The following is a 576,716-nucleotide window of genomic DNA, read 5'->3' on the forward strand; positions in this document are numbered from 1 at the left end:
AGAGCCAATATAGCCCCTTGGAAAAATAGACCTGGTACCTTGCTTACCAGGTTTCAGCTATGCAGTCTTAAAGTTTATATGGTTAATCACTATTTTGCAGCACTTATGTAAATAATCAGGCCAAGTGTAACAAAAACAAATTACTTTTACTGTGATTATCCTTGAGAAACAGAAATGGGGATAATAGTAGAAAGAAAAATTAGGTTTGCACCTTTGTAGATATTAAATTCTAATCCTGTTTTGAAGTTTTCCTGTATACCTGTAAATTGGACTGGATCCCACATTCTAGTTTCCTCAAATATGAGTCTCCAAACTAACAATTTTCTCCCCCTTTTTTCCTTGGGATCACTGAGAACAAAGTCTGCCCTTGAATCTCCTTGCAGGGGACTATAATAAGTCTCCCCACTACCCAAATGACAGCCAGACTTCAGGGACTTGAACCTTAGAAGAAGGCTCCACCTGCAATCTGGCCCTAAGCAAATGTTGAAGACCTCTAAATCAAATAAACTAGAAAAAGAAGTAGCCAACATTGAGGTAGACTGGTTCCTCCCAAGATACCAGATCAAGACTTCATACTGTGGGACTTCCCTGGTGGTCCAGTGGCTAAAACCCCATGCTCCCAATCCTGGTGGCCCACGTTTGATCCTTGGTCAAGGAACTAGATCCAACATGCTACAACTAAGAGTTTGAATGCTACAACTAAATATCCCATGTGCCACACCTAAAGGTCCCAACTAAGACCCAGTGCAGCCAAATTATAAATACTTGAAAAGAAAAAAAGAGATTTTATACTGTAACTAAACATGAAACCCTGTCATCTTCTCTTTCTTTCCTTTACTCTGGCATTGTCCTGGAAAGGTAAGGCCACCACCCATATCTCCCAGGCCATTGCTAAGGGGAGTAAATTTTCAGATTGCTAGATTTGTCATCAAAAAGTCTGATCTGTCCAAGATGGTAGAGAATCCCTGGTCTATTTCCTTGTCTCTGATTAACAATCGCAAACTTGGTGAACTTTACATCTGGCCTCTATGCAAAGTAAGGAACACAAGGCAAAAGTAACCAGAATCAAACTGCCTGTGTGGTCTACAAATCCTTAAACTTTTACTGGCCTCCACGACTATCAGTCCTGAGCCACAGATTCAACAGGCATTATCTGTTGGTTTCTGATTCGCTTCTTTTGGCAGGAGCCCTACTTCCCTGATAGGAATAAATGTAAATGAGGTCATCATCAGAAGCCTCTTGCTAACTCTTGAAAGTATTCATGGAATTTTCTGTCGAAGCAATAGCTGCTCAACAAAAATCCTTAGTTTCTCTGCCCAAAGTTGTTCTTGATAACAGGACAGCCTGTGATTATCTTTTAGCAAGGTGTCTGTGCTATGGCCAACATCCTGTTGCACCTAATTAACTCCTCTGGAGAAGCTGAAACTTAGTTATATATAATCACTCAGCAAGCTGCTTGACTTACAAAGACCGCTTCAGCAGGGTCTTTCTTTGATTTACTTGACTCTGATTAGTTTGGGTCTTGGGGACCACGGTTTCTAGATGCAATCCAAGCACTGGGAATTATCCCACTTACAATAACCATAATGGTCTCCCTGATGCACTGGTTCTCTGAAAGGCTTTAAATGCATACTTGCAACCATAAACCACCAAGCAAATGATCTCCCAAAGACTGGAATGTCAGAAAAGGAACAGAGAATGACTGACTTAAAAAACAAAACAAAACAAAAAACTCTGTGAATCTGAAGTTGTGGCCTGTGAATATCACAGATGTTAAGCAAAAAAGCATCATGACCTGTGAATACCACAAGAAGGATCAACAAAACCTACAAGAACGTCAGAGCAGTGCACCTTAAATTTTTGTCACATTTCTCAGTTAAGCTGAGAGTCTGATCAAAAGAGGAGAATTATTAAAAAAGAGACAATAGACTCAAGATGGAGTCACTTGTGCTAAGCCCATGCCACCAAACCAAGACTTAATACCTAACCTATTACAGTTTCAACCTCCATCAAGAATGTAATCTTAACCAGTCAGTCAGGAATTTCCTAGTGAGGTAGTAGCACTAGTGAGGTAATCCATTTGATAGTTCCTTTCATCCCCCAAAGGAAGATGACCTTGTTTTGAAACAATCCATTCTTTTTCCCTTCTATCTGTAAGAGCCTATTGTACAGTTCCTTGGGGTTCTTTTCTGCTTGTCCAATTTATGAATCATTCAGTTCAGTTCAATTGCTCAGTCATGTCCGACTCTTTGCAACCCCATGGACTGCAGCACGCCAGGATTCCGTGTGCATCACCAACTACCTGAGCTCACTCAAACTCATGTCCATCAAGTTGGTGATGCCATCCAAACATCTCTCCTCTGTCATACCCTTCTCCTCCCACCTTCAATCTTTCCCAGCATCAAGGTCTTTTCCAATGAGTCGGTTCTTCACATCAGGTGGCCTAAGTATTGGAGTTTCAACTTCAGCATCAGTCCTTCCAATTAATATCAGGACTGATTTCCTTTAGGATGGACTGGTAGGATCTCCTTGCAGTCCAAGGGACTCTCAAGAGTCTTCTCCAACATCACAGTTCAAAACCATCAATTCTTTGGCACTCAGCTTTCTTTATAGTCCAACTCTCACATCCATACATGACCACTGGAAAAACCATACCTTTGACTACATGGACCTTTGTTGGCAAAGTAATGTCTCTGCTTTTTAATATGCTATCTAGGTTGGTCATAGCTTTTCTTCCAAGGAGCAAGCGTCTTTGTATTTCATGGCTGCAGTCACCATCTGCAGTGATTTTGGAGCCCCCCCAAAACAAAGTATCTCACCATTTCCATTGTTTCCCCATCTATTTGTCATGAAGTGATGGGACCAGATGCCATGATCTTAGTTTTCTGAATGTTGAGCTTTAAGGCAACTTTCTCACTCTCCTCTTTCACTTTCATCAAGAGGCTCTTTAGTTCTTCTCTTTCTGCCATAAGTGTGGTGTCTTCTGCATATCTGAGGTTATTGACATTTATTCTTGCCATCTTGATTCCAGCTTGTGCTTCATCCAGCCTGGCATTTCTCATGATGTACTCTGCATAGAAGTTAAAGAAGCAGGGTGACAATATACAGCCTTGACGTATTCCTTTCCCGATTTGGAACCAGTCTGTTGTTCCATGTCCAGTTCTGACTGTTGCTTCTTGACCTACATACAGATTTCTCAGGAGGCAGATCAAATGGTCTGGTATTCACATCTTTTGAAGAATTTTCCAGAGTTTGTTGTGACACAGTCAAAGGCTTTGGCATCGTCAATAAAGCAGAAATAGATGTTTCTCTGGAACTCTCTTGCTTTTTCGATGATCCAGCGGATGTTGGCAATTTGGTCTCTGGTTCCTCTGCCTTTTCTAAATCCAGTTTGAACATCTGGAAGTTCACGGTTCATGTACTGTTGAAGCCTGGCTTGGAGAATTTTGAGTATTACTTTGCCAGCGTGTGAGATGAGTGCACTTGTGTGGTAGTTTGAACATTCTTTGGCATTGCTTTTCTTTGGGATTGGAATGAAAACTGACCTTTTCCAGTCCTGTGGCCACTGCTGAGTTTTCCAAATTTGTTGGCATATTGAGTGCAGCACTTTCACTGCATCATCGTTTAGGATTTGAAATAGCTCCACTGGAATTCCATCACCTCCACTAGCTTTGTTCGTAGTGATGCTTTCTAAGGCCCACTTGACTTCGCATTCCAGGATGTCTGGCTCTAGGTGAGTGATCACACCATTGTGGTTATCTGGGTCGTGAAGATCTTTTTTGTGTAGTTCTTCTGTGTATTCTTGCCACCTCTTCTTAATATCTTCTGCTTCTGTTAGATCCATACCATTTCTGTCCTTTATTGTGCCCATCTTTGCATGAAATATTCCCTTGGTATCTCTAATTTTCTGGAAGAGATCGCTAGTCTTTTCCATTCTATTGTTTTCCTCTATGTCTTTGCATTGATCACTGAGGAAGCCTTTCTTATCTCTCCTTGCTATTCTTTGGAACTCTGCATTCAAATGGTTATATCTTTCCTTTTGTCCCTTGCCTTTAGCTTCTCTTCTTTTCTCAGCTATCTGTAAGGCCTTGTCAGACAACCATTTTGCCTTTTTGCATTTCTTATCTTGGGGATGGTCTTGATCACTGCCTCCTGTACCATGTCATGAACCTCCATCCATAGTTCTTCACATACTCTATCAAATCTAATCTCTTGAATCTATTTGTCACTTCCACTGTATAATTGTAAGTGATTTGATTTACGTCATACATAAATGGTCTAGTGGTTTTCCCTACTTTCTTCAATTTCAGTCTGAATTTGGCAATAAGGAGTTCTTGATCTGAGCCACAGTCAGCTCCTGGTCTTGTTTTTGCTGACTATAGAATCACTGTATTAAACCTTGGATAAAGTCAATTCAATCTTCAAATTTACTTGGTGAATTTTGTTTTTCAAACCTTAGACTAGTGTTACTATTCTGTTTTATTATTGTATAGACTACTGCCTTGAATATATTTATGATATTTTACTGGCTACCCTTTTTTTAAATCATTTAAAACAGTAACTATTATTTACTTCCAATTTCCTTGAACTTAACTCTGCCCACAGTCTATTTTAGATTAAAGCTATCTATTGAAACACACTGAATGGTGAAGAAATTTAGGTGCTGTGATTTTTTATTTCAACATGTTATCGTTTATCTCAAATGAGATCTTGTGTTTAATTTATAGATTCTAGGTACCAGCTTAGTCTAAAGATGGGAATACATTTCCAGATGTTAGCACATAGAAAAAAAGAAAATCTTGTTCTTTTAAATCAGAATTGCTTCTCTCTTTCTTCCCACACTCTCATCCCTATAACTTTCTTGATTGTTAATACTTTGCTTCCTGGAGAACAGGATTTGCTTCCTGGAATACTGGACTAAAGCTTTAGGGACAGACTTGAGTAACAACTGATAATCTCTGAACCTGAATTGATTTCTTAGGGGCAAAAAGCTGACTGGCCAGCAAGCTTTGATATGTTTTGTGAAGTGAAGTGTGGACAGAGCTGAAGGGCTCCAGAAAACAGTTAAGGTTTTGGAGGCTCTGGAATAGATTAGGACATGAACATAAGTCAGTCAGAAAGAACATTTGGGAATCGATCTAAGATGTATTATAGAGATATTACTAAGTATTACTGTGGTATAGGCAATCTAAACTGTCTTCTCTATTACCCATTAAATCTTCAGTTAAAAAAAATCTACATTATTTTGAGGAGGAAGCCTATTTTTTATGATGTGACATCTTGCTGAAAAGAATAACTAAATGTGTGTGGGCAGTAGCTGTCCACAAGCCTTACCAAGGTTGTGTACTGGTGATGTTATATTGAGAGGAGGGAGGCAGAAGGAGTAATGCTCTGCAGACCTTTCTGAAATACTGGTAAGGTTGACAGTGTGCACTGATCAGCACTTGATGTCTTTGGGGGGCTTTTGATCAGGTCTTTTGTCATATCCATTTTGCCTAGTTAAAGAGATTTACAAGAGATAGATTAATCTCATTCTCCAATAACTCTATGCTCTACTGAATAATCACAGTGCTTCTTCCTTTCAAAAAGCACTTTATAAATATTAATCCCCATATCATTCCCATAAATTCCACTTTTTAAAAAAAAGGGAAAAGACAGCTGCTTCCCATTAGTTATCATATCAGAAAATTGATTGGACATTTTCTGAAGAGCTTGATTGTGTATGAGGGAAAAATAATTTTTCCTCTATCCTTCTGAGTTCTTAGCTGAGGACACTGTAGTAAAAGATTAGCCAGAGAAAAACTCATAGAAGTTTATTAATGTGTATATGCATGTATCCATAGGAAATATCCAGGAAAAATGAGTCACTCCCCTAGGTGCCTTTAGAATTCAGGATTAAATACCATCTTAACAGGAAAAGCAGAAGAGGGATGTAGAAGCTCTTAGGGCACAGTAAATGGTTTTTTATAAAAGATGGAAAGACAAGTGGGCCCTTGGGAGAATACATAGGAGGTTTGACAGTTTGTGACAAAGTCTGTCTGGCTGTGGTGTCAGTTTTTAGTCTCCTCTCCTGTGATATAGTAATCTTCCCTGGTTGATGAAACTTCTTCCTGGGGAGGGGATTTGTGACAATTGAGTTCCTTTTGGAGGATTTGTCTTTAGACAGATAAGGGGTGTTAGAAAAATCCTCTCCCTGCATTTGTGGTTTTTCAACTACCTACAGCTCAAAATAATCAAAATACCAAAGTGGCATATTTTAGTGTGGAATGCCGTGAACTCCTACAGTGGTATTTTGGGGTGACACATTCTGCTACCCTTTAACTATAAATATAACTTCTATCTCTTGGGGTAGAGAGCCCCAAAGTTGAAAATGCTGAAAGCTCCAAGCCTTCAGTCTCTATAATGGGCTCCATTTGGCATATGGAATTGGATGAGTCACTATTTCTAGTCTTGCATGAGGCACTTGCCCAGTTATGTGATCCTAGAGATATCACCTTACTTCTCTCATCTTAGGGGAGAAAAAAATCTCTTCCTCTACCAATCTTACCAACTGAAGCCCTGTAAATTAGATTAACTAGAGAAAAACAGTAGAATTTCATGAACATGAACATGCACACATGGAAGCTCCCAGCAATGAGTCACCCAAATTAGGTGCTAGATACCCTGTTGGCTTTAAATACCAACAAAAGAAAAGAGTTTGGGGCTTTCTGGGTGGTAGTGGCAAGTTTGGGGAAAGTGACAGGAAAATTATGTTTAGTAAAAACCTGTTGTGCAGGGTTTTTTAACATTTTTTTTCTTGCTTTCCTTCTTTTGTTGCAAAGCACAGGCTCTAGGTGCATGAGATTCAGTAGTTGCAGCACATGGGCTTGGTAGTTGCAGCTCAAGGGCTCAGTATTTGTTGAGCATGGGCTTCGCTCCTCTGCAGCATACGGAATCTTCCCGGACCAGGGATCAAACCTGTGTCCCCTGCAATTGGCAAGGCAGATTCTTATCCATTGCACCACCAGGAAAATCCGGTTGTTCCAGTTTAAGTATGACCTGGGCTTCCCTTATGGCTTAGCTGGTAAAGAATGTGCCTGCAATGTGGGAGACCTGGGTTCAATCCCTGGGTTGGGAAGATCCCCTGGAGAGGGAAAGGTTACCCACTCCAGTATTCTGGCCTGGACAATTCCACAGACTGTATAGTCCATGTACTCGCAAAGAGTTGGACATGACTGAGCGACTTTCACTTTCACTTTTCTCCATTCATAAGAGTTGGTAAAAATCCTCTTCGTGTATGGGAGAGACATTTCTACAAATGGAAATCTTATTTACTAATCCTATGTATATTTCCTTTACAAAAGAAACTCTGTGCCCTAGTTTTAGAGCCTCTGCTGTGTCTGCTGGTTCTCTATGGCCTTTAGTTCAAAATAACCCATACTCCAAAGAGGCATATTTTGGGCGGCATATTCTGGTATCTCTCACTGCCCTTTTTCTGCAACAGAAACCTTCCTTTGTGTTCATTTTACTTAGGGAACTGGATGTAGAACTGTTAACTCAGAGACATATTATAATGAGACATTAAGGTGCATGCATGGGGAATTAGGAGCTTTCTCTAAATAACAGAGAGAGAGAAAGGGAAGTTCCCTGGAGAAAATTCAGGGAATTCCCTGGAGGAAGACAGAAACCAGAGAGTTTGCATTTTATTGGTAGAATGAAAAGCAGAAAAAAGAAGACTATGATGGTGAACCTCTAACAGTCTGGTTTTAAAGCTCAATTTTGCCCCCAATTAGCTGTGTGACCTTGGGCAAACTATTGCTCTTTCTGGACTTCAATTTCCTTATCTGTAAAATAGTAATAGTATTCATCTAATAGAGTCAAACATACAAAGTCCTTAATAAGTACTATATGAACCTCCCTTTACTATAAACTTTCCTCTTCTTGAGGCATGAACTAGATGAGGCCTGAGAGAACAAAATTTTGAAGGCAAATTTTAAACTTAGCTGAGAGGATAGCAAATAAGCCTTATATGTCTCTATTGTGTAGTTTTCAGTGGAGTATACATAATTCACTGATGTTTTTATGCATGCTTACTTTATTATGTTTGTTTTTAAAAAAAGAACATTTATAGTACTGGTGCTGAATATAGGTCCTATATTTCTACTGAAAATACCCACTTGTGGAAGATAACTGCTTTATTATAGATAAATATGTAACAAAGTCCAAGAGATAACTACTGGGACTGCATTTCATGGACTGTCTTTCATTTCTTTAAAATTAAAAAAATAAATAAAATATAATATAAATATTATAGCAAACACCCTATTCCAACAACACAAGAGAAGATTCTACACATGGACATCACCAGATGGTCAACACCGCAATCAGATCAGATCAGATCAGTCGCTCAGTCATGTCCAACTCTTTGCGACCCCATGAATCGCAGCACGCCAGGCCTCCCTGTCCATCACCAACTCCCGGAGTTCACTCAGACTCACGTCCATCAAGTCAGTGATGCCATCCAGCCATCTCATTCTCTGTCGTCCCCTTCTCCTCTTGCCCCCAATCCCTCCCAGCATCAGAGTCTTTTCCAATGAGTCAACTCTTCGCATGAGGTGGCCAAACTACTGGAGTTTCAGCTTTAGAATCATTCCTTCCAAAGAAATCCCAGGGCTGATCTCCTTCAGAATGGACTGGTTGGATCTCCTTGCAGTCCAAGGGACTCTCAAGAGTCTTCTCCAACACCACAGTTCAAAAGCATCAATTCTTCGGCACTCAGCCTTCTTCACAGTCCAACTCTCACATCCATACATGACCACAGGAAAAAGCATAGCCTTGACTAGACAGACCTTTGTTGGCAAAGTAATGTCTCTGCTTTTGAACATGCTATCTAGGTTGGTCATAACTTTCCTTCCAAGGAGTAAGTGTCTTTTAATTTCATGGCTGCAGTCACCATCTGTAGTGATTTTGGAGCCCAGAAAAATAAAGTCTGACACTGTTTCCACTGTTTCCCCATCTATTTGCCATGAAGTGGTGGGACCGGATGCCATGATCTTCATTTTCTGAATGTTGAGCTTTATTGATTATACTCTTTGCAGCCAAAGATGGAGAAGCTCTATACAGTCAGCAAAAACAAGACCAGGAGCTGACTGTGGCTCAGATCATGAACTCCTTATTGCCAAATTTACACTGAAATTGAAGAAAGTAGGGAAAACCACTAGACCATTCAGGTATGACCTAAATCAAATCCCTTATGAACAGTGGAAGTGAGAAATAGATTTAAGGGACTAGATCTGAAAGAGTGCCTGATGAACTATGGATGGAGGTTTGTGAAATTGTACATGAGACAGAGATCAAGACCATCACCATGGAAAAGAAATGCAAAAAAGCAAAATGGCTGTGTGGGGAGGCCTTACAAATAGCTGTGAAAAGAAGAGAAGTGAAAAGCAAAGGAGAAAATGAAAGATATAAGCATCTGAATGCAGAGTTCCAAAGAATAGCAAGGAGAAATAAGAAAGCTTTCCTCAGCAATCAATGCAAAGAAATAGAGGAAAACAACAGAATGGGAAAGACTAGAGATCTCTTCAAGAAAATCAGAGATACCAAGGGAACATTTCATGCAAAGATGGGCTTGATAAAGGACAGAAATGGTATGGACCTGACAGAAGGAGAAGATATTAAGAAGAGGTGGCAAGAATACACAGAAGAACTGTACAAAAAAGATCTTCACGACCCAGATAATCATGATGGTGTGATCACTCACCTAGAGCCAGACATCCTGGAATGCAAAGTCAAGTGGGCCTTAGAAAGCATCACTACGAACAAAGCTAGTGGAGGTGGTGGAATTCCAGTGGAGCTATTTCAAATCCTGAAAGATGATGCTGGGAAAGTGCTGCACTCAATATGCCAGCAAATCTGGAAAACTCAGAAGTGGCTACAGGACTGGAAAAGGTCAGTTTTCATTCCAATCCCAAAGAAAGGCAATGCCAAAGAATGTTCAAACTACCACACAAGTGCACTCATCTCACATGCTAGTAAAGTAACGCCCCAAATTCTCCAAGCCAGGCTTCAGCAATACGTGAACCATGAACTTCCAGATGTCCAAGCTGGTTTTAGAAAAGGCAGAGGAACCAGAAATCAAATTGCCAATATCCGCTGGATCATCAAAAAAGCAAGAGAGTTCCAGACAAACATCTATTTCTGCTTCATTAACTATGCCAAAGCCATTGACTGTGTGGATCACAATAAAATGTGGAAAATTCTGAAAGAGATGGGAATACCAGACCACCTGACCTGCCTCTTGAGAAACCTAATGCAGGTCAGGAAGCAAGTTACAACTGGACATGGAACAACAGACTGTTTCCAAATAGGAAAAGGAGTACGTCAAGGCTGTATATTGTCACCCTGCTTATATAACTTATATGCAGAGTACATCATGAGAAATGCTGGGCTGGAAGAAGCACAGCTGGAATCAAGATTGCCAGGAGAAATATCAATAACCTCAGATATGCTGATGACACCACCCTTATGGCAGAAAGTGAAGAGGAACTGAAGAGCCTCTTGATGAAAGTGAAAGAGGAGAGTGAAAAAGTTGGCCTAAAGCTCAACATCCAGAAAACTAAGATCATGGCATCTGGTCCCATCACTTCATGGGAAATAAATGGGGAAACAGTGGAAACAGTGTCAGACTTTATTTTTTTGAGCTCCAAAATCACTGCAGATGGTGATTGCAGACATGAAATTAAAAAATGCTTACTCTTTGGAAGGGAAGTTATGACCAATCTAGATAGCATATTGAAAAGTAGAGACATTACTTACCCAACAAACGTCTATCTAGTCAAGAGTATGGTTTTTCCAGTGGTCATGTATGGATGTGAGAGTTGGACTGTGAAGAAAGCTGAGTGCCGAAGAATTGATGCTTTTGAACTGTGGTGTTGGAGAAGACTCTTGAGAGTCCCTTGGACTGCAAGGAGATCCAACCAGTCCATTCTAAAGGAGATCTAAAGGAGTCCTAGGTGTTCATTGGAAGGATTGATGCTGAAGCTGAAACTCCAATACTTTGGCCACCTCATGAGAAGAGCTAACTCATTGGAAAAGACCCTGATGCTGGGAGGGATTGGAGGCAGGAGGACAAGGGAATGACAGAGGATAAGATGGCTGGATGGCATCACCGACTCAATGGACATAAGTTTGGGTAAACTCCAGGAGTTGGTGATGGACAGGGAGGCCTGGCATGCTGCGATTCATGGAGTCGCAAAGAGTCAGACATGACTGAGCAACTGAACTGAACTGACTAAACTGAATATAAATATATTTAATTTTAAAAGTCATAATTGGGTCTGAGACAATCATTCATATTAACCAAATTCATAGGAGATCAATTTAAGGGTTCGTAAAGGAAAGTACATCTGTCTGAAAAGTCTGTTGTGAGGCCCAAGATCACTTAGCAAATCACATTATAGATTGGAAACTAATGAATTGATTCAGAGTCCAGTATCAAAGATAAGGGAACTGAATGAGCAAAAGCAGTATTTTCAGGAAAATACAGCAATTTGCTTAATGAATTGCTTTGTAGGCTCAAGGAATACTTCTTTATTCAGAAATAGGACTTGTCATCAGAAGATCACCCTTCTCCCAGAACCACAGCAGAGACACAGAATGGATACATCTTTGATTCTTAAGACTCCAGGTTAGAGGAGAATAGGGTATGTTACCCAACGAATTGGTTCCCACTGCTTGCCGCTTACAAAATCAGTTACATACTCACAAATGGTAGGAGGGAAAGGTGCCTTTGATCAGAATGCTGGCAATCTGAGGACATGGTGGAATCCACATTCCCCCCAAAACCACCTCCAGAGATTCCATATGGTCATGAAAGCTTTTTAAGAGAAACAGAGAAGTAATCTCAGTTAATCATTGAAATAGCGGTCAGAGTCATCACCATCCCCTTCTCTGTGCAGACTTGTGTACAGGCTTGTTGACTCCTTGTGATCTTCCTTTAGATGTTATCTTGTTCATACAGTTTGGTCGCAGAGTTGGTTCTGGCAATTACTTGAAGGGAAGCTAGGGAAGAGATCTGAACATTTGTTCCTCATTCTTCATTTCTGCTGATTTAATCTACAAAAAGAACCAACAAGTTAGGCAAGATATTGTGTGATTAAAAGATCTGAAAGGTGTGCTTGGGCCAGAGATGAATAGAAGAGCATGAGGGTGCCTGGTTTAAAAATGCGTTACTATATAGCTACAGCTCTGCTGAAATGACAAGGAGAGGGGCCTTTTGGCTGAGGGCAGTTTCCGGTAAAGAGCTGCCTAAAGGGCATGGAAGAGAATTTACTACAGGCAGGTAAAACCTGTGTTTGAATCCTGATTCAGCTACTCACTAGTTTTGTGAATGGGCAATTGAAAAAGCCCCTTGGGTTTTTAATGTATCAAATGGGGCAGGTATAGAAGGCACTTTATAGAGAGTGAATGAGACGATAAGTGTAGCACTTAGCACAGGGCAAGCTATGTATGTTCAAAAATGTTAGTTGCAACCGATCATACTCCTATTATGACGTATCCTTGTCCATACTAACATTAATTGTATCATGGCCTTCATTGTATCATTTACACTTTACTTCTCCATGTAGAATTTTGAAGACTCCCTGGTTCTTTAATTGGGCAGCATAAGTGGTATATTTACAGTTCATCTCAGCCAGATAACTTCAAAGAGAGGAACTATCTCATCCATTTTCCTTTTCTTGTTCTTATGAGCTTTATACTATTTAAAATTTTAATCACACTCATTATCATGTCACTTTTTCAGAATGGCCTTCCCTTTTGTCATTCTTGAGTCTTTTGGCTCCAGGAAGACAAAATCATGATTTCCTTATGGCCATTTATATCCAGCACTTAGCACTGTGCCAGGCATATAGTATATATGTTTCCAAATGAAAAATATAGATGTATCATTCTTTCCTGATTATATAAATAGCCATCTTCTCCTACAAGTCCCATATTGAATTTTTTTATTTGGAAATCATTGAGGTTTGGAGGGGGCGCTTTTTTCTAGGAAGTCTAATTTGTGCTTTACTTGAAAACTTGAGTTCTAATCATTGCTTTGTTCAAGTTGTTCTCTATCTCATCCAGCATCTCTATTTCTTTGGAGGCCTATTCATATTGTTCCCTTTGTTTACCTCTTTCTAGTGTTAAGCCTGCTTAGATGTGATGCAACTTTTCTTCATTGGCCCCTTGAGACTATGGGGACTTTAGTGTGGCTGACACCTTAAGTGAGGAGGGTCATGAGAGGTGGAGGGGCCTGGAGGCTGGCACTGTAGCCACCAGAAGGTTGTCAGTCCTCTTTCAAGGCATCAGAATGAAACTTCTCTGCTAGTCTCTCTCCTACCTCAAGGTAGAGAGGATGATCCCATTATTCAGTTCCTCCTCCATTTCCTGGACCATAACTGGCTGATCCTCCCCTGGAAGGTCAAAGATCCTTAAAGCCCACACTTTCTAGGATCCCAAGATGGAGCACGCTGTGTTGATCTCAAGGCTCTCATTGGACCCATAGGGGAGAAGGCCTTGTAACAACCTCTAATTGGCACCTCTGGACCCCAGTAGCTGCTAGGCTCAGGGTAATTGGGCAAGAAAGAGTCAGAGTGCAACTCCAATTTCACAGAGTGACATTTTTTGATCTCTTAACCAAATTCTAAATATTAACCATATTTTGCAACTTATGAATGCAAACCTCTCCAAAATTAATTATTCTTATTTATGTGGCTATCTTGAGAACCATGGAAAAGAAAACTATATAAGCTGGAAAAAGAGCATAAGAGAGAAACTTATTTGAAAATTGCCCTTTTATTTTCTCTGACTGGACACAAATGATTGCATCCTGGAGAGCTGGCTCTCAGTGCTCTTGAGAACAGCGGCTTCTCTTCAGTGTCTAAGTTAGTATTTAGCACATGTATGATGCAACTGAGAACTATAGAGACTTTGGTCATATTTACACAATTGACCAGTAGTTTTTAAAACCCGTTTTTAGCCTAAAAGGCTTTTGTTCAAACAACACTTAGTGGGAAATCTCAGTTAATGAAACAGAAGAACTATTCTGGCTGAAATGAGCATAAAGTACTCAGACCATTCCTGTTTAGGTATCTCTCTGGCCAGTGAGAGGGCTCCCCAGAAACCTTTTTATTCTGAGGGGGTCACAACATTGCAATAGACAAACAAGGCTCTTAAATGATTGTTACACTTATTTCAGCTACATTTACTTTCAATATCAATCTCACCAGCTGAACCACTGGATTCAATGAACTGCATCAGTTATTGAGATGGATAAGTAAACGAATGGGTCATTACTTTTATGAGCAGTCTAAGCTAGTCATTAAGTCAAAATGTTAAAAAGTCAGAAGATTGAATGTAAAGCTGGGCAATAACCTCAAAAGAAATTTAATCAATTATTATATATCTAATGTAGAAATTTTTGGAGAAATTTGATCAATTTTTAGAACTTAACTAACCAGATCCTTAATAAACTACAATTTTCCCACATGTATTCATTAATAAAGATGTAGATGGTGAGGAGATACTAAAATCAGTCATTAGTATTTATATGTTATGCTGTCTATCCAGCACAGCTCTTAGCATTATGAAGGATACAAAGATGTATAAAACATGGCTCTTAGAGAGTTAAGCTTTATACATATATAAGCTTTTACAATGTACCTGGGAAGATAAAACCCACATATGTGAAATTATCTGGAAAGAATTAAGTGTTAAATTCTATGTAATTAATTTTTAAGTAGGTAATTTAATTATTTTAGGGCTATTCTTTGTAATTCAAGCACTATTAAGTAGATTTTCAATGTACATTCTTAGAATATACTCTGGAGTCAGTTAAGATTGAGTTCAATACATTATGATTTTATAGTAATATAGCTGTCTACCATGAAGTGTAAGATTTAGAGTAATAGCTTTGGGTTATTATTTAATCCACAGACGTCAACGTTCACATCAATCAAGAATTTTAGGCAAAAGTGATAGAGCAAAGCCAAATCATAGGCACCATAACTGGAAGGTTTTATAGTCAACTCTTACCAAACCTTCAAAGAAAGAATAATTCCTACTGTAAGCAAATTCATAGAATAAAAAAACGGAGGTGTTGCTGAATTAATTTTATGAGACAAGAATGACACATACCAAAACCACTCCTGGTTAATAAAGCTTTTGGTGAACCTCACTTATGAAATGAGATGCTAATATACCAAGGTAAATAGTATTTAAGTAATTCTGCAAAATCACAACCAAGTAGAGATTACCCCCAGGAACCTGAGCTCATCCTTAGAAATTCTATTAATATAATGGGTTCTAGGTAAAGGTGATGGATTAAACAAATGAATTTACTTTTGTTATCTCCCCAAATCCCATTAAGATGACAGTGAAGAGGTATTTGAGCTTCCCAGGTGGCACTAGTGGTAAAGAACCCATCTGCCAATACAGGAGACATAAGAGATGAGGGTTGGATGCCTGGGTTGGGAAGATCCCCAGGAGGAGGTCACAGCAACCCACACCAGTATTCTTGCCTGGAGAATCTCATGGCTAGAGGAGCCGCCAGGCTGCAGACTATGGGGTCACACAGAGTCAGACACGACTGAAATGACTTAACATGATGCACCCAAAGAGGTGTTTTGATTTGCTTGCTTTATTGGGTTTTTCTTTCTTTCTTTAATATATATTTATTTCTTTAATGTATTTACTCAGATAAGAACTGAAGGGAAGATACAACAATAAAATTATGGAAATTGGGAAACAGGAAGACAGGCAGTAACTAACTGGAGAAAGATGAGCTTTAAGCAAACAGGAGAAAGCTGAGAGACAACCAGAGGTGTGTGTGTGTGTGTGTGTGTGTGTATAATAGAACGTCAAAAGCCTTGGCATTTGGGACACCAGGAACTTCTGAAGGTAGGGTGAAAATGAAACTAAGAACCAAAAGATTATTTACAACTCCACTTACGAAGAACCCTCCCCAGTCACGAAATCAGATTACTCCCTGACTTCCCAGCAAACTGGGCAGGAGACTGAAAGCTTACTCAGTGAAAGGAAAGAAGGTTTCTCACTGCAGTTGCCTCTCCTCTGGCGAAGCACAGGCTCAGGCAACAGACCCCGGTAGTTGTGGCTTGTGGGGTCTAGAGTGCTGGCTCTGTAATTATTGCCACGGACTTTGTTATTCCACAACACGTGGGATCTTCCCAGACCACGGATTGAACCTGTGTCCCTTGCATTGCAAAGCAGATTCTTAACCATGGGACTATCAGGGAAACCCTGAGAAGAAAATCTTTTATGCTTCTGGAATGGAGAGTGGGACCCAGGTAGAATACAAAGTCTCAGGACTCAGAGCAGCTTGGAGTTTTCCATGTCAACACTAGAATCCAGAAAATAATGGAACAAAACCTTCACAGTTCTGAGATAAAAGGTTTTCAGTCTTCAGTCAGGTTATCAATTGGTGCGAGAGTAGGATGTAGACATTTTTAGACATGTGTGTTTTAAAATATAAATTACCTCCCAAGCACCCTTTCTTAAGAAGTTATTGGAAAATGTGCTCTACCAAAGTGAGGGGACACAACAAGAAAAGGGAAGATGGAAAAGGAAATAGGATATCCAACCAAATAGACAAGCAAAGGGAATCCCCAGAGTGATGATGAAGAGAGATTCCAAGATGACAACTGAATCCCAGGCAAATAGAACACCCAGCAGAGACTGGGGTAAATCCAAGAGCTCCAGGAGACATCTCTTCAAGAAGACAGACTACCCGCTGTATCCAAATACATAGTGAGAGGAAACTAAACTTAAATCAGTGATAAGTACATAGAAACTAAGCAAATAAAATAGGTAATTATGAGCTCTGGGGAATAAATACCTGATTCTCTGGTGGAACTCTGATACAGATTTTGGTAATTATCATTCTTAAAGAGGAACAGAATCTTAAGAATACATTTCTTAAATTGGTTCAGAGTTTTCTTGCATTGGGCCTCTAATTTGATTAGATTTAAAATACTAAAGGGTATCTATTAGTAAAGAGGGCATTTGTCCTCCACAGTGTGAAGTGGCAATAAAGATATGCAAAATATCACCATTGACTGCTGCTGCTGCTGCTAAGTCGCGTCAGTCTTGTCCGACTCTCTGCAACCCCATAGACAGCAGCCCACCAGGCTCCTCCGTCCCTGGGATTCTCCAGGCAAGAATACTAGAGTGGGTTGAGGTTCTAAGTGACTATGTAGTTGATACCTTAGAACATTTTAGTCAAACTAAGGAGTATAATAAGATTCAGTGATTGCTCCTAAATGCACTAGAGAAAATGGTCAAAGAAAATGATGAGCTCAGGGCTTCAAATTCCCAGCTCAAGCTCAGCTTAAATGACCTAAAAATCTCTATGTCTGATCTGAAAAAAAAAAAAAAAAAAATAAGTCTTATCTCCTATAGTTGCAAAGCTGAGATTTCTGAAAATAACCAGAGTTTCATCCTGAAAGTAGCTGAATTACAATGCAAACCAAATTCTCAACCTCACCCAGTGTTTTCCATTAAAGTAGAGCATTGATTGCTAAGGAATGGGATCCTGATTATTAGAATGAGGATATCTGGGAAGATCCCAATGAAGCTGGGGCCACAGAGCTTTTATGTTCTGCCAGTAGAAGCAGCCCTTCCACCCTTGCCTGTGGAGGTCAACCCTGCTTTGTCTGAAGAGCCCATACAGACCTCTCCTGAAGTAGTTGCCTTGCAAGCCAGTACTGATTCTGTACCAGACTTACCACTGCCACTCCCTCTGCCTCTAGACCTAAAAGCAGTCTCAAGTCCTGACAAGCCCTAAAGGATGAGATGTAAGTTTATCATGAGTTGTTTCTGCAAACAACAAAAGAAGTACATGAATTTTCCAATTTATAAGGACAGAAATCTGGGGAGTAGGTATTAAGGGTGTGGGTGAATGGGGTAGGACATATAAAGTTAGGTTAGGCCACATTTATTGATATGGGCTCCCTAAGCAAGAGATTCTGAAGTTTATAATTTAACTTGAGGGGTGAAAAAGGCTCTGGCAGATTGTTTGGTTGACTAATACTGACCAAAAGGTATGCTACACTAAATTAAGTTAGAATGCCACACCTGCCTTGGTATGCTGTTGAGGAAGGAATTAAAAGGCTTAAGGATATAGAGATGTTAGAGTGGATTTGTCATGTAAGACCTCTCAGCCATATTTGAAGAGTCCAGAAGAACATTTTAATAATTCAGTAGATAGGATGGCCCATCTCTGCCTACCAGTCATCCCCTTTCCCCAGTCAATACTGTCATTACCCAACAAGGTCATGAATGCAGTAGGCGAGGGGTGGTATGGATGGAGATTTTAGATGGGCCCAGTAGCGTGGCCTTCAGTCTCCAAGGCTGACCTGATTACAGCCACTGCTGAGTACCCAAACTGCCCGCAGCAGAAACCAACACAGACTTCTCATTATAGCACCATTCTTCAGGAGATCAACCAGTTAACTGGTGGCACATTGATTACCTTGAACCACTTCCTTCATTGCAGAGGCAGCATTTTGGTCTTACTGCAGTAGAAACTTAGAGTGGATACAAATTTGCCTCCCTGCAGACAATGCTTTTTTCAAAACTATTATCCATGGACTTATATAATACCTTATCCACCATCATGGTATTCTACACAGTGTAGTTAGAAGTGATAACTAACTTCACAGTAAATAAAGTGTGATAATACAATCATATTATGGAATTCACTGAGCTTACTGTGTTCCCCATCATCATGAAGCAGCTGGCTTGATAGAATGATGGAATGAACTTTAGAAGACTCAGTTACAGGATCAGTTAGGTGGCAGTACCTTGCAGGACAGGAGCAAAAGCTCTTCAGAGAATTATACATGCTCTAAATAAACATCCAGTATAAGGTGCTATTTCTCTCATAGTCAAGATGCACCGGTTAAAGAATCAAATAGAGATAGGAGTGGCACCATTTACTACCAATCCCACTGATTCACTGGCAAAATTTTTGCTTCCTGTTCCTAAAACCATATGCTCTGCTGGTCACAAAATCTTAGTCTCAATGAGAGGAATGCTTCTACCAGGAAACTCAACAGTGATTTCATTGAACTAAAAGTTAAGACTGCCACTCAGTCACCTTAGGCTTCACATGCTTCTGAATCAACAGGAAAAGAAGGTTGTTACTATACTGACTGGGGCAATGGGGCAATTGATCCTGATTACCAAAGGGAAATTGGGCTGCTACCACAAAATAGAGGTAAGGAAGAATATGGCTAGAATACAGAAAATCCCTCAGGGGATCACTTGGTACTATCATGTCCTGTGATTAATGCCAATGGAAAATTACAACAACCCACTTCAGGAAGGACTTCTAATGGCCCAGAGCCTTCAGAAATAAACATTTAGGTTACCCAACCAGCCAAACACAACTACTTGAAATGCTTACTGAGGACAAAGGGGGATATGGAATGGGTAATAGAAAAAGATAGTTAAAAATATCAGCTAAAACCCTGTTACCACTATTGAAACAATTCCTGTAATAGTTGAGTATTTTTATAGGTAAATAGTTTTATTCCCTCTCTTATTCCCTATTATCTCATATAAAATATGCTAATACTAGTTAACTTTATATCATAATATTTAAGTTATAGAATATCAAGTAGAAAAGTGAAGTTTACTCAAGGATTTTGCATTCTCTTTTAAAAAAAAAAACCATTTATTTGGCTTCATCGGGTCTTAACTGCGGTACACAGAATCTTCTTTGCCTCGTGTGGGCTCAGTAGTTGTGGCATATAGGCTTTCTTGTTGCAGCGTGCAGGCTTGGTTGCCTCAGGCATGTGGGATCTTAGTTTTCCTACCAGGGATCAAACTCGAGTTCCCTGCAAGATGGGTTCTTAACCAACCACCAGGAAGTCCCAGAGTTAGCATTTTTATCTAGGGAAATGATTGGTGAATTTTAACGTGTATTCAGGTTAGGTGAATCATATTAAGCAGAGCTATGACCTTGTTATTGTTTCGGAGATTAAGTGTCATTTAAGGAGATGTGTGGAGAAGGCAATGGCAACCCACTCCAGTGTTCTTGCCTGGAGAATCCCAGGGACGGGGAAGCTGGGTGGGCTGCCGTCTATGGGGCTGCACAGAGTCGGACACGACTGAAGCGACTTAGCAGCAGCAGCAACAGCAAGGAGAAGTGTACGGGTGCCAAGTTGACAAAGGGTGGATCATATCAGTTTGTGTCAGCTTGCTTAGGCTATGTGTGCGTGCTAAGTTGCTTCAGTTGTGTACAACTCTTTGTGACCCTATGGACTGTAACCAGCCAGGCTTCTCTGTGCATGAGATTTCCCAAGCAAGAATACTGGAGTGGGTTGCTATGCCCTCCTCCAGGGGATCTTCCCAACCCAGAGATCAAACTCAAGTCTCCGGTGCAGGCAGATTCTTTACTGCTTGAGCCATCAGGGAAAGCCTGCCTAGCTTATAGTACCCAGTTATTCAATCAAATACCAATCAAGGTATTCCTGTAAAGGTATTTGGTAGATGTCATTAATATCAACAATCAGTTGACTTTAGGGAGATTATCTCCAATAATTTGGGTGGACCTAATCCCCACTGGCAGCTTCCCTGTGTGCATATGTGCTAAGTGCTTCAGTCCTGCCTGACTCTTTGCAACCCTATGGACTGTAGCCCACCAGGCTCCTTTCCTGAAGAAGAAGAAATTCTGTTTATGGACTGCAGTCTCAGCTTCCATCTAAGAGTTTTCAGCCTGCCTTTCCTAATAGCCTGCCTATACATCTGAACTTGCCTAGTAAGCTTCCCCAGTAGCTGACTAGCCAATATCATTTATATTATATGATAATATGCTATATTTTGTATATAATACATATAATAATAGAGAGAGAGGTTTATTGTAAAGCATAGGCTTATAAATAAGTATATAGGTATCTTTACACCTATCCATGTATCTATCTGCTACTGATGTTACTTCTCTGTTGGAATCCTGTTACAGTATCTTTTAAAGAGACTTTCTTTTTGAGATTAATCTAAAGCAAATGATCTGAGAGAATTTTTTGTTTGTTTTTTCTGTGAGTTTGCTTCATAATGTTGTAAAGAGGTAACAGTTTATTAAAATGCCGGGCCACTGTTTCAAAACAAAGCAGGGCTACCAGGAAAAGATAAGGGCTATTAAATCCCATTTTTTTCAGCTTCTTTTATTCCTGGGAAGCCAGGAAAACATCTTTGATTTATAGGCAAATTTCTTTTAAAACATCTCAAAATTATTTCTCTAATTCCTTGAAGAAACAGGTTTCTTTTATAGATGTCTTTTTATTTATGGCTATGCTGGGTCTTCATTGCTGTGCCCAGGCCTTCTCTAGTTTCGGAGAGTAGGGGCTACTCTTTGTTGTGGTACACGGGCTTCTCACTGCAGTGGCTTCTCACGCTGTAGGGCACAGGCTCTAGGTGTGCGGGCCCAGAGGTTTCACTTCACAGGCTTAGTTGTCCTGTGGCAAGTGGAATCTTCCCAGACCAGGGATCAAACCTGTGTCCCCTGCATTGGCAGGCAGATTTGTAACCATTGAACCACCAAGGAAGCCCTATAGATATTTTTTAAATATCAGGAATAACATAAAACCCCATGCCTATAGTCACTTGAAATCCTACTCTTCTTAAATTGTAAAAAAAAAAAAAAGGCATGAAAGATTCTTTCAGGTTTCTCCAGTATACTCTCCACTGATAATCACTGCTTTTGTATGAATTCTTTAAAAATTTAATATGCTTATATATACACATACCATTTGTTAAATAAAATAAATTTAAAAACTATAAACATCTAACAGCCTTATCATGAATAATTTCCCCAGGTATATAAATATATACCTAACTCATTACTCTTTAGAAGTTAGTCATATCTATTGTAAGGATATACCATAAATTGGTTAACCATTTCCATATTGATAGATTCAACCTCTTTTATTCATCTTTGTATCACTGATCCCAAGCACAATATCCACTGCATAATGGGCTCAGAGAAAATGGAGGAAGAGCAATGAATATGTGTCTGTTTTCTGACAGCAGTGATCTTGTGCTGGAGAGTATAAAACTGAACAAACAAGTCCCGTCCCAAACTGTGCAGTGTTGCTGCAAAATTACTCTAACTCAGCTCTTCCACCATGACTATGACCTCCAACTTCACAAAAGCCTTGGAGAAATTAACTCTGTCTCAAAACGATCACACATTTTTTCCCCTTTACTATTGAAACATAACTCCCTCTCAAACACAACACAGCAGGAAATATTAAATTAATGTAATACAAAAACAAGGATCGAGTTATGACGATTTCACATGGCAGACTCTGAAACGACCAACAGTGGAAGAGGGTCTGTATGAACTTTACTTTCATACATTGCCCTTTTTGAATAAAATTAAAAGACGCTTACTCCTTGGAAGGAAAGTTATGACCAACTTAGACAGCAAATTCAAAAGCAGAGATATTACTTTGCCAACAAAGGTCCGTCTAGTCAAGGCTATGGTTTTTCCTATGGTCATGTATGGATGTGAAAGTTGGACTGTGAAGAAGGCTGAGCACCAAAGAATTGATGCTTTTGAACTGTGGTGTTGGATAAGACTCTTGAGAGTCCCTTGGACTGCAAGGAGATCCAACCAGTCCATTCTAAAGAAGATCAGCCCTGGTGTTCTTTGGAAGGAATGGTGCTAAAGCTGAAACTCCAGTAGTTTGGCCACCTCATGCGAAGAGTTGACTCATTGGAAAAGACTCTGATGCTGGGAGGGATTGGGGGCAGGAGGAGAAGGGGATGACAGAGGATGAGATGGCTGGATGGCATCACTGACTCGATGGATCTGAGTCTGAGTGAACTCTGGGAGTTGGTGATGGACAGGGAGGCCTGGCGTGCTGCGATTCATGGGGTCGCAAAGAGTCGGACACGACTGAGCGACTGATCTGAACTGAACTGAATGTCCCTTATTTCTCATTCAAAAAGCAAGTAAGAAAGACAGCCATGCTTTCTTTTAAAACCTTTTTGAAAAAGGAAATACTGCTACCATGGTACTTTTATTAATTTAGCCAGTGCTGTGTGTTTCCCCTGGGCTAGGATCCTCTGTGCAGAACTTCTAACCTTCCCTGACTGTTGGATCAAACTGAAGAGCCTGAAAACACACTTATGCCTGGTTCCACTCCTCGGAGATTCTGTCAATTTACTTGTCATGGGGCATGTCCTGAGCCCTGGACATTTTTAAAAGTCCCCAGAAGTACATTCAAAGTCGAGAGGCAATCTTCTACAAAAGGAGAAGCCACAGTGGTGCCACAGGATTCTCTATCCCATCACTAGTACAAGAAAAGGAAGGGAGAAGGTAGATGGAGTTTCAGACTAAGAGGACTGTAGAGGCATGAGGGAGAAGAAAAATAAATGTGCATCGCATGGGGGAGCAGGGTGAAACAACACAGGCACACTCACAGCACAGCTTCCCAGCAATCCTGGCCTGCGGCTCTCAGATGGAGAGACTGACTGAACTTGAGGACAATCTTTTCTCCTTCTCCCTCTCTCTGGAGAATGAAAATGAGATATCTTTATTATCTGAGTTCAGTTCAGTTCAGTCGCTCAGTCGTGTCCGACTCTTTGCGACCCCATGAATCGCAGCACGCCAGGCCTCCCTGTCCATCACCAACTTCCAGAGTTCACTCCGACTCACATCCATCGAGTCAGTGATGCCATCCAGCCATCTCATCCTCTGTCATCCCCTTCTCCTCCTGCCCCCAATCCCTCCCAGCATCAGAGTCTTTTCCAATGAGTCGACTCTTCGCATGAGGTGGCCAAAGTACTGGAGTTTCAGCCTTAGCATCATTCCTTCCAAAGAAATCCCAGGGCTGATCTTCTTTAGAATGGACTGGTTGGATCTTCTTGCAGTCCAAGGGACTCTCAAGAGTCTTCTCCAACACCACAGTTCAAAAGCATCAATTCTTCGGTGCTCAGCCTTTTTCACAGTCCAACTCTCACATCCATACATGACCACTGGAAAAACCATAGCCTTGACTAGACAGACCTTTGTTGGCAAGGCTCCTATAATAAGATTCCATTGACCAGAAGGCTTCAACGATGGAAATGTAAGTTTTATAGTTCTGGAGACACGTCCAAGAGCAGGGCATACTGGCAAATTCAGTGTCTAGGGAGAGTTTCTTGTGTTCTCACATGACTGTGAGTGAGTTCCGGTCTCTTTTTCTTCTTAAAAAGGCACTCTAAGCCAACCATGGAGGCCACACCCTTAGGAAAGTGAAAAATGGAAGTGTTAGTCATCAGTCATGTCTGACTCTTTGAGGATCAATGGACTGTAGCCCACCAGGCTCCTCTGTCCATGGGATTCTCCAGGAAAGAAGACTGGAGTGAGTTGCCATGCTCTCCTCAAGGGGATCTTCCTGACCCAGGGATCTAACCTGAGTCTCCCACAGTGCAGGCTGATTCTTTACCCTCTCAGCCACCAGGGAAGCCCTGGGTACTGGCAAGTTCAGTGTCTATGGAGAGCTGTCTTCCTTATTTCAGACAGCCATCTTCTTGTATTCTCACAGAGTGAGAGTAAGCTCTAGTCTCTTTCTCTTCTTAAAAAGGCACTCTAAGCCAGTCATAAACTTCATCTAAACCTACACCTCCTGATATCATTGCATTGGTGGTTAGGGTATCACTGTATGAATGGGGGAGACAGACAAACCTGCAGTCCATACTGATTATAAACATTGTGACCATCCTAGAGGTCTGCCATTCAGATCTTCCTTCAAGATAGAAACTGCTTGTAAGAGTTGGAGTTTGATGATTCCCACTAGTTAATGTTGGGGTCCCTAGCAGTGGGGATCCCCCACTCTGAGACTATGGTCCTCCTAGGCTGCTTGTAGCTAATGACACAGCAGAGGTACCAAAACCAGCCCATAACAGGACTATGCTAATGGGCAATATTTGTTCTGGGACTCCCAGAGACCTTCTGAGAGCTATGGTAAAGTCTGAGCTTTTTAATGCCTAATCCTCCTTCCTTTCCCTTCTTCTCTCACAGGACTCAGATGGTTATCACTGTCTTTGCTTCCTCCTGCTCCTTCACCCCTTCAGCTTTTATAAGCATTTCCTCCAGCAAATGTCTTGCACCCTTAATACTTTGTTGGCATCTGCTTCTCAGAGGACCCACCCAAACTGACACAAGATGAGACCTCAAAGAGGATCTGTGTGCTGTGTGCTAAGTTGCTGACTGTTTGCGCCCCCATTGACTGTAACCTGCCAGGCTCCTCTGTCCATAGGATTCTCCAGGCAAGAATATGAGAGTGGGTTGCCATGCCCTCTAGGCTCATTAAATACTTCTTAACTTGAAAATCTGAGATTTCAGATGATTTTCTGAATGTCACAAGGCTCCTACTCGGTAGACAAGGATTAGGATAGGTTTTACAACCCACAATCAAATGCTTTTGCTACTAAAATAGGAGATTCAAAGTAAAGGTGCTGAAAGTAATAAAAATAAAATTGCAACAATTAATACTAAGAACATTGAAAGATTCACAGGATAGTCTAACAAGGAATGCTCACAAAATAGAAAAGGCAAAGCAAACACAGAGGCAGGAGCTGGAAAGCAAAGAAAAACATTAGGAACACCCACAACATCCAAGCACAGTTTCAGGTTCTCTCTCAGTCGCACAGATATTCCTCATTTCCAAAACGCAAGCCACCGGAGTATGTGAGGTGTCTTATCTCAGAGAATACAGTGGGTTAAACAGTACCTCCTCATCCCTCCTCCACTCAACAATTCATGCCCACCTGGAATCTCTGAATGTCACCTTATTTGGAAGTAGGGTCTTTGCAGATGCAATTAAAGGTAAAGATTGAGATATGATCATACTGGGTTAGCGTGTATGCTAAGTTGCTTTAGTTGTGTTCGACTCTTTACAACCCTATGGACTGTAGCCTGCTAGGTTCCTCTGTCCATGGGATTCTCCAGGCAAGAACACTGGAGTGGATTGCCATGCCCACGTCCACGGGGATCCTTCCGACCCAGGGATCAAACCTGCGTCTCTTATGTCTACTGCATTGGTGCTACCACTAGCGCCACCTGGGAAGCCCATACTGGGTTAGAGTGGGCCCTAAATCCAATTAAAATGTCTTTATAGGAGACAGGAAAAGACAGAGGAAAATAGGCTGGAGTGATGATGCATATACGAGTCAAGGAATGCCAGGAACCACCAGAAGCTGGAAGAGGAAAGGAAGAAGTCTCCCCATGAGCTTTTTGGAAAGGGTGTGGCCCTGCCAGGACCTTGATTTTGAACTTCAGAATTGTGAGTGAAGAAATTTCTGTTGCTCTAAGCCAGCAAGTTTGTGATAATTTGTTGTAGAAGCCCTGCTGCTGCTGCTGCTAAGTCGCTTCAGTCATGTCCGATTCTATGCGACCCCATAGATGGCAGCCCACCAGGCTTCCCCGTCCCTGGGATTCTCCAGGCAAGAACACTGGAGTGGGTTGCCATTTCCTTCTCCAATGAATGAAAGTGAAAAGTGAAAGTGAAGTCGTTCAATCATGTCCGACTCTAAGGACCCCATGGACTGCAGCCTACCAGGCTCCTCCGTCCATGAGATTTTCCAGGCAAAAGTACTGGAGTAGGGTGCTATTGCCTTCTCCAATAGAAGCCCTAGGAAATTAATATGCTAAGGCACAAGTTTACTAAGGGGTCACTGAGCCAAAAGCAGACTGTGTGACCAAATATAAAAAGGAAAGACTCTCAGAGTATATCTTGTCAGCAAACAAGATAGAGAAACTGGTACAGGATACCCCAGGAGAGTTTTGGACTTTAAGACATTCCATTACACACCATTAGGTAGCATATTCCGCTCCCATGCTGATCAAGAGTGAGTACCATGGTTCCATGTGGCCTGAGAGAGAAGCACAGAGCTCCCACAGAACAGCTGCATGCTAAACTGTCCTTACTCAATTACAAAGCCAGAGAATTAGTCTAGGCTCCTGTGGTGAGAATGTAAAGAAAGAATCAACCAGCCTCAACCTGTCAGCCATCCAGATGCTTTGAGGTCACTGAGTATAATTTCTTCTCATCCTTAATTTCCTCAGTTATAGAATGAGGTCAGATTAAATCAACTTCCAGTGCTGGCATCCTCTAATTAAGGACCTGTGTGTATGGGTGTATGGGTCAAGCAGACCTCCTTATTTGGGGGAGGATGGTTTAACACTTACGTTGGTCTTAGGATGAGGAGAGTAGCTATCTTTCGACACATTTTTAGTTAATTCTTGTATCAGGGTTCACAAGACCATCCTTAGGCTTGGTGATTTACTAGAAGGATTTGCAGAACTCAAAGGATGTTACACTCATGGTTATAATGTATTACAATGTGTTACAATCTGCAAAAGGATGCAGATTGAAATCAGTAAAGGGAAAAGGTGTATGGAGTGAAGTCCAAGAGAAATCGGGCATTGCTTCCAGGTGTCCCTTTTCAGTGGAGTCATATAGTGAAGTGAAAGTTGCTTAGTCATGTCTGAATCTTTGCGACCCCATGGACTATATGGTCTATGGAATTCTCTAGGCCGGAATATCGGAATGGGTTAGCTGTTCCCTTCCCCAGGGGATCTTCCCAACCCAGGGATTGAACCCAGGTCTCCTGCACTGTAGGTGGATTTTTTTACCAGCTGAGCCACAAGGGAAACCCAGAATCATTTAGGGACACACTAAATTCTCCCAACAACACAGGTGAAGTGCTATCAACCAGGGAAGCTCACTTGAGCCTTGGTGTGCTAGACTTTTATTGGGATTCAGTCATGTATGCATATAGTGCTTGTGTGACCTACCTCAGCTACTCACATTTCAACCTCTTCCATCCCAGAACAAAAACAGGCATTCACCATAAATCATCACATTGTTCAGATAAATTTCACTCATCAAACTGGTACAGCAGGCCAAAGACCTTGGCCATATGAAAACACTCTTATCAGGGAGAATGTGCCAAGACGTTTATACTTCAGCCTGTGTCTGAGATTCCGTAGCATCCATATAATAAATTAGCACAAGTACATTTCTTTTACCTGCACCCAAAGTCTTGTCAGATACCTTAATCTTAGTCATTTGCTGATGTCTTGCAACACTAAAATATCCAGATTATGCTGATTTTAAAGTTGAAATCTTAATTTAATAGTTGGACACATAAGCTAGAGGCATTTTTCTGATTTGTAGATCAGGTACACAGCTATATCATATGTTTAGTCTCTTTTTTTGTTTTTTGTTTTTGTTTGTTTGTTTTGTTGTTGTTGTTTAGTCTCTTAAGAATATTATATCACACCTATAAAATGTAAGATTTTTTCCCTGGTTTCATTTTGTCTTTGATGAAGCCAGGATTATACTGTAATTCTGTTCTACAACTTAGCTTTCATTTAAAACTATATCATGGACATTTTGGTTTTTAAGGCTTCCATTATCTACCTCATTATTTTTATAGGATAAATATAATTAACCAAACCAAACAAAATATACTTAATCCTCCATTGTAATCATTTAAGTTGTTTTCTGCTTTTAACTATTAAAACAATTCTCAAATTAATATCTCTGAAAATGTGTGGAGTGACAGAATTTGATTCTATGCAACACGCAGGATTTTTTGTTACTATTTTTTGACAATAATGGAAGCAACTCTGATTGCTAGGTGGTGAAGCCACCCCTTCTCTTAGTTGTGCTTTAAAGGAAATATTCAGTATTATATATGCTAGAGAATTTCACATCCAGGGTCTTATGTAATCCTCACAAGAACTATATGTAGTTAATGGTTATTCCTAGTTTTAAAATTCTAATATTTTTCTAATTAGAAAATGATACATACTTATAAGGAATTTGGAACATGTTGGAGGGGCTTTCCTAGTAGTTCAGTGGTTAAGAATCCACCTTGCAATGCAGGGGACACCAGTTTGATCCCTGGTCCAGAAGATTTCACAGGCCACAGGTCAACAAAGCCTGTGCACCTCAACTATTGAGGTCCATCCATGAGTACCCAAAGCCTGTGCTCTGCAACAAGAGAAGCCACCACAATGAGAAGCCCACATACTGTGACTAGAGAAAGCCTCCGTGCAGCAACACTCAGCATAGCCAAAAATTACATAATTTTTTTTAAAAGAACACATAGAAATCCTTAAAAAAAATTACCACCACCTATAATTTAGCTATTCTAAGAAAATCTCTGTCAATATTCCAGTGAATCTCCATGTCTTCTTTCTGTGCAGTATTTCATATAGTTGAAATTCAGCTTTATACACTTCTGTATCCTGCTCATTTTTAGGGATTGAACTCGTGCCCCCTGAATTGGAAGTGCAGAGTTTTAACCACTGGAGTCCCTTGTATCCTGCTTTTTAATTTAAGATTATAATATTTCTTATGTTACTCCTCTTGATAACCATTTTTAAATGCTACATAATATTCCATTATGTTTCTGTACCATATGTTACCGGTCTTTTAGTTTGCTTCCATTATTTCCCACTATAACATGTTATTTGCTTTGAAGGATATTTTTCATGTATAGAGATTTTTCTGTGTTTTATATTATTTAGGAGAGAGACCTAGAAGTGAAATTAGGAAATAAAAGCTCTTATTGCATACTGCTGAACTGAAGGTTTCATTAGTCACTCATTAAATTGTTCCTACCAAGCCTTTAAGATAATCAGTCAGGCTTTTCCCGGCCGTGAGCCCTCGGAGGAGGCCTTTCGGCCACAGCCATGGCGCCCAGCCGGAATGGCATGATCCTGAAGCCCCACTTCCACAAGGACTGGCAGCGGCGCGTGGCCACGTGGTTCAACCAGCCGGCTCGCAAGATCCGTAGACTCAAGGCCCGGCAGGCCAAGGCGCGCCGCATTGCCCCGCGCCCCGCGTCCGGTCCTCTCCGGCCGGTGATGAGATGCCCGACGGTCAGGTACCATACGAAGGTTTGTGCCGGCAGGGGCTTCAGCCTGGAGGAGCTTAGGGTGGCCGGCATCCACAAGAAGGTGGCCCGGACCATCGGGATCTCGGTGGACCCGAGGCGGCAGAACAAGTGCACGGAGTCCCTGCAGGCCAACGTGCAGCGGCTCAAGGAGTACTGCTCCGAGCTTATCCTGTTCCCCAGGAAGCCCTCAGCCCCCAAGAAGGGAGACAGCTCTGCTGAAGAGCTCAAACTGGCCACTCAGCTGACCGGACCTGTTATGCCCATACGGAAAGTCTATAAGAAGGAGAAAGCCAGAGTCATCACAGAGAACTTTAAGGCATTTGCCAGTCTCCGCATGGCCCACGCCAACACCCGGCTCTTTGGCATCCGGGCAAAAAGGGCCAAGGAAGCTGCAGAACAGGATGTTGAAAAGAAAAAATAAAGTGCTGTTGGCAACTTGTGATAAACCTGCAGTGTCCATGTGACCTTCGTTGTGTAAGGAGCCAGGGCCTGGGTGGGGGGCCTCCTCGAGGGGGACCTGGGGTGTGTCTGATCTTTGTTGCAACAGAGTTATGGGGGAAGCAGCTTTGGTATGGGGGAGGCTTGTGCTTATTAAGTGTTCTTGTCTGGACCCTCCAGCCCAGGGGGTGCTGTGTGTTCCTGTTACTGACTATTAAAATACTATTTTCACATCTTAAAAAAAAAAGAAAAAAAAAAGATAATCAGTCAGGAAGGAGGATGCCTTTAGCACTCCTATACCCCTCTAGCTTTATGGTATCAACATCAGCCATTTACTACACATTTTTCTTCTTGTATTATCAGAAAAAAAAAAAATCCTTTATATAAGACTATATGAATAATCAGAACAATTTTAATAAGAAATTTGCTGTCATATAATACTTTAAAATTTTCTTTGGTTTTTCTATTCATATTTCATGGGAGTTCATATTCTATGTTACCTATATCCTTAAGATTTATTTTTTTAAATACCAAGACATTTCCAATTGTTTAAGATTTTTATTGTTGGGTTGGGAGTATTTGCCTGTTGTGGGTAACAGTAAGTTACTAAAATTTTAAAAATATATATCCAAGATTTTTTCTATGAAAAATTGCTTAATTTTCCTTTTATGTATTTATTACTAAAATAAGCTTTTTAAAAAAATCACTGATTATGTTTCTGAAAAATTTCTACAAAGTAAAAATTTAATTCTAACTGGGAAACAGAGAAATAGGAATCATTAATGATTTTGATTTACAAAATACACTTCTGATTCATTTTAATTGTAAATTTCTACAGGCTATTAGATTAGTATGAAAATGTGTTTATCAAGACACGTTTTTAAGAAACATTTTCTGATATTCATTCTTGTATTTCCTTTAAAACAATTTATCTATCAATTTTACAGGATATTTCTTATTGGATGTTTATGATATTTAAAAGTATAATCCTTATTTTGTTTGTCCAAACTTGAATACAAATGGAAATTTGTACAACCTGAAAGTACAGTTTTATGTAAAAACTGATACAGAATAAATGTCAAGCAATCTATATTTTATATTAATAGGAACTTGTAACATCCAATAGTGTAAGCACCAGTTGTATTTAAGGCAAAATGGAAAATTATACTCTCATTATACTTTTAGATCCAGCATGCTGACTTTCACCTTGGGCAGGTTTGAACAGCACTAAGAATTATAAATGATTATAACTTACCTAGAAGTTGGAGTAATTACTTTCTCAGTATCTAGCTAAAATACAGACATAAGAAGTCCTATCTTTTGACACACAAATTATGCTGACAGATTTTTAAATGGTACTTTAAAAAAAAAAAAAAGGCTGAACTTTCAGCAGCAGAGCCATCTACAGAAGTTTGGAGGGAGTCAGGATATTAACTTTGAATTGCTTTTAGGAATTCCTATCTTTCCTGACATATCACACTAAACTGCATATCCAGGTCCATTCTGGAGCTGATTCAGAGCCACCAACTGGCTGGTCTTGCAGTCTTCTCTAAAGAGAAGGAAAATATGAGTTTCATTGAGTCCAGGATGGACCCATCTCAGCATTTAGTTTCATGTAAGCAGCTGTAACAGTGCTGATTTCTGGGAATAGCGGGAGAAACCAGGAGTATGTTGCTCAAAGAGGCAGCAAGGAGACTGTGCTTTATTGAGTTTTGTTGGAAAGAAAAAGCTGTTAAGGTAAAGCAGTGATTTTCATTCAGTTTAATGCTCTCTCACAGAGGTAACACAAAACAGCTCTTACTTTCCAGAACCTTTATTTTCCCACAAGATTAATTATATCTCTGAAACATTCCCCCTTTAAAGATTGCACCTTTCTTCTTTCATGGTTTTATAAGCCTTTATCAAAGCTGTATGCTCAGTGGCTCTGTTGTGTGCAACTCAAACTCCGTGGACTGTAACCCAAACAGGCTCTGTCCGTGGAATTTTCCAGGCAAGAATACTGGCTGCTGCTGCTGCTAAGTCGCTTCAGTCCTGTCCGACTCTGAGCAACCCCATAGATGGCAGCCCACCAGGCTCCCCCGTCCCTGGGATTCTCCAGGCAAGAACACTGGGGTGGGTTGCCATTTTCTTCTCCAATGCATGAAAGAGAAAAGTGAAAGTGAAGTCACTCAGTCGTGTCCGACTCTTAGCAACCCCATGGACTGCAGCCTACCAGGCTCCTCCATCCATGGGATTTTCCAGGCAAGAGTACTGGAGTAGGGTGCCATTGCCTTCTCCAAGAATACTGGAGTGGGTTGCCATTTCCTACCCCAGGGGATCTTCCCAACCCAGGGATCGAATCCATGCCTATCTCCTATACTGGCAGGTGGATTCTTTATCACTGTGCCACCTGGGAAGCCCTTATCAAAGCTATCTATATTTTTAGGCCATACTATATCTATAGGTAAAAACTATCATAACTTCGCAACGCTCTGAACATTTTTCTTCTGACATTACCACTTACAAGCCCTAAAATATTCTTTATTATTTTAATATCTATTTATTGGTTATTTGCCCATGCTCATGTTACTTGTATTCATTTCCTTTATGATTTAATAAGCCATTAATAACTACTCCCCTCAAGTCCCCCCTCACCCCTGCCACACGTTTAAGCTACTCTTAAACTTAAGATTTTGGTCCATCTTTTCAGCACGGATTTGCAATACTTTTTTCTTGAGCAGCAGAGGCTCCTATAGTCCAAAGCAAGTATTTCAGTTTGTTTCTAACACCTTTCCAGGTGGTCCTTTATAAAAACATTTGGATTTTCTTCCCATGCTACCAGGGTGTCCACCATTAAACATGTGTCATTTTTCTGCCCACTTGTACATCTTTCTGGGATATTCTTGTAGTTTTTCCAAATTCCAGTTTTGAGGGGAGTTTAGTGTGATTGTACATCTGGATGTTTTGTTGTACACAACTTTTTCAGATTATAAGTAAAAATACTATCATTCTAAGCACTGATGTTTGACTAACCATCTTATGTTGCTGGAAACTCTTTACTCCAAGAAGTGACTTGTAGTTCTGTACAATGACTACAAGTGACTTGTAGTTCTGTAGTTCTGTACTCTGTGGAGTTTGATTCTGATACACGAACTTATGAAATTACAAATAAATTGCATTCTGACTGCCCTTTAATTATACCACTTGTCTGTTCAGTCCAATGTCAATTGTAAATGGTTAGACCTAAAGGAAATCCAAAGATATGTTTTATTTCAAATATCACACTTATACATTCCTATTAACTTTCTTTGCATTTTTGAAAAAAAAATTCAGCATTGTATAAAAAGATATTTGTACTAGTATAAGGAACACTTAATTATGTGCTTGTAATAAGTTTTCTTATTGTCAATTTATGTATAAGATCTGAAGTAATTTCTTCCAAAATTAAAAAACAAATTTCCTTTACCACTTTGTAATTCTATGCATAGATAAGTGTTTAAAACATGTCATATACAATTACTGAGCACCTGATGTGTGTAAGCTTCAGCCTAAGTACTGTATGCATTTTAAAAGAATCTAAAAGTTTCTTTAGGAAGACAAGTGATTATAAAATAATAAGGCTGGAAAAGCATACAATAATTTTTTAAATTAGTAAAATAAATAAGTCTACGTGGCTGAAATCGTAGTGGAACAAAGTTTTTTCAAGGAGCTTTGTGGACAAGTAGTGGTGGAAATTGATATATGAATCCTTAGTACTTGATTTTAAACATCAGAATCTAATTTTTGCTGGCTAGGAACAAAATAATTTTATTATAAGGTTAAGCAGTAGCTCACAAAACTGAAGAAAGGTCAGACAACCAGGATCATAAAATGCCAGACACCAAGGAAAGCTTGGTAGCAAAGACAGCAAAAGTTATGCATCAAAACAGCCTGATCAGGATTCTATTACTGGCCTGATCAGAGCAAAATGCAGCTAGAAACCACTGCCAATGCCACAGACTGGCACAACTGCGCATGAATTCTAAGTCTTCTGTTAGTTATCATGCCATCCTTTCACAACTCAAAGCTCAGGCAGGAGCAGTAAAATTGGTGGCACCAAGGTTACATATTAGCAATCAATTTGTGAGAAAGAAAATATCTATTCTCTTAGCCTTCTCTAATGCAGTGTGGAGGTTTGCCTTCTAACAGACATTCACATAACAAGGAATTCTCCCTAAATAAAAACAGATTTTGGGACTTTGCAGTCAATAAATGACAAAATACCCACTAAAGTCTACTCCTTCTCCTGCCCAATATACACATACTCTATTTCCCATGATTACACTTCAAAAAATTATCTCATCTAACATAATGTTCAACCATTGCTCTTTCAATTGAAAATGCACTGACCCTTCCTCATAGGAGGACAATTAAAGTTCTCATAGGTTACTACATTTAGCTCCATGGTCAGGATTGCAGGGAATTCCATTCCTTCCCAATTCCACAATTAATCCCATCACAATATATTCTGCAAACAATGCACTACATTGTAGTTAGAGCCACTGTCAAAATCCTCCAAACAACAGTGTGAGAAATTAAAAAAATAAAAAGGACGTTAGACTACATGCATGCCATTCCAAAAGAAATATGGATAGAGGCTCTAGCTATTTGTTTTTGAAACTAGTTGTGAGGACCAAAACAATACCTAGCTGGTTATTACCTTGTCTAATATCTATTTAATGTTCCCTTGACTTTCATCCAGAACTCTTACCAGGTGTAGGATTTCAATCCAGTGGGGTGATGAAAACCTCATGTCTGAGGGACTTGAGACTCTGCCTGTGTAAGGCTGTTGTAATATTCTACTAGCAATATGAGTCTAACAAGGAAGCAACTCTATTTGGGTTTTGGGGCCTTTGGGTTTTTGTCCATACTCCTTCTGGCTCCTATTGTGTAGCAGCCAACTCAGTTACCTCTTGGCGTATTAGCAATCACTCCAGTCAGTGCCCTAATATCCATTTTGCTTGTGTACCCAGTGCTTAAGGAATTTGGAATGGGCAAATGCAGTCTCAGCTTCCAATTCAAAAATAATAGCATGGTTGTATGAAAACTTTGTGGAAGCATTCTCCCTTGAGCACAAAAACAGATAGCATATGGAGATGGGAAGAAAATGTTTTGTGGGTGGATTTTATTTTTTATGAATTCTTTGACCAGAAGTAGCATCAGGTGGGAAATCTCAATAATAGACAAAGTCAGAGTAGTTAATGATTAGTGTCTATGACAGACCTGGCCAAGCAAAGGTCCACAGGATAGTCAGCAATAAGTACTCTTAGGATAATGATTTCCTTTTGAGATATAGGCTCTTTCTACAAGAGAGTTCCAGAAAAACATCTATTTCTGCTTTATTGACTATGCCAAAGTCTGACTGTGTGGATCACAATAAACTGTGGAAAATTATGAAAGAAATGGGAATACCAGACCACCTGACCTGCCTCTTGAGAAACTATATGCAGGTCAGGAAGCAACAGTTAGACCTGGACATGGAACAACAGACTGGTTCCAAATAGGAAAAGGAGTACGTCAAGGCTGTATACTGTCACCCTGCTTATTTAACTTATATGCAGGGCACATCATGAAAAATGCTGGGCTGGAAGAAACACAAGCTGGAATCAAGATTGCCAGGAGAAATATCAATAACCTCAGATATGCAGATGACACCACCCTTATGGCAGAAAGAGAAGAGGAACTAAAAAGCCTCTTGATGAAAGTGAAAGAGGAGAGTGAAAAAGTTGGCTTAAAGCTCAACATTCAGAAAACGAAGGTCATGGCATCCGGTCCCATCACTTCATGGCAAATAGATGGGGCAACAGTGGAAACAGTGTCAGACTTTATTTTGGGGGGCTCCAAAATCACTGCAGATGGTGATTGCAGCCATGACATTAAAAGACCCTTACTCCTTGGGAAAAAAGTTATGACCAACCTAGGTAGCATATTCAAAAGCAGAGACATTACTTTGCCAACAAAGGTCCGTCTAGTCAAGCCTATGGTTTTTCCAGTAGTCATGTATGGATGTGAGAGTTGGACTGTGAAGAAAGCTGAGCGCCAAAAAATTGATGCTTTTAAACTGTGGTGTTGGAGAAGACTCTTGAAGAGTCCCTTGGACTGCAAGGAGATCCAACCAGTCTATTCTAAAGGAGGTCAGTCCTGGGTATTCTTTGGAAGGAATGATGCTAAAGCTGAAACTCCAGTACTTTGGCCACCTCATGAGAATTGACTCATTGGAAAAGACTCTGATGCTGGGAGGGTTTGGGGGCAGGAGGAGAAGGGGATGACAGAGGATGAGATGGCTGGATGGCCTCACCCACTCGATGGATGTGGGTTTGGGTGAACTCCGGGAGATGGTGATGGACAGGGAGGCCTGGCGTGCAGCAATTCATGGGGTTGCAAAGAGTCAGACACAACTGAGTGATTGAATTGAACTGAACTGAACTTGGCCTTTTGAAGAATGAACACCTGATCTTGGGACTCCAGATAACCATTACCCCAGCTGTTCATTCTGAACAGGATATCATCTAATTCACTTAGTCATGTATATATATATATATATCAGGGTTTCTCAACCTTGGCACTACTCATATTTGAGGTGATTATTCTTTCTAGTGGGGAATTGTCCTGAACATCTGGAGGACCCTGGCCTCTATCAACTGATTGCCAGTGACATCCCCTACTCACAACCATAAAAAATGTTTCTAAACACTGCTAAATATTTAAGCTAAATTGCTCAAGAGTGCCACTGTGAGGCAAAATTAATCCTCACAGAGACATGGTAGGAAAGAAGGATTATACATAGTCATGGAGAGGGAACTAGCAGTGTGGCTGGATTGTCAAGGGGTTGGAAAAGAATTGGTGCCAACTTAAGAAAAGGCTGGGAAGCAGATCCAGAATATGAGTGTGTGTCTGAGATATGTTATTGCACGTACCAAAGCCCTGTGAAAGAGGCTCTAAATAATCAAGTAGACAAGATAACATATTCTGTGTTAGTGTCCTCCTGTCAAGCCATGTTTGATGGGAGAATAAAGGAAGTGTGGGATGGCAAGAATGGAATCCACAGACACAAGTGTGACTTCAGAGGCGATCCTGGCTACTGTCGTGTTCCCACCCCATCTTCACCCCATTGCCCTTTCATGGTATCACATATTGGGGGAGGGGAAGGAGGGCAGGGCAGTCAGCCCTGTTACCTGGTAGCTAACTAACTGCATTAGGAGTAACATCTCAGTGGTTTTGTCCTCACTGGTAAACATACTATGGTTTTAGATTTGCTTTTCTCACCTGTGATACATCTGGCAGCACCATTATTTATGGGTTTACTGAATAGTTTATATATTATCATGGATTCTCATACAACACTGCTCTAGCCAAAAAAACAACAGTCCACAGGAGGTCAGATGATGTACTTAATTCTTATTTTGTTAATCTCTTTATCAGCTGCTAGGTTTTGTTTCTGCTTGCGGGATCTTAGTTCCCTGATCAGGGATCAAACCTGGGCCCCAGAAGTGAAGGGTCCAAGTCCTAACCACTGGACTGCCAGGGAATTCCCATTAGCTAGTATTGGAATAATCTAGTGAAGATTTAGTTATGGAGCCAGTTGAGACACAAGATTTAAAGTTGGTGTCTCTCCAGATGTAGTACGTATTTTTATCCAACAATTGACTTTCGATGCTGTTTCTCCCATTCCTATATTACAAAGGTCCAGGAACCAAGAGGCCTCTCACTATTACACCCAGTGATATCCTCACAAAGTTTTTGCCCTTTGTTCCCAACCCTAACCCGGCTGTTCTTAAAGATTTAAGTACATAACGAAAGAGTTCAAAAGAAATTAGTTCAGAAGAGTTCAAACAGCCACATTATAGATTCTTCATGCCATCAGGTAATCATGCAAAACAAAAAGAGACTGCTAAGTTAGTTGGGGTGTTTTACCCTTGTGATACAGTTGCTACCACACAATGTGAGCAGAGAAGAGTATAGAGGGAAAACTAAAGATACTCTGGGGTGTGTTGTACTACCATACATGGTAGCGAAGAATCAACAAGACGTTAGACAAGACGTTAGACACGTCAGAAGTAAATTTGTTCACTCTGTTAGGGAAGAAACCTAACTTGCCAAGATAGTGGCCAAAGATAAAAGGACAGCTACAAAGGAAGGTCTTGTGACCAGGATCTTAAGACAGTAACTTCTACCTATCTTCTTGATGTCATATACAATATGTATTTTAAGAAATTTCTCTTTCCTGTCATTTGGATTAAAAAGAGCATATTTTGTAGAATGTCCAAAACTAGAAGAATGAATATACTCTGAAGTTCTGACCTCAGATGTAGTAAACGATAGCTGCACTGTTAGGCACGCTTTACTTTTAGACATTCAAGTATGAAAGGAATAGTATGTGTGGAGAAACTGAACAGTCAAGAATGAGCTGTAGTGAATATTTATCTTTGGGGGCTGCTCATCCCAAATTACAGAAGCTAAATAGAGGAGGCACATGACCAAATCTTGGTCAGTTGGCAATCTCTCCAAAGACTCTGAACCTTGAGCTGATCTTGCAAGGAACAAGAACAAATGACAACAAGGATTCATTTTATTATCCTGATCATACTGTTCCAACCAACAAACAGTTCCTTTGCTTCCTCCTCCTTCACCTTTCAGTACTTTTTTGATTCCTGCCTACCAGTTCTGAGAGTCAATGGATAACCTTCCACTAAATTCCTTTTCCTTAAGTTAGTCAGATGGTATCTGTTGCTTGCAACAAGTTCCTGATATAATCAAGTAAACAGGCAGAAATGGAAAAATAGACAAACATGGAAAATCTCTTTTAAGATCTGTTTTATTACTAGAAGTCTGTCTTATCTTTTTGAAGAACCTACTTTTGCTACTGGATATTTTATGGCCTGCACCTTGGTGCCCCCTGAATACCACCAAATTCACTGGTTGAAACTAACATTCAACAGGATGGTATTAGGAGGTGGGGCCTTTGGGAGGTAATTAGGTAGTGAGAGTGGAGCCCTCATTATGGGGTTAGAATCTTTCTAAAGGAAGACAGCTAGCCTCTCTCCCACCAGTGAGGCCACAATAAGACAGCTATCTTCACTAGAACCCAATAATGCTGGCACCCTATTCTTGGACTCCTAGCTCCCAAAACTGTGAATAAACCAAATTTCAAGAATGGCAGGGTCACCACTGAGAGTCAGGGACTACAGGAAATGTTATTAGCAATATCCATGTCCGCCTTATTCTGTCCCACTGAATTTGGCTAAACCCTGGTTTCCAGCATCTCCTGGGTTTGTATCTTTCCAGCTTAATTTACCTTAATTTCAACTTGAGAAATTCTGGGAAGAGACTAGCCTAATTTAAGTCATGTCTTTATTCCTGTTTCAATTACTGTGGTCAGGGAAGATGAGAAACTAGGAGCGGCCTAGCTTTGGTTAGGTACCTATCCTCAGTCAATCACTCTGCTAAGGAAGTAGGATAGTTTATATTTGCATCCTATGTTAGACTGCAGAGAGGAGTTTCCCAAGAAAGAGGAGTCCCAGTCTGCCGGGAGCCAGCACAGTAGATCCCACCCATGACAAGGTCATGTGGAGGAGGCCTGACGAGCAAGGCGGATCAGGAGTCGAGGGACCCCCTGGATCTGCTCGAGCATCTACTCCAAAACCAGAATCTGTCTGTCTTACTATTTTGTGCCTTTCACCAACTCTTCCGACGTTAACAGGGGGCTATCCCTGACCACCTTTCTCTGGAAAAAGTCAACTTAGGGCTTTAGTTAATAAGTCTCCTGGGCATGATAGGAGTGTTTCAATTCAAACCCCTCTGATGGCTTTCTAGCTTGCCTGACAGGTTTATCCATACTCTGGCAATTAACACACATGATTGTTCACAGCCTCCCAACCGTGAGAGACACTGGAAGCCTAAAACATTCTAAAAATATAGAGCCTTTCGAAGAATTAAAAACTATTAGGGTAGTGCTGGTGTAAGATTTCATCGTTGAGGCAATGCTTGCTGCCAAGTGCCCATATCCCTTATCCATTGTGCACCTGGGAGTGCATTGGTTAACATAGTTGGAATATAAGAAAACAAGTAGTAGCCTTGGAATTAACCACATCAGACCTTTGAGCTAATTGGTTCTTTCTTAGTTGTAACTCACTGCACCTTTGCTCCGTGAGAATGTAACTCTGTTTAGCATTTTCTGAGGCTGACATAGATTAGAAATATAAAGAAAAAACACTTCAAGGGAAAATAAGTTTTCTGGCTGAACAGCCTTTATCAAAAAAGGGTCATAAAATGTCCACAGGCCTCCAAGGCCGGAAGATAATGTACACAACATTGTTTATGGGAAAGGTATGCAGAAAAAGCCCTGGTTTCGATAAAGACAAAATAGATGTAATGTTTGGGCTGACTCTGCATGACTTTACATCTTTCATTTCCCTCTATGTACAAGTCAAGGTATAAAAGTTCCTTTTGAAAATAAAGTTATGGGCCTCGCTCACCGAAGCTTGGTCTCCCCGTGTCATTCTTTCCTTTTCTTTCTCTCTCTGTTCTTCTTTCAGGATGACTCCCTGGAACCACAGGAGCTTTATTGGCTTTCTGTGTAAATCAAGGAAGATCAAGCCTCTTTCTCTTCCCTTTTACTTTCCTTATTGCTGATGCCATCATCCTGAGGGATTCCCTGGATCCTGCTGGGGCTGGACCCTGGCACCAGTCCAGAAGAAACAGAGCTCCAGAAGAAGTAGCTTAAGAGATACATACTGAATATTTATATGTATCCATATTATATAGATACAGTATCTTATAGATATTTACATATAAATGGTCTACTAGATTTTTCTTAGTCATAAGACATAAAAATCAGGAAGAAGTTATCCAAATTTGAGGGTGTTGGGGAGTTTTTGGGGGTAGAGAGAAGAAAAACTGACTTTGTTACTTGTACATTCCTTTGCAATAGAAGAGTCCTTTAGAGCCAAGGTTGCTGGGGAAGGGAGAAGAAGAAGGGTTCGTGGGGTGGGGAAGAAGACAGGAAGCACTACTCTGCAAGGAATAATTAAGCCATGGGATATGTGTGTATGTGAGTGTGTGTGTGGAATAATTAAGCCATGGGATGTGTGTGTAACATGTGTGCCTTACAAAAACACCCCCTTCCCCTATTAATCTAAACACTTAAGATAATTTAAATTAGAGAGAGCAGCATTTGGCATTTCCAATGAAAGGTTTTTGAATGGTAAAAAGAAAAAAAAGGTTAAGACTTTTAGAAACATTATTAAATCATTTACTCAGTAACAACAATTAGCAGGTAACATGAACAAATGTATATATTCATTTCCCATTTGGCCTGAATAAGCAGTTTTGCTACACAGTGCTATCCTAAGGCAGGTTTTCCTATGGCCAGGGAAAACAGTATTTTAAATAGTCCATCTTTCTAAAATTCAAGAGACTATTCCTAAGCAGGTATTTAGAAAGGAATTGGAACAATTAAGGCTTAATTAGAATGAGAACAAAAACAAAACAACACAATTACAAAAGAACATTTAAATAGGAAAATAAGGAAACTATACATAAAAAATTATACATGTACACACATTGTATCAAAATACTTTTTCTATTTTGGTAACCAAATTTTGGAGACTAAAAACAAACTAATTCAAGCATTCCTAAATATAAAAATGTCAAGTCTATATTTATTAAAAACAAGATAGTATCGGTTCTGTTGAAGTAACCATATATGCACCAAGATAAATATTTGGCATTGTGAAAATGGAAAGAGGGGACAGCTTTAAATTTCCTCAGTATTATCATTCCTTAAATAATTAAACTACTTTTCTGTTAAAAATAAGTTTACTTATTTTTAAATGTGAGGCCAATGTGCTTTTCTTAAAAGACAAAATACTTATTAAAAATGGAAGGTATTAGGTTTGCACCAGATAAAAAAATAACATTTACATTTGCCTAGATGCAACAATTTAAAAAGATACAAATTCAATATATAGTAGGAAAATATGTAAAAAAAAAAAAAAAAAAAAAACCCCAAAGAACCATACCCCGTTAAAAAATAAGTGCACCTTCTATTGATTATATATTGAAAACTAAATATTCTGATTTAAAAGTAGCTTCTATAAAATGTCAAAGTAGTAGGCATTGTTTGCTTTTCTAATACAATGAATAAATAAGAAATATTTCTATCTCAAAAGTACTATCAGTATTTCTTAGCAAAAATGTAGTATATACATGGAAAAGCAGGCTTTAATACAGGATGTTCTGCATCTAGGTTTCTGAGTTTGATTTCCATTAAAATGTTTTCTACAACTTATAAGGACGACACACACAAAAGTAAAAAGATGAGGTAAACATCTTATACTTTTAAGAACTACTTGAAACTGAATACTTATATTTTCCCAATGCCTAGGATCTAGAAAAAGTCCTCCATAATGATGATGATATGACTTGTATCTGAACCACATAATGAGCAGCAACTTTCTTGGTCTTCTGAATAGGCAGTGATGTTCTGTTATTACAAAGTAATCATGACTAAGTTTTGTCCAGTACTTTGCTTCAGTGCAGGTTTACATGAGGCACCAAGCTACAGTAAGAGCAGCTACAATGCCATTCAAAATTGCCATACTGTAGCCCATGTGGAAGGAATGTCCGGTCATTTTCCTAGGGGGAGAAAGAAACAGATGAAAAAAGGAAAATGTAATTCGGAATAACAAAGACACCATCAGTTTTTACTGACAATGCTTACAACCTGGAAACACGTTTCCCAAACACTGTTTATACATTAACACACAAGTTAAAAAAGAATATTAGACAGCTGCAGGATTAGTAAAACTGTCTTGTTATCAAATATAATTTTTTAATCTCATTAACTGGAGTAAAATGCTGTTTGATCCTCGTAATTTCTTTACTGTGCTTCATAGTCACATGTACCATCACCTAATTCTAAAATATAAATCTTGTTACTAATATATTACAAGCATATTTTTTTATTTAAATTAACATTGGTTTCCCCACTCTCTTCTTACTGGTAATTTAAAATACATATTTTTTCCAGTATTTGTCCTACTTGTACCATGTTTTCTTCAGATTACATGAAACTCTACTTTTTCTCTGAGCACTAAAAACAGCACTCATCCATATGTAAATCATTAACAGATTATGTCTATTATAAACATTACAGTTTTCAACTTAGTAGGTTACTTAATTTAGGTGGCTTTCAGTGGGTTCCCAAGTGTCAGTAAAGATTTGGTTTTATGATTACTATGAGGGCCAGCTAGCTCATGTGCACAGATTTCCCCTGACATTTGTTCCCTTAATCATGGAGCAATTTTACTTATTTTACTACATTTTCTTAACACTCTTTACACTAACTCTATTGCAGTAATACTCTTTGCTTATCCTAATAAGGATGAGACATGCTAAAAAGAATAGAAGGTAGTGTCAGGTTGGTGTCAAGAGGCAGAAAAGAATCTTCTCAGTGGATCAATCCAAATCAAGGACATAGAAGGAGGTATACTAGTAGTAGTAAGAATGTCAAGTTGTTAAGTATTAAATAATAAGGGTCCTGGACTGAGAGGTTTACCATGCCCCTTGTCCTCTTTAATAAGCACAAATCAAAGACAGGGAAGTATTTAGATAAAAATTAATATCTGAAGAGCACCTTATTATAATGATTCCAGTCCAGTAAAATCAGAAGCAAAGACTAAAGAATTTACACTTTTCGAAGAACAGCCCCTTTGCATTCACCTGGGACTACAGACGACTTGTAATCGACTTGTATTCTGAGAGCCTCCTGTTCTGGTCCATGGGAGTTATTACTCTCTCCACTCAATCCTTCTCATCTGGGACTAGTTTAAGATGCTTCTCATTTGCTCATAAGGGCTATTCTACCTAGCTGTATAACCTACTATTTGGTAAAATAAAAGAGATAACACTAAATGCTTTGCCCCCTTAAGAAAAAGAAATTCCTCTAACAAAAACTGGTGAACAGAAATCTAATTGTAACTGTCAACATTATCATTCATTGTAAAAACAAAAAACCTATCACTGACCTGAGAATATTTAAATTCACTCTAACAAAGTTAATCATGGAACAGAATTTCAGGACTTTATTGTTCTCTTTTACTAGTTTGAGACCCCACATTCCAATAAAAATAGAAAAATCTCTAAAGTACAGCTTATTAGACATTAGGAAATTATAGTAACTACAATGCTGACATAATTGAATTTTACTGAGATGCACAAGCTCAAATGCTCAGTGGATCTCACAAACCAGTAAAACAATGAATTTTAATAACATTGAAGAAATACTCCAGAGCAGTGGTTCTTATTCTTTCTACCACCTCAGACATACCATGCTCCCACTGCGAACACTGTAGCGGTTGTCATGCATGTACTGCCAGGCAAGGGACTAAAAATATTTGAGGAATTTCTAGTTTAAAATTGCTTTTTAAATTCACATGATTTTCCTCCCTGAAAAAGATATACAGAACCTTGGCAGGTTTTCTATGACCTACTTGTGACCTTTGAAGTTCTGTAAAAAAACTGAAGGTACTTTGATTCCCCTTTGTCAAATACTCCATAAGACGTTATGGAAAAACCTGAACAAACTTTTGGCCAACCCAATATAATTAAAATTAACATGTGACTTCATTTAACATACTAATTCAAAAATTTAACACCTGACTCTTCATTTGACCATTTAAAAATAAATACAGAAACAAACAGAGACCTCAATGACAAAACCAGGATGTTTCCTAAAGTAAATGTTAGAATTCCTAACTGTGGATTTTATTATGCTGAGTTATAGTTCTATTCCACCACAATACATTTCTGAAATCAAAACGGAAATAAATGGGAAACATTTAATAAGAAAAAATACTAGAAAAAAAATATGGTTACAAAGCAAAGCTCATAATACAACTCTTTCTATATCCTAAAAGATTAGTTATAAGAAGGTACTATCTTGTTTTGATTCTAAAGAATTCCTTTCTAATAATAAACAATCCTACAAAAACGAACTCATGTGAATCCTGTTAGTGGTTAAGAGTCTGAGAGACAGTTTTTGAGGGCCAGCTTTCCCACTTTCAAGGGGTATGAAGCCAGAATTTGACCACTGAGCCTCAATTTCCCAAAATGGAAATACAAAGAAAGTCTACTCTTATAATAAAGTTATGAGAATCAGGTATCTGGCACATAACCAAATAATCAATAAATGTTAGCCGCTATCTACTATGGAAAAGAAAGCTTAGCTATAGATGAGATTTTGAAAAATTCTTTTGATCTTCTACTTCAATTCTTGCTTCTAAGTAAAACACCTAAATCTAGACCCAACCCAAATCAAAACAGAGGAACAGGAACACACAAGCAGACTCAAGAGGTGGAGGGAAGAAAGAGACTGAAGAACTACAGGTTTGTGTTTGTGTGTGCATTTCTGCTTGGAATTACCCTCTTCCAAAAAGTTCATAATCACTTCTCCCTTTATAATTCACAAGGGAACTCAAGACTTCCACTATTTAGATCTAGATTTTGTAGTCTGGAAATGTGCTTTCTAGCAATATAGTTATATTGATATCTAACAAACTTGTAAAGTGACTAAATCATGCAAGAACTATACCTTAATTATTTTCATTTATTCAGGAATGGAATACATTTCAAATTTAAGATTCAAGTTAATTCAATGATTCTGGCAATTTAACCAAGTATAGTCTTACTTTTGAACTACAAATTAAAGCACTGAATAAGCCACTACCAAGTCTCAAATAAATTACCCTTATTTCAGAGAGAGACCAAACAGATTGGCAGCTCTTTTTTCATGTTTCATATTTATTGCTTTTCCTCTAATCATGGTCTGGTTGACTTCTAACTGAATGTCTGTGCTACACAGGGCTGTGCTTAGTCGCTCAGTCGTGTCCAACTCTTTGTGGTCCCATGGACTGGGGCCTGCCAGGCTCCTCTGTCCATGGGGATTCTCTAGCTAAGTATACTGGAGCAGGTTGCCATGCCCTCCTCTAGGGGACCTTTCCAACCCAGGGATCGAACCCAGGTCTCCCTCATGGCAGGCAGATTCTTTACCGTCTGAGCCAATACTACACAGTAGTCTTCACTTTCTTGAAGTCTTCATTCATATACTATATTCATTCCTTTATTTCCTTTCCCTCACATATATTCCACATTTCAGACATGTTTCTTATGACCGAACTCTTTCAATTTAATACAATAACATTACTGCCAACCGATTTTTCTCTGAGCAGAAAGCTCTCTGCTTGCCAGTAAGAAATTATATTAAAGTCTTACATTGACAACCAACTGGCTATTTGTCTGTGTCTGACTGGCTCAATAGGAGACAGGATGACTAGTTGATACTAATCTATTCCTTCTTCACACATCTGAGCTGCCTTTTACTGCTCATTCTCTCCCTAGCCAAGACATCTCTAATGCCAAAAAAATTTTAAGCTGTGTGAGCTCTGACTGGAGTAACTATCAGTTCTTTACCTGGAATCAGAAATTCTTAACCCAAGCCCAAAATCTGAAAGAAAATACTAAACCTCACCATATTTCAATCACTTGCAAAGCATTTCTCTTACATTTCTTTCAGAAACACAAAATGATACAACAAATTACTTGCACAAATTGCTGAGGAAGATGAAACTGTCAGTATTCCAATTAACTTTACCAGTGTTATTTAAGAAATAAGGGTTAGAATTTCAAAGAGAAAGCTTTCCTCCCTGAGGAAATGCTGTCTCTCATTAAGGAAAAAACAATATATATTACATTCACCCTTTATACTCTACAGTTCCATTTTCTGTTGTTGGAGAAAGTCTTTCTTTTTCACTTAAAAAATTTTTTTTTATTGGAGTTGATTTACAATGTTGTGTTAGTTTCTGCAGTACAGCAAAGGGAGTCAGTTATATATTTATACACATATATCCACTCTTTTAGATTCTATTCCTGCTGCTGCTGCTGCTAAGTCGCTTCAGTCGTGTCCGACTCTATGCAACCCCATAGATGTCAGCCCACCAGGCTCCCCCGTCCCTGGGATTCTCCAGGCAAGAACACTGGAGTGGGTTGCCATTTCCTTCTCCAATGCATGAAAGTGAAAAGTGAAAGTGAAGTCGCTCAGTCGTGTCTGACTCCTAGCGACCCCATGGGCTACAGCCCACCAGGCTCCTCTGTCCATGGGATTTTCCAGGCAAGAGTACTGGAGTGGGGTGCCATTGCCTTCTCCAGATTCTATTCCTGTAGGTCATTAAACAGTATTGAAGAGTCTCCTGTGCTATACAGTAGGTTCTTATAGTAGTAGTGTGTATATGTCCCAGGTGGCGCTAGTGGTAAAGAACCTGCCTGCTAATGCAGGAGAGATAAGGGAGCAGTTCAATCCCTGGGTTGGGAAAATTCCCTGGAAGAGGGCATGGCAAACCACTCCAGTATTCTTGCCTGGAGAATCCCATGGATAGAGGAGCCTGGAGGGCTACAGTCCATGGGGTTGCAAAAAGTCAGACACAACTGAATCTACTTATCATAGCAAGCACATGCATGTCAGTCCCAATCTCCCAATTTATCCCCCCCCCCCCATAACTGTATTTGTTTCCTACATCCGTGACTCAATTTCTGTTTTGTAAATAGGTTCATTTGTACCATGTGCTTATATTTCCCATATAAGCTATATCATATGATATTTGTCTTTTTCCATCTGACTTACTTCACTAGGTATGATGATGTCTAGGTCTATCCATGTCACTGCAAATGGCACTATTTCATTCTTTTTAATGGCTGAGTAATATATACTTACCACATTTTCTTTATCCATTCCTCTGTCAATGGACATTTAGTTTGCTTCCATGTCCTGATTATTTAAATAGTGCTACAATGAACATGGTGATGCTCGGATCTTTTTGAATCATGGTTTTCTCTAGATTTATGTCCAGGAATGGGACTGCTGGATCAGACGGTAGCTCTATTTTTAGTTTTAAAGAAACCTCCATAGTGTTTTCCATAGTAGCTGCACCAATTTATATTCCTACCAATGGTATAGAAGGGTTCCCTTTTCTCCACACCATTCACAACATCTAATGTTTGTTGATTTTTTGATTATGGCCATTCTAACTAGTATAAGGTGATATACCTCACTGTAGTTTTGATTTGCATTTCTCTAGTAATTAGTGACGTTGAGCATCTTTTCATATGCCTTTTGACCAGCTGTATGTGTTCTTTAGAAAAATGTCTATCTGGATTTTCTGTCCATTTTTTTATTTATTTTTTTTTGGATACTGAGATATATGGACTGTTTATATATTTTGAGATTAATCCCTTTTTGGTTGCTTTGTTTACAAATATTTTCTTCTATTCTGTGGGTTTTCATTTCCTTTATGGTTTCCTTTGCTGTGCAAAAGCTTTTAATTAGGTCCCATTTGTTCATTACTCTTGGAAGTGGATCAAAAAAGATCTTACTGCGATTTACGTCATAGAGTGTTCTGCCTATGTTTTCCTCTAAGAGTTTTATAGTATCCAGTCTTGTATTTAGGTCTTTAATCCATTGAGTTTATTTTTGTATATGGTGGTAGAGAATGGTCTAATTTCATTCTTTTATATGTATCTGTCCAGTTATCCCAGCACTGTTTATTGAGCGCACTGCTTTCGTCCACTGTATATTCTTGCCGCCTGTCATGGACTCGGGGACCGAGTGCATGGCTTTCCCTCTGCGCGTCTATCCTGCTCCATTGATCTGTATTTCTGTGTTCTGTGGCACTATCATTTTGTTTTGATTAAAGTTCTTTAAAATTTTCTTCTCTTTCCATTAAACTTCACCAAAATTTATAGCATGAGTTCTTTTTACCAGGCAATATACATGGTAGACAAAGATGTGTCTAGTGACATAGCATCCTAAGTGTTAAAGTTCTGCAGACAGCATTACTTAGAAGACGAAGGAGCTGTTTGGTTTGTAGAAGGGGAGAGATTTTAAGTTTAAAAAAACAGTCAGTACCTGAGCTAAAATTGAGTATGATGAAATCAGCATTCTAAACAAATAACAATATGTGCAGGGGCAACATGTAGAGAATGCAGGAAATGGTTAATAGTTTAGCATGGTGAGAGAAAGACTTGGAAAACTAACTCTCCTTCCATGGGGTGGAGGTGGGGGGGTTTAAACCTGGCTCTAATATTTATAGGACTACTTTAACCTCCTTGAAAATCTAATTCCCATCTTTAAAGTAAGGTTAATAATTCCTCTCTTTTGTGCTCCTGTGAAGACTGAAAGAGATAATATTAACAAGTACTTGTTGCAGTGTATTGAATGTACTGAGCACAAAATCATTAACACAATAAATGTCAACCATTATTTTTCATGCTGGACTAGCTGGAGTTAATGAGAGAGAATGAAGAACTGAAGGTGAGGCCAGGTTTCCCACCTTACTGGCTAGATGAAACATCACTCACCATGATAGGGAACCCAAAATACAGGTTGATACAAAGTGGGAAATTTTAGATGTGTTAAACTCCAAATACCTATGGGACACTGAAGTAAAAACTCCTAGTAAGCAACAGGAAATACAAATGAAAATTAAAAAGGAGGTTCTCAGGAGAGAGACTCAAGATAGGCTAGATAGACTCAGAAGTCTATTTCTCAGAATAGTAGCTTATGAAAAGGGATTCCACAAGTGCCAAGTAGGGATCAGAAAGCTGGAAAGAAGAAAACAAAACAAAATAGAAGGGAGCAGTGTCAGAGAAATTAAGAAAGAAAATCATTTTGAAAAAGAATATTAAACTTTCAAATAATGGGTTGAAAATGAATTTTAAATTTTGTAATTAAGAGTTCTGTGGTCAATTTAAGGAGAAAAAATTTTAGTCTAGGAGTGACTGCACAACATATGTGGTAGCAACTAAAGTTCACTGTGAAGTGGGGACCATCTCTTTTCTAGTCTTAAAAGATACTTAACTATGAAGAGATTTAGGCATGAAGATATTTTCTCTAACACAGGAGAAACTTGAATGTTTGTAGAATTAAGTTTGGGCAGGGAGAAGAACCCTTTATCCTCTGAGATACAAGGAAAAATGGTATGATGGAAGTGGATGTAAACTAAGTTTGTAATTAATTTCATGAAAGAGGGAGGAAGAAGCAAGAAGTTCCCTCATAATGACCTTTCATGAAACTGGAAGTGAGGTCCACTGAAAACTAAAATGCAAAGTGAGTATGTAGAATAGACACAGCAAAAAAAAAATGGGACAGGGGTATAGGATGGATGGATGTGCTGCTAATCACTTCAGTTGTGTCTGACTCTGTGCAACCCTATGGACTGTAGCCCGCCAGGCTCCTCTGTCCATGGGATTCTCCATGGATGGATAGTGCTAGCTAGTAAGATTCTAGTTCAGAATATGAAGGTTGTGAACTCTAGTTATTCAGATCTTAGTTTGGATGATTCATCTCTTAGTCTCTTCATCCTTTCTATATGGACCACAGCACTTGACCCATTTCAGAATGGATTTGAGGTCTTCTGCTGTTTCAACGTTTTGCTAGCTTTGTTGCAGGCTCTCTCCTACCTGACCTTCCTTTTACCTCTATAACTTTACCATTTTTCAGGGCAGGCACTTCATCCTTCCTTCTCTGCACAGGCCTGGTAAAAGGAAGCTAGTTTTACTTATAGTTCCTAACAACTGTAACCAAGTTTTGATGTATTTACTTTGGCTTCCCATTTTAAAGTTTCTATTATAATTATTTTTCTTGCCAACAACTTATTTCTCCTAGTTGATTTCTTAATCCTGAAAAACACTTACTGTACCTGGGAAAAAAGTAACTTGTAGACTCACAATCTAAAAGAAGTGAGTAAAGTTAATACAACGGGTTTTTATAACTGTCTTGTGTTGTTGTGTGTGTGTTTGCTCAGTCATGTCCGAATCTTTGCGACCCCATGGACTGTATCTTGTCAGGCTCCTCTGTCCATAGGATTTTCCAGGCAAGAATACTGGAGTGAGATGTCATTTCCTTCTCCAATAACTGTCTTACTTTGTTATAATTTTAAACATCCTCAAGCTGTAAGCTTTCTTGTTTGTTCAAATGGCCTTTAGAGGACCCTTTATCGCTACTTTATCATCATTTATTCACTAAAACTTAGATGTTCAGTAAAAGTTAACGCATTTACCATTTAAGTGTGAAGGAATTATTATGGGCTTCCCTTGCGGCTCAGTTGGGAAAGAATCTACCTGCAATAAGAGAGACCTCGGAACGATCCCTGGGTTGGGAAGACCTCCTGGAGAAGGGAAAGGCTACTCACTTCAGTATTCTATCCATGGGGAAGTAATTATTATAAATTAATATAAAATGGGGTTTTAAAAAAAGTGTGTCATATCCTGACAACTATAAAACTAAACTGAACAGACAAGCCCACTTGATCTTATAAACATATATGTGTGTGTATATACATGTATTTCTTAGATCTTTAGAAACTTTATAAGCAATGTCTAATTTCAGAGTGGTCCTCTAAGGAAGGCTTAGCAAACTAGGACACACCTGTCCTGCCACCTGTTTCTTTTTATTGGAAAATAGTCTCACTCATTCCTTTATGTACTGTCTTTGGCTGCTTTGGTGCTCGGGGGCAGAGTTGAAGAGTTGTGACAGGGACCACATGACCCACAAAGCCAAAATACCACTTGGTCCTTTACAGAAAAAGTCTGCCAACTTTTGTCATAAAGGCTTCCTATTCAAAGTATAATCCATAGATTAGCAATATATTAGCCTTGCCTGGGAATTCCTTAGAAATACAGAATTTCAGAATGTACCCCGACATACTGAATCAGAATCTCTTCAGCCAGAACCTCTAGTGACTCTAAAAACCTCAAAGTAAATACTATTAGGAAATATATAAATTAGCAAAGAGATTTCCTAAGAGATTATCACTTCAGAAATCTATCCCACTTCAAAAGTCTATCCCAATTGCTTTATACTTGAAAGCTTCAAAGTTACTACAGTTTTAAACAAAAAAAATACATAAGTTGAACAATGATAAAATGTATTTGTTTCACTTTATCATTATGTTCCTAAAACAGATTTTGACTTCTTTAGAATGTTATAGGACAGATAACTCAAATAAGAAATCAGGTAAGAAACTATGCAGAAGTTAAAAAAAAATTCTCCCATTTGTCCCTCTCTTGTTTTTGTGTATATTTACATTGCTAAGACAGTGGCTACACATTGGATGCATTGTACAACTGTGTATGCATATATACATTTGTATTTCTTTTGCCTTAAAAAAAATACATTCTGAAGTAATCTGTCAGGAGAAAATACAGCAAAATATTTTTAGAATGAAGTGCCAGAGAATAAGACTAAAACTATCATATTAGCTAGTTTACCAGATTATAAGTCTAACCCCTCAACAAAATCAGATACCAAGGGAACATTTCATGCAAAGATGGGCACAATAAAGGCCAGAAATGGTATGGACCTAACAGAAGCAGAAGATATTAAGAAGAGGTGGCAAGAATACACAGAACTGTACAAAAAAGATCTTCACGACCCAGATAATCACGATGGTGTGATCACTCACCTAGAGCCAGACATCGTGAAATGGGAAGTCAAGTGGGCCTTAGGAAGTATCACTACGAACAAAGCTAGTGGAGGTGATGGAATTCCAGTTAAGCTATTTCAAATCCTAAAAGACGATGCTGTCAAAGTGCTGTACTCAATATGGCAGCAAATTTGGAAAACTCAGCAGTGGCCACAGGACTGGAAAAAGTCAGTTTTCATTCCAATCCCAAGGAAAGGCAATGCCAAAGAATGTTCAAACTACCGCACAATTGCACTCATCTCACACGCTAGTAAAGTAATTCTCAAAATTCTCCAAGCCAGGCTTCAAAAGTACATGAACTGTGAACTTCCAGATGTTCAAGCTAGATTTAGAAAAGGCAGAGGAACAAGAGATCAAATTGCCAACATTCGATGGATCACCGAAAAAGCAAGAGAGTTTCAGAAAAACATCTATTTCTGCTTTATTGCCTATGCCAAAGCCTTTGACTGTGTAGATCACCACAAACTGTGGAAAATTCTGAAAGAGACGGGAAAACCAGACCACCTGACCTGCCTTTTGAGAAATCTGTATGCAGGTCAGGAAACAACAGTTAGAACTAGACATGGAACAACAGACTAGTTCCAAATAGGAAAAGGAGTACGTCAAAGCTGTATATTGTCACCTTGCTTATTTAACTTATATGCAGAGTACATCATGAGAAATGCTGGGCTGGATGAAGCACAAGCTGGAATCAAGATTGCCGGGAGAAATATCAAAAACCTCAGATATACAGATGACACCACCCTTATGGCAGAAAGTGAAGAACTAAAGAGCCTCTTGATGAAAGTGAAAGTGGAGAGTGAAAAAGTTGGCTTAAAGCTCAACCTTCAGGAAACAAAGATCATGGCATCCGGTCCCATCACTTCATGGCAAATAGATGGAGAAACAGTGGAACAGTGGCTGACTTTATTTTTTTGAGCTCCAAAATCACTGCAGATGGTGACTGCAGCCATGAAACTAAAAGACACGTACTCCTTGGAAGTACAGTTATGACCAACCTAGACAGCATATTAAAAAGCAGAGGCATTACTTTGCCAACAAAGGTCCGTCTAGCCAAGGCTATGGTTTTTCCAGTGGTCATATATGGATGTGAGAATTGGACTATAGAGAAAGCTGAGCGCCAAAGAATTGATGCTTTTGAACTGTGGTCCTGGAGAAGACTCCTGAGAGTCCCTTTGACTGCAAGGAGATCCAACCAGTCCATCCTAAAGGAGATCAGTCCTGAATGTTCATTGGAAAGACTGATGTTGAAGCTGAAACTCCAGTACTTTGGCCACCTGAGGCAAAGAGCTGACTCATTTGAAAAGACCCTGATGCTGGGAAAGACTGAAGGCAAGAGGAGAAGGGGATGATAGAGGATGAGATGGCTGGATGCCATCACTGACTCAATGGACAGAAGTTTGAGTAAACTGTGGGAGGTGGTGATGACAGGGAGGCCTGACGTGCTGCAGTCCATGGGGTCGCAGAGTCGGACATGACTGAGCAACTAAACTGAAGTGAACTGAAGGTGTAGTTATATTTGGGGGGAAGATGTATTTCAAGTGCATACACTACACCATATACACACATATGTATGTCTAGAGTCATATGGTTTTAGTAATCAAGATTACAAATACAGAAATAATTATTAAAAAATATGTTCTATATGACTATACTTGTATAAAAACAGAAATATTTACATATGTATAGTTTTTTTTTAAATCTGAAGTAGAATCTGCAGTCTGTTCACACTAGTTAATTCAGCATTATTCAAAATAAGATTCTGCAGCCGTTAACTAAGTTATACTATTCTGTGCTACATGTATTAATTCTATAATCATAAAAATATCAATAAAGAGAAATTTTAAATCAGTCACTCTCCTAGCAAATAAATTTCTCAATTACTATTTGAAATAGAAATGCTATTAAAATATAAAAGCATTAGAAATATGACTGTGCACTGACTTCAAGGTTTCACAATAATCCTGAGCTAAGGATCATCTCGAAAAACATTTACTTAAAAGATGTTTAAGGTAAGGAAAAAATATAAATGTATATATATATATACACACACACATAATGTTGAGCTATAATGCATCATTCTTAAAAATACATGGGCTTCTGAGGTGGTGCTAGTGGTAAAGAACCTGTCTGCCAGTGCAGGGAATATAAGAGGCATGTTCTATCCCTGGGTTGGAAAGATCCCCTGAAAAGAGGGCATGGCAACCCACTCCAGTATTCTAGCCTGGAGAATCCCATGGACAGAGAAGCCATTTTGAGCATTTACTCCATTGCCTCTTTGGCCTGGTAATTAGGCTAAAGATGCGCATTATGAGTAAGTATCAGTTATAAAGTAGCCACCATTTTAATGAAGCAAGTTGGTTTATCAATCTACACAATGGTAGACTATGTTATAGAATTCAAAATTTCAACTTTAAGCAGCTCATTTTTTAAAAAGGATTTTCTTTTTCCTTAGTTTCCCAGCTATACTGCCAACTTCTCTAGTCCTTATGATCTCTTTAATCACTTCTGGATCTCCATTCTATAATAATCTATGCCTCATCTAGAATTTTACCAACTAGAAATTTTAATTGAGTCACAACCTATGTTTTGCTGGTGTGATATTAACTAACGTAATAACATACAGGCACTGAAAGATCCTAACAATGAGCGGAGTTCTTTAACATGCAATTAAAATGTGCGCATTTAAGTTATTTCTCATTGTATTAGTTTCCTGAAAATTAAAGAGAAATAAATGTATATCTGGTTGGATGAAATTGCATACTAACTTACAGTCTAGTTTACTTATATATAGCAATCTGTTGTTACTGTTTAACTGCTAAGTCCTGTCCCACACTTTTGTGACCCTAAGAATTGTAGCCCACGTGGTTCCTCTGTTCATGGAATTTCCCAGGCAAGAATACTGGAGTGAGGTGCCAGGTTGCCATTTCCTTCTCCAGGGATCTTCTCGACCTAGGGATCGAACCTGCGTCTCCTACATTAGTAGCAGATTCTTTATCACTGAGCCAGCAGGAAAGCCATATAGCAGTTTACTTGATTGCAAATGGAACTAAACATGCTAACTATATTCATCAGTGTATAGAGGTAGAAAAATGCCTAAGGACATCTATCTGTCCTAGATACTGTCCTTAGTTGGACAAAGTCCTTATTTGTTAGAAAGTTAGGCCAAACAGTATTAAAAACAATGGGATTCCCAAGACTTTGGATTTCATAAGTCAGTTTAAAAATAACACCATGTTTTGTTGACAAACTTGTTTTGCCAAGAACAAGGTTTAAAAACCACTACCATGTACTATTTGCATTATTTAATACAAGAAAGAGCATATTATTATCAAAAGAACAGAAAGGGGAAAAAATTTAAAGAATAAAAATCTAAAGATAAATAACAATTACTCAAGAAAAGATAATCTGCAACCAGTGGTAGGCCACAGTCAGACATCCAGCTTGAATTAAGGAAAGGAAAGCAAAGCTCTGGGACTATATCAGATTTATCATCTGATGTACCTGTTGCTTTACCTAGTAAACATATTTATTGCCTACGAGCGTAGGTATCACTGCTTTCAATCCCATTTTGGAGAGGAGGAAATTAAGGTTCAGAGATACCAAATGACTTGCTCAAAAGTTCTTCTGAGTAGTATATGGTATAGCCTGCATTTGGAAGTTGCTTCCTGACTTATAAGCTCTTTATAACATACCAGGCTGACTCATAATTTATGAAGATTGTTGAACACATATAAAGGGTTCCAAGTACAACATTACCAAGTGCTATCTTTAAGTATTTCTTATCCATGCTATTCTGTGCATATGGACACCCATGTCTATTCAGCAACCCATACATAACACATTGTAAATCTGTGTAAGCAAAAGCCATAGCAAATAGGTGCAAAGCAAATAGCAGCTATATTACTTTATGAAAGTAACAAAGAAACCAAGAATATTTAATATGATTTCTTACAGGATTTTGTTACATCTATTTAAGTCTCCATTTAGAATTTTAATGGAATACATAAGACATGTATATATTCTAACCCTTCAAGAAGCCTCTGTGCAATGCCATCAATATATTCATTAATAGTGACAGCTTTACAACTGATGGCTCCAAACAGTCCCTAGAATGAAGATAATGAATAATGAAATGATAGATAATGAAACTTCATGATACTCAAATAACAAGGCCAAGTTCTTGATCTATCTCTTTTGTCAGTAGCTTCTCTCCAACTGCAATTAGCCATCTGACATCTGTTTCATTAGTCCATGGCAATAAAGAATATCTGATCTCACAAAGCGGCAACTCTCCAAAGTCTGTATAAAAGAGTCACACCATCAATTTGTTGTGTTCAATGTTAAATCTTGTGTGCTTGGAAAAGAAACTTCTAATTTAAATACTAAATCACCTACTTGTCTTCATCTTCAAGACTTTTATTACTGATCAAGAACTCCTAACCTCATTTCTATTATGATTTTACTATTTTGTTTGTACTATATCTTAACCTGTAAGAAAAATAACGGCCCCAGTATTAAGAACAAGAACTTAGAGGAAACCCTTTCACATACAAATGTAATGGAGATTTAAATATTTCAGCATCTGACTACATCCAGAACATTACACACGAAATAACATGTGAGATGCGTTTTCATTCTGTAAAAGTTACCAAAAACAGTATCAAAAAGCAATTCAAATGAAAATCAACTGTTCACTTTTCTTTCTTACTTCTAATTTACTCTGCAAATACCAAATACCATTGCAACACAATTAAAAAAAAAAAACAAGACTGTACAGAAATGTTTAAATTGAATTAAAAGCATGTGTTTGTTGAAACTGAGTGTCCTAATACTCACAAATATCATTTGTGGTTGGAAGAAGCAGAAAGGTGGATAACTCAGAGTGATCCAGACAAAAAATCCAACAGTACCAGGAAGACAGTAGTTTGTAAATTCAGTACAGATTGCCAATCAAATTCTATATATTTTAACATTTTAGGAAATGCAGATGTGACCATTTGAGAGGCATCTAAAGTACAAATTAAACAAAATGGAGGGGGAAGGGAACAACCTTTAAAACAATGATATGGCCATGCTGCTGCTGCCAAGTCACTTCCGTCGTGTCCGACTCTGTGTGACCCCATAGACGAAAGCCCACCAGGCTCCCCCGTCCCTGGGATTCTCCAGGCAAGAACACTGGAGTGGTTTGCCATTTCCTTCTCCAATGCATGAAAGTGCAAAGTGAAAGTGAAGCCGCTCAGTCGTGTCCGACCCTCAGAGACCCCATGGACTGCAGCATTCCAGGCTCCTCCGTCCATGGGATTTTCCAGGCAGGAGTACTGGAGTGGGGTGCCATTGGCCATAGGACATGACAAAAACTGGTTAGAACCAACTAGGTCCAAGATGGCAGAAAATTGAACCTCATCATATGCTCCCTGTAATACCTTAGTATCTAAATGATGCACCCACCAGCCCCATGACAGTTCTAGGCTAACCATAAAAGTTCAAGAAGTAGGTGGTGGCTTATTCCTGAAGCTGCTGCCCCTTCCCGAAATTAATTGGGATAATCCTCCCACTCATTAGCCTATGAAATTACCCAGCCCATAAAAAATAACCACACCATATTTTGAGGCTCTCTCACCTTCTGAGACGGCCCATACTCTGTGGAGTGGTGCTGTTGTTCAGTAACTAAGTCATGTCTGACTCCTTGCAACTTTATGGACTGTAGCAGGCCAGGCTCCCCTGTTCTTCACTATCTCCCGGAGTTTGCTCAGATTTACGTCCATTGAGTCAGTGATGCTCTTTAAGCATCTCATCTTCTGCTGCCCCCTTCTTTTGCTTCCCTCATAGCTTAGTTGGTAAAGAATCCACCTGCAATTAGGAGACCCCAGTTCAATTCCTGGGTGGGGAAGATCTGCTGGAGAAGGGATAAGCTACCCACTCCAGTATTCCTGGGCTTCCCTTGTGGCTCAGCTGGTAAAGAATCTGCCTGCAATGCAGGAGACATGGGTTCCATCCCTGAGTTGGGAAGATCCCCTGGAGAAGGGAAAGGCTACCTACTCCAGTATTCTGGCCTGGAGAATCCATGGACAGTCACAAAGATTCAGACATGACTGAGCAACTTTCACCTACTTACTCTTTTGCTTTCAGTCTTTTCTAGCATCAGGGTCTTTTCTAATGAATTGGCTGTTCACATCAGGTGGCCAAAGTATTGGAGCTTCAGCATCAGTCCTTCCAATGAATATTCAGGGTTGATTTCCTTTAGGATAGACTGGGTTGAACTCCTTGCAGACCAAGGGACTCTCAAGAGTCTTCTCCAGCACCACAATTCAGAAGCATCAATTCTTTGGTGCTGAGCCTTCTTTACGGTCCAATTCTCACATCCATACATGACTACTGAGAAAACCATAGCTTTGAGAGTACGTACCTTTGTCAACAAAGTAATGTCTCTGCTTTTTAATATATTGTCTAGGTTCATCATAGCTTTCCTGCTAAGGGGTAAGCATCTTCTAATTTCATGGCTGTACTCGCTGTCTACAAGTCTGTTAAGTGTGTTTTTCTCTAAGTAAGTCCAGTTTTTAACCCATTACTTTGTCTCCAAATTCTTTCATGATGAAGCAAGAACCTTAAATTCACTGGCAACACAAACACTGCCTTTGAGTTGAGTTATAACAAAAATATAATATTTTGCTTATTTCTGATAATTAAAAATGGCTACTTGAGTAATAATTTTCACTCAAATTTTGGGCTTAGGTCTCCTTTAAAAGATATCTAAGAAAACTTACAGTGATGTCTATTTTTTGTTTTAACAAATATTCCCATATCCTTAGAAACTTTAAATATAAGCATTAGTTTTTCCTCCTCGGAAATAAGTCTCTGGGTATTTCCAGAACAAAATAATAGTGCTATCCCTATAATGCTAACACCTTGGCTCGAATGTTAAAGGAGTGATGCTGTTAAATTGGAACTCTAACCTTAATAAGATCAAACAAGAGCACGCTAGCAGTTAAGACTTCTGTCTATCAACTGAAATTAAACAACACCTTTACTTCTTAAAGAATACTGGACCTTAAAAAAAAAATACTGGCCCTTGACCTCTGACTCTATGTAAAAGTCCTATAAGCCAGACAAACTTAATGACCTATTTAAATATATTTTTCATCACTTTTATTGAAAATTTTGACTCAATTAAAAAACTAATGAGCTATCTACATTGTGTTTTTTGCTAGACCCATCACATACATTATCATTTCCCAACTAAATTTATTTCTAGATTATAAACTAACATTTTAACCCTAGACAGGACCTATGATAATCACTGAGTTATCTAACAAGCTGATAACTATAAATCTGCAGCCACATCAACAGTGGAAACAGTGGGAGACTTTATTTTCTCAGGGTCCAAAATCATCACAGATGGTGACTGCAGCCTTGAGTTAAAAAACACTTGCTCCTTGGAAGAAAAGCTATGACAAACCTAGACAGCACATTAAAAAGCAGAGATATTACTTTGCCAACAAAGGTCCATCTAGTTAAAGCTATGATTTTCTAGTAGTCATGTATGGATGTTGAGAGTTGGACCATAAAGAAAGCTGAGCAATGAAGAATTGATGCTTTTGAACTGTGGTGTTTGAAGGCAGGAGGAGAAGGGGATGACAGAGGATGAGTTGGTTGGATGGCATCACTGACTCAATGGACATGGGTTTGAGCAAAATCCAGTAGTTGTTGATGGACAGGGAAGCCTGGTGTGCTGCAGTCCATGGGGTCGCAAAGAGTTGGACACTACTGAGGAACTGAACTGAGATGGCATTTGTGCACAGGTAATGTGAAATGAGAAAAGGAGAAAAGGAAAGATATAAGCATCTGAATGCAGAATTCCAAAGAATAGCAAAAAGAGATAAGAAAGCCTTCCTCAGCGATCAATGCAAAGAAATAGAGGAAAACAACAGAATGGGAAAGACTAGAGATCTCTTCAAGAAAATTAGAGATACCAAGGGGACATTTCATGCAAAGATGGGCTCAATAAAGGACAGAAGTGGTATGGACCTAACAGAAGGAGAAGATATTAAGAAGAGGTGGCAAGAATACACAGAAGAACTGTACAAAAAAGATCTTCACGACCCAGATAATCACGATGGTGTGATCACTGACCTAGAGCCAGACATCCTGGAATGTGAAGTCAAGTGGGCCTTAGGAAGTATCACTACAAACAAAGCTAATGGAGGTGATGGAATTCCAGTTGAGCTATTTCAAATCCTGAAAGATGATGCTGGGAAAGTGCTGCACTCAATATGCCAGCACATTTGGAAAACTCAGCAGTGGCCACAGGACTGGAAAAGGTCAGTTTTCATTCCAATCCCAAAGAAAGGCAATGCCAAAGAATGCTCAAACTAACGCACAATTGCACTCATCTCACACACTAGTAAAGTAATGCCCAAAATTCTCCAAGCCAGGCTTCAGCAATACATGAACCGTGAACTTCCTGATGTTCAAGCTGGTTTTAGAAAAGGCAGAGGAACCAGAGATCAAATTGCCAACATCTGCTGGATCATCGAAAAAGCAAGAGAGTTCCATAAAAACATCTATTTCTGCTTTACTGATTATGCCAAAGCCTTTGACTATGTGGATCACAATAAACTGTGGAAAATTCGGAAAGAGATGGGAATACCAGACCACCTGACCTGCCTCTTGAGAAATCCGTATGCAGGTCAGGAAGCAACACTTAGAACTGGACATGGAACAACCAACTGGTTCCAAATAGGAAAAGGAGTACATCAAGGCTGTATATTATCACCCTGCTTATTTAACTTATATGCAGAATACATCAGGAGAAACACTGGACTAGAAGAAACACAAGCTGGAATCAAGATTGCTGGGAGAAATATCAATAACCTCAGATGTGCAGATGACACCACCCTTATGGCAGAAAGTGAAGAGGAACTCAAAAGCCTCTTGATGAAAGTGAAAGTGGAGAGTGAAAAAGTTGGCTTAAAGCTCAACATTCAGAAAACGAAGATCATGGCATCTGGTCCCATCACTTCATGGCAAATAGATGGAGAAACAGTGGAAACAGTGTCAGACTTTATTTTTTTGGGCTCCAAAATCACTGTAGATGGTGACTGCAGCCATGAAATTAAAAAATGCTTACTCCTTGGAAGGAAAGTTATGACCAACCTAGATAGCACATTCAAAAGCAGAGACATTACTTTGCCAACAAAGGTCCGTCTAGTCAAGGCTATGGTTTTTCCTGTGGTCATGTATGGATGTGAGAGTTGGGACTGTGAAGAAGGCTGAGTGCTGAAGAATTGATGCTTTTGAACTGTGGTGTTGGAGACTCTTGAGAGTCCCTTGGACTGCAAGGAGATCCAACCAGTCCATTCTGAAGATCAGCCCTGGGATTTCTTTGGAGGGAATGATGCCAAAGCTGAAAGTCCAGTACTTTGGCCACCTCATGCGAAGAGTTGACTCATTGGAAAAGACTCTGATGCTGGGAGGGATTGGGGGCAAGAGAAGGGGACGACAGAGGATGAGATGGCTGGATGGCATCACTGACTCAATGGACGTGAGTCTGGTCGAACTCCGGGAGATGGTGATGGACAGGGAGGCCTGGCGTGCTGCGATTCATGGGGTAGCGAAGAGTCGGACACAACTGAGCGACTGAACTGAACTGAACTGAATGTGAAATGTGGGGGAAATCGTTTTGAAGTGGAGCACTCTGGTCACTGAGAGAAAACAGTGAAAGAGAGAACAGTGAGATTTTATTAAAAAGAACAGACTTTAACTGGATTTGGCAATATTGCATGGGCAAAAGTGCCACAGAGCAAAGACTCACAGCAAGTGCCTTTAATTGTCAATAAAATGACACTGCTTCAATCAGTGAAATTCTCCGTTGATTCAAGATGGGTAAACAAACACAATAAACATAATTAGGGGCCAGCTATGCCACATGCAAATTATTTGGCTTTGTGCAAGGCACTAATATTCCTTGGGACTCAGTGTCTTTATCTGTTAAAAAAAAAATGGAGGACCGAGGCTAATGATAACCCCTATGAGTGACTTAGAAGAGACTAAGTTCTCCAAAAACCTTTAATATGAAGGTCTAAGACATCCACAGAAATCCTAGAATATTTGTTAAAAAGTTGTACTTTTTAACAGCTCAAGTACACATCTCCTATCCATACCTATCTTTCTCCCCATTCAGGAGGACTTAAATAAGTTCTCGTGCTGCCACCAGCTCAGCCTGGAAAGAACCCCAGGATTCTTTTAGGCTTTGGATTCTCTCTCTGACTATACTATCTTTACATGGGTGGTCATATACTTAAATGCATTAACTCCTAAAAACTATAATTAAAGCAGATTACCATTATGTGAAATATTAACTACAGAGTTGGGCAAGACTGAAGTGACTTAGAATGCATGTATGCATTGGAGGAGAAAATGGCAGCCCACTCCAGTGTTCTTGCCTGGAGAATCCCAGGGATAGAGCCTGGTAGGCTGCCGTCTATGGGGTCGCACAGAGTCAGACACGACTGAAGTGACTTACTGTTAAATTTGCCTGCCTGGAAATCACTAACAAAACCCAATGAGTGAATAGGAAAAACCCAATGAATAGTGAACTAAAGATGTTGATTAAATAGGATAGAAGAATAGGATAATGAATTATAAAGTAGGGAGAAGTGAGCAATGCCTAAATAGACACCCCAAGGAATCTAAAGTTACTGCCTCTGTCTCTAGCTCTTTAATAGATTTTTCAGAAACTAAGAAAATAATTTAAAAGTACAATTGACCAAAATTTCTTTTTCTGCAAAGAAAGTAACTGCTTCCTAATCAAGAAGTTTATATATTTGACAATGCAGTATACCTTCTAACCCAGTAAGTTTGCAAAGTCAGCCTGACAACCATCTTTCTTAAAAATATGCCTCTGGGGGTTTTCCCTGACAGTCCAGTGGTTAAGACTCTGTACTTTCATTGCAGGGAGCATGGGTCTGAGCCCTGGTTGGGAAACTAAGATCTTGCATGCCTCAGTGAGTGGCTAAAAGAAAAAGCCTTTGAAGCCCATTAAGTAGCTGACTAAAAATACACCATGCAAAGTTCTTTAAACATCTTATTTCCTAAAGGTCTTCCCGAGACCTGGGTTCAATCCCGGGGTTGGGAAGATCCCCTGAAGAAGTAACAGCTACTCACTCTAGTATTCTGGCCTGGAGAATTCCAAGAAGGGCCTTTGGAGGTAATTAGGATTGGATAGGAGTCATGAGAGTTAAGCCCTCATGAATGGGATGTGGGATAAGTGCTCTTATAAGAGTCACAAGAAAGCTTACAACCTCTCTCTGTTCTCTGCCCTGTGAGGATACAATGAGAAGGATGTCCTCTGCAACCCAGAAGATGGACCTCACCAGAAACTGACCATGCTGGCACCCTGATCTTAGAATTACAGTCTCCAGAACTGTGGGAAATAAATTTTTGTTGTTCATGAGGTTTCCTAGGTGGCTTAGATGATAAAGAATCTGCCTGCAACGCAGGAGACCCAGGTTTGATCCCTGAGTCAGGAAGATCCCCTGGAGAAGGGCATGACATTCCACTCCAGTATTCTTGCCTGATGAATTCCATGGACAGAGGAACCTGATGGGCTACAGTCCATTGGGTTGCACAGAGTCGGACATGACTGAATGACTAAAACATGCACGTGCATAAGCCCAGTTTATGGTACTTTCTTATAGCAGCCTGAACTAAGATAATATCTAACAAACATGAAAGTGTAAATATAAAAAAATTTTTATGAGTACAAAGGTTTTATTTCTTATCTCAACTCCTTTAATTAATTATTGATCCAATCTGTGATTTCACTAAATGTCTCATCTAAAATTTACTATTATAACAATAAAGATTATTATTTTCTCCCCTCAAGGAGTTTATGTTTCTAAGGAAGTACAACTAATTGATAGCCATAGTAAATATGGGCTTCTAAAATTTTTTTCCCACTCTACTAATTAGTTTAAAAAAATGCCCTTGGGTTTAAATCTGCAAAGGAGAACAAATAACTGCTTTTTGTAAAAAACAAACCAATCAGACATGATTATTTTATTCTCTTGATCCTTGATACTCATGATGGACTTAGAAATACGGAATATTTTTAATAATAATCTTAAAAAAAAAAGAGAAAATTCTCTCTATGTCTCAATTATCGTGCCTTTCTTTACTTTTTAATTAGTTAAGGAGACCTCTGTTTAATAAATTCTTAGAATCTAGCTATCATTTATATTAGATTTTCCTTAAAACATAGATATATAGGATGATTGGTCTTTAAAATATATTTAAAACATTGAAATCTCAAAGAAATATTGAATAGAAAATGTTGTAACAAAATTTAAATTAAAAATGATTACAAATATTTATACTATGATCCCAATTTTAACTTTTAAAAAATGCTAAGAATGGAAAGATACACATTAAAATGTTGTCAGTCATTTTCTCTAATTAAGAGTTTTTCCATTATTTTTCTTTTTGTCTTTTGAATTTTTAACAAAGAACCTGTACTTTATGTAATCAGAGGAAACATTTATATTAACTTCAGTTTATTTTAAATAAAATATACATAACCTGTTATAAACTTATTTCTATAAAAGTGTGATGTTGAAAAATAATAAAATGCATCAATCTGATTTCTCAGAAAATTAAAGTCTGAAGATTTTAACTTTCTCAAAAGGCAGAGTTGTTTCCCTGTACAAGCACTCACTCTGCTGGTGACAAAGAGAATGTACTTACATTCTGCCAGTTCGGAAGTAATTGCATTATTTGCTTCAAACACCAGAGGGCAGGGTTTTCACTATGAAATGTATACCTGTGGCGGATTCATTTTGATATTTGGCAAAACTAATACAATTATGTAAAGTTTAAAAATAAAATAAAATTAAAAAAAAAAATTATCACTATGTTATATACCTTTTTTGGGTCTGTGGTTTCCGTTAATCTGTGATCAAATGCCACTGTATTTATTATGTTTTTTTGGACTGTACTTCTATTTAGTATATATGGATCAATTAAAATTACAGTTTGACTCAAGATAAAGCTGAAGATAAAGTTGGAAAAGTAGAGCAGGGTCACTTGGGGAAGGCCTGTTAGGCTATTCTTGGGAGTCAGACTTGCTTTTGAGCTAATAGCTGATTTATCATATATAAAATTGGACTTCCCAATTTTGGGTGACTCAGGCTTCCCTAGTGGCTTCAGAGGGCTTCCCTAGTGGCTCAGACGGTAAAGCCTCTGTCTGTAATGCAGGAGACCCAGGTTCGATCCCTGGGTTGGGAAGATCCCCTGGAAAAGGAAATGGCAGCTCACTCCCGTATTCTTGCCTGGAGAATCCCATGGACTGCGGAGCCTGGTAGGTTACTGTCCATGGGGTCGAAAAGAGTCAGACATGACTGAGCGACTTCACTTTCACTTTCAGACAATAAAGAATTTGCCTGCAATGCAGGAGACCAGGGTTCAATCCCTGGTTTGGGAAGATCTTCTGAAGAAGGGAATGGCAATCCACTCCAGTATCCTTGCCCGGAAAAATTCCATGGACAGAGGAACCTGGGGGACTACAGTCCATGGGATCACAAAAAGTCAGACACGAATGAGCAACTAAGACATACACCTATGTAAAATGAACTTCTACTTATCAATATGTAAGTCTCTGATCTGACACTATCTCATATTTGAATAACTAATAAAGACATTGAAAACTGAGGTCCATCACTACTGGTTCTAGTCTAATAAAAAATGCAAAGATAAATTTTAGGAAATTAGTTAAATGCTCTTAGAATTCCAGATCCTTAAAGGAACACTGAAATGCTTTTTTCTAACTCTAAAAGCTTCTAACATATGAGTCTTAGGAATTCTGGTGATAGTGGAAGTGAAGCTGAAAGGGAAAATATTCCAGGAAGAAAGAACAGCAAGAGCAAAGCCAAAAGTTCACAGTTTGTTTAGAGAATGTCAGGGTAATTTGGTAATGGCTATGAGAAAGGGAGCACTGGAGAAAAAGCTGAAGATAAAGTTGGAAAAGAAGAGCAGGGCACTTGAGGAAGGCCTGTTAGGCTATACTTGGGAGTCAGACTTGCTTTTGAAAGAACTGAGAAAGCCACTTAACTTTTAAACAAGGGAACTGTGACTAAGATCTGTTTTTTATAAAGGCTGTAACACACAGGACAAATCAGAGTGAGAGCCTGGGAGCAGGGGACTCCAAGGAGTCAAGTACCCCAGCCAAGACTTTAAATGGGGCAAAAACACCGTGGGTGCTAGGACAAAGTTTTCCAATAACACCTCAAAAGGCAAGAATGAGTAGGCTTGCTGAAGAGCTAAATAGAGTGAAAAAGGGTTTCAGGCCCTTGATAAGTAGGTGGATACTTATGTCTTAGACTGAAAGTTTTAACAATTCTAAGTGCCAGGTGCTTTCTGACTCCAGGTGGCAAAATCTACTAAATACCTGGAAATATAGGACTAGAATTCAGGGGAGAAGTGAGACATAAATAAGTAAAAGAAAAAAAAAATAAAATTAAGGTCTTTTTTGTGTGACTTATTGTAGCATCTATATTAGACTCACACCCTCATTAAAGTTAACTGGTTGATGTCAATGAGCAGCAATAGAAAGTAACTCTGAATTGAATACTTAGCAAAATCAACTTTTGAACTGAATGTCACCCATGTAAATTATGTGAGGGCACTGCACCTTTACATATAACTTAGTTTATATTATTAATTAATCATTATCCACTCAAAACACATACAGAAAATTTATTGGCAAGTATGTGATTTATGTTACATATATAGATAGGGATTTATTAAGATGTCTTAAATAAACTTACACATTTCATTTAAAGTGAAGTCAACATTTTTAAAGATATATTTATAAGACAGAAAAATGAATTTAAAAATAACAAAGATCATTAGTAACTATCATTAGTATTAAACTTCTTATTTACAGAGTGCCTCAAACAGATTTCATGAGTTGTCCCTGGGGTGGGCAGGACCTGGTAGTAACAACAGTACCAAGTATAATACTCTTGATAACATGTATCATTAATAGAATTTATTTTCTACTCTTCTCCCACTTCTTCCAACCTTAGTTTGTAGGATAAACTAGAGATCTTCGATGCTCTCATTTGGAAAATTGTATTTAAAACCCAAGTATTCCTAACATAAACTAGATTAGAATACTGATTACCAAATTTTCTGAAACTCTTTGAAACAGAAAATACAGACCAAAGAAATTTAATGTTCCACTACAAAACAAATCTAATATTGTCTAGATATATAAATTGGGGGGGTATGCCATAAATGCTTGCTAATTATTACAGAGTTTAAATCTGAGGAAAATTTCAATCCAATTATTTTAAGTCTAACCTATCCAAGCATGAATTTTTAATTCAGCCTTCAGAAACTGTTTCAAATGAAATTTCATCCCAAAAGGATTAATAGCTGTCAAAGTTTCATACATCTTAGATTATTTTTTGAATTTAATTTTTAAAAACACCTCTGCATTATCTACATATAGAGTTTAAAATCGGAGAAGGCGATGGCACCCCACTCCAGTACTCTTGCCTGGAAAATCCCATGGATGGAGGACCTGGTGGGCTGCAGTCCATGGGATCGCAGAGTCGGGCACGACTGAGCGACTTCACTTTCACTTTCCACTTTCATGCATTGGAGAAGGAAATGGCAACCCACTCCAGTGTTCTTGCCTGGAGAATCCCAAGGACAGGGGAGCCTGGTGGGCTGCTGTCTATGGGGTCGCACAGTACAGAGTCGGACACAATTGAAGCAACTTAGCAGCAGCAGCAGAGTTTAAAATATTCTTCTCCACTTATCTAAAGACGGAGCCAAGCTGTACTTTATAAAGATTGGGACCTCAACATATTATTTCAAAAATAAGCAGCCTCTTCTTCTATTTTAGTATGTTCAACAGAGCTGGAATGGGTTGGAAAAAAAAAACCAAAAAAACAAAAAAAGAAACAGAATACTTACTTGAACCTGGCAGGTGAAAGAGGAGTAGGAGGAAACATTCCTGGTTCAAAAGAATCAAAGTAAGTCACTGTCCAAGAAAAGCTGCAGCAGGAGAATCCAGCAGTTAGGGATATTATAAGTAGACTCCAGAATCCTTAATAGGGAAAGAGGAGAAAACTTGAATTATTAACACCAAAGCAATTAAATTAACTCAGATCATGTTCAGAAGATCATACATATTTCTAATCTTTTAAATTATATCTAAGTGATAAAAGAGATATGAGCCTTGAAGAAAATCTTTTGTGGAAGTGTAAAATATTAAAGCACAACTAGAAGTCATATCAATGAATATTTTAATTCAATTATAATTTACTATGTGGAAAAGAATACAAATTCAACTTAAAGCTTTTATCTTCAGTTTTATATAACTGAAACTGTGGGGAAAATGTCAAAACACTTCACTGTTAAAATGTCCTGACATTTTTAATTTAACTCTGTGATCACAGCTTGCTACTTTTTATTACTTAGTACTAAGTGATCCTTGAGAAACCTGTATGCAGGTCAGGAAGCAACAGTTAGAACTGGACATGGAACAACAGACTGGTTCCAAATAGGAAAAGGAGTACGTCAAGGCTGTATATTGTCACCCTGCTTATTTAACGTATATGCAGAGTACATCATGAGAAACACTGGGCTGGAAGAAGCACAAGCTGGAATCAAGGTTGCAGGGAGAAATCTCAGTAACTTCAGATATGCAGATGACACCACCCTTATGGCAGAAAGTGAAGGAGGAGAGTGAAAAAGTTGGCTTAAAGCTGAACATTCAGAAAACTAAGATCATGGCATCCGGTCCCATCACTTCATGGGAAATAGATGGGGAAACAGTGGAAACAGTGTCAGACTTTATTTTTGGGGGCTCCAAAATCACTGCAGATGGTGACTGCAGCCATGAAATTAAAAGACGCTTACTCCTTGGAAGGAAAGTTATGACCAACCTAGATAGCATATTCAAAAGCAGAGACATTACTTTGCCAACAAGTAATGTAATCTAGTCAAGGCTATGGTTTTTCCAGTGGTCATGTATGGATGGGAGATTTGGACTGTGAAGAAAGCTGAGTGCCAAAGAATTGATGCTTTTTAACTGTGGTGTTGGGAGAAGACACTTGAGAGTCCCTTGGGCTGCAAGGAAATCCAACCAGTCCATCCTAAAGGAGATCAGTCCTGGGTGTTCATTGGAAGGACTGATGCTGAAGCTGAAACTCCAATACTTTGGGCACCTCATGCAAAGAGTTGACTCACTGGAAAAGACTCTGATGCTGGGAGGGATTGGGGGCAGGAGAAGGGGACAACAGAGGATGAGATGGCTGGATGGCATCACTGACTCGACGGACATGAGTTTGAGTGAACTCCGGGAGTTGGTGATGGACAGGGAGGCCTGGCATGCTGCGATTCATGAGGTCGCAGAGTCGGGAGACGACTGAGCGACTGAATTGAACTGATCCCTTTCTTTCCATACCATGAACTTTTGACATATGAATTAATTTTATTAGTGTCTACTCTTTATAACTTTCCTACCAACATTACAAACCTAATCTGATTCCTTAACTTTGCTCGGTACATGAAGAAATGTTACTTTCCAATTTATAAATGGGCTGGGATCCTAGATTTTCATTTACACTGTAACTGTAATTTACAAGAGATACCAAATCAAAAAGAACAGTACTACAACGAGCTGGAAGAGGAAAGATTTAAGATATGGAACAATGTGGGGAATAAATAGAGTGACTGAGAGAGAGAAGAAATTAATTTGAAGGATTGAAAATACACATTCAAATTGCCTCCTTCGTACAGTTTACGAAGCCACCACTACCGATGAGTGTATCCCAGGTCTCAAGAAAGGCTGAGAAGACTACAACAGAGGCTGACTTATGAAATTACCAAATTCCCTGGCTGCACAAAATGCACAACCAAATATAGCTTTATTTTAACAAGAAGTAGCAAAGAAATATGTGTACTAGACTGTCTGTAAACTAACTAAAACTCAGTACCAGACTGTTACTGAAACTCAGAGCAATGAAGTAATAAACAAATCTGTGGCAAAGTATTTTTGAAAGATGAACCTCATTTTTTTATCCTGATAGTCCCCCTTCCCTTACCCTGTTTTCAAAAGATAACTTTGTGTTAACTGCCCCAGAAGGATGTGGCAAAGAAAGGAGAAACAGCCCTATGCCTCTTTGGTTTTTATGTTGCAAAATTAAGAGAACTAGTAGGACAGATATAAGGAGGAGGAGGGTAAAGACAAAATATCCTGGATAGCAAGGGCACAGAAAAAAATGTGTAGAACAGGGAGACAGTGAGGGCGTTATCTACAGATGAGAAAGAGTCCTGGTTTTGAGAAGTGGTGTGTGTGTGGCTGCATTTGTATGTGTGTATGGAGAGGTGGTGGTGTTGCTGAGGCTTCCTGGTGGAGCCATCAAGAAGCCACACACACCAAAGAGGAATTGGAGCTGTATACAGAATCTTGGCAGACAGGGCTAGAGCCAAGTTTGCAGATGCCTCTGCCTTAAGTGGGGCATAGAAATAGCACACGGTCATGTGGCTTGGAAGGTGTTACATCTGAAAGGCCATCCTGAACAGAATGCAAAATGTTTCAGCAGTAACTCATTTGACCAAATGTCTTGAGGACTAGATCGTATTCCCAACCCAATATCCTGGCACAGTCAAACCCTAGAACCGTACCCCATGGGACTGAGCAGAGAGAACCTGAGTAAAGACTGAGGGCAACCTTCCTGCCAACTCAGAGACTGTATGGGGACTGTGGTGGAATGATGGGAAATTCTAAATATCTAAAAAAGTGAGAAAAACACAAAATAACTAACAATAACAAAATGTGAGGCTCCCTAAAGCCCATCAGGCTTTTTTACTCAGGTTTAACAGAACACTTACAGGATTTAATACAAAAATATTTTTGAGTCTTCAGAAATAACTACTATTCTATGATCTAAGTGCCTGCCTCATTTTGGGCATTTTAGTTATTTTACATTCACTTTGAACTGATCAACAGATACATCCCTGATAAAAGTCACATCACAACGATAGGGCTAAAAGAATACATTGCAATACTGTGGTCTAGAAGTGTGTGTATGCTTCTGAAATTACTCAATTCATGTATGAACAAGCAGAAAAGCCACAAAAGTTGGCAGTTCATAACTATATTTTTTAACAAAAATCTTGAAGCTAAAAATTTGATAACTTATGTTTTATAAACCCATTTTACCAAGTTAACATAATTTTTAAAAGGTACATGAAAATTAAGTTAGTCTTCCTTCTACAATTTACCAACTGTTTCTAAAAGCAATAAGTTTACTGTTCATCTTTTGTTAAAAATTATAGGTAATGTAGATAGCTATGTACAAGAATGAGACAGTTATATACAAATGTATGCCATGTATGTATTTTCTCAGTTTATTTTCCACAAATGGGATTCTCACTAGAAAAACTGTCCTGAACTTTTTCACACAACATTTTTGGAGACCTTCCATATCCAGTACACATAGCCACAATTCCACTGCATATTTTTATTATTGCACTTTTCACTATTAAAAACAAAGCCGCAAGTAATATTCTTATACAGTTATACAAAGATATCTGTAACAAATTTCTGAACAACTGCTGTGTCAAAGGATACAGGTCTTTAAATACATACATCCTTGTTTCTTCTCTATAGTTAATTTTCATCAGTTGATATGATGGAAAATCTCTTTCATCCACTGTAACCCCCTGGACTCAATGGTTTCACCTAAAGCAAATATGAGACTAGGTGGGAAATTCCTATTCTAACCCCTTTACTGGAGTTTTATATTCATTTATCTAATTGAGGAGATCATTTTTCAAATATATGATTTTTATTTCAATGTGTAGTTATTTTCCTAGAAATATGATGGCAGCTCTATGTTTTTCTAAAAAAGCTTCCAGCAAAGAAAGATTATTATATGTTGTAAACATTTTAATATTATTTAGCAATTTCAGGTTTATAGAGATGAGATGACTTTCAGAAGTTTTATGAAGTCAGAGATGTAAGCAGAAACAAACAGAAAAACAAAACAAAAATCTTCCATGTTCCCATACTGGGAAAGGTATCTTATTAAAAAATGTTAAGCTATCAGTTACATTCTTCTAAGATGTATTCCTGTCATAAACAAACAATAGGATGAGATGTAACCACATATTGATAAATTCCAAGTCCTGTTTTAGAGCTTCTGAAGTTTGAAATGTTTAAGTAAACTAAAATACTATGAAATATAATGCAGTAATAAAAAAAAGAATGAGGTAGACCTATGTTTACTGATACAGAATGAACTCCAAGATATTTTAACGAAGCTGCAGCATATGCATGATTACAATTATTTTTTCTACAGCTGTGATAAAACCACATATCTTGTTACTATACTTATTATACACATATAAACAAATAGAAAAAGACCTGAAAATACATAAGTAGATTAATGGTAACCTTTGTTTTAATGAAATTTTTTTCATGAGACTGTAACTCATATAACTAAGTTATGAAATTAAAAATCAAACTTAACAGGTAGTTTTATAAGCTGTAAACACTATAACCAGCTGGCTACTAAAAAAGCTTTGATGGACTCATGCATAAAACTAATCAACAATTTTAATGATAAGCAAACGTGTGCAGGGCTTCCTTCGTGGCTCAGACGGTAAAGTGTCTGCCTGCAATGTGGGAGACCCGGGTTCAATTCCTGCGTCGGGAAGATCCCCTGGAGAAGGCAATGGCAATCCACTCCAGCACTCTTGCCTGGAAAATCCCATGGATGGAGGAGCCTGATAGGCTACAGTCCATGGGGTCGCAGAGTCGGACACAACTGAGCGACTTCACTTTCACTTTTCAAATGTGTGCAACTTTATCAAAAAGCTGAACAGCCGTGGGTCTTCAAACTTATTTCCAAGTACAGGAGCAGAGGAAAGGGGTCTTTCCTCCCCTACCAGTACCATCTGACCTGAACACACAGTTGGAATACAGCAGCTGCACTGACAGGTCTCCACTCAACTATTCTGTCAATCTGCCCCTCAGCTTGTAGGAATTCCACTCCCTTTCCTGTTAAAAGGTTAAGGAGTGGAAGGGAATATTCTGACTGAAACTGATGAAACTTGAGTTAAGTACCATTTGTAGTTTTCCAATCATGTTAAATCATCATATTCACAAGGGAAAATTTAAAAAAACTTTTTTATTATGAACAATCTCAAACATACATAAAAGCAGAAGAATATAGTGAGTGCTCACTTTGGCAGCACATATACTAAAACTGGAACAATCCAGAGATTAGCATGGCCCCTGTGCAAGGATGACATGCAAATTTATTAAGTGTTCCACGTTTTTTGGAAGCAACCTACATGTCCATTGACAGATGAATGCATAAAGAAGCTATGGTACATGTATACAATGGAATATTACTTAGCCAACTTAGTTCCATAATCTGTAAAACATCTTCATTTTTAGATTTTTAAACAATTTGAATGCTCAATCCAATGATTTCCCCCCATTCCTTTCCAATCACCTGCCATTAGCATTTGTCCATTTACAAACAGTATCAAATAAATTAGTAGGCACAAACTCATAAAAGATGAAAAAGAATGTTATATATTTTAGCAAAAGGGGATGGTTTGTGTTTTTGCCTTCGTCCTCTCTGTTAAATGACACCTGGTTGAGAATACAATAGCTTTCTCGCAAACAACCAGATGGTAAATATCCTCAGCTTCACTTGCCATCAGGTCTCTTTTCCAACTACTCAACTCTGACGTTTTAGCATGAAAGCAGCCATAATCAATATATTAAACAACGGGGCACAGGTATGCTATAATGAAATTCAATTTACAAAAACAGGTAGCAGATCAAGTTTGGCCTGAGGGCCACAGTTCGCTGACCTCTGCTCTGGAATATTTAATCAAAATTATTTTATTCTTTTTAGCATAGTTGAGAATAACTGATGAGTAATATTAAATGATTCCTAATATAATACAATAACAAAGTGTTTCCAGATACAGGAAAATAAGATCATTAAAATCTTATAATGTATCTTAGGTATATAAAAAGGGCCAATCCACCAATAAGGTAATTTCAAGATCAAATAAGCTTTATTCTATCAAAAAAAAATATATCTCAATTTTCTCTTTATTCTGTGGAAGGTCCTGTAAGTAAGAATAAATGACATGAAATAATTCTTACAAAAAGAACTGCTCAAGAAAATTTAAAAATGAAGACTGGGTCCAACAGACCCTGAGACGATACTGAGAGTGCAGCCTATTAGGCGACTTTAACTTTGATCCAGGAGACTAAGGATAGGGTCTGAAATTTCATAAATTCAGAGTAAGAAAATCTTCAGGGTTTTTTTTGTTTGTTTGCTGTTGCTATAACTGAGGAATAAGAACTACTAGACTAGTGATTCTTGTAAACTAGCAGCATGAGCATCACTTAGCAACCTATGAGGAATGCAAATTTCTGGGCTCTACCTTATACTTACTGAACAGAAACTCTAGACTAGGTGAAGCCCAGCAAAATGCTTCAACAAGTTTTCCTGACTTCATTAGCCTAAGAAACATCCTTTCCATCAGCTGGGCCAGGCAGTACCACACTAACAATAATAAACCAATTTCTTGAGAAACAGAGCTCCTAACGTCTGGTTCTCATTACTACTTTTACGTGTTAAGAGGAGACTTGTAATGATTTAATGACTAATAATTCAGCTGCACACTGATAATTCCGGATAATGACCTGTATTGTTTTTGCCTTGCTACCATGCCTAAGCTATCTGATGGCATAAAAATTCTAATATACACTGTCTTGAGTTTTGATTTAGAAGGAGTATTTTATATTTATGGATACAGGATAGTTGGGAATATCAGGTGAAATAACACGTTTTTGGCGTACTGTAAAAGTTCAGTACTGTTGTTAATTGTTGAACATGGTTTTCACACTTTCTTAAACTTATACTTGTGCTTTTTTAAACAAAGTTTTTCTCATTAGGAGTTACAGTCATTCATTACAAACAACAGAGATTAAAAAAAAAAAACTATAATTTCAAAATTCAGATAAACTAACAGTTTGGTTGTATCCTTCCAGTGTTTTAGGGCTTTTTGTTTTTCTCTTTTTTGCCTTGGTTCTTTTACTGTTATCAGCAATATACAAAATTTTACAGACTCTGCTGCAGAAAAGGATAACATATTTGTGAATTTTTAAATGAAATATTAGAGTTATCCTACCCAGCTACAGAAAGTACTGTATTATTTCCTTAATAGACTGTGGGCTCAAATTATAAGGTTCGTATTATACACCCACTAAAAAGCTCAAGTTTATGGTTTCAATCAGCTTTCACTGTGAGGAAGAAACTGAGTCCGTTGCTACCAACTTGCACCTTTCTAAGAGAATGGGTCATTTCCCAACACATCCTTTCCCTTGGAAATTTTTACCATATTTCTAATGTTCTGTCATTCAATTATGATCGTACAAAGTCTAACTTATCACTCTGCAGAAGAAAAGAAATCAATTATCAATTCTTTAAATGAGCAGGCTTCATCTTTGTCAGTCATCTCTTCTCTGGAAAATGTGTAGAAGCCTGGAAACATCTCAAGCATAAAACGAGCAGTAAATGGGCAGCTAAAAAATAAACAGCCCTTGACACTGCAAGATGCTAGGAAAATCCGCTCCTAGCCATGAAAGGGACTTAAAGGTAACTACTAATAGATGTCATAGGAACCAAAGACCAAATTTAAAACCTTTTTAGACACTGAAGGAACTCCACAAAAATCTGACTACAATTTCTGTATAGTACTATTTATAGTGTTTGTAAAAGTACTGGCACTACATTTGATAACAACAGTCTCAGATTAAGGAGTGTCTGCTAAGGGCAATTCCTTCTATTAATGCACTTTTTTCAGGTTTGCCTCAAATAGAAGATCATTTATCATTCTTTCTGATATTTTCCTAGTTATAAAACTAGGGAAAAAAATGCAAAAATTGGAAATAGGACTAACTGCGAAACGTGATAAAATTTGGGAAAATGCTGACAGAAAAGCAAATGTGGAAAATGAAACAGTTCAATGTTATATATGATTAGTGCAATCAATTTGGCCAAAAAATAACTTCAAGGAGGAATGGCTGGAATGTGATTTTCAACTAAATGACCTTAAGTTTTATTTTATTAATTTATCTGAAAAATAGGCTTACAGGACAATTATAAAAGGAAAGCCCTACGAACTCTGCAGTGTGATTCCAATACCACCCAGGGAAGATTTGGGGAGACGAGTTCCAAAGCCAGCCGAAAGTATTAATCACATCTCCTTGGTGGGACTACCTCACTAGTTAAGATGAACACTGTAATAGCCTAATCCTGTTAGCCATTAGGATCAACCAACTCCCAAAGGCACTGATACAATGCTCATCATGAACCTTTTTAAAAAAACTATAAATGGGGCTCCCCATGAACATTTCTTTCACAGACACAAGCATGAGCATAGCAGTGTCTCAGCTCCTTTGGAAACTAAGTTTCTTAACAGGCATTTAGGCTTATATATTGTTCCTTTCAGTCAAGAGTTGACAGATCAATAAATGCTATGAAAAGCCTTATGATCACTGTTGATTTTAGAGATCAACAGTTTAACACACAGAGGCACACTAACAAAATGAGTAACTGAAAAGGACTTGTTTTCTCATGCCAGAAGTTAAGACAAGCACAGACAAGTTTTCCTGGGACAGCCAGCAAACTAATCTGTTCATAATTTGAAGATAAAAGCTTCCCTTTCTGCAAAATCAGGTGGACTCTGTTGTCCTAATCATGAGGACATTAGCCTTGAAGAGGTCATTTAAATAGGTTAGCTAAGATTGGGGGAGGGAATAACAAGTGGGATAGGCTCTCAATCATTTCCCATACCCTCATCCTCAATTCAGAGTGATCAGCCAAATAAATTATAGCAAATAGGAGTAAAATATGCCAGACAGGTAAAATTCTGAACTCTTCACAATTATTTTGGCAGAGAAAAATAAAGATCAAATAACAACTGAATTTTTTTCTACAAATCTGTAAACTAGCATTCTACTGACATTCTATAGAACTCAGGTCTTTTTCCTGGTCATAACTAGCTTGTGTTAAGTATACCCAATGCTTTTCATATTTTTTAAAAAACCAAGTTGCTTATAAGGAGATTTGAACTTAAACTTCTGAGGCCTGCTTAAGATGTTATCTTTGTTAAGTCTGTGGGGAAATGTTTGTTTGTTTACTTCCTGGGAAGAAGTGTAGAGAAGCTTTTCCAAAAGGTAACTAAAAAATGTTAAGTATTCTCTGGGTCTGTTACATACAGTTGTGTTCAAAACATATTCCTAGTGTGTCTGGCATACAAACAAACATATATATAAAAAGATAATATACCACATACATATACAAATGAAGAAGAGTTAAACACCACCACACAGGGGATATATTAAGTATTTTATCCAAACCTGTATATCATTAAAACATAAAAAACAAAAGTGAGCTCAAAAATCAAGTGACAGTAAGGTTCATACCTAACAGTCCAGTGTTTACATCATCTTCATTCTTCAAATTTTCAGCATGTAACTCTGTAAATACAAAAAGAGATGATTTTATAACTTGAACAGAAGCGCAAAGGCTAGAAAGACCTGGAGTTCTGGAAACTGCTCTGGAGCCGGAAACAACTGGGTTCAAACCTGGATTCCATTTACTAGCTAAGTGACCTTCAGGAAGCAAATAAGATGTCTTTATGATCAACTGCTATGTATGTAAAATGGGAATTTTTATTCCCAAGACATTTTATACAAGGCAAATTACTAGTTTTTGAGTTCAACTCTGTATTCTCCAAAATAAGCACAGTTTAAGGTCTTCTGCAATGCACTTCCACTTACCAAGTTTTATGACTTTATGAACAAAGGCAACCTCTCTGAGTAAAACAGAAATAACTATCTACAAGACAAAACTGAAATCCTTGAAAAAATGGGGGAGGGGAGTGGTAGAGGAATGAAACACTGGCACCCAAATATTTAACATTGACAATTTACACCCTGTACCATTGTATGAAGAGGTCAAACTCTCACATTAACATGCCAATCTGTCTTCTGTATGAAAATCAAGCATGGAGAGGTGTTAAGATGCCATGAACAGCTCATGAGGGGCCTGAAGCAAAGAGGGAAAATAAAAACTATAATTAAATAGATTTAATTCTACTTAGTGAAGTAAAACTAATACTCGAGTTACGTGTTGGGTGCTTTTCATACAACTAAGGTAGTTTTTTTTCCCAATAACTTAGCCAAAATCACAGTTAGAACTGAGGTTTCAACTCAGGTCTGATTCTTCACACGGTAAAATATCCAAACACATAATACATTTGTATGAGTTCTAGAAAACCGATCAAGGCATATTTCTATTTCAACCTGGCCAGTATTTCAACTTCAGACACGAAAATGTAAAACCATTAATCAGACAAAGAACAGACTATCTTGCTTTGCAACAGAATTTCACCAATACACTGGGTTGCAAACCTAGTAAAAAATCCAAGAGGGACTATTTTACATAAATAGACATTTTGGGCTGTGCAATGGAAATCCTTGTTCTTCAGGAATTCAATGCGTACAGAACAGGTGGATTGTACACCTCTAACCATTTGCAGATTTAAGTCTTTGAACTTGTATAGCTTTTTAAAATTACCCTTTTCACCGCCTTCCTTTAAGGATAGTTGTTTTGCATTTTGCTTGATTTTACCAATATTTTATCCCCAAGTGTTCACTGATTTCATTATTTCTTCAAGACTACCAACCTATCAAGACCCCTTCTAAAAATGGGCCTCCTGATCACCGACCAAAGTCTACTTTTAAGACAAGACAAAGGGGAAGACCAGAGAAAGGTGCGGATGAGGCGTATGGATGAAACCAGCTACCGAGCTTGCAGCTTCGATGGGGGAGAGGGCGATGAAGGCAAGGACCACGTCCAGGCTCAACTGAAGTAAACTCTGAATAGACTTTCAAGGCCCGGGCTTCCTTCTGTACCTTTTACGATCAGGTAGGTGATGGCGAGCAGGCAGGCAAGAAGGATGGCGAACAGCAGCGAACAGAGAATTGAGAGGACCTGGACCGGCCAGCGCCGAGCCAGGGCTTTACCACCCGCATCCGCCGAGAAAATGCCATTGCGTTTATCGGGCAGAACCGGAGATCCGTCCCCATCTGGCCGGAGTACCGGGTCCTTTCTGAGTTTCGATGACGACCCGGCCGAGAACTCCGCCCGCAAATCACGGGCCACTTGGTCGCATCCCTCCTCCTCTTCGACTTCGCCCTCACCCCAGCTATCTCCCTGACTGAAAACGGAATACGCAGGTCGAGCGAACGGGACAGGGGTGCCGGGCCGGCGGCGCAGAGGGGCCGAACGCCTCCCGCTCTCCACAAACGACATGGCGGGAAAGACACTCAGGCCCTCGGGGGTCCAACGTCGCCCACCTACCCCGCCCCGCGGTCGCAGTAGCCAATGAGCAGCCAGGCCCCCTGCGGCCTCCACCACTAGGCCCAGGCGCGCAGGGGTGCGTAAGGGTGCGTGCTGGAGCAAGAAAGGTGCCTTGGGGCCGATGAGAGGCTGAGCGCCCCTGGACCAGAGCACTACCCGCAAGCAGTACGAGGGAAGGCGAGCCGAGGCCCAAGGGAGCCGAGTTTCCTCCCCGTGCAGCGGTTAGTCTCTCCGCCAGAAACCTCCGCCACCTTCGCGTCACCTCTAAACTAGCGCGTGCCTTCGCAGTCCCAAAGCCGCACCTCCTCTACGCCCGGTCCTAGCGCCCGCCAACACCCATTCCCGAACCTGTTTGCTTTCTCCTATCTTCTCCTCTACACCTGCACTCTCCCCCGGCTTCCCTCGGTAACGGAAGCTTAGCGCCTGGCGCCCTCATCTCCCTTATGCCCTATACCGCCTTCCCTTTCACATTGTTCTTCCCGCCCCTACCACAACTTCCCTCCACGCCGCGGAGCAGGTCTCCACCCCCGCCCCACCCTGGCGCGCGCCGGCCAGCTGGTGCGTAAGGAGCTCGAACCCGCTCCTGGTGACCCCTCCTCTAGCTTGCCCCGCCCCCTTCCTCCGCCTGTAGTCCCGCGCGCAAGCTACTGGCTCTGGTCACCGCTAACGCTAGAGGCTGCTTACCCCACCCCCATCCCATCCCACCTCTGGCGGCCTCAGGTTTGTGGGGCATAGGTGATTCGGAAGGGGGGGAGAGGTTGAAGGTGGCAGGCCTCCACTGGCCCACCCCCTACGGGGTGTGGCAGTCTAAGTTCGGGAAGCTGGGACACCGTTGTCCTCCCTTCCCCGGGGAAAGTTGGAGTTTTCCCTGCAGGGGAATCCGCGCAGAAACTTCTTCCGTCCCCCTCCCCCAACTCCATACTGTCGACGCTGTGTTAGGCTGAGGCTGGGGGCGAATCGCCGAAGAGCTTAGAGTCGGCAACGCAGTCTGATTGGACAGCAGGGAAGCTTGTCAGCCTACTGGCCCCGCTGATCCCGCCCCATAGCGCAGGGCAGCCTTTAACCTTTGGCCCCAGTGGGCGCCAGCCACTCAGATCGCTTCTTGTTGGTATGTGTAGCGGCAGTGGCCGCCGGCGGAGCAGTCTGAGCCCGACGATGAGGCCGGGGACGGGAGCCGAGCGTGGAGGCCTCATGGTGAGTGAAATGGAGAACCATCCTCCCTCGCGGGGTCTCGGGGACGGGGAGCGGAGATTGTCCGGCTCAAGCCTCTGCTCCAGCTCTTGGGTCTCTGCTGACGGCTTCCTGAGGAGACGGCCCTCGGTAAGGGAGCGGTGGGGCAGGGGGAAAGCGGCACAATGAAAAACGGAATCAGAGAGACAGGAAGCATTCTCCAAAAGGAGAAGAAGATGAGAGTGGACGAAGGAAGAGCTCGAGATGGTGGGATTTGTTCCGAGGGAGAGAAATGGAGAGCGGGGATGCACAAAGGAAAGGAAGTGGGACCCTGGAAGTTTTCAGTAGGTTCGGCCTAGGCAGATGCGCGGTGGAGGTGCTGGGCCCTGGGCGGGGTGAGCGTTTTGGAGAGGTAGGCTGGGTTAAGCAGGGAGGGGGAGGCGGAGACGGAGACTTTTTCCGTGGACTTTGTTAACAGAGTCTGCCAGAATCTTAACTAATAGTAGTGGTGTTCGCAGCGGGGGGATAGCTGGGAGAATTGGCAGCAGATAACTACCTGGTTTTACGACCTGGAACAATGGACACACGTAAAGAAAGGAGTTGTCTTATAAAAAGCGCATTAAGGTGCCTAAATTAGTTGTTTACGTTTAGTGTTCGTAAATAACAGAGCTTAGTCTTTTGGGGGGGTGGGGAATATTTTTTTGCATAAGTAATTTTAGCTGTGTTAGAGATTCTATTAGGAAATAATATGTTTGTTAGGAGTGAAGTGTCCCCGGGTACCGACGCTGTCTTTTATAAGACCAGCCCTCATCTCAGTTAATTGGGTAAATTTTCAGCGTTCTAAAGCTTAAAATCAGCTTAGAAATGAACTTGATAATGTGACGTTATAAAATAAACATAGTTGGCTATCTTATATCCGTGAAGTAGGACAAAGTTGTGGTTTTCACCATAACAGTTAAGCTGGCCTTCAAATGCATTTCCTCCCAGTTTAGCAAGCCAATTGGCAATTGATTAAATCAGCATGCTCTTAAAAAAAAACTATGAATTAGGTGTCCGGTACTGATTTTAATTTTTCCATTTTCTGAAATTTAGTCAAGTTCAAGCTTATAAACACTGGTGTAATTCTTTTATTTAAGAGAAGAAAGTATAAGTAATTGAGTCGAACATTAGCCAAATATTATGTCATGCACAAAACTGATTTGTAGGAATCAAATTTTTGAGAAGCATTTATTGAAGCTTGGCAAATTTTTAAATTGTCCCTCTTTTTCAGATGGGGCATCCTGGCATGCATTATGCCCCAATGGGAATGCATCCTATGGGTCAGAGAGCAAATATGCCTCCTGTACCTCATGGAATGATGCCACAAATGATGCCCCCAATGGGAGGACCACCAATGGGACAAGTAAGAATGTTTTGTTTTGTATTTATTTGTTTACTTTTGCCTGTGGTATTCTTATGTCAAAGAATTTCAAAATCTGGGTCAATACTTGCAGCTGTTTGTTTCATTTTATGTCAAAATAATGTTTTAAGTAAGTGAAATGTTGAATAATCACGACACTAATCAAATTTTGATTGTATTGAAAAGTCTTCTGTATAAGAGGTTTGTTTTCTGCAGTAACAAAGCTGAGTTGTTTTTCTTTTATATTTTTAATTTAAAAGTAGCAATGTATAGCTAAGCTTTTGAGTTTAATGGCTTTACTCCCCCCAAGAATGTCAACTGAAGTAATTTGCTATGTCAATATAATTTATGTCGGTGGACGTTGTACATGCATAGACTCTGAAAACAGCAATTGTTTAGGCCTTTGACTTAGAATGAATTTTATTTCTGAAATAGCTTCCTGTCGTGTGTGGATGTGTGTGGTGGGGGTGGATGTGGGAAGATTCTACTCTGATTTGGTTCTTCATAGGATGGTGCCAAATAGGTAGATTATTTTCCACTTACACTAGTTTGTTTTTTTGTTTTCTTAAATGCTTATGGCTTCTGCACTCCTGCTTTTGAGCTAGCTATCCCTTCCATCTCCAACATAAATTGTAAACAGACATTTTGTGGGAGTGATTTGGACCAAAAGGTTTTAATGCTGACTCAATGAATTCAGTAAACTGAATTCCTAGAAAAACAGTGAAGAAAGGTAACAGGTTTGGTTACCGTAAATAATTTTATGCCCCCTGTTAGGTTCTGTAATACACATATCCTTTGGCGGCTGGGTTCTTTCCATTTAGTATCTGGATAAATCATCAACTGTTTAGGCTAACAATATTTGGAAAGCCAGTCAATTAGGTATGAGCTTTCTGCCAGTTGGGGGCATCATTTGCTTTGGTAATTATTTAAACCTTGATGGTTTGACTTAAATTGGTGAAATTGCAGTGGAGAAAGGAGCTCATTCTGTGTCTTTTATTTTTTTAAACTCAAGAGTAGAAGGGCTTAATGTCAAGTGGTTTTATCCTCTTTTTTATTTGGAATATAGCCCTTAATTTTGTTGTAAAAGGCACCAGGCCCAAAAGGATTCTACTTATAGGAGTTCTTTAAATAAAAGAACTATTTGTTACTTTTAAAACACAAGTTTTAAAACTCCCTAGGTGATGGAGAAACAACTCTGATTCCTCTTCTGTTTCATTCCATCTCTAAACAGCAAGGAGCTCTTCTTGTTTTCTTAGTAGAGCTGCTCTAACTAGATAATGAGCTTTAAAAAAATATTTACTCTTTAAATGCTCTGGTTCTTATTTAAAATTAGTTTCTTTCCACAGAAAGATAAAATAAAACAATTTGCTACTGCCAGATGCTTCTCTCTTTTCTGGGGCCTTCTGTTTCCATTGGGCCAATCAAGGTAAGTTTTGCAAGGGATTGACCTGCTTACCCTTGCTGTATTGGTGCTATTGCACTACCAAAACCAAGATACCAGCTAGTCATTTCAAGTAACATGCAGATATTATTTTATTTTTTAAGTATTCATGTATCTCATTGACATAAGCTGGTCACAGTTTGCTTTATGGCCCTTTCTCTTTACTTTATAGTGACCATCTTCCTAGTAAGGTTATTTGCTACTTGGTACACGTTCATTCAGATACTTTTACCTTGTGGTTTTTTCTACATTTTTCCTAGCCCAGGATATGCCCTTTAAGCTTTTGTGCCTTTATGCTTACTGACTATGTAGCTGTGTAAAAGTCTCTGTCCCTGTTGGCTCCTTTTAAGATAATAATTGAATGACTTAAGAGTCCAGCTTTGAGGAAATCAAGAGAATCTCTCCCCCCCCCCCCCTTAAATTAGATTATTCCCTTTTTTCCCTCTTAGTATCTAACAAATATGGAGCCCAAATCTTGGTAAAACAAATGCTTTTTTTAGGTGTTGTAGCAGACTGAGAGGGTATGAATAATATAATCATGTATCCAGGAATCTAATTTAAAGCCCTATAAAAAGCTACATTAAAATAAATTGATAATTCTCAAACTTGATCTTTCTTTCAGCATCATGTCTTCTTTCTACCCAACCTCAGAAGTGTTAGTGAGCAGTAAGTGGTCAGAAGATAATGAGAAGCAGGGTGCCTATATAGTTGGCTGCAGTGACACAAAGTTGGTAGGGTTCTGCCATCTAATTTTAAAAAGTTAATTCACAGATTCTTTAGACTTTGCAACTGAAGGTTATGGAACCTTCATGTATATTGTCTAGTTCACATTAAGATCTCATTCTGGGGCCAGCTGAGGACTATAATTGGTGGCAGTCTTACTTGCTAAATGATTGTGGTATTTGGAATGCTATTGAACGTGACATGAAATTTTAAAAACTTGTTTGTAAAATAATATGCAGACTGAACTTAACAGTCTGCATTAGCCAGAGTTTGTATTTTTTGAAATTAGAGCAAATGATTTTGATTAAAGGAGTAGTTATGTTTTTATTTAATTCAGAAGATAACCTAGAATGCCTTTTTTAGAATTCAGACTCAATCTGTTAGTAGTAATAAGCATTTGGAAATTATCAAATAGGGCTTAATAATACTCTTTGAAGTTTATCCTGTAAGTTAAACTTACCTTTCTCATTGTACAGTAGCTTCAGATGGGAAAGTTTTGCTTCTACTTTAATAGAATTATAGGATCTTACAGTTGGAAGGGACCTTACAAGTTGTATAAATGTTATTTCCAGTAAGAGATTGTATTAAGATATGTATGAAGCTGTCTTCTTTCTCCATGTGTATTGTAAATAATGTTTTGCTTTAAAATATTTTCACATCTTAGTCTTCTGTTGTCTTTTCTACAACATAAACTGTCCTTATACAGGTGATTTTGTCTTCACTTAAGCCCAAGAGAGTCTTCTTCCCTATCTTTTTTCCCCTTTCTTTAATTCTTAATTTTTCTCTTCTTTTAATGAGAAAATTAGAGTAAAAGAATTAAGGTCCCTTTCAGCTCTAACAGCCTATGATTCAATTTAGATCATTTGATAAGGATAGATGATATGTATAAGATTTTATGGGTTGATATATAAGAAATTCTTTTAGTAATGCCTCCCTAATTCTAGTTATTCTGTATTTTTTCTTTTTGCTTTTGTTCGTTAAATTGATAAATGAATAATTCCTCTTTAAGTTGGTTTTCTTGTTCTCGTATTGAATAAGGCAGGTTTTTATAGACCTTATTTCTATTCCTGTTGCTATCTGAGCTGCATCATGCCTTGGATATCATTATAACTTTTTAGCTAGTTTTCCTGCTTCAAGCTTGTCCCCTCAAAAACTTTTTAGATTTCAGTGAGTTATTTTCTTGCCCTAGAACTTTCAGTGTTTTCCTGTGCCTATAGCTTAACATCTACTTTCCACAACTTAACTTTCAGTGATCTCCTGTTGTATAATTCAAAGCATGATTCTGAGCTGCATGCCTTTGCATTCCCTAATATGAATTTGGACTGGTCTTCTCGTGGTATTTTGAGTGATTATATTATTTCACAACCAAGCTTGTGTTTTTCTTGCTCTCCTGCCCCCAGCTCATTACCACTGTAAACTTTACTTTATTTACCTAAATTCTCCCATTTCAAGTCCTGCCTTCTCCAAGAGGTCCTCCGCAATAAATTTGCCCAGCATACATCTCCCCTTCAGATTATCAAAATAAAATCCTATGTAATCTTCCCATAACTCTTACTTATTCTAACCTTGTTTTATTATGGTTTTACTTGCTTTGTCTTTTCAATGAGTAATAGATTGTAAGCTCTTAGAGGGCAGAGGCTGTGATCTGAACTTTTAAGAAGTCGATAGTGCTGAGCACAGTTCTTGGCACATCATGGGTGCTCAGTAAATTACTTGTTGAATGAATGAAACAAACACAGATACTCTTTCCTACAATGTAAGCCGGTAGATTAGTCAGTTACATGTAACTGTTTTCAGTAGTTACTTATGACTTTACATTGTTACCACTTATTTTTAGAGTCTGCCTTTACTATTGATTTTTCATTTGACAAAAATGGAAGATAAATAAGATGCAATACATAAGTAATTTTTGTTTGGTGAATAAAATTAAAGAAGTTACTTCCATTTACTTTAAATTACAGGCAAGTGTATTTCTCTCTGTATGACTTCGTTGGTGATCATCTCTAAGTTTTACCACATATTTTTACATACCGTAGGGAGAAATGATTTGAAATATAGGCCTTCCAGAAAAATCCAATATATTGGTATCTTAGAGTGATCTGACTATGATTAACGTTATAAGTTGATTTGTTGTTGCTTTTAAGTTATTGTCATTTTGGGGTGTTCACAAAGTCCTTCCTGTGTAATTGGACATTAGCCAGTGACAAAGAGATTTTTTTTTTAGGTTGTCTACTTACAGACTGTTGAATCTGGGTAACTTTCTTTATGCATTTATATTACCCAGGTGAGTACATTTTAAAAAATAGATTGACCCATACCTAACATGTTGGTATAACTTTAGGCCTATGAATACAGTGAGATTTTGATAGGTTTTAGCTCCATTATTTTTACATAGCAACTTATTTAAGTCTGAATTTATTCAAAAACTTCAGCTAGAGTAGTATTTCTAAGGATTACTTGGAGAGATGTTAAGGAGACTATGTCATTTTGGAAGAATGAACTGTACCCCTTTGCCCCTCTGAGATTCACAGGGTGCAGTATTTTCTAAAGATGTCAAGTTTTGCTGAAGCCTTTTAAAACTTGTTACCTAGTGTTTTCAGTTTTATTTGGCCATCTTTCCCTCCCCCACTTCTGCAGTTTCCATTACTGCCCCCTTTTTGTCTGTTTATTTTGCTTTGTCTATCACATTGCATAGAATTAACATTGCCTGAAATTTAACATTTTTTGAGAAATGGTAGGTTGGGAACACTTACCCATTTAGTTTGCTTTTTAGGAGAAAAGGGCATATTAACACACATAAACGTATGTGTGTGTGTTAGTCGCTCAGTCGTTCCTGAATCTCTGCGACCCCATGGACTGACTGCAGCCTGCCAGGCTGCTCTGTCCTTGGAGTTCTCCAGGCAAGAATACTGGAGTGGGTTACCATTCCCTTCTCCAGGATACCTTTCCAACCCAGGGATTGAACCCAGGTCTCCTGCATTGCAGGTGAAATCTTTACCCTCTGAGCTCCCAAGGAAGCCCAGGGCAACATTGAAATTAGTAAGTATTAACACACAGAAATGTAACAGCTTGTAAAGTGCAACAAATGTATTCATTAATGGTGGGATCAAAAAGGAAAGTGAATAAAAGGGCTTCAGTGGTGGTCCAGTATAGTTAGTGCGTGCTTTCACTGCAGGGGTAGGAGTACAGGTTCCACCCCTGGTGGAGGAACTGAGATCCTGCATACCATTACAAGGCACAATCCAAAATAAAGGAAAAAGGAAAGAACAGATTGCAGCAGGCTAACTTGTTGGGTTTTAATTGGATTTATTAGAAATTTTGATGGCATTACTTCTGGTCATTATGAAGTAGTATATCAGTAGATAATACAGATTGGGCACCTATATATGTACACACAGCTATGTTCTAGTATACTAGAGTTTTTGTAGAAATAATTGGCCTAAGTTGTAAAGGTTTATAAGTAGGAATCTGTGGATATACAGTGTCTCATAAAGTTGTCGTTGGTCTTGCATTCTTATTTCCTATTTCCATACCTTCATATTTCCATTGTCAGTTTAGCCAGTAGACACTAAGCCTCTTCTTGACTATGGATCAGTACAAAGACGAATGCTATATGTGTACCCTGCACTCAGGGAACTTAAGGAATTACTCAGATCCCTGGCCAAACTGGGTTTTCTCATCTTTCAACTGCTGATTGGATTGTCATGATAGTTGTAGATATCTGGATATTTAGTGAAGATGACTTTTTTATTTGCTTTTTTCTCCCTAGTCAAGTAATCATGTTTCTTCTACTTATTAAAAAAGGGTTCATTGTAGTTAGTGGTCACTAAATACGTGATATTTTTGCATGTCGGGCTTGAAAGAAAATCTGCTTCTTTCTTAATAATCCACTGCACAAGGACTAAACATGCCAGCAAGTGAGAACTGAGTTGAAATGTATGTAGTTTGCTTTGTCTTAGGCTTTTTTTTTTTTTAAAACAAAATTTTCATCTCAGTTATCTTAGATTTATTTTTAAAACAATTTTCATAATTAGCTCCTAATCTGTTTGGGCTAAGACTTTCTAAATTTTAATTAATGAATGAGCATTAAGTTTATGTTTGAAAACATGGGCTTGGTATACTTTATTTGGTCCTCAGGTATCAAGAAAGTTGTTAATTCTCAGAAAGATGATTTTTTAGTAGTTTTAAGATTATTGCATATTTTTTATCATATTTTTGTTAAATAAAATGGACAGTTATTGTTTCTTTTGCAGATGTAAGGACTAATCATAAAGTTGTCTACTACAAGTGTTTTGAGTCTCTGCTATATCTGTGTAATTAAGTTTCATGTAGACAAATATCTAAAGATTTAGCTAGATGCAATATTAAATCTAGTTTACAAGCATTGGGAGTAGTAATAGTCTTATGTCCCTCTTTGCTTGTGTCCTAGAGGACTTGAATCCAGAAAGAGGCTTAGTTGACTTTCTAGAGTAAGTTTTATAAAATCTTTTAATTGTGTGTGACATGAAACACCACAATTTGTGTGTGTGTCCCCAGTATGTTTAGAGCTTTTTAAAAATTAAAAGTTCATTTTTATTCAGGTCCTTTCTAAGTTTTTGTGTCATGTATATTTTCCGTACCTTCATTTAAGAAGTTTGGGGTTTAACCAGAGACAGTGGACTAAATATTTTAAAATCCTTACTTGCCCTTTTTTTGTATAGTTTTGTAAGGTTTCAGTGAGTAGAACTGATACCTAATCTGTGTTAAAATCATAATTTTTATCACCATGTTTGTATATAACTGATTCATATGCCCTATTGAATTTGATCCATCCAGACTAAAAAGTGGATTGGCTAGAGAGGAATAATAATTTTAGAGAGGAATAATAAGGATTAGAGAGTTGAGTGACTTGTAAAGTGACACTGAGGAGCCAGCACTAAATGTGATCCTTAATCTAGGATTGACTTCTTGTTACTTGTTTTGATTTGTACTGAAAGTGATGGTTTTACAGTATTACTAGATGTCTTTAAAGAACTGAAGTTCCTATCTAACAGATAGCTAAGGAATAAAGAAGGGGCAACATGAGGGATACTTTATATGAGTTGGAGAGCAGTTGTAATAAAACAGCTTTCATTTATTGAGTGCTACTTTAAGTGCCTGTGTGTATTCATGTATTATTCCCTTTAATTCCTACAACAATCCTATCAGACGAGTACTATTTTTCCTCATATGGTGGGTGAGGAAATCGAGGGTTAAGGAAAGTTGCCCAGGGCTACACAACTGGGGTAGGAATTCTGGCAGTCTGATTCCAGAGTATACTTAATAGCTGTACTAGGCTGCTTCCTTGTATTGCTGTTTGAGATTATGCCATTACATTACACCTTAGAATTCGAAGGAATAGTGTTTTACTTCAGTGATTCTAAAGTCTCCAGGTTAAAAGAATTTAGCAAACTAATAATGACTACTGGAAGTTGACTTATTAAATGAAAGATTTTACTCCATGTGGAAGCGGTTTTGGAGGAAGTAAATGATTGTCCCAGAATGCAGCCACTTATTTTGGGTTGTTAAGAATATGCTTTAAACAGGTATTTCTATTTATTTCCAATTGAATGAACATTTAGTTACATTCGAAGATGTAGTTTTCACATTTATTCAAAACTTAATATTTTGTATTCATATATTTGTATATAAGGTAAGTTAGTGGTCAAGAGATCAGCCCTGGGTGTTCTTTGGAGGGAATGATGCTAAAGCTGAAGCTCCAGTACTTTGGCCACCTCATGCGAAGAGTTGACTCATTGGAAAAGACTCTGCTGCTGGGAGGAACTGGGGGCAGGAGGAGAAGGGGACGACAGAGCATGAGATGGCTGGATGGCATCACTGACTCGATGGACGTGAGTTTGAGTGAACTCTGGGAGTTGGTGATGGACAGGGAGGCCTGGCATGCTGCGATTGATGGGGTCGCAAAGAGTCGGACACGACTGAGCGACTGAACTTAGTGGTGTAGGAAATAGTTGTCTTTAAATACTATACTTACTAGGCTCTGTAGTGTGTGTTGTAGAATTAACTTTAGCACATTTAAAAGGAAGCAAGTATAAAGGCGAGACTCAAACTAAGTAATCAGTTTCCTGCTACAAGGGGATCAAGAGTGGTTTTTTAAAAGTCAACCAAATTCAAGAGTTAATATTTAGACAAAAAATAAGTTAGGTTGTATGATTTCTTTCCAACAGGAGAAACTTCAGGAAATAATTATGAAGAAAAGAAAATCCGAGGTGCCAACATGAAGATGTGCACTTTTGTTTTCATATCATAATAAAATTGGGCTAATTTACATTTTGTGTAACTAATTTGCTATAGCATTAACAGGATTGCTTTTATTACTGAAATTTTTTAAAAATTAAAATATCTAGAGTGATCAATGAATCATGCTTGTTTTTGTCTAACATGAGAAATTTTCTAAACTAGGATACTAAGAATGACTGAGTGGATTGTGTGGTGCTTCATAGTTTTTACTCATTTTTTAATTTTCTGCAAATGGATGATTCTTCTGAGAATTTTCAAGAGATTTTCTTGATTTAACTTTTATCATTAAAACAATAGAAACAAACATGACACAAATCATTGCCTACTTTGAAAAAGCATAGCAAGTTGTGTATGAGTTATTTTTTTAAAGGTGCCAAAGTGTCCATTATATTTAGATGCTTAATATTTTAGGCAATTTAGTTTATATCTCACGTATGCCTTTCACCCTTCTCATTCTGTCTTTGTCTCCTAACAACTAAAACTTCTTAATTATAGCACTTAGTATATTTGCTAAAGTAGCTTAAGTAGAAATTTGTGAAGCTCTAACAGGGTCATTTGTAATTTTATAGTGTGCTTCTCAGGAAGCTTAGTGTAAGCTACCACTTTGAAGCTTTAAGAGGATCTGGCTTATGGAATTTGTTGTGGCATTATTGTAGCAACTGTGCAAGAATTGTTCCCCTTAACCATTTTGAATGAACATCCTGTCTTCGTTGAACTTAAGATCTCATTATTGATGAGAAATTCCATTATATTGTGTTGGCCAGAGTTTGTTTGGATTTTTGGAAAAATCCAAACTCTTTGGCCAACAGGCTATTACATGCCTTGAGTGAGAAAAAACAAACTTAAATGAGAAGTCTATGGATAAAGTTAGGATGCCAAAGGGCTGTTCCCTGCCTGTGAAGCAAGAGGTAATCTGCCATGTAAAAAGGGACAGGAAAGCAACTCAAATGTCTCGACTTTGCTAATTGGGCAAAGGGGAAGGCAAAAAAGTCACTTCTGAGGATTTAAACCACAAGCCAGTTCTGTCATAAGCTTGCAGCCTAGATTCCCATCACCATTGTGGTGTTAAAACAAATAAGTAACTTAGAAAAATTTAGTGATCTCAGATTGATGATGCTGCCAAGTGACTGGCGTCAGTCAACACAAATCCTTCAAAAGAATTCAGCTTCAGTCAGGTTGACACATGCATCTCCATATTAGGTGTATCCTAGAATTAATGCAAAGTATAAATCATAGCAGTTCCACAAAACAGATTTTTCAGACTTCGAGAAACAAGCTTTTCTATGATGTGCAAGTCTCTAGAGGAGCTCTTAATTTTATCAGATTCTTGTAATAGTTTTTCATGTGAAACAGTACTTTGCTTATTTATGTTTTTGTCCCTTGGTTTCAAGTTAATAACATCACAGTTTAGCTTTAGAATTAAATTAATGATCTGTTTACTTTTAGAGGGCTTCCCAGGTGGTTCTAGTGGTAAAGAACCCACCTGCCAATGCAAGAGAGATGCAAGTTGGATGCCAGAGTTGGGGAAGATTCCCTAGAGAAGGAAATGGCAACCCAGTCCAGTGTTCTTGCCTGATACTCAGTTGTATATAATTTAAGAATCTTACCAGTGTTTGTTAATGTACAGAGATTCAGAGGGAGAATTTAACTTTTTATTTGACATTAAATTTCATCATGTGACCAGTAGCACAACTACTAATCTATAAAGGCAAATTTTTGAGATGTTTTAAAATCTGAAGTGTGGGAAGAAGAACAATTGAGAGAACTCGGTCAAATTTCTCTTCAGATATTGTTCGCTATCTCATTGACCTGGTCTCTAGTAAAACTTTTGTTGTATGTAAGCCCTTTTGTGCTTTAAGATGGGCTTTGATCATGGTGTCATAATGAAGTAGAGTATTTCAGTTTGCAATTAAATTTATTTGTACAGTTGTTTGTACTGCTGTCATGTGGAAAAACTCTATTGCATGATGGAGATTTTATCCCACTTTTAAAATGTCTTCAATCCTTTTTTTAAGAAGTAAAATTAGGACAGAATTCTTTCAGTTTGGTGGTGTAATTTTAAAGACATTCCAGAAGGTTTGAAAAGTAGAATGAGAAATAAATAACCCGTATTATCATTTCTGATAAGTTTTATTCCAGATTTTATGGTATGTATATCTGTGTTTGAAAATTTTAATCATAGTTTATGCACTGTTTTGATTATGACTTTTCCCTCTTAACATGGAGTCGTAAGCATTTTACATGTTGCCACAAAAGCCTTGTAGCTACAATTTTGATATTTGCTTAATGTGGAATTTATTTTTCTTTTAATTGAAGTCTAGTTGATTTATGATACTGTATTAGTTTCAGGTGTGCAGTGCAGTGATTTGCTTATATGTATATATGTATATTCTTTTTTTAATTCTTTTTCATTATAGTTTATTACAAGATGTTGAATATAGTTCTCTGGACAGTACAGTAAGTCCTTGCTGTTCATTTTATATATGGTAGTGTGCATCTGTTAATCTCATATTCCCAATTTATCTTTTCCCTTCTGTGTCTTTAATTCGTATGAGAAAAGACTTTGGTTCATTTTTCTCTTAAGTTTTTAAACTTCAGTTTCTCTGTTTGGCTTAGAATCCTACTTTGGGAATGTGTTACTAGCTTTTGATTTTATATACAGACCATTTTAATAGCAGGCCACTTCTCTCTGTTGTCCACTATGCTTCCCCTCATAATTTGTTACTTAGTTCTTTAAGAATTCAAACATACTTTGCTGTTAGCCTAAAGCAGAATTAATTGTGAGGGTGTATCTATTGAAGGAAGAAGGAGAAAAAACCTAGTTCTGTTAGTCATGGGGTTGTAGAGGCTCGTCAATAATTTGTTTTGAAATTCTGTACTTTAAAAAAAGAAAATATTAGTTTAGGCACATGTTTTCTGTCAAGTTCTTGTTTAGTGATGTTTAAACAATTTATTGACTGTTTTGAGGACTAAAAAGGCTTTTTCTGTTAATTTTTTTCATCCATAAATACCATGCAACTTCATTTTAATGATACTTAGCCTGGTTTTGCATCATTAGTTGACTGACTTTCACGAGTAATAAACATCAATGTTTGAGTGTTCTGCTCTACTTTCAGTAGGCTTTATATGTTCCTGTTGACCAATATTCTTCTTTTTTGTTGTTCCTGTTTTTTAGATTGTTAATTTAATTTGAAACTGCTGAATAACTGGTTACCTTGTTCCAGTACCTGTGATTGTTTATATAATTTTATCTCTCTTCATGTTTTCCTTACATTTGTTCATATTAAAATTATGATGTGAGATTGTACTAAATATGTGACAAATCCTTTGGAAATTTTTGTCAATTTTTGTGATTTTTATTCATAGTAGTGAAGATTCATTCATAGGTTTGGATGACAGTCATTGGTAGATGAGATTAAGCCACCAAGCTAATACTTTCTTTCTTCAGATATGCATGTGTATATGTGCTTTAAGTTTTTCTTTATAGATTTGAGTTTGAAAAGTCTATTACTTATGTACTTGTTTAAAGTCAGTGAGTTATAAGCACCTTTCACTTAGAGATTTTTAAAAGACCAGATGGATATGAAAATTATTTAATACAGATATTAAAAAACAAAGGTGCAAAACACTGAAAAAAAATTTTGCCTTGCTCCAAAGAAGGGTGAAAAACGTTGATTTTGAGTTAAAAGGAAATTAATATTCTTAAATTTTAGGTTACAAATAACACATAATCTAAACTTTTAAATGTACTTGTTAATTATGATGACACACACATAAATAGATTGTTAATAAAATAACTTCATTCATTCAACAAGCACTTACTAAGCATGCTATTCATATAGTATTCATTGGGTTTTAATCTTAAATTGTACACAGTTGCTTTAATAACCAGATAGATTCTTAAAATCTTACTAGGTGCTTGGGTCTTACATAGTAATCGTTTTTTACTTTTGTTCTAGATGCCTGGAATGATGTCTTCAGTAATGCCTGGAATGATGATGTCTCATATGTCTCAGGCTTCCATGCAGCCTGCCTTACCGGTAATCTTGTGAAAATAACTTTATGTGTGATGTTTTGATTTCTTTTTGAAACAGCATATATATTTTGTAGGCATTCATGTTAGTCATTTAAACGCCTCCCGAGTACAATAAGATGGGAATTAAAAGGACTCTTAAGTTTTTAGATTCCAGGCATTTACATTTTTCCTATATTTATAATAGATATACATCCTTAGTTATTCTACATTAAGCAAGTCTAGAATTCTGAAAAGCATGATTTGTTAGCTAGAAGCAATTAATTGCTCTGCTGCTGCTGCTAAGTTGCTTCAGTCGTGTCCAACTCTGTGTGACCCCATAAGACAGCAGCCCATCAGGCTCCTCCGTCCATGGGATTTTCCAGGCAAGAGTACTGGAGTAGGGTGCCATCACCTTCTCCGATTTAATTGCTCTAGTAGCAGTCTAATCTTAAACAGTAGACATATGCTTTACTGAGTGCTGATTAAAAGTTGATGTGATGTGATTTAATACTGGATCCTAAATTTAGAAATCAGATTTAATTTGAAATCCACAATTCATGAGACTTCAGCTATGGCACATTACTTAGAAAATTCTTGAATAATTTTATCACCCTATTAGACAGTATTGGATAGTATAGCAATATAGAAATCATTATGATACTAAAATTAGTGTGACTTATTTATTGGTTAGTTTTAATGAACAGATGTGGCATACTCCGCTGGGATAGTAAGTTTGCAGTGACTTCTCCAAAACCCCTAGGGGCAGATACATTTCAAAGTTTGTTTTTAATATTGTAATAATTAGGTATAAATTGCCCACAGGGTCTTGGCCAGTGCTCTTTAATTTCTAACACATATTTCTAAATCAGAACATAGCAATGTTTATTCTGATGTGGAATAAATAAGACTAAAGAATTCCTATTACTCAGGATAGCTTTGGCCACTGTAATGAGTTTTGATGCCAAACTTAAAAGGTTTTCAGCTTTTTGGATCTTAGAATTGTGGATCTTTTATATAATTGATGATCATATAAATAAAACATTTAAAGTGCTTCAGTAGCTGCAGGTTACTGTTTTGTTTTTAACAATTTATAGCAAACTTAGGGAACCAAGATCACTAAAACTTAACCAAAATTTTTGAGTCAGTAACTAGAGAATTAATACAGAGAAGGGGTTAATTGAGTATGCTTTATGAGGATTGTGTTTAAAATATAATTTGTGCAAAGTAAATGTTACTAACTTCATTTTTTCTTCTTATAGCCAGGAGTAAATAATATGGATGTAGCAGCAGGTATGTATACCATTTATGGTGATATACTAGACTTAATATAGACAGTCACAACTGTCCTTGAATGAGGACTAAAACAGTGTCTCTTGGGCATTATAATCAGCTCCCAATTTTTTTTTTTTTGTATAGCGTTCATAATTAAATCCATAAGAAATTGTCGTAATTTTAGGTATAGAGTTCTGGGACCAGATTTGGTCTACAGTTATACTTTGGCCCATACAATGTTTTTAATTTTTTAATTAGTTGCTAACATTAAAATCTGCAGACTTATATAAAGTTGAATTTATCATTTTACACAAAGATTGAATTTATTTTGAAGTTGGATGATCTGTACTTTTAATATTTACAGTGGTCCTCAGTACAATAGATATCAAATTTGAATAAAAAATTCTGCTGCTACTGCTAAGTTGCTTCAGTCGTGTCCGACTCTGTGCGACCCCATAGACGGAAGCCCACCAGGCTCCCCCGTCCCTGGGATTCTCCAGGCAAGAACACTGGAGTGGGGTGCCATTTCCTTCTCCAATGCATGAAAGTGAAAAGTGAAAATGAAGTCACTCAGCCATGTCCGACTCTTAGCGACCCCATGGACTGCAGCCTACCAGGCTCCTCCGTCCATGTGATTCTCCAGGCAAGAGTACTGGAGTGGAGTGCCATTGCCTTCTCCAAAAAAATTCTGGTTGAGTCCATATTTGTATTCAGCAAACCTTGTGGAATGGGATAGGGACTACATACTTCAGGTATCAAGCATGCACTCTCAGCCTTCTGGACTACTTCAGTCATTTTTTTGGTACCTGCTTGGTCTGTGAAGTTTGTAAGTCCTCTGAGAACGCATATTTTTTTCCAGCAGGTTACCTATGAATGTTATAAATAGTATGACTTTAATGTATAATAATAATGCTTCAGTTATACACAAATAATGTTCCATGTATTCTAGATGGTGTACTTTGTCCCATGATTCTGCCAAAACATTTTTTCTTTTGAACATTATCAGTTGAAACATGTTAAAATGCAGTATGTGGGTTTATATGGGCCATAGTTGATGTTTTTAAGATGTTTCATGGATTTCATCATTTAAGCTATAACTATATTCTGATATACTTTAGAATAGTATTCTAGGTCTATTTAGGTATCTCGAGCTGATTACTATTACCCTAAATAATCCTGAAAAATTACCTTAACATTTTCTTTTTAGTTTTTAAATGCTCTGGCTCTCTTACTGATATTTTCATACTAGCTCCTTTTGATTGCTGTTAGTATCTATGTACTTAGTTTTGTTTTCTTTTTACAGTCATTGTTTGTTTTTTATATACAATTTTAAGCTACTTGTTTGTAAAGTTAAAGATTATTTGTATGAACTTTGTAACTAATGTGGATTTCCTTTTATATCTTAAGAGGGCTTTGGTAGTAGTTTAAGATAGTACCATCTAATAGAACTTTCTGAAAGGAAGGAATTGTTCTGTAATCTGTAGTGTCACATATAGCCACATGTAATTATTGAGTATTGAAATGTGGCTAGTGCACAGGAGGAACTGAACATTAAAATTTTACTTAATCTAATTTAAACAGGGATATGTGATAGCCAAAGGATATTATATTATACAGCATGTGTTTTGGAACCTAGATAATTGAAATTGTCATAAACCTAAAGCATAGAGGGCTCCCCTGGTGGCTCAGGCAGTAAAGAATCTGCCTGCAATGCAGGAGACCTGGGTTAGATACCTGGGTTGGGAAGATACTCTAGAGAAGGAAACAGCTACCCACTCCAGTATTCTGGCCTGGAGAATCCATGGACAGAGGAGTCTGGCAGGCTACAGTCCATGGAGTTGCAAAGAATCAGATACGACTCAGTGGCTTTCACTTTAAAGAATAGAATCAGAGGTCTGAAATATTCATTACTATACACATTCATTACTATCAGCAGTATAGCAGAGAAACAGAAATTAGTCAAGATGGGACAGCTATAATAAAAGGAAGAGGAGAAACAAAAGGCAAGCTGTTAGCTTCTCTAACAGCTGTCAAGTGAATTTGTAGATTGAAAGTTCAAAGTGCCAACTTAATTCTGAAAGTGCTTTGCACTATAGATGTTTTATTTTTGTGGGAGAGAGAGCAAGCACATAAGTCATATGGAACAGTCTTAGGATACTTAGTGTGATGGTATGAGGAGAAAAAGTAGTATGAATAAATATTCTAAAACTGTTAACTCAAGGACAGCATGATTTATCACATTGTAATACTCTTCCCCCAATTTTTTTTTTAGGTACAACTTCTGGCGCAGTAAGTACCTTTGGAATATATTTATTTCATAATTGTTTACCTGTTACATTGATTCTTATCGCTTTGTATTTTAAATGTTATTTATTATTTACTCTTGGCTGTGCTGAGTCGTCTTTGTTGTGCAAGTACTTTTTCTGCTTGCAGCGTGTGAGGACTACTCTCTAGTTGTGGTCCATGGGCTTCTTGTTGTGGTAGCTTCTCTTGTTACAAGGCATGGGTGGAATAGTACTGACTCAGTAGTTGAGATGCACCAGCTTAGTTGCCCCAACGTGTGTGGAATTTTCCCTGACCAGGGATCATAGCTATGTCCCCTGCACTGGCAGGCAGATTCTTAACCACTGGACCACCAGGAAAGACTGATCCTTTTTCTGTGAGATCTGTGAGATCATCTACTCAGTTGAACCCTTTTCCTTTCTTTTCTGTGGCAAAGGTTGAAAAATTGTTTGACTGATTTTAAAAAATAATTTTCCTGGGACTTAATGAGAGATTGTTGTTGTTGAGTCACTAAATTGTGTTCAGCTCTTTGCAACCCCATGGACTGCAGCTCGTCAGGGTTCGCTGTCCTCCACTATCTCTCAGTTTACTCAAATTCATGTCCACTGAATCAGTGACACTATCTGACCATCTCATCCTTTGCTGTTCCCTTCTCCTTTTGTCCTCAATCTTTCCTAACATCAGGGTCCTTTCCAGTCAGTTGGCTGTTCGCATCAGGTAGACAAAAGTATTGGAGCTTAAGCTTCAGCATCACTCCTTCCCATGAATATTAAGGATTGATTTCCTTTAGAAGTGACTAGCGAGAACTCCTTGCAGTCTGAGGGATTCTCAAGACTCTTCTTCAGCACCACAATTTGAAAGCATCAATTGTTCAGGCTCAGCCTTCTTAATGATCCAAGTCTAACATCTGTACATGACTACTAGAAACACCATAGCTTTGACTCTTACCGACCTTTGTTGGCAAAGTGATGTTTGCTTTTTAATACACTGTCTAGGTTTGTCATAGCTTTCTTCCAAGGAACCAAGCGTCTTAATTTCATGGCTGCAGTCACCATCTGCAGTGATTTTGAAGCCCAAGAAAGTAAAATCTGTCACTGTTTCCACTTTTTCCCTTTCTGTTGGCCATGTAGTGATGGAACCAGATGCCATGATCTTAGTTTTTTGAATGTTGAGTTTTAAGCCAGCTTTTTCGCTTTCCTCTTTCACTTTCATCAAGAGGCTCTTTAGTTCCTCTTCACATTCTGCCATTACGAGTACAATCATCTGCGTATCTGAGGTTGTTGGTATTACTCCCAGCAATCTTGATTCTAGCTTGAGATTCATACAGTCATGATGTACTCTGCATATAAGGTAAATAAGCAGGGTGACAGTATACAGCCTTGTTGTACTCCTTCCCAATTTGGAACCAGTCCATTGTTCCATGTCTAACTTGCTTCTTGACCTACATACAGGTTCTCAGGAGACAGGTAAGATGGTCTCTATTCTCATCTCCTTTAAGAATTTTCCACAGTTTGTTGTGGTCCCCACAGTCTAAATCAGTGAAGCAGAAGTTGGGGAAGGAAATGGCAACCCACTCCAGTATGCTTGCCAGGAGAATCTCATGGACAGAGGAGCATGACGGTCCATGGGATTGCAAAGAGTCAGATACAACTGAAGCAGCTTAGCACGAGCAGCACATGAAGCAGAAGTAGATATTTTTCTAAAATTTCTTTGCTTTCTCCATGACCGGCGAACCTTGGCAATTTGATCTCTGGTTCCTCTGCCTTTTTTAAACCCAGCTTGTACATCTGTAGATTCTCGGTTCATGTACTGCTGATGCTTAGCTTGAAGGGGTTTAAGCATTACCTTGCAGGCGTGTGAAATGAGTGCAGTTGTTCATTGGTCTGAATATTCTTTGGTATTGCCTTTCTTTGGGATTGGAATGAAAATTGATCTTTTCCAGAACTGTAGTCACTGCTGAAGTGAAGAAGTGAAGTGAAGTCGCTCAGTCGTGTCCGACTCTTGGCGACCCCATGGACTGTAGCCTACCAGGCTCCTCCATCCATGGGATTTTCCAGGCAGTAGTACTGGAGTGGGGTGCCATTGCCTTCTCCAGGGGATCTTCCTGACCCAGGGATCGAACCCGGGTCTCCCACATTGTAGACAGATGCTTTACTGTCTGAGCCACGGTAAATGTTTGGATTTTAAGTAACTCAGTTGGAATTCTATCACCTCCACTAGCTTTGTTGTAGTGATGCGTCTTAAAGCCTACTTGATTTCACACTCCAGGATATCTGGCTCTAGGTGAGTAACCACCTAGATCATCTAGATTTTTTAAATCATCATAGTTATCTGTCTGGGTCAATAAGACCTTTATATGTATGTATAGTTGTTTTGTGTGCTGTTGCCTCCTTTTAATCTCTTCTGCTTCTGTTAGGTCCTTAACTAGGTCCTTAACCATTTCTGTCCTTCATCATGCCCATCTAAGAAGGCCTTCTTATCCCTCTCTGCTGTTCTCTGGAACTCTGTGCTCAGTTTGGTATACCTTTACCTTTCTCCCTTGCCTTTTACTTCTCTTCTTTCCTCAGCTATTTGTAAAGCCTCCTCATATAACCACTTTGCTTTCTTGCGTTTCCTTTTCATGGGTATGGTTTTGATCACTGCCTCCTAAACAGTGTTACACCTCTGTCCATAGTCCTTTACGCTGTCTTTGAGATCTGACTGGTTAACTATTTGTCACTTCCCTGTAAAATCATAAGGAATTTTATTTAGGTCATATCTGAATGGCCTAGTGGTTTTCCCTACTTTCTTCCATTTAAGCCTGAATTTTACAATAAGGAGCTCGTGATTGGAGCCATAGTCAGCTCCAGGTCTTGTTTTTGCTGACTGTGTAGAGCTTCTCCATCTTGGACTGCAAAGAATATAATCACTCTGGTTTTGGTATTAACCATCTGGTGATGTTCGTGTATAGAGTTATTTCCTGGGTTGTTGAAATATTTGCTATGACTAGTGTGTTCTCTTGACAAAACTCGTTAGCCTTTGCCCTGCTTCATTTTGTACTTCAAGTCCACACTTGCCTGTTATTCTGAGTATCTCTTGACTTTTTATTTTTGCATTCCAACCCCCTATGATGAAAAGGACATTTTTTTTTTTTACAGTATTTCTAGAAGCTGTTCTTTAACCAGTCATCTTCACCTTCTTCGGTATTAGTGGTTGGCACATAGACATGCTGTGATGTTGAATGATTTGCCTTGGAGATGAATGGAGTTGATTCTGTTGTTATTAAGATTATACCCAAATACTGCATTTTGATTCTTTTGTTGACTGTGAGGGCTACTTCATTTCTTCTATGGGATTCTTGCCCACAGTACTACTACAGTGGTCATCTGAATTAAATTCAGCCATTGACATCAGTTTTAGTTCACTGATTCGTAAGATGTCAGTGTTCACTCTTGGCCATCTCCTATTTGACCACTTCCAATTTACCTTGATTCATGGACCTAACATTCCTGTTTCCTATGCTGTGTTATTTTTTTTACAGCATCAGACTTTACTTTCACCACCAGACACATCCACAACTGAGAGTTGTTTTTCACTTTGGCACAGCTGCTTCATTCTTTCTAGAGCTATTTATTTCTCTTCTCCAGTAGCATATTGGACACCTTCTGACATAAGGGGCTCATCTTCCAGTATCATATCATTTTACCTTTTCATACTATTCGTGGGATTCTCCTGGCAAGAATACTGGAGTGATTTGCTGTTCCTCGTTTTGTTAGAACTCTTCACTATGACTTATCAGTGTTGGGTAACCCTGCAGGGTATGGCTCATAGCTTTATTGAGTTACCCAATCCCCGTCGCCATGGCTAGGCTGTAATCCATGAAGGGGTAATGAGAGATACAGGAATCAAATATAAATCAGTTTTTACAGGATTTGAATTCTCCCCATCACAATTAGAATGGAAACAGGTATACAGTAATTGATAATTTTCAATTAAGCATTACATTAGAACATACTCCTTTGTAAACAAAAACTTGTCTACTTTTGTCGATTACTGTAAATTTGATGTAGATTTTTCCTAATATTTAGTTGTTTAAAATACTACTTTGCTTGTATCTTCCTTAACACAGAATCAGAAAGACAAAAGTTACTTGATTTTCCTTAGGAAAAGAGAGAATGACATTGCTGTACAGCATTTTTTTTCCCCTCAGTACTTAATTTTAGATAGTAATATTCTAGTTCTTTTTGCTAATGTTCTGAATGCTCTTTTCTCATACATTTTCATGGTGTTTAGAAAAATAATGTAAGCCTGAGGCCTCACTTAAAGATGGCTATTTTATGGTTATTGATAATAGCTGTATTCTTTAGCCTCCAAGCATTTTCTGGTGTTTTTTTTCCCCTTAAAACTGTATGAAGTTTATGTGTGTAATCTCATTTAATCAAAACAGTAGTCCTGAGAGGTAGTTGTCATTCTCATATAGTTGAGAAAATTCAGAAAGCTGTAAATTAATTGCAGGTATGGTAAATCTGGGGGGAAAGATGTTTAATTGTGAACTGTATTTAAATATACTAATCTTATATCTTTTTTAAAAGCTTTAAAAGTTGAATGGTTATAAAATATCCACTTGGTATTTTTTCATTTTATGTCTTTTTGGTTTTGACTGATGATAGCGTCTTGTTTTTCCTGCTGATTTAAATAATACGGGCTCACTGGGAGGAAAATGAAGCAGACATAAGTTAAAAAGAAGAAAGTCAATTACCTTAAGTTTCTTTTTCCATGAGGAAACCACCATGACTAATATTTTGGTTGTTTGAATTGTGTGTCAAACCTTTATTTTTCTCACTTGATTGAAATAGCTTTCTTTGTCATATATTAAACTCTCACATATTCTGACATCTATTTCTGGGTTTTCTTTTTCATTCTGTTTCTAATTCAGTATTATACCTTTTCCTGATTATTGTTGTTTAGTCACCCAAATCATGTCTGACTGATGACCCCTGGACTATAGTCTGTTAGGCTCCTCTATGGGTTTTCCGAGGCAAGAATACTGGAGTGTTGACAGGCACCAACACAATCCTGTAAAGCAGTCATCCTTCAATTACAAGTAAGTTAAAAAAAAAATACTGAATTGGGTTGCCCTTTCCATCTCCAGGGACTCTTAGGATTGAACCTGAGTCTCCTATGTTGGCAGATGGATTGTGTACCACTGAGCCACCAGGGAAACTTAGAGTAGATTTCATATTTAATAAGACAGGTTGTTCATGGTTTCTCTTTTCATTATTTCCTTTGCTGTTTTCAGATATTAGCATGTACATTTCCCTGTTCCCTCCAAAAATAATCTGTAAATATGTAAACAGAGAGATGCTTAAAAGGCAAAATTGTGTTTTCATCTGGAATTAAATTTAATTCTTCCATTTTAAGAGAACTAACATTTAATGTTTTTCATTTTAAGTTTTCCTATCCAAAAATACAATGTATTTATTTTAAAACTTGTTGTTTTTTTTATTCTCCTTAAATTTCTGGTACACAAATTTGAGTTACTTGTAGTTTTTTCAGACTGTGGTCATTATTGTTGATCTATGCAGGCTCCCTCATATTTTTTCCCTTTGTTCTTCATCTTTGGGCTTCCCTGATGGCTCAGCTGGTAAAGAATTTGCCTGCAGTGTGAGACCTGGGTTCGATCCCTGGTTTGGGACGATCCCCTGGAGAAGGGAATGGCTACCCATTCCAGTATTCTGACCTGGAGAATTCCATTGACTGCACAGTCCATGGGGTTGCAAAGAATCGGACATGAATGAGTGACTTTCACTTTCACTTCATCTTTACTCCAGTTTACCCTCCCTAGTAGGTGCTCACTAGGATATATGTCCTAAGATATGTAAATATTGGGGAAAGCTTATGAAATTTTTTTGTCTTCATTAAGTATAATTGACATGAAGCATTAGTTTCGATGTAAATGCAGTGGTTCAGTATGGTACTTGTATACATTTTAAAATGATTACTATAAATAAATCTAGTTAACATATGAGCATTGTTTTTTTTCTTGTGAGGTAGAATTTTAAGACTTACTCTAAGCAACTTTCAAAGACATGATACAGTATTACTAACTATACTCACCATGCTGTACGTTTTGTCCCCCATGATTTCCTTGTTTTACAGCTAAAAGTTTGTGCATTTTGACCCTCTTCTCCCATTTCTCTCACCTGCCAAGCCACCCTCCTCTACGGCAGCCATCAATCTGTTCTCTGTTTCTGTAAGCTTGGGTTTTTTGTTTTCTTACAATCTACTTGTAAGTGAGATTATATTAATCTTGTCTTTCTCTCTCTGGCTTATTCCACACAGCCTTCAAGGTCTGTCCATTTTGTTGCAGATGTCAAGATTTCATTTCATTTTTATGGCTAAATTGTTTTGTGTGTATGTGTATTTTATATATATCTTCTTTATCCATTAATTCATCCATGGACAATTAGATTATTTCCATTTCTTAGCTACTATATATGCTTAAGTGCAATTTTATAAGAAACTTCCATACTGTTTTCCATTGTGGCTATACAGCTTACTTTCCACCAGCAGTATACTGAGGTTCCAATTCCTGCACACCCTTGCCAGCATTTGTTATTTCTTGGTTTTTGATAACAGCTATCCTGACAGGTGTGAGGTGATATCTCATTATGGTTTTGACTTGTGTTTCTCTGATTAGCGATGTTGAGTATCTAATGTACCTTATGGCCATTTGTATGCCTTTTTCACCCATTCTTTAATTGGATTATTTGTAATTTCTTGCTATTTATTTGTAGGAGTTTCTTATGTATTGTGGCTATCAACCCTGTATCAATTATATGGTTTACATATATTTTCTTCCACTCCAAAGATTATTTTTTTGCTATTTTCTTTACTGTGCAGAAGCTTTTTTTAGTTTGATGTAATCACACTTTCTATTCCAAAACATGAAGAACTAGTTCAAAATTACTTTCAGTTCAGTTCACTCACTCAGTCGTGTCTGACTCTTTGCGACCCCATGGACTGCAGCACACCAGACTTCCCTGTCCTGGAAGTCTCCAACTTCCAGAGCTTGCTCAAACTCATGTCCACTGAGTCGGTGATGCCATCCAGCCATCTCATCCTCTGTTGTCCCCTTCGTCTCCCGCTTTCAATCTTTCCCAGCATCAGGGTCTTTTCAAATGAGTCACCTCTTCACATCAGGTGGCCAAAGTATTGGAGTTTCAGCTTCAGCTTAAGTCCTTCCAATGAATATTCAGGACTGATTCCCTTTAGGATGGACTGGTTGGATCTCCTTGCAGTCCAAGGGACTCTCAAGAGTCTTCTCCAACACCACAGTTCAAAAGCATCAATTCTTCAGCGCTCAGCTTTCTTTATAGTCCAACTCTCACATCCATACATGACTACTGGAAAAACCGTACATAGCTTTGACTAGACGGACCTGTGTTGGCAAAGTAATGTCTCTGCTTTTTAATATGCTGTCTAGGTTTGTCATAGCTTTTCTTCCAAGGAGCAGGTGTCTTTTAATTTCATGGCTGCAGTCACCGTCTATAGTAATTTTAGAGCCCCAAAAGATAAGTCTTCTATTGTTTCCAGTGTTTCTCCGTCTATTTGCCATTGAAATGATGGGACTGGATGCCATGATCTTAAGTTTTTTGAATGTTGAGTTTTAAGCCAGCTTTTTCACTCTTTTCTTTGACCTTCATCAAGAGGCTCTTCAGTTCTTCGCATTCTGCCATAAGAGTGGTATCATCTGCATTTCTGAGGTATTGATATTTCTCCTGGCAATCTTGATTCCAGGTTGTGCTTCATCCAGCCCAGCATTTCGCATGATGTACCCTGCATATAAGCTAAGTAAGCAAGTGACAGTATACAGCCTTGACATGCTCCTTTCCCAATTTGGAACCAGTCTGTTGTTCCATGTCTTGTTCTAAATGTTGCTTCTTGACCTGCATACAGGTTTCTCAGGAGGCAGGTAAGGTGCTCTGGTATTCCCATTTCTTGAAGAATTTTCCGGAGTCAAAGGCTTTAGTGTAATCAATAAAGCAGTAGATGTTTTTCTCAGAGAAGGCAGTGACACCCTACTCCAGTACTCTTGCCTGGAAAATCCCATGGACGGAGAAGCCTGGTGGGCTACAGTCCATGGGGTCACTAAGAGTCGGACATGACTGAGCGACTTCACTTTCACTTTTCACTTTCATGCATTGGAGAAGGAAATGGCAACCCACTCCAGTGTTCTTGCCTGGAGAATCCCAGGGACGGGGGAGCCTGATGGCCTGCCGTCTATGGAATCACAGAGTCAGACACGACTGAAGCGACTTAGCAGCAGCAGCAGCAGATGTTTTTTCTGGAGTTCTCTTGCTTTTTCGATGATCCAGCAGATGTTGGCAATTTGATCTGTGGTTCCTCTGCCTTTTCTAAATCCAGCTTGAACATCTGGAAGTTAACGGTTCACGTACTGTTGAAGCCTGGCTTGGAGAATTTTGAGCATTACTTGGCTAGCATGTGAGATAAGTGCAATTGTGCAGTAGTTTGGCATTGCCTTACTTTGGGATTGAAAAGAACACTGACCTTTTCCAGTCCTGTGGCCACTACTGAGTTTTCCAAATTTGTTGGCATATTGAGTGCAGCACTTTTCACAGCATCATCTTTTAGGATTTGAAATAGCTCAACTGGAATTCCATCACCTCCACTAGCTTTGTTTATAGTGATGCTTCTTAAGGCCCACTTGACTTCACATTCCAGGATGTCTGGCTCTAGGTGAGTGATCACACCATCGTGACTATCTGGGTCGTGAAGATCTTTTTTGTATAGTTCTGTGTATTCTTGCCACCTTTTTTAATATCTTCTGCTTCTGTTAGCTCCATACCGTTTCTGTCCTTTATTGTATCCATCCTTGCATGAAATGTTCCCTTGGTATATCTAATTTTGTTGAAGAGCTCTCTAGTCTCTCCCATTCTATTGTTTTCCTCTGTTTCTTTGCAGTGATCACTGAGGAAGGCTTTCTTATCTCTCCGTGCTATTCTTTGGAACTCTGCATTCAGATGGGTATATCTTTCTTTTTTTCCTTTTCCTTTACCTTCTCTTCTTTTCTCAGCTGTTGGTAAGGCTGCCTCAGACAACCATTTTGCCTTTTTGCATTTCTTTTTCTTAGCGATGGTCTTGATCCCTGTCTCTTTTGTACAGTGTCACGAACCTCAGTCCATAGTTCTTCAGGCACTCCATCAGATCTAATCCCTTGAATCTATTTGTCACTTCCACTGTATAATCATAAGGGATTTGATTTAGGTCCTACCTAAATGGTCTAGTGGTTTTCTGAATAGTATTCCATTGTTTGTGCACGCACAGGTCTGTGTGTGTGCGTGCGCGCACTGTGTGTTTACCACCTTTTCTTTATCCATTCATCTGTTGATAGACCCTGGGGGATGTGTTTGTGTATGTGTGTGTACCACCTTTTCTTTATCCATTTATCTGTTGATAGACCCCTTAGTTTCCTTCCTTGCCCTGACAACTGTAAATAATTCTACTGTGAACATTTGAGTGCGTTTATTTTTTCAAATTTAATGTTTTTATTTTCCCAGGAGTGGACTTGCTGGATCATATGGTAATTCTGTTTGTAGTTTTTTGAGAAATCTCCATACTGGTTTCCACAGTGGTTGTACCAGTTTACATTCCCTCCAGCATTTATGAGGGTTCTGTTTTCTGTACATCCTTGCCAACATTTGTTATTTGCATTCTTTTCAATGATAGCCATTCTGACAGGTGTGAGGTGGTATCTCACTGTAATTTTAATTTGCACTTCCTTAATGGTCACTTGATGTCAAGCATCTCTCTTCATGTATCTTGGCCTACTGCTTTTCCTCCTTGGGAAAATGGCTGTTTAGGTCTTGTGCCCATTTTTTATTGGGTTGTTTGGGGGGTTTTTTGGTGTTGAGTTGTATTAGCTATTTATATTTTGGATATTAACCTCTTATCAGTTATATCATTTGCAAATATTTTCTATTTGGTAGGTTGTTTTTTCAAGTTGTGGATGGTTTCCTTTGCTGTACAAAAGCTTTTAAGGTTGATTTTGGATCTAGTACTTTTTAAAGGTAATGGTTTGGTGTTACCATTCCAATTTTCTTAGCAGTTATTGTGTTCTTCCAGATGTTAATGTTACAGAGGTTTAATAATTATTTAGCATGCAATTAGAGATCATAATAGCCATCATTGTCCTTTTTTTTTTGAGTAGGGGCAACAAGTAAGTATTCGATTTCTGTTAAGTTTTGATGTAAAAGGGTTTTGTTGTTATTCAGCTCTCAATATCTTGTTTTCTGTTTTCTTCATTTGATTTCTCTATTTACTAGGTAGTAAGTGTTTTTTTTTCAGCTTCTAGATGTAGGATTTGTTGTTGTTCAAATTGCCTGTTGTTTTTTTGGAGAAATCTTAAATTGAGTGCAAAGTAGAGAATCTCACATACATACAACCTTCTCTACCATCAGCATCTCTTACCAGAGTGGTACGTTACTGCAGTTGGTGAACATACAGTGACGCATCGTTTATCACTCAAAGTCCGGTTTGTATTAGGGTCACTCTTGGTGTTATGCATTCTGTGAGTTTTGACAAATGTTTAGTGACATGTATTCCACACAGCAGTGTCATACAGAATAGTTTCACTGTCGTAAAAATCCTCTGTGCTATTCTTCTTCATCTCTCTTCCCTCCTCCACAACCATTGTATGCCACAGTTTGTTTGTCCATTCATCTATTAAAAGACATCTTGGTTGCTTCCAGGTTTTAGCAATTATGAATAAAGCTGCTACATATATTATGTACAGATAATTATATGGAAAAGTTTTCAACTCATTCGGGTAAATATCACAGAGCATGATTGCTTCATCGTATGTTGTTCAGTCTCTGTCATGTCCCAACTGTTTGTGATCCTGTGGACTGCAGCATGCCAGGCTTCCCTGTCCTTCACTATCTCCTGGAGTTTGCTCAGTCTCATGTCCATTCAGTCAGTAATGCCATCCAACCATCTCATCTTCTGTTGGCCTTTTCTCATATAGTAAGAGTATATTTACTGTTTGAAAAAAGAAAAGATTTATTCAACTGCATCAGGTCTTAGTTGTGGCATGCAGGATCTTTTGTTGCTGCACATGAACTCTAGTTGTGGTGCGTGGGCTTAGTACTTGTGGTATGTGAGCTCCAGAGTGCATGGGTTTCAGTAGCTGCAGCACTCAGGCTCAGTAGCTGTGTCATGAATGTTCTAGAATGCATGGACTTCAGTAGTTGCAGTTTGAGGCCTTAGTTCCTCCACATCATGTGGGATCTTAGTTTCCAGACCAGGAATCAAGCCCACCATCCCTGCATCACTGCAAGGTGGATTCTTAACCACTGGACCACCAGGAAAGTCCCAGGACTGTATTTACTTTTATAAGCTGCTGCTGAACTGTCTTCCAATGTGACTGTACCATTTTGATGTCTCATTAACAGTGAATGAATGTTCCTGATGCCCCACAACATTTTATATTGTGTTTTTAGGGGTTTTTTTGTTGTTATTTTTTACTTTTTTTAAAAATTTTAATATGTGTGTGATGCATTTTAATTTCCAGGTCTATAATAATGTATGATGTTGAGCATGTTTTCATATGCTTACTTGCATCTATATTTCTTTTTTTGTTGAGATGTCCAGATATTTTTACTTGTTTATTGTTAAGTTTAGAGTTTTTTGTTTTTGTTTTTGTTTTTGTTTTTTTAATATAATTTGGTAAATTATACTGGTTAACAGTACTTAAATGGATGTGTCTTTTGCAAATAATTTGCGGCTTTTCTCGTTCTTTGAACTGTCTTTGGGAAAGCAGAAATTTTTAATTTTAGTTAAATCCATCTATTATTTATTTTTTATAATGCATACCTTTTTGCCTTAAGCACAGTGTATAAGATGTTGATTCTTTGCAGTTCATTAAAGCCTCACTTATGTTCTGTGTCAAGACCAATTTTAGGAGTATTTTTTTGTGTTGACAGTTCAAAGTTATTTTGTTATTCTGTATCTTGGCATAGCTAATCTGCTTAATCTCCCTAAGGAGATAGGTATATTAAAATCTTTTTTCATCTTGTTCTCCCATATTTTTCTTTTGTTGCTCTGTATTTTAAGGCTCAGGTGCAAAATAAAAGCATGTATGATGTATCTCATAGCCAGCTATATTATCACAGTCACTGGATAATTAAATATTTTTCTTTTTATTATTGTATTATTTGAGAATTTTTTGTTTCTGTTTATTCTTGAAAGACTTGTAAATCACCATGATTTTCAGGATGTAGTTTGGTTGTGAAAAGTGAAAGTCAAAGTAGCTCAGTTGTCCAAGTCTTCGACCCCATGAACTGTAGCACACCAGACTCCTCTGTCCATGGAATTCTCCAGGCAAGATTACTGGAGTGGGTTGCCATTTCCCTTCTCCAAGGGATCTTCCCAACCCAGAGGTGGAACCTGGGTCTCCTGCATTGCAGATTCTTTATTGGCTGAGCCACCAGGTTGTACCAAGTCTATTGGTGTGATCCTCTGATGGTGGATTTTTTTTTTTTTTCCAATTTGTTAATAGACATACTTTTACACATTGCCTAATACTGAATTACCCTGGCACTTTTATATAATAAATTCTACTTTTTCAAAGTGTATACATTGTAGAATCCTCTTGGCTAATATTTTAATTCTTAACATTTATAAGCATCATTGCCTGCTTTTTCTTTTTTGATACTTTTCTGTTGTGCTTTGTTACTCTTATAGAGAGCTTTCCTTTTTTTTTAGATTTTCAATTTTCGAGCTTTATTTTTTTATTATTAGTATTATTTTTTTTACTTTACAATATTGTATTGGTTTTGCCATACATCAACATGGATCCGCCACGAGTGTACACATGTTCCCCATCCTGAACCCCACCTCCCACCTCCCTCCCTATACCATCCCTCTGGGTCATCCCAGTGCACCAGCCCCAAGCTTCCTGTATCCTGCATCAAACCTGGACTGGCGATTCGTTTCTTATATGATATTAGAGAGCTTTTCATCTCTTTCTGTGATCTGAAATAATATTGTAATACTCTATTCTTGAAAGGTTCCATAGAGTTCTGCTGTAAAGTCAGCTGGTTTAAGTTTCTTTCAGTTGCATCTATGGTAACTGAAATATTCAAGTGTGATGTTTTTCTTTTGGGTGAATTTTGGTAAAGAGTTTGGGAGGAAATCTTTTCCTCTAGATTTTGAAATTGGTTGTGAATCTGTTCTCTGTGGTTTGTTTTCCTTATTTAGAGTAGTGAGCAGCTTTTCTACATTTCTTGGTGTTTTATTTAGTCATTTTTAAAAACTGATTTAGCTTTTTTTTTTCATTCAGCTGAGCTTATACATTATATAAATGTTCACATTTTGAGTTTGAATGTGCTGAGTTTATTCACAACCCAGTTGTTGACTAGCTTTTTTGACTCTGAAAAGTATGTAAGGTCTGTTGATAATTATGTATGTGCATTTTCCCCCCTTATACCCAGGATTTTGTTTTTGTTTTTTTTCCTCTCAGGTATTTTCGGTATATATTGTGCCACTACATCATTTGTTACAATGTCTTACTGTTTTTAGCTAGCACTGCATATTTTTCATTATATTAAAAGTAGATCTGAGTTTATAGTATGAATGGGGGACTGTAATTGAACTGTCCTTGGGTGGTTATTATCTTAAGTCTTTGATAGGTAACTTTTACTTATTGCTTTGGGGAACTCATGTTTTTTAAAAAACAGTAATTTTGTAGGCAAATGTTTTATAAATAGCCTATATTAACATGACTGTCAATACTTAGTAACTACTTGCCTAGGTCATATTTTAGCCTATGAAAATAACTTTGTAGTTGTTAGTTGTTGATAATGTTTTTTATGCCACTCAACATTCAGATATATTTGTTTTTAAGCTTTTAAAATATTACGAGTTTTGACCAGAAACGTAATTTTATTGTAAGTTGCAGATTAGATATTTTTAAGGTAAAAGAGTGAAAAATTTATCAGATAAATGACTTTTCTCACTCCAAAATTGACTTTTATAAGTGAATTTGGTGTATTGCTTAAGACATTTATACAGAATTTATATTCCTATCTGGAATGATTCAATTTCTATTGATGCAAAGAGCTGGACCCTTGATCCTTAGTTTTGGGCTGGGACAGTGTTAGGAACTCAAGCTAGCTATATTACCTTGGGCGTGTTACTTTACTTTCTTGTGCTGCCTTTTCTCTTCCATAAAGTGAGGCTGGTAAATGGTACCTACCTCATAGGGTTTTTAAAAGGGTTATTAAAAAGGATTATTAAAAGAGTTAACTGATAACTGATGCAAAGCAGTTAGTACAGGGCTTAATATTAAATTGTTGGTCATGAATTTGTCTATTAGACTGTCCCTGAATGCAGGCTTGAAACAGTGTTATTTCCTGAATCACTGTGAGCAAGTTGTCAACCCTTGTAAGCTTTGCTCTTTTAATTAGTAAAATGAAGATAATGGTCTTACCTGCTTTTAAAATTCAAAGAAAGTAATAGGTAGTGAATGCTAAATTGCTTACTGTTTTGTATCTTCTCTTCCCATTTTTGATGAAGAGCACATAGTCCTTTCCTTTTTCATTCTGTTATTTCATATGTTTATCTATGTTAACACCATTTAATTTATGAAGTAAGCATTACCCATACAGTTGAAGAAGCTTCCATATATATCTCTTACTGTATCACTTTTTCATTTCATTTTCAGCAGTTATTTAATGTTGTTGGCTCCAGAGAAATTGTGGTTGTCATATTCTGCAAAGGTGCTGAAACAAGTTAAGGAATTTAAATACACTTGCAGTTATCTAGGGGCTTCCCTGGTGGCTTAGATGGTAATGAATCTGCCAACAGTGTGGGAGACCTGAGTTCAATCCCTGGGTTGGAAAGATCCTCTGGAGAAGGGAATGGTAACCCACTCCAGTATTTTTGCCTGAAGAATCCCATGGACAGAGGAACTTGGTATGGGGTCTAAAAGTCTCAGACACGACTGAGCAGCTAATGCTTTCACACTTTCACTTTTGCAGTAACCTAACTATCCTGCTACATCATTCAGAAATCCATTCTGTAAGGTTCTGACTGTTTATGGAATGGAATTATTAACAAGTCTCAGAAGGGCTAGTTATTTTGTTATTAAACAGCCCAAATTTGGTCAAGTAATTTCTTTGAATTCTAATGGCTATCTGTAATTCCTTCACATAACTCTAGTTCCCTTTTCAGGAATTACAGAAAATAATCATCTTACCTCACCTAGTTTTGTTAAAATTACATTGATTTATATACTCAAGTTGTCTTTTTTCAGTGTGTGTGTGTGTATTTATGTATTTATAATCATTTGGTTCTTAGTTGCTCTGGCTTTCTCTAGTTGGGGCGAGCTCTTCATTGTGGTGCATGGACTGCTCGTTGTGCTGGCTGCTGCTTTTGTTGTGGAGCATAGGCTCTAGGTGCACAGGCTTCAGTAGTGACACGCAGGCTCAGTAGTTGAGGCTTAGGCTCCCTAGAGAGGTTGGGCTTCAGTAATTGCAGTACGTGGGCTTGGTAGTTGGGCTCTCGGGCTCAGTAGTTTAGTTGCTCCATGGCATTGGAATCTTCCCAGACTAGAGATGAAACCCATGTCCCCCGCGCTGGCAGGCAGATTCTTATCCATTGCACCACCAGAGAAGTCCCCTTAGGTTGTCTTTTCTTATTTTCCATTCCCACATTTTGCAAATGTTTCTTAACTATTTATTTATATATTTTTGATATGTTGGGTCTTTGTTGTTTCACAGACTTTCCTGTAGTTTCAGCAAGCATGGGCTACTACTGTCTTGTTGGGGCGTGCAAGCTTTTCATTGTGATGGCCTCTCTTGTTGTAGAGCATGGGCTCTAAGGTACACCAGCTTCAGTAGTTGTGGTTCCTGGGCTCTAGAGCACAGGCTCAGTAGTTGTGGTGCATGGGCTTAGTTGCTCTGTGGCATTTGGGATCTTTCCGGATCAGGGGTGGAACCCTTGTCTCTTGCATTGGCAGGCTGAGCCACCAGGGAAGCCCTGATTTAGTTTTTAGTTAGTGTATTGTAATATTTAACACATTTGAAACTGGAATGCATTCTACCATTCATGTTGTCCTATGCTCTCTGTTCTCCAGCCTACTTGTGCATGATTGAACAGCAAAAATACCAACATCAGAAGATTGTCAGTGGTTTGTAAGAAAATCATGACATGAAAATAATGACACAACACTCTTTTATCAGCTAGGAATAAAGTGGTTATGGTGAGAGAATAGGAAAAGCAATGAAATCATGTGTTTAGCCACGTTACCAAAGCAGAAATCAAAGGCAGATCTGCTCCATTACTCAATAAAGTTGATAAGGAAGGGAAGATAGGGGGCAGTTTTAATCGTTAAGAAGAAAGTTAAGAACCAGTACCAATGGTTTTCAGATATTTTATGGCTTATTTTGTTTTGTTTTTTAAGAAATGCTGCGTTGCTAGGAAGATTCTTAGTATTCAGCAGGGAATTATATTATGAAGAAATATAATAGACATTAGCAACTTAGTTACAGTAAGCATCCTCAGTGTAAATTTTGAGAAATAGACTATTTTATTTGCCTGTTTTCCTTTTTATGTATTCACAAAAGTGATAGGGGATGAAACCAAGTCTTAAGGTCGCTTCAGTTGTGTCTGATTCTGTGCAGCCCTGTGGACTGTAGCCTGCCGGCTCCTTTGTCCATGAGATTCTCCTGGCAAAAAGACTGGAGTGGGTTGCCATGCCCTCCTCCAAGGGATCTTCCCGACCCAGCGGAACCTGCGTCTCTTACATCTAACAACCTGCATTGGCAGGCAGGTTCTTTACCACTTGCACCACGTGGAAAGCCCATGAATAAGAATAAATCCTTTCAAAAAGTTTAACATAAATCTGAGTGGTAAAAACTGTGATAGTTTGACAGTGATTTTACCTTTTCTTTCTTAGAGGATTGAAGACATTTAGTATAGATCATTTTTATAACCCTTTTTAAAGCACACTTTAGTCTGTTACCATCTGAAAAATCTGATGCCCAGAATTGGGCTTAGTACCTTTGATCTCATCCAGTAATTCATTCATGCATTCATGATTCTTTGTAAAATTACTTTTTAAAAAACACTATTATTATTGACATATAAAAAACTGTACATACTAAATGTGTATAACTGGATGATTTGGGGAATAAATACACATCCATGGAATTATCACCAAGAATATAGACATCTATCATCTCAAAAGTTCTTTGCAACCCCTTTTATTATTATTTTATGTTAGCGTGCATGTGTTTATATGGTGACCTTATAGAGCTTGTAACCGTGAAGTATCACATCTATTGATACTTGAAGTCTTACTAACACCTTTTAGTAGGTTCTTACCACTAGTGAATATGTAGTCTGTATCAAAGTAGTTTCTATAAAACGTTCTCATCTTGTTTTGAGGCATTTGAATTCACATTTAATCCCTGTTAAATTTCACCTTGTCGATTATTAAATTCTGATTGTCATCCAGAGGCATCCTTTCCAGATTGGACTCCTGCATCTTTATTGCATGTCAGTTTAGAACTTTGTTCAACTTGATGTAAATATTCTTTATGTTAGAGTTGTTGAGCTCATGGTCAATCCTCTTGTACTGCATTAGCATCTCATTCACATATTCTCTTTTATCCACAAGGTGTAGAATTGTGTTGCTGAAAGATTGTCTTACGTGTAGTAGTTATATAAGCAGTTGTAGCCTTATAATTTTGAGACTGTAGAATAGAGATCCTAAAACCTGAACTGATCCATGCTGTTTTTGAAGTACTTATAAAATATTCTATTTTCAGTTACCTCCGTACTTACGTTGATCAGTTATTCAAAAGTATGCCCATTTTATACTTTTAATTTCTTCATATATTACTTTGAAACTAATAACATTCATGTTTACTGTCATTGTCACTGTTACATAATTTGAATCTTTGTATTAATATTTTTCGTTAGAAATCAATGTGGACTGAACATAAATCACCTGATGGAAGGACCTACTACTACAATACTGAAACAAAACAGTCTACTTGGGAGAAACCAGATGATCTTAAAACTCCTGCTGAGGTAAAAGTTTGTTAGAGAGATTAAACAGTTTTCTTGCCTTTTCTTTTTTTATTTTAAGGGTTTTGGTATGTATTTGGCTTTCCAAAGAATCAGTTCAGTTCACTTCAGTCGCTCAGTCATGTCCAACTCTTTGTGACCCCATGAATCGCAGCACGCAGCACGCCAGGCCTCCCTATTCAACTCCCGGAGTTCACTGAGACTCACGTCCATCGGGTCAGTGATGCCATCCAGCCATCTCATCCTCTGTCGTCCCCTTCTCCTCCTGCCCCCAATCTCTCCCAGCATCAGAGTCTTTTCCAATGAGTCAACTCTTCACATGAGGTGGCCAAAGTATTGGAGTTTCAGCTTCAGCATCAGTCCTTCCAGTGAACACCCAGGACTGATCTCCTTTTGGATGAACTGGTTGGATCTCCTTGCAGTCCTAGGGACTCTCAAGAGTCTTTTCCAATACCACAGTTCAAAAGCATCAATTCTTTGGCGCTCAGCTTTCTTCACAGTCCAACTCTCACATCCATACATGAGGAATAGTACCACTTATATCAGAAAAGGATACTACAAAGGCATTCAGAGGAGAAAAGGGTTTGTACAGTCACACCAGTAAGAAAAAAGACAAAATTCATTCCTTTCTGTGAGCAAACCAGTTTTTTTTTTTTGTTTTTTTTTTTTAACTGATTTTTACCCCTGCCCAGGAACCTTTGTCAGGTGGTTATCAATTAAAAGAAAAGTGACTTAAAGACTAAATTGGAAGGAAGAAATTACTCTCTCTCCACTTGGTCTTTATTTTCCTCTTTATATCAAACCTGAGTGATTTCAGATGTCTTCTTCTGGGTGCTTATGTTTTTCCAATGAAGCTAGTGTCATGGAGATGAAGTTAAATTAGCATACTTCCATCTTTTAGAATGGGAAATTATGTCTGTGAAAAATACAACCCCCACCTGAGTATGTATTATTTCATTTTATGTTGTAAACTATACAAATATGAAAGTAAGATTGAAGGAATAAACTGGGTAAGCAGTGTTCCATTTGGTTTAATTAGGAACTCTGGTGTTCTAAGTGAGAGTTGATCTGGCATTTCAGAGCTGTATTTGAAAGTTTTTCCTAGTTGGCATCTCCCCCCCCCCCCCCCCCCCCCCCCCCGTTCTTAATTAAGAATTTGAAGAGGTAAAAAGTGTTTTTCAGGCCACCACAGTAATGATAGTATAGCAATATTTGGGAAGGGAATTTGGCAGATAATAAAATTTTTATTTATCCCATAGATATTTGCCCCAGACACTGATTAGATTTGTTTTCAATAGAATTCTCATCCCACCACCATAACAGGTTCTGTGTGTTGGATTTTAAGTATTATTTAAACTGCTTCCTTACATGATGTAGTCACATAGGTTTGTGATAAATTGTTTGTGAAACTGAAATCTAAACATGACTAAATCAGATTTTGCTTTCTCTTAAATTTTGTTTTTCCTATTTGTATTAGTATTTGTGGAAAATGGATGGTAATTATTACCTGTGGTGAGTTGTAAATGGCAAGAGCATTCAAATCTGGATTTGAAAATCAGATAGACCTGGTTTTGAATCTTGTTTTTGCCCCTTAATAGGTACATTATCTTAGACAAACATAGTACATCCAAATAACTTAACATCTCTTATTTAGTAAGTATCCTGCAGTGGTTGTTTATATTGTCACCATCTTGCAAGGTTTAGAATTGTATGGGTTGATAATACCTAGTAAAATCAGTGATGTAAATGATGAAAACAGACTAAATCTATTACTGCTATCTGAAGTTTTTTTTATTTTTTATTTTTTTCACTTTAGCAACTTTTATCTAAATGCCCTTGGAAGGAGTACAAGTCTGACTCTGGAAAGCCTTATTATTACAATTCTCAAACAAAAGAATCTCGCTGGGCCAAACCTAAAGAACTTGAAGACCTTGAAGGTAAAACAGGGAAAAATAATTTTTAATGTTCCTTTTTATATGTGTGTGTTATTCACAGTCCTTCATAAATAGGATTGTTCAATCAAAGGCCTTATTTTTTTAAATTAAGTGATTAGAACGTTTTAAATGATGTAACAGTTTTATGGGCTCTTATTTTCTTGTTGCTCTAGATCTCAGTTCTATAGATTTTAAATAGATTTTTATTTGATTTGATTCCACTGAAACTAGGATACCAGAATACCATTGTTGCTGGAAGTCTTATTACAAAATCAAACCTGCATGGTGAGCTGCTTTGATAATTCATTTTCTGTCATTATTTAACATTTTTAGAGTATGTCACTAATGTTCACTAACCATAATTGGATAAATCTGCAGTGAGAAATTTCTAATTCAAAAAATTCCTTTCATTTAAGGGTTATATTATAAATGAGCTTGTAGTTTTTAACGTACTTGGACAAAAAAAAGCGTCATTCGATAATTGAACAAAGACATCATATACAATATTTCTAAAGACAGCTGAGAGTGTTGGTGCATACATGGAATATGTGACTTAACTCATTTAGCAGATAGAGAACCTTGAACTCTTTTATCAGTTTAAATTTTGTTAACATATTGTCAGACTCTGCATTTAATGCTGATTTTATTTTAGCACAGCATTGCAAAATAGCCTTTATGTTTATTATGGAAGAATTAAATTAAAATGCCATGCCTCACAGAAGGAGAATATTCTAGCATCCTCAACTATTCAGAACATTCCTGCAAATCTATGAATATTACCTAATATTAAAACCTAGGACTTAAAATAGATTATGGGTAGGAATTGAGAATTTATTTTTTACTCTGACTTCTAATACAATCTGGTGTCATAATCTATATCCGGTTAGAAAAAACAAATTGTAGGAGAATGGGACTGTTTGAAACATAAGATGACATCTGACAGGAAAGAGAATAAGCATTTCTTAAAGGCACTGTGATCTTTGTCTGTTTAACTTTTCCCTGTGTCACCTCATTCGCTTGGATGATCATTTTATCTGAAGAATTTAATTAGTAGTGATAACACCTTTAGTGTGTTTTGTCAGCCATTCTAAACACATTTCCTTTAAAAGGGGACAAGTTTCAAAAACTTTCATGGAGTTAAGCTTATATTCTCATTTACATGGAGCACCTCATTCCCTAATACTGTGAATAAATGAGATATCTGTGTTACCTGTAAAGAAAAATTTACTTTTAACTAGATTGAAATCTGAAATACTGAGTGAAGATCTTTAAAGCTCAATTTATACTTCTGTACTAGCATTGGCTAATAATACTATTGTAGATAGGTAGATTCCCACTTCATTCATGTAAGGAACATCAAGCTCATTTCTGATATAACCCTACTACAAATAGTTGGTGTGCATAACTATCTATCTACCTGTCAATGCTAGTATATATGTGCTGGAATTTCATAACATACATTCAATCCCATTTTGAATTTAGTATCTTAAAGAAAAGCAAATGGTTTTATCCCTGAGGAAAATGTTATTTTATTCCAGAAGTACGCAGATACTTTGAGGGTGTTTCTGCAGTAGCCAGCAGCCTTTGAGAAGGTAGCATTGTGGGAGGAAGATCTCCTAAACCTGCTGTTATTTAAAATTTGTTTTTATTCTTTAATTTCTGTCCTGGAATTTATAGAGCACTCGCACTGTAAATGTAGTGTTGTGTTGTTTTTTTTTAAGGCTGGTAAATTAAATCTTACTGTATGGAACTTTTAATCTCCTTTTAAAGTTGTTTTCAGTGATTGTATTTAAAAACTATGTAGTGTTTATAACTTTTCTTTTTTTCTCTTTAAAAGCAATGATCAAAGCTGAAGAAAGCAGGTAAGCAATTTTGGACATCAGTACATATTTATAAATTTATAGCATCCTCCTGTAACATCCTTGTTATAATTGTCTGTATAAATAGTATTTAACATGGTAGGCCTGATAGTTTGATATCTTTGGAGGATTTCGGATAGGGGAAGAGATTTACTCAAGGTACACACATGATGCTCCTAGATAGTTATTTGAATTTGGACTACATCCTTACCAAATTAAGACCATTACAGAAATGTCCAAAATTTGATTTTGGTTAATTTGAGAACAGATGAAATATTTTATCTATCTCTTGCTTTACCCAGATTTTCCTTTCAGTGGGTGAAATAAAATTTAAAGAAATTTACAATATAAATTGAGTTTTAAGGCATAATACAATCTGATAGGACATTTGTAAATGAAAATGATTATTGGTTTTGGAAATGCAGATTGTTGCATCAGTGCATTATATGTTATCACAAATGTTTGCCAAATAAAAGTAATTCTGTTTCATACTGTGGTTTTAATCTTTTTAGATGGCTTAATAGTTTGGCAATACTGCCCTTTTCCCCTTTAGTTTCTCTTATTCATTTGATTTTATAATAATTTTAAACAGACTTTATTTGTGTTTGCAATTGTTTGTATTGAACTGACCAGTTTTCTCTTTTTTAAATATATAGTAAACAAGAAGAGTGCACCACAACATCAGCAGCCCCAGTTCCTACAACAGAAATTCCAACCACAATGAGCACCATGGCTGCTGCAGAAGCAGCAGCTGCTGTTGTTGCAGCAGCAGCCGCAGCAGCAGCAGCTGCTGCTGCAGCCAATGCCAGTGCTTCCACTTCTGCCTCTAGTACTGTCAGTGGAACTGTTCCAGTTGTTCCTGAGCCTGAGGTTACTTCGATTGTTGCTACTGTTGTAGATAATGAAAATACAGTAACAATTTCTACTGAAGAACAAGCACAACTTACTAGTACCCCTTCTGTTCAGGATCAAAGTGAAGTGTCTAGTAATACTGGAGAAGAAACATCTAAGCAGGAAACTGTAGCTGAGTAAGTCTAGTAACTTGTTTTCTGCAAATCAGTCACAGACATCATTGATACAAGAAATTGCTGATTTAGTCAATGGCCAATAAGTGTTTAAAAATTGAGAATCAAAACATACACCTTTAGATAACAGTTTTTGAGAATTACTTTTGTGGGATCATGCTCTCAAAGTGTTGCAAGACTATTCCACTTAAGCTTAGAAAGCAGTGCTGGTGATGGGGTGAGTCTGTTTAAGTCTGAGTTATGGCTTAGCACAGCACTGCAGGGAAGTTGCTATAAGTTGATACTGAACAAATATGGAAAAATCAAGATAACATTTAACAATGTATAGGAAAACTGTTAATAGGATTAAATTGGTACAGCTTTTTAATAAAGCCAGAGAGCTGCATCTCTAAGTTTACAGTTTCTCATTTCATATGGCTGTGCTTTCTATAGCTATAAAAAGTAACCTTGAGCTATGCTTCTTGACTTGAAAGTTACCCACATGTAAAGTATTAGCCATGATATCAAGATCCAAACATGATCACCCATCTTAATATTTAAGTATATTGCTTTCATCTCCCTTCCTCTTTTTATAAACTTTAATTTTTAATGTGCATTTTCCAAAGTGAAAATAGCTTTGTAAATTTTTTTCTTATGTTTAGAAGCTTCAAAAAGATATCTGTATAGTATATTTGAAGGCATAAAAAAGTTAAGATTTTTATTCTTTCTGCCTTTTTTCTATGCATTTAAAATATATGCATATTTTTAATTTTTAAAATATATCAGAGGCATCCACATCATTAGAGATCCATATCCCATCATGTTGAATGATGACAGACATTTATATGAACATTAAGTAATCTCCTACTAGTAGACATAGACATTTAGGCCTTTTAGAGTAATATTCTTTTACATCTTTTTGTACTTATCCTATTTTTTCACAGTAATTTTTCACATTTTTAACAATCAGTTGTTTTCTGCTTCCTTTTTTCTGTTTCCTTACAGTGCTTGAGTCATTAAACTTGATTTCAATTACTCATAGATCATTTTACAGCTGGTAATTTTTGGCCATGTTGTTTCCAATATTTTTGATAATTTTAAGTATTCCAAACTAATATTGGGATGAGTTAATTGTATTTCGGGTGTGATTCAGAGGGTGTGAGTTACCTATATTTTTTGTTAGTGTATACTCCATAATCTTCCCCTATACGTTCAGCTTAACTATGGGGGATTGAGGTGTTTTTTTTTTGTTTTTGTTTTTGTTTTTCTGGTGTGTTTTTTCCCCAGCATTATCTTCTGTAAAGGAAGAAATGTTTGTACAACTTCTCGTAAAGATGGCTCAACCAAGTAGAGTTCATAATTCTTGGGTAATTCTTTTCTGTTTGAGATCACTGTTTGGCAGACTTTTTCATAAACCTTCAAAGAGTAATACTTGGTTTTGTGGGTCATATAGTGTGTCAAAATGACTCAGTTCTGCTGAGGCAGTACCCAATCAGCCATAATCAATATGCAAACTCTTGAGCAGGGTCATGTTCTGATAAAGCTGTATTTACAGAAATTGGCAGCAGGCTGGATTTGGCCTCAGGGGTCATAGTTTGCCAACCTCTATTTAGATTGATCTCTCCATCTTATTTTATGCACGCTTGCCCAAAGCCTATTACTAAGACACAAAAATGAGAGCATTAAGTTTTATAAGCCATTAGAAAGTATAAACTTGTGGAGTAGTGAAAATAGTGTTATAATATAAATGTTTATTTTGGCCTTTGTGCAAGGTCTTAATAACAATGTTAGAGAAAATATATACTAGTATTTGTGTTCCATTAAATATATACTAGTATTTGTGTCTCTTACAGATGAGTTTATTCTAAAATTGTCAAATTTTACCTAAACATCAAAGAGTAATTAAAACATTATTTTCCGAAGTAAAGCAAATGTTTATTTAAATTATAAATACCATGTATAAATCTTTCTTTAGTTTTACTCCCAAAAAAGAAGAGGAAGAAAGCCAACCAGCAAAAAAAACATATACTTGGAATACGAAAGAGGAGGCAAAGCAAGCATTTAAAGAATTATTAAAAGAAAAGGTATTTATATTGTAGATTTTTATATGATATATAGTATCTAGTAAATGAAATTATCCTTTAATGCAGTTAGTACCTTGATGCTTTTATTAAAAATACTAATCTTGTAAATAGCTTTGACTGAGAATGGACTAAATTTTTTAACTTTTTTTTTAAAACTTCCAACCAAAAAAATATATAAGGTACTATATAGCACATTCCACTTCAGTCTTTAAAGCTTTTATTCATAAAAGTTTTCTGTCTTCTAATAGTAGTCTTAAGAAAGTATTAATATCCTGTTTAAATTAATGGTCTGTTTAAATTTCAGTTTTAAGTTTTCTTTTTAATCTATAGACAGTTACACACATTTGCCTTGTGTCAAATTATTTTTTAGACCTTTTTTAAAACTCCTGTAAAGGGAAGTGCTTGATGTTTGCAGTGAGTATTGTTTTGTGTGAAATTTTAACTTTTCATTAAATGATTTTCAGCGTGTACCATCTAATGCTTCATGGGAGCAAGCTATGAAAATGATCATTAATGATCCACGATATAGGTAATACTTTGGTTTTTTGTTTACTTGGAGCAAAGCAAGCCTAGAGAATTTAAATTGTGTCAAATAATGTAAATTTTTATTCCCATTGATCTTCTTGTTATTTTGGATACCAATAATAGAGTTGCCTTATGTCTGATAAGAACCAAAAGTTAAAAAGGTTTGTCACACAATGTGGGCACCCTTTTATAGATAGTAAAATTAATTTTTAAAGGAGAAATTATTTTCTGTTCAGTAACTTACTGAAATTTTCTTAATTTGTGAATGAAATTATTTTTTCAAGACACTAACATTTGATCATATTCATTTACTCTTACATGATTTTTTTTTGTTTAGTGCTTTAGCAAAGTTGAGTGAAAAAAAGCAGGCCTTTAATGCTTATAAAGTCCAAACAGAGAAAGAAGAAAAAGAAGAAGCAAGATCCAAATACAAAGAGGCTAAGGAATCCTTTCAGCGTTTTCTTGAGAATCATGAGAAAATGACTTCCACAACTAGATACAAGTAAGATTTTTGCTGATTATGTTGTATGTTTACTGTACTGTTTCCATGTTAGACTTTTTGCTAGGTACAGTAACTAATCACAGTAGATGCTCATTAAATAAAGCTTAAGTGATTGTGAGTGTGGTAGTTTCATAAAATAAAAAATCAATAGCTAAATGTTGAATTTATAGGACTTCGTTATTAATTAGGGACTACAACAGAAAAGGAGACTTCTATTTAATAATGAAATGTTGACTCCTTTCTCCTTGATATAAGAGTTCAATTATTTTTGTATTTGTGGAATAGAAATGGGCCATTTTTATTACGTGTAGCATTTTTGAAAATTTACATTTATGTAGCATTCTTCATTTTTGAGTGCTTTATTATTTAAGATTGTGAGTAATTCAGTATTAACATCTTTGCAATGAGGTACTGAGTTCATTTTCTGTATATTTTTCTTATTTTACTCACTCTTCTGGAAAAGCCTTATTGAAGAACTCTTCATTTCTTTAAGTAGTCTTATTTTATCTGTTAACTAAATTTCTTAGAGTTTGTCGAAGTCTGTAATTTAGTTCCATGGGTGGTTTGTTAGTCTCTGTAGCTGCCTTAAGAAATAGAGGTAGTCCTAACTGCAGAACATTGCTCAATTATCCCCTCTGTCTCTAAGGAGAAATCAAGACTTAACCTGTCTTGTTTTTCTTAATTACCAAAAAGTTTTCCTTTATAATACCATTATGAACTTAAGAGTGGAAGAGTGTTCATCTGGTGGTTTTAAATTTAGAATAAAATTTAAATGGTTTAAAATTACTTTTTATAGTATAATGCAGAAACATTTCGTCTTTTTAACAAACAGAAAAGCAGAGCAAATGTTTGGAGAGATGGAAGTCTGGAATGCAATATCAGAACGTGATCGTCTTGAAATCTATGAAGATGTTTTATTCTTTCTTTCAAAAAAAGAAAAGGTATTATTCACTGTTAACAGTATTTATAGATTAAACAACATGTTTCTTGTTTAGGAGTTACTTTATAACATGTCCATTCTTGTTGGTTTATCTACTATATATGGTGCTGTAGATCTGTTTATTAAAAGTTAAGTTAAAAAATAGATAGCTCTTGGATTTTCCTGGTGGTCCAGTGGTTAAGAATCCACCAGCCAATGCAGGGGACATGCATTCAGTGCCTGTCAGGGAACATTGCACATGCCACAGGGCAACTAAGTCTTTGCCACAACTACTGAAGTAGCTAATACCTAGATTGTTATTAATTGCCTGTCTTATGCCCACTTAGAAAATGCTTTTTTTTTTTTTTTTAGCTTGTTTGAGTTTAGAAAATACTTAGTATTTTTCCTTACAAGGCATTAATTTATGATTATTTTAAAAGAACAGCAGTAATGTGTAATTGTTAAAATTGTATTTGTATTAAAATGTATTTGTAGAGTAGTGTTTTTGAAATACTGTCCTGCAAATACATTTAGTTTTGCTCGTGTCTATTTTATTATTTACTAAGTTATATGTTATCCAGTCTTCCAGGAGACTTATAGAAATGTAAGTATTAACAAAAATTTGAACATCACTGAAAGTGGTTGAACACATTATCGTTTACCTGTTGTGTGATTTGTCTGCAGTAACTTTTGTTTGGACAGTATCTACAATACATAGTTGTGGGAAGAGAGATTTTGTGAGGCGGAGAGGGAGTTCCAGGTTAGTCTTAGAAGAGAAGTTAAACAAATTGAAGGTAAGAGGGAAGCAGTTAGGCAAGAGTACTGAAAAGGTAAAGAGTGTTGATATTTAAAGCAAATGGATAGCATTTGAAATTTGGACATCAGAATGTGAAGAAACCTTCATTGATTGCATTTCATACATTATGCTTTATTTGAACGTTAAAACGTACATTCATATTTTTTAGGAGCAAGCAAAGCAGTTGCGAAAGAGGAATTGGGAAGCCTTAAAAAACATACTTGACAACATGGCTAATGTGACATATTCTACTACTTGGTCTGAAGCCCAGCAGTATCTGATGGATAATCCAACTTTTGCAGAAGATGAGGAATTACAGAGTAAGAGTTACAACTAAGTGGAAGGAATAGTTTTAAAACAGTTGTTTAGCAGGGATGGAGCTTGGTGGGCTGCGGTCCATGGGGTCGCTAAGAATCGGACATGACTGAGCAACTTCACTTTCACTTTTCACTTTAATGCATTGGAGAAGGAAATGGCAACTGCCTCCAGTGTTCTTGCCTGGAGAATCCCAGGGACGGGGGAGCCTGGTGGGCTGCTGTCTATGGGGTCACACAGAGTCGGACACGACTAAAGTGACAGCAGCAGCAGCAGCTAGCAGGGGAAATTGGTCACTTTTTTTTTTTTTTAATGAGATCACTAACTGAATTTTGCATAATTGTTTGTCCATTCCTGAAAAGTTGTTTTGTTTCCAGATAGGATATTTCTTTCTGAGTTTTGTGATTCAATACAAAATATTTTCCCCAAAATCTAAAGTTAGCTTTATCAAGTATAACTGAAATATATTTATTAGGTCAAACCTGAAATTTTGCCTTGCTATTTATTTGTGGTTTAATGGGAACTAAATTAGTGATCAGATTTATCATGCTGTGCTCTTGAGGTAATGGCTTTATAGAGATTCGCAAAAGGCAAAAAAAAAATGTATTAGCATTATCTTATAGTAAGCTTCCCTAAGTTCTGTCTTATTTTTGACCTACCTAGTTGCTTATTAAATTACAGCTTTCTTGATTACCCTTTTGAATACCATACTTTAGTAGGTTTGAGGGAAGGCATAGAATTTTATACTTGAAAAGCTCTTTGGGTAATTCTGATATTGCTAACCAATTTATCACAATTCTATTTTCATTATTTGTGTTGTATGTATTGTCTTGGTTTCATCCTTGAATTCAGAGTATGTTTTAATGAAGTCTTTTGGAAATTTTCCATGTGGAAATTCCCTGACAGTTAAGTGGTTAGGACTCGGCTCTTACACTGCAGAGGGCGTGGGCATGATCCCTGAATCAGGGAGCTGTAGACTTAAAAAATAGTGACCACCTAGAAGTTGAGAGTTATGTTTATTTGGTGGAAATTTTTAGGATTTCAAGCCCAGTTGACTTGGGCATCTCAAATAACCATGAGAAGACTGCTCTGAGGAGGCGAGAGGAGGAGCCAGGATATAGAGAAGTTTTATAACAAGAGCAGGTAGTCTGAAAGTCAGAAAATGATTGTTAATTAAAGGAAGACAGATACTGCAAGGATTTAGGAGTTTAGCACTCTTCTATGCTTGGGAAGGTACAAGAGTCTGGGCTCACTGAAATCTTCCTTTAATGTGCATCTCAGCTTTCTGGGGCCAGTATCCTGTGTTTTTATCCCACATCCTGAGCTTCCATGGGACTCAGTTTAGGGAGTGGTTGCAGCCTCATGGCTGCCAGATTGCAGATACTCTTCTCTTTCCTGAGTGCCCTTAGGGCCCATTTGGAGGGTGCAATTGCTGATGACTGTTAAATCCTTGTTTACTAATATGGCCAGAAATACTTCATTTCTCAGAACTAAGATCCTGAAAGCTGTGCACATGGCCATAAAGAAATAAATAAAAGATCAAGAAATAATTATATAAATAAAAAGTTTTCCATAAACATTTCCTATTTAGATAATTAAAAGTTATATTTGAGTATACAATAAGTGAATTTGAACTTTGTAGGGAGTTAATGCAAATAATGCAAAGTTAATGCAAATAAACCTCTTTCTTTACTGATATTTGTTTTAATTTTTTATAACTGATAAAAATTCTAGATATGGATAAAGAAGATGCATTAATTTGCTTTGAGGAACACATTCGAGCTTTAGAAAAGGAAGAGGAAGAAGAAAAACAAAAGAGTTTGCTTCGTGAAAGGAGACGACAGCGTAAAAATAGAGAATCTTTTCAGGTAATTTTAAAAGTTCTGTTTTTCAGCTTAATTTTGTAATATGGTTAATGACCTTTAACAGTGATATAAGCAATTTTGAGAATCCTGGTCTCAGATCATTAACTTGGGCTTTGCAGAGGATCCATAGACATTTAATTCTTAAATTATACAGTTAGTTGTGAATCCACTTAAGGAGAGTAGCCATACCAGGCAAGAGGAACACAGAAGGCTATAGCAGATTTGGTATTTAAAGTGAACACTGATAGGTATGGTTTCACTCAAGAAAGAGGAATCAGTAGCATAAGGGAGGACTGAAAATAAAATGTGTGATGAGTCATTAGTACTTATTCATTTTTAGTTCTTTAAAGAACTGTAGGAAATGCTGTGGTATGCTTTTGAGGATGGAGAATCCCAGGGACGGGGGAACCTGGTGGGCTGTTGTCTGTGGGGTCACACAGAGTCAGACACGACTGAAGTGACTTAGCAGTAGCAGCATAATTCTTAAACACTATACAGAGGAGCTAAAATTACAGGTTCTCTGTATAGCCTTATTTTGAATCTATGTCATGTTTTAATTACTGGTTCTCTTTCATTAAATCCTGTATTAGGATAAGTGCAACTCCTCATGGTGCCAAAGATCACCAGTCACCTTAAATGCCACAGCCAATAGCATTATTGCAGTCTTCATTCCATAAGAATGTAACGTTTACTTCTCTTGATGGTTTTCTTTTAGTAGTTTCCCAAAGGATCATTTGGAATATTGTTAAAACCAGGGGTTGTTGAGCCTCACCCTCAGAAATTGATTCAGTAGGTCTCTTTCAAGTTGTACATAGACCTTTTAAAGGAGGTAGAGCAGCAGAGGAAGATTACTGAGCTGAATGTCTGTCACAGAACCAATAGAACATGCTTTTGCCTGCATGTGTGCTTGTTGTGTTCAGTCACCAAGTCATGTCCCCCCAAGGACTGTAGCCTGCCAGGCTCCTCTGTCCAATTATATCAATAGTAATCAGAAACCATGCCAGACACATACTAATGTGATACAAAGCTATATTTTAAGCTTACGAATCAGATTAAATATTTTAGGCTTAAGCCCAGATTAAAGGTAGAGGCAAAATTAGACTGATGTTTTGATTAGATAGTTCAGGGTTTAAGACTAGCTTTTCTTTGGTAAGAGAGACCAGTCAAGATGGAAGGAATGAAGAAAGAATTAAAAGATGGACGTATTCTGTTACTAAGTAAAATCTTTGAAGGTTTATTCAAGTATATATGAGTAGTTATATCATGGACAATATATAAGGAGACCAAAAAGAAGGAAGGAGATGAGGGAAAAGAGATTATTGAGTTGGACTGAGGTAGTGAGTGGTGTTGAACTAGTCGTTTTGTTGATGGTCATGATCTGGGGAGAAGTTACTACTAGCATCTAATTGGATAGAGGCCAGAGGTATTGATAAACATCTCCCAATGTACAGGATTCCCATCCTGCATTGTGCCCCCGAAAAGTTTATGAGCTCCAAGAAGTCATTAGTGCCAGCGTTGGGAGCCGCCTTCTCTAAACATAAGGCCTAATGTGTTCTGGAGGATTTATTTTTTTATTTAATTTTCTAAGAGGAAGATACATAATTTTACTAAAGCAATACATTCAGAGTTTGGAGAACTAGGACTTAACCCCCATGTCTGATTTTAAAACCTGTTCTTTTTTTCCATATTACTATTATAACTTAAACATAAATTTTTAAAGGCACACTTTATTATTATTTTTACTATTTGCCTACTTTCAGGGAAACATACTGACTTCAATACTCTGCAATTTTCAGATTTCCTTCTTCCTGAAAACCAGCCTCAGCCATCTTTGAAGCAGCTTGCTTTTCATCTTGTCCCCATCCTTCCCAAGATGGGTTAGTAAATACGGGGTTAGCCACAAAGTTTGTTTGGGTTTTTCATAGTATCTTAGGAGAGACCTGAAGAAACTTTTTGGCCAACCCAATAAAAGAGAGTAAAAGCCGTACAATTTTAGCGTAATGGTTTTCAAACCTGAATTCACATCAAAGTTATCTGGTGATCTTTAAAAAGTAAATTATAAGTATCTTTATTTTAATTCATATTTTAAAAGGAACCTCAAGTGATTTCTAATTATCACTCAAGTTAGATTGGCTCTTGAAACAGTGGTGGTGGTAGTAGTTTAGTTTCTGAGTCATGTCTGACTTTCAACCCTGTGGACTGTAGCCCACCAGGCTTCTCTCTCCATCATATTTCCCAGGCAAGAACACTGGGATGAGTTGCCATTACTGAAGTAGATTCAGTGTCAAAATGCTATTACTTATCTGATCTTCACAGCCAAGAAGTAAAACAGAAATACTAGCAAAGCAGATATGATAGAGTAGATTCTTTAGATCCTAGAGAGCATCTTTGAAGATGGTTTCCAAGCTATTTTAAGGATTCCACAGAGGGAGAAGTGTGATCACTAAGTGATCATATAGCAGCGGTGTTGTTAAGCTCCCATTTATGTTGAAGGGTAAGGATGAAAGGATAGAAATTTTAAGTTTGAGAAAGAATTTTGGATATAGAGACTGAATCGACATTCTTATTCCCATTTGGAGAGAAGTGGGGCTATATGTCTGGTATCATTCAGGGCAGTGCTATTCAATAAAAATTTGTATGCCACATATATGATTGTAATTTCTTATTAATTTAACTAATACTAATTTTAGTAACCTCTTATTTCACCCAGTATACCTAAAATATTTTCATTTTAACATGCAACCAATATTTATTTTGGTAATAAACCTTCAGAATCATTGTGTGTTGTATACTGCTGGCACATCTCAGTTCAGAGTCATATTTCATGATACTTAGCACCTGCGTTTGACCAGCGACTGTGGTATTGGAACAGTGCAGGTATAGGAATTTTAGGAACAGAATTTGTACCATAGTTTAGGGACATTTATAGCATTAAATAAACTCTATAAGGATTTCAGGAAGCAGAAAATGTGAAAATTGCAGACTATTGAAGTCAATATGTTGCCCTGAAAGTAAGCAAATAGTAAAAATAATAATAATAAAGTGAGGCTATAAAAATTTATGTTTGTTATAACAGTAATATGGAAAAAAAGAAATAGGTTTTAAAATCAGACATGGAGGTTAAGTTCTAGTTCCCTAAACTCTATGTATTGCTTTAGTAAAATTATATATCTTCCTCTTAGAAAAGAAAATTAAATAAAAAATAAATCTTCCAGAACACATTAGGTGTTATGTTTAAAAACAAAAAGTACGTTTACAGTAAAAGTGCATGTACCTTCTTTAGCCTCATTATTTGTAATAATAAACAGTGCTTTGAATTTATTTGTATACATATTTATAAACTGGAAATGATGGTCTGTCTTAAAGGGGCACATAAACTGAAGTCTGTAAAAGTAATGCACACCTTTTGTCTGAAGTCCAAAATAGTTTCTTTATGTAAAAGCAGATTTTACTTTCATCACAGAGCAAGTATCAGTTGCACTTAAACACATTTGTGATAACACTGGTGGAAGAGTTTTTATGTATTGCTGTTTTTAACATATATTTTTATTCATGTTATACCAATATTTCCAAAGTCCTTAAATATGGCTTTTGAATATGTAATGAGTTTGTTGTTGTTGTCCCTTTCCCCAGATATTTTTAGATGAACTGCATGAACATGGACAACTGCATTCTATGTCATCTTGGATGGAATTGTATCCAACAATTAGTTCTGACATTAGATTCACTAATATGCTTGGTCAGCCGGGTGAGATTCTTCTTCTTCCTAAATTGTAGTTATGATAGTTGAAACGGGCCACAGGGAAGGGTGGTTGTGTTTGGGGCATGGGGTGTGCTTTCTTTTGTTTTATAAACAAAAAAGTAATTGCAGCTCTTTGATTAGAGCTAGCTTTTGACTTCTTTAGTTTTTTCATTAGGATCAACTGCACTTGACCTTTTCAAGTTTTATGTTGAGGATCTTAAAGCACGTTATCATGATGAAAAAAAGATAATAAAAGACATTCTGAAGGTAAATATATACTATTAACTTTTAGTCTGGGGCATATTTTTTAAAATAATGCTATGCTCTTTTTGTTACTAATATTAACAAGATTTCTGTTTTTTAGGATAAAGGATTTGTAGTTGAAGTAAATACTACTTTTGAAGACTTTGTGGCAATAATCAGTTCAACTAAAAGATCAACCACATTAGATGCAGGAAATATTAAGCTGGCTTTCAATAGTGTAAGTTATCATTCTTACTGTTATAAACAACTAGATTAATAAAACAGTTCTTAATACATTTGGCTGAAGATACTTAAGTTGTATGTAAACTCCTGAAATAAGGGAATAGGAATAGTATTTTACAGAGTAGTGGACACTGTTTCAAATAAGGTAACAGATAATATACTTAGATGGTGAGTGATAGTAAATTCCTTTGCTAAAATTAATTGGCCCTTACCTTATAGATGATGGGAGAATAATGAATTTAACACAAGTTAAATTGTACTATATATATATATAAATATGTTTTCTAAAAGTTACTAGAAAAGGCAGAAGCCCGTGAACGTGAAAGAGAAAAAGAGGAGGCTCGGAAGATGAAACGAAAAGAATCTGCATTTAAGAGTATGTTGAAACAAGCTACTCCTCCAATAGAATTGGATGCTGTCTGGGAAGATGTATGTATACTTACAAATTTTTTCCTTTACAGTTGAAAATAAAAATCTTTTTCTTTCTCATAGCTACAGAGATAAACTGAAGTTGTTTGAAGATTGTGAACTCAGCTGTGATGGCATTTAGGAATACTGGAGGAATGGAAATAAAGACTGAGAGGGCTGGGCTGCCAATTTTCACTTGCTGTTTTTTTAGTCATATTGGTATATTTTTCTCAGTTTTCATATTTTTATTGCATATCTGAATTTTTCAGATCCGGGAGAGATTTGTAAAAGAGCCAGCATTTGAGGATATAACTCTAGAATCTGAAAGAAAACGAATATTTAAAGATTTTATGCATGTGCTTGAGGTAATTTTAGTTATATTGTAATTGGCTGATATATTTAAAAATATGTAAAACATTTTTTTTAATCGAAGAATTTAGAATGATCAAAGTGTTCTTCCTAAATTATACTACTTTGATACAAATGTACTTAACTATCTGGGATGATTAGGGAGTGGTTTATTCTATAGGAACTGCTTTTAAATGAAACACACTAGGCTTGCATGAGAAGGTAAAGATCTATTTAGTGAAGACAGTTCATATGTTTCATATTTATATAGTGTTACAGAAATTCATCAATTTAGGAGTCACATGGAATGATTAATAAACCTGTAAAGAACTTAGAATCTGTAAAGCAGATGTAAAACAGTTTTAAGCATATTTCAAATATTATACTACATTAGAGGTGTTGGAAGCTCAGGGATGTTCTGAAAGATAGTAAGTTTTTGCTAAAACAAGTAATGATAAAATTGCAAATTATTCCACTAGCTGAATTAAGGGTATTTTGATGAAGATTTCAGGTAATCACTCATAGATAGTAAACATGCTAAATTGACCAATAATAATTATTATTTGGTGCCCATGTTATGCTTTACAAATATTACATATACGAATGTAATCCTCACAGCAACCCTGTGAAGTTACAGATGAGCAAACTGAGGCCAAAAGGAAAAGTAATTTGCTGTGAAGGGATTCCAACATAGGCTTTTGACTCTAGGGCCAGTGCTTTTACCAAATATGCTTTGCCATCAGTTTTGGACAAACTTATACTTCACAGCAAAGTGAAGTTAGCATATACTTAAATTTGTAATGTTCATGGTCTTTGGGAATAGCAGGTAACTTAATTGTTGACGATTTCTTTGGATTTATTGTCCTTGCTAAGTATCAGTGTTGACAACAGTTTGCTCTGTTAACAGGCCCCATGTACCATATGTTGTCTCTCAGCTGCCTTTAGATCTAGTGCTATTGGCCTGTAGATCTTTTCTACTCAGATCAGCAGCATCTGCATTACCTGTAAACTTGTTAAAAATACAGAAACTCAGGCCCCATTGGTAGAAATGTATCAGAATTATCATTGTCACAAGAGTCTTAAGCCCTGGAATGTACATTTAATTTTGAGAACCTTTGCTGTAGTGTAGTGTGTTAATATTTTCCCCCAATTCAGGAATGTCCACAACAAGATTCTTTCATGATCTGTGCTGGTAAAGTGATGAGGTCATAAATGGAGCTGATGACCACATAGGGAAGAGCTGAACATACCAGAAAAGGATTTGGACCTCAAAAACGGGCCTTGAGGTAGAAAAGGAAGAAGAGTTAACAATTAGTGACGTAAAAAGTGAGAGTCCCTGAACCAGATTTTCCCTTTCCACTTACTTGTAAACTGATTTATTTCCAAATCCATAGATATGTTTGGGAGTTGGGAACTTTTACTGCAGCATTTCCCCTCTCCTTCTAGCCTGATGATTGTTCTAGTAAGAGTTAAAATCCATAGAACATTTCCTTTTTTGATTTCACGTGTAGTTAGATTGCCTTTGGATATCTTAAGTTTGATGAGGAAGGGAATGCTCCTTGAAAAGAAAGTAGATTTTGTATTCAATTTCTGAGACTAACCTCCTTTACAGATGACTCTGGGGTAATTCTTTATTTCAGTGCTGAACTTAGCTCACTGACAAAAGCCACGTTCATCAAATAAATGTAATTATATTTCATTGTTTTTGAAAGTAGTGTGACTATTCTGCACGTGTGTTTAGATGTGAAATGAGTGCATATAGGATAGTTAAAATGTTCTCTTCACTTTAAGTGATAGTAACTCTTTGCACAGTTTCAAGTTGGGGAGTACATCCTAAAAATGCAAAATGAATGTCGTTTTTACTCTAAAAAGAACTTACTTGCAAAACTATTAAGAATTCTCTATGATCTGTTATCTAAAGTGTGAGCTTTGTAATTTTTTTCTTTTGCCTCTGTAGCATGAATGTCAACATCATCATTCAAAAAACAAGAAGCATTCTAAGAAATCTAAAAAACATCACAGGAAGCGCTCCCGCTCCCGATCAGTAAGAAAGTTTATTTAAAATGGTACCATAAGTATATTGAAGTATTTGTTAGCATCATTATGAATAAAATTATTTATGTTGTGTAGGGGTCAGATTCAGATGATGATGACAGCCATTCAAAGAAAAAAAGACAGCGATCAGAGTCTCGTTCTGCTTCAGAACATTCGTCTAGTGCTGAATCTGGTAAACCTATCTTTTAACTTGATTAAAGTCATTGGCATTTGGATGTCCTCAAATTCTGACACTTTTCTTTTCATGCTGCTTAGAGAGAAGTTACAAGAAATCAAAAAAACATAAGAAGAAAAGCAAGAAGAGAAGACATAAATCAGTAAGCAAACTCTTGATTTTTATACTGCACCTAAGCTTTTGCCCTTAGCTTTCTCAGTGGCAGTAGACATTTCTGCTTGGTCCTATGCAGAGTTTAGGTGAGCACCTAAACTCAAGAGTTTCAGAGTTGTGGTTCACCTTAGTCTTGCAATAAAATCCTTTGGTGAACTTGAAACAAATAATAATAAACAGCATTAGGATTCCCACTCTGGTTTTTTATAGTAATCTTAGAGAAAGAGCCGTGTGTGTGTGTGTGTGTGTGTGTGTGTGTGTCGTAGCTATTGTTGAGAACCACAAGTTTAAACAACTTCTCTTCTATTCTCGGTTCTTGGTCTTAGGTACACATCAAGATATACCTAATCTTAGGGATGAAGGTACACCTAATTTAGTGACCCACTTTTAGTGATAGTTTACCCTGTCAGACTGTCATCTTTCCCATAGGAAAGACCAACTTGCTGCCATGAATCTTTGGAATGTTTTAGATTCCTTAAGGTTATCCATTCAGATTTCACCACTCTAGGAATACATAAATACTGTGTTAAATGTGGGTGTTCTTAAATATTACCAATATAAGGGTTTTTTTCCTAATAGCATTTTGATAAAGTAACCATTTTAACATTGTCTTTTATTTAAAAAGGACTCTCCAGAGTCAGATGCTGAAAGAGAAAAGGATAAAAAAGAAAAAGACCGGGAAGGCGAAAAAGACAGAACTAGACAAAGATCAGAATCAAAACACAAATCACCTAAGAAAAAGACTGGAAAGGATTCTGTAAGTATTTATAATTCTTCCTCTTTGTATCTACCAGTTAGCTGCTTCTCACACAAAGCAGTTTTCTAATGTATGTCATCATGTGTGACCCAACTTAAGCATCCTAAATTTCATATTCATTAAAAAAAATAATGTGGCATTCTGTCACTGTTGTTTAACCCACTAAGAATGTTGTTCTAGCTTTGTACATCCTCATTAAGAAATGCCAATGGATGTTTTCTGCCTAATTTAAGAATATAAAATTTAACAGATGATACTCAAATTGGGTTTTCCCTCGATATGGCATCATTGTAAATCCTGTTTCAATAGGTAGCTTTCCAACAGCTTTTAGAAATAATCATTGAGAGGGAAGAGGTGAGGGCAAATAGGGGTATATTATAAGCCAAATCTAGTGTTTTAATATCGAATTACATAGTCAGTCCTTAGTTTCCCCCATATGTATGTGTGTGGCAGAGCATATAACACATGCCTTCTTCACCTTGCTGTTCATGCCACAAATGCTGTGGGCTTAGCAAGCATAATGCCTCTGAGCTACCAACTGAGAGTTTAAGCTGTGTAGGGAAGTCCTCATCCTCCCTTAGGATTTTCTCCGTGGGTGGGAATAGGGTGGAGGGGTGTTTGTTTTCAAACAGCACTGAAGAGTCTGATGCACATCTTTGGTGAGGAATGATTATTTCCTCTGTATTTACTTAGTGACTTAAGTGTCCTTGCTGCTGCTAAGTCACTTCAGTCATGTCTGACTCTGCGACCCCATAGACGGCAGCCCACGAGGCTCCCCCGTCCCTGGGAGTCTCCAGGCAAGAACACTGGAGTGGGTTGCCATTTCCTCAATGCATGAAAGTGAAAAGTGAAAGTGAAGTAGTGTCCGATTCTTAGCGACCCCATGGACTACATACAGCCCACCAGGCCCTCCGTCCATGGGGAGTGTCCTTACATTAGATTAAATGGGATCCCTGAAGGGTGATAGAAAATATAGGTGAACAATCAACTTTTGAAGAGTTGAGTTCCTTCTCAAAGTGTTTTGTGTGGTTTTTGTTGTTTTTAAATTTTTTCCAGCCTAACTTGTCCTCATAACTCTGGGTACAATATAATAATGCTCAAAAGATAATACTTTAGTATAAATACAGGATAACCTAGATTCTGAAAAATTAATGAAGAATACTTAGGAAATGAACACCCAGCTTCCATTAAATGGAAATAAGATGTTTCATATTCAATTATGTAGAAGGGAGGAAAAGAAATGGATACGTACTATTCTCCCTGATGTACATATTAAACCAAAAGTAAACACCTTAGGAGAGTTCCATTCTGAGAGAACTGTCTCCCCTGGTTACTTACTCCCCAAATAACCAGGGAGTATTTGGTTAATTTGGTTAAGGCTTTTGGGAAAGAAATCAGTCTTTAATCAGTCTGTGATGCCTTAGTTTTTGTGGAAGAGATTTTGTGTTCTTTTTTCAAAGGTTCACTACTACTTACCTTTTGAGTACTGACACAATTGTATTCACTGTTGTTTTTCAGGGTAATTGGGATACTTCTGGCAGTGAACTGAGTGAAGGGGAATTGGAAAAGCGCAGAAGGACCCTTTTGGAGCAACTGGATGATGATCAATAAATTATACCAAATATGTTTACAGTATGATTTTAAAGTCTAATTCAGACCAGGGACTCTATTTTAAGTTCAATTGAAATAACACTGGGTTTTAATTATATCACAGGAAAAAAAAAAGTGCATTTAAGTATTGTTATTGTGGACTTTATAAAAGCAAAGGAAATTGAAAATAACTTTTGATTCTGTATCAAGAATCATATTTTCATACAGTCATAACTGTCTGTCTGTGACCCTTTCATAGGGCACTGCAGGATGGATTAAAGGTGGCAATTTACTGATAACTGCAGGTGTCTCTACTTTATTCTAAAGTGTAAGTCATGAGGTGATTTGATTTACTTTATAGAAGCTGGATTTTGAAGATATAATGGAAAAATTTTGATATCTAGTAGTACAAAAAAAAGCACCAGCAACTGATATACTGCTTTTTTGTGCACTACCCAACTGGTTAAAGACAATATGATCTTTTATGGTAAACTCAGAAATAGTGTTCATAATGGAAACCTGGTAGACCCTTAACTATAGTGGTGCTGCTCAGCACTGCTATAATAAAGCCACCATTATTTTTTATGGAACATCTGAATACATTTTGAAAAGGCTACTGTGAGGGCATTATTTTGAGGTGATGTTTAAAAAGTTAACATCAAATCAAATTGTAAATTAGCTTAAATATATTGCCTTAAGGACCTACTAAAGAATGTGCCACCAAACTTTAAGTGATGGCTGCAATATCCTTGTCTAAAACAAATCAATGTTGACTTCAGCAATTTCTTTAACAGTTTTTTTTTTTTTTTAATCCGAACTTTCTCTTGCTTTTTTTCATTGAGGAAGTCTTTTACCTTCCCTACTCACTGAGAAGTATTGACTTCGTGGTACACATTCTAAAGCATTTCTGATTTGAATATTTTTGTACATTTTTATCAATTATTAAATCTTCTCTTCTAGTGTGTACTAGTATTTATTTCTACTGCTCAGCTCTAAAAAAAAAAAAAAAGAAAAAAATTGTATGATTCTTTAAAGGTTAAGATACTAAACCCCTAAAATTTTGCTTTATCTAATCCATATAGCCAAGTTACTTTCCTTTTTTAATATTTAAGAATATTATAAATCATACAGGCCCCTGTATTTGTTTTTGATCTATGAATTTCCTACAGAATACTTTTAAGAAAGGGCAATGGTTTGAAGCTAGAATACTTTTTACATGCTAACTTTTGAAGGTTGGTAATGTGATTTATACTATTTTCCTTCAGTGCAGGAGATTTTTTTTAAGTAAATAAGTAAATTTTAGCACATAGTCTTTGGTATTACCTTAGGTATTTTTTTATTTGGGGCATTTGGGGCAATCCTGTTTCACGTTGCAATTTAGAACAAAAAGTTCATTTTCCCTTCATTTTCCCTTCACCATCCTAATCAATTTGAAAGTGGGACAGACTGGGATGACTTTTCTCATCTCTGCCCCCTATGTTTCAATTAAATCTAGTATCCACTCTTGAAAGCCACAGGGGAAGGCTCGGGGGGGAGTCCTGGACTTTTCTCAATGCCAAGTCATATTTCTGCTGTGAAATATGACATGACTTCGTAGAAAGTAAAAACCACTATCTTCAACAAATGCGAAGCCAGTTTCTTGCTTGACATTAGTCTCCTATTGTATATTAGAACCACAACATATAACAACTTTATCAACAGGCAAGTTGCCTAGACTTAATGTTCAGAGGGCCCCTTCATAATAATAGTTAATATTGCTTATCATGTCAAAACACTTGACCTGGACATCAGAGTAAAATATGCATATGATATTGGCAGAAATACTGGTGGTTGTTCACAGAATTTAGAATCTGTAAAACTTCCATGAATCATGATTTTTTAAAGTACAACTTTAAAGTTTTTAGTTTTCCTATTAAATTATTGATGTCCTCAAATTAACTTTCTGTATTATAGAGATACTGTCTTATCACAACTTCAGATTCCCATAAGACAGTACAAACTCAAGTTTCCTTATTGTTCCAACCATGAAAATTATTTGACCCAAAAACAAAGCTAATGAGTTGTAAAGCAAAAATACAACGTACTTTTTATAAAGTATGTAATTGAAGTGACTATAATCCTGTAGTGATCCCATCAAATGGCATTAAGTTGCCAGAAAGATACTATGGCCTGGGATATAGGTGATGGGTAGATTTTATTAAAATAAGAGTTATGTGTGAATATCTTTAATCCATTTGATTAGGTTTCTAAATCTTCAGTCTAATAAAGTTGAAATATCATAGAATATTGGTTTTAATAGAGCTGAACAGTTACGTTCAAAATGTGTTCAAACAGAAAGTATGTTTATATTCAGATAAAGGGAATTTATACTTTACAGTTAAGCCTCAGACTTAGGTAAATGTTAAGGGCTTATCTTCCCTCATTATCATTAATATTAATGAACTCTTGGATTAAATTCAGTAATATATTTAATATGCTTAATAATCAAAAATAGGACTTCAAATATTCCTTCCAGTATAAAATTCCAGTATTTAATTCCTATGTGGAAAAATTGAATTGGTATAAAAAGTTAATGATTTATGAAGAATTCTTTGCACCTCTCCCAAGTGTATTTAAGCAACATAAAACTTAAGCAGTGGTCCCAACATTTTTAATACAGTGATGCCATTTCATTATCATTACCCAAAGGAGCGTCAACCTATAGATCATTCATGTGTTTCAACAATGAAAATAATTTTTATGCCTCCCAGTAAAGCTGAACATGCTCGAAGTATCACAGCCATTTCATCTTGATTTTTGCTAATTGCACCCCGTTTACAACAATAGTATGAAAGGGGTCGGCCTAGAGTAAAGCAGTCTTTTAATTCACAGTGGTAAGACTGTGAAACTTCAAAATCTGTATACATTTTTCTGAAAAGAAGATCCATAGTTTTCATTCAGTTACCAGGGGGCCTGCACCTTGTGTTAAGAATCATTTGCCTATGTGATCCTGGTTTTCTTCCAGTGTTAATGGTCAACTGAGTGCTGACTAGGCAGCCACTTTTTATTTTTGCATCCAGATAGGGGTAACTCCTTTATTTAAGGATTATTTAAAACTTGGATACTATTTGAGAGAGCAGTTTCTAATCAAATAGTACCCAGCAAAGAGTAATTAATGCATTTTAAAAAATGAGTTTATAGGGTGTTCATTATGTAACTTAAATGTAAACTGCAAAGCTAAAGAACTAAATAAACACTTCTAAAAGCAAAATTGAGGCAAAGCACATTAATTCCTTACAACTTAAATCAGACTTTTTCTTTTCCCTTGGGGAAGTCTGTCTCCCAATAGCAGGTCAAATTTTCTTTTACATTTTCTAGGACTCATTTTACATAAAGGAAAAGCAAAATAACATCCCAAGTAATTTTCATGGAAATGCATTCTAAGTTCATAGTTTCATTCTATGGTTCTAGTAATGGTGTATAGCAGTCTAATAATTCTTACCTTCCTTATTCTTACCTTGCTGTTAAGTTTTTCCACCATTTTGATGTAGATGGTGGTCAGATTCCTTGGGGGCAAGGATTTGTGTATCACTCACTGTCATGCGAATTAGAACAGTGCCTGGCACATAGTAGGCATTTATTGAGTGAATGTAAAATAAAATATCAGTTGACAGATGTACTCATCCAGCATCCATGGTACTTGTCATCTGTATTAAAGGGCTTGAAAAAGCATCATGGCAATAAACCATACTGAACCCCAAACTAATTGAAGTAACACTGAAGATACGTTCTGGTGACTGTGCCTCAGTCTTAACTGTTCCTTCAGAAATGTCCAAACACTTATTATATATGAGAACATACAACTTTTCATGTGGTTTTTGAGTAGGAAAGGCAATCTCTTGTGATGATTTGAAACATACCTTCATGTCATACACATAATTCTGTTACAAGGGTAGTGGTTTAAAAGTAGTAACTTTTGAGGAGCTAACATTTAGATCAGAGTTGATCTAAAGGCCCTAATGAGACAAAACAAAGTTCCTATTTTAAGTTCTGAGAACTAATCATTTCAGGCCATTTTTGACAAACAGGTGAATAATGGTGACAGGGCATGTATGCACTTAACAGTGCTACTGGAGCTAACTGAAAGATGAGTTAGGAAGGGGAAGATTTTGCTCCCGTTATCCACATACTCTCCCTAGCCCTCCAAACCATACTGGGTTTCTCCTTCTGGCTTAAATTTCTTAATTGCAGTGAATTTTTTATGCTTTTTTAAAAATCACTATATAAAAACTGAGGCAGTATGATCGAGTTCAAGGCTATCTCTTCATTATTAGTGATAGATACTTGACTGTTAATTTGATGGTAATTTGTCCTAGGTTTAAGGTTGATGTTTGCATTTGAGGGGAACTAGCTCACTTCCAGTTTTCATTCAGACTGAAACAAAGTGGCTGTCTAATCTCACATCATATTCAAACTAAGCCATTTCTTGATGCCCCTCTTTTATGCTGTCTTGGGGGTATCTAAATGTGGTAATTATAATCTTTTTTTTTTTTTTTTGGTCCTGCCTGCAAACTTTTTTGGTAGGTGTTGCTCTCTTGCCTACCTCTACAACTAAACTGAAGACTTGTTCTGAAAGGTGAGTAATAACAAGGAACAAGGTTTCTACTTTGTGTTTGTACTTAACAGATTTTCTCTTCTGTTCATATATTGTTCTGATGTAAAGAACTTCAATTATATAAAAGGTAGACCTTTGTAAATAAATATAATTTATTAGAAAAATGACATCTACTAAATTGGATCTGTGTCAGCCTTTTCCTTTAAGCACTGTTGTATGCAGCAGTTCTGTGCTGTGCGCTGATAGATGCCCACATTCTGTTTTCTCAATGTTAATACTTGCTTTTCTTTATAAAAAGTTAGACCAAAAAAGTATATCAACATTTGTCCATGCATTTGTTTCTTGCTTCAGATTTTTTTCTTAGCAATAGTTGGAGTATTAGTTTAGAAAAAGTAGAAGATTAATCCTTTGGCACAAAGTGGGCTGATAGTATATTTGTCTGTGCACACATTTCTGATAAGAACAAGTGTATTAGGGCTAAGAATTTCATTTTATCAATTTTAAAATTAATAGATGTGAATTATAAATCTAGTATTGTGAAAGTATATTTCACAGTGTAAAATTAGGTGATTCTACAAAATCCAGTATGTTGACCCAGCAGAGTCAGTGGTGGATGTCAAGTTCCATTAACCACTGAGCACTGTTGAGTGAGCAAGGTTGCTGGACATTCATTGCAGTGTCATTGGCAGTGACTTTTATTGGATTAAGATACAGAGTTTTAGTCGCAAAGATCGGGAGTGAAAAACAAATAGACTTACCTCTGAGTTATTAGAAAAATCTTTAAAAATTGGTGCTAACTGATAAATTTCCAAAACCTAACCATATCTACCTCATTTTAACTTATTGCTCTAGTTTATTCTTGAAAATATCCTGACAGAATATTAATGACCTGATTTCCTTTACCATGAGGCACTTCTCCTGGTACAAAACAAACAAGAGTCTTAATAATTTCAAAATTTTAACTTTTTTCTGTTTTAAAAGTTTCAGCTACAAGTCTACCTTGGGAATATTCCAAGTTTGGTTCCAGATTATCACAATAAAGACTGATTTATGCCCCTTTAAGTTGTTTTTTAAACCACTTGGACAGTTTCTTAAATTATAAATTTCTTTACTTCACTAAAAAAATATACTAAATGAATATACTAAGAATATACTCTGACTTGGAATTATAAATATCTGTGCGTGCACAAGTGTTTCAGGTGCTTGGTGCCTATCTGTGATCCACTAGTAGACTGAGTATATGCAACATCCTCATTACAACAAATGTTGAGAGAGGCAGTATCTCACCAAAAAAAGAGTGCTTTTTCTCTGGAAGGGATAAATTCATAACCAGGATTCTGGAGATACTAATCTCAATGCTAAAATACTCAATACTAAAATCTGCTTGGTTTCTACATTACATACAGCAAGTGACCAGGAGTTTTGTAGAGGAAGGAGTTTTCCTTACATTTTACTAAGTCTGTTTAGGTTATGAATTCAAGCAGCAAAACATACCTGTTTCTAGAAGCTAAAAGAGTATACATGAAACCGGCACATAAAACCCCCTAAAGTATACACTAAAAGACTACAGCACAGTACAGGATAGTAGTGTAAATAGTTTATTTGCTCATATGCCATGAAAAGACCAGAAATGTAACATGAACTGTTTTTATAAAACATTTCTAATATTGCTAAGAAGCAGGTCCATTAAGAGACAAACAGAAAAGAACATGCCAATATTATTGTCTATTTGTAGATTAATAGCCCATTTTAACCTATGTTCATCAGGATTGAGCTTTGGAAAACAGCTGCTTTGTGGTAAAGGACCAACTATTTGTGTTAAATCTCATGGTCAAATGCCTCTTTTCATCAAAATGAAATGTTGAATGAGTCAGACACAATCTTGGCATGTTCTTTTTTAAAGTACACATGAAAATGTGCTAGCAGGTGGCAGTTTAATCTTTTTGTAAATAGATACGCTAAAGTGAAATGTGGTAACTGATCCCTAAACTGTCCTTGAAGTTAAATATATATATTAAAAAAAGAAACCTATAAGTTAAAATAACATTCAGATTGTATAGCATAGGCTGATGCATTTTTAAACAATATTTACAATATTACCCAGAGGCTTAGGTGGGAATTAAAGAGAAGTGTAAAAACCATAAAAAACTGCACCAATTTTATAGCAAAATATCTGTACATTTAAAAAGAGATATATAACTACACATTATCCAAGGGAAATGGGACCTTCACCAAGGAGTTCACATGAGCACAACATAAAATAAATTCAGTGGTTAAATACTATACAATAAACTTTACAATTAATATACTGGTGTAATGTACCAATAAGGTAAGCCAGAAGCAGAATGTGTGTGATGGAAATTACAAATTAGCTTCAGTCCAGTTTTTGACTTTGGATCAAGTGCCCTGCCAGAGCTGAAGGAACAACAGTGGCTTTGTTGGCCATTTAGTCCCATTACATATCATTTAAGCTTAATACCAATGTAATTCAGCAATTTAATTGCAATTCCCCACAAGGTAGTCTGGGAAGTACAAGAATTTCTTAGCTCTTAATGTGTGATGCCAAATATATCTAATCCAATCGACAAAAAGGAGGAAGGGGGAACCCTGCGATTGTCAGAGTGATAAGGCCAGGTTACTAACACTACTCTGCTAGCGGAAGTAAATCTTGAATGCTTGTTCATAGAGCTAGTGAACTTCTCCCTGGCTAGCAAGGCACTGATTCTATTCTCAGGATTGACCCATAGTGGTCCTCAGAAATCCTAATACTGATTACTGAGATGTTAATTTTAGTGGTAACTAATAAACATTTGTATTTTTAAAAAGCTGCCTCTAGCTGAAGAACAGTACTGCAAATACGTCTTGTACAACATCTGTATGCCATCACGTGGTCTCATTCATACCAGTGAATCTCCTGAGGCATCGTGCCCCAGCACAGAAGCAGAATGTGAAACACGTTGACTGCCTGCTGTGCCACTGCAGTCGTATCCTATTTGTACTTGGCTGGGGCTTGGCTATAGACAAAAGGAGTTTATCACATGACTTTTTCCTTCTTCCGTGCTGCAAGCCCTTAAAAATACAAAGTTGACAGGTATGGCTAAAACAAAATTAACTTCTTAAAAGACAGCAAAGGAAGCCCACAGCAGATGCATTCCATGTTATTTACAACTTATCAGGAAACCAGGGTGGGCCATCATGGGACAATCACAATGGCAGGTAATGAATGTAATATGAAATTTATATTTTGGTTAAAAAATAACATACTGGTGTAAAAAGATACTAATCAAATCAAATCCTATTGCTTTGATTAATCTGAGCAGGTACTTCCACTTTTAGGCACTTGTTAACAAAGGTTGAAAGCAGAGCCCATCATTTAAAAATTCCTATGTGTTTGCTAAATCTGAGCCCTTAGAATATTTGATCTATGTTCAAGGCTGCAGTTAAATGGTAGCACAGAAAGTTCACATGGACATCTTCATTCACGCACACCCTCTATTCACACAAGCAGGTCTCTGGTTCACATGGTCATTTCGGCACCATTAACAGAACGCAAATTCTGGTCATCAAAGCGCCGCCTAACACTTCTCCTCACCGCATCGGCTCGTCTGTATGGTTGGTTTCTAAGATCTGTAAAGAGGAGAGCACCAATGAGAGAATTGCAATCTGTAATATCATGTATCTAAACAAGACAGAGGCCAGCTGGCAGCCAATCAAAGCAGCTTGTGTAGAAGAGTCAGCTTATGGGCCCTTCAAACTGAGAATTTGAGCCAAAAAACATGTACTTTGCCCTCGATATTTACAGTCAAGCAAAACAGCATGTAATACTGGTGTGATTCTGGCTCTTACAAAATACAAGTAGAGTGCTTCTGTCACTGGCCAGAGAGTCTAGCCGATGTCATTTTGAAATGTTTCTTCCATTGGGAAGTAGCTATTACTTAGTAGTCATTTTTCTTTCTGAAAACGTGAATACCAACCATTGCAATGAACTTGAAACTGCAAGACAAAACACCGCCTTGTCCTTTCTGAGATTTTAATTAAGGAAGGAGCTTACACCTAGTCTGCAGCCACGGCTTCCATTATTATTCCATTAAAATGAACTTAGGTCAGTTTATTTTGTAAATCAGATATATCACAGTCAACCACCAAACAAAAGCAATCACTAAATCAAAATAACACTCCATTCCTGAACGTTCTTTCCTGCCACCCAAGATGATGTTTTTCATCAGAGGGGGGGAAGATTGTATGGGCCCTCTTGGATTCCCCAATTTGTACTGCCAGTGAATGGCAGGATGTCTAACAATAACAAAATGCTTGAATGAATCAACCACTGTACTTCAGTTCAAGCAGGAAGGAATGAATGAGATGCACAAGAGGGATTTTAGTAAGTGCTCTTCGTATGAAGGCATGCTTTCTTGAATAAGGCAGGGTAGCCTCCATTTAATGGAGTCAGAACACACTGAAAGGAAAAAGCAGGCTTCATACCTTTTCCCCTTGTTCTGTTTAGTATGTATTTCCCTACATCAACTTAGTATTGTTGATTTCTGTTCAGAAAAAAAAGCGTATCTTTAGAAAGGGAAACAATAGAATTAAAACAGATTTCATCTTTTTTATCCCTTCACTGCTCAGATTGAAAATGGATGGGCCATAGCTGGTCCACAGGATGTTTGGCAGATGCCTTAAATTTTAAAATATAGTTTCCTAGACATTTAAACTGGGAATTAACCTAAAAACCAAGGTTTCTTGACTTTTGGAAAACTGGTTTTGGGCCCATTTAATTCTCACATGGCAAAATAAGCCAGAGCTAAGTGAGTGCTCAGCTCAATTCAGCACTGTCCCCAACCCCATAAGCTCCTGACTCACTGGAATTTGTGACCTTGCCCTACTAAATTCAGGCCAAGAATGGTTTTGCATGCCTAATAATGTTCTCAAGCCTTTGCTTCCTCACCCAGAGTGGTAATGGAGGTCACAATTCCATTTCTGGCTCAGGATATGCAGTGACCTGCAATTTCATGGTTCCTAAGTCCTCAAAGGAATTAGTTCTAAAAACCCTAATCCTCCTTAAAAGACTATAGATCATGTTCCCTGGCCAGGATTTGGTCTCAATTTCTTTGGATCAAAATGGGGTTCACCGAGTAACTTAAAGGCCAAGAAGGGGTTAAGGGAAGGACAGCCTCACACCCAAAGTAAGTATAACCATCAAATACCCTTACCCAAGCCATCACATGTGAGAACACAGCAGGAGACCAAACAGTCCAACAGAGAGGCTTAGCCTCACATCATTGGCATGTGAGGTGCAAAGACTTCTCCCTGCTCAGACTCTCACCAGTATTACCCTCAGCCAGAGATTGAAATCATTAATCTGCATACAGAGAGAGGAGGAAGCTAAGTAAAAAGTGATGCTTGCCAGCTCTGTGTATCCTCCACCACCGGTGTGCTAGAAGAAATCCTTACCCTCGAGTGAACATTTGGAAATTTAGTGATATTATTCTTCTTTAAAGCTAAACAGAAAAAAAAAACAAAAACACAAAATGATGGTTAAGTAAAAATGGGATGAATATGGAAAGCAATTCAACTTTGTGAATAACATTCCCGGGCATGTTAGCCAACAGAAGAAGAAAGGAAGCCACACTACAAGAGGTGTTAGAGAAAGCCAGGGAAGGGCGAGCATGCCTTCCCACCCCGCTCTGACCACCCAGATCCAAGCTGCTTTGAAGTTTGGCTCCAGAAACACAGTCCGGCAGCAAAGCTGACAATAGCCTTGTTAATAAGTACTGGTGGGTAAGCACACTGCAGCACAGGCAACAACATACCACATCCTTATCTTCAGACACAGAAGAGCATACATAACAAGTGCAATTCAGAGAAGAAAATGCCACAAACTAAACATGTAACTGGTTCCGTGTCAATCTCAGCATGGCAGTCAAACAGTGGCTATTTCATATACTCAAAGTATGTGTTTCCTTTGTCACTCTTCTAATCAACAGAGAAGTTTATTCCTTATTCAGCCATCAGAAACGAAGCCCAGGCTTATTTCTTGGGAAAGTTTGATCGTGTTTTTCTTTTATTTTCAAGAACAGTAGCATTTGCCAATAAAAGATATTTGCTATTAATATTTAGCCACCATCTTGACCAAAGAAGCAGATCCAGATATGAGCTCATCACAGTAGTAATGCCCTGGGTTTGACATGGAACAGAGCCACCAGTGAATAAGCATGAATGAGAAGACAGTGGGGTCTCCCAAGCCTTTATATTCATTGCTTAGTTCACAGCCTTGCTCCAACAGGGAACTGCTGACAGCTGAAACTTGATCATGACACTCAGAAGGAAAACAAGTGAATATAAAGCTACGGATTACCTATATCAGCTTATACAGGCCTCTAGATCTAAAGAGCTCCCTGAGTTTAGCTTGTACCATGAGCTCCATCATACTGTGGATTATGGCTATGAACTACATAAGGCACTTAAGATCCAACTTACAGGTGTGTGTACTTCACAGATGCTTCTGCAAATCATTTTCAATCTGTAAAGCACTTTGTACTCCTGAGAGCTTGTATAGCAGCTCATTTTACTATCAAAGCAAGCTGAGCACAAAAAGGTTGGTTTAATATCTATATAAATCTATTCCAACACAGAAAGGGCTCAGTAAATGGTAGGAACAGTAATTATTGTTATTGGTGACTGTCATTTTGTGTTGAAAGATATTAGCCTCAAAATCTTAAAAGCAACGTAGTTCGTCCCCACCCTGATTCTCAAAGAAGTGTTCCATTTTCTGAAAATTTCTATATGTAATTGTATTAATTCAACTGGCACACACCATCCCAGCCATGTGGGTTCAGGATGTATTAAAAATGCTAGTGAGTCAGCAATTGTGACTGAAATGAGAAACCATGCAGCATAAAGACAACATAAAATACACCACAGTGGAGACGGCAGTTCCATGCTAGACTGCTGGGTAGGCCTGACACACAGACAGAGGGTCGTTAGAGGTCAAAAAATCCATAGCAACCTTTTAAGAGCATCAGGTGAGAAAGAGTAATAGTTTAGTAATGGTATTCCTCAGTGAGAACAGGTTCGCAGAAAAATCGAGAGCCACGCTTGGCGGTGCGAGCAGTAAAGGGCACAGTCTTCAACACTGCATTGAAATAACAGTCAAACAAGACAAACAGAAGAGAGTAAGAAGCCACAATCTACTGCATTAGTACATGGTTAGTGCTTTGTTAATCATACCTGGGAGAAGGGTGAGGGAGGGGAGCAGGAAACGGGGAAGGCAATATATAATATATACCCAGGTGAGTTCAAAAAGCATAGAAGAGTTACTCAATCTGGGGCAGGGTTGACTAGATCATGGAAAATAGCCCAAGGAGAAGGAAAAAAAAAAACCCAAAATGCTCCATAAACATATTTATTTACCTCCTATGGTAGATCAGGTCAGGCAAATAGAAACTGTACATTTTATGAGCCAGTGTCACTAAGCTGGAGAACAGGTTGATGAAAACGGAGCTCTGAGTTCTTAATGTGCCATGGCTGGATGCTCCTCTACCTACAAGTCAACCTCATTGTGGCCTTGAGGCTACAACAGTGCTTACCCAAGGAGATCTATCTGTTCTGGTCTTGCTCAGAGCAGAGCTTCCCGCTCCATGCAGAGGAGGCAAGGAGATGCTAAACAAGGAAGCTTTATCTGGGAGCCACCTGCCAGCCACTGTGGGGCGAACAGACACAGGCAGGCACAGAGGTACAGGGCACATGTGTACCCTGCAGACACTGGCACTTTCATCAGCCACTTACCTATTCCACTTCTCACACTGGTTTACTTTGGACAAGTAATTATTTATTGACTTTCTTTTTTAGTGATTCATTCTCCTAGTTTATTTCTTTGGGTCTGAGCTGATAAAAAATCCTGACTTGGCCATTTTGTAATCCCTATTTTCAATGCTGACTAAGCTATTAACAAGAAATGAGACATCAAAAATCTGGAGAGTTATATTTAAAAAAAAAATAGGACAATTAAGGAAATATGAATAATGACTGGCTTTTTTTTATTTAAAAAAAAAATAGGACAATTAAGGAAATATGAATAATGACTGGCTTTTTTTTTTTTAAGGAACTCTGTGTTTCAGAGGTATGTGATAATGGCCCTGTGGGTATGCTTGTTTTTTTTTTACTAAACAGACCTTATCTTTCAAAGATTATATGGAAATACTTCTAAAGGAAATTGCATGTCTTGGATTTGCTTCAAAATAACCCCAAGGGAACAGGTAGAAGCAGATATGTAACAAAATTGGCCATGAGCTGGAAACTCCTGACTGGTGATGGGTACTATTCTCTATATTACAGAGTTTCCTCTACACTTTTGTGTAACATTTCCTACCAAAAAGTGTTAAGTATCTTGGAAGCTGAGAAACTTTAGGCAACAAACATGAAAAGGCAGTCACTTGTAGCCACTGCCCCAAATTACTGTCCCCATCTTTAACAGGGAATGCAGAAACTCTGAAGAGTTGATTTGAGCAGAAAGCATTAGGCTACAACTTAGACAAGAACAAAGCTGGGTTAGGCACGATTTCTAGCAGAGAGAATGACCATTCCTCAACCCTCTGGGCTTTTGACCTGTTGGTCCATCCTCATGAAAGCACTGATTTCCTAGCATCTTCACTTACTTTAAATGAGTGAAAAGGCTTTTAAAGAGCATGTTGAAAAAACATGCATTGACTGTGGTTAGTACAGTATGGGTCCTGTCCGTAAGTAGGCAGATGGGTAGAAGTGGCCATGAGCGAGAAAATGGAGCATGGGGACAAATCTAAGACAACAGGACATCATTAGAAGGAGGAGCCGCGTTGAATGATATTCAGGGTTCCAATGATATTGAGATACTGAAACATGATATTGAGAAATAGATTTTTGTTTGTTTCAGAGAGAATGTTGGAGTTCTTTGACAGGCAGTATACAGATTACTATACACATACTTCAAACACTAGCATGGCATTTCTCTGTAATTCTGCATCTGGATAAAATCAACTGAAGAACTTGTAAACCCTGGACAAAAGCAGTAGCAAAATCTGTAAATGGTGCAGAAACAGTGAGGCCAGAGGGATCTCCCAGAGCCACAATGAGGAAGTAGCTTTTACCTGTGATAATATCTTCAATGGCACCATCTTTTCCTTCATATACATGTCTATTATCTTTAACTTGCCGCCTTCTCAATTCGGCAATTAATTCTTGCTGCTGCCTTTTTGATTTGTGGGAAGGAGACTGAGAAGAAAAAAGAATGGCAGAGATTAATGAGACCAACACCCACTGGAGGTCTGAGAAAATCCAAAACGGGTCTGAGCATTTTGTGACTAACAAGCAGCCTCAGTCTGAAACACAGACAGCACCATCCCAACACACTGCTCAGCAGAAGAAAACTTAGGAAGTTTCTGGGAACAAAAACCTTTTCACAAAGAACACACAAAACTGGCAGCCATAGGAAGGCTGGATCCCATGGCAAAAGGCAGCTAGTAATAGCCACTGACTTGTTACACTTCAGTGCAGAGGATCGTGATGAAAAATACTATGACCTGCCAGCCTTCGTCATGGTCTTCACCTGTGTTGTTTCCCTCCCTAGAACGCTCTCTCCCATTCCTCCTTACGAAGCCTTCCCCCCATCAGGGCCAGCACCAATGGCGACCCTGTGAAGCCTTCCCCTTCCGGGACACTTCACTGTTCAGTCAGCAGGTTACCTGGGATGGTCTCTCTGTACATCCAACCAAGATTTAAGTTCCCTATCTCTATAAACTTGGATAATGCTTTACAAACATGCTCTCAGCCTCATTCCAGTGATGGCTGAACAAGTAATGAGTGAACAAGCATCCATCTGCCAAGTTTCCAAGCCCAGGAAGGAACTGAAGCATCCCGTCCCAGCCTGGCTCTCTGCCCCTCTTGCCCGCATGCCTCCATGGAGCCATCAGGACCCCACTCACATGAGGACCACGGATGGAGCCTGGCACATCTCACCTTTGGGTCCTGCTGCTCCAGCAGAGCTTCCTGCTCCAGGAGTTTCTCCATGAGCGCTTGTTCCTGCTTTTTCCTCAGCTCATTTTCCTCTTCTGCTTGCTGGGTGAAATCAAAATAAGCAGAAGATTACGTTGCTGGAAACGCTAACAGTCAAGATTTTTAAAAAGCCCTTGTGAGAGGCTCCTTAGTTAGCCAGGAATTAGAGTGAAGGGAAGGTTTAGAAGCTCTACACTTTATTCCTACATATGACTCTGGGGTTTTGCTGTCAGTCTATATCACAGCTCTTCAAAATTCATAGTTGAGATTCACCTTTTTCAGAAAATTCCTTTCCTGATAGTTCTCTCCCTACTCAGGCCGCTTCCTAGTCTTTCTCACAATGTGTGGGGACTTCCCCTCCCTACAGATTCTCTGAAAGGAAGGTCTCAGATTCCTCTCCTTCTGCCCATTCTTAGGGGAAAACCTCCACCCCTGGCCTCCTGTTTCCTGAGGGGCCTCACCCAGTGACACTCTTGGACTCCCTCCTCACTCCTTTTCAAGGGAGGCAGCAGCAAGGCTGACAGATTAGGGACAAGAAATCTAACAGGTCGACCTCAGTTCAACCCTCTGAGCATCCTCTCTTTGGAATCCAGCCTCCCTCAGCTACTTCTAATAGTCTAGCTGTGCAGTGATAAATCTAATTCAGGGTTGAAGTATAAGCTCACAAAGGCACACCCTATCCTGCAAACCCGCTTTTATCAGTAATAAACTTTACATTTTCATCTTTGTTGCTTTTGTCTCAAGTTTCACTTCGGTTCACACTTAGGAAGAGAAACATCCTAAAATCCTAAAAAAGCCCACCAAGTCCCTCGGTCAGTGTCAGGCCAGGCAGTTATTATCTATGTAGTGTGTTAGGGCAAGTAGAACATCTGATTGCATCCCTGCCTGACAAGTGCCTCACGGAGCCAGTGAACAGGACCCCGGGGAGAAATGATAACATGGAAGGAACGTGCTAAGAAGCTCTGACCTGTGACACCCCACAGACCACCAAGAGTGGCACCTCTTCTTTTCCTCCAGACTTGGAGACCAACCAGGGCTTCTTCCCAGCTTGTATTATACATTTGTAAACAGCATTTAGTCTCTCTTTAGACCTTAGACTTACAATTTTTCATGTGAAGAAACATGGTCCCAGCTCATAACCAGAGCTGGCTCAAGCCATCTCTGCACCTGAGCCTGGGAGCTGCAGAGCACCTCGGTCAGCAGGCCCAGTGCCCAGCACTTCTCACTGCCCACAGCCCCTGGGATCACGCACATGGACCTGGTGCTGTGCCTGTGCTCACCCTCACATACACAAGGGGGTGCCTTCCTTCTGCTGGTCGTATCACCACTACACTAAGCCATGCTGAGAGAAGAGGGCTGAATAGCGGGAACCTCGTGGGTTTCAGTGAAAAGGCCCAGGGATGGTTCTCCAAAGCCATCAGGACGGTGAAGTGACTCACTGTTTCTAATCACATTTTTTGGAAATGTCCACACCCGTCACATCCCTCCCCACTCCACCATCACGCTCCTCCTTCCTCTACCAACATCTCCCAGGTGAACATGAGGCAAGCCTGGACAGTAGAGACTGCACTGCCTTCTTGAGCACTCACGTGTGTGCTCAGTCATGTCTGACCCTTTGCGACTCCATGGGCTGTAGCCCACTAGGTTCCTCTGTCCACGAGATTCTCCAGGCAAGAATACTGGAGTGGGTTGCCATTTCGTCCTCCAGGGGATCTTCTCTGCCCAGGGATCGAACCTGCGTCTCCTGTACCTCCTGCATTGGCAGGTCGATTCTTTACCATTGCTCCATCTGGAAAGCTGAGCACTGAAATCTCATAATGCTCTCCTTGGCTTCCTTTCTCATTGGACATGTTTTTCTGACACAGATCTGAATCGTGCGCTTTTTCAAAACCATGGTCTCAGGGTATATGGGTCCCAGGGTATGTCACAGAGGGCCTCCCATTTAAAGGAAGGGCCATTATGAGTCTAAATAAGGAAACAGGGAGCAACTATCCTTCCAAGAGCCACTTTCAGCCCACACTTAGGGAAGTGCTGGTCCAGAGGCCCTTGGTCGTGGGCGGGCCCAGCACGAGCATGCTGTCCCTGACCTCGGCTATGATGCCGAGGCTCACTCCTCCTACCCCGACTTGCTCCACAACTCCACAGCAGGCCTGGGTTTCTCAGTCCTTTGACCTGCCTGCACAGGTGGCAGCTTCCAAAGATGGCTTTGGATGGTCCTGGGTCTCCCTCGCCCCATGGGATAGCCAAAGGCTTTTGTCTGGGGGCTGAGCCCCTGGCTGGGTAGGTAGAAACAGAGAGCATGACAGTCTGAGGGCCTAAGCAGCAGGGCCAGAAACCGCGTCTCATCCTCCCGACCCAGATCTGCCGCCTGAAGGCCCGGGGGAGGCCCCTGCAGAGCTCTCGAGACTGCAGTGCAGCTCCAGGAAGGCACCTGCTCAAGAAATAACGCCAGGGGAGGCTTGACAGACACCTGCTTACCTTATAGGCTTTCACAAACCGGACAAAGACGGGGAAGAAGACCGATGGGGGTGTCGTCTTGGGGTTTTCTCCAAAATACTTCACCACATCATCAAAGGCATCCTGTGAAAAAGTGAATTTCTCTTAAATGTCATTTTTTCCAGCATGTGAACTTGGGAAAGAGCTGCAGGGGCCCCTGCAACTCTCTGCCCTCTGCTCTCCCTCACCTCCCATGATTCTCCACAGCCTGTGTTTCCTCCCAACACCTGGTCAAAGGCAACCCAAAGAGGCAAGAGTGAGGCAAGAGTGCTGCACAGCAACCTGTCCCTGGGACCTCCTGCCACTTCTACACACACACACACACACACACACACACACGCAAATGAGGAGCTTCTCCTTACAAGAGTGTCCTCAGGCCATGGGAGGACTCCTAAAAGTCGACCAAGTCAGAAAGGACCTTAGAAATTGGTCAGACTCCAGCTCACTGCTTCCACAGCCAGGATACTCATGTCTTTGCCCGAATCCTCCTGGGACACAAGGCTGGCTGCCTTGTGTGACTCACATGGGAGCCAGCCCAATACGTCTGCTTCCCGTGTTCCCTTGACACAGCCTTCCCTTTCTGTGATGGTGTACAGTCCATTCTGGCTGCTTCTCAAGTATGTAACTTGACCCCCAGTGTGGGGGTCAAAGATTTCAAGGTCAAGTCCCACAAAAACCCAACACACTGCGAACACTGCATGGAAGGGAAGTGGGGGTGGGCCTCAAGAAAAAAGGGTGAAGACCTCAAATTAGAAGAGGACAATGAGCAGGACAGGGACATCTCCAGGTACAAATGCAGAAAGACCCTATCCCTGCTTAGCATAGTTACATAGGTTATCTATCCTCAGCAGACAGAGGGGAATTTAGCCCCCCCTAGTCAGGACAGGACCCCAGGTGGCTTTACGGAATCCAATTCCTTCTTCTTCATGGAGGTCAGGGACACAGGCACTGACCTGGGCAATCTTGGCATCGTCCTGCAGCTTCTTCAGCTTCCCCTCATTGTTGAAGATGAACTCCTTCAACAGCATGTTGTGGTCATGCATGGTGTACTCCCTCTTGGTCAAGTCCATGCCCCTCTGCAGTTCCTTGACGTCCAGTAAAACATTCTCGAGGGACACTGAAGTAGAGAAAGCAAGGTCCCCATGACTTCAATGGGAAAGGTCAAAGCCACGGTGAGTTCTCACTGGGAAGCCAACTTCTCAGTGGGCTACCAGGGTTATGCAAGAGCCTGGGATCTGGTTTCCAGTTGTCAGTGAAGAGATGCTTCAATAGGAGTAATTTACTAAGCACTCACCATCAAGCACTGCAGTAAATCCCTTATATGCACTAATTCATTTGTACCATTAGCCCACGTTGCTGACAAGGAAAAGCAGCACAAAGAAGTTACATGGGCTTCCTTAGGTCACAAGCTAGGAGGTGGCAGAAATGAAGCTTGGATAACAAATATGGACCCCAAATCCTGTGTTTGTTTCCAACTATTCCACTCTTCTTACTGGACATGATAACCTATTGCTTAGCCTATAGGCTCAGAGGTTCCTTAACTGACTGGCCCAAGAGCTTATCCTCTAAGTGTTGAACTCTTCTGCATTTCTACGACTCTCCAGCAGGGGGCAGCATTTCACCTACTGAATTTCAGTTGTCCTGACCACCAGGACCCAAAGCAACCTGGAACAGCTTCTTTTCCCTAAACAACCCTTCCGCGTTTCAGAAGGGATTATGAGCAGTGCTTCAGAAGGGATTATGAGCAGGAATCTGTCCATCTGCAGTGTAGCCATCCTCCCAGGGTGGGTTCACCCCTGTAGCCTCCTGCAGGAGGTCTGAGCCCCACCTCCGGCTCCCCATTCCCTGACTCAGCTCTGCACAGGGAGGAATTATAGAACAAAGTAGCATATTTTTCCCTAGCTAGACCCACACTGTGTTATTCATCTCTGACTCCCCAGTGCTTAGGCCAGTGCCAAGTACAAAGCAGGAACTCAAAAAAGCTTACTGGAGAAAGGAAGGAGTGAATGAATAAACGAGGGGCGGGATAAAGAATCTGTTACATATGAAACTTAAAAAGGCATTCCAATGTACATTAGGTGCAGACAAGTACTGTTTAATTCCATTTTATATGAGATATCTAGAATAGTCAAATTCATAGGGTCAGAAAGTACATTAGTAGAGGCCAGGGTTTGGGGGTGGGGTGGGGAGGGGACAAAGGATGGGCAGTTAGTGTTTAATGGGGACAGAGATTCAGTTTAGGAAAGTGAAAAATTTAGGAGATGGATCATGGTGAGAGCTTCACAGCAAAGTGAATGTACTTACACATTCACACTGAACAGTGCCCCTGGATTGCATGAGTGAATATAGTTAAATGGTATTTTATATATGACTTCTACCACAGTAAAAAAATAAATAAAATAAAGGAATCCACGTGGGCCCCAGAATGAGAACACAGAAAACAAGTCTTTCAGAGAGCACCTCAATCTCCCCAATCTCCCCCACTGGGTTTTTTGAAATGACACTTTAGGGGAATCTCATTTGGGCCAAAATAAGCTACAGGAAATTTTTAAACTTGTTTTTTCTTAATTAGAATTGTGATGATAAAACTCCTTAATTTAGACAAAGGGAAACTTGAAAAGGAAGAAAATCACTCCATCAGAAGAGAAATGCATATGAGAAGACAACCCGAATTCAAATTCCTTTTGTTTTTAAATTATTATTATTTATTTATTGCTGCACTGACTTCCCCTGTTTCGCAGCACAGGCTCAGTAGCTGTGGCACATGGGCTTCATTGTGCCGTGGCTTGAGGGATCTTCCTGGACCAGGGATCAAACCCATGTCTTATGCATGGGCAGGCAGCTTCTTAAACCACTAGACCACCAGGGGAGCTCCTCGAGTTGTGTTTCTATCACTTTCTAGCCATGTATCCTTGGGCAAGACACTTAATCTATAAAAAATGTCAAGTTTTCTCATTTGAAACATAAAAATACTATTATCTAGTACAGAGCCACAATCTCAGGGTCCTTGGTGATTTATACAAAAAAATTCCCAATTGTCACAGCAAAGCAACAACGAGTACTACTGATAATTCAGGCTAAACACAAACATTTAGAACTGCCACACCTGAGCAAGTAGGACGGCACAAAATCTAATTAAAGAATCTGTTGGGGGGTGGGGGTGAATCTTAGATTCTCATTCTCTTATTTCAAATAACAGCAACAGGGACTTCCCTGGTGGTCCAGTGGTTAAGACTCCATGCTTCCAGTGCAGAGGGGCACAGGTTTGATCCCTAGTCGGGGAACCAAGATCCCACATGCTGAGAGGCATGGCCAAAAAGTGAAAAAAAGAAAATGACAGCAACAGAATAAAAAGAGCAACAGATGGAAGAGGGAAGTCACATGAGCTCAAAAGACCTGGATCTTTATCAGGAGGACACTAAGGTCACCTTCATGTCCATGTTTGTTATTGATCCCAGGAATGGGCAGCACCACAGCCAATGTGTTTCAGCTCAGAGCCTCTGATATTTTAGCCTCACTTTCATAGAAGGGTTCTGAGGAGTGCTCTTTACACAGGGAATGGTTCCCCCATGACTCAAGGCATTTATACCCAACAGTAATGTTAAAAGCTGAAATTGAGTACCTGCGGCAGCTTTCTCCACATAATGAAGCTCATTATAAAAGAGGGACACTTGTTGATATTTTTCTTTTACGACATTGGATATATAGTGCAGAAGTGTTTGTTTTCGGTCCGTTGACTTTGTATCTAAGAGCTGAAAACCAGAGGGGACAAGGGTTAAAGATGACGTTCTCCCCCTCAGAATAAACGCGTGCGCACAGGAGCCCCAGAGGAGACGGAAAACACCCCCACAGGAGAGTCAGCTTGGTTCTCACGTGAACCAGCCCCTGGATTATTAAGTGACAAGAGGACTTCCTGACCAGGGGATACACCAAACTTCAGAGACGAATCTAAGCATGAGAGCCGTTCACGTTTCTCTCCTCACCGGAACTCCTCGTCCCCATCCGCCCCACCGCCTCCCCGCCGCTTACAAGCAGCAAGACTCCAGGCTCTGCTCCCCAGGTGAAGGCCAGAGTGGGATTGAGGCTGGAACTGGCAGGTGAGCACAGGTGCACCCTGGCAGGCAGAGGCCCTTTCCCCACAGTCCTCACATCCCACTTGGCTGCTTTTATTTCCCAATCCAAAGAAGATGTGCTTAATGGACCATGGCCTCCTAGGGGCCAGAACTGAGATTTAATACACACTCCCTATCAAATAACCGTGTAGCCTCGGGCCGGGGACTCCACCCACTGCCCCGTAGGCTCCTGTGAAATCACGGTACCCCATACAGCCTGGATGTGAGAGTTGGAGTGTGAAGAAGGCTGAGCGCCGAAGAATTGATGCTTTTGAACTGTGGTGTTGGAGAAGACTCTTGAGAGTCCCTTGGACTGCAAGGAGATTCAACCAGTCCATTCTGAAGGAGATCAGCCCTGCGATTTCTTTGGAGGGAATGATGCTAAAGCTGAAACTCCAGTACTTTGGCCACCTCATACGAAGAGTTGACTCATTGGAAAAGACTCTGATGCTGGGAGGGATTGGGGGCAGGAGGAGAAGGGGATGACAGAGGATGAGATGGCTGGATGGCATCACTGACTCGATGGACATGAGTCTGAGTGAACTCCAGGAGCTGGTGATGCACAGGGAGGCCTGGCGTGCTGCGATTCATGGGCTCTCAAAGAGTCAGACACGACTGAGCGACTGAACTGAACTGAACTGATACAGCCTGAGCGACAGGGCTCCACAGAGCATTTTCTCTAGTGCTATTCACACAAGTCAGGTGACTGAAAAGCAGAGCACCCTTCTCCATCCAAGAAGGGAAAAAAAAAAATTTTTTTTTTTTTAAGACAACATAGAAAAATAAAAATAAGAAGCTCTAAAGAATTTCCTAATTCCATTCAACCTCTCTGTTAATACCTGACCTACTTCCATTCGGTTTTTTCTTCCGTATTTTACTTAGTTAAAAATCAAACTGTATAGACAACTTATACTCTTTCTTTCCCAAACACCAAATTATCTATTTCTTTGAAAACTCTTCACAAATATTCTTACACTTGAAGGAGAGCTCATTGGATCAACTATTATTACAGCATATTTAATCATTTCCAATCTTTACATTGTTGCTGCTGCTGCTGCTGCTAAGTCGCTTCAGTCGTGTCCCACTCTGTGTGACCCCATAGAGGGCAGCCCACCAGGCTCCTCCGTCCCTGGGATTCTCCAGGCAAGAACACTGGAGTGGGTTGCCATTTCTTTCTCCAATGTATGAAAGTGAAAAGTGAAGTGAAGTCGTTCAGCCGTGTCCGACTCTTAGTGACTCCATGGACTGTAGCCCACCAGGCTCCTCCGTCCATGGGATTTTCCAGGCACAAGTACTGGAGTGGGGTGCCATTACCTTCTCCATTACATTGTTGCTAATTGTTTGCAATTATAAATAACATAACAGAATCCATACTTCTGACTCCTGAGGAAGGAGTCCTAAAAATGGAAATACTGGGTCACAAGGTATTATTCGTTTGAAGTGCCTGCTGCCAAATGGTGTTTCAGAAAATTTGTACCAACTGATCCTCCCACTAGCAGAGAATCTTCATCAAAATATCCCACCCCACTTCCCAGAGCAGAACCTCTCTGCTCCAGGGTTTAATCTGTGCCAGCTGTTTCATCTCTCATATAACTCTTGTATTTCTTTTAACCCACTCACCAAATCTAAACTCTGAAGTTTAAATCCATAAACTGCTCCTCGTTTACTGCTATTCATATAGTTTCCAAGGGCCAAGATGATCTGTAAAGAACAAGAGAAAAGATTAGCCCATCAGGACAGCATCTCAGGCATTCCCCAGCCGAGGAATGCAACTGACAAGTCAGCTCTTCCATACGTGCATAATGCATGAAAGGAAAACTTTACTTGCCTCCAGGATTTTCTTGAGTTTTTGGGACGACTTTATTGAGACAGATGCTGCTATAATTGAGTGCAGTTGCTAGATTCCAAGTCAAAGGAAAGAAGAAGGGTGGGGGGGAAAGACATGTTAAAAATGGGGAACTCTAACTGAAAACTAAAAACTAACACAGAAGAAAATAGGCCTTCATTTAGAACTTAGAGCCTTAATGCTGAGATTCTATTTTTTCCTAAACATAACAAATTTAAGTTGTCCTGCTAGGTCTTAAATAACTATCGCATCACATGTAAGCTCTTCTCTAAATAGGAAGCATTATGATTATCATAAAATCTGTACGCAATGAGACTTAAGAGTTAGGAGTCAACAGTGTCTTTCAATAGAATTCAATTCCTTGCCCACCATCTGTAATCATGTAATACAATTCATATTTTTAAATCAATGGAGCTAGCCAAGAACAAGAACACAACAAAATAGCAGAGAAATACCAACACTGTGCAGAAATTCTCAGAATACATGCTACTATAATCAGCAATTAACAAACATTTATTTAGAAACAGAACTGGGAAAGAACTATTTATGATATTCATAAGCCTCTACCAGCTTAACACAAAGAAATAAGAGATGGCTGGCTATTATTTCTACATCACCACAGTGTATTGTAACAAACTTCCAAGGAAGAAGACTCCCATGGCAAATTTAATGCTTCCAATGAAAGCCAATAAGCCTGTTCACTAAAGATATGAGATCATTTTTAGAAATGAAGTTACATTTTCAGTCTTGCTAACCCCAGCCAGAGGACTGGTACTTTGAGGAGGGAACCAAATTCGAGAAAATGATTTTCCTTGTTCTCTGTATTGAAGTGTCATTTAAAATCCAAAGGACATTTGCAGACACAGGAAATGGCATTCTCTGGGGGGAACAGCCACATGGAATAGGGAAATTCACTGTTTTCAAATTTACTTGGCATACACAGTGAGAAAAAAATGGCGAAAATAAGAATGCCATCTCGAAAGTTCTGGGAAAGCATCTTAGAGTCCATGACATGAAGTGCAATTCTGCGAGAACCATAAAAGAAAACAACAAAAAATTCTCTCTCTTTGCACCCCTCCATGCCCTCGCCAGAGCCGGGCCACTCACAGGAGTCAGCATCTGAATGCTCTCAGCGAAGTTCCCGATGAAGGCCATGATGGTCATCTTCTGCATGAGCCTCTCAATTTTACTGAACTGCATCATGAACCGGTCTTCATCCGACAGGTTTTCCAGGGGCTTCCGTTCCCGCTCATAGAGCCGAAGTACTTTCACCTCATTCTCAGTTGGCAAGAACCTCATCAAACATTCTACAAAGTCTACAGGCAAGGTCTTCAAGTCAAATCTGAAGACAGAAGTGGACATGCCAGTGTTAGAGAGAGAACCTCCTTCCCATCTGGCCCAGCTCATGGATGAGCTGATGTTTACAGCAGGCTGATGTCTACAGACGTGCACATGCCCCCGGGAGCTGGCTCCTGACTGTGCATCAGGGACCTTCACTGGTCCTTCCTGGAAACCTGGACCACGACTGCCACACTCAGTTTTCAGGCTATCAGTAGCCCCAAGCCTCTGGAAACCACCAATAAATGGCAGTAGGAAAAAGCAGAAGGAAGGCTGAACGTCTGATGGTTAAGTGGTTCAAGGACATTTTTTAGGCATGTGAAATCCTACTAATTAAAGAGATACAAATTATATGCACGATTACAGAATATCTGATGAACTCTGTAAACGATTTCAATTAGACCAGCAAGTCTGGGATATTTTTCCTTGTGTTTAGGAAAAATGCATCCAAATGCCTATAATAAATGGATGTTTTGCTTAAATGCATACATCCGTTTAAAGAATACCAGCTCTTTGTGGACATATGCTCAATGTGAACTAAAGAAGTATGTGCTACAACCTCTGTTTTATTCTCTGGACAAACTCTGTTCAGCAAAACAACAGAATTACATTTAATCATGACAAGCAAAATAAATATAGATTAAAAACCATAATGCATATTAGCTTTCAGCACCAGAAATCAAAACAGAATCTCTGATCAAAATTTACAGAACATCAATGACAAATTAGTTCCTAAAACATCTAATAACATCCTTATTATATTTGAAAGTTACAAGTGAAAGAGTAGAAAGATTCTTCTCACAGAAGAGTAAATAAAACCAATGCCATCTCTGCAGTTCACGGATTAAAAAAAAAAAAAAAAAGAACTAAACTTGGTTTAAAATGTTCGGAAAGTGCTAAGCAGCAACAGGAATCACATTCCTATTGTTATGAATTAAAATATGCATCTGTATCCTATTTGCATCTGGCATTGAGTTGAATCATTCCACAAATGCCATCAAATTTGTACTCAGCAAATCTGGATAAAATTCAGATACTCCACAGAAAGTGACATTTTCTCCCTTTTCTTATCATCTGCAATACTTCCCTCAGCAGACCAAGATAATAAATGATGCCACGATCCAATTGTTGTTCTTATAAGACAACTACTCATTCTAATACGGCACCCCCATGGGCCATTTCTGGTCCATCATTTTATCCTAAATTTACTAGGATATAATCTTCCTGAATGCCCTGAACTTACACATGAATAGCTTTACATATCTCTTCAGCGGTCTTTCCAGCTTTCCTTAAAGTGATGGCAAGATTTTTAGCCCTATTTGCTTCTAGTAATGTCACTTTGTTCGATCCTTTCTGCGTTATCTTCTGTTTGCTTGAAGAAAGATCAATGGCAGGACCTTGGGCTTTTGTCTTAAATATTTCCTCAAATTCATCCACATTTAAATCCTGGGGTGGAGAGGGATGAAATAAGCAAATTAGATTGTACTTAAAAACGAAGTCAGGAAGCCACAATTTGGATAGTCTCTTAAGCATCGAAAAGGTTACTTTTTCTACCAAGTATAATACTTGTTTTTGGCCACAGCTTAACTCTATTTCACTATTTGGACAACTGATTCCAACCAGTTAATTCAATTGCCTTTCAATTACTGGCTTGTAGGGATGGCCAGCACAGACCAAAGCTATCCACCAAACCAACTAGTGGGTGTGATTATTGAGTCCTTTTTTATTTACAGTTCAGTAAAAGGTTTTTATGCCCTTTTATAAATTAAGGGCAGAGACTGTGTCACTTTTGTCACATACAGTGAATATGTTCAAAACTATTCCATTTTAATGTCACTTGTTAAACACAGTTTTAGAACCACCTTATAAAAGAGCAATCAATTTTATTCTCCTTTTCTTCTCTTATATCGAGACACTTAAAACACTAGCTTTTTGAAATGTTCCGGTTAACACAGCACCCATCCTGGCTTTGCTGCACAGAGAAGGTCCCTTGTTTCTAACCAATGAGAAAGATACCTCCAGAATTCGTTCGTCATCAATTTCGTTGAAGACTGTGCCATTGATCTGGTTTGGCTTCAGGGCAACCCAGTTAAAAACTGGCATTCTGAATTTCGTCTTGATTGGCTTCTTAATTTTCACAGCTACAGAGGTCAGAGAGAATGCAATGAAGATTCCACCAAGACCCTTGAGAACAATCAGACAACAGCCCTTGCAGATGACACTCTAACCCTGGAGGAAGACTGGCAAGAGGTGGCCAGATGTTTTTAAAATGGAAAATGTCATACAACGCTTTGGCCAGAGCAACCTGAGGTCTTCATTTGGCTGACTGATATAATAGCGTGCTAAAGAGGCCTAAGCCCTGGGCTTTTTACTTGTATTTATTGTTTTAATGTAGGCAACTGGATGGCTGAAATACAGTCACAGTGTCAAGACAATGCTTAGCACGAAGTGTCGGGGAGTAAAAATGATTCTTCATGTTATTTGATAGCAGAGAGGGCAAATACCCTGTGTCACTTGGTTTGACATGCATGAACGTGAGTGTAATTTTGACATCCTAAATTTATGGCTCTTGAACATTTATTTAAAAAAAAAAAAACTTCGGCGATGATCAGAGGCTGCAGATAGTATCTGCCTAAACAACCAGGAATGAAAGGTCCAGAAGGCTGCCTTTCAGCCACAGCAACACAACCCTACGGATGATTTCAGTCAAAGGGATTATACTGGCTGCTGAGTTATTCCAAACAGACTAAGGGCTGTGCAAGTCCACAAACAGAAAATGTGTAAGAAGACAAAAAGGGTACTTAGAAATGGGGGTTTGCGTTGCTTTTGTGAAAAGGGCTGCAGTCTCTGCCCTCTCTTGCAAGGAGCAACGTCTCCCCAGGAGTCAGCTACCTGCAACTAGAAGGTAAGAATGCATTCATCAAAAACACTGGAAACCTCTTAATGGGAAGGGTTCTATCTCTGAGGGGATGGGGGCGGAGGGGTGCTAACTCCTCTTACTTTGGGGAAATAAGCTCAAAAAGATAATCCACTAAAAAGTCCATAAATTAACTGCAGAACATAAAGAAGTCTTCCTAAACCAACTAGCTATAAATATTCACCTTCCAAGTCTGTCTCAGGATGCACACCACACTATGTGGGGAGGGAGGGAGAAGAAGAAGTTCAATCAGTGCAGAATAAAAGAAACATAACACACAAGTGGGCTTTTACCTGGCTGCCCGCCTGACTGCAATAAGGGGGACAGACAGTGCCTCTCGTTCCTCCAGAGTTACGAAGGCCACGGAAACAGCAGGAATGTCATCTGACAGATCCACACAGAAGCATGCAGGGACACAGAAACACAGCTTTCGCCAACCAGGCCGTCCACCCCCAGATGCGACACCTTAGTCCCCACTGCCTGCTGGTGACCGTGTTTGTCAGTGCTGCCCAGGAAGAACCATGTCTGCCAGGGGACGAAGGACCAGCACTTCCTCTAGTCTGGCGCCTCAACAAAGTTCAGGGAGAAGAGGTAGGGGTTGGGGGGCAGGTTGCACCTTCCTGTCATAACCTGAGGCGGCCAGGTCAGCATCACCTGTTCCCATCATCCCTCCAGGCCGCAGGACACTCCCTACAAGTCACTCCATGGGCAGCCATCCCACTTCTAACTCTTTCAGCAAGATTAGGAATAAGCCTGAGATCAGAGCACAGGCAAAAAAAATGTTCTCTTCAGAAAGGTTGTCCTGACCCTGAGGAGTTGGGGAAGGGGGATGCGGTTAGCAGAGGAGGGGTCATTAGGTGACCATATGCATCGTGCTCCCAGTGTTCTGGCTCTAGAAGGTGGCTGTGTGTGTGTTGGGGATGGGGTGGGGAGTGGTGGTGTTCTGTGGAGACAGCCGGGCCCCAGGTGGAGGGGATGCCCAGCACCCAGCTTGCCCTTCTTCTGGGGAGGAGTTTGTTTCTCTCCCTCAGGATAAATCTAAAACCCTTCCAGAGTTGAGGCCCTGAGATCCAACTATGAAAATGAAACTAGAAAACAGTCCTCTGTCCAAGGAGAAAGGAACATGGTGCCTGAAGTCCAGGATGTCTGCCTAATGGGCCATAACCTCTTTTACAGATTCAACTAAAACACGGGTAGCCCTGGAACCGCAACTGCCAGCCAGCACCGCGCCTCCCCACGGACACAGAGCAAATGCAATGGCTCGATGGGAGACGGGGGATGTCACGGCACAATGTGACCCACGGGGACACATGGCAGACACTCAACACACTCAGGGAGGAGCAACCTACAGAAAAGCTTGATGGGCCCGTCTTTTGTGGAAGCAGGGAGAACAAAGAAAATACAGAAAAAAAAAATTAGATATGGTTAGCATCCAGCGGCTCAGCAGTTCACATACTCTTAGCAGAGAATTCCACACTTCTGGGACACATTTCACAAGGCAGTGCAGAGCCAAAAATTCATTTCCATTCAGGCCTGCCTTAAAGACACCCTTACTATTTTTTTTTTTTTTTTAACAATTCTTTTTTAGAAGAGAGGAAAAGATGATTTCATTACAGTGGTCCCAAACATCCATATTGACCTGTACCAGGTATTCCATAAGATCTTAACAATTTTTTTTAACAAAAAAAAATAATCAGCTGAACTCCCAATTCTCATTGTGAAGTTCGAAAACACATTCTTCCAAAGAGGCAGCAAAGGTTACAGACTACCCAAGGGCCTGTCATCAATGATCTGACCGAGAAACAGGAACCAGATTGATCCAACAGATTTCAGGAGCCATGCCTTACACTTTGAATGCATGTTTCACACTAATAATACTTTCTCTATAAAATGCAAAGAAAAGTCAACAAGATAAACTTAGGGACCTCCTCCTGGTCCCCTGACTTGGTCGCCAAGAACATATTTGCTGATTGCCTACTGAAGAACTAAGACATCCAGTTGCCTGTAGATCCAGGAGCCTAGTGATGTTACAGGTCTCTGGCTTCCCAGGAGTCCCTGGCAAATCATCTCAGCTGTCTCTTGGCTCTACGAGGACATCCTGATTCTGTCTGACCTCCTGGTTTCAGAAAGAGCGTGTTACTGAACACAATGGCAAAGCGGCCAGTAGCCCAAAGCAGCCCACAAAATGGGCTACAACCACTAAGTATTAATGGTCAAGTTAAGGCCGAGTAATGAAAAGAGATTAAAGGCCTTGTAGAAACTGCCTGATCCCAAGCTATCAAAGACTCATAAGGATCTCATAGTCCTTACGTCTTGATAAACAGAACATCTTATAGCTGTTTAGTGGATGCTCATGGCACTAAAGAGGAGTCTCTTCAGTCCCACATCCAGTCCTTCAAACTGCACAAGAAGGGGACAACCTCCAAATGCAGCAACCCTGGCAGGAGCCGTGACGATCAGCTGAACACAGAGCCTCACTGTGAAACTGAGGCAAATCAACAGAGCCAACAAATTGCAAAGACGTGGTAGGAGGAAGAACCCAGGCAAAACATTTAACCTGAGAGGCCGAGACTCATTCAGCAGGGAGCCCTGGACCTGCGCACCTCAGCCTCTTGGCTCTTCTCTCGGCCACGGCAGTTCGGAGGTACAAGTCGGAGCCCAGGTGAATGGAAGTGGAGGGTGTACGCACATTAGGTTCTACCAGAGAGAAAGAAGCACAACCAAAGGAGCGACACCAGCGTGACACACCTCGCCGTGAGCGCTCCTGGTGCACTCATCCCCGGGCCTGGGTGCACACGACAACGACAAGCTTCCACAATAGCACTGAAAACAGCCTGTTGATGGAACAGACTCCTGCGGTTCCTTAAGAGGTTTTCTGTTTGCTTGTGTTTCAAAATCCAACAGTCTCATTGTGACACTCCTTTAACTTTTGTCCTTCAGAAGCAATAAAAGTTCTACAAGAAAGCAGTAGACGAGGAAGATCTTCAAAGGTTGAAATAAGTCACTGGTTTACTGTCAACACGACTTTAAACAGGCATCTTGCTTGACAGTTTTATATAAACAGGGGTGGAAGTAAAGGCCACAGATTTGATGTAGAACAAGTTTGTTATGGGTGGTTTGCTGGTGTTGAAAAGGGCTTTAGTCACTGGGATGAATTAGTCTTAATGACCGGCCAGTCCAGCTGCCAACGGCACAGGCAGGCTAAGAGAGGGAGGCTAGGAGATCGCCTATAATTAAGACTATCGTTTAGACTTGGGGCGAAAGGCTCTGAAAACCACTGCAGCCTTGGAAATGAGACCACTAGAGTGCTAGTTCATTGGAAATAAGAGACCTCACGAAAGGACTGAAACGGATGAGGAAGCAGAACTATCCAGTGGTAAAGGGATGGCTCCACAATGCTCAGAGCAATTCCAAATGGCAGGGAAACGCTCTGACTGGGAAAACAGCTTGCAGTATTTTAGAAAAGAGTAAAAATTCCTTTTCATGAGTCAAAAATAAGAACTTAAGATTTCAAGACATTAGAGCAATTTTCTTGCTCTCAAGCCACACCGGCCCGGCCTTACTTCTGATGGGGGAAGAAATCCACACCCTGTCCTGGCAGCAGCAGCACCCCATGCATCAACAGGAAGCATCTCAAAGCAAGAAGATACTGCTGGTGGGACATTTCCCTTCAAAGCTTAATTTCACTATAGTGAATTGTGATGTCCTCAAATGCTCCGAAGAAATGCCTGGAAGCCCACATCAGACAGTTACACAGAAAGGCATCTTCCTCTTTCGCAGATGCCACTGAAAATACCTTCAAAGAAAAGAGCCGTAAGCACTGGAAGCACACCTGCTGTGTCAGAGCTTGGATGGTCCTGTTTCCTGAGCCCCTAAAGATCCCTAAGAAGGTAACCTGTCTCTTTTCCCTTCTCTAGGTGGAGAGAGAGAAGGTGGGAAGACAGCGGGAGATTGGAACTTCCACAACAAAGGCTATTGAGAGAAAAATGCCACCCCTGAGTGACAATTTCCCCTCTAGTGGCTATATTAGCGGAAATGGTCTTACATTAAGAGGAAATACGTGATTTTAGAAGAGACCTGGAATTGAAAAGAATGCCTCTAACTCTCTGGAGGTAAGACAATTGACTCTCTGTGTTAAGTATCTGGTTCTTAAATCTGTGCTCTTACCTGCTAATCCTGAGTTGAAAACCACTGTGGGTGAAGACGTCCCGGGCAGCGGGGGTGCAGAAGGAGGAGGTGGGGGTGGTAAGGGAGGAGCAGGCAGGGTCTCAGCTGCAGGACCTGGGAGAGGGGGCGGGGGAGGAGGTGGAGGCGGGGGCGGGGGAGGAGGTGGAGGCGGGGGCGGGGCTGGTACAGGTGGTGTTGCTGGGCCATTTTGCACTGGCAAAAGAAAAGAAACAAATGGGCTTTTAAAACAGAGGAATGGATTCTCCTGCAACATGCCATGTGTACATAAAGTAACTGAAAACAAAACACTGAAAAGGATAAATGCTTTTTTTTTTTCCAGATTACACAATGTCCTCAGTGACAAATGGGGAGTATTCCACAACATACGATATGAAAGACTTACAACTTTAATCTCAAAATGTAAACAGTTTTTAAAAATAAATACAAGAGCATGCAAACAAAAGCAGACAGAGGACATAAATTAACAGTAGGTAAAAGAAGAAATACAAATATCCCAATACGACCTCAGTTCTCCTGCCAAGGCTTCTTACCAGCTTCAGGTGCATCTGACGACAGAGGTAGTGGTGGGGGGGGAGGAGGCAAGGGTCCCGAGGAGGGGGCCCCCATTATTGGTCCCACGAAGTTACCCACTGCCACTTCGGACCCTGTGGGCAATGTGCCAGAAGCCATGACAGGGAGTATGGCGATGTCCCCATCCCCTTTCTTCTGAATTTTAATGGTCCCTTGTTTCTCCAGCTCATGAATCTTTTTTTCTAGGGTAGACTGTCTTTGAATGGCTTCTTCTTTCTCTTTGACCATTTTCCTTAATGTGTGAACCTGGGTATTTGCATCTTTGTAGATTTCCTGCAAAAGAGGCCATGGTCAAGAGTTTGTCTTCACGTGACATCCATATGTATTACCATTAGATTGGCAAATTGAAGGTAAAGAAAATGGAGAGAAAAAAAAAGAAGCAGAAGAAGAAAGAAAAAGGATACTTATATATATAGAAAATCTATGGAATTTGGCCAGAACCTATCAAGTCTCATTGTTATCAACTGTTCACTGGTAATGCATGCAATACACGCATTCTAGCAATTGTTACTGTTAACGTAGTTCTTTCCTTTAGTAAATATAGCTAAGTCAGTTTTCCCCACAGGTGAAGAGGAAAAGGGCAGAGGTAATCCAAAAATAATTTTATAGTTGACTTGGGAATATCCTGAGGGTATTCTGATAGTACAGCATGTTTTCCTTTTAGTTCTGTTAAAATTTAACTGTAACTCCTAGATACATATCAGCTAACAGCAGACAAAAGGTCCCTATATCAGACTTTGGATAGAAGTCAGACTGGGATTAAAAATCTGCAAATCATGGAATAATCCACTCATGAGTAACCAGGGGCTGACTGTTTTGAATGGATATCTCTGGCCTTCACAATGCCCCCTTGACCAAGCTCAGTCCAGGACAGCAATTGTTGTAACATTTTCCCTTTGGTAATGCAGTTAACAAAACAGTCCAGTGCTGCCCTCCACTAATTACTTATTTCTGTCTAGGTTCTTAGCAGAAAACAAAGTCGTCACGACTTTTAATTCAAAGGCTGTCCTGGTTCCTTTTCTAAGGGGCCCACAGAGGCTCCAGTGAAAGGATTTTATGGAACTCACTCTCTGGGCCTGACACACGTGATCTCTCACCACAAACCTCTAGCAGGCAGGGAAACATTCTTCACACCCTGTCTATTATTAATAATCTGAGAGTCTGAACTTGAATTGAGTCCATATGCTACAACTTTATCTCCATGGTGTGCCAGAAAACAAATTTCCTAGAGTTAACTGTAGGACCTGTCAGAATATCAAGCAACGCACGTAGACATGATAACCATCGCATAAAATGTGCCATGTCATTAACGGGGGCATAAAAGCCAGCCATTTGCCTAAAAGCCTTCCAGCCATTTTGGTGTTTTTATGTTCAAACACATGGATGGTACCCTATAAATACCTGACCTGTAAATAAAAGCAATGCTAAAGCCAAGCAAAATAGCTGGGATTATCTGATAATAAAATGGATTGATTTTACTTTTGCCTTTTTTCTTTCTCTCTTTTTCTTTTTTGGTAAATGCCAGGAGGTCTTGCCTGTGTTGTGATTTCACTGTTTCCAAGGCAACCACCAAATCTGGTTTCAAGCAGAAGCAAAGAAATACAAAGAAGTTCAAGGTCTAATAAAAATAAATAAGTGGCATGAATTAAATCCATGCTGTTTTTCTTTTCAACCAAATGGGTGATCCACAGAATCCACTCAGACTTGTCCAGATGGGAAAATATTGTTGCTCCCAAAACCTGTGATAAGGAACTAGTGAACCCCTAGTATCTGACTGCACACACATATGAAGACATACTCTCACTATGAGTTACTTTCAAGTTTCACCTCTGAAATGCTTCCAGTAAATATGCTACATCCAGGCATCCCTCTGCCATGACCATGTACGTGTGCGTGCTAAGTCGCTTCAGTCATATGCGACTCTTTGCAACCCTGTGGACTGTAGCCCACCAGGCTCCCTTGTCCATGGGATTCTCCAGGCAAGAATAATGGAGTGGGTTGCCATTTCCTTCTCCTGGGGATCTTTCCAACCCAGGAACTGTACCCATGTCTCCTGCATTGGCAGGCAGGTTCTTTACCACTAGTGCCACCTGGGAAGCCCATGACCATATCTGGGTTCTGTCTACTGGGCTAAAGCCAGAGCTGGCTCCCCACAATGCCCATCTGGGGCAGCTGCCACCATCACACTTACTCGAACAACATCCAGCTCCTTGTTCCTCTGCATGAGCTGCTTTTCCAGTTCCACAATCTTAGACATGGCTTCATTCTCTGTATCCTGCAGTTTTTCCGACAACTGTCAAGTTTCGAAAGGAAAGATGTGTCATGACACAGGATCATTCTGACCAGGTCATCGGTTTTCAGAAAGCGGAGCTCAGAGACATGAGGTGCCCTTCAGAGTCCTGCACGTGTACCCCAAGTCGTTTTCTGAAATTGTTAATATTTATAACATGGGCCTGAATACAAACTTGTTTCTAACAGGAATTCATTTACAAAGGACCCTTAACAAAACTCATGTGTCAGCTCCTTAGTGCTTCCACATACATAATGTGTCAATATCTCCATTTCTGCAGGGGCCAGCAAGGGCAGAGAATAGTGGGTGAGGGAGGTGGACTGGTCACCTTTCCCTCCCTAAGAAAGGGCTATTAGGCAAAAGGTTCTGAAAACTGTTGACTGGGAAAAGTTGGTTCTGTTGAGTTATCGGTTGAAAAAATACCACTGCTTGTTTTGACCTAAATTATCCCCAAAATAAAAGACATTTTTGACATGCTTAGTTGCTCAGTTGTGTCTGACTCTTTGTGACCCGATGGACTGTAGCCCACCAGGCTCTTCTGTCCATGGGATTCTCCAGGCAAGAATACTGGAGTGGGTTGCCATTTCCTTCTCCAGAGGATCTTCCAAACCCAGGGACTGAATACATGTCTCCTGTGTCTCCTGCATGGCAGGCAGATTCTTTACCCACTGAGTCACTGGGGAATTTCAATAATAAAAGTCATTTTGGAGGGGTAGTTCAAATAAACAGGTGGTTACTACAATAGCAGGTTATTTAAGTAGGGTCATGCAGTGCTGGCCGAGGCTTCAGAGAAAGATGGGATGAGCCATCAATGAAACAGTTACTACATAAGGCTCTAAAACTGGGTGACTTCTGATTCCTTACATCTCACTGAGAATAATAACAAGTAAAGAAAATCAGAGAGGAATGATGATGAGGGAGAGTGGAGATTTACTGCTGACCAGGTTAAGAATACAAGATTGGGGTGGTCAAAAAGTTCGTTTGGGTTTTCCTGGAACATCTTACGGAAAAACCCAAACAAACTTTTTGACCAAACCAATACATATTTTAAGAGAAGAGACAAAAAGAAAAAAAGAAAAAGGAAGAGCCTGTAAATTCTCTTCCTGAGCAGGTGCCAACTGAGTCAGCACAGCACTTAATAAAGGGAGGGGTTTTGGCAACTTGGCCATGAAAATTCCCCTTTTCAGACAGATGGGGAAGAGGGAATGACATGGAGCACACACATATGAAGACACACTAGGAAATGCAGGGGAAAATAAATGGACTGTTCAGAGAGGAAAAACCACATCTCTCCAAAGAGACACAATTCATTTCACAATCAAGGGCACTTTCGATCAGAATTCAGCAAAAGAATCTGGTCTTCACAGTGTTTGGGTTTTCAAGAAGTACCATATTCCTGTTCATTATACTGAGGGGACACTCCTTGAAAGAAATAGGTATGTGGGAAAATTTGCTGATTTCCTTGAAAATGCTACTGTTGTGATGAACCTATTTAGAACCTAAGGACCCATGAGGCAGGAAAGTGAAGACCCACATCATAAGGTCACTGGATCAGCCTGTCCATGGCTTGCATGGACACGTTTGGTACAAGGTACTCATGTTCAGAAGAAAATACTTCACCAAACCAAAACGTTTGAGTTGCATTTCCTCCCAGGTAATGCCAATCTTCTTTTTTTTTTTTTTTAACACTATCCTGTAATGCTTCTGTGCTCATAACTAAAAGGGAAATCTGGATGCAGCAGAAAACTGAGCAGTGAATGAAGGCAAGGCAGTGAGTTTCACTTAGTTGTAAGTAACACACCTGCCTTCTTTGAAAGAGCCCAGAATGGCTTCAGGTTGCTTTCTAGCTCAAGTTACAGCTCATTCCTAGACTCCACATCCTTCTGTTTGCTGTCATAAAAGCCATAAAAGCTAACATCTATTCTGTTTTGCACCTAGCCAAAACATTAGCCATTTTTCCTTTTCTGAGAGGTAGTTACATGAGAGATGTTTTCTTCCAGTTCCTCCACCCTCTCCAAGGCTGCATTCTTGGTTTCAGCATCTTCCAGAAGAGCTCCCACATCAAACACGTTGTCCAGGTAAGCCTGAATCTGTACCTGCAATTTGTCACTCTCCGTGTGCTTCAGCTTCTACAAAGCAAAATGCAAGAGAACATGGTGTTAGCATAATTGTCAAATAGAACATAGTTACCCAACAGCCTACATATTTTTGTTTGTTCCTTCCAAGAGAGGGTTTTCTATCTCATCCTCCTTAAGAGAACTCTGGAGTAATCATCTAAGAGGGTATCATCAGATTACTTTCTGGAGCTTACCCTCTCCCAAATATACACACATTTCCCTCTAATCCTTCCTTAGATAGATTTCCCATGCAGATATATTTCAACCTAAAACATTTTTGATGCAGGTGAAATCAAGATAATAGAAAAATCATAAGGGAACATCAGTCACAAGTAACATAAACCCCAAGGGATGTCTGTGTGGTAGAAGAGATTAGACTGGGTGGTATCTTGCCTGGGTAGTGATGATAGTTCTGGTTGGGGGTGAGATTGGGAGGCAGGAAAGACACTGATAGAGTATCTTAGCCTTGGGGACTATTTTGGCACCAATTGCTTGAACATATCCTCCATAATTAGATGACTAAGACACTTGCCCAACATGAGAAGCTCATGGCTCCCAAAGCACAGATTAGGAAGCGTTCTGCCATTCTCAGCATTCTAGGGTCAGGCATCCCAAAAGAAGTCAACCAGCTCTAAGGTAAAATTAGAGGTCGAGTAATAAATCAGTCCATCTTTTTTACAAGTACTATAATTCATGTCTCTCCCTAGGGAGCAAGTGAGTGGTTACAATAATATCTGGCACATGGATGATGCCAGTAGACAGTTACTGAACAGATAATGGTGAATTTCAAGGCTGGGTTTTTGTAAACTAATGAAGCATTTATTATATGCTTATGTTACTCTTATAACCACTTCTTTCTATCAAGGTTCAGTACCAACAAGCCAGGAAGTTAGAGAAACAGTTTTGGAAATAATCTTACACTTTTAGGAGGAATTCTGCTCTACAAATAAAGTCTCAGGAAAATGGATTTTTATCCTGGGTCTAATCTAGAATTCTACATCTTAGCTGTCTCAAAGAGAATATGTTCTATCTTAGTTTACAAAAAGAAAAAAATTTCTGAATAAGGGCAAAGTCTAGAAAAGAAATGAAGCAGCAGCTTAGTGGGATTCTTCACAAGATTCACAGTGAGTAACAGGTGCTGATGTCACTACCTGTCATATTCTGTAGCCTGAAATGAGCTCTGTGCAGCCATCACAAAACTGAACCCAAAACACCATTAGGAATACACCCAACTTTCACAATATTGCTACTCTCAGAGAATGCAGAGAAAGAGAATAGACGAACCATAGTTCAAAGCAGGAAAAAACTATTGAATACAATGTGCTGTCAAATATATTAGTGGGTCTTTAACAGGAAAGAAATGTAAACAAACTTTTCAATGGAAATCTTTCATAGCTCCACCTGAGTAGTCATGTACGGATGTGAGAGTTGGACCATAAAGAAAGCTGAGTGATGCAGAATTGATGCTTTCGAACTGTGGTGCTGAAGAAGACATTTGAAAGACCCTTGGACAGCAAGGAGACCAAACCAGTCAATCCTAAAGGAAATTAATCCTAAATATTCATTGGAAGGACTGATGCTGAAGGTGAAGCTCCAATACTTTGGCCACCTGATGCTTAGAGCTGACTAACTGGAAAAGACCCGATGAGAAAATTGAAGGCAGGAGGAGGAGGGGTGACAGAGTATAATATATTTGGATGGCATCATCAACTCAATGCATATGAGTTTGAGCAAACCCCAGGAGATGGTCAAGGACAGGGGAGCCTGGTGTGCTGCAGTCCATGGGGTCACAAAGAGTTGGACATGACTGAGCAACGCAACAACAACAAACCTGAATGGAGTCTTTAGACAACATTAGGCCAGTCTACTCAAGGGCAGCCTAGCTGGTCTGAGAAATAAGGCCATGAGCTCAAGAGAAACCAACTCAGCGATTCCACCTTTCAATAAACTGAGGGTACCATCAGTGTAGTTCTCTGGCTTCACCCTTAACAACAATGAACTCTCCATCTGGAGATGTCCAAGGGAATTACTTCTATTTTCTTCATTTCTAGAAACAGCCTTGAAACGGAGGTCAAAAATTCTTGCCCTATCGCCAGCAGTCTTTCAAATTCAGGTGAATCATTCCTTAAGCAGAAGGGAAAACAAAACTGCCTAAGTGTCAAAGGACATCTGTGTACACACAGTTACTTAAGTCTATTTATGATTTTCACATCAACTTTGTTCCTAAGGGGAAGAATTTCAGGGAACCAGCTAAGCACTTCTGCAAGGGAGCAAGAAAAAGAGAAACTTTAGCTCTCTCTTCTCCTAAGAACTAAAAGCAGAATTTCTAAAGCCACAAACACATAAAGCAGAATTTAACAGCTACACAAGGAAGTCTCTAGTGTCCATTTCCTCATTATTTTTTGATGCTCTAAGCATTTATTCATCACTTTATGGTAGCCTTCATTTGACTCCCCCTGCCCAGATGGAGTCCCTAGAGTAACTAAGAGCACACAGTGCCCAACAGACCTGATGAAGGGTGCAGCAAGACTTGACCCAGGCAGAGCTCAAAAGCAGAGGACAGCTGCACCAAGGTTCCAGGAGATACTAAATGCTATTGGCAGAAGACAGTGTCAGGTCCCAGGAGACCTGCATGGATCCAGCTTCCCTGACAGATCACATTGCTCAGACGGGTTCCTTTAACTCACACTACAACACCTGACTGCATAGAGCCTTAGGTGATCTTTGGTCATAATGGAAGTGCATCTTTGAGGGTCCATCATAAATCAAGTCTCATCTTAGAACCAAAGCTTAACAGCTATACTTACATCCAAGTATTCGTCCAGGCCTAATTTGGTAAATTCATATTGGAGGTGAACTCTGAAATTCATGTCTTCTACTGAGTGGACTACAATATTAATAAACTGCATAGAGGCCACCTGAAATAAAATTGCCAACAAGTTAGAAGAGGTCCAAACTCATTTTCTCAGCATAATCATAGGCATATATTTTCAATTTCACAAATCTAAGCTCATTTACCAATTTGCTTTTCCTTTGTTTCACTGGATCTTTAGAAATATTTTACAATAAAAAAAAATTTACAATTTTTAAAAATACAAAAGTCCCTGTATAGCATGGGGAGCTCACTTTGATGCTACATGATGACCTAGAAGGGTGGAATGGAGGCTCAAGAAGAAGAGGGTATATGTATACATATAGCTGATCCACACTGTATAGCAGAAAGTAACACATTATAAAGCAACTACACTCTAATTAAAAATAAACTAATTAATTTAAAAAGAAGTTTTTTCAATGAAAAAAATTTTTAATGTGCAAAAATGAATAGTAGTACCACAATAAGATATCCCTTCATATCCCCTAAGATGGCTGTAATCAATAAGAGAATAACAAGTGTTGACAAAACATGAAAAAACTGGAACCCTCATCCATTGCTGATGGGGATATAAAGTACTGTCAAGCAGCCACTTTGAAAAGGTTGACAGTTGTTCTACATGTTATTCAGAGTTACTGTGTTACCCAGCAATCCCACTTCAAGATACATAATCAAGAGAAATGAAAAAATATATCCAGATAAAAATGGGTACACAAATGGCCACAGTAGCATTATTCATAATAACTAAAAAGCAGGGGAAACAAAAAAATCCCAATGTCCATGGATGGATGGATTTTTAAAATGTGATATATGCATAGAGTAGAATATTATACAACAATGAAAAAATAAAGTCCTACACGTGCTACAACATGAGTGAACTTGAAAACACTGTGCTAAGGGAAAAAAAAAAAAGCCAGATACAAAAGACTATGTACATTATGATTCCATTCATGTGAAATATTCAGAATGGGAACATGTGTAGATAGACAGTAGGTTAATAGTTGCCTAGGACTTGGGGTGGGAAAAATAACCACTAGTTGTAACAGAAATTCTTTGCAGGGCAACAAAATGTCCTACTTTAGATTGCAGTCATGATGGTACAACCCTAGGAATATACTAAAAATACACTGAACTGCACACTTCAGATGTGTAACTTGGATGGTATGTTAGTTATATCTCAGTTGTGTCCAACCCTTTGCAACCTCATGGACTGTAGCCCGCCAGGCTCCTCTGTCCATGGATTACCCAAGCAAGAATACTGGGGTGGGTTACCATTCCCTTCTCCAGGGAATCTTCCTGACTCAGGGATCAAACCCAGGTCTTCTGCACTGCAGCAGATTTTTTACCTTCCAAGCCACCAAGTAAGGCCCAGTTACATCTCAGTAAAGGTATTTTTAAAAAGTCTTATAGGCATATAGAACAACCTAAGTTATTACAGGTACACTGTAAAAAAGGGACAATTATTACAATGAAGAACATTTAAATCATATGCAATCACAAGGTAATCTCTTCTAAAACTGTACTGGGGAACCCACCACACCAACAAAAGAGCAACAGAACTTCTGATTCATTTTTCCATTTAAAACAACTAACCAGTTTCTATTCCATAAAAGTCTTGGATTTGCTACTTTCTTCCCACAACTGCATCAGTGGCTCTGAACTGCCACAGAGAAAACCTGTCCCCAGTTTAGTAAACAACAGAAACAGAGTTTAACGTAGCTATTTTATTTTTAGGTAGGGACAGTCAGTTTATTTACGGGGAAAATCTCTCTCTGATGCTCTCCCTCTATAACCACCCAGAGACTAGAAAGGAGGTGTGACAGTGGGATCCAGATTCACATTTACTCTGCAAACTGCTTCACCCTTCCTCTCTTCCCCAAGCCCTTCTTCCTTTACCTTGTTTCAAGTATTGTTTATCAAGTTAGATTCTTCTTTGAGTATATGTTATCCACTGGGTATCTGTGGAAGAAGTGTCGGCTCTCTAGGTTACACAGGACTCTGTTGTGATTTACTACAAAAAATTACTTCAAGTGCTAATTTTGTCACTTTTGTTTTCTTTTGCCCACCAAAAAATACTTAGAAAGGTCTTGTGCAACATCTGAAGCATTTATATTATGTTTTAAGGGAATATGTTGTTTGGGAGGTTTGGCAACTTAATTGCATTCCCAAGACAGTTTATGAAAAGCCTATTATCTGGAAAAAAAATATGGCCGGATTTTGGCATTTTTCTGTTACTCTTCTGAAAGCAGGTCTAAATGATCTGTTGAGTGTTATGATATGCCTAAGAGGCAACTCTTTGCTAGATGGCACATGAATTGAGCACACAGTACTGATATACTAGCAGCATCTAAATAAGACTCCTAATGCATATATATACATGCATAAATGAACCGACAGGAAATACGCTCTCATTTGTCAACAGTGCAGGTGTTCTAAAGGGCTTAACACCATTTATAATTTCAGTAGAAACTCAAATGGCAGAGGGACCTGGTATGTATGATAAATGAGTGAAGTGGGTCATGTGTAATACAGTAAGGAATGGTGTGGACCATGACAAACTGGCACGGTTGCCTTCAGACTTAAGGAATAGGGACTACTTGGCACCAGCAGCTTATACTCTGTAAGAACAGGGACCACACATTACCAGAACTTATTAAGTCTCAAGAAAATCTACAAATCTGTATTTTTAGGCCCAATTTCCAATACTTTTAATGGAAGGACATCACTGTCAGACTAAACTCACAAGTCTGTATGTATGCTGACTTCAGCCTGGAGCTTCCAGTTGGCAACCTCAACTCTAAAGGAATGAACAAATTCCTCCTACGAAGGCAGAGGAAAGAACCTGGTCATGTGAGCAAGGGCACGGCTTCTTTACATTTTTGTCACCAGGGCCTTAAACACTCCAACAAAAATCCAAACAAGAACTTAAAAAGTCAATGTAAAAGTATTCCTTGTTTCAAATTTATTTTTTTACCTTTTTTAAAAGTATATATACATATGCTTTATGGAGCAGAAAACCTCTATAAAAGACTTCAACCAATACTGTTTTGGGAAAGGGCCAAGGATTAGGATGCATATGAAATTTGAGGACCCAGAAAACATCTTTCAGATAAAAAGGGTTAGAAATCTACAAAACTACAGTCCATGTTTTATAACCACTGAAGCAATTCAAATGAAAACCGCCTAGCATCGTAAGCACAGGTTTTGGAAAACTTGACAACAGAAGAAGTGAACAGGCTATCTGCTCCAGGCTAGACGGGATCTAGGAAATTAAGCCCCAGTAAAGGAACTCCTGGGGTCCAGAAGATCCTGAGGTCAAATAGACTGGGTCAAAGAAAGCAGACCTGGGTATACTCGGGGGTAACCTGGCTCTGGAAATCCTCTACAGTGGAGTCTACTTTCAGTCCAGGATTAAGACTTAGGTACACAGATTCAGAGGTGCTCAGAATCTTTTGCTTTTTGTCCCTGAGGAAGACAGTTATGATGCTGAATCACATGTTCTTACAAGCGATTTACCCCGCTAAGGAGAGGTGCAATACCATTGCACCCTCGAAGAATTACTAGAGCTGGTAATCAAGGGAGGAAAACACAAAATCACTGCTATGTGTTCATTTGGGGATATATACTACCAGGCCTACAAATCAAAGCACTTCAGTCTTGGAGAGCAGTCTGGAGAAGGCCACTGGATGGGGTCTGCAAAAGGCACAATGGTCCAACACTCCCAGTTTCTACTTTAAGGATTCTTATGCAGCACTATTGACTTCTCAGGGCTTCCCTGGTAGCTCAGTCGGTAAAGACTCTCCCTGCAGGGCAGGAGACCTGGGTTCAATCCCTGGGTGGGGAAAATCCCGTGGAGAAGGAAATGGCAATCCACTGCGGTATTCTTGCCTGGAAAATCCCATGGACAGAGGAGCCTGGTGGGCTACAGTCCATGGGGTCACAAGAGTCGGACATAACTTAGTGACTAAACCATCACCACCATTGACTGCTCAAGCTGGCTCCTGCAGGCATTTGCGCCAACTGTTAACTTTCTTTTCACAAATGCATGGCTTCCCCCTTTATGCTATAAACACAGTTGATTCTTGAACAAGATGCGTTTGAACTGTGCAGGTCAAATTTTTTTCAATAACGAAGACTAGGTACTGCGTGACCCACAGTTGGTTGAACCTGCAGATGTGAAACCACGTAACCAGAGTAACCACATAACCACTGTAAGTTAACAAGAGGTTTTCCCACTGTGGGGAGAGTTGGAGCCCCCAAGCCCCTGCATTGTTCAAGGGTCAACAAAAGCACTGTAACCAATAAATACTTTTGGCCTTTATGATAGAAAAAAAAAAAAAAAAACCTGGAGAGAAATGCCATAAAGGTCAAATACAGATGAAGACAGCAAGTCAAATTTGAATCTATAGCGTATAAAACTGTTTCCTATCCTTTGTAACATTATAATACATACATATATATAATATATAAATGTAAGTGGATTTAAGAAATAACTGCTAAATCTGAGTTGGCTTTATTGAATGTAGTACTGAAATAACTCACCATAAAATCTATGTTATTGTCCTCATTCCTGAAATGTTCCATCAGCTTCTCAAAGCGTTGTTTTTCTCCACAAACCTGAAACACACATTATCATTGTGCATGTGAAATTCCAAACGTGAGCACTCCGAAATCAGATGCAGAAATTTTAGCACTAATAATTATTTCCAGAACATCTATTTTATCCCCCCCCTCTCACACGCTATTTACTTCTCTCCTGTTTTAATGCACAAGCAGCAACATGAGCCAGCACCAAAGCTCATCCTCCGTTTCTCTTACATGTTCTCTTCATGGCTTAAAATCCAAACCAAATGTGCTCTTCTTTCACTGGTCACTTTTTTTGTTGCACCCATCTTTTTAGCTGGCATTCACAATCCCAGAATGTTGGTTATGGTTTTTAAAAAAATGACCACACTTTTCCTTTTTACAAAAGTGCTTTTGAAACAGACATGCTAACATATTTTTCATAATTTTGTATTTAAATTCATTGAGAAGCAGATTCAAAATGTGTATATCATGTCTAACATGCCTAATAATTATTTTTATTTATTTTTAATTGATTGATGATTTCTTTACAATATTGGTTTTATTTCTGTCATAATAATTTTAAGCATAAACTATAACATAAAATTTTGGGAAGCTATCTAATTCCTTCAAGATGAGGACAGAATTTTGCAGTCATTTGTGAAGCAGCACTCCAGAGGCCTGAAATACATGCATTCAGCTCAAATGAATGCTTCTGCTGAACAGGTGAAATAAGCAGATAAAATACTGTGAACTCCAAAGTCCCAAGGTATTCTACATATACAGGGAATTAAAAACATGGAGCTAAAAACACAGTCAAAGAAAGATTTGTACCAAATGACAACAACCCAGAGACTTGTGCCCAAAATCAAAAGATGAGCTTTAACTCTTTCAGTGTCTTTGTCTGCCTTTTTGTTTTTGGAGCAAAGTACTAAATCCACTAGTTTATTTCCTTACACTTTCAGAAAATCACAACCTGAACACCCATGGGTTCCTTGTTGACAGTAAGACAGTCTTTGGTATTAATATTTTGTGAATTTAATTCAGGTTTCACATGCTTAGTTTTCTGATTCCCTTTGTGATCTTAGAAATAATCAGGCCAATCCTAAAGATTTCTCCTAAAATGACATTTCATAATGCTATAATGCACCCATTTAATTCTGTCATGTTAAATTTGACACATGTACACACACACACCCACACCCACACACACACACTTTGGTGAAGAGTGTGTCCAGTGAAGGCAGGAATTTTATGTTGTGCTCCCTACTCTATCCTCAGCATCTAGAACAGTGCTAAGAATGTTGTAAATTCTCAATATTTGCTGAATTGCACTGAAAAGAGGATAAACAAGATATTATGTTAAAATATTCTTAATGAAACAGTGAATGATCTACTATTGCTCTCCATGATGTTTTACAATAAAACAAGAACCTTTCAGACCTCTGTAAACAGGGACAAGGGTTAATCTTTACTAGTGGTTCCTGTGCCTTAACTGTGTGCTAGGAACACTCAGTAGACTCCCTCCCCTCTGAAAAACTTCTATTCTCATAGTGAGTTAATTTTCTCAATAGACTAGACCACAGTTTACTATATTCCAATGATAACTCCCCATTTATCTACACCCACTTTAACAAAAAATAATTACAGAAGACAGAGGAACAGTGCATGGGCTGGGTCAGAATGAAGAGAAGCAGGCTCCAGAAGGGAGAGTTTAAAGTGAAACCTTTAAAAGACATACATGTGTGTCCATTCCCACCCTAGAAAGCCCGAATCAGGAGGCCCAGGCAAGGCTGGCGTGACTTGGGTGGGTACATTTGAAAAGTACTACAGACCATTCTGATGCTCTCCAAAGGCTGAGAACCAGAGATTTAAAAGAAGTCACATTCTGCCCTGGGGCCCACCAGACTCTCTAGAGCATATGCCACAAGTTCTGGGAAACTAAGGCTTATTGAAGGGGATATGGAAGTGCAGGATCAGCTCCCTAGACCAGGACATCAGTCACATCCTGTGCTCAAAGACACAAGTGTAACTAGCCTGCAAAGAAAGCCCAGTTGGTAAAAACTTGCAAGACTTGGTATAGAAAAAGTCAGCCTTACAACTTGAATTTTCATTAAGAGAAACCTCAACATAAGAACCTGCTTCCCAGCAGGACAGTTTACTTTCATCTGTTTTGGGAGGTGGATATGTTGCAGGGAGAAGTCCACTCTGACTCCACGCTGGAACTATTTCTTTGACTTGGTCTCCATTGCTTTTGTTATAACCATACACAATGGCCTGCCTTAGAGAATCCTGCCTTTCTGCCTGACTGTTAAAGTGCCTTTGTTCAGAACCCTGTCCACCTGTAGATGGGAGGAAGGAAGGAACTAACACATCCCCCTGCCTGAGGCTGCCATTCTAGGAGATACCCTCAAGATTAATGGCTGTTTACTTTGTTTGCTCACCTCCCTCCCCATCTCTGATCCATAAAAGAACCTGGCATCCAGACCCCAACAAGTTGGTTATGCTGAGACATTAGTCTGCCATCTTCTTGGTCAGCCGGCTTTCTGAATAAAGTCGTATTCCTTGCTGCAACACCTCATCTCTCGGATTCATTAGCCTATCGTGTGGTGAGCAGAGCAAACTTGGACTCAGTAACATGCAGTGACAGAAGAAAGGAAGAAAGGTGGTTCAGGATGTGGGGACACCTGCCAGCTTTCCTGAGAAGCAGGTGTGATCAATGCTCTGTTGAGCAGCTCAGCACTCACTGAACCAGGAGAGGCAGCAACTTCAGTGAAGAGTGATGATGAAGACAATTCCTAGGAGGGCAAAATCTTCCAAATCAAAGAATGTCAGAAATCTGGAAAGTACCTTGGGGAACCTGCTGCCCTCAATTTGTGAATGAGACTGACACCTAAACAGACCAAATATCTCCAGCTTGATAAAACATCCACACCGAGGCAAGAACCAGGTTTCCAACTGCCAGCCTGATGTTCCTGCTCTCACACAGCCCAGAATGTTCAGATAAATATATTCCATTTAAGATGATAGAAAAAGCATTTCAGAATCATCTGAGGCCACCAACAGAGGTGGAAAATGTTATCATTAAGAAGCACAATCATTACATCGGGCATGCACTCAATTATCCATGCACCACAATCTCCCATGGAATTTCTGAAAATGGATGATTCCTAGGGTCTACACCAGGACACACTGAATGAGAATCTCCATGGACTGAACTAGGAATCTGTGTCTTTAAAAAGGACTCATAACTGTTGGACCAGCAATTGGGAACCACTGGCTTATCCAGTATTAGACCAGGTGATTAAAGCCTCATCCTTTTTTGGTGGCTCAGACGGTTAAGCATCTGTCTACAATGTGGGAGACCCGGGTTTGATCCCTGGGTCAGGAAGATCCCCTAGAGAAGGAAATGGCAATCCACTCCAGTACTATTACCTGGAAAATCCCATGGACAGAGGAGCCTGGTAGGCTACAGTCCTTGGGGTCGCAAAGAGTCGGACACGACTGAGCGACTTCACTTTCACTCTTTTTTACTCCCAATTGTAAACTGGACAGCTACATCATTAACTCCACAACTCATTCAACTTCCAATTTAACTACACATAAAAGAAACACAATTACTATAACTGGGTATCACAGGAATGAAGCAGGGATTGGCCCACTGTCCCTGCATGGATACAATGAATAATAGGCCAACTCCCAAATAATCAGATTGTGTCCAGGGCATTTAGAAAGTGGATTTTACACAGCTGAGGAAAGCACATGTGGGCAGCAAAGCTACTCAGATTGTTAATAAAAAGATATGGGATCAACTTCAGAACAAGAAATATTATATTAACTTTCAGCTGAATAAAGATCTGAAAAGTCATTGTACTAGACTGGTAGACTGGACTGAAATAGATATTAAGAGAAGCCTTGATTATATGCCTTTCTTTAGAAATTCCTCATTCTGTCAACAGACAAATCCATGCTGAGAACATGTGTTATGAAACAAAAGTATTAAATACCTTTAATCTTTAAAAATAATAGACTTAAATGTCTTCCAACTTACAGCTCCTTGGAACTGGGTGCAAAGGATCCAACTGCACCAAACGACACATTGTCAACATAGATGCCAGCTTGGAGAAACCATGAAAGATTGACCACTCTCCTCACCCACTGTAAGAACTAGAAGGGCTCCTCTTATCAGCCCCACCAAGTCACTCTCTGTAAAGGTTTAGCTACACTGCTCTGCTGTCAATCTCAGCTAATGAATTCAGGGTGGTACTTTCTGACATGTTCCACAGGAACAGAAAGGATTCTAGAGGACCCCTTCGTTCCTGCTGGAAATAAAAGGAAGCGTGCAAACCAGATTCACATTTGTTTCTATGTTACTTTAGCAATCATTAAATCAGAGTATACTACAATCCCACAGGAAATGGGAAGACATGTTTGGGGAAGGTTGGTAAAAGTCGTGTTCCACATCAAAGGAAAGTTGTCGTAGCTCCTACAGCTCACATCTGGACCACCCCCGCAAACTTGGTTCAAATAAGATCATCGTGGCTAAACATGCCTCTTCTCTCCTTTGAAACTGGCCTCACTTAGAAAACTGGTGAGGATGAAAGGAACGAAACACTGATCCCCAGTTATTTTCCAAATCTACAACAGCCTTCATGAGGATGCTCTCAAGGGCTTCATCAAAATGTACAGGACAGCCAGGCGCATGTTTGCATGTATATATTATTGCACATTATAAACTGCTGCATATAACTTCCATCTGCCAACAAAGACCAGACAATCTGAAAACTTCCAAGTAAAACAGTTGTACTATTACAACTGAAACTTGTCATTTCTTGACTTTTCTATTCACTGGTATTTCTCATTTCCCCACTAACTTTGACACCTTCCACCGATAACACACAGCCACCAGAGTAGGGAGGGTAGGAAGTGAATTTAAGAGACACAGGCATAGAAAGCAGAGATGGAAAGAAGCCTATTCCATCAGGAATTAGACTTCTACAGCCAGGGCTGCCAGATAAGAAGTCAACAAGGCAGAAAAACAGTATACACTCTGGAAAAGCACATACTCTGCTGTATACTTAAGAGGCATCTTCATGTATAAGTTATTTATAAATCAGTCCCATGTGAATAAATTCACTGACCCTGATTAACACTGTGTAAGGAGAAAGCACTCAGGCTGGGATCAACCCCAGCCTTGACTGTGAACACAGGCACCACCTACCCATCCCTGTGGGGTCCTGCCTAACACAGCAGCCCTCTTTGCACCTTTCAGCTCTAGCACTGGTGAGGGTGATAGGACACGAGAAATAGGTCTGTGGAGTATTAAACAGGGCTTTCCTGGTGGCTCAGATGGTAAATCATCTGCCTGCAATGCGGGAGACCCGGGTTTGATCCCTGGAGTCTGGTCGGGACATCCGCTGGAGAAAGACATGGCAACCCACTTCAGTACTCTTGCCTAGAAAATTCCATGGACAGAGGAGCCTGGTAGGCTACAGTCCATGGGGTCGCAAAGAGTCAGACCATAAAACCTAGGTTATAAGTCAGTACCATTTCTAAGCTACCATGAGCCTGGACAATTCCATGATCCTCCCTGGAATTTGGTTTATCACATCCATTGTTTTAAGAGCGTTAGATTATATTGTTGGTTGTCAAATCCTTTTTTTAGGAAGCATGAAAGGTTACAGTGATGCCCACCCAGGGATGCATCTCCCACTTTGGGCTTCCCGGATGGCTCAGTGGTAAAGAATCCACCTGCCAATGCAGGAGACACAGGTTCAATCCCTGGGTCAGGAAGATCCCCTGGAGGAGGAAATGGCGGACTCTAGTATGCCTGCCTGGAAAATCCCATGAACAGAGGAGCCTGGTGGGCTACCTCCATGGGCTCTCAAAAGAGCTGGACACCATCGAGCACACAGACAACCGGCAGCGCGAGGGGAACGCACCCAGGGATGGGCCCGTCAGGGACAGGAAGAGAGCACAAGTGAAGTTCCCGGGACTTCCATCCTCGTTTATTAATTCTGTATTATACTGTGTTGCCTGGTAAGATTTATTCCAGGGGGAAAATGTTTCATTGAAAGTTTTCATTGCTAATAAAAGTTGGAAAAAAAATTCTCCCACTCGGTATCTTGAAGCTCTAAAACTAATCTAGCCATGGCCATAGAACATGATATTCCCAAGCTGACTGGCCTGGAAACTCTACACAAACCAACTTTAGAGAGACGCTCTCAGCTCTGCAGGCCCCCAAGTACCAAGCTTGAAGGCCAAAGCACCATCTCATGGCATCTGGCTCACTCTGCTTATGAAGTGGATAAATCCTGCCCTGACCAGACACAAATGGCCACACCCGAGACAAGCCAGATCCATTTCACCTTTGAAGCAAAAGCATAGCCCCTGCCAAAAAACAACTTAACCCTGTCCTCCAACATCTGTGCAGGACATTTCTGAAGCATGTCCCAGATCATTTAGATAAACCAGAGGCCCTGGATGCAAAAGAGGCAGAGGCTTAAAGCATCTCTAAGGGTGGGCAGAGTTTAGGGGGTGATTTCCCTAAAAGCTAATCGTGGAGAAAAGATAGTTTTACAAAAGCTTTGGAATGAAGAATATTATCTCACTAGCCAGATGTTGCAATGAACAACAGACTGCCAGCCTTCAGCCATCTCTGCGTCCCCCTCAAGGTCAGAGACTATCTTTGGTTTCCCCCAGCAAGAGCTCCCAGGGAACCACGCCAAGTCTACAGCCAGACTGCGGCCTGACTTAGGAGGTGGGTATAAAACATGCTTCTAGGTTACTTGGATAAAAATTAAAGGCCTCTCGCTTAAGTGTTTCCACCTTGCTCTGTTGCCTGGTGCCTGCCTCAATGCTTTCTTTTTCTCTTCTCACAATAGGCCCCTGTGATCTGCAGGGCTCCCCACAGAAAGGCACTGTTTTAAAAGCACAGGCTACTATGACAGTTAGACTACCCCTCTCAGAGAGGGCCTGCCCAGGAACAAAGTTTCGTTTTCTTCTCGGGGTCACATGAAGTAAACAGTTAATGCCTGGTTAGACCTAGGAGAAAGCATCTCTTACTCTCTGTTGAGAGCATGATTACTGACACCATGGTGACCCAACAAAACCACTTTTCTGGGGTGTTCTGTGGTTGTGAGCGTCTAGTATCTCTTCCCTGAGGTGACCAGACATTTCAAACACAGACACCTAACGGCTGCCGTGACAGCAGCCGACCACTCTGACCTGCTGCTGGCTCTCCCCTCTCCTTGGGATTTAAAAGCGGAAATGTTCATCAGACTGAAACGTTCTGAAATGAAACAACCCAATATCACCCCACTGCAGGAAAAACGAATGAAAGCCAAACAACAGTGTATTCTACAATTGACCCAAACTTCCTTCCTCATAAATTAATGAAACATTTATAATCAACCTTGGGCTGGCAGATGTCTGATTATGAACCAGAGGTTTCATCCATATAATGCTGAACACCCTCGTGAAAACTTCAGTCACTTTTCCAGATGTTTCCAAATACCCAGATGTTTGGCACCAGGCAGACAAAGCATCCAGATGACTGTTCCACTTCCCATGCACATATGTTGCAGTACTGAACAAAGAATCCTAACATAGAAGCAAAGGGCTAGTAAAATCCCCAGAGGACGACTTGTTGACACACCACACCTTAAATGAGAAATGCATTTTTATCGTTCCTCTTAAAAAAAAGATGGCCTTCATTAAATTCTAGAGAGTGAGGCTCCACCATACAATTCCTCATCAATGACATCTTTCAGGAATATTTCTAATGTCGGACTTGAAATTCTCTGGTTTCACTTGCAAGACTCACATCTCTTGGTCATCAGTAATGATACGGATTCTTTCAAGGCTTCTATTCCCACAGGAAAACCAAAATACCTTCCAGTTGTTTAAAATGATGGGTTTTTTAAAAATGGCAAACGGCAAAGGCCTCTAGTCATTTGTGAGACAACTTGCCAGTTAGGTCCCTCAATAGTAGAGAAAAGTCTAACTCTATGCTTTATCCCACTCATTTTCCCTCTCAACTTTGCTCTTTGAACATATACACAGTTTGGTCAAGTGAGGTGGGCGGGGGGAACGAGAGGGGCACAATGACACACGTCCAGAGGTCACCACATGTTCACTGAACCACAGCAACAGCACGTGGCAGGAGCTGTGTCAATCCTGCGACATGCCCACCACAGACCTTGGGACCTGCTTAGGAGGCAGACGCCAACCCATGCTATCCTCTTGCATGAGTCACAACAAATCAAATTAAATCAAACAAAGATGTGCTAAGAACTCAGAGGCCTCGAAGACGACGACTCTTTGCTTGCTAGATCAAAGACCTCAGTCCACAAATAGGCAAATGCCGGAAGTTTATCCGCTGCTCCTACCTACCTCACTCTCATTTCACGGTCTCTTCTACTTTCTTCTGTGCTCTGCCCCAATTCTGGGTCTTCATCAGGAAGACCCTGCTTTAGCCTCTGGTCACCACATCCACCAAGTCAAAGATGACAGGAGATTACAGATGTGGGCAGCAGTTCTTAAAGTGGGGTCTTTGAACACTGAGGGCTCCTGAGGCCCTATTCCAGGGTTTGTGAGATCAAAACTATTTGTATAATAATACTAAGATGCTACTTACCTTTTCACAGAATTAACATTTGCACCGGTGGTACAAAAGCAATGAGAGATGAATGAAACTACTGGTGACTTATACAAATCAAGGCAGTGGCAACAAATTATATGAGCAATCATTGTATTCACCACAGCCATGCACTCTCAGTTTTGTTTTGTTTTTAATACAGTTTCACTTAAGAATATCCTTGATAATGCAATAAAGTTTTAAAGTGAAGTCGTTCAGTCGTGTCTGACTCTCTGTGACCCTATGGACTATATAGTCTGCCAGGCTCCTCTGTCCATTGGATTTCCCAGACAAGAATACTGGAGTGGGACGCCATTTCCTTCTCCAGGGGATCTTCCAGATCCAGGGATCGAACCCTCGTCTCCTGCATTGCAGGCAGGAGCCACCAGGGAAGCGACTTAGATGGCTCAGCCATCTGAGCCACCAGGGAAGCTGATAATGCAATAAAAAGTACTAATTTTATTAAGTCTCAACCCCTGAATAGACACTTTTTTAATATTCTATATGAGGAAATAAGAACCCTACAGAAAGCACTTTTGCTGCATATTAACATATGGGAATCAACCACACCATATAAAGAACAACCTATATGCCATCTCTCCATGAAGATAAGTGAAACCATTCAGAGACAGGATAGGGTCTTCTATGCAGAAAAGAGCCCTCCATTAGTTTACGAGGTAGAAAAAGAAAAGACTTCCCTTCAGTTTTTATGGTTAACGAGGCAAGGTACAATCCCTGGCATTTAGCAGGTTACACTGAAGCAATCCCTTACTGTTCTCTGGATGTCTCTGGGGTGTCATATGGAGGCTCATTAGAAGACTAGGTTTTTCTTCTCAAAGCAAGTCAATGTTAGATTCCAAGCAAGAATATGAGAGAAATACAGAAACAGTTTTCTCCTGCATAGTCTATGAGGACATATGTTCCCCAAGTTCAGGGAGAATCAGACTCAGTCAGTCTGCCTAATTAGACAAATTTGTCCTGGAATGCCTGACATGCTGTAATATCAAACCATCAAGAACAAACAGGCAAGGAACCAAAAGATTACTTTCTACCAAAGCACTAAACATGTCCTTGCTACCTACTACACAGAATATACTCTTCCCTAGTTTTACACCTATTCCTGGAAGCCACTTCCACATGGAAAATTCAGTGTGGTCCTTAGCAGCATACCAGCTAATCTGGGCTACCACATGGATTGCTGGTACATGTACTAGTATGGAAGGAACCCTCATTTTTCCATGGCCAAAACCAAACTGCTGAAACAAAACAGAGCTACAGCTCATGTTACTGTGATTGGCCACTTCCACTTTGCAGTGACGCACAGCTGATGGGGAGACTCTGTCTGAGAGCTCAACTTTATGAGGAAAGGAGAGTGGCAGTGGTTGCTGGATCACCATCAGGAACCACTGAGCCACCTTCCTCTTCTGAGCATGTTTCAGTCCAATGTCTGAATGAAAACCCAGTGTGACTATATAATCCTGGCAGATCGATACATAGTATAAAGAGCTGGGCAGGAGCCACATGCATCATTGTGGTGAAAGGAGTAAAAAGTGGCTATGGATCTACATGAGCCAGAGCTACAGAGCCTAAACCGTGACTCCGAAGCCCAGGCTTTCAAACACTGCCCAAGCCAGGATGCTTTCAGCTTTCACAGACGGGATGTTCCTAGGGGCAGGCACCCACAGCATGTCCACAAACTCAGCTCACCTGCTGCTTAGAGAAGCAGTAAGCTCCTTTAGATTTTTAAGTGAGATCTGGGTTTACAGGGGCTTCCCTGGTGGTTCAGATGGTAAAGAATCTGCCTGCAATACAGGAGACACAGGTTCAACCCCTGGGTTGGAAAGATTCCCTGGAGAAGGGAATGGCAACCCACTACAGTATTCTTGCCTGGAAAAATCCCCTGGACAGAGGAGCATGGCGGGCAATAGTCCATGGAGTCACAAAGAGTCAGACATGACTAAGCGACTAACACTTTCACTTTCTGGGTTTAGAGACTGATGCAGCCATTTCCAGGCAGTCATAAAGGGAACTAGAGACTAAAACCACAATGTAGGCTAAAATCACCATAACTTATAAATATTTCTATCCTAAGACTGTCACTATCTTATCAACTAGCCTAGGACACGTTACTTGTTGCTTGTGTTCATAAATTCTTGTAGCTATCATTATCTAGGTGTCTTCTTTTAATATCTGTAGTCAAAGAAGCACTTTATATTTTTATATAGAATATATATTCTATATAAAATTCTAGAATTTTATGATTCTAGAATTGTATATAGAATCATAAAACGGTAGAACTGGAAGGGATATAGAGACAATGTGACTAACTTGTCACCTAAAGCAAGACTTGCACACAATATACCAGACTCACCAGGGATCCTCTTCCTTCTTGCCTACCCTTGTGTCAAGTGTTGGCTTCTTCTGAGAATCCCTGTAGCTCATTCTAGCTTGGTGCCTTTGCGGAGTTCAACTTCTTTAGTATAATCCTATTCTCTACTTGGAAAACACACACACACAATTCCCAGTCACCTCTGTTAAAGCGTGTTCTCTCATTCATTATCTTCAGTGCAGAACTAAGAATCTGATCTTGGACATTTTACCATCACTAAAAAAATTAACTTAAAAAGACAATTTTCTTCACCTAAAAAAAAAAAAAAATCCCAGCTCTTATTTGTTCGCTGTGGCTGTGCTTCCTTCTTAATTAAATTTATGCTGTTAGAATAGATTCTTATTTTCCAACTTATGTCCATCCCCAATTCAGAGGATCACGCTGTCTCTTGTCAACTTTTCCTCGATTTTATGGCTTCATACCCACTGTCATGACTACAAATTTGGTTCAGGGCCCAGTCATTTAATGTCTGACCTGCCTGTCTTCCAAACTCTAGCGTCTCTGCCCTCTGTTTTTTATGCAGAGATTGATAATTTTTAAGATATATCAGGATTACATAAAATGCCTTCTTAGGTTTCCACAAAATCAAATAGAGTTGATATAAAAGCACTTTAAAACTATAAAGTACTGTTGCTTCCCTTTCCATTTTCTTTTTCCCTCCTACTTACATCTGTCTTCCAGTTGAGATTTCTTTTTTCATCATAGTGAAGATTTTCTGAACCTCCAGTATTCATCAGAACCTTAATTGTGATTGCCTCCTGTCATGCTTTATACTCTGTAACATGGGCCCCAGTCAGATATTTTTTTCTTGTCAACTAGCACATTTATTCTGACACATATTACCTCCAGGACAGACTTTATGCTGCTCATCTCTCTCTCTGCTCCCAGAGTTGCCTCCACTGACTAAATCAAGTCTCTTCCTTTGTAATTGCGCACAAGACTTCACGCCTCTCTTTGGGCTCCATACAAACAGCTCAGATTATCCTGGTTTTTTTTTTTTTTTTTAATATTTATGTATTTATTTGTCTGCATAGAGTCTTAGTTGTGGCATCTTAGTTGCCTGACCAGGGGTCGAAACTGCATCCCCTGCAATGCAAGGCAGATTCTTAGCCACAGGACCACCAGGGAATCTCTATCTTGGGTTTTACGAAAAACTTCAAACATTCCAATAATCTACCCAATCAATACTGTTTGATTAAGTTTGCCTTTTGGTAGAAGATTGAAGGTATGTATCAATTTGTGTATAAGGTGTTTGATATGTGACAATATGTTATATAACACTATGAGCCTTGACAATATGTTATGTAACACTACAAGTTCAATGGATCTGTATAAAAATGCCAAGCTTGCCAGTTACTAAAGTATGTCAGTTGGCCTATTTACTCTGAACCCCTCTTTGCTTATTCCTAATTCACTGGGTAGAGATTATAATTAGAGTAATATATGCTAGCCTGTCAGCACTCAGCAAATAAATGTAGCTTTACTATTTCTGTACATGCATATGCCTTTATAAAACACTTAACTAATATACTGCTGCTGCTGCTGCTAAGTCGCTTCAGTCGTGTCCAACTCTGTGCAACCCCATAGACAGCAGCCAACCAGGCTCCCGAGTCCCTGGGATTCTCCAGGCAAGAACAGTGGAGTGGGTTGCCATTTCCTTCTCCAATGCATGAAAGTGAAAAGTGAAAGTGAAGTCGCTCAGTTGTGTCCAACTCTAGTGACCCCATGGACTGCAGCCTACCAGGCTCCTCCGCCCATGGGATTTTCCAGGCAAGATACTGGAGTGGGGTGCCATTGCCTTCTCCAAACTAATATACTAGGTAAGATTTAAAACATGGAATAAAATGCAACACTTTCATGAACACAACTCATGTTTTCTTTCTGAAGATGATTGTTTGTTAATTTAAAACAAACCAAAACAAAACCCTTCTGTACTGACTTTGGAGCCCAGATAAAAAAACAAGCTCATGTTTTAGAATTATTTAAATTTCAAATGAAATTTGAACTTCACTCAGAAAGGGAGTCAAGGTCAATCAGCATATTCATTGGCAAAAAGAACTAAAACTTTAGCTTAAATTATAAAAGGGAATAAAAATTTAAATATAAACACAACTCAAAAAGTTTTGAGTTATAGCTAATTTTAGCCCACATTTGGTCCTTAACTAAGTATCTATTAAAGTCAGTCCTGTCTTTTTCAAAGCAATGGAAATTTTGTGGTACAAAAATCATGCTTTTATTTTCTGTCACACTCTCCTGATCTTACAACAGTGTTTTTTCTCTGATAAGAATTTTGCTCAACAATTCCCTAGAACTTCCAAAGAATTCTGCCTTACCAGTCCTGGAAAAAAAAGTGGCAATGATCCATGCCTTTATTTTTGGAGAGATGTTACACAAAAGACAACTGAGCATCTTTAGAAAGGACAGTTCAGTTCAGTTCAGTTCAGTCACTCAGTCGTGTCCGACTCTTTGCGACCCCATGAATTGCAGCACGCCAGGCCTCCCTGTCCATCACCAACTCCCGGAGTTCACTCATGAGACTCATGTCCATCGAGTCAGTGATGCCATCCAGCCATCTCATCCTCTGTTGTCCCCTTTTCCTCCTGCCCCCAATCCCTCCCAGCATCACAGTCTTTTCCAATGAGTCAACTCTTTGCATGAGGTGGCCAAAGTACTGGAGTTTCAGCTTTAGCATCATTCCTTCCAAAGAACACCCAGGGCTGATCTTTTTTAGAATGGACTGGTTAGATCTCCTTGCAGTCCAAGGAACTCTCAAGAGTCTTCTCCATCACCACAGTTCAAAAGCATCAATTCTTCGGCACCCAGCCTTCTTCACAGTCCAACTCTCACATCCATACATGACCACAGGAAAAACCATAGCCTTGACTAGATGGACCTTTGTTGGCAAAGTAATGCTTCTGCTTTTGAATATGCTATCTAGGTTGGTCATAACTTTCCTTCCAAGGAGTAAGTATCTTTTAATTTCATGGCTGCAGTTACCATCTGCAGTGATTTGGAGCCCAAAAAAATAAAGTCTGACACTGTTTCCACTGTTTCCCCATCTATTTCCCATGAAGTGATGGGACCGGATGCCATGATCTTCGTTTTCTGACGAGGAAGCCAAATGGAAAGGGAAAATCCCACTCTGCACAACAGGGACATTTAGCTACATGAGTCAAAATGTTACCTCTCAAACATTACAAGCAGTAGAAATAAACATACAGGCAAATTGAAAGCAACACTGCTACTCCAAACTCTTTCACTGGCTTCTCTTTAGGGCTTACTACTATGCATAAATGGGCTTCCCAGGTGGCAGTGCAGTGGTAAAGAATCTGCCTGCCAATGCAAAAGGCAAAAGAAGCACGAGTTTGATCCCTGGGTCAGGAAGATCCCCTGGAGGAGGACATGGCAACCCAGTCCAGTATTCTTGCCTGGAGAATCCCCATGGTCAGAGGAGCCTGGCAGGCTACAGTCCACAGGGTCACAAAGAGTTGGACATGACTAAGCACACATACATCACTAATTACTATGCTAAATAATCTTTCTACTGTTACTCATAATACATGTACATACATACAACATATATACACACAGATACATAAATATGATTTGTCTTTTCCTAGTTAACAAATCTTTTTTTTACAAACACTTTTATAATTATTTTAACAGCTCTATTTGGATCTACAAGCTTATTTAGTAAGATGGTTCATGTGGTCCTATGTCTTGGTGTAGCCACTGTTTAGCCTAGATTTAACAACAACTAAAAAAACCTATAATTCAAAATTGTTTGACATTGAAAAGCAATTCTTTCTAGTTCCACTTATTTAAAACAGCTTAAAAAACAGCCAGACCAAAGGTAGAATACTAAAGTATACTTAAGTCCTAAGATACAGACTGAAAAAATATATATCCTTACTATGCAAGTCAGGATGGAGCGAGGGAGAGAGTATAGGGAGGCAGTGCTTTCACACAGCAGAGAAGGCGATGGCACCCCACTCCAGTACTCTTGCCTGGAAAACCCCATGGATGGAGGAGCCTGGTAGGCTGCAGTCCATGGGGTCACGAAGAGTTGGACACGACTGAGCGACTTCACTTTCACTTTTCACTTTCATGCACTGGAGAAGGAAATGGCAACCCACTCCACTGTTCTTGCCTGGAGAATCCCAGGGACGGGGGAGCCTGGTGGGCTGCCATCTATGGGGTCTCACAGAGTAGGACATGACTGAAGCGACTTAGTAGCAGCAGCTTTCACATAGAAAAAGAAACCAAAGAGATCCTACAGTTAAAGATCCTTTAGCGTTACTCTGCAGAAAATGCCAAAATGACAACCAAATCCTGACCAGGAACTGAAAATCCACATTCTAATGGTACTTGGTGATGATATTGCTAAAGTTAGAGGGTTGTGACTTCAATTCTATTATCAACACACAGCAGAGTGTTTCATACCATCCTTATGTACCCACACCCAAAGCACCATCTCAATGTCAAAGAAACACCTCCCAAGTGAAACATCCATGTGGAGGGCCCTGAGCCAGCCTCTGCTTCAGATTCTCTGGGGCCTTAAAGCAATAATATACAACTCTCGCTGCTTTCTCTCAAGATCTTTCATTACCTTCCTAGAATATAATATCAGGGCATGCAGGCCAACTGCTTTACAGTTGGCAAAGGGCACAGGTTTAAGAAACGGCACTTTACATGCATAAAAACAAGGAGGCAACAGCCTATCTTTTTTTTAAGTGGTTGCTACAAGTGAAATAGAAGATGAAGATCCCTGTTGTGCAAAATTGCGTTCAGTCTTGTGGAGAGAGACAAGGGTCTAATTAAAGTCGGGTTGAGAGGCAAAGCATCTCTACAAATGCTCACCAGAAATCATGATAATCTGCCTTGTGCATGTGGGCTCAGTCATGTCCAGCTCTCTGCAACCCCATGGACTGTAGCCCACCAGGCTCCTCTGTCCATGGGATTCTCCAGGCAAGAATACTGAAGCAGTTTGCCATTTCCTCCTCCAGGGAATCTTCCCGACCCAGGGATCAAACTCATATCTCCTAAGTCTCTTACATTGGTAGGCAGATTCTTTACCACTGTGTGCCCCAGGTATCATCATCTCCTGTACTTTTTTTAATTCAAAAAAAAAAAAAAAGCTTTCCCAGGCCCACATCCCAGGAAAGTCCTGAAGATGTTAGAAATGAATGAATACAACCACTGGGGGAGCAGACAACTGTCAATGGAGGAAGAGGCCCAAGGAGTTGGACATATGAATGTCAAAGTGTCTGAAAGAAAATTCAGACCCCATCCACAGCCTACTCTGTCAACCTGACCTCACCCTGGGCCCACCCACCTGACTTCTGCAGCTAAATGTTACAGCCAGTTCTTTACTGAGAGAGTCAACTGAAACATCCACTGCTTGAAGAAGAGTGAGGAATATATCACCTGCTTTGTGTGACCTTAGGCCACTGGGCAATAGGAAGTCTCTGGAGTAAGTCATGAGGGATTGCTTTCATGATCTGCTCATAACTTTCTATCCCACCTGTTCTTTTCCCACACCCTACCTTCTCTAAGACTGGACTTAAGGTGGACTGGAGATAGAAGGTGAACTAAAGGCCTAGAGGGCTCCCTAGGGCTCAGATGGTAAAGAATCAGCCTGCAATGCAGGAGACCTGGGTTTGATCCCTGGGTTGGGAAAAATCCCCTGGAGGAGGGCATGGCAACCCACTCCAGTATTCTTGCCTGGATAATGCACATGGACAGAGGAGCCTGGTGGGCTACAGTCCATGGGGTCACAAAGAGTTGGACAGGGCTGAGTGACTAAGCACACAGCACACAAAGTCCTTAAAGTTTTATGAAGATGCCATGTTCTTCACATCAAATGACATTTTTACCTGGTGTGGTAGGCCACAAAGATATCTAAGTCCTAATCCTATTACTGTGATTATTTACCTTATGTGTAAGGAAATATGCACTTTGAAGATATGATTAAGCCAAGGATATGGACATGGGTAGATTATCCTGGATTATCTGGGTGAGCCAAATATAATCACAATGGTCATTAAAGGAAGGAGGCCAGAAGAGAAGGGGCCATGAGCCAAGGAATGGAAGCAACTTCTGGAAACCGAAAGGACAAGGAAATAGATTCCCCAGGAGAACACCACCCTATAGACTATATTTTATATAGATATGAGCAACAGAACTGCAAAAATAATAAATATTTGTGTTGTTTTAAGCCACTAAAGCTTGTGGCAATTTGTTACAACAGTGACAAGAAATTAATATACCTGGTTAATTCTTATTCATCCTAAACTCAGCTCAGGCACCCTTTCCTATAGGAAGCATCCCCTGAAAGCTCAGAGCCCGTATCTGCCCTCCGTCCTTCTCCTCCTCCTCGTTAGTTGTTCTCTTTGCAAAGCACCTGGCATTCACCTTCATACAGCCTAGAGCGATGACCACAGAAATACTGGTTTCCTTAATTGGATTGGGATGCTCCCTCTTAAGGGTAGAACTCTTAATGGTCATACTTATTTTACTTATTTTCTTATTTCCAATGTTTATCATTGTTTCTGACAGATAGGGGCACGCAAATGCTCATAATTTTTTTCCTACAAGTTAACAGGACTCATCCCTTGATTCTCAGCAGGATACCAGCTTTCACTTCCTTACTCCACAATAAAGACCGAGATGATAGACAAACAACTAGTTCATTACCATGGGCTCAGAAACCCTATATAAAGGGCTCCTTTCTCCTCCAAAAAAAGTAATAACCATTCTTTTTCTCTCTAATGAAAAAGTTTACACAGTTTTTGGTTCTGAGGAGAAACCAAGTATTACACTGGGTGAAAAAGAAAAAATAGAAGAGGAACAGCTAAATGGATAAATTATCAAAAAGTTATTAAGGTGAACTGTATTTTCCAAAGATGACCCCAGGAGACTCTTCCACCCACATGTTCTTCTGCATTATGACCCTTACACTCCACCATCAAGAAGTCAAGTCATTGCCTTCCCCTTAGCATCTGGGTTGGCCTTAGTGACTTGCTTGTAACCCACAGAACACAGCAAAAGCCACACTGATGACTTCAGAGGAAAGTTAAAAAGACACATTGTGACTTCTGGCTCTCTGAATGCCTGCTCTGCAGCTGCTCCCTCCTGGACACTCCCTGTTAGAGGCCAGCTGTCAGGCCACAAGAAGCTCCAGCCACAGGGAGTTCCACATGCAGGCAACTCTGGTTGACTCACAAACTCAGCCTTTGAGTCATCACAGCCCAGAAACTAGACATAAGGGCGAGAAACCCTCCAAGTGAAACCCCGCCTCATCAATCGGATCTTCCCTGATGAGACCCTAGATGCAAAGGACCAAAGACAATTAACCGTGACATGCCCAGCCTGACCTCCTGGCACATAGAATCCATGAGCCTAAGAAGACTAAGTTCGGAGTAATTTATTACAAACAAGTAACAACTGCCACAGTGAACACACAGTCCAAAAGACAATCATGGTGACTTTACTTCCTGATCCTTGGAAGACGGACAGGCTGGAGAAGAGTCCGGGTAAATTAGACTGACCTAATTCTGGCCTGCTAGGGTGAAATACACACATGCTCTAGAACTATCACTCCCAGAGTTTGAGATTTGAATGACTACTTTGCTTATAACTCAAGAAGAGACTGAAAAAACTAAGTACCCCGCCCTCTATGCTGAGAATTTTACCAGTGAATGAGTTATCCGGATGGCTTGTGCTGGGTTTATAATCCTACCCCCTTCAAATATTTGAGAGGTTAGATTAGATGGGATTAAATTCAGAAGGATGCTGGAAGCACACCAAAATGTCTGTTCTCCTTCCTGCCCAATTGGGTCCACTGTAAATAAAACTTGACAGGCTTTCTTAAATCAACATAATCATGTGTAGCACAAGTGCTTTCAGATGCCCAGTAGCTAAACCACATCAGCTTACTTAGCAAGCCTTCTAGCAATAGGTGAAAAAAATAATGGCTCCTGCCAAGAGTGCTATGTCCAAGAGAATTGGTAGCCTCAAGTGACTCATTTCACAAGGCTCCATTTATCTGTGCTGGAAGATCCAAAGTGGGAAGGCGTTGGGCCTTTAATAACCAAACTCAGGCCTCAGGTTTATTTGTTAAAGCCAGATGCTGTCATTTTGGAAGCAGATGAGAACACAGTTATAATCAATCTGGAATCCTGATGAATTCCAGGTGCACCTTCCAGCAGTCTGGGGAAGTGAGTAGCTCAAAGACCTCAGATAATTTTTATTATTAGTGTCATAGTGAGCTATTCTGCTGCAGAGTCTGCACGGCCTTAGTACTTTTTCCTTGTGATTCCAAACAGGCACACTTTTTTTGACCAACTTTTGGGGACACTTTCTTAAAGGCAATTTCTCAGCTATATCAAAGAATATAGCAAAAAGAAATAGGCTGACTAAGAAAAGTTGAGGAGAGCAAGGTCTAGGTAGGCGACCTCCAGGTTCCTAAGGGAATCTGGATTAAATATAGTGTTCTGACTCCAAAGTGGAGGCCAGTTGATGTCCTTAACCAGTAAGTGTAGCTTTATGACCCAGTGGGTTGCTAGCTGTGGCCCATGTCCTTTGAGAGAAAAGAAAAAGTATGAGCAGAACCCCAAACAGTGTTCATGGTGTCCAGGCTTCAAGGTCGCAGCCTGAGTCCAGCTACCTTTTAGGAATGCCTGCCTATTTTCCAGGTCTGTTTCTCCAGGCTCCTTATGACCTCTGTGCATTTCCTGACATCCTTCCAATCAACCCATCCGTCCAATCTTAGCCTAGACACTGCTAGGCTCAGTTTTTGCTTCTTGTAAACAAGACCCTGAACTAATGTAAATACCAACACAGCAACCTTTACTGTCAAATGTATTCTTTCTTCTGTCTGGTAGACCAAATGCTAATGAACATATATTGCTAGGTAACTAAGAAAGCATCAATTAGGGAAGATGGCACTCTGTCCTTCTATGTGGCTAAATTAGAAAAAACAGATGACTCCTTGTTCTCACCCTGATCCTCAGTTCAGGACCATAAACTTTCACGAGATGTTTCAACATCACAACCAGATGTGTTAACTCCTTTTACTTAAAAAAAAAAACAACACAACTTTTTAAGGGAAAAGAATTCAAGGAGCATAAGGGATGACTAAAGGTTCAGTCATGTCACAAATACTTGGCACAAGTTTACAATCTGTAAACTTATGTTTACAGATTTATGTAATTTATGTAATTACAAAGTTATGTAATTACAAAAAAATTATGTAATTAAAACTTATTTATTATGATAAACATTACGGTGATATATGTGCTTGCTCAGTGATGTCAGGCTTAGTCCCAAACCTCCAAAACCACTAAAAGCAAGGTCTTGGGTTAATATCCTTCCCACCATCTTGCATGCCTGCTTAGTCAAGTCAGACTTTGGGATCCCATCGACTGTAGCCCACCAGGCTCCTCTGTCCATGGGATTTCCCAGGCAAGAATACTGGAGCGAATTGCCATTTCCTCCTCCAGGGGATCTTCCCAACCCAGGGATCAAACCCACTTCTCCTGCATCTCTTGCATTAGCAGATGGATTCTTTACCACTGAACCACCAGGGAAACCCTTCTCACTGTCAGATACCATTAAACTGGAAGTGCTATTTTCCTAAAATACGTACTTCAGATATTGTAAGACAAGCCATAAGATTTCACTGCAAAAACACAGAAAATCACACTTGCTGGGATTTTGAATATTAACTGAAATATGAGAAATTAATGTAATCACATGTTAAAATCTGTCAAAAGCTAAAAGATACTTTCTTTTCATTTATGTTTGAATTAATTAGTGGTAGTGAAATAGGAGAGAATGGATTTGTTGGCTCAAGAAGCAGAGAGGAAAAAAATTGTGCTACATACTTAAAATGTGTAGTCCTTAAATATCCTCTCAGCATCTGGTGCCACATTGCAGCAGTACGCTCAGCTACGTTCTAACAGTGATCCAAGCCCAGAGGGTTTGGCACTCTAATGCACGTTACTTTATCTTCAAAAATAGATATCAATATCTGATGTTGAAGCCCACCAGTCTTCAACTGGTGGGTTAATCCCTTCATTTTTCTTTAAGGAGGTGAATGGAATCCCACTTACTAAATGAGATAAAAGCATGAAAAAACAATCTTCTTGAGGGCAAAGACCCTGCCATGGTCCTCCTCCCGAGGATTCTGGTGGCTGGCTGTGTGTTCTCTCTGCTATAGCTCAATAGGCATTTCTCATTGACCAAGATTCTACCTGCACTGGGCATCTGAGACCATAAGGACAACTTTTCCTAATCAGGAACAACTGCCTCCCAAACCTCCCTAAACCCAAGATTTCACTGACATTTTGCTAAAATGATTCAAGAATGTACTGTTCACTGTGACATATATGGGGGAAAAAAATCCCCTCACATAAAGATGGGAGCAAAAGAGAAAAGAAATTCAGAAGACACTGACCTGTGGCTGGCATTATATTTTTTTAAAACAAAGATCAACATAAACTAACACAAATATTCAAACCTGAGATTGAACAGATAAATAAGTAGATGCTCTTCTCACCTACCCCTAAGAATGCAGTTTCTGGTTATTAGGATAATCCTTCTCCTGGCCTGTCTACATGAACACCACAGCTTGAGGTCAGTGCAGGCCAAGAGCACACACAGAACCAGCCCTGTCCTTGTCCCCTCTCCCATGTGACATGGTTTGTTTTCTCTGAGAAGCAACTGCTGGCCCAAGGAGACATCAGAATTTAAACACCCACCATCGTTCATAAGAAATTACAGAAATGAGGGAGATCTGAGTTAAAGCTCTACAAATTCAAAGTCAAAACTTAGTTCTCTGTACTACTAACCACCTATAAGATTTAGGATTACTTTTTGTTTTTCTCAACTGAGTACACATAATGCCCTAAATGGCTAAACCATATACAATTCTGATACCAGATAGTTAAAACTCAATTCTGTAAGTCTTTTGTATTATGTGTAAGAAAGGCATTCTACCTTATCTAAGAAAAAACAAATTTAACATTCATCTCATGATTTACTGGTTTCAATAAATACTGACTCTATACAATTATAATTTCAAGGCATAATTTGATCTGCAGTATAATCAGTTGCTTGTTAATATTAGAACAGTTATATCTACATTGCAGGCAGATTCTTTACCAGCTGAGTCACAAGGGAAGCCCAAGAATACTGGGGTGGGTAGTCTATCCCTTCTCCAGGGGATCTTCCCAACCCAGGAATCGAACCAGGGTCTCCTGCATTGCAGGCAGATTCTTTACCAACTGAGCTATTCAGGGAAGCCCAAGGAAGCCCACTGACAAGGGTCACTGATAACTATGAGTGCTTCCAGCGTGGAAAAGACTTTTCAGCATGTGATATGATCTAATGATAAAGATTTTCAAGTTCTATTAGTTTCACATGCTGTTTTACTTTCATTTTAGACCCATCCACCCACATAGCTCCTTATTTATAAATACAAGTTTTACATCCTGTTTATGACATAATAAAAACATTCACAGACAAGCACTCACATATTCTTATCTCTCAAGACTCTGTGTGTTTTATGGGGCAGGGTGCTCGGGGCTGGTGCACTGGGATGACCCAGAGGGATGGAATGGGGAGGGAGGTGGGACAGGGGGTTCAGGATGGGAAACGCATGTACACCCGTGGCCGATTCATGTCAATGTATGGCAGAGCCACTACAGTGTTGCAGAGTAATTAGCCTCCAATTAAAATGAATAAATTTATTTTTTTAAAAAAGAGACTCTATATGTTTTGGAAGCCAGAATATGAATTTAAAGATTCACTACTATTCTTCATCATTTTCTTAGACCCCAGATATTTTTTTTTACTACTAAGGCTGAATACAGAAAAAGACAGTATTAGGTTCTGTCCATGACTGGAATTAGCAAAATGGATAATATAAAAATCTAAAGGCAGTGACAGCGGGGGAGGAAGGCCATGTAAATAAAGAGGCAGGAGGACTGTTCTCCCTGTTGACAGAAGCATCTTTGAAGCTCGCCAGCCCATGAAGAGGATTATGTGTCAGTCATTAGTATACCTGTCAGCTGCGGTAGAGAATCCAATTAAGGCAGCAGAGCGGGAGCACGGGCTCCTAGGTCCTGTCTCAGGATACTGATACACAACCAGGTCCAAACATCACCCAAAACAGAAGTTCAAAATCAGGAGCACCAAATCTTAACCCCAGCTCTTCTGCTTGTCTGACCATGGGGCCATGGGCAAATGATATATTTGAAATTTTATTCTACTATGACATGGAGATATTAACACTAGTCTGTAAGAACCAAACAATTTCATGTTGTATCTGACAAGCCGCCAGCACACAGTAGGTCCTCAATAAATACTCCAAATAGTTGTGTTCTACTCTAGAGGGTCCCAGGAAAGACGAGAGAGAGTTTGGAAGTCCCTCTGAGATCTGGATTTTTCATCCAGCTTGGGTCTTAAAGCAGAAGCATCTGAAATCAGATGGGATTACCAGGATAAAAGGCACACCTTGGCTGATGCTCCTATTTTTATAACCTGGGGCTCCAAGTGTCCATTACTTTTGTCATGTCCCATCTCAAAGTAGCCTCAGATGTTAGACACATACATGGGAGTTGGCAGGCACCCTTCTTGGCTATAGAATGCTGCATGCCACCACCAAAGGACACTGGCTATAAGTTCAGTTGTGATGTCTTGATATTTTGGTTCAGAATCCCCGGTGTCACATTATCTGTGTGTAATTGTTTCTTCATTTGTAGTCATTTAGTTTAGTTTCCATTTCAAACATGCATGTCCATTGGTTTACTGTTTTCATGTGACAGGACTGCTTGATTAAGATTACAAACTGCTAAAAATCAGTGTCTGTATTTATTTGATCAGTTCCTCATAGCATCTAGCAAAGCAGGGATCACACATATGATTTGAGGAAAGTAACTATGATGAAAGAGCTCATAAAATGTACAAGGTGGATGCTCAAGTAACAACCATAATGAAAACCACATACGTTTAACAAAACCAGTTTTCAGACTTGGCTATTTCATATTCTCCATAGGAAAAGGAGTGCTACAAAGAGTTTTTAACTCTTCTTGGAAATGGGACAGCCAAGAAAGCTTAATGCATCCATTTAAGATATTTAGACTAAGTTCGTTACTTCTCCCTGAGTGACATTTGAGAAAATTAACAATTATATCTTTGGGTCTTAGAATAAATAAAGAGTAAACCATGGTGGTGGACGTTAACTAGACTTATTGCTGTGATCATTTTGCAATATATACAAATATCAAATTACTATTACTATGTTGTACACATGAAACTATTATGTTATATGTCAATTCTATTTCAATAACACACATACAAAAGGTATATCATTCTGTTCAAAGATGTCCAAATATAAGGTGCTTGTGTGAACATACTTTTTAAGATGAGAATATCCTACCTCCTTAAAGTTGTCAAATGCTGATAAAATGATTTCATGCCCGCCTCTGACAAGACAAACGGCCGCCAACAGCTCTAAGACAAGGGCTTTTGTTCTGTCAAAACAAGAAGGAAAAAACTCACAAATCAGTGAAAGTGAATGAACGATGAGTCAGCTGTTCCTTCCAAGATGAATATGATAATAACTATGTGCCAGTGTATATTTTTAAACGTTTACTAATTAAGGCACAGTTATATTAAAAACACATACATTTTAAAACCTTTACGATCTTCTACACATGTGTTTTCTCTGGGGTAGCAAGTTTGCAAGGCATATTTCCCACTCCCAGGATTACAAGTTGCTTATAAATGAAAATTAATTCTGAGAAGATTAAGTCTTTCTGTTCTATCATCAACTGACTCTGTGTAATATGGCCGAAAAAGTATTTTTTAATGAGTTAAAGAAGATAGGAAACACAGAATTTTCAGTAAAATCACCCACTGGATAAATATTTTCTCTGGTTCTGGAGTCAAAGATATAATAACATTTGCTGAAAAAGTTCAAAATCAACTGAAATCAATGTCCTATTAATACACTGCAAATCTGCTAATTTGCAGTGGCTCCATACAAGTCTCCCAGGATAATGCAAGCTTCCAAAACTACTTCTTCCCATACAGGATCTGAAAGGAGCTGGCTTACAGCTGTGCTAATACAGGAATATCTTCTCTGACTCAAGAAAATAAAACTTCGTCTAAAATATTTTTAGAAGGAGAACCTTAGAGATACAATCTAAGTTTTCAAACACAATGTCAAGGACAGCATCATTGCTTCAGAGTATGATTACTTCAGTATTTCATCTTTTTTCTGGAATAAAAGCTATTGCCAACCTCTAAACAAAGACCATTCTGAAAATCCACAGTATCAATTGTCTTAAGAAAAATGAATAATGACTTCCCTCAGTGTCAGACAGAGAGACAAAGAAGCATGACTATTCGGGATTCTAGTAAACTTAAGGAAGCAAGCACAAAGTTGCAAAGGCGTTCATAAGGGGAAGTATGAAATAATAATATTCAACATTTAAATAGGATTTACAGTTTGCACTGCATTTTCAATCACAAAGGCTGTAACTTCTAATCACATTTTTTAGCTGAATTAACAGTTTTCAGATGTGCAATCTTGTCAGAGATCTGATAAAAGGGAGTAACAGTGTGAAACTAGACATGCATTAGAACAGAAAAGGCATAATACTAACTAAAATAAACTGATGAAGACAGGCTTTTGGAGGTAATCTGTGAAATGAATAGTATATGGCACTTGCCTTTATAGGAAAGTGAACATGAAAAGAAACCTGCATGCAGTTATTTTTGTTTTGTGGTGTTTTCTGTTTGGTTTGGTAATAAAAGTTACATGTGAAAAGGTTGCAAATGAAGTGTGGACAAGCGGTAGTAGTTTTAGTGGGCTTTCAGCACCAAGTGGTGTGGCTAGGGCTGAATCAAGACTCTCCTGGATCCAGTCCTGACAACCTGGCAGCTTCATGCTCTTCACCAAGTTTTGCTAAATTTGCAAGGATGCTGAGAACCAGGCCTCAAGAGGAATGAAAGCTTGAAGAGAAGGGCCCGAGTTGTCACCAGTTTCTCAACTCCACCACATGTAAAACTGTAATGTTGATGAAAAGAAAATTCTACTTAGCCGAGGAGTCTACTGGCAATCCAAATTCAAAAAGTCACTCTTGAAAGTTTCCAAACTCTAATTTGATTCTTGACGAGCTGTCTGCTGTCCCTAGTTTGATTAAGATTTGAATATTATGAATCCAGCTTACCTTGGATTCTTGTTGTTCAAGCTTAGTGCAATCTCGTTGACAGCATGTGGGTGAGACATGACCATGTTGAAACCATACTGAAACGGGTATGGAAAAAACAAAGCATTAGGAGTTATTTGAGAGAACTGTCAATGTTGATTAAAAAGCAAAAACCTGAAGTTTCTACCTAATGTAATTTTATATCATCATAAGTACACTTATGTCTCTAGCACAGTGTCTGCACATATTTCTCTATTTTAGGAATGATGCTATTATCGAGGTACTATATTCCCATTCTCTATGAATAAACTATATGTGTCTCTATCAAAATGATGAAAAGGCTCCAGGCCAGTGATCTCAATCCTGCTGTTTGGCAAAATCACCTGGAAAAGTCAACAAAACAAAACACCAGCTCTCTGGGACTCACTCCAGGTCAATTTATTCTGAATCTCAAGGATAGGGCCCTGGCATGTAAATTTCTTTGAGCTGACTTCACTACACAGCAGGGTTGACAACCACCACCTCTAATCCCTTCTCTATCAGCAATGGCTCTTAGGACCCAAAGCCTAGGGAAAACCTGCTTTGCTCTGAGGCATGTTACCTCGTCCTTCTATAAAATGAACAAAGCTCAGTAAAAGGATCAAGAATCATTCTCTATTCTGCCAAGCTGAGGAATTATTCCTTTTCCTGCAAACTCTCAGCTCATGACCTTATTTCCAATTACACCCAGAAAACATAAGCAATTAGGAAAAAAACTTCCAAAAGCTCCCACCACCGCATCAATACACCCACACAAATCTGTGGCTTCCCTCCTTACTTCTTCCTAAAGATGAAGTCTCCACGTGCCCGTCTAAGGCCCTTCCCCCACTCGAGCTCTTGATTCCAATCCCTCTTACTACTCAAGAACATTATCAGTCATGTCTGACTCTTTGTGACCCCAAGGACTGTAGCCCACCAGGCTCCTCTGTCCATGAAATTCTCCAGGCAAGAGTACTGGAGTGGGTTGCCATGCCCTGCTCCAGGGGATTACCCCGACCCAGGGATCAAACCCAGGTCTCCTGCACTGCAAGTGGATTCTTTACCATCTGAGCCACCAGGGAAGACCGAAGAACATCATATGCTCCAGCAATTCTCCCATTCCCCCATCATTATTTTTCTCTCTGACTCATTACCATTAGCATAAAAAACATGATGCAAATTCTTTTATCTTAAACAACAAAAACAGAATCTCTCTGGACCCTACAACCTATGTACAGCCACTGTCTCATTTTTCTGCTGTTCTTTTACAGCAAAATTCTAAATCACTCATGGTCTCCAATTCCTCTCCTCCTATTCTGTCTCAACACCATGTCCATCAGGCATTGCATCCCCACCATTCCAACGAAACTGTATCAAGATGATCCAAGACCTGCACTTTGCTAGAGCCCATGCCATAACTTCATCTTACAAGACTCAGCAGCAGCACTGGGCACAGCCAACCACTCTCTCTCCTGGACCCGGCTCCTACTTCTCAGCTGCTTCCCTGTCAGTCTAGCTAGTATTCCCTCATCTCTCTGACTTTAAACAGGGTCCCCCAAGTTATTTGAGACTCAGCTCATTCTTTGCTTCTCTGTCTATCCCTGCTGATCTCTTTCACTTCCCTGTCTTCATAGGCCATCTGCTGACTCTCAAACTTGTAGCTCCAGCCCAGACCTCCAGACCCTGAACTCCCGACTGGCATTTCTGACCACCTATTTAAGATCTCTATTTAGATGTACTTTGGCCACCTCATGCAAAGAATTGAGTCATTGGAAAAGACTCTGATGCTGGGAGGGATTGGGGGCAAGAGGAGAAGGGGACGACAGAGGATGAGATGGCTGGATGGCATCACTGACTCGATGGACATGAGTCTCAGTGAACTCCAGGAGTTGGTGATGGACAGGGAGGCCTGGCGTGCTGCAATTCATGGGTTCGCAAAGAGTCAAACACGACTGAGTGACTGATCTGATCTGATCTGATTTAGATGTCTATAGACATCTCACAGTTAACATCTCTCCAACTGGAATACCAATAAGGTCTCCCAAATCTGCTCATCTTGCAGCCTTCCACATCTTAGTAGACGGCAACTCCATCTCAGAGGTGCCCAGGACAAACCGCTGCGAGCTGTCCTTGACGCCTCACCACATCCTCACTGCTACTGTCCTTACCACCGAAACAAAACCAGAGCCTGGCCACCTCTCATCACCTCTGCTGCTATTACCTTGGTTCATGCCACCATCAACACTCACCTAAACTAATGCAACAGCCTTCTAAAAGGTCTACCTCCTTTTGTCTTTGCCCCTTGGAGTCAATCCTAACAAAGAAGCCAGATGGATCATGCTAAATTCCAGTGACAGATCAAGTCACATTTTTCCTCAGAATGCTTCAGCAGCATTCCAGTCAGCGTGAAGCCAGTGTCCTTTCAGTGACTTAAAGCCCTACATAATCAGGACCCCTCTGTAACTTCAGATTTCGCCTTCTGCTCCTCTCCACTTACTCATTCTGATCCAGCCAAACTGACCGGAGCACACCAGACCTATTTCTGCCTCAGCAACTTTTGCACTTGCCCTTCTCTCTGACTATAATTTTCTTTCTTAAATATTCCTTACCTTGTTCCCTTATTCTAGTTGTTACATAAATGTTACCTTCTCCGTGACACTTTTCTGGCTAGCCTATTTAAAAATGAACTTACATTTTTGGCACTTATTCTTATTTCTTGATTATTTTTTCTATAGGACTTAGTGCTCTGGAGCCAGTCTTCCTCAGTTCAAAGCCGAGTTCACCACTTCCAGCCATACTTAACTTCTCTGTGTTTACAGTTTCCTCATGAGTAAAACGGGAGAGTAATATTACCACTCTCACAGGACTCTTTTGAGGCTTAAATTAAGTAACAGGTTTTAAAGTCCTAGACTGTAGGAAGCACTGTGTAAGTGTCAGCTTTTATTTCATCACTAATATTATCTGGAGTGCTATATATAGTTCACCAATTGTCTATCACCGTCTCCCCTCAATAGAAAGTAAGTTCCCTGAGGTGTCTATTTTTTTGCTGCTGTGTTCTCTATGCCTAGAATAGGGTCTATTGGGCAATGCTCAAAAAATTTAATTGACTGAGAGAATAAATGCATGTTTCCCTTCTTAAATTTAATCTGGCAAGTTTATGTTGTGTTTGAACTCTAATACTGATCTGTGTATTTACCATCGGTTTCTATTTGGATCCATCTATAGAATCTGTGTCAATGGAGATAAAATCCTATTTTCTTATTTGAACCATGTCTAAATTCTCAGCCATGGTTTGATTTTATAACTATACTTTTTTTTTAATTTTATTTTATTTTAAAATTTTACATCATTGTATTAGTTTTGCCAAATATCAAAATGAATCCGCCACAGGTATACATGTGTTCCCCATCCTGAACCCTCCTCCCTCCTCCCTCCCCATACCATCCCTCTGGGTCATCCCAGTGCACCAGCCCCAAGCATCCAGTATCGTGCATCGAACCTGGACTTACTTTTGACCCTTAAGCTCATCGTAGATACTCCAGGCTCTAATTCCCATTCTGTCATTAGGATTAATCCCACATACTGTAATTAGTAACTCCCAGTGATTCTCAGAGTGAAGACAATCTGTATCAGTCATCTAAGGAGGACTCTGCTCTTCTACCAAGCATCCACTAAGGGCTTCTCATGAAGATGAGGAACCACAGGGTCCAACACACAGTAATTATAATTCCTTGCCTGACATCACATAACTCTTTGAGGAACAATGACCTACCCAGTGTGTGAGATTACTCATTCCCAGGTTCCTAAAGTTGTTCCATTATTGCCCCAAACCAGTGGCTTACTCTGTCTCTAATAGTCAAAAACACTTACCAAGTAATCTAGACAAGCTTACCACTGGAGGAGGAAAATGTCTTCCCTTTAAATGCATTATACATCAGAAATGCTAACTAAAAGGACAATGAATTATGAGCAGTAGAAGGAACCAGACCTTTCTTCTCTAAAAAATTTCATTAAATCCTGATATTTACTTTAAATAGAAATACAAAGATACCAAAGAGAACAAGATTGAGTCTGATGATATCAGATTTTTTTTTAAGGATTATAATCAGAAACATACCTGATAATTCATGATGGCACGTAAACACATGATACAGACATGCACGTCATCTTTCTTACTCACTAATCTTGAATTTTTCAGGGTTCTTCTGCTTGGCAAAGTATTGTATCTACAAATAAAAAGGGAAACTTCTATAAAAACTAAGGATTACTTTCTTAGCATGGGCAGATGCACTTTAAAAATGGACACTGTTCTCTATCTGTACCTACACCTAAATGAAGATTGTAGGTCAAACCACCACCAACGAACCCATCACCACAAGTACCCCATCACCACAAAACTGTTTCCACAGGCTGTGAGGCCTAGACAATTCTGTGCAGCTGTTATCATCTTGTCAGGCCATATACCCGTGGACAGTGATGCTCAACTCACAGCATATAACAAATCAGACTGTACGTGAGACTCATCGACAAGCCAGGCTCTAATGTGCAGACCAAGCTAGATTTGCAGACATGACATGCATGCAGATTACATATGTGAACAAGCGAAGGGGTAAAACCCAGCTTATACAGAGATCTCCTATCATCTGACCCAATTTTAACTGTACCCTCCCTTCACTGCTTTCAAGAGGCCCTGTTTCAGAGTTTAAGCCTAGGCAAGGTCATACAGCTGTCATATCAGCCTGTGATACTGAATTTTAATGTGCAAAACCTAAACAGTATGCACATGCCTCCACACCTGCACCCAAACTCTGGTCTAGCAGCTAAAACTGAGACAGAAATGTGGTGACAGTTCAAACGGTTAGGATGTTACAACGTCAGGGTTCATTCTGGAGACCCTATATTACTGGGCCTTAGTTCTCCCTTCTGCAGATTTATCAGAGTATACAAGGCATAAAGAGTGACAGTGTAAGATGGGGAAAGTAGACAGATGACAGTTCTAAGGGTTTCATTATGAGCCTTAAATGACAGCTTCAGAGGAAAAACAGGTAAGTTTTCTCTGCAACTCCAAGCCTGAAACGAAAGCAAGTTTCAAAAGCCGTCAACTACTTTCCGAGAGTCAATGACAGAAATGCTCCACAAAAGCAGCTATAGACCTTCCCTCTCCTTGAATTAAGCTAGTTAAAAAATTTTAAGGAAGCCATGATTAATATTAACTGCTTTCAGAAGTCTCACAGGTGCAGACTAAGAGTTGAAAACTGAATTGACAGGTTTGTCTCCAACAGCTCAGCTGAGCAGAACTTTGACATTTTCTATTCAAAAACTATCAAACAGAAAAAAAGATGATTCGTTTACGTAAGCCTACTAATGAGCCAAAGAAATTTTTGAAAAGCACCCCAGTAAGTCACTTGCGTCAACATACCTGACTGTGCAAAATCTGGTTTGCTCATGCTACTTTTAAAGAATGTTTTTTTCTAAGGACTGTCTGCTTTCCTCACCCTGGAAAACATTTCAGCAATGGAAGATAGCCTAATTCAGTTTTGAATGCAAAAACAATGTTCAGGAAACACATTCAGATTTCGCTGTTAGTAAACCTAATTTCAGCTTCTAAAATACACTTTTAAAAGGTGCTGCACTCTGTCATAACTCCAGCCCAAGGTCTCACAGAATCTGGGGCTGCTTCAAACAACCACATGACTAGTCTGACCCAAGAATCTGTAGTCTTCTTAGTCTATACCCAAAGTTCTCTCCCTTCCTCTGCCCTTCTGAATTTATTTTAACCTCAGGTTTGTATTTCTTTAGTGGAATCACTTGTCTGTTTTATATTAGAGAGATAGTTATTTCTAATAAAGCAGTAGCTATTAGCGTAAAACAAAGAAATCTAAGTTTTAAAAAAGAAAAGGTATTATGAAGGGAATGAATCATCCTTTGCTAAATTATATTTAAATGCAGCAGTGACTGCAGAAGATAGATTGACCAAAGCCAACTATTCTTTAAGGCACACGGGACAGGTCATTCACACAGGCACATACTTCCGCATCACTTCCAAATAAAATTTAATGATTCCAGCAAGCAGACCAAACTTACACATTTAATGGTACTTCCTAGGCATAAAGTAACATAGCAGGTTCCTCCCTTTTATTTATTAATCCATAACATCAGCTATACTGTAATAAGACTTTCTAAGAAGGAGTCATTGTCCTTACTAACATTATTTGCAGAAACCAGTAAACATTGATTATAATATCCTACTTACTAAATATTAACACAAAAGAGTTGTATTTGTTGTAGTACGTGGTTAATCTCAAATACATTTTCTGAATCAACATTTGAAATGTATTTAATATGAAAAAGCACATGGATACTTATCAATATTCAAAGAGTTTAGAAAGCATACAAAGATGTCAATAAGTAAAATCGATATAGTTAAAATAAGTAAAAATTTATTAATGTTATTCTGTGCTTAAAAAATGTTGAACTTTTTTTCTAAGGTGAATGATAGCTAATATAAAATTAATTTTTCTCTGGCTTTTATTTATATAAAAACAAAATTAAAGGCAACATTTGAACTTGTGTTAAAACACCACCATAATCAGTAACAACAATCAACCATAGTATTGACAGTTTAAGGAGATCTGTGATATTATTTACATCAACCTTTCCTGATACAGATGAGAAAAATGATGACCCAAGATGTTACATCTACAGAGCAAGTAGACGTTAAGAGATGAGACCAGATCCCCAGGTCTCCTCCCTGGAATTCAGGGCAGTCACTCTCTATAGGTTGCTTCTCAACCTGACTCATCCATCAAGTGATCACATGAAAAAGCTACTGCCTGCAGCCATATGTGCTAATGAATTCCCTGTCGGAGGTTCCTATTCTGTCATCCCAACAGAGTTTTCTGTCCTGGGCCTTAAAAGATATCTTTCTCCCATCCCTCCAATAATTATCCCACCATACAGAATTAAGGCTTAGGTGGCTAAGAAGAGCAGTATCTGAGCATTTCCAGAATACAGTGGCTGATACACTCCGTAAGCTAAGTTTTCTTTTAAAATCTTTATCCTCAATCACTTACCAGGCAAGGAAGGATTTTTTTTTAACTTAGTAATAAATTTTTCTCTGTATTTTGGAATTCTCATTCAAAAAAATTCTCCCCGAATAAGTAAATGCACACCTGATAAACGTCACAACTCTACCTCAGCAGAAATGAAGTATTTGCAAACAACCGAGAATCACTTTAAGTCCCCAAAGCTAGATTCTAGGGACTGTGTCGTGGGTCAGCATGTACATTAACCTACTCTTCAGCATGCACATTTTGTAGAATTTGACCATTTATGTCATGAGATATTTATTTGCTTTAATTATCACCAGAGTAACTTTCCACCTTTTACCTTTTTGAACATGTTTTAAATCCAGCTCCAATGAACAATATCAATACTCTCCAAAGAACACATCCGCGTGGAGCTGGTTTTAATAGATCCCCAAGTTGACTCTAAAACACCAAAAGAATTAGCACTAACAATTTACTACATTTGAACTTTTCACAAGCACTCCCAGATTGAATAAGCAATCTTAAAGAACTGGCCTCTAGTGCTCTATCAACCACAGGAAATCAAATCAAGCCTTGTGTTTAAGGCCCAAAATTGGTTTTCCCAAGCAGCTATTGTTTATGCTAAACTCTATTAAATGCTAAGGGAAAATGAAAGATCAAGATGTTGCTTCAGCCACCATCTAGTTTAGGAAGCAAGAGATTTTACGGATAGCCTCTATGTTAAGATGTTCTCTGTTCACACCTCAGCCCACCCCTTCTGCTGCATACATGTTTTAATGTGTAAAATGAACTCAATAAGCGTACACACACCTGCAGAGCACCGTATGCTAAGGTGGTAATAGGCACACCTCAAACGAGAGCACTTTCTCGCAATTCATGGTCCTGAAAACCCTCATACAACCTTTTCTCAATCAAGCCATATTTGACCAAGTTAATACAGACTGAATCACGGTAACTATCTTTAGGCATATGAACATTGTTTCAATGAGGCTCTAATTCAAGAAGTATAAAAGGAAAGGACAAATTGTGGGGTAAGTATCAGAAGGTGACAGTCAATTAACATAATTGAACATGAAATGGTACTAATGCAGATCTGTTTTTTAAATTTATTTCTAATTGGTGAATAATTGCCCTACAGTGTTATGCTGGTTTCTGCCACACAACAGTGTGAATCAGCTATATATATACATACATCCCCTCCCTCCTCCCATCCCACCCCTCTAGGTCATCACAGAGCATTGAACTGAACTCCCTGTGTTCTACAGCAGCCTCCCACTAGTTATCTATTTTACACAAGGGAGTGTGTCTATCTCAATGCTACTCTCTCAATTGTCCTCTCCTCTCCTTCCCCCCTTATGTACACAAGTCCACTCCCTACGTCTGTGTCTCTATTCCTGCCCTGCAAACAGGTTCATCAGAAACAGTTTTCTAGATTCCATATGTATGTGTCTAATACAGATTTCAGAGAAGGCGATGGCACCGCACTCCAGTACTCTTGCCTAGAAAATCCCATGGATGGAGGAGCCTGGTAGGCTGCAGTCCATGGGGTTGCGAAGAGTCGGACACGACTGAGCGACTTCACTTTCACGCATTGGAGAAGGAAATGGCAACTCACTCCAGTGTTCTTGCCTGGAGAATCCCAGGGACGGGGGAGTCTGGTGGGCTACCGTCTATGGGGTCGCACAGAGTTGGACACGACTGAAGCGACTTAGCAGCAACACAGATTTAAAACACACCATCTCACAAATCTGAGTAACAGAATCACAAGACACTTCCATTCATCTTTATCTATATTTAAAATTTTCTACAATGGATATACAGTATTCTCCAAATAAAGAAAAAGTTGCACCAAAAAAAAACCTCTCACAGATGGTCTAGGTTTACATTCATCTGAAGACAGAAGGCTAACTAGATCATAAGATGATAACACTTTCCCTACTTTAATCATCCCACGGAAGAATGTTTCCCAAAGGCCTCTTGAATGGAGAGCTGGTCCGTAAACAGACAGCCAAGCTGAGGGTTTCTGTGAAGAGGCTAAATTCTACCACAACACATGCGGCAAAAGACCCAAGTATCATCAGAACAGCTAAGCTTTGCAAATCCTATTCCCTGGTCCCACACACACCCACCTGGATGCCAATAAAAATAGAATGCCATGATCAAGTTTCCAGAGAAAACTGATGAGGGTGATTGATTAGAGCCACACACCTCTACCAAGCATGAGTCACACGGATTCACTTAGGTAGGGCTGGAACATCAGAGCAAGAATCTATCACCAACTAAAAATGCAAGCAACTCACATGAAATTAGTCATCACAGTGAAACACTGCATGCACGAGGTGCTCCTGCGCAGTCAGGTTAACACAAGGAAATATGATGCAATGTATTATCTTTAAAAGGGTAGATAAGGGCACATCCGGTTCTAGGCCACAGCCCTTGAGGCTAACCTATCTGCATCTTTCACAAACACTGATCATCCCACTTTGGCTATCTGAATAAACTTTCCACAAAGACCTAAGTTTTATAAGGATGACATCACTGCCTCAGTAGAAGATATGGGTGCTTCTGTGGAAAACTTATGTCCTTGGCATGTGCTCTGTTACAGAATTACACATAGCAAAACAAGTACTATAATATTTTCTTCCTAGAGTTATTATAAAACATATAAAACAGGGCCACGTTGGAGACTGCCCCAATGCATTGTGATATATGAAAAAGGCCCCAGTGGGAGGCAGTTCTAGCTTCCCTATGGTCTCCTATGGATAACTGAGGCAGATAAGCTCAAGTCTTGCCCCCATGTAGTATCTTGAATGACTCTAGATTTTTTCAGCAGTAAATGGTACATGTTCCCTTAACTGAGATTTGAAATTGGCTTCTTCACTGCTGCTGCTGCAGCTAAGTCGCTTCAGTCGTGTCCGACTCTGTGCGACCCCATAGACAGCAGGCCACCAGGTGCCCCCGTCCCTGGGACTCACTAGTAGCTCCCAAACCTCAAGTTACATCCAGCTTAATGTAGGAGGAGGAAGTGAAAGCAGGAAGAAGAAAGCTGGCAGCTCCATTCTGCCCCTCCTCTACTGCCTACCAGGCTGGTGGTTTATACTCTGATTATGGGAACTAATGGTTTTTGAGCCTACTGTGGATCAAGAGAAGGAGGAAGGGGAAACAGCACAAGTTAAAATGTCACAAAGCTAGCTATTCTTACTGAGATTCAGTTGTTTTTCCTAAATCGATGTTTCCCAGATTGCTACAAGACTTTACTCTCTATAGAGTTCTGAAAAAGTTGACTCTGGCTTATTTTGCTGGTTTTCTCATTGCTTTCATGGGTCCTGTACTTCACCATTTTCACTGACATCTCATAACATTTAGAGAATCCTGAGAGCCTATTCATTCTAAATACATGTAACAAGTCCTTCAAGTTCAAAGGAACAGTCAAATAAGATTCTGCAAGAATTACATTTCTCTGGTGACTTGGAGCTGGTTCTCTAAGACGTCAGGATCAGAGAACTATCGAATGGAAAAACAGGGGCATTCTGTATGTATAGAGGGGCTGTGACCCAATGCCTGGACCACGAGGTTAGGGGACTAAATGCCTTCCTGACTACCCTTCCTCCTCCAGACAGGCAAGCAAGAGTTTTGAGATTCTAGGTCTGTGGACACAAAAGAGGGGTTTTCCAGAGGCAGAAAACAACCCCAAGTCCAACATTTGGAGCTCCTGTCCTTTGTAGAAAAGATAATGGAGAAGGGATATATAGGGCTGTTTTTTGAGGTCTCAAGAGTTTTAAGGAAATCCTGCTTTTTGAGAGGTCATTCTGACAAGAACACCACCAAATTTCTCCAGCACTCTTCTCCATCGACTGTGAGAATCGCCTGCTCTCTTGTCAAGCACTGAATGAAAACTAAACATTACCCTCACATTAAAAGATAGTAAGACTATCTTGGAAGAACGGCCAGTAATATTCACCAAGTTCTATGTGTGTGGCGAGAAACATGTGCCCAAAATGACTTAAGATCAAAACGAAAGAAAAATGACTAACCGACTGTATTAATTTATGCACCAGTGGTTTATAAGTTACATGAAATAATAATAAATGTGGAAGTTACAGTCAATGCTAGTAGGAGTAAAACACATAAAAAATTTACGCAACTGTCACAAATAAATAAATACTTTTAAGAAACCTATACAATGTGCCCTGTTTAGGACTAAAACTACAGCTGTGCCGCCTCCTTCACACGCGGCAATCCATCTGCGCAGCGGCCGGTAGTGAGCACGTCGACTCACACAGCACTGGCAGCAGGCGCTATGCAGAAAAAGCTATCTCTGCTTTGAAAGACTGTTAGAATGACTGATTAGAGAGAGCCAACCAGTTGATTTCTAATAAATGACAAGGCAACTCAAACCTAGACATCTGAGTCCAGAAAGCAAAAAGAATGTCAGGGTCAGCAGGCAAAACCTGGGGAAGTAGCTCTCTTGAATCTACTTGACCACAGAGAAGATACACAGGAATCTCTATTACCAAGTATGTATTCAAGCCTGAACTATATACAGCGTTCACTAGAGTTCTGGTTATAACCATGTCTTGCTGGGCTTAAACCACAACTCACTGTTGAGTTCAGTTGCTCAGTCGTGTCTGACTCTTTGCGACACCATGAATCGCAGCATGCTAGGCCTCCCTGTCCATCATTAACTCCCGGAATTCACTCAAACTCATGTCCATCGAGTCGGTGATGCCATCCAGCCATCTCATCCTCTGTCATCCCCTTCTCCTCCTGCCCCCAATCCCTCCCAGCATCAGGGTCTTTTCCAATGAGTCAGCTGTTTGCATGAGGTGGCCAAAGTACTGGAGTTTCAGCTTGAGCATCAGTCCTTCCAAAAAATACCCAGGACTGAACTCCTTTAGGATGGACTGGTTGGATCTCCTTGCAGTCCAAGGGACTCTCAAGAGTCTTCTCCACACCACAGTTCAAAAGCATCAAATCTTCGGCGCACAGCTTTCTTCACAGTCCAACTCTCACATCCATACATGACCACTGGAAAAACCATACCCTTGACTAGATGGATCTTTGTTGGCAAACTAACGTCTCTGCTTTTGAATATGCTATCTAGGTTGGTCATAACTTTCCTTCCAAGGAGTAAGCGTCTTTTAATTTCATGGCTGAAATCACCAGTGATTTTGGAGCGCCAAAAAATAAAGTCAGCCACTGTTTCCCCATCTATTTCCCATGAAGCAATGGGACCAGATGCCATGATCTTTGTTTTCTGAATGTTGAGCTTTAAGCCAACTTTTCACTATCCTCTTTCACTTTCATCAAGAGGCTTTTTAGTTCCTCTTCACTTTCTGCCATAAGGGTGGTGTCATCTGCATATCTGAGGTTATTGAGATTTCTCCATGCAATCTTGATTCCAGCTTGTGCTTCCTCCAGCCCAGCGTTTCTCATGATGTCCTCTGCATAGAAGTTAAATAAGCAGGGGGACAATATACAGCCTTGATGTACTCCTTTTCCTATTTGGAAACAGTCTGTTGTTCCATGTCCAGTTCTAACTGTTGCTTCCTGACCTGTATACAGGTTTCTCAAGAGGCAGATCAGGTGGTCTGGTATTCCCATCTCTTTCAGAATTTTCCACAGTTTATTGTGATCCACATAGTCAAAGGCTTTGGCATAGTCAATAAAGCAGAAATAGATGTTTTTCTGGAACTCTCTTGCTTTTTCCATGATCCAGCGGATGTTGGCAATTTGGTCTCTGGTTCCTCTGGCTTTTCTAAATCCAGCTTGAACATCTGGAAGTTCACAGTTCATGAATTGCTGAAGCCTGGCTTGGAGAATTTTAAGCATTACTTTAATAGCATGTGAGATGAGTCCAATTGTGCATTAGTTTGAGCATTCTTTGGCATTGCCTTTCTTTGGGATTGGAATGAAAACTGACCTTTTCCAGTCCTGTGGCCACTGCTGAGTTTTCCAAATGTGCTGGCATATTGAGTGCAGCACTTTCACAGCATCATCTTTCAGGATTTGAAATAGCTCCACTGGAATTCCACCACCTCCACTACCTTTGTTCCTAGTGATGCTTTCTAAGGCCCACTTGATTTCACCTTCCAGGATGTCTGGTTCTAGGTCAGTGATCACACCATCATGATGATCTTGGTCATGAAGATCTTTTTTGTACAGTTCTGTGTATTCTTGCCACCTTTTCTTAATATCTTCTGCTTCTGTTAGGTCCATACCACTTCTGTCCTTTATCGAGCCCATCTTTGCATGAAATGTTCCCTTGGTATCTTTGATTTTCTTGAAGAGATCTCTAGTCTTTCCCATTCTGTTGTCTTCCTCTATTTCTTTGCATTGATCACTGAGGTAGGCTTTCTTATCTCTTCTTGCTATTCTTTGGAACTCTGCATTCAGATGCTTATATCCTTCCTTTTCTCCTTTGCTTTTCACTTCTCTTCTTTTCACAGCTATTTGGCCTCCTCAGACAGCCATTTTGCTTTTTTGCATTTCTTTCCCATGGGGATGGTCTTGATCCCTGTCTCCTGTACAATGTCATGAACCTCCATCCATAGTTCATCAGGCACTCTGTCTATCAGATCTAGTCCCTTAAATCTATTTCTCACTTGCACTGTATAATCATAAGGGATTTTATTTAGGTCATACCTGAATGGTCTAGTGGTTTTCCCTACTTTCTTCAATTTAAGTCTGAATTTAGCAATAAGGAGTTCATGATCTGAGCCACAGTCAGCTCTCAGTCTTGTTTCTGCTGACTGTATAGAGCTTCTCCATCTTTGGCTGCAAAGAATATAATCAATCTGATTTCAATGTTGACCATCTGGTGATGTCCATGTGTAGAGTCTTCTCTTGTGTTGTTGGAAGAGGGTGTTTGCTGTGACCTGTGCGTTCTCTTGGCAAAATGAGAGGGCATCAGAAGACATGCTGAAACCATAATCTGATCACACGGACCACAACTCACTGTAAGAGAGTCTAAAAAAAAAGCTACAGTAATTCTGAACGAGTTGCTCAGGTTAAAGAATGTAACAGACAAGTGAGACTACATAATCTAAAAAGCACAGTAAAAAAGTGAAAAGGTAACCTATGGAACGGGAGAAAATAATTACAAATTTGTAATGAGGGGTTAATATCCAGAATATACAAGAAACCCCCACAAATCAATTGTAAAAACAAACAAAAATTATCCAATTAAAGATTGGGCAAAAGGAACTTGAAAAGACATTTCTCCAAAGAATACACACAAATGGCTAACAGGTACATTTAAAATGCTCAGTAATTAACAGGAAAATGCAAATCAAAACCACAGTGAGAAAGCACCTCATACTGACTTTCAGGATGGGCATTATCAAAAAAGACAAGAAAAACAAGTGTTAACATGAATAAATTAGAGCCCATGTACACTGTGGGTGGGAACGCAAGTTGCACAAGCATTATGGAAAACAGTATGGAGGTTTCTCAAACAAAAATAGAACTTCTCCATGTAATGCTCCAGCAATCCCACTTCTGGATGTTTATCTAAAAGAACTGAAACCAAGATCTTAAAGAGGTATCTGCACTCACATTCCTAGCAGCACTATTCAGAGAAGCCAAGATCTAGAAACAACCTAAAGGCCCATCAACAGATAAGTGGATAAATATGGTTTTAAAAAACAATAACGAGGTGGTGTGACAGAAGTGTTACCTGATGTTATGGTAGTAATCACTGCAATGTATAAACATACAAAATCAACACACTGTATAAGTTATGCAATGTTACAAAACAATTATATCTCAACCAAAAATTAACTTACATATTCACATAGACTCACAGTATCAAAGTCCTGAAAAACAAAGCAAGGGTTGTGAATTCCCTGGCAGTCCAGTGGTTAGGACTCGGTGCGTTCACTGCCGTGGCGAGAGTTCAGTCCCTGGTTGGGAAACTAAGAGAGGGTAAGGTGGGTGGGATGAATTGGAAGACTGGGACTGGCATATATACACTAATATGTATAAAATAGATAACTCATGAAAACCTACCGTAGAGCACAGGGAACTTTACTCAGTGCTCTGTAGGGACATAAACAGGAAAGAAATTTAAAAAAAGAGAATATATGTAAACATAGAGCTGATTGACTTTGCTCCCCAGCAGAAACTAACACACCATTGCAAAGCAACTAAAGTTCAATTAAAAAAAAAAAAAAAAGAAAGAAAGGGTAAGGAATGATTCCAAGTAGAAGGATGTTACACAGACACAACTAAGCACAATAAATGATCCCTGTGTTGGATTCTGGACAGAGTTTGAAAAAATGTTATGAAATAGACTGGAATAACTAAACAGACTGAACTAAAAATGTGCCAGTATGTAAAAGTTCTGATTTTAAGAATTACACCATGGTTATACAAGAGCATGTCTTTGTTCTTAGGGTATCTACCCAAAAATAATTAGGTATAAAAGGGCATGATTCTGTAACTTGTTCTCAAATGGTTAAAACGTGTGTACGTTTACCTAGCAAATGTGCAAATGGCAGAGTGGACAAAATGTTAAAACAATTGCTGAATCTGTGTAAAGAGCATAAGGAGGAATCATTGTACCATTGTTGCCTTTTTTTCAGTTTTCAATGATATCAAATTAAAAGTCACAGAAATAAAAAGAAGAAAATTATGGTAGATACATAACACTGCAATATTATTTAGCTTTCAATTAAAGGAAATCTTGCAATATGTCATAACATGGATGAACCTTGAGGACATTACACTATGTGAAAAGAGCCAGTCGCAGAAGGACAAATGCTGTATCATTCTATTTATACGAGATACCTGAAATAGTCAAACTCACTCAAGTGGGGAGTAGAATGGTGGCTGCCAGGGCCTTAAGAGAGGGCAGAATGGAGAACTGCTAATAACAAGTATAAAGTTTCAGTTATGCAAGGTAAGTGAGTTCTCAAGATCTGCTGAATGATATCTTGCCTACAGTCAATGACACTGTACCATACACTTAAACATTGTTGAGAAGGTAGATCTCATGGTAAGGGTTCTTAGCATCATAAATAAATAAATAAAAGCAGTATTCTTTAAAAAATAACAAGGGTGATAACATAAGAATTAATTATAAGTAATGTGTCAATGATAATTCTAGGTGTACAGGAGAAGACCCACTCCTGATCAAAAGCTACATGTGATCAAATCCTGGATTTCTTTCAAGATCTACATCTGCAAAGCACCAAAATTAAATGGAAACTGCTATTTAACCAGTGGTGCCTTGAAGAAAAAAATGTCTGATCACACATCTATTGTCTTGAAATATATTTATTTCTAGACATATTCTTACATGTGAGTTTGTACATGTCTGTCTCTCCCTTTGAGCTCCTATTATCCAAGAACAGTACGTTACTGCAGAACCTTAAATGGAATGTTCCCTGAACTGACCTAACCAGGCCTTCCCAGAGTCCATCAAGAAGGTTTTTGAAAATGTTCTGTGAAGTCTCCATGCCAACTTTTGTGAAGTTTGTAATATTTAGGTCCTATTGGCAACAGAAAAAGACAAGGTATATTTTATTCTTCTTACAAAAGTATCTTCAAGTAACCGAACTACTCAGATATTAAACTAAATAAACTAAATAAACCTATAAATAAAGCCTAGCAATCAGAACTCCCTTGGAAGCTAATGTTAGTATTCAGCCCAATCGGAATGCAATGCCATCTGAGTATATCACATCATTTGGCATAACTGTACTAGTCTTTTATGGTTCCAAGGTCTGGACTAATAGAACTTTACTAAGATTTGAGGTTTTAGGTTTCTTCTCCCTGACTATTCAGACATGACATCACCTGGGCATATTTTTTCTATCAATTAAACTCATAAAATATTAATACTTGATGCTAAAAAAAAAAAATGAACCAAGCACTTTTCTGTCTCTAAAGCCAAAAGAAACAGAGCTGAAAGAGTAGAACCCAGATAGTTTGAAGTGGGAGTGAAGCAGGTGGGGGAAACAGACAAAGACAAAAACAGAGATATGTGTGGGGGGGTGTTGGTTACACAAAATCCTAATGAACACTGTTTTCTATTCAGTTGTTGACATGTTCTGTTCATCTGATTCTGCTTTCAGAGGACCAGGCGATAGCTAGAACAGAACCTGTAAGGTCTCATTTATATGCATTTTGAATGGAATACATGAATCAACAGGCTCCACCAAATGAATGAAGGGCCATTAGTTTGAATTTTCTGTTTTTCAATTATATTCCTTTTGTAAAAGGCATTTGCTATGGAGTGGCTAATTAGGATATGACCCTATGGGAAAAGTGTCCAAGGAAACTAATGCTTGTGACTTTTCAATGGAAATATTTCTATGTTCATCAATATTTGGCCCCTCTTTTCATAAACCTTCAATAAATCATTGTCAATGTGTCAAAATGACAATTCCACAGCCTGGCCTTCAACACAGTACATCAGTTCAGTTCAATCGCTCAGTCGTGTCTGACTCTTTGTGACCCCATAGACCTCAGCATGCCAGGCCTCCCTGTCCATCACCAACTCCTGGAATTTACTCAAACTCATGTCCATTGAGTTGGTGATGCCATCCAACCATCTCATCCTCTGTTGTCCCCTTCTCCTCCTGCCCTCAATCTTTCCCAGCATCAGGGTCTTTTCCAATGAGTCAGCTCTTTGCATCAGGTGGCCAAAGTATGGGAGTTTCAGCTTCAACATCAGTCCTTCCAATGAACACCCAGGACTGATCTCCTTTAGGATGGACTGGTTGGATCTCCTTGCAGTCCAAGGGACTCTCAAAAGTCTTCTGCAACACCACAGTTCAAAAGCATCAATTCTTCAGTGCTCAGTTTTCTTTATAGTCCAATTCTCACATCCATATATGTACATAACACAGTACATAACCTGGCTCTCCATGACTTCTAGCCAGACTTATCTGTTCACTGTTTCCTGAACAAACCATGCAGTCTCACAGCTGACCACTGCTCCTACAGCTCTCCCTTCCTCCCCTGGCTGCTACCTTCTCCTCCCAACCTTCTTCACGTGCCACATGCAGACCAAGTTATGACTCTTCTCTAGATATGGTTGTTTACTCTAGTCTCTAAGGTTCCATATAATTAGTTCTGGTTATACACAAGTGATACTAACATGTGTTAGTAGGAGCATGAACACACACACGCTCTTTTCAATCAAATCATATATAAAGACACTGACACAGTGGAAAGAAGTTAGAAGACTTGGATTATAAATTCTGGCTGTATCACTTACTACCTACAGGTAACTTCTCTGAGCCTTCTTGTCTGTAAAATGGGGCTAATAATTCTTGAACACTTCCCTACAATTTTATGAAGATATAATGATGCAAGTATGAAAAATTCATTTATCAAGAATGAATATATTATGTACAAATATATTATTCCATGTGTCATTCTGTATCCTCAATATTTAGCAATGCACCCTTCACATATTATGGATGCAATCAATCTTACAGATGAAGGTAACAGAATGCAGCTGGAGCAATTTGCTAAGTCATCGTCAGCATTTTTTTCAATCTTATACAGTTAACATTTATTGACTACGCACTACTGTGCCAGGTTCTTTACAGGAACTGTTAATCTCACAACCTATGAGGCGGGTCCTGAATCTGATCTGAGAATCTGTGAGGCAGATCCCCAATAATGCACTGGTCAGGTAGGCTTGTTTTTCCATTTCCACATAGCCTCTTTCAGTTGATTTTCTTTTTCTTTTTAAAATAAGAGGATTTTATTGATGGCATTTTTATTGTCTTCATAATAAAACAAAATATGAAGCTCAAAACTGGATCACCTGGCCCTTTCTCTTCTTATCACCTCCCAGCTCAAAATGCTTGCATCTCTTAATAGCCAGGATTCTCTTCTATCTACATTTGGGCTCAACACATTCAAGCCTCAGTACAATCTTCTTTGTAGTTTTAGCCTTTTTCTGGAAAACCGGCTTAGTCTGCCCACCATAGCCACTCTGTTTCCCGTCATAACGCCGCTTTCCCTGGGCATACAGAGAATCCTTGCCCTTCTTGTACTGTGTCACTTTGTGGGGCTGGTGCTTCCCACACTTCTTACAGAAAATCCGGTGGGTTTTTGGAACGTTCACCATGTTTGTGATATCAGCACAGAAATAAAGCTCAGTCGATTTTCTATTGGATAAAAGACCCAATAAAAAAGTGGAACAAGGGAAGAAAGTCTCGCAGTGGAAAATGCCTGACATCCGCCAGTATGGCGCACCCACAAGCTATAATACAGCTGTCAGCATTCTACTAGCGAGGTCATTAAAATCACTTTCGAGCTCAAAATCTGGAATGTACACTCTTAACCCAAGTCCATTTTTCTCTTTTTACAACACCCAATAAAAAAGAAATGCAAAAATCTGAAACACAACAGCCTAACACTTCGAACTTGTTTCTGCCTACAAATGTGCTGAAAAGGAAAAGTGACAAGTTGCAGTTACAGATTATTTTTGGAAAGTCTAGGAATTTACAAAGTCTTTCTTCTATACATGGGTACTGCATTTTCTGCAACTTTAGATCTTCAGGTCAACTGTCTAGCAGGTTAAGGGGCATCTTCAACATTTCCCCTTCCTCAGAAATAAAACTCAGGTATTGGCTATAATGATCATCCATTATTCTTTTTGCTTCTACTCCTTTTCAGCATTTTTTCTCCTAAAGTAAGCGTTACTGAAAATTTTAACCAACATCTGCCATCTCATCTGGTGAAAAGACAAACTTCAAACCTTGAGAATAACTGTTTAAATATACTTTTCTTTCTAACTTTTCCCCTTCAAGTTGGCAGATAAGGTAAATTCTTCAAGATCCTTCCACAGGGAAAACTTAGAATAAATAAAGTTAAGGGAAAGGAATACATGTAGAATAAAATATAGATTACAAGTCTCAGTCATGAACTACAGAAGATCTGAGTTGATTTTATATAATTTGGGGGGAGAAGAAGGAAGAGAATAATGATCATTTCAGAAATTACATTCTTAATTTACAGAAGTTGGAAAATGAACAAAACTGAGTTCAATCTCCTTGTTGAGAATCAAGATAAAAGTGTTTTAGCTTCTAACTATAAAACTCAAGTATATTTTTTATGTGCTTCTATAATGGTTTAAGTTAAAAGGTTAGGTGATGTTCTTCGCCCAACAATAAAAATTCAAGGTAAAATGCTACTGCTGAAATAAAAACTCGTAAGAGCTTAAAAGAGCTCATCTCTTTTAAAATATCACTTACTTTATAAGCAAACTGGTACTGAGTTTGTATTTTCATAGCTATAGATAGGATCACTGTTATGAAGAGATCAGGAAAACTGCTATGAACAGAAGTAACTATTGCAAATGAAAGCCAATGAGCCATGTGGACCCTTAGCCCATACACATGGAAATCAGTCTGTAGGAATGAGTTAGCTGCTTAGGAAATAAGGTCTTTGAGCTGGGCTTCAAGTGCCTCATCAACAAAGAGTTGGACTAAATGACATAAGATCCTTTCCAGATTCCAGCTTTTCCCCTTTTTACTAATGGTTCAATTCCTCTTCTAATCAGACACAAAGCTTCTGTTTTTTATCACTCTGATGGTCTCTGCTCTATATTCTAAGCTTTGGGTATCTCGCATGTAGGTCTAAGCACCAGCTGCCTCAGCAATCTTTCGCTCCAATCAATATCCAGGGCATTTACCAGACCCTACACACCTTGTGTGTTTCCCATTCCACTGCCTTCCAGATAAAAGCCAAATTTCAAAATTCCAAGAAAGAAAAGTTCTTTTTTTTTTTTAATTTTATTTTATTTACCTTTGCAATATTGTATTGGTTTTGCCATATATCAAAATGAATCTGCCACAGGTATACATAAGTGGCTTCTCCCTATCTGATCCATGAGTATATAGTATATGCATTTTATGTCAGTTCTAAAATCATAAAAACAGAAACTTGAAGAATTCATTCATAATCTCCTTTTCAGTAAAAATAGTCACTATCTCAATTCAATAAACCTTCTTTTCAATGTCTTCCCATTTTCAAATGTGTGTGTGTGTGCTCAGTCATGTCTGACTGTTTGTGACCCCATGGACTGTAGCCCTCCAGGCTCCCTCTGTCCATGGAATTCTCCAGGCAAGAACACTGGAGTGGGTTGCCATTTCCTACTGCAGGGGATCTTCCCAATCCAGGGATCAAACCTGTGTTTCCTGCATCTCCTGCATTGGCAGGCGGATTTTTTATGACTGTGCCCGCTGGGAAGCCCTCATTTCCAAATAGGTGAAAATAAAACTGTATTCATAGAGAACTTTCTTATTCCTGTCTTTCATTTAGGAAACCTTGTTCACATTTCTACATGATGGTTATCTTCTAATAGTCGTAAAAGTACGTAAAATCCAGCACATGAATCAGGTCTCCAGTAGGGCATTTAGCACCTTTGGGTGAAGAAGAAAAAGACACAGTTTCTGGGAAGGCTTAACAAGTCCTCTCCTGCACGGTACAATTTACATAATTCCATTTGGACACCCTGATATTAAAACAGTATATTTACTGAGGGAAAAAATCATTTTGTGAATATATAGGCAGGATCATGTGACATGACAGTTGGGGTCTGGCCACCTCACTTCAGATCCCAGGCAAGTTGCTTAACCGCTAGAGGCCTTGGTTTCCTCAGAGTGACAGTATTAACTAGTAGCAGCAGGTATGTATCTCATAGAGGCCTTGTACACAGTGAACAATCACAGAAGGCTCTTAGGACAGTGCCCGGCACACAGTGGACACTCAACAAATTCTATTTTTCTCCCCAATAAAAATCAATGCTACCAATATCTTTGTGCTCGATTTTTAGCAATTTTTAAAAATTACTCCGATGAAACACATTGCCAGGAAAGGATTAAAGACGTGTAAACAAGGATGTAAATTTGAACTCTTCATGTAAATCCACTAAGTATATGCAAGTGCTAAAAATAGTGATGATGACTTCACAAAATGCCAGTCCATTAAGATAGTAATCTCAGGAAAAACAGTAAAATTTGTTCTAGGAAATCTTAGAAAGAAATGTAAGTAGGAGTTAATATATATTAAAGAAAATATGGGGTCATGATTTCCTTTAAGTGGGAAGGTCAGTAAGGGTGACCTGCAAGGCTTTCCCAGTTTGGTATGTCTATGACCCAGTCGCCATTAGATAGTCCTGCTGCTGCTACTGCTGCTAAGTCGCTTCAGTTGTGTCCGACTCTGTGCGACCCCAGAGACGGCAGCCCACCAGGCTCCCCCGTCCCTGGGATTCTCCAGGCAAGAACACGGGAGTGGGTTGCCATTTCCTCCTCCAATGCATGAAAGTGAAAAGTGAAAGTGAAGTCGCCCAGTCGTGTCCGACTCTTAGCGACCCCATGGACTGCAGCCTACCGGGCTCCTCCATCCATGGGATTTTCCAGGCAAGAGTACTGGAGTGGGATGCCATTGCCTTCTTCGATTAGACAGTCCTATCCCACTGCAAAGATCACAGAACCTCTGTCCCAGAGAGGCAGGACCTTCCCTGTATCCCAAACAGATCTGATCTCCGATGTAAGATTTTGCTCAGCCCATGTTCGTTCATATTACCTCTACCTGCGACAGCCTTTCCTCACCCTGACAAGCAAGTCTGGCCATCACTCAAAGTCCCAGTTTAAATCTGGTCTTCCCTCCAGATTCCTAACGCTCCACCACTTTCTTTTAAACCTCGTAATACTGATTTATTAACTACAGAAAGAAAGTGATTTTGCTCAGTCATGTCTGACTCTTTGCAACCCCCCAGACTGTAGCCTACTAGGCTCCTCCATCCGTCCATGGAATTTTCCAGGCAAGAGTACTAGAGTGGGTTGCCATTTCCTTCTCCAGGGGATCTTCCTGACCCAGGGATCGAACCTGGGTCTCCTGCATTGTAGGCAGCTGTTCTTACCATCCAAGCCACCAGGGAAGTCAGCTTATTTAAGTTTAGTGGCATTAAACATGACATTCTTAAAAATTACTTTCTCTTACATCTGAATTAATGCAATCTTTGCCTTAAAAAATCTAGAGTGTCCATATATGCATACAAGGCATCATTTAATTTAGCTAGACCTGTAACAGAAATCTATCTTAACCAGACTCTAAGCTTATGAGACAGCACACTCGAGGTTTCCATTGCATCAATAACCATTTCTACAACTGGCTACTCTGACAAATTTATGATAGTACAGAATCTACAAGTTGATACAACTCCAGGTGAATGTCATGTCACAAAATGCTTAACCATCTATTTTAAGTATTTCTAAAAGGCTAAATATGAAAAGGAGAGTGCACCATTATAATTTTGTTTTGAAAGTAGAGCGTTTTTCCTTGTCTTCATTCAAGCCACATTTATTGTCTCTTTTTTTTATATATGACGTGTTTTAAATTTCTTGAAATCTCATTTCTTCCTCCAAGTTTTTAACCAACCCTTTGTCAATGATATAGGATAAGATTACTGAATCTACATTATTATCTGGGGATGGGGATGCGGGAACTAAAATCTACATTTGGATACAGAAGACATTCTAATCAAACAAAGCTACCAGAATAAATCGTCTCTACAGAATGTGACTGTCTTTTTATCAGTCCAAAACAAACAAACAAACAAACATTTGTTAAACATTTGTTTAACAAACCTTTCAATATTAGTTAAAATGCAGTATTGCTTGAAGGCTCAAACTCTTAAAATGAAGAATCATAATATGATAACAGAAAGAATCAAACTTTAAAAGGTACTAGGCTTTATCCCAGTACAAGGTGATGGAATGAAGCCATGCAGTTATCATACTGTCACACAGAGAGCAGGTACCACGCTCTGCTGTCACGCACTACAAGGTCTCTTGGGTGTCACTCTCATTGTCATCCATGACTTACAAGATGTTCTGGTTAGAAGCCTTGTCATCAATGTGTAAACTGAAGTTGCTCCAGAAGCAACAAGGGGAGAAGCGGCTCTGGTGGCATTTGAACTGAAGATACTCAGGCAGAGAAACTAATCTGGTGGTGACATGAGAGATGAATGGAACTGGAGGAAGAGGAGACAGGAGGACGGGAAAGGGCAAGAGAGAGGAGGAGATGATGATCAAAAATGACGTGGAAGAATGAAAAAGAAGACCAACAAAAATAAAGTCAAAAAGTGGAGGCAGCAGAAAAAATAAAGGGGAGAGAGGAAGGAGAAGGAAGAGAGAGAGAGAAAAAAAAAAAATATATATATATATATATATGTAAACAATCTTTGAAAATCACTCAGTTGTGTCCAACTCTTTGTGATCTCATGGACTATACACAGTCCATGGAATTCTCCAAGCCAGAATACTGGGGTGGGTAGCCTTTCCCTTCTCCTGGGGATCTTCTCAACCCAGGGATCAAAGCCAGGTCTCCTGCACTGCATGTGGATTCTTTACCAGCTGAGCCACAAGGGAAGCCCAAGAATGCTGGAGTGGGTAGCCTATCCCTTTTTCCAGTGGATCTTCCTGACCCAGGAATCCAACTGGGGTCTCCTGCATTGCAGGCGATTCTTTACCAACTGAGCTATCAGGGAAGCCCAACAATCTTTGGGTATGTGAAAAGCAATATATATGTTCCATATGCCTGTACCTCTGGTTGCTGTTTTTACAAGTTAGAGATGCTATCAAATGACCAAATACAGAATTAGAATCCATTAGACGTGGAATACACTGATACATGTTGTATAAAAACAAAAATCGAAGCTTCAAGTCAACAAGTGTCATGAAATTTATTGCTATATTGTTTTGTTTTGTTTTGTTTTTTTGAGAGCCCATGAAGGACTCAAAATTCTCCAAGCCAGGCTTCAGCAATACATGAACCATGAACTTCCAGATGTTCAAGCTGGTTTTAGCAAAGGCAAAGGAACCAGAGATCAAATTGCCAACATCCACTGGATCATCAAAAAAACAAGAGCTCCAGAAACACATCTATTTCTGCTTTCTTGACTATGCCAAAGCCTTGGACTGTGTGGATCACAATAAACTGTGGAAAATTCTGAAAGATGGGAATACCAGACCACCTGACCTGCCTCTTGAGAAACCTGTATGCAGGTCAGGAAGCAACAGAACTGGACATGGAACAACAGACTGGTTCCAAAAAGGGAAAGGAGTACATCAGGGCTGTATATTGTAACCCTGCTTATTTAACTTATATGCAGAGGACATCATGAGAAATGCTGGGCTGGAGGAAGCACAAGCTGGAATCAAGATTGCTGGGAGAAATATCAATAACCTCAGATATGCAGATGACACCGCCCTTATGGCAGAAAGTGAAGAGGAACTAAAAAGCCTCTTGATGAAAGTGAAAGTGGAGAGTGAAAAAGTTGGCTTAAAGCTCAACATTCAGAACACTAAGATCATGGCATTTGGTCCCATCACTTCATGGGAAATAGATGGGGAAACAGTGGAAACAGTGTCAGACTTTATTTTTTGGGGCTCCAAAATCACTGCAGATGGTGATTTCAGCCATGAAATTAAAAGATGCTTACTCCTTGGAAGGAAAGTTATGACCAACCTAGATAGCATATTCAAAAGCAGAGACATTACTTTGCCAACAAAGGTCCTTCTAGTCAAGGCTATGGTTTTTCCAGTGGTCATGTATGAGAGTTGAACTGTGAAGAAAGCTGAGTGCTGAAGAATTGATACTTTTGAACTGTGGTTTTGGAGAAGACTCTTGAGAGTCCCTTGGGCTGCAAGGAGATCCAACCAGTCCATCCTAAAGGAGATCAGTCCTGGGTGTTCATTGGAAGGACTGATGCTAAAGCTGAAACTCCAATACTTTGGCCACCTGATGTGAAGAGGTGACTCATTGGAAAAGACCCTGATGCTGGGAAAGATTGAAAGTGGGAGAAGAAGGGGACAACAGAGGATGAGATGGCTGGATGGCATCACCAACTCAATGGACATGAGTTTGAGTGGACTCTGGGAGTTGGTAATAGAGAGGGAGGCCTGGCGTGCTGCGATTCATGGGGTCTCAAAGAGTCAGACACAACTGAGGGACTCAACTGAACTGAACGAAGGAGTCAAAGGAATTTCAAATGTTCCGTTCCTGAGCCTGAAACTGTTTAAACACACAAAAAACAACACAATGTTGGTTTCTTATTTGGTCAACACACCTGCCAACCAGAAATGTCATAATGGTTCCCAAGTTTCTCAGAACAGTATTTCCATCATGTCTCTCTATATACTTTGGGTCTTTTTTTTTCCAATTTAAAATGAATTATATGGGAGGGAAGATTTACAGGGAGAGGACATATGTATATCAATGGCTGATTCATGTTAATGTATGTCAGAAACCAACATAATATTGTAAAGAAATTATCCTGCAGTGAAAAATAAATAACTTCTTGTTAAGATGGTAGCTGGCCAGTATATGATACTTTCCAGGTAAGAAATGATGAAAAAGCAAATTAAAAATGTACTTTTGTCAATTAAATTCCTTACACATCACTATAGCTGTATCAATGGTAAGACTTTCCATTTGGGTTACAGAGTGATTAGGGAGTTCTTCAGGCACAACTGGCCCTCCTTCAACTTCCCAATCAGCCCACATAATCCTCTGTCCACACATTAAGCTGATGCAGACTAGAAGGTTATATAGCCCTTGTGTGTGTGTGTGTGTGTGCCTGTGTGTGCACGCGCACGTGCATGCAGTCAGTTGTATCTGACTCTTCGCAACCCCATGGACTATATATAGTCCACCAGGCTTGACTATCCATGGGATTTCCCAGGCAAGAATACTGGAGTCGGTTGCCATTTTCTACTCCAGGGGATCTTCCCAACCCAGGGATTGAAACTGCATCTCCTGCATCGGCAAGCAGATTCTTTACCACCTGGGAAACTTGTACGTGTGCTATGCCTAGGCGCTCGGTCATGTCTGACTCTTTGCGACTCCATAGACAGCAGCCCACCAGACTCCTATAGCCCTTGACCTATTGCAAAAGTCATGAGATGAATTGACATACAATTCTTCATTATTATTATTGAATCATTCTAAAGCTGCTAATAATTTTGGCATTTCCAAACAAGGAAAATCTGCATGGCTGATAAAAAGCATAATATTTAAACATCAAATCCTGAGCAGAACTGAATTTATAAAGACTTTAACTTTCCATGACAAAAACCCACCAAACTCTACAGTAGGTATGAGTGAATGTACAATTTCAGTGATATTACACTCAGCAGTAATATAGTTGTTCACCCCCCATCCTCCCTTAGTAAGGTGGTATTTCAACCAAAGAAGGAGGAATCTGTAGGAGGAAACAGAAGGCTGACAATGGAGAGCACACCCAACGAAAGGAACAGTGCTTAAAGGCATCTCTTTAATTAAAATAATCACTGCACCTATGACTAAGAACACAACCCACAGAAGACACACCTGAGTTACCACAGGAAGAAGAGAGGAAGGAGTAGGGTTTAAATAACAACAAGGAGTTCCTGAGATTCTCAGATCTCAATGTGCTGACTCTACCTAGGAAACAGAGCCCAGGATGGCAGCATCTCCTGGGTTTCAGGAACTTATCTGTCTATGGAGACTGCTCTGCTGTGTCATTTGGAAGCAGAATTTTCTTCTGTGCTGAATGAAGGAGTAGTATTTGCAGCAAGCTACTTAAAGGCATTGAGTATTGCCCAACAGATGATCCCATGAACTCCCGTAGGAATCTGCATTTGGAATCGTTGACAACACAAGTGTCGTGGGACAAGAACAAGTGATACACACAAAGCCCAGGATCCTCAACAGAAGTTGTCCCAACATATCTTACAAACCCGCCTGTTCCTGAATCCAGGCACTCACCGCAGGGCAGAATGTCTTCCCGAGCGGGATACACTGTTGCCCACGGGGGAAGGCAGGTTGCTTCCTCTGTGCAGGTCCTCAATGGACCGACTCCAGGGCTTTGATTTGTCCACCGAGCTCTCCACAGTGCTCTCCACACTTTCAAAGTCAAAACTAAAACAAAAGAGAAATGCCACTCAAGACTTAATTCAGATTCACACAAACACATGGATGTGTAAAACTTGCTCCTTTCAATTACACATCTGCACCTTAATATGGGTAGTTTTTGCAAACAAAGAAAACTGATAATGGAATACAAATGAATTTCCATGGACTATGTGTTAGCTTCAAAAATACAGAATGACAACTAGGAATGTGTTATTTGCATCTTATTATAAGGCTTGCTGACTTACTGATTAGTAATGAGCTCTGGTGGGATAGGGAAAAAAGATCTTAGAGCTGTCTACATTTTGCTTTAACGAGTCAATATGTTAGGCGTATACTAATTTATTCCTACCCATCAATTTTCACCGAGCATTTTCTCCTAGTGTGTTGGCAAATGTGCTTTTCCAACCATATGTGATACATTACTTGCAAAGTTATGAATTTGCTTTGATTTTGGAATCTCTCCCCAGTGTGGTGCTCTTTAAAGTAGGGCTGTTGTTTCTCTGGCATATTTTTGAGGTTATTACTCATGTTAACCATGTTAGAATAAATGGCTAAATTGCTCATCCTTATATAATTTTAGGAACAAATTTTTAACATACAGCCCTCTGTGTTCTATGCATGTTTCCCCTGCCAAAGTTAGTAGCTCTACTTTCTCAAAATATATTTTGTCAATGGTTTCTAGCTATAGTTCCAACAAGAACACCTGATCAGGTAGAAAATAAACAGAATGCAGCTATAATTAGTATCATCTGTAAGATTTTGAAGGCTATCATGGAAGAAATATCAATAACACATATTGGAAATAGCAAGTATGACTGTTTATACAAGTGTGACTGCCAAAAGAAAATAGCTGCTTAGAACAACCATATGTAAACTAAGTGATACTCTCCATCTATTAAATTCTAAGCCAGATAACAGAGACGGATGCGCAAAGTCATTGAATGGGTCTAACAATTCTGTTATTCCTTAGGATCCAGAAACCAGTGAACAGAAAAGAGGTGGAATTGAGTAATCAAACAGATCCTTAAATATTAAAAATAGAAGCCTATAATTGACATCAGAGAAGGTAAGCCTAGGGGCATCCTAAGATCACCCATGTCATTAAGTCTCCTGCTAAGTCACTCTGCAGCCCCCATATGTTCAGCCGTTCAGCATCCTTATGCTCCTCTCAGCTCATCCCCCAACCCCCTCACCGAGCAGAAAAAGGAAACGTGCAACTTGGTGAATGCTCCTGTTTTAGGGAGGCTGCATGAGTCTGCTGTTTCACATTACATGGGAAAGAAAATTGCCACATGCTAAGGAACAGCAAGACATTTTTTCGGCCCATTTAGTTTCAAGAAAGGATAAAACATAAATTACTTATCTACATATAATTTTCTAATTAAAGCAAAAATAAGACTAATAAGCAAAGACTGTAAAGTTAATTCTAAAATTTAAAAAAGTAGAAGATTAGGAACCAAAAGCTCTGAGTTCTTATTTTTTTTTGTTGCTGTTGTCTTTGTTCTTGGGCTTCAGATTAGAAAAATTCCCTTGGAGAAGCATGACCTTTTCCCATTGGCCTTATGTGTAGATGCATTTGGGAAAGCTACTTTATAAGCTCTGATGTGATGGGGTAAAAGGTTGATTACAGCAAACATATTACAAATAGTACACAATTCTTTTCCATTATTCCTGAAGTTTCTTAGTCCTTCCTTAGTTCCTTATTAAATACTCTTCCAGATTTTAAAATATGCAACAGGATAATATTTCTATTCCATTTTGCCATATAATATGAAGTGTAGGGGAGATTAGCAGTTTTCGATGTAATAGGGGTAGATAAGAAACAACCTTTGGAAGAGTATGCTATAAACAATAGCATTTTATTTCAGAGGACAATTTCTCATGAAGATAAGAACTTATCTGTTGAATTTTCTTAATACAGTCCATATCATATACAAAGCTATCAAAACTGAAACTCATCAAGCCAGTTTCAGTTAACACTTTAGTTTCTGCAACAACAAGGCGGGAATAATTACAGCTTTCTCTTCACCAATTCTCAAGGAAGTGATGAGGATTATAAGATAACACGTGGTTACATCTTAAAGTGGAGCAATAGAAAAAACAAGTTCTTGCTTTAAAAAGAAGAGTTGAGAAGAAAAAAAGCACCATCTAGGCCAAAATGCCTTCCAATAAAATTAAAAATAATACAGTATTATTTCCTTAATGTGTATGTGTGAGCATGTCCATCTCTGGATATTGGAATAGTTTTCAATTAAAGAGGGAAAGTGGAGGAAAGAATGCATCATTCAAACATACACTTCATTCCTACCATAAATCTTTCCAGAAGCCTAGCAAATGAGAAAACTGTGAATCAACAAAAGCAAGGTGAAATAGTACAATTTTTCCTGCTCTTCCCCATTTTTTCTTTTTACCCCCTATAAAGGAAAAGTCAAAACAATACAAATATATATAAATTTAAAAAGGAAAACCTCTTGCTTACCCCATTTCCTCCACTCCCACTATGTTTAGTATCTATTTCTGCATTAATTTTCTCTGTATTCAGTAGCACATACAAATATACACATATAAGTTTTTTTTTTTAATAAAAAAGGAGTCACTCTTCTGTACCTTGCTTTATTCACTCAATAATATATCATAATACCTCTTCCAATAATTGCTCGAGTATTCTGCCATATGAACATATGAAACCTGAGCATCAAAGAAGGAACTTCTTTTGAAATAAGGACTCCTCTAAGGGTGATCTTACTCCCATTTTATTTTTGCCGTAAAAGCATTTCTACCAACAATTATGTGATTTGCTTTTAGTTACTTGAACAGAAACAAACCTCCTTAAGCCTTACCACATCTGCTTCTGGGTTTTTCCCCTCAGTGTGGTATCTAATTTTACCACTGAGCTGCATCTTCTGTGACCACATAAAATTTAAAAGGAAACAAGCCAGGTTTTACTTACGTTACTGCATACTGCGCAAATGATAGATATTCTACCAGAACATCGAGACCTTTGTTTTCTTCATTCAGAAACTCTCTGACCCATCTGTTTGGGGAAAAAAAAAAATTCATTGGCAAAAATTATTATATGCTGTACCATAAAAGGGCTTTCCCAGGTGGTTCAGTGGTAAAGAATCTGCCTGCCAATGCAGGAGATGAGGGTTTGATCCCTAGGTTGGGAAGACTCCCTAGAGGAGGAAATGGCAACGCACTCCAGTATTCTTGCTTGGAAAAATCCCATGGACAGAGGAGCCTGGTGGACTACAGTTCATAGGGTTGCAAAGAGTTGAACACGACTGAGTGACTTAGCACGCACTACCATGAAAAGGACGCAGTGAAAACTTGTTTTTCCATCAGAAACATCTGCTGCCTGAAAGGAACTACAGCATTAAGCCTAGACTATCTCACATAAGGAAGGAGCTTTCAAATATGGCCACTAAGAAAACCACAACGTTTCCGTGTGAGTGTGGGGGCAAAAAGTGTATGAGTGCCTTCTGTGTATTTCACTGCTTAGTAGAATGAGGATAACAGGTAAGAAACTTTCTAAATGAGGAACTTGCTGCTGTCCTTGTTCCACCACAACTGATCGACAGACTGCTTGTTTAGGGAGCCAAGACTGCATGGGGAATCAGGCAGACTGGGGACATGACGACATAACCACTGAAATCCAGGCCCGATTCCAAATCCACATTCAACTCCTTCTTGGCACATGATGCTGTAGTAAACACTCAACTAGCCAATGAGAGACCAGTGTTTATGGGCTTCTGGAAGTTCCATAGGGATAATGATTGCTTAGTTTTTTCCATGAATGTTAAAACCTTTTTAAAAAGCCGCAGGCAACACACACCAACCGACCTGAGATGTGACAAACATATTGTTTAAAATCATTTAAAAATAATATCAGTTTGCATTTGAGTGGTGGATTTGAATGCAGTTTTCTGAGAATGTGTATACATTTTTATTTTCACAAAAGATGAAGCAGAGTGGTCAGATACTGAGGATAAACACCTGTTACCCTATGTCCCAGATCTCCTCCAGGATATCCACCTTCAAAGAACACGCGGTATCCCATCAAGCCTGTACAGCATTGGAAATTCCAACAAATAGTAAGTAAATGCATCTGCTATACCACCACAGAAACGAATCTTGGGGTATATGTGTCAAAAGCATTCCAAAGTGGCTGCTTTCCTCCATGAACACTGAGCCAATAAGGTCCACCAGTTATGGACACTGTGGCTCCTATGGAAACCAGTCCTGAAGCTATGAGAACAACTGTCAGACAATTCTACTGTGTGTCTGAAAGGATGAGCAGTCCTTTTAAGGTTTTTGGCTTAAAGGGAAAAAAACAATTTGTTGGGCTCAGAATGCCTTTCTTTAAAATTTTGTTTCTAGGGGGATTTTGTTGTTTTATCCTCAAGCACATCCTTTCTTCAGGTCCCTTCACACCACCACCTCATACATGATCTCAGTGTCTGCTTCCAGATCCTTATTTTCATTTATTTTAAATTACTCCCTATGTGGCTAGGTCTCAGAAGACACGAGGCATTTTTAAGTGCCCATCCTTAAAGCTTAGAAATAGAAAAAAAGTATTTTTTTCCTTTTAAAACTGGTAGGAGACTAAAGAAAGGTTGGAGCTCACTATTGAATTGGATGACTAGCTCTGCTCTTGAAATTCAAGCCCTTTAGCCTCTCTGTGGCCTTCCCATCGGTTGGGTCTATGGGCTCTGAGGGCATGATTTAAACCAGCCCTCCACAGTGGGGGCACAGCAGAAAGCCCCAGAGCTGGGCAGGTGGGGGGGTGGTCATCTTTTTATTGGAAAGAAAACTAGATTTTTCACAGTGACCTTGATTTCACGTGGTCTACGTGGCCCATATTTCACTCTCAGTGGCTCATATTTGTTGTTATTCAATCTCTAAGTTGTGTCCGACTCTTTGTGACCCCCCAGACTGGCCCCATAAGAACACTCTAATTTAGGAGTTGAGAAGAATAGTCATTATAGGTTCTTCTTGTTGATTTTCCAGACATTGCCTCTAAAACACATAAATGGTCCAGGACACCCTAAGGACCTGCCATTGTCTCATCTCAACCCCTAGCACCTTTGCCTCACTTAGTTCAGCCACAAACTGGAGAAGAGGCAAAATGACTCACAGATCTTTTTTTTTTTTTTTAAGGAAGGAAGGAAGAAATGGTAGGAAATAGCCAACTACAGCCAGAGTGCAATCCTCTTAACTCAAAGTACTAATATGCATATATTTTGATGCAACTATAAAGCCTATTAACTGGCTTTTATTTCAAAGCCTTTATCAATACCCCTGCTTGTTCTTGCTGACTTTGAGTGAAAGGACCTTAAAAATAAATTTCAAAGTGAAAGGCAGGAGCTTCTGCTCAGTTCCTAAAAATAGGCGAGAGTATAACCCATCTTGCCTCTGAAAGGTTTAATTTCATTTTTAACCTGTTTTTCGAAGCTGTGAGATCTTCCTTGGGTCTACTATTTGGCTCGGACCCCCCAGGTGATTTAGGAAAGAATAAGATAGAACTCCATCACAGATCCCTACCTTACCACCCCTTTTGTCAAGTGGTATTAGGTTTGTATACTCATCTCAACAAAAAGGCTCTGGGGTTTAAGAAAACAACAATCATATTCTGCATTGGAGAGAACAGAGGTGAGAGTGAACTTCTGTGGAAATTAAAGACTATGGAAATCAAATAGAGATGGTAGGTAGAGATGAAAAAAGGGCAACTTTCAAAAACATTATCTTTAAAGGCATTATCAGGTACATGATTATGACATATCATAAATTGAGGATTCCTGTAGGAAATTTCCATTTTCACCTCTGTGTACGCTACACACTCTTCAACATATTGCCAGTACAGAGAATTTCAAATTGGGTGATTACAGGTCCTGGAAAGTAGAATTGTTTCCGATTCTGACAGCATGCCACATTACTGAGTACCTCACAGATTCGATGTAAATACCATATGTTGTAAATTTGAATTTAGGCAAATTCCAAACTGGCTGCTGGGGAGCTGGAAGGCACAGTGATAATGAGAAATAGCTCTGGAAAAAAACTTATTCAAGGAAGGGCTCTAAATGCGGGTGCCAAGAGTTACCGTTTTACTCTAGTCGGGTCAAAGCTTTGTTTCCAGATTGATGTTGTCTTCCCTCTGATTCTCCCCCAAATCTTAGACCCTCATTGTTCTCATCTAGAAAATAAAGTCTCAAAGGACATTACTGGCCTTAAATGTGTAAGAGCAAATGAAACAGATGCAACACACAAAATGAAGGAACAAATGGTAAATTTGTTCTGCCACTCTCCTTTAGAGAGATGCAACAGGCATCTGAAAGGAACTGCAGTTGCTGAAAAATCATGAAAAAAAAAAAAAATCACAAGGGAGAGAAAGAAGGTTAAGTATCACCCAGATTGATCAGCAGCAGCCATGTCGTTTCTGCGAGACAGCATCTGAAACGGTTTCTCTGTTTCTCGAACGTAGCCCATGGACCACCAAGGGTCCCTGAAACCCTCTCAGGGGTCTGTGAAGTTAAACCTATTTTCATACAAACGTTGAGTAATTGCTTCTGTCACTCTTCTGACACGTGCACTGATGGTACAAAAGAAATGAGAACGAAATCTACCAGCAGTGACTACACCTATTGATTGTATTCTTCACCCCAAGCACTTGAAAGGGGGTAAAAGTGAACTTCACTTAAAACTGTTCTTAGTGAAGCGCTAAAATTCCTGATTTTATTGAAGCTTGCTCCTTGAGGATACATCTTTTTAATTCTGTGCGACAAAATGGGAAGCCCACAGAGCATTTCTGCTGCGTGCCCAAAAACTACGCGATCTTGAGGAAAAGCATGGATACAGCTGCAAGCTGACCCAGGCACTGTTCACATGGAATGTGAAATGACAGACACATTATGGTTATTCTATCTTGGGTATCCATCTGCTGCTGCTAAGTCACTTCAGTCGTGTCCGACTCTGTGTGACCCCAGAGACGGCAGCCCACCAGGGTCCCCCATCCCTGGGATTCTCCAGGCAAGATCACTGGAGTGGGTTGCCATTTCCTTCTCCAATGCATGAAAGTGAAAAATGAAAGCGAAGTCGCTCAGTCGTGTCCGACCCTCAGCGACCCCATGGACTGCAGCCTTCCAGGCTCCTCCGTCCATGGGATTTTCCAGGCAAGGGTACTGTCTTGGGTATCTGATGGGTATCCATCAGATAGTCTCAAAAGTGAAGGAAGTTGAGCCTGCCATTTTGAGGAAAAGAACTGAGAAAATTTTTTGTCAATCAAATTTGAGCTTACAAACAAACATTGGACTTTTGGACCACCATGAGTTTGAGAGCTTCCAATGCTTATATTCTGATGAGACTGGTGATTATTAACAAACACGCTTATTTTTACATTGTAGAATAAAGTGTGTTTATGTTTGAAAGATCAGGATAACTCAGTGAAACATTTTTTAAATGATTTTTTCATGTTTCAAAATGGTGCATGGGTAAAAATCCCCAGAGTGCAAGACAGCACAATAGATTTTAGTATAAAAGAGTACGAAAATTCACTGATACACTTTCAGATTCCATGTTGCAACTAACTTTAAGAAATCACCACTCTTGAATTTTGGTGATTTCTGGCCACAATTACTTGAAAGTGAAATGAAGTGAAGTGAAAGTCGTTTAGTCGTGTCCGACTCTTTGCGACCCCATGGACAGAATACTGGAGTGGGTAGCTTTCCTTCTCCAGGGAAGCTTCCCAACCCAGGTCTCTGGTATTGTAGGCAGATTCTTTACCATCTGAGCCACAGGGAAACCCAATTATCTGAAAAGGTTAATTTAAAAACCTTTTCAAGTACATATCTGTTTATGTATATGAAGGTTTTCTTCATATACATAAATCAAAACAAATCACAACAACTTGAATGCAGACAAAGGTATGAGAATCCAGCTGTCTTCTATTAGTGAAACATTAAAGAGACTTGTAAACATGCACAACAAAGCCACTCTTTTCACTAATTCTTTTTTTACTTTGGAAAATAATTATTTTCATGCTATTAATGCTGTATGATGTTTATTATTTTATATTTATATATCTACAACTAATATTTATCATGAGGTAATAAATTATTTATCATGAGGTAATAAATTATTTAAAATAAGCATATCTAAAACTTACCAGTTCAAATTTCCAATATAGTAACATTAATAGATCATGTGTTCTGTTTATAATAGCCAGGACATGGAAGCAACCTAGATGCCCATCAGCAGATGAATGGATAAGAAAGCTGTGGTACATATACACAATGGAGTATTACTCAGCCATTAAAAAGAATACATTTGAATCAGTTCTAATGAGGTGGATGAAACTGGAGCCTATTATACAGAGTGAAGTAAGCCAGAAAGAAAAACACCAATACAGTATACTAACACATATATATGGAATTTAGAAAGATGGTAACAATAACCCTGTGTACGAGACAGCAAAAGAGACACTGATGTATAGATCAGTCTTATGGACTCTGTGGGAGAGGGAGAGGGTGGTGAGATTTGGGAGAATGGCATTGCAACATGTATAATATCATGTATGAAATGAGTTGCCAATCCAGGTTCGATGCACCATACTGGATGCTTGGGGCTGGTGCACTGGGACGACCCAGAGGGAGGGTATGGGGAGGGAGGAGGGAGGAGGGTTCAGGATGGGGAACACAGGTATACCTGTGGCAGATTCATTTCAATATTTGGCAAAACTAATACAATATTGTAAAGTTTAAAAATAAAATAAAATTTAAAAAAAAACAGAAAAAAAAAAAATTAGATCGTGTGTTAGTCACTCAGTCCTGTCTGACTATTTTGCAACCCTATGGACTGTAGCCCTCCAGGCTCCTCTAACCCTATGGAATTCTTCAAGCAAGAATACTGGAATGAGTTGTCATTTCCTACTCCAGAGAATCTACCCGACCCAGGCATCAAACCTGGGTCTCCTGCATTGTAGGCAGATTCTTTACTGTCTGAGCAACTAGGGAAGCCCTAATAGATAAAACCCACAGAAATAAAGACTTACTGGATTTCAAAATAATTTAAGGAAGTAAAGGAGTCTTGAAATAAAAGAAATTTTAAACTCCTGGTTTGGTTAACAGCTTTAGATTTGGACAGCTTCAGGTTCAAACCTTCGGAGAAAGTAATGGCACACAACTCCAGTACTCTTGTCTGGAAAATCCTATGGATGGAGGAGCCTGGTAGGCTGCAGTCCATGGGGTCACGAGGATTCGGACACGACTGAAGCAACTTAGCAGCAGCAGGTTCAAACCTTAATGCTTCTCAATTGTGTGGACTTTAGCAAGATATTTAATTGCTTGGCTTCACTTTCACTTTTCACTTTCATGCATTGGAGAAGGAAAGGCAACCCACTCCAGTGTTCTTGCCTGGAGAATCCCAGGGACGAGGGAGCCTGGTGGGCTGCCATCTATGGGGTCCCACAGAGTCGGACACGACTGAAGCAACTTAGCAGCAGCAGGTTCAAACCTTAATGCTTCTCAATTGTGTGGACTTTAGCAAGATATTTAATTGCTTGACTCTCAGTTCCCTCATCTAGAAAATGGGAGGTTCAATGGTCAAGAGCAATAAAAAAAAAAAAATCTGTTAAGAAGTAACACTTTTAACTTGCTGAATACATTGCTTAACACATAACAAAATTATAATGATCTCGTGAATTTCCAAAAAGCACCATCTAATAAGGAATTAATGGATTCATTGGTGGCTCAATGGTAAAGAATCTGCTTGTCAATGCAGGAGACACTGGTTCGATCCCTGGGTCAAAAAGATCCCCTGGAGAAGGAAACGGCAACCCTCTTGCCATTCTTGTATTCTTGCCTGGAAAATCCCATGGACAGAGGAGCCTGGCAGGTTACAGTCCATGGGGGTTGCAAAAGATTTGGACAAGACTTAGCAACTAAACAACAATAACAACAATGAATTAATCATAGGATACCTTGTTACACATACACCATAGGTGTTGTACACCCTTAAGACCCAGCCTGAGCCGTTCTGTTTCCTCTGCCAGCCTGGCCCAGACAGCACTGTTTCATAAAGAAGTCTAGGCAAGAATATGCTCACCTCACATCCTTCAGCTCCTTCCTCTTTCTACAGATATCCTCCTCTCCTCCTTGCTGAGGTGTACCTCCCACCTGTAATCTCATGCCTATTCTCATCTCCCCATTGAGATACAGTGAACCAAGGAAGCATCTTTCAGAACTCTATGACCTCGCACTCAGGATGAAAAGTAATTTTCTATCCTAATAGGCAGTTTCACTAAAATAAATTACCTGCAAAGAGAGTGAGCCTACAATACAGCTTCATGGATTAACACCCATCAATCTATCCCGCTCACAACCATCAGTGCCTCTGGAATCTTATCACCCAACCTTCAAAATGTCACAGCAGCTGCCTGTCCATAATGCACAGCCAATGTGTTCTAACAGTATTTGGCTCCTTTCAAGGGTATTTCAAGTCATTTCAAGGGCCTTGGGTAAGTCATAACCCAATTCTTCTCTATTTCTAGTCCATTTCTTATTTCAATTTGACTCCAAAAAAATTAATTTTCTTTCTCAAAAGACCATTCACTTAAAAAGTTTTAGGCTTATATCAAAACTCAGAACACACCCTTTGCTCGACAAAGCTGTAGCTTGGAATGCTATTGCAGCAGAGCCCCAGATTTTAACCATGAAAGGCAAGCCTGTGCCAAAGATAATTTTTTTTTCAGGACAAGTAGTTTTTAAAGGTAATGTTCCCTTTTAATTTCTGGGAATTATAAACTCCTAAGTATCAGGATACTTTTAGATAGAGAAGGTAACATTCTCTGCAAGGATTTCCTTAGGGATATATGTGGCTCAGAGGTTAAAGCTTCTGCCTGCAATGTGGGAGACTTGGGTTTGATCCCTGGGTCGGGAAGATCCCCTGGAGAAGGAAATGGCAACCCACACTCTGGTATTCTTGCCTGGAGAATCCTATGGACGGAGGAGCCTGGTGGGCTACAGTCCACGGGGTCGCAAAGAGTCGGACACAACTGAGCGACTTCACTTTCACTTTCATATCATTATTAACAACATTGTCCAATTATTATTATATAATATTATTTTCAACAAGCATAAAAAATAACTGTTATCATATATTGAGAGTAATTGTTGTTGTTTAGTCACTAAGTCATGTCCAACTCTTTGATACCCCATGAACTGTAACCTGCCAGGCCCCTCTGTCCATGGAATTTTTCCATGCAAGAATCCTTGAGTGCGTCTTTCTCCAGGAGATCTTCCCAACCCAGGGGACAAACTCATGTCTCCTGCATTACGGGCGGATTCTTTACCACTGAGCCACCAGAGAAGCCTTGAGAGTAATTACTTTGTATTAAACCCTATATCAGGTCTTTCATAAGTTATCTTTAGTCCTTGCATGTGTGGTAGGTCGCTCCATTAGTGTCCAACTCTTTGCGACTGTATGGACCATAGGCCACCAGGCTCCTCTGTCCATGGCCTTCTCCAGGCAAGAATACTGGAGTGGGTTGCCATGCCCTCCTCCAGGGGATCTTCCTGACCCAGGGATGGAACCTGTGTCTCTTACATCTCCTGCATTGGCAGGCAAGTTCTTTACCACTAGCGCCACCTGGGAAGCCCCATTTAATCCTTACAACATTCCTATAAGTATTATTATTCTTATTTTATAGATGAGAAGTTAACTTAGGTCACATGATAAATACAGAGAGTTTATGTATAATAATTTATTTAAGTCAAAGAACTGATAAGGGGGCATGGCAAAAATAGGTCAAGATCTCCCTTTCCCTAAAGCAAATAAGCACCCAATTATCTTTCTAATATGGTATCTCAAAGAGTACAATAAAAAATCTAAGGATTCCCTCTACAGCACCTTGCATTTCCAGAATTTCTCATTGTACTCATTGATTATATTCACACTCCTAATTCTTCCAAACTTTTTCCCCATCAAAAGTGGTCAACCCAGTTAGCTTCATAAAGAAGAGTCCATTTCAGGTTTGGGTTTTCAGGACAAGCAAATCAGGTCAAAATCCTAGTGTGTGGTTTCATTCCATATAAGGGTATGTCAGACAATGCACTTTAATGAATTTTTGTGCTGCTAATGCCAAAATTTTCCAAGCGCGTCACATAGGTAGTAGACAAGGGAAAACTTCAGCTGATGAAGATGAAAGAAAAATGTAAAACTCTTTCAATGTGCCTATAGTATGCTAAACAACAAACCACGCCAATTGCTTGCAGATTTGTACTGGCTTCTACCCAACCAGAGTGCTTCTACTCTGCCAACTTTATATTGGAAATGATCACCTTGCCTTGGTATTTGATGGTCAATTTCACATTATTTCATCAATGCTTGAACAAATGCTTTTCGACAATTTGTAGAAATCCTGGCTGCAGATCAACCCACCATTTTCAGTCAAGAAGAAGTGCCAACAGTAAAGGGTTGGCCTTACCAAGTGGAATCTAGTTCCGGATCCCTGAATATTGCAAAGTATTTGAATTTCCTAAGCTCTGGATGCCCAACTATATTATATTAAGTCACCACCACTTTCACTCCCAACAGACAAGCTCCATCGCTTTGATCCCAGAGCCCTGATTATCTTATTTCCTTTCAGGGAAAGAACTGCCAGATGAGGCCAGATAAACAAAAGGACAGCATTCTGAACAAAGCATCTGGCTTTGCAGCCATCGACTTTGGGGAAGTCTCTTACCTTCTCTGGCCCTTAATTCTTTTAATCTGTGAAACGAGCAATCAGTTTAAGCAATCCTAAATTTCTCTTCCAGTTCTGTTTTCACGCCACTCTGATCCACTGTTCTATAGCACACTTTCTGAGACAAAGGTGATTGTCAACCTTAGGTTAGAATCAGTTCATTTTCCACATATTTCACTCTCTAGGTGCCAAGCATGTGAAATTACCCTTAAGGAAATGAATATTCTCACCCAGGTTCTAAAGCTAAAAATTAACCTTACATTTCTTTGACTTAAAAAAAAAAAACTTATGCTGAAATAACTGTGGAAAATAACCATTTGGATGGGTTATACCAAACATAGTCAGAAGACGAAGTAAACTGTTATTTGGGTAATTATTTTACAGAAGAGTCTGAAAAACAAAAATGTAACATACATGTAAAACTTCATTTCCAGTAGACCTATCACAGGGGAAAATTCTAAAAGATCTGAAGTCTATAGTTTTTTCCTTATAAGTCTCAAAGACTCAAAATCCAGAGGGGTTAAATAATTACCAGGTGTTAAACAGATACTTTGGAAAGAACAGAAGCTATAAAAGAAAATACTGATATCATCTGCCTTAGAGACAAAACACGTTATCTGAAAGTACTGTATAACTCTGCCATACAATTCTGGAGAAAGGGAGTGTGTAATGAAGCTGTACTTGCTGGAGGCAAAGCAACCATGCTGTTGCATGAAAAACTCTTTGAAATGGTTAGTGCAGATTCCCCAAACTTTGCTTTCATGGTATGGATTTACACTTCATGGTCCTGAAATTTGGGGATGAAGGAAGAAGAGACTCAGAACAAAGTAAGTAGTACCACAAGGAGGTATGTCAAGTGACTCTGCCCTGTTTTGGCCAGAGAACTGAGAAAAGTACGAGGCAGCTTCAAGTAACCAACTCAAAGAACTCCAGGGAAGGCTTCAAGATCTCCCAGGCTCTCAGTCTACATTACTTGTTGGGGGTTCCTATCTTTCCAGGGAATCACTCTACATACACCATCACTGAATGCAAGCAAAGAATTTTACCATTCTCATAAACATCCCAAATCAAGGACTGTCTGTCCTGCCTCTACTAATTCTTTTACAGTGAGCAATTTAAGAACTAAAAGGTTCCACCCGTCTAAACCTCAGTCAAAACTTATAATGAACAGTAAGGAAGCTTAGTTCTTTGGATATGATTCAGTCATTCTCTTAAGTGTCCAAAAGCTTTAGAGCTAAAATGTTCAGTGGGAACACTTACCCAATATGGTTGGTTCTTAAAGAAATTTCCAGTTCTCTTAGCACTTGTGTGGATTCTTGAACACGCCGTCTGAATTTCTATAATTCAAGAACACATATTCTCACAAAAGATACTTTAGCAAGTGTTATAACTGTAGCTTACTTGTAATAAGTTTAACAGAATACAGAAACATCTCTGCTCCTAAAGTGGGCTTCTCTCATATTTCTTTTTTGCAAAGCACACAAATTTTTCTCATTGTTAACAGCGTATGCACAAGGACTAGGGAAAACGACTTATTTCATGTAATAACTGTCTCTAAGTAGCTTATTTTTTTCCCTACCCCACAATACAATACAATACCTATGTGTTGGGGACCCTAAAATCATTCGTTTCAATGATTCAGTAGGGCTCACAGGTCCCAACATATAGTTATCCTTACAGCTAGGATTTATTACAGCAAAAAGTTACAAAGTATAATCCACTAAAGGAAAAGGTGCATAGGGTGAAGTCCAGAGGAAACCAGATACATGCTTCCAAGTCTCTCCCGAGACGAGTGACAAATGACAATATTTGTGAAATGCTTTCAACCAGGGAAGCTCATTGGAAACTTAGCGTTGTTATTTAGTCACACAGTTATGTTGACTCTTTGCAACCCTGTGGACTGTAGCCTGTCAGGCTGCTCTGTCCAAGGGATTTCCCAGACAAGAATATTGGAGTGGGTTGCCATTTCCTTCTCCAGGGGATCTTCCCAACCCAGGGACTGAACTCACATCTCCAGCATTGGCAGGCAGATTCTTTACCACTGAGCCTCCAGTGAAGCCCAGACACTTAGTACCTGGGATTTCTATTGGGGGTTCATCACTTAAACACTCTCTGCCGAGCACATACCAAAAGTGCAGACTTCCAGAAGGAAAACAGGCACTCTACATAAACCATGTGGTTGGCATCAAGAGTTCAGGCACAGTGAGTCATTATCAACAGAGAATGCTTGGAACTCTCCCAAAATTCAAGTGTCCGGTTGCCAAACGAGAGCCAACCTTGCAAGCATGCCTTTCCGAGGTGGCGATCTCAGACCTGCTATGTTTATTCCTTTCTGCATTACTTCATGTGGAAGGTCCCTCCAGACACTTCCCTTCTACCTGATGAATGTCAAAATTCCATGTGTCCTCAGGGGCTCCTTCTCTGCTGCCGTGACTGCAGAAGGAACAGGGTCATCCAGCTCCAAAGACAAAGGTATCCCAAGGACAAAGGACAGGAGGAAGGTTAGAACGGAGGAATCCAGGATGTGGGGAGGGGAGTACCCCGCCACAGGACAGCCTTGGTGCCCCAGGGCAGACTGGACTCCTGCTCAACACAGATGGGCTCCGGCCACCCTTGCCTCCTCTTCTGAAGGTCCTTGTGCTTCTCCCCAGCTGCCTCTCCAAAGACTTTCAAAAGTTTTCCCCCGACTGCCATTCCTGAAGCACCCTGAAGACCTTCTCAGGTGTGCAGCATCCAGGAGATGTGAAATAAAAGCATCCCTGATGCCATGAAAAACCAGAGCCACCCCCAATTTGTCAAGAATGGCTTAAGACAAAACAGAGTCATCTGTAGTTTGGAGGGACATCTAAGCCCAGTGCTTCTTGGAGAGCTTTCCAGCAAACGAGGACCGGCCTGTGGTCACACAGCTGAGGAAACCACTTCCAGGTGTGCTGGCTGCTCCAGAGGGGCCAGTCCCATGGCTGAGCCACAAGCCTTGGGCTGTCTGCACATGTGCCTCTCGGAAACAACTCATAGTTCATCCCCCGCAACCTGTGCCGGTTCCCTAACTCAGCCTTATGCTTCCTCAGGGAAGGTCATCCCTCATACAGGGTGACAAGGACAACCGGGATACCACCAAGGATCTAACTGAGTACAAAGGAGGATCCACTGAAGGACTAAGAGACACATATCAAAACAACGTAGCTCAAAATACTGAGATATACAGGTATGACAACAATAGCAGGTAATATTTATCAGGCATTTACTATGGACGGCGCTACACTTTTGCAACTGCAGGATTAACTGAGACACAACTAAACTGACTTCACCGCGTGTTCTGTTCTCTGGGGGAACTGTTTGAATTTCAGCTGGACTCTGCACCAAAGAGAAACCTTGGCATATACTTCCCTAACACATAATGACTGCCAACACTCTGCATCTGTACAATGTACCCAGGATGCTTTAAAAAACTTCAAAGGGAAACTGTTTGCCTGTGGGAATCAACAACAACAAAAAAAGAGTTGGGTACCATTTATTAGCAGAGTTCAGCCTCCCCCAGCCCTCTCTGTAAAAGGCAGGCCCAGGGAGGAGCCCACGGAGACAGCTAAACCCTGGAGACCCGTATAATAGGTTTCCTTTTCCATCTGCGGCACCCACAGAGAACCAGACTTCTCTCTTCATGGCCCATTGCCTTTCTCCACGCCAGACATGAGCACACCCCTGTAAAGTGCAGACTGAGCACCGCCTGGTATATTAAATAAGGAGGCTGGTTTGGAGAGATATCTAATTTAGGCTCTTCTTTCCCTGCCCTACAGGGTTTCATTTAAAACTACTTAGAAGAAATAGAATATGCTTAAGAATTTTTTTTTTTAAGAAGACAGCAAATTAAGAATCTTCAATTCAATGAGAACAAAAGATTAATGAATGAAGTACTTGAGGACTCCAGATGCAGTTAAGGGGAGACTGCTCGGTTTAGACTGTCTGGCTAAAATGGGAAGCCTGATTGCAAATCTTTTACCCCATAATGCAACTGAGAATTGTAAACTCATTTCAACTGCAAGCCATGCCTTACTCCAGGCAAAATCTCCTTTTCTCCAGGCTTTAAGCATGACAATTATGTTGAGTGGAACAGATCATTTCCTACTGCCAGCATCTGACAGAACTCTTACTAAAGCGAGGATGGTTGAGCCAATGTCCATTTTAAGTTTTTGTTTTTTTGTTTTTTTCCTGAGAGCTGAATGACTGATCTTGAAAGATGAGGCTCAGGCCAAATACAACCATTCAGATGAACACATAAGGCCAGGGCAGAGATGTCAGGAATGAAGGTCAGTCCAAAGAAACATCCTTTGTCTGGGGTCTCTTTATGAAGTTATTTGCAAGGAAGCAAAACACTTTCCATGCAGCTGATTTGTTGTTGCTTTTCATTTTGCATTCTTGCCTTATTCTTTCTCCTTTTCCAAGGGAGAACTGGAACTGGGCCAGAAGATCCTGCCTCCTCCCTCCAACCATCTTCCTCCCCAGGGGGCTCGGGGCTGGAGTCTTAAGTGCGTTCTAGGAGTTTTCATATCTTGCTTTTTAAAGAATTTGACAAATATTGAGATGACTGTCCGGGGATGGGAGATACTCTGGGTGAGGGGACCTCTCAATACAGTACCAGATTCTGCCACATCTAGCTTGGGGCTTCCCTGGTGGCTCAGATGGTAAAGAATCTGCCTGCAATGTGGGAGACCTGAGTTCCAACCATGGGTCGGGAAGATCCCCTGGAAAAGAGAACGGCTACCCACTCTGGTACTCTTCCTGGAGAATCCCATGGACAGAGGGACCTGGCGGACTACAGTCCATGGAGTCACAAAGAGTCAGACATGACTGAATGACTAAACACACACACACAGAGCTCAGGGTGAGAGTGCTCAATGCTGGGATCTAAGCCACCTAGCCAGAAGGTTTACAAGCTAGAGGATTTCTGAAAATATTTCTTATATAGAATATTGCTGCCCTTGTGCAAAAGAAATAATTTTTTTTCTGGGTTCTGTTTTATGCATATGGGTACACCTTCCTTTAATTTCCTCTAATCTGATGAAATCGAAGGCTGCTATATCCTTGGGGAGGGGGACAAGAAAAAAATTGAGAATTATGCAGCTGTCGCACAGTGGGTAAGGAGAAGGTGGGACGAATTGAGCGAGTAGCATGGAAACATACACATTACCATATGTAAAATAGGCAGCCAGTTAAAATAGGCAGCCAGTGGGAATTTGATGTATGATACAGGGAGCTCAAACCTGGTGCTCTGTGATAAGCTGGAGGGATGGGGTGGGAGGTGGGAGGAAAGTTCAAGAGGGAGGGGACATATGTATACCTATGGCTGAGTCATGGTGATGTACAGCAGAAACCAACACAATATTGTAAGGCAATTATCCTCCAATTAACAATAAATAAGTTATAATAAAATAAAAAAGAATTAAGCAGCTGTCTCATTAAGGGGACCTGACAGAAGTTCTGTGTTAAAAAGAAACATGTGTACCATATTTAGGAGGAGGGTATTAGGATCCTTTGACAGGTACATTCTTAGAAGAGGAGGCTACGTCATACATGGCTTCTAGGTGACAGCAGAAGTCCACAGGCCATTTGCCTCATCACTCTTGGACTTTACTTCTGCTTGACTATATAGCAACCACAGGACAAAGGGCCAGGAAACATCCCAAAGGAAATAGTAGTTGTTCTCCTTTGCTTGATTTCTTTTGGCAGAGTGAGGGCAGTGCTTAGAATGGAAGCAGGAAACAAAATTAAAAAATGTATCTCCAAGCCAAGAGACCAGGAAACAGCAGCTAACTAGGAAAAGTGTGCCTTTCTGCTCCTGAGTCACGTGCTGAAACAACAGAGGGAATTCAGCTCAAGATATTGTCAGGGCAGCCCTGAAAGCAGGAGTTGTGGCAGGTCAACCGAAAAACAAGTGCTGTCTGGTGACGAGCCCTTCACCCATCGTGAGCAAGGGCAGCTCTGCCCTGAGACATCCCAGGGCTGATCCAGGCCCACCGGGCTGTGCCAGGCTACATGCTTTACCACGAGGCATCAGTTTAAACCAATTGTGTGGCTGCACAAAGCAGAGCTTGTTTGTAAGAGGAGAGAGTCTGCTGAGAACGGAATCAGCTATTCTCTCCTTACCTTCTCGGGGCCTGGGGTACGGCTCGGGGAGAAGCTGCGAAGAGCATCAACACAGGATGTGAGCACACAGCTGGGATGACAAAACCCCAGTGATTTTTCAAGGTCTCTGGAAATGCACCAAGGCATGGAAGACAAGTATTCTCTTTGTGAGGCCTTGTTTTTCTGGGGGCCTGAACACCTCTGAGCTGAACTAACCACCCAGTATAATTATAAATGGCAGCTAGTCAATAACCATCAGAGGTACATGACTCCCATCTCAGGAAAGAACTTTTAAACACATTCTCAAGAGAGGATGACTTTTTTCTTTGTCTTTTCATGTTGTCAGGCTCCAACAACTCCAGGATTGTTTCCCCGGAGGCACCAGCAGAGTTTATAACAGAGAGGAAGGAAGGTCTCCTCCAGGGCACGAGGATTGTCCCTGCCAGTGACAATCCAGGAAGCGACAACACGCAGTGGAAACAAATCCATCTTACCTTCCTGGTTACTGCTGGATCCAGATAGCCTTTTAGCTTTTGAATATAAGTATGGGGAGGGTTCTTCACCTGGAATCGTTCCTGCAGGAAGCATGAAAGTAAAGTGAAAAGCATGAAAGCTCTGAAGGCATGAAAGTCATATTCACACAGATTGATGCCGCTGATCCAAAGCCAAACGCACCCGCAGCGTGACTGTGTTGCTGCAGAGAGTCACTGGTTTTGAATCTTCAGAGTGGATGTTCTTATCCCCTCTTTGCCAAGGAAGAAACTGAAACTTAAAGGAACTCAGTCCTTCCCTAAGATGAAGCAGCGAGTCAGGGACACCAGTGGATTCAAACCCATGTCTGCTCAACTTGAGAGTCTGACCTGCTTTCCCCATGGGGCAGCTCCCTTTCTGGAAATCATCTGCCTACTCTGTGTGCAGGGTCCTCTTTCAGCAGGTCTTCCATCTGTTGCATATTCTTTGAAGCTCTTGTTAGCAGATTTTTTTCTTTTGAATTTTTATTTTATCTTTGGAAACACCCAAAATTTGACTCAAACTAGATTACATTGTTTCAAAAATGAGCAATGAGGCTACTGCTCAGAGATTGCAGGGAGTATGTGCATATTTGTGTGCATGTGTGTGACCATTAAAGGATTCCTAAGGCAGTTTCCAAACCAGAAAACCCCAAAATATTGTGACTAAAGACACAATCACTGAAACAGCATATAATATATATATATATAACACACATGTATCTCAAGGTGATATTTGAATGCAGATCTGGGCTGAGGCCTGAGACTCTGCATTTCTAACATGTTTCATGCCGATGCTGAGGATGGAAAGACCACACTTTGAGAAACTCATGTCCATGTGTATTAGATTTTATAGGCCATAATGTCCAAAGCAAAAGTAGTAGTAGTAAACTAGACAAATCCAAAGGCCCACACTATAAAATGGTTAAGTACTATATCACAGGCATATCATGATATACTACATTCTGATGAAAAAGAACACACTGTATTGCATGGTGCTATTTGGATGGGTCTTAGAAACCTGTGGGGGCTTCCCAAGTGGCGCCAGTGGTAAAGAACTGGCCTGCCAATGCAGGAGACTTAAGAGTTGCAGGTTCAGTCCCTGAGTTGGGAAAATCCCCTGGAGGAGGGCATGGCAACTCACTCCATTATTCTTGCCTGGTGAATCCCATGGACAGAGGAGCCTGGTGGGCTGTGGTCCATAGGATTGCAAAGAATCAGACATGACTGAAGCAACTTAGCACAGCAAAGCACTATAAACCTGATGTTGAGATGAAAGAGAATACATGATTTCTTTAACAAGAGGCAAAATTCAATACTAACGGTTAGGGACACACACATGGGTGGTTTACTCTCACGTACATACACACACACAGCTGAGTGATTTGCATAAAAATAATAATAGTCAAGGACCAAGATGGGGAAGGGGAATACAGACTGATTCTGAGAGGCTGGCAATGTTCTTTTTGGCCTACCAGTAGTTACACTGTGATAATTTTATCTTACTTATTACGCTATTCTTAAATTTCACAACTTTTCCTGTGTACATGCTGTATTTGACACGCAGAAAAAAGGTTATACAAATCAGCTCCAAAAGGGAAAAAACAAAGATTCATCATGAAATCAGGACAATTCTTATCAAGTTGTTTTCTACACACAACTCAAAAGATGTTTTCCTAGGAATTATTTTTAGCTTGATTATTGTTTACACCAAAATGGAATTCAGTGTTTCACAATGCTGACAATTGGCCAGCATGATAAGTGTTTGTTTATCCCATATAAATTTGTATTTCTTCAACACAGGGAACCCAACATTCTTCCTGGTCCACTCAAGGCTTCTTTGCTTACAGGTTTAGAAATGCTCAATTTAAATGGCTAAATCTTATTATTATCAAAAGATCATTTTACTTGTGAAAAAATATATTTTATTACTTTTTAATATTACTTTAAAATAAAAGAAAGTGGCTTATAGTGAGACACCTATTAATCCTTCCCCTTTACTTAAAAATGATCATGGCAAATTTCGTAGTATACAAACTCGCTCTCCACAGAACTGTTTTTTTAAAAAAAGGTCAGCTTATCATTTCTAATTATCCCCCCAAATTTTCAATCCCACAAGCAACTTCTAAATAATGATTCACACATATGTGACATCTTGGGTGCCACTGTGTCTATGTATCAAATCCTAATTTTTTTTTTTTTTAAACACTACCCACTAAGGAATCAGTTAGGATCCACCTGTCACAGGATTTTAGCAATAGCCCAGCTGAGGGCTAAAATAATCAAAAAAGCACCCCATTTCCAAAATGAACCGATAAGTGATCTAGAAACCAGTTATTATTTCCAACCTTGTGTATGACAGCAGCTGATGCCAGGGATACACCTGGATATAAATGAAACAATACTTTTTAATAATACAATCCAATTACCCAAATTTTTAGACATCCTGTGACCAGCAACAACTCATATTGTATTCTATTCTACTATAGCCAATACTACCTACCTCTCTCTATAAAGTTCCTAACACATGAAACTCGGTGAATTTTAACTCTGGCTAATGTAGCATTTGCTTGAGGACCTAAAATTTTAAATCTGTGGACAGTTACTGAGAGATTTCTAATATTTCTTCTTGTAGACAATGTCTTCACACCACAAGAGCCATATTTATTCTTTTAAAATAATTTGGCTGACTAGCATATATAATATATTGCCATTCACTCAGTTAGTAAAATCCCACTTTCTTTCTTAGGGTAGTTTTCTGTTTCTTACTTAAGACTGTAGTCTTGTCACCCAGAGGGGCTTTTGCAAATAGACACATTTGCTGGTCCTGTTGACTTGATTGGTTTCCTTATAATTAATCCTTTGAAATTATGAACAGGGTCTAAATTTAACAAACATACTTTTTCAAATGTGCTTAGGATCTGTTACTTTGTTTTAGGCATTTTTCCTTCACTTGTCCGAGTAACTTACTAATATTATTTCTAAGAAACATAAAATGAAGAAAATTGATGCTTTAAAATACAGTCAGGGGACTTCCCTGGTGGCCCAGTGGTTGAGAGTCTGCTTTCAATGCAGTGGGCGAACTAAGATCCCACCTGCTTACGCAACCAAGAAATAAATAAACAAAAAGATGATGACTGTAGATAAGTTTCAAAATGTCATTAAAATTTTTAAAAATTAAAAATAAAACACAGAGGGTCTACATCATGGTGACTTCTCAAAAAACTATGCGATTCTGCCTACCTCCAGGGATTCAAGTGAAATTTTTATAGAGGAAAAATACAAAGCCCAACTATTTTCCTACAAGTTGGAGTTGTTTGTCTAACCTCAAAAGGAGCTACTGTTTGAGTTATAAATCCAGCACCTGGTGCACCAGGCCTTTTCTGTCTATCTGTCTTCAACATGGCCATTTGGACAACAGAAACATTTGGGGGAATATATTGGAGAATTTCAGTACCAAGCCAAAACATATTTATTTTGAAGAACTTTGGGTGGATTATTGGCACCATGCTTATTTAAATGAATTTTTTTTTCTGCAAGTACTAGAATTTTAGATTTTGCATTGAAACTCAAAATTGGTATGACTGCAGTTTTCTATCATCCACACTTCTGAGACTCCTTCATATTCCATATATTATTTTCAATAACTAGTTACCTGCTTGTTCAACATCATTGATAAATGCAGCTTAATTAGATTAAGCCCCTAACTTATAGAAATATTATACATTACATTATATAGAAATATTGTTCTTAGGGATAAAAATTTGGTGATTCGTCAATAGGAATGAATACGCCATCTGAAAGAGCTTTAAAAATACAAATTCCTTTCAAAATCTCTAATCAAGCAGCATCACTACCACTCTGACCTCCTGCCATTTATTTCCTTGCATGACTGAACTTTATTCTTGAGATATTTCTAGATGGGAAATAACAATGACTCTGAGGATTTTAATTATTCTCCATAAACACTCAAAGAACCGAGCCCAGATCCACTTCTTACTATTCAGGACATTATTGCTGACAAACTGCATTGAAAGAACCATGGGAGGAAAGAGAGGGGAGAACAGCCCTTAGAATCTTCACGAAGCGGCTGAACCTTTCACAAATATTTTAATAAATTAGAGTGTTAGGAATTCAATTTCTCTGGTAACAACCAGAAAATGTCTTCCCATTGCTAAAAGCAACTTCATTTATACAAGTCCAGGAGCACAATTACTCTTTCCTCTGGAGCAGCACTTTCTGTTTCTCAAAGATAATCAACTTATCTTTTAACAACACGTCACAGTTTACCATATTCTTTAGACCTCTTAACTTCTCAAGCCTCCCTACCTGCCAAGTAGATATTAAGTCCATTTTACAGATGAGGAAACCAAAGCTCAGAAAGTAAATTATTTGCCTTAAATCACACACACCCACACACCCAGGTCAAGGATTCAAACTCAGGTTTTCTGACTCTGGTCCTTGTTCTTTTCACTACACTGTAATAAGTATGCCCATCTTGCTTTTGATAGAATAAGTTTTTAAAAAACAAAAAACATGCTCTACTTTGAGTTCTGCTGCTGCTGCTGCTACTAAGTCACTTCAGTCATGTCCGACTCTGTGTGACCCCGTAGACGGCAGCCCACCAGGCTCCCCCGTCCCTGGGATTCTCCAGGCAAGAACACTGGAGTGGGTTGCCATTTCCTTCTCCAATGCATGAAAGTGAAAAGTGAAAGTGAAGGCGCTCAGTCGTGTCCGACTCTTCGTGACCCCATGGACTGCAGCCTACCAGGCTCCTCCATCCTCCATGGGATTTTCCAGGCAAGAGTACTGGAGTGGGGTGCCATCGCCTTCTCCTATATAGATAAATACTTGGCACTCAGTCCTTAATAATGTTCAAAGAATTAAACTTCTTTTAGATGCCATATATAAGTCACTTCTTGCATAAATTACAGTTTTTGAAGTTTAAAAGTACACAAAGAGACTGAACACACTCTGTATGGGGCACACACCCCGTAGGTTCCATGTTAGATATGTCAGCCACACTCAGGTCATAGCTAAAGGACTTCTGCAGATAAGCTTGTGCTGTATCTCTCATGGCTCTGAAACTGCCTAGTGACTTCCATAATTACACATTTCTCATTAACTCAGTCCACTAAGGCTTACACCAGTGTCCCCTCTCCCCACTGGCCCCCAGCAAAATCACTAACTACACACAGGCCAGCCCTGCAGATAAGGAAAAAAACAAAGCATTGACTGGATTCCATTAATGACCATGGTTCAAGTCTCCGGCAAACCAAATTAGAAAACCAGGTCGTTCATGTAATGACCTCTAAGGGAAAAGGATCCAAAAAGGAGTGGATATGTGTATGTGTATATAACTGATTCACTTTGCTCTACAGCAGAAACTAACACAACATTGTAAACCAACTATACTCCAATCAGGGCTTCTCTGGTGGCTCAGTAGTAAAGAATCCGTCTGCCAACACAGGAGACACAGGTTTGATCCCTGGGTGAGGAAGATCCCCTGGAGGAGGAAATGGCAACCCACTCCAATATCCTTGCTGGGATAATCCCGTGGACAGAGGAGCCTAGTGGACTACACGGGGCCGCAAAGATTCAGACATAACTGAGTAACTGAGCATGTATATTCCAATTAGAAAAAAAAAAGAAAAATAAAATCAGGTCATTCTTTAAAGAACTTAAATGAAGGGGCTGTGAGAGAGATGTGCTAGATTCATTAGCTAAGTCACGGTGCATGGAACTCATCTGCTATACTACAACATGGCCTTCTCTATTAGACACAGACGGGCAGCCTTGGATTCTTTCTAACCAGCTAAACTGTTTCTCCGGGGCCTCCCTCCATGCTGCCCTCTCCCCACCTAAATCTAATAAAGTTTGTCATTGAAAACCTTTCTGCATTAAGGTTTGGAATTGGACATTCCACTCACCTAGTATATTTCTGATCCCTTGCATCCTCTCCATCCATGTGTATAATTATATGAGAAATTACTTAATTGAGGTTAATTGGCTGGACTTACAACAAGCATGTTACAAGCATTTCCGCTCCATAAATTCTATTTGGATAAGCAACTCCAAAATCAAACAGAATTTCATTCAAGTTTATCTTATACCTTCATATTCTCAGGTTTACGGAAAGAAACTATAGTGAGTCTCTAGGAAATGAATGGCTCGTGGGGAACACACTTCGTGTTGAGTTTTCTCCCTGTTTGGGACAGTCACAGGTCACTGGCTCTATTTCAGTAGTGGATTAAGCAAAGCTATACAAACTGCTTAAACACCCTTAGAGACAAATTAGACATCACCATCATTATGCCATTATTAATGTTTCATTATTCTGCTCCTATAATAAATGTAGATGGTGAAAATTCAAAGCGCTTTTTTTTTTTTTTTTTTTTTTTTTTGCTTTTGGGCACATCATAAGCTCTCCAAGTGTGAATGATTTTTCTTTCTAGCTGAAAGTATCTGGGCTTCCTTTCCCAAGGCTGAGTAAGCCAACTGTTGTCTCTAAATGAGCTCTAATTACAGACAGCATCACTGCTGTCAGTGAGTAGTCATTTGTAGGACTTCACTTGGTGCTCAACGCTCTTCAGAGCTACGCTGACAGGAATAACCTATGGCCTCAAAGGGTTTCCCTCTAAAATGGAGAGCACTGACATAAGTAGGTGAGGAGAAAACTCAGAAATAACATATTGCATGAATATTGTACATAGACAGAAGTGATTTACACGATATAGCAGAGACCAAGAACTAGTGCGTGGGTGCGGGGAGCAGGTGCCAAGACCAGAAACCAGGTGTCTAAGCAGAGGGACTAAGGTAAGCCATGACATCTCAGCCCTCACAGGGGTAACAACTTACACACACAGGGAAGAAGCTCACACGAACAGACCCAGATTCCCCTAAGAAGCTGAGAGTATCAAAGTCCCCGAGGGAAAGTACATTCCTTATTTCCCCAAAAAGGAAAAAAAAAATTCTGAAACTTCAGAAAGGCTGCCAGATGACTACCCCACCTACAGAAAGTGTGTGCATGAAAAAGGAGGACGGTTAAGAGAAAACAAAAAGTTTTAAGACTCTACCTACTTAACAATATACAGCCAAGAAAGCACTTTCACATGGAATTCTAATTTTGTCTAACGACTACCAGAGGCAGCTAGTGCCAGCTGGGCTACTATTTAGAAGGATCCCTGTGGTTATTACTGGATGAAAACATTTTACTAGAGGAGTCCCGGCCTCTGAACATCTTAAATCTTGCCATCACATTTAGGTCTCCTTTTTCCAGGCACTAACATTAAAGATGCAAAAGCGAAAAAATAAAAAAATTTAAAAAAATTTTTGTGGTCATTTCATTCTTCCATTCATCCAGAACATATTATGCAAGACACCGTTCAAAAAGCACAAAACGAAACAAATTGGATTCTAAAGTGTTAAATCTCATCTGAAATACAACAGACACTTCTGTAATACAAAGTAGAATATGATCAGAGCCATATGTGATCCTCTGGAAGTTCAAAGAAAGGTAAGGCTCTTTCCAACTGAGACGATCAAAGGAACTTCCCTGAAGAAACTGGCTTTTGAATTGCGTTTTGAAGGACACACAGCATATAGATATCCTGGGACAGTGTGAGAGGCAGGAGACAGAAATTTCCAGATGGGGAAACGTGAAAATAAAGGCAGAGAAGCACAGGGTGTGTGCTAGCAACTTCAAGGGCTTTAGTTCGGTTCCAGTAATGCAATTTATGAAAGGCAGTGGCACAAAGGAGCTAAACAGTGCGCTGGAAAGGACAAAGGCAGGTGTCAAATAATAAGCAAATGTGTGCATAGAGAATGGACAACAGGGAGCCTACAAGGAGTTCTAAATAGCAGAAGAACATACAGTTAATACCGTATAACTCCCTTTTCTCTATTCCTGACTTTAAAAGTTGGCCATTTCTGCCCTTAGACTAGACTTGACTAATCAGCATGTCAGATTCATTCCACAGCCATAGTTTCTTGGAGAGCTGTGAAGCATTCTTCAGCTCTGCATATGAAATCATTTTCCTAGTCTGAGAGGAGAGGACAACCTTCCAAGTGTTCCATTACAGCTCTCAGACTGAAAATAACTTTTGATGAGACTTTTCCAAATGATTTCCTTTATTTAGACTAGGAAAAGTCTCTTCTAGTTCAACAGGTCTTTCCTAATCAAAATATCCTATAATTCATTCCCTAATATGTAATATTAATTTGGTTTCTTTAAGTCTATTCATAGTTCATCATTTCCTCCTATTTAAAGTGTTTGAATTGAATTTGTAAGAAAGGAGGCCATACTAATAAAGCTTATCATCTTCTGCTGTCCTAAGCAAAGACTGAACCATGACTGTGCTTGTCACATAGCAGTATTCAGTAAGGGCAAATGTCACTGTTATTGTTATTGAAGATCTAAGAATGGGCAGAGCGATGGAAGTCTGCATTTATACTGGAAAACCTTCAAGATAATCTTCAAATCCTTTGCTCTGTCCCTTCAAGAGCCACAGCTTTCCTTTCTTCTAGACTGGAATTTCTTAAAATATACACAACCAAACACCTGCATCTGAAGAGGCTGAGGATGCTTGTTAAATCGTAAAAATTCTCCTGGCCCAATCACAGTACTAAGGAACCTGTAGTTTCTTAAATTCTCCAAGTAGGCCTTCTGCCACTAAAGTTCATTAATCATAGCTTTAGATTATACTTCCAACTTGGATAGCTGAATCTTTCTCTTTACTCACTCTATAAAGGGAATGTGCATATCCTTGGTAACCAAAGACTTAGGAATATTTTCAGTTAGGTTTAAAGACACAGACTTACATTATAAAACTACAGGTACAGTCCATGCTTTCATGAAAAATTTGCAGTATCCCTGGAGATACTCTTCCTATAAAAACACAAGTGGTATAAACACACCTTATTGTTTCTTCATCTGAAAAATGGGAATATGAAACCCTTTTCCTCCATTATCACATATTCCTAAAACCTTTTTTTTAAGTCTTTATTGAATTTGTTACAATATGGCTTCTGCTTTATGTTTTTTGGCTGCGAGGCATGTGAGGTCTTAGCTCTCTGACCAGGGATCAAACCCTCACCACCTGCATTGGAAGGCAAAGTCTTAACCACTGGGCCGTCAGTGAAGTCCCCCAAAACCTTACTTAATAATGCCTTCCAAACAAGAATAACACACTGAAGATATTTTAGAGTCTCCTAAGCTAACCATGTATCATACAAATATAAAAGATATAGGAGGGAAAAAATAAATAATAGTTCTGATCCTGACCACGGCAGGGGGAAAAAAAGAGAGTAAGTCTCAGATTTCTTATAGAAAAAAATGTGTATCTCAAGATTCAGATAGAGCAATAATATTTTTCAATCATTCAAGAATGTGAAAGCATTGGAAGCTCTTGTTTTAAGAGTTGCTTTTCTGCTTCTCTGGTGACTCAGACAGTTAAGAGTCCATTTGCAATGCAGGAGACCCAGGTTCAATCCCTGGGTCGGAAAGACCCCTGGAGAAGATGATGGTTACCCACTCCAGTATTCTTGCCTGGAGAATTCCATGGAGCAGAGGAGCCTGGCAGGCTGCAGTCCACAGGGTCGCAAAGAGTTGGACATGACTGAGCAACTGATAATTTCATTTTGGGCTTCCCTGGTGGCTCATATGGTAAAGAATCTGTTTGCAATGCAGGAGACATGGGTTTGATCCCTGAGTGGGGAAGATCCCCTGGAGAAAGGAATGACAACCCAATCCAGTATTCTTGCCTGAAGAATTCCATGGACAGAGGAACTCGGTGGGCTAGTCCATGGGGTTGCAAAGGGTCGGACACAACTGAGCAACTAACACTTTCACACTTTCTGGACTGTAAGTTATACCATCTGGATTCTGTGAAACTTCATTTGCCCCAATTCATACAGTGTGCAAATACATGGGTAAAATTCATAGACTTTCAGTAGGTACTTGGTGAACCAAAGGGTGTAATTCATATAAGTAAACCTTCAAATTAGACAGCATGGGAAGAAATGGAGATGGAAGCTGCCAATAATGTCAACAAGTGACTGGTACCACAAAGAAAACATCCTTATGAACAGAACATAAGGATGAAAATACAGGAAAAGTTATCAGATCTTAATCATTCCCATACCAATTTCTTTCATTTACTCAGCATAGACGTAAACATAAGAATCAAGCAGATGTCACTGAGATAGTGGTCTACTATAAAACTTGGTTTTGATAAGTGTATTGCTATAGATAGCATTAACCACCTTTCTGCAAAAGGGGACCAATGAAGTGGTGAAAGGCTGTTCAGAAACAATATTTCTCTGAAAATAAACCACTGGAAATGTTCATTTTTAAAATGTATCACTTGGACTTTCCTGATGGTCTAGTGGTTAGGAATCTGCCTGCCAATGCAGGGGACATAGGTTCAATCCCTGTTCCAGGAAGATTCACATGCCATGGGACAACTAAGCATGTGCACCCCAACTACGGAGCTGCCGTGTTGCAACTCCTGAAGTCCACACCTACAGCCTGTGCTCTGCAACAAGAGAAGCCACCTCAGTGAGGAGCCCACACACCAAAACAGAGAGTAGCCCCCGGCTAACCACAACTAGAGAAAGCCCACACGCAGCAACAAAGACCCAGCACAGCCAAAAATAAAGAAATAAATCTTTAAAAATTAAAATGTATCACTTAAAATAGCACTAAGAATCATGAAATACCTAGGGATAAATTTAACAAAATATGTGCAAGACCTGTACACTAGAAACTTCAAAACATTCCAAGATATTAAAGACCTAAATAAACAGAGATGCCACATACATAGATGGGAAGAACCAATACAGTATTGTTAAGATTATCAGTTCTGAAACTGATCTCTGGAGTCATTGCAACCTCAATCAAAAGACTTCAGGGTTTTTCTTAGAAACTGGCAAGGTGATTCTAAAATTTATATAAAAATGCAAAAAAAAAAAATAGAATAGCCAAATAATTTTTACAAAAGAACAAAGTTGAAGAATTCATACTACCTGATTTCAGGACAGCAATCAAGAGTGTTGAATGGAAAAAGGATAGAAATAAAGATCAGGGAAACAAAATAAAGAAAACAAAAATAGGCCCACACATATATAGCCAATTCGTTTTTCAAAGATACCAAGGTGATTCACAGAAAAACTACAGTCTATTTAACAAATGGCTGAAATAACTGTATATACATATGGGGAAAAAGCAGTGAATCTCCAGCCTTACTTCATTCCATGCATAAAAATTAACTCAAAATAGATCATAGACTAAACATAAAGATTAAAACCATATATTTTCTAGAAGAAAACATAGGAGATAATCTTTGTCTGACTTAAGTGTGCAGATTTCTTAGGCTATAAAAATGAACCACTTAAAAAATAAAAGATAAACTAAATTCTGATTACCAGAAAAACTTTAATTCTCTGAAAGATACTTATGAATATGAAAATGCAAAGCACAAACTAGGAGAAAATATTTGTAAAATATATGTGACAGACTTGTATCCAGAATATATTTTTTAAAAACTTCTACATAAAGTTGGAAGCAGGACCTGATACTTCTGGATTATTTGACATCAGCTCCTACTTAATGCTACCAATTTGTTTACTCTGTCATTTGAAGTTGGATGTTTTGATTGATTTTCTAATAAAATACAAATGTATCAACAACAAAAACTTCAACAGTTCAATAATAAGACAACCTGATTTTTAAAAAATAGGCAAGAGATTTGAACAGATCCTTCAACAAAGGTAGTACACAAACGGTAAATAAGCACATAAAAAGATATTCATCATTAGGGAAAGGAAAAGTAAAACCACAGTTCCAGATACCACTGTGCTGTGCTGTGCTTATTCCCTCAGTCATGTTCAACTCTTTGCAACACCATGGACTGTAGCTCGCCAGGCTCCTCTGTCCATGGGGATTCTCCAGGCAAGAATACTGGAGTGGGTTGCCATGCCCTCCTCCAGGGGATCTTCCCAACCCAGGGATCAAACCCAGGTCTCCTGCATTACAGGTGGATTCTTTACCAGCTAAGCCACCAGAGAGATACCACTATATATCCATAAAAATGGCTAGAATTAAAAAAACAGTACCCAAGAGGTTGTGAGGATCTGGAGTAACTGGGACTCTATGACACGGCTGGTGGGAATGCAAAATGGTCCAGCCACTTTGAAAAGCACAACTGGTAAACTTTGTTGTATATAAATTATACCTCAGTGAAGATGATTAAAAAAAAGTAGCTCAAAGTAATTTATTTAATAATTTATTTACTTTGTTGCTGAGCATGCTGCTGCTGCTAAGTCGCTTTGGTAGTATCCAACTCTGTGTGACCCCATAGACGGCAGCCCACCAGGCTCCCCCATCCCAGGCAAGAACACTGGAGTGGGTTGCCATTTCCTTCTTCAGTTACTGAGCATAGCTCTTTCTAAAAGCTGTTCTTGGTATTTTGTTGGTCTCACTTGCCATAATTAAAAAGAAATCTACAAGCTAAATAGTCAACTTTGCCAATTAATACTTTTGTAATAAATAATGCACTCCAAGGGGGTCATACAGATCTCTTAGATTTACAATTTCCAAAATATTTACATAAATCATTCATAATTCTACTTAAAGAAATAAAAATTCTGGGAATTGTGTCACAGCTGTTTCCATCAAGGTCCGAATGTACCTGCATTCCTCAAATTATTACTTTATCTTCACTGACATTTCATGAGATTTTCTTTATCCACCATCCTTATTCAATCTGCCGTAGTTTGCAGCAACCCAACACACATCCCTATTTCCTAGACATATATTCACCTTTTAAAACATAAAAACAAAAGTAACATGTGCTACCAACCTGAAAACCTAAATCTTAAAACTAAGCTCCAGTTGGGACTTTTATGATTTCTTTTTAGATATTCCACAATTTCCTATTTAACATAATAAACACACACATACCCACTTCTTTCTAATAAGCCCTTCTTTTAATCTTCAGATCACAAAGTTCAGATAGTTTCAATCTGTGATCCACATGGTCAAAATTAGTCATTAAATCAGGCTCTCAGGCAGTGCCTGACAAGGACGGGCTAAAAAGGGACGTGGAAGCGGCTCCTTTGAAATTGGTCATCGTTGAAAACATTTGCTAGCTGTGACAGAGATATATTAATACAATAACACATCTATTACGGGTGTTTATTTCACAGGATATTAGATGGACTTGGAACATTGTATGTGAAACTATGAGCCCATACATCAATAGCCTAGTCGAGCCGCTGGATCAAAGTTTTTGTGAAGAGGTAACAAATCTCAGCACAATGATGGTATTTCTAGCACCTGAAGATGCTGCAAAACCATGGTCTGGTCCATAGCTAACATCCATCATGTTGATACAGAATATACACAATCTCTTCCCCTACATACAGCTGTATGTATAAACCCAAACCACATTTCTAATTCACTTTCCTTCTATCTCTTTGCACCCACAACATCTACAGTCTAACTGGAAATCAAAACCAATTCCTTAAACCTATGGCTGATTCATGTTGAGGTTTGACAGAAAACAAAATTCTGTAAAGCAATTATCCTTCAATTAAAAAATAGATAAACTTACTTAAAAAAAAAACAATTCCTATTTTTGCTATTTAAGTGAAATTAAAATGCTGTTTTACTACTATGGCAGGGATAAAGACAACAGATACCTTAATTTCCTCAGTGACTTCAGAAAATAACTTCTTTTAAAACATGTAATTTAAAGTTCATCAAGATCTACAGTGAATGCTACAGATAAGTAGGAGAGAATATGGGACTGAAAGCTCTGTTTTATATTTAGTCTTCGGACTTCCCTAGTGGTCCAATGGTTAAGAATCTACCTTACAACGCAGTGGACGTGGGTTTGATCATTGGTCTGTGAACTAAGATCCCACATGCTGCAGAGCAACTGAGCCCATGTGCTGCAACTAAGACCCAATGCAGCCTAAATAAATAAATGTAAAAGAAATAAATTAAACCTTTTTCATTGTGCTTGTATGTACTTATTCCCGTCCAATTCTTGCAACCCCATGGACTGTAGCCCGCCAGGCTCCTCTGTCCACAGAATTTTCTGGGCAAGAATACTGGAGTGGGTTGCCATTTCCTCCTCCAGGGGATCTTTCCAACCCAGGGATTGAACTAGAGTCTCTTGCATTGCAGGCGGATTCTTTAACTGCTAAGCCATTGGAGAAACAATCTTTTCATTATTTATGTTTAAGATGTCGTCTTCTTCTTTCCTCAAGCTCTTCTTTTGAAAGATTCAGCACTGTGTTTTCTGAACCACGAATGTCACAGCACCCAGCTCATCACTCTTCACAGTGTGTACTCAATAAATCACTTAACGATGAATGGATTGATGAAAAGAGCCACAATCACATGGTGATCCAGGTCATCCACTGGCAGTTTTAACAAAAAATTTTTCCAAACCATTATGGTGCTTCTCAGAACACAAAAATTTTCAGTATTTTTTTAGTATCAGCTCAACCACTTGCTGGATAACTTCCCAAAAGTCATTTACTTATCTTTTTCATGAAAATTAAACAAAAACAACCTTCCACAGCAAAGGTGATGAGCTAGATATCCAAGGCTTAAAATAATGTAAAGTAGTATTTGTACTACCTGGTTGAAATTCTTGGCTAATACACCTTAATAAATAAATTACCTCCTAAAAGATAGTATCAGAGGTCAAGCTCAGTGTAGCTCATATACATTAAATTGGCTCTCTGAGTCTTCCTTTCCTGTAATAGTATCCCCAAGTTTACAAAAGGTGCTTATACAATAAAGCTTTCTTCAAACAGCATAACCAAGTTGTCTGAGTCAGCTCAGGCAATTTAGTTGTTTTAAGGTGCGGGAAGGTGGGGGGTGGTTAGGGGGGCTTGTAATTCCATTTGTATTCACAGGCAGGAAGGCAGGCAATGTGATGTTCACGTTCATTTTGGCAAAAGATAAACTCTTCACATTAAACTGAGCCCCAGGCCTCTTGCTCTGGCTGCTCATGCCGAATAGCACTTCTGAGAAAGCATTCACATCAAGCTGCCAAAAAGGATTCCTTTAAAAAAAAATAATCTCCCCTTCTTGTTTAGCTGACCTTCTCCCCGTTTTCTGTTCCTCTCTCGATCCCTGTGGGATAAGCCAGCGTCTTTTCTCACTATAAAAATTGTATAACAAAGGGCACCTCTGGATGAGGGAAGATGTAAACTGGCTTCTAGGTTCAGGCTTCATTTTCCATGACTCCAGAGATATTAAACATTAGAAAGCTCACCATACAGAGAGCTGGCATCTACTTTCTGACAGTTCTCCAGTGTTTCAGAATCAAGAAATCGGAGGCCTGGAGTAAGTCATAATGGAAGAGAAACGTTGCTTTCTGGAGGGAAACTGAAAGAAAGGTGTCTTCTTTTTAAGAGCAACTAACTCAATAACATTTCCTCTAGTTTGGAGACTTCAAGAAAAGGACAGTCCCTTTAAAATCTCAACCCAGAGACAATTCTTTTTTTAATTTGGCAAAAATGCATGTCCCAAAGCCAATCATGCCTGGCCTGGTCCCCTACTGGACCTCATAATACACTGGTATTATAGTATTCAGTTGGCCAAAGAGTTCACTTGGGTCTTTCCATAACATCTTACAGAAAAACCCAAATGAACTTTTTGGCCAACTGAATATTAACCATTTAGAGTTCTTTCCAACTCCAAATATGAGGTCATCTGTTTTGAGAAAACTCAGACTCATATCCTCTCTTACTCTACTCTTACCCCTCACCTGTACAACTAAATGTGTCCTCAATGGATAAACTAATGAATACATAAAAAAAAAATTAAGTTGATCACAATCTAAAATGAATTAAACTATCAGACTATCAAAATTGGTAATCATAGCAGAGACTAGCTGTTTACTAGGGTCACAAAGAGTAAGACATGACTGAACAACAACACTTGCCACTGCCTGGTCCAAAAAACTCCCCAGGTGTGCACCTCGTTTTCATCTTTTGATTGCAAAGCTGAAACTTTATGTTGAAAACAGCCTTACCTGGGTCCCTGATTTATAATGTAGAATTTAACACCCCGTGATCAACAGTACTAAATTGGATTGTTATGTGAAAGACAAGCTTGTTATGTAAATCATTAAGTGTCTTGGGTATCTACATAGTGGGTCCAATGGTGTCCCCCAACCCCTATGTCATGCCCATATCCTAACTGAAAAAACCAGTGAATGTGACTATATTTAGGAAAAGGGTCTTTGTGGATACAATGAAGTTAAGGATTTTGAGTTGAGATCACCCTGGAGGATGCAGGTAGGCTCAAATCCAGTGCTAAGTGTCCTTATAAGAGACAGAAGAGAGGAAACAGACACAAGGAAAAGAGTTTGAAAAGGCCATGCAAAGAGACTGGAGTTACACAGCCACAAGCCAAGGAATGCCTACAGCCACTGGAAGCTGGAAGAGAGAGGAAGGGTTCTCTGCTAGAGCCTTGGAGGGAGCATGGCCCAGCAAACAGCTTGGTTCCAGACTTCTTGGGTCTCCAGATCTGTGATAAAACACTCTGTAGTTTTAAGCCATGGAGTTTATAGTCATTTGTGATGGAAGTCCTAGGAATCTAACACAGCATCTGTGTGTTAACTAGCATTACTCTAACTTATACTGGAAGTTAATAACAGAAAAGGTATCAACATCAAGTGCTGATACTTTTAAATCATAGTACATTGGACATTGTTAATAGGATGCATTCTGAGGATACAAAAGTACAAAAAAAAATAGCCTTCACTTAGTAATTTTAGTAATATTTTAGTTAGTAATGATATTGATTGTTATTTTGAAATTTTTAATATTATAGGAAAACAAATTATTGATGTTAGGAATCAAATACTTCAATGAGAAAATGATAATTATAAAATAAAAAATAAGTAAATTAACTTATAAAAATTAATTTGGAAAATACCAGTATGAACTTACAATGTTTAGACATACATTTTCAAGGTCTAGATACTTAAACTGAGAAGCAAATTCACCCAGCAGCTGTGACAACTTAATAATATGACAACTTCTAATACCATGCTCCCAGGCAAAATAATAGGGCTCCTTGGAGAAATGTCTTATTCTAGGTCTAGTGCAAGGAAAGTACAAGTTATTCCTAAAAAATTACTTTTGCACCATAAAGCCATCTTAAAGAATTAATAGGGTCATGTCAAAAGGACAGAGGAGCCAGCATGAAGTTCTCAAATGTTAAAGTGCTGTTAACATGAGCCTCAAAAAAAAAAAAAAAAACCTTGTCAGAAAGCATTTAACAGAAGGCTTCCTGTGTGCTGTTTTGGATCTGTCAGGAATTCTCAGCTCCTTATTAATTCCTGAATATTCAGGAATTAAGAGGAGAGGCAAGCCTCTCCCAGGACTGAGGAATCCAGGTATTTCCTTCATTAGTTTTTCTATACGGTGATAAGTACCCACTTCCTTTTTATGTACCATACAGTAAAAGTGATTGTTTACAAATCTCTCTCCTCAATATGGATTGCCTATGTTTTGTAAGTCTGGAATTTTAATCTTTATCTTTGCTGAGAATAACTACTTTGTAAGACAGTATATATGCCCACACCATGTTGATTAAAACACCTTTGCTCCATCAGAGCTCTGGTCCCCGTGTCTTTCTTTCTCTTTCTTTCTCTCACTCTCTCTCCCTCTCTTTTTCAGGTTGATCCCCTGGAGCGCAGAAGCTCTCTGAGTTCACTTTCCTGCCCAGGCTTCTAAGACCCTCTTGAGAAGGTGCTCTGCGCCTTCACCCCATTGACAGGGCGTCTGAGGCCTTCGTGAACAGAGCAAGCCCCGTGCAGGGGCTTTATTGGCTTTCTGCGTAAATCAAGGAATATCAGCCTCTTTGTCTCTCCTTTACTTTCTTATCAGTCGACTCCAGACCACCAGGTTCCAGTCTATTAAAGGACCTCAACAAGCCCTAATGACTGAAATACACTGAATATGAAAATCCATGGCTTCACAATGCTATTCAGAAAAGGAAGCCAAAGAGAACTCATTTGTCACCTGTTGAGGTATCAAACTAATGATTTACTGTGAAAAATGACAATTGAGGGAAAGAATTACAGGGATCATTATATTCCAGGGTAAATGAATACCAGATGAAACACTATGTGCTAGCTTAATGTTGAAGGGAAAAAAAAATTTTAAAACTCAGAGCTTTTTTCTTGCAAGTCTTTTTTTAAAAAATTTTTTTCTTAAATTTATTTATAATTGAAGGATAATTGCTTTACATACTGTATTGGTTTCTGCCATACATCAACATGAATTAGCCATAGTTATACATATGTCTTCTCCCTTTTGAACCTTCCCTCCCACCCCTCCAGGTTGTTACAGAGCCTTCTTACAACTCTTAATGCAACTGATTCAGCCAAAAATAGGAAATTGATTTTAAAACTCATGAGGTACAAGGCTGACAGGTAACAAGATGGACATGTGATGCCAAAATAACAGCCCACAGATTCCTTTCTGCATGAGGAGAAAACATACAACAGAGAAATCAGGTTTTCATCTGCTTCTTTGACCTTTATTATCTAATGGTGAGATAGACATTATTTGTCTCATATTCCAGTCAAAAGATGCAGCACCAATCTACCATATCTTTACAAATAACTTCTATTTAACAGGAAATTCAGGAGCTCAGACACCTCATCAACCAGGTAAATGCAGGAAACAAAACCTTCTACAAAATGGCTTACCTGGTCACTTTACTATATGAGCATCATGAATAAAACTCTGTTCTAGACTGAAAGAAACAAAGAATATAACCACTAGATTCAATGTGTGCCTGATTCTGGACTAGATTTTCATTTGAACAAAACCAGGTGGGAAGAATATTAAGAAAACTGTGAAATATGAAGTGGGCAGTAGATGCTATTAAGAAATTACTTACTCATTTTAATTGTGATGACTTTATTGGTATACAAGAGAAAATTCTCATTTTTATAAGATGTACAGTGAATTTTTAAGGTAAACTAGAAAAGAAAATATCAAACAAAAAATCCAACTAATGCATAGTCAAAACAAGGATTACATAGAAGGGCAAGACCAAACAACCAAACGGTAAAAGAAAAATATTACGGGTTTGAAAGACAGACTTTAAAATGAATGAAACAGACCCCAAAACCTAGAATGATTTTGAAATAAACAGCATTTCAACACATCACAGGATTCGGGAAATATAGTAGAAATTCAAACAATTTAACACCAAATAACATTAAAAACAGTAATAATGTCAGCGAGCCAAAGGAATCAAGGGGGAGAGGCAGAGGAGATGGCTGGCTGCTGAGGAGACAGCTGAAAGCCTCAATGAAGTGAGTGGTACTAAATACAGAATCAAAGCCTGGAACTTGGGGATGGAGGTTTAAGGCAGATTAAACCTAGAGTCTTGGAGCAAGAAGAGAGGGAACAGAGCAAGGGGAAGACTGTGGCTGCATCACTATCTTTTCCCTCAGCTTCTATTCCACTGAGTATGCTATCTACTGTTGTTCAGTCACTATGTCCAGCTCTTTGTGACCCCATGGACTGCAGCACACCAGACTTCCTTGTCTTTCATTGTCTCCAAGAGTTTACTCAAACTCATGTCTCTTGATTCAGTGATGCCATCCAACCATCTCATCCTCTGTCATCCATATGCTGTTCCAATGACTAACCTGGCAGCTGCCACTGAAGCAGGCTACAACCCATCCTTCCCACCCTTTCTCATCACTTCTCATTTAATTCCCCTGGGGCTCCAAGAACAAACCCTCATGATCTGGAATCTGATGATCCATAAAAAATCATTTACTGGTATCCAGTAATATTTGCTTACCTAGCTCAGAAGAGCTCTAACTGGCTCACAGAAACACGAATAGTTAAAAAAAAAAAAAAAAAGATATATGTATGCTCTTCAATATTTTAGGAAATTTGACTCTAGTGGCAAAGTGGCTTACTAAGTTACCCAGTAAGTAACTTCCTTGTCTTTCAAAATAAATAGTATTAGAAATCAAGTGAAGGGTTTAAAAATAATTATATTCTTAATGATTAAATACATTCAAATGGTAAGGATCAGTTGTGTTAAAAAAGACAAGAGAGCATGGTAAAGCTGCAGGATATAAAATTAATACATAGAAATCCCTTGTATTCCTATACACTAACAATGAGAAAACAGAAACAGAAATTAAGGAAACAATCCCATTGCAATGAAGAGAATAAAATACTTAGAAATCAATTTACCTAAAGAAACAAAAGACCTATATATAGAAAGTTATAAAACACTAATGAAAGAAATCAAAGATGACACAAATAGATGGAGAAATATACCATGTTTATGGATCGGAAGAATCAATATAGTGAAAATGAGTACACTACTGCTGCTGCTGCTGCTGCTAAGTCGCTTCAGTCATGTCCGACTCTGTGCGACCCCAGAGACCACAGCCCACCAGGCTCCCCCATCCCTGGGATTCTCCAGGAAAGAACACCAGAGTGGGTTGCCATTTCCTTCTCCAATGTATGAAAGTGAAAAGTGAAAGTGAAGTCGCTCAGTCGTGTCTGAACCCAAAGCAATCTATAAATTCAATGCAATCCCTATCAAGCTACCAACGGTATTTTTCACAGAACTAGAACAAATAATTTCACAACTTGTATGGAAACACAAAAAAACCTCAAATAGCCAAAACAATATTGAGAAAGAAGAATGAAACTAGAGGAATCGACCTGCCTGACTTCATACTATACTACAAAGCTACAGTCATCAGTATGGTACTGGCACAAAGACAGAAATATAGATCAATGGAACAAAATAGAAAGCCCAGAGATGAATCCATCCACCTATGGACACCTTATCTTTGACAAAGGAGGCAAAAATATACAATGGAGAAAAGACAATCTCTTTAACAAGTAGTGCTGGGAAAACTGGTCAATCAGCTGTAAAAGAATAAAACTAGAACACTTTTCTAACACCATACACAAAAATAAACTCAAAATGGATTAAAGATCTAAATGCAAGACCAGATACTGTAAAACTCCTAGAGAAAAACATAGGCAGAACACTCTCTGACGTAAATCACAGCTAGATCCTCTATGACCCACCTCCCAGAGTAATGGAAATAAAAGCAAAAATAAATGGGACTTAGTTAAATTTAAAAGCTTTTGCACAATGAAGGAAACTATAAGCAAGGCAAGAAAAGACAGCCTTTTGAATGGGAGAAAATAATAGCAAATGAAACAACTGCCAAAGAATTAATCTCCAAAATATATAAGCAGCTCATGCAGCTCAATACCAGAAAAATAAATGACCCAATCAAAAAATGGGCCAAAGAACTAAACAGACATTTCTCCAAAGAAGACATAGAGATGGCTAACACACACATGAAAAGATGCTCAACATCACTCATTATCAGAGAAATGCAAATCAAAACCACAATTAGGTACCATCTCACATTGGTCAGAATGGCTGTAATCAAAAAGTCTACAAACAGTAAATGCTGGAGAGGGTGCGGAGAAAAGGAAACCCTTTTACACTCTTGGTGGGAATGCAAACTAGTACAGCCACTATGGAGAACAATGTGGAGATTCCTTAAAAAACTGGAAACAAAACTGCCATATGACCCAGCAATCCAGTTGCTGGGCATACACATCAAGGAAACCAGAACTGAAAGAGGCAAGTGTACCCCAATGTTCACTGTTTATAATAGCTAGGACATGGAAGCAACCTACACGTCCACCAGCAGACGAATGGATAAGAAAGTTGTGGTACATGTACACAGCAGAATTCAGCTATTAAAAAGAACACATTTGAGTCAGTTCTAATGAGGTGGCTGAAACTGGAGCCTATTATACAGAGTGAAGTAAGTCAGAAAGAAAAACACCAACACAGTACATTAACGCATATATATGGAATTTAGAAAGATGGTAACGACGATCCTATGTGCAAGACAGCAAAAGAGACACAGATGTAAAGAACAAACTTTTGGACTCCATGGGAGAAAGCAAGGGTGGGATGATTTGAGAGAATAGCATGGAAACATGTACATTACCATAGGTGAAACAGATGACCAGTCCAAGTTCCATGCATGAAACAGGGCACTCAAAACCAGTGCACTGGGATGACCCAGAGGGATGGGATGGGGAGGGAGATGGGAGGAAGGTTCGGGATGGGGGAACACATGTACACCCATGACTGATTCATGTCAATGTATGGCAAAAACCACCACAATATTGTAATTAGCCTCCAGTTAAAATAAATTTTTTTTAAAAAGCTACCTAACACATATATATGGAATCTAGAGAGAGGGCACTGATGAACCTAGATGCAATGCAGCAATGGAGATGCAGATGTGGTAAACGGATTGTGGACACAGTGGGGGAGAGAGAGGATGTGATGAATTGGGAGAGTAGCACTGAAACATGTACATTACCCTATTTAAAATAGATAGCCAATGGGAATTTGCTGTATGATGCAGGGAGCTCAAATCTGGTGCTCTGTGACGACCTGGGGGTGGGGTGGGATGTGAGGTTGGAGGGAGGTAGGTTCAAGAAGGAGGGGGCCTATGTATACTTATGGCTGATTCACGCTGATGTATGGCAGGGACCAACACAATGTTATAAAGCAATTATCCTCCAATTAAAAATGAATACATTTATTTTTTAAAAAGGAAAATTACTCTCACCGTACTGGCATATCTGAGTACACTCGAGTACCTTTGTGCAGTAGAGTATCTTAGCACACTGGAGTACCTTAGAGCCATTGGCCTGGCTCAGCACCCGCTGAGTGGGAGGAAGGACCTTCCCCATTCCTGACCAGTACACATGCCAAGCCTGGATAGCTGCAATCTGATCTCCCTGAAGTGCTAAACACAGGAAGCTGAGTCTAAGTGGGTATGATTTCCTGCCACTTCTTCACTCTCCCCTTTTTTTTTGTTTTTAATCTCCTTCTCCCATATCATTCTATACAAGCAAAGTAAGGAAAGACCCCTGTCTCTTGCTAGGTTATAATGCCAAGCAAGAGCCAGCCATTAGGGGGCAAGGTAGAGCTGTGCCAAATCAACTCTCCCTTCCTCGCCCCCCACAAAAAACAAAATTGTGTGGTCTCCAGCAAAGTCACAAGAAAGCTTTCTAACCCAGCTCAGGTGTGGTACTGCTAACATTAGGGGACAGGATTATATACATTCACGGAATCTATACCCATCAGTATTAGTCATCTGCAAGGTCCTGAATTTTTGACTGACCACTTCCACTTACCCAGCAGAGGAAATTTATGAACCAAGTCCACCACCACCACTAAGTTCTATAGATCATGCCCCTTCTACACTAATATCGCCTGAGAAGCCACAGAATGAAGCCTTGGTGATAGCCTCTTACCTACCACAATGTTTGGGTTTTTTTTTTTGTTTGTTTGTTTTTTAATTTTATTTTATTTTTAAACTTTACATAATTGTATTAGTTTTGCCAAATATCAAAATGAATCCGCCACAGGTATACATGTGTTCCCCATCCTGAACCCTCCTCCCTCCTCCCTCCCCATTCCATCCCTCTGGGTCGTCCCAGTGCACCAGCCCCAAGCATCCAGTATCGTGCATCGAACCTGGACTGGCAACTCGTTTCATACATGATATTTTACATGATTCAATGCCATTCTCCCAAATCTTCCCACCCTCTCCCTCTCTCACAGAGTCCATAAGACTGTTTGTTTTAATGTATTGTTTCCAGGTCCCTAATAACTAAAAAGGCTCATGACTGGAGCTTGGAATTGGTGTTCTTGTCTAAGTAGCCAGAGTGGCCTTGGCACTGGCCATGTCATTTATATTTTTGAGCCTCCATTTCATCAACTATAAAATAAGTCAGGTGAACAGAAAGGAAAGGCAAATGGACTTCTGCTTTACTTCATATGACCCAGTACAGTTAAATTTTCTTTTCTTTGACAAGCATTTGTTAACTTTTCTAGTAGAAAAATTTAGAGTGGCTTGAAATAAATGACTTCTAACAACCCTTCCACATATAATAATCTTAAAGTCTTAAGTTCATCCAGATCTCTAAGGTCTGTATGTGCAGCCTCCACCCTTCATGCATGGGAAATAGTCAAGACTGCAAAGCCAACCAGTACAGCATAGGATCTGAGTTTAGGGAGCACAAGGTCTGTGTTTAGGGAGCACAGGGTCTGTGTTTAGGGAGCAGAGGGTCTATGTAGGGATCACAGGATCATGAGCAAGGGCTTTCCCTCTCTGCCCAGGTAAAAAGACCAGTGAGAAAGATTTCTTACTGCTACACAGCTTGCAGTTTTGTGTGCAGTTGCCACAAGAACTCAGCTTTTTACTCTCATATTGTCACCTCAGGCTATAATAAAACTAGCTCATTGCCCCCACTGAGTCCTCGTACTGATGGCCTCATGGAACTCTACCTGCTGACTACAGCACAGAAATAACTTCTCTGGCATTCCCCTACCACCATCCAAAATCCAAAAGAAAAGCCTCTCTTTTCTCAGCTTCTATCTTCCCACTCAGACCAGAGTTATATGGTTTTCCCATTTCTAACCTCTGAGACCTAGGTGATGTTGGTTAAGTTCAGGTCATCTTCACATTTATGCAGTAATTCTAGGAAAGGACTAACGGATACTGCTGAAATACTGTTATTGTTGAAAACTCTTTGAGATTTACTCCCTTTGTTCCTGAAATCAGCCAGAGAACTGGATTTTCAGTTGACCATGGGAGGCGGAGATAGAGCTTCATCACAGATATGCCCATATAAACTCCTCCTTATATACATCAGGCACCTTGCCCTCTTTACTAAAGTTTCCAGAATTGAGCAATGAAGTTTAGTTTCACTTAACACAAGCAAATTACATCAACAGGTAGAGGAAGGCGAAAAGGATAAAGAAACAGCAAAGCTATACTTCCAGGCTGCCGTTTCTACCTTCTTCCTCCTGCCTTCTCTTCTTTCTTGTCCACTGTCCCCCAAACATTATTTAGCTATTCTCTCTTTCATTCAACACACTTTTAGTAAGCACTAAGCCAGGTGGTGGAGATGTACCAATAAACATGGCCCATTCTCTTGAATAAGTGGAAGCTGTGTTTAGCTGCTCAGTCATGTCTGACTCTTTGTGACCCCATGGACCGTATGTAGCCTGACAGGTTCCTCTGTCCATTGGGATTCTCCAGGCAGGAATACTGGAGTTGGTTGCCATGCCCTCCTCCAGAGGGTCTTCCCAACCTAGGGACTGAACTCGGGTCTCCAGCATTGCAGGAGGATTCTTTACCATCTGAGCCACCAGGGAAGCCCAAGAATACTGGAGTGGGTAGCCTATCCCTTCTCAGGGGATCTTCCTGACCCAGGAATCAAACTGGGGTCTTCTACCTTGCAAGCTGATTCTTTACCAGCTGAGCTACCAGGGAAGCCTCTTGGTGGAAGAGAACTATCCAAAGACTTACAAAATAAGTGACAGCCTGTTGCAACCACCTGAAAGTATGAAAAAATTGATGATTCCAACAAAATGGTGAATTGTATTCAACGGAATTCAAAGCTGAATCACAGTAAGACATTCTGACCCTCTGTATATACTTCCTAAAGGAAAACAGTAGATCTGCACAATGCCCACAGCAGATAGCAAATTTTAAAGTTATTATCCGTGAAAACATAATTTTTATTCACCAATAATTGGATATGTTTTATGTTCATCTTGCTCAAAAAGAAGGTTTATCAAACTTTACAGCTTCATACAATATTTTTTGTAAGTGAGGAAATCAGTGTGGAGGAAAAACGGGGGAAGGAAAAATTTGATGAAGCCATGAGATAAGACTGGCAAATAGAACACAGCCCACCAAGATACTGTATGCTGGGTGACAGCTGACCACAAACCTAGCTCTGAGCATTCTGGCAGCCAAGGGTAAAAAAGGAGAAACATGACCAGTTCCATGACTCACAGTGTCCACGTAATAATTTTTCATAGGACTAAAACCTGAAGTAACCTCTCCCTAGGTCCTCCAACACTCATGTTCACATACTTCCTTTCAGAATTAAATTTATTTAATATCCAATTTCACTTTTCACACCTTGCCTATAACATGTATTTTAAAATAACAGATAATATATCTTCATTATTTGCTTTAAAAGAAATAAAACTATCATTTGTATTTAGTATGCTATTCTGCACAAAGCCTCAGGGTCCAGAGAATGGCCTGTGCATCAGGCAGCAATGATAAAACACCATGATCATTGTTTTAAGACTTCACAGAAAAGAAGTTCACCTTGATATTTTCTTGGACTGAAAATCTATAGCTGTGGCTTTTCCTGACTGCATCATCTGCCATGTGTTTAAATCGTATATTTGTAGAACATAATGACTGATTCAAAACAGTAAATTTTCCTGAATTTTTTGAAGACAAATTGACACTAAAAATAATCATGGGTCCAATACTTAATACCTGGGCTGCTCAGCAGCAGCAAAAGCAGCCATACCATTTATGAAGCACCTACTATATGTCCAGGGTTAGTCTATGTACTTTATATACATACCTCCAATCTTCAAAATAGTTTAAGAATGTTAGTATTAACTACATTTTACAGATGAGGGAAAAAAATGAAGATCATTAAAATAGCAAATATCTTTGTTTTTAAATGTTGTATTATACATGTTCAAAAATTCACAGAAGTTGAGATTATACTATAATCTAACATATTCCACCAAGATTCAACTAAAGATTTTCCCAAATTTCCTTTACGTACCATTTTTTGATGAAGTTTTTTATAGAAAAGTCTTAGTCATATAATTTCACCCCTATACTAGTACACCATTTTTTAAAAATAAAGACGGATCCTTATTTAATCCAATGCCAAAACCAAGCTCAACAAAGTCAATGATAATTTCTTGGAATCATCTCATAATTACTTTGGAGTCACAAGTCAAATATCCCAAATTTTCTCTAAGTCTTTTTACAGTTGGTTTGTTCAGATTAGGATCCAAAGAAAATCCACCCATTTAGTTATTTCTCTTGAGTTTTCCACACCTCTTTTTTCCCTATCTCTGGTTGCTATAAAAGCACATGTCTCTTTTGAGGCGTGATTCGCATATCATAAAATTCACACTTTTAAAGTGTATAATCTTAATATATTCACAAGACCATGCAATCATCACACTATGTAATTCCCAACACTATGTAATTTGCTGTGAGTTTTGTCACACTAAAAAGGAACCAGCACACATTAGCAGTTACTGCCCATCCCCCAGTCCCAGGCTATGGCAACCATTAATCTACTTTCTGTCTCAGTGAGTTTTTCTATTCTGGAGATTTCATATAAATGAAATCACAAAAGCAAATGTATTTTGAGTGTCTATCATATTAGGTACCATTGACAGATATAGATAGGTACCATAAATACATATGACATAATTCCTGTCAATAACAGATAGTCAACAAATACCAACGCATTATATTTGCCATATAAATACATTATGAATGCTCTAAACTTATGGTTTTTATCCTTCACCTCACAAACATACAGAGAAGAAACAGAATTCATGCATGTGACATACTAATGGGTTACCTATATGTGACAGAAAGTCCAGTTTTCTGCTGGCCACAATTTCCACAATAACCAACAGTTAACCAAAAATGGCAGCTCACCATAATGGCGGCTCAGTGCCTGTCTTACAACTCCCAGCTTCCTCTTGCTCTCAGAAAAGCATAGCAGAATGCAAGTTGGAGAAATAGAGATAACATGTATTTTTACATTTATTTTTAGTACTTTAGCACATTATAAGGAAGGAAGTAAAGAGCTAGTGGTTAAGGGAACAGCCCCCAGAATGCGCATATTCTCCAGGGTCAGACTTTTACACCCCTTTACCACATAACAGCCATGTGACCTTTGGCAATGATTTAATCTCTAAGTTTCAGTTTCCCTGTATGTCAAATGGAGATACTAATGAGTATGACTGCTTTCAAGAGTTAACACAAAACTCTTATGAAGAAAATCTGCTTACTAAATGTTGGTTAGTGGCAATAATACTTATGATCATTTCACTATTTTTAACAAATCACATATGCTACTTCACAACTGACAGAGCCACCTCCGTTTGCAGCTGTCAGTATGTGTGAGACTGACCACCGAGAGGAACGGATAAAGTAGCTCAATCATCCACACCCTGGTTTATTAACATTGAAGGGAAAGAATAACCTGAACTTGGAGAATTTGAAACTCAGAAACATTAAGATAACTGACTTGTTACTCCCCTGTCTCAAGATCCCCACCAGACCTCACCACCAACTCTATGAAGCTACTTACGGGCTGAGAAGAGCACAGGTATTAGAAACGTCCGTCACCAACAGGCTTTCCTTTCCGGTACGCCGGAGACAGAAACCACCTCCCCAGACAACCTTCCTTTGCCTGTGCTCTAGGCTCCCTGTCATACCCAGGATTTCTAACCCCCTGCCTTGGATCTCTCTCATTTGTGTGGTTACCTTTCCTTTATACTAATTATCACTATACTATTTGTTCACTATCATATTTCCTGGCAATCATTTTTCCTGGAAATAATAGACTTAGGTAATGTTTATTGAAAATTAACTCTTAAGGAAGAAGATTGTATCTGTAAAATTTTATTCTTTTGCCTCATGATCCTAGGCAATAAGCTTTCTCTTCAGCCTCTATCTACTCGTAAGGCTCAATATAGCATGGAGAAAAGAGGATGGTGTCCTCATCCTCCTTTAGTTCAGGAGCTAAAGTGAAACAACACACAATGGGCGCTTCGGGACGCTCCATGAGAACTGCAGACATCTATTCCTTAGGGAACATGGACTCTCTACCTTTGAGGAACAGAAAATGCCTCTGCTCCCCACAATCTGTCCCACAGCCGAGACCCAAGGGAGCTGAGTTAGGAATTACAACACTCCCAGGAATTTCCAGGGTAGCAGGGGTTGCAGAGAGGGGCACAATCCCCCTGAAGACATTCATGGCACAAAGTCAAAGAGCTAATACATAATATACACAGTCTAACTTTAGAGGGTAAGCCTTCTAGACTTGAAATAACTAGCTGGTACCTAGCCCAGGAGTGAAGTACCCCCCAAATTACTACCAATTACAGCAGAATATTATGTAACATTTAAAAAGAATGCGGTAAGGACATGTATACTGATGAAAATATCAAGATACAGAAGAGTATTTGTGGGTATTCACATATTGTGTCTAAAAAACAAAAACAAACTAGACGGAGATACCTCAGTCTTACCAGTGGACCTCTAAAATGTAGAATTTGGAGGGTAGAGAGAAAGAAAATGGAGAATTTCCCTTTTTATTTTATATCCTTCTGAAGAGTATAAATTTGTTATGAATTAATGATAAAAACACCTGCTGGAGATTTGCCAAAATATGAAATAATTTTTTTATCAGCCTAAGTAACATCTCTTTATAAACAATTCACCTTCTGGCATCAATATGTATCAACACACATGAAAAGAAAAGCCATCTAAATTAGAGAACCTGAATTATTCAAGAAGCATAAACTGCTATGTAAGATAAATAGAAAAACAGATCAGCTAAATTTGATTTGACCACTTGACCAGATTTATCGGAAATTTTACATGCAAAACATCTAAAAATCGAGAATTAAGATAATACAAGAATAAAATGTCTTTTTCTAACTTTTTCTTTGGTCATGAGAAACAGGAAGGCAAATCACAAAACAGAAATCCATGTATCTCTTGGAAAAAGTCTGATATATTTAGGGTATAAATCTGGTTCTCTTCTCTCACTATGTGTTCAAAAAGCATCAGTGTTTCTTACCTGATCACAGATCAGTTCCCACTTTTTCTCATTGTCATACTGCCGCAGCAACCTGGCTTTGTCAGGGGGTAGGTTCATAGCATTCTGTGAGAAAAAAAAAGAAATATGTCACATCTCACAACAAGAATAACAGGCCACTCATGGGCAGGCCAAAGAATACTACTATGGTTCTTTAATGACTTCAACTCCTAGCATCTGATGAAATAGAAACACCCTATACAAGTCATTTAAATATCAAATTGCTTGAATGGGAGGAGACAGGCTCTGAAGTCCTATGTTGGGACACTGGGGTGGTCTGCTCTGAACTACAGACTTGCATTTCAGCAAAAGTAATTACTTCTTCACTTAAGAGCCGGCTCCCAGTCTTCTCAACAAAGCACCAGAGGTTATTGAGAAGTAAGAGTCTTCCATTTTGAACAGTGGGAACTTGATTTTGTTATATCCTTATCAAAATTTGCTCCCAATTCCTTTTGAAGTACTACAGCCCCACCAGACACAGAACAGAAAACACTAGAAGAAAACTCAATGAACAGAACCATTGATAGATAACATCAACTTTGACTCGCTTTGATAGACTATGAGTAAAGGAACAGATGAAAGAAGAGAAAAAAACAATGCAACCAGTTTTCGTCCCCTCTGTGAGATGACAGCGCTCCTTCATGACATAGGTTAATATCAGTAACCTCTACTTTCAATTTAGCTGAGAAATGGGGTTTGCAGTGAGAAATGGATCATGAGCTAAAAGATGTCCAGACATCAGACTTCATGAAACCCTCCTCCATTAATAGAGCACACTTTCTATAGTGTTGACGGTAATTTTCCTAGGGCTTCCCTGGTGGCTCAGTCAGTAAATAATCTGCCTGCAATGCAGGAGACCTGGGTTTGATCCCTGGGTTGGGAAGATCCACTAAAGGAGGGCATAGCTACTCACTCTAGTATTCTTGCCTGGAGAATCCCCATGGACAGAGGAACCCAGCAGGCTGCAGTCCATGGGGTCCGCAAAGAGATGGACACGACTGAGCAACTAAGCACACATTCAGGTACATACACATTAGTCAATGTCCCAAATAACCATTCATATACATTTTCAAGATACTTGTCTTGGGTCTGATGTGACTTCAAGATACTTGGGCATGGAGCATGACAGAAAGAGAGAGCCCCAGAAGAAATTCCTACCTATTCCCCTGGTCTCCCTAAAGCTCCCATGCTTTAAACAACTGAACCAAATATTCGACTAATTTCATGTATTAACTGTCCCATCTAAACCCTTGTATCAACACTCTAAATCATATCTGGCTCATAATAAATAATATAGCCCCTAGCCTGGGTCAATATTTGAGTAGACAAATGTAGAGGTCTTGAACTTATAATGCTCAAACCCCTAGCTCTCTGGAGGACTTGGACTTACAGAGAAATGGTTCCCCTTGCCACCATTATTGTCTCATGTCATCCAGGAAAACAAATTTAATAGAGCCGAGGGTGGGTGAGTTATTCTGACTTAATAGCAGACAATTAACCTTTGATGATTTTGACTGATATAACTGAAGCATTTTCCCCAAAGCTCAATCTAGTATCCAGACTAATGTGCATAAGGAGGTAGTAGATAAGTACCACGTATCAATTTGAATCTAATAACCTTATTCAGAATATTAATTTTTTAATAACCCCAAAGCTTACAACATTATTAGAAAATCTTTAGACTCCAGAGTTTTCAATGATACTGCCAAGGTTTCTCCATAAAAATATCTAAAATGGGAAAAATATTTTCATATGGCCTATCTCTATGGAATATCTACTTGAAGTAAAACAGAAAATAACTACTTGTATTTATTTGCAATTACACTTTTATATTGTTCAACAACTACCCCTGAGATAAAGCAAAGGAGAATTCCATACGTGTCTTTCTGAGGGAGCCCAACATTATTGATCATCAAATAACCAGCCCATCATTGCTTATTTGCACCCAAGAGATAGATTATTTCCTCTTAAACTGATTTTGACCCACATGTTAGTACCCCTGGGTGTGCATTAAATAAGAATAATAAGATTAGAAGGTAGATTAAATGAGTTTTTTTCCCCAAGTCCTTATTAACCTCTCGTGATACAAATGGGCAACACAATGAATGCCTAATCTCCTACAAGGTGCCAAGCACTATATGGGCACTCTATACATAATTTCATCTTCATAACAAGCCCATGAGATAGATATAACTTCCCCAATTTTACAAATGAGAAAACAGGCCTAGGAGTGCTTACTCAAGGTAAGACTTCTTTACAGAAGAAAACAGGACCTAAACTTAGTCTGTTGGACTCCAAGGACAAACAGTAAAAATGCCAGGCTTTTTTTTTTTTTTTTTTTTTTGGCATCAAAGTAGAATGGCAAATAACTGACTTTCTGTTAGTACTCCACAAGACAATCACGCAGACCAGTATGCAAATAGTGCTACGGAAATTAGATGCAGGCCCTGTTGTTACTGCAAAGAGAAAGCCAAGATAATCCTTTCTGGATCAACTTTTCTTTTAATAAAACAGTCTTTCATTCAAATGTTTATGAAGCACCACCCTAGTACAAGCACTGTGCTCCACAGCACAGTGGGGAACCTAACAGATACAGTCCCCATGGAGCATCATATTCCAATGAGAAGAAGATGAAACAAACTAATCTTCTCAAACTCTGATAAGTCTTGTTAGAGATTATCAGAAGGCAACTTATAGACTGAACTATCTGCAAAGAGGGCTTCCCTGTTGGCTCAGATGGTAAAGAATCTGCCTGCAATGCAGGAGACCTGGGTTTGATCCCTGGGTTGGGAAGATCCCGTGCAGAAGGCAATTCTTACCTGAAGAATTCCATGGACAGAGAGCATGGAAAAGCTATGGTTTTTCTAGTCATCATGTACGGATGTGAGACCTGGACCATAAAAAAGGCTGAGCGCCAAAGAATTGATGCCTTCAAACTGTGGTGCTGGAAAAGACTCCTAAGAGTACCATGGACAGAAAGGAGATCAAACCAGTCCATCCTAAAGGAAATCAACCCTGAATTTTCATTGGAAGGACTGATGCTGAAGCTGAATTCTTTGGCCACCTGATGCAAAGAGCTGTTTCATAGGAAAGACCCTGAGGCTGGGAAAGATTGAAGACAGGATGAGAAGGGGATGCCAGAGGATGAGATGGTTGGATGGCATTGACTCAATGGGCATGAGTTTGAGCAAACTCCTGAAGATACTGAAGGACAGGGAAGCCTGGCATGCTGAAGTCCACGGGGTCACAAAGAGACAGACATGACTGAGTGACTGAACAACAACATCTGGAAAGACTTCTTAAGGAAAAGATAACAATTAAGGTTAAGTTCCAGAAATGAGAAAAGGTAAGTCAGGTAAAGAGTGGATGGAAGTGTTCTAAGCAGAAAAAAACAGGGGAAAGATGCTAAGGTAAGGAACAGTTGGATATATCAAAGCTGAAAGTGAGTCAACATGGCTGGAGAGAAAACAAGAGAGGAAATGAGGGAAAGATAAAGTGGGAGAGGTGAGTCAAGGCTGGGCCATGTCCAGCCATGTAGGACTGGAGTCAATACTTTTCCTTTGCTCTACAGTGCAATGAGAAACCAGTGAAGGCTTGTAAGCATGAGATGACATAATCAGGTTATGTTTTACAAAGATTATCATGGGTGCTTTACGGACAACTGATTAGAAACAGCACAAATGGAATCAGGGGAACCAGTTGAGAGGAGTTCAAATGAACGGCAGCAGCCAGGGCAGTAGTTCGAATGAATGCCGGTAGGCTGGGACAAGGCAGGTGAGATCTCGACTGAAGCAGGTGGATAGGTGTCAGAAATAGTATGTGAAACTGAATGGATAGACTTAAGGGCTGGGGGAGAATGTTGAGTGTTAACACCTGGTTTCTACCTTGAGTCACAGGTGAACGGCAGTCTGTTTAAGAGGGGCACACTGCAAAGGTGGCACGGATCTGGAGGAGGCGGTGAAGAATAAGATCTCTAAATGGCCCTAACTGGTTAGGCATATGATAGCTATGAAACATCCAAGAAAACACTCAAGCAGTCAGGTAGATGTACAGTTCTGAAGGTCAGAAGAAAGGTCTGCATCTTTCTGAATGAGAAGAGTCCTAAGTCTTTTTGAACCTGAGAACTAGTTATCATCAGCACCCACACATAAAAACATGCACTCGGTAATCATTCACCAAGCATTTAAAATCAACCCTTAAACAGGTCAAGCCTCTGAGCAGTTCAGGTATACATTACCCAGCTTAATAAATCTACAAGGACTGTGAGGAAGCAGCTCCATTTAAAATCAGACCCTCCACAGAGGCCTGGTTAAAGTTCAGGGATGTTGTGATTAGCTGGCAAGAACTGCCCTTAGACTTTCTGAGAATGCATTCATTCCTTTTGAGCTGTATAGGGCAGGCCTTGGGAATCCAAGCTAAACATTTGTGCAGGTAACTCCCGAGAGCCCAAGCTATTTTCTGAGGAACCTGATGTGAAGAGTCCACTCATTAGAAAAGACCCTGATGCTGAGAAAAATCAAGGGCAGGAAGAGAAGGGGACAACAGAGGATGAGATGGTTGGATGACTTCATCGACTCAATGGATGTGAGTTTGGCAAACTCTGGGAGATAGAGAAGGACAAGGAAGCCTGGTGTGCTGCAGTCCATGGGGTTGCAGAGAGTCTTAACACAACTTAGCCACTGAACAACACTGGCTGTCTCTCCAGGCTCCACTACTGCCTGTATAAAAATGGACTGCCCTTCTATTTGGCAGAAAATGTACAACTTCCAAGTGGTCCTAACCCCTGTGACAACTCAACCTCATACGTACTTAGTGGTATCTCAACACAGAGCACTCCTTCCCTTCTTTTTTTTTTTTTTCCTGTAAGGAATGCCCCTTTCTATTCCACCTGGCAAATTTTAAGAATCAGCTCAAATATCATTTACCATTAGAACCTTCAGCCAACTACTCCAAGAAGACATACCCTCTGGTTGGGCTCTGACAACACTGTATGCTGCTGCTGCCGAGTCGCTTCAGTCACGCCTGACTCTGTGCGACCCCATAGACGGCAGCCCACCAGGCTCCCCCATCCCTGGGATTCTCCAGGCAAGAACACTGGAGTGGGTTGCCATTTCCTTCTCCAATGCATAAAAGTGAAAAGTGAAAATTAAGTCGTTCAGTCGTGTCCGACTCAGCGACCCCATGGACTGCAGCCTACCAGGCTCCTCCCTCCATGTGATTCTCCAGGCAAGAGTACTGGAGTTCCTTTACAGCACCACACACACTGTGCCTTAATCATCTGTTAGCCTATCTAAATCATTCCCCAACTAAGTACTTCAAGGATAATTTCTTTTGTTAATCCCCAAATCAGATACAGTACAAGGCAAACAGGAGGCACTCAACAAGCTGCTGAATCAATGAAAAGCAAACTAACTCAATCATATTATTCAGTCTGACAATATCTTCACTGATTCAGCATTTATGCTTCAGCTACTGACAAAGTCTACAAACTAAAGGGCCTTTTTTCTTATAAAAGCTCAATGATAATGTCTATTACTTATTAGTAATAACCTTCCAAACAGGAATTCACGGGGTAACAAATCAAGTTCAATTCTAGCAACATTTCCTTAAAAGGAAAAATATTTTACACATCCTTCTGCCACATATAATAAACCATGGAACCTGAACTTTGTTTGGTTTTGTTGCCAGTAAATTCAAATCAGTATCAACTGTAATAATTAGTCTAATCCAAAAGTTACTTAGGGGCTTCCAAGGTGGCACAGTGGTAAAGAATCTGCCTATGTAGGAGATGCAGGTTCGATCCCTGGGTCTTGAAGATCGCCTGGAGAAGGAAATGGCAACCACTCCGGTATTCTTGCCTGGACAATCCCATGGACAGAGGGGCCTGGCGGGCTACAGTCCATAGGACTTGCAAAGAGTTGGACACGACTTAGCAACTAAATGACAAACAAAAGGGGTAGCTACCTTTATGGTAGATATTGTTTTTAAATTCACTTTCCATCTCAGAATATTTTAAAAACGGAAGATTTAATAACTAGATAACAACACAATATGCAAGTTTCTGGGTATTTCATGGAGAAATTATTGTTAAGAGAGTCTATAAGAGTCTATACATTAGAAGTGATACTTACAGATTATCATATACAACACAGAGAAGAATGAAAGTACCCAAACCGTTCAGAACCAGATAAACCCAAGCCTTAGGAATAGAGTTTTTTGGTCTCAGCTCTTGCCCTGGATTCATGGGAACAATGAAACCTTGCAAAAGATCTTCTTTTCCCCTGATATCTTCAAGGCTCCTGTTGAGAAATCCACAGTAATATGCAGACACAGAAGTGAAAGTGAATTATATCCAATATACCTTATGTAATATACTTCTGTTCTTATAATCTCTAAATTAAAGCTTTCAAGTATTAAGTCACTAGATTCTAAACAGAAACTCTGCTCTTACACAACGACCTGCATACACTTCATAAGCAGCAGTGCTTATGGAAGGAGGCAAAAGATGTTACTAGAGAAAAGGCTAAGACAATCACTGACAGTTCTTGAATGATAAAGGTACAAACATTTTACAGCAACTTAAAAGAAGGAACCATTACATTTCTTTGAACATGAGCTAAAAAAACAAAAAATACATAATAGAAAATTTGCTTTTTTTTAACCCTGTGTAAGTGTACAGTTCAGTGGTGTTAACTATAGTCACAGTTGGAACTGGACTAGCTAGACCTCAACCCAGACTTGTATCACTTATTATTGGTGATGTGGAGCCACACGACTCAAATCAAAAAGCAAAGCTGAAAAAGCCAGTAAATGAAATTCAAAAACTGAAGGTCAGAATCCAGTCAGAATCAAAGCTAAGGGTTAAAACCAACAAGATGGACCATTTATTAATGGTCTGATACATCTCAAACCCTTAGGCTCTTTGCCTTCATTATCCAATTTAATCCACTTTAAAATCCTGACAAGCAGGTATTATCTTCTCCATTTAACAGAGAAGGAAACTAAAGGGCAAGGCGGTTAAGTAGCTCTTCCATGCAGGAGATAGGTGACAGATTCCAAGGCTCAAAAAAGAGGTCTGTATGATCACCCTCTTTCCATGACACTTAAGCTATAATGTTTCTAAAATCTGACCTCAGTGAACCAACTCAACAATCCTACCTGAACACCAGAGACATAGTCATTATGTGCAAGAGTAAGGTGAAAATGCTCATATTTATCACTATTTTTAATAAGCTATTACCATTTTCAGACAAAATACTGGCACTTTAATAGAATTCTTCAATTTATTTAAAAATATTATATAAACTAGAACCCCTTCCCCCCAAAAAAGTTACTGGGTCAAATCTTTAGCTGGCCAGGCACTGTGTCAATTCAACAATCACCTCCTAAACCCTGTTAAATATCAAATGAAGGCAGAGATACCAATATAAGGTAAACTTGCACTTCAATGACCCAGAAGAAGAAAAGATAAATCCACAACACACAACTGCACATGTTACGTAATATAACCAAACTGTAGACAAAAAGCCATTACTTTTTGTTAAGGAAAGCAAGAAATGCTATGGACTGATCTTGGGAGTGTGGGGAAAGCATAAAGAATGCCATTTAATGGCATAATCTGGTTTTTAATATTTGGCCTCTGAGGATGGGTCACATGGGTTGCAGTCCTAACTCCACTACTCATGAATAGGCAATCTCAGGTACATTATTTAAACTAAACCTCAGCTTCCTCACTTAAAAAAAAAAGGGAGATGGTGGTGGTGATGGGAAGGATGATGGTGGTAGTAATACTACCCACCTCGTGAAGTGTGAGGAAAATCAAATTGGATAACGCTTATACTTAACAGAGAGTAAGTACATGGAAAGCACTCCCTAGATTTTATCATTCTCATTATTTTAGGTGAATAGAAGCATGAATACAAAAGGCAGAGGAGACTGTGAACTACACGGAACAGATCAGAGGATAAGGAGAGTGGGTCATGTTAGACCAAGTTAGAAAGGCAGGGCCCTGAACACAGCACAGAATTTCAAACTTACTAGACAGGCAATAGTAAGTCATCAGCCAAGAAAATGTCTTTAAAAAAGAAAAAAAAAGCCAGGCGTGGGGTCCTCAACTCACACTAGGTAAAGGGTTGTTCCTCCTCTGTTAATTCTTCCCAGATCACCATTATTCCTTGTATTATTATTGGGACATCAAGTTGAGTCACTTGATGCTGAACAATGCATCAATTCTCCTATGAGTTCACTTAGAATTGCAACATCTGGGTGGTTGCAAATTCAATAAGTGACCCGCCCCTCTGTTTAGCTAACCTCAAAGCCATTTCCTTCCATGCCCTCTATTCTTGTTCCAAACAACTACCTGACATCCTAAATTTTAATATCCTCCTAGCCTAGAGGACGCTGCTGAAATATAGTCCACTTCTTTCCTGGCACAGGTCTCCGGCAGTTAGCCAAATAGTTCCCCAAAGCAAATCATCAGTCAGTCATCTTTCACTGTCACTGTTATTCTTATTTAATCATTGAGGTATTAACATCATTCCTTTGCCAGTGAAGCCCACAGTAGGAGAAATTGGTCTGCTCCTGGTCTAGTTACATCTTCAGAATGAAATCTGACTGGAGAGCTGTCCTTTCCAGGGAAGCTGTGAGAATGAGACAGCTCCCCAGTCTCCCATTCACAATTTTAGTTACGGCCCATTTTCTTGGAAGGTTTTCTTTAAGAACTGAGCTAAATAAAAAGGACTCCTCCATAACTTTTTTATAGTCTAAAAAGTACAGAACTAGAACACAAGCTTGTGATATTTTAGTCCTCTTCTGTTTTTTTCAGAGGTGACCAAACTGACTCCAAAAAATGAAGGCTGTGTTCAAGTTCATTTAACTGGTTATTACCAGAGAGAAAAAAATCTGGGCCAACATGTCTTCTACTCGTTTTCCACTATCAAGAATGAAAGCCCACTTATATCTGTTGTGTGTGTACATGAGTGTAAGCGCATATATTTTAGCAAATCCAATAAAATAATGCATGTAGAGTAGTTAGCACAAAGTCCTCCATTCAGTACATGTTTGATATTGTTGTGTGGGTGCTCAGTGGCTATGTCATGTCCGACTCTTTGTGACTCCATGTGCTGTAGCCCGCTGGGCTCCTCTGTCCATGAGATTTCCCAGGCAAGAACACTGGAGTGGGCTGCCATTTCCTGCTCCATGGGATCTTCCCTACTGCTGCTGCTAAGTTGCTTCAGTCGTGTCCAACTCTGTGAGACCCCATAGATGGCAGCCCACCAGGCTCCCCCATCCCTGGGATTCTCCAGGCAAGAACACTGGAGTGGGTTGCCATTTCCTTCTCCAATGCATGAGAGTGAAAAGTGAAAGTGAAGTCGCTCAGTCATGTCCGACTCTTAGTGACCCCATGGACTGCAGCCCACCAGGCTCCTCCATTCATGGGATTTTCCAGGCAAGAGTACTGGAGTGGGGTGCCATTGCCTTCTCCAGGGATCTTCCCTACCCACGGATCAAACTTGAGCACCCTGTCCTGTGTCTCCTGCATCGGAGATTCTTTACCCCTGAGCCACCTGGGGAGCCTGTGACATTGTTCCTCTTGCTATTATCATTTTAAAGAATACATGGAATTACTATAATGCTCCCCTCCTACTTAGTAAGCCTCCATCCTTCCTGACTACATGAGTTTCCTTATACCACAATAATAAGTACCAGCACTGTCTCCACCATTCTTCCTTGACTTGGGGCTTTATACTCAGAAAACAATTCATGTTATCTGTAAAATTATAAACCTGTAGAAACTTCCATATTTGTTTTTACCAATAAACACAAACTAAAACCAAAAACTTCACAAAGTTGCTTGCAAATAACTGGTTTGTTTTGTTTGGGCGGCCATGCCGTGTGGCTTGCTGTTGCTGTTTAGTCACTGTCAGGTCTGCCTCTTTTACGACCTCAAGCACTGTAGCCCATCAGGCTCCTCTGTCCATGGGATTCTCCAGGCAAGAATACTGGAGTGGGTTGCCATGCCCTCCTCCAGGGGATCTTCCATATCCAGAGATCAGTACTTGAGTCTCCTGCACTGGCAGGTGGATTCTTTACCACCAAGCCACCAGGGAAGCCTGACGGGTAATTTAAAAGATATTAATTCCCTGACCAGGGATGGAACCCATGCCCCTTGCAATGAAGTGTGGAGTGCTAACCATTGCACAACCAAAGAATTCCCATATTTTAATCACACTTTCACTACTCTTTGCAAATGGGAATGAACAGGGTTGATTGTGTATATATATGTTTATATTATCTTATTTAATTGCACAGCCAGAGCATCATGAATATGGGTAAAGTGGATGGAAGAGTCCATGCTACCTGCAGAATAGGAGGGCATAGCTATAGGAGTCAATGCCAAGTTTTCCCATGGCTCATTTTTGTGCTACTCCCTATACCACTAGCTTAAGTGATTCAACATCCAAAGATGCCAAAACCACATATCCCTCCTCTGGCCATCATGCCAGCTCCTGAAATACAGATTCTTGAGAGCTGGAACCATAAAGAAGGCTGAGTGCCAAAAAATTGATGCTTTCAAACTGTGGTGCTAGAGAAAATTCTTGAGAGTCCCTTGGACAGCAAGGAGATCAAACCAGTCAATCCTAAAGGAAATCAACCCTGAATATTCATTGGAAGGACTGATGCTGAAGTGCCAATAATTGGCCACCTGATGCAAAAAGCCAACTCATTAGAAAAGACTCTGATGCTGAGAAAGATTGAGGATAGGAGGAAAAGTAGAGGACAGAAAATGAGATGGTTGGCATCACCAAATCAATGAACATGAGTTTAAGCAAACTATGGGAGATAGTGAAGGGCAGGGAAGTCCAGCATGCTGGAGTTCATGGGGTTGCAAAGATTTGGACACGACTGAGTGACTGAACAACCACCATATTCAAACAGAAAGGGAATAAATGAAAGAAACATTCAATCTCTTTCAAACCTCATATCTGATTTCCTTTGGAGACCTGATGTCTGATTCCTTGACATGCTCTGGAACTCAAACAGTTGTTTACCATCTGTCTGCCAATTGCTATTCCAAGAGCAGTGTCCACCTGCACACACTTGTGTAATCAGATGGGAAGTCACACAAGAGGCCACATTTAATGCTTAACGGTCAATCATTTGACAATAGGAGAGCAAATACATTCAAATGCTGTGTTTGCTGCCACAGAGTCAAAATCCAGGGAACGGGTTCTAGACTTTGGATAAACATTAACATCCTCTGACATAAAATTCTCTATGTAAAAACATTTTGAGAATTGAAGACACCAAGTTCAAATTAACTACAACATATTAGATAGCTGAATTCCACCACAATTAAGGCAGACACATGAAACAGTTGGTAAAACATTTATGAGTTAAGTAAACACTCCCAATGTACCAGCCAAAACAATATCTCCTGATGTTTGGTACATGGCATTTTAGATTTTACACATGTACTGCAAAACAATTATGACATTAAATAATGGAATTTTTATTAAATAGCTGAACTAAATCATATATTACAAACATGAACTCTTAGATACCTGAGTAAGCGGTATCTCTTGTTGGGGGTGTAGGTTTTCAATCTTCGCTGTTTCTAACTAGGAGAATATAAAATAAAATCCAAGCCACTGGAATTATCCCTGGTTTTATATTCTCACCATACAGTGATATGTTCAAGGCATAAAGTGCTACCTAAATGCATGATCTGGTCTCAGACTAAAATGAGGAAAAACGGTCACATTTGGATTGCATGTACCAGGCAGAGCAAAACAAGAATCAAACACCTTTCAGGGAAAGCAAACACCTACAGTTACAGAGAATGAGTTTGGGGAAGCAGGCCCCAGGGTGTGCACTTCTTGGTTCTAAGTGCTAGACATGGTGTGTGCAAGAAAAAAGGAGGAAAAAGCACACAAGCAAGAGAGAGATGACAAAGTGGAGGGGCAGGGCTGGGGAGGATCCAACTGCACTGAAGCCCTGTGCTTCTCAGCTGAGTAAACCACAACAGTAGGCCTGGGAGACGTGACCCTGGCTGCTGAACTCAGCACACCCCCTCAACAATGCTCTGGATGTAAACACTTTTCTGTTTCCTACATGGCAGTGTTCTGCTTCTCCAAGAAAGCTACAAGTATTTGGGAAAATGCCAGAATAGGACAATGGCCATTTAATCTTTGCATTCTTACGTTCTGTAACAACTCTACTCTCCTGACAGCAGATCCACCATACCGAGGTCACCATGAACCAATTTATCCTACTGCAAAGTAAATCTCAACTTCAAGTCCTAAGGATCCCAGGGGTAAAGCAATACAGTTCATCCAGGAACCTCCACCCAAAGAAGTGGCCAGCTTGGAGTGCAACTCTGATCTGGATTTGTCTTCTTCCAGAGAGAAATTCAACTCCACATGAACTCCAGTGTGCATGAACCACTGCTGGATATTAAGCTTTAAGAAGAAGTGACAGGATCAAGAGAACATTCAATTTGTGACTTAAAAACTACCTAGTACTTTACTTCCTAAATGAAATTTTTTTTTGCAGTGAAGTCTTATTTTTAGAATACAATTTAATTCATTCATATGTTTAGAAACTTCATATGTTTAGAAAATAAGAAAATACAGACAAGTATAAAAAAAATAATAATATCCTTTCCCACTGTCCAAATGTTATCACCATTAACCCTGTAGAATGTAGACCTAAATGAACTGTTATAACCCGATTCTGAAACCTAGCCCTCCACACACATCCCTAGCTTGGGGGTCTGCGGGCCTTTGTTCCTGCAGGGCTCCGTCCTAGCTCGCAGGCCCACTGACAAATAGGTCCATTCATCCACCCCTTCTCCTCTGTACATATATTTATAAATAGTAAGCACAATATATTCTCTGTCATTCCACACGGTTGGCCAATAAAGACATTGTTTAATAGAGAGGTGCCGCACATACCATGCATGATTTTAAAATGAATAGGATTTATCAAAATATATTAACACAAAAGCCATATTATCATAACTTAATCTTTCTTTAATGACTCTGAGAAAGACTCTTTAAGATTTTCACAATGTTTTCTGGTCATCCCTACGGATTACAACGATAAGCTTTGTGGCTGGAATGACTAAGGCCTAGGTTCAAATTCCAGTTACTAGCAGTTCATCTTGGCACGTAACAAAACTCTCTAAGTATCAGCATCCTCTTCTGAAAATGAGGACAAAAGAACCTCCCTGCTAGGATCACCATGAAATACATGTACCCCTCACAGCAGGAGATCCAGGGACAGCAGTGTGGTATCTACAGGAGAAGCTGTGACTGGGGACAAATATTCTGGCCTTCAGAGTTTAAAAAAAAAAAAAAAAAAGAACTTGAGTTTACATCCTAGATGTGAACCACCTTGCTGTATGTTCACTAGCAAGACACTTAACTTTTTTTAAATTATACTTGTATTTATGTATTTATTTTTGGCTGTGCTGGGTCTCTGTGTGGGCTTTTCTCTAGCTGTGGTGAGCAGGGCTTACTCTCTAGTTGCAATGGGCAGGCCTCTTTAGTTACGGAGCACGGGCTCTGGAGTGCACGAGCTTCAGTAGTCACTGCTCCCGGGCTTTAAAGCACAAGCTCAGTAGGGATGGGGCACGGGATTAGTCGTTCTGTGGCACGTGGGATCTTCCCCAGATCAGGAACTGAACCCATATCTCCTTCACTGGCAGGCAAATTCTTTACCACTGAGCCACCAGGAAAGCCCTTAATTGTTTTTATCTTTAATTTCCTCGCTTGTAAAATAAGGATGCTATCTACTCCTGGGGTATTTCCGGAGGAGCCTGACAGGAGAGGCTTTATACAGTAGGGTGGCTATGAAAAGTAAACATCAGATGAGTGAACACATGTAAAATGTGGCAATAAGTTCAGGGAATGACAGAACAAGGGCTCAAGAGACTTGCTGCTATGTTATCAGAATCCAACACAACTAAATTCAAGGAACAGGGTAGGGGAGATGAGAGCATTTTACCCTCTTAAACATAATGTCTTTGAGAGCTTCGCAACACACCTGTAAGAATTTCTGGCACTCTAGATACAATGCATTTTAGCTAATAGTCCAAACAATGAACCTAAGAGAAATGGCTGTATTTGTGGTTCCCAAACTGGGTACCAAGGCATCCCAACTACGAAAATCCCAGAGGGAAACTGCAGGATTATTTACAATTTTTGAAAAAAGGAACAAAACTCAAAATCCACTGTCACCACTACAACCCTTAAGTAGTTTCCAGCTTTTAATTGCACTATATTCCTTTCCTAATGTGTACTTCTGCCAAGTTGATTTTCTTTTAGCAGGTGGTGTGACAAAGCTAATCATGAGGAAAAAATTCAGCAAGAAATGAGTGATAATATCAAATCTGAATTCAAAGTTAGATAAATCATGCAGTGTCCTACAGGTACTACATCAAATTTATATGCAACTGTGATTTTTTTAAATACAAAGTATTTTTCTTTCAAATTACATGTAATTAGTTTTTCAAACAGCCACTGAGTTGCTAGTGTAGTGCTAAGTTGCTTTCACTCGTGTCTGACTCTTTACAACTCCGTGAATTGCAGCCTGCCAGGCTCCTCTGTCCATGGGATTCTCCAGGCAAGAAACTGGAGTGGGTTGCCATTTCCTTCTCCAGTGGATCTTCAAAACCCAGGGATCGAATTGTGATTTTTTTTTTAAAGAATACAATGAAAGCATTTTTCTTTCAAAGTACATGTAATTATTTTTTCAAACAGCCACTGAGTTATTCAGACATAAATACTTGTTAAGTCGCTTGGACATGCATACTTCATATCAAATATACACACTTCATATTAGGTATTCCGTTTGGCCTCAGGCACCATGAAGAATTGCTAAGACACCAAGGGTGCTGTACACGGAGCAAGTGTGGAGACTTCTGGTCTAGGTTACATCCATGCTTTCTTCCCTCACATCTGATTACAGACTTCTGGAAATATTCTAAAATAAAAGAACCTCTATAAAGAATTTTAAACTTTCATCTTAAGCCATACAAGAAATTATTAAAAGAAGTGGGTGAGGATGACTCGAGAAAAATATACATACATCTTTTTTAACTAGATAAATAAAACTTTATCATAAAAAGAAATTTCTGGGACTTTCCTAGCAGTTCAGTGGTTTAAGACTCCTGTGCTTCTAATGCAGGGAGTACAGGTTCCAACCCTGGTTGGGGAACTAAGATCCCACATGCCTCCTGGCCAAAAGATGAAATTATATTTAAAAAAAAAAAAAAAAAAGACTTCTCTGAGTGTTCCATGCAAACAAAGTGTCAGATTACATGCATCACCCTAACCACCCTCATAAAGAAACTTCACTTTAGGTGATTTCTTTTCACAATTAATTTCTAAAAATATCTTTCAGACTAAACACTGAACTTTGTTCAGTGCACACAGAACTTAGTTTTGCAATAGAGTATTATTCGGAAAGGCCAGTGGTCCTGGTATAACTGTTAACCGCGCCTTTCACTCTTAAAAGTCTTTCATTTGGAAGACTGACTTTATGGTCGCCCTAACTTAAAGAACAAATACATGCTGAAGAAATTAAGATATGATTGTTTATTTGAAACTAAGCATGAAGGAAAACTATAAAACTGGATTTCAGTTTTTAAAAATCTCGATAGCAGACATTTAAAGACCAGGCTGTGACCATCTGACCCTAGAAACCTCCTTCCAATCCCGCAGTCCTGTGACTCTTAAGTCACCGGGGTAGACGGTGAACCAGCATTTCCAGAGACCAGAGCTACTGGTGACTTAGGCTCTGCACTTTATACATTCCATGCATGTTTTAATAAGTTGTTAGTAATAATTAATAACTTGTAATGAGCCAAGTAACAACTTGGCTTTACTTATTTAAAGAAAATACCCAAAAAAGGCAACTCAATTACTCTAAATTCTTACTTATCCAAAAGTTTTTCATGACTGCTAAGTCACATCAGTTGTATCTGACTCTGCCAACCCCGGGATCGCAGCCCACCAGGCAAGAATACTGGAATGGGCTGCCACGTCCTCCTCCAGGGGATCTTCCTGACCCAGGGTTTGAACCTATGTCTCCTACTGTCTCCTGGACTGGCATAGGTACACTAGTGCCACCTGGGAAGTGCTATTTATCCAAAGGTTTTTCATGTCATTTAAAAATATCTACAATTGGATCTTTTCACTAATTCTACCACTTTTTTCCTTCTAACTCTCAAAGTTGCCCTTAAGCAAATTCTAATTACTTTTTGTCATTCAAAAACACACTGCTTATTCACCAACACTCAATTTTCTTCTCAAGAAACTCACTAAGTAGAGAGTTTTCATGTTGTCTCCTGTTCTCTAAAAATGAAAGACAAAAATATATTTTTCCTCCTCACAAAACCTCTTATGCCTCAGGGTAAAAAAAAAAAAATCTTTGACTTAATAAAATAAGTCTTAATAAAAATAAGCAGAAGCATGTATGAATGTCCATAACATCCAGGCCAAAAATACTACAGATAATTTCTTCATTCCCTTTCTGCAGAATTGTGCTTCAAATATGACAGTATTTCAAGACAGTTAATTCATTGGTTTCATCCTTGCTTTTCTCCACAACTTAGCACCTTCTACATTTAAGGCCTAAGATGAAAGTAAATGACAGGGGTATTTCTTTGAATGTTCTCATCATATGAACGTACAGATATGCACCTTCCTAAGCCCCAGCCTGGAAGTACCAACTCAGGAGCCTTAAGATTCAAACCCAGGAACCCACATCTTTTACAAATCTCTTGGGGAAGCCTCACATACACCATTGATGATTAAAAAAAAAAAGTGCCTCCATGTGTGTGCACACGCATGTGCCTCCATGCATAAAAGAAAGGCATAGATTCAGTAAACGCCCACTCTTTTCTCACAATTTTGAGCACGAATGTATATATATTTTTAAAAAGCATAAAATAAGAAACAACTGTGGGGGAGACAGACTGCACAGGTTTTTTAAGAAGTCTCATATTACTCAGCCATAAAAAGGAATGAAATTGTGCCATTTGCAGAGGTGTAGATGGACCTAGAGACTGTCGTACAGGGTGAAGTAAGTCAGACAGAGAAAAACAAATATCATGTATTAACGCATATATGAGGGGCTTCCTTATAGCTCATTCGGTAAAGAATCTGCCTGCAATGCAGGAGATCCAGGTTTGATTCCTGAGTTGGGAAGATCCCCTGGAGAAGGAAATGGCAACCCACTCCAGTATTCTTTCCTGGAGAATCCCATGGACAGAGAAGCCTGGCAGGCTACAATCCATCGGGTCAAAAGAGTCGGACACGACTTAGTGACTAAACCACCACCAATGCATATATGTGAATCTAGAAGAATGGGACAGATGAACCTATTTGCAAAGCAGAAAGAGAGACAAAGATGTAGAGAACAAACACATGGACACTAAGTGGGGAAAAGGGGGCTGGGATGAACTAGGAGATTGGGATTGACATATATACAGTACTATGTATAAAACAGACATACATACAATACTAAACACAAAACTCTAATGAGAACCTACTGCACAACACACGGAACTCTACTCAATGTCCTGCAGTGACCTAAATGGGAAGGAAATCCAAGAAAGAGGGAATATATATATACACATGGCTGATTTGACTTTACTGTACAGCAGAAAACAACACAGCATTGTAAAACAACTATACTCCAATAAACATTAAAAAAAAAAAAAAGAAGCTTCCCTGTACGTGGATGGGAAAGGAAGTACAAGTCAGAAACGGACCAATTGCTCCTCACTGTTTAGACAGAACAAAGAAATCACCTATCAGAAACTCAGTTGCAAGGGAGCACCTTGGCTGTTATTTCAAGGAATTTTGTTTTTCCTTGTACGCTGTAAATACTTTCCCCAAACTTGCGGATTCTTACTTAGTAAAGAATTTGTGTCATCAGTTCATTCCTATCTGCAGTTCCCTTCTTATTAGAATTTGTGGTCTAATAAGCATAACATGCTTGACAACACAGGAAAGTATTTTGCTCCATTAGCTATCTTTCTAGCACAGCCACCTAACAAACCCCGAAATCTAGATAAACTTGGTTACCCATTGGCCCATCCAGGTAGGTGAGCAGCATTGCTACCCGGTACCGACAGGTTACTCAATCTACTCACGAGTGATAACCACCATTCTCGTATGACCCTCAACACTGCCCATCCAGCTGTTTTCATTCCTCTGGCCAATTCACCCTGCATCAACCCTTTCTAGTCTCTTCAAGCCTCCGTCCCCTCTCCATACTCCCTCTACAATCTAGCCTCCACCCCCTTTGCCTCATAAAGGAAATGAATGCCCTTCCACCAGAACTCTGTCCACTTCCTGCTATGAAATGTGCAAACCCACCACACAGCTGTACCCTCCTCTTCCCTCTCCTGACCATAAAATAAAGGAAGCACCTCTTCCTATCTCTGGAGACCATGCCCTCCTGTCGTCTTTACTCACAGGGCCACAGTGAAAAATAAAGGCTAGATCTGCACACAATGAGTAGCATATCAAAACTTATTCAATAAATTGTACCTGTTTTCACTAACAAGGTTTCCAAGAGAACGCTGTACTCTTGGAAGTGGGAGCTCCAAGGATAAAATAATCCTGTATTCACACAGGAAGAAAGGATCAGATAAGCATGTACTTCAAACAAAATTCTCACAGCTACCTTCTTCCCCCAAACCTGCGAAATAACCCAAATATTTACCACAAGAAAACCCTACCTCAGAGCTTAGTATGAGAAAGGTAAAAAGTGAAGGCACTGATATTTTGTTGCCTTTGCTGATTTTAGAATCACTCGGGACTACTTTTAAATGCTGGGGTACAAGAGTGAAAACTAATCCTGTACTTTCCTCTCTGTACTTGCTATGCTATACTTGGTTGCCAGTTTCTCTTCCAGAAAACTGTAATTTATGAAATTTAAATGACCTAGAGCATTTGGATCACATTCAAAGTATATAATGTACCTTGCAGTCAGTATCTAAATCACAGGGTGCACTGAACACCAACAGAGAACAGTCCAGCACATGCATCCGTAAGACCCACACATAATCTTCCTTTTAGGTGGAATCTTGACAATTTCTCAAAAAAGAAATAGAAAAGGCAAAAGAAAACAAAGCTAAATAAATGTATACAGAATGACATACAATATTCAACTTGTTAAAACCAGAAACACAAATCAGGCTCTTTGCTCACTGCTACGAAAATATTCCCAAAGCCCTCTCACTCAAAACTCTGGACAGCCTGAGGATTTCACCTGCACGTCAGAGTAAGCTGGCTGGTTTGGGTTGGGCCTCTGTACTGGCTACTCATTCAAGGTAATTCCTCTGCACTGGCTGCTCATTCAAGATAATTTTAAAAAATGAACAGAGCCTTGGTTACTGTTTCCATCAACCCACCTGGAACTCTCAATATCAGCTCATAGATACTTAAGCTTTTAAGTTACAAACCATGTCTTTAGAAAAATCAGAGGCACATTTTCCAAGCTACTAGGAAAGCTAGGAAGGTCATCCTTCAAGTTTCATTGGATACAGGGAAAACTACCTTCTTCTCTGCACCCCACCCAGTCATTGTATGAAAGCAATTACATTCTTATACCCACCATATAGTAAGGACAAAAATCTCAGAATATAAAAATAATTCCTGGATTAAATAAATTTAGCTTTAAGAAAGCACATTACACCATAAACTTCTATTTAGGAACTATCTAGAATGGTTTGCAGGGACACCGCAGACCTCAGAAGGTGTTTTTAAATGCCAGTAGATCTCTTAAAACCGTGAGATGTGAAAGATTTCATGTAAGAATCCAAATTTCTGCCTTCTCATAAATAGTAGAAAGTCCTGCAACTCTGGTCTGCCTTGCCAGTGCAGGCTAACACCGAGTGGTACTGACCCCATGGTCAGGGACTCTCTGGCTTGCCAAGGATCCAGCATTCCCTTCTGTCTCAAATCCAGGCAGTTTTACCAGTTTAAAGGCCTACCTTATCCTTGTAGGCACCAGGGTTTTGATTCCTTTTTAAGGCACTGTTGGGGGCCTGGGGTATCAAAGAGGGTAGGGAATCTATCTGAAGCACTCAGCTGCTATTGATTCTTTTTAAAATTCTTATTGGAATACAGTTGCTTTACAATGTTCTGTTAGTTTCTACTGTACAGCAAAGTGAATCAGCTATACGTATACACACATCCCATCTTTTTTGGATTTCCTTCCCATTTGGGTCACCAGAGAGCACTGAGGAGAGTTCCCCACGCTATGCAGTAGCTTCTCATTAGTCATCTCCTTTATACATGGTATTAATAATGTATATATGTCAATCCCAATCTCCCAATCCATCCTATTATCCTTCTTCCCCCCTCGGTATCCATACATCTGTTCTCTATGTCTGTGTCTCTATCTCTGCTTTGTAAATAAAATCGTCTATACCAATTTTGTCAGTAGTTGTTGATTCTTCAGTAGAACAAACCTCAGATGGTTTCCGAGGAAAGGTTTTGAGGGCATGGATGGGAAGGTTTAATCAACCATGTACTCAGGACCTAAGCAGAAACCACGAGGGGAAACAACAATCAAGTTTATTCCCCAAGTCAATTTTGCCCAGGAAAACAACAGTCTTGTTTTCCTCTTTGATAAAAGTGATGTTGTAGAAAGGGAATCAGGCAGTTTATTTATTTGAGAAGACAATTTAGTTCTCACTCTCTGGCTGTCTTGGTGGGCCAGAAATAATCCAACGATTGTTATCACAGTTTGTCAATTTTCCTCTGGGTGTTGCCTGTAACAACATGTTATCTTCAGAGATTCCCCCACCCAAGCGGTCCTGCTCTGAGGTCAGCACTGTCTGATTTAATGTTCTGCTTTTCTTAACATTGCGCGAGCTCTAACAACATGAGACATTACTTCAGAGGTCACCGTTCTAGCCCCTGACTGTGCAAAAGAGAAAGCAGACAGACTTCCTCCCACAATAAAACTCAGATGAATTCTTCAACCAGTCTGGAGCTGGGTTTGGGATAACACAGTTCAACTTAATTCTCCAGAAACCAGTATCAAGAAAAGCAAAGCACCAGATTAGCAAAATAACAAAAACAAGAACTTACAACTCAATATGCTGCTAGCTAATATATGCTCACACCAATGTCTTTTTGTAAATCATACATTTTCTAGGCTAATGCCACAGAAGAGAATCTTATTAGAATCACAATCCTGGGAGGCTGATGGCCAAATATGCCCATCATTCACTGGTAGAAACTCTCGCACCCAAGCTTTCTCAAATAGGATAGAACCCACTCAGGTTTCAAAGACATACACCTTGAAAGAGCCTGGGGCTTCCCTCATGGCTCAGTGGTAAAGAATCCACCTGCCAATGCAGAAAACAGGGGTTTGATCCCTAGCCTGGGAGCAACTAAGGCCATGTGCCACAACTACTGAGCCTGTGCTCTGGAGCCCATGGTCTGCAATAAGAGAAGCCGCTGCCCTGGGAAGCCCAGGCACTGCAACTAGAGAGTAGACGCCACTCACCTCAACTAGAGAAAAGCCCGCATAGCAATGAAGACACAGCACAGCCAAAAATAAAATTAATGAACTAAAAAAAAAAAAAAGAAAAAGAGCCTGTATTAGGTCTGGAGTGATCTATAACTAAGTCAGGAAATCCTTCCACAAATTAGGTACTTTCTCACTTCTCACCAGTCTTATGATTTCATTGATGTAAATTTTAGATGGCCTTGGTTATTAACTAAGTCAGAGTCATGAAAAATTCTAGAGCTATATTATATAAGGTCCTGGACATCAGGAACCCCAACAGTGCAAACACTCAGATATCCTCCAAAACAGGAAGTCGAAGCCCTGCAGACATGGAGGCCAGGCTTCAAAGCCGTCATCTTCAGGATTCTGGACCACTATTTAGAAAATCCTATCAGTGCAAATTCTGACCATTCACTTCTTCAATTTCCCAGAGCTTCAACAGCTTTTCAGCTTTGAATTCCAGTGAGCTCGAAGGGACATCCTGAATACTGATCCTCTACGATCTACACCATCATCACACACATTGTCCAATGGGTAGACTTTCACTCCCCAGTCAGGCTTAATGGGAAACATAGCTTACCCAGCTCCCAGAGAAGAAGCCTATCTATTAACTCTGTTTTTCTATTTAAAGAATGCTATTGGTTCTTCCCATCCTGCTTAGGTTACATAGAGTCAAAGACCTCTCTTCATGCTTACTGCCTTACAGAAGGTCATATATTCATCATCAGGCCCTTTATGTTTACAAAGATGCCAAATTTCTGCACTAATTAAGTTGATTAAGGAACTATTCCTTCTCTTTATAAAGTAGAGAGCCTGTGCTGTTTTCAATAATGCACATAAATGGTAAGGTCTTAGAACATTCGGGTAAGTTTCCTTGTTCGTGTTCAGTATTTTTTTATTTAATGATCTCTGCAACTTATTCTCTGAACTCTAAAGAAAAAGAAGAGGAAAAACACTCCTATAAGGATAACCATATGTGCTCCCAAAATTACACAAAAGGAAAAACTAAGTCACACAATAGCCATGCCAGCAGCAAAATTTGAAAAGAATGAAAATGCAGATCTGGAAGACAAATGCAATAATGCTGTATGTTGTGTCAACACAGAAATAATACAAGTTAACAAACTGGAAGAAGGGAGAATGAAAGAGGAAAATAAACTAAGCTCGCTGATTGCCATACAGGAAATAGGTAAGATTTAAAGACTATCATTAAAAACTGACAAACCAGATAATATAAGGTTAACTAAGAAACCAGTGACTGGGGGCTTTTTTGTTTTTTGTTTTATTTTTTAAATAAAACAAAGGCACCCACTAGAAGCAAAGTCAGATCTTCCTAAGTACCAAAAATAATCTTTTAGTACATTAAAGAACAAAGGCAACACATGCCATAGATAAGTGTAACAAATACAACATTCTTTTTTTTATAACACTGCATTAGAGTATTTAAAGTACCAAAGAGGACCTACTGCATGATACCTGGTAAGGCAGAATTCTAAGACAGCCCCCAGGATATCTGCTTGTACACATGAACATACAGAACTGACCGTCCTGTATCACGTCCCCCCTGGAGTGTGAGAACAAATTATGAATGTGATAGAAAAAGTCATTAGGTTACATTATATGGCAAAGGTAGAGAGAGGTTAGCCTAGGTGGGTCTGATCTCAACAGACAACCCGAGACTCTACAGTGAGAGAACAAACTAGTCAGAAAAATTCAAAGCAGCAGAGACACTCTCCTGTTGGACTTGAAGAGGCCAGCAGTACGTACAGAGAAGGCCGTGTGCCAAGGTGTGGTGGGCAGCTTCTAGGAGATGACGCCCACAGCCACCAGGAGGTGAACCCTCTGAACAACCAGGGAGCTCAGAAGAGGACCTGAGCCTCAGCTGAGATCACAGCCTGGCCCACCCCCCGATTTCAGCTTACTGAGACTCTGAGCAGAGGACTCGTCTAAGACAGGCCCAACTGCCTGGTCCAGGGAATAATAAATGAGAGGTAGCAAATCTGTGTTGTTACTTAGTCTGTGGTAATTTTTGTGCAGCAAGAAAATAAGGAAGTATACCACTTTCATATAAGAAAGATGAAAATACTTATGTGTCCAGATTTGTACATTTTATATATATAAAACAAATACATACATATAGAAAGGATAAGCCAAGATGTAATGAAATTATTTACCTTCAGAGAGAGGGTGAGAATGGGGTGAAAAGAATGAGGGAATGGGAAAGAGGTAGAAGGGACAAAGAGGAAATGACACTTTCTGAATACACTTTTAGAACAAGGCAATATTTCATATACATTAACAATAAATAAATAACTAAAATCAACTAGGATGGGGCTTCCCAGGTGGCATTACTGGTAAAGAATACGCCTAACAATGCACCAGATACAAGAGATCAGGGTTTGATCCCTGGGTGGGGAAGATCTCCTGGAGAAGGAGGCAACCCACTCCATTATTCTTGCCTGGAGAATTTCATGGACAGAGGAACCTGGCAGACTAAGGGGCCACAAAGAGTCGGACATGACTGAGCACTTGTCAGCAGTCAGCAGGGTATGGCAGGAATCGAAACAGAACAGTAATGAGTGAATGTAGCTAAATTAAAATGAATAACAAAAGCCTACCAAAGTCGGTAGAGAAGAAAAGAACTAACCCAAATAACTTTGGTCAACACTGTTGATGCTGCTGCTAAGTTGCTTCAGTCATGTCCAACTCCGTGCGACCCCACAGACAGCAGCCCACCAGGCTCCCCCATCCCTGGGATTCTCCAGGCAAGAACACTGGAGTGGGTTGCCATCTCCTTCTCCAATGCATGAAAGCGAAGTCGCTCAGTCGTGTCCGACTCTTAGCGACCCCATGGACTGCAGCCCACCAGGCTCCTCCGTCCATGGGATTTTCCAGGCAAGAGTACTGGAGTGGGGTGCCATTGCCTAGTTTGACTAAATATTCTGATTTTGGGAAAAAAAAATTATCCACAAACAGTGTTAACTTAGCTAGTAAATTTGTTTCTCACAGGGGTATGTGCTAGCATTCTGAAACTACTTTATATGTAGCTTGCTGCTGCTAAGTTGCTTCAGTTGTGTCTGACTCTGTGCGACCCCACCAGGTTCCACTGTCCCTGGGATTCTCCAGGCAAGAACACTGGAGTGGGTTGCCATTTCCTTCTCCAATGCATGAAAGTGAAAAGTGAAAGTGAAGTTACTCAGTCGTGTCTGACTCTTTGCAACCCCATGGACTGCAGCCCAGCAGGCTCCTCCATCCGTGCGATTTTTCCAGGCAAGAGTACGGGAGTGGGGTCCCACTGCCTTCTCCTATATGTAGCTTAGGAGTGCACAAATAAGTAAATATTAATATGTTGTGGCTACAAAAGCCAAGTTTCTCACTTTGGGAGAAAGGAGTTATAATTAAGGGCAAAAGCTAGAATGAGCCCTGCAGTTTATAACTCTTCACTTCATCTGCTGAGGACCTAAAATTAATGATGTCCAGTGCCAATGCCTTTCTCCAAGTAAAGGAACTAGAGCTTTTTGAAGAAATGGCTGAGTCTATGGCTGGAGCAAGAAAAATTCAGGATGAGCCTGGAATATCTTATGCTGTCAGAAAGTTAAAATGACTCCTAAAAAATGATGGGAATACGTCAAAAGGACACATAGGACCTAAATTTAAGGGACTCCCAGTGGCCACATCTAGAACAATCTGAGCAACACCAACAAATGACAGTAGATTATAACGCATAGGAAAATACCACAAATCTGTACTGATACAAATAACTGAATAAATAATGAGGGGACAAGGAACAGCTCTTCCTCACTAAAGCAGAATTCCAACTAATAAATGAAGGACGGATGACTGAAATTAAAAAACCACTATTTGGCAAGCAACATAGCAATAATTATTTCAGACAGGGAATCAATGGATGCTAAAATTAATGAGCAAGAGTAACACAGCTTCAGCATAGCTACCCCTGTCAATCTCCAGTTTTAAACACTAAACAAATCATTCTGGTCAATCAGCATTTAGTATATGCTGTCTACAGTTATGTCTGTGTATGCACCCATGTGCGTTGGGGTGGATGTGCCAATGCTGTCAACTACTAGATTTTTAGGGCATGAACATCTTATCCGTCTTCACAGTCCCTTTGTCTGGTCATGTGACCTTCACAGAACAGGAACATGATAAAACTTACAGATGACATGTGCCTGTTACATCAAAGGCATTACCTGGAATTTCAGTGGAACTCAATGATATTTTAATCCTGAACGGCTCTCCTGTTGCCTCTTAATATTTTTAAGAAAAGCTTTTCCTAAAAGAACTCTGAACTCCCCTTTACATTAAAAGACTCTGTACAGTATACAATAATAGAAGTATTAATAGTAGGCAGACAGCACAGCCAAATAAAGTGTTTCCGTGAAGAATCCCCAAGTGTTCCAGATATTCTTCAAATTTTTTCTTTCTGTTAATCGACTTGAGCTAAAACAAAAGAGATGACTTTGTAAAAGTGACTCACATGTTCCACACATACTACCTACAACTCAATAGGCGTACAGTAAATACCTGTCATGTAAATAAAACCTGCATGGCCCTGATCATGTGTTTTCAGAACCAAGAGTCCCAAAGCGGACCACGTCACTGGTCTAACAGGCTTATAACATAGGACTTTCTTCGACAAGAGCCAAGGGACATGACAAAGTGCACTTCATAAAACCTTTCATTCTGAATCAAATTTAAAATCATCATGAATTCATTGTGCAATTGTTTGGTGGGTAAAAACTCATTCACCACAATGAGATTAACATTTTTAAAACTGTTAATTAAATCCAAATGACAATTCTGAAATCAATTTCATACCCTTGCTCTCTGAAAGGAAAGAAACTAGCAGCAAATTAAGAAGTTTTTATTGAATAGCATGTGTTTCTGAAGCCAAATTGAAACACTACTGAAACTGAAAACACTGGAATACTATCATCTCAGTGGTAGTTTCTCTATCAATTTGGCTCCCATCTCACATAGTGCCGTTTATAATCCTTACTTTACAACAGATTTGTTCTATACTTGGTTGCTTTTTATCAGTTCTGTCCTTCGTGTCTAAAACGATGCTTGTTATTTGGGGTCAGAACTTGAGTGTGAACTAGGAAGTACAGCAACACTGCAGTCAATGGCCCTTTAAAATTTTGATCCTACAAAAGGAAAAGCTCACAGCTTCCTGAAGATGGCCCCCTTCCTCCGGCCTCACACTGACTGGCCCTTGTTTAGGTATCAGGCCATTTTCCAGAGGCCTCAGTCTGACTTACCAGTGCTGCATCCTTCCTGGGGAAGACGGTTAAAAGGGTTCACCAGGATCTGCAGCTGGCTTTATTTGTAAATCAACAATGCGCATTTTCTTTTGTTTTTAACCAGGCCTGTGTCCTCACGAAGCCAGTAGCCTATATGAGCCAAATGACTTGGTAATACTTGAAATGGGTATTCATGCTTTTCTAAGAAAAATTGCAAGATTTTAATTGCCAGCTATTCTACATGCCCAAATGAAGACTGACTGAGACATTCATTTTATCAGCACTTTAGTCTCTTTTTACCTAGTACACATTCTTCTAGAAAGGACAGCTGAGTTTTAAAAGATTCTTCTATTTTTCCTTATAAAGAACATTTTCAGAACTCTCAGGCATTATTTAAAAGGGAAAAAAGACATGAAATTGGAAGCTTATCAAATGCTCAATTTAAAATAAGGACAAGTTCAGTGAGAAAATAGTTCCACCTCTCAACTTCCTCTTCCTTAAGAACACTTTCCATAATTGCACAACAATCTCAGCCTTCTTTAAGTTTCTGTAGCTCTTACAGACTGCATCATACCATATGTAACTTACTCTTACAATACCTATTTAAATCATTATTATCTGCTTCTAATCATTGCTTTAAAATGAATCTCTTGCTAATCTAACATTATACATTCTTTAAAGCTAGGAAACAAACATCTACTCTCCTACTCAACGTTATGGCTGGTATCCTATTGGGCAGTAATAGGGACAGAATTCCTGTTGACTCTGTTTTAATGAATATTGTTAGAGAGGCAATGAAATAATCTTGCAAAACAATGTGACAAGGGGAACAAAAAACAGAACAATCACTAATATCTCAGTTATTTTCTTTTTTCCACCAACCCATGAATATTGCTTCTTCTTTAAAACAATTCTCAATTCAGTTCAGTTGCTCAGTTTAGTTCAGTCACTCAGTCGTGTCCGACTCTTTGCGACCCCATGAACCGCAGCACGCCAGGCCTCCCTGTCCATCACCAACTCCCGGAGTTCACTCAGACTCATGTCCATTGAGTCAGTGATGCCATCCAGCCATCTCGTCCTCTGTCATCCCATTCTCCTCCTGCCCTCAATCCCTTCCAGCATCAGAGTCTTTTCCAATGAGTCAACTCTTCGCATGAGGTGGCCAAAGTACTTGAGTTTCAGCTTTAGCATCATTCCTTCCAAAGAAATCCCAGGGCTGATCTCCTTCAGAATGGACTGGTTGGATCTCCTTGCAGTCCAAGGGACTCTCAAGAGTCTTCTCCAACACCACAGTTCAAAAGCATCAATTCTTTGGCGCTCAGCTTTCTTCACAATCCAACTCTCACATGACCACAGGAAAAACCATAGCCTTGACTAGACAGACCTTTGTTGGCAAAGTAATGTTTCTGCTTTTGAATGTGCTATCTAGGTTGGTCATAACTTTCCTTTCAAGGAGTAAGTGTCTTTTAATTTCATGGCTGCAATCACCATCTGCAGTGATTTTGGAGCCCCAAAAAATAAAGTCTGACACTGTTTCCCCATCTATTTCCCATGAAGTGATGGGACCAGATGCCATGATCTTCGTTTTCTGAGTGTTGAGCTTTAAGCCAACTTTTTCACTCTCCTCTTTCACTTTCATCAAGAGGCTTTTTAGTTCCTCTTCACTTTCTGCCATAAGGGTGGCGTCATCTGCATATCTGAGGTTATTGATATTTCTTCCGGCAATCTTGATTCCAGCTTGTGCTTCTTCCAGCCCAGTGTTTCTCATGATGTACTCTGCATATAAGTTAAATAAACAGGGTGACCATATACAGCCCTGACGTACTCCTTTTCCTATTTGGAACCAGTCTGTTGTTCCATGTCCAGTTCTAACTGTTGCTTCCTGACCTGCATATAGGTTTCTCAAGAGGCAGATCAGGTGGTCTGGTATTCCCAACTCTTTCAGAATTTTCCACGGTTTATTGTGATCCACAGAGTCAAAGGCTTTGGCATAGTCAATAAAGCAGAAATAGATGTTTTTCTGGAACTCTCTTGCTTGTTCCATGATCCAGCAGATGTTGGCAATTTGATCTCTGGTTTTTCTGCCTTTTCTAAAACCAGCTTGAACATCAGGAATTTCAGGGTTCACGTATTGATTAGGAAGTTCAATAATGGAACAAGATCTGCTTAGGCGCTGAGAAAAATTTAGTGTCAGTAGGAACAAGGGATGAATAAACCCCCAAAAATGCTATGATTTCAGATCTTTTAAAGTACTAGTTTCTTATCTGATTCATAGTTAATTAATTCAACACAAATATGAAAAAGAGTGAAAGATAAGGGAAAGAGGATTTTCCTAATTCCACTCTATAATTGAGCATCCCACTTAAAAAAGGATTACATTAAAATGGATGGAAAAAATTGGTAATTTCAAAGCACTTAAACTAAGATCATTCTCCAGCTGATAAAAGTCAAGACTATAATAACAAAAGAGCACATCTATTAACGAGATGACAAAGCCAAAAATATTGAACTAATTTCCTTGCTAAAAAGCATTACTGAAATATTTCTGATACTCTTTTTTATAGCAAGCAATCTTAGAAAAATCTTCCCTGACATGAAGTTCCTCTTTTTATAGACTGACCATGAGCTTCAATTTAATCTATCCCAGTTGCTTTTGGTAGTAGAAATTATTCTAGCAAGAAATTACATAAAGTAAAGAAAGTGTTCTGAAGGCAGAATGAAGAGATGTGTTATACAATGATCATCTATCTAGACAGCGTATTAAAAAGCAGAGACGTTACTTTGCCAACAAAGGTCTGTCTACTCAAAGTTATGGTTTTTCCAGTAGTCATGTATGAATGTGAGAGTCAGACCATAAAGAAAGTTGAGTGCTGAAGAATTGATGCTTTTGAACTGTGGTGCTGGAGAAGGCTCTTGAGAGTCCCTTGGACAGCAAGGAGATTCAGCCAGTCAATCCTAAAGGAAATCAGTCCTGAATATTCATTGGAAGGACTGATAATGAAACTGAAGCTTCAATACTTTGGCCACTTGATGTGAAGAACTGATTCATTGGAAAAGACCTTGATGCTGGGAAGATTGAAGGCAGGAGGAGAAGGGGACAACAGAGGATGAGATGGTTGGATGGCATCACCAATTCGATGAACATGAGTTTGAGCAAGCTCCAGGACTTGGTGATGGACAGGGAAGCCTGGCATGCTGCAGTGCATGGGGTCACAAAGAGTCAGACACGACTGAGTGACTGAACTGAGTTAAAAAGTTTGTCAAGAAAATACACTGGTCATAGCAAACACCCTTTTCCAACAACATAAGAGATGACTCTACACGTGGACATCACCAGATGGTCAATACCGAAATCAGATTGATTATATTCTTTGCAGCAGAAGATGGAAAAGCTCTATAAAGTCAGCAAAAAACAAGACCTGCAGCTGACTGTGGCTTAGATCATCAGCTCCTTATTGCAGAATTTGGACTTAAATTGAAGACAGCAGGGAAAACCACTAGGCCATTCAGGTATGATCTAAATCAAATCCCTTATGATTATACACTGGAGGTGATGAGTAGATTCAAGGGATTAGATTTGGTAGACAGAGTATCTGAAGAACTATGGCCAGAGGTTCACAACATTGTGTAGAAGGCAGTGACCAAAGCCATCCAAAGAAAAAGAACTGCAAGAAGACAAAGTGGTTGTCTGAGGAGGCTTTACAAATAGCTGAGGAGAGAAGAGAAGTGAAAAGCAAAGGAGAAAAGGAAAGATATACCCAACTGAATGCAGAGTTCCAGAGACTAGCAAGGATAAGAAAGCTTCTTAAGTGAACTTTGGAAAAGACCCTTACACTGGGAAAGATTGAGGGCAGGAGAAGAAGGGGGTGACAGAGGATGAGATGGTTGGATGGAATCATTGACTCAATGGACATGAGTTTGAGCAAACTCTGGGAGATGGTGAAGGACAGGGAAGGCTGGCATGCTGGAGCCCATGGGGTCAGAGAGTCTGACATGACTTAGCGACTAAACAAACAAAACAAATTCCTGAACCAGAATTTATTAAATGGCGGACCCTTAAAATCCCTTCAACAGGAATAATGTTAAGTTCCTTTTCCATGTTATTATTAAAAAAAAAAAAAAAATGGCTTTTCACAGTACATAGCGATCAAGTAGAAATACATACTTTAGATCAGTATCATTCTATTGTGTTATAGCATTCATTTTTAAAACCACCCTTGGGACTTCCCTGGTGGTCCAGTGGCTAAGACTCCATGCTTCCAGTGCAAAGGGCTCAAGTTCAATCCCTGGTCAGGGAACAAGATTCCCTATGCATGAACTAAAGAGCTCCCATGCTGCAACTAAAGATCCTCCATACTGCAAGGAAGATCAAAGATCCCGCCTGCTGCAACTAAGACCTGGTGTGGCCAAATAAAAATTTTTTTAATAAAACTACCCTTAAGCTTCCCTCGTAGGTCCGTCAGTAAAATAATCTGCCTGCAATGCAGGAAACCCAGGTTCGATTCCTGGGTTGGGAAGATCCCCTGGAGAAGGAAATGGCAACCCACTCCAGTATTCTTTCCTGGAGAATCTCATGGACAGAGGAGCCTTGCAGGCTACTGTCCATGGGGTCTCAAAGAGTTGGACATGACTGAGGGATTAAACCACCACCACCCTTAATGGGCTTTCCTGGTGGCTCAGATGGTAAAGAATCTGTCTGCAATGTGGGAGACCTGGGTTCGATCCCTGGGATGGGAAGATCCCCTGGAGAAAGGCATGGCCACCCACTCCAGTATTCTTGCCTGGAGAATTTCCATGGACAGAGGACCCTGGCAGGCTTCAGTCCATGGGGTTGCAAAGATTCAGATACAACTGGGTGACTAAGCACAGCACAGCAACCACCCTTAATAGTCACTATGAAGATAAAATACTTTCGGGTAAGAAGGTAAACAAAGCAAACTTTGGGAGATAAGCAGGTGAGATTTACAAGACTGAAATTTCCTGTGGCCCATGTGGCTTGGCTCTGGTGAATGATGAAGAGGACAAGAGCTTTCAATTCACACCTACTGTCGTTTCACAAAACTGAAACGGGATCGAAAACAGCAGCATCCTGGCAGGCCAGCAGCCACTCAGCTGATGCAAAATGTTTTTCCGGCCTAAGCAGCAACCCCAGTGCCCCTACTCACCCCACCCTGGCCCCCTGACCCTTGAATAACTGTGTAGCAAACTCTCTTTCCAGTTTACACTTGAGCAGAAAGAGGAGCTCATAAATCCAGGGAACTTCCTTCTTAAATCAGAGTGGCTTCTTTGCCAGATGCTCATTTTTACTGGCTTTCTTTTTCTCCACAAAACAATGAGGGGTGGGGGTGGGGAGGAGATGAAAACACACTCACTGTACCAATGATTTCCAACAGGCAACAGCAAGAGCGAGCAGGAAGCAAGCACAAATGTACCACCAAACCTCCCTGGGCACCCCCACGAGCAGTACAATAGAGCAACACAGAGGGCTCTAGAAACAGCAGCATTATTTGAAGCAATTGGCAAGCAAGATGGAAGGCAAAAAAGTAATGTAACGCATTGAAGACAGTTTTTTCCCCACTTTTGGACACAGTCAGATATTACTTGGCCAGCTACATAACACATTTGTCTTTGCATCCCCACCCATCAGTAAATTTTTTTAATCTCATGTTCTGTTCACACACTGGTCCATCAACAACTTGCTTGGAGCCTGATGATTTTCCTTTTGGTTATTTTCAAGCCTAGAAACCGTCTCCTGAAGATAGTTTTCTCCAATGGGGAGGGCAAGGCTGAATGGGATTCCCAAGTGTAGGCTGTGGCTCATCACCAAAGCATGGAATCAACAGGTTTTCTAAGTTTTACACACACACAATCTGGTCCGCAGAAGCTGAAGAGATGCATCTGTGGCCTGTGCATGTAACAGAGCCCTTATATTCTTGGCTCAAAAACAAGTTGGCCCAGAGGCCAAAGACTTCCAGGAAAGTTTATGTTCGAGTACATCATAAACTGTGGCAGTAAAGTCCTTACAGAATCGGCCTGAGCAGGGTGGTAATAAGTTTTTAATTTTCAAAGAAAAGGAGTGAACATAAACACCATGGACCTGCATTTTATCTTCCCTCATCCTTCCAACCTCAAGCCCCCTCCTTCCCCTGATCCCTCATTTAACTCATTCCCTACTGATGCTTTAATTTCATCACACCCATTCCTCACCCATTCCTCTTTTGGTAAGTTTCCTCATCAACTCTACTGTGGCAAAATTAACACTAAAACATTTTTAGTACAAGTTTTATATCGCTCCCACTAACAGGCAAAACTAGAGATGGCATCTGGTTTTCTAAATTAGGGAGATTTAAAAGGGTCTACTGCACACTTTCCTCACTCATCCATAAGTAGAAACAAGATGCTGATTCAAAAATCTATTCTATTCATTGTGGTTTATCACTAAAATATAGTGATGCTTCCTAAGGCCCACTTGACTTCGCATTCCAGGATGTCTGACTCTAGGTGAGTGATCACACCATTGTGGTTATCTGGATCATGAAGATCTTTTTTGCACAGGTCTTCTGTGTAATCTTGCCACCTTTTCCTAGTATCTTCTGCTTCTGTTAGGTCCATACCATTTCTGTCCTTTATTGAGCCCATCTTTGCATGAAAGTGTCCCTTGGTATCTCTAATTTTCTTGAAGAGATCGCTAGTCTTTCCCATTTTATTATTTTCCTCTATTTCTTTGCACTGATCACTGAGGAAGGCTCTCTTATCTCTCTGTGCTATTCTTTGGAACTCTGCATTCAAATGGATGCAGAGTTCCATTTTCTCCTTTGAGAAGGAGGAGAAAATCTTTCCTCTTCTCCTTTGCCTTTCACTTCTCTTCTTTTCTCAGCTATTTGTAAGGCCTCCTCAGACAACCATTTTGCCTTTCTGCATTTCTTTTTCTTGGGGATGGTCTTGATCACTGCCCCCTACACAAAGTCACGAACCTCCATCCATAGTTCTTCAGGCACTCTATCAGATCTAATCCCTTGAATCTATTTGTCACTACCATTGTATAATCATAAGGGATTTGATTTAGGTCATACCTGAATGGTCTAGTGGTTTTCCCTACTTTCATCAATTTAAGTCTGAAATTGCCAATAAGGAGTTCATGATCTAAGCCACAGTCAGCTCCTGGTCTTGTTTTTGCTGACTGTATAGAGCTTCTCCATCTTTGGCTGCAAAGAATATAATCAATCTGATTTCAGTATTGACTATCTGGTGATGTCATGTGTACAGTCTTCTCTTGTATTGTCAGAAGAGGGTGTTTGCTATGACCAGTGCATTCTCTTGGCAAAACTTGTTAGCCTTTGCCCTGCTTCATTTTGTACTCCAAGGCCAAATTTGCCTGTCTCTTGACTTCCTACTTTTGCATTCCAGTCGCCTATAATGAAAAAGACATCTCTTTTGGGTGTTAGTTCTAGAAGGTCTTGTAGGTCTTCATAGAACCGTTCAACTTCAGCTTCTTCAGCATTACTGGTTGGGGCATAGACTTGGATTACTGTGATACTGAATGGTTTGCCTTGGAAACGAACAGAGATCATTCTGTCGTTTTTGAGATCGCATCCAAGTACTGCATTTCAGACTCTTTTGTTGACTATGAGGGCTACTCCATTTCTTCTAAGGGATTCTTGCCCACAGTAGTAGATATAATGGTCATCTGAGTTAAAGTCACCCATTCCAGTCCATTTTAGTTCACTGATTCCTAAAATGTTGATGTTTACTCTTGCCGTCTCCTGTTTGACCACTTCCAGTTTACCTTGATTCATGGACTTAACATTCCAGGTTCCTATGCAATATTGTTCTTTACAGCATCGGACTTTACTTCCATCACCAGTCACATCCACAACTGGGTGTTGGTTTTGCTTTGGCTCTGTAAATACATCTACCCTCCACAGAGTTCCTAATATCCACAATTCTTCACCTCACTTTCCAACTGACACCAAAACCATGTGTGAAGTTCCTGCAGATTGTTTCAAGTCAATCTAATTTAACTTACGGGCATTAATCTAGCTACTAGGTTTAGAGACAAACTGAACAGAGTATAAGAAAGTACTGTGATTAAAAATACATATGTACATATGTATATCTATATATCTGTGTACATAAGCATACACACACACACACACACACATATATAAATGCATTTTGGATCCAAGTAGATATACAATGAGCAAATTCTTTGAGTGTTATCTCAGCATTCCTCATTTTTCTTGGATGACCACCATATGTCTTGGAAAAACAGCACTTTTGATTCAGCAAGTGTTGCTGGTGTGACCACGGCTTCAGTGGCAATAATACAACTAGATTTAAGCAGCTATAAAGCTGACTTGCTAGCTCTATGGGATCCACCAATAGCCTGACCTTTCTCTTGCCCTCAAATGTCTAATAATAAGATGATACTTGCTACTACCAGTCACAGGCAAGCTCTTTTATAAAGACCTCATAGACGTAGACTGCTCCGTCTTAGAAGTGTGAAATTTACTTTAACATCTATAAATCACATACCCCAGCAAGGTCCAGTAAAGGGGCAAATCATTCCACAGTACTAACGTGAAACACTTTTGCACACATGTAAAAAATAAATTTCTAAAAGAAGTGATTCACCTAAAAGTGTTTTTATTGTGTTTCAAAAACACATAAAGAATTTAATGCATTCCTCATGAACCCAGACCTGAACTTGCGTGCGTGATCAGTCGCTTCAGTCGTGTCCAACTCTTTGCGACCCCATGCACCATAGCCTACCAGGCTCCTCTGTCCATGAAATTTTCCAGGCAAGAATACTGGATGGGTTGCTGTGCCCTCCTCCAGGGGATCTTCCTTACTCTGGGATCCAACCCAGGTCTCCTGCATTGCAGGTAGATTCTTTACCTCTAAGCCACCAGGGAAGCCTGAACCCAGACCCATCTCTTTTCAAATCTTAACCTACACTACATTTTCTTCAGATTTTTCTCAGGTATGTTTTAAAGTTGTTTTTTTTTTAAATACTCATAGCATGACTAGATCAAGAATTAGGGGGAGAAATCATTAGAAAATGGTTCCATTTTTATATAAGCCAGAATCTGAAATATAAACTATTATTCTTAGCTTACTTCCTAATATTCTTAGCTCTCACCATCATCATCAATAGATAAGGTAAACTACCTTTATTTGAAGACATTCAACTCAATGACATACTTAAAAATCAGTGTTAGATTTAGATGAAATTAAAGCTACCTTTTCATCTAACTTCCCTACCTATGTTCATGAAAAAAGTTTATGTTCTTTAATATCTATAATTAATGATTAATGAAAATGGCAGTACATTAACTTTTGGAATGAAGTTTCTCTTTAAGTGTAAAAGAAAACAAACAGCAAGCTTAACGATATTTTGAACAAGGAAATCAGAACTTTTATGACCACAAAGTCCCTCAGGGACTTTCAGGGACTTTGCTTTTAGAAAATTAGATTTATGCAAAGGTTATCAGAGGCTGATACATTTATGGTCTGACATCATCACTGACATTAAAACTACCTAACATGGTATACAAAGAGCACAGAGCCAGGACCCAATAAATACTTGGGTTTATTTGCTGTCCGGATTATACAGAAGAACCACTCAACAGCCTATTAAAGCAAATAAAACTTGACTTTAATTACCTCACACTGAAGAAAAATCAATACCTTAAGCAGTTTATTGATAACTCATTCCTGTTATTATATTCTGGTAGAATATCTGTAAACCCTCAAACAACAGGATTATATCAATAACTAAGCCTACCAATACAGGAAATAATAAGATAGCTTTTTCATTCACAATGTGAGAAAGACAAAAGAAAACAAAACAATCCCAAAAAAGACTTATTCCCTCCCCCCTCAAAAAAATTACAGAATTCAGTAGCCACCCCCAGCACCTCTTCAACCCTTCAGAAAACAAAACCTGAACATCAAGGCTTGTAACTCATAAGGATGTTCCAAAGACTAAGGCAAAGAAACATTAACTTATTTTCAAACTCTGGACGTCTTAATTACAAAAGCCAAAGACAGCAAGTTAATAGTAAGGGCAGAGAAAAGATAAAAGTGTTTAACCTTCAAAAGAAAAATCCTATTAATTAGAAACTGCCCTTTCTCCAAAGTAGTCTCAGCTAATTGAGGTCTTATTGTATTTGTTGTTCAGTCGCAAAGTCATGTCCAACTCTTTGTGACCCCATGAACAGCAGCATGTCAGGCTCCCCTGTCCTTCTCTATCTCCCAAAGTCTGCTCAAATTCATGCCCACTGAGTCAGTGATGCCATCCAACCATCTCACCCTCTGCTGCCCCTTCTGCTTCTGCCTTCGGTCTTTCCCAGCATCAGGGTCTTTTCCCATGAGTTGGCTCTTCACATCAGGTGGCCAAAGTACTGAAGCTTCAGCATCAGTCCTTCCAGTGAATATTCAGGGACTCTAGCATTATTCTAGGATTACTGTATAGGGCTGTTCATAATAATCCAAAATGTTGACTTGTGTTAGGACAATAAGACCCCAGTGCCCACATCTCTACTACTCAGCCTCAACTATATAAAGAAAGCATCAAATATTAAGAACATAAAAAATTCTCCTAAAATAAAGAATGGTGGGAAACTTGAGACTTGTGACACACACGAGTATGCAGGGTGGCAGGAAAAATCCTTTAAATTAATTGTATAGCAATTAGCTGATTCCAGAAGGGGAGTAAATACCAAACAGCTGGAAGGTGATCACACAGACCTTCCACAGGCCAAGCAGAACAGCAACACACTTGAGCTGGGCTCCTGGTAACCACTGGACCAGCATGATCCATTGCTACCCACTGACGTCTCAAGATACCCATGCCTCTTCCATGAAATCAAGCAATTATTCCTAAATACATTCCCACCTTTAAGTGCTCTTCAAAAACTGCATGTTCCTCCCATGTCCCTGCACAGCCTGGGATGTAGTTTAACAAACAGGTACGTTTTTAAAGCTTGCTCTTGGCAATGAATTCATTAAGCTTCCTCTCAAACTGTTCTTTCCCTGTAAAATGGAGGGGAGGGGTACTCTTGCTTAAGAGGCAAATGCAAAAAAAAAAAAAAGAGGCAAATACAGCTCCCCGCCCTCTCCGCCCCCACCCCCGCCCCACTGGAGAACAATATCCTTATTCAAAGAGTCTCTGGATTTCCCCTTCATGGAATACTCTTACCACACTTAGGTTAAATATGCCTTTTTTTTTTTTTTTTTTACATTTATAATGTTATTGTATGGAGGAAGTATTTTCAGTTTTAAAAAAAACCATCAGATAAATTTTCAATACACACAAATTGCTTTTAAGTTGAAAACAGCCCATTTCAGAGTATTTTAAACTCTAGAATAATTTTACTTTAAAAATAACCAACAGCAAACATCAAATACCTATTCTTCTACTTCTGCTGAGTGTCCTTGAACATGATCATCTCTCAAAGCCAGGAGCTACCGGAAAAACCCCAGGACAGTCTGCCACATTCAGCATTCTTTTTTCCAAGACACAAAACATTGATGCACCACAGACTCCCAATTCCCCAAGAATGTCTTGTTTTCCTTCAGTAAAGCAAATCTCTTCTGCATCACTGCTTACAGTCTGAACCCTGAAGCCACTGATCTCTCCTTTTAATTAGGCTTGTTCATTGAGAAAATGGCAACACGGACTTTCAACATTACATAAGCAAGAAAACAGGTACTGGGTGCCAAGACCTGGGACTGAGGCAAATATTTAAAGTCATTTTGTAAATGTTAGGTGTCTGATGGAAAAACTGAGAAACCCTGGACCTGCACACCAATGGCACTGTTAAAATTCAGCATGTGAGGAGGAAAGGAGGCCAAAATAAACCACATGCGAAGGAGCCATTACATTAGAAATTGCTTACTTGGGCAGCTTCTGATTCAAAACAAATGCCCAGTGGAGGGGATCCATTATCTGGCTCCAACTCTACACATAAAGCTCTAGTGACGAACACCTGCACCCTTTATAAATCTATCATAAGAGTCTTGATCACAAAACTGCATCTTCCTTACCCCAAAACAGGAGCCTGGATCATGGGTAGTTTTCGCCCCTCCCCAGCCTGGCCCCCCACATGGAAACTGTGTCTGTGTACGGATTTCTCAAGAGACATCAAATTTTTGTAGCTATTAGCTACAAATAAATAGCTTCAAGAGAGGACCAATCCCTATAGTAAGTAGTCTAGAAACATGCACAGCTACAGTGCTGGAGCCTTGGCAAGCTCTCTGCTGGTGAAGCAGAGCATGGACAAGTAATGAGCTATTAAATGCAAATAATGTCCATGTGGAATCCTTCCCTGGGGCTCAGTGTAGGAGGGCGGGCGCAAGTGAGAGAGCAGAGGATGGTGGTCAGCCTGGCCGTCTGCTGTTCAGCTCCTGATGACAACTCCTAAGGGCTCGTCCCTGGGAAGAGTTCTGAGCTTCCATGACTAGGTTTAGGAAGTCTGCCATACATGTCATGTGCCAAGTTCATGGACAGAATCCAAATGCAGTTAGCTGAACTGGGTTGAAAACCTCTTGAACCCACAGGCAAAAGCCAGCAGATTTGTCACTTTCTTTTTTGCCTTTTTTTTCTTTTTTAAAACATGTCTGTCGTTCTGGTTATGGAAATAGTTGATTCTAATTTTAACCAATACCTACTACTGTTTCAGCACATTCCTCTGGTTAAAGGAAACTATGACTTTCCAGTCAGTGACTATAATGACACAGACATGAACTTGGAGAATTAAGCTTCCAGTTTTCAGCCACCCCAAGATGCTATTCTAAGTATTTCTTTTTAAAGTTAATGTGTCATGATCTTTATGGAACTCCTATTACTATAGGATTATACCACAAGATTTATTTTAATAGCCTCATATACTCAAATACAGCTGATACACAAAAATTTTGCATCCCCTGACAGAAAGAGATGGATTTCTTTTTTCGTTCATTTTTTTCAAATAGAATGAAAGATTCTTAGCCTCAGTGAGCCTGCAACCAAGGAGAGATGTTTTTAATTCATGAAACAGAGGGTGCTGTACTCAGTTGTGTCAGACTCTTTGCGACCCCATAAGCTAGAGCCTGCCAGGCTTCTTTGACCGTGGGATTTTCCCAGGCAAGAGTACTAAAGTGGGTTGTCATTTCCTTCTCCAGGGGAACTTCCCAACCCAGGGATCAAATCCATGTCTCCTGCATTGGCAGGAGGATTCTTTACCACTGAGCCACTTAGGAAGCCCCATGAAACAGAAGACCACATGAAAGAACTCACAGAAGACGACCTAGAAAAAGACAGTTAACTCTTTTTCTTAATAATTCATCAATGACCTCAGTTTTGTTTTGTTTAGTTGTTAAGTCATATCTGACTTTTGCAACCCCACGTACTATAACCCACCAGGCTCCTCTATCCATGGGATTTCCCAGGTGAGAACAGTGGAGTGGGTTGCCATTTCCTTCTCCAGGGGATCTTCGTGACCCAGGGATCGAACTCACATCTCCTGCATTAGCAGGCGGATTCTTTACCACCGAGCCATCAGCAAAGCCCGACCTCGGTTTACCTGATGTTTTCAAAGACTATAAGAGAGTAATAACTGGGACAGTACCAGGAAAAGCAGCAGTAGCTGCACTAGTTATGTCGGTGGGGTGCAGCAGCGGCCAACATTTATAGAATGCCAGAAACATTCAAAGCCTTTGAAAAATATTTAATTGTCACTACTACTCTATGGAGGAGGTAAGTACAATTATCCCCATTTTGTAGAAATGAAGAAAATAAGGCATCAGTTCAGTTCACTCACTCAGTCATGTCTGACTTTTTGCGACCCCATGGACTGCAGAATGCCAGGCTTCCCTGTCCATCACCAACTCCCAGAGCTTGCTCAGACTCATGCCCATTGAGTCAGTGATGCCATCCAACCATCTCATTCTCTGTCGTCCCCTTTCCCTCCTGTCTTCAATCTTTCCCAGCATCAGGGTCTTTTCAAAAGAGTCAGTTCTTCACATCAGTTGGCCAAAGTATTGAGGCATCAGTCCTTCCAATGAATACTCAGGACTTATTTCCTTTAGGATTGACTGGTTGGATCTCCTTGCATATGGCATATGGCACAGAGAAGTTTTTTAAAAAAATACTCAAGTCATTCAGCTATTAAGACAGAATTCAAATCAAAATGTCTAGGTTAAGAATCTATACTCCTTTTATCACATGGTCTCATACACAAAACCCATCAAAGCCAGTCTTATGAAAATGACCACAGACATTTCTTCAGAGATGACATACAGATGGCCAATAGGCACATGGAGAGATGCTGCTGCTGCTAAGTCACTTCAATCGTATCCAACTCTGTACGACCCCACAGACGGCAGCCCACCAGGCTCCCCCGTCCCTGGGATTCTCCAGGCAAGAACACTGGAGTGGGTTGCCATTTCCTTCTCCAATGCATGAAAGTGAAAAGTGAAAGTGAAGTCGCTCAGTCGTGTCCGACCCTCAGTGACCCCATGGACTGCAGCCTTCCAGGCTCCTCCATCCATGGGATTTTCCAGGCAAGAGTACTGGACTGGGGTGCCAATGCTGAACATCACCAATTAGTAAAGAAATGCAAACCAAAACTACCATGAGGTATTACCTCACTCCTGTCAGAATGGCCATCATCAAAAAGTTTATAAATAATAATGCTGGAGAGGGTGTAGAGAAAATGGAACCTTCCTACACTGTCGGTGGGAATGTAAACTGGTGCAGTCACTATGGAGAACAGTATGAAGGGTCCTCAAAAAACTAAACATATAGCTGCCATATGATCCAGCAATCCCACTCCTGGGCATATATCCAGACAAAACTGTAATTCAAAAACATACGTGCACCCCTGTGTTCACAGCAGCACTATATGTCCATCGACAGATGAACAGATAAAGATATGGTACACATATACAATGGAATGCTACTCAGCCATAAAAAAGAATGAAATAATGCCATTTGCAGCAACATAGATGGATCTACCAGGTGGTGCTAGTGGCGGTGAACTCACCTACCAATGCAGGAGATGGAAGAGAAGCAGGTTCGAGCCCTGGGTCAGGAAGATTACCTGGAGAAGGAAATGGCAACCCGCTCCAGTATTCTTGACTGGAGAATCCTGTGGACAGTGAAGTCTGGTGGGCTATGGTCCATGGGACTGCAAAGAGTTGGACATGATTGAAGCAACTCAGCATGCATGGGTGGATCTAGAGATTATCATACTAAGTGAATCAGAAAGACAAATACCATATGATATCACTTCTGTGTGGAATCTAAAATATAACACAAATTAACCTATATATGAAACACAAACCAACTCACAGACATGGAAAACAGATTTGTTTTTGCCAGGTTTGGGGTCAGGGTGTTGGGAAGGGATGGATTGGGAGTCTGGGGTTAGCAGGTGCAAAGCATTATTGATATATGTATAGAATGGATAAACAAGTTCCTATTGTATAGCACAGGGAACTACATTCAAAATCCTGTGATAAATCATAATGGAAAAAATCTTTTTAAAGAATGTATATATGTGTATAACTGAATCATTTTGCTATACAGCAGAAATTAACACAACATTGTAGCCAGCAGGGAAGCCCATAAATCAACAGTAAGTCAATTTAAAACAATTTTTAAAAACAAAATCAACATTTTTTAAAGCTATAAAGTGAAAAAAAAAAGATGATAAACTTCCCCTCAGGCTGATGAGTATCAGAGAAGAACAAGAATGAGTAAGACTCAATGCATCACATTATCACATACTGTTCAGTATGAGTCCTGCTATTTGTGGAACAAATATGCTGCTTCAAGATACGAATGGAAAAATAAAATTAAATTTAAAAAAAAAAAGATACGAATGGAAAGGAATCCATGTACATGCAATTTGGTTGTATCTAGAAAATTAACATCAACTGGAGGAAAAAGAAAATCCTATCCTCTCCTTAAAAAAAAGGTTTTTTTGGTAAAAAACAATACACAGTTCCAGTTTTGTGGATTTAAGTTGTTGTTGTTTTAAAGGCATGCATGCTAAGGCTGTGTTATTTCTTCCTTTTAAAGCATAGTGTTCATTTAGGTATTTGAGACTTTCACAGGGACCTGTCCTTGACTATTTACCTAAGATCTGGCAGAGAAAGGTAAGAATGCTGCCTCCTGCGTCCTTAACAAGGCTCTACTGTGCTCAGTGTAGCCAAGGTCACCTGAGCAAATCCACTGGGCTCCTCTCCATGGTGAAGGAGTTCACAATTGAAATCAGTTTGTGTAAAGCTGGCCAAGGCAGTGTGATTTTAAGAGGCAACTCTGAGAATTACCCAAACACCTGAATGGAGTCATAAAGGAAGGCAGTGATTCCCCAGGCAAGCATTAAGGGTTTATTTATGCAACTAAGTTACCTCCATCAGTCTACCAAGAATGGTCCAAAAGCAATAAACTGAAAACAGGATATAAATCTTTTTCGACAGGATGTTAATTTCCTAGAAGATGTATCAATTATCAGGTTGATCTGAACAACAGAAATGACATACCTGAACAATCCTACATGTAACACAAGCATCTAACCTGAATTGCTTAGTTTAGATAATACAGTATGCAGGTAGGCTGTTCTACAAATTAGGGTCACCTGAGAAGTTTCATTAAAAAGTATGGATGCCTAGGCTCTGCCCTAACAATTGAAGCAGAATCTCTGTGGAAGGTGAGATTTTTTTTAAAGCTCCCCACTTGGAATGCCGGAGAAGGCAATGGCACCCCACTGCAGTACTCTTGCCTGGAAAATCCCATGGACGGAGGAGCCTGGTAGGCTGCAGTCCATGGGGTCGCTAAGAGTCGGACACGACTGAACGACTTCACTTTCACTTTTCACTTTCATGCATTGGAGAAGGAAATGGCAACCCACTTCAGTGTTCTTGCCTGGAGAATCTCAGGGATGTCAGAGCCTGGTGGGCTGCCGTCTATGGGGTTGCACAGAGTCGGACAAGACTGAAGCGACTTAGCAGCAGCAGCAGCAGCACTTGGAATGCATATGGAACTAGGGTAAAAAGAAATACTATTTCTTTTAACAAAGCCAGTATCTTGCTTTTTGGCTGTTGAAAGTGCTATATCAGTCAGAGGCATCATCTGAAAGGAAATGGATGATTATGAAGGAGGGGAAGTGTTAAAATTTGGTCAATTAAATATTTTAAGAAAATATAGCATAAACTGTTTTTTTTTTTTTTCAATTAAGTTATCTCTTGGGGGATTTAAACCTTAAGTAAAAACCTGATGATAAGCAGCAGATAAATACAGAGATATTTTATCTAGAACTCTCCTACTGAAAAATAATTTTTAAAAATATAAACCTGAACTTCTTATACAGGTAATATTTTCTTTAGAGAGCAATAAAAGAGTACCTACAATAAATTTATTTAAACACCCACACAGAGGCTGACTGGCTATGCAGAAACACATACATTATGTTTAAAACCTGCTAACAGATACGAGAGATGTTGCTGTGTATTGCTATTGTTGTCAAGTCACTCAGTTGTATCTCTTTGTGACCCCGTGGACTGCAGCCTGCCAGGCTCCTCTGTCCATGAGATTCTCTGGGCAGAATACTGGAGTGGGTTGCCATTTCCTTCTCCAGAGGATCTTCCCGACCAAGGGATAGAACTCGCATCTCCTGCTTGGCAGGCGGATTCTTTACTACTGAGTCCCTGGAGAAGTTCTTTCCTGTGTGCATGTATTTTACAAAATTCAATAAGTGTGTATAGACACACAAAAGCCAAAATTTTGTTTCTACTATGCTCAAAAGTAAGTCATCCAGGAGGGAAACACCAGGCTCCTATTCACAGACCATCTAGAGGTCTCATTGGAAAAGCAAACGGTGCACTCAAGTCTGGCAATATATTTTTTTAATGCATATATTTGGTTTTGCTGTATGGAGTTTTCTTGAAAATGCCTATTATAATGAATCCTAGGTCACTGCACAGACCAATTAGCCCTTCGTAAATAGTCAGAAGACCCCTAACAGTCCCTTGGACTGCAAGGAGTTCAAACCAGTCAATCCTAAAGGAAATCAACCCCAAATATTCTTTGGAAGAACTGATGCTGAAGCTCTAATACTGTGGCCTGAAGTGAAGAGCCGACTCACTGAAAAAGACCCTGGTGCTGGGAAAGACTGAAGGCAGGAGGAGGACAACAGAGGATGACATGGTTGGATGGCATCACCGACTGGATGGACATGAGTTTCAGCAAACTCCAGGAGTCAGTGAAGGACAGGGAAGCCTGGTGTGCTGCAGTCCATGGGGTCACAAAGAGTCACACATGACTGAGTGACTGAACAACAACAGATGGTCAACATTCCCAAAGTTATTTTTGATATAGAAATTATCTAAGTAAACTATCTTGGATGCAACTCCTAACTCTAATTCAAACAAAAGGGGAATATTATTAGACATGAGTTGTAGCAGTTAGATTAGATCTGCTAGGCCAACAGGTAGTTGTAGTCTGATGCATTGTCAAGATTTGAGTCTGTCTGCTCAGGGTCAGCTACACCACCTAACCTGCCTCATTGTGGGATCCAGGTTGAAGAGGCAGTAGCTAGCTAGAGCATATTTTTCTCATGGCAATCACAGAAGCACCACAGCCCTATTACACTTGAAAGTGAAGTCGCTCAGTCGTGTCTGACTCTTTGCTACCCCGTGGACTGCAGCCCACCAGGCTCCTCTGTCCATGGGATTCTCCAGGCAAGAATACTGGAGTGAGTTGCCATTTCCTTCTAAGCCATCTGATTTCATCATTAATTTATATTTCATTGGCCAAACAGGTTACAGTCCAAGTTCAACATCAATGAAGCAGGAAAAATACTCTCATGTAATGTAAGTCACATAGCAGAGGAGGAAAGTGAGACACGAAAATAATCTAATCTACAGCATCCATGATCCATAAATCTGCCACTTATAAGACAAACCCAAAAAAAAAAGGAGGCTTGGTGCAAACCTGACACCACCACACAGACTCTAAAAATGCTGTATTTTTTTAAAGTAAGGTGGCAATGAGGATGAGGAGCTCTGAAACTATGGGAGGAGCCAAAGAGTGGTACCAGTGATGAAGAAGTTGTTGCTGAAGCATGTATGATGAAATAGTTTAAACAGAACAGGTTCATGAAAACAGAATGAGAAATACAGATTTTCTAAATTCATAATAATTTAGGTATAACGAACCCTAAGAACGCATGTGCGCGTGCACGCGCGCAGTTACTCAGTCACGTTCGACTCTCTGCGGCCCTATGGACGGTAGCCCGCCAAGCTCCTCTGCCTATAGGATTCTCCAGGCAAGACTGCTGGAGTTGCCATTTCCTCCTCCAGGTTCAATTTCAGACCCAGAAATTGAACCCATGTCTCCTTGCATTGGCAGGTGGATTCTTTACCACGGAGCCACCGAGGGCGCCTAATCCTTAATATATTTTCCATTATTTTATCTACATTCTGAGAAAGTTAGATATTCAAACTCAAAACTTGGGATCTCTATCGAGAAAATGGGATATTGCCTTATTTGAGGACTGCCTTATATTCAGGTTCATACAGTTTCTATTGCTGTATCTGCTTTAAAAATTCACCAGGCCACAAATGAATCTGGTCTTTCTACTTGGTCCACATAACCTTTTCAGTAAAGCTTGTCTGTCTTTATGATACTTCTGTCAGTAAATACAAAGCAATAAAAATTCCTGAAATTCAGCTTGCATGCTACATCTGTCTTTATATCACAACTATTTGTTCCAACAGTCGATGTTAAACACATATGATTAGCCTTCCAGGCTCCACCGTCCATGGGATTTTTCAGGCAAGAATACTGGAGTGGGCTGCCATTTCTTTCTCCAGGGGATCTTCCCAAACCAGGGATCAAACCCAGGTCTCCTGCATTGCAGACAGACGCTTTACCGTCTGAGCCACCAGGGAAGCCCTTATATTCAGGTTCATACAGTTTCTATTGCTGTATTTGCTTTAAAATTCACCAGGCCACAAATGAATCTGGTCTTTCTACTTGGTCCACATAACCTTTTTAGTAAAGCTTGTCTGTCTTTATGATACTTCTATCAGTAAATACAAAGCAACAAAAATTCCTGAAATTCAGCTTGCATGCTACATCTGTCTTTATATCACAACTATTTGTTCCAACACTTGATGTTAAACACATATGATTTTCAATGTAAAGAACCAATTCTTACTAACACTTCACCACCATAACACTGGATGATGTTCTGTAATTCTGTTCTTTGGTGTATTTTACCTGTGTACAATGATAACTGAGATATATTTCCATCAGGTTTTTCAGACAATGTAACCTCGGTCCCCAAGGTCCCTGAAGGCACTAAAGGAGCCTAGGAGAGTAGAACTGTTTTGCTTTTCACTAGTTTATACACTGTGGCTCTGTATAAGTTTTAATTTGGGAAACCAAGGTTCCATTTTAATTTTTTTAACCACCAGTTATGAATTATCAATAGTGTTTATACCAGTTTATCCAAGGGCTCAAGTTTCCTGAGGTTTGGTGTAGCAGACTGTGCTGACTCGGTAAAAATTACAAGTGGTATGAAGCAACAATGTGGCATTAAATTTAGAACCTGCTATGTTTACATGTATACAGTTTGTGAATATATATACACCATGCATCACTTCCAAATTTACTGGAAACATGTCAGACCATAATTATAAAGGACACAAGTCATTTTTATATTGTTATTGTGCAACCTATACTCAGTGTCCATCTTCTGCTTCCTTCTGCCTTTAAAAAAAAAATGTGTGAGTGCAAAATTATGTTAAGAACTCCACCTATTTGGGAATGACCAGGATCTGAGAGGCTCCAAAAACCTAAATCAATCAATCAACAATCTGCTCAAGACTCATCTTATTTGTTATCTTTTTTTTAAAGACCCTGATTTGTCATGATCTCAGACCAACAGGAAGCAAAATTGAAAGGATTCAAAGAATCAAAACCCAAGTTTGAGACAAGGTGGGTAGCCCAAGAGCAGAATCTGGACACCATAGTTGAAGATTTCTCAAAGGTCATCTAACCCCCACGCCTCATTTTACAGATGATGAAGAGACTTTCCTAGTTCACACAGATATTCCTTTAGCTCCCAGCCATCTCAGAATTTACCAAGAAAAATTTCAGTTCCACAAGTGAAAGCTAATGATGAGTTAACTTTTCTCTAGTAAGTTTTTGTGGATTTAAGGAGCTCACAATCAGCCAATATTCCCTGTTAACCAAGGCAGCAAAATATTTTTCTTAATTGTGCAGGATCAATATGACCAACTTTCTGACTAGGGAGGGTTATCAAGCTACTTTGCCATATACTTTTCAGAAAACTTAAAACATTCCCATACTTTTTGTGTCTAACCAGGGGTATTTCCATGTTTTGGGAACTAAACAGTGTTTATAATTCTGATGTCTGAAGACTGCGAAAGGTCAGGATCCAGATGATCAATGCAACTTCCCAAATAGGAAATCCTGCCTCCAAATTAGTCAGACAAGGGACTCACCTCTCAGCCCAGACCTGCTCCCAAGAGCTCTTATTGCTTAGAGGTGAGGATTTCATGGTCAGCACAATTATTATTTCTCAAAAACCCCATAAACATCTGTCAGACACTAACTTCTGGCAGGGTGTTTGGTCTTGAGTGGAGAATTCTTAGAGTCTGGATGACCTTTGTGCAAGTCAAAGTCCATCCCTCATCTATAAAATGTTGGGGATACTTTTATGGGAAAATATATAGAAAACAAACACAAATGGCTAATAAAAATATATCACCAAAGAGTAAAGATAGCTGATCCTTTAAGGACAGTCATTCCTAGAATGGTGCAAGCTTGGGTATTTCAACCAGCTGCCACCAAAGACTCTTTGAAAGGAAGTCATGTTGTTGACATCATTCACAGGCTCTTTAGGATACCATTTAAGGCAAAAACTTTGAAATGAATTATCATTGTGTTCATAAAAGAGAAGGGACTACTCCAACCCTGAAAACCATGATATGGCAGGCACCCCACTCAACAGATAGCTGGCCTTACTAAAAATGTATAATCACCCATGATGTTAAATCTAAGATTGAGCCTTTCAGTTTCAACACCTCAGTCTAAGAGGCTGAACATCTATCCTCATCCTCTCAATATTCACATCTAAAATTTACAAAGAAATAAAACTAACAGCTTTCAGAGTCATTCAGAGGCAAACTAACATCCCAGAATTTACTCAACAGCTACAAGACATATAGCTTGTACTTTATATGGATGCGACGATGACTCAGATACAGACCCTACCTCAAAAATTCTAGTACTCTTATCACCATGCACTTTACACTTGAATAGTATTAAGTTTTGAAAATGATTTAACTTACTCATCTTAACATAATTATTTAAGGTGAATTATTTACATACAGTTTTCTTCATTTTATAGATAAGCAAATCAATTTCAAAAGATTAAATCACCTGCCCATAAACAGTAAGCTGTAGGGACGTGGCCTCCAAAAAAAAGACAAAAATCCTTGCAATCAACTCAATGATACACATAAGACAACACTAACACCCCCTTCAAATGGCTATGTGACTGCTTTCCTCCGCTTTCAGGCCTTCAGATCAAGCACTGTAAAGTAAAATCTCCACAGCCATTAATATATAGCTCCACTCAGACCGAATTAATAGTCATTAGCGTTCATCAACAAAGCTCAGCCTACACATTCATTTGAAATAAGTGCTGACTGCATCTTAATTATATCAAATTACTTAAGTTCGTTTTCCATTCAATTAAAATGATTTGCATTGAGAGGAACAACTCTTCAACCAACATTCGATAAAAAACAATTGTGAGTCACAGAGCCAAGGGCCTTTCCTGATGTCGGAATAGAGTGGCACAGGGCATGACCACCAGATGACATTCTGCTTAGGAAAGCAAGATGAGACAAGAGCAAGACAGTTTCTTGGTTTGGTTTTAAGTAAATTTGGCCTCTGATGAAACAAACTCCTGAGGGGCAGAAAATCCCAAATGGGATAAAATCCACAAATATTCATGGTCCAAGAAATTCAGTATGTGCCTTTCTTACACTAAGAGTTTCCTAACAGAGAAGTAATGTCAATATTTTCTATGGAGACCTTTCAATGCTTGGTCTGCACACACACAGTATGAAATAAAGAACGAAAGCAACTATTCAGACAGAAACAAAATGCAATCTTTGGCCTTGATTTTTTTGGATATTGTAAGCCCAAGGAACTTTGACGCATAATATCCCCACAATTTTCTCAATTCTCTGAACCACCATGTGAGTACTGTGTATTACACACCTCGGTAAATTATCAAGAAGCAGACCATAAACAGTATTTGGGGGACTCCTGGATCCTCTGTGTGCCGTTCCCACAACTGAAGGGCAGTGACTCAAAGCACACATATACAAATGTATAGACATTAAAAAAAAAAAATTCACACACAAAAATCGCCTTGACTTTATGCAAGGCATAAGTTCTTTTTATTCGATTACTATATTCCTTTCCTATACAAGTCATAAGATCACGACCAACTACCTACCTACTACTTAGATTCCAAGACCCAATCTTGATGAAGTGAAAGAAAGTGAAAGTCGCTCAGTTGTGTCCGACTCTCTGGGACCCCATGGACTATACAGTCCATGGAATTCTCCAGGCTAGGATACTGGAGTGGGTAGCCTTTCCCTTCTGCAGGGAATTTTCCCAACCCAGGGATCGAACCCAGCTCTCCAGCATTGCAGGCAGACTCTTTACCAGCTAAGCCACAAGGGAAGCCCAATCTTTATCAACAGCTTGGGGAAAAAATACTTCACTGGGTCTCATGACAACACACAGTGGACCCACACCGAGAAGAAGGCTCTACCACAGACCATCATAGTTCCCCAAGGGGGAACTTGCGGTATTTTTAACTTCCTGAAACATCTATTTTTAAAACTCTATGTACATTATTCCTCTTCATCTTCACAATCGCCCCAGAAGCAGATACCATCATTTGCACCTCTTTATAGATGGGAAACCGAGGCTCAAAAAGGTCAAGCAACTTGCCCTAAGTTACATGATCAGCAGCAGAGTTAGAATGCATAAGCAAACCATGTGACTACAAAGGAGACTCTAGGAATGGTATAACCATGACACAGCACATCCACGATCCCTTATCTGAGTCAAAAGTAATTCAGAATTCACAATTCTTTCAGAATTTAGTAAAGTAACAAACAGCACGAGGTCCTCTTTAATCCTTACACTGGGGCCTGGGTTAAAACAGTAGACAAAACATAGCAGAAACAATGCACACTAAGTTAGACAAGTCAAGGCTGTAGGTAGCCTGACTTTAGCTGAGGTCAGGGTGACTGCCAGGACAGCTCAGTTTGGCCAGGCTCTGCCCACCAATGAATTACTGTAAAAGAAAAACTTTCCTGAAGCTTTTAATCCGAAATACGTACCAATACAGAGATGCGGACCTGTACAAAAGAGCACAAATTGAGGTACAGGTGATGGAACTGGTTTCACATGCACTAACTGGACATCAAGAGCCTATTGATTTTCTATCATCAGGAATTAGAAGATACTAATGATGGACGGCATCACTGACTCAATGCACATGAGTTGGAGCTAACTCTGGAAGACAGGGCAGCCCAGTGCTCTGCAGTCCACGGGGTCGTAGAGAGTCAAGACATGGCTTAGCGACTGAACAACAACAGAAGATACTAAACCAGGTACCTGAAGACATTTCAGGACACCACTGGGAGGTTTCTATTTCACTAAATATGTCTGATTCATAAAGCCTCCACTACTGGAACATCGAAAGGCCAGGCTGATCAGAGTGATGAAATCACTTAGCCAGACCATATTATCCTAAGACTGGAGAAGGCAATGGCACCCCATTCCAGTATTCTTGCCTGGAAAATCCCATGGACGGAGGAGACCGGTAGGCTGCAGTCCATGGGGTCGCTAAGAGTCCGATACGACTGAGCGAATTCACTTTCACTTTTCACTTTCATGCATTGGAGAAGGAAATGGCAACCCACTCCAGTGTTCTCGCCTGGAGAATCCCAGGGACGGGGGAGCCCAGTGGGCTGCGGTCTCTGGGGTCGCACAGAGTTGGACACGACTGAAGCGACTTAGCAGCAGCAGCAGTCACTATTATACCGTCACTTTGTGTTTGAAAGGAAACTCATCCTTCTTCCAGTGGGTAGTGCACAACCCAGTCTAGATGAGAGCAGGTCTGATGACCTTCTCAGATTTGGCTGTGCTCTGGAATCCTCAGGGGCACTTTCAGAAATCTCAATGCCCAGGTCCCACTCCTGAGGCTGTGATTCAGTCAACATGGGTTCAGCATAGGGTTCAGCCTGGTATTTGCCAATTTCAAAAGCTCCCCAGAGGGCACCTATTACGCAGCTAAGTTTGAGAACTGCAGAGTTATAAGACACACGCCAAGATGTGTCTCATCTTGTCTCAAAGAAAGGCCTTGACAATGTCATAAACAGAATACTGTTTTCCAAAATATCATCATCTGGAACCTCAAACTAGCTAATAACTGGCCTCCAAGTGATCCGGCATAATAAAAGGTTCCTATTTATAAATTTCAGGGAGTGTGAGAAGGCAGGGTTAAAAGTTTCTAAATCTAACCACAAGGAAACAAATGTTGGCTCCAGCTCTGGAGCAGGGCGGCTTCAGACCCCAGCGCAGACCCCACACCCCCACATGGACTGTACTAAGAGCTCATTCTTTTGCTTATTTTTGGTCCCTTGCTTTTTTAAGGCACCCTGCAGTCAAGTGCCAGGTACAGGAAACTAAAGAGCTTTCTGGTAAATAATTTGCCTTTCTTTGTCAAGAAGAATAAATATATCTTACTTGCTCAATGTAAACAGCCTCTCACTCCTCAGAGGATCAAAATGAGGGGCTGAACAGCCTCACTTTGTTTAGCGAAGAACATGATTTGTAACTGCATTTTCCCAAAGGCAGAATGTGGTCCCAAATCGCCCAGGGAGTTAGACTCAGATCCCTTGGATGTTCAAATGGTACAAAGGGCAAAAATGAAAGGCCGCTCAGATAAAACTAAGACAACAGCCTCCAGGACTTCTCTGCATGCTCTCTCTTTTCTTTTCTTTCTTTTATTTTAATGGCACAGCTTGGGAAATTAAATCTTTCGAACAACTTAGTTACATTCTTTGCCTCTTTAAACATGAAAGGGAGGTCTCTTATGTGAAGCCAAACATTCTCTAACACTTCCACAGAACAGGGTTTGGTCATACTATGAGAAATCAAGGACAAGGCCAGCTAACTGTTAGTAGGAAGCCAATCCTCCACTTTGAAAAAACAATTACATTAACAGCCTTCATTAAAAGAACATGCAGCTCTGAAGTTACTGCTCTGTTCCCCCTTTCGAATGAGAATTGTATATGTTACACTTTCTCTAACTCAATGTCAAATTAGCTAACTTGGGTCTCCAATTCACGTTATAACCAGAAAATAAGATTCACTCCTTCCTGGAACTATATATGACCATTAAAATCACTTTAATTCCATAATACAATTCAAATCCTACATATAAATCTGGAATTAAGCTTGCAAAGGGACTCTAGAAGTGTCATTGTGAGACTGTATTGGCAGAACTATGTATTCATTATGGTCCTAGGAGGAAAACTGGTTGATGGGTATTTTTTCATTACAGAGTATTATGGTGTTGGAGAAGACTCTTGAGAGTCCCTTGGACTGCAAGGAGATCCAACCAGTCCGTTCTGAAGGAGATCAGCCCTGGGATCTCTTTGGAAGGAATGATGCTAAAGCTGAAACTCCAGTACTTTGGCCACCTCATGCAAAGAGTTGACTCATTGGAAAAGACTCTCATGCTGGGAGGGACTGGGGGCAGGAGGAGAAGGGGATGACAGAGGATGAGATGGCTGGATGGCATCACTGACTCGATGGACGTGAGTCTGAGTAAACTCCGGGAGTTGGTGATGGACAGGGAGGCCTGGCATGCTGCGATTCATGGGGTCGCAAAGAGCTGGACACTACTGAGCTGAACTGAACTGACTGAAACTAGGAAAAGAGAAAATTTCAATCTCCTTTATAGATAGTATTTCCATCTTTACCAGTTTTTGCTCTGCTTAAGACCTAAAACAAATGTCCTAGTTATCAACTACGGTTGACAAGTCATAGACAACAATCTTTTAAATACTGTCCTCTAAATCCTCAAGTAAGAAAACAGCCAATAATAATGGCTAATGTATATTGACCAATTACAACATAACAGACCTGTTCTAAGGGAGATATACATGATCTCAAATTAAGGAACATGCTCAATTAATACCATGACTAAATAGGCAAAAATGAAAACTGAATCCAAGCCTCCACTTTCCAAGTATATGCCCTACACACTGCATTATTCAACCTCAGACACCACCCACCTCTCAAATAGCCACGTTCATCCTCTACAAGAAAGGATGGAACAGGTTATCCTTAATGCTGAGTTATTCAAGTTATTTGAAAGTTTTAAAGCAATCATGAAAGCAATAATGCAGACACAAAGCAAGCATAAGGGTAGAAAAGAGGAAGGAAACAGACAAATTAAGACATTCATTTTCAAAAAGCTTTCATAGGAATAAACTCAGCAAATCCAGTGTCTCCGTTTAATGTACTGTTTCAAATCCAACAGCAGGTAACTCATCTGTAATTCAGCACAGAGCCAAGCACAGTGCATCACAGATTCACTGTGGTTCTCTAGGACGATGCTATGCTGCTCTGGGAAATTCTCTGGATGCTTATACTGCTCCCATTTTACAATGGAAGAAATTCAAGGACTGAGACATTAAAAGCAAAAATAAAAGATTATGAGAAGAAAAAAGTAGTAAGAAAAATTAGAACATGTATTTTCTGACTCTAAATTGCATGATCAATTAAGCACAGAATTTGTAACTACTGGTCCCTTCAAGAGGAGTACAAGGACACATGAAGTTCAGCACTTCTTCCCAGTTTGACCAGCTACTCAGAACCCAGGCAAGAGAAGCTGAGGCCATGAGCGTGCAGAGGAACGCTCAGGAATGGTGGAGAAAGAGACAGAAATGAACTGGGGGAGAAGAGTGTATACAACGCATACAAACATTTAGAGGGAGTGCGGAAAAAGAAATACTGACCAAGACGCTAGAGAAGAGTAGCCAGCATTGAGGGTAATGGAGGAGGGGCGGAGAGGCAGCTCTGTGTCATCACATAGGGAGTGTGGCTTCCCAAGGCAACACACTCAATTTTGATTCAAGAGATGCTGCCTGCCTTTTAGGTGTCACACACAACAGCAGGTCTGAAATGGCATGTGTGTAGGGCTCCTCAGATCACAACAGAATTGGTGAACAGCAGGGGAGAAGGCCGGAGCAGGCAGAAGAGGCTGGCCATGAGAGCTTCATACATTTAATTGTCAAATCTGGTCAAAGGGAAAGAAAAACAAATCAGGTGCTACAGTGAAATTCAGCAAAAATGGAAAACTCCTCTCGACTGAAAGAGTAATTGACTCATGTCAATTTTTCACCACCTTCATCTCATCACATGATATTCCAAGTGGTAATTTATTCAAAGGCCATAAAGCATTGTGAATGTGATGCCCAGCTTATTATATATCATTATTATTGCATCTGTACCCTAAAATAAGATACCAACTTCAACAAACTCATGTTACATTAGCTCTCCCCACTGAATCAATTGTCACAGGCAGCTGCCACCAGCAAATTACCCATTCACCATCTTTCAAGCACTCACTTTAGCAAAAGTATTATTCTATCGAGGAACATTCACATCTATGATTCAAAAGAGCACTGCCAAGCAGAATTATAAGGTGAGCCACAAATAGAACTGAATTCACCAGTATCCACATCAAAAAGTAAAAAGGAAGTGAAATCAATTTTAATAACAACATTTTAGATATGTTGGTTTAAGGAAGACATATTATTTAAACATGTAACCAATATAAAAACTATTAATGATACAATACGAAAAAGAATGCAAACTTTGTTTTCAAATCCTGAGTATATTTTACACTTAGAACATATTCCAACCCAGATGCTAAATTTTTATCAGATATACTTATATTTAAATGTCACAAAAGATCCAGTTGAAATAGGGCAGATTTACATACTCAAGTTGGTTCAAACATAGTTTATCTGTTTCAAAATTTAATTAAAAGTGAAATGAAATGAAAATGCTGCTCTTTAGTTAAACCAGCCACATTTCGATGCTCCATAGCTATATAAGGCTGGTGGTTCCTGAATTGGATAGCATTGTTCTAGAACCAAACAAATCCTCTCTTGAGGAAACTAGGCAGGAATATATCAGGGGAAGTTTACTTGTTAATGCAAGGTGTCAAGGGAAGTAATGAAGTCAGAATTCTGCACAATCTCTCAAATAAAGACATCACTGTTAAATCAAAGCCATGACTCTTCTATGGCTCCTCAGTCAGAGGCTAAATCAATCCTTGCATGATCACTTGGGTTAGCAATTTAAGAGCAGCAGTGTAGATCTGGGAGCAGGGGTTCTGGAGACTAACTGCCTGGGTTTAGAATCCAGATCACCAGACATGGCACCTTGGGCATGCAGCTCAACCTCTCTGTGCTTTGAGTTCCTTACTGGGAAAATGGGATGATGGTGATGAAAGTACCCATGAAATAAGGTTATTTTGAGGATTAACTGAGCTAAAACACATAGCTGAGCACAGTGCCAGGCACACATTGAGAGCCCAATAAAAGCATGCTACTGGCCTGCACCACCTTTCACCAAGAAGTAAAATGCTGCATGGCAAAAACCCACTGTGTGCACAAGCACACACTGGAAAAAGACCACAGCTCTCTAAGAAATGCCAACCAGAATAGACCCTACACTGTTAACAACTTTGGCAAACAAAATAACGTCTGCATAGACAGTTCTTTAAAGAGCGTATACAATCAGAACAGGGTGCCCAGGATCAAAAAAGATGCAGCCTAACTATACAGGATGAATCATGGGAGAAGCTCTGTCAGTCTCCATGTGCAGAAAAGGAGGCAGGGAAGGGCCAGAGAGTGGGAGAAGTACCGCTTACCAAACAGAACAAACTCAATCCCAAGTGTGAGCACATGTGGTCTTTATTAAGTCTGAGGAGTCTGGTTACATCTATTTTGAGACTTTTGTGTTTTTATAATTTCAGTTTGCCAAAAGGAACGACAATCCATCAAGAATTACTGATGAGCAGGTTCAGCACAGAGAGAAATGTTTTGGCACTTCCAGGAAAAAAAGAGCAGGATGGTGGGGTGGATGGGCAAAGTCCATGATCCCAGCTCTGCTTAGGGAAAAGAAAAAAAAGAGCCAAGTTACCAGGAAAAAATGAGAAGTGAGATTTTTGCCCAGACACCAGGCTTCCTCAGGGGTTAAGCTAAGGTGATATCAGTCTGGGGAAGAAGTAAACACAGGGAGAGGCTAAGCATAAGAACACTATGACTTCTCTCATGGCAGGAGCAGCCCCCACTTGGCTCTATGTGAGGCTTCCCAGGCTGCAGGCAGCAGGACAGAGGAAAAAGGAATGATCTTCAGCAGCACCAGAAACTTCAGACACAAAATCCGAGCAGCCTGATGATACTCAAAAAGAGAAGCCACAGAATCACCGGCACCAACCCAACTCTACAAAAAGATGTGACCAGTCCTTCTGGCCTCCGGCTTACAGCACCTGGAGTGAACAGCAGATGTTGCTATGCTTCTTTGGGTCAAGCTGAGAACAGAAGATCTCTTCTGTCAAGTACAAAGGAGGAACTCTAAGAATTTATCATGCTTAGAGTTTCAGAATACCACAGTCATTGGGCTGTCTACACCACCATCTTCTTTCCCAACTGCCCCTCAATGCTCAGGAAAACTTGAGATATCTTAGGAGGGAGAAGGCCAAAGGGGGCCAAGTGTTATCAGAATGGCCTGATGCCATTTTCATTTCATCAGGTGACTTGAGGTCCACACTTCAAATCCAGACTCCCGGCTTGATGACTCAATCCAAAGTGGTCCAGACTGTATCTAGCATTACTTAAGAGCTGAAGTGGTAACTGGCGACAGAGAGGCTATAAAGGGTTAAGGGAGAAAAGAGAATTCCAAACTCTTCTTGGAAATTGTCTCCGTCTCCCTTGCGGCTCAGCTGGTAAAGAATCCACCTGCTATGCGGGAGACCTGGGTTCAATCTCTGGGTTGGGAAGATCCCCTGGAGAAGGGAAAGGCTACCCATTCCAGCATTCTGGCCTAGAGAATTCCATGGACTGTATAGTCCATGGGGTCACAAAGTGTCAGACACGAATGAGCGACTCACTTCAAGAAAATCCTAAAGAGAAAATAAACTAAAGAAATGAAGTTTTGCTGATAGTGAAAATGTTTTCTCTAAAGGTTTGCAGAATGACAGGAGTCCCCTCAAAGCTGGCCCAGCCCTGGCCCACTGAGAAGTACAGCCCCTCCCTCATCACAGGGCGGAGGATGTAAAGGGCGGCCAGATGGAGGTGCCAAATGACAGGAGGCAGTCAGGGCTCATGGACTGTCAAGTACTGTGTCATTTTCCAGCCTTCCAGAATCTTTCCAGTTCTTCCAACTCCATTTTCCTCATTTGTCTACTAGAAAATTCGTCGTCATTGTGCCTTCTTAGTCGTGTCTGACTTTTTGTGACCCCATGGACTATAGCCTGCCAGACTCCTCTGTCCAGGGGATTTTTCAGGCAAGAATACTGGAATGGCTTGCCATTTCCTACTCCAGGGGATCTTTCCAACCCAGGGATCAAACCTGGGTCTTCTGCACTGGCAGGAGGATTCTTTATCACTAAGCCAACAGGGAAGCCCACTAGGAAATTAAGGTTCAGAAAGACCCAGGTCATGGGACTAGTTAGAATAAAATGAGGATTAAATCCCAAGGTTTCCAATCCTTGTCCAGTGCTTTTTTCCACATCATCAAGCTGCTTCTTGAAACAACAAACCATAATACTCTATCTAGCAACTTTCCCAGCAATCATTTGGTCCCTGTCGCAAACCCTCATCTCCATCATTCACTGATGCTCTCATGAAGGACAGTCTTCTAATCATATCTCCATGTTCCCAGAATGGAAAGGAAATTCCAGGGAACCCCTTACTTTTGCTGTGGCTATAAGGCCACCAGTGTCCTGGTGCCCGTACATTAAGACAAGTGTGTTGCCATTGTTCTTCCACGGAGGAATTGTGACCTTTCTTAAGAGAAGCAAGTACTTCCAGCTGACAATGCTGAGCCTTCTATTCACTATGCAAACTGTTTAATTTGGGCAAGGGGAGAACAGATCCATTGTCACAATCTGGCATAATTACTGGGGTTAAAGTAAAATATGTCCTCAAAGAGGAGCAAAAACAATCAAAACATAGCACCATTTGTTGTTCAGTCGCTCAGTCATGTCCAACTCTTTGCAACCCCATGGGCTGCAGCATGCCAGGCTTCTCTCTCTCCTTCACTGTCTCCCAGAGTTTGCTCAAACTCAGGTCCATTCAATCAGTGGTGCCATCCAACCATCTCATTTTCTGTCGCCCCCTTCTCATAACACCATATTTGGACTCATATCTGAAAGTCTCATTCAGGATACTAAAAGAGTCACATGTCTCCCCTCATCCCCCTGGATTCCTTCCTATACTATGCCTTTATCCAACTTGAACCACTTAGTCCTTGTAGCCTGCTAACCTGGAACATCCCAGCTGTGTACTGCCAAACCTAGCTAGTTCTGCTTTGGGGTCCTCTGTACTGCCCAGCAGATACAGAGTAATACTTACAGTTTTCCCTTCTCCTGCAGTCCGTTCTCCAACACATCAGACTGTCTCATACCTCAGTGCCTTTGCACATGGTACTCATCTCTCCAAAACGCCCTGTCCCACAAGTCTGCCCAGCTCCTCCTCTGTGACGCCTCCCCAACTTCCTTGACAGCTGATCTCTGGCTCTGTGCCATGAGCCCTTGCTGGTTCTTGTTCACACTTCTATGGTTGTACTCATCACACTGTGACACAAGTCATGGAGGACTTCTCTACTAAGCTGCTTACTCAAAGAGGGTAGAGTTTGTGGTTCTTTTTAAATCTTTGTACATCTTGTGCCTAGCAGTGAGGAGGTAGGTGAGTGTCTAGAAAATAAAGTCATTTTCCTAATTCTATAAGCTTCCTGAGGCCAGAGATAAGGGTACTTTTTTTTTTTGCACTCCCTCCCACAAAACAGCACAAATGTCAAGGGCATAAACAGAGACGGCATGCACACAGTAGCTTATTTCTCTACGAAATAGGACAGGCAATACCCAGAGCGGCTCTTAGGGAAATGCTCTCAACCTCACTGAACTAGAGGACTTAGCATCTGAACCCCCTCCTTGTAGACCAATCTGTTTCCACTTCATTTGTGCTAACTCATTTTACACTCAATCAAGTGTGCGCTAAGATCCAGGGTTATCCTCTAGGGACAGGACAGTGACATGGAAATACTAAAAGCTCATCAACAGGCAAATGCCAGGAGAAACCTTCCAGAAAGTGTATTCTGCTCCCTTTTCCCCCAAACAATTTCACTGAAGTGGACAAAGTTCAGTTCATAAAGATGCATTCCCAAGGAGTGACAGAAACCTTGAAAATGATCATACTCAGCAAATGGGAGCCAAATAAGAAATGTTTGCCTCAAGTTTTTAGAAAAATTATAAGGCTAAAAGAAGAACATGTTTAAAAGCTAGCCAAAGAAGAAGATAACAAAAGGACTCAGCAATCAGTAAAAAAAGAAAAAAAAAATTTTCAAATAAGTCTGCTTAAAGCAAGAGAGGGGAAAGAAAACACATATTTGAACTTTAACCATCATAAAAATCAAATACCTAATTTTAGATTTAAAATACTCTTCTTCAAGGAAGAAGGAGCCAGAGAGAATGGAAATTATTCAATTATTTATTAACTAATTCAATTCAAACTAAACTCTGGATGAATGGTACTGGTATCTCCCTAATAGAAGAAGACAGTCTCAAAGCTGCCTTTGCACAGCAAGCTCACTGCTCTTCAAGTGAGAGACACATGAACAGCAGTATTTTCCAAAGCCGTTTTTACTCACAGTTTACTTGAGACTGAGGAAATAGTCACCGTCTCTTCCAAGCCTAAGCAAAAGAACTTCAAAGTCACTAATGAATCTTGCCACCTCTTGGTACCACTGATATGGAACACAGGAGGCAAACTGCACTCGGGCCACAAGGATATGCCTTTGGAGCAGATGTTACTGCAAGCTTTGGAGCAAGAGCCCATTGGTTCAGATCCCAGCTCTGCCTCTCCTAAAATGCGTGACCATGCGCATCACTGAACATCAATTTCTTCAATAGTAAGATGGGGTAATAAGTGCTGTTCCCAAGGTGGTGTGAAGGTTAATTCCCATCTGCCATATGAAAAATGCTCTTAGTTATTTAAAAAGAGTCAAGGAAAAAACATCTTACTCTCATAAGTATTTCAAGTATAATTTCCAGAAGTATAGTCTTTTATTCAGGGCGATGACTTTTTTCACAACAATTCTATAAGTTATAAAACAGGTAGGTTTGATCATTCCTGTTCTGGCAACTAGAAATCAGATGCACCAACTAACTAGCTGGTTGCCTCAAGGTCACCAAGCTCATATGTTGTAACAGGAAAAGAGCAGAGATCTCCCAACACCCAGCACAGTGCTCTTTAGAGGATCATGAATCTGTAGGGACTACAAACATCCAATTGTTAATGAGATTTTTTTTCCTGAATATCAAAAGAAACATTCTTTATAAATCCAAGCACAAGGGCTCTATTATGAAGAGAGAGAAAACAAGCCACAAACTGGAGGAAGCTGGATACTCTATATTGCTCTGCTTATGTGGTGGCAGAAACACGAGATCCAGGTTGAAGCCATGACATTCGGCCCCCCAGCTGTGTGGCTCTCAGCAAGTGAGCTGACCTTTGGGTCTCTTCTTATTAGCCAAATGGGAATCACTTCTCTTCTGTCTAATGCCCAGGGTTCTGTATGATCCAAAAGGAGCAGGTATTCAGTAGTCTTAAGAACGTAGAAAACAGCAGGTACTGATTTGGTTTTTTTCTTTATTTGTGCTTGTGTCTAACAAATTTCTGTATGATATGAAGAGAAAACAAATTTACAAAAAGCCAGCACAGATCTGCTCCTGAGGAGCTTCGGAAAATTCTAATAACTAGGTCGCCTACACCAATTAAATGAGCATGTCTGGATGTGGTAGCTGAATATATGCTCAGTTGTGTCCGACTCTTTGCAACCCCATAGGCTGTAGCCCGCCAGGCTCTTCTGTCCATGGAATAGCTCTCCAAGCAAGAATACTGGAGTGAGTTGCCACTTCCTACTCCAGGGGATCTTTCTGACCCAGGGATCAAACCTGCATCTCTTGCACTTCTTATATTGGCAGGTGGATTCTTTATCATTGTCACATGGGAAGCCTGAATATAGGTGGTTTGTTTTTTCCAAGATCCTCCTATAATTGCAATGTGCACTAATGTCTGAGAAGCACTGGTCTATGCTAGTCCCCACTCAGTAATATCTTGTTCTTTTCTCACTGTCTCTGTTAATACATGCTCCTTTATGAAACTTTCTGCAGTTCTAGCCAATATGGCAGCCACCAGCTCCATCTATGTGGCTATCTAGTTTTGAACTAATTAAAACGAAAATATAGTTTCTAGTTGCACTGCCACATTTCAAGTGTTCAAAAGCTGCACAGGGCTTACTGAGCTGTGCCAATATAGAGCATTTTCATCATGGAAAGCTCTATTGGACAAGCACTGCTCTAGCCCGCACTTCTCTTAATTGTCCATTACAAATACACAGGCATTCATTTTTATAATTACTGGGCTTCCCGAGTGGCTCAGACAGTAAAGAATCTGCCTGCAATGTAGGAGACCCAGGTTCGATCCCCAGATCGGGAAGATCCCCTGGAGAAGGGAATGGCTACCCATTCCAGTATCCTTACCTAGAGAATTCCAACATACCATCTTCAATTTTTTAAATACTGAAGGTGCATAAAGTCTTGTCTCAACATCTAAATCTGAGCTGTTCAATACAGTAGCCACTAGTCACATGCGGCTACTGCTTGAAATGTGGTTAGAGGGACTGGTGAACTGAATTTTTAACGTTACTTTTTAATTCAAATTTAAAACAGATGTTCACTTCAGTTATTGGGCAACTTCAGTATGTGACTACTTTCCCAACTCTGCATTTTGTAGTCTAAAGATCCAGTGTTTCCAATGAAAATTTAACATCCAAATTGAAATGTGCTTTAAGAGTAAATCAAACAACAGATTTTGAAAAGTTAGTATTTTTTTAATGTAAAACTTCATTTGTAATTTGTATACTGAGCACATGTTGAAATAATATTTTTATATTGGCATTATTTATATTAATAAACAATTAAAAGACCAAAAATCTGGACTTTTAACATCATTAAAATTAATTTCAACTGTCTTTTATCCTTTATAGTAGCTACTGAGAAATTTAAAGTTATGTGATTCACACAGTATTACTATATATGGCTCTCCTCTAAATTATCAAGATACTACATAAATACTGACTCTATTTCAATACATAGCCAAAATACCTTGATCATTCCTAGGTTTGCTTACACAGGAGTGAATTTTAACTGCGAGCTGTGTGTTAAAAATGCAGATTTCCATCCAGAAGAAATAATGTATGCACGAACAACATAGTAGTAACTTCCTTCATTCTTTCATTTCACCTGGAAGGACACTGCACACATAATTGCGACTTAAAAAAAAAAAGCATTTGAAAGCAAATAATTACATTAATTATCCATATTTTAATTTAGCTCTGGATGCACAGCACATGTGCTACTCCTCACCCCTGTTGGTCCCACATGGTTATCAGCACTATCAGAATCAGAAATCATCATCACAGAACCAACTGAAGAGAACATGATCATCACATATGCAAATAAGCCCACTGAAAAAAGAAGGAATTCTCACGCCTTAATTTATGGAATATTTTTAAAATTTAGACAGCACATACAAAACTGGCTTAAATTGAATCAAAGATTGTTATTAAAGTGCCTAACACAATTCATCTTATACTAAAGCTCTTCTTCTTCAAATCTTCAAATGAAAGCTAGTAATATAATGCGTCTGTTTTGTTTGGTGACCAGTGAAGCAGAAGGAAATTCTGGTAATTTCCAATTCAAGTGTATCACTGCTGTGGCAGCTTAGAGCTCACAGAAACATCTGTTATTTTTAATTCTGTCTCCTCTGGTCCAGGTTAAATTCACTTAATTATTTATAATAGGAAGACTCCTATTATAAGAGGAACTCTAAATTAACTAGCTATTTAAAGCTCTACTCTCAATAAAAATTGATGTCTTCCTTTTCGGCCACAAAGTTGATAGAAAATTAATGAAAAGTAGAACACTAAAATAAACAAAAAAATATTTCTGCTTCATAAGCTTGTTAATAGTTTCAGTTCCTGCTATAAGATCCCCCAAAATGGGAAAAGGCAAAAATCAATCTCATAAAATAAATCCACTCCCTCAGACTTAAACTCTCCAGGAGGTCTAGGAAATAATGTAAAACAACAAAGACTCTATTTCAATCTTAACAAAAGCAGAAATTAAAATCATGGCATATTCATGAAGGGCCTCATTCCAAAAATGCTTGGTTCAGTGGGAATTCAGATTTGGGGGTATTCTTTGCATTCCAGTCATCTAGAAGAACTAGTGATGGAAAAGGGCACTAAAAGCACAGAGTTCCCTCTGCAAGTTCCCAAGAATTAGCCATCTTCCCTTTTTCAAATCTTTTCCACAAAAGAATTTCTGCTTTTGATACGTCACTTTAGGTCCCTGAAACACAGAAAAGTTAAATATAGTAAATCTAGAGGCTTGGCCACTTTGCCATCTTAACAGGTTATTTCTAAATCACTGTTGATCTTACCCACTTCCACCAGGGTGCACAGACCGGCTCTGTCCCTCACTGAACTTTCAAAAATGATGGTGCACCGTTTGGTGCCCTGAACTCTATCATACACTTCCCATAAGATCCTCTTTCTCTTTAGATTCAAACTCTCCTGCAAAAAAACAGGATTCATTCCCCCCCCCCCCAAAAAAATATCATGATCTCCTCTACAAGGACAACATGATGTTCATCACTATGGGAGGACAGGTCATTCACCTCTGCTCTCAACGAGTTCCCGGCACAAGTTGTGTGCGGGCTGCCTCTATGAGCATCACCCACAGGGTCTGTTAAAAGCCAAACTCCTGAGCTGCATCCCAGGCCATTCAATCAGTCTCTCTGAGGGCGAGTCCCAGGACAATGCCTTTCTAACAAGCACCCTAGTCTAGATGAGAAGCACCCTAGTGTAGATGGGAAGATAAACACACTCACACGAAAGTTAAATAATAGGGCTTCTCTGGTGGCTGAGCAGAACAGAATCTGCCTGCCAATGTAGAAGATGAAGGTTCAATCCCTGGGTTGGGAAGGTCCCCTGGAGAAGTATTCTTGCCTGGAAAATCCCATGGACAGAGGAGCCTGGTGGACTACAGTCCATTGGGTTGAAAGAGTCAGACACGACTTAGTGACTAAATAACAATATCTAGAGCCGGGGAGCCCTGTGCCACAACTACCGGAGCCTGCACTCCACAAGAGAAGCCACCACAATGAGAAGCCTGTACCCGCCAGTTACAGAGTAGCCTCCACTTGCTGCAACTAGAGAAAAGCTTGTGCAGCAACGAAGACCCAGCACAGTCAAAATAAATTTTAAAATTAAGAAATAAATTTTAAAAACATTAAATAATAGTAATTATGAAGATGACCAATGTTGCAGGATTTTATAAGGATGGACAAAAATAAAAGAGGATGTCTTGGTCTGGCAGGGACAATACAGGCAAAGGAATATGCAGAAAGAACAGGGGACAGAGGCCATGGTAAAGGAACACATCCAACCAGAACACCGAGTTCTCGATAAAGACCAGGATGGGAAAGGGTGATGAAGGACCTCCTGTGCAGTGACCCGAGTGCCTGGCCAAGCAGTATTTTGAGCCAAGGAATGACCTGTCAAAGACAACGGTCGAGCAATGACGGCAGCGATACAAAAACTTGAAGGGAAATTAATCTGGAGGCCCATTCACCCAGGTTAAGAACCATAAGCCCAGGAGAAGGAACCCAGGCCTCCTTTTCTGATAGACAAAGATGTCTACATTCTAATCCCCATGAACCTGTGACTATGTTACCTTACATGATGAAAGGGATTTTAAAGTTACGATTAAAGTTAAGGACCCTGACATGGGGAGACTATCTCAGCTTATTGCGTGTGCCCAATCTACAACATGAGTGCCCAGAGTTAGACATCGTTTCAAGACCATGGCCAGAGAAATGACAGCATGAGAAGGACTCGTCCTGACGTTACTTGCTTTGCATATGGAGAAACAAGGCCAAGAACCAAGAAATGTGGCAGCTGGAGGAGGCAAGGAAACAAGTTCTCCTCTAGAGCCTCCATAAGGAACACCAACATCTTGACTTCAGCCCAGGGACACCCATGTCCAACTTCTGACCTCTGTAAGTGTAAGATAATAAAGTTGTGTTGTTTTAAGGCAGTAAGTCTATGGCAATTTGTTATAGCAGCAATAGAAAACTAGAGCATCTTTCGACCGTTTTTTTCTTACCAAGACCTTTACTAAATACTATCCTCTCAGACCTATATCCACCCACCACAAAGAGCTGTGGAGCGATCTCTTGAGTTGAATACAAACTCCCAACTGTGTGTAACTGTCACTACTTTCAGAGATTTAAAGTCACAGGTGTGAGTAAGGGGGAGTGATACAAAACTCTAAACTCAAAACTAGGAACCACTCTAGTTAGGGTACCTTTCACTAACATCAACATTAAGACTTCTTCCTTGTATCACTTCTCCCAAAAACAGTGGGGAATCTTGGAGCAATCTACACCACTACAATTATGGTAATGTTTAAAAGTATCTGTGTTAAATGGATAAAGAGGAAATGTACCATATACACAGTGGAATGGTACTCTGTCGTAAAAAAGAATGCAATAATGCCATCTGTAGCAATATGGATGGACCCAGAAATTATCTGAGAAAGACAAATATCACATATATCATTTATATGTGGCATTTTTAGTTTAAAAAAATGACACAAACGACCTTATTTACAAAACAGACTCAAGGACACAGAAGACAAACTAATGATTACCAAAGGGGAAAGCAGCAGGGAGGGATGAATTACACCTTTGGCATTAACAGATATACAATGCTATATAAAAAAAAGATAAGCAATACAGAGGAACTGTATTCAGTATCTTGTAATAATGTAATGAAAAATATATATAGTTGAATCACTCAGCTGTATACCTTAAACATATTATAAATCAACTATCCTTCAATTTAAAGGTAAATAAGCAAGCATCTGTTCACGTTTGTCGCCCCATTTTATCATGAGCTCCAGGAAGAACTGTGCTGTATTCACCTTTATTTTTTTAGATCCTAGCACAGTACCTAGCCTATAGTGTTTGCTTAATTAGTGAAGAGACAAGTCTTAAGTTCTCAAAGTTACCTCCTACCCTGTCCAACTCTGACAGCATCTTCGTTTCTTGCCCACAACTCTTCTAATTTATTTCAGACATTGACCAGACTCTGCTTAATAACTAATTCCATTTTTTAGGCACTAAAAAATTACCCATAATCAAAACCAAAATATGGTAGTAAGTAAACAGTGTTACTCAAAAACATGTTAATGAAACCTCCATCAAAATGGCATTCCCTACTGGCTACTGCTTTGAAAATCACCACTTCTCTCTGAATTCTTTGTAAGCAAGAGTAGGCTGAAGGGTATACTAGATACAAAGAGGTATTGACTCAAACAGCACATTCTCCAGAATCTAGTTTTCAGACAATGTATTAAATACAACATTCTGAGATTCTTACTTCTGACTCACTGAAGGGTAAATTAAAGATGGAGACACTCATTTATTAGACCTCTTCAAACCTCATTTACCAAATCCATGATTCTAAGAAATGAAGCTAATGAAATCTTCCTCTTTCCATTCATAGGATAGTTGGAAAGAAAATTTAACATAGGAATTTACCAAAGAAACAGATCTACAGGGAGCTTAGAACAAAGCTCCTGGCTTGACATGTTCATCTCAAAACATTCCTGCATGTATCTGATGTTCTGCCTTTGCATTCAAATGCATCAATCAATACCTATGATGCACCAAAATGCTTTGAACTCACTGGACATTATCCAATGAGGAAACTATGGCATGAAATACACTGGTGGTCCCCATTCGGATGATGTCCCAACCCTCCAAGGTTCAATCTTTTACAGCACCAGCCTCAATTTGCAAACATAAACTTCCCCTCTGCCCTACACCAGCTGAAACTCTCCTCTGACACTTCCATCAGTGTGCCTGTCCTCATTTTCTGTCTAAAGATTTGTTAACACCATTCTTTCTTTTAAAGGACTTCATCTGATTTGATTCCATTTCCTTATTTGTTTTTTCTCCCTAAGGCCTTGCTCCTCTTGCCTTTAAAAGGGAGCAAATCCCCACGCCCACCCATCTTAAGTACACTTTCCTATCTGCTTGTTCTTTTCTTTTCTGTTCACCTTCTGGCACAGTGTCCTGCTGTGCCCTTCCTCCCAGGCCTCCCTTCTGGCTGGTCATATAAAAGGAGGGTTACCTCCCCACTCCAGGGGTCCCCTCCAAGGGATCTGATCAGAAGAGAAAACCCTTGAGGTGGGCTTTGAATAATACCAGGCCTTCTGTACGCAAAACCTTCTACTCCCATATCTAGGTGGTGGTGTTTAGTCGCTAAGTCGTGTCTGACTCTTTTGCGACCCTGTGGACTGTAGCCCTCCAGGCTCCGTCCATGACATTCTGCAGCCAAAAATAACTGCAGTGGGTTGCCATTTCTTTCTCCAGGGGATCTTCCTGACCCAGGGATCGGGCCCATGTTTCTTGCACTGCAGGTGTATTCTTCACTGCTGAGCCACCAGGGGAGCCCCAAGTATCTAGGGGCTCTAGATATCTAGTATCCCCAAAAAAGCTTGGAGACCCTTCATCACCTCTCTGCTTGAAAGGGAGAAACCCGGATAGGGTTTCCTGGCCCTGCAGCAGCATGGGGCTCCTCCAGGCACACTGTTTTTACATCCAAGTATAAACAGCTACAGGTGAGGAGTGCTTCCCCCAGGGTCAGTCCTTTCTCTGGTTAATTCAATGGCATTAATGGCATTAACAGCCACCTTAGGTCCCTTCCATGGGCACGCTGATTAAACTTCCAATCATGCAGTGGCCCTTGAAGACAGGGAGCCTGAGCTTAATGAAAAGCTACTGGGATCTCCTTAATGCCCACATTCTTTTCACAGCACGCCAGCAGTGAGCAAATCGGGGTGGATGGCAGCAGAAGACAAAGCTGGTCATCTGACAAGATTCAGAAAGCATCCAGTCAAAAGGGAGCTTTTTCTGTGCCTTTTGCACTCTATCTGTTAACTGCATCCTGCGGGATTTTAACAGTTCTTTTTCAAGTGAAACATGACACCCACACAGAGAGAGATTTTCCACTTGATGTGTGAGGATTTTCACCTAGGTGCCTCCAAGTACTGGTGATAAGTCTACAGTCTTAAATTTAATACAAGGCCAAAAAAGATTAAGAAAATCCTGAAAGAAAGCCCTCATTATCAGTTGACTGCACATCCTCTCCACAACTACAAAGAAAGAAAGAAAAAAAAAAAAAAAAAAGACTAATATTATTAAGTTGTTCATTTCCTGTTGTATAATATCTGAGCCATTTAAACAAATCTTATATTTTCCATCGCATTGTCCTATTGTTCAAGTTTTTGAAAATATTTTCTTGGTCACAGGAGAACCCGTTTTGAACATGCATATTGTTTAATTAGACTCTAAAGCCTTGTCTTTTTGTTACAAAGAATCTCCCTTTCGCTTTCTGTTCCTAAAGGTTCTACCCCCAAAGAGCGAGCAGGCGAGGGACAGAAGAGAGACCAGTCTAAACTCATCGATAACCCAAAAGGATCATACAGATCTTCACCTTCCACCCTCCTGACCCACCCAGCTAACCTTCAACGCAAGCTGCTAAACCAGAAGGGAAACCAGAAGCTGAATTTTAACTCCTTTTGTTTGTTTCCTCCTCTAACAAAGAGGCTAATAAGCAGTAAAACAGCCAGAAGGCTGGGCCGCAGGGGAGGCAGAGAACAAAACAGCCTCCTGCAATCCCCAAACTGGACTGTCCACTCCTCTCTGGGACCAAGGGCTGATGATTGTAGACACCTGCCCCTTCACACCAAGTGTTAACGTCCAGAAATTCACCTTTCAAGCCAGATGCAGAAAGCTCTTTTTAAAATATATACATAAGGGGTATTTCTTAGCAGACCGCTCCTAATTAAGGAGTCTGTTCATAAACACACAGGGTCAGCCCCGCCCCGGAATCCAATCCTGACCTTTCATACCTCCGTGTTTTCCTTCTAATCCTGGCCCACACTGAGGTTAAACTCCAAGGTTTACACTTGGACTGAGCAGCTGGGAACCCAGCCCTGTGGCTTCCACACCCACCCCCTCCATCGCCTAATTCAACCACTAACTGCAGCTCACCTGGCACAACACCCCTCCCATCTGGTCCTGACAAAAGTGCAAAGGCAGCCCTGGGCCAGAGGCAGGCCCTCCTCTGCAGTTAGGACAGTTGCTCAGTTACTTCCTGTACATCCTCAAACAGGTCCCTCACCTGAGAAGAGTGAGAGAGTGTGTGTGTGTGTGTGAGAGAGAGAGGAGAGAGAAAAGATATTCTAAAGTGCCCATGTGGGAATGATCTGAGCAGTCACATCTGTCCCATTACAAAAGTGCTTTTTAAAAGACCTTTTTTTTTTTTTTGCACAAATTCCTACCAACCCACAAGTGTCTTTGTAAAGATGTTTTTGCTCCATCAACCTACTGCGTAGTGGTTTCTGCCCACAAAATAAAGTGGCAGCCCGGCCTCATCCTCCAATGGTGACCCCCGGAAGTAAAATGTGCATGTGAGAGGCAGACAGATAAGACTGACCATTCTGAAATGTGACCAAAGACAGGTGGGACATTAGGCACAGAGGCTGCCTTCTGCAAGCATTTCTGGTGGTTCAATGAACCCCGCTCCTGAGAAACTGATTTCAAAGATCAGTGATCTTCCTTCAGCATCTAGAAGCCCCTTAACCATCTCTCGAGATGTGGAGAGGAAAGAAGATCCTAACACCTGGAGTGACCAAAGCAGCAAACTTCCCCACTGAGGAGTGAACGAGTGAAGGGGACAGGGAAGCCCTACTCTGGGCCAGGTGATCATGGGCACTATCCTGACATCGGAAATCAATGGTCCAGAGACTTCAGATCAAGGCCATGGAGCACACTTGGCCAGGGTTCTTCTGGGTTTGGGGGTGATGGCTGCTGGCCTTGGTTTTCCCAACTTTGTGGTCCAGTCCCTCCTGCTCCAGTTCTTCTCCCTCTGCCCATGCCTGGCATGCCCCATACAGGCCTGGGCTCAAGAGTAATGCAGAGACACATTAAGCCCCAAACTGAAAGTTCAGCCAGAAGTGTATACAGAAGTGTCGGATGGCTGTGCTTCTCCCTATCAAGCTCCCAAAGCCACCTCATTGTGTTAACGCACCGAGTGTTTGCGAACTCCGCAAGCCTTGGAGCTCAGGCTCCTGGTTCTACACTTACTCACTATAACACCTCAGATAAGAGTTCACCTGCATGCTCCAGTCTCTAATCTGTAAGATGGTGCTAACTAATAGCACAGACATCAATCAAGTACAACTCGAATAAATTAATACGCATGAAAGTGTGAGTCACAATAAACATGCCCATAAACATGAGCCCATGAACGGCAGAACAGCAAGCGATTGGAACATAAACATACATTCAATGTATTTTGGAACAATATAAAAGCTTATAAAACCAGAATGCCGAAAGTTCAGAGTTAGCACCTCCAGCAGAATATGAGGGAATACATAGCATTTTCATAGTTACCTGATTCCATGGCTTGCAAATTTTTTTAAGTCCTGGAACATTATGTTCAACAAAATCCTATTCCAAGTTCAAAAGACAGAACAAAAGTGGAGATACTCCAACTGAAGCTGTGAGGATGGGAGTGGGGGGAACGAAAACCTGGGGACCCAGTGGCCCAGACACATCTGAGATGCACCTTTGAAAACCTTCACCACAAGCCAATGGACACAGAGAGCAGGGACTCGATCTCATGATCTCATCCCGTGCTGTGACATGACAACATTCAGTGGTTTTGAAGAGTGGAGCAAAGAGGTAAGAGGTGAAGACAGAAGCTGGCTCTGAGATTTCTGTGAGCACTCAGGCAGGAGACAGTGAGGTCAGGAAGAGGAGACTTGGGGCTGACTTATTCAGAAGTGGGGAGCTGAATATGACTGCTTTCTGGCCTAACTCTATGTATGTGTGTGTTATGGATATGACGGCTGACCAATTACTTTTTAACAGGAAAAATTTAGGGAAAAGGCTTTGTAAAAATAATCTAGCTAAAAGCATAAAAGATTTGGGGTTTTCATCCTTAAACATAACACCAACCTGTATAAAGTCTCCAGTTATTGTAATTATGATGTATGGAGAGCATATAAAACCTTAAGGTTCTATCCAGTCAATTCTCACTGTAGAACACCACAGAAGTAAAAAATATAAGTTGGTTGTGTCTTCACGACCTCATGAGTTTACTCAAAGGTAATCCTGTGTTCTTATTAAATCCTTCCTTTTATATTCTCGTATATCTTCTCTTTCCTATCAATGTAAAGCAAAAATAAATGTGATGTTAACTAGAAGTTCTGATTAATACAGGTTTTATGTATTTGGATTTGAAATGTAGATAATCATCTGCAGTATATTTGTCTAATTGTTTTGCTAAGGCAAATATTAAAATTAGTTTTTTACTCCCTGAGCATTTGGTTATCGAAAAGTCTCATGGGGAGTTTTTCAAGAATTAGATTATTTCCACATGGGTAACTGAGAAAGTGCTATAGCTACAGAGGCCTTAAAATTAGAGAAAAGCACACAGAAGTGGCTAGGGGTAGACTTGGAAGAAGGTATCACTCAGCTTTGAAATCTGTTTGAGTGAGGGAGAGTTTACATCTGGGTGGTAATAATTCTTCAGACCACTGCAGGAAATCACAGAGATGTTATGTGGTCTATCAACTACATGCTTCAGCCAAATAGATTTGACACCTTATCAGAGAAGCTTCTTCTAAGATCAAATTTCATTTTCTTTTTTTTTTTTTAGTCTTTTCATTTGCGTTTATTTAAACACAGTTCTCAAAACATTTGAGTGAAATTGGGCCTCCTTTGGTAAGCAAAGGACCTGAAAGTAATATTTAAAAAATGAACAGGCAAAGTCTTCAGATCATCCACAACACAGGTGACTTGTCTCTATCCTAAAAAGCCACAACTCTTATATAAATCTATTTGCACTAGGTGACCAGGCAATGAAAACAAGACCTAAGTAGGAACACTTAATCTGTGCAACCCCAAAGTTCTGCTCAAATGGTTGAACCTCACTGGAAGGTTTTCCATCTGCTCTAGAGGCTAACAGCAGGTCATTTCAAACACCTGAAAGAGGCATTTACCATGAAAGCCTTGATTGGTTGTTCCCTACAGGGTTGGGAGCCCCAAGGTTCTGCCATAAAAGTACAGATTACTCGGAGGGGTATGGGGCGGGGGAGGGTCAAGAAAAGAACTAAGAAATCCTACACTTGTTAACTAATTTTGCAGAAATCTTTAAGACAGCAGGGAAATCCTGAAAAGGGATCTTATATCCCAGTGCCTATGAGTGGAGAAAAAAAAGAGAGAAGAAAGTAGGCCCAGTCTGCTCCCTGCGTATAGCCATGTATTAAGCTTAAAGATTACACATCTAAGAGGCCTCCTGCAATAAACACTTGGTCACCTGGGAGACAGAAGCCAAAGAATGAAAGAAAAAGGGAGGGAAGAAGTGTATCCATAAAGAGATGGCATCTAGTCCTTTCTAGCAACTAAGAGGCACGATGTATTCACAACAGCCCCCCTCTGGTGCCTTCAATGTTGAACCTGACTGAGTGACATCTGACCCAGTGACACTGAGGCTTCAAACAAGCCTTTGTCAGGCACAGGTCTTTCATTTTTCTCACCAAGCCAAAGTGCAAGGCTTAAAAGCACTAAACAATTCTGCATTTTGGAGACTCTTAAAGGGACAAGTGTATGAGACAGAGAAAAAATCGAGACACACACACTGAATCGGTTATCTGGGTGCAAGCTTATATAGATCTTACCAAAGCAGCACTCCCCAAGGATCTTTTTCATTTTTTTTTTTAACATAAGTGGTCACTGACCTACTTTTGGAGAAGGCAATGGCACCCCACTCCAGTACTCTTGCCTGGAGAATCCCATGGACGGAGGAGCCTGGAAGGCTGCAGTCCATGGGGTCACTGAGGGTCGGACACGACTGAGCGACTTCACTTTCACTTTTCACTTTCATGCACTGGAGAAGGAAATGGCAACCCACTCCAGTGTTCTTGCCTGGAGAATCCCAGGGATGGAGGAGCCTGGTGGGCTGCCATCTATGGGGTTGCACAGAGTCGGATACAACTGAAGTGACTTAGCAGCAGCAGACCTACTTTTAAATCCATCACTGAGAAAAGTGCAAGACTTCAAGAGAATTGCAAAGGTGTTTGACAAATGCTTTGGTGAATGCATCCAGGCTTGGAGAGCATGCCCAAGTTATAATAGGTTTCCTTTTACATCGTAAAAATACCCCAAAGGAGAAAACCCCCAAGAACTGCACCCCATGTTTCACCTGTCCTTCCAAGATTAGTCAAAAAAGGAGAGGTTCCTGAGCAAGCTTGTTGTTTTGACTGAGGGTCAGTCTAGGCTTGTCCTGACAATTCACATTCCATGTCCCTGGAGGATTCTTTTATGTTACTCTTGTTTGAACATTACTAAAACTCCACACCAGACAAAGATGCCACATCCTTTAAAACACATACACACATACCAGGCCCAAGCAGGTATCAACACTTGCTTGACTAATGCTTTGCACACGCCCTTAGAAGCAGCTCCATAAAAGGATAATACAAACCAGTAGTAGTATCCAAAACCACGAAATCAAGCAATGAATACTTAAACACCAAGGACTACTGAAACAATCAAATACAGAACAGTCTTTTTGTTATTAAATGGTTTTTTCCCCAAGCCCCAAATGCTCAGTGCAAAAATCTCTGCTGCAAAATATTCATTTTAAGCAACTCCCTTAAAGATGCAACCAGGTTCAACGAATTCTACAGGTGTAGGAGAAAGTCCAGAGATGCATTTGTAACCATTAGTATAACCTGCAATGTCTTATACTGACAAAGATGCCAGTGAAAAACTTTTCCTCTATAGAATTACAGATGAAAAATGAATGCAGGTAGCGCCTGAAAGACTTGTTAGATTTCACAGGCATTTTCAACGGAATGCCAACAGTGTCAGGTACTTTAAGAGGATAACCAACTGCTAGATGCGGTTATACTATCTGCGTGACTGGCAAATAAAGGAGGCATACATGTCATAAAAAAACGAATCCTGAGCCACGTGGTCCAAGCACAGAAGACAAAGAAGAGGGAAATCACTTGAAGGAAGGGGAGGAGAAGGGACGGGGCACTACTTACAGGCAGTAAACTAGGTAGGGGGGATTTGGATTGAACTAGTGGGTGCAGGTGACGGGGTATGGAAATGGTGTGGAAATACATTAAAGGGACATTGCAAGTGGGGAACAACGGGTGACAAATTGGCTATATCAAAGGGAAAGAGCAGGACTTCCCTGGTGATCCAGTGGTTGGGATTCCATGCTGCCAATTCAGGGGGCAAGAGTTCGATCCTTGATCCGGGAACTAGGATCCCACCCATCTCGTGGTGCCACAAAAAAAAACAAATACAAAAGGAAAGAGTAGGCCTAGGTTATATACTATAAATTGGCATGAGACACTTGGCTGTTTAATAAACCACTTCTTGTAATTATCAAGAAAATTTTAAGTAATCAACTCCTACTATCTAAAGAAAATCTAAAACAATTTCCTAAACCAAAAATAAGCTAAACATATTCATACAGCCTTTTGAAGATCAAGAAAAGTCTTTTTTTTTTAATAAAACACTCCTCTCTCCTCCTTCAGATGAATATCATCACTCTCCTGGAAAAATGTAACCTCAAGCATCCAGGAAGGTTAAGCTGCCTACAGATGGTGGTATGATTCCCCACCATCGCCCCTTCTCCCACACTTCTTTTTAAAACTCTTCTTTGTCCAAATTAAGGACAATTTTGACACATCAAAGTGAGCACCATTGTGCTGGGGATGTATGTTTGTACGAAGAGTTATCTGTAGCCATGTGCAGAAAAATTAGCAAGGGTATATTTCCCCCTCCTTAAATACCACACACACATACAAAGTACCTCACTTATTTGCAGCTTCTTCATGAATGACTCTCTGTAATCCCCTATACTAAAAAAATTGCTATTCTCTTCTATTACTTCAGAGCATCCTTTAAATTAAAATTTTATGCCAGTTAAATTCCCTAGAGTAAAACCAACAAACTACTTTCCATTTGCAGCTTCGACTATTCACCTGGCACTTGATTATAGCTGTTGTTCAGAAGCGTCCAACTCTTGGCAACCCCATGGACTGCAGCACTCCAGGTTTCCCCGTCCTTTACGATCTTCTGGGGTTTGCTCAAACTCATGTCCATTGAGTTGATGATGCCATCTAACCATCTCATCCTCTGTAGCCCCCTTCTCCTCATGCCCTCAATCTTTCTTCATAAATCACTTTGTAAAAATGCTGTATTTAGTTTCTATAAGAGGATTTTTTCTTATTCTATAAAATTTCAAACGATCACAAAAGTAGACTAGTGTAATATACCTCATGTGGACCTTCTACAATCATCAATTTTTTTCAGTCTTGTTTCATCTACCCTTCCTTCCCCAATATTCAAAAACAGAATTTCAGACAGCATGTCATTTCATCTGTAAACACTTCAACTTGCATTCTGAGAAGGATTTTTTCTGTAAGCAATCACCCACAAGAGAATGCTTAGTTATTATAGAAACTTTTTTTTTTAATGGCATTTCTGGGTACTGAAAAATGATTTTATCTCTTTGCTTAAAAATAAAGGCTACTGATTAAAATTAGATTCTAGGGACAGTCCATCTGAGCCCAGTCCAGCCATCCAGAATGAATGCAGAAATCATTCACTATAGTGCCAAGTATAAACTTGGCAAAAACAAAATTACTCATACTCTACATACACCATACACATAGTCAATTTCTTATAAGGTTGGAAAATGAATTAATAAAGCTGTAATGAAAACCAAAGCCTGTTCAGGGCTGGAACTTCCCCAGAAGGCCATTGATTCAGCTACTGCGGCTGCTCAGAAAGTGTCATGAGTCAGCTTTAAAGATGAGCTGTGCTGATTTGGAAAAAAGGATCTAGTATGGGGTTGAGGAGTGGGGTGAGGGAAGAGGTACTAGGCTCTTGTCCAGTAGCTGACCAGGGGCCCTGAGGGGCCAATTGCATTTCCATCTGGATTAATTAGTTGAAAACTGAATGCTAAAAACAGGTCTACAGTGGTAGTTCTCCAAGAGAGATCTTCCCCAGACCAGCACCAGTGCCTGGGAACCTGTCAGAAAAGCAACATTTCAACCCCTAACACAGACCTACTGAATCAGAAACTTTCAGGGCCTAGAAACCTATGCTTTAGCAAGTCCTCTTCAGTGATTCTGCTGTATACCAAAAATTTCAGAACTGCTGGCCTAATACCATCTACATGTGATAATGTCTAACCACATGTCACTATCTCACTTTAAATTTAAAGTGCTCATGTGTGCTCAGTCGCTTCAGTAATGTCTGACTGCAACACCATGGACAACCTCGCAGCCTGCCAGGATCCTCTGTCTGTGAGATTTTCCCAGCAAGAGTACTGGGGTGGGTTGCCATGCCCTTCTTCAGGGGATCTTCCCAACCCAGGGATCAAACCCACATCTAAACTAAAAGTAATTACAATTAAATAAAATTTCAAACTCAGTTAGCTGTGGCTACCATATCAGTCAACACAGATTACAAAACATTTGTACCATCACAGAAAGTGCCTATGGGCACCAATGGTCTAGAGCATTTAAAATGAACTTCAATTTACCATCCACAGAATGCAATGCTTCTCTAATTCTGGGGCACCCAAAGGTGAAATTCTGATTATTGCTGGATCTCAAGAGCCCGTAGCCTTCAGGTATCTATTGTATGATTGGATTCCACAGTGGGAAACATCAAGAGAATTGGGGTAAAGAGGAAACCATGGTGACTGTTACCCAACTTGGCCACATAGGCCAGGTCTGGGTCCATGGAAAATAAATGTGGCTACAGGTAGCCGCTGAAGCTACTGTTTTCACCAGGCGCTTTGTAAAAGAGATATAAGTAAAGCTCTTTGTTTCATTACAGAGATGAGACTGAGGCACCAAAATCAAAGGGATCTGATTAAATCAGCTGTCAAAGCTCTGCAGACTGAGATTCACTGAGACTCCTGGGGGTTACCCCATCCTCCAGGAAGGCTCCCCAAAGTCACAACAGAGATGAGACACGTCCCGCCGATGGCTCTGCCTGAGGAGAACACGGCATGACCGTGAACCATGTGTGATATCCTCACAGATAATCAGATGGTAAAGAATCTGTCTGCAATGCAGGAGATCCAGGTTCAATCTCTGGGTCAGGAAGATCCCCTGGAGAAGGGATTGGCAACCCACTCCAGTATTCTTGCCTGGAGAATCCCATGGACAGAGGAGCCTGGCAGGCTACATAGGGTTGCAAAGAGTTGGACACAACTGAGCAACTAACACACACCAAGATAAGCCAGAGCAGTCAAGAGGAGGACTGAGGGGCTGCCTCCCACCCAGGAGGGCCCAAGGCACTGGCGCCATGTCAGTATGAGTGCTGATACCAGCCGGAGAAGGCAATGGCACCCCACTCCAGTAGTCTTGCCTGGAAAATCCCATGGGCGGAGGAGCCTGGTGGGCTGCAGTCCATGGGGTCACTAAGAGTCGGACACGACTGAGCGACTTGACTTTCACTTTTCACTTTCATGCATTGGAGAAGGAAATGGCAACCCACTCCAGTGTTCTTGCCTGGAGAATTCCAGAGACGGGGAGCCTGGTGGACTGCCGTCTATGGGGTCACACAGAGTCGGACACGACTGAAGCGACTTAGCAGCAGCAGCTGATACCAGCTCGTGCGCACGCTCCCACAGGGTAGTGGGGCGGGGGACTGCCCATGTGCTGAACATTCACTGCATTCTATCCTATTTTAATATCATCTTCAAACTGATCTCAAGGAAATGGCTTAAAAACTCTGCTAATATGACACAGGGCCATTTATCTGCACTGAACTGAAAGTTAAAGGAGGCAAGTTGAGAAACGATCCTCACATCTCTGTGCACCTCCCCCCATCACCACCCACCATCTCAGTACCTCCCACCAGGATAAGTGGGAAGCAGAGAACTCACTTGCTCAATGGAGTCTAGTTTTGTAATGTGTTATTGCTCTGAGGAATAGCTTTAATAGTAATTATAGAAAAGAGCCCAAAGGAATGAATCTTTGGGCTTCACCGATGGTACAGTGGATAAGAATCCACCTGCCAATGCAAGGGACATGGGTTCAATCCCTGGTCCAGGAAGAGTCCACATGCCATGGGTCAACTCAAGCCTGTGTGCCTCAACTACTGAGCCTGTCTAGGGTCTGGGAGCCACAAGTACTGAGCCTCTGTGCCACAAGTACTGAAGCCTGTGAGCACAGAACCTGTGCTCCACATAAGAAAAACTATCGCAATGAGAAGCCTGCTCGCGGCAACTAGAGAAAAGCCCTCCTGCAGCAACAAAGACCCAGTACAACCAAAAAACATACATTAAAAAAAGAAAGAAAGAAATCCTTAATACTGGAAACTCAGGCCTTTGTGGCCTGTAACTGAGAGACCCAACTTGGTCCAAGTATAAAGCTAGCCACTGTGGGACAGGCAGGCAGACCACCCCATGCTGTGGTCTGTGCCGTGGTCTCCTTCCTTCCCATCCCATATCCTCACAGAACATTCCTCTATCAACATTTCCCGTCCTTCTAAACCTCTCTGAGTCTTCCTATTACATCTAAACATGCTCAAGTCTCTTCCATCACAATGAGAAAAAAAAAAAAAAATCTTCCCCCAGACCTCATGTCACCCACTCTCCCCTCTGCTCTGCCTCCTCTCTCTTCCAGCCGACCTTCTAGAATACACTGTTTAAACAGTCTGTCTCTACCCTGATCCTCCCTAAAGCCAGTGCTGTCTGGCTTCTGCCTCTTCCCAGCCACTGAAAAATCTAGGTCATGGTTAAAGCCACAGTGTCTAGCACAGAGCCTGGCCCCACACAGGCTCGGTCAACACCGAGTGCATGGGGAATTTCTGTGCTCTTAGATCAGATGAACGCTCTCTCAGTGCTTACTTCCCTACATTCCCAGCAGCACCTCCCTCCTGAAACAGTGCACCTCCCTGTTTGTTTTTTTTAATCCACCTCTCAAGCTGCTCCTAATCCTCCTCCTCCAGCTTTCTTTGATTCCTTACATGACTATGTAAGAGTTCGACTATAAAGAAAGCTGAGCAGAGATGAATTGATGCTTTTGAACTGTGGTGTTGGAGAAGACTCTTGAGAGTCCCTTGGACTGCAAGGAGATCCAACCAGTCCATCCTAAAGGAAATCAGTCCTGAGTGTTCATTGGAAGGACTGATGTTGAAGCTGAAACTCCAGTACTTTGGCCACCTGATGAGAAGAGCTAACTCATTTGAAAAGACCCTGATGCTGGGAAAGACTGAAGGCAGGAGGAGAAGGGGATGACAGAGGATAAGATGGCTGGATGGCATCACCAACTCAATGGACATGAGTTTGGATAAACTCTGGGACTTGGTGATGGACAGGGAGGCCTGGCGTGCTGTGGTTCATGGGGTCACAGAGAGTTGGACACGACTGAGCGACTGAACTGAACTGAACTGTGATCCTCAGGGTTCTGTCCCTGGTTGTCTTCTCCTTATACCTTTTCCTACCCATCTCATCTACTCCCAAGGGTCAGCTCCCAATCCCACGCTGATAACTCCCAAAGCTGTTACCAGCAGCTTCTCTCACCTCTAAACTTAAGGCCAATGTCTCAACAAATGACTTAGGTGTCTCAAAGGCACACAGTCTCATCTCATTACCATCCTGCCCCTTGATCACTCACAAAAAAATCTGATCATTGTGTGCTTTCTAGTGAATAGCACCACCACCCACCTGGCTCCCCATGTAAGAAGCCAGGGCTTTTTCCTTGATTTCTCATCTCTGACCAATCACTATCTCTCTTAAGCATCTCCTGGTAGACCTACATCTTCTCTTCATCGCCATCTGACATAGTGATACGGCTTCCAGATTGTTTTCCCTGCCTGCAGTCTTGCCCACCCACCCATCCATCCCTATTCATCTCCACTTCCGTTTCAGTGGCCCTTCTCAATGGGTAATTCTCCAAGTGGGGTCCTCAGATCAGCAGCAACACCTGAGAGAACTTGTTAAAATGCAAATTTTCAGGCTCCTCCCCAGACCTACTTAATCAGAAACTCTGGGGGTGGGGCCCAGTAACATGTTTTAACAAGCCCTTCGGGTAATTGTGGGTAGCTCAGCTGGTAAAGCAGAGAAGGCAATGGCATCCCACTCCAGTACTCTAGCCTGGAAAATCCCACGGACGGAGGAGCCTGGTGGGCTGCAGTCCATGGGGTCGCTAAGAGTCGGACACGACTGAGCGACTTCACTTTCACTTTTCACTTTCATGCATTGGAGAAGGAAATGGCAACCCACTCCAGTCTTCTTGCCTGGAGAATCCCAGGGACGGGGGAGCCTGGTGGGCTGCCATCCATGGGGTCTCACAGAGTCGGACATGACTGAAGTGACTTAGCAGCAGCAGCAACTGGTAAAGAATCATCCTACAATGCAGGAGACCCCGGTTTGATTCCTCCATCTGGAAGATCCCCTGGCGAAGGGATAGGCTACCCACTGCAGTATTCTTGGGCTTTCCTGGTGGCTCAGCTGGTAAAGAATCCGCCTGCAATGCGGGAGACATGGCTTCGATCCCTGGGTTGGGAAGATCCCTGGAGGAGGGCATGGCAACCCACTCCAGTATTCTTGCCTGGAGAATCCCAAGCACAGTGGAGCCTGGAGGGTACAGTCCATGGGATCACAAAGTGTCAGACATGACTGAGCGACTAAGCACAGCACAAAACCAGGTAACTGTGATGCAGTGTGAGAACCACTGCTTTAAAATATCAATCTGCTCACATCAGTCTCCTGATTGAAAGCCTTCAGTGGCTTGTCACTGTCCCTACAACAAAGATCAAGTTCTTCAATACCACTTATTGTAGAAACCATTATCCCCAATGAGAAATGATGGTTGAACAGGGACTAAACAAACAAAAAATGTCTAGGGGTGAGACTATGAGGAAGATATTACTGGCGAAAGCAATAGCATATGGAAAATGAAGAAAGCGAATTATGGCACGCTGAGGAAATTGGTTCACATCTAGAATGATCAAGAAATTAGACCAAGAAGATAAGCTATCCAAACACATAGTGGAAAATAATACTTTCTTCCTTTCTCAGGTATCAAAATAATACCTGTTCTTCATCCATTCATCCTGTCCCCCTTCACCAACCAAAAAAAACCTGCCACAACACAGATTTACTATACAGAACTCCCTAGCCACTATTTCCTGCTTAAAACTCCTAAGTGGTAAGAACTTATACTCTCAATATTTGGTCCTATAAATTATACACACACTTCAAATTGGCCTTCTGGGTTCTCACCAGTTACTGATTTCCCATCACAGTCCTGTATTTTCTTTAACTCTACTACCCCAGGTCCCTCACCTTTTGCTAAAATTGCTTCAAATCCCACCTCCTCCTAGGAAATATCACTACAATCAGGCAAACTCTTATCACTCCATAGATCCTCAGTATTTAAAGGAGGTGTGTATGGGTGTCTGAATAAATATCACTTGCTGCACCAAACTCAAGACTATTTATAAGACACTTGTATCTATCTATTCAACAGTTCAACTTCCTCAAGGGCAAAACTGTCTCTCTTCTCAGTTGCCTTGTTTTCAGAATAAGCAGGAAGAATAAAATGACAACTAAGGTCAATTCCAACTCTAAAATTTCATTACCTATAATCACATTTAGTGCTCTGCATATATTAAACAGTCCATAAATGGTGCTGATTAAGGCTCCAGAAATCACACTTCTAAAAAGTTACAGAGGACTTGCCTTCCCAATTATTTCCCTCTTTGAAAAAAGCAAGGTAAAGGCAGTTTTTCTTTGATTTCCACCCTTTCAGAGGTTTACATTTCAACGATCTTGTAGGCTAGTAAGATTTAGCCATATTTCATATTTAAGTAAACAAGAACTTAATAACCTTTCCATAATAGTGTTCTTATCACTCCCATAAAAGTAGTCTCCCATCTCTGGCGGGGAAAGACTAAAGAAACACTTCAAAGGGAAAGAATGAAAACTTGTCAGCATCTTCTACAAGCAGATTCTCCCCTAAGGACTCACAGCTTGAAAAAGAAAGTATTTTCCACATGGCTCTATCTGTAACAAATTATTCTTTTTTGTTTGTTTTTTAACCACAAGTTTAGTCACTGCTGTGAACTACAGATATGTATCAAGGAGGACTTCTGAAACTGATGTCACAAGAATTGAATCCTATGAAGACAGTTTCAACTTGACCTTCCAAGAAAACACTGTTCTTACTCTAAGGCAAAAGGAAGAATTCCTGAGCCCAGTCAGTTGTGCCATTTCCCTTGTCCTTATCAGCAGTGTGTTTGTCAAGAGGCAGAAGGACATGTCAGTTTTTACAGCCAGACTAAAAAGCAGAAGATTCTGGTTCTTTGCAAGCATAAAGTCACAGCATGCACATTTATTAAACTTTTCTCTTTTCCATGTCTTTCGACAAGCAAGCAACTTCATAGCTGAGTTTGGTACTAAATGCCATAGTAATGGCCCAATAAAGCCATCACAGGGTAAAGAATCCACCTGCTAATGAAGGAGACTTGGGTTCAATCCCTGGGTCGGGAAGATCCCCTGAAGAAGGAAATGGCAACCCATTCCAGTATTCTTGCCTGGGAAATCCCATAGACAGGGGAGCCTGGCAGGCTACAGTCCATGCAGTTGCAAAAAGAGCTGGACACAACTTAACAATAACAAAGTCCTAACTCGTTCATGTGGGAAAACAGGTTGACCCAAGGTTCTTGTAAGCTCAGTCCTCACTTTGTGGCACTTCCTTAGATATTCTCAGTAGAGGATCCACTTGGCAGTACTGCATTGCAACTTCATTATCTGTTTGCTACTAGTGGTTAAGATGCCAACTCTTTTGTTCAATTCTACAAAGCATGTGATCAAAATTTATTTATGGTAAAACCAATCTACCCAGTTCAGTTCAGAGTCGGACACGACTGAGCGACTGAACTGATCTTGCAGATTGTTCTTTAGCATTAAAGGAGTAACCATATAATTCACTTTTGCAATACCTGGCACATAATAAGGACTTGTTCCTTTTTTCAGTATCTTTAGGGTCAAAGATCAGAGAAGGCAATGGCACCCCACTCCAGTACTCTTGCCTGGAAAATCCCATGGACATAGGAGCTTGGTAGGCTGCAGTCCATGGGGTTGCTAAGAGTTGGACACAACTAAGCGACTTCCCTTTCACTTTTCACTTTCATGCATTGGAGAAGGGAATGGCAACCCACTCCAGTGTTCTTGCCTGGAGAATCCCAGGGATGGGAGAGCCTGGTGGGCTGCCATCTATGGGGTCGCACAGATTCGGACACGACTGAAGTGACTTAGCAGCAGCAGCAGGGTCAAAGATATCAGGGCACTGACTTCTAAGGAAGTTACCCTACTGATCCTAGCTGGGTAAAGAATACAACTTGTAATCTACAAAATACAGGAAACTGACACGATTGAAGCGACTTAGCAGCAGCAGCAGCAGCAGCAGCAGCATTCCCAATTTACAAATGAAGGTTCCCACAGAGAGACTACGGCGTACAAAGGTCACTTTCACACCTAGAACAAAACACCTTTTAGTAAAAATGCATGTTTTAAAAGCTGTTTTCTTATTTAATTTCAATACCCATTATGTAAAATAAGATAAAATTTGGGTTAGACTGAAAAACAAAGCACACCCCAAAAGATTTTTCTTCTCTTAAGGAAAATATCTTGAACCTAACATGCATTCAGTTCCTGATGTGAGAGTCAGGATTTTTTTTTTTTTTTTTTTTTTTTTTTGGAGTAGTTTGTTAGATTTTTCAATCCTCATATTAGCGATTTTTAAATAGACACACAACACTCCTAGTTTCTTTCTAATTATATTTCATCTTTGTCAATTTCCACATGTTACATGGTCATTTCTTTTTCTACACCAAGAAACTTTTTTCCTTCTAAATGCCAAATCTCCTAAAAAGATACAGATATTAGCCCTAGAACACTGAAATTAGATATGGCACCTCACACAAAGAATTAAACTGAATTAAATCTATTTGATAGACCAGTCAAGAATTTGTTTTTAATTTTACTTTCTTTTCAATAACTGAATAAATTATAAACTGGTTACGCTTTCAATCCCAAATCACTCAGTCGTGTTCAACTCTGCGACACCATAGACTGCAGCACACCAGGCTTTCCCGTGTATCACCAAACCCCAGAGCTTGCGCAAATTCATGTTCATTGAGTCAGTGATGCCATCCAACCATCTCATCCTCTGTCGTCCCCTCCTCCTCCCGCCTTCAATCTTTCCCAGCATAAGGGTCTTTTCAAACGAGTCAGTTCTCCACATCAGGTGGCCAAATTATTGGAGTTTCAGCTTCAGCATCAGTCCTTCCAATGAATATTCAGGACTGATTTCTTTTAGGACGGACTGGTTGGAGCTCCTGCAGTCCAAGGGACTCTCAAGAGTCTTCTCCAACACCACAGTTCAAAAGCATCAATTTTTTGGTGCTCAGCTTTCTTTATAGTCCAACTCTCAGATCCGTAACATGACTACTAGAAAAACCACAGTTTTGACTAGACAGCCCTTTGTTGGCAAAGTAACGTCTCTGCTTTTTAATATGTTGTCTAGGTTGGTCATAGCTTTTCTTCCAAGAAGTAAGCATCTTTTAATTTCATGGCTGCAGTCACCATCTGCAGTGATATTGGAGCCCAAGAAAATAAAGCCTCTCACTGTTTCCATTATTTCCCCACCTATTTGTCATGAAGTGATGGGACTGGATGCCATGATCTTAGTTTTCTGAATGTTGAGCTTTAAGACAACTTTTTCACTCTCCTCTTTCACTTTCATCAAGAGGCTCTTTAGTTCGCTTTCTGCCATAAGGGTACTGTCATCTGCATATCTGAGGTTATTGATATTTCTCCTGGCAATCTTGATTCCAAGCTTGTGCTTCATCCAGCCCGGCTTTTCTCATGATGTACTCTGCATGTAAGTTAAATAAGCAGGGTGACAATATACAGCCTTGACGTACTCCTTTTCCTCTTTGGAACCAGTCTCTTGTTCCATGTCCAGTTCTAACTGTTGCTTCTTGACCTGCATACAGATTTCTCAGGAGGCAGGTCAGGTGGTCTGGTATTCCCATCGCTTGAAGAATTTTCCACAGTTTGTTGGGATCCACAGTCAAAAGCTTTGGCGTAGTCAATAAAGCAGAAATAGATGTTTTTCTGGAACTCTCTTGCTTTTTTGATGATCCAGCGGATGTTGGCAATTTGATCTCTGGTTCCTCTGCCTTTTCTAAATCCCAAATAAACCTTCTTTATTACTGATTTCCCAATCGCAAGTACTAGAAACTCATATGTAGGAAACTGATGATTATGACATTCCTATAAGTAAATAAAATTTCAGTTTATGAAGGAGTATCAAATAATAGCAGATTCTCCATATAGCCCTATAAATTTATACATGCAAAATAACATTAGCACCCTGAGACCACGACTGCAAACACTGAGCCTTTTACTTGGACAATACGCTGCTAAAGCAGGGAGCCTCCCTGTCCATCCTGTGCCCAGAAGCAAAGATGGTGTTTCCTGCCACTAAAATGGAAGCCACAGTCCAGCAGCACCCAGGACAAATAAGACATGCATATCAACTTTCACTAACCTACACAGTATGCGTCTCTCTCCAAAAAAATCTGAAGATCGACAACACTGGTGCTGCATTTCTGTCTAAAGCCTACTTTCTCTCCCTTCCTCCAAAGACTTGATCTCTCCCCTACCCTCTCCTCCAAGCCTGCATCACCCACTTAAGTAACTGTATGGCTCCTGCACCCCTGAGTTTGTCCCTTCTGCTTCTAGATAACAAGAGGAAGCTGGCCAACTACTTCTGATTTCTCAATGACTGTGTCCAGAAGGAAGATGAGTCAACATCATGACACCATTTTCTATTTATTCTATTGAAACCTAATGCTGAACAGGCGGTCTCACTCTCCCTAATGTCTGTGTGGTCTCATTTGAATACATTTCCCATTTTCTAGCCAAACTTCCCTTTTAATGTGTCAAATGCTAGCATTTGGGCATCCTGCCTTCTCATTTTGGCACTAAGAAGACAGAAGACAAACCTCAAGGGCAAATTTCACTGAAAACACCTCCCAACGTGTCCATGTAATTCTCTTTCATTTGTCACGGCAAAATTGAAGGAGGACATCTCTCTTGTTTCAAATATACATTTCATAAAGACTCTGGATTTTTCCTCCCCCACATATTTTAGTGTCTTTTAGAACACATGAGAGGTTCAGAACTGAGTAAATGGTCTCAAATTGCCCTCTTTCAATAGACAAATTGCCCTCTTTCAATAGACACACCCAAGAAACAGCCAAAAGATAATGATATTTAAGGACCACTATATGATTCTCCTAGATGTGATGAAGAATGGACAAAGGGCACTACTGGATCACTTTTTGTTTCAATTGCTTGAATCTGGGATTTTTACTAATGGACCCTAATGTCTTAGCTGTTCTTATTGCCACTAGAATTACAAAGAATTTCAGCCAAACCAACAGACTATAAAAAGGCATAATAAAGATTTATCTGTTTTCAAAAAAGCAGCATTAAATCAATCCAGTGACCTGCTGCAAATTAGGGAAGGTTTCATGAAGTTCGTGTTATTTTTGTTGGGCCAGAGCATCTTCTTCACCACAAAGCGGGCTCACTCACTGTCATCATTCCACTGCTTGGCAGCTAGAGTCTGTTTCCTCTTGCCAGTGTACCCTCATCCTCTTTCATTTGATCTTTACAAAGACCTGTGCAAACAGGCATGGCAGGTAGGAAAATGGACCCCAAGACATTTACAATTGGATCCCATCTGAGATACATAGTGGCATATCTAATGCCTAGTCCCGCAATATCCAAACACTAGATTCTTGGAATCTAGTCTAGATTCTTGGAATGTATAAATGTGGCCAGAGGGGATGACCTGTCCACCGGGATGCTTACTTCCTCTTCATACTGTCAACTTGTCACTGGGAAATGGGTTTCTAACCATGGCACTATTTCCTAGGCTCTTTGCATCTCATATTTCTCAGCACCAGAGACAACAAGGGGAAGTAATATACATCACTTCTGAGCTAAACTGGCAAAGACGTGGAGTCCCTTCACCCTCTCGTTCCCTTTGGCTAGCTAAACTCAAGAGTCCAAAGCTGAAGGGACAGTAAGGCGGAAAAAGAAAGAAGTCTGGCTGCCCACTCACCTAACAAGAGTTATCTATACTAAACTGTAACTTGAACAGATGAACAATAAGCCAGTGAAATTCCGAGACAGGGTACAGCAGGTGGAGTTCAGTTCCTAACTTTTACACTAGGTTTGTAACAGGGTCAGGAAGCAGGGAAAGATCAGAATTTATCAAGTATGGGACTGCAGTACTGCACGGCGCTTTCTGCTCAAGAAATCTTCACTGAAAAAGATGAGAGGGGAAAAAAAAACCAAACAGGTCTTCTGGTGGTAGGGACACTTTCCGTACACACTGGAATACTGCAAGAGTGGAGGGAAGGGAATGTGGAGGGAGCAATCTTGGGACTCCAGTGGGTGGAAGACATACGTGGTGGTTGCAGCCTCGTCAAGTCTCAGCACCCGGGCTTATTTCTAGACAGGAAATAGTCACACTCCCTCTAACTCCAATCAAGTATCACAATAAAATCCTAGAGTATCACAGGGACTTGCTGAGTTGAGCAATTTGTTGCTAACAATTTGTTGTTTGATTTGTTTGTTAAATTATCTTTCATTTCTGTCAGTCCCAACAAGCTATACCTCTCAATCCCTCAATGAACAAAATTAAAATGCTGGAAAATCTATATTCAAGAGGGATAGTCTAAAGCAGCCCACTTATCCCATGCATCTCTTTTTAATCACCTTTACACAATGCACCATCACTAGTTATGGCTTTTTTATTTTTTTTAAGTATGGTTGATTTGGAGCGTCCCTGGTGGCTCAGTGGTTAAGAATCCGCCTGCCAAGCAGGAGATGCAGGTTCAATCCCTAGGTCATGGCAACTCACTCTGGTATTCTTGCCTAGGAAATCCCATGGACAGAGGAGCCTGGCAGGCAACAGTCCACGAGGCCGCAAGAGTTGGATATGACTTAGCAACTAAACAACAACATGGTTGATTTACAGTGTTGTGTTAGTTGCCAGAAAAGTGATTAGTTTAGCAAAGTGATTCGATTATATGTATATATATTCTTTTTCATATTCTTTTCCACTAAGGTTTATTACAGGATATTGAATAGAGTTCCCTATGCTATACAGTTTTCCTCTATTTCTTTGCATTGATCGCTGAAGGCGGCTTTCTTATCTCTTCTTGCTATTCTTTGGAACTCTGCATTCAGATGTTTATATCTTTCCTTTTCTCCTTTGCTTTTCGCTTCTCTTCTTTTCACAGCTATTTGTAAGGCCTCCCCAGACAGCCATTTTGCTTTTTTGCATTTCTTTTCCATGGGAATGGTCTTGATCCCTGTCTCCTGTACAATGTCACGAACCTCATTCAGAAAGTGAAGAGGAACTAAAAAGCCTCTTGATGAAAGTGAAAGTGGAGAGTGAAAAAGTTGACTTAAAGCTCAACATTCAGAAAATGAAGATCATGGCATCCGGTCCCATCACTTCATGGGAAATAGATGGGGAAACAGTGGAAACAGTGTCAGACTTTATTTTTCTGGGCTCCAAAATCACTGCAGATGGTGACTGCAGCCATGAAATTAAAAGATGCTTACTCCTTGGAAGGAAAGTTATGACCAACCTAGATAGCATATTCAAAAGCAGAGACATTACTTTGCCAACAAAGGTTCGTCTAGTCAAGGCTATGGTTTTTCCTGTGGTCATGTATGGATGTGCGAGTTGGACTGTGAAGAAGGCTGAGCGCCGAAGAATTGATGCTTTTGAACTGTGGTGTTGGAGAAGACTCTTGAGAGTCCCTTGGACTGCAAGGAGATCCAACCAGTCCATTCTGAAGGAGATCATCCCTGGGATTTCTTTGGAAGGAATGATGCTGAAGCTGAAACTCCAGTACTTTGGCCACCTCATGCGAAGAGTTGACTCATTGGAAAACACTCTGATGCTGGGAGGGATTGGGGGCAAGAGGAGAAGGGGACGACAGAGGATGAGATGGCTGGATGGCATCACTAACTCAATGGACGTGAGTCTGAGTAAACTCCGGGAGTTGGTGATGGACAGGGAGGCCTGGCGTGCTGCAATTCATGGGGTCGCAAAGAGTCGGACACGACTGAGCAACTGATCTGATCTGATCTGATGCTATACAGTAGGACCTTGTTGTTTATTTATGTTATACACAGTAGTTTGTATCTGTTAATCCCAAACTCCTAATTTATTCTTCCCTCAACCCTTTCCCCTTCAGTAACCATAAGTCTGCTTTCTATGTCTGTGAATCTTTGTTTCATAAATTCATTACAATCATGTGATATTTGTCTTTTTCTGAGTAAAGAAATCAAAGCCATACAATTCCAGTGCCTCCAGAGACATGCAATGTAAGAACACCTTCTAGGCAGCATCTGTGATCTATCTTGGAGACTGACAAATGCTCCAAAACTTCTCGGCCACAACCGCACAGCCTAGATAGTAAGTGCCAGAGCCCACTCAGCACTCCCGAGCATATGCCTGTGAACTCTGATGGGAAAAACAAGCATGTGAGTGTGCTGCTCGGAGGGACCAGCCCAGGGATTAGTATCACATTCATGCTAATCCTGCAGCTGGCCTAGCCAAAGAATTCCTACCCAAATCCAGGCCCCAGAGCTCTGAATAGTCAGCTTATGCTTTCCCAAAGTGGCATGAATAATTAAAGGAGCTAAGCCTACCTGCCTAACTACAGCCAGTAACAAACCCATCGGCCACCTAAAGCCAACTGCCAGCCTACTAGGGAAAGCAGGACTCGGGCTGGTTCATAAACCCACTGCTGTGTTCTGCAGGAGCCCCTCAGCTATACAGGAAGATCCCATCATCACGAAGGTACCAGCTCATCACTGCACACAAACTAGAATCAAAGACCAGCAGGGATCCAGATCACATCGAAGCTGAGGAAGCACTTGGCTTTCTGCATATTGCATAAGATGCATGAGATCAAATGTCTAATTCTTATACCTAGTTTGATTCAAAGAGATTAAACTCTCAAAATCAGATTCAGCTGCAACTAGAAATACGAACCCCAAATATGCAGTTTTCAAAGTGCCACCAGATCATACACAACCCTAACACCTCCATCCACCTACAGCCCCTGGCATCTGTACATTCTAAAAGGGCTGATCTAACATGGAAACTCACTGAGCGTTACTTTCCTGCTATACAACCTAGTCTGCACAAAATTTACATACCTAACCCCATCCCTCCCCTGCTGCTCTAGGTCGCAGCAGAATTTTGTTAATGGCTACTATGCTAATTACTAGACAACTTCCAACAGTTGGAAGATTCCTTCTAAAAAATTCAATGGAATAATTATAGTTAAGTTTCTTACTGCTCAGTTTTGCCATCACCAGCCAACTTTCCCCTCATAAACGTCCTTCTGTTTCTACTCAAAATGGGCTTTCTCCTTACATGACATTAATAGTACCAGTTTCCTCTAGTAATAATTCATTGTTTGGCCTTGCATTTGAGATTTTTCAAAGCTGGGGAAAGCAGGGCAGGACACAAATTTTCTCCAGACTACATCAGACTAATTTTCTCCCACTGCCATCTACAGAGCTTTCTTTAGAAGGGTGGGGCCAACAGTGGGGAGGGACCAGAATACAGTAGTGAGGAAGGAAAATGCTCACCCTGCTTTATCCACCATGCTCGGAACACAGGCTCCATCAGGCAGGCACAGGCGGCGACGTGGTGGCACATTTTCCTCAAGGACTCCTAGGCATCCTCAACAACCTCACTTACTTTTTCCAACGTTTCCTATCATCTCACAATGAAACATCATACTCAGAAGCAATTTAACTTTATGATCAGATCAACCTTGATACCCTTGTTGTTGCTATTTAGTGGCTAAGTCATGTCCGACTGTTTTGCTACCCCATGGACTGTAGCCTATGAGGCTCCTCTGCCCATGGGATTCTCCAGGAAAGCAGACTGGTTGACATTTCCTTCTCCAAGGGATCTTCCCCACCCAGGGATCGAACCTGCATCTTCTGCTTGGCAAGCGAATTCTTTACTAGTGAGCCACCTGGGAAACCTAACACTGATACCCTTACCACACTTCATTAAGAGTCAACACCGACACAAGACAAGACTTCCCATTGACAGTCAACCCTGAGGCCTGGTGGCAGGAAGGGAAGAGGTTGGGTTTATTTTCTCTCCTCCGGGATAAACACATCAATTTCCTTCACCTTTAGGTCTTTTGTCTATGGACATATGTAACCTATATGATTTCTCCCCATAAAATGAGTTCTCACCAACAAGGGCAAGCCACTAATTTAAGACAACCTACATTCTCCCTTGGTTGGATTACAATAGTTGAAAAGGACCTAAGGCAATGGATTACACAATGGATGATAAAGGGGCTAATAAAATTATTCACATGATTCTTTTTCTGATTCTCTGCTTGGTAGCACACAAGCTTCCTTCCCTTGGTTCATCCTGAGCCTCCTGTTCTTAAATGCAGAGATTTAAGAATGAGCTCTTAGGAGGAAACATGAACCACTTACTGAGCACCCATTACATCTGATCCGTTCTGGGCTGCTACTATACCTAAGGCCTCATTCAATGCTAACAGCTCTATGAGGTAAGATCTGCCAGCACACAGCAGAGGCAGAACCCAAACCCAAGTCTGCCTGACTCCAAAGACAATGCCTTGTCTCCTGGGCAGCCTCAAAGCTTCTTTCAAAGCCAGCCCTCAGGAGAAGCATACTGAAGCTTCTATATTCTCTCACACTGCCGGACTCAGGAAATACCATAGAATGTTCTCCAGTTTCATCTCATCCTTAAATTTGTGATAGTCGCAGGAAAGTCTACGGTGCATAAACCTGAGAAAGAACAGCCAAAGACCTGAATTTATTTATGACAACAAAACACCTCCTGGCAACGGCCTGGAAGTTTCCTCTCAGAAGAGACCTGCCTTTCTCCAGGCTAAAGGTCATACAAGGTACAAATTTAGAGCTTTGGACAGCCATCTGCTGATGCATCTGGAAAACAAAGGGAGGAGACGGGAAAAGAACAGAAGGCAGCCAAGTCCCTTCAGATGTCCCACTGGCTCTGTGCGTGTGTGTGTGTTTCCTGGTGAATCTTTAGAACAATACTGTGAATTAAGATAGATGTGTCAAACCTTAAGAAAACTGGCATGATTCTCATGATGCTTCTGCTCCACTTTGAATTACTGCAAATCAGAAGATGAATCACGATGTCAAGCTTTCACATGCTCATTCAACAGAGGCAATACCAGAATGAAAGTAAAGTGGCCATAAAAACTGAATCATTGCAGACTCTCTAAAAAATGTAACCACTGATCCCTATTTATGAGAAGAAAACATATATTCAGCATATGAGGTCCCCACTTCCTTTTACATAGGTATTAGCCAAATACAGATAACAAGTGACAGCACAAAGCCCATTTCATAAAACTTCACACACATACAGACGGGGAGGGGGAAACATCTCAAAAATATTCAAAACACTTCTCAGATTTAATCTTTAAAACAGGCACAGGCACATGGCATATTAATACCTCTTATTTTGTCCTGTACTTCAAGTTTTACAAACTGGTTCAAAGTATGCTACTCAACCTAAAAAGAATATATCTGATGTTTAAATGACTAATTCAAAATCACAGTAGTTTCAAAAACATGTTACTCATCTACTGTAGCAGCTAGAAGAGAGAATGTTTCATTTCCACCAAAAAAGAAAATGAATCTTTCTCCCTTTGCTGAAAAGCAGAGCCTCTTGGATTAACTGAGCACAGGCAGCAAGCTGGTAGACAAGATACTTTTTAAACTTTAGGTTACTGAAAAACTGATAGGTAATCCTAGATTAACTCAATTTCTCTTAACTCTAATTTTCAGTCTTCACATCATTATCTCAACTGAACTTTATAATCAATCTATGAGGGTGTGGATTAATTTCCTCCATTTTTGGATGAAACAAGACAAAACTAACTTTCAAGGAAGATGATTTAAACCAGCAGTTCCTAAAAGTGATCTCTTTTCCTTGCTGTGATAAAGAAAATAATAATTGACCTTAAAAAAAAAATCATTATTTTCCAAATCTGCAGAAACCAAGAAAAAAAAAAGATCAGCTTTCAGCCCTCAAAATCACTTTGCCTTTGTAAAGCAAAACACAAAACCCAATCATTCAAAACAGATGCAAGGCAAGGTCCATTTTTAACCATCAATGAGCAAAATAAGAGCCAGAGTTTTGTAATGTGAGGATTTGCTGAAATAAATCCTGAATCAAACTTTTAAAGAAAGATGACGGATTAATGGAGCTGAAAGCAGGTATATGAACATTAACTTGCCCCACAATGTTCGCATCTTCAACTGGGCCCGTACGCCTGGGCTCATCTATGCCATCATGGGGCCATAGGAAATAATAGTCCATTTTCATCTCAACTAAATGACGTGAGTAAAACACATGCAGCACGAAGCTGGTTTAGCCGAAACAGAACATTAATAAACGGAAGTAAAGGGGTGAGCACACATTTAAATGCATGCTGGCGAAGGGGTGCCTTTTGCCAAGGAACAGACCAAGAATCACATAGCCCCAAGTTCCAAAGAGGGCTAACATGAGAACATTTCCTACACTCAGGCAGATGACAATCTCTCCACGTCCACATGGAAAATGAACACCCCTGCACTTGCCAGTGAGACGATACTTAATCAGTGTTTGATAAAAACCAGTTGTATAAAAATCCTCAAGTTATCAGCTGTTCAGAGTGCATACCTGCTGCCACATACTGCTTTTTGAAGATTCAAGACAGACACACAGATGCAATACATGCACGGAACTGCTGAGCTGAATGAAAAAGATGGAGCTTGTTGAGTCTAGTCCCTTCATTTCAGAAGGTGGAAGAAGACTACAGAGAGGAAAACATAGACATCTCAACCCGAACATAACATTCATGGCCCTGGGGAGCAAACTCCAGTCCTGGATTCCTATCCTACAGTGTTAGTTCAGAGACAAATCTTAAAGAATCAATTTCCTAAATACTTTGGAGTTAGAAATGAAAAAGAATTTAACCAAAACTGAAGACAGGTTGAAAACAGATGCTGCAAAAAAAAAGCCTTAGAAGGGAAAGAAAGAAGAGAAGTGGCTCACCTAAGGGAACTAACAGTAAATACCAACCACATTGATTTGGCCATGGTTCTTCACTGCAGATCTGGAAAAGCTGGCAAATTCAAATACTACGCTTTTATCCTTTTCTTCGGGAGTAGGAAATGGCAACCCACTCCAGTATCCTCACCTGGAGAATCCCACGGACAGAGGATCCTGGCAGGCTACAGTCCATGGGGTCATAAGATTCAGACACAACTTAGCAACAAAACCACCACCACCATCCTTTTCTTTCCTTTAAATTTCAATATTCTCTATCTCTGAAAGGGTGTAGAAAAGAAAAATTAATCACCAGAGGCAGGACGTTATTACCAATTCATCCTCCAGTTTTCACAGTCAGCCCCTTAACCAGATTCTAGAAAGGGAGCCGGAGTTTAAATGCAAAAGAAGGCAGGGGTGTTGGCCAGGAGGGGACAACTTCATGTGATCACAACTGGACAGACACTGCACACTGCCTGAGACTTTAAGCATTTTCATACAACAGGGTTAGGTAAGTTGACAGATCAGAAAAATAGCATCAGACATTAAGATGTGACATACTGCAATAACTAGGAACATTTTCTACCCCACAACTTGACCTCCATCCAGAGTCACAATGATTAAAGACCAACAGCCATGTTACAAAATTACAAAATGCAATTTAGTTAAAACACGGGCTTTCTACAAAATTTTTTAAATATTTACTTATTTTTTATTTGGCTGTGTCAGGTCTCAGTTGCAGCATGTGGTATCTTTTTTTTTTTTTTAGTTGCAGCATGTAAGATTTAGTTCCCTGACCAGGGATCTAACCTGGACCCTCTATATTGGGAACATGGAGTATCTTAGCCACTGGACCACCACGGAAGTTCCTCTATAAACTTTCACTTCAAATTATTAGACATTTCTCACCTTTCCAACACACTGTATAGTAGTCCCCCTCCTAAAGTAAAAGAATAAAAATGGTATCATTTCAGAAAAGCTTTGAGAAGAGTCTCTAAAGACAGGATATCTGCTATTTATTCAATGTATCTGGAGGGAAAGGAAAGGCTCTTAAATTTGGAGATGAGGTTACATAAAAGATGCAAGAAGAAATCAAATGGAAAACATACTACAGGTAAGAAAAACACCACAGCAACATAAGCAGCAATAAGGCCTACTTATGTAGCATTTTAAGCTTTAAATTAAACTACACAGATTGCTACAGTTGCTCCTTTGTTTCCAAGATCAAGTTATGCATAAAGTAATTGTGAATTGTGATTTGCTTACTTTTCTGTCCCTCCCTCTCAATAAACCATAGGCTTCTATAACAGCAGGAAATACGTTTCTGATTTTCTGTTCTTTTCCAGCAGAGAATACACAGTAGTAGCCACAGTAGTCACTTAAAACATTTTTTTAATGTTATGAAAAAGCTATTTATTTTAACTGTGGAATAATTACTTAAAACATTTTTGGAAGGAGAATTTTATCAAACAATTGCCAAACATTTGATAATAAGCAAAGTTGGAAAGAATAGGGGGAAGGAAACAAAGAAATTTACACCGTTGGTAATGTAAATCAGTACCACTTTTTAAAACATATCTATTTATTTTTATTTTTGGCTATGATGGGTCCTAGTTACAGCATGCAGGATTTTTCACTGAGGCACGGGCTTCTCTCTAGTTTTGCAAGCTTGCCCCGAACCAGGGATTGAACTCACATCCCTTGCACTGGAAGGCGGATTCTTAACCACTGGACTACCAGAGAGGTCCCAGCAGACCACCATTTAAAGGGTGATTTGGCAATATGGCAACACACTTCACCATTTAAAAACAATTGGCAAAGTTGCCATTATACATACTGTTAAATGGAAAAGACAGAAGATAGCACAACACATTGAGTGTGAACCTATTTTGTTGTGTTTTAAAGGCAGTGTATACTTATTCTGCATACAGAGCAGAGTGTGGGGGCAGGGGTAGGAGTCATTCATAGTGTAACCTAAATGTAATCCACATATCTAATCCTAGGCGCCTGCCTGAATACATACCCAATTCTGGCAGGATTTACAAAAAGTTTCACACAGGCTACCTGGAATGGAAATACTGGGGAATGAAACTGCCATCACAAATGAGGGAAAGTCTTCTTTTTCATTATCTATGCTTTTGAAGTGTCTTCCCTTCCCATATTGAAGTTTTAAGCTCCTTTTTAAGAGAGATGTTATATTAGAAGAGGGAAAGAAAGGTAATTTTAGAAAGTAAAACAAATGATTTTAAATCATATCCCCCTCTCCCCCAAACCCCCCACCGCCGCGCTGAGTCCCCTCATCCAGGTATTTTCAGAGTCAGTGGTTAGAGCACTGGCTTTCATTTTACGCTATTTGGAACCTAAACAGAATCATTTAACGCATTTCCAATCATGCCAACACTGGAGCGGGAGAAACAAACCGGGCTGACACAGTCCTCCGCGACCAGGGGTAAGGAAAGGCCCGCGGAGGGGTTCCATGATGTAAACAGCCTGCGGTTACCTAAGGCACCTGACCCCGCAGGGCGGAGGCCCGGAGGCCAGGCATGAAGAGTGTGCCTGGTGAGAAGCACGTGCTTGATTTTTTGTTTCTTCAGATGGGTCAGTTGTGCTTAAAATTTTAGGTATCTTAGAGATATTTCCCTAAATGTGAACAGGTAATGAACTTAACCATTACAGTAGATTTCCTTATGGTAGTTCAGACTAACAATAGGAATAAGCTATAAACAGCTTTTCTAAAATGATCCAATAGTGAGCATACGTAAAATAGATCACTACTTTATACACCTCTTTGTGTTTTCTAAGAAAAATACATCTCAACTTCAGCTGCCCAGAAGAATCATCTTGGGAGCTTTTTAAAAATCCCCATACTTGAGTCCCACACTTTAGACCAATGAAATCAGAACCATGGTGTCTCAACTGATGATCAAATAACATATTTCACATCAAAGCTGAGTAGGTAATCATCCCATTATCTGATGAAGTGAGGGATAAATTTCCAAGAATTATACAAACGATTCTTGGGCACTTAGAGGGTCCAGGAACATGGCCTTTGTCTTTGGGCTAAAAGCTAATGAAGAAAGGAATAAAACAAGCAATACAAGATACTAAGATGCTACAGCAACCACCACTGGGGTGTTGCCTTTTTAGGTTTCTTCCCACTACCTGCTTGTCTGTGCTGCTAGTGATGCTTAGAAATGCCTTCTAAATACAGAAGCACCTTGACAGACTACAGCTCCCAATGCCAAAAGCTATTCTGGTGTTTCTGCACAGACAACTACAAAAATAAACAGCCTTTAACTTACAGCTCAAGGACCACTTGTGGCCTGAAAGACTGAACTTCTCTTCCTCATCTCCCAACTCCATATACTAAGATGCCATGACATTTAAATCATTTTACACGTCAGCAATGAGGCGGGTGAAAAAAAAACCTCATCATCCTTGAAATGATGCACCCCTAACATAAACCTGCCACAACATGTAACCAAATGCCAACAGAGATTATGCTCAACCTGTGAAGTCACACTCCCCCAATCAAAAATTGTTAAAAAGCCTTACAACTCTCTCCATGTGTTCTAGTCAAAGATTATACAGTTTGTTTCTTGGAACATTCATTTCAAGGAGAGGTGGGTGGGGGGTCATTTAGAAACTGTCAAGAAATATTCATTGGAAACATACGGAAAACCACAAAAGGCACTACCTTGACTTATGTTACCCTAAGGAATGGTTCCTATCTCTTACCAATGTTACAGACATGCCCTAACTAGAACACCATTCAAGATGTCAAGGGAGGGGGGCACAATTCCACACACACACACAAAACCCTGGTGAAAATGTGACTCTTAAACTCTTAATTGATTTTAGCATAATAGGATATAATATTTTATTTCCATTATAAATAAACAGGATAATCAGTACAATCATAAGTAGGATCATTTTTACTTTTGGCTTCTGTTTGGAAATTAAACCAAGGAAGAATTCAAGAATTTGGGGGAAAATGTTGTATAATAAAGTAACATGTTCCATAACTATCATTTATGGGGATTTTACCAACATTTCTGATACATACACTGGAAATCCTTATTAAGTCTGACTCAGCATTACTTGACAGCACAGAACGAGATCAAACTGTAAAGCTCTTTGCAGTTACTTGATATCAAATAGCTCTATCTCCACCCCCATTCACTGGAGTAGCATAGGGTGCTCTGACCTAGAAAGTCATCTCTCGCAGGTCTGTGTCCTTAGCTTTCTAATAAAGCTCTATATTATACTTTTTTGGATGAAGAAACACCAGAAAATTTAGTCAGAAAACTGTATTGCTTCTTTCAACGAACTCCTCACAGTACTTTGGAAAACTAACTTAAACATGCTGCTGCTGCTGCTGCTAAGTCGCTTCAGTCGTGTCCGACTCTGTGCGACCCCATAGACGGCAGCCCACCAGGCTCCCCAGTCCCTGGGATTCTCCAGGCAAGAACACTGGAGTGGGTTGCCATTTCCTTCTCCAATGCATGAAAGTGAAAAGTGAAAGTGAAGTCGCTCAGTCATGTCCGACTCTAGTGACCCCATGGACTGCAGCCTACCAGGCTCCTCTGTCCATGGGATTTTCCAGGCAAAAGTACTGGAGTGGGGTGCCATTGCCTTCTCCGAACTTAAACATACTAGGCTACATATATAAAATAAGCACACTGTGCTTAAAGATTTACTGAAGTTGTTTTCAGCTTCAAAATTTTCTCCTAAATCACAGCTAGGGGGAAAAAAAAGGACACCTGAAAGGTTAAAAGTGAACACACATCACAGACTTGGCACTACCACCAAGGCAGTCTTTGATCAACGTTCCCTGTCTGAGACATGCATGTTATACCAGACAGGATGGAAAACAGAAAGAAATGGGTAGCTTCCTTACCTCTACAAATGTGGGCAAACAATTTACAAATGCAAGTTTTTAAACACATTTAGGAAGGCAGTTAAGTTGTACAGACCAAAAGGAAGCAAGAAACAGGGCCATCTGGGGTTGAAATGTGGCAGGAGGACTTATCTACAGAACTACCAAGCACCAGAAAGCATACTCTGTGCTTTAGTTTCATCCCATTTAAACCACAGGGCAATATAGAGGTGGCTAGGACAGAGGAGCCTGGTGGGCTGCAGTCCATGGGGTCGCAAAGAGTCGGACACGACTGAGCGACTTCACTTTGACTTTTCACTTTCATGCATTGGAGAAGGAAATGGCAACCCACTCCAGTGTTCTTGCCTGGAGAATCCCAGGGACGGGGGAGCCTGGTGGGCTGCCGTCTATGGGGTCACACAGAGTCGGACACGACTGAAGCGGCTTAGCAGCAGCAGCAGCAGTGCAACTGCACAGTAAGGACACTGTAATAGCTCTTCAGGTTAAACAGCATGATCTAGGAGGCATCTCAGAGCTGATAAAGAAAGCCCACTTCAAGGAGGGGGGAGTTAAATTTAATCCTATATGCTGCATTGGCCTTTGGTGTTACTCGAAACTGCATCTGTGTAGGGGCAGAGACCAAGAAAGTATCTTCAGCCAGGCACCTGACCCATTCTACCTACCAGAGAAAAGTGAAAGTGTTAGTCACTCAGTCATGTTTGACTCTTTGCAATCTCATGGGCTGTAACCCACCAGGCTCCTCTGTCCATGGGATTCTCCAGGCAAGAATACTGGAGTGGGTAGTCATTCCCTTTTCCAAGGGATCTTCCCAACCCAGGGATGGAACACAGGTCTCCTACATTGCCAATGGATTCTTTACTGTCTAAGCCATCAGGGAAGCCCGCTTATCAGAGAATGTCCCTCTAAATAACTAAGGCACAAACCCTGAAAGAACTGTTTCATACATATGCAAACTCAGAGGGACAAACAAATGCTAAAACTTCAGCCCACAGTTCCCACAAAGCTTCCCATCATCACCCAAACCACACCATCCCCTAAAAACAGGTGTCTATCACACTCCGGAATTATCCCTCTTCTGGTTCCCAAAGCTCAGCTCTGCTGCTTCACAGGTAGGCCAAGACTCAACACCTAGGACTCGAAGGTTCTTGCAAACGTAGGACCAAAATATGATTTGAACAGACACAAACCCTCTGACAGCTACAAGGAGAGTACAGGGCCAATTATCTTCATTTTTTTTTTTTTTTTCAGATAAGAAAGGCTCAGAATGCTTGACGGTTCTGACTCTGCCACTGAGCCAATACCATGGATTCCTATGGTCTTAGGACACAGGTTGCATAACCACAAGAAAAAATGCCTCTCTTCTAAGTCAAGTTATCATCAATGTTACTTACCTCTACAAAATGTGGCTAAGTTTGATGCCTAGCTCATGAGTTTGAAAGAAAGAAGCTGATCAACACAAGAACAGAGAAGTCAGACTAAGAAATCACTGATGAGGGAAAAAGGATTTTTATTACATTTCAGGTATTCTCAGCACCCAGGACTCAACACGGGTTCAAACGTTGTTCCTGTTGTTGAATTTATAAAACTAATGGGCAGAAATTACTTACCTATGTTCTCATCAATGTAGAGTCCTAAATCCATATTTTGCTTCTCAAGTATGTAACCCAAAAAACCCACAGGAGCTGGTGCAAGGAAGAAAAAAAGCGGTGGAGTTTCAAGTTTAGCAGCTTTCCAAGTTTCAATACATTCCAACAGTTCTGACAGATAACCCTGCATTCCACATACTGTCTGATTCCCTCTTGAGCATGTCCTTGTGATCTTTGATAAGTTAAGATGCCCTCAACCAATGAAAATCTGCCAACAGCAAGATGAGGGCTATACTGACAGAGTGAAAAGATGGTAGCTCCAGTTAACCAAAAAAAAAAAAAAGAACCCAAAGCCAGTATATTTGAAATGAGCAAAAAGCAACTATTGAATGCCAAGTACATTACAGATTAAGTAGAAAGGGTCAAATTCTCCTACCAGAATGCACTAATCAATTAATATTTATTAAACATAAATGTGAACACACACCCAGGAAGGGGGGGGGTCTCCTTGTCTATACTACTACTCAATTCTTCCATAACCTTTGTGTGCCCTGAAGACACAAGAGAATGCTAAGTAAAAACCAGAGTGGCAATTTTCCCTTTGAGGCTAAAATGGAATTATTATCACAGTTGGCATTTTTCAGATTCTCCCATTTCCAAACATTTTGTTTCTGATAGGCAGCTGAACTCAATTCCTCTACTATCATTATGGGCTTGCCTCCCCAGAAATCTAGTACCCTGAGAGATCAAGAGATCACCCCCTAAACAAAGAAGGGGTCCCAGGCTTCAGAGTAAGCAAAGTCAATGGGCAGACCCCTAAGAGTCACAACATAACCATATGCAAGAGAAGGGTGATGGGACCAGACCAAGGGCAGGACACTGGGCAATGGACTGGGCCCAGTTCTCCCCCCAGATCACACCAAGCCAGGTGCCTCAGATTCTCACTAAGGACCTTTTGACCAGAATACACCCTACCTCCAACCACCTAACAAACACCCTTCTCGGGTAAGGAACCCCTAGCACAACGCCCTACCTCTTTGGGGTCCAGTTCGTAAGCCAAAGTTAACTCCATAAAAACAGGTTTCGCTCCCTATGACACCAAGGTAAAAGGGACAGTGAATAAAGTGACGAATCCTAGGTGATGAACAGTGCTGCACAGACCACTGGGATGGATTTATCTGATTCTTCAATACCTTACACTGAGGCATCAAGAGCAGGGTTTACTAAAGGTTTTGACTCTTTCCTGGAGGGCACTAGCTTACTCTTTCTGATGCTCTGCATCCTGGCTGACTCCTGCTCCTCCTACTCCTGGTCTCATCAGGTGCTTCAAAATATTTAGAACAACATGTTTTGATCCCTGACTTCACCATTACCAGCAGTGTGATGATACTTACCTTTTCTATGCTTCTGTTTCCTCATTTGTAAAATATAAATAATACGAGTGTTATTATAATAAATATAAATAATAAGTAAATATAAATAATAAGAGTGTTATAAGGAATCAATGAATAAATAAGTGGATCGTCACGAAGCATTTGACTTTCAAAAGGCACTTCAGAACAGTGCCTGACACAGAGAACACTGTATTAAGTGTATAATAAAACTGAAAGATCATTTTTCAAAAAATGATTTCTTCCTCTTTCAGTTTTAGAATACCTGATAGATCAGGTTTTCATATCAGACGTGTGTGTGTTAGTCACTCAGCTGTGTCCAACTCTTTGCGACCCCATGGACTGCAGCCTGCCAGGCTCCTCTGTCCATGGAATTCTCTAGGCAAGAATACTAGAGTGGGTTGCCATTCCCTTCTCCAGGAGATCTTCCCGACCCAGGGATCAAACCCAGGTATCCTGCATTATAGGCAGAATCTTTACTATCTGAGCCACCAGGTAAGCTCTCAAATCAGACGGGAGTCCCACAAAAGAGAAGTTAAAAATTGAGATAACGGGAGCAAAATTTATTTTCAGTGCAATGGAAATGCTTTAAAATTAGAGTGTGGTGACAGTGGCATTTCTGTCCGTTTCCAAGGCAACCATCAATATCACGGTGACCTAAGCCTATGCCCCGACCAGCAACGCTGAAGAAGCTCAACGGTTCTATGAAGACCTACAAGACGTTTTAGAACTAACACCCAAAAAAGATGTCCTTTTCATTATGGGACTGGAATGCAAAAGCAGGAATCAAGAAACACATGGAGTAACAGGCAAACTTGGCCTTGGAGTACAGAATGAAGCAGGGCAAAGGCTAATAGAGTTTTGCCAAGAAAATGCACTGGTCATAGCAAACACCCCCTTCCAACAACACAAGAGAAGACTCTCCATATGGACATCACCAGATGGTCAACACCGAAATCAGATTGATTATATTCTTTGCAGCCAAAGATGGAGAAGCTCTATACAGTCAGCAAAAACAAGACAGGGAGCTGACTGTGGCTCAGATCATGAACTCCTTATTGCCAAATTCAGACTGAAATTGAAGAAAGTGGGGAAAACCACTAGACCATTCAGGTACGACCTAAATCAAATCCCTTATGATTATACAGTGGAAGTGAGAAATAGATTTAAGGGACTAGATCAGAGAGAGAGAGTACCTGATGAACTATGGACAGAGGTTCATGACACTGTACAGGAGACAGGGATCAAGACCATCCCCATGAAAAAGAAATGCAAAAAAGCAAAATGGTTGTCTGAGGAGGCCTTACCAATAGCTGTGAAAAGAAGAAAAGCAAAAATCAAAGGAGAAAAGGAAAGATATACCCACCTGAATGCAGAGTTCCAAAGAATAGCAAGGAGAGATAAGAAAGCCTTCTTCAGTGATCAATGCAAAGAAGTAGAGAAAAACAATAGAATGGGAAAGACTAGAGATCTCTTCAAGAAAATCAGAGATACCAAGGGAATATGTCATGCAAAGATGGGCTCAATAAAGGACAGAAATGGTATGGACCTAAAAGAAGCAGAAGATATCAAGAAGAGGTGGTAAGAATACACAGAAGAACTGGACAAAAAAGGTCTTCACAGCCCAGTTAATCACGATGGTGTGATCACTGACTTAGAGCCAGACATCCTGGAATGTGAAGTCAAATGGGCCTTAGGAAGCATCACTACGAACAAAGCTAGTGGAGGTGATGGAATTCCAGTTGAGCTATTTCAAATCTTAAAAGATGATGCTGTGAAAGTGCTGCACTCAATATGCCAGCACATTTGGAAAACTCAGCAGTGGCCACAGGACTGGAAAAGGTCAGTTTTCATCCCAATCCCAAAGAAAGGCAATGCCAAAGAATGCTCAAACTACCACACAATTGCACTCATCTCACACGCTAAAAAAGTAATGCTCAAAATTCTCCAAGCCAGGCTTCAGCAATACGTGAACTGTGAACTTCCAGATGTTCAAGCTGGTTTTAGAAAAGGCAGAGGAACCAGAGATCAAATTGCCAACATCTGCTGGATCATCAAAAAAGCAAGAGAGTTCCAGAAAAACATCTATTTCTGCTTTATTGACTATGCCAAAGCCTTTGACTGTGTGGATCACAATAAACTGGGGAAAATTCTGAAAGAGATGGGAATACCAGACCACCCAACCTGCTTCTTAAGAAACCTGTATGCAAGTCAGAAAGCAACAGTTAGAACTGGACATGGAACAACAGACTGGTTCCAAATAGGAAAAGGAATACATCAAGGCTGTATACTGTCACCCTGCTTATTTAACTTATATGCAGAGTACATCATGAGAAATGCTGGGCTGGAAGAAGCACAAGCTGGAATCAAGATGCCAGGAGAAATATCAATAACTGCAGATATGCAGATGATACCACCCTTATGGCAGAAAGTGAAGAACTAAAAAGCCTCTTGATGAAAGTGGAAGAGGAGAGTGAAAAAGTTGGCTTAAAGCTCAACATTCAGAAAACGAAGATCATGGCATCTGGTCCCATCACTTCATGGGAAATAGATGGGGAAACAGTGGAAACAGTGTCAGACTTTATTTTTGGGGGCTCCAAAATCACTGCAGATGGTGATTGCAGCCATGAAATTAAAAGACGCTTACTCCTTGGAAGGAATTTTATGACCAAACTAGATAGCATATTCAAAAGCAGAGACATTACTTTGCCAACAAAGGTCCATCTAGTCAAGGCTATGGTTTTTCCTGTGGTCATGTATGGATGTCAAAGTTGGACTATGAAGAAAGCTGAGCACCAAAGAATTGATGCTTTTGAACTGTGGTGTTGGAGAAGACTCTTGAGAGTCCCTTGGACTGCAAGGAGGTCCAACCAGTGCATCCTAAAGGAGATCAGTCCTGGGTGTTCACTGGAAGGACTGATGTTGAAGCTGAAACTCCAATACTTTGAGCACCTGATGTGAAGGGCTGACTCATTTGAAAAGACCCTCATGCTGGGAAAGATTGAGGGCAGGAGGAGAAGGGGTCGACAGAGGATGAGATGTTTGGATGGCATCACTGACTTGATGGACATGAGTCTGAGTGAACTCTGGGAGTTGGTGATGGACAGGGAGGCCTGGCGTGCTGTGGTTCATGGGGTCGCAAAGAGTCAGACACAACTGAGCAACTGAACTGAACTGACAGTGGCATAATGCGACAAGTCCACTAAAAATCATAACACATTTTAAAATCAAAACATATCACATGTAAACTAGGCCTCAGTCAAGTAGTCTTGTAAAGAAAAGCAGTGAGACAACTAAATAATCAATCTAAGTTAACTATCTAGTCAAACTAATGGAAAATCAAAATTCTGAATTCAGTTGGGATCTGAATGCAGGCTGCAAACCCCTGTTCCTGGTACCTCTTCACAGGACAGCACGAACACGTGTGACCTCCCCACACTGGTTTATCCATGACTTAATAACTGGCAAAACATGGGAACAAGCAAAGCCCTAGGAAGCTTTTGAATTCTGGGAAGAATGCTTCACACAAGCACAAAAATAATTTAAGCACCTGGTGACTAAGAACACATGCCTCAACATGAAAGTACTTCCCCTGAATTCAAGCTTATTCCTCTAAATGTGGTAGGCACTCAGAGTAAAACAGTAATAGCATTCACTATAATTATACACAAACATAATAAAATGTACAATGATATCGTCACACAAAATAAGGCAACTCAACCATTCCACTTACCTATACTTACACTATTCCTATAACATTATTCCCAAGTAATCTCCCTGTACAAAAGGTAATGAACTCCATGGTAGCTGAGATTTGGTAGCAGAAAGACATGTTCACAACAGAATTGAGTCCTTTTACATTTCTAGAAGTTTTAGGTGAATCCATGGTGCTGTGAATAGCATCTGGGGGAAATTCTATGAGGAAGAGTTGAGAGAGTTTGAATGGACCAATCATGTACTCCTGGTCATGTCTGTAGATTTCACAAAGTAAGTTGTCACTTCTTCAGCCCCTTTTTGCCAGGCCTTTGCCAGACTCTTAAATTTCATAGTTGCACCCAATTTTCCCAGACACAGTAGCACTGACTTGTTGCCCCAATGTGGCTGCACAGTATTAATTGTCTGGAAACAGCATAACAAGGCTGTGGGGCTTAAAGTGTCACCAAAAAAAAGAGAAGAGAATTAATTCATGGCTGGTACCTAATGTTATTGGCATTGAAATTAGGTAAATCACAATAAGGTCCATAATAAGCCAACAATTTATTTTTCCAACTCCAAAGTCATTCATTCAACTCTGATGTCTTCAGAGCCAAAAACTTTAATGGGAGCTTTGCACCCGCTGACAAGAGAACCCTTAGTGATGCCAAAAGAGGAAATGAGTTGATGAGGGCAGGGCGGAACAGAGCAGTTATTCTTTCATTTCAGTTTTACTGTTTGACTTACTAATAACAACACTTATCATTTCCTACTGTTCCAAAATGATCCGCATCCATGATGCATCCCATAGTAGACAGCCAACTTTGCAGAAAGATTAAGCAACCAACACCAGGCATCTCGGCCAACAATAGGTAAAATGTGTCAGGAACCCATGTCTCCTATGCCTAGTTTTGAGCTCCGTCTCATGCTGCCTCTGCAACTGAGAAACAGAGAAGACCCTGACCAAGTTCTTTCCACCAGTGGGTTTCTAAGTATCTCTACAGAGGCACTGTTACCATGGAAGTAACCCCCCGCAACCCCCACCATGAAGGTGATTACACAGACATGGATAAAGTTGCTCGGGCACATCCAATTCATTCTTCTATTTGCTCTAGTCTGCAGATCTCCACATAATCAACTGGAATGACTCTGAAGCTCAGAGTTGACTGTCTGGCAATTTTCAGACTCAGAGGTGAATGGTCAGCTACTTCCTGAAACACAGATGAATTCGCCACTAGTGCTCAATGGCCGCCCAGTGTAAGGTGTGATCCTCGTCACCTCCGCTTTGTAGGACAAGTATTATCCAGTGTCTCGTAGGAACCTGATTAAGAGCTGGTTCTTTCAGATATGACTCAGAAATGGATGCTTCTTTCCCACAACTGCAGGTTAAAAAGTAGTAAGAAACGATATGGGTGTTTTCCTAAGGGCATTTTAAGTAATATTTCTCTTTGCTCTTAGAAATGTTTGCAAATGAGGTAAACATTTCTTTAAAACTCAGCTCTACAAAGAGTCCCATTTCCCTCTCACAAGCATTCTCTGTATCTTTCTGAAAGTTTCTATAATTTTTGGTGACCAAATTACTCTTCGCACAAAGCACTCATTTTTGCTTCACTATTCTTCGTTTAAATACTCTGGCGTTTAGTAACCGTACTCTGTCATCGCTCTTAATGGGGTGTTTTAAGATTCTTTTTCAAAGGCTTTGCTTAATCACAGCCTTAGCCTTCTGGTAAAATTTGGTCTTTTAACAAACTGGCCTGTAGGGGACAAGTTTTTAAATTACTCTCAAGTTTTCCCTCCCCCTTCAAAGTTTTCCGAAACTACTTAAAAGCCTCTCAGCCTTGGGGGGTAGGATGATAAATTAGATGATTTTTGCTGTCTCTGTTGCTTGGTATTACCCTGGTCTAATCCATTTTTGTCTCACCAAGAATTTGCTTCTTGCAAGCAGACTCCCTCCCATATTCTGCAGCAGGCAGAGTGCAGATTACTAGTGAAGTTGCCCAGAGGCCAAACCAGGCATAGGAAGCCCTTCAGTTTCCCCCTGGGGGGTTCTCAGGGGTGGCTACACACTCTTTTAACTCTTCCCTTTCCCTCTCTGTACTGAAGGCCATGTTTGTGTCCTTGCTTCAAAATCTAATTCTTCAGGTAAAACTGGTAAGTAACTTCCAGGTGGACCCAGAAAAATGCAATGAAAAAGTCATTTAAAGGCAAAACATGAGAAAAAAATTAATAAGCAGGGATGCAAAATGACACACATGCTCTGCTGAAACTTTTAAAAAATCATGCACACATACAAATCAAAACCACAAGATTCCGTTTGACACACCACTTCACACCCATTAGGATGGTTATTATCAAAAAAATGCAAAGTGTTGGCAAGAATGTGGAAAATTGGAACCCTCGTACATTTCTGATGGGAATATGGTGCAACCGCTGTGGAAAATTAAACACAGAATTACCTCAAAAAGTTAAACCTAGGCTGATTCACATAGTTGTGTGGCAGAAATGAACACAACATTGTACAGTAATTAACCTCCAATTTAAAAATAAAAAAAAAAAAAAAAAACAAGAGTTGGAGGGGTGATGAGAGACAGGAGTAAAGTTGGGTCTGGATAGCAAAAAAAAAAAAAAAAATTTAACCTAGAATTATTATGTGATCCAGCAATTCCACTTCTGGGTACACATCCCAAAATAATGAACGCAAAAACAGAAAGGTGTACAGCACTTTTCAGAGCAGCAGCAGTCACAATAGCCAAAGACAGAACCAACTCAAATGTCTGTCAATAGTGAACAAACAAAATGTGGCCCACACATACAACGGAATATCACTCAGCCCTACAAAGGACCAAAATTCTGACATGTGCTACAACACCGACGAACCTTAAAGACATGATGCTAATGGAAATCCACCAGACACAAAGGTCAAATACAGCCCGATTCCACTTTCACGAGGTGCCCAGAACAGGCAAATTCACAGAAGCTGAGAGGTAGAGTAGAGGTTAGTTCCCAGGGCTGGGGAAAGGCAGGAATGGAGAGTTACTGCTTAATGGGTAGAGACTTTGAGTTTAAGATGACAGCTCTGGAGATGCCTAGGGGTGACGGCTGCATAACGCTGTGGATACACTAAATGCCACTGAATTGTACACCTAAAAGTCATTTAAATGGCAAATGTTGTTTTGCATATATTTTCCCACACACAAAAAAAAAACATGGCCAAAAAATTCTATAAACATAAATGAAGAGAAAAGGGAAATTACCATTTCCAACTGCTCCAAGAGCACCTTTTTTTTTTAAATCAGTACATTTGTTCACATACTCACTGGTGCACAAAGAAAACAGATGGAGCAGGTCAAAGTAACAGTTGGGGTCAGCAAGATTTTAGCGCTGACTGAGATGCATGGAAGGGAAGGTTTTATGTGAGGGCAGCGGACGAAGATGGGAGTCAAGCAAGGCAAGAGATAGATCATGTGTGGCATGTTTTCTTTCTTCTAATCTCTTGCCTTGAAAGCCAGCCTCTCAGTCCCAAGACTCGAGGCCCTGTTTCTCTCGGATAAATGTGCACAGACCACGGGAACACTTCATGTCTGCACACCTGGCAGCCCCCACACCCTGGACCATTACCTGACACCCTCCTGGCCTCACTGCTAGCTCACTGCACTGCCCAACAGCAAGGACCCTGTGGTCTACCCAGATGACAGATTCGCCCACCAGATAGCCAAGGAATTTTCTATGTGTGTCAGTGTCATTCAAAGACCTCCCACGGAATTCCCTTGATGGTCCAGCAGTTAGGACTCAGTGCTTTCACTGCCGTGGCCCAAGTTCAAGTCCCAGTCGGGGAACTAAGATCCCACAAGCCACACAGTGTGGCCACCCCCTCAAAAAAAACAGAGCTCCCCAACTCTTCCAATTCAGCCAGAACCTTGAACTTTTATATCAGCAGACTTCAAGCACGAGTTCAACACAAATCTTAGTCACCTCTCAATCATTGGCTTCCAAGGGGCAGAAGAGGGACAGGAATTATCCAGGTTCACAGACAAACTCATATTTTTCTCCTCAAACTTAAGGAACTTCACATCTGTCAAATCTGTGTGTCTATGCGATCTTGTGTTTGCTCAGGTGACTCTGAGTTCCCTAATGAGACTGGGATGATAAATGGTGATGTGGCAGCCAACACCAGATTGCAACTGCCTGCAGATACCTACAGAGAACAAGCTATACCTGAATCATTAAGGCTTGACTACCCACATCTACAGAGTCAAGTCAAATTCGATTACGCTAGGTCCTCTTGAAAGCAGGCTGCCCATCTGGGAGACACGGGGTCTATTTTTCCAAGCTCATGAAAGAGTCACACAGGTTACAAACCACTGGTTGCTCTAATTAATTGCCTGAGACACACTGGTAGATTTTAGGGTTTCTTATATTGTTGTGGGTTTTTTTTTCTTCCAATTCTGTTAGTTACTTGATTGACATTTTCATGCTTTGGTTTAAACACTTGGGAAATTACAAGTCATCCCAACAGGGTACAATTAAAAGTTAAATATAGCAACTAAAATCTCATCTCATGGAAAGTCTCCTCCAAATCGCAGAAGTGTCACTGTGGCAATTTGACTAGAAGTCAGCACGGACAAGTACGGATTCAGGCACTTGCCGCCGCGATGCATCTGTCAAGGCTGCAGCTGAGCAAAGAGAAGCTCACACCCAACATGTTCTATTAGAGCATCAGTCTCTTGCTTCAAATGCTTTAAAAAATGAGATTTCATGGACGCTCTGCCAACCAGTCAGCCCTCTACAATGAGAGCTAAACAGGTGCAGCCTCTCACAGAAATTAGAAAATGAGTTCAAGGACTCCCCTGGTGCCCCAGTGGCTAAGACTCTGCACTTCCAATGCAGGGGGCCTGGGTTCGATCCCTGGTTGGGGAACTAGATCCTGTGTGCCGCAACGAAGATCCAGGACTGCCAAATAAAGAAATATTTTTAAAAAGAAAAGGAGTTCATGCATCATGAAAGTTTTAGACAGAACATTAGTTTCTAGTTACTGCCACTATCTACTAATCTTGCCTTGAAAAATGAGGTGAACATCACTCCTCAAAGCCAATTTCAGGAATCGTGAAGTATGCCAACCCCCTACCCTGTCCCAGGAGGTGTCCTAGATTTCCCCTCCTTCTCCCACTTTCACGGGCACCCTGGTAAGAGAACAGCTCTGCCTCTTCTCTTTTTCTTACCTAACAGTTTCAATAGTGCTCCTGAGTCCCGAGCAGGACGTCTATACAACTCTCCTTCCACTTAGCAGTCCCTCAAGAAGTCATTTTGTAATCACGAAAAGCCCTTCTCCATGCATGTTCAGCAGATGCTCCCCAAATGGGGTTTTTCCAGCACCCACGGAAGCTGCCACTGAACGTGCATTTTCTGCATTCCCAACTCCAGACCAGCTGGCAGTCCCAGGACGGGGCATCTGAACTCAGGACTAGCACTTGTCTAGGTAAACACGGCTGCTAGGGTTGCCCCTGGTGACCACATTCACTTTGGCAGAAGCAGCAGTGATAAATATTTCTCTGGATTGTCAATTCACATCAGCCAGGTGCCTTTGTTTCAAGAAACAACTTCTTGGTAACTGATCTTGAGAAAACTCTTCCCTGAAAGTTTAAGGCAGAACTCTCTCCCCTCTGACTTTATGTATCTCAGAGCCCAAAACTGGCTCATTTGGAACAACCTATAATACCTTTGGAGTAGATTTCAAGCATAGCATAGTTAAGAGTAGGAAAAAGATTCTCTTGACCTCAATAGATTAGCCAGTGGTTTCAATCTTCCACCACCTACCTCAAAAACACATAAATCAAGGTTAGCAAGCTCTGCCTGAGGGTGCCTGTATTCTAAGAAGTTGCCCAAATGGAAAACATCTAGTGAGAGAAAATAGCATGCACAAATCACATATGTAGAGGGACTTAGTTTTCAGAAACACTTTTAGGAACCAACATGTAACTTCAAGCCTGTCAGGTAAGCTGAGTTTCATTAGCCCTACTGTACAAGCAAAGCTGACAGGGGTGATGTAACTTGCCCACAGGTACTCAAAACCTGGCAGCCCTGGATGGTAAACTTAGGTCTTGACAACTTTGAGCTGCTTCTGCACAGACTATGTGGTCCCTAAGCAAAAAGCTGCATGATCCAAAAACTCCATCATTGAGAAGTGGGTGTTTGCTTCACCATGATAAATCTCTGGGGTTACTTTAAAAAACCAATAACCATAACAGGACTGGAAAATGCCACAGGGAGACAAAGTTCACACCTCTGCTCTAGGTTTCCTTATCACAGCTTAAAATAACCAAAATATTACTGACCTCCAGCACAGCGGACTCTCTCTGCTAAGATTTTATAACATTTTATATGCTTCAGGCACAAAGCTCAAGAAATCCAAGAGAAACTCAAGGATGTTTCCACACAATATTTCCAAGCATATGTTTCACATTCCCCTGAAAATCAATGGTAGTTACTAGATACTCAGGGAGCTCTATCACGTTATCAAAAAGTTTTGTAATACTATTATGGGTAGCCACCAGTGAGTGGGTGAAATTGCTTGAGCTTCCCTGGTGGCTCAGAAGGTAAAGAATTCACATGCAATGCCAGAGACCTGGGTTTGATCCCTGTGTCAGGAAGATCGCCTGGAAAAGGGAATGACTATCCACTCTAGTATTCTTGCCTAGAGAATTTCATGGATAGAGGAGCCTGGAGGGCTACAGTCCATGGGGTCACAAAGAGTCAGACATGACTGAGCAACTATCACATCACAACCAGTGAGTGAGTATGGTGAAAGTTAGTGTGTATATGAACCGGAATGACATCAGAGATAAGAAAACGAGTAAAGAACAACCTTGATTCAACTGAAATAAACAACCAGAAGACACTGGTAGAAGCTGGTAGTTTTAAAAATCAGATCCCACTTAAAATGTGCTAAACCGCCCCCAGCTTGCATCCTGACTCTGAAATGGGTCCTGACATCTGATTTTGGGGAGCCTAGTTATTCATATTTCCAGTGACAGCCTACCGTGGGCCAGATATCATGGCGCAATGAATAGAAAAAGCCTGCTATGGGAGAGCTGATGGCCTCATGGGGATACTAGAAAGCGTGCATCCTTCTTCTTGAGAGCCACAAACCAGCAGTGGGGCTGCCGGCGGCATGTCTCCAAGGGCAGATGATTCTGGGCAAGAGCTCTGATGACAGTTATACGCAATTTCAGAAAGTACAAGCTGCCATGGGAGGGATTCAAGCAGGAAATAAGGACAAAACTGTTCCACTGCCAGTGGGATTTATTAAGAGTCATGAACTTTTCCAAATGAAAGGAGGGGACCAAGTCAAAGAGACAAAAGGAAGAGTCTGTGTTAGACTGCAATAAGGCAAGGACGCAACCCTATAATCTCCAGGACAGTCACTAAAAGAAGAGTAAAAAGAAGAGTAAAAGAATTAGCAAGTCAACAAATAGAGAACCTGGAATAACTTTTTGCTTAATCCAAAAGAAATCAAGAAGGAGGGGGGAAGAACCATAGAACAGATAGGTCAGATGGAAAACAAATTTGTCAGACGGTAAACAAAATTTCAAATACACTGGTAACTACATACATGAACGGTAAACTGAAAGCTACCCAATTAAAATATTGTACAAAAACAAAAGCTGCAAAGAAGGACCTAAGTACATTTCAAAAACCATGAAAGAGAATAGATGCTGTCACCAGGGTCTGTCTTGCTGCCCACAATGAGGGCCTGCCAAGTTTTCCAGCACAGTCCTCCATGCATCAGCATCCCTACCTTGCACAACTCATTTGTTCGCTTCCATGCACTGTTAGGAAAGCAAATTGCTTCATTGGAAAAGGCCATAGAAAACTCTGCTGTCTTGCTGATTCTTTATTGAGAAAGCCCTTGTTCCTCCCTGCTAGGAATAATTGATTTAGTGCATCCTTCCATATGCATATTAAACCCTGCATTGTATACAGATTATTACATTGTTTTACTGGAAACTGCTCTTTATTGGACAGCTCTTCTGGGGTCACCAATCATCATGGAAATGGATTTTTTTTTCCCTGCCCACATTCCTTGCCCCACTTTCCCCCCCCAACTCCCGCAAGCCCCAGCCTCCAAGTACCAGGCTCCATTACTGCACTAATAAAACCACTACTGTTTGGTTAGCAGTAATGAGTTCTAAAAGCATCAATGCAGTGCTTCATGGAGCAGGGCTATTGTTAGGTGCAGCAAACTTCCCTGGCATCAATCAACAGCAGTAGATGGTAGCAGACTTTTTTTGAAGCTTGCCAGGAATGCAGTGAAAAACTGGACAATATGTGCTCAACAACAAGGCGATGTGTCTCACACAAAGTCAAACAAAATGACCAGTAACTAAATACACTCATTTCTGTGCAGTCTAGCCCTACTGCAGGTTTGTCTTAAAGTTTGGGTAACAGTTACTTCCCTAGTGTCGAGCAGTAGTGTTGCTGCCTGCTCTCCACCCAAAATATCAGTCGGCCTCAGCTACAAAGATAGCTTTTATTCCTTTATATGTGTTAACTCGATAGAAGAAAATGAGAAACAGAAGAAAAGAAAGAGGTTGGGAGGAAGAAAGGGATAAGGAGTCCAATAAAACAGCTTTATCTCAGTGCCTCCAAGAGTCAAGGGACAGGATGAGGGATTAGCCATTAGCCTTCCTGGGTCTCCATTTCTTCATCAGGTTCACAGGGCTGATCCATGTTAAGACTGATGTTATTTAACTAATTTTTTACCTATAGGATTCACACAGATAGCATTGGAAACACTTGCTCAGTTGGTTAAGATAGAACATGGAAATAAGTTTCTATTTCAGCTTGGCTCTCTGATCATCTGCTTTAGAGATTAAATTCTTCACCTTTAAAAAATTAAATTTTCTTTAACACATACAGCTGTTAGCTAGAAGAATTCTGGTAACTTTACACTTTGGTCAATCCAAATTTCTCCACTTTTCACTGCCAAAAGACGTCTCAGGTTTTTTGTTGGGAGGCAGTAGGGGCTTTATTTTGTTTTGTTTTTGTCTTTGGTAGGTACAAAGGGACTCCTCACCTGTGGATGAAGAAATACCAGGAAGACTATTACCCACGCCACCCCTGAAGACGCAAACCACTTCAATGTCAGTACCAAAAAAGAATAAGGGGGGGAAAAAGAAGAACAGAAACACGTCAATACCTGAGTTAGCAAAAAAGCTATCGAAATGAGGAAAAGAAGGCAGGCTGGTAGAGGAAGTGGATCTGAAAGAAGGAAGAGTGCAGAAGGAAATAGACAGGCTTAAAACTTTCCGAGAAAGTCTTTATTTTGCTGTGTGTCAAGGCTGATTCTGTTAGAAATGCCCATTTTAAAACTGCTGCTTCTTGACATGAGATCAAATACCTTTAAATACCTAATCATTTAGCCACAGAATATATAAGTAAGACTAAAACTGAAAATTCTTTCCTTCTTTCTCTTGTCCTATATGAATTTCATTGAGACAAAAAAAAAATATGTCTCTTAATAGGGGCTCTAAAAATAAGTTGATCCAGGAAAAAGTTTAAAACAAAATGAAATTTAACAGTAGAGTGGATTAAATTTTGCTCCCAATTAAAAAAAAATAATAATAATATATACATAACATACATGGGGGAAAGGAAGGGAAGAAGAAATGTAAGACCAAAAAGAAGACAAGAACAGAATTAGAAAATATTCTCTTCAGGAGGGCAATCAAACAACATTCATATGTAAACCACACACTGTCCTTCCTTTCCCTTCTAGCCTGGAGAGAAAGTCTATCTTTTGGTTTTCTTTTTGTGCTTTATTTAGCTCATGAAAACAATACACAAGGGTAGCCTTCACAGGGGTCCCAATCCCACCTGCCATGCGCTCAAAGACAATACAAAAGAGCAAGAAGCAGTCTCATCTATGGAGGTGAGATAAAAAAGGAAGAAGTTACTGAGCGGTAACATGGTAAAAGAAATGAGGTTTACAGTATAGCATTCAAACTACTAAAGAATCACTGTGTACAAAATCTTAGGAGGAGATTAACCAGCCAAAAAGACTATGTAATCCAGTGTTTAGCTTCCCAGTGACACCTGGGACCTCGGCTGTGGGGCCACTATAATGGGGTCACCTCCTCCGACCACAGAAGTTACACAGTAGGGCTAACGCACACCCCTGCTCATGTACAATATCCACCAGGGAATAGCTGTAAGCGAAACTGAAGGCTCAAAGTCCAGAGGATACAAAGGTTATCTTGTGACATTAAAAGAGTACCACCATGAGCCCAGCTAGCCAGAAGCTTGGTCACAGTGGAGTCATTCAGGCTAGAGAGATTGTTCAGGGTGCTGGAAACTGGCTGAGATTCCACTTATGTGGATGGAGAGGGAACTGGAGGCAAGGACAACACCAGGCTCCAGTGAATGAACTGAGTCATAATCCTAAGGTAAATGGGGGAAAGGAGTTGGCTGGCCCTTGACCTAACTCAAAGTGGGTTAACCTTAAAGAGAGCCTCTTAGGGAGTGGAAGGAGTGGATTCCACACCTCATTTCTCTTTCCTGAAGAATGCTGTCAATGAAATGAATGAGTATCATGAGCGAAAGTGGGCACTGAACAGATTCCTAAGAGAGGGGTGTACTCCTTGTCCCAAGCAAACATCTACCTCTCTTGCAACGCTCTTCTTCCCGCTGGTGGCAGGTATGTAGAATACTCACCACTTTTCTAAAGCATACAACCACACACACGATCAATTATGTCCGCTATTTATTCAGGCTTTTATTAAGGAACACAATGTCACTTTCCCTTCCCAGAGTTTCTCTCCTTTTCTCCACTCTTTTCAAAAGCTTACCCAGCTATATCTAATTCTCTCTGGAAAGCATATTTGGCTGACTATCCTTAGGAAAGGACTTGCAAACTAATCAATGGCTTCAAGAGTCTTCTCCTAATAGCAAACATTTGATGCAGGTGAGGAGAGAAAGAAAATGTTTCCTTTAAAGAGGGTGTTGCTTTAAGTAATATTGAGACTGCCTGGGGGCAGGTGGCCTACTCTTCTTTAATGAGAGGCAATTATTGGGTTAGCCAAAAAAATTCATTTGGGTTTTTCCGCCAAATAGCTTCCAGTATATTCGGTGATGCTTTAGAAAGCAGGTGGAGGAAACCAAAGGGCTCAAGGACATCTCTAGGCAGCTGGCCAGCTGCCCATAATGTGTGCCATCCTGCACACAACATTAGTATTGTCTCCTAAGGGGAGGCCTATTTTAATCAAGGAAATATTTCATTGGGAAAGATTCACCGAGAAAAATACAAAGTTTGCAAAAAGGGAATAAAAACATGTAATGATTCACAGTGAATCCACAGAGCCACACTTGGACATATGTGGTAGCATGGATGGTGGTCAACCAGGCTCGAGCCCTTGACAGATCCACTGCTGAAGTCACAGTACTGAAGTCAAGACTTAGCCAGCATTCTTCCCGAGTCAAAGAGAAATATGATCTGCCACAGGTTGCTCAGTCAGGCCTGAGAATCCTGGGTCCTTGAAACAATGCCTGCAGAATGCGACATCCACTCAGTATGAACTCTGCCCAAGAACTGGCTGTCCTCATGGTCTTGAAAAGCTGGTCTGGAGACGTTAGAAAAAATGGCTCCTGGCTTCTCTGGTAGCTCAGCTGGTAAAGAATTTGTCTGCATCGCAGGAGACCCCGGTTTGATTCCTGGGAAGATCTGCTGGAGAAGGGATAGGCTACCCAATCCAGTATTCTTGGGCTTCCCTTGTAGCTCAGCTGGGGAAGAATCCACCTGCAATGCTGGAGACTTGGGTTCGATCCCTGGGTTGGGAAGATCCCCTGGAGAAGGGAACAGCTACCCACTCCAGTATTCTGACCTGGAGAATCCCATGGACTATATATATAGCCCACGGGGTTGCAAAGAGTCGGACTTGACTGGGCGACTTTCACTTTCACTTTTCCTAAGGAGGGTCTTGTAAATCGGTGAAAATGGCTGTCCTACTGCCATGAGATGCCCAGGTTAGCTATGTCAGAGGACCATGTGGTGGTGTGATGTGTGAACCTGGGCTCTGCTGGGAAGGAGGGATTGGTCTGATGCTAGAATCAACACCCATGTGTGACAGGAGTCTGGCACAAAAGCACTGCACTCACCCTGTGTCCCACGACCGCAAGCACATAGAGTGACAGCTGTTCTCTAAAAGCCAAAGATGAAATTAACACGGATAAAGGGCTACTGGCTGGTTTCTAGGACGGAGAGTCCATAAACACGGTTGGGATAGAGCCTTAGTCTTCCCACCCCCATCACTAGCACTATGGTCTTGCTTTCTCTCCAAAATCGTAATTTTAAAATCCTCCTCCTCATTTTGCCTCAAGTTCACACCCTTTGTCTGTTACTAAACATTGTGGCTCCTGTCCCTGAAATAGTTCTCTGGTTCAATTCTTTATTTTGATAACCTTGCCTTTAACTTAACCTTGTCTTTACTTCCAGGTTCAATATTGTACAGTAGTTTCAGATCCAAGCTCTACCCCTTACGGTATGCATGTGTTCAGTATGGTATGGTCGCTTCAGTCGTGTCCAATTCTTTGACACTGGAATGGGTTGCCATTCCCTCTTCCAGGAGACCTTCCCAACCCAGGGAGGAACCCTCTTCTCCTGCGGTTCCTGCATTGCAGGCACTCTTTACCACTAAGCCACCAGGTAAGCCCACTGCTGACCATATGCTGCTGCTGCTGCTGCTGCTAAGTCGCTTCAGTCGTGTCCGACTCTGTGCAACCCCAAAGACATCAGCCCACCAGGCTCCGCCGTCCCTGGAATTCTCCAGGCAAGAACACTGGAATGGGTTGCCATTTCCTTCTCCAATGCATGAAAGTGAAAAGTGAAAGTGAAGACGCTCAGTTGTGTCCGACTCTTAGAGAACACATGGACTGCAGCCTACCAGGCTCCTCCATCCATGGGATTTTCCAGGCAAGGGTACTGGAGTGGGGTGCCATTGCCTTCTCCACTGCTGACTGTATAACCCTGGGCAAATTCTTCACTCCTCTAAGCTACCACCTGAAAATGGTCATTGTCGGGATTAAACAGGAATGAACATGTAAAGTGCTCTGCACGTGTTAAATCCTCAATAAAGCATCAACACCAGCAGCATCGTAACAAACCAGGTCTTGATCTGTATTTAAATGAACCATACCAACATGACCCAGTGTCACTGTTAGCAGTCTCGCTGGTGCCAGCTTCAGTTAGCACTCAGTTACATCCCATGTAAAACCGAGCACCGGTACCCCAAACTGTAAAACCCTCCACCACACCTACCTTTCCCACAACCTCCATCTAGTCCCTTCCTTAACTTCCTCCACAGACAGGAAAACATCACTCCAGTCCTTGGTCTTCTAGAAAATGCTTTCAGACCAGTTTAATCCAGAGCAGGGAATGCGGTTTTCCTTCCTTTCTCTAGCTCCTTACTCAAAAACAAAACACACAAACAAAATACCATTGCTATATATAAACAGTAATGAGTGATATTATACCACCTTTATGAATTTGTTTGTCCCAGTTACCATTTTCCTAATCCTCTACAGAGAGTAATTTTGTGGGGTTTTTTTGTTTGTTTTTTTTTAAGGCCTTGTACAAGACAGCTGGGTTTGGACAGAAAACAGCTAATCATTTGGAATAATATATTTATTTACTTAGAACACCTTGAAAAGTGAAAGTGTTAGTGGCTCAGTCATGTCCGACTCTCTGTGACCTCATGGACCACAGCCCACCAGGCTCCTCTGTCCATGAAATTCTCCAGGCAAGAAAAATGAAGTGGGTTGACATTCCCTTCTCCAAGGGATCTTCCCTACCCAGGGATCCAACCTGGGTCTCTTGCATTGACAGATGGATTCTTTTCCATCTGAGCCACCAGGCAGCACCTTAGTAGCTCGTTATACAAATGAAATAAGGGATAAGAAGCAAACGATGTACCTCCTAGTGTTCCATCAAAGCTTCTTCTTGACACACGACTTGAAAGCCTGAGAAGAACTTAATGAATTTCTCAACTAGCAAACTTCTCATTCTTTTTCCCCCCAGCATCTGGTAAAGATTGACTTTAGAAATCACTACACAGCAAGCATTTCTCCCAGGTCTGGTAGTCAGAGCTAACTACTTCAAGGAAAACAAAACAAAACAACTCACAATTCCCAGATTTCATTTGATTTGATTGATAGGGTCTACAGCTTGGCAAAAACAAATAGGAAAAGAACACTAAGCCAGCAGTTAACCAGCAAATGTGAAGCTGCAAATTGTGATTTCAATTCTCACTCCCCAGAGACCTTAAATCCCTAAGTGTTTTATAAACCAATTGGCAAAGTTCACTCACTCATCCTAAGAAACATAATACAACAAAGACAGGGAAGAGAACATTAAGCTATGATGAAGAATACATGGTGGATTCACTGTTTAAAGTGTTTTGTTGTTTTGTTTTTTAAGTTCTTTGAGGACAAAAAGACCTAAGTGGTATGTATTATAACCTATCACAACTAGTCAATACCTGTCAATTACCCTACAAGGAGAAGCTAATTCAAGGCTCTCTGTTAAGTAATTTTCAAATATGTACCTTATTTTGAATTCAGAGCTACACTAATCCACTTACCCCGAGAAACTCTTCAAACCCCTCCCTATTCCCTGCCACTCTCCCATCATCAGGCATCACTGCAGATGAAAGGGTAATTTTCCAACCCAAGTTACTGAATCTAATGCTCATCTTTTGTAAATAGCAAATACTGAACAGGGACTAGAGTCACCCACAGTTTCTTTCATCTGTGAGCACCTGCTGAGTGCCAGGTACTGCACTCATCCCTGTGATAAGTTTCCTCTGCCTAGAAAACTCCTTCCTCCCAGAAGTTGAAGGGAAGGGATGATAAAGAAGTTTGTTTCTAAGACAGATGAAATGGACCAACAAAGGTTAATTAACCTAAACCTTGAGAAGTGTGCCCGAGTGGCTTCTGAACACAGAAAAGAGATGTTGGTGACAGCAGCAGGAGCCAATAGACTCAATGTGGCAGATAAAAATTCCCATGCCAAAATGCTGACAAACAAGGGAAGAAACACAGCTTCCTCTCCACTTACTGCACAGGCCACTGTCTGGCTACTGGGCCACACTTCAGCAGAAGAAAAACTTTGGGGACTTTCCCAGTGAACTGAGACAGGTGACAGGGAAGGAAAGCATGAAGACAAGAGGCTGATTACCATCCAAGCTCCATCCACCTCCCTGGAGACGGCCACTGCCAGGAGTCAGCAGGCAGAGCTGGAGCTAACACCCAGCAGTGCCTCAGGCTATGTGGGTTTCCCCTAATTGACTGGGGGAAAGGGTATCAAAAGAAATGGTATCTGATAACATTAAGCCCCCATAGTCCATGGATGATATGTTCATCCTATTACTGAGAACTCCCTGAGGGTAGCAGGCATTTAGGGGAAATGGCATGCTCTATCCTAAGGGGGGAAAAAGAGAAAGTAAAAGCAATGTTGTAGGTTTTTGTTAATTTAACAGCAACATAACTATAACAGAGACCACTCATTAATTATCTATTATGTGCTAAGCACTATACAGTGAGTTTAATGAACTTTATTTCTAAAGCCACAATAGCCCAGTACAACAAATAATAGTTTCTCTACTTTTTCAAGTGAAGAAACTGATAGGGAATTTTTTCTTATGTTGTTCAAGGTTACAAGGTGACAAAGTATAATGACTCAGAAGCCTCTGGCTTTCTTTTTCCCTTTCTGTTCATCAGTCACTACCCTTAAATCATTAATAAAAAATGTTACTATTATGGTTCTATGCCAGGCACTGGAGAATAACATGGAGGGGTAAAAAGGAGAACAATGAACTTCAAATCAGTAAGAAAGTAAGGTAAATGAAACATCAACTCAAAATGGAGCAGAATGTGGCACCTAGAAGGTATTATGGTTTAAAAAAAGAAAAAGCATGATCTCTGAAGTCAGGAAGACCTGGGTTTGAGGACCAAAATGGCAACCCACTCCAGTATTCTTGCCTGGAGAATCCCATGGACATAAAAGCCTGGCAAGCCCAGTCCATGGGGTCACAAAAAGTCGGACACGAATGAACGACTAACACTTCAACATACAATCGAGGCAAGTTAAGCCCCCTAAGATTCGCATTTCGCATCTGTCAAGTAGAAGCAGTAATGGCAAAAGCAGTGATTCAATCTCTAACACCACTTAGACAAAAATTATACTACCATCATAAAAGTCAGACTCTAAAACGACAAAGTGTGGGCTGCGGAAGGAATTCAAAGTATCACAGTTACAGAACTTGCCAAGTATCTTCAATCTCAGCGTTTAAGACATCTGAAATGGGAAATGGAATGATGGGTCCATAACTCACACACACTCACTTTCTTCCTATTCCCATGGCTTCATCACAGCACTTCTGACCTAACAGAGCTCTGATGACTGCCCAGTGGCGAGCTTACTCAGATATCTATCTCCGCACTCAGATACTACCAAACACAGCAGACAGCTCTGCAACTGAGGTAGCCCCTTCTTTGATAAAAAGAATATTCACGGCAACAATACAAGCCCATGTTCTATAAGACTGGAATTAAAGGGAAAGATTTACCCACATCGCAGATATTCTGTATCATCATGTGATAGATATGTAACATGCCTTCATAGAAACAAAAATTCACTAAACTTCAGAGCTCAAAACAGCAAAAGCAACAGTCTAATTCAGCCCCTTCTGAGTAAAGTCCCAAGAGGTAAGACTGACTTGCCCAACATCTGTCTGGAGGCTAAATTGCGACAGAATGTCCTGATTCTCAGAACAATTCTTACCCTTCCCCATTCCCTTAGTTTCCGAGGAACAGCTTAATGTATGATGCCACGTGTTCTTAAAAGATTTGACTATATGTAGTTTTAAATATATACCAATATCAGCAGCATTCTATTTACCAGAACTTCTAATTAGGTAGCCAAATGAACTTCAAAAACCCCACAAAAACACACCACAAAGTCAAGGCCACAGAACCAGGAATCGGGAGATCAGGTACGAGTTAGTCCTGGTTCTCACTGGCCAGTCTTCAGATCTCAAATCACTTTATTTCAACTGGGCCTCTGTTTCTAGAACCATAAAAAGGAATTGAACCAACTTATCCCCAAGATCCTTCTGTATCTAAAGCTTCTGGATTCCCAATCTCACAGCAGATACAGAAAACCCAACAGTTACTTTTTTTTTTTAAGTTACAAGTGCGCACACGCACACACACACACACACACACACACGACCATAGACATCATATAAGAACAATATGTATATGTATCAAAGCTATGCAAGCTTTAGGGTTTTTCCACAGAGGTAAGCACTGTGTTTTCCAAAGGCAAACAATTCCCTCTATCCAGAGCAAGGACAGGATGTTGGAGACATGAGTTATTCTGTTGACATTCTAGGTGCTGGTCAGTGAGAGGACAGGAACCAGAACGGCTTCCTACAGAGGACAGAAGACAAACTGGCTCCGGAAAAAAACAAAGAGATGCTCTGAATGCCAGAGGATCTTTGCTTCCCAAGCCCTTCCTAATCCAGCCTTCTATTTAACAGTAATAGTAATACAGGGAGACTTACTGGTAATGCTCAATCTCTTTTTGGCAAAAGGAGTGAAAAGAATTTACTTCTAGAACCAGAGTTCACATGAGTAAACAGGGATGCTCCAACCAAGGATGCCCCAGGGAACGTGAAGCTTCCCAAACACCATCAGCAATTTGTTCCTTACCCTCTGTTCCCAAGCACCTACACTTTTTCCCCAATATGTCAGGATACAAATGCGTCCTTTACCAAGCACTCTTTTCAGAGGCAGGAATGAACAAAGAGCAATAAGAACCCTGACAGGCTTTTAAGAAACGGGAAGGAAGAGGATGAGCAATGGCTGCTCCAGGCCTGTCGTGCAGAGACAGGGCCCTGCTTACCTTGTCATCCCAAACTCAACCCTTCAAGAAACATCACCACAGAACATCCTTCACCTCATGTGATTTTGGAGCACATGTTCTGACCCTCTCATCCTCTTCTCAAAAAAAAAAGTTTTTGTTTATAAAATATATATTTATATGTGTTTATAAATACATAAATATTCCTGCATCTCTTCTAGGACAGTAGCTGACTGCACCCTAACGCCTCACTGGGTTTAACAATATAGATAGGGCTTCTGTTCTGCCTTTGCTGCGTTTAATGCCACCAGCGTGTCGCCACAGACGGTCCAAAAGAACTCACAGATGAAATACCCCAAAGATACTTCTGAATTCCTTTCCTTAATCAGAATTCTACGTAGTTCCCAACAGGCATTCACCCATTCATTCGCCCATCACTGGCAATCTCATGATACAAACCCTTGATTATGAGCAATGTCGAATTTGAAAAAGAATAGATAGATGTATATGTATAACTGAATCACTATGCAGTACATCTGAAACTAACAACATTGTATATCAACCACACCCCAATGTAAACAAAACTTTTTAAAGAAGAAAAACAAATTTTTAAAAAGTAATGAAAATCATTTTAAGGGTTGTAGTAACAAAAGCAGTGAGGAAATGACAGCATCTCCAAAGCTTACTTCAAGCTTCGTTTTTTTCTACTTAAATGTTTTTTCTTTGTCTTTTCTACTTAAATTCAGTTTGTATCTCCTTTCTCCATTTTTTTCCTCTCAGTCAGTGGATAAATAAGTACCTGCAACCCAATGTTATGCTATGTGGAGTGAGGAGGTACAAGATAATTAACTCAGAAGATAAAATGTTTTATGTAGGAAAGGAAAAGCTTGTCAATTAATACCCAATAAATCGATCAACTGACAAAAGGCAGTGCAGGAGTTGCATTCATTGAACAGGCTCTGGTTCATTCAACAAACACGTACCGGGGACATGGGGAGATCCAAGATGGAAGTCCAAGATGTGGTCCAATGCCAAAAAAAAAAAGTGGCGGGGCAGGGATTTACTGAAAATGAACACGGTAAAACTCCCTTACATTCATTTGATTTCTACAACTCTGTTAGCTAGAGATTCATGGTAAATTTCATTTCTGAAACAAGAGTCACACAGGTGAGGAGAACTGGTCAACTGAGTCGAAGCCAATCCTGAGTGCCCAAACCTCTGAGCATGTGATCTGTCCCTGCTCCACTTGGGGCAAAAAGATGACAAGCACACACCAGAAGCCGGAAGGGAACCTGGAGCGCCAGAAGGTAAGACAGGACTTCCAAGTGAAACATGAGAGGATGTTAAAGGGACAGAGGAGCCAACAGCAAAGCTCCCAGTGGCCAAAGCTGGAACCATCTGAACGAAATAATGCTGGATTACAACCCAAGGAATAAAATAAATATCCACGAGTCTGCACTGACACATATAAACTACTGAATAAACAAAGGAAGGGCAGTGCGGGGTGGGGCGGTGGCAAGCAAGATGCATCTCCCATGCAGGAGAAATCCAAATAATTGATGTCGATTCTCCACCCTCGAGGCCCTGGAGCCCGAATCCCTGTTCCTTAAGTGTGGTCTACACACAGGGACTTCCCTTCAAAGTGTGCAGAGGGAGGGATGGAAGGGGGCGGGTGGGCCTGTGTTACAGTTTACAGAGGAGAAACCAGGCAAATGCTACCTTTGCCAGGTGATCAAGGTCAACATCGACAGTGATAAGTCATATTAATCTTGACAAATGGTGAAAATGGTACTTCACCTAGTCTAACCATCAGAGGGAAACACCAAACAAATCAGAGCTAAGGGGCATTCTGCAAAACACCTAATGAGAACTTCTCAAAACCATCAAGGTTATCAAAAACAAGGAGTTGGAGAAACTGTCACAACCAAAAGAGTCAGAAGACACGATGACTATCATCTGGTGTCCTGGATGGGATCCAGAAACAGAAAAAATATATATATAAGGTAAAAACTAAGGAGTAAAGGATGGACTTTAATTAATAAGAATGTATTAATATCAGTATCAGCTCATTCATTGTGACAAATGTACCACACCAAGGTTAAGACCCTGATGCTGGGAAAGAGTGAAGGCAAAAGGAGAAGAGGGTGGCAGAGGATGAGATGGTTAGACAGCATCACTGACTCAATGGACATGAATCTGAGCAAACTCCAAGAGATAGTAAAGGACAGAGGAGCCTGGTGTGCTGCAGTCCATGGAGTTACAAGGAGTTGGACACAGCTTAGCAACTGAACAACAAAGGTTCAGCACACAGGGGAACTCTGTACCATCTTCTTAGTTCCTCTATAAATCTAAAACTATTTTGTGGTAAGAATTTTATTTCAAAAGCAAAAAAAAAAAAAAGGAGGGAATGAGAAAGAGAGTGGTGTGCAAGGGAGAACAGACAGAGCCCGGCCAGTTCACTCCAGCAGCAACTGCCCTCCTCACCCTGTCCACCTGCTCTCTCCTGCCTTCAAGGACTGGAAGACATCAGTCAAAGCCTTGAAGGCGGAACCCTGCAGGGGTCTGAAGCGGCTTATGCGAAGAGCTGGACCACACTTCGAGGCAAGTCCAGATTTTATTTCAGTGGCCAGAGGTGTAACAGACATTTCCTGAACTTTTCTAAGAAACAAAGGATCCCCAGAGCCTATTCCCCAGAACCCCACTTGGAATGGGGCAATAGACCGGGTCTGCTGGGACTCACCTTCACCCCCACCCCCATTCCCTGACTCACATCTCCTTCCTTGTTTTCACCACTATTTATAAACGCTTTTCTAAGAAACAAAGGATCCCCAGAGCCTATTCCCCAGAACCCCACTTGGAATGGGGCAATAGACCAGGTCTGCTGGGACTCACCTTCACCCCCACCCCCATTCCCCGACTCACATCTCCTTCCTTGTTTTCACCACTATTTATAAACGGGAACAACTCTGTGCATTCATGGGCTTTTAAAGGATTAAACACACAACTGAAACTGCTTAGAAATAGTTCTCTTTTTTCCCCCAAATGCTTCTCTTTTCTGACAGTTTCTCGAGCCCCATGTACAGCTTAGCAGGTCAGTCAGACCCCAGTAACCACTTCATCAGACACCTGTCAGAAATCCATCTGAGGTTCAAAGGCAGGAGGGGAGCACCTGCAGACCTGCAGGCAGGGGAGGAAAGCCCCCACCTCAATCGGTAGTGCCTTCTGCTGACCCGACATGCACCCCCAAATCCACAGGGAACCTGGCAATACAGGTGTCAGTTGAAAACATGGACACTCCCCACATCCTCACAAACTTGGCCCTTTGATGCCTTGCATTGATTAAGTTATCGCTCTTGGTCTCCCAGCACTACTATTTCCTCTTTTAAGATCAAAAAGGAGGAATTCCTCAAGCATAAAGGACAGACAGGATCTCAAGTCAACTCTAACAACTCATCTACAGGTACACAGAAACCATTTAGAACCATGCACTGAGACCTCATGGCAAGTCACTTACTGAAGCAGAGTGTTTAACATGCAATTTTAGGGAGCCTTATTATGACATATGTCTGTTTTCTTTGATAGGACATATTTAAATGAATTGTTCTTCCTAAAAACACTGAAGAACTGCACAGGGTCCATGTAAAATAATACTCTTTTTAAAACTGATAAATTCCCCAAATTTCCAGAGCTGAAGTTCCTCCCCTCCACCCCCCGACACCAAAGTCCAGACATACAGTCACATCACAGGCCCAGGCCTGCTAAGAGCTGAAATGAAATCGTCTTGCAAACCCATGCCTACTCTAGTACAGGAAACCACTTCACTGTTTAAGTTCCAATGTTTTCCAATGACTATATTGGGAACTGAGTCACATTACATCTGAAGCCCAATAAAGGTTCATGCCTTTTGTTGGCATGTCTGCCCAATCATTCCTCCCTGGCTGTGGTGTGGGCAGAATATATATGAAAAAATAGAAAGAAAAACATCCTGAGTCCTAGCTCTCAATGATGGGTGATTCTGACCCTTCCCTAGCACAGGTGGCAATGTCAGCAGACATTTTTGACGAGCATAACTAGAAGGAGAATGTGTTATCCAGTGCTTGCTTGGTTGCTCAGTCATGTCTGACTCTTCGTGACCCCCCATGGACTGTAACCTGCCAGGCTCCTCTGTCCATGGGATTTTTCAGGCAAGAATATTGGAGTGGTTTGCCATTTACTTCTCCAGGGGATCTTTCCCACCCAGTGATCGAACCCGTGTCTCCTGCATTGCAGATGGATTCTTTACCTGCTGGGCCATCAGGAAAGCCCCAACCCACCGGCATCTACCTAGTGTGTAGAACCCAGGGATGCTGCAAAACATTCTACATACAAAGCACAGGATGGCCCTCCACAACACAACAGTCATCCACCCCAAACACTCAACTAGAGCTGAGGTTAAGAAATCTTGTTTCAAAGCCTGAGAAGAAACTTGAAAACTGCCTAAGAACACATTTATGGAGAAAAATGTAAGTTACACTGATTCCTCCCCAACTCTCTCTGCAGCATCTTCCTTCTGTCCCCTGCTCACAAGGTTCTGTCCTCTCCCCTTGAAACTCCACAAAACTGGTTTTCTGCTCCACTTTCATGGATTGCCATCTCCAACCTCAGCCCATGGTATCTAATCCTACAATTGATTACTTGCTGTGACCAACCTCAAACGCAACTCATCAAAAATTTCATCACCAGGGCCTCTGAGCCAACTCTTCACTTCCTGCCCTCTTAATAAATATCTCACCACTTTCCCCATGACAGAGGTTCAACCCTCAGCAACATTTCTTACTCTACTCCTCCCCACCAATCCAAGGGCCCAGTTTTGCTCAGCACTGAATATCCAGTAGCTAGCACTTTGTATGTCATGTAGAACATGTGCAAATATCCATTAAATGAATAAACCCAGGAGTATAATAAAAACACAAAGGTCACGTTTTTAATCCTTCATCTCCCACCCTCAAATCAACAGCAAAGCCCTGTGAATTGCACCTCCAGATATAAAAGCAGCAACTCAAATGCCTGTCTGAAAAATCCAAACAATGTCCTTCATCCCCATATAAATGCCAAATCCATCTCCTTCAAGTGTAAGCCCTACTTTGTCACCACGTCCCCCTCCCAATCTCCCCCAAAAAGCTGTCAACACCCATCAGACTCTCCCAGTCTAAACTCAACACCCATGTCCAGGTTCCATGTTTCCTGCACCAGCAGCTCAAGTTACCTATCCTGCCTTGTGTCTCCTATTTGTTGTCAAGACCATGAAGAGAACACTGACTAAATTACTCTTACCCATGTCCAGATTCCCAGCATCTATGAAAAAGACACAGCCAAGGCCGTCTTTGGCTCAGAGAATCCTCTAGGCTCCCCTTACCACCACCACTTTAACATTCTCACTCATGTCCTGTTTTGCCACTTTCCATTGTTCTACCTGTCAGGTCTACAATTTTTCTCTAATGTCACCACCTGGCCTCTGATTTGATTCAGTCTCTACCACTTCCACACCACAGCCTTAGGTAGGAGAAGTCTTGCCCCCAAACCCCATCTCAGGTCTGGGGTCCCGGCACCAATGCCCAGAGACTGCCTCATAAAGCCAGCTAAGCTGTCTGCTATTCCCAGGCACCACCCAAGCTTGCCTATCACTGTGACCATCACATTCTTCTCTCTCTGTCTCCCTCTCTGCCTCTCCACAGCACACTCATTCCTTCTACGTCCAGCCCAGGGACACATTCTCCCTGAAGCCTTTCCTAATTCTCCCACCCAGACAGAACTGCCTACTCTTCTAAGTCATCCCTGGTGGCTCAGTGGAAAAGAATCTGCCTGCAATGCAGGAGACTCAGGTTCAATCCCTGGGTTGGGAAGATCCCCTGAAGGGGAAGGGAGATGGCTACCCATTCCAGTATTCTTCCCTGGAGAATACCATGAACAGAGGAGCCTGGTGGGCTACAGTCCATGCGGTCGCAAAGAGTTGGACACGACTGAGCAACTAACACTTGTACTTTACTTTCACTTCTAAGACACCTGGTCATTTTCACTTTTTTTTTTTAATGTTTTAAAATCATTTATTTATTTATTTTGTAAATTGGAATAGAATTTGACATTTAACATTAGTTTCAGGTGTACAGCATAGTGATTTAATATGTATATACACAGTTAACCCTTGAACAACGCTGGGGTTAGAGGAGCTGACCCTCTCTGCACAATCGAACACAGTATATAATTTATAGCTGGCCCTCCAAATCCACAATTCCACATTGATAGACTCAACCAACTATGGACTGTGTAATACTGTTGTATTACTAGTGAAAAAAAAAAAAAAAGTAGACACAGGCGATTCAAACTCACACTGTTCAAGGGTTAAATGTATTTCAAAAATAGTTCAGTTGCTCAGTCGTGGCCGACTCTTTGCGACCCCATGAACCGCAGCACGCCAGGTCTCCCTGTCCATCACCAACTCCCGGAGTTTACCCAAACTCATGTCCATTGAGTCGGTGATGCCATATAATCATCTCATCCTCTGTCGTCCCCTTTTCCTCCTGCCTTCAATCTTTCCCAACATCAGGGTCTTTTCAAATGAGTCAGCTCTTCACATTAGGTGGCCAAAATATTGGAGTTTCAGCTTCAACATCAGTCCTTTCAATGAACACCCAGGACTGATTTCCTCACCAGAATAAATCTAGTTAACATCCATCACCACACAGTTGCAAAACTGTTTCTCTTATGATGAGAACTTGTAACATCTATTCTCTTAACAACTTTCAAATATACAATACAGAATTAACTATTAATAAAATCACCAGGCTGTACCATATATTCCATGACTTATTTTATAACTCGAAGTTTGTACCTTTTGACCCTCTTCACCCACCTTGCTCATCCCCTGCCTCTGTCAACAACCAATCTGTTCTCTGTACCAATTAGCAGAGTTTTACGTTGTTTTGTTTTCTAAATTTACCTCTAAGTGAAATCACCTAATATTGTCTTTCTCTGAGCTTTCACTTGGTATAATGCCTTTAAGGCCCATCCATGTTGTTGTGGCACAAATGGCAAGATTTTCTTTTTTTTATGGCTAAGGTGTTTTACCAATGCCAGCTCTCGGGGAAGAACAAGAGAATCAGAAGCGTACAGATGCTGCATTGTGGCCACTTCTCTCCAGAGACCTTGCCTTGATGGCTGAAAGGACTAACAGAAGGAAGAGAGGGAGAAAAGGGGAGGGAAAACAGAGGAAGGAAAATTACCAGCTGCGTGTGTTAGCCAGGAAGTTACCTGAGGTTCACACCCTGGAACTGACCTATCACTTTTCCCAGCACATGTCAGTCTATTCATTGTCTTATATCTTACTAGAAAGTTAAACTTCTCTCTTTTGACGTTTCTTCTGGAAAGCTCTTGTGCAATTCCAGCAGGTAATTCTAATAGCACAAGTCCCAACGTATTCTACACAGTTCAGAGTTAAAGGGAAAACTAAATTACTCAGATAATTTCCCCTAAGTCTCCCCCTCTATTCTGCCCATCTGGTTTCCATGCAAATGATCCAGGCAAACCATCTGTGCTTGTGATTTTTCTTTTTAATTCTCCAAACCCAGTCACTAAGTTCTTCCATTAGTAATTTATGGATTAATATATATGTGTGTGTGTGTGTGTGTGTGTGTGTGTGTGTGTGTGTATAGTCTCATTTTCCATCCTGAATATCCCAGGTGAAGGATTAAGTCAAATCTAAAATCCTTAAGTAAAACAATATTAAATCCAAAGCATATCTAACCTTGGTATAGCATCTATTAGCCAATTTCAGAACAGTGCTAATTGCAGTCTTAAAGGATGACAGCATCTTCTGGATGAGCCACAGAAATAATATATTTAGTCTGGAAATTTCGTGGACTACTGAACACGTCAAGTACACTGCACCACCAAGGTCTTAGGATTTCGTGAGACAGGCACTGAGAGCTTCAGAAACAAAGGCACTGGTGGTGGGTAGAGAGGGCCACAAGTTTCCTACAAATCTCACTTGAAAGGGGGTTTGGGAAATGTCGATGAGACAGGAGTTACAGCTTGACTTAAATAAAAATATACTTGTTAACTGGGGAAATAAAAGAAAAAAGACAATGTCTGAATGCTGAAATAACTTGCAGAGGCACCAAAATTTCCCCATAGTAGGGTCTATCTATGCTAGGACCTATGGGTTACACTTGGTTACACTTGATCTTCAGAGATGAACAGGATACATGTAGAAATGAATTCTCAGAGCCAGAGAGGGTTAAGCAGCACACTTGGCTTTAATTCTTAATTGGCAAGTATTGAAAACAATGAAATAGTCAATGACAACACTACCTACTGTACAAGATCATGAAATTATGAATCAGTTTCCTAAACTGACTAGCTAGACTCATTCCTATTTGACTTTTCAAGCCAGTTCAGCCCAAATAGCAAGGACATAGTATATGACTTCTAAAGCGAAAAAGGGAAAAACAATCCCTTCCCACAAAAAATCAGAACTGTACTCAGCCAAGTTCTTGTTTTCCAATGTGGAAATACTTAGTGATGGCTGTTCAGATGCTTAGTCTAGATCTCAGACACTAAAAGAAATGAGAGGGTGATATGCACGCGTAGGAGTTCATTTTTGCAGAAATGCCATGATTAAACAACAAGGCTTACATTTATGAAGCCACATTAAAGACTTTAGAATCCCATTTACTCTCCGTAGTGACAAATATGCTTAAGCAATGACTTTCTGATTCTGAAAGCAGCTCATAAGAATTATTAAAAAAAAAAAAAAAGATTTCACATTACTGCTCTGCTTTCACATTAAGAAAAAAAAGAAAATTTGTTTTCTTTTATTCCCAAATTCATTTTTCCTATTCATCTCACACTCGGGTCTTTGGTTGAAGCATATTTGAAAGAGGAGGACAAAGCCTGGGCCAATTATCCGAAGAAGAACAAGCTGTCTTCCGTTAAAGGGCTATAAAAATAAATTTGGCTTACTAACAGGAATTCAAGGAGATTTCCACACTGCCCTCTCATTTCATGTGAGTCTGTTGACTTGTGTTTCTCATGCCTGCTTTTCTACAAATTCGTGTAGGATGGGGGATGTTGAACAACAATTCCGTTTTTCATTGCAGTCTAGCTAAACACAAACACAGGTTTCAAATTTCAAACCGAAAGATCACATCTAATTTTCATTTTAAGAGATCAGTCCAGATGGTAGTTGAAGACCATTGTGGAGACACAAAATTGAAACTAGTTTCCCAAGTGATGCAAACAGCACATCTGGAGCCCAATCGATCAATGAATCTCCTTTAAACCCAAGGCACCTTGGAGTGGAGTGTTTCCTCTCAATTAAGATATTCCGTTCAACCTCCCACCTAGAACTCACTGGCAATTGGTACTTCCCGTCATCTGTATCCCCAGCACTACTCATCTTTTTAAGTCTTATGTGGGGTTTCCACCTCATGCCGCCCAGCACCATGGCAACTCAGCTTGAACATACAGACATGCCTGGGTCTGAAAGAACACTCCAACTGCTAATACAGGCTGATGAGAGGAGGGCTTCTGCAGCAGGGTTTTTCTTCTCTGAACCAAAGAATCAGAAAGGCATTTTAACAGATATTTTTTTAAAAATTACACTTGGGAATGGGAAGTTGGGATGGAAAGTAACACATACCTATCACAGATACTCTAACAACATTGTGCTTCACCAGGAACAGCTTGATGTTCTCAGAAAATAAAAGTATTATACCTATTCTTCATAGTCAAGTAAATTGAGAACAGCTGAGTTTTTGTTTTTTTTTTTTTCAAAGACTTGAGAATAAGAAGCCATTCCTGAAAATTCAGTTTTACACGTTTCAGTACAAGAAGTTTTTGCTTGTCCTCAAATTATATTTTGAATCATTTCAGTACACCTACAAAGACTAAATAAAAGATTCCTATCAAACCATACAGGACAGCCTGTGATAAATTACTTTACTTACAAATTTAAGTACAGTATGTTCCAAAGGCAAAAAATCTAACAGATAATGTTCTGTAATATAAACTATTAGCTGCACATTTCTCTCTCAGTGCGGGAGATGGAGTTTTCATCCTTCATTAAGAATATATATCTATATAAAACAAACTTTCTAAAAAAGAGACCAACTATTTCCACATGTATCTACTATGCCTACAGGGGTTCCAACTGACTATCCTATAAGTGCCAACTCAAATGGAAAACAGACAAGCCAAGAAGAACTAAGTGGAACTTATGTCACAAATTGCTGCCATTACTTTCAACCCATAAATAAAAAGTGGGGACATCACGGTGCAAGGCTGAGATCAAAAGTACCCAAAGCACAGTTGGTGAGCCCAATACTAACTGTGAGTATTCAAAAACAATCCACAGTTGGTTTGCTACTTGGAAAAAAAAACTAAATCGAGACCTCCGAATCCCACTATACACCAAAATTAATTCCAGATGAATAAAAGTTAATTCTTTAAAAAAGAAGTCGCTAAAGCTAAAACAAGTCATGTGTATTTTGGGTTCCATCTTTAGCAAAGACCTTTTAACATTCAAAATAAAGACCAAAAAATGGTCAGAAATTTTTAAATTTTTGATTACGAAAAAACGTTGTACTTCTGTAGCTCTAAAACGCTGATCTAAAAAGGAAAGTGAGAAAAACAGTCAAAAACAAATCGTTACCATCTATTACAGGCGTTGGCAAGCTATAGCCCAAGGACCAGATCCAGCCCGCAGCTTCTTTTTGCACAGCCCATGAGCTAAGAATGGTTTTCACATTTTTAAATGGTGGGGGAAAAAATCAAGAGCAAGATTAATTCAGGACATGTAAAAACGACATGAAATTCACATTCAGCATCCATATTGGAGCACAGCCACACTACTGCTTCGCCCAGCGTCTGAGGCTATATCTGCCCTGAAACAGTGGGGCTGAGCAGCTGGGACTGAATCTACAAGCCCCACAAAGTCCAAAGTATCTACTATCTGGCCCTCTGCAGAAGTGTGCTGACGTCTCATCTGTTATACAAAGGGCTTACGCATAAGAAAACAATGAGGCCCAGTAAAATAAGTAGGCGAAGGAGATTTTTTTTTTAATATATTTCTTTTAATTTTATTTTATCCTTTTATTTTAATATATCTTTTATATACCTTTAATATATCTCCCAGAGTTTGCTCAAGTTCATGTCCTTTGAGTCAGTGATGCTACCTAATCATCTCATCCTCTGTCGCCCTCTTCTCCCTTTGCCTTCAATCTTTCCCAGCATCAGGGTCTTTTCCAATGAGTAGGCTCTTTGCATCAGAGATATTTATTATCTCATCAGAGATAACTTCTTATCTTGTCAGAGATAACTTATTACAGTATCATTAATACAATAAAAAACAAGTAAAAAAAGCTTCCCTCAATTCTGAGCCTATTTAAAATTTTATTATATCTGAAATGACTATATCTTAAAATCTTACATATCTTATATAATTTAATGCACTGTTTATCTCCTGATATTAAAATGGTGACATGCCTTTTCATCAGTGATGTCTTATGTATGCTTGAGTACTATCAATATAGAGAGACAACTCATGGATTCCAAAGAAGAAACATGGCTGAAGGACTGACTTACAAAGATGTGGAGAGGGTGAAGGGAACAGGGGATGTTAGGGCAGAAAGTGACCTGAAAACACCAGGGGAGGAAAGCATGCTGCTGGAGCCCTGAGGGGTGCCCACCTGGCAGAGTGCTTTCATGGTGCACATAGCCACCACCCAAACCACAGCAAAGGCACAGGGTTGTGATGCCTGGTATCTCTCCCCTCCCACCCTCAGCCTTCCGAGTCCTCCAGCTGCCCTGTGCAATCGAAAGCCTGGAACATACAGTCAGCACCACTGTCCACCCAAGAGGAGGATGAGGAACAGATGTGGGAACAGAAAAAAAAACACCACATCTCAGTTACACTCCCAAGTCTTTGCCTGTGTTTGTTGTGAGCCCTCAAATCTATCAGAATCTCCCAGAATGTCATTATCAGTTTCCAGAGTGTTTATTTCACATTCTCTAAGTCACACCCATCTTGAGAGTTCATGGTCAAGTGGCCCAAAAGGAAAAAGCCACTGAATCAAATGTAGACACTAACGTCCACTTGCCGGAAAAATTTGCCAAGACATAGTGCTAAAATCAGTCTGGAAAATCGGGAATCTGTGCTTTAGCTAGAGCTGCAAGAACAGATGGTAACTGAAGAAATAAAACACAATAAGAGTGTGGTTACCATTGCTACAGTATTTATTCATGCCTCAGCTCAGCCAAGAAAGGCAAGGAACAACCCTTTCAAACTAGAGTGAAAACTGCCAACATCCTATCTGCTTTTGTCTCCTACAAGTCATGTTATAATCTGGCATCACAAAAGAAGAAATAAGTCAGTTATAATTGCCAAGAGGTATGTAAGAAATTCAGAGTTAAAGACCTGAGGGTCTTAAGACAAGGGAAGTATTTCCTGTATACTGAGCCATTTTCAGGGAAAAAATAAGCAAAAAAACACCCCATTGATACCACCTCCTGGTCAGTCTGAATTGGGAAATATCACTTAGACTCTAATCAATGATGCTATGACTTTTTAGTTTTACTTTACTCATGACTCAGTTTCTTAGTGTTTATTGCCTTGTACTTCTGGTCATCTTAACTTTGATATTTTTAACAAGCACTGTTTTAAGTGAAGACTGATTTTTTTTTTTTCATTTAAAAATACATTAAAATATAAAACAGACATCCACAAAGTGACATCCAAGTGACAACATCAGTCATTTTCAATATCTGGTTCACTGTTCTAATTTTTTTGATTGAAAGTCCCTCAGTCATGTCTGACTCTCTGTGACCTCATGAACTGTAGCCCACAAGGCTCCGCCGTCCATGGGCTTCTCCAGGCAAGAATACTGGAGTGGGTTGCCATTCCCTTCTCCAGGGGATTTTCCTGACCCAAGGATGGAACCCAGGTCTCCTGCATTACAGTCAGAGTCTTTACCATCTGAGCCACCAGGGAAGTCCCACTGTTCTAATAGCACTTCAGGCTCAGATGGTAAAGCGCCTGTCTATAATGCAGGAGACCTGGGTTCGATCCCTGGGTTGGGAAGATCCTCTGGAGAAGGAAATGGCAGCTCACTCCAGTATTCTTGCCTGGAAAAGCCCATGGATGGCGGAGCCTGGTAGGCTACAGTCCATGGGGTTGCAAAGAGTCAGACATGACTGATCGACTTCAGTTCATAAAGTAAAGTAAAGTGAAGTCGCTCAGTTGTGTCTGACTCTTTGCGACCCCATGGACGGTAGCCCACCAGGCTCCTCCATCCATGGAATTTTCTAGGCAAGAGTACTGGAGAGGGTTGCCATTAAACCTCTCTTAAAAAATGACACTACCTTCCTTTATTTTGAACACCTGTGCACAAACTATTACTCAAAAGGTCCTTCAATAGCATTAAAAAGTCAGCAATCTACTGATACTGATAACGGGGGAAGTTATGCATGTGTGGGGACAGGGGGTATATGGGAAATCTCTGCCTTCCTCTCAATGTTGTTATAACACTAAAACTGCTCTAAAAAGATAAAAGTCTTTTTACAAATGAAAAAAAAAGAAGCTGTGGTGACCATGGCACTTGAATCATTCAGCTGTTATTATCAATAGCCTTCTAATTCATGCAGAATCAGGGTGAAGATAAGTGACTCAGGGAATGTGATCTTGTGACATTTAAACTGACCCCTGGTCCGCCAGCATTTTTCTCTTGTGCTCCTGCGATAACCTCAACCAGGACCTTCCAGCTCTACACAACAGTACCAGGAAGAGCAACATCAACTCCACTAGAATCTTTATGAATCTCTGACATCTAAGTAAAGATGATAAACCAGAGGCTTCCCAATTCTTAAAATAGTAGCCTAATTATTAGCAGGACAATGCAGCTTTTTAATACAGAAGAACAAAAAATTTTTCTAAGTATTCATTTATTCGGCAGCATTGGGTCTTAATTGCGGCACACAGGATCTTCATGGCGTCATGCAGGATCTTTCATCGCAATGCAGACTCGCTAGTTGTGGCAATGTTGAGGCATGCCGGTTTATTTGCTCTGGGGCATATGGGATCTCAGCACCCTGACCAGGGATGGAACCCGCAACTCCTGCATTACAAGGTGGATTCTTAACCACTGAACCACCAGGAAAGTCCCAAGAATAACTTTTTTTTTTTTTTTTTTTTGAGAAAATGTGCAAAGTCCCAGGCATTCCAGGCAGATATGAGGAAGAATTCCTTGGTGGTGAACCCAGAACAACTTTGAAGAGAAGGTCAGGAATGTCTGCCTTAGTTTAAAAACAGGCTTCCCTGGTAGCTCAAACGGTAAAGCCTCTGCCTACAATGCGCGAGATCTGGGTTCGATCCCTGGGTCGGGAAGATCCCCTGGAGAAGGAAATGGCAACCCACTCTAGTACTCCTGCCTGGAAAATCCCATAGACTGAGGAGCCTGGTAGACTACAGTCCATGGGGTCGCAAAGAGTCGGACACGACTGAGCAACCTCACTTCACTTCACTTCCCCTGAGTGTCCTCAGTAAGGCAGGATGGTAGAAGTTCTAGAACCCTAACACAGCTCTTGGCTCTATAGATAGTAATATTTACAAAGCTTATGGAAATCCTGGATCTCTAGGTTTAACAAGATGAGAGTAAGAGTACCTAGCTCAACAGGCAGATTTGAGAAACAAATATAAATGAAAGCTCTTCATTTAAGATTACTTAAAAATTAAATCATCTCTTAAATATGACAATAATTTAACAGCTGCTGTTTAGTCGCTCAGTCATGTCCAACTCTTTGCAACCCCGGGGACTGTAGCTCGCCAGGCTCCTCTGTCCATGGGATTTCCCAGGCAAGAATACTGGGGTGGGTTACCATTTGCTTCTCCAGGGGATCTTAAATTGGTTTAATAGCATTGAGTGACTGTTGCAATCAGTCCATGGCCCATCCAGGACACAAACTTCAAACTTAGGAGACTGGGCTCTTCACACATATCACAAGATCAGGAAGAGTCCAGAGGAACACGGCCATCAGGAAAGCAGCTGAGTTTCCAATGGGTCCAACTCAGGAGATCGGCTCATGAAAGGCAAAGCTACCCAGCATAGAGCAAAACTGCTTTCAGAGGACAGTTCTCACTCATCCCATGGGGAAGTGGGAAGGCCAGGAGGAGTTTTCCAAAGCTTTCCTCAATGTTCTATTCTGTGCACTGTGTCTGAAAGAATAACACCTCACATGGCACCTCTGCCCTGTGCATCAGACCTCCACTGGAGAGTCCATTAACGAATCTTCTAAAACACCTATAACATGGGGTTCAAAGTCAAACATTATCATGAGCTGAACCTCAACTGCTGAATGCACTGTCAACAGGACACCCAGGTTTCCTCTGATAAATCACAATCTTCCTCCACTAGGCTTATTTTATAGCCTTGTTTTATACTTCACATATTTTTAGAATAAAAGAATTCTCTATTTTGTGGTTGAATGACAGTTCTTAGTTACAACGAATTAGGCTTAAACTGTTCACACCCAGTATAATTGCCTAGGAAATCCCATGGACAGAGGAGCCTGGCGGGCTACAGTCCATAGGGTTGCAAAACAGTCCGACACCCCTTAGCAACTAAACAACAACAAATCACACATCAGCAATCAACAAACTGCCAAACAATTAAAATTTAACAAACATTTATCAAAGGCCCACTACAAAGCAAGGCCCCGGTCTGGTGCCTGTCATTAAGAAAAGCATCTGTGTAGAAACTCATCCAATAGGGATAACACAAAAGCATCATTTTCAACTGCAGTGTGGTCTGTTCAACTACAACTTTAGGGGGAGCTTGCCAATAGCACAGACTTTATAGATAACAGCTTGGGCTTCAGTATTTAACCCAGACTTTGGAAGGCATCTCTGTGGTGTGTTTACCTACAAGGCCTACAAAGAGCCCATTCCACTTCCTGGGAAGGGCTTAACCCCAAGACAAGCCACACTTTTTCAATATCTAGGAAACGGTCCTTCCCTCATGACCCTTTTCGTTATAACTCATCATCCTTTCAAGCTTCTTGGACAAATGGTGCAGAGGGAAAATGACTCAGGAAAAAAGAACAGCAAACTCTGTCTAAGTGAGTCCCCCAGCCTCATGAAGCAACAAAGTGTATCTCTACCTACTGTTGAAAGGAGTTAAACACACTCTGAAACCAGAAACCACTTCATTCTGCATTACTACTCAGTGTATTTAATTAGACTATAGTGAATATGTGGTGCTAGTGGTAAAGAATCCACTTGCCAATGCAGGAGATTTAAGAAGAGACACAGGTTCAATCCCTGGGTTGGAAAGATCCCCTGGAGGAAGGCATGGTAACCCACTCCAGCATTTTTGGCTGGAGAATCCCATGGACAGAGAAGCCTGGTGGGCTACAGTCCATGGGATCACAAAGAGTCAGACAACTAAAGCGACTTAGCATGCTGAGTGCATGCTGCTGTTGCTGCTGCTGCTAAGTCGCTTCAGTCGTGTCTGACTCTGTGCAACCCCATAGACGGCAGCCCACCAGGCTCCCCCATCCCTGGGATTCTCCAGGCAAGAACACTGGAGTGGGTTGCCATTTCCTTCTCCAGTGCATAAAAGTGAAAAGTGAAAGTGAAGTCGCTCAGTCGTGTCCGACTCTTTGCGACCCCATGGACTGCAGCCTACCAGGCTCCTCTGTCCATGGGATTTTCCAGGCAAGAGTACTGGAGTGGGGTGCCCACTGCCTTCTCCAAATGAATGCATGGTGAATATATAATACAGAAATGGGGTATGGGGGAATATCAAAAGTGAACGATTTATGGTAATCTGCTTCTGAGTTTATCCAGGTCAATGGAAAACACCTCTGTGCAGGAAGTCCCCAGGCCTCAAGGCAATAATATTAAATCAGATGACAAACTGCAGAAAGAGAAATGATCATCAAAATCTTACAGGGAAGAACAGGCATATTTAAGGTCAAGGGCATGAAAATCAAAGTAAGACAATTAGCAAAGGAGACTGATAATTAAAAAGTGATCAGGTGAAACCTAAAGTTTGTTGAATAAGTTAATGAACTGAGGACCAAACTACTTACCACAGACCCAGACCCTACCTAGGTGAAGTATTTAAAAATCACGAAGCTTATCAACTGCCAAGGTGTAACCTTCTCAGGCAGAAGGTGAAGTCACAAGTGGGAACAGCAGAGATCTTGGAAGAAGAAGTATCACGTAAGTGAGCTAAGCTAGTTCTAAGCAGACCGCATTCAAAGGTCCTCAGAAGAGCCTTCCATCCAGTGACACCCATGCCACACTCCGACTTACAGAGCAAGGGGAATACACCCAGCAGGACCACGTTGGGCACAAGAAGACCTCCAGGCGTTCTTTCTTCCCTTTTGTGGAGACCACTGGTGAATAAATACCAGGCTAACCACCTACGATCGTGTTAGTAACAATAAATAATAACAAATAATAAACAGCAAGTTCACCTCATTTTGCTGTTTCCCTAAAAACGGTCCTGCCTTCACTGTCACTACCTATAGAACCTTTCCTGATCCTCTCACTCATAATTTCTTCTGCTCTATTAACAAGCAAGCACCATCCGTCCCTAGAAAAGGAGGGCACCTTCTGAAACCCCCACCTCTGAGAGACTGACAGGATGCTGCCTGCAGTGCTGAGTGGATGCCACTTAGGCTGAGTGAGAAGATAGTATGTCCGGGAGGGTGCAAGACAGATAAGACGCTACCGACAGCCTTTTCTTACGCTGCAGCAGTCAGACTGCTAATACATATTTCACATGGTTTTAAGTTGCTCGTTTGAAGCAAATCCACAGTTAAAATGCATAACTTAGGCCCTAAGAGCAAACATTTGGATAGTTCTCAAAGTCATGTAAATAAAAACATTATGAATAAACCAGAAAGCACATGACTACAACTCCAATTAACAGTAAAATGTAACCCATACCAACAAACTGCTTTGGTGAACGTTTGCCAAGATTACATCCACTGAACACAACTTTGGCCCTCAGACGGATCAGTTTTGCCTTACCCTGTCTTTTGCCAGCCCAGGTGCCCCCACCATGGGGGCTGGGAAGAGGGGACCCTCCCTAACTCAAACACACCAGGACAGTGGACATTATATGACCATCTGTTCTGACAACATCTTACACATTCATGGAGTATGGTTCCAATCACAGCACCGTTTAAAGAGCTACCCTAGATCCCAGCAAGGTGCTCCTAAATGGAAGAATTTTACATTTCGCCTTTCAGTTTGTTTTTATTGGAAGCACAGTTGTGAGAACACTAAGAAGTAAAAGGCCTCAGCCTGAGCTTCAAAGCTGCAAGCACTTCACAAACCCACCAAGCTCATTTTCCCAACCCCAGCCTCCCTCCCTGCCTCCTGCCTTCTATGGATGAGATTCTATTTCATCTTTACTCTCTAAGGGAGCAAGTACCTGCCAACCAACAGCAAGGGCAAAGCACTTCATTCCCGATTTAGATGCTGCGTCTCAAGCACTAGTGTGCTTTTAGCACCAAAACCAGATGCTTCATTGTTCAGGGGTCACTGTTAACTCTCCCAGCAAAGACGCATTAGCAGAACACAGGCTCTGAGGGGAGGGGTGTCTCTCTGGAGCCTCTGGATTACAGTTCTCACTGCTCGAGTCAGCAAGGAGTTCGAGTATGGCCTTTGGAGTCTACTGCTAAAAAAAAGAATGCCTCTTCTAACACATTTTTATTAGTCCTATTAAAATGGATTCATTTATTAGGTCAGCTGATTACTATTTTTAGGAGTAGAAGATACAGAAATGTCACTGAAGAAAATAAGAAAATAAACCCAGGGTGCAGCTACTTTTTTCTGTCTTTGGTAGGTGCAGCAGGGAGCTTAAAAGAATATTTTAGAGCAACGTGCAAGATGCTGGGCCAGGGAAGATGGTCCCCAACCAGACGTCTTCGCTTTCCAAAATGCAGATACATGCCTCCTAAGAACTGAGACACTGCTGGTTGAAAGTGAACCTGAAGGACCCAGGAGGGCTGCCTTCTCTGAGCCAAGGAGAGAAGTAGCCTTATTTCAAAGTGATGATGCTTAAAGGATGCTCTAACCACTTGTTAAGCCTGAAAGGAAGCTCCACTTCTGTACTGGGGGGACCAGCCACTGGACCAGAAGACTCAGCTGCCCTCTTGTTAATGTCAGCCCTCTGCCAGACCATACTCCCCACGAGCTGACTTCTACCCATGATCAGTCCCTGACCTGGCCAGCAATACGGACGCCCTCACCCCATTGCCCCAACCCTACCTCAATGTTTCCAACTTCTACTATACTCCACAAAGGCTGGTAACCCAGTGTCTACTGTGAGGACAGGGCATGATAAAAGGAAATACAGGAAATGTGTAAGCTAAACCACTATAGTAAAGAGAAAATGGGCTTTGTGATCCTCGATTTCAACCTGGGTGCTATTAGTAATCTGTCACAAGACTTGACATAAATTATGTCACTCCTCACAATCTCAGTTTCCTCATCTGTAGAAGATTAAAATGACTGCTTTGCCAAGCTGCTTTGAAAATTAAATAAGTGTATATATATATATATGAAGTAGTCATTCAGTAAGTGGTAATTAATATTGTTATTTCTTTATTATATCAAAAGGCAATTCCAAAAGCACACCAGTTAAGATTGAGATTTTACTTGACACCATTCTGACAGTATGACTCCAGAAAAGTAAAAGATAAATTCTGTGTAACATATGGTTGCTATCCTGATGCAGGAAAAAAAACCACACATAATAGTTTTACAAATTCCTAGTTTATGATGTCAAAATTCTCTAACAAAACAGATGCTAATGATCAAATCGCATGATAACTTCTGCTTATTTTTTCACTAAATAATCCAGACCCTCAAAGATGAAGTAGAAGTCCTAATTTACTTTTTCTAAGTTTAGAGATGGCTCAGAGGTCTTCATTGACCATTTCTGATTTCAAAGGTTAACTGTGATGGTAATTTTCAGAAGGAAAAGAGCACCAAGTCTGCTATAACCATCCAGGAAATATAACAATAACATTATAATTATACTGTTAATAAAGTATGTTCTACATTCAGAGTTTTATATGAGTACACTTTACATGAAGAGCAAATAAATGATCATCACTACAAATTTCAAAGGAAAAATAAAATGCATTTTAAAAAAGGAAATGTTATAAAGAAACCACAATACTGAGCTTCCCTGGTGGCTCAGTTGATAAAGAATCCTCCTGCAGTGCGGGACATCTGGGTTCGATCTCTGGGTCAGGACGATCCACTGGAGAAGAGAATGGCTATCACTCCAGTATTCTTACCTGAAGAATTCTATGGACAGAGGAGCCTGGTGGGCTACAGTCCATGGGTTAGCAAAGAGCTGGACACAACTGAGCTGCTAACTAAAAATATTGGTTCCCAAACTGTGGAAGGAAGGGAAGGAGGGGGAGGGAGGGAGGGCAGGAAGAAAATATTATCTCTTACAAGTTTACACCTAAAAAGTTTCCTCTAGATTTCTAAAGCCCACTTGCCTTACCCCTTGCAGGGGTTCCTAACAGAAGAAAACTGAACATCAGTATCTATCCTCTCCTCTCAGAAATTAAAGACTTCCCTCTCTTGGTCTCCTTGATCCTCCTTCACTACATTCCTTTTTTCTTTTTATTTAAACATTTATTTTACTGAAGTATAGTTAATTTACAATGTTGTATTAATATCTGCTGTACAGCAGAGTAATTCAGTTATACAAATGTATATATTCTTTTTCATATTTTTTCCATTATGGTTTATTATAGAATTTTTTAAAGATATATTTATATTTTTCTTTATTAATTTTTATTGGAGTATAGTTGCGTTACAGTGTTGTGTTAGTTTCTGCTGTACAGCAAAGTGAATCAGCTATACAAATTCATATATCCAGGCTTCCAAGGTGGCACTAGTGGTAAAGAACCTGCCTGCCCAATGCAGGAGACATAAATGGGTTCAACCTGAGCCAGGAAGATCCCCTGGAGGATGGCAGAAGATGACAACCCACTCGATTATTCTTGCCTGAAAAATCCCATGGACAAAGGAGCCTCGCGGGCTACAGTCCAAAGGGTCGCAAAGAGTTGGACACGACTGAGCGACTAAACACATAAGCACACGCCTACGTCCTAGGACACGTGGCTGCAGCAGTAAGCGCAGTTGGCTGGCACAAACCTCCAAACACAAATGAGGCCAATCCTCAGGGTGAGTCAGCTGTTTAGGAAGCATTCATGTGCTTGGGTTTCCATTAAGCAGGTCATTTTCAAGTATATATATCTTCTACCAGGTGTTTCAAAAAGCAGAACAAAATCATTAAAACCGCTATGTAAAGATATATTTTGCTATTTGTTAGGATAACTCATCAGGAGTTATGCGGCTTCTTGAAGTGGGCCATTTAAAACAAGATTTTAATTTTCCTCAACACAGCAACTGTGTTGAATACAGCCACCGGGAAGTTCACAGAAACACTTCTCACTTTCCCAAAACCCTGAGATGTATTTTCAAAAATAAAACAACTGTTATTTCACAATCCAGAATAAAGGCCATGACTCTTGTGGCCACACACAGAGTGGGAACCCCAAGGGTAGGAATATTAAACCATTTTCCATTCTGCTCTTTTTGCAGAAGAGAAGAACTTCAAATAAGATCTCCGCTGTGAACAAAGATATTCAAACAAGAAGTTCAGCTCAGTTCTGCCCCTGTAGTGAGCATCCCTGGAGATGTGGCTTCCCCTTCTGGAAGAGGATGCATAAGAGTTCATGTACCATGAAACTCCTTCATGGAGCCCTGGACAGACCTGAGATTTAGGAAAAAGGCCATGGCCGAGACTGCAAAGCTGACTGCTCTCATAACCATTTCTGCTTCCAGATGACCAGTCTTTTCTGAACTATAATCTGAAGTAACGTCAATCCAAGACAATTCAGAAAACAAGTCAGGTTACCAAACTGACAACCAGGTGACAAATATATGGTGGTGATGGTTTAGTTGCTAAGTCGTGTTCAATTCCTGCAACCCCACTGACTGTAGCCCGCCAGGCCCCTCTATCCATGGGATTTTCCAGGCAAGAATACTAGAGTGAGTTGTCATTTCCTTCTCCAGAGGATCTTCCTGACCCAGGAATCAAACTTGAGCCTCCTACATTGCAGGCAGATTCTTTATGGCTGAGCCACCAGGGAAGTCCAACAAGTATACAGCAATCAATATTCGTTGATAAGACTTGGTGAGGTTAGCAGTGCTGATTTCAAAACGAGGCTCCTTTTATACCATTTGAAACAAGGGGAGGAACTTCTATTTATCAGGCACCTACTAAGAGCCACCTGTAAGTGTCAGATACATCCTCTCACTTAGATACATCCTCTCACTCAGTTCCCATTCTGCTTGTGAGAAAACTGAAGCTTGGTGTAAGTAATACACCTAAGCCACACCATTAGTAACTGATGACACCAACGTCACCTCACTGTTGCTACCCTTCCTGCTCTCACATTCGTGTGTTTCCACAGACACTACCAACGAGCCATCGTGCAACAGACCCCATGTAAACTGGCCTACACATTCATTTGCAAACCAATAAGAGGCAGGAAAAGTTTTTCCCTCGATGATTTAAAAGACAGTCTTTTCTGGGAGAAAATATTTGCCAATGGTGAGACCAACAAGGGTTTAACTTCCAAAATATAAGAACAGGTCATACAGATCAGAATTAAAAAAAAAAAAAAAGAAAGAAAAAAAAAAAAAACAATTGAAAAGTTGGCAAAAGACCTAAACAGATACTTCTCCAAAAAAGACATACAGATGTTTGTATACACATACAGACATATAAAGAAGACTACTAAAGCAAACTACCGCACAATTGCACTCATCTCACATGCTAGTAAAGTAATGCTCAAAATTCTCCAAGCCAGGCTTCAGCAGTGTGTGAACCGTGAACTTCCTGATGTTCAAGCTGGTTTTAGAAAAGGCAGAGGAACCAGAGATCGATTTGCCAACATCCACTGGATCATGGAAAAAGCAAGAAAGTACCAGAAAAACATCTACTTCTGCTTTATTGACTATGCCAAAGCCTTGGACTGTGTGGATCACAATAAACTGTGGAAAATTCTGGAAGAGATGGGAATACCAGACCACCTGACCTGCCTCTTGAGAAATCTGTATGCACGTCAGGAAGCAACAGTTAGAACTGGACATGGAACAACAGACTGGTTCCAAATAGGAAAAGGAGTACATCAAGGCTGTATATTGTCCCCCTGCTTATTTAACTTCTATGCAGAGGACATCATGAGAAACGCTGGACTGGAAGAAACACAAGCTGGAATCAAGATTGCCGGGAGAAATATCAATAACCTCAGATATGCAGATGACACCACCCTTATGGCAGAAAGTGAAGAGGAATTAAAAAGCCTCTTGATGAAAGTGAAAGAGGAGAGTGAAAAAGTTGGCTTAAAGCTCAACATTCAGAAAACGAAGATCATGGCATCCGGTCCCATCACTTCATGGCAAATAGATGGGGAAACAGTGTCAGACTTTATTTTTCTGGGCTCCAAAATCACTGCAGATGGTGACTGCAGCCATGAAATAAAAAGACGCTTACTCCTTGGAAGGAAAGTTATGTCCAACCTAGATAGCATATTCAAAAGCAGAGACATTACTTTGCCAACAAAGGTTCGTCTAGTCAAGGCTATGGTTTTTCCTGTGGTCATGTATGGATGTGAGAGTTGGACTGTGAAGAAGGCTGAGTGCCGAAGAATTGATGCTTTTGAACTGGGGTGTTGGAGAAGACTCTTGAGAGTCTGTTGGACTGCAAGGAGATCCAACCAGTCCATTCTGAAGCAGATCATCCCTGGGATTTCTTTGGAAGGAATGATGCTAAAGCTGAAACTCCAGTACTTTGGCCACCTCATGCCAAGAGTTGACTCATTGGAGAAGACTCTGATGCTGGGAGGGACCGGGGGCAGGAGGAGAAGGGGACGACAGAGGATGAGATGGCTGGATGGCATCACTGACTCGATGGACGTGAGTCTGGGTGAACTCCGGGAGTTGGTGATGGACAGGGAGGTCTGGCGTGCTGCGATTCATAGGGTCACAAAGAGTTGGACACGACTGAGCAACTGAACTGAACTAAACAGCATGTGAAAAAATGTTCAATATCACTAACTAGAGAAGTGCTAATCAAAACTACCATGAGGTATTACCTCACTCCTGTCTAAATTGTTTTTTTTCAGAAGCAAATTTGTGTCCAACTCTTTGTGACCCCATGAACTACAGCATGCCAGCGTGACCGTCATCAAAAAATCTACAAATAATAAATACTGGAGAGGGTGTGGAGAAAAAGGAACTCTCCTATACTGTTGGTGGGAATGTAAATTGGTGCAACCACTATGAAAACAGTATAGAGGTTCTTTTTTTTTTTTTTTTTTTACATTTTTTTTTAATTTTATTTTATTTTTAAACTTTACATAACTGTATTAGATTTGTTCCTTAAGAAATTAAAAATAGAGTTACCATATGACCCAGCAATCCCACTCCTGGGCATATATCCAAAAAAGACTAACTCTAAATTAAAAAGATATATGCTCACCAATTTTCACTGCAGCAGTATTTACAACAGCCAAGACATGGACACAACCTAAATGTCCATCAAAAGATGAATGGGTGAAGATGTGGTAAACACACACACACACACACACACACACACAATGGAATATTACTCAACCATAAAAAAAGAATGAAATAATGCCATTTTCACCAATATAGATTGAGTTAGCAATGACCATACTAAATGACGTCAGAAAGAGACAAATATCATATGGTATCAATTATATGCAGAATCTAAAAAAAAATAAAAATTAACTTACAAAACAGGCTCAGACATAGAAAAAAACTATGGTTACTAAAGGGGAAGGGGGGAGGGATAAATTAAAAAAGGAAAGCTAGTCTTTTTATACAAGTTAGATAAGAACTCAGCCTCGGATGGATATAACCTTGAGAGCAAGCCATTAGGAAGGAGACAGCCAGAGGGAAGGCAGGAGAGGACAGGCATTCCAGGTAAGAAGGAATACTAGAGAGGCGGGAGCGCCCAGGCTGCAGCAGGAAAAATGAACCATTCCTTCAACTTCGCTCTGATTTCTCCATGCCAGGATTGTGAAGCCTTGTAAGGTTACAAGGACCTCATAAACTTCTGAGAGGTCACTACATACAATTAGGAGAGTGTGGGTACAATACTGCTGTCTTAATAAAGATCAGAAAGAGGTAACTCATTTGAAGATGTTTTTACTTTTTACAAAAGAGCTGAGCTGCTAGATGGCTGCACAAGCAAAAAGCTTTCCCAGCAGCGTGCTGCCAAGGTTGACAATGGGCTCCTTTGGCTCCAACACAGGGATTTTATTTTGCACGTACAAATGGTTCATTCATTCAATCCATAGTTACTGAAGGCCTTCTAGGTGCCAGGCACCATGATAGATCCTGGGGATACAAAGATGAACTGACCTTATTCTTGGCTGCTCAAAGCCTGGGAGGAGATGGCCACAATAATTAAAAGGCAATGAGTGCTGTAAAAATAGCAAATACGGAGTGACTAGTACCAATTAACTAGGTCCATGTTCAAATAGGAACAGCAGAAACATTTTTTTAATTCCCATTTTGTCCACATCTATGCTTATCTTTGATATGGTTGCATCTATGTCTAGTTTACATATATGCAAACACTTTCATAAAGCTACTGAATTCTCATCCAGCTATTTTTATACACTTTATTACTTTTTTCTATGACCACAACATCTAAGAGAAATGATCAATTTGATCAGGTAAAGGATTAAGTCCTTCAAACAAATGCCTTTATAGCAGTCCTGTATCACTCCTCACATTTGACTTCTCTTTTCAGTAAGGGTTCCTAGCATTCCATTTACCAGCACAAAGCTCAGAACAATGTGCACATGTGTGTGTGCGCACACACACACGCGCACACACACACACACCCCCCACACACACACCAGGTCCTGGGAACAAAATATTATTTCTTAAACCTGATGCCAAGCATTCCCTTCCAGTATCATTACATCTTTAGTAGGTTGTCAAAATACTGTTTTTTTTTTAACTCAGTAAAAATGACATATTAATACCCATAAAAATACTAAGTACAAGTTTAAAGGCAAAATTAAAGGATATAGAGCTAAACAAATAAGGAAATATTAACCATGTCCTGATATGACATTTCACGTAATAAGGCACTGATGTGTACTTCAAGATGGCCCATGTATCTAATTCTGAGCCCAGTAAAACAAGTAATTTGGAAATATATAGGCCTCCCCACATCCTTACTTTTAAATGAAGTGATTACAAGCAGACTATCTGACAGTCCCATCAGAGGTCACTAACCTGGTGGCACTGATAATGGTGTGTGGATAAATCCAGGCAGGGCTGCGGCTCCCACAACCAGCACCTGCCCACAGGCATCAGCCTGGCTTCTGACTTAAAGGGCTCATGCCTACTACATGGACGCATTGCATGTGCCTTTAAAGTGTCATCAGTCTCTAAGCAAATCTCCCTTCCTCATCAGCAGGGCTCCACATCACTCTGCTGCCCTCAGTTTCCATTTCTACTACATGAGAGCCTAAGGAAACACAAAGAGACTGCAGGACAGTCAGCTGGGTTTCACCGCCTTTGCTGTCCCTAGGCTTGTTTCTGGAGAAGGCAATGGCACCCCACTCCAGTACTCTTGCCTGGAAAATCCCATGGACGGAGAAGCCTAGTAGGCTGTAGTCCATGGGGTCGCTAAGAGTTGGACATGATTGAGCGGCTTCCCTTGCACTTTTCACTTTCATGCATTGGAGAAGGAAATGGCAACCCACTCCAGGGGTTGCCTGGAGAATCCCAGGGACGGGGAAGCTTGGTGTGCTTCCGTCTATGGGGTTGCACAGAGTCGGACACAATGGAAGCGACTTAGCAGCAGCAGCAGTAGGCTTGTTTCACGGCTCTTCCATTTTGTCCTTCCCCAGTCATTCCTCACAACACCTGGAATAGGTTCTTCTCTCTTACCTGCTTCAAGACACACTTTTTCTCACTCTTAAAAATCTCTCCAGAAAACCCAATCCAAGAAGACTCTCATTAACAGCCCACATTTCCACCTATCCTACTGATAATAGGTGATGTTTGTGTAACCATAAGCAGTCTACAGTGTCTCACATTTAAGCTTTCAGTAAATCCACTGACAAAACAATAAGGCAGACAGTCCATGTATTACTGTCCCTACTTCACACACGAGGGGACTGGTCGCCCCTCCAGGACAGAAACCACACTATCATTTTTGCAACCTCAGCAATTCACACAGACAATGCTTAATAAACAAGAAAGCAAGAGAGGGATTTGGGATGGTGGAATAGAACAAACATGAGGTTTTGTCATTATTAAACTGGTGCTAAAAAGGAAATAACAAAGAAAAACATAAGAACAAGTTAAACACGAACTCACATACATGTTACAAATACATCCAAAGGTGACAAGCCTGACAGATTTATAAGCTCACATTAGGATATGGATATATAGTTACTCCAGAATGAAGAAAGATGCTGAAATTCTGAAAATCATGTATCATATTAGTTATTTCCTCAAATGCAAAAATACACTAAAGTGTTAACTACTACTCAGAGCAAACCCAATTTAAACACATCCTTTTTTAGTGATCATTTGAAAAGATGCTTGCATATAAACTTTCACCCAAAAGCAGATCAATCCCTAAAGCTCGATGGAGGTCTGGAGAGTTGGTGAGATTGTTTGTAGGGTAAATATGGGTTAAATGTATCTTGTTTCTTGAAGTTTGAAACTTGGAGGAGATGTGAGAAACATGTCTGGAGAAACAGCATTGTGGGTCATCACTACAGCTATCAGTCATTCTCAGTAATCCAAAGCCAGGGGAGGAGGAAGTTTTAGTCACAGGTTGATACAAATGAGGCAAGAATGAGCTTTTATTGAAATTCCCACTTCCTACTCCAGAGAGTAAGAACAGACCTGAGCAACAGAACCTTCTGTGATGATGGAAGCCTTCTGTATCTGCACTGTCCAACATGGTAGCTATTAGCCATATGTGGTTCCTAGGTACTTGAAATATGGCTAGTGTAGCTGAGAAACTGAAAATTCAGTTTTGTCTTTAATGTACATTTAAATAGCCACATGTGGGGAGAAGGCAATGGCACCCCACTCCAGTACTCTTTCCTGGGAAATCCCATGGACGGAGGAGCCTGGCAGGCTGCAGTCCATGCGGTCACTGAGGGTCGGACACGACTGAGCGATTTCACTTTCACTTTTCACTTTCATGCACTGGAGAAGGAAATGGCAACCCGCTCCAGTGTTCTTGCCTGGAGAATCCCAGGGATGGCGGAGCCTGGTGGGCTGCCGTCTATGGGGTCGCACAGAGTCAGACACGACTGAAGCGACTTAGCAGCAGCCACATGTGGTGCTGGTGGCTACCATTTTTGGAGAAAACAGTACAAAAGATGAAAAAGAAATGCATTCAATTTCAACAAGAACTTTTTAAAAAGTTTTTAAAAGAACTTTTAAAAAATTCACTCCTGCAAAACTAAAAATAATACCAGATGCCTATCTAAGAATTTTAGTACTAACACAGACCTTCAAGATCTAGAGAAAGGAGGTAAAGTCTTGTCCAAGGTCAAGAAAATTCTAACAGTTACAAGCTAGGCTGACCCTCCATCCTAATCTCTCTCAGGAAGACAGTTTGCCTAAAAGGTCAGCCATGAACCAGATGAAAAAAGAAATTAATTTATATTTACAAATAATCTACTGTGCCACCCATGTGACAGTTCTTGACAATCACTGTCTTACTTCATCCTAGCCACAATTCTAACAAGTAGTCATCGCCATCCTAAGTAACTCTAGAGAGATTGTCAAAAGCAGGACTCTAGCTCAGATCTATGCAACTCCCAACGGCATGTTATTTCCATACCACCATACTATTTTCTTCTCAAGATCTCCATCAGCACCCTGACCCTCAGACTTTCACTGAAATGGTTGATTCAGTGAGTCTTAGTCACTCAATCATGTCTGATTCTTTGCAACCCCATAGACTGTAGTCCATCAGGCTCCTCTGTCCATGGAATTCTCCAAGCAAGAATACTGGAGTGGGTTTCCATGCCCTTCTCCAGGGGATCTTCCCGACCCAGGGATGAAACCTGGGTCTCCTGAATTACGGGCAGATTTTTTACCATCTGAGCCACCAGGGTTGCTTACATGCCTCCAAAGCTTCCAACACCTGATACTCTCCACCTAGAATACTGGTCATTAACTGGGGTCCTAACCAACCAAGCACAACGTAACCCCTATTCCCAAGAAAGCAAAGACAAGTTGCATCTGTCCATCCTTGTTATAGATCTTACAACTTTTAGCTCTACACCAGCACTGCCTCTGAGATGTACAGCAGTCGAGGAGGAGCTTAGCACAGCCATTATCTACTCATCAGTCCTCACCAGTGTCTGCAGGTCACTGCTTTCAGTAGTAGTATCACTCTTTCTCTGCAGATCAGGCAGCTGGCAGGTTGATCACCCAAGGCCACAATGCATCTGAACCTGAACTCTCCATTCCTCAGATATCTGGGCTCAAAGCTTTTTCCATCAAGTCCTATCTGACCCCAGGCAGAATTCCCAATGGAGGATGTGACTTCAGAGAAACCCTCTTCCCTCTTCTGACAGTACCAGAGACACATATAGAGTTCAAAGCATTCCAGCCCTCGAAGCCTCAGCTAGAAACAAAGCAAGAAAGCTCCCAAGAAAACACATGTCCACACAAAAACATACCCATGAATGTTCACAGCAGCATCATTCATAATAGCCAAAAAGTAGAAACAACTCAAATGTCCATCAACTGATGAGTGGATAAATAAAATGGGGTACAGTGATACAACGGAATATTATTCAGCCATTAAAAGTGAATGAATCACTGATAACAGGCTACAACACTTATGAACCTTATAAATGTCACACTAAGTTGCAAAAGACCACAAACTATGAGATTCCATTTATATGAAATACCCAAAATAAGCTGAAAAGACTAAGTAGAAGAGTAGTTTCTAGGAAGAGGGGGAAGTAGGGAGTGACTGCCAGCTGGTAAGGGATTTCTTAACAGAGTAATGAAACTGTTCTAACATCAAATTCTGGTGATGGCTGCACAACTCTGAATATACTAAAAACCACTTAATTCTGTAATTTAAAAGAGTAAATTTTATGGTACATGGATTATATCAAAGTTATTTTAAAAAGACAAACTCCTAAGATAACATAACTAAAGCAATGACAGGAGCCAGGTAGCATATAAACCAGGCCAGCTGTGTTTAAACTATCAATTAAAATGAGAAAATCAAATGATATTTTCAAGAAGTCTCCCCTAAATTTAGCTTAAGAATTCTCAAACTGTCTTTCATTGAAACCTGAAAGATGCAAAAGTCAAAGAAGAGCCAAAATCATCTGCAGCTGATGGATAAGGAAATCTAGCCCTAGGTATACATGAATTTAGATGATAAAGCTAGACAGCATATTAAAAAGAAGAGACAGAACTTGACTGACAAAGGTCGGTATAGTCAAAGCTAAGGTTTTTTCTAGTAGTCATGTACGGATGTGAGAGTCAGGCCATAAAGAAGGCTGAGTGCCTAAGAACTGATGCTTTTGAATTGTGGCGCTGGAGAAGACTCTTGAGAGTCCCTTGGACTGCGAGGAGAGCAAACCAGTCCATCCTAAAGGAAATCAATCCTGAATAGTCACTGGAAGGACTCATGCTGAAGCTGAAGCTCCAATATTTTGGCCACCTGATGCAAAGAGCCAACTCACTGGAAAAGACCCTGATGCTGGGAAACACTGAGGGCAGAGGAGGAAGAGGCAACAGAGGGGTGAGATGGCTGGATGGCATCACCAACTGAACAGACATGAATCTGAGCAAACTCTGGGGGATCGTGGAGGACAGGGAAGCTTGGCATACTGCAGTTCATGGGGTCGTAGAGTCGGACACAACTTTAACAACTGAACACCACCACAGAGTAGAATTCCAAAAAGAGTGTCAGAAAAACTTTGTCTGAATTACACTCAACATTCCCAAGCTATCATTTTTCACCTGAAATAATATGAATGGACTGGACCAGATCATTATCATCATTGAAGACTTGCTCTGTGCCAAGTCCCATTCTAAGCACACACTATCTTATATAACTGAATCCTTATAACCCCCGATCTTCAGGCAAGAGCATTTAGAGTTATGTGGGGTCCTGCCCCAGTGTCTTTGCCCATTACTTCAGAGTCTGAGGAGCTACTGTTCACCATCAGTGAAGGGTGGACAGGACCCACAGTGTCAGGCCTCCAACATCTGTCAGTACTCCAGACCTAGTATACTGCTTCTTCATTAACTGCAAACAGCTAAGACCTCAAAACTCTTCCTCCATATAAAGGTTCTATAACAAAAATAAGTAGCAGTATTCTTGGGCATGCAAGTGTGCTAAGTCACTTCCACCATGTCCCACTCTTTGAGACCCTATGGACTGCAGCCTGCCAGGCTTCTCTATCCATGGGATTCTCCAGGCAAGAATGGCAATACTGGAGTGGGTTGCCATGGCCTTCTCCAGAGGATCTTCCTGACCAGGGACTAGAAAGTAATAAAACTTAGTCCTCCAGGGACTTAACTTACTGGAAAAACAATATAAATATATGCATATATACACACATACACATATATACATTATATATATTATATATAACTGTAATAACATCTCACATCAACCAATGAAATGAAAATCTATGGCTCTAGTTCTCTACCAACAGTGAAGAGTAGTGACCACCTCACGGCCTAAAAGCAAAACAACCCAGCAGGGAGTAGGCACAATAAATGCTGGAAACTCACTCTTGCTCTCTGACCTTCACTGACTAAACCCACCTGGTCATGAGAGCCCTATGATATAGTCTATGATGGTAAGCTGGCGAGGGGAGGGGTGCACAGAGCAGATGAAGAATGAATCTGGGGGCAAAGAAAAATAATCAGCACACAGGATCACAGGCCCATGAGAAGATGGTGTGATAGCCAATTACCTTATGTAAATCCATATTCAAATGGAAGGAAAGTGGTTTCAACAAATGGCAGTGATGGGGTTCCTACAGAAAATCACTGGAAAGCATATTCTCACAGTCCCTCCCCTCTGGTCTAGGTCTGTCATGATCAAATACTGAGTTAGGCCTGAATAAGTGTAAAGCCATGAAAGACTTTGCAGTTTTCTACCTCATTTTCATTCCAGTTATCTACCTCTTTTTCAAACACCTTGACTGAAGTAACCCACTGATACAACATTGTCTTCTAAATGCTTATTTTACAACTGACACAAGATCTGCACTTCGTTTTCTGGAACTGTCAAGGTATTATCTCATCAAGAATGTCAGAGTACTAAAGACCAAAAAAATTATTTTAATATACATGTTTGTAGCAAAAATATTATCTGCTCCTGATGACCAAGACCCTCACCCATATGCCAAACAGGATGGTTAATCTCCCTTTGAGGACTTGGAAAATACAATGCCCCAGCCTCAGAGGTTAGTCCTTCATCCCAGTTTTCAGCGTTTAGGAGGAAGGATTCCCCTTTGCAGCCTGTCTCATTAAATGCTAAACCAGTTACTAAGACTTTTCATTCAAGAACTATTCATTCCCATAATTGAGATGTTTTCTACGCTGCACATCACCCCAAAGGGGAAAGTACCTTGAAGTAAAGCCTATCTCCAGAATCATAGAGATGAACCATTTTTTCAAATATTTGTCCCCACTGTCCACATAGCCAATCACAACATCTAGGAAATTCCACTATCTTGTATGCAAAGAACATCTCCTAGACTACTTCTCAAACCCTCATCCAATCATGTTACCCTGATTTTTAGTACAAAAATATACTATAGGGATTAGTCCTGCTTTGTAAATTAGGTAGGACTCCCATATCCCAGATTTCTGGGATAAAAATAATCATCTCCACCTAAGGATTTCCTTTAAAATTCCACAGAACTAAAGTGCTTCAGAAACGCAAAACTAAGTTCTACCCTTCCATCCTCATTCTGGCATATGGTCAAGCTCTCCCAAATTGTTCATGGAGAAAATCTCCCACTAATTATACCTGTCATCAGGGACCAGATTTCTTCCATCACCGTAAATGCCCAAAGAACTTCTTTTTAAAAAGACTGAGTCTCAAAACCTCAAGTTGAAGAATTAGATTTGATTAGTTTTATAAAATTTTAGCCAATTTTTAACAGAATTTTATAGGCAGGGGGGCAGTAACAGTAACTTAGTTTAAATCCTTTATTTTCTGGATCTGAAAACTTGTGCAGAGAGAGATGAAATCATCCATTCCAAGTCACACAGTCAGTGTCAAGGCTGGAACCAAAACCCTGCCCCTGACTTGGGTTCAGAGCTATTTGACCTTGCTCCTGTATGTGTCCAACTCAGCCCAAAGACATCGTAACGAAAGAACGGAGCTCTTGTCTCCTAATCCCCAGACACCTCTCCTTGAGATCAAGATACTCTTCCTTTCCTCAAGTGAGCATCTGCCTCTTTCTCAGGTTTTATCAGCCAACAACAATCATCAAAAAAGGAGCTAAATAGTCTTCAGTGAAACTAGAGGAAGTAGCTCCGTTTCAGATGACTGGAATATGGACTGTAATTAATCACAATCCATTGAGAGAAACCGCCCTTGTCTTTAATTGGTATTAAATGACCAGAGTCCGGGCTGCCCAGAGGAAACTGCAAGGTTCTCAAAAGTGCAAGGTCAGACATAAAGATACTGCCAAAGTTAAAGCACAATGGGTGAATTCAAGATCTTTATCAAATGAGTGAGCACAATTCAATGAAAACTTCACTAACATGTAGCTGCTGCTGCTGCTAAGTCGCTTCAGTCGTGTCCGACTCTGTGCCACCCCATACACGGAAGCCCACCAGGCTCCCCCGTCCCTGGGATTCTCCAGGCAAGAACACTGGAGTGGGTTGCCATTTCCTCCTCCAATGCATGAAAGTGAAAAGTGAAAGTGAAGTCGCTCAGTCGTGTCCGACTCCTAACCACCCCATGGACTGCAGCCCACCGGGCTCCTCCATCCATGGGATTTCCCAGGCAAGAGTACTGTAGTGGGTTGCCACTGCCTTCTCCCAACATGTAGCAGGCACCCCAAAAATAAATCCATGAGATTAGACTCATCACCAACGTGGGTCCTTTGTCAGATGTGGTAATGAACTTTCTCCCATAGGACCCCATGCCAAGCTAGAAGTCTAAAACCAAAAGCTCCAACTAACTCTCAAGAGAATAACTATCAATTCACAATGGATGCTGTAAGAATTTATTTAAGCTACCTGAAGGCAGACAACTAACCAGATTTCCACAAGAACCTTCCACATAATGAACACACTATAAATAAATGTGCCTCCAATCCTCAATTAGACTCTCCATTGGTGGACCTCTAACATTCGTTCATCTCTGCAGAGTAATCTAGGGCTTAGACATTTAACAGGCTAGTAACTTGTGCTAATAAGTACATGCTTTTGTATTACCTAAAATTCTTCCATTAGCCACAGAAAAATTCTTAGCCTAAGGTGTATGGTTTCTCCCCCTGAACTGAGAACTGGTCTCCCGTATACTGTACTTCATGTCTAAGCTTAGAGAAGCTGTTTGTCTTATCTGACTCACCGTTAGAAGGACAAAGGAATCTATGATTTTAAAAAAAAACATCCGTCCTTCTGCCAGCCTCCAAGACAGTCCACAATGATCCCAGCCCCTTGGCACAGGGCTGACTTGTGTTACCAATGGGATGTCATGAAAGTGACAATGTAGGACTTTCAAGGCTAGGGAATAAAAAACACCGCAGTTTCCATGGTACCGTCTCTCAGACAGCTTGCTTACTCTGGATCCAACTGCCATGTTGTGGGGGCAGGTGAGCAGTCAGTGGAAGTGTTTTCTCCACCAAGCAGCACTGAGGCCTCCTGGCAAGAGCCAGCAGCAACTTACCAACCATGTCAATGAGACACCTTTGAAGTGAATCCTCCAGCCCCAACCAAGCCTTCATATCTGGCAGCTCCTTCATAGGATTACCACCTCATGAAAGGCCCTGAGGCAGAACCACCCAAATTCCTGACCCTCAGAAACTCAGATAATCAATGTTTACTATTGTTTTAAGCCTCTAGGCTTTGCCATAATTTGTCGCACAACAAGATTCCTAATATACTTTTCCTTTATTAACTCAATCCTCAGGAAACCAAGTACTGCATCTTCTGTTTTTAAATGACTTTCAGTTTTGTCCTTTCCAGTCAAAGTGACTTGCATCACTTCTTGAACAGCTCTTCTCTGCAAAGAACACATCATTTCCAAGTGACCAACACAAGTACTAGCATTTACTAGCCACTCTGCTCATGGTATCAACACATGCTAGATGTTATTTCTGAAATGATTCATTTCAATCAATCAATATAGTCCATTCTAATGCTATTAAAAGCTCGTATCATTTGAAAGGATATGAGGTCATAAGTAAGTAGTCACAAGTCATCTTTAGCCACTTGAACTTTTAACTAAATCAAATCTGCATACTTTTAATGCTTCTTCATCCACTCTTCTTCCCCTCAGGCTTCATCCTCTACTTCTTACTCAGAGAAAAAAAGAAATAAACAAAAAAACTACAGAAATCAAAAAGACCTAAGGAGATGCATATAAGTAACCAACAACAGTCCAGCATTTGCTGTTGATTTGTTGATTTTTATACTGTCCCTAAAAACCAAGCTTCTTCATCTTAAAAAAAAAAAAAAAAATCGGGCAATGGCAACACAAAAGCATTAAGAACCTTGAGGTTCCACATTCTTGCATCCTTTCACACTAACTCTGACGCCATGTGCTTGCCTAGGGAAAGAAATGCTTTCATGTTAACTATGTACATGTCTGGTCATGGAAGGCTAAATTACATGTCTCAGTGGTTTAGACAATCGGCATTCAATGTTTGCACAAACGAAACTTCTACCTCTTTCACCCATCAGTCTCCCTAAACCTACAAATTTTGAGGATTAACAGGGGTACAAATAAACTCAATAAAATGAAGTATCAAAGGCAGAACGTAAGCAAGTAGACGTTACTGCACAATGAAAGACTGTAATTTAACGGTATGGCAAGCACCTCCATGTCTTATTTGCCAAATCAGGCACACAGCTTTTGTAAGTAGTAATCTGGACTTGAGAAAGATTGAGAACGTTCAGGTTCATTCCATTATGATCCAGCAAGTAATGTTGAACCTACATCCTAAGTCGTTTCAGTCATGTCCAACTCTTTGCGACCCTATGGACTGTGGCCCACCAGGCTCCTCTATCCAAGGAATTCTCCGGGCAAGAATACTGGAGTGAGTTGCCATTTCCTTCTTCAGGGGATCTTCCCAATCCAGAGATCAAACCCAGGTCTCCTGCACTGCAGACAGATTCTTAACCGTCTGAGCCACCAGGGAAGCCCACCCACAAGAATGTTGAACCTACAACCCTAAGGAAATGTAATAAGAAGCAATTAATGAATTAACCACCATTGTCTCTTGGATCCTTTGTGACAAGATGGTAAAATAAATCCTTAATATGTCAGTTCCTCCAGCTCTTATAATGAAACTACACAAATAAAATCCTTTTTAAAAAAAAAAAAAAAGGCATGATTCAAAGAATCACATTAAGATATTTACCGAGAATAAAGTCCCTTTCTCAACTGGATACATTACTTCAGGAAACTAAAGAGCATCTCATTTAGAGTGACAACTAAATTCAAAGATGCCCAGACTAAAAACATACAAAGGGAAAGACTTAGGTATATTTCTGAAGCCAAAGGAAAAAAAAAAAAAAAGACCAGGGCAGACAATTTTATGACTTTTTTTCTTCACCAAAATTGAATTTTTCATATAAACAAGAGGTGGATAAAGCTCTGGTATTAAAAAATCAGGAGGAAGATGTTAATTCTTCAAGTAATTCTCCTTTGAATCCCCAAATCAAAAATTTATAAAACCATCACTGACAGCGAACTCTTCATTTCCCATGTGACTGACTTTCAACAATATTTCTGCTTTGGATTATAATCTAGTTTCCTCCCCTCCTTTTATTAATTTCTTCTTTCCTTTATTTTAAAATAAGCCTCAAATTCCAATGCAAAGGTATTCCAAAGACCACATGTCAACTTGCTCCATTTTTAAGAAACAAGAGAAGCCAGTACTTTGGAGATTTGAAATTCCCTCAAGAAGAATTAGTTGCTATTTGTTACTGCTTAAAAAATAACCTTTCAAAATTAAATGAAAGATATAGCCAAAAATCCCTAAATCTTAACAGCAGGAACATAAAATCATGGATCAGGAGTTACTTTGCTGACGTAGTAGCAAACAGGCCTCAATACGAGCGCTTTATACATTTCAGGGGAAAAAAATTTTTTTAATCATCTACGAAACAGAAACCAGAAGCAATACAGGCTAAAAGATAAGCTTCTCTATGAGGAAAGAGATTATACAAATTTCAGTTATTAAAGCTTAAAAACTGAAAGCTAAAACAGCACCATCTTTAAGTCTACAAAAATGTATATATGAAAGATGCCAACTAGATGTTCCCCATCACTTCTGAGTAAAAAATAAATGGAAGAAGGCTTGAACTTCAGCAAAAGCACTCTTAAGAGAGCAGGTTTCTGTACAGTAGGTAAACTAATCCAGGAAGCCTCAAACTCCAATGTGTATTATGAATCACTTGCAGGATCGTGTTAAAATGCAGAAGGAACAGGAGCTGAGAATCTGCTTTGAGTTCTAACAAGTTCTCAGGTGATACCAATGCCCCTAATCCTGGCACCAGACTCGGAGAAGCAAGGAGCTAGACCAGAGTGGTGTGACAATTCACCCTGTCAATTCTGTTGAACCAGGGTCATCAAAGTCCACTTAGGCTACAGCCACTGTGGTGAATCAGCAAGCCAAAACAAAGGGAACAGACCCTGAAAACTCTTCATCAATGAGTTTGAAGACAGAAATCACAAAGAACACTGCAAAGTAGCTAGCTGTTGAAGAAGCAGAATACAAAATCTCTTTGAACCAGGTTGCTGAGTCAGCTTCCTGGAGCCCTGAGGTGTGGTTTTAACATGGTCGAGGGGAAACCAGAGGAGATGACCTCACATACCTGGAAGACAGATTGATTTCACAATCACTTTCCAACCCATCTTACAAATTCTCAGTGCATTCTCCAGTGACTCCTCAGATGTGGAAATTATTCTTTAAGACCTTTGTCAACTAAAATATGACACATTTGAGTGCAAAGGCATGAAGTGTGTAGAAACAGGACCTGCTTAGATGCAATAATGTTTTTTTCTTTTCCCCAGCCTCTTTCTGAGTAGTCTCCAGCAATGAACCACATTTTCAAAGATTAAGAACACAAATGCCTACTAAATTCCTAAAGTTAAAACTGACACTACACAATAGGAATGTAAGCTTCCTGGAGCTTACATATACTTATACTTATACATATACTTCCTGGAGCTTACATATAGGAGTTTCCTATACTAAACAAGCAAAATAAAACCACTGCTCAGAGCATTTTAAACCAGGGCACGCTATACTTGAAGCTGCAGCTCTACTAGGAGAGATCCATCAATGTGTCTAGACCCTGCATAGTCAAGCATGTGCTGTCTGGCTTAATCCAGTGAGAGGCAGTCTCCACCACAGAGGACATGTTCAACAAACATTTTAACAGAGACAAGTGCAAGCTATTCTTATTCTAAAGGGAAAATCTCAATCCATCCTTCCCCTCTATGACACAAGATACTCTACCACATGCGCCCAGCCTGCAGGCTGCACCAATAATCTTCCAAATTCCCAGGCTCGAGGAAATGTGGAGTTCTTCTTGTCTCTCCACTATCTATGGATCAAGGGTTCTGAACCTGGAATCCACAAACCACTGACACACTGTGAATGGGTTTCTGGAACCGAAAGTTAATTTTTATGTGTAGATACATCTATGGACTTTTCTTGGGCTAAGGACCCACAGTTCTCCTAACAATGCCAATGAAGTCCCTGATTCAAGTGAGAGCGAATTTGTATCTAAGTCCTTTCTTCCTGGGCACCAGCTCTCAGACTCTTACAGACTCCTGTCTGGTCTATCTCTCCAGTCATTCACTGCCTGTTTATGACAGCAGACTCATGACTAGGCTTTCTAACTCCAACTTTTTTCCACTCTGAGCCATCCTAAGATTGCTCACAGACAACATTCCTTAACCTCAAGCCATCGTCCCATCTCCAACTGAAGAGTTAACTCTTCTTCAGCTTCTTTGCTAATTCCTTGATCTCTGCCCCCCAAAGAACATACACCAGCTCTGGACTGCCACTGAACACCTATTTGTATTACATTATTTAGAATAAATAATTCTGTCTTCTGATCTCTGTATATGTGCGTGCTAAATTGCTTCAGCTGATTTTGACTCTTTTCAACCCTAAGGACCATAGCCTGCCAGGCTCCTCTGTCCACAGGATTCTCCAGGCAAGAATACTGGAGTGGGTTGCCATGCCCTTCTCCAGAGGATCTTCCCAACCCAGGGATCAAACTCATGTCTCTTACGTCACCTGCACTGGCAGATAGGTTCTTTACCCCTATGACCACTTGTATACTCCAAGATAATGCCTGCCACACCATGGCCATCCAATAAATCCTACTGGTGAATAAATCACACATTACATAGTAGGTGTGCAATAATACCATATGTGGCTGAAAAAGTCTTCAAAAATATTTGTACTTCATTTTATTTCACAATTTTCTTAATCCTTATAGCTTAAATAAAATATTGAGGGTTTGTAGGAAGGATGGACTAAATGGGAAGAGAAAATAAGACATCTGGATCTCCCAAGAACCTCCCAAGTCACTCATCACAAGAGATGACCCTGAACTCTCAGTAACAGCCAGGAAAACAGTTCAACTAAAACACTTTCTTTTTCCCCTCCTCTTCCATTCTGGTGCAGCAGGGACTCCCGCAACTATGAAGGCATGAGGTGAACAAATGTCCTAAAATACTTTCTCGAATGAAGCTATATTTATTTCAGATACTAAATAGAAATATCAATGAAGAAACTCATTTATGTAAGATCAAAGTTGCACACTAATTCCAAGATCTGAGTTAGTCTTTTCTAGTTGCACAATTGACCATTTTACCAGAAAAGTACCCAAAACATATCTAAACAGATTAATTTATTGGAAATACTCATCATGCAACTGCTTCAGAAATTCTGCCAGATTTTCTCTTGTTGTAGTGGATTGCCTCAAGATATGTTTTCTGTTTACTAATGTTCTGGCTTAAAAGTCTGGCTCTTTGGCCACTATCATGACATGCAACAGCAGAACAAGAGAGGCTTAGAACAGAACTGCCAACATTTTCTTTCATTCACCCCTTAGGTAAATCTACTTAGCAACTCCATGCATATCCTGTAAAATTTTGTAAGGAAAAACAAAGTTTGTTGACTGAATTTTAGCCTTAATGCTTATGATTTGGTAGAAACGCCTAAGGGCCTCCCAGGTGGCTCACTGTTAAAGAATCCACCTGCCAATGCAGGAGTCTTGGGTTTGATCCCTGGGTCAGTGAGATTCCCCTAGAGGAGGAAATGGCAACCCATTCATTCCAGTATTCTTGCCTGGGAAATCCTGGGGACAGAGGAGCCTGGTGGGCTGCAGCCCATGGGTCAACAGGACTGAGCATACAAGCACTCACAGAAACTTCTAAAGCATGTGAAATTTTCACTGAAAATGAACAAACATGGTCTAAGCTTCCAAGGAAGCCCATTTCTTTACCCCTATTTCTGACTTTCCTATCTAAACTCACTTTCCTCTGATTAATATGCCTAAATGGAAGAAGTACCCAAGTAAAGCAGTAGTATCTGAAGCTCCTCAGGCATCTACCTCATGAGCAACTCACTAATACCCTCAGGCAAATAACCCAGAAAACCCAGAGTTGTGAATTCTAACAAAACAGCATTAAGAACAGCAAAGATCAAGAATTCACTCCAAGCTGCCTTAATGATCCAGATAACCAGGATGGTATGGTCACTCAACTAGAGCCAGACATCCTGGAGTGTGAGGTCAAGTGGGCCTTAGGAAGCATTACTACAAACAAAGCTAGTGGAGGTGATGGAATTTCAGCTGAGCTATTTCAAATCCTCAAAGATGATGTTGTTACAGTGCTGCACTCAATATGCCAGCAAATTTGGAAAACTCAGCAGTGGCCGCGGGACTGGAAAAGGTTAGTTTTCATTCCAATCCCAAAGGGAATGCCAAAGAATGCTCAAACTACCACACAATTGTACTCATGTCACATGTTAACAAGGTCATGCTCAAAATCTTTCAAGCTAACTTTCAACAGTATGTGAACTGAGAACTTCCAGATATACAAGCTGGATTTAGAAAAGGCAGAGGAACCAAAGATAAATTGCCAACATCTGTTAGATTATAGAAAAAGCAAGGGAATTCCAGAAAAACATCTATTCTGTTTCATTGACTACACTAAAGCTTTTGACTGTGTGGATCACAATAAACTGTGGAAAATTCTTAGAGATGGGAATATCAGACCACCTTACCTGCCTCCTGAGAAACCTGTATGCAGGTCTAGAATCAACAGTTAGAATTGGACATGGAACAACTGACTGGTTCCAAATTGGGAAAGGAGTATGTCAAGGTTGTATACTGTCACCCTGCTCATTTAACTTATATTCAGAGTACATCATGTGAAATGCCAAGCTGGATGAATCATAAGCTGGATGAATCACAAGCTGGAATCAAGATTGCAAAGAGAAATATCAACAACCTCAGATATGCAAATGATACCACACTAATGGCAGAAAGCAAAGAGGAACTAAAGAGCCTCCAGACAAGGGTGAAAGAAAAGAGTCAAAAAGCTGGCTAAAAACTCAATGTTCAAAAAACTAAGATCATGGCATCTGGTCCCATCACTTCATGGCAAAGAGATGGGGGGAGAAAGTGGAAAACGGTGACAGATTTTATTTTCTTGGGCTCCAAAAATCACTGTGGACAGTAATTGCAGCCATGAAATTAAAAGATGGTTGGATGGCATCACTGACTCAATGGACATGAGTCTGAGCAAACTCCCAGGAGATGGTGAAGGACAGGGAAGCCTGGCGTGCTGCAGTCCATGGGGTCACAAAGAGTCAGACATGACTGAGCGACTGAACAACAATACCTGGGGTCTGTTATGGCAAAATTAATGAACAGCTTCGTCTATCAGACACCACAATTGAGGCTATCAAAATAATTGACTTTTCAGAAACATCCAGAAGGAGTATATCCTACAAGGTACTTTAGAAATCCTGGGAAATAAGATTGACAGCTGAGAAACTGTTGGGATTAGTATCTTGGGAAAAGCTCCCAGAGAAATTCCAAATGGGAAGAGCAGAGCCTTATAAATTCAGTCAGCCTCCCACACTGAGATTCAAACAGTTTCTGAGGAAAGAATGGTAACATCAACTTCCATTTAGCTATAATTCAAACACCTAGAAACTTGAAAAGGTTTTTAGAAGAGGACTTCGTGTGTGTGTGTGTGTGTGTGTGTGTGCGCGCGCGCTGTTTCTGGTAACAGCTTTTTTGAGATCAGTCACACACCGTACAATTCATCCACTTAAATTACACAATTCAATAGTTTCTAGTATATTCAAGTGTTTGCAACCTTCAGCACAATCAACTTCAGAATGTTTTTATCACCTCCACAAGAAACTCTGTCCCCTGTAGTTATGGCCCACCATAACACCCCCTTCCTAGGGTCACCCCCTCACCTAGCCCTAAGTAACCACTAACCCACTTTCTGACTCTCTGGATTTGCCTCTTACGGGCACTCGCAACAAATGGACTTTTATGAGAGGTGATCTTTTGTGGCTGGCTTCTTGGACTCTGCATGGCGTTTTCTAGGTCCATCCATGTTGTAGCATGATCAATACGTCAATTCTTTTTACAATACACACACCTAGTATTCCATGTACAGACTGCCCACGCTTCATTCCTCCATTCATCAGCAGACGGGACTGATTTGAGAGGAAACAATGGCAAACTAAACAATAACTTAGTAAGTGAAATTTTGTCAATGAAGGGGCTTCCTGAAGTCAGAATAGGCTCAGCTTCAGACACAAATAATTGTCATCAATGATTATCAATGATCATGACTCTTAAAGCACCACAGACTGCTCAGTATCTGCTATATCACCAAAAAAAAAAAAAAAAAAAAAAAAAAAGAGAGAGAGAGAAAACCAAACACAGAATTCATTAGAGGAGACACTACAGTCCATTTTGGTTCTAGTTTCCTTAGCTGTAAAATATCCCAAATGACTGCAGTCAGAATTAAAATCCCCTTCAGGAGTTCACTCATTTTACCTGCGACTGAGAAAGAAAAATGATTTAAAGATTTAAAGGAAAGAAAGTGATTTAAAGATTACAAACACAATGAGTGGCAAAGTTAAAAGTCGAATCTAATTCTCCTAATATCTGTTTTGTTTTAAACACTCTGAACTACCTCTTTAAACTGTATCCAACGTCATCCTAAGGAAATGATTTAGAAATGTGTGCCAAGACTCAGCTACATGGATATTCATCTAGATGGAGTTTAAGAGACAGACCATCCTGAGACTCAAAACAAGAAGCAACTAGTTAAATCAACTGTGAAATGCCCATCACTGTAACAATTTGCAAGCACTCAGAAATTCAAATTAAAGACATTCATGATATGGATGCACACAAGAAAACAAACCATACTGGAAATATGTACACCAAAATAGTTACCAGTGCTTATCGCTGGGCAATGGAATTAGAAATGTCCACATTTATTTCTAAACTGCATTTCCCAATCCTCCACCTGAGAATATATTATTTGCATTAGTAGAAAAAATTACATTTAAATGTGTTTCGCAGTCACGTTGAATATAAACTGCTGTTCTATTTGGTAATGTTACAGTAACACGACTTTGCAGTCAAGTGTAACTCCTCTTTTCACATTATTAGGCATCAAAGAACTTCCTTCTACCAAAGCTCTTTGCAGGATTTTTCCCGCATCAATGCTCTGATATGGTAAGAGCAGTATTTATTCCTATTTGCAGATGATGAAGTTAAAATACAGGAGATCTCAGGGATGTGGCTGGCAAGGTGGGATTAAAATCCCTGGGTTTAAGTCTCTGGTCCTCACAGTTAAACTCTAAATCAGAAACATAAACCCAGGAATGTGAATGATTTGTTGAGAAAGATGCTACCTGTAAAGATCTGCAAACGTAAAGCAGAAACAAAGAATCACACCACCTTCCATCGTGATCTATTTTCCTACTGAAGAGGAGCAGATGCAATAGAAACACAGACATAACAAAGGAGAACAATTATCTATAAAGTTATCAGGAAGTTTAGAAGTCTATGTGAAAGAAAGCAAAAATACAGCCTCAGAAATGGCTCACTAACAATTTAGCACAGATACCCCAAAAGCTGGCCCTGTGGCTTTTGTTTCTCATTTTTATTTTAGTAGAAGCATTTCACTGAGTTAAAATTAAGTGAAGCTATCAAACTAAATTTCTAACAAAACTCTGCACAACGGTGTTACTATCCCGATTCCCAGCACATAGGCAAAACTAGGAGACATAAATCACAAGTTATCAGAATGAAAAAGTTTCTTTTACGAAGTGTAGTATTTTCCAGATGTTCTTTGAGAAAAAAAGAGGCTACAGATCCAAAGATATTGCCATACCTGCTAAAATTAAGCCCTCTTCTCAATACCCTCTTGAGTCTTAATTCTCCTTCACTGTTTATTAAGGAGTCAAAAATTTTATAAAGCAAATGTTTCCAATCTCAGCATAACCACAAGGAAAAGACATTGGCAACGCATCAAAGACCTAAGGAAGAGTCTGAAGATCAAATCTAAGGAGTAAACAATTTCTTTGGTGTGGGCTTTAACGAGCTGAGGGATTTAAATGATGTCTGACCAGGTTCCTTCAATATTATATTACAAACAATTCCTGGAATTTAGCTATAACAGATCTTTTCCATCTAAAATAAGACAACCATGTTTTAAAAGAATATAATGGTATTAAAAAACTGGAGTAGAATCCACTTAGTAAAGTATTACTTTATGAAACTTGTTTTTTATTTGGAGTTACACAACTTATACATGAACAGAAAAATATTGTACCTTCAGCTGCATTCAAGAATGAGAAAGACCACGATTCAAAGAATAAACTTAATTCTTTCAAGCTCAGCCATGAAGATTTACTTTCAGAAGGTAAAAACATAGATCATTCATTAATAAGGAAAAAGTCTCTGATTCTAAGAAACGACATCAATTGTTCTCATTCACCTTACTGAGAAGTAAATCTCATAGAGTTCATTCACCTTCCTAGGAGCAAATGAGATGTCTAGATGTGAAGAATGATGATGCTATTGGTAGCTTATAGAACTCCCTTTATTATGCTTTGGTTGCAGTTTCTCCTATCTGATAATGAGAAATTAATACAAGTAGTGGCATTCCAACAAGCAGTCCTTTGGGGTCACAGTCCACAGTTTGTTATCAAGGGATGGCACCTTCCAAGTGATATCTACTCCACGCCCACTTAGCCCTCACCCCTAGCCCCAACCGGCACCCCACCCTCACCCCTACCCCACCCTCTATCTTCATCAAGAGGGTACAAAGTAGCTGAACATGTGCTATGGTGCCAGAGTGGCCTAGTTCAAATCACACCCAACCATTTACTAAGTAAATTATTAAAATAACAGGATTATTCTGAGAAATACACAAGGAGCACTCAGAGTGCTTGACCCATACAAAGTCCTCAAAAACTGGTAAAGATTATTATTGCACTTCATGTGTGTATGTGTGTGCGTGCGTGCACATATACACACGCTGTCGCTTCAGTCGTGTCCGACTCTTTGCAACCCCATAAACTGCAGCCCGCCAGGCTCCTCTGTCCATGGGATTTCCCAGGCAAGAATACTGGAGTGGCTTGCCATGCCCTCCTCCAGGGCATCTTCCCAACCCAAGGATAGAATTCCCATCTCTTAACCTTTCCTGCATTGGCAGTTGAGTTCTTTACCACCAGCGCAACCTGGGAATCCTCACTTGAGCGAATAAATAGGGTAAGACAGAACCTACAAAATCTCCCCTTCTTCCAAAACTATTCAATATCTTTGTAAATGGTGATTAAAAAAAATAGCTCAATATTAAGAATCCCCCCACCTAAATCAAAGATGGCTTAGAAATTCAATATCAAACCCAAGATGATCCCCGGTAGGTCCTACCTCACCACTGGTCAGGTTTCTCTGAGCCTCTGGTCACATCAATACATAAAATTGTTACGTGTATTTCTGTTTAATGTTACTATAATATATAGTGTTGATTCATTACCATTGAACTCAACCCAACAGCTAAGTCATGTCTGAACAGAGCTTATCCAATGCATGTACTTTCTCCATAAGCACGTTTCAGTCAGTTTGCACTCAGGAACACTAGAGTGCACTTCAGCACTCCATTTAGAGGCCATTTTACACAGCAAAATCACCAGCAAAAAGCACAAAAAATGTGGAAAATGCCACTAAACAAAATACAGAAGGACACTCATTGACAGAGAGCGGAAACAAGAAGCTGACAGTCACCTGTTTGACCTCGGCTGGAAAACTGCTCATCGGGTGACTCAAATTTTTCACCACCCTGTGATCCATGAATGACCACAAAAGTACCACAAGTTCTGACTTCGGGACTATAAACAAATGTTCACCGAATAGGCAAATTTGCAAAGCCAGAATCCACAAACAATGAAGACCAACAGTAAATGATTTATGGAACCCAATGAATATGACTCAAAAGTTAACTGACCCAGAGCTACATACATCAAAGTGAGTACTTCTCCAACCAAATGCACGAAGATCTGAAAGGACACATGCCTTAAGATACCATTTCTACAAACTTTATTTTTGTCAAATGTGCATAGGGAGTGCATGTTTACTCAGTTATGTCCAACTCTTTACGATCCCTGCTAGGCCCCTTTGTCCATGGGATTCTTCAGGCAAGAATACTGGAGTGGGTTGCCATGCCCTCCCGGAGGAGGGCTTTTCCTGACCCAGAGAGCAAACCAGCATCTCCTGAGTCTCCTGCACTGCAGGCAGATTCTTTACCACTGAGCCATAGGGGAAGGATACATGACAATTCAGGATAGGTTTCCTCTGAATAGCGAAGGAAGAAGAGGACAGAGAAGCTTGGACAGTATTTCTACAGGGCTATGGGTATTTCATCCTACTATTCTCTAATGTCAGGTCTATTCCATTAAGAACATTTCCATTCAATATTATTCAGCCATTAAAAAGAATGAAATAATGCCATCTGTAGCAACATGGATGGACCCAGAGATGGTCATTCAGAGTGAAAAATTCAAAGAAATATCGTAAGACACCCCTTATCTATGGAATCTAAAAATAAATAATACAAAGGAACTTAGGTATAAAACAAAAAGAGACTCGCAGACTTACAGAATGAACTTGTGGCTGCAGGGCCGGGGAGCAAGGAAGGGATAGTCAGGGAGTTTGAAATGGACATGTACACACTGCTATATTTAAAATGGATAACCGACAAGGACCTACTGTGCAGCACAGGGAACTTTGCTCAATGTTATATGGCAGCCTGGAGAGGAGGGAAGTTTGGGGGAGAACAGATACGTGTATCCGTATGGCTGAGTCCCTTGCTGTTCACTTGAAACTATCACAACATGTTAATCGGCTATACCTCAATACAAAACAAAAAGTTAAATTAAAAAAAAAAGAACATATCCATTAGAACAATTTCTCATAGTAAAGCGTGTGCACTCAGTCATTCCTGACTCTTTGTGACCCTATAGACTAGAGACCGCGGGGCTCCTCTGTCCATGGGGATTCTCCAGGCAAGAATACTGGAGTTTCCATTTCCTTCTTCAGGGGATCTTCCCAGCCCAGGGATCCAACCCAGGTCTCCTGCATAGCAGGCAGATAGATTCTTTACCCACTGAACCACATGGGAACCTCCATAGTGAAGGACACAGGCCAGAAAGTCCACATGCACCGCACAGCACTAAAGTGCATGGAAGGAGATTTCTGCATAAAACTGCAGCACATATTTGCAGCAGGGATGCAAGCCATTTAACAGCAGGACAGACGACAACAATTGCAAGGGTCTGTTTGCACAGAAGAAAAGGATGCCTGTTAAGAGAGAGAGAGGAAAAGATGAGAGACAAAGGGTCAAAGTTTTATTTCTGGATACACCCTGTGTATCCGCTGCTCCTTTGAAGTGCACAGGAGTTTCTTCCCAGAGGAACAACATGCAGTCCAAGGTGGAACAAGCCCAAAGCAAGCTTAGTCACCAAGACATCAGGAGAAAACCCTTAAGCTCTAAAAGAATGATTTCTAGAGGAGAGGGCTTGGGAAGTGAAACTCGAATGGAAACAAGCATAAGAAGAAGCACAGTTGCAACAGCCAAAGACGGGGGATGACCCTCCAGGGTCTTATTTTCTTTGGGATAAGTGGTGGTTTTCTCAGGGGGTAGGGGTGGGGGGGGGGGCGGTGATGGAAAAGACATCAGCTAATTCCCAATTTTGTTCCTGCTCAAGAAAAAAAATAAATGTTTGTGATGCTATTATGTTTCATTTACGATTCTCCTCTCTGTTCCCTTTTGGCAGTGACCATTATGAACGTTAGGGTAAAACACTAACGCGGCCAAAAACACCAACATTGTGATTGGTGTGCGATTCAAAAAACCTGTCAAAATGGATACTCCAAAAGGAATGAGTCACTCCGCTGGGGCGGGCATGCTAATATTTCTGTACCATGTTATAATCCTTTTCATCTGGACCTTCTTAGAGCTGGCTTATTACTTCCTTTCGTGCAATTCTAAGCTGACTAAGGACTACAATAAAGGGCATAATAAGCCTGACAGATTGGGTTCATACCTTCATTACTAAAATCCAAAAACTAAGGCTATTTGATATGGAAATAGGGCACTGAGAAAAAACATGCACACAGCTTCAGCTCCTGAGACTTAAGAACCCTCAGGGGTCTGGGAACAGAGCATGTTATCACACTAGCCTGACAGTTCTATCAAATACTCTTTAATCTGAGCAACTTTAAAAAGTAGAATGCCACCATAAAATTTAGGGCATAAGTGACATTTATCAGTGGAAAGAAAAAGAACAATCTCCCTCCTTGGAAAGTGAATAAGAAAAAAAGTGTGTAAAAGCATCTTCAGAAAATTCTAGGCTCCCACTTCAGGATGCTGGTATTATACTGATCTGATTTGGGACTGGGCTCAGTTTCATAAGCTTTGATTCAGCAAGATTTACTGTGTAGATAAGATAATCAAACAAGGAATCTTCTGAAAAAAATATAGAGCAAGGGGTTACTGGGGGAATACAGCATGTAGTGACTTATGACTTGGCTTCCTAGGTCGAATCAGGTGACACTCTATTCTTGATTTGAAACAAGGACGAAGCTTTCATTGGACAATGCTCTTATCTCAAGCAGAAGGCCATCTACACACCAGTTACATAAATCCTTTTTTTTTTCTGCCACTACTGGAATTCAGACTAAAGTCCGAATGACTCCGCCCATCCCAGATTGAAGCTGGAGCCAAACAAAACGCCAACCGCAGTTTCTTTAAGGCCCAGATGGTCATGACCTTGAGTGTATTTTCTCATGTGAACCAGCTGCCTATTGGTCACACTGTGGTACATTGCATGGTGCTCGTCAGCTCCAATTATGAAGATGTTAACACTTTCATTAGCTTTGAAATAGAAAAACCCAACGCCCTGAACAACAGGCTTTTTCTTCTAGAAAGGACAAAAAAAAGTCAGGATAAAATACCCAAGCAGAGGCCGCACACAATGGACCAGACCTCGCTCTTCACATTTAATGATTTCACTAAAGTCATCTGTGAGATACACAGGAGTCCCATTTGACGAGTCCTCAGCTATTGCCTCCAATTAACACTTTAATAAAGGCAGATTAAAAGGATACCAGGGTTTCCAAATGGTGCAGTGGTCAAGAATCCACCTGCCAATACAGGAGACTCAGGTTCCATCCCTGGGTTGAGTTACAACTTTAGGCCTTATGTATTAACTTGTCAAGATTTATCAGAATTTAACCTTAACATACCCTTCTATAGATCCCATTATATATATAGCACATAAATGCATGATAAACACCTTAAAAACACCATATTTCCATTGTCTGCCTACCTCTCCCACTAGGCAATTAACTCAAAGGTAGAGATGACGCTTTATGCACCTTTGTGTCACAGCATCTTAACAGTGCCTCAGTTCAGTCGCTCAGTTGTATCTAACTCTTGACCCCATGGACTGCAGCACGCCAGGCTTCCCTGTCTATCACCAACTCCTGAAGCTTTAACAGTGCCTAGCTTGGAGCAGCGGAGAAGGCAATGGCACCCCACTCCAGTACGCTTGCCTGGAAAATCCCATGGATGGAGGAGCCTGGTAGGCTGTAGTCCATGGGGTCGCTAAGAGTCGGACACGACTGAGCGACTTCACTTTCACTTTTCACTTTCATGCATTGGAGAAGGAAATGGCAACCCACTCCCAGTGTTCTTGCCTGGAGAATCCCAGGGGCGGGGGAGCCTGGTAGGCTTCCGTTTATGGGGTCGCACAGAGTCGGACACGACTGAAGCAACTTAGCAGCAGCAGCTTGGAGCAGATACCCAAAAAAACACATTTGCTGAGGTACTTCCCCGGTGGTTCAGCAGCTAAGTCTCTGCTCCCAATGCAGAGGCCTGGGTTCAATCCCCGGTCAGGCAACTAGATCCCACATGCTCCAACTAAGAGTCAGCATGCCACAACTAAAAATCCCAAGTGCAGCAACTAGGACCTAGCACAAATTAATTTTTAAAAAACGTTTGCTGAATGAAATGAATGGGATGACATGGGTTTTATTAAAAATAAGCAACCCCACATCAAGCTGGTTAATACAAGATAATAGGGTTAATCCCTCCCAACGAAGTCCAAAACTGTGGGTTATCACTGAGGGGTGATCAAAAGGCTTATTCCAAGCCTGCAAGCTGTAACAACACAGCCATTTTACTAGGGAGATGTAAAAAAAACAAAGGTTCAGAGACAGTTGTCTGAAAGAGAGCCTTCAGAAAGCCTTCAGAGGACAACTGTTACTAGAAAAAAGCCAATTTGATCACAAGCTTACTTGGCCTTTACTATATCAACAGTGGACAGTGGCTTATTCATTCAGTTCTTATTTTATCTTCAATTTTCTTTTTTGAAGGACATATAGTTAAGCTTGGTTCTGGGCATATACCAAGAAAATTACTATAGAAATAAAAAGTTACCGAATTTATCCTCACAGGGTTTTCAATTTGCTCTGAACCACAACGTTTATATGTATATTTGTATTATACTTTCATAATTGAGAGAAAACAGTATGTTAGGAGCACAGCTTTCGAGTTAGCAAAGTTTGATTTTCAGCTCCAGTATCTCCTAGAAATGTGCGTCCTCAGGCAAGGTCCTTCACTTCTAGAATCCTGAGCTTCTCCTAGATGGAACAGGGTGATCCCTACCTTTCAGGTGTCTCGGGTCATCTTTCATGTTGACAGAAGAAATTAAACACTCAATCAATGCCCTTTACTGTTACTCCTGCTGTTCATGCACCCAACCACATTTAACTTGAGCCCATGGACTATAGCCCACCAGGCTCCTCTGCCCATAGGAGTCTCCAGGCAAGAATACTGGAGTGAGTTGCCATGGCCTCCTCCAGGGGATCTTCCCAACCCAGGGGTCGAACCTGGGTATCCTACATTGCAGGCAGATTCTTTAGCATCTGAGCCACCGGGGAAGCCCAAGAAATGCACAATCAGTGACCTTTATCTTTACTGCGGCTGTTCACGTATCCAACCCATATTTAACTTGAGGGCTGCCTTAAAATCCTCACAAGAAACAACTTCCCTGGTACGTATTAAAAGGTTTAGTAGGGTACTGAATGGAGTAAGCCTAACGCAGGAAGATGTCATAGCATTCCCACCCACTGTCCGGCCACTGCTGGAGGTCTGAGAGGCAAATGATCGATCGGGAGAACCTGGCATCTGCATGGGGACTTTTCTCCTTCAGTCAAGCTCAGAGGTCTCAAATGTTAACACGCCCGAGAACTACTTTCTAAGGTTGTTTATCCAGAATCATGTATACACTACCCTGATGAGCCACTTAAGGGACTTCAGGGATAATTCATTATACCAACTTACCTTACTTTTAACTTCTGATTCAAACCTCTATGTAAAATTGTCACATGCTCTTTAAAAGTACATAAAAATATTTAAGGAAAGAAAGAAAAAGAAGAGAAAGGTCTGAGCAACAAATTAGCAGCAAATAATAGCTTAAAAAAAAAAAAAGCTGCATTTCAACCCATGGCTTTAAGTAGATAAAATGGCCATGGCCATTCCAAGCACTGGGTCCCTTCAGAGGGCCTTTAGTGAGAACTGCTACACTAATCAAACACTCCCTTCCCCAACTGGATGTCTCACGGGCCCAGAACAGTGACAAGACTGCAATTTGTTCAACAATCTATTGAATTCAACAAGTGGCAGAGAGCTGTGACGACAGAGCCAATTATTAACACAAGGAACAGCTCCGCTATGGCAAAGGGAACAGCCTCCTGCAGCCCCAGGCCCAGCCTTCCAGAGGTTTCCCCACCTGTCAAGTCTGAAGCCACAGGAACTGAGGACATTCCTCTCCCTGTTCCCTTCGGCTGCCCCGGGGTCCGAGGAACCCCCTCCTGGCCCTAGGGCTTGACAAATCAAGCCCTAAATTACACCTGCTGGTGAGCTCATCCCTGCCTGACCCCCATCAGTCAGATCTTAGGATTTTTTTTTTTTAATGAAAGTCAATTTTATGCTGTGAAATTCACATCTACAGTGTACAATCTGATGATTTTTGACAGGTTACATTTGTAAAACCAACACTCCAGTCTAGATGAGAACATGTTCATCACTCTAGGGATTTCGTGTGCCTCAGTCTCTCTCCCCAGAAGCAATTACCACTGTGATTTCTATCGCCATGTAATTATGCATCAGTCAGATCTTAAATGAGAGGAAACCACCTCACAACACCTATTTTATTCTCCTCACGGCACTTCCCAGCATTGGAAATTCAGGTCCATTTATGTATCTGTGCCAAGGCAGGAGATACAGGAGATCTGGTTTCAACCCCTGGGTCGGGAAGATTCCCTGGAGAAGGAAATGGCAACCCACTCCAGTACTCTTGCATGGAGAATTCCATGGACAGAAGAGACTGGCAGGCTAAAGGCCATGGGTCACAGAGAGTCAGACATGACTGAGCACGAGAGCAAGCATGCGTGATGTACCCCTTTCACGCCTGGCTGCCCCCACCATCCCTTCCCACTGCTGGAATGTAAGTTCCATGAGGGCAGACAGTTGGTGGGCCTCATGCAGCTCCACATCCTCTAGAGCCCACAGCACATAGCAAGTGCTTGATAAACACTCCCAGACTGTGTAATTAAGATGTAAACCCTTCTTAAGCAGTGACACGTGAGCAAAACTGTACAATGTAGAATAAAAAGTGTAGTCTAGCGGTGGTTGGGACAAAGCTAACATCGCTCCACTCCCTATTCCAAGGAAACTGTTTCTGAACACTCAAAATACAGAAATGATGCTTTCCCTCTCAATTCTCAGGACTTCCCTGTAGCTCAAATGGTAAAGAATCTGCCTGCAATGCAGAAGACCCGGGTTTGATCCCTGGGTTGGGAAGATCCTCTAGAGAAAGGAATGGCAAACCACTCCAGTATTCTTGCTTGGAGAATCCCATAGACAGAGAAGCCTGGAGGGCCACAGTTTGTGGGGTCAGGACTGAGTGATTACTACATCAGCCTCTCAACCCTCAGAACATCTATCACTATATTGATGCAAGACTCATACACTCAAGGGACAGCTTTTATATAAGTGAATTTAGTCTAGAGGGTACATGAAGAATGAAAAATAAGAGGCCAACATTTAGGGTCTTCTTATAACTAACTTGAAAATACACATAGTGTGATACAGTAGAAATGAGTGCGTTCTCTCATTAGACAGCCCTGGATTCAAATCATGCCTCCATCCTTAGGAAGCAGCCATCTTATCACTCTGAGCCTCACTGCCTCATTTGTAAAAGGAAGATAATATCTCCCTCTGAGGGCTGCCAAGAGCATTAAAGATAGGCGTATAAAGCACAGAAATCATAAATAGCATCTTATTTGACCCTGGACTGCCCCTGAAATTTTAGTGATGGAGGACCTAGGATGAGCTCACCAACCTCTCCACCCTCTTCTGTAACTTCAAGCCACATACCTTCAGGCCCTCATGGATTAAGAACTCTTAGAATCACGATTATTTGCAAACACTTCACAAACAACAAAGCACTAAAATGCTACACTAAGGAATGCTGCTCACTGAAACCTGCCTGACTCCCAGCAACAAAGGGAATTCTCTGAAGGACATTTCACTTAAGGAAAGCCCCACAGAACAGTCCACCACTCACTCGATGACAGCTCATCATGACACACCAACCTGGCTTCGCAACAGTGAAAAACCACGGACCTCCTTTGGTCATTTCCACTGCCTTCCTCCTCTTCTAATTCACCATTTTCCGTAAGGAGTCAGGCAAAATCATTGCCTGACTTATGATGCCAACTTATCATCTCTGAATGCTTAGTGTTGCTGGGCACCTACTACAGTCAAGTGCTATGGGGAGTACCAAGATGAGTGAGAAGCTGCGACAAAGTGTCATTTCAACACAAAAGCAAGTTATGTGCAATTAACAATCAGCCCAGAAGGGCCAGTTAGATAGGTTCTTGGATCAGCAGCTACTCAATTCCCAGGCCTGTTTCAGCAGGCACAATTCTCTGACCAAGTCAGTAATTATCTGCTAAGACCCTTCCCTGGGCCAAGCACTGCGCTGGACAAGGAGAAACTGCCAGGACCTGTAAGATGTGATCCTTGGCTTCCAGGAGCCCATAGTACAAGCTCGCAAATAAAACAAGGACACAAACAGATGGCCAACAGGGTAATGAGTAGCTACAAAGCTACACATAAAAGCATCCCCTTATTTTACAGACACATCTCACACAAGGTGATACTTAATCCCAGGCCTCATAAGTAAAAGAAATAAATCACACTATAAAGAGATCAAAGAAAGGAGTTGTTTTTCCCACCTCCCCCAAGTTGATGCTGGATCCATAAGGACATGAGAAAGAGATGGGATTTCAGAAGAACCTTGAAGGCCAGATATAATTTTAAGGAAGCAAATAAGCAAAGGGAGTACATCATGTGCAAGAGAATCACGTGAGGAAAGACATAGCAGCGGAAAAGTACAAGCCTGCTCTATGAGCAGACATAAAGTCCATGTCAGGGTGCACTAAGGAAACAGGAGAGAAGATGGGTCTGGCCAGACTGTGGTGGTTTTAGCCGCTAAGTCGTGTCTGATTCTTGCAATCCCAAGGACTGTAGCTCGCCAGGCTCCTCTGTCCACGGGTTCTCCAGGCAAGAATACTGGAGTGGGTGGCCATTTCCTTCTTTCAGGGTCTCTTGCATTGCAGGCAGATTTTTTACTGACTGAGCTATGAGGCCAGACTGTGGAAGGCTTCAGTGAGAAAGCAGGCATGGGTAGGGAGCAGGGGCTACAGAAGTTACAGAGGAGAGGATGGAGGGTAAACCATTGACAACAAACGTGGCCAAAGAGCTTCTCAAACTGGATCGACGTCTAAAGTAACATAACAGGGTTCCGATGAGAAAACTGAACCAAAAGATGAGACTCACGATCTTATATTTTTTAATATATTTTAACATTAATCTTGCATTTTTAATATTTCAAAAGAGTCATTATTTTTAGCCTTTAGGTTTCTAAAGGCTAAAACTTAGGCTTCAAAGTGAATACACAAAACCTGTATTTGCAAATACCTAATTCCAAGTATTGAAACCACAAAGGGCACAGGCTCGTTGTCTCTGTGGAAATCCCATCCCCATTCGTGCTTTATTCTAGGAACACAAATCAAAATATATTTTTCTCAGTATTATGAAAACCAGAGATAATCTACCAAAAAAAAAAACAAAAATACCATTATGGTTATCGATGATGACGTAACTGAAAGCAGCAGTAAGATGTCGTAATGTCAATATCTCCTAATGGTGAGGCCTGATTGAACTGAAGAAATCTCTCAAAGGAAGTGGTAGAAACCTCACGGTTAGAGCCATTTAGAATCAGACCACAAGGCACAATCCTGGGGCCTATTTTCTTCCACGTAAGTCTGGCCACTCTGAAAGTAAGTTCAGGTGAGCAACTGCGGCTGGGGAGGCAAGGAGCCAAGTCAAACCTTATGTGAAGAAAAACAAGGAGACCGCGACTCTGATTTCTGAACCCAAGCTGGTTACAGCGTTGTTTTCACTCTGCGAAAATCCATCAGTCTGTACACTGATGAAAAAGGCCCGTTTCCGTTTGTACGTTACTCGCCAATAGATGATTAGGAGATACCATCCCAAAGAACAACAACAAAAGAAATTTATAGCAAAGTTAATGAAATTTCTGACAATTACTGGTGAAATAAAATACAGCTGTCTAATGTTAAAAAATTACTCCATTAAATGAAGACTGAGATCTGGTAAATTCTCAGATGATCTGAAGATTTCTCATCCAAATAAATGCTTTCCAAAAAGCCTACCCTGAGACTCAAAACTTGTACAATGAAAGGACACTGGAGAAGCTGATGGTCCTACACCCCCGGAGGCCACACAGTTCCGAAGTCTCCAGGGTTCATGTCTAGATGGCCTCATTAGTGGGCAATAGAAGGATGATCTTGGGTCATGCCTGGAAAATCACCAGTTTCAAGTGTATAGCATCCTGAAGACACCTGGCCTGAACTGACTTCCTAGGTTCATCAGGCAGAAGTCCTTGAGGGAAAGAATCCTCATTGAGCAAGACTGTCACTAAAGAGGAAAAGCTTCCCTGGAAGAAGCAGAAGGCTGAACATACTGGGGACTGAAAGGGTTAAGAACTCAAAGTGACCTACAAAGCTATAAATATTTTACACATTCATCACCTTTCCATGTAGGTTTCCCAACTTTCCACAAATAAGACATTAAGCGGTACTTAATTCATAAAGCCCTGTTGCCACGGTGCAGGTCCAATCATGTTCTATCTAGCTTCTCCTGGTTATCCTAAGGCTTCCTCCTACACATACACACACAGACACTGTTCACTGAAGGCAGATGAGATTATTTTCAATCTTTTTGCCACTGTACAAATCATCTTCTTACCTTCACCACCAAAGTAAAATTCCGTTATTCTTTAATATTCCCATCAAAATCCATGCCTTCTTTTGCCCTCTCCCAAATAACAGAAAGCTTCATCTGCTCATAAACCAACTACCTAGAAAGATTTATATTTCCAGATGAAAATGAGCCAATAATTGCTTCTATCCTTTCAGCTGAGAAAACCTCGTATGCTGTCCCCCTAACCCCAAACGCTCAAGATTAAGAATAAGGGGAATGTCTATTTGCTTCTAACTATTAAAGGAATAACTAGAGTTGTACCCTGAGAACAATCGGTTCATTCTTGACCTAGCATCCTATTTATCTTTCTATTCTCAAAGCTAATTGCTCATATGAGCATGCCAATTTGCCTTGATTATAGTAGTCTTAATAAATGAACGTTGTTTACATTTCACAAGTGTATTTGAATTTCACTCCAGGAAGCTAAGCTCATCAAGTCTTTGTAAGTGGTAAAACCAGAGATCAAAGCAAAAAGCCTGCACTGAACCAACAAAAAATTAGGCTTGAGAATAGAGACCTAAGCAAAAATACAATCGATTTATTGATTGCTCTATCCCAGTAGTAAACCTCAGGGTCACTGTTCACTCTTAAGCTAGAATGTATAGAACTTTCTCTGCAAATTATCATTATGATTTGACAGCCATTTCTTAAATGCATAGTTAAATAAATCTAATATTCAACAGGCTTTGACCCATCTCTTCTATATTTCTCATCTTGGTGCTTTCAGTTGAATCAAGTATCTTTAGGAGCTTTTTTTTTTTTTTTTAAACCCTCCTCAACTTTGCCTAATTTCTCTAGATTTTCACTGTGGTTTTAACTCTTATGCTTGGTCTCTGGGGCAGGGAGGGAGAGGAGAAAAACTACTCTGGCACGTGGCTCTCAACCACAGCTGCACACTCACATCTAAGGAGCTTTAAAAATTCTGACACCCAGGTCACAGTCCAGAGGAACTGATCAGAATCTCGGGGGGTGGGACCCGGGCATCTGTCTTTTTGAGGGTCCCAGGTGATGCTGACTATAGCCAAGTTTGAAAAGCACCACTTTGGCTTGTCAATCCCTTTGCCACCTACTTTAAATAAAGTACTCAGGCAAACTTCACAGGGAAAAGAAACACCAAGGAAGAGAGGGCAGGTTCCTGAGCAAAGCCTCAACTCAAGGCAGGACCTGAGAGAGGTGACTGACCAGCACCAGACATGGGGCCAAAATGTGAACGACTTGACACCTTTCCCAAAGCCAACAAGATTTAAGGATAAACCAAGTCTGGTGCACCATCTACCATACAGAAGTCAGTCAAGGGAGGTTCTCCTGGAGACAGCAAGGACTAGACACCTCAAAGCTTTCAGCTTCTGGGGCAATGGATTCAGCAGCTTATCAATGCAACAAAGCTTCTTCAGCAAACAAGAAAAGTAGACGAAGGTTACATGTGAAATAAGAGTCACTGAAGTCAGTTCCAGGTGGCACAAGAATGATGAAGATGTGTCCAGGGAAACAGTTTTGGTGTGCCCTAGAAACTATAGAAAGTTTGTGACAAGGTGCCCACCACGAGCTCCGATGCCACTGGGCATGTTTCCTTGGTCAGTTTAAGAGTGTGAAAAGAAAGTACTCTTCTGTCTACAACAAATACCACCATACTTCCAAGTAGGGACTTGGTGTTTCCCAATTTCGAGCCATCCTGGTCAACGTTTGTGGACCTCAGTTGACCCACAGTTCAGGAAACAGCTCTCTGATCCTCCAGCTCTTCCTCAGACATCCCTTCCAAATTATAGCACATCCACCGGAAACAGCATAGTCCATGGTGTTGGCAGCTGGCAGGGAAAAGAGGATGGGGTGACTGGGGAGGAGTGGGAAGATCACCCTACAGTCTGAGCAGACACCATCTTAAAGGAAAGACAAGACATGAGTTACCTCCACCTATACTGTTCAGGTAGGTGAGAACCAAGAGGATGCAGGAGCCTCTCTGTAGAGACCAGGAACCCCAAAGTCTTTGAATAGACTTCTTACAATGGAAGAAGGTAGGAAAGGTCCCCACTCTAGAGACGAAGAGCCTCTCTACAAGATGGGGCCTGCCAAGCATCTCATAGCTGGGAACCCACCTTCCCTCCTAAGCAATTCCAGTCTGTGCTTTTACAGGGATTCACTGCCTTTCTAAGAAGAGTCCAGGTACTAGCGCTGTCTTGCAAAGGAGATACAACCATCTGGCTTCAGTGCCTCTTTAGTTAGCCACTTTTTATCTGTTACTTGCTCAGATACAAGGACCAGGGAGCCCACTTCATCTTGTCCTTACTCCCCAAACCGTAAGTATGAAAAGAGCACAGTTCATGAAGACCAAGTTCTCCAGGCCACTGCTTTTATAAAATTGAATGAATTTCCAGAAACCTATACTACTTTTTTGCTGCTTTGAGCCCAGAAGGAGCCTCCAGGGAGACCCTTCCCCAGTCTTGGATGCTATAATTCTATTTCCAACACCTGCAGTTAGCAGACCTGCCCCCAAGAAAGGTACCATGCAAGCCATTCACTAGCTGGATCCTGGGCTCAGCAAGACTTTCCAATTATCAGCATTTTTCATATAGCTTCTGTCTTAGCAACACTAATTGGAAAGCTCCTTCTCCAATTTTTGACAACTCTAAATATTACACTTTTCTTTATGCTTATGTGACTTTCAGTCATCTACCAAGGAAATGCTACTCTCCAGACAACACAGACTACGGCTCACTCTTTCAACACAAAACATGAACAAGAAGTCATATGGCTCACAATACAATGTTTCAGAAATTTTACACTTCCAAGAGCTATGATTTCAAAAATCTCATGACTATCCTAACAGTTGTGTCAAACGGTATTCCCATTTACAGAGAAGAAAAACCAAGGATCACCGGAAAGATCACTCGCACAAGTTGGTGCAGGAGATCATGATTCTAGAAACCACATCTGCCACTCCTGGGGCCAATGCTCTTTGCTAAATGAAAGGCCACACGTGCAAGTAATTCTTATCACTGAAGGGTTTAAGGACAAACATACCCTCTCCCCTCTGCATTTCATCAGTTTAACGCAGCTGCCAGTCTCCCAGTGGAGCCAAGCATTTATAATTCAGAGAAAAGCTTTTGATCAACCCTACCCTAGAAACCCAAATATACCTTCAGTTTTTATTGAGATTATTAGAAAATTATTAGAAATGCACCCTGATAATGATGAAAAGTACTACCGTACACATATATTCCCACTCTGGAAAATAAAACAACTCAAGAGGTTACTGCCTGGAAGAGGTCGTAACAACACTCCATCCACCCCCTTCTCACTCCCCTTTTTCCTCTCAACAGGAGAAAAGCGAGAAAATAAATCAGCATACCTCTGATGATGGCCTAACTTCACTCCCACCCATCCATCTGCTCCGTGGACTTCACGGCAAAGGCTCTCCATGGAAGTGGTTGAAAAGGAACAACATCTTGCAGAGGGAAATAGACTGAAATGTTAAAACCTGACCTTCCTTGTCCTTTTCACAAGTCCTTACATTTGGAGTGCATGCATCACATTGACAGGCTGTCTCTTCGCTCTGATCTGGGACATCCAGTCTTCCCAAACAAGGCGGTTCAAGTCTGCCTTGAAAGGAAAAACTGAAGAGTACACTTTTGGATCAAATCAATATTTAACTCCATGCCTGAAGACAGAATAGCACAGTGAAGATGCCAAAATGAATGACATCTAAAGAGAAACATTAAGTACACCGCACTTGGGTCGCTTCAAAGACGTTTCTGCCAACTTTATAGTTTTGAAACTTCTACTCACCAGATTCAAGATTTTTTTTTTAAACAGCTATATTGCTGGTTCCAGGCCTTTCTGTTCTTGTTCTTGCTTACCAGTTGTAAGCCCAAGGAAGCATAATATAATATTAGGGATGGGTGGGGAGGCGGGGAGTAGAGATACAAATCTGGGTTAAAAATCCTAGACTGGCTATCTAATAACTTAAGTAACTTCAGTCAATTTAAGTAATCTTAGTTCCTCATCTTTAATGTTGCCAATAGCTGGAGTCATTGTGAGGATTCAGTGAGAACATGCAAGCCTAGGGCATACTCAGAGTAGATGTTCAGAAAATGTTCCCATTTCTTCCTAAGTGTGGTGACCACATTCAACCTCAGCGCCAAGAAAAAAACTGAAACGGAAACTGACTCAAACTAATCACACACCAAAGTAGTTCCCGGTGTTAAACATAAGATACTACAGCCCTAAGCCACCACTTCCAAATCTGTGTTTTTGAATCTGCTCGCAGAGCAGCCTGACATCTGCTATCACCAAGATATGGCAGCCGGGACTGAGGGTTACAATTTATCTTTTCCTCTGAGACTCAGAAAGGACAGCTCCTAGACACAGGGATTGAGGGGCTTACATTTTAAATGGTAAACAGTGACCTCAAGCCAAAAATCAGTGAACAATATACGGAGCATCTAATGTCCAAAGAGTTATTCTTGGACAATCAATTGTTCACCACACCCAAAAATCACCTTCAGAGCATCATCTCTGAGAATAAAGGTCATGGGAGAGTGTGTGTGTGTGTGTGTGTGTGTGTGTGTGCATTCCCAACAATTAGACAAAGTTTAACAAATATAATAGTCACTTGGACAATTATAAATGTGTGGGACCCAAAAACACAGCCAATATTACTCATGAAATATGCAAAATATATACAAAATACTTTAAAGGAACAAAGACTGAAGCAGATGACTGAATTTATAATTTATGAAACACTTTTATGGAAGAGTGTAACAGAAACATTGTACACACACAAAGGTATATCACCTTATAGCTCTATCTGACAGGTAGGTCCAAGGATGCCAACAGTTAAGTATATAAAGGAGTCAGTAATCTTTTCCCTTAAATATAAGGTTTATAACTATCATTGTAATAATGATGAACACAGGTTCAGGGAGAGATAAGATTCTTTAGGAGGATTTTAACTCAAGATTTGGATCCAATTTTTACTAGTCATTAACTACAGTTCAGTCACTGAAATCTCTATTCAAAAAATTCCATTTTTTTCCTATTAAAAGAACTTTTTAGGGTCTATCCCTTCACTGATCTTAATTCAGCAATTTTTTTTATATATTTCTAGATTGGATTTTATTTTTATTTTTTTTTATTTTTAAACTTTACAATATTGTATTGGTTCTGCCATATATCGAAATGAATCTGCCACAGGCATACATGTGTTCCCCATCCTGAACCCATCTTTCCATTCATGCCCAGTATTTTTCTAGATATACAGTTTCGCTTACATGTACTGATGAAGGGGTAGTCATTGAGTAGGTTTTATCTCAAGATTTTTGATAAATAGATGGACGTCTGTTACTCAAATTTTTATTTACTCCTCCTCAGTGCTTTAAATATTCTAGAGCTTGGTGGGGTGAGAGGAATTACTTTTCATATCTGAGGGCTTAATCACTGCTGTAAGCCAAGTTTACAATGAGGTATTTGTATACTTTTCTATACAGTATTACTATCCTGTTTTCCTCCCAGAAACTTACATGATCTTTATCATATAGGAAATAAAACTAGTATCAACAATGCCCAAAGGATTCCCACTGTGTGAGGGCAGAGAATTCCTCCATACACATGCTTTGAACATTACAACCTATAACCTGTCCTTCAAGCTTGATCTCCAGAATTAAATGGTTTGAGCTGATTTGTTAAGTAATTCATGAAGAAAAAGCATAGTTGAGAGCATCACATGGACACCTTTAGGAAAAAACTGACTACAAGAGAAGTCACTGTAACTCTGTACTTCTATCAGCCCATAAAAAGGATTCCTTTTAACTCCCCGTACAGATTTCCGAAGAGCAGTTGGAGCTGACTAGAGAGAGTTACGTACCACATCCATGGTTCAAGTGCATCCCTAACAAGAGGGCCCCCAAGCTGATACTTTCCCAAAAGCTTTGTCTTAACCCAAAAAAGGTCAGCCTGGTATTTTTTGGTTTTGTTGTTCGTTTGTTTTGAAAGGCATAAAATATTATAAACAGAGAAAGGAACTGCATCCAGTGCTTGTGTATGACACAGTAAAAGGAGCTACACAGTAACCACTGCTCCAAAGAGCTTGTGATGTAGAAACATGAATTTCTATATATTAAATTTGTGCCTTCTAGATTTAACAGTAACACAGATCCACCGTATTAATGATAGGACATTATTTTCCTAAAGGGTAATTCATACCATGTGCCATTAATCAGCAGGGTAACTCAAAGCTCATGCAAAACATGCTATCCCAGTTGAGAACTTAATTGTATTATTGCTATTATCTGGTTTGCCTGCATCACTGGCCTTCCCACTTCAAGTGTATGTACACACACACCCAGCACACACGACCCGCACACGCACACCCACCCAGCACATCATGGACAGAAAGACAGATCACCCAAGGCTAGGAGGTAAGAACCATGTAGTCTGGTAGGAAGAGGATTTTGAACCAAAAAGGTTTGTCCCTGGAAAGACAGGTTAAGTTTGCACCCAGGCTGCCTTCATAAGTAATTAAGCCCATGCAGTTCCATTTCGGAGTGTTTCATTCTGCACAACAATGGGAGCAGCTGTGTGAGATCTCAGACCATGGAGTGCAAGACAGGCAGCCTCATCTATCTCGAGACTGCCACGCCGGAGTTTCCAGGTGGTGTGAAAAAGCTCGTGGGCTCTTCTTCCAAAGAGCACAAAGCTAATCTGCCATCCAGAACAGTCCCCATATTAAACCAGTCCTTTTCAAGGGCCTGAAGAAAGGCTTTTTAAACGTCCCAGTGTTCTTCAGACTCTAGTCAATCCCCAAAGTTGGGAAGTTACATGCCCAAACCCCGTATGCAGACGCGAAATTCGACTGCCTTAAGCACAAGTTTCTCTTGCTGCCTACTATTGTAGGATGTACAGGTAACTAGCTAGGAAAAGGCAACTGTACGAGTGCAAGTATTAGGAACGCGTCGAATCTATGTTTCCCTCCCAACACCCCTTAAGAGAGGCTGAGACACTAAAAGTCGAAGTCTGGGGACTAACCGCGGTCCAGACGCCTGCTGGGGCGAGGGGGAGACCGCCACACCCTCCTGAGCTCACAGCACTGACAGGCTCAGGCTGGGAGGGGCCCAGAAACTTACACCCAGCAAGGAAAGGCAGAAAGAAGTCTTCAAGTGTCTCAGATTTACAAAGCTGGAAAGCTAGGAGAAGCGGATTCCGGGAGGGAGTCAGAGATTTAGCGAGGGAAGGGGAGGGATCCCTAGAGTCAGGACAGCTTACAACACGTCCCCGCAAAACTGCACATTTTTGTGGTTTGTTTTAACATTTAAGACGAAAACGAACGCGCCGAGGCGAAGCTTCTCTTGCGCCGGTTTCAGATGTCCCCCTCCTCGCTTAGGGACGGGGACGCCGTACTGCCGCGGCTTTCCTTCTCTTTCCCTTTTGGGGGAGCTCCCTTCTGCCAAGCCAGACGTCCGCCTCCAAGTTCGCCTTCGCACACCGCGCCGCCCTCAACCCGCCACATGCGCCCATCAGCCCCGAACCCCGCAGGGCCCCGGCTGGGCGCCCGCTGGATGGTTCTCGAGGACTCGGGCTTTGCGGGGAGTTTTTTTCTTAAACAAAAAGCCTTAGCGTCCAGCCGCCCCCTCCTCCAAGCCCGCGCCACCTTCCCTTCACGCCCACGCCGCACCTCCCCGACACACGCGCTGCGAGGTGCCTCTTCCGCCAGACAATGGGTTCGGGGCCGGCCAGTCAGCCAACCCCCATCCCCGTGCCCCATCCCGGGACCCCAAGAAGGCTTGGAGCGGGGAGATCGGAGGAGGACGGAGAGGAGGCCACAATAAGCGAAGCGGGAGCCTCCCCCTTGGGACCGGGGATTCGCTCCCGGCGCGGGGAGAAGGAGAGAGGGCGGGGGTCAGCTGCACCGCCTGGTCTTGGGCCCCGGGGCCCGGCTCCCGGCCGCCGCCGCGCACTCACCAGCACGATGGCAAATCGCTCCTCCAGTTCACCTGGCTCGGGCATCGGCAGCTTCAAAGGCACGTTGTGCGCCCTGAAATCGGTCTGCTGTGAATCCATGCTCCCGGCGTTGCCCATGTTGGCTGCACGCCGGGGCAGGGGGCTACTCCAGGCCCCCTGCGTCCGCGTCGGCAATCAGAACAGCTCCCGGCGGCCGGCTCCCGCCCGCTGGCGCAACCAGCCCGGCTCCCCGCCCTCCGCTGCGCCCCGGCGAGTGTGCAGCGCGCGCCGCTCCCTAGCAGCGCTCCGAGCCGAGCCGCCCCCCGGCCTGCCTCATGCTCCCCGCCGCCCCAGCGCCGCCCCGGCCTCCTTTCCTCGGGAGGGGTCGTCAGGGCGCTGGGCGCCTATCTGCATGTTGCTCCGCTGGCACGCCGCCCCCTGCCAGCGATAGCGGCCAGCGGGCGCGTGGTTGCTCGGACTCGGTCTCCCGCCGGGACAGTGATCGCTGCTGACACTTCCAGCTCTACGCCGGCGATCACGACGCTAGTTCGACCAGCACCTAGAGCAGACAAATGCAGCTCCGCGCTCCCGACACAATGCCCCCTCTCGCCCGGCCCCCGGCCCCCGCCCCCGGCCCGGCTCCGCCCACTCGCCCCGCGGACTGCCGGGACGAGTAGTTTTTGCCCAAAGTGTCTGCACGCAGAAACCACGCCCGCTCCGGAGGGCCCGGCTGGGTTAGGGCTGCTTGCAGAAAAGGCAATCTGAGCACCTTTGGCAAGTATCACTTTTGACCCCCACCCCCACGCCACTCCAACGGAAGAGATACTAATCGTCTACATCGATTAGTAGGCATTCAGGCACATTTGGCAAGTTAATGAATTAACCAATCAGTCAATGATTGAATGCACGTATTCTGATTTAAATTTCAGGAGCTGTTCAACAGGAGACCTCATGGGTATTGGCAACTTCCTACGTCATAAACTGGGATGTGGGTCAATGGGTGTTTGTTTTACTGTTCTTTCTTCCCTGTGTATGTTACACATTCACGTATTCTTTTGTGCAGTTGAAATGTGTTATAAGCAAATGTACTTTTATGGATATTTACAAACTTTCAGATGGATATATACATTTATACATCCTGGTCGGACCCCAGGATTTGGATGAGCAGGATTCAAAACAAATATCTGTCAAATAGCTATTACGAATGGGTTACTGTGTTCCTTGGCTAGAGAAAGACTTTCCAGTCAAATGAAGGAGAAAATTTACACAACTATGCTTTGCATGAGAAATAAGAACAGAGCATTTGAAAAGGCTCTGGAGATGGTCTTTGGCTGTAGCTGTTTTATTCCTCTATAGTACTCTTGAGAAGATTGGGCCCAACCCTGCCCTTCCTGAGTGCTCTTCAGACTATACTATCCATTCTGAGACAGAGGAATTAGAGACAGCCTTAGAAAAGCGTTTAGCCACTTCTCCCTTTGTAGATTTCAGGGTACCCACCTGGTTGACTTGTGGCTGCAGTCCTGCGGCTAGTCCTTTCTTAGCTTAAAGTAGTGCTTCTTAATTCTGGTTCCTGTATCAGATTCACATGGGGAGGTTGTTAAAACTGCACTGCAGGATGGGCCCTGACTATTATCAGAATTTCCCTAAGCTAAGAGCTAGGGCCTGGACAGGTATATTTTTTAACAAGCCTTCCAGGTGCTTCTGATATAAAACTGGAGTTGTTACCCTCTTGTTAAAAATCAACTGCTTCTAGATGAGGTAACACACCAAAATTCAGGCATCAAGAATCACGTTTCATTCAGGTTTATAAACTTCAAGATGACTTGAACACAGTGGATGTTCAATAACTATTGAATTTTTACCAAAAGCCTATGGAGCAGATATACACAAATACATCATGTATGTGTATGGTCTCTTCGGTAAATCACTTATAGTTTGTTTTTTGGTTTTTTTTTTTTTTTCAAAGAAGGGAGCAAGTATAAATTAATTCAACTTAAAATCTGAATAAATGCAATCTGTATTTCTAAAATTATACTATATCAAAGTTAACAGTAAATGTGTTACCAAAGAAAGAAAAACAGGGACACACACACACCAACTAGTGAAAATGAGTGAGAAAGAAAAGCAGTGAATTCAGACCAAGTGAGACATTTGTGACCCACAGATCTATTTATTTTCTCTGTAATCTCTAGACATACACTTTGGGTCTGATTGACTCACAAAATTAGCCCACCTAGGGGGTTGCCCATCTGGATGGAAAATCTAAGATTCTTTTCTGCAATTGAGAAATCTCTTTTTATTACATTTATGGCTCCCTCTGGCCATATTTCTGCCAGTAACCAGGACCTTTTTCCCCCCTAAGTCTTATCACATCTAATCTCTCATAATCTCACACTTTGAGAGGAGCCAGGGATAAAGTGTGCAAATCTAGGAACCAAAAGAACCTCTCTGCCATTTCAAGTTCTGCAGTCTCTACTACTTGGTTATTATTTATGACTGTTGTTAAGTGCAAAAATAAATAAAACACTCATTATATTATACAATTTCTGTAGGAATTTCTACCAAAATCTCAGAAAAATGTTTGTTTAGGGGACAGTGTGGACAGAGAGGAAGAAGACATTTCTATTCCTTTAATTGAAGTCCTCTTCCTTCCTCCCCACAAAATTAAAACCAAGTGGTCATTTTAAAATATGTATTTCATTTTCTGATCACTAATACCTATGATTTACAGTTTTGCAAAGTTGCAAACTATTGGCATTTTGTCAGTTGTCATTTAGTCTGTTAAAACTATCCATTCAGCTTCCATGGAAAATGAAATATTAAAACTTTATCCGCTCTCTGCCAGGAATTTGCAAACGATACCAGGCATGTCTTGATCAGGAATTCCCCTATAACAGAGTCACTGGGTCTGGAAAACGCCCTGAGGAGAGCATGGAAACTCACTCCAGTATTCTTGCCTGGAGAATCCCATGGACAGAGGACCCTGGCAGGCTATAGTCCATAGGATCATAAAGAGTTGGACACTACTGAATTGACTTAGCATGAATGCAGGATAGCCGAGACAACTTTGAAAAACAAACAAACAAACAAACAAACAAAAAAGATGGGAGGACTAACTATATCTGATTTCAAGACTTATTATAAAGCTACAGTAATCAAGAGAGTATGATAATGGTATCAAGATAAGCAGATAGATCAATGGAATAGAATGGAAAATCCAGAAACAGGCCCAAACATACATTGACAACAGATTTTTGGCTAAAGTACAATGGCAATTTGGTACAGAAATGATAGACTTTTCAACAAATGGTTGAAATAGTGATTGTGGAGGAATTCAATACCCAAATGTGAAAAAAGAACTTCAGTACATACCCTACACCATGTGCAAAACAACTCAAAATAGATCAGAGACCTAAGTGCAAAACCTAGAGCTATATAACTTCTAGGAGAAAATACAGGCAAATATTTTATATACCTTGGGTAAGGCAAATATATAAACAAGTAAGAAAGAATTGATAAGTTGTACTTTATCGAACATTGCAACATCTACTCTTTGAAAGATACAGTTAATAGAACCAAAAGACATACTGCAAACTAAAAGAAAATATGAGTTAACTACATATCTGGTAAAAGACTTGTACCCAGAGCACCTAAAGAATTCTCAAAATTCAATAAATGGAAAACAGTGGAGAAAAAAAGATTTGAACAGACACTTAACACAAAGAAATACATCTGTGACTAGTAAACACATAAAAAGATGCTCAATATCATGCCTCATCAGGGAAATGCAAATAAAGCCACAGTGAAATACCATTATATATCTATCAGAATGGCAAAAAATTTTAAGATCACATCAAATGTTGGCAAGAATTTAGAGTATCTAGAACTCTCACCCAATGCTGCTGGGATTGTAAAATGATGTAACCACTTTGGAAAGCAGTTCAGTGTTTCTTAAAAATTTAAACATACACCTACCATAAGATTGAGCCATTCCACTCATGAGTCTTTACCCAAGAAATATGAAAGCATATGTCCAAACAAAAACTTTTACATAATATTCATAGGAGCTTTATTTGTAATGACCAAAAACTGGAATCAAGTATCCATCAATAGTTGAAAGAATAAGCAAAACTGTGGAATACTAATTGGCAATGAATGTATGAACTATTGATACAAGCAATGTGGTTGAGTCTCACAATAATTATGCTGAAAAATATTATGCTGACAAAAAAATTGTATAAACTATACGATTCCATTTAAATAAAATTCTAGAAAAGGCAAACTAATCTGTAGGAGAAAGCAGACTGTTGGGAGAGGGAGGACAGGGAGAATTCCAAAGGTGCTGAGGACACTTTTGAGGGTGGTGAATATGTTTATTAACTACATTGCAGTGCTGGTTTCATGGTGTATACATTTGTTAATCACAGCAAATTATAAACTGTAGGTATGCACAGTTTATTGTTGGCTAACCATACCTTAATAAAGCTCTTACAAAAAATAAGTAAATCCTTTTCTCTCTCCTCTTCCTTAAAGAAATATACTGTAAAACACTTGGACTGAAATTTCCTCCCTCCTGCTTTCCATGTTAATGCTGTCTATTATTTTACTTCCTCTTTATTTATTCACATTAGCCATTAGTAGTAGCAGTTGCAGTAGTAGTGGTATTACCAGCATAGACAATCTTTATTTCAAACTACTAGAAGAATTGATGCTTTTGAACTGTGGTGTTGGAGAAGACTCTAGAGAGTCCCTTGGACTGCAAGGAGATCCAACCAGTCCATCCTAAAGGAGATCAGCCCTGGGTGTTCTTTGGAAGAAATGATGCTAAAGCTGAAACTCCAGTACTTTGGCCACCTCATGCGAAGAGTTGACTCATTGGAAAAGACTCTGATGCTGGGAGGGATTGGGGGCAGGAGGAGAAGGGGACGACAGAGGATGAGATGGCTGGATGGCATCACTGACTCGATGGACATGAGTCTGAGTGAACTCCGGGAATTGGTGATGGACAGGGAGGCCTGGCGTGCTGCGATTCATGGGGTCCCAGAGAGTCGGACATGACTGAGCGACTGAACTGAACTGAACTGAATGTGCTTATCAATTAATTTGCTTTTAGCATGCTGCTTTTTTCTCCTGGATTAATTTTTCATTTTCCAGAAGTACACTCTTTTAATGTTTCTTTCAGTGAAAGCTGGTGAATGGTAAAATTATAGACATTGTCTTTTTTGCTCTCAGTCTTGAATGTAGTTTATTTGGTTTATATTATGCTAGGATGGAAGTTCTTCTCCCTCCTCATTTTGAAGATATTATTCCATTCTCTCCTAGCCTTTACTGCTGTGATGAGAAATCTACTGTCACTGTAATTGCCAGGTTTTAAAAACTGATATTGCATCTTTTTCTCTCTGGTTTCTTTTAACATTTTTTTCTTTGTCTTGATTTTCTGTATTTTTACTACCATGAGTCTATATGCTAATGAATCTGTTTTTCCTGCTCTGAGTTTGATTTGCTTTCTCATTTTGAAGGCTCATGGGTTTAGCAGTGTTTATTTTTCTCAGAAAATTCTCAGACATCATCTTTAAAATATTGTCTTTCCTTCATTCTCTTTTATTCTTCTTCTGAAACTTATCCATGTATTGGTCTACCTATATTCTCTTACGGAGAAGGCAATGGCAACCCACTCCAGTACTCTTGCCTGGAAAATCCCATGGATGGAGGAGCCTGGTAGGCTGCAGTCCATGGGGTCGCAAAGAGTCGGACACGACTGAGCGACTTCGCTTTCACTTTTCACTTTCATGCATTGGAGAAGGAAATGGCAACCCACTCCAGCGTTCTTGCCTGGAGAATCCCAGGGATGGGAGCCTGGTGGGCTGCCGTCTATGTGGTCACACAGAATCGGACATGACTGAAGTGACTTAGCAGCATATTCTCTTAACTATTCCTTCACATTTGGCATACCTTTGTCTCTGCAGTAGTCTAGCTGATTTTATTCAGTCTCCCAGTGCAGATACTCTGTAGTCAATCTATTGTTTTCTCATTCAGTAATATGACACTTCAAGACAATATTTTTTTGATTTCCAGTCAGTTCATGAGGCACCCACTTATCGAGGTTTATCACCTTTACAGTTTGCTTCAAATACCTAATGACTACAGAATGGTTGGCATTGAGTTCTTCAGCAACTTCTTGTGTAGTTATAAGAGGATCAGCTTTGATGATGGCTCTCAATTGGTCTTTGTCAACTTCTGATGACCAGCCACTATACTCCTCATCTTAAAGTCTCTCATCTCCTTTGCAAAACTTCTTGAACCACCACTGCACTGTATGCTTGTTAGCAGTTCCTGGACCAAATGTGCTGATATTGCAAGTTGTCTCTGCTGCCTTATAACCCATTTTGAACTCAAATAAGAAAATCACTCGAATTTGTTTTTTGTCTAACATCATTTCCATAGCCTAAAATAAATATAAACCAAACAGCAAGTAATAATCATTAGCAAAAAATATAAAGTGATAAATGTGCATTAAAATGGTATATAACATAATCACATTTATTTAGAATCTATTCCAGTATCAAAGGCAAATTTCAACAATGCAAAAACTGCAATTACTTTTGCACCAACCTAATACACAGGTATGTCTCTGTAGAAATCAAAACACCTTGAAAAAAATTATAAGTCAATAGTAAAGAAGGAAAAATAGGTGAATACTGAGGCTTTTTGAATGAACTCTTAAGTATTGGTACCCACTAGGGTACTGGTGAAACACTGCCTTGTTTCACCAATTGGTTATTTAAAAGGAGCTGAATTGGAGGAAGACTAGTTACCTTCTAGAAATCACTTGCAACACTCTGGATGCAACTCTTGTGCAAAAAAAGAAAAAAAATCACAAAATGCAGATAGCCTTCTATGAAAAGTCAAGTCCAGATTATTTTTCACCATTCTCTCCTTCTGTCACCTATTCTCTCTCTTCATCCTATATTCCTCTACCATACCACCTCCTCCAAAATTCTCCTTAACAACTCACTTTCAAAATGACAGGTTGGGAGGGCATTAGCTTGTGATATCAGCCACAGAGCAACAACAAAGGAATATGCCACTGACTTACAGTGTCTGCTCTTATTTTAGGGAGTCCTCATAACTTCCCTCCTTAATGTTAACTGTAGTCCAAGAGGGCGAGGGTTCCTAAGCTGGGCTGTGTGGGCAGCCCAGGATGCCCCATCCACACCTGCCCTCCGCTGCAGCTAAACACAGCCTTCCCAGCCTCCAAGGCCATCTGTCTGGCACCTTTCAACAGGTGCCAAGTCTAAGAAAACAAACTTTTTTTTAAAAGTTTTTTAAAAAACCTTTTAAAAAAAAAAAAAAAAGTATTTTTTAAACAAGAAAGCCCAAAGAGGGAATTTCTCTTTCTGGCTGCAGCCACTTCAACCAGAATAAAGAGCATGGGGAAATAAGAAAGAGAATAAGTGGGAATAAAATCCAGTTCCCCAGTTACATAATGCATATCTAGATTTACAATTTTATTAGTTTTCTCATTTGTTCTTCAGAGAGTTAATTTTTAGGAGAGAACTATAGATATTCTGACTGCAAGGAGCAAAGAGGCTTCTTATTCTAGAAGAGGCAATCAGACTTTTTGAAATTTGTTCTTCCCTCCCTCTTTGTCTCAGCACAAATATGAAAAATAAGTGCCCCTTTTTTTGAACTTTGGAGAAGAAATGTTCACAAATCCATGATTATTCTGCCTAGTGAATTTGAATTCCTTGACTTGGAATTTAAACTCTAAAGGCTAATATGCATCTGATATATGCTGAAATGTTCAATAAGAGGTATCTTCCTCCTTCTGTTCTTTTTTCAAGGTGGTAATGAATTTAATCTTGGGCTTATTGTTGAAGCAATAAATATTTGTGCAGTACCTGAATGAGCAAAGAGAAAATGTGTAAATCCATGGTCTTTGTTTCAAATAACAGGAAGATGTATACAAAGCAGAACATGTGTTGGCGTATAATCTGTGAGTGCTTTCTAATGTCCCAGTTCTTCCAATGGTAAAGCTCTATTCTGATCACTCTGTATAACAGTAATTAAAAAAATTAATACCACTGTCACAGGAATCCAACTTTCTCAAAGTTCTCTGATAATAAGCTCTACCTGGGATATTTAGTGAACATACAGATTTCCACATGCCCTCCCTAGAAAGTCTAATTCAACTGATCTTGAGTGGGCCCAGGAATCTGTATGTTTAGCAAAAGCCCCAAGTGGTTCCTATTTTAAGCAAGTTTAAGAAACACTGATTAATTGCTTGGGGCTGAGGAAATGACTCATCTGCAATTAAGCTTAATGCCTCTACTGAAGAAACAATGCCAAGTTATTTTAAAGCCGTTGAGTAATTATAATATATACACTGCTCTAAAAATTGAATTAGCTATTATTTCAATTAGAGAGATTGTTCCTTTTAAAATGCATTTACACATTTTTTTTTTACTTTTAAAAAATATCACCAGTTCTTCGTATTTGAATTTTTTTTAAGTTTTGGATGGGGAAGAAAGCATCCTTGCTTCTATTGAATAAGTTTTTCCCAACTGAGGGGCAGGTGTCAGGTGTCCAATTTTGACATGGAATTTTGATCAGGCAGATTTCTTCCTGCCCCCAACTCACATCTATATGCAGAAGTAGACTGATTACATGCCAAATATTACATTATGTATAGAAGAAATAAACTTGTCCAGAGCTACTGAACACTACTTCTACCACTGGACTTCACCAGATTAATTTAATAAATGTTTATTGTATTATATCATTTTAGTTGCAATTATTTTCCATACGCAATTAAGACCAAAGAAAAGTTCACTGATGGAAGGAAGGGGGAGAGGGCCGGGCAGCTAATTAGGAGAACTAAAAGATTTCCTCAAAGGATCGAGCCCTTGGCTGGCTCTGTAATCACTAGTTATGAACACCTGCAGAGCTCACCTCTCTCAAGAGAACTGAACTCTGCTAACCTTATCCAGCTCTACTGGAAGAGTGCTTACAACAAGGGCCAGACGGGCCTGTCTCAGGTCCAATTCTCATTGCCTTGTTGCTTTGTTTTGTCAATTTTATGGAGTGGGATGTGTTGGGGTTTTTTTAACATTCTTAAAGAAACAACCCAAAATATTGAATTGAAATCTATGAGAATAAAGCAAGTCCCCAAAGCAAAATATAAATATATGTATATTTTCTAAATCTCTATTGTACTGACAATGATTTAAAAATGGGAGTTAAAAATATTAAAAATGCAGTGAGGTTGTGGCAAATGCCTAGCCCAGATAGATACAGTGGACACCTATTTTTTGTCTATTCAACACCCCTTATTCTCAGAAGAAAACCCCCTTTTTCTTGGAACTGTTCTTCCTTCCATTCCATCCTGCTATTAACAAAAGAGCTGCCATATTTCCTTACGTCTCTTGGCCACAGCTGATCGATTAAAGGATGGGATTCTAACTTGGCTTTGACAATAATCCTTCCCCCTCCCTCCCCTCTGCTTTTTGACTTTGGACTAAAAGTATCAGGTTACATCTTCTCAAAGTGACTGAAGCTATAGCTATTAAGCTTATATGTGGTTGATGACAATGGTGACTGATAGAGAAAAAAGAAGTAGATGAAAAATGAGATGCAAAGATAGGAAATAGAAGGATCTTCATGGAAATACTATTAATGCAAAAACAAGGCAATGGCAAGTTGGACACAGTTTTAAAAATTCTCTAAGTCTCAGTTTTCTTGTCTGTAAAGTGAAGGTAATAGTAGTATTTAATTCAAGTAGTTTCTTGGGAATTTCCTGGAGGGGGCTTCCCTGGTAGCTCAGCTGGTAAAGAATCAACCTGCAATGCAGGAGATCCCGGTTCAATCCCTGGGTTGGCAAGATCCCCTGGAGAAGGGAATGGCTACCCACTCTAGTATTCTGGCCTGCAGAATTCCATGCACCGTATAGTCAATGGGGTCTCAAAGAGTCAGACATGACTGAACGACTTTCACTTTCACAGTATTTAAGACTCCACACTGTGGGTCAGCCTCTGGTTGGGAACTAAGATCCCACAAGCAAAAAAAGAAAAATCAAGTAGTTTTTATGAGGAACCATTATGATAATTCATATAAGTCACTGAATACCAGACTGCCCAACACAGGAAAAGAGCTCAACAAACATCAGCCACTAAGCACCCCTAGGCATTGGGTTAAGAAATGGTAAGTTGCAGGAGTGCAACCCACATTCAAATGACATGATGTGACAAGATTTCTAGCACTGTTCAGTAGAAATATATCCCCCAATGAAATTGACAGCTATCTAAAATTTTAACAGAAGTGCCAGAAAACCCCCAAACATACCAAAATGTGGCCTTTGATTGTTCAGGTCCTAAGGGAAACCCCAGAACAGGGTTAATAATATTAATAATTTACCCTGAGTGCTAACTGTGGACTAGGCAGGAAGCTAACTGGCTTACCTTTAAAATCATTAATACTTACTACCACTAGATGAGTTAGGTTTTATTCTTACTCCTATTTTACAGATGAGGTTACTGATGCATAATGTTGAAATATGCCTTCAAGAAGACTAATCACCAAGAGTCTGGTGTTCCCAGTGCCTTGAGGATCATCAGTCAGTGTGTTTAAAAGAAATGGCTCTTCCTTACTTTCCACTGTCACCTCTGTCTATCAGTTTGTCTTGGTTACTGGTCAGTTGCTAAGTCCATGAATGGCCATTCCTGCACTAAGGGGGTTCAGCTCAGACCAGAGAAGCATATGTATTTCACTTGGCTGGGTGACGTTCCTTCTTGCTTTCCCAGTGTGGGCATGCTCTCCTGGTTCCACTTTAGCCCTTCACGTTCCTCTGGGCACCACTCCCTTACTTCCATTTGTAAGCATCCCCCTGGAACTGCTTTCTTTCCCAATGGGAAGCCTGTAAGGAACTTCTGGGTACCACCCAAACCATCTCTTTATTTCTATAGTGAAAAAGGTGAAAGAAGCTCAGTCGTGTCCAACTCTTTGTGACCCCATGAACTACACAGTCCATGGAATTTTCCAGGCCAGAATACTGGAGTGGGTAGGCATTTCCTCCTCCAGGGGATCTTCCCAACCCAGGGAAAGAACCCAGGTCTCCCGCATTGCGGGTGGATTCTTTACTAACTGAGCCAGTGTCTGTTAGCTATTTCTACAGTACCTGGGCTAACTTTTTTGGACTTACAGTCTCAGAACAGAACTCTTTCATATGTAGGGGACTTACTGTAGGTTTTTTTTTTTTTTTAGTCTGTAATTCTTGATTGCCCTTGGTTCCTGAGGCTTTCTGCTTAGTCTCAATTATTGGCTTTGTCCTGACTTGTGGCATTATTATATGCTCTAATTGGGACTGTTTATTTGTCTAGTTCTAGTTACCTGTAATCACAGCTTCCCAGCAAATGTCAGGATCATCTGCCTTCCAAAGCAGCGAATTCTGATTGCCTGTCTCTGCCTTGGCATCCAACATCCTGATTTGTCATTCCATACCCTTGACCTTCTGAAATGTATATTTTTCACTTTTCCAACTACCTTACAGGTTCCAGATGGAAAATAATGTGCTTCATAGAGCAGTTCTCAGTCGATCTGCCTTTGGATAATCTGGAGTGACTGATGAAGATTTTTAGCCCCAATGTCATGAATCAGAATTTCTATGGTATGCCCAAGAAGTATGCATTTTTAACAAGCTACCCTGGTGATTCTTATGCATAAGAGCTTGTTGTTCCTGTTGTTTAGTCACTGTCATGTTCAACTCTTTTGAGAATTCATGAACTGTAGCCCCCCAGGCTCCTCTGTCCATGGGATTTCCCAGGTAAGAATACCCACTCGAGTATTGCCATTTCCTTCTCCAGGGGATCTTGCTGACTCAGGGATCAAACCCATGTTTCCTGCGTTGGCAGGCGGAGTGTTTACCAGTGAGCCCCCAAGAAAGCCCATGTAGAACTTAGGACCCATTGTATTAGAAGAGCAAGAAGTCCCAAGTATCATCATCTACTTTTTTTTTAATATCCCAGGGGCTTCCAGTTCTGTGCTTAGAACCTGGATGATTCTCACTAATAGCCAGTTGGATTAAGGAATGAATAAATCTAACTTTAGGAGGAAATCCAGTCATGGGAAATCTTCCCTGCTCTAAGGAAATTACTTGCAATTTTCACTAAATGTGCCCATAATACCAACTTCAATTAATATAATCCTCATTCCTTCATGAGCTAAATGCTTAGATCTCTTTTGGATTTTGCTTCTTCCCAAAACAATGCAATTTAAACTACTTTGGTAGTGATGAAATATCACATCAAATTGGTTCAAAATTCTCAAGGTGTTCTATAATTCAATTTAGACCTTCTCCCGGGTAGAAGCTAGATATTTCCTCCAATTATAACTGGAAGAAAATACCAAAGTGATTTTATAAGCTGGGTAAATATTGTTATGCTGCTGCTGCTGCTAAGTCACTTCAGTCGTGTCCAACTCTGTGTGACCCCATAGACGGCAACCCACCAGGCTTCCCTGTCCCTGGGATTCTCCAGGCAAGAACACTGGAGTGGGTTGCCATTTCCTTCTCCAATGCATGAAAGTGAAAAGTGAAAGGGAAGTTGCTCGGTTGTGTCCGACTCTTTGTGACCCCATGGACTGCAGCCTACCAGGCTCCTCCGTCCATGGGATTTTCCAGGCAAGAGTACTGGAGTGGGGTGCCAATGCCCTCTCTGAAATATTGTTATAGGGATTCCTAAGAAGATTTTAATATTCTACCTATCGTTAATTTAACAGATATTTATTGTACTTAAACATTCAGATTATCACAAGCAGTAAAAAAAAAAAAAAAAAAAAAACTATGACTTTCTATTGCTCCCTGGGAATATTAATATTCCGACATCTTTATTCAGTCTTTTTGCTTCCTAGTTTCAGCTTATTTAAGGCCAGTTGACTAGGTAGACACTTTGGATTGCTGAGTTTAAGAGACTGCTAATTCATAGAGCTCCTATTAGCATAACATTAAATTCAAGCTTTCATCCTGTCTATGTCTTTCTAATAGAGGTTGCCTTGGCCTCTTTGCTAATCTTACCTTGGCTCTGAACATATGAAATAGAAAATGGAGCAATGGTATCATACCTATTTGCTCTAACTACACTATTGCTTTTCATATTTACAGTGACCTTGTGAGAAAGACAATTTCATTCCCATATTATAGAAGAGATAGTTGAGGCTAATCATTATTGTATGCTACTGCTAAGTCACTTCGGTCGTGTCTGACTCTGTGCGACCCCACCAGGCTCCCCCGTCCCTAGGATTCTCCAGGCAGGAAAACTGGAGTGGGTTGCCATTTTCTTCTCCAATGAGTGAAAGTGAAAAGTGAAAGTGAAGTCGCTCAGTCGTGTCTGACCTTCAGCGATCCCATGGACTGCAGCCTTCCAGGCTCCTCTGTTCATGGGATTTTCCAGGCAAGAGTACTGGAGTGGGGTGCCATTGCCTTCTCCCATTATTGTATAATTGGACCAAATAACATACCAGAAAAAGTCACAGAAACAAGAACTCAATTTTCCATTTCTTTGGTTCCTGAGCTCGTCTACTTTCTATTACACTCTGTTGCTTCCTCACTTTTTTTTTGCCACTTCTTAAAGAGCTTCCTACACTCCCTGTAGGATGCGGATCTTGCCCTTGGCCATGTGTTGATATGCCTACTCTGAACTGGTATTACCCAGGAGTTGCTGAGCAATAAGATGCTCTGTTGATGCCCTGTCACTCAACCACTCTCCTTTTTTCCCTCTGTCAGCTCCCCTTTCATGCCAGTCTTTCCTAAGCTGAGGCACCAGAGCACCACTTGCAGAATCAAAGGAATAATGGATCTTCTTCAACAACTTCCATATGTCTTATTATGAATCAGATGAAATGATTTAGGAATCAGATATAAACAGGTTTGGCTGCATATAATGGCTAAACAAAAAGTGTTTTATTTTTCTCATATAACAAGAAGTCCAGAGGCAGGTGTTCGTACAAGATGCTGAAATTATTTCAGAGGTAATGTCTCTGCAATTTTGGCCTTTCCCTCCCTTATGATGGCAAGACAGCCATTATATCTCCAACTATTAATCCACGTTCAAAACTGAAGAAAGGAGGGAGGAGCAGTGTGCTTCTCCATGCTTACCAAGACTGAAATCTTTCCCAGAACGCATCTCACTATACACACCCAGAAGAAATCACCTAAGACCATGTTGAACAGAATGGGTCTCAAGCCCCCATGTTTTTCCCCAACCAGCTATTTAAAAGGCAGAGAAAACCCTTGAAAATCAACTAATATAATCTAACACATCAGCAGGCTAAAGAAAAAAAGATCACGTGATCACATCAATAGGTTCAGAAAAAGCATTTGACAAAATCCAACACTCATTCATGATAAAAACTCGCAACTTGGAATAGAGGGAAACTTCTTCAAGTGAATAAAGACCATCATCTATGAAAAAACCCACAGCTAACATTATACTTAATGGTTAGAAGCTTTCCTGTTAAGATCAGGAACAAGGCAAGGATGTCCCCTCTCACCAATTCTTTTTGACTCCATAGTAAAAGTCCTAGCTAATGCAATAAGACCAAAAAAGAAAAAAGAGGGAGGAGTAGGAGATATATGGATTGGGAAGGAAGAAATAAAGCTTTCTTTGCAGATGACATGATTATGTAGAAAATCTGAATGAATCAACAAAAAAGACTCCTGGAACTAATAAAAGATTATAATAAGATTTCAGTAGGTTCAGATATCAGAGAAGGCAATGGCATCCCACTCCAGTACTCTTGCCTGGAAAATCCCATGAACAGAGGAGCCTGGTGGGCTGCAGTCCATGGGGTCGCTAAGAGTCGGACACGAATGAGCGACTTCACTTTCACTTTTCATGTTCATGCATTGGAGAAGGAAATGGCAACCCACTCCAGTGTTCTTGTCTGGAGAATCCCAGGGACAGAGGAGCCTGGTGGGCTGCCGTCTATGGGGTCGCACAGAGTCAGACACGACTGAAGTGACTTAGCAGCAACAGCAGCAGCAGCAGTTTCATATATAAGAGTAAATGGCTTTCCTGTATACCAACAATGAACAAGTGGAATTGGAAATTAAAAAACAAATATCATTTACATTAGTACCCCTAATGAAATAGTTAGGTATAAATAATGAAATATTTAGATATAAATCTATCAAAATATGTACAAGATCTATATAAAACTCTGATGAACAAAATCAAAGACCTAAATAAGACTCAATGTTGTCAAGATGTCAGTTCTTCCCAACTTGATCTACAGATTCAATGCAAAATGAATGTAAAATGCAAACTACAGAGTTCCTAAAAGATAATATAGTAGAAAACCTAGATGATCATAAGTTTAGTGATAGATTTTAAGATACAACACCAAAGCATAATCTATGAAAAAAGTAATTAATAAGCTGGTTTCATTGAATGAAAAACTTCTGTACTGTAGAAGACACTGTCAAGAGAATGAAAGGACAGTCCACAAATTGGGAGAAAAATACTTGCAACGACATATTTGATAAAGGTCTGTATTCAAAATGCATAAAGAACTCTTGAAACTCAACAATAAGAAAACAAAACTACCTGATTAAAACACAGTAAAAACCCTAACAGACACCTTACCAGAGAAGATATACATGGTCAGTAAACATGAAAAGATGTTCAACATCATATGTCATTAGAGAATTACAAATTAAAACAACAATTATATACTACTATATGGCACCCCCCACTCCAGTACTCTTGCCTGGAAAATCCTATGGACAGAGGAGCCTGGTAGGCTGCAGTCCATGGGGTCACTAGAAGTTGGACACGACTGAGCGACTTCACTTTCACTTTTCAGTTTCATGCATTGGAGAAGGAAATGGCAACCCACTCCAGTGTTCTTGCCTGGAGAATCCCAGGGACGGGGGAGCCTCGTAGGCTGCCATCTATGGGGTCGCACAGAGTCGGACACGACTGAAGCAACTTAGCATACACCTATTAGAAGGGCCAAAACCCTAAACAGTTGACAACACAAAATGCTGACAAGGATGTGGAGTTAGAGGAACTCTCATTCACTGCTGGTGGGAATGCAAAATGGTCCAGGCACTTTAGAAGAAAGTTTGGCAATTTCTTTCAAAACTAAACATGTTTTTATCACGCAATCCAGAAATCATGCTCCTTGGTATTTACTCAAATGAACTGAAAAATTATATCCAACCAAAAACCCAACAAATGTTTATAGGAGCTTTATTTATAATTGTCAAAACTTAGAAGCAACCAAAATGAATGTGTAAACAAATTGTGGTACATCCAGGCAATGGAATATTACTCAGTAATCAAAAGAAATGAATTATCAAGCCATGAAAAGACATAGAGGACATTTAAATGAAAATTACTAAATGAAATAAGCCTATCTGAAGAGGTTATATACTGTATAATTCTAACTGTATGATATTGTGGAAAAAAGGCAAAACTATGGAGACAGTAAAAAGATCAGTGGTGCCATGGGTGGGGGGTAGGGGACAGAGAGACAAAGAGGCAGAGCACAGAGAACTGTTAGGGCAATAAAAGTACTGTGTATGACACTACACTGCTGGATGCATGTTGTACATTTGTCCAGATAAATAGAATGTTCTACACCAGCACGAACCCCACAGTAAACTGTGAACTTTGAGTGATAATGATGTGTCAGTGTAGGTTCAGCAACTGTAACAAATGGTATGGGATGTCAATAGTCTGGGAGGCTTACGGGTGTGGGGCTCAGGGGGGTATATGCCAAGTCTCTGTATCTTCTGCTCAGTTTTGCTGTGAATCTAAAACTCTTCAAAAACAAAGTTTATTTTTTTGAAAGGCAGAGAAAGAGGAAATAGGATTGTCATTACTGACTTAGATCAATCATTATGATTTGCCTGAGACTGGGGACACTGATGCTCTGAACTAAATTGAAGTTTTGTTAGCAAGCAAGAAGAGGAGAAATCTCTTCTTTCATGAATTTCCTGGGTAAGAATATGCTTCCTTACATCACTGTCATCCTTGTTGTATTTACTGCATATCTGTTGTGTAACTAACAGTGTCTACCATACAGGTGTTTCCCCATGATTTCCAGTCTTGTCACTTAAAGGACAGCGAGGTGCCTGGCCTCCCTGCCACCTGATCTGACAGCCTCTCTCTCTGCCTCATTCTCTTGTGAGTTAAGGGTTCTTGTTTACAAAATGGGCAGCAAGGGTTCCAGGTGCACCCTGTGGTCATGAGACTGCAGCCATGGGCCAGAGCTGTGGGTCAGGGAGTTCAATAGAAGACTTTGTCCTTCACAGCACTGGAGCATAAAAACGTGTTCTTATTTTTGTTTGAATGAAATCTTTAAAAGGGAAGTGTAAACAAATGAGTTGGATACCATCAGAATTGCTTGCCTGAATCTAGAATGGGGGCAGGAGAAGTTCCCCTAAAACTCTTCTGGAAAAGTTAAAAACCCCTGGCTGGAACCAAAGGCCTATCAGAGCTGCCTTTTAAACACGGCTCCCATGGCCTGAGAGAGTTAAAAAGGATGCTATTCTGCCCTCTGGTAGTTAAAGAATGGCCAGCAATGTTGTTGGAATAGACTTATGCATATTAAAATGTTCATGTATGTGAATAATGTTCTGCTGAAGCCAGAACTTAAGTCAAAAATCCTTTAAAAGGCAAGAACTGTTAACATTAATTAATTAGAGTTGATGTTTACACCCTTATTATAACAAAGCCTGGCTGCTTGTGTAAACCAAAGTCTTTTAAGTTTATTACAGCAATCAGAGTAATGTGTTGAGATTTCATGTGTGTATGTGTGTGTGAATAATGCAAATCTTGACATTCCTCAGCCGAGTACTCTTTTTGTGCAGTGCTTTCACAAATAGCAATTTTCACAACAGCAGAGTATTTCTCTTCAATAAAGAATCCCGAACAGAACTCTAATCAATGGCAGAACTAAATCCCTTCTTTATTTGACATTAGCCTAAGTTCAGGCCTTAACCTCTAGGCAAATTGCCAACATCCGCTGGATCATGGAAAACACAAGAGAGTTCCAGAAAAATATCTATTTCTGCTTTATTGACTATGCCAAAGCCTTGGACTGTGTGGATCACAATAAACTGTGGAAAATTCTGAAAGAGATGGGAATACCAGACTACCTGACCTGCCTCTTGAGAAATCTGTATGCACGTCAGGAAGCAATAGTTAGAACTGGACATGGAACAACAGACTGGTTCCAAATAGGAAAAGGAGTACGTCAAGGCTGTATATTGTCCCCCTGCTTATTTAACTTATATGCAGAGTACATCCTGAGAAATGCTGGACTGGAAAAAACACAAGCTGGAATCAAGATTGCCGGGAGAAATATCAATAACCTCAGATATGCAGATGATACCACCCTTATGGCAGAAAGTGAAGAGGAACTCAAAAGCCTCTTGATGAAAGTGAAAGAGGAGAGTGAAAAAGTTGGCTTAAAGCTCAACATTCAGAAAACGAAGATCATGGCATCTGGTCCCATCACTTGATGGGAAATAGATGGGGAAACAGTGGAAACAGTGTCAGACTTTGTTTTTCTGGGCTCCAAAATCACTGCAGATGGTGACTGCAGCCATGAAATTAAAAGACGCTTACTCCTTGGAAGGAAAGTTATGACCAACCTAGATAGCATATTCAAAAGCAGAGACATTACTTTGCCAACAAAGGTTCGTCTAGTCAAGCTATGGTTTTTCCTGTGGTCATGTAAGGATGTGAGAGTTGGACTGTGAAGAAGGCTGAGCGCCAAAGAATTGATGCTTTTGAACTGTGTTGTTGGAGAAGACTCTTGAGAGTCCCTTGGACTGCAAGGAGATCCAACCAGTCCATTCTGAAGGAGATCAGCCCTGGGATTTCTTTGGAAGGAATGATGCTAAAGCTGAAACTCCAGTACTTTGGCCACCTCATGCGAAGAGTTGACTCATTGGAAAAGACTCTGATGCTGGGAGGGATTGGGGGCAGGAGGAGAAGATGAATGAGGATGAGATGGTTGGATGGCATCACTGACTCGATGGACGTGAGTCTTAGTGAACTCTGGGAGTTGGTGATGGACAGGGAGGCCTGGCGTGCTGCGATTCATGGGGTCACAAAGAGTTGGACACGACGGAGCGACCGAACTGAACTGAAACCAATATGTAAACTGACATTGTTGCCTCCTATCCATGGCAGATAATGGATCATCAAAAACTGTAAACTAGAGTATGATGCACTCTCCCTATGTCCCACTTCCATTTTCCACTCTCCTAGTTTCTTGATTTCCTCATGCCTTAAAAAAAGATCCAAATGGAATTAAAGCCATTCTAGAAATATCCTCTTTGGTAGTATGTCCTAATTATGATTTTGGGGGGGGGGGGGATATAAATATGTTTTCTCACAATTTATTGTCATCATTAACATATTTATTGATTGTAATGAGAGTAAATTTCTTAAAAAAACAAAAAAGAGAGTAAGATTACATATGTGCTGCTGTCAGAGGAGTTCCTTGCAGTGTGGTTTAATTTGTTCATTTATCCCACAGACATTGACTGAATGCTTATTATGTCTCAGGCATTCCAGGAGCTGAACCCTTATTCTCAGAAGTTCACCAAGCAGTAGAAGAGATAAACTTGTAAGTACTATGGCCTGGTGCACTTGTCATGCACCAAGTGATATATAACACAGTATGCACACCTTGAAGACGGATAAGTATGCCCCCATAGGACATGTGATTTGAACTGAATTTTGAAGGCTGTTTAGCAAAGCCCTCCTCCTGGTGGGGATTTTGAACTAGAGATCTAGTTCTCAGGTGGTAGGAGAGCTCACCTGAATGGCAGTTCTAGTGGGAAGTGCCAAACTTATTAGAGAAACAGGAACTCAGAATGAGGCAAAAATGGTTAACTTCACATAACATGTGACAATTCAACCATCCAAAAAAGATCATGTCCTCCAATCACTCATTCAACAAAAGTTTGAGTTTCAACTATGTTTACAGAGGTGTAATATTTTCTGGAAATATAGCATTGAACAAAATTGATATAATCTTTGCCCTCGTGGAACTTATAATGAGGAGGAAAATGTTAAAGACCTAGAGAGATCTCCTATGAAAAAACTGGTTATGGAATAGTATATATGGTATAATCTCAATTTTGTTATATATTAAAAAGACTGAAGGATTATTTTAATGGTTAGCTTTTGCTACATAACAAACTATAAAACTTGGTGTTTTGTTGTAAATATCAACCAAATATTCAGTTGAGAATTTGGTGGGTTTGCACTCTGGGCTGGGTTTAGCTGATGGTTCTTATGCTTCTTTCAATTGGATTCACAAACATGTGTGCTCAGCTACCACTCATCTGGGCAGCTCTGCTTCTGGGGATTGACTGAGTGTTGTCTAATATGACAGGACTATGGGGCACATATCTCGTGTCATTCAGAAGGCTAGCATAGACTCATTTACAAGGTAGCAGTATACTCCAAAAGCAGCAGGAGAGGCAAGCACAATGATAAACATTTTCAAAGTCTTTGTTTGTGATCCACTTGCCATTGTCCCATTGGCCAAGCCCAGAGTTAGTGGTAAGAGAGGAATTCCCTAGTGGCGCAGACAGTAAAGAATCTGCCTTCAATGTACAAGATCCAGGTTCAAGCCCTGGGTCAGGAAGATTCCCTGGAGAAGGGAATGGCAACCCACTCCAGTATTCTTGCCTGGAAAATTCCATGGACAGAGGAGCCTGGTGGACTTACAGTCCATGGGATTGCAAAGAGTTGAACAGGACAGAGCAACTCTCTCTCTCTCTCTCTCTCTCTTTCTCTATCTCACACACACACACGCAGACACAAACACAGTTATAGGAAAGTATGAGCAAATTTGTAGTCCCTGTTGCAACAAGTTACCTCAGATGCATGTTAAAAAGTTGGGGGTGGTTGTCTGAGTAGTAGGATATAGTTTATGGTATCTTCTCTACTTCTCCTTTCATTTTTTTTAGTTTTCTTTTGGTAATCACATAGAACTTTTATAGGAAATTGGAACAATAAATAGGGAGAGGCTTAAAGCCCAGTGGTATGGCCCAGGGTAGAAAGAAGGAATCAGGAGAAGGAATTCAGGGGCCTATTATCAGATCCTGTGGGTGCTAGTTCAGTTCAGTCGCTGAGACGTGTCCAACTCTTCATGACCCCATGAATCGCAGCACGCCAGGCCTCCCTGTCCATCACCAACTCCCGGAGTTCACTAAACTCACGTCCATCGAGTCAGTGATGCCATCCAACCATCTCATCCTCTGTTGTCCCCTTCTCCTCCTGCCCCCAATCCCTCCCAGCATCAGAGTCTTTTCCAATGAGTCAACTCTTCGCATGAGGTGGCCAAAGTACTGGAGTTTCAGCTTTAGCATCATTCCTTCCAAAGAAATCCCAGGGCTGATCTCCTTCAGAATGGACTGGTTGGATCTCCTTGCAGTCCAAGGGACTCTCAAGAGTCTTCTCCAACAACACAGTTCAAAAGCATCAATTCTTTGGCGCTCAGCCTTCTTCACAGTCCAACTCTCACATCCTTACATGACCACAGGAAAAACCATAGCTTGACTAGACGAACCTTTGTTGGCAAAGTAATGTCTCTGCTTTTGAATATGCTATCTAGGTTGGTCATAACTTTCCTTCCAAGGAGTAAGCGTCTTTTAATTTCATGGCTGCAGTCACCATCTGCAGTGATTTTGGAACCCAAAAAAATAAAGTCTGACACTGTTTCCACTGTTTCCCCATCTATTTCCCATGAAGTGATGGGACCAGATGCCATAATCTTTGTTTTCTGAATGTTGAGCTCTAAGCCAACTTTTTCACTCTCCTCTTTCACTTTCATCAAGAGGCTTTTGAGTTCCTCTTCACTTTCTGCCATAAGGGTGGTATCATCTGCATATCTGAGGTTATTGATATTTCTCCCGGCAATCTTGATTCCAGCTTGTGTTTTTTCCAGTCCAGCATTTCTCATGATGTACTCTGCATAGAAGTTAAATAAGCAGGGTGACAATATACAGCCTTAACGTACTCCTTTTCCTATTTGGATCCAGTCTGTTGTTCCATGTCCAGTTCTAACTGTTGCTTCCTGACGTGCATACAGATTTCTCAAGAGGCAGGTCAGGTGGTCTGGTATTCCCATCTCTTTCAGAATTTTCCACAGTTTATTGTGATCCACACAGTCCAAGGCTTTGGCATAGTCAATAAAGCAGAAATAGATGTTTTTCTGGAACTCTCTTGCTTTTTCCATGATCCACTGGATGTTGGCAATTTGATCTCTGGTTCCTCTGCCTTTTCTAAAACCAGCTTGAACATCAGGAAGTTCATGGTTCACGTATTGCTGAAGCCTGGCTTGGAGAATTTTGAGCATTACTTTACTAGCATGTGAGATGAGTACAATTGTGTGGTAGTTTGAGCATTCTTTGGCATTGCCTTTCTTTGGGATTGGAATTAAAACTGACCTTTTCCAGTCCTGTGGCCACTGCTGAGTTTTCCAAATGTGCTGGCATATTGAGTGCAGCACTTTCACAGCATCATCTTCCAGGATTTGAAATAGCTCAACTGGAATTCCATCACCTCCACTAGCTTTGTTCGTAGTGATGCTTCCTAAGGCCCACTTGACTTCACATTCCAGGATGTCTGGCTCTAGATGAGTGATCACACCATCGTGATTATCTGGGTCATGAAATCTTTTTTGTACAGTTCTTCTGTGTATTCTTGCCACCTCTTCTTAATATTTTCTGCTTCTGTTAGGTCCATACCATTTCTGTCCTTTATCGAGCCCATCTTTGCATGAAATGTCCCCTTGGTATCTCTAATTTTCTTGAAGAGATCTCTAGTCTTTCCCATTCTGTTGTTTTCCTCTATTTCTTTGCATTCATCACTGAGGAAGGCTTTCTTATCTCTTCTTGCTATTCTTTGGAACCCTGCATTCAGATGCTTATATCTTTCTTTTTCTCCTTTGCTTTTCGCTTCTCTTCTTTTCACAGCTATTTGTAAGGCCTCCCCAGACAGCCATTTTGCTTTTTTGCATTTCTTTTCCATGGGGATGGTCTTGATCCCTGTCTCCTGTACAACGTCAGGAACCTCAGTCCATAGTTCATCAGGCACTCTATCTATCAGATCTAGGCCCTTAAATCTATTTCTCACTTCCACTATATAATCATAAGGGATTTGATTTAGGTCATACCTGAATGGTCTAGTGGTTTTCCCTACTTTCTTCAATTTAAGTCTGAATTTGGTAATAAGGAGTTCATGATCTGAGCCACAGTCCTGCAACTCAGAGCACAGTGAAAGCTCCTAGTGTTAGCCCTGCAGCACCACATCCTGCCTCCTAGAAGTCTATCACACTACACCATGCCTGGCTGAGCTGGGGAAGAGAGGCCTTGCAAGCCCAACTTGCATTTGGGCTCAGAAATAAATTAGGTTATGTACTATCTGCATTCATAAGAAATTAGAAGATCTAGTTTGGGGTGCAGGAGCAAGCCCAGGCAGGAAGAATAATGATGGAGGGAGCCCCCTTAGGCAAATCTGAACCTCTTATTGGAGTGGGATGAACTTGGGAAAGAAAGAAAGAAATTCTAAGTCTGTTTGATAATCCTGGAATTAGATATTAGAGTGTCACATGCTCAAACATCATTATATTCAAACTCTTCATTACTGAACAGTTTCAGAGAAGCGGTAGGATTTGACAGGGCCACTGACATCTTGTGGCAGAGGCAGAACTAGGTCCCAAGCCTCCCGAGAGCATCTGGTGTTTTCTGCTTGCTGCACTGCTGCTAGAGGGCAGGCTAGTCCATTTGTGAACAAAGGAATGTTGACTGCCTTCCTCTTCCCCTTCCCTTTCTCTCTCTCTCCCTCCCTCCCTCTCTCTCTCTCTCTCTCACATACACACATACACGTAGACTTTGGATATTAAGATGATCCCAGTGTTACAATTAATTAAAGTCACCATTTCTCTTGCTATGCCCTTAAACCTATACCTGGAACTTATGAGCTAAAATACACTAAGCAAGCACTTTTTAAAAGACTTACAGTTAATGAGCACTTGAAAAATACAGGCTGATTTGCCAAGTCAACAATGGTCTTGGGCCTGAGGTTTGCCAAGGGGATAATTATCTGCTGCACTGATGGAACTTTCTTGGCTTTTCTTGACTTGAGCCTATTAGTGTGCCCAAGCCTGTTACCTTGAAAGGAGCATAAAAGAGAAGGTATCATTGGTGCAATGGATGTCTTGTTATTTATTAAGTCTGATGCTGTTCCTTTTTGTGATGGTCAAAACCAGATATTTTGTCATTAAAAGGATATACACAATTGCTTCACAAACATGAATGTGGGTTATAGCATCTATCTAAATATATACAGGCTAAGGGTATGAGATGAAAGGAATAAGAAAAGGAGGGAGAGATGGAAGAGCTACCCAGCAGATCATACCATGTTCATGATCTACCTACATTTCTAGTAACTAATGAATCTCTGATAAGTGAGCATCTACTCCAAACATACGGCATTTGGTTGAAATATGTTTGGCTTTCAACTCAATATTGCATGAGGTTTCAAGATCTCTAACCAACCCTCTATTTTTTACGTAGTGCAGTTTTGAAAACAGGTGAGGCTGCCCACCCCTAGGATCTTATACACCTGCATGGCCCTGAAAGGAAAGGAAAAGGAAAGGAAAGTGAAGTCACTCAGTTGTGTCCGACTCTTTGCAGCCCCATAGACTGTAGCCTATCAGGCTCCTCCATCCATGGGATTTTCCAGGCAAGAGTGCTGGAGTGGATTGCCATTTCCTTCTCCAGGGGATCTTCCTGACCCAGGAATTGAAGCCGGGTCTCCTGCAGTGCAGGCAGATGCTTTACTGTTTGAGCCACCAGGGAAGCATGGCCCTGAACCACATCAAAAGCTCTGGCGAATGGGTAGAACCATGATCTGTAAGCTCCTGCTTTTTTTTTTTTTTAAACTTAGCTCTCCTCTGATTACAAACAGGGCCACAGAGTGAGAGGATCACAGGTTTGGGAAACCATCCAAATCCCAACTTCAGCACTTCCTTTGGTATTATGCCTGTCCAGAGCTCTTCTGAATCAGTCCAGAATATTCATTGGAAGGACTGATATTGAAGCTGAAACTCCAATACTTTGGCCACCTTATGCGAAGAACTGACTCATTGGGGAAAAAACCTGATGCTGGGAAAGACTGAAGGAGGAAAAGGGGACAACAGGGGATGAGATGGTTAGATGACATCACCGACTCAATGGACATGTGTTTGAGCGAGCTCCGGGAGTTGGTGATGGAAAGGGAAGCCTGGCATACTACAGTCTAGGGGTGGCAAAGAGTTGGACATGACTGAGCGACTGAACTGACTGGCTGAACTGAGAACTCTTCTGATTCAGACAGACAGATACCTCAGGGGAAAATAATCTACTCTAGAGACACTCCTGAATCCACTCTACACACAAGTAGTTAATAACATAATTTCAATGATTTATTAACAATACTTATGAAAATCTACTCTAAGCCAGGTTTCTGGGGTTACAGAATTAAGTAAAGTAAGTCTCTCTCCTCTAAGAAGGCCACAGCCTGAAAAGGGAGACACATCTGTAGAGAAACAATTATAGCCTTCTGTCCTAAGCACATTCATCAGACAAAGTAGTAGCGGTGGCAGTAATGGCACAGAGGGACAAGGATGCACGTCCTCTGGGGCAGAGATGCTCAAGGAAGGCCATTGACTCCTCCTTTCAGGAGCACAGGCCTAGCAGATCTGTCAAGGAGCCATATGAGTTACCAAGGTACGTGAGATTGGAGAAGATTAGGCTGAAACATGTCTTTAGAAACCATACTCATCTATCTTTCTACATTCAGTTGAGACTGCATTTATAACTCATTCTCTGCAAACAAGGAAGGCTACGTAATTTGTGGAACCCCTTGTTCAAAAAAAAATAGGAAAAAAAAGTGGTGTCATATGTACTAAAATATAAAGGTTTTTTCCTTTCTTCTCTGACCTCTCTCTTGATTTGTGATCATTTTTATTTGCTATTTCATGTTGTTCTAAGTAAAAAAAGAGTTTTTAAAAATTACTAGCATGAATTTTACAACTCATCTTTATATTCTTCAATGCCAGTGTTAAACATAAGAGCCCTAACTTGTATGTGAAATCACAGAATTCTTATTCCATAGTGTATATATGCAGATGCAATTAATTCTTACCAGAACACTAGAAAACCTGCACAAGACAAACTCAACTGTTTTTATTTCACTTCATGATATGGGCATATTCTACCAACATTCCACTCTGGCTTACCTGTGAATGAGGAAGAACAGAAAGGAAAAGTGCCCATCAGTTGCCTTAGCCTTGCCTTGCCTTTGATTTCATCATTTTCAGTGTGAGTGGCTGGGAAGTAATACGAATGAGAAAGAATGTGATCAGGCTCCTTGGCTTTCAGGCATTTGAAACAAATTCCAGTTTGAACAGAAAGCATGGCCTCTTGGGCTGTCAGCACCTCCACTTACTCAGTTGAGGATGTAACACTTGCTTGTTTGGAGTCGTGCTGCGGGTTCACCTAAATTCTGTGTCCATGGAGCATTGGGAACACCTGATGCAAACGGGGTGTGAAGGAACAGTAGATGTATTTGTTGTGCATATCTTCTCTGCTCATGTTCGTGCTCCATGGTCCTGTCAGACCTTATTTAGAAAACACAAATTCAAAGACAAAATCATTGATACTTTCATGATACCAGCAGACTATCATACCATCTCTGTATACAAAAAAGGCTAAACCTATGTTTAGGATTAAGAAAGCTATGTTGAATTACTACATTTCATGATTTTATGATTTGCCACCATTACAGCTTCTAGATAAACTTTCTGTGTTTATCTATCTTGATACATTCATAATCTTGGTTCACAATCATTCCTCAAAAATACTACAGCGTTATTACAATCATCATTTACACCAGGATATCTTCCTCTACACAGAAAAGGGCAACTTAATCAATGTGGTCTTTCTTCACCTAAGGGTTCACAATCTAACATAGGCCACAAAGACAGGAAGAGATGAAATAAGTACACAGACAATAGTTTAATACTGGACAAAATCTCTCATTAATAAATTGTTTACTTTATGTAATCTCAGAGGGATGAGTTTTTCAATTGTACAGAAAAGAACATGCCATTAAGATTGATGTTTGGCAAAACTAATACAATTATGTAAAGTTTAAAAATAAAATAAAATTAATTTTAAAAAAAAGATTGCATATTTTGAGGTCAGTGTACATATCTTATTTACACACAAAGGGTTATTCATAAAATTCTGCAGTGAGAGAGTGTTGGTAATAAGTTTTCTGTGCCTGTAACACGAAATGCTTTACTATTCATTTTTTGTTTTTATTTGTTTTGTTTGGTTTCTTTTTAAGCAGACTTTTTTTTTATTGAAGTATAGTTAATTATAATGTTGTATTAATTTCAGGTATATAGCTAAGTGATTCAGTTGCATGTGTATAAAACTGAATATATATGTGTATATATATATGTTCTTTTCCATTATGTTATTACAGATAGTGAATGTAAGTCCTTGTGCTATACAGTAGGTCCTTGTTGTTTATTTTATATACAGTAGCTTTGTATCTGTTAATCCCAAACTCCTAATTTGTCCCATCCCCCCACCTTTCCCCTTTGGTAAACATAAATTTGTTTTCTATGTCTGCGAGTCTATTTCTGTTTTGTAAATAAGGTCGTTTGTATCATACTCCAGATTGGGCTTCCCTCATAGCTCAGTTGGTAAAGAATCTGCCTGCAATGCAGGAGACCCCAGTTCAATTCCTGGGTTGGAAGATCTGCTGGAGAAGGGATAGGCTACCCCCTCCAGTATTATTGGGCTTCCCTTGTGGCTCAGCTGGTAGAGAATCCACCTACAATGCAGGAGACCTGGGTTCAATCCCTGGGTTGGGAAGATGCCCTGGAGAAGGGAAAGGCTACCCACTCCAGTATTCTGGCCTGGACGGTATAGTCCATGGGGTTGCAAAGAGTTGGACATGACTGAACGACTTGCACTTCACTTTCACTTCAGATTCTACATATAAGTGATATCATATCATATTTACCTTTCTCTGTCTGACTTAACTTCACTCAGTATGATATTCTCTAGGTCCATCCATGTTAATGCAAATGGCATTATTTCATTCTTTTTTATGGCTGAGTAATATTCTATTGCATATACGTGTGTGTGTGTGTGTGTGTGTGTGTACCACATATTTTTCATCCATTCATCTGCCAATAGATATTTAGATTGCTTCCATGTCTTGGTGGTTTAGTTGCTAAGTTGTATCCGACGCTTGCAACCCCATGGACTGTAGCCTGCCAGGCTTCTCTGTCCATGGGATTCTCTAGGCAAGAATACTGCAGTGGGTTACCATTTCCTTCTCCAGGGGATCTTCCTGACCCAGGAATCGAACCCAGGTCTCCAGTGCTACTATGAACATTGGGGTGCATGTATCTTTATAAATTAGAGATTTTATCTTTTCTGGATATATGCCTAGGAGTAGGATTGTTGAATCATATAGTAACTCTATTTTTAGTTTTTAAGGAAACTCCATACTGTTTTCCATCATGGCTGTACCAACTTACATTCCTACCAACAGTGTAGGAGGGTTCCCTTCTCTCCATACCCTCTCCTGCATGTATTAGTTGTAGACTTTTTGATGATGGCCATTCTGACTGGTGACTCATTGTGGTTTTGATTTACATTTCTCTAATAATTAGTGTTGTTGAGCATCTTTTCCTGTGCCTGTTGGCCATATGTATGCAAATAGACTTCATTCTTAATAATAGTTTTAGATTTACAGAAAAATTGAACACAAAATACAGACTTCCCATGTCTGTACATGGGAAGTACATGACTTTCCTCCCCCACACACTATTTTTTTAAAATTATTTTTCACAGCATCCTTAGAAAATAGATGAACCTCTAAATCCCTATACTATTTTTAGGAAATTATGGCACAGAGTTTTACTGCTTTAGATTGAAGGTACCCTAAAAATCAAGTTGGTATTTCCTAAGCTTCAGCCAATCAAGTTCTACCACACAGATTCAGTGATATTCATATTTCATGCCTACTTTATCAGTGCAGTGTTTTTCTTTAAACCTATTCACATTTTTACTTAAATACATTTGTTTTTTAAAAACTCATTGAATTATACCTTTAAATATGTGCAGTTTACTGTATATAACTGTAACACAATAAATTCAACAATAAAGAGAGAAGATAACATTCCAATCATTTTCTTGCAAAAATTATATTATTAGAGTTATTAATTAGTGATGACTGCTTAGTTGTTAAACCTTCAATGTATTTTTAAAAGAATTCTATGTTCTAATTCTTATCTATTAGCCACTTTTGCTTGAAAATATAGTCCAGTTCCTTTGGAGAACAGGAGAAAACAGATATTAGTGTGAATCAGGAAATCAAAAGCTATTTTATTAGAAGAATTTAAAAATAATTATCCTCCAAGAAGAAATCTATTCATTTAACTAGAAACTCTGTCTATTCCATAATTATGAAGGCAACTCTAAAAATTGATGCAGAACCATTACAATTAAGAATAAGTCTGCACATGTCTAACATCTCGAATCAATTCACAGAAGTATGCCTGTCTTGGTTAATAATGATTTAGTTCAGCATTCCCAGCAGTTTCCCTTGCTATGATACTACTGATTGATGGTGTCCACCACATCGCTCTCCCCCATGGTTATAAGGACCCATTTTAAAGGCTTTGACATAGAAGAGGAAGAGCATGGGTTAAGGCCAATATCCTCAACCACTACCTGTCTTTTCACCTTGTTTTCTCCCACTGATGGTAACACCTCATTTATAGACAGAGCAACTGAAGTTAGGAAAACCAGCATCTACCCAATTTCTGTGGTCTGAAGGAGAGCTAGGATGCCCTCCGTCCTTTCCTTATACTCTTTGAAGTTTACCAGGGGACCTCTCCAACCCTCAAACTAAGATCATCAAGCAGTAGGTCACGGACATTTAGGCAAATAGGAGATTAAAACATAAAATGGGAATGCTGCTGCTGCTGCTAAGTTGCTTCAGTCATGTCCGACTCTGTGCGACCCGGTAGACTGCAGCCCACCAGGCTCCCCAGTCCCTGGGACTCTCCAGGCAAGAACACTGGAGTGGGTTGCCATTTCCTTCTCCAATGCATGAAAGTGAAAAGGGAAAGTCGCTCAGTCATGTTGGACTCTGTGACCCCATGGACTATACAGTCTATGGAATTCTCCAGGCCAGAATATTGGAATTGGTAGCTCTTCCCTTCTCTAGGAGATCTTCCCAACCCAGGGATTGAACCCAGGTCTCCCACATTGCAGATTCTTTATCAACTGAGACACCAAGGAAGTCCATTTGAGGGCTAGGGCTTCAACAAATGAATGGTAGTGGGGGAAAGGTGACACAAATATTCAATTCATGTGTTTTATGGTTTATGGTTATGTTTTATGGTTATTTGCTATTTATAACTGGTGATTTTTAAAGTTCTATTTATTATAGGTACATACAATTTACCTTTTAAAGAAATCTATTTAACTAAAAAAGTGAAGTGATTTAAAGAAAACTCAAATAAATAATAGTTCTGATGGCATATATATGTCAAAAATGTGAAAGTTGCATAGGAGTAGCTGCAATTTGAGAACCACTGGCAAAAGTGAATGCAATTGACATTGGTTTCTGCTACGTGTTGAGTATTCTCCCAAGTATTAGACATTTGTGAGGAAGTTATGAAAATCAAACAATTAAAATCCAGACTAACTATAGGTTCTTCTTCCTCGAAAATTTTTTACTGCAAGGGGTATCATAATTTATGTTAGTGAGAAAGTAAATGTCTGTGTTGTTTATTTCCACAAGCACAGGCTAGTGAGAAAGAGAAGAAAAGGAAAAGGAGGGAATGTCAATCCTTTGGCAGCATTTCTGTGCTTCTAGAAAGAGGGGCAGGAAGCAAGTCAACCACTGTTGGGCAGAGCGTGCTGGTGGCCCTGGATGTGGAACAGTGGAAAGGAGCCAACTAGGGAAAGGAAGATTAATTGCTTTCCAATTAATGGGAGGACGCTGATGTGAGGAGGGCCAGAACAGAGACGGAGAAAAGAAAAAAGATGTGTTTGCATCTTTCCACTACCCCCAGCATACAAACACTTTGATTTCTTTGCTGTTGTTTCTCAGGGTGGAGGGTAGTTTAGGGAGGGAGAGGAGGTTAGAGAATGACTGGAGAATGCCTGTCATCCTCTGTTTAAGTATTTATCTGGTCAACAAATGTAACAATCATCTTTTATGGACAAAATACAAGTACCAGGCCCTGAGACAGCAGAGGGCAGAGAGAAATCGTACTGATATCACAGAACCTGCAGCCAAATAGAAGAATGGTTGTTAAAAAATACTGACATATATGAATACATTAAAAAAAAAAAACAAAAACCCTGATGCTATCAGACAGTGAATGAGGGCTTTATCAGGTACTACTTGCTTGCACTTCAAATCCGTCTGTCCTCCCTTGCTAGTCCAGTGACTGCTGTGGTAAGCAGTCCCACATGAGTACAATCCCACTGCCCCTCACCCAGACCCATGCTGCTGGCATCCAGGCTCCTGCCCTGAAGCTTCTTTAACTACTTGGTGTGGCATGACTTTGGGAATCCATCAGCACTCATAGAGGTGCAAGCCAGAGTGTGGCAGAATTAAGATCATGTGGGAGTCACTGCACACATGCCTCCACCTTTCTGATAGCTTAAAACACGTTTCATAAGGCTCCCCAAAAGCTCCTGTGAGATTGCACATCCAGTCGTTCGAAACAGTGGCCAACTCCATAACACATTCTTACGTTGTCTCTTCCTCATTCCATGATTCACCTCCCCTCAGTGGTGACCTGTACTGTCTTCTACATTATTAAATTTCAGATATTTTGCCTTTTGGTAGTTAAATAGAGATATTATTTAAAATTAAATTATATAAACATAAATTACATTAAAAACATAAGTAATAACTATTCAAAATTTATCATTTCCTGTTTTACTCTATTTTTTTCTTATTAATATCTGTGTTCTCAAGGTTATTTACATCATCCTATTTGTTTGCTGGAAATACTGCAAGTTATGTTATATTGGATTCTTCCCATGGGTACATCATTCAGTGACATTATGTTGTTAATAATAGCTTGATATCAGCCATAAGGAAGTATCTATATCACAGAAACAGGCAAAAGCTACAAATTAGGATTTGATTGTCCTGTTGATTATTTAGACTTTACAAAATTATGAAGAAGATGTTAGTAATGTAGGCTAAACTTGGAAGTGGGTCATGTTTCTATCATGAATGACACACAGAAAATTGTAGTTCTAAATTATGTATCATGCAATTCAGCAAAAAAGTCACTACATAATTTATGAATGAGAAAAGTTGACATACTTCTTTCTAGTTTTACTTTCATCTTCCTTGTTAGTGTAAATGAATCAGTTTTCATATTGCAATTGTACTTTTTTGTCAGTCTCAAACATAGGTTGGCTATGGTTATATGATTTTAGCAAAAATCAATTAAAGCATTCTGTGAAAATCAGTCCAATATATGGGATTTTTGCTTCCCATGTGGCTCAAGAGGTAAATAATCTGCCTGCAATGTGGGAGACATGGGTTTGATCCCTAGGTTGGGAAGTTCCCCTGGAGGAGGGCATGGCAACCCACTTCAGGATCTTTAGGGCTTCCCTCATAGCTCAGTTGGTAAAGAATTTGCCTGCAATGCAGGGGACCTGGGTTCAATTCCTGGGTCAGGAAGATCCCCTGGAGAAGGAAATGACAACCCACTCCAGAGCCTGGAGAATCCCATGGACAGAGGAGCCTGGCAGGCTGCAGTGCATGGTGTCTCAAGAGTTGGACATGACATAGTGACTAAACCACCAGCACGCCATTGCTTCTTGTTCATATAGAGGTTTTTATTTTAGACTCTGCTTTGGGCTTCCCTGGTGGCTCAGAGGTTAAAGCGTTTGCCTGCAATGCAGGAGACCTGGGTTCTATCCCTGGGTCGGGAAGAGCCCCCTGGAGAAGGAAATGGCAACCCACTCCAGTATTCTTGCCTGGAGAATCCCATGGACAGAGGAGCCTGGTGGGCTACAGTCCACGGGGTCACAAAGAGTCAGACACGACTGAGTGACTTCACTTTCACTGATTTGGGAGGAAGCAAAAATAAGACCATTGAGATCAAGTATGGCTCTAGAAAGCATACTCTCAGAATGGAGATTTGGAACTAGATCACTTACCAATAGGATGGCAATTGGCACCCTTTTGCTGGCAGTCTGTTGATGAACTTTGGCATGCAGTAGCATCACAATCACCAAGACTACTTACTACCTGAAGCAATAAGGATGAAATAAAGATGGAAGAAGCAGCGTTGGATTATGTGTAACACTTGAGTACTCTGTGGCTATGGTAATTAAAAGGATTGTGGAGTTTGAAGTTTTCTTGAGTCTACCCATTTGCTAGAGCTTTATTAATAGCTTAGAGACCTAAAGGTGTAGGAGATTCCAGTGATCAGCGACCTTGCCTGTTTTCAAGATTGCACTGTTAAAAATAAGAGTATTGTTTATAGACCTTTAAACCTCATAGCATTGAGCTGCCAGCCAAACCCCTTTCAAGCAAATGCTCTACAGGAGCCAGTGGATACATGGCCAAACTGTTCTTGAGATGCAGTTCCTAAGATTCCCAGAAGGTCCTGGGTGATTTGTCAACTCATTGCCCACAGTGGTGGTCAGCTCAGTCATGCAGCCTGTGTTGGCTCCTCTTCTCTCTTTTACTCCCCTGTCCTCACTCATTCAAAGCATTTGTCTCAGGCTCTGAGAATCCTAAGGACAGAGGAACCTGGAAGGCTACAGTCCATGGGGTCACGAAAGAGTTGGACACGACCGAAGCAACTTCGCACACACACACACACGCACTGAGGCTGGAGGAGAGAAAGCAACGGAGGAGAATACATGAGATGGAGCTGGAGGGTGGGCAGGACCTTGCATTTCTCTTCCCTAGACATTTCTTTGTCACCAGAAAAACTCCCATCCACTAAGCTGCCTCCTTTTTTCTCCTGTATTCCTATTCACAATGTCTTGAAAATTAGAATTGCAATGAGAGCCAATCAGTGAAAATGAAGAAATCCTAGTTCATATTTTGGCTCTTCCATTAACTTGAAGTATTATTTTGGACAAATTACAAAAGTTCTAGTAGAAAAAGTATGGAAACAATAAGTATCACATGAATAAATGCTCTATGTAAAATACACGGTATTACTACCATCATCACAAGCTATGAAGCACGGGAGGTCAAGTACACAGTCCATGTTTCACAGATAAATGAAGTAAAAACTGAAAGCATAGTCAACAGCCAAAAAAGACAGTTCTAGGAAGCCTCACCTTCCTCACAGAAAAATCACAGAATTAGTGATAGAATTTGGAAAAAAAAATATTCACAATCAAACATCTCAGAGCTGAAGAAACCCCAGCCCAAGGCTGCTGCTGCTGCTAAGTCGCTTCAGTCATGTCCGACTCTGTGCGACCCCATAGACGGCAGCCCACCAGGCACCGCCATCCCTGGGGTTCTCCAGGCAAGAACACTGGAGTGGGTTGCCATTTCCTTCTCCAATGCATGAAAGTGAAAAGTGAAAGTGAAGTCGCTCAGTTGTGTCTGACTCTTAGCGACCCCATGGACTGCAGCCCACCAGGCTCCTCTGTTCATGGGATTTTCCAGGCAAGAGTACTGGAGTGAGGTGCCATTGCCTTCTCCAAGCCCAAGGCTAGAGGAAGGGAAAGCCTTTGACGACCTGATATCGATAAAGCCAGAACATGTTACAGGACAAGAATTTCCCCCCATGTAATGAAATCTGTCTGTTGCCTGTGATGAATGGGATAAAGGAGAAGATTCAGCATTTGTAATTTTCTCTTTAAAGCAGTTCCCACCTACACAATACATGTTAAGCAATTGGTAATTATGGCTTCCAGCATGGTGGTGTCACTTTATTTTTGAAAACCTGCTTTTCTGGCTCATATTTCAGTAGTAGAAATTCATGTGGCCTGAAATAAGATGACAACAAGTACTACCAGGAAGTAGGTCTGTTTCAGAAGTTATTTTGTATCTACTGGGTTATGTAATGCAGGGGATTCAGCCCTGTTCCATAGTCTTTGATCCCTACCCTGGTAAGCACAGATGATTAGAGAGACTTCAAGAATTTGCCTCATTTTGGGAATTTCCTGGTGGTCCGGTGGTTAGAACAGGGTTTTTATTGCCAGGACTTGGGTTTGATCCCTGATTGGGAGAACTAAGATCCTGTAAATCATACACGTCATTTAGACAGCCTTCTACTTCTAAACAAATGCCCACTTATGATGAACAGTTATGAACATAATCTACTTTTGTGATTAACACTGATTAATGATGCTTACTCCTTGGAAGGAAAGTTATGACCAACCTAGATAGCATATTAAAAAGCAGAGATATTACTTTGCCAACAAAGGTCCGTCTAGTCAAGCTATAGTTTTTCCTGTGGTCATGTATGGATGTGAGAGTTGGACTGTGAAGAAAGCTGAGTGCTGAAGAATTGATGCTTTTGAACTGTGGTTTGAAGAAGACTCTTGAGAATCCCTTCGTCTGCAAGGAGGTCCAACCAGTCCATCCTAAAGGAGATCAGTCCTGGGTGTTCATTGGAAGGACTGATGTTGAAGCTGAAACTCCAATACTTTGGCCACCTCATGTGAAGAGTTGACTCATTGGAAAAGACCCTGATGCTGGGAGGGGTTCGGGGCAGGAGGAGAAGGGGACGACAGAGGATGAGATGGCTGGATGGCTTCACCGACTCGATGGACATGAGTTTCAGTAAACTCTGGGAGTTGGTGATGGACAGGGAGGCCTGGTGTGCTGTGATTCATGGGGTTGCAAAGAGTCAGACACAACTAAGTGACTGAACTGAACTGAACTGAATGTCTATCATATACCTAGAAACCATAGCATAAGCTAGGAAGGAAAATTATGTAAAGGTTTCCAAAGCATTATGCTTTTACATTTTTCCTTCTAGGTTAGAAGAATATAAAAATTCTCCTGTAGTCCTATACCCCGCCAGGTACCACAAGATTTTGGACTTTGTTTTCTCTTTAGTTCTCAGCAGTTTGATTCTACTGAGCCTGAGTGTGGATGTCCTTGTCAAATGCTTGTACTATATATACTGAGATGATCTCTTTGGGGTTTGTTAATACAGTGAATAACATATTTTGAATGTTAAATATACATTGCATTCATAATTATAATAATTATTTACTATAACCTTAATAAATTTCTATCTCTATGGTAGAAAAGTGTTTATCATTTTTATGAGATGCCCAAAATGTACTCTTCAAAACATTAGCTCCATGACGTGTTAGTGAAAGTTGTGCAAACAGAACAGACCAAATTAGTCTGGCAAATAATAAGCTAAATAGGGGTGACTTATCAGGGGTTTTAGTATGCTAGAGTGAATTTTTAATCTTCAAGAGAAGAGGTATGTTATACATCACTTTCCACGATTCGACCATAGACTATCTTCTCTCAAGACAAGAGTTCCATGAAATACACTCTGGGAAATGCAGCTTTCTATTAGATAGATAGGATTAGATAGATAGATAGGATTTCTATTAGATAGGTAGGATTTTCTATCTGATTTTCTACTTGGACCATGAGCTTGCCAATAGAAACCACCATACTGAACTCATAGTTGTAACATCTATCACCTGCCTGGCATTCTTTCACTTATTCATTCATTTTTTTCAACAAACATTCTTTGAACCCCTTTGTATGCTGGATTCCATACGTGGGGGTAAAAGAGATGAAACATGGTTTCTGCCCTCAAGGAGCTCACATTCAGAAGGAGTCATTATTAATTGAAAAACCTCCAATTAATTGAAGAAACATGCAAGCGAAAGCACACTAGTGGTTTAAACCTAATCACAAGTCAGACACTTCGAGAGGAAAACAGAGACAATTCCTAAAAGGGAACATTTCAAGAATTCCAATTGCCTATGAATTGCCAGACCCCATTTTCCTGCCAGAGTCCGTCACAAAAATACTGAAACTTTCAAAATCCCAAGGAATTAACGAGCAGTATAATTTTTATACATCATCTATCTGTCTGAATCAGCCCCTTTAATCTGGGCACCCAGATGAGACAGTCTCATCTCCTACATTCTTTGTCTTGCCCTTTTCCTTCAAGCAATAAAGTGTATAGTCTTGATCTTTTGGCTTTGCCCATGTACTAATCTTTGCCTTAAGTACACTTCTTCTTCCATATTTACCCCTCATCCCTTTGCCTGATCTATTCATACCAAGCCTTCAAGACTCAGGTCAGGATTGACCAGAAACCCTTGGTGAGGTGCTCTTCCCATGTTCCTTCTACTATTTCTCCACACTGAACTGAAATTACCTGTCTTTTTGTTTCTCTCAGGCTAGTTTTTGGGCTTCCCCCATCAAAGACCATTTTACTAGCATGGAGTCCGGTATTCAGGAAGTGGCCAACAAATGCTCGTGGAGTCCAATCAAATTAACTCAGCAGAAGTTCTTATTACTCTCACCAAGTTCCTAAGAAACTTCAGAAAAATAATTACAAAAGCTCAGCATCCTCTGAACACAATATTTACTCAGAATTAAACTGTGTTGTTGGTAGGGTGGCTGGATACTCCTGAGAGGGGTAATTACTAACATACTGGACTGTGCTGTCCAATATGATAGTTCCTAGTCATATGTGGCTATTTAAAATGTAAATAAAAATAAATAAATTTAAATAAAAATTAAAATTTAAAGTCACTCCAGGTACAATTTAAAAACTTGGTGGTAACTAGTGGCTATTGAATAGACAGCTCAAAATAAACATTTCCATCAATGCAGAATGTTTGGGGGCAACAGTGATCTAATCTATAAGACCCAAAGAAAATAAAGAACACAACTTTCAGTAACTATTTAGGGAATAATTCAAGATTGTTTTGTAGACCTAATGCCCGATGTTGATTTTCAAAGGGTATTTTAGAAATTCATTTGTGGCTTCATGAACAGCCCAGGTGCTGAAGCTAGTTTTAGGACATAATGAAAAGCCTAAGGATTATGTTTATAAAACATTGAACCAAGATGACTGTGGGACAAATTTAAATTGTTCCTAAGGCAATAACTTGGGGACTTGTTTACTTAAGCATACTCTGCAACCAAGTATAATTGACGGCACTCCACATCTTTGTTTCTGGTGTCCAAAATTTGAAATTCCATAAATTCACTTAAGAAGCAATTTACAATTCTTGTGGGCTCCTTAAAGTGCCTGTCATATAGAAGGCACTTAAATACATGTTGGTTGAATGAAGACTTTTGGGGAAACAATCCTGATTCATACATCCAGATGTTCCTTGGAATTAAACACACGGATGTTTGACATGTGATGACTCTTGGATTTTTTTGGAAGCTCTTTCCTGCTCAACTAGTTTGTGGGCCAAAACATTATTGAATTTGGCAACACTAAAACTGAAAGCAGAGTCAAACCCTGGTCTACTTGGAAGCAGTGAGGGGAAGTCTTAGCCACATGTCTCTGTCATGATAACAATAAAAACAAACTTTATGAATACTTTTGTATTCAATGGCTGTAAAAGATTGGGGGAATAATCTTGAAAATGTAGAAAGATTCTGCATTTGAGATGCTTCCAAAATGTGTTGAAGTTCCTGCTGCTCTTTAAAGAAACTAAACATGGAAATTGTTGACCATTGATTATGGGTGTTGTTTATAAAAGGCAAACAAACCAAAACAAACAACCCGCCTCCCTGAGATTTTCAGTCAGCAGAGCTATACTAAAAGGAAAGATATTGGCTAAACATCAAAAGATTGGCAGATGAACATAATTTCTATGTTGTAAGTTAAAACAAAATATATGCATCATTTTTTGATGATTTTCCACTTAATCAACTCTCTTTGATTAGTTGATGTACAACCAGTCCCAATCAACTGTAGTTGAAAAGCTGTCATTCACTTAGATCAATAGCAAGGCAAATTAGAGTCCCTAGATCAGCAAGTGACTGGCATATAATAAAAAAACATCAGCTAGTATTATCACTATCTGCGTTTGGTGGCAACCAGGACTAGTAACTGCTGGGACTTAACTTTGACAAGTAAGTGTCAAGTGACAATCATTAGCAAATTGATTCAAACCAGATGCAGATCTCAGATTCTTGCCAAAATATAATGATGCTAATTAGATCCTTGACTTTTCCTTCATCCAATATTTAAGTCTAGGAAAGCTTTTATTGAGCAGAGGAAGTTTTTTTTTTTTTTTTTTTTTTAAGAGATCTGATAAAATCTAATGTGGATGGGTTTACATCAGATCCTGGCAGAGCTATAGGGAGGGAAAAAAACCTTCTGAAATAAGTGACTTCAGTTAGAAGCTTCAGCCCAGGCATGTTTTTGGAAGAAAGCTGTTAGAAGGACAATGTGTCTCATCACTGCCTCTCCCTAAAGTCCATTTTTAATTATTGATGTCACTCTTTCCTTCCCTCTCTGCCCAAACAAATATAACATTTAAACATTAAAGAGGCTACAGAGTCAATGACTGAATGGAATAAAGAATGAATGATTTAAAGAAGCAGATCTCTAAACCCGGTTCGACCTAAGCTCTGACTTACTCCATCACTTTCCTCATAGGCAGGATCTAGGGAACTTTGTCATGGCAGAACACTATTCACCCCATTCAAGCCAGCTCTAAGGACCACAGCAGAGAAGAGCAGCAAAAGGAAGTGTATATATTGGTGGGTGTGTCCTGGGTCCTTACCTCACTTCTTTCATCTTACCCAACAGTTCTCTGTACATTTTTTATAGTGTTGGAACTGTAGTTTGTGCTCAAATAGATGAAAAAATGATCCATATGTTTTCCCTGGGACACATAAGGGTGTAGTCAAGCCTTTGTACATGTGGCTGGTATTGAGGAAAATGGCAAGAACTTGGTATACACCTGATATTGATGAACACTTGAGAGATTACTTTTTGAAGGCAGAAAACTACCTACAAATGTTTATCAGAAAATTATATCTCTAGATCAAACACTTAAATTTTGTAAATATTCACACCCAAACTCTAAGTCAGAGGCACAGCACTCATGGAGGAGGCATTGCCCGGAATCCACCTGTCACACTTGGGCACACACATTTGTGAGCACTCTGGCAGGACTCAGAGAACACAGAGAAGTGAATGAACCCATCAACTAACCAGGCTAGCTTCTTGGGCGCCTGACTCTCCTGACTGCTTTCTTCCGGAACACTTACTACCCCACAGCCTAACACCTGACTACCCCACAGCCTAACACCTGACTACACATTGTGACCCCAACTTGGAATGCATGTGCTTGAGGGTCTCTTACACAACCAGACTGTAAGCTTTTTGAAGGCAGACCACATCTCACATTTGGCTTATATCCTCTTTTGTGCCCAGCATGAAACTCAACAAGAAGTTGCTAGGTGCTAAAGGAGGACATATCAAATTCACAGAGATGACTGTCTTATGCTGAATCCAAACAACGATGACGTACTTCTTGGCTCAGGTTACCAGCTATATCACCTTCAAACAGTTTTGACTTGTACACTAGAGAAGTCTCTCAGCTCCTCAGACATTGTATTTACATTTATAATATAAACAGCCATAGTGTGAAGTGAAGGTGATTCTATAAATATCCACCACTGCCATAGCAGGGCCAACTGCCTATATACTTTTCCAAAATCCGAGTCATTTCAGCACACTTTATTATTACTTGGGCCAGCTGCCAGCGGTGCCAACTGAAAGACCCAGGTCTGCTCATGAGGAACTAACTCAGCTCAGATATGGTCAGCAGCCTCTTTAACTGAAAGGTCCATGAATAGGATAAGAGTGACAAAGTTGGCAGTGGAGAACTTAACTAGGCAGAGTCTCAAGATCAAAAACTTAGTGCTGCATGATATTCTAAAAATATTGCAACCAGAATTGGAAAATTGATGTTTCCTTTTAACCTGGAGAAACTCAAGTAAACCTTTTCGGCCTCACTCTGCTTCCTGAAAATAATAGCTAGTATTTATTGGACATTTAGCTACATGTGCTAGTGCTTTATCTCTTGGAAACTTTCTAAACTTTATGTGTTAGGTACTGCTTTTAGTTTCATTTGCCAAAGAGGAAATAGATGTAAAGATTAATTAATAATATCCTCATACCACACAGCTGGTTAATATTGGAACTGGCATTTAAACCCAAGCACTCTAACTCGAAAATTAGCTTTTTTGTCTCCTTGATTGACTGCCTCCAGTGAATACCAAGGATTCTCATTTGGTTCTCTCCTGTCATCCTCACTGTCAATATTCTCTGTACAGAGCACTTTCAAATGGTTTGGGGTCTTTTACAATTGGCTGAACTTCCCAGCCTTTCAGAACTCCTTGCATATCCTGAGGATGGGATGGGGAACTGTTCAAAGACCTTGGCCCCTTTACAGGGCACCGCTCATGTCCTTATGATTATAAAGGATCTAAAAGGGGTCTTGGACAATGGACTCCTTCCATCAAGTGATATACAGCCTTGCAAACACAAGTTCCTCAAATAAATGGAGGACAAACCAATATATAATCATGTGACAGCATGATCTCCTTGTCCAAGAGAATGGGAGAGTAAATGGAATAAATCAGTTCAGTTCAGTTGCTCAGTCGTGTCCGACTCTTTGTGACCCCATGAATCACAGCATGCCAGACCTCCCTGTCTATCACCAACTCCCGGAGTTCACTCAAACTCATGTCCATCGAGTCAGTGATGCCATCCAGCCATCTCATCCTCTGTCGTCCCCTTTTCCTCCTGCCCCAAATCCCTCCCAGCATCAGAGTCTTTTCCAATGAGTCAACTCCTCACATGAGGTGGCCAAAGTACTGGAGTTTCAGCTTTAGCATCATTCCTTCCAAAGAACACCCAGGACTGATCTCCTTTAGGCTGCACTGGTTAGATCTCCTTGCAGTCCAAGGGACTCTCAAGAGTCTTCTCCAACACCACAGTTCAAAACCATCAATTCTCTGGCACTCAGCTTTCTTCACAGTCCAACTCTCACATCCATACATAACCACTGGAAAAACCATAGCCTTGACTAGACGGACCTTTGTTGGCAAAGTAATGTCTCTGCTTTTGAATATGCTGTCTAGGTTGGTCATAATTTTCCTTCCAAGGAGTAAGGGTCTTTTAATTTCATGGCTGCAATCACCATCTGCAGTGATTTCGGAGCACCCAAAAATAAAGTCTGACACTGTTTGCACTGTTTCCCTATCTATTTCCCATGAAGTGATGGGACCAGATGCCATGATCTTCGTTTTCTGAATGTTGAGCTTTAAGCCAACTTTTTCACTCTCCTCTTTCACTTTCATCAAGAGGCTTTTTAGTTCCTCTTCACTTTCTGCCATAAGGGTGGTATCATCTGCATATCTGAGGTTATTGATACTTCTCCCAGAAATTTTGATTCCAGCTTGTGTTTTTTCCAGCCCAGCATTTCTCATGATATACTCTGCATAGAAGTTAAATAAACCGGGTGACAGTATACAGCCTTGACATACTCCTTTTCTTATTTGGAACCAGTCTGTTGTTCCGTGTCCAGTTCTAACTATTGCTTCCTGACCTGCATATAGGTTTCTCAAAAGGCAGGTCAGGTGGTCTGGTATTCCCATCTCCTTCAGAATTTTCCACAGTTTATTGTGATCCACACAGTCCAAGGCTTTGGCATAGTCAATAAAGCAGAAATAGATGTTTTTCTGGAACTCTCTTGCTTTTTCGATGATCCAGCGGATGTTGGCAATTTGATCTCTGGTTCCTCTGCCTTTTCTAGAACCAGCTTGAATATCTGGAAGTTCACAGTTCACATATTGGTGAAGCCTGGCTTGGAGAATTTTGAGCATTACTTTGCTAGTGTATGAGATGAGAGCAATTGTGCGGTAGTTTGAGCATTCTTTGGCATTGCCTTTCTTTGGGATTGGAATGAATAGAGGAAAATAAAAGGACTGCCAGGCAGCATCAAGAACTCATTCAAGGTTGTGCTAAGTTGCTTCAGTCGTGCCCGACTTTTTGTGACCCTATGGACAGTAGTCTCCAGGCTCCTGTGTCCAAGGGAACTTCTTGGCAAGAATACTGGAGTGGGATGCTGTGCCCTCCTCCAGGGGATCTTCCCGACCCAGGGATGGAACCCATCTCTCTTTATGTCCCCTACAATGGCAGGCAGGTTCTTTACCACTAGCTCCTGGGAAGACCTCATTCAAGTTAGTATTCATGTATTCAAAATGAGACCAGTTCGAATGGTGACAATTTTCTAGCCATGCTCGGCTATGTGAGTGCAGTTGCCCCACAGGCAAAGAGAACTATAGCTGGACTGGGGTTTTGCTCAGCAAGTATTGTAAGAGTTGAAATATACTCAAGGGAATGATACTAATGATCGCTCATGGAAGTCATCTATACCAGGTAGAGAGGAAGACATGAGGGATGTGGGGACAGTAACAAGGTGTCAGTGGATTGTAGATCCCAGTGGTTATGAGGATTGCTGGAGTCAGAGTGTGCGAGGGACAACACAAGTGCTGCAGGCATGAGTGCTGTGGAAAATCAGAAAAGCTACAGTTCGTATGGGCCAGAATAGTTGAGGGGAGGCTTCTTTGAAGGATAGGATTTAGTCTGAGAATAAAGGACATAGAAGAGCTCAAGTTGATTAGACAAAGGATAGAAGATGGAATATTTCGAATTAGGGGCATATCTAAGCAAGGGCATGAAACCTGCTCTAAAGATAAAAGATTTAGGAAATAGGAAGAAAACCAGTTTTACTAGGATATAAAGTTTGGGGTGCAAAGTTGATAGGGCATGAATTTTTATAGTAAGTACTGCAAGATAAGATTCAGGTACAGAAATACAAGGACTATTTCCATCTTCTGAATATTCCAAACAAATTTTTATTCCTTTGTGTGCAGTTAGTATGAATAAGGTTTCTGCAATTTAAATGGATAATATTGCCCCTGTTTGAAAACCTTGTCACACTTTATCAGTAACTTTTCCCCTATTTTTAACACCTTTTATTGGCTCCATATGGTGAATTTATGTGTTTGCCTTACAGTGTTCTTAGTGCAGATAGAGTTGACTGAAGCAGAGATTCAATACACTTTCAAAACTTCTAGAAACTTAACCAAAAATATCCAACTAAATAGATTTACATGATGACCTAGAGCAAGGTCGCTGGTGACTGCCACTGCCAGTTAAAAACAACCAAACACAAATGATTAATATAATTAAAACCAATTCTCCATGAAGGAAAGTTACATGGCTCAAAATAGCCTGGAGTTAAAACTCCCCTCCGAGTCCTCCCCACCGTTCTATGCAAAACAAAGACCTCTCTTACCCAAAGAAAAAAATGGACATTAAAGTTGATTACGCCCAGCTCGCAGCCAGTCCAGCTTCTGGCTGATCTCCAGAATTCCTTGCCCCAGCCATTTGAGACATAACTACTCCGAACAACCTTGGAGAAGAACAGGTCCCCTTAAGACAATAGATTTCCACATATATGCCTATATATACTTACTCTTTTTTTGGGTTAGTGCAGCAGCTCACTAAACTGACTGCTGCCCCTTCTCACCTCATTAAAGGTGATCTGTTCCTGTAAAGTGCCGGTCTCCTTCTTTTTCTGAACCTCGCCTTCTCTAACTCCATACCCTACACTCCATATTCCACATCATTCATTCATTCAATGTTTTTGAGCACCAACTATAACTAAGAACCATGGTAGGTAATGGAGATACAGGAATTAAAAAATAGACCTTCCCAGGCTAGTGAGCAAGGCAAGTGAAAAAGATACTAAGTGCTATGATAGCAGCAAAGATAGGAGCAAATAGGAAAAGCTTCCTTACCTGGAAGCAGATGGGAATCCAGGACAGATGTCTGAGAAGCACTGGCATCTGAGCTAAGTTTCAAAATTCCAGAAGCAATTATTTAACTAGCTACAAAGCAGCAGAATTAATTCCTAGTGGAGGAAGCTGCAAATGCAAAGGCTCAAGTGAGAGAAAAGCTCACTAGAGAGCGTGGAGACCTCCTGAGTAAATAAGTATCTTGGAGGTTCAAGTAAAGGATAGTGAGAGAGATTAATAAGGCCAGATTTAAAAAGTATATGTTCTGCAGCAGAGGCAACTTGCAGCCATTAATCAAATTTAAGCAAAAGAAACTATTTACAAGACATGGAAGCTACCCATGTCCTTCAACAGATGAGTGGATAAAGAATATGTGGTATATATAAGTATATATACACTGGGGAATATTATTCAGTCATAAAAAGGAATCAAATATTGCCATTCGCAACAACATGGATGGATCTGGAGATTATCATGCTAACTGAAGTAAGTCAGAAAGACAAAGACAAATATAATACTATATAGTATCATTTATATGTGGAATCTAAAAAAGTGATAGAAATGAATTTACTTGCAAAACAGAAACAGGCTCACAGACATAGAAAACAAACTTACGTAACCAAACAGGAAAGGTATGGAGGGATAAATTAGGAGTTTGGGATTAACACAGACTTCAGTAGTATGTGAACCGTGAACTTCCAGATGTTCAAGCTGGTTTTAGAAAAGGCAGAGGAACCAGAGATCAAATTGCCAACATCCGCTGGATCATCGAAAAAGCAAGACAGTTCCAGAAAAACATCTATTTCTGCTTTATTGACTATGCCAAAGCCTTGGACTGTGCGGATCACAATAAACTGTGGAAAATTCTGAAAGAGATGGGAATACCAGACCACCTGACCTGCCTCTTGAGAAACCTATATGCAGGTCAGGAAGCAATAGTTAGAACTGGACACGGAACAACAGACTGGTTCCAAATAGGAAAAGGAGTATATCAAGGCTGTATATTGTCACCCTGCTTATTTAACTTCTATGCAGTGTACATCATGAGAAACGCTGGGCTGGAAGAAGCACAAGCTGGAATCAAGATTGCTGGGAGAAATCTCAATAACCTCAGATATGCAGATCTGCCACCCTTATGGCAGAAAGTGAAGAGGAACTAAAAAGCCTCTTGATGAAAGTGAAAGAGGAGAGTGAAAAAGTTGGCTTAAAGCTCAACATTCAGAAAACGAAGATCATGGCATCTGGTCCCATCACTTCATGGGAAATAGATGGGGAAACAGTGGAAACAGTGTCCGACTTTATTTTTTGGGCTCCAAAATCACTGCAGATGGTGATTGCCACCATGAAATTAAAAGACACTTACTCCCTGGAAGGAAAATTATGACCAATCTAGATAGCATATTCAAAAGCAGAGACATTACTTTGCCAACAAAGGTCCATCTAGTCAAGGCTATGGTTTTTCCAGAAGTCATGTATGGATGTGAGAGTTGGACTATAAAGAAAGCTGAGTGCTGAAGAATTGATGGTTTTGAACTGTGGTGTTGGAGAAGACTCTTGAGAGTCCCTTGGACTGCAAGGAGATCCAACCGGTCCATTCTAAAGGAGATCAGTCCTGGGTGTTCTTTGGAAGGAATGATGCTAAAGCTGAAACTCCAGTACTTTGGCCACCTCATGCAAAGAGTTGACTCATTGGAAAAGACTGTGATGCTGGGAGGGATTTGGGGCAGGAGGAAAAGGGGACGACAGAGGATGAGATGGCTGGATGGCGTCACCAACTCTATGGATGTGAGTTTGAGTGAACTCTGGGAGTTGGTGATAGACAGGGAGGTCTGGCATGCTGCGATTCATGGGGTCGCAAAGAGTCGGACACAACTGAGCGACTGAACTGAACTACTATATATAAAACAGATTAAAAAACCAAGGTCCTACTTTATAGCACAGGGAACTCTGCTCAATATCCTGTGATAAAGCATAATGGAAAAAAATGTGAAAAAGAATGTATATAGATGTATAACTGAATCACTTTATTGAACACCAGAAATAACACAACATTGTAAGTCAACTACAAAAATACATAAAAAAATAAATTTTACGCAAAGGAAGGACATTTTAGAACATGGAATAGAAAGATCATTCTCCTGGCAGGGTGGAAGATTGGGGCGAAGAAATTAGTTAAGACACTTTCGCAGTTACTCAGATGAGAAATGATAGAGCCCTGAACAAATGGGAATGAAGAGGAGCAAATAAATATGACAATCATATAGGAAGGAAAGTTGATTAGATTTGGTGAAGGATTATAGAAGCACTAATGGAGAAAAAGTGAAAGTAAAGTGAAAGTGTTAGTTGTTCAGTCTTGTCTAACTCTGGGACCCCATGAACATGGAATTCTCCAGGCAAGAATACAGGAGTGTGTTGCCATTTCCTCATCCAGTGGCTCTTCCTGCCTGAGGGATCGTACCTGGATCTCCTGTATTATAGGTGGATTCTTTATTGATTGAGCCATCAGGGAATATTTTCTATCTACCAAAGATCTCACTGGGGTATGAAACCGATTTGTTCCTTAGACATATCACTCTGGAACTGTGAAATTTGAGTAAAAAGTTCAGTCATAAGGTTTCTCTTTTATCTGGGGGGTTCAGGGGTGAGCTTCCCTGGGTTTGGGCTTTGGGTTTGTAGTCTCCGAAGGAAGGTTTGGAGAGACTGTCTTTTAAAAAAGGTCTAAATTTGTTAAAGTTATCCTATTTATGATAATTAAAAATAAACTGCCAGTGATGTTTTATAGCTTTCTTTGCTTTCTTTCTGTTGGATCTTTAAAATGCCTTGCAGCCAGAACTAGCCCTGAGGCTGTATCACCTGCCTTATCAATCAGCATGAACCAGAGTACGAAGTAGCTCAGCTATCTTTGTCACCTTCAGCAGGATGGAAAAATAACAGTGAGCCAAGCTTCCTAACATGTGTTTGATATGATGAAATCACATTTGTCCTCAAAACAGGAATATTGTTGACTTTTTTATGGCCTGATTTTTTTTTTAGCTAAAAATTCATCCAGATGTGCTCAAGTTCCAAATGACAAAAGCTATTCATTTCAACCTCTTCAAGTGAAATGGAGTCCTTGTTGGAGGAAAAGATTACAGGATTATGGGTGTGAAGTCTTTTCCACCAGGAACTGAGTGACAGTTTGGTGGTGACTGAGTGGTTCCACCGCATGGCAGGGTCGTGCCACCACCACCTCAAACTGAGGGCAAAACTGACGCAGACATGGGCCAGGAAACACAGGCGAGACAAAGGAAAAGAGCAGTCTGTCATCTTAAAGAAAGCTTTCCCAATGCCAACTTTGAGGTTTACAGAGACTACATGAGACGCACAGCCGTGGGGAAAGCTGCTCACTTCTGTCATGGTTGGTGGTTGAGTCCTGCTGACTCTGCTCCTCCATGTCTGGCTTTTCTCTGCAAACCCCAGGCAAGATGCTATGTTGCCTAACTGGAACAGTGACCTCTGTCCCAATGATGAATGGATGACTAAAATAAACACAGAAAACCAAATCATTGTCTTTGGACCAAAAACACCCATTTGTTCATTTTAGGCTTCTGGCTTCCCTTTGGAACCACTCTTTTGAGATGCCCAGATGCAGCCTTCTGAGTCGCCTTGTATGAGTTTGTTTTTTAAAGTGATATATGCTGTATGTTTGAGAGTCTAATAACAGTGTTTGTTATTGGCTGCAGTTAGAGGATGACTAGAAGTTCAGTATAGGAAAAGAAGATAAGGAATCAACTTAGCTGCTCTCTTGAGGAACTGAAGCTGCTTTAAAATATATGCTTATAATTCCTTGCCTGATCTTAAATTTGAAAGTTTTAGTATTGTTGTCAAAATTTTTTACATGTGGAAAGGAAAAAGACTGGTTAAGTAAGTCTGGCATAAAATTAAAAAATATATTAGGACCCATAGAATTTTTTTAAACCATCCAACTCTTCCACAGAGTTTTCACTTAAAGTCCAGAGTTTTTGTTTTCCTTCATCCCACTATATTAGGCTAAGAATTATGGTGGTTAATCCTTCCCCAGCTGTTGGGAGAATATAAAAACTATCTAAGCTCCAGCTGTTTTAGTGAGAACACTTTTGGTTGCAAGTGACAGAAACCCATCTCAAATAGGTGTAAGCAAAAAGTAGAATTTATTGGCTCATATAGCAGATAAACCTAGAAGTTATAGCTTCAGGCATGGCTTGATCAAGATGCTTAAACAATGATGTATGGAATCTTTATCTCTCTCCAAGTCATAAATCTGTTTTTCTTTACATTGACTTCATTTTTCAGATGTGGTGGTAAGATGACTATCGGGAGTCCAAGGCTTGGCAACATCAGTAGAAAGAGATTCTATTTCTATATAATACTTCAGCAATTTTAGGCAAGGCTCTCTATGACCTGACTTAGGTCATGTGCCCATGCTTGAACCAACCACATTGCTCAAATGCTTGCCTTGTGGTTAACCTCCCACTGGAACCAAGGATGGATCTTGTCCCATTTAAATCCCAAGGATAGTTTGAGAAGGTGTATGGTATCCCCAAGGAAAATTAGGTTACTAATACCAGGATGGGAATGGGTGCTATAACAGTGTTGGCTGCCTAACCAAAATCCACCTTCCTGGTGTTCCCTGCTAACTGAATCCTGGTCATGTTTAGGTATTTACTTGCCTCCATGCAGGTGTGGGCTCAGGAAAAGGGCAAAGGGCTGGTGTGCTGGTGTATAGTGTCAGAGTCTAGGCAGGATGAGGAAGGCAACCTGTTCACAGAACAACACTGACAGCCCAAACATAGTGAGGTCGGCGTCCATATAAGGATGGGTGGTGATAACCTATGGGAAATTGGTTACTTTCAGAGGAAGTGATCAAAGGAGTAACTGGGGCCAGGTGTCTCACTGAAAAGGAGAAAAATGAGTGAACCCTATGCTGTTTTGGATTGGAATTTGAGATAATGTTGTGAATTAATGGTTTTCTACTTATATAGATATATAGAGAGAAATATAGATGAAATACACATATGTGTGCATGTGTGTGTGTATGTACAGACACACACACATATATAGCCTAGCTCTGTTCATAGAAAGGCATGGGAACAGTAATACCTCATAGCAAAGAACAAACATCTAATGCTAGATTGGATAACATCTAATGTTCAGATGTTATTTTCTAAATACCATTCTCCACTAAAAGGAAGCAAGGTTCCTTATCAGTGGCTGATGTCTGGACAAGGAAAGTACAGGATGAACCTGGGATATCTTGTAGTCCCAAAAGAAAAGGAAGGCCTCCAAAAAGGGATGAGCACATCTTGAAGGGACACATGGACTAACGTTGCTGCTGCTGCTGCTGCTGAGTCGCTTCAGTCGTGTCCAAAACGTTAAGAGGTTCCAAATGGCCAATCTGTGTTAATTTGAGCAACAAAATAAATAACCTTAGCAATGAGTTATGCGTGCATGCTCAGTCACTTCACTCATGTCTAACTCTTTGCAACCACATGGACTGTAGCCTGCCAGGCTCCTCTGACCATGGGATTCTCCAGGCAAAAAATACTGAAGTGGGTTGGCATTCCCGACGGAGGGATCACACTGGTGTCTCTCATGTCTTCTGTATTGGCAGGTGGGTTCTTTATTACTAGTGCCACCTGGGAAGCCCCAGCAATGAATTATAGCTCATTAAAAATAAGAATTCTAGTGCATACTAATACAAATAAACAAATGAGGAAGAGAGTTCTCCTGAACCACACGCAGAATTCCAACTAATAAATGTAGAAGGAGGGTGACAATAGAAAGTCACCATTTGGCAAACACTGCAGTAATAATTGTTTCAGGCAAGAATCATCAATGGATGATAAAAATTAGAGAACAAAACTATAATAAATCTTATGCTTACATAGTGTCAAAGTATCTTGCCATCAGTTAGTAGTTTAGTAAATAGAAATAATTTTACAGTGAAGAAACCTGAAAGACACCACCTGAATCAAATAATTAAAGTTAAAATTATCAAGGCAGAAGATAGGAGTAGGTGAAATGGGTAAAAGGGGTGAAAAGGTACAAACTTCCAGTTGTAAGTCCTGGGGATATAATGTACAGCATGGTGACTACAGATAATAATACTGTATTGTATATTTGAAAATTGCTAAGAGAGTAGATGTTAAAAGTTCTCATCACAAGAAAAAAAATTATAGGGAGTTCCTTGGTGGTTTAGTGGTGAGGATTCTGGGCTTTCACTGCCATGGCCCAGGTTCAGTCCCTGGGTGGGGAACTGAGATCCCACAAGCCACATGTTGAAGGAAAAAAAAATTATAAGTATCTGTGGCGATGGATGTTGTATACCTGAAACTACTATAATGTTATGTGTCAAGCACATCTCAATTTTTAAAAAGTTAAAATCACCAGTAATGGGGCAAATCAACATCGGATGCCTCTGATAGGATACACCAAGGATACCACAGCCCTTCTGTAGCACTGGGTCCCGAATACACAGCATAGATCTAATCATGGGGAAATATCACACAAACCAAAACAAAGGGATGCTTGCAAAATAACTTGGCAGGACTCCTCAGAAATGTCAAGGTCAGGGAAGCCAAAGATTATGGAGCTATTTCAGATTAAAGGAGACTCTGGACTGAATCTTATACCAGAAAAACTTCAATAGTAAAAAAACTAGTGAATTTGAATAAGGTCTATAGAGGATCTTGGGTATGTTAAGTAAAATCTAGTATTAAAATTCATTTTACCTGTTTCTTTTTACCTTTTTAACATGATATCTAGAAAATTATAAATTATACACAAGGCTCCCATTATATTTCTGCTGACCAGCACTGATCTCGATTTTTAATGTCCTCCTGGTACTCAGGGTCACGCACTCTGAACAGCCTCCTGGTTACCCTACTGACTGCAGTGAGCAGGAATCAGCCCCCGTGAATGCACTCTGAGGGCTTGTAGTGGGCCTAATGGTTGAGTCAGGCTTCAGCAAGGCAGCGGGGTAGAATGCCTCAGCAGTGAGGAACAAGTGTTACTTAGAGGCCCTCACAGCCATCTGTCTACTTTGCTGTTATTTTTGAAGTGCTCATGTAGAGAAAGGATGAAGCATCAGTGGGACTTAACCACCGTGCGAATGCAGTCAGATGGCTAGGATTCTTGCTCGTTTGTCTTCTCTGTTTGTCCCAGCCAGCAGTATCATAGTGGGCCAAGACTCCCAACTTCACTATGACTATATCAGAACCTTAGAAACGTGAGTTCCAGCCAAAATGATAGGAGCAAAGGTGTGGTTCAAGTTGTTTCTTTCCCCTCAAAAAGAAAGGCATTGCTGGTATACCTCGAATAATGTACCAGCACTTGCAGGGTTAACATTCATTTCTGTGCCTTTGGTGACTACACTCTCCACTATATGTCTGAAAGCCAAATTGTTGTGAGCTTCAGGAGGAATAAAAGCTTTCTTGAGTTTATCATTTTGACAGGTGAAGCTCATCTGCTACAATCAACAGTTCCTTAGGACTTTAGTCTCACCACACATGTGCTTTAGAAGCATGTCTCCTTCTTCATTAAATTAATTTATTAGGGTTCTAGTGTCAGTTCAGAGAAAGCAATGGCAACCCACTCCAGTACTCTTGCCTGGAAAATCCCATGGATGGAGGAGCCTGGTAGACTGCAGTCCGTGGGGTCACTAAGAGTTGGACATGACTGAGCGACTTCACTTTCACTTTTCACTTTCATGCATTGGAGAAGGAAATGGCAACCCACTCCAGTGTCCTTGCCTGGAGAACCCCAGGGATGGCGGTGCCTGGTGGGCTGCTGTCTATGGGGTCGCACAGAGTCGGACATAACCGAAGTGACTTAGCAGCAGTGTCAGTTTGCTGAACAAAGATTCTGGCAATGTCTATGACTGGCTATGAAATTCTTACATTAAAAAAAATAGTTTTAAAGGAATAAATACTAGTGTAACTGCTTATTTGCCAATACTTCCAGAAAATTCCTTTGTGCTGTTTTTATCCAGGAACTAAAGAGCAGCTGAAGAAATGTATTCCTTGTACTGTAATTATGTCACAGTTTACAGACATCAGTACAAGTCAATTAAAAGATAACCAGTGACATACAGTGATTCTATACAACATGGTACAGAAATAAAATACATTTTAGAAGAATCTGAAAGTTGTAACATTCACACAGATCTTGGTTTGCCTGAGTCTTTCTAGTTGAGCAGCAGCAGTGAGTCAACGTGTCAGGGCATGAGAAGCTATAAACCAAGGCACAACTCTTCCTTGAGCTTCTCCATGATTGTAGGAATGGAGGAAATCTGTATGGGGAAGGGGCTGATAAATTTCAGCCAAGCATCAAGAAAGATGAGCCAGATCAATTACAAAGAAAAAGGAGAATCTAGACTTGGAAAATTAGAGTCTAGGTTTAGGAAAACAAAATTGGCAACTCTTTAGATATTTATATCTTTAACCCTGAAGAATTCCATTCTCATTATCAAAAAGTGGTCATGAATGTTCATTGAGTTTATGGTGCTATCCAAGTTTTCTTTGACATGACACCTAAAGGGCTTTTGAAACATTTTTGTTGCAAGTGTTTGATGAAATTGATTTAAATAACAAAGACTAAAACAATCACAAACTGGAGTTTTTGATCATTGACAAGAGATGAGTCTTCAAAGTGTTTACTATTGTCCTTCAACATTACAATTGAGTTGAATAACCCTGTATTTCATTTCATCATTCCATTAAGTCATTTGATGAAAAGCTTTGGACTGTATGGAAGTATTGTGCCAAGGCCTACATATTATACAGCTTCTTACCACCTAGATCTCTTCTGGGCAGAGGAAAAAACCACTTGTAATTTTCACTTGAAATTTTTCAGAAATCACATTATCTAGATTTTGAAACTAGTGATGACCAGTTAAAGGCATTGTCTTGGAATTCATTAAGTATTTACTTTTCTACTTCTACCTAAATTCACATCATGCGTTCCTATTAGCCAAAAATCTGAGCAGAAATCCCCAGAAAAATTTCTGCCATCTCTGTACTTTAATAAAAACCTATTCATCATAGTTCACTGCTACAGTGAAAGCAAAGTTGTGTATGTTTTCCCCATAGAAGCTGCCGACAGTCTCTCCTCTGTTTAATAGAATCTGGAGAGTCCTCCTGCTCCTGCCCTTCCTGTCCTTTGGCACCATGGGTACAGAACGCCATAGAACCATGACCGCCAGACCTACCTAGGATCCTGGAGTGAGTCACTGACTGAGTTCAACAATAATGGAAGCTGCAAGCAGAGCAAAGGGTTCAGAATCCAAAGCAAAGGACCCAGGGCTCCACAGGCGACGTTCATAGCACATTAAGTCATTGTCTTAACGTAATTTCGTTTGGGCCCAGAGGTATAGAACAGATTAGTTTCTTTTTTGTGTGTTTCTCTATAACTAGGATCTATATGATCTGATAAAATCCAAAGAGACATTTCTGCCTTGGGAGATTTCTTTTAAATTGGGTTTGCTGGGAGGTATGCCAGATGAAGTCCTTTCTTCCACAGTGGATTTAGGGCAGGCAGCGGGCAGGCTGACCTTTCCCACCCTTTTCGTTCACACAGTTCTAAGGAGAGAACCTACTTTTGTTCCTGGTGCTCATTCAGTCCTCAGCCTCTCTGCTGAGCCTACCAATTAGTGTTAATAACGGTGGCTAGACTTTAAGGTCTGGACACAGCAAACAACTAAGTAGATGGATTCATTTCAGGAGCTAGACTAAGAAGAAGGCATCCGATAGAACATGGAGGAAGCAATTCACAAAGCTAAATAATAGCCTGAGGGACTTAGAGCTTCAAGTTTGGAAACTTACTCTATCAAAGCCTTTTCATGTTACATTGATCAACTCATTCAGTTTGCCTAAAATATTATTTGCTACAATTAGAGTAGCATAAAAAGACAATTTTTCTACAATTGTTACGTTTATCTTAAAATACTCTAAAGACTCACAGATATTTAAAGTTCTATACTAAATCAGGATAAAAACTTTGAAAAGCTCATAAGTCACTTGTTCTCACTCTACCACTGTGTGTTCATTTGCTCAGTTGTGTCCGACTCTTTTCGACCCCATGGACTGTAGCCTGTCAGTCTCCTCCATCCACAGGATTTTCTAGGCAAGAATACTGGAGTGGGCTGCCATTTCCTCCTCCAGGGGATCTTCCCGATGTGGGGGTGGACCCCAGTCTTCTGTGTCTCCTGCATTGCAGGAGGATTCTTTATAGCTAAGCCACTGGGGAAACCCAACAAACTAGAATGTCTAATAAAGAATAGCTATAAATCAATCATCTATTTAGCATGGTGGCTTTAATGTCTAGCAAGATGAAGTAATTTGCTTTAGTTAGGTAACTAGCATGATGGCTAGGACCAGAACACTATCAGGTTCCATGCGCTCAGGCCAGAGGGAGCAAAGCGGAGTGACTGAGTGCATGGGCTTTCAAACCATTGTTGACTGGGTTCAAGTTTATCTGGTTGACCTTAGCCCTTCTCTCTACCTCAATTTCCCCTCTCTAAACAGGGCTAGTAGGAGTTTCTCACTTACAAGTTTGCAAGCAGGACTGGATGAGCTAATGTGTATCAAGTGCCTAGAAAAATACTCAATATGTATTAGTATTTATTCAGCATAAATTACAATGGGATGCTAAAGACCTTCTGTTTTGCTCCTTATATGATCTTTTAAAAACTGTTTCTTAGAAATTAATGTGCACAACATTCCTGGAGTGTTGGGTAACTATTGGAGACCCAGAGTAGGGTATGGCTGCTTGTCAGGCAGCACCGTGGTTGGTAGAGCCGTGACTTGTAAAGTCCATCACGTGGTTTCCTGTGCCCACCACCAGAACTCCCTGCTCACCTTAATTACAACAGGCTTTCATGGCCTGGTATTGATGAGTATCATTGCATCCTTTTATCAGAATTCTTGCCTCCAAAGATGGATTTGTAGTTTTGAAATTTTAATTTAAAAGGAAAATAAGCTCTTTGTCTATTGAGCATATATATTATGTAAATGTGACAATTATAGAGCTATAAAGAAGCACACATACAGGTTTAATGTGCAAATTAGGTGTGAGTGGGAGTTCAGTGGCAACACACAAGGGTCCAGACCTCCCATTTCAAAACCTCTAACAGAAACCAATGAAATATTTATGTTAGGGAGGCTTAGACATCACATATTCTACCATGAACAGGCAATTACTCATATTCACACCCACATATTCATATGTCTATATAGAAAATATACGATACTTATTCCTGCTTCATTTGTACTGGACAATGACAGATAGTCCTTCAAAAGAAATGTCTCAGGGAAAAATTGTGGAATTACTAGGTCATAGTTAAAGAGTATAGTCAGGCTCTGGATCATAAGCCTAAATTCCAAGTTGTATATATCCTTATTTTCCTACCTCATTTATGTACATGGGTTTTGTTTGGTAACTACGATGATATTTTTGAAGCAGTATAAAAAAGGTGCAGAGATGGGTGGGGTACTTACATGTATGTCTAATTCAGGAAGTCCGACAAGCCACTGCAGGCTACCAGCCACCTCCTTGCAATGAGAGGTGTGAATGTTGGGAATTTCCAAATGCTCTGGGCTTCCTCCCCTACACCGCTAGGGGAGGGAACATGTCCAGGTACCCAATAAGGGAAAGCACACATTCCCCTGTTCTCACAAACTCCATTACGAGATGAGTGGAAGTGGGGACTTTCAGTCTCTCCCCACCTCCTCACTTACTCTACCTCTGGAAGAAATGACTTATCTCATTGGTGAATTTTGGCTGCGCTAGGTTCACCCCTTCTGGGATTTCTAGAGAAGCCAGCCTGGCCATGAGACTCTCGCATTCTGGTTTGTCTCCATGATGTGATAAGCTTAGCAGGCAGGTTTCTACAGGGGGAAAGTTCAACCTCTAGGGAATGTGGGTTGCAGGAAATCACGTTGGCTGTAGATCTAAAGTGGAGTTGCAAATCAGTAATAAAACTGACATTTGGTTATAAAGCTGACATTTTAATCTTCATCTGTTTATCTCTGTGCCTTCATTCTTACATAGTTTGAACTCAGCCATCTCAGTTTGGACTCCTAAAAGGCAAAATGAGGAGTTGGGATCATGAAATTTGCACATGTGCTGCCTCCCTCAGCCCTCAACCATTCAGTCACACAGCACCTCTAATTTAAGTAAGAGCTGTTGTGTTGAGCAGTGAAGGGAACATAGAACCAACAGAGGAATCCCAGGAAACAGAAAGCCACCAACTCATGGTGAGGACTAGAGATAATTTTGAGTGTGTCTCTGAATGATGCCACCCAAATTCCCTTGGACTTGGAGGAACTTCACCAAAATACATGCAGAAATGACCCATAAGATTTTGAGGGAACTGAACTACAATTTAAGGAGCCTATTAAAAGAATCCATGTTACAGATGCTAATGAAAAGACTCTACCAAGTAAATCAGAGGTCATCCAATGATCCATGCCTCCCAGTACTCCCACATGTGTATACAGGCTTCTCTCTCTTTTAAACATGCTTCTCTTGGATTCTGTTGGTTATCGCAGCATCAGCGGGATGCAGTGAAAGTGACGCCGCATGGCTTCCAAGGCTTAACAAGAAGCCTTACCACCTAGACCTTGATCTCTTGGAATGTTCACTCTAGGGAAAGACTGTTAAAAGAACTCAGATTTCCCTGAGACCTTCAGACTTTTGTGAAACCCAAGCTAGCCACATGGAGAGACCATGTGCATTGATATTCTCAGGAAGCCCTCAGCTTCTAGCCATTTCAGTCCAGGCACCAAAGGGGAGGGACTAAAACTCCCTTAGACATCCAGTTGAATCCTCAGAAAACTCCAACCCCAGTCAACATCTAACTTTAACTATATCAGATCAGATCAGATCAGATCAGTCGCTCAGTTGTGTCCAACTCTTTGGGACCCCATGAATCGCAGCACACCAGGCCTCCCTGTCCATCACCAACTCCCGGAGTTCACTCAGACTCATGTCCATCGAGTCAGTGATGCCATCCAGCCATCTCATCCTCTGTCGTCCCCTTCTCCTCCTGCCCCCAATCCCTCCCAGCATCAGAGTCTTTTCCAATGAGTCAACTCTTCGCATGAGGTGGCCAAAGTACTGGAGTTTCAGCTTTAGCATCATTCCTTCCAAAGAAATCCCAGGGCTGATCTCCTTCAGAATGGACTGGTTGGATCTCCTTGCAGTCCAAGGGACTCTCAAGAGTCTTCAACACCACAGTTCAAAAGCATCAATTCTTAGAGACCCAAAATTAGAATCACTAGCTGAATCCAGTAAATCCACAGAATTAGGAGAGATAAAAATAAGTTATTTTAAAAATCATTGATGATTTGGGTAGTCATCTATAGCAGCAGGTAATTGTTACAGCCTGCACAACATGGGGTATGAAATTGTTGGTAGTAATATCCCTGAGCTGCTATAGTCAAACAGGATTGTAATAAAGTGGCATCCACATTTTACCCAAAGAGGGGATCTACTTTCAATTTGGATTCCAAGCATGAAGTTACTCTTCTCTCCAAACGGAGCAAAAATAAACAAATGAAAAAACCCACACTTACCATCAGAAAACAAAGAGCTATCTTTATGGGCCAGCAAATAGAGCAATTCCTGGGAAAGTATATGACTTGTGAAAAGTATTTTCAGGGAATCTTTGAGAGTTTAAATCTTTAAAAAAAATATATATATATATATGTTTAAATATAATACATAAGATGAATTTGGCACAATTCCAGGTGGAAACAGAAAGGAACCTGTAAAAGGTAGTATGGCTTTGACATAAGAATGCTCTACCACAGACCACATTGGAATATAAAGTAAGTAAAGAAAGATGTAGGGCATACCATGGAGTTCAAGAACTTAAGGTTTGGAATCACAGCTCTGGATTCAAATCTTGTTATTGCCACTTATCAGTGGTATGATCTGGTCTAGTAAATTAGTCTCCCTGAGTTTATAATCTTAGTACCTAAATATAAGACCTCCTTGAGTATGAAATTAGATAATAAATGCAAAATGCTTATTATCATGCCTAGAATATCGTAGGTTCTTAATATAAAGTAGCAATTATATTACACTGTAATGATTTGAGTTGTTTTGTATATTTTTTCTTGAATAACACAAGAGCCTATTCATATATGTGCTTTCACCAATTTCTTATTGAGGGAGAAACTGGAAATTTGCTTATAGCCTCACTGTATAATACTTGTGGACTGTTACAGGAAATTATGAGTAATATATATTAGTTAATGCTACTGAAATAAGAAATCCCTGAAAGTTCAGTGATTTAATGTGATAGCTTATTTCTTGCTCATTCGTGTCCAAAAACTGGTACTTCTTGTTGGTGGGCAACTCTTCTCCGAATGTTGATTCAGGAATTCAGGCTTATTACACTTTATCATTTTGCCATCTTCAATGTAAGACCTCCAAGGATACTATATTCACTTAAATTGAACCAGAAAGGGAAAGATTATAGAATATCATTACACGTGGGAGCCTTCTAGGAGGCAGGCTTGGAAGGGTCTACATCATTTCCAATTACATTCTTACTAACTAGAATTTAGACACATAGCCAAACCTCAGTACCAGAGAGTTAGTGGTCTAGCTAAGGACCCAGGACACATGATAGTTAGATAGTAGCCTCTGCCTCATATGGGAAGCCCCTTGGCTCAGTGGTAAAAAATTCGCCTGTCTGTGCAGGAGCTGCAGGAGACATGGGTTCAATCCCTGGGTCGGGAAGATCCCCTGGAGAAGGAAATGGCAACCCACTCTAGTATTCTTGCCTGGGAAATCCCAAGGGAAGAGGAGCCTGGCGGGCTGCAGTCCATGGGGTCACAAAGAGATGGACACAACAGAACAATCTGAGCTACTACTACTCTGCCTCATAAAGTACCAAACCAAGTGACAACTGATATGACCAACAAAAAAAAGGATAATATATTCTATGGCAAAACGTATATACTTTTTCTCCCTTGATGAGTATTCAACCACTAGTAATCCTAATCTTTTTATTTCCAATATAAAGAACTACATAGATCAAAATGTAGATTTGTAGTCCTGAACTGACATGATTATCAAAATTCTGGTGCCCAGAGCAGAAAAACAGAGAAAAGTGACACTTTTAATACACAGTTGTTTTAACAGGATTTATTTCTGACAGAATGTGGTCGACAGGAGAAGGGAATGGCAAACCACTTCAGTATTCTTGCCTTGAGAACCCCATGAACAGTATGAAAAGGCAAGATGATAGGATACTGAAAGATGAACTTCCCAGGTCGGTAGGTGCCCAATATGCTACTGGAGATCAGTGGAGAAATAACTCCAGAAAGAATGAAGGGATGGAGCCAAAGCAAAAACAACACCCAGCTGTGGATGTGACTGGTGATAGAAGCAAGGTCCGATGCTGTAAAGAGCATTATTGCATAGGAACCTGGAATGTCAGCTCCATGAATCAATGCAAACTGGAAATGGTCAAACAGGAGATGGCAAGAATGAGAGTCGACATTCTAGGAATCAGCGAACTAAAATGGACTGCAATGAGTGAATTTAACTCAGATGATCATTATATCTACTACTGTGGGCAGGAATCCCTTAGAAGAAATGGAGTAGCCATCATGGTCAACAAGAGTCTGAGATGCAGCACTTGGATGCAATCTCAAAAATGACAGAATGATCTCTGTTCATTTCCAAGGCAAACCATTCAATATAATCGTAATCCCAGTCTATGCCCCAACCAGTAACACTGATGAAGCTGAAGCTGAATGGTTCTATGAAGACCTACAAGACCTTTTAGAACTAACACCCAAAAAGATGTCTTTTTCATTATAGGGGACTGGAATGCAAAAGTAGGAAATCAAGAAACACCTGAAATAACAGGCAAATTTGGCCTTGGAGTACAGAATAAAGCAGGGCAAAGGCTGATAGAACAAGAAAACGCACTGGTCATAGCCAAGAGAATCATTGCCAAGAGAACACACTGGTCATAGCAAACACCCTCTTCCAACAACACAAGAGAAGACTCTATACATGGACATCACCAGATGGCCAACACCAAAATCAGATTGATTATATTCTTTGCAGCCAAAGATGGAGAAACTCTATACAGTCAGCAAAAACAAGACTGGGAGCTGACTGTGGCTCAGATCATGAACTCCTTATTGTCAAATTCAGACTTAAATTGAAGAAAGTGAGGAAAACTACTAAACCATTCAGGTATAACCTAAATCAAATCCCTTATGATTATACAGTGGAAGTGACAAACAGATTTCAGAGACTACATCTGAGAGAGCGAGTGCCTGATGAACTATGGATAGAGGTTCGTGACATTGTGCAGGAGACAGGGATCAAGACCATACTCAAGAAAAAGAAATATAAAAAAGCAAAATGGCTGTCTGAGGATGCCTTACAAATAGCTGTGAAAAGAAGAGAAGCGAAAAGCAAAGGAGAAAAGGAAAGATATAAGCATCTGAATGCAGAGTTCCAAAGAATAGCAAGGAGAGATAAGAAAGCCCTCCTCAGTGATCACTGCAAAGAAATAGAGGAAAACAACAGAATGGGAAAGACTAGAGATCTCTTCAAGAAAATTAGAGATATTAAGGGAACATTTCATGCAAATATGGGCTCAATAAAGGACAGAAATGGTATGGACCTAACAGAAGCAGAAAATATTAAGAAGAGCTGGCAAGAATACACAGAAGAACTGTACAAAAAAGGTCTTCACAACCCAGTTAATCACGATGGTGTGATCACTGACCTAGAGCCAGACATCCTGGAATGTGAAGTCAAGTGGGCCTTAGGAAGCATCACTACGAACAAAGCTAGTGGAGGTGATGGAATTCCAATTGAGCTATTCCAAATCCTGAAAGATGATGCTGTGAAAGTGCTGCACTCAATATGCCAGCACATTTGGAAAACTCAGCAGTGGCCACAGGACTGGAAAAGGTCAGTTTTCATTCCAATCCCAAAGAAAGGCAATGCCAAAGAATGCTCAAACTACTGTACAATTGTACTCATCTCACACACTAATAAAGTAATGCTCAAAATTCTCCAAGCCAGGCTTCAGCAATACGTGAACCGTGAACTTCCAGATGTTCAAGCTGGTTTTAGAAAAGGCAGAGGAACCAGAGATCAAATTGCCAACATCTGCTGGATCATCTAAAAAGCAAGAGAGTTCCAGAAAACATCTATTTCTGCTTTTATTGACTATGCCAAAGCCTTGGACTGTGTGGATCACAATAAACTGTGGAAAATTCTGAAAGAGATGGGAATACTAGACCACCTGACCTGCCTCTTGAGCAACCTGTATGCAGGTCAGGAAGCAACAGTTAGAACAACAGACTGGTTCCAAATAGGAAAAGGAGTACGTCAAGGCTATATATTGTCACCCTGCTTATTTAACTTATATGCAGAGTACATCATGAGAAATGCTGGGCTGGAGGAAGCACAAGCTGGAATCAAGATTGCATGAAGAAATATCAATAACCTCAGATATGCAGATGACACCACCCTTATGGCAGAAACCAAAGAAGAACTAAAGAGCCTCTTGATGAAAGTGAAAGAGGAGAGTGAAAAAGTTGGCTTAAAGTCAACATTCAGAAAACTAAGATCATGGCATCTGGTCCCATCACTTCATGAAAAATAGATGGGCAAACAATGGAAACAGTTGCTGACTTTATTCTTGGGGGCTCCAAAATCACTGTAGATGGTGATTGCAGCCATGAAATTCAAAGGCCCTTGCTCCTTGGAAGGAAATTTATGAGCAACCTAGACAGCACATTCAAAAGCAGAGACATTACTTTGCCAACAAAGGTCCGTCTAATCAAGGCTATTGTTTTTCCAGTAGTCATGTATGGATGTGAGAGTTGGACTATAAAGAAAACTGAGTGCCGAAGAATTGATGGTTTTGAACTGTGGTGTTGGAGAAGACTCTTGAGAGTCCCTTGGACTACAAGGAGATCCAACCAGTGCATCCTAAAGGAGATCAGTCCTGGGTGTTCATTGGAAGGATTGATGTTGAAGCTGAAACTCCAATACTTTGGCCACCTGATTCAAAGAGCTGACTCATTTGAAAAGACCCTGATGCTGGAAAAGATTGGGGGCAGGAGGAGAAGGGGATGACAGAGGATGAGATGGCTGGATGACATCACTGACTCAATGGACATGAATTTGGGTAGGCTCCAGGAGTTGGTGATGGACAAGGAGGCCTGGCATGCTGCGGTTCATGGGGTTGCAAAGAGTCAGAGATGACTGAGTGACTGAACTGAACTGATTCCTGTTCAGGTGTCCTGATATGTTATATAAATACCCATATTAAGGGTATTAAGTTTTTATGGAAAAAAAGTCCCAGGTATATTTTTCTTCTTGTTTTATATATTACTATGCCTCCTTAGCAGGTAATTTATTGGAATTTGGATTCCATAGATATTTGAGTAGACCATTCATTAATTCATCCATACTCTTCTATTTTCAGAGATATAGAAGGTATAAGAGAGAGGATAGAGGATATGTAGCCCTTAAATCAGTTGGAAAGTTGAAAGTTACACCACCTAGTATAAATGGAGACCAATTCTAGGAAGATATGAGGTAGAATAGCCTTGTCTAAATAGGATGACCACACTCTCTAGGCCAAAAAAAATCAGAACATGTGGTCTAACAAAATATTCTTTTATTCGTTTGTGAATTTGCTCATTTGAAGTCTCATAAAGGTGTATTGAATTTGATGTTTCACTGACTACTTTACGCAGTGACTTCCAGTTTAAAACTTCTTGTCTTTTGCCTGAAAACATTCAAGCAAACTTGAGATTCTTGCATTCCATTTCCATCTCCTTGAGGGTGACCTGAAACTTCAAGACACATATTGCATATGTAATATCTTGGCATGGAGGATGAAGATGTGCTTATCTCTGTGGGCCTTTCTTGAGTTGTTCATTTCACACATCTGTTCATTGGCCTCAGTGGCTGAAGAGTTCTAGGGATCTTTCTCTGCTGGCTTTTGGGTACAGCAAGGTCACTCTGTGTTATTGATCTATCACTAAGTCAGTTGACTACCCTCCAGCTCAACCACTTCAACAGTTATCCTCCCATTCATGTGGCACAGGGAGCTCTGCAGTGAGGTTTACCAACTCCCAGGCTGTATTCCAGTGGGCCTTCTGCTCCAAGATTCAAGTCTTGCTCAATTTATTCAAAAGTCCTCTCTTTAGCCAACCACCCCCACTCCATACTTCAGAACTTGGCCCAGGACCTTAGGCCCTTTCTCAAAGACAATCCATGGCAAACCTTAGTCGTGTTCACTCAGCTTCTTTCTTACCACTAGCAGGAAAAAAAATGAAGTTCCTGTTTTATCTGTGAAGAGATTATTCTTGCCATCATGATGCCTTCTTCACCACTCTAGCCTTTTATATAGAATATTTTCTCTCAAATTTCGCTCTTGTTCTTCAAAATCAAGTCTGTAGAATTAAAAGCACTCCACAAAGACAACACTTCTTTCTGATTCTGTTTCATGAAACTCAAAAGTGCTTTAATTTCAGACTACTGCCTATGTCACAAAATTTTTAAGTCTCCTTAAATGCTTAGAGGCTGGAATTTCACTAATTCCTCTCTCTGTATGTCACCTCAATCTGGAGGAGAGTGCATATAAAATGTTCTTGGTATTGCTTGAAAGATGTGGAAAGTGCAGGAGTACATGAGGTTTTTTTCCCAAATAAATGATTTAATATCAAAATATTTTCTCTGCTGCAGAATTATAAAAGATTAATTCATATAGATAGGCTCAGTTCAGTTCAGTTCAGCCGCACAGTCGTGTCCAACTCTGCGACCCCATGAATCACAGCACGCCAGGCCTCCCTGTCCATCACCAACTCCCGGAGTTCACTCAGACTCATGTCCATCAAGTCAGTGATGCCATCCAGCCATCTCATCCTCTGTCATCCCCTTCTCCCCCTGCCCCCAATCCCTCCCAGCATCAGAGTCTTTTCCAACGAGTCAGCTCTTCCCATGAGGTGGCCAAAGTACTGGAGCTTCAGTTTCAGCATCATTCCCTCCAAAGAAATCCCAGGGCTGATCTCCTTCAGAATGGACTGGTTGGATCTCCTTGCAGTCCAACAGACTCTCAAGAGTCTTCTCCAACACCACAGTTCAAAACCATCCATTCTTCGGCGCTCAGCCTTCTTCACAGTCCAACTCTCACATCCATACATGACCACAGGAAAAACCATAGCCTTGACTAGACGGACCTTTGTTGGCAAAGTAATGTCTCTGCTTTTGAATATGCTATCTAGATTGGTCATAACTTTCCTCCCAAGGAGTAAGCGTCTTTTTATTTCATGGCTGCAGTCACCATCTGCAGTGATTTTGGAGCCCAAAAAAATAAAGTCTGACACTGTTTCCCCATCTATTTCCCATACATTTATTTAAAAGAAAAATAGTATGGAGCTGTTCATACTGTTAACACTTCCCAGGTGGCTCAGTGGTAAAGAATCTGCCTGCCAGTGCAAGAGATGCAGGAGACTTGAGTTCGATCCCTGGGTCAGGAAGATCCCCTGGAAAAGAAAATGGCAATCTACTCCAGTATTTCTGCCTAAAAAGTCCCACGGACAGAGGAGCCTGGTGGGCTACAGTCCATGGGGTTGCAAAGAGTGGGACACGACTGACTGAGCATGCATGCACATCCATGCTATTGGAACTGCCTTGGAAAATTGCAATTGGATGGTTGCTATAAGTTGCATTGTATGCATGTGAGTACTGAGGGAATTCCCTGTTTGGAAAAGACCACCAGGGGTTAGAGAAAGCTGTGTGGTTAGCCACTCAGTTACTGCCAGCATGTGGCTGTGCTCATGGACAGATGGGCTTTTGAGCTCTAAATTCCATAAAGCAATATGTTTGCATATGTTAAGTATCATTTCACTAATATTAAATCCATAGTTCTCAAATTTAGGGCTCAGAAAAATCACACCCAGGGAGCTTATTTTAAAATATATCTTGTTTAAAAAAATTTAGAGTCCTCAATTCTGTCACCAGAGATTTACTGAATAAGCCAGGGGTGGGACCCACTAAGCAGTTAAAACAGATACCCAAATGATTCCAATTCAAGAGGTCCTCAGACCACACCTCGAGAAACGTGATCTCAATTCAGGGGAAGAAGACATCCACTCATTCAGCTGCTGTGTTTTCTATCTGAGACTCCCCTAAATCAACATCATCAATCACTACCCACACATGGATGGCAGTGATCCTATGGCTCGCCAGGGCTAACTTAAGAAGGCCTAACTGCTGGGGAAGGTAGGTGCCCGCCCACGATCACCCAGGCAGAATCAGCATCTCAGTACCACCTGTGATTCCAGGATTTGCTCAGCATTTTGGCCATCTGGACACAAACACACACAGTGGGTAGTGATAGGATTGCCAAATAAACTGCCTAGACAGCAGCAAGCTATTGTTCAGCCTTCGACCAGATTTTGTGCCTTGATGATGAGTTATCATTTTTAGGATTTTTTTTTCCCCATAGGAAGATATTATCTCTTAATTCTTTCTTCAAAATCTAGTTGTCATATGTGAGATATTCTTTTTGCTACCAAAATACCCTGAACATTACCCTGGCTTCATTTAAATAGAAGTTATAATGGGAAGATTATATTTATCTTCATGAATAAAAGCAGTACAGTGAAGCAAGCCATTGGTGATTGATTATTGTTCAGGTTGTTTTTATTGCAAGCATCTTTAAAGGATCACTAGAACAATCTCATGAAATACAGATTTTTCTCTTCATTTATAGCATCAATAACCCCAAAGATTTTCAAAGGGCTTCTTATCCTATTCTAAAGGTGCTACATTTACAGACATTCATCCAGGTGGAACAGACAGAGTGTGCTCAAGTTCACTGTGCTGACTCAAATCCGGGGTAGTAATTGAGACCAGGAGAGCTTGAAGGTAAAATACTGGGCTGGAATACAATAGAAAATCATACAGAGCTTTGTAAAAACACATTGGTGCTTATTTCAATGTGCCATACTGGGAGAGGAATTATTTGCTATCATGAGTTACAAATAATGAGGTGAAACAAAATGGGAAAATGTAGGGAGACTATCTGACTTCCTAGCAGTGAGACATTTTATAGTGAGGTATGTTCTGCTAAGAAAAAAAATCCGTATCAAATGAAGCCCTGAAAACCAGCCTGGACACTGCACTAGAAAATGAAGGGTTAAATCCTTCCCAAAGGGGAAATACATGGACTAATCCTCAGTGTTCCATCTCATTTCAGCATTTTAGGACACAATGTTCCTAAAGAAATTGTTTCTTCCCATTCATATGTCCCCACAGAAAGCTACTTAATCCAAAATCCTCATAAATGTGTTATAATATTGCTATGGGACATAATGAAAGTGAAGGAGAGAGAAAACATCTAAGTAATTTAGGCTCAATAGGCAGTCCATAATGAAATGGAAAGACGCTTACTCCTGGGAAGGAAAGTTATGACCAACCTAGATAGCATATTCAAAAGCAGAGACATTACTTTGCCAACAAAGGTCCGTCTAGTCAAGACTATGGTTTTTCCAGTGGTCATGTATGGATGTGAGAGTTGGACTGTGAAGAAAGCTGAGCGCTGAAGAATTGATGCTTTTGAACTGTGGTGTTGGAGAAAACTCTTGAGAGTCCCTTGGACTGCAAGGAGATCCAACCAGTCCATTCTAAAGGAGATCAGTCCTGGGTGTTCTTTGGAAGGAATGATGCTAAAGCTGAAACTCCAGTACTTTGGCCACCTCATGCAAAGAGTTGACTCATTGGAATAGACTGTGATGCTGGGAGGGATTGGGGGCGGGAGGTGAAGGGGACGACAGAGGATGAGATGGCTGGATGGCATCACCAACTCGATAGACGTGAGTTTGAGTGAACTCCAGGAGTTGGTGATAGACAGGGAGGCCTGGTGTGCTGCAATCATGGGGTGGCAAAGAATCGGACATGACTGAGCGACTGAACTGAACTGAATGAGTCACTGGGCTTTGCCACTGTTAGATTCCACTTCACTGTCTGTATAATTCCTTTCAGCCTTGTCTCAGTCCCTAGGCTAATTCAAACATTCTGCCCTCTCACTCCTTTCCCTGCCCCCAATCCAATGGAACTTAATATTAAGTCCATTATTGGGCTAGGGCTCTAGGGACTCAGTGACTACTGCTGCATCCTGGTGGCTCAGATGGTAAAGCGTCTGCCTGCAATGTGGGAGACCTCCGTTCAATCCCTGGGTTGGGAAGATCCTCTGGAGAAGGAACTGGCAACCCACTCCAGTATTCTTGCCTGGAGAATCCCATGGAGAGAGGAGCCTGGCGGGCTAGAGTCCATGGGGTCACAAGGAGTCAGATGTAACTGAGCAACTAACACACACACACTCGAGACTCGGGGACTACTGCTGTACCCAGGGGTTTGTTGCCCAGATTCTTGGATTCTGGCTCACAGTCCCTTATTGCCACAAGTAGACTACCACAATCATGTGTGCCTTACGCCCAAGTGCCAAGTAATGACAACTACTTTTGCTGGCATTTCCTGCTGTCATCACCCTTGGCTCCAGGCCTTGAACTTATGGGTTATGGTGCTAAACTCTTCCCCCAGTGTCTCACAGGGCCCTTTTTAAAGATAGTTTAGTTGTTGTTTAACAACTAAACAGCAAGTGCTTTACTTTTAAACAAATCTGGCTTCTCCTAATTTCTTTTTTTTTTTTTTAATGTTTATTTATTTGGCTCATTAGGTCTTAGTTGCAGCACACAAGATCTTCATTGTGGTGCGGGCTCAATAGCTGCACACACAGGCTTAGTTGCCCCTCGACATGTAGGATCTTAGTTCCCCAAGCAGGGATGGATCCCGTGTCCCCTGTTTCTTTGTAAGAGCACCACCGTACTAAAAGGGTGAGGGCCTTTTAGGGTGGCTCAGAGGTTAAAGTGTCTGCCTGCAATGCGAGAGACATGAGTTCGATCCCTGGGTCGGGAAGATCCCCTGGGGAAGGAAATGGCAACCCACTCCAGTATTCTTGCCTGGAGAATCCCATGGATGGAGGAGCCTGGTGGGCTACAGTCCACGGGGTTGCAAAGAGTCAGACATGACTGAGCAACTTCACTTTCACTTTCATAAACATCTAGGTCCAACTCTTTAAAGTAGTCTCCGTGGTCCTTGGTTTTGGATATATTTTGCCCAAGTCTTTTTCAGATTTAGGCCCTGTTCTGCTTTACTGGGCTTCCCTGGTGGCTCAGTGGTAAAGGATCTGCCTGCCAATGCAGGAGATGCAAGTTTGATCCCTGGGTCAGAAAGATCTCCTGAAGAAGGAAATGGCAACCCAGTCTATGGCCTTATCACCCTGAATCTGTTGGATCTCATCTGATCTCGGAAGCTAAGCAGGGCCAGACCTGGATGGGAAACAGGCAACCCACCCCAGTATTCTTGCCTGGGAAATCACATGGACAGAGAAGCCTAGTGGGCTACAGTCCATGGGGTTGCAAGGGTCAGACATGACTTAACAACTAAACAACAACTGCTTTACTTTTAAACAAATCTGGATTCTCCTAATTTCTTTTTGTTTTTTTAATGTTTATTTATTTGGCTCGTTAGGTCTTAGTTGCAGCACACAAGATCTTCATTGTGGTGTGGGCTCAATAGCTGCACACACAGACTTAGTTGCCCCTCGACATGTGGGATCTTAGTTCCCTAATCAGGGATGGATCCTGTGTCCTCTGCATTGGAGGGCCCACCAGTGAAGTTCTTTCTAATTTCATTTTATGTCTCTACTCTAAGCTCACCTGGCCAATGAAGAAATAGTGATTTTACCATGTTCTTAAGGTCCCATCAAGACCTCAGGTACACTTTACCCAGGATCTTTTACACCATCAGACCCTACCCTGTCTCCAGTGTCTTACAAGACTCTGTTCTGTTCTAACTCTGAATCATTTTTTCTCTGATTCTCCTCTTAATTTGTTATCTCTTTCTCATTGGGAGGCCTAGACCCTATCTGTCTTTCACTGGTGCCCAATCTCTCCTGGCTGTGTAGAGTATGATTGCCAAAATAGAATATGTAAGTGCGGAAATTTCCAAATAAGAGTATGAGATCTAAGTATGAGATACACAGGCCGAAGAGTTATATTTGAGGAAGGCATCTGCCCCACTCCCCAAATTAATTTAAACCTGAAAAGTTTAGTATGGGCCTGAATTTAATATAATTGGATTTATCTCAAATGTAGGTGCTCGAGAAGAAAAATGCAATGGTCACTTATTAAAATAATGAAATTAACCGGAATGCTTAAATTATGCTAACATATGCTAACATACATGGCTGACAGAGATGAAGGGAAATGAGTTCTTTCATATAAGATTAATGGAAATGTGAAGCAGTGTGCATTTTGAGGAAAGTAACTTGGCAATATCTATTGAAATTTAAAAGGTGCATCTCTTTGACCCAACAATCTCATTTCAACAAATACTTATCGAGCACCTAATCCATGTCAGGAGCAAGGAAAACCATATTGAGCAAAACAGACAAGGCCTGACCCTCATGGAGCAAGTATTCATGAAGGAGATAGATAAATTAATCAAATCACCAAGGAGATGAATGTTACTATTAATCAGCCACAACTGTGATGCATGTTATGAAGGAAGTATACATGATGCACACACATGAGGGACCTGATCATGTCTGTAGGGGAAGAAAGGTCTCCCCAAGGAAGAAAGATCAAAGAATGAGTAGAGTATACTCGAGCAAAGAGAGGACAATAGGAGGTAACTGGGTAAAAAGAAGGGAAAATGGTCTAGACAGAGAGAACAGAATGTAGAATAATTTCTTCAATCTGTTCATTTTTCACCATGTCCGCTCCTACCACATCGATCCAACAAGCCAAGCTCGTGCCCATATTAGTCTTTGTAGTCTCTGTTCCCTTTGCCTGAAGTGCTCTTCCCCATGATCTCTGCATGGTTGGCTACCTTTTTATTTCAAATCCCAACCTCAAGAGAGGCCTCTTTAGAGAGGTTTTCCCTGTCCACCCAATAAGGAGGATTCAGCTAGTCATTCTCTCTCTCTTTTATTTCCCACTCTCTCTTATATCAGTTTCAATTTATTCTCAGCATAGAAATGAACAATTATCACTATCTTTCCTGTTTATTTTTGTATTTGTGTGTGTGTGTCTTCTCCCACTTTTCACCCCTAGAATGCTCCATTAGAAATAGAAAACTTGCCTGACATTCCTGGAGTCTTAAACAAATAAAGATGTTATGTAGATGGAAGGAATGTAGGAGAATACTGGAGGTATTCCAAGAAGGCTGGTGTGGCCATAAGGCAGAAAGTGATGAGGCAATCAGTCTGGTTATAGGTGGAAACTTGATTAGAGTAAGGCAAGAGTAGGTGATAGAACTCAATTAAGAAGATATTACAATGACAAGAGGTAGTAGTAGCGTAAATTAGTTGGGTGGCAGTGGAGATAGGGAGAGATGGATGAATTGAAGGAACATTTAAGGCTAAAACCATGGTTGGTGATGAATTGGGCTTCTGTGGTAGCTCAGATGGTAAAGAATCTGCCCACAATGCAGGAGACCTGAGTTTGATCCCTGGGTTGGGAAGATCCCCTGAAGGAGTGCATGGCAACCCACTCTAGTATTCTTGCCTGGAGAAGCCCCATGGAGAGAGGAGCCTGGAGGGCTGTAGTCCATGGGGTCGCAAAGAGTTGGACACAATTGAGTGACTAAGCAAGCACAGTGATGAACTATATATGGGCAGCTATTTCTATTGTACAAATTTGTAGATGACAGTAGCATTCAATAAAATAGAAATTACTGGCAAGGACCGTAATCCTCCCAGTAATGGAAGGAATCATGAGTTTGGTTTTAGACAAAATGGGTTTGTGGCAGTAGGATTCATGGGTCTAGGGTCATGAAGAGAGGTATGGAGTAGAAAAATAAATCAAAAGTAATCTAAAAAGTAATAAACATGTTGCAATATACATGGTTCTGGGATCCAGAGAGTCAAGGGTGAAGATACAAATATGGAGGTATCCATGGTATACATGTATATATTTCTATATACATGGTAATTAAAGCCTTGGTTACTGATGAGGTTGTCTAGAGGTAAAGTACAACATGCAAAGGAAAGTGCCTAGACTAAGCTTGAGGAGGTTGCATTGAGGAAGTGGTGGTGAAGTAAACTGAGAAGGAACAACATATGAGGTAGGAAGAAAAGCAGAGAAGTTTCCAAGGAAAGTTGGTCCTTCCAAGAGAGGATGCTCAAGAGTGTGCTAAGGAAAAGAAATTTCCTATTGGCTCCAATATCACGCTGATTATGGTGACAAATCCCATGGACAGGGAGCCTGAGGGGCTGCCGTCTATGGGGTCGCACAGAGTCGGACACGACTGAAGCTGCTTAGCAGCAGCAGCAGCAGTCTATGAAAAAAAATATCTTACATACATGTTACACCACCACATAAAACAAAATGATAGTCCCTGAAATAGTATGTTCAGTAGTGTAAAAGAAAAACATCTATATTTAAAAATTGACATATCAATGGAAAATACATACATAGATTATGACATACCCCTCCACTGAAATGCAATGGTTAATGAAAGTGAGGAAATCTATGTATGATGATATGGAAAGATATCCAGATATATAAATAAGGGGAAAACCTATGTTACAGATTAATACGGCTACCCTGATCCACTTTGTACAACCTGTGTAGATAAACAGATTGATTAAAATAGCTATGAAAGGGAAAATTGAAAAGAATTTGTAGTACCAAATTGTGAACAGTGTACTCTTACTGAACTGCTAATAAACGGTAGGAAGAGGAGGATAGGGATGGGGTGAAACCTAAATAGGGGGATTATGGATACTTTTTTGTGATGTGCTAAACATCTCTTTCATTTTGTGATGTTAAAAATATTTTATAAAAAACTAAACCAATATAAAAGCTAAACCTATAAAATAACCACTTCCAGAAGTACATCTGAGAAATGGGTAATGTCACATAAGCCAAGAAAGTTCAGCTGAAACATTCACTAATTGGAACCTCTTTTGAAGTACAAAACAATTTATGATTTCAAGTCAAATGCTGGCATATCTAACGTGGTAGCCTTCCTTAATAAATGCTTCTTTATCCAATATGAATTCCCATCATGTGTACAAACCTATCATAGATCTATGCTCAGTACGTACTTCCTTGGATTAAATAGTTCTGCTCAGTTTATTTTACTTTTTCTTTTTTAATTTTATGTATTTATTTATTTTTGGCTGTTGCTTCAAGGGCTTTTCTCTAGTTTTGGCAAATGGGGGGCTACTCTCATTGCCGTGCATGGGCTTCTCATTGCTGTGGCTTCTCTTGTTGAGGAGCACTGGATCTAGTGTGGGCTTCAGTAGCTGCGGCACATGGGCTCAGTGGTTGCAGCTCCCAGGCTCCAGAGCACAGGCTCAATAGTTGTGATGCATGGGCTTAGTTGCTCCGAGGCATGTAATCTTCCCAGAGCAGGGATCCAACCCCTTTACCCTCCTCTCCTGCATTAGCAGGCAGATTCTTTACCACCGAGCCACCAAGAAAGCCCTCAGCTTATTTCTAAAATTAATGAATAGGGACTTCCTGGTAGTCCAGTGGTTAAGAATCAGCCTTTCAATACAGGAAATGTGGGTTCGCTCCCTGGTTGGGGAATTAAGATCCCACATGGTGTGGGGCAACTACTGAGCCCACATGCCACACTAGATAGAGGCCTGATGGAGGCAAGGAAGAGCCAACATGCCGCAGTGGAAGATCTCCCATACCGCAACGAAGATTCTACATGCTGCAACTAAGACCCAATGCCAAGAATAGATAAATAAATATTACAAAAAATAAAATTAATCAATAGAATCAATTTTAAAGGAGGCAATGATGAAGAACGGTCCAAGATTCATGGTCTTATTAATTTTCCTTTTCTTTAGCATATGTATGGTGTGTGTATATCTGTGGGCTTTAGGGGGATGGATATACATATAAATGTACATTATATATCTATTTATACTGTATATATACAGTTGCCCCTTCAACAACATGGGTCTGAACTACATGGGTCCACTTGTACATGAATTTTTTTCAATAAATGCATACTCTAGTATTATAAAAATAAAGTTTATTCTTCTCTGTTAAGGGTTGAAATATCATGTGCAAACTGAAACTGATTTTTAAAAATCCTTATACTGTATACATAGCTATATAGTTGTACATGGAATGATAAATTGATTTGTTTATATATTAGTCCCAAACAGAATTCTCCACATTTACTTATTCATTTAAAAATGGAATCATCTCACCCATTTTAATTTTTTAGTCACTAAAATTCATACCATTTTCCAATACATCAAATACATATTACAAAGCTTAGGCAGATGTGACATATAAATATTTTAAGAAATTTCTTTTAAAATTGAACACCTAAATTTTAGTAAAAAGGACAATATCACTAATAGTATATTGTTATTTACTGTTTTAATTAATAGAATTTAAAAATCAAGATGAATAAATTTCAGGACATTCTTAAAATGCTATAAAAGCATTCTAAACATATTAAAAATATTTTCTGTTAGTTGCATTTAGTATCAAAAATGGATCATTTACAAAATGTGTATAACAGCCTTGACCAAAGTCCACTAAATTTGCATACTTTGTAATTTAAGAGAAACTTAACTTGAGTCACTCTTCATAGGTAAAGCATCTACAACATGAAACAAAAAGAAAGAAAAGACTTTAATGACAGAGAAGCTAAAACATTTTTTCTCATTTAATAGTTGACAATAATTCATTTAATAATTGAGATGATTCGTTAAGATTCCATCCTTATATACCATATCATGTTTATGCTTTGGATATAAATATAATTTATAATCAACAATGTATATGGAGCACCACAGAAGCACACACAAAGAATAACTGAATTTTTTAAAAGACACCAAAAAAGACATAATACCTAAACATCACCTTGAATATATGAATATAATTGTGTTATTTGCTATCCTTACATTGTAGCTTTTGCAAGCCAAACTATTATTCCAAGCACAAAATCCAAACATACTTCTGCAAAATTCTGAAATGCTTAGAAACTCTCAACACTAAAGCCTAATTTTAAACACATCTTGCATATGCCTGTGAGTTGTTGAGTTAAAATACTAAAGAAATTTCTCTTCCATTGTCCTGCCTTTAGACAATGTCTAGCTAATCATCCCAAGCCCTTACTGCTATTTTATTTTTAAATATCTCAGTCATGATGATCTCACAACCTCCCTTGTAATCCATTCCTGTACTTAAAGTTTTTTTTTCAGGAAGGCCTTCTAGGGTGAACTAGGAGGAAACAGAAAAAGAGACCTGGAAGGACTTTAAAAACATTCATTTTTCTTTTAAAACAAACCAAAACATATTCTCTTCGGGACTTTCACTGTCCTAAGCCAGTTGAGAGTCATCTTGAGCAGGTAGATCAAAGTCTTAGAGGATTGCGCCTCCAGGACGGCCCTTTCCTCTCTGAGTGCAAACTTGGCTCAAGCCGCTCAAGAGTCAGGCAATCATCCCAAAGAGCTCTCCTAGACAGAATTCCAAGGTTGTTCCAAGTTTGCAGCATATCCCTTGGCTGGACTCAAGCATCTGACCTCTCAGGCTTTTCCTGCCCCTTTTGTCTCCCCTGTCTTCACTATGAACTCAGAGATCTCATTACCATAAAAAACAAACAAGAGAAAACACCCTGCAAGTGTAAAGCATTACAGAAGTTTAATGTCTTGTTTATACGGTCCCCAGGTTTGCCCCCAACCTTTCATCTTTCCACTCTGTGTGACTCCTTCCACTACTGACTAGCTTGTGTACATTTATAAATTCATGAAATTGGGAGCTATTTTAGAAGGTTCTATTCTATCCCAGTTAATAGACAAACCCCAGCAAACCCAACTACCATTTATTATCATATTAATATATAACCACTTTTTATATTTGCAATTTAAAAAACATTTTCCTGAGATAAGATCTTAGAAAAATACTTGGTAAGACAGAGGGGAAGATTATTTTTGTTCAGAAAGGTAGGTTTAATTAATATTTTACTCATGGCAACTAGAAACTAAGGAAAGCAAGCATCTTTATAAAAAGCATTAATCCGTCCATGAAAAGTGCTAATATGTAACGTATACTGAAAGCTGTTTGTTAAACTTAGCATGCATTTTATCCCTTTTTAACTTCTGGTTTAATGCTAATTCCTGTCACTTTTATTAGTATGTTAAAGAAAACAAAGTTATATCATTCTCAGTGCTAATGAAACTGATGGTGAAAATCTGACAAAGAAAACAGATGGTCCTCCTAAGACCCATCAAATCTGTCTGCAGCCAGGCCTTGTTTCCTGGATCCTACAATGTTTTATTGTTTGATGTAACTGACAACTTATATCAGGCACACAATAGAAATGCCAGATAAATTTTTACTGGAAAAGCATTTTCTCACACTCATGTTGCTTGTTCATTATAACTTAGAATAGTCAAATGATAAACTTCTAAGCTGCAGACTAGTAGAATATCTGAGTCCTAGCTCTAGATTTAATATCAAAAAACCCAGGGCAAATCATTCAGGATTTCTTAATAATATTGCAATTCAGTAGGTCTAAGATGTGATTCTGCATTTCTAACAAACTCATTTGAAGATGTTGCTGGGTTCTCAGACTATACTTAGAGCACCAAGACCTTCAGATATCTGACTCACGTGTATAGATGAAAGCATTTGTAATTATTACACAGTAGAACTGCATGAGTAAAATAATAGGTGAGAAAATGTTTGGAAAGTAAAGAATTATGAAAATGGGAAGCTTTATTAAGATATTAGCACCTTTCTTTGGAAACAAACTCAATGTGAAAATTTAACTTTGCAAATGTTGTTTAGTCGTGTCTGACTCTTTGCGACCCCATGGACTGTAGCTCACCAGGCTCCTCTGTCCATGTGGTTTGCCAGGCAAGAATACTGCAGTGGGTTGCCATTTCCTTCTCCAGGGGACCTTCCTGATCCAGAGACTGAACACACATTTTTTGCTTGGCAGGCCAATTCTTTACCACTGAGCCACCATGGAAGCCTATAATTTTTCAATATAGATCAATAATTAAGAAATAATATGTTATGGCTTCTCAGGAGCACAAGTATCTCATAAAGTTGTAGGTCAGTAATTTACCATAAACTTAAGTCATACCTCCAGTCAGATTCTATTTAATACCTAGATTAAATAGAATGCAGTTTCTGTCTATATGATCTCAAGTTTTAACAGAACTCAATTCAAATATCTAACTTGACTATTTTTTCTCTACTGAGTGGATAAATGGCAGCTGCAGCATCTTGTGCATGTAAAGAGAGTATGCATTTATTATAGAACTGAGGAAATTAGCACTGGCCAGAGCAGTTAATGTACAACACTAGAAATAATTCTATTTTAGAAAAATAAGAGGTTTTAGTGACTCATCAAGGCAAAAATTCTTAATATAGTCTGCAAAATTTCTTTATATCAATTCGAAGCCTATACATAATCCAAGCCAGGCCTTATAGAAAGGTATTAAAAATAAATAGTTCAAAATTGGTGAACCATATGAACCCAAAATCTAGACTGATGAAGAAAATAAGAAAGAGAACACTGAGTGTGTGTTAATGTTAAGGACTGGTTTTTGCCAAGCATTGTAGGTCCTACAAAGTTACATTGAGCCAATAAATCAATGGAAACATTATATGGATCACTAAGACTGGTAAGTAGAGAAACTGGAATAAAACTACAAATGTCTTGGATATTGAGGACCAGGAGTTGGCATGAAGTATTTATTAAGCTATCACCAAAAATTATACCACTAGTTTTAGTGATTTTGTGATTTGGCCTCTGGACAGAAAAACAAAAGTAAAAGTAAAAAATAAACCCAGTCCCAGTCCCTATTAAATTATTGTATAGTGAAGAAAATAAATGGTTCCCACAAGTTGTAATTTAAAGAAGAAAAATACATACAGTACAACTTTGCTGTCCTAATTGATCTGAATAGCAACAGCCAGGCACTTTCATCCTGCTCCCTTTCCCAGTAATTGATCAGTTGGAAACATTTTGTAAAACAAAGTCTTGATAGGGAGGAGCCAAGATGGCGGAGGAGTAGGACGGGGAGAACACTTTCTCCCCCACAAATTCATCAAAAGAGCATTTAAACGTCGAGTAAATTCCACAAAACAACTTCTGAATGCCGGCAGAGGACATCAGGCACCCAGAAAAGCAGCCCAACTCTTCGAAAGGAGGTAGGAAAAAATATAAAAGACAAAAAAAGAGACAAAAGAGGGAGGGATGGAGTTCCGTCCCGGGAAGGGAGTCTTAAAAAGAGAGAAGTTTCCAAACACCAGGAAACCCTCTCACTGCCGAATCTGTGCCGAGCTTTGGAAGCACAGAGGGCAACATAAAAGGGAGGGGGAAAAAAAAATAAACAATTAAAAATCGCGGATTGTGAGCCCTACGGTAACTCCCCCAGCGGAGAAGCAGCGCAGACGCCTGCACACGGCATTAGCAAGCGGGGGCTGGGCAGGGAAGCGCGGCGCGGGCTGTGTCCCTTAGAGTAAGAATCCGGCCGAATGTCCTGAGCGCTATCTGAGCGAAATAATTTGGGCTAGCAAACCAGACTGTGGGATATCTACCACGCGAAAAGCCAGCCCTAACCTAAGACACCGCCAGGCCCGCGCACAGAACAAAGGACTGAACAGATATAGCCAGCTGCAGACCTTCCCCCTCCGGTGACAGGCAGCCAGAGCCGGAAGGGGGACATCGCAGCCCCAGAGAGACACTATCTATAAAACTGTAAGCAGGCTTCTTTGCTAACTAAAACTTCTTGGGGGTCTGGACGGTCAACATCTGCCTGAGAAGGTGCGCCGGTTTTACACCCAGATAACCGAGTGGCGGGGAGGCGATAAGTCGCAGCATTGGCGCCCGCCAAACACCTCATCAACTGAGCTGCTCGGATCTGGGAAGAACACAAAACGCAGGCCCAACCGAGTCTGCGCCTCTGAGGACTACCCGAGTGCCTGAACCTGAGCGGCTTGGACCTGGGAGCTCAGCCCAGGGCCGGCCTCTGATTGTTCCCAGCGGAACAACCTAGAGCCCAAGCAGTGTGGGCAGGGAGGCTACACGCGCCGTGAGCGGGGGCAGACCCAGTGTGGCTGAGGCACTGCGAGCGCACGCCAGTAATATCTGTTTGCAGCATCCCTCCCTCCCTCCCCACAGCGTGGCTGAACAAGTGAGCCTAAATTAAAAAAAAAAAAAAAATAGTGTCCTCAGCCATCCCCTTTGTGTCAGGGCGGGAACCAGACACTGAAGAGACCAGCAAACAGAAGAAGCTATAACAGAGGGAAACGCCTTGGAAGCTACAGGCCATAGATTAAAACCCTGTGGTTAATACCAACTACATAGGAAGGGGCCTATAGATCTTGAGAAATATAAGTCGGACCAAGGAACTGCCAAAAATGAACTGAACCCACAATACTCACAACAAAACCAGAGAAAGACCTAGATATATTTTTACTATTTTTACGATCAATCTTTCTTTCTTTCTTTTTTTTTAATTAAAAAAAAAATTTTTTTTAAGTCCTCTATTGTCCTTTAATTTTCACTTTTATAACTATTACTTTGCCAAAAAAAAAAAAAGACCCTATTTTTTTTTTCTTCTTCAGCAAACTTCATATATATATTTTATAATTTTTTGACCGTGTTTTTTTTTTTTTTTCTTTTTCTTCTTTTCTTTAACATTGTATTTTTGAAATTCCAAACTCTACTCTAGATTTTTAATTTTAGCCTTTTGATATATGTTATCAATTTTGTACCTATAGTTTTTTTCATAATTTCTGTGACTTTTTTTTTCCTCTGTTTCTTTCTCTTCTTCTTTTATATAACATCGTATATCTGCAATTCCAAACTCTACTCAAGATTTTTAATTTATGCTTTTTGGTATTTGATATCAATTTTGTACCTGTATTTTCTTTATAATTTTTGTGACATTGTTTTTGTTGGTTTGTTTGTTTTCTCTCTTTATTTTTCTTCTTCTTCTTCTTCTTTTTTTTTTTTTTAACGTTGTATTTTTGAAATTCCAAACTCTACTCTAGATTTTTAATTTTTGCTTTTTGGTATTAGTTATCAATTTTGTACCTGTAGTTTCTTTATTACTTTCACGACCTTGTTTGTTTTTCTTTGTTCGTTTTTTCTCTCTTTCTTTTCCTTCTTCTTTTCATTAACATCGCATTTTTGAAATTCCAAACTCTACTCTAGATTTCTAATTTTTGTTTTTATGTATTTGTTACCAATTTTATACCTTTAAGAACCCAATCTTCAGGACCCATTTTTCACTAGTGTACGAGATTACTGGCTTGACTGCTGTCTCTCCCTTTGGACTCTCCATTTTCTCCACCAGGTCACCTGTATCTCCTCCCTAACCCCTCTCTACTCTACCCAACTCTGTGAATTTCTGTGTGTTCCAGACGGTGGAGAACACTTAAGGAACTGATTACTGGCTGGATCTGTCTCCCTCCTTTTCATTTCCCCCTTTTATCCTTCTGGCCACCTCTGTCTCCTGCCTCCTTCTTCTCTTCCCTGTATAACTCCGTGAACATCTCTGAGTGGTCCAGTTGTGGAGTGCACATAAGGAAGTGACTACTGGCTAGCCCACTCTCTCCACTGTTGATTCCACCTCATCTCATTTGGGTCACCTCTAACTCCCTCCTCCCTCTTCTCTTCTCCATGTAACGCTGTGAACCTCTCTGAGTGACCCTCACAGTAGAGAAACTTTTCATCTTTAACGTAGATGTTTTATCAGTGGTGCTGTATAGAAGGAGAAGTTTTGAAACTACTGTAAAATTAAGACCGATAACTGGAAGTAGGAGGCTTAAGTCCAAACCCTGACTCCAGGGAACTCCTGACTCCAAGGAACATTAATTGACAGGAGCTCATCAAACGCCTCCATACCGACACTGAAACCAAGCACCACACAAGGGCCAACAAGTTCCAGGGAAAGACATAACAAGCAAATTCTCCAGCAACAAAGGAACACAGCCCTGAGCTTCAAGATACAGGCTGCCCAAAGTCACCCCAAAACCATAGACATCTCATAACTCATTACTGGACATTTCATTACACTCCAGAGAGAAGAAATACAGCTCCATCCACCAGAACATCGACACAAGCTTCCCTAACCAGGAAACCTTGACAAGCCACCTGTACAAACCCACACACAGCGAGGAAACGCCACAATAAAGAGAACTCCACAAACTGCCAGAATACAGAAAGGACACCCCAAACTCAGCAACTTAAACAAGATGAAGAGACAGAGGAATACCCAGCAGATAAAGGAACAGGATAAATGCCCACCAAACCAAACAAAAGAGGAAGAGATAGGGAATCTACCTGATAAAGAATTCCGAATAATGATAGTGAAATTGATCCAAAATCTTGAAATTAAAATGGAATCACAGATAAATAGCCTGGAGGCAAGGATTGAGAAGATGCAAGAAAGGTTTAACAAGGACTTAGAAGAAATAAAAAAGAGTCAATATATAATGAATAATGCAATAAGTGAAATTAAAAACACTCTGGAGGCAACAAATAGTAGAATAACAGAGGCAGAAGATAGGATTAGTGAATTAGAAGATAGAATGGTAGAAATAAATGAATCAGAGAGGATAAAAGAAAAACGAATTAAAAGAAATGAGGACAATCTCAGAGACCTCCAGGACAATATTAAACGCTACAACATTCGAATCATAGGGATCCCAGAAGAAGAAGACAAAAAGAAAGACCATGAGAAAATACTTGAGGAGATAATAGTTGAAAACTTCCCTAAAATGGGGAAGGAAATAATCACCCAAGTCCAAGAAACCCAGAGAGTCCCAAACAGGATAAACCCAAGGCGAAACACCCCAAGACACATAGTAATCAAATTAACAAAGATCAAACACAAAGAACAAATATTAAAAGCAGCAAGGGAAAAACAACAAATAACACACAAGGGAATTCCCATAAGGATAACAGCTGATCTTTCAATAGAAACTCTTCAAGCCAGGAGGGAATGGCAAGACATACTTAAAATGATGAAAGAAAATAACCTACAGCCCAGATTATTGTACCCAGCAAGGATCTCATTCAAGTATGAAGGAGAAATCAAAAGCTTTTCAGACAAGCAAAAGCTGAGAGAATTCTGCACCACCAAACCAGCTCTCCAACAAATACTAAAGGATATTCTCTAGACAGGAAACACAAAAATGGTGTATAAATTCGAACCCAAAACAATAAAGTAAATGGCAACGGGGTCATACTTATCAGTAATTACCTTAAACGTAAATGGGTTGAATGCCCCAACCAAAAGACAAAGACTGGCTGAATGGATACAAAAACAAGACCCCTGCATATGTTGTCTACAAGAGACCCACCTCAAAACAGGGGACACATACAGACTGAAAGTGAAGGGCTGGAAAAAGATTTTCCATGCGAATAGGGACCAAAAGAAAGCAGGAGTAGCAATACTCATATCAGATAAAATAGACTTTAAAACAAAGACTGTGAAAAGAGACAAAGATGGTCACTACATAATGATCAAAGGATCAATCCAAGAAGAAGATATAACAATTATAAATATATATGCACCCAACACGGGAGCACCGCAGTATGTAAGACAAATGCTAACAAGTATGAAAGGAGAAATTAACAATAACACAATAATAGTGGGAGACTTTAATACCCCATTCACACCTATGGATAGATCAACTAAACAGAAAATTAACAAGGAAACACAAACTTTAAACGATACAATAGACCAGTTAGACCTAATTGATATCTATAGGACATTTCATCCCAAAACAATGAATTTCACCTTCTTCTCAAGTGCACATGGAACCTTCTCCAGGATAGATCACATCCTGGGCCATAAAGCTAGCCTTGGTAAATTCAAAAAAATTGAAATCATTCCAAGCATCTTTTCTGACCACAATGCAGTAAGATTAGATCTCAATTACAGGAGAAAAACTATTAAAAAATCCAACATATGGAGGCTGAACAACACGCTGCTGAATAACCAACAAATCACAGAAGAAATCAAAAAAGAAATCAAAATTTGCATAGAAACGAATGAAAATGAAAACACAACAACCCAAAACCTGTGGGACACGGTAAAAGCAGTCCTAAGGGGAAAGTTCATAGCAATACAGGCACACCTCAAGAAACAAGAAAAAAGTCAAATAAATAACCTAACTCTACACCTAAAGCAACTAGAAAAGGAAGAAATGAAGAACCCCAGGGTTAGTAGAAGGAAAGAAATCTTAAAAATTAGAGCAGAAATAAATGCAAAAGAAACAAAAGAGACCATAGCAAAAATCAACAAAACCAAAAGCTGGTTCTTTGAAAGGATAAATAAAATTGACAAACCATTAGCCAGACTCATCAAGAAACAAAGGGAGAAAAATCAAATCAATAAAATTAGAAATGAAAATGGAGAGATCACAACAGACAACACAGAAATACAAAGGATCATAAGAGACTACTATCAACAATTATATGCCAATAAAATGGACAACGAGGAAGAAATGGACAAATTCTTAGAAAAGTACAACTTTCCAAAACTCGATCAGGAAGAAATAGAAAATCTTAACAGACCCATCACAAGCACGGAAATTGAAACTGTAATAAAAAATCTTCCAGCAAACAAAAGCCCAGGTCCAGACGGCTTCACAGCTGAATTCTACCAAAAATTTAGAGAAGAGCTAACACCTATCCTGCTCAAACTCTTCCAGAAAATTGCAGAGGATGGTAAACTTCCCAACTCATTCTATGAGGCCACCATCACCCTAATACCAAAACCTGACAAAGATGCCACAAAAAAAGAAAACTACAGGCCAATATCACTGATGAGCATAGATGCAAAAATCCTTAACAAAATTCTAGCAATCAGAATCCAACAACACATTAAAAAGATCATACACCATGACCAAGTGGGCTTTATCCCAGGGATGCAAGGATTCTTCAATATCCGCAAATCAATCAATGTAATACACCACATTAACAAATTGAAAAATAAAAACCATATGATTATCTCAATAGATGCAGAGAAAGCCTTTGACAAAATTCAACATCCATTTATGATCAAAACTCTCCAGAAAGCAGGAATAGAAGGAACATACCTCAACATAATAAAAGCTATATATGACAAACCCACAGCAAACATTATCCTCAACGGTGAAAAATTGAAAGCATTTCCTCTAAAGTCAGGAACAAGACAAGGGTGCCCACTTTCACCATTACTATTCAACATAGTTTTGGAAGTTTTGGCCACAGCAATCAGAACAGAAAAAGAAATAAAAGGAATACAAATTGGAAAAGAAGAAGTAAAGCTCTCACTGTTTGCAGATGACATGATCCTCTACATAGAAAACCCTAAAGACTCCACCAGAAAATTACTAGAACTAATCAATGACTATAGTAAAATTGCAGGATATAAAATCAACACACAGAAATCCCTTGCATTCCTATACACTAATAATGAGAAAACAGAAAGAGAAATTAAGGAAACAATTCCATTCACCATTGCAACGGAAAGAATAAAATACTTAGGAATATATCTACCTAAAGAATCTAAAGACCTATATATAGAAAACTATAAAACACTGGTGAAAGAAATCAAAGAGGACACTAACAGATGGAGAAATATACCATGTTCATGGATTGGAAGAATCAATGTAGTGAAAATGAGTATATTACCCAAAGCAATCTATAGATTCAGTGCAATCCCTATCAAGCTACCAACAGCATTCTTCACAGAGCTAGAACAAATAATTTCACAATTTGTATGGAAAAACAAAAAACCTCGAATAGCCAAAGCGATCTTGAGAAAGAAGAATGGAACTGGAGGAATCAACCTACCTGACTTCAGGCTCTACTACAAAGCCACAGTTATCAAGACAGTATGGTACTGGCACAAAGACAGAAATATAGATCAATGGAACAAAATAGAAAGCCCAGAGATAAATCCACGCACATATGGACACCTTATCTTCGACAAAGGAGGCAAGAATATACAATGGATTAAAGACAATCTCTTTAACAAGTGGTGCTGGGAACTCTGGTCAACCACTTGTAAAAGAATGAAACTAGAACACTTTCTAACACCATACACAAAAATAAACTCAAAATGGATTAAAGATCTAAATGTAAGACCAGAAACTATAAAACTCCTAGAGGAGAACATAGGCAAAACACTCTCTGACATACATCACAGCAGGATCCTCTATGACCCACCTCCCAGAATATTGGAAATAAAAGCAAAAATAAACAAATGGGACCTAATTAACCTTAAAAGCTTCTGCACATCAAAGGAAACTATTAGCAAGGTGAAAAGACAGCCTTCAGAATGGGAGAAGATAATAGCAAATGAAGCAACTGACAAACAACTAATCTCGCGAATATACAAGCAACTCCTACAGCTCAACTCCAGAAAAATAAATGACCCAATCAAAAAATGGGCCAAAGAACTAAATAGACATTTCTCCAAAGAAGACATACAGATGGCTAACAAACACATGAAAAGATGCTCAACATCACTCATTATCAGAGAAATGCAAATCAAAACCACTATGAGATACCATTTCACACCAGTCAGAATGGCTGAGATCCAAAAGTCTACAAGTAATAAATGCTGGAGAGGGTGTGGAGAAAAGGGAACCCTCTTACACTGTTGGTGGGAATGCAAACTAATACAGCCACTATGGAGAACAGTGTGGAGATTCCTTAAAAAACTGGAAATAGACATGCCTTATGATCCAGCAATCCCACTGCTGGGCATACACACTGAGAAAACCAGAAGGGAAAGAGACACGAGTACCCCAGTGTTCATCGCAGCACTGTTTATAATAGCCAGGACATGGAAGCAACCTAGATGTCCATCAGCAGATGAATGGATAAGAAAGCTGTGGTACATATACACAATGGAGTATTATTCAGCCATTAAAAAGAATACATTTGAATCAGTTCTAATGAGGTGGATGAAACTGGAGCCTATTATCCAGAGTGAAGTAAGCCAGAAAGAAAAACACCAATACAGTATACTAACGCATATATATGGAATTTAGAAAGATGGTAACAATAACCCTGTGTACGAGACAGCAAAAGAGACACCGATGTATAGAACAGTCTTATGGACTCTGTGGGAGAGGGAGAGGGTGGGAAGATTTGGGAGAATGGCATTGAAACATGTAAAATATCATGTATGAAATGAGTTGCCAGTCCAGGTTCGATGCACGATACTGGATGCTTGGGGCTGGTGCACTGGGACGACCCAGAGGGATGGAATGGGGAGGGAGGAGGGAGGAGGGTTCAGGATGGGGAACACATGTATACCTGTGGCGGATTCATTTTGATATTTGGCAAATCTAATACAGTTATGTTAAGTTTAAAAATAAAATAAAATTTAAAAAAAAAAACAAAAAAAAAAAAACAAAAAAAAAACAAAGTCTTTTCTTTTTCTGATGTTAATGGCTCCTTGCTTATATGACTATATGTGGCATTGATTATAAGGACATTTGTTAGATTCTAGTTTTATACTTATACATTTATAGGAACACAGCAAGGATTAGGAGATACTCTATATTTTCTCAATTTATTGTGTAGTAAATCTAGGAACAAAGAAATGAGAGAAGTCAGAGATTAGATGACACTGTAGTGGCTTTGATTGAATCCAGTTCAGGAAAACAGTTAACTGCTTCCAAAAGTATTTGTGGGAGTCCTGACCATAAACTGTATATTTGAGCCATGTTTACTAGATATTAAAAACTGCTTGATGTACATGTGTGTTCAATGAATAGCAGTACTAGTCACAATAGCCAAAAGGAGAAACAGCCCAAATGTCCATCATAGGTGAATGAATAAACAAATTGTGGTATGTATATACAGTAGAATATTATTCAGTCAGAAAAAGGAGTGATATACTGGTACATGCTACATAATGTGGATAAACCTCAAAAGTATTATGATAAATGAAATAAACTAGATGAAAAAGGTCATAATTTATATGAAATGTCCAAAATAGGTAAATTTATATACACAGAAATCAGATTAATGGTTAATAGAGGTAGGGAGAGGAGGTTTCATATTTTATTTTATTTTTATTTATTTATTTTAATTGGAGGCTAATAACAATATTGTAGTGGTTTTTGCTGTACATTGACATGAATCAGCCATGGGTGTACATGTGTTCCCCATCCTGAACCTCCCTCCCACCTCCCAGATTTCATATTTTAGAACTAAAGGGTGAACATATTTTAGAACTAAGAGGTAATGGTTGTACAACACCATTAATCTGTTCACTCTAAACTGCTTAATTTTATGATATGTAAATTTCACCTCTATAAAAACCATTTGAGAACAAACAAAAGTAAGTGTAATTATCACTCAGTGCCTACTCACCAGAGAGCCTGAATGACAGTAGGTGTTCAATAAACATTCATTGAGCAATGAATGAATAATAAGATTATAATTCTCTAGCTAATGGTCTGTTTTCAGAAAGCTGTCTTTCAGATTTCTAGATTTCTCACCACTCCTATAAACAGTGGAACCAGAAAATAGCATTAAAATCATAGAATTTAGAAGGTGAAATATTAGATGGCAGATAGCATAACCTGGTTACTTTATAAGGCCCACAGTTGTGACTCACTTTAATTAGATACATGGTCAGTTGGTCTCATTAGATCAGAATCTGAGACTCTAGACTTCTAGGTCTCTCTTTGCTATTCTGCACTGCTTCAGCGTGACCCAAGATCCCTGAGAAGGGTGGAGCCTGGTGGAAGAGGAGAGAGTTGGCCAGATGACTGCTGTAATGAAGTTAGAGTACTCTGTGGATAAGGACTCAGGCCATATTTGGGTGTGGATGGAACACAGCTGTACTAAGAAGAGGAAAAACAAAGTGGGTGGTAAATAAATTATCAAAAGCATAAAATGCAAATACCCCAGTGGTGGATGCAATTCTATTCCTAGGGGGCAAATATCTAGAACTGTAACTCTTTTTCATAAGGGAGTTTAATATTGCTTAAAAGGAAAAAGAGGGATATAGATCCTATTCAAAGCCAAGGAAAATAATACATGTGCATGTCATACAAATTTATTAGAGTTATTTGAAATTTGATAAAATTCTAGAATATAGGACTATTTCAGAGGAAATTTGGCTAAGAATAGTATTTATACTCTCATATTTTGTAACAATGAATTTGCTTGAAAGTGAGTTCTTTTTTGATTCCTACCCTTAAAGAATTTCCACCTTTTAAAAAGCTCTTTAGTTTGTATTGGGGTGGGGTATAGCTGAGTAAGGAACAATGCTAAAACTGAAACTCCAGTGCTTTGGCCACCTCATGCGAAGAGTTGACTCGTTGGAAAAGACTCTGATGCTGGGAGGGATTGGGGGCAGGAGGAGAAGGGGACGACAGAGGATGAGATGGCTGGATGGCATCACTGACTCGATGGACGTGAGTCTGAGTGAACTCCAGGAGCTGGTGATGCACAGGGAGGCCTGGCGTGCTGCAATTCATGGGGTTGCAAAGAGTCAGACACGACTGAACGACTGAACTGAACTCAACTGATAGCTGATTAACAATGTTGTGATAGTTTCAGATGAACAGCAAAGGGACTCAGCCATACATAATGTATCCATTTTCTTCCAAATTCCCTTTCCATCTAGGCTGCCATATAAGATTGAGCAGAGTTCCATGTGTGATACAGTAGGTCATTGTTGGTTATCCATTTTAAATATAGCAGTGTGTATATATCCATCCCAAGCTCCTTAAGTATCCCTTCCCCTCAGCAACCATAAGTTCATTCTCTAAATCTGTGAGTCTCTGTTTTGTAAGTTCATCTGTATTATATCTTTTAAAATTCCACATGTAGGGGATGTCATAGGATATTTCTCTTTCTCAGTCTGACTTAATTCACTCAATATGACAATGTCTAAGTCCAGCCATGTTGCTGCAAATGGCATTACTTCATTCTTTTTAATGGCTGAGTAATAGTCCATTGTATTTAAGTACCACACCTTATTTATCCATTCCTCTGTCAATGGACATTTAGGTTGCTTCCATGTCTTGGCTACTGTGAATAGTGATATGTGAACATGGGGGCACATGTACCTGTTCGGATCATGATTTTCTCCAGATATATGTCCAGGAGTGGGATTGCAGGGTTGTATGGTAGTTTTACTTTTAGTTTTTTAAGGAACCTCCTTACTGTCCTCCATAGTGGCTGTACTAATTTACATTCTCACCAACAGTGTAGGAAGGTTCCCTTCTCTTCACACCCTCTCCAACATTTATTGTTTGTGGATTTTTTTGATGATATCCATTCTTGCTGGTATGAGATGATATCTCATTGTAATTTTGATTTGCATTTCTCTAATAATTAGCGACGTTGAACATCTTTTCATGTACCTCTTGGCCATCTGTATGTCTTCTTTGAAAAAATGTCTATTTAGGGCTTCTGCCCATTTGTCAATTGGGCTGTTTGTTTTGATGCTGTTAAGCATCATGAGCTATATGCAAAATTTGGAGATCCTGTTGGTCACATCGCTTACAAATATTTTCTCCCACTCTGTGGGTTGTTTTTTTGTTTTATTTATTGTTTCCTTTGCTGTGCAAAAGCTTTTAAGTTGAAGTAGGTCCAATTTATTTTTTTTTATTTCCATTATTCTAGGAGATGGATCAAAAAAGATATTACATTTAATCAGGTCCCACTTGTTTACTTTTGTTTTTATTTCCATTATTCTAGGAAGTGGGTCATAGAGGATCTTGCTTTGATTTATGTCATCAAGTGTTCTGCCTATGTTTTCCTCTAAGAGTTTTATAGTTTCTGGTCTTACATTTAGGTCTTTCATCTATTTTGAGTTTATCTTTGTGTATGGTATTAGAAAGTGTTCTAATTTCATTCTTTTACATGAATGTCCAGTTTTCCCAGAACTATTTATTGAGGAGGCTGTCTTTGCCCCATCGTATATTCTTGCCTCCTTTGTTAAAAATAAGGTACCCACAGGTGCATGGGTTTATTTCTGGGCTGTCTATCTTGTTTCATTGGTCTATGTTTCTGTTTTTGTGCCAGTGCCATACTGTCTTGATGACTGTAGCTTTATAGTATAATCTGAAGTCAGGAAGGTTGATTCCTCCAGCTCCATTCTTTTTTCTCAAGACTGCTTTAGCTATTCTTGCTTTTGCACAGCAAAGGAACTTAAGCAAGGTGAAAATGCAACCCTCAGAACTGGAGAAAATAATAGCAAATGAAACAACTAACAGAGGATTAATTTCCAAAATATACAAACAGCTCATACAACTCAATACCAGAAAAACAAACAACCCAATCAAAAAGTGGGGAAAAGACCTAAACAGACATTTCTCCAAAGACACACAGATGGTTAACAAACACATGAAAAGATTCTCAACATCACTCATTATTAGAGAAATGCAAATCAAAACTACAATGGGATATCACCTCACATCGGTCAGAATGATCATCATCAAAAAGTCTACAAACAATAAATGCTAGAGAGGGTGTGGAGAAAAGGGAACACTCTTGCACTGTTGGTGGGAATGTAAATTGATACAGCCACTATGGAAGACAGTATGGAGATTCCTTAAAAAACTAGGAGTAAAACCACTATCAGTTCAGTTCAGTAGAGTTGCTCAGTCGTGTCTGATTCTTTGTGACCCCATGAACCGCAGCACGCCAGGCCTCTCTATCCATCACCAACTGCCAAACCCATGGCCCATCAATCCCACTAAGCATATACCCTGAGGACACCAAAATTGAAAATGACACATGTATCCCATTGTTCATCACAGCACCATTTACAACAACTAGAACACGGAAGCAACCTAGATGTCCATCGACAGATGAAAGGATAAAGAAGTTGTGGTACATATACACAATGGAATATTACTCAGCTATAAAAGAGAGCATATGAGTCAGTTCTAATGAAGTGGATGAACCTAGCACCTGTTATACAGAGTGAAGTAAGTCAGATAGAGAAAGATAAATATCATATTCTAATGCATATATATGGAATCTAGAAAAATGGTACTGAAGAATTTATTTACAGGGCAGCAGTGGAGAAACAGACATAGAGAATAGACTTATGGACATGGGGAGAGGGGAGGAGACGGTGAGATGTATGGAAAGAGTAACATGGAAACGTACATAACCATGTGTAAAATAGATAGCTAATGGGAATTTGCTGTATGGCTCAGGAAACTCAAACAGGGGCTCTGCATCAACCTAGAGGGGTGGGATGGGGAGGGAGATGGGAGTGAGGTTCAAAAGGGAGGGGACATATGTATACCTACAGCTGATTCATGTTGAGGTTTGACAAAACAAAATTCTGTAAAGCAATTATCCTTCAGTAAAAAAATAAATTAATTAAAAAATAAATTAAAAAAAAGATATTACTGTGATTTATGTCAGAGTGTGTTCTGTCTATGTTTTCCTCTAGGAGTTTCATAGTATCTGGCCTCACATTTAGATCTTTAACCCATTTTGAGCTTATTTTTGTGTGTGGTGTTAAAGAATGATCTAACTTCTTTTACATGTAGCTTGTCCAATTTTCCCAACACCATTTGTTAAAGAGACTGTCTTTCCAACATTGTGTAGTATTGCTTTATTTGTCATAGATTAATTGACTATAGGTGCATGAGTTCATTTCTGGTTTCCTGTTCCATTGATCTATAGTTCTATTTTTGTGCCAATATCATACTATTTTTATGACTGTAGCTTTGTAATATAGTCTGAAGTCAGGGAGCCTGATTTTTGCAGCTCTGTTTTTCTTTCTTAAGATTGCTTTGGCTATTCAAGGTATTTTGTGTCTCCATAAAAATTTTAAGATTTTTTTTTTTGTTCTAGTTCTGTGAAAAAAGCCATTGGTAGTTTGATTGAGATTGCACTGAATCAGTAGATTACCTTGGGGAGTATACTGATTTTGACAATATTGAATCTTCCAACCCACAAACATAATGTATATTTCCATATGTGTCTTCTTCATTTTCTTTCATCTGTATCTTATACTTATTTCTGAGTATTGTCTTTTGTCTTCTTAGGTAGGTTTATTCCTAGATATTGTATTTTATTGTTTTGATGCAATGGTAAATTGAATTGTTTCTTAAATTTCTCTTTCTGACTTTTCATTGTAAAGTGTATAGCATTGCAACAGATTTCTGTGTATTAATTTTGTAACCTGAAACTTTACCAAATTCATTGATGAGTTCTAGTATTTTTCTGGTCGCACCTTTAGGATCTTGTATGTATAGTATCATGTCATCTGCAAAAGTGACAGTAGCTTCTTCTTTTCCAATTTGGATTTCCTTTACTTCTTTTTCTTCTCTGACTGCTGTAGCTAGTACTTCCAAAACCATGTTGAATAAAAGTGGCCAGAGTGAACATCCTTGTCTTGTTCTTGATCTTAAGAGGAAATGCTTTCAACTTTTCACCTTTGAGTATGATGTTAACTGTAGGTTTGTCATACATGACCTTTATTATGTTGAGGTATATTCCCTTTATGTCCACTTTCTGGGAAGTTTTTTTTTATCATAAATGGGTGTTGAATTTTGTCAAAAGCTTTTTCTGCATCTATTGAGATGATTATATAGTCTCCATTCTTTAATTTGTTAATGTAGTATATCACATTGATTGATTTGTGGATATTGAAAAACCCTTGCATCCCTGGGATGAATCTCACTTGATCATGGTGTATGATCTTTTTAATGTGTTGCTGGATTCAGAGTGCTATTATTTTTTTGAGGAGTTTTGCATCTATGATCATTGGTGATATTGGCCTGTAATAGGAATTTCCATTTTTAAAAAGCCAACATGAGGCTTTTCTTATAAGATAGATAGTTCAGTGACAAGAGACCGAAATTGTCACTTAAGGGAATACTGAAGTTTTTCTTTTTTTTAATGCTAAAAACAGGTAACTGAGCTTGTAAATTATGCTAAAATGAGAGAGAGAGAGAGAATGTGTGTGTATGTGTGTGTGTTAAAGTTCCTTGCTAATGGAAATGTGCCAAGGACTGTAATACTAAGAACTGGTTTACAGCCAAGTGCCTTTGGTTTTACAGAAGGCAAGCACAAGCCAGAGAATGCTTTCAGTACTGGTGGGAGGTTACTTGAAGTTGAGGAGGTCAGCGTATTTGATGCCCAGGAACATAGAGAAACAATGGTTCTCTGATAATTAGAATAGTAATCCCAGCAGGGAAGCCCCATCACCTTTGAGTCTCTCAGACAGAAGTGTCTCCTGGCTATGGCTTAATCTGGCAAGTACTCTAATTTGGAGAAATCCTTATATCTTTGGCAGTATGCTGCAAGTAGATCCTTGCTTACTTTGCAAACTCCTTCTTCCATAAACAGAAGTTATAGAAGGTGAAATTCTATGACTAGATCCTTGTTCAAAGCATCTTGTAAACCACAGCAAATAACACTGCAAAATCATAAAGATGAATGCACATTTCTTGTCAGTATACTTATGTGTGTTTAATTCTCAATTTTTTGTCCTTTATTCTTTTTTCTTTTGATATCTCTCTTTTAATATAAAGTTGATTAATTCTATTTTCTGTTTCCTCAAGCCCTCTCTTCCTCTCTACGCTCATTATTATAATACTTTTCCAGGCCTGATCCTGTAACTGTACATACAATATTTCTTATCCTGGTACTACCTAATCTTAAGTATCAAAATCAAAGTTAATGTCCCATTTTCAGGATTTTTTTTTCATGTCATAAACATTTAGAGAGCACAAATCTTATCTTTTCTTAGGCCTAATGCCTCTCTTGGTTTTTTCTTTATTCGTATCATGTATACTCCTGTTTCTGTGAGTTTCTCTATTTATCTGACCTTACAATATCCTCTTTTTTCACTGAGAAAAATTCAGTTTTTGCTATAAAAAGATTCTTCTGACAGTGCTGTAAAACTCATACTTTAGTGATTTATATGTAATCCTAATTTAGTGATATTATTTGAATTCACCAATTTTTAACATTCAGTTTGCCTACTATTTCTGCAAATAAGTCCTTATATGGAGACAGATCTCTTCATTGCCCAGGGAGCAGTCACCTAAGTCTTTGGCCGTAACGGGACAAACACATTGATGCCTCTTAGTAGCTACTCATGTCTAGACTTTGTTCCAGAATCTTTCTAGTACTTAGCTGAGCCTGGAGTACTAGTGGAATAAACTGAGTTCTCTATCGCAGATGCATTTCTGACTCACAGTAAACAAGAAAGTGTTGGGTGGAAAGATGCCATGACAGCAGAAACAAATGTTAGTGGGGAATAGTGGAAAAGCAGCCTCTTATAAGGCAACAAGTTCAGGAAACAATGAACAATACGATGGCAAACACCACAGACTCACTGTACTCAGAGAGGCTGCTGGGCTCTGCACATGCTTTGTGTTTAGCCTAGATTCATGATGAGGCCCTTAATATGCTCAGAGAAACGAATTTTTTAACCAAAAAATTCATATGTGAGTATTCCAATGAAGGATAATGAGGACACTCTGGATCTGCAGAAATTCTTTTCTAAGAGATCAAATTACTTCAATACAAATTACAGACTAGGACAGCTTACAAAGAGGAAAACTGAGAAGCCTAGAGAAGTACACTGAGTTGACAAAGCAAGTCAGTGGCCAAGATGGAACTACAATTTAGGTCTTTACTTATTTCAGAGAGTTGACAATTATTTGAAGAATGTAAAATTATAAAAGTGGAATATGAAAGTATTAATTGGCTAGACAGAAATTCAGAACAACTGCGTTCAACCAAGCTACTATTTAATGTCTACAATATACAAAAAATAGTATCTGACATATTTCATAAATATTTGGTATTAAGACTTTATTTAAAAGATTTTATAAAAGCATAATAAATAAAAAGATATAAAAGTTTATAAAGCACAAGAGCCTTTTTATATTTAAAAAATAAATTTATCATGGAGCTTGTCATATCATTTTCTGCAGAGCTTGTTGAAGCCAAGACAATCTTATGCTTTTTAAAATAATCTCTACATAACTTTATTAAGTCAACATTACAAACTAAAGCCCAAAGTCAAAACATAAAGTTCTCATTTAAATTAGATATACTAACTCAAGAATCTCTGAAAACTTTCAAATTCTCCCATATTCTAAAACAGGGGTTGGCAAATTTCTTCTGAAAAGGACCAGGTAATAAAATATTTTTGAATTTGCAGGCACTCAAAGCAGCCACAGATAATATGTAAAGAGATAAGTACAGCTATGCTTTAATAAAGCTTTATTTATGGACACTGATAGTTGAATTTCATATAATTTTCACAAGCTATAAAACACTGGTCTTTGATTTTTTTCTCCAATCATTTAAAACTGCAGAAACCATTCTTAGCTGCAGAATACATAAAAAACAGAAGCAGGCCAGTTTTGACCCATGTGCCATAGTTTGCCAACACTTCCTCCAAAGTATGTGTTTTTTGGTGCTTATTCAACTTTCAGGCAAAATATTCTCTCAATGACAGTGCCAGCAAAAGTATAATAAAAACGACAATCTTATATGGAATTACTCTAAGAGGCTAATAGTGGGAAGGAACTGAAATTTACGATAATAATAACATTTACAGAGAAGAGAATGAGACATTTATGTCATTATGTAAATGTATATAACATAAGATAATCTTTACTTAATTAACATAAATTACAGACTGTTTGAGCAAATTACTAATTCAGTGTAAATGAGCTGGCTGTATAACTGGTTACTTGACATTCAGTTATTTTGCACATGTTTAATTCCATTTTATTTTTGTTAAGAATTAAACACAAAATTTAACGTTTTTAAGCAAATCTCTAGAGAAACCACTGGCTTCTTAAAAATTGTAATGAAAAGGTAAAATAACCATAAGTGAAAGACCCCTAAATAAATGCCAGTTATTCAAATTTTAATTACCCAAAATGGGGACATGTCTTCTGACGTATATATTTCATTAAAATTTATCTTGTTTACCCAAATTTTCAGTTTGTTGTTGTTATTGTCCTGTCACTCAGTCATGTTCGTCTCTTTGCAACCCCATGGACTGCAGCATGCCAGGCTTCCCTGCCTTTCACCATCTCCCAGAGTTTGCTCAAACTCATGTCCATTGAATCGGTGATGCCATCCAACCACCTAGTCCTCTGTTGTTCCATTCTCTTCCTGCCTTCAGTCTTTCTCAGCATCAGGGTCTTTCCCAATGAGTCAGCTCTTCACATCAGGTACCCAACCTATTGGAACTTCAGCTTCAGCATCAGTTCTTTCAGTGAATATTCAGGACTGATTTCCTTTAAGATTGACTACTTTGATCTCCTTGCTGTTCAAGGGACTCTCAATAGTCTTCTCCAGCACCACAGTTTGAAGGCATCAATTCTTCAGTGCTCAACCTTTTTTATTGTCTAGCTCTCACATCCATACATCACTACTAGAAAAACAGTAGCTTTGACTGTACAGACCTTTGTAGGCAAAGTAATGTCTCCACTTTTTAATATGTTGTCTAGGTTTGTCACTGATTTTCTTCCAAGGAGCAAAGGTCTTTTAATTTCATGGCTGTAGTCACTGTCCACAGTGATTTTGGAGCCCAATAAAATAAAGTCTGTCACCATTTCCACTGTTTCCCCATCTATTTGCCATGAAGTGATGGGACTGGATGCCATCTTTGTTTTTTGAATTTTGAGTTTTAAGCCAGCTTTTTCATTCTCTTTCACCTTCAAGAGGCTCTTTAGTTCCTCTTCACTTTCTGCCATTAGGGTGATGTCATCTGCATATCTGAGGTTGTTGCTACTTTAATCCTATTTCCAGAAAAAGCTAGAATCATAGAACACGTTATCTCTCCTAATATACTTTTGTCATATATTTTTCTGCATTTTATAAAGACCAGAAGTTTTTATTATGACTGTTTATATAGTAAATACTCATTTATATTTGCCCAAATGTTTAAATCTCATTTCTTTCATCACAATCTACATCTTCAGTTGGGATCATTTTTTTCCTACCCAAAGAATACCTTATACCAGGAGCCCCCAACTTCTGAACCATGGCAGCAGTCCACGGCCTATTACGAACAGCACGGATGAGTGCTGGGCGAGAGAGCAAAGCTTCATCTGTATTTATAGCCTCTCTCCATTGCTCACATAACCACCTTCTGTCCAATCAGCGGGGGCATTAGAGTCATAATACAAACCCTTCTGGGAACTGAACATGTGAGGGATCTAGGTTGCATGCTCCTTATGAGAAACTAATGCATGATGATCTGAGGTGGAGCTAAGGTAGTGATGCTAGCACTGGGGAGTGGCTGCAAATTCAGATTATCGTTAGCAGAGAAGTTTGACTGCACAGGGACCATAATAAATCAACTGCTTGCAGACTCATTTCAAAACCCTATCAGTGAGTGGTAAATGACAATTAAGCTGCACCTCATTGCAGGTTTTATAGTGGAAAGTGAGTTGATGTGATTCAATTGTACAGCTACAGTACAACAGAACAATTGTACACCTAGTGGCAGGCTTTAAGTTAGAATCCAACACTTACTTCAGTCCATGTGTGACCTGCCCATTATTTTACTTACCACCTCTGTCTGAGCCTCCTTCCTGCACTGTGCACTTGTCTCAGTCACAGTTTTAGAAAGCCCACAAGCTAATCCTAGCCCAAATGAGCAAAAAACAAGTGTCACTGGAGAACTTCTTTGAAAACAGAGAAAGGCTTGACGATGAGACTCTAAGCAGAAGACTCTAAGACTGCCAACAAAAAGAAAGCTGCATTTAAAAGAAAATATCAACAGTCCTACTTAAATTACAACAGGGTTCACTGTACAGGTGATTCACATTCTCCAAGCCTGCTTTGTATAATATATGGTGACCAGCTGCCCAATGAAGCCATGAAACCTTCAAAACGCCTTTGCCACATGGAGATCAAGCATCCTGCATTAAAAGACAAACCTTTGGAGTTTTTCAACATAAAAAGTGTAAGCACAAAGAACAGAAGCAATTATTGAAGGCCACCACTTCATCAAAAGTGTCTGCACCGAGAGCATCATTTTTAGTGGTTAACCTCATTGCTAAAACTAAGCCCTTTCCTACCTGAAGAGTTGATCCTGCCTCCTGCCAAGGACGTTTATCTTGAACTTTGAGAGGCTGCAGTTCAAAAGGTGGCACATGTTGCTCTTTTAGTTAGCATTATAACTAGATAAATTGATGAAATAGCAGAGGATATTGAGGCACAATTATCAGAGAGGATTAATGAGTCACCATGGCACGTAATCAGGTTGATGAGTCTACTGATGTTGATAAGAAGGCAACAATGCTTGTTTTTGTGTGATATATTTTTCAGGAGGATGTGCAGGAGGATATATTTTGTTCACTTTTGTTGACAACCAACACTATTCAGAAGGCAATGGCACCCCACTCCAGTACTCCTGCCTGGAAAATCCCATGGACAGAGGAGCCTGGTAGGCTGCAGTCCGTGGGGTCGTGAGGAGTCGGACACGACTGAGCGACTTCACTTTCACTTTTCATTTTCATGCATTGGAGAAGGAAATGGCAACCCACTCCAGTGTTCTTGCCTGGAGAATCCCAGGGACAGGGGAGCCTGGTGGGCTGCCATCTACGGGGTCACACAGAGTCGGACACGACTGAAGTGACTTAGCAGCAACACTATTCAAGTCTTTGAATGATTACATATCAAGAAAATGGAATTGGTCCCTTTGTATCGGTATATGCAGGGACAGAAAGACTGCCGTGACTGGTTAACTTTCTGGTTTCTCTACTTGGGTCAAAGAGGTCACTTCTGAATGTGAGTCTACACACTGTGTCATTCATAGAGAAATGCTGGCTAGTCGAAAAATGTCACCTGAACTTAACATTTCTCAGGATGTGATTAAAATTATCGACCACATTAAAGTACATGGCCTTAACTAATGTCTGTTCACACAGCTCTGTGAGAAGATGGACGCAGAGCACACATCTCTTATACACAGAAGTGAGGTGGCTTTCTAAAGGTAGATCACTGGCCACAGTTTTAGAGTTATGAGAGCCACCCCAGAGATTTCTTTTATAAAAATATTCACCACTGGCAGCACATTTCAGTGACACAGAATGGGTCAAAAAACTTGCTTACTTGTGTGACACATTCAACCTGTTCAATGAACTCAATCTGTCACTTCAGGGGAGAACAACAACTGTGTTCAAGTCAGCAGATAAAATGGCTGCATTCAAAGTCAAACTAGAATTATGGGGGTGATGAGTGAACGTTGGGATTTTTTTATATGTTTCAAACATTAGCAGAGATTTTGAAAGAGACTGAGCCAGGGCCTTCTTTCTCTCAGCTGATACATGATCATCTATCACAGCTTTCAAAAGAGCCTGGGCATTACTTCCCAACCACGAAAAACCCCCAAACTGAGAAGGAATGGATCTGCAACCCATATGTGAAAAAGCCAGGTGAATCAACTTTATCCTTGCTAGAAGAGGATCAACTGCTTGAGATCCCAGATGATGGTGGCCTTAAAAGTATGTTTGAGACAACTTCAAATCTCCATACCTACTGGATTAAAGTCAAGGCGGAATATCCTGAGATAGCCACAAAAGCACTGAAAAGTCCATTTCCAACATCGTATCTTTGTGAAGCAGGGTTTTCTGCAGTGACAGCAATCAAATGAATTTACGGAGTAGACTGGACATAAGCAACACACTTCAGTGTCACTGTCTCCCATCACCCTCAGATGAGATCAGCTTGTTGCCTGTAAAGAAGCTCAAGGCTCCCACTGATTCTGCATTATGGTGAGTTGTACATTTATTTCATTATATATCTCAATGAAATAATAATAGAAATAAAGTACACAATAAATGTAATGCACTTGAATAATCCCAAAACCATTCCCCGTATCATCTGTGGAAAAATTGTCTTCTGCAAAGCCAGTCCCTGGTGCCCAAAACATTGGGGATCACTGCCCTACAATGTCGGAAAAGGCAATGGCACCCCACTCCAGTACTTTTGCCTAGAAAATGCCATGGATGGAGGAGCCTGGTAGGTTGCAGTCCATGGGGTCGCTAGAGTCAGACGCAACTGAGCGACTTAACTTTCACTTTTCACTTTCATGCATTGGAGAAGGAAATGGCAACCCACTCCAGTGCTCTTGCCTGGAGAATCCCAGGGACAGGGAAGCCTGGTGGGCTGCCGTCTATGGGGTCACACAGAGTCGGACACGACTGAAGCGACTTAGCAGCAGCAGCAGCTGCCCTACAATGTTCCCTTTAGTGTAGATGTGCTTGTGACT

The 576,716-nt window shown here is 40.1% G+C and overlaps 4 protein-coding genes, 2 non-coding genes and 1 pseudogene across 29 annotated transcripts; 4 read left to right on the forward strand and 3 right to left on the reverse strand.

The window, feature by feature from the left end:
• Positions 1-11,547: 11,547 nt before the first annotated feature.
• ARL6IP6 (ADP ribosylation factor like GTPase 6 interacting protein 6) lies at positions 11,548-80,408 on the reverse strand. Of its 3 annotated transcripts, none has more exons than XM_055572572.1 (4): positions 79,969-80,408; positions 78,475-78,528; positions 68,916-69,048; positions 11,548-12,096 (listed from the first exon to the last, which is right to left on the reverse strand). In XM_055572572.1, exons 1-4 carry the CDS (start codon positions 80,366-80,368, stop codon positions 12,078-12,080), a joined length of 606 nt encoding a protein of 201 aa, XP_055428547.1. In that variant the 5' UTR covers positions 80,369-80,408; the 3' UTR covers positions 11,548-12,077. The 3 variants fall into 3 exon arrangements, with proteins under 3 accessions (XP_055428547.1, XP_055428546.1, XP_055428545.1); XM_055572571.1 differs by lacking the exon at positions 11,548-12,096 and adding an exon at positions 41,628-43,035; XM_055572570.1 differs by lacking the exon at positions 11,548-12,096 and adding an exon at positions 61,834-68,673.
• LOC129646426 (60S ribosomal protein L13-like) lies at positions 29,679-30,415 on the forward strand. Its single transcript, XM_055572573.1, has one exon. It carries the CDS (start codon positions 29,738-29,740, stop codon positions 30,362-30,364), a length of 627 nt encoding a protein of 208 aa, XP_055428548.1. The 5' UTR covers positions 29,679-29,737; the 3' UTR covers positions 30,365-30,415.
• TRNAY-GUA (transfer RNA tyrosine (anticodon GUA)) lies at positions 66,147-66,218 on the forward strand. The gene has a single exon. It is a non-coding gene; the product is annotated as a tRNA-Tyr (tRNA).
• On the forward strand, positions 74,192-74,295 carry LOC129648019 (U6 spliceosomal RNA). The gene has a single exon (XR_008712625.1). It is a non-coding gene; the product is annotated as a U6 spliceosomal RNA (small nuclear RNA).
• Positions 80,409-80,618: 210 nt separating the features above from the next.
• PRPF40A (pre-mRNA processing factor 40 homolog A) lies at positions 80,619-139,574 on the forward strand. Of its 14 annotated transcripts, none has more exons than XM_055572563.1 (27): positions 80,619-80,637; positions 81,535-81,610; positions 82,857-82,988; positions 95,388-95,468; positions 96,703-96,733; positions 98,988-99,004; positions 116,987-117,097; positions 118,911-119,031; positions 119,260-119,313; positions 120,866-120,890; positions 121,544-121,915; positions 123,867-123,975; positions 124,440-124,504; positions 124,838-125,002; positions 125,835-125,943; positions 126,887-127,037; positions 128,767-128,900; positions 132,531-132,645; positions 132,803-132,906; positions 133,004-133,120; positions 133,417-133,554; positions 133,803-133,898; positions 135,839-135,925; positions 136,012-136,108; positions 136,192-136,253; positions 136,890-137,021; positions 138,540-139,574. In XM_055572563.1, exons 2-27 carry the CDS (start codon positions 81,572-81,574, stop codon positions 138,630-138,632), a joined length of 2,757 nt encoding a protein of 918 aa, XP_055428538.1. In that variant the 5' UTR covers positions 80,619-80,637; positions 81,535-81,571; the 3' UTR covers positions 138,633-139,574. The 14 variants fall into 14 exon arrangements, with proteins under 14 accessions (XP_055428538.1, XP_055428529.1, XP_055428539.1 ...); XM_055572556.1 differs by lacking the exon at positions 80,619-80,637 and having other exon boundaries at positions 81,557-81,736; positions 121,544-121,619; positions 121,674-121,915; XM_055572557.1 differs by lacking the exon at positions 80,619-80,637 and having other exon boundaries at positions 81,557-81,736; positions 121,544-121,619; positions 121,677-121,915.
• A 5,213-nt stretch (positions 139,575-144,787) lies between these two features.
• Positions 144,788-477,981, reverse strand: FMNL2 (formin like 2). Of its 9 annotated transcripts, XR_008711915.1 has the most exons (28): positions 476,451-476,908; positions 285,948-286,031; positions 256,134-256,214; positions 250,780-250,856; positions 239,734-239,817; positions 236,637-236,789; positions 212,924-213,032; positions 208,810-208,886; positions 207,012-207,105; positions 182,520-182,594; positions 177,913-178,023; positions 174,968-175,117; positions 172,890-172,991; positions 170,659-170,971; positions 170,108-170,320; positions 165,040-165,164; positions 164,267-164,469; positions 162,793-163,027; positions 161,668-161,736; positions 161,460-161,540; positions 159,350-159,479; positions 156,681-156,844; positions 155,710-155,811; positions 153,196-153,294; positions 152,328-152,451; positions 150,212-150,337; positions 148,657-148,703; positions 146,719-146,832 (listed from the first exon to the last, which is right to left on the reverse strand). XR_008711915.1 is itself a non-coding variant. In XM_055572548.1 (27 exons), exons 1-27 carry the CDS (start codon positions 476,565-476,567, stop codon positions 146,794-146,796), a joined length of 3,258 nt encoding a protein of 1,085 aa, XP_055428523.1. In that variant the 5' UTR covers positions 476,568-476,908; the 3' UTR covers positions 144,788-146,793. The 9 variants fall into 9 exon arrangements, 8 of the variants coding, with proteins under 8 accessions (XP_055428523.1, XP_055428521.1, XP_055428522.1 ...); XM_055572548.1 differs by lacking the exon at positions 150,212-150,337 and having other exon boundaries at positions 144,788-146,832; XM_055572546.1 differs by lacking the exon at positions 150,212-150,337 and having other exon boundaries at positions 144,788-146,832; positions 148,610-148,703.
• On the reverse strand, positions 227,539-228,944 carry LOC129646427 (60S ribosomal protein L36a-like; annotated as a pseudogene).
• Positions 477,982-576,716: the final 98,735 nt, after the last annotated feature.

The sequence above is a fragment of the Bubalus kerabau genome, chromosome 3, assembly GCF_029407905.1.
Source record: "Bubalus kerabau isolate K-KA32 ecotype Philippines breed swamp buffalo chromosome 3, PCC_UOA_SB_1v2, whole genome shotgun sequence".
Lineage (NCBI taxonomy): Eukaryota > Metazoa > Chordata > Mammalia > Artiodactyla > Bovidae > Bubalus > Bubalus kerabau.

Excerpts from the sequence above, each read along its gene's own strand:
- LOC129646426 (XM_055572573.1), top strand. The coding sequence starts at position 29,738 with ATGGCGCCCAGCCGGAATGGCATGATCCTGAAGCCCCACTTCCACAAG.
- ARL6IP6 (XM_055572570.1), bottom strand. The coding sequence starts at position 80,368 with ATGTCGTTTGTGGAGAGCGGGAGGCGTTCGGCCCCTCTGCGCCGCCGG. Across the intron at positions 78,529-79,968 it reads CACCTACCTGATCGTAAAAG|AGTTACATGCTGAAAATTTG; the intron begins GTACAGAAGGAA and ends TTGTATTTACAG. Across the intron at positions 68,674-68,915 it reads CTTTCACCTGCCAGGTTCAA|ACAGCAGCCCACCAGGCTCC; the intron begins GTAAGTATTCTG and ends GCGACCCCATAG.
- PRPF40A (XM_055572569.1), top strand. The coding sequence starts at position 81,527 with ATGTGTAGCGGCAGTGGCCGCCGGCGGAGCAGTCTGAGCCCGACGATG. Across the intron at positions 132,646-132,802 it reads TAATATGCTTGGTCAGCCGG|TTTTTTCATTAGGATCAACT; the intron begins GTGAGATTCTTC and ends TGACTTCTTTAG. Across the intron at positions 135,926-136,011 it reads AGCGCTCCCGCTCCCGATCA|GGGTCAGATTCAGATGATGA; the intron begins GTAAGAAAGTTT and ends TATGTTGTGTAG.
- FMNL2 (XM_055572544.1), bottom strand. The coding sequence starts at position 476,567 with ATGGGCAACGCCGGGAGCATGGATTCACAGCAGACCGATTTCAGGGCG. Across the intron at positions 161,737-162,792 it reads GCATTCAGATGCTGACTCCT|CAACTGCACTCAATTATAGC; the intron begins GTGAGTGGCCCG and ends CTTGGAATCTAG. Across the intron at positions 152,452-153,195 it reads TGGAGCAGCAGGACCCAAAG|TCTCCTTCCCACAAATCAAA; the intron begins GTGAGATGTGCC and ends TTTTCTTCTCAG.